The 576,716-nt window shown below is 38.5% G+C and overlaps 12 protein-coding genes, 2 long non-coding RNA genes and 9 other non-coding genes across 34 annotated transcripts in view; 8 read left to right on the forward strand and 15 right to left on the reverse strand.

Moving 5' to 3' along the window:
• The window catches only part of LOC129721055 (protein distal antenna), a 44,328-nt gene extending 28,259 nt beyond the window's left edge, over window positions 1-16,069 (forward strand). For 3 of the 5 annotated variants that reach the window (XM_055673182.1, XM_055673190.1, XM_055673172.1), the window contains exon 3: window positions 12,749-16,069. In XM_055673182.1, coding sequence (XP_055529157.1) covers window positions 12,775-14,901 — 2,127 coding nt within the window. In that variant the 5' untranslated portion in view covers window positions 12,749-12,774 and the 3' untranslated portion in view covers window positions 14,902-16,069. The remainder of the gene's footprint in view (window positions 1-12,748) is intronic. The other 2 variants (XM_055673206.1, XM_055673197.1) reach the window with 2 other exon arrangements.
• A 38,059-nt stretch (window positions 16,070-54,128) lies between these two features.
• On the forward strand, window positions 54,129-95,553 carry LOC129718159 (protein O-mannosyl-transferase 2). 2 transcript variants are annotated; one of them, XM_055668614.1, is made up of 8 exons: window positions 54,132-54,416; window positions 54,733-55,006; window positions 55,064-55,948; window positions 56,013-56,253; window positions 56,311-56,459; window positions 67,412-67,574; window positions 67,643-67,783; window positions 93,870-95,553. In XM_055668614.1, the coding sequence occupies exons 1-8, from the start codon at window positions 54,310-54,312 to the stop codon at window positions 94,061-94,063; spliced, it is 2,154 nt and encodes a 717-aa protein (XP_055524589.1). In that variant the 5' UTR covers window positions 54,132-54,309; the 3' UTR covers window positions 94,064-95,553. The 2 variants fall into 2 exon arrangements, with proteins under 2 accessions (XP_055524590.1, XP_055524589.1); XM_055668615.1 differs by lacking the exons at window positions 67,412-67,574; window positions 67,643-67,783; window positions 93,870-95,553 and adding an exon at window positions 57,444-57,568 and having other exon boundaries at window positions 54,129-54,416.
• LOC129717398 (uncharacterized) lies at window positions 94,424-98,112 on the forward strand. The gene is made up of 3 exons (XM_055667283.1): window positions 94,424-94,428; window positions 96,748-97,987; window positions 98,050-98,112. The coding sequence occupies exons 1-3, from the start codon at window positions 94,424-94,426 to the stop codon at window positions 98,110-98,112; spliced, it is 1,308 nt and encodes a 435-aa protein (XP_055523258.1).
• Window positions 98,113-115,148: 17,036 nt separating this feature from the next.
• Window positions 115,149-336,081, forward strand: LOC129718259 (uncharacterized). Of its 2 annotated transcripts, XM_055668853.1 has the most exons (6): window positions 115,149-116,637; window positions 182,839-182,890; window positions 264,310-265,251; window positions 277,336-277,447; window positions 314,676-314,815; window positions 333,703-336,081. In XM_055668853.1, exons 3-6 carry the CDS (start codon window positions 264,645-264,647, stop codon window positions 335,898-335,900), a joined length of 3,057 nt encoding a protein of 1,018 aa, XP_055524828.1. In that variant the 5' UTR covers window positions 115,149-116,637; window positions 182,839-182,890; window positions 264,310-264,644; the 3' UTR covers window positions 335,901-336,081. The 2 variants fall into 2 exon arrangements, with proteins under 2 accessions (XP_055524828.1, XP_055524829.1); XM_055668854.1 differs by lacking the exons at window positions 115,149-116,637; window positions 182,839-182,890 and adding an exon at window positions 246,313-246,625.
• Window positions 138,825-143,896, reverse strand: LOC129718262 (uncharacterized). Its single transcript, XR_008726834.1, has 2 exons — window positions 143,698-143,896; window positions 138,825-139,116 (listed from the first exon to the last, which is right to left on the reverse strand). It is a non-coding gene; the product is annotated as an uncharacterized LOC129718262 (long non-coding RNA).
• Window positions 336,082-353,584: 17,503 nt separating the features above from the next.
• Window positions 353,585-371,460, reverse strand: LOC129718261 (uncharacterized). Of its 2 annotated transcripts, none has more exons than XM_055668856.1 (6): window positions 371,276-371,460; window positions 370,741-371,155; window positions 356,827-357,206; window positions 356,138-356,594; window positions 355,234-355,459; window positions 353,585-355,168 (listed from the first exon to the last, which is right to left on the reverse strand). In XM_055668856.1, the coding sequence occupies exons 2-6, from the start codon at window positions 371,132-371,134 to the stop codon at window positions 354,787-354,789; spliced, it is 1,839 nt and encodes a 612-aa protein (XP_055524831.1). In that variant the 5' UTR covers window positions 371,135-371,155; window positions 371,276-371,460; the 3' UTR covers window positions 353,585-354,786. The 2 variants fall into 2 exon arrangements, with proteins under 2 accessions (XP_055524831.1, XP_055524830.1); XM_055668855.1 differs by having other exon boundaries at window positions 371,271-371,460.
• Window positions 371,461-395,767: 24,307 nt separating this feature from the next.
• On the forward strand, window positions 395,768-397,024 carry LOC129726746 (zinc finger protein 32-like). Its single transcript, XM_055683796.1, has 2 exons — window positions 395,768-395,901; window positions 395,974-397,024. The coding sequence occupies exons 1-2, from the start codon at window positions 395,879-395,881 to the stop codon at window positions 396,935-396,937; spliced, it is 987 nt and encodes a 328-aa protein (XP_055539771.1). The 5' UTR covers window positions 395,768-395,878; the 3' UTR covers window positions 396,938-397,024.
• A 26-nt stretch (window positions 397,025-397,050) lies between these two features.
• On the reverse strand, window positions 397,051-398,338 carry LOC129726751 (uncharacterized). Its single transcript, XM_055683809.1, has 2 exons — window positions 398,193-398,338; window positions 397,051-398,134 (listed from the first exon to the last, which is right to left on the reverse strand). The coding sequence occupies exons 1-2, from the start codon at window positions 398,198-398,200 to the stop codon at window positions 397,249-397,251; spliced, it is 894 nt and encodes a 297-aa protein (XP_055539784.1). The 5' UTR covers window positions 398,201-398,338; the 3' UTR covers window positions 397,051-397,248.
• Window positions 398,339-398,493: 155 nt separating this feature from the next.
• Window positions 398,494-398,565, reverse strand: Trnah-gug (transfer RNA histidin (anticodon GUG)). The gene has a single exon. It is a non-coding gene; the product is annotated as a tRNA-His (tRNA).
• A 114-nt stretch (window positions 398,566-398,679) lies between these two features.
• LOC129721482 (glutamyl-tRNA(Gln) amidotransferase subunit B, mitochondrial) lies at window positions 398,680-410,320 on the reverse strand. Its single transcript, XM_055674156.1, has 5 exons — window positions 409,420-410,320; window positions 408,928-409,365; window positions 408,720-408,868; window positions 399,283-399,707; window positions 398,680-399,215 (listed from the first exon to the last, which is right to left on the reverse strand). Exons 1-5 carry the CDS (start codon window positions 409,512-409,514, stop codon window positions 398,730-398,732), a joined length of 1,593 nt encoding a protein of 530 aa, XP_055530131.1. The 5' UTR covers window positions 409,515-410,320; the 3' UTR covers window positions 398,680-398,729.
• On the reverse strand, window positions 400,166-400,237 carry Trnah-gug (transfer RNA histidin (anticodon GUG)). The gene has a single exon. It is a non-coding gene; the product is annotated as a tRNA-His (tRNA).
• On the reverse strand, window positions 400,545-400,616 carry Trnag-ucc (transfer RNA glycine (anticodon UCC)). Its single transcript has one exon. It is a non-coding gene; the product is annotated as a tRNA-Gly (tRNA).
• Window positions 408,552-408,623, reverse strand: Trnag-ucc (transfer RNA glycine (anticodon UCC)). Its single transcript has one exon. It is a non-coding gene; the product is annotated as a tRNA-Gly (tRNA).
• LOC129721233 (rootletin) lies at window positions 409,668-536,357 on the forward strand. 3 transcript variants are annotated; one of them, XM_055673772.1, is made up of 12 exons: window positions 409,668-409,808; window positions 484,872-485,506; window positions 485,580-485,745; window positions 516,351-516,560; window positions 516,624-517,328; window positions 517,391-517,542; window positions 530,209-530,890; window positions 531,189-532,059; window positions 532,117-532,302; window positions 532,365-534,166; window positions 534,225-534,856; window positions 534,911-536,357. In XM_055673772.1, the coding sequence occupies exons 2-12, from the start codon at window positions 485,043-485,045 to the stop codon at window positions 534,990-534,992; spliced, it is 5,952 nt and encodes a 1,983-aa protein (XP_055529747.1). In that variant the 5' UTR covers window positions 409,668-409,808; window positions 484,872-485,042; the 3' UTR covers window positions 534,993-536,357. The 3 variants fall into 3 exon arrangements, with proteins under 3 accessions (XP_055529747.1, XP_055529571.1, XP_055529661.1); XM_055673596.1 differs by lacking the exon at window positions 409,668-409,808 and adding an exon at window positions 444,291-445,215; XM_055673686.1 differs by lacking the exon at window positions 409,668-409,808 and adding an exon at window positions 484,164-484,797.
• Window positions 410,489-412,719, reverse strand: LOC129721538 (zinc finger protein 501-like). Its single transcript, XM_055674276.1, has 2 exons — window positions 412,467-412,719; window positions 410,489-412,373 (listed from the first exon to the last, which is right to left on the reverse strand). The coding sequence occupies exons 1-2, from the start codon at window positions 412,490-412,492 to the stop codon at window positions 411,341-411,343; spliced, it is 1,059 nt and encodes a 352-aa protein (XP_055530251.1). The 5' UTR covers window positions 412,493-412,719; the 3' UTR covers window positions 410,489-411,340.
• Trnaq-cug (transfer RNA glutamine (anticodon CUG)) lies at window positions 412,905-412,976 on the reverse strand. The gene has a single exon. It is a non-coding gene; the product is annotated as a tRNA-Gln (tRNA).
• On the reverse strand, window positions 432,301-434,750 carry LOC129721427 (uncharacterized). Its single transcript, XM_055674018.1, has one exon. It carries the CDS (start codon window positions 434,530-434,532, stop codon window positions 432,754-432,756), a length of 1,779 nt encoding a protein of 592 aa, XP_055529993.1. The 5' UTR covers window positions 434,533-434,750; the 3' UTR covers window positions 432,301-432,753.
• On the forward strand, window positions 484,146-484,252 carry LOC129719240 (U6 spliceosomal RNA). Its single transcript, XR_008727163.1, has one exon. It is a non-coding gene; the product is annotated as a U6 spliceosomal RNA (small nuclear RNA).
• On the reverse strand, window positions 491,627-497,759 carry LOC129721606 (uncharacterized). Its single transcript, XR_008727440.1, has 2 exons — window positions 497,565-497,759; window positions 491,627-491,914 (listed from the first exon to the last, which is right to left on the reverse strand). It is a non-coding gene; the product is annotated as an uncharacterized LOC129721606 (long non-coding RNA).
• Window positions 518,299-518,371, reverse strand: Trnar-ucg (transfer RNA arginine (anticodon UCG)). The gene has a single exon. It is a non-coding gene; the product is annotated as a tRNA-Arg (tRNA).
• On the reverse strand, window positions 530,075-530,146 carry Trnah-gug (transfer RNA histidin (anticodon GUG)). Its single transcript has one exon. It is a non-coding gene; the product is annotated as a tRNA-His (tRNA).
• Window positions 530,964-531,035, reverse strand: Trnag-ucc (transfer RNA glycine (anticodon UCC)). Its single transcript has one exon. It is a non-coding gene; the product is annotated as a tRNA-Gly (tRNA).
• A 434-nt stretch (window positions 536,358-536,791) lies between the features above and the next one.
• LOC129717287 (DNA polymerase alpha subunit B) overlaps window positions 536,792-576,716 on the forward strand; it is a 45,850-nt gene continuing 5,925 nt past the window's right edge. The window contains exons 1-3 of one of the 3 annotated variants that reach the window (XM_055667150.1): window positions 536,792-536,881; window positions 536,951-537,051; window positions 537,117-537,478. In XM_055667150.1, coding sequence (XP_055523125.1) covers window positions 536,976-537,051; window positions 537,117-537,478 — 438 coding nt within the window. In that variant the 5' untranslated portion in view covers window positions 536,792-536,881; window positions 536,951-536,975. Of the gene's footprint in view, window positions 537,052-537,116; window positions 537,479-576,716 lie in introns of all 3 variants that reach the window. The other 2 variants (XM_055667151.1, XM_055667149.1) reach the window with 2 other exon arrangements.

Genomic DNA, 576,716 nt, shown 5'->3' on the forward strand with positions numbered 1-576,716 from the left:
TAGAGCACTGTATTCAGGTCCGTCACAGGACTCAGGAATTTTTACATTTAACGGTTATCCGTTAAGGTGACCAATGTTAAGAATGTGCTTTTTTCTCTCGATTGTCGATTTTCTTCGCACTGGAACGAGTGTCAATGAAATTGGGTTGTTTAGCTATACAGGTCGGACTCGATTATCCGGAACATCAAATTTTTTTTCATTCCGAATAATCGAGTTTTCCGGATAATCGAATCACACAAAAAATACTAAAATTTTGCGATTGACGAACGTAAAATAAATATTTCTTTTTTTTATTTGCTTGTATGATGCAGTGGCGTAACCAGAAATTATTTCTGAGGCGAAAAGGGGTAAAATCTTGAGAAGCAAAAAAAAAATAAATTGGACATTGAATATTTTCACTTAACTCGAACATGGCCCAAACATGTCGATTGTGACTTAAATGGTAACAAATATGCCAGAAGGGATGACGAAGACAAAATTTCGGAATAAAAATTGAAAACGGACACTAAAAAATAAAATTCCTGTTAATCGAGTCTAAAATTCCGGATAACCGAGTCTCCGGATAATCGAGTCCGACCTGTATCAGTTTTTTATATCATCTGAAAGATATGCATTTTCTAAGTAAAACGTGATTTAAAAAAAATTTCATCGTTGTCCTTCGCTTTTTAAATAACGTTTTAAAACTGCTCGAAGTCTGCTCGAAATCGTTACAATGACAGTTCGCCCATATACCAACTGTCATTGTAGCGATTTAGAGCAAATTTTTATTCTTTATTTAAAAATCGCAGGATTAATGATATTAAGATTTAAAAAACCACGTTTTGCTCAGAAAATTACACTATTTCAGATGATATATAAAAACCGGAAATCCGTGAATAGCTAAAAACCCAAATACTTCATTTTGTAAACGTGTCGGCATCAACAGTATTTTTGGGTAATTAAACCTGAGAGAAAAAAAATGGAATAGCACATCTTCCTAAGAAAACGCAAAAAGGCTTAAAAAGTGTTTCAGAACTGCCAAGGAAGGAAGATTGGCCGCTTATGCAGACTGATCTTAGTCCATTGGACTATTTCCTGTGCGGCGCCGTTGAATAGGATACCAGTAGAAAGACTCAAACGACAATCGGTTCCCTTAGGTCCTAAGCCTCAGAGGTTATGACTTCATTACACCGAGATATGTTGAAACGATGTTGTAGCAGTTTTCGGATTTTTTCGAAAAAAAGCAGAATATTTGAAAGATAACGATTCAACACAGGCCCTTGAAGAATTGCTTTTTGAAAATTATTTTAGTATCATGATAATTTGGTACAGAGATACCGTACGTACGTGGTTTTTGCTAAGAACAAATAAAAACGCAATACTTGTAGTTTTAATCAAACATAACGAATGAAAAATCTCTATGCAATATAGATGATCTCTTTGTTAACTCTCCCATTATTATCCCAATCAATCCTGGATAGCTGATTGGCTTCATAAACCATATTTTACCTGACTGCGAGCGTGTCGGTGCAGGTATCTCATCACTCAACAATAGTGGTCATTTTATTTTGCAATGGGACACGTGTAGCAATTTTCTGGGATATACAGGGAGTTAGGGAGCTCACTTCAAATTCTTCAAGTGTTGAAAGAGGACCCTATTAGATGAAAAAAATCCTTTTACGTATATGGCCAAAATCTAACAATTGCAGAATTATTGACTATTTTCAGTTTTCGGTTATGTTTGCCTTTAACGAGGTCTAGCACAAGAAGTGTGATAGGTAGCTCAATGCTGTTGGTTTCGTTGGAATTTCGTAATCAATAGTGTCTTAAAAATGTCGAATTAGAGAAAATAAGAGGCCCTCAGAAAGGAACAAATGTGAAATCAGATGATCAGATGCTATTTTACTTTAAAAGCAATGAGCTGCGCCTTCATTCAGTATTGTAAGTTCCACAATTTTCTGCTTGGTAAGACCAACATTCTATGAAGATTGTTGTTGTCGTTGTTGATTGCTTGTTGTTTCCGAGTTTAGCGGTACAAGAGTTAGCCATTTTCCAGAAAAATAATAGGCGTGATTTTTCTGTGTCATTCCTAGTGCCAAGGTTCAAGAACTCTCCAGAAAATAAATACCTTATATACTAAAACTTGATCATATTTCTAGATTGAACCCTAAACTTTCGCTTGAAAATAATTAAAATATATAGACACGAACTGATCCACCACAAAAACTATTCACTAATCCTGATGCGGTTATTAATTAACATTCCTGTTTTTGAAGTGCGAACCATTTGTGGTAGAGGCTACCAATGCAGCACAAAGCACGATTGTTTTATGGGAACATTTTGCATATTCGAACTGGAAACAACTCCGTCTCCAAAAACGGAATGATTTTTACGAGCAATATCATGGGTTGATTTGAATAACAAGAGAACTGCCAGTTTCACTAGAATCAGCACAATAAAACAATCCTTATGCTCTCCCCGTGCTGTGAGGAACGTTTTTCTCATAGCAGGAAATTTAACGAACCAAAGTTTTGTTTTTTTTTTTTTATGTTAGTGTTGGTAAAATTTGTCAAATGTGCAACATCAACTGTTCCGACGTGTGTTCAGCCTCAAGTTAACCATTGACGAAACGAGATTCCCCTACATTCTTCTATTTTATTGATCGTTCGAGAATGGGGTTGCAATGAATTCAGTAAAAAAGTCTAGAAAACACTCCATAATTTCCCTCAACTAACTTTATAAACTATGTAAAAACTGTAAATATGTGGAAAAATCAGTGTTTCATTGTTGAAGAAGTGTAAATAAAGAAGGTGTTTTCGAATATCCTCATATAATCATAACTCTTCTACGAGTTCTGTGACGAAAAAATGAAAATCTGCTAGAATAATAACTTTATAACATAGTTCTAAAGTACAGTACTCAACATTCTGCATGATTTGTATTAATTTATTAATATCTGCACGTCTGTCTCAAGCTACTAGATTGCTATATGATGCTAAACACTACATCATTGACAGATGCGATTCCTGGAATAAGTGGATTTCATATGATGGTTTAACCACTTGAAAGATTTCGACTGAACAAGTGTCACTTACAACACTGGCATTGCACCACACCAGTATTTTTTTATTTTATTTTGCTTTTTTTTCAAAAAGCATGTTCTTTTGAATTGTACATGTTTTGCTTAATAGGTATATACTTGAACGCCTAAATGTTCTATGGTAGCGACATGACACAAAATTCACATTAAATTTGGACTAGAGTGAATAGCAAAGCAACCAACACCAAATATCAATATCAAATAATCATCGCATTTTCCTCAGCCCACACCCATCAACAACCACTATCACCTACCTGTGCACTAATCCAATTCATCTATTTCTCGCAAATTTCCTCGCACTAATCTAATAACCGGTGTTGCCCCGGCCCGACGGGTTCCGGAGCATCCCGACAGTTTATTCTCCGCACTAAACGATATATAAACAGCTAATAAAATTTGCTCTAGGTCAGTGCTCCACTTCTTCCGTTTTCCGCCAGTGCTCCGTCTACCCCCCCCCCCACCGCCCCAAACACACATTCGGCAATAAATATGACAAACTGGCACATAAAAGAGGGAGTCGGCAACACCAAACATCTCCATTTATGCCGGGCAAGTCTGTGCCGAGAGTTAAGTTTGAGTCCAAGGAGCAAAACACTAGACGAAAGGAGGAATCATAACAGAAAAAAAGTATACCCGAAGAGAAGATGATCATAGCACATTAAATATTAACTAGTCTGCATCTGATTTTGTCCTTTGCCTCCCATTAGCCCACCCTAGTCTCTGACTGCTTACAGCTTTTGTTCGGGCCAAAATCTCCAGGAAAACTTCGATGGAAGAAAAATCAATGGAATTGGGGTTTCGGCAAAGCTTTTGCCTTGCCTGTGGTTGGGTGAGGCATGAGAGACGGTCTGTTTATTTCTTTTTTAATGCCTGCCAGATTCTAGTGAGAGTGGCAGGCAAAAAATAAGGAGTACTATGTATATGTCTGTATGTGTACCCTGCTGGTGTTGGCAATCAATGACGTAGTTTTATTTTGTAGCTACCGCTTATAATAGTGATAGAACCATACAGTAACAACCTTCTTGAGTAGCCGGCTTCGGAAGTAGGGAAAAATTTTCCTTTCTATGTTGTTTTTCCTTCAATGCCGGGGAGGTAGGATACTTGGCAAAGCGGGTGGGAAAACTAGCCGAACGGACTGAGAGTGAAACCGAAGAGAATAACGTGATATAAAAGTTATGTGTATATTTTTACGATTTGATTTATTTCTATTTTTTCGTGTGCTTCCTTGCCTTCCAAGTGAGGAAGGTTCTATTGGTGATTCCTTCCGCATTCAACAGGTCGCTAGTTAATTATATTTTTTGCCAGTACCACTCTGAGCTAACCTTGTCGGGCGGGTAGACGAGACTCTTTCGGCAGGCAGCAAACGATTACTATTGTCTACTGATGACGGGGTGACCATTGAGTGTGAAGTTTGTTGTACAGAACCTTAGACCGAATCACGGACCGTGCGATGCGTTTCACCATGGTCGGGTCCAGGTTGTGCTACTCGAACGGAACATAATTTGCATAGGTATTTCATGCAGCATTAGAATTTACATGCTTTTTTTTCGCTACGCGAATCAACTGGAAACGAAAACACGCAACGGTTGGCGCGATTAACTTTTTTTTCGGTTAAGACCGGAGGAAATGATGGGTGCTCTGTAGGAGCGCTAATTGGTTTGGGGTGTTTCTTCGCCCATCTATTCGGGATAATACGTCGGATCGGCTTCAATTTCTGTTCGGATCTGAACGGTATCGACGCTAATCAACGTTGTTTGGCTTTTAAATGTGTGTCCCGAGGATATGTCTGGATTTATGTTTTTGGGGTTTCTCAAAGTTTTTTGCACGGTTGTATATAAGCTATTCTAACTCTGAGTTTAAATTAGGAGTTAATCTAGAACAATTTAGTTGGGATTTCAAGGCATTTCTTCATTCGAGCATCGCTACAAAATTAGTAAATATTTGAGTGAGTTTTAAGAAAAACAACATAAAATAAAACAAAGCCTAAGTTCTGACATTTGTGTATAGGAATTGGACATTTTCGTTGATTGGACAAATATTTTGGAGCCAACTATTAGTATAGAGGACAATTGGACTCCACTGAGACTTTTCGTTTGTACTCTTTTTCTATGATACCAATACCAATACCAATGAACAATATTTGCAAAAAATACATTTTCTACAAATGAAAATAATGTAAAATCACCGAAAACTATAGCGATACATCAAGTTTTGATTCTATTGAACTCACTTAACCTTAACTGATGAAAATCATTTTCACTTGCGAAATTCGTCGAAAATTACAACTAATCAGTGGCGTTAGTCTTTAAAGTTTTGTCTTCTCGAAAAAAGTCTTCATGCAAAATTCCAACTCAATCGTGCAGATGCCTCTTTCCCAGAGGTGCAGTCACAAAATTCAATTCCCACAGACAGACATTTGATGCAACCTTCTGTTGCATAGTCTAAAATAGTCTATTTTACCGATATTCCTTCGCCAGAAAAGTGATGATACTAGACACCTTGTTTTCCACGGAAGAAACAACGATGACCGCATAGCAGCGCAATGAATAGGCAACAAAAAAGAATAGAAATCTATTTTCCGAAGCATTAAAAAGACAATCAGAAAATTTTGAAAAAAAAATTTCCTCCGGGGATAGAGTAGAGTTTGAATTTAATAAAATCAATCTAGGAACAGACTGGAATCTGGGTGGTCTTCATTTTCTCCGCACGCAGGAAGAATTCTGTATCACAAGTTCGTGACAAAGGTTTAAAAGATTAACTTTGCAATCGGACTTCGTGCCTAAAAGCGGTTGAAGCTTTACTTTTTTGGCTGGTAAAAAAGCATAAAATTTTTGATTTCGATGGCCGACAGAAAACCGAATAGACCACATCTGCATCAGCTGAAAATGAAGAAGAAGCGTTCTTGATGTCCGAAACAAACGCAATGCGGACATCGCATCTAACCATTATCTTGTCTTCGCCGTGAAGAGAAAGTCGGGTGTCGCTATGACATACGCCGGATCATGGAGAATCCCGAGGTGAAAAGGGCTTTCGTTGAACAACTACAAGCCCGAGTCTCCTGTACTCTGGTGAAAAAGTGGATAAACATCAAGAATGCCTTTATCATGACAGGGGTTGAAACCATTGGCAAGTTGCGCAGTGGACGAAGGGAATGGATATCGGACGAGCGGAGCGAGGCAAAAGCCAAGACACATTGAAAATGACAGAAGCGCTAGTCACCTTTTCGACCGCTAGGAGCGCCACTTCTGATTTTGTTCTACAGGACATTCGAAAATCAATCACTTTTGGCAATAAAATTACCCAAATGAGTACACTGAAAAAAATGTACATATTATTGTGAATTTTATAATGAGAATAAGGTTCGCTTATGTATGAGGCAGTACATGGGTGACGTTTCGCGGTTGGTACGTTTGTTTGTGTTATTGTTTTTGCAACCTCAAACCCAAAACAGAACCGAACACAAAATCAAAATGTCTGCAAAAAAATCAAGAGTGGTATTTTATTGTTATGTTAAAGATGGCTATTCTCGCGATACTAGAGCAACCGATTAAAAATTTGTTTTTCGAGCTTCCCCGATCAGGGTTCTATCCAAGTAGCGACCTGAACTGTAATCAGCTGATCACAACTGTCTCGTGGATTTTCTTATTATCGTGGAGATAAACCAATTGGCGCTTCTAATGACAGAACAGGTGACTAGTACATCTAATCTGTTCTACATGTCAAGTGAATAAAATTAATATTTAAGAAAAGTGTAACTCGAATGAGTAGATTTCAAGTGAAAGCTTAAAACAATAGTATACACTGGGGTTGCTTTTCACGCGAATGGTTGTACCGCATTTAAAAGATTAGATTCGATATATTTATACTGAACTTATTTGATACCGCGTACAAATAATCTTCCGAATCGAGTAAAAATAATCCGCGTTAAAATCCCTTAAGGAGCTGTGAAAGTATATGCAGCAATCTTCAAACACGCAGGAAAAAGCATGCAGGTATATTGTTCGCATAGAGTACTCAAAGTTCATTATTGAGGTTAATAAAGTTCTAGTAATTTATTTCAAAACATTAGTTTTAGAAGACTTCTTCGTTACGGGTGTTTTGAGTATTTGACATTTAATGTTTGGCCAAGCACCAACTAGCCATGTATTTTCTACTAATTGGTACAGAGCGGAAGATTGCGGGCTCGAATCTCTAGAGTCTAGAAGATTCAACTAAAGACATTGCTGATGTAACCCTACACTAGCGCATCGTCACAGGTTTCTCCTTTTATCTTTTTTATACAACCTTCGGCACAGTTGTAGATTTTGAGCAACAAAAAAAACTCATTTGTAGCTATTAAATTGACCGAAATAGAGCAATTTTACGTGACTGGCTTAGAGTGGGTTCCGAAAAAACAGTTTTTTGGTTCTACTTTTCCAGTTCAAATTTAATAACAGAGTATTCTTCGGATGACCTCAAGAGCTTAAACATGTTTTTATTGAACATTTATTGAAAAAATAAAAACTCTTTACCTATACAGCATATCGACATTGTTTTTCCGTCAAAAGTTGCGTATTTTTGTGTTCTTAAGGTTAACCGAAGAAAACTTTGTTATTACATTTGAACTGAAAAAATAAAGCAAAAAATCTGTTTTTTTAACCCTAGGTCAGTTACGTCAAATTGCTCTAAATCGGTAAATTTAATAGCTACAAAAAAATTAACGAAGTTGCTTAACAAAATCACATCGAAAAGCTCATGTCCGCCTAAATTGCGTTACTGTACCACTGTGCAATGAGTTTAGTTACCTTTTTTAACCACAAGAGGGGGTGTTCCTTATGCGTCTTCTCGAAATTATATGGGAAATTCGGGAGTGAACTATATTGGTATTATAAGATATTTGGTACGAACAAGAGCTGCGAAGACAGCCATCCGTCAAAGATATAATAAAAGGCTGTGAAACGATCTTGCAAACAAGAGAGCCTGAACCAATGCCCTGGTCGAAGAAGGAGAAACGGGCCGCCGTCAATGGAGATATTCGCCTATCGTACGATATCTCTCACCGCCTTAAAGGTGCTAGGACGAATGCCAAGATGCCGTTGAAAGACGGAGCTGGTTAGTTACTTACTGATCCTGGTATTACGTTGCTCTGTATCGCCCTCTAAGAACTCTGCGGGGGGATCCTCAACCGGAACCAGGAAATAATGGTCGCTACTCTCCGCCGGCACCAAGCCGGGTTCCGTGGTGGCCGTTCTTGTGTGGACCATATCGCTACGCCCCGTATCATCTTGAAGCAGGTAAACGAATTCCAGCGCTCCTTTCTGCTGATGTTCGTTGACTTAGAAAAAGCGTTTGACCGTCTCAATCACGAAAACATCTGGAGCGCCCAAAGGCGTAGAGGAGTTCCAGATAGGCTAGTCCATCTCATCGACGCACAATACGAAGCGTTCTTGAGTAAGGATTTTTTTCTGACCGTATGTTTTTTTCTGACCGTATCAGGGTTACAGCTGGCGTGAGACAAGAGTGCATACTATCACCGCTACTATCTTTCATCGTCATGGATGAAATTTTGGCTAAAGCTATTAATAGTAGACCAAACCGAGGCTTGCCCTGGAATCGGCGCTTGCCAACGTCGAAACGATATGCAGAGCCAGCTCGATGACCTCTGTGAAAGCTCCATGGCAGCAGATCTTACAATAAATGTCGTAAAGGCCAAGTCAATTGGAATAAATATTGTCAATCCCTCTAGTTTTACGGTAGCGGGGAAAGAGGTTGAAGAGGTAGAAACCTTTCATTATCTTGGTAGCCAGACTACACCAGATGGTGGAATCAAGACCGATATAGCTACACGGATAAGGAAAGCTCAAGGTGCCTCAGCAGGTTTGCGGAACATTTGGCGCTCTAATCAGCTCACTCTAAATACGAAAATCCGAATCATAAACTCGAACTTGAAATCCGTACCTCTGTACGCCTGCAAAACGTGGTGCGTGCAGACGGAGACGTCACAAAAGCTGCAGGTACGCAGTTATGCCATCAACAACGACCGATAGCAACAGAGATTCAGGAACGTAGGTAGGGTCTGATCGGACACACATTGAGAAAAGGAGCGAACGAAACTTGCAGAGAGGCGCTCGATTGAAACCCGCAAGGACAACGCAAAAGAGGTAGACCCAGAGGCTCATGGCGGCGCAGCCTAGCCAGTGACATCCAGACTGTTGAGAATCTCTTCTGGTGCCAAGTAGAAGCCATGGCAGGTGACCGTCGGCAGTGGAGAATCTTCACTTCATCCTTTTGTTCTGCCAGACCGGCAGACGCGGAACAATAAGGAAGTAGGTAAGAGGTGGTGGGGTGTAGTTGTACTGTACCACCCGCTAGAATAAAAACAAGATTCAATTATGATATAGACAATCTGCAGTTAGTGTGTGTGACCGAGTTTGCAGAAAGCTCCAACGTTTCCGGTAAAAAAAATGGACAAAAATTGCCGATTTTTCATGGGTTTACCTTCACACGCACCGATTTAACTACCCATGCAGCAACAATCATAGTAACCCATGAGTCAGCAGAAAAAAATTGACTATCAGTAGAACTCTAATCGGGATGGCGAAAACAGTGAAGCTACTCCGTTCAGAAGTGTGCACGTTCAAAGAACGGTACCCTGTCGCGTCGGAAACGGGCATCGTGCGGCAGTCCGTGAACACCAGATACACCCGTTCCAGCATCAACAACATCTTGGCACTATTGGACAACAATCAGAGCATCGAAAAAAGCCCGGTTCCGGACGGCCGATGACCCTGAGCAACAAGAAGCTCCAAAGAACGCTAAGGAGGGAAACCGAGAAAAAAGTGTCTTTATCGCTGCGTGCACTCGGCCGGGAGGTCGATGCAGCCGGCCAAACAAGCCATACATGTCAGAAAGCGGCAGTCCCGTCCACTGGTCTCGGAGCTGCAGGCAATGACGCCGCGACAGTGCCTGAATGCGATGGCCAGTTCGATTTTCCCGGCAAGTCGCGACGTGGTGGTGATGATGGACGACGAGACCTGTCTCACCCTGGATGGTAACGACTGGCAGGGCACTTCGTATTTTACTTCCGGCACGAAGGAAGTGAGTACTGAGGTGAAGTTCATTTCACATTTCATTTCGATATGGTACTCAAGTTGGCGAACGTCTCCAAGTTGCGTGCTATCGTGGATTTCCGGGCAAACCAGGAGCGTAAGGTCTAAATACAAATAGCATTATTCTCAAGACGGTTAAAACGGAGCTTAAAAATCACAGCAGGTGTTGTATTACTAGGGTTGTGATTACAGTGTCGTAATTATAAAAACACTTAACGAAGACTCACCACAACTAAAGCTAGGTGGCAGCATTGTCCACTATAGTTTTCATCATTATTACGTTGTACTTTGAAATCGAATTAAGCAGGGTATTCCCGGGCAAAAAAAAAAAAAAAAACAAAATATTCACCTCAAAAATTTAATCTGTTCCTCATTATTCTACCGTTTAATATATAATCTATAAATATTGAAAAGCGGAAAAACTGGAGTTGTTCAGTGATGCCATATGGCATTACTCGTAGGAAATGGGTTAAGCATTTCCTTATAAGCTTCAAGCTTCCATAAAATGTACATCGCTCACAACACTCAGTTCAATGCCGGTCTACTGAAAATCCTGGTAATTTGCGTTAGAAAAACACTAGTAGCTGCCGTACAAAACTGGGGCAATAATTTACAACGAAACGAAAGTAAAAGTTCTATAAATTAATGCGACTAGTAGCATAGAGAAAAGTAAACGATCGACAAAAAAACATCCCATTTCCTGCATCCCTTCTTGTATCGTACCAACCAGCTAGTCTTTTTTTCTTCTCCCCGTTACATACTATCGGTCCAGCCAATCCTTACGTCATCTTCGTTGTCCTTTCGCGCTTACTCGCTCGCTCGCTCCCCCGTGCTGTCCAGCAACCATCAGGAACTACAACAGCCGTGTAGCCAAGCCAGCAGCAGTCCCCGTCGGGACGTGCACAAAATCCAGAAACGATTAGGACAGAAACATGGTAGTGCAGATGAAAGGAAATAATAAAAAATCACGTCTCATGCAGAGCCCCGAGACTAGGCGCACGAGGAAATCCCATTCCACTTCCTCCAGCAACAGAGAAGAAAGAAAGAAAAAGAATAAAAAACATTCCCCCTCCGCAGTGCTGCTGCTGGTCAGAAAGTTCAGAAGGGACCAGAAAAAATTGCACTCTCCCTCGCGCGCGTACACATACACACACACACACACACACACAAACACAAACACATTCACTATAGTTGCAAGAGTTGGCAGTTGCAATAAAATAAAGTATCAGCTGAAAAATGAAAACAGACCTGAAACGAATCGAAATAAAAACTCCTGGACAGAATCGTCATCATCGGGCGAAGGGTGACCCCTAGTAAATTTTCAACGGTGATTCTTCGTCCACCCAGCAGTTCGTCGTAGCAAAGCGTGTGCAACCGATGCTGCAGCAGGACAGTCGATCAATCCGCGGGTGGGCAGATGGGAAAGGTCGAAGTTATGCGGAGGAGCCGAAACAGCAGGTCATCTCCTGTATTATGTCTGTTTCCCGATAGCAAAATAATCTAACAGCGCAAGGAGAAAATAAATTTTCCGCTGCACCAATACTGATTCACTACATAGCGCTAGCGGAGAATGTCCTTTTGCGAATTACTTTTATGTGTTTCGGGTTCGCGAACGGACGGACATACCCGCTTGTGTACAGCGTTGCACACCAACACAGCACCAATTTTATGTGGAAATTGTAAACAACTGGCCGATGGTTTAAAAAATCTTCTTGGTCCATAGGTGGTCTACCAACACATGCCTAACGACGAGAGCGTAGGTATCCTTGGACGCTGTGTTGTTTGCACGCAGTGGGAATCATGTAGAAGATTTTTATGAATGAACGTAGCCCGAAGGAAAGCCGAACGCAGCACGAACATTTCTGCTGGGAGAGTAGGAGATGTTCGTTTGTTTTGCTCTCTCCCATTTCAGCCTCGCTCTGACAGCGAGAGAATCGTGTCGGAGGTGTTAGTGGACGCATGTTTGCCAAAAAGCACATGTTTGGGTGCAAAACACACTAATCTTTCCCGTGCGCAGATGCTTCTCGTGATAGAAAAAAAGGGTTAACGAATGAGCAGGATGGTGACGATGACAACGTGAAGTAGGTGGAAGCGAGACGACCCCATATCGCCAGTGGGAAAAAGCTCTTTTTCTTGATGGGCGGTAACGTTTGCTCTTTCTCACTCTAGCTATAGTTGTTTTTTTTTTTTTTTACTTTCGGCTGCATCTAGGAGTAATAAAAAGATTATGTGATGCCAAGGTGGAACCGCGTCCGTGGATGCATCATGCTGCAGTTTTCTGATAGAGATCTCTTTCACTCGCTCTCGATATCGTAGGGGGGTTTTCTCGCCGAATGCATTTCCTTTTCGCAGGAAGTTTCGCATCCTTAGCCGGTAGCGAACAGAGAAGGAGTGACTGCCGGCCGATACGATATGCAGATGATTTACGCCGGGGCAACGATAGGTGCATGTTTCGCAAAGAAGGCTTTTCGGACCGACGCATAGGACGCACTTTTTTCTTTGTACATACTGCCACCTCCACGGTCACCCGTAACACGCTCGACGCTAATTGGTTGCTTTTCTTTTCTGATTTCGTTTGCAGATTCACGCACGACGACGCACTTCAAGATGATGATGGCAACGAAGGGCAAACGCCCACTGCGGCATCTCACGGCTACGGACAAAATAGATGCCATCCAGCGGATTCACGATGGTGAATCGAAGGCTTCCGTGGCCAGAGACATCGGCGTCCCGGAGTCAACCCTGCGAGGATGGTGCAAGAACGAGGAAAAACTTCGTTACATGTCTCGCCAGTCAGCAGAAAACGCGGAAAAGTTGACCAACGAAGCTACAGCTGCCGCTTTAACTGCGGTAGCTGCTGCAGAGTTATTCAACGGACCCCCGGAGAAACGTTTGAAGCTTGAGCAGGGTTTGTTCGGGAACGGTAAAATGAAATACGATGATAGCTTCTACAAGGGTCCGAGAGGGCCAATGAATGGGTTGGACCTCAGCGGCGCTGATAAGGGTTTGGGGGTTTCAGGAGGGGACATCATCATGAACGGATTGCATGGTGCGGACTTTAGTTCGTTTGCCAAGACAGCTGCAGAAATCTCCGCTCTAAGCAAATCCAAAGAGCTCAATCTGAAAGGTTACGGAGCAGACCTTAACAAACATGGCGATCCGACCAAGGCGGATCTTTCGATGGCCGCCATTAGTCCACTGACCAGTCTGAGCCATCTGTCCGGAATGTCCAGTCTGGCTCAGAGTCCGCTAGCGTTGAGCTTCAACGAAATTGCAAACAACCTGAACTTGATTGCGCAGCTTAACAACAATCACAACTTGGCAACCATGTCCAATCTTGGTGGGCTAACCGCAGCTCAATCACTGCGAAATGCACGTCCGAAAGGCAATACTAGTCAGAGCCCTCGCACATCCAGTCTGTCGGAGTCCAACGGGGGAGACAAAACTCCATCGCTGACGGTACGCAACTTGGCCAAATTGCAGCAAAAAACATCTTCCAGCGATCTGGGTAACGGTATGCTCCATGGTATTAATCTAAACGACAAATATAAACAACAACAACCATCTGCTGCCCCTCTAGGTCGTGATCCAAATGCACCGGTTGACGAAGCGCTCTGGTATTGGCTTAAATCGCAGCAGGCAATGCTCGGACTGAATAATCTGTATTCGTCAATGCCTCGCCCCGCAAGTCCCCAGCAGAGTTCCTCGCCACCACAGCAGCATCAACAAGTCCAACATCACCCGTCAACGCAAACCCCCACACCACCCATCGTATCGACTCCACAGCCAACACCTCCATCATCGGCACCTTCCCTAACACCGGAAGACACCAAAAATTCTTCCTGGTTCTGGCAGTGGTACAAAACTTTCGGAGCTTCACTGATGCCCGGCGATAAGTCCAACAACAACACCATCAACGCCAACGCAAACTCGAAACCGACTTCAACCTCATACGAGAACATACTTTATTCCCAGCTAACTAAGGGACAGAACTCCACCGATTCACTCAACAACAACGCTCAACCCATCAATCTCAACATCAACAGCTCAAACGAACCGGAAAACCTGAAGGCGGAACCTGAGGATCTTTCCAATCACAACAACTCCACAGCCAACCAACTGGTCGCATCCACAGACGATCATCATCGTTTCAATCCCAGCCCTTCGACCAGTCCAAAGTCCGATCGCAAAGCGGAAGAGGAAGACGAACAGCCGGATACTCAGGGTGAAGAGGAACTAACCACGGAGGCCAAGTGCAACGGAAAAGCCAAGCAACTTTTAGATAACTTCATGTTTCACAACCAAACCAGCAACGACAGGGCCAGTCCGGCTTCGGCTCGCCGATCCGTAAGTCCAGTAGTTAGTAGCAACCTAAACGGCAACAGTGACCCTGAGGAAAACAGAGATACCACCCATTCGAATGGGCTCCCCCCGGGTTCAGAGACTCCCGCCGCTATTACCGATGAGATGAAAAGCGACATCTCGGACGACTCCGACCAACCCCTGGATGCTATCGTTGATATCAAAAGTTCTGCCGAAGCCGTAGAACATGGTGAAAAGTTCCTGAAATGGCTAGAGTCCTGCAGTGATCCAAACGTTACTGCCATGCAGGTCGTGCAGTTCAAGTATTTGCTTAACAGCATCAAACTAAGCGCGGAGCGGCAACATCAACAGGCCACATCTAGCGGGGGTGGTACCGGAGAGGAGCGCACTAGGGTGCGACGGCGGAAGTAAACACACCGTGACTCCCGTGAACTGTACATATTGCTCGTCTCTCCCGAAGTCCAGTCAAAATCAAAACTAAACTGAAACAAACCCGATATCATTAGCAACTGCTGAGAGAAAGCGAGAAAGGTAGCGTTAGTAAAAGCAAGCTCTAATGTAATAAGTAGTTGAATTTTTTCCCATTTTTACGGATTTTTGTTCTATTATTCTCTATTGATCTTTTTGGAGAAACAAAAACCTATTAGACAGCGTTTTCCAGCTGTCGCGTAGTAAAGAGAGAACAGCTCCTATTCGAGTTGCTTCGAAATTTGTCATTTTCTTCTTCTGGCTGTAAATATAATACTCATTGTTTAGAAGGATACAAAGCGAAACGTGAATTTCGTTTGACTACGAAGTAACAAAAAAACATGCCAAATGTACAAGTTATCGAGATATTATTATTATACCGTAACAAGCTAATAGAAAACGTTAAGTGTAAGTACATCTACCCCGCGGGTAGAACCAATTATCCAAAAAAAAAGAAAATCGAATTACTAAACATTATAAACTATGAATAACATGTGCTCAGACCTTGTTCACGTTTCTTTCCGTTCTGTCGTTCCCTCATGTGATGGATCGTCTTTTCGGAACGGCAGTCCACCAAAGATTGAACGCGCTTTCGCAATATGTTTTCACTCAGATTAAAAATAAAATCAATACAGGAGAAGAAACAGTTTTCAACACCATAACTTTAATGATATGAAAGCAGCAAGCAAAACGCATTTAAAACAAAGCTCAAAGTAAAAAAAATGTATCCTTTTTTTGTGAAGACGTGGGCGACAAAAGCCAATGTTTAACGGCAAGATTTAAATACGCCAAAAAAAACACAAACTCAGTGTGATTTAACGTGAATTCCCCCTGGAAAACAAAACACAAAATTTTGAGAAAACACAAAAAAGCAACCGAGATTGTATACAGTTGGAGTAACAAAATTAGCACGTATGAGCGCGCGTTAAGTAATGTATTATTAAATGAATTTAAGGAAGATATTAAAGAATAAACTGTTAATTATAAAGAAGAACAAAATACTAAATATGGCGACACTGACACCTATGCAAAAAAAAACTATTAAACCAGAGATGACAACTTAGCGATAAAATGGAAGAAATAAATTATCAAATGATTTCTCAATATCAAACCAACGAACGCAAGATGGATTTGTTCGAGCTTAAAAGAATGTTTCCTCCCGTTGTTTGTTCTGTTGGTTCAAACTTAATTCCCACGGTGAGTATGCGGTGCAGCGCTGGTTTAGTTTTGGGATGGATATTCTATAACTTTATTTCCTGTTTCTCAACGATTCCTTTTTGGCCTTCGTCTCTTTTTTGGTGCTTAAAAGTTCACGCTTTATCGTAGTCAAAAAGGTTTCGATCGGCACAAAAGCCGTGTAATTCGTGTAAATTTTGCAGGCACGCGTTTTGACAGCACTGGGCCAGTGGCTCTCAACCCGATTTAGGAAACTCTGTACCTTTTACGTTTTAAATCTGAACGTCAAAATGTTCGGATTCCAGTCGAAATGAAAGCTGACTCTCGTTTTTTTTTCGTCACGCTTTAACCCGATTTTCGTCCAGCTTCGTGCTTGAAGTCCGCTGTCAATCGATTCTTTGGTTTTTGGAAGACCCCTGAAAAATTTTTCATGATAGTGAACAGAATCTTTTCGCGGTTTACTAATTTTCTTCCATCTCGACTACACAGAAAAATAAAAATACCCAAATATGCGTATTTTTTTAAGTAAATCAGCCCTTCTGTGCGGGAAGGTACTTTTAGGTAAAAGTGAATTACCTACTTTTGAGTACCTGCACGGAAGTCATCATTTAGGTAAAATCGGATACCTTGAATCAACAATATCAATATCAAAAACTCAATACAAATTTTTACCCAAAATTAGGTATTCGCATTTTATAAAGCTGTTGCGTTGTTTTCCCTAATTTTTGTGCGTATCATTTACCTAAACCACTGAAAACATTCAGGTTTACGTAAATTTCGTTTTTTTTACGTGTTCACTTGGTAATATTTTCTTTGTGCGTAGAATCGCACACACCAAAATTTGAAAAGAATTTTCAGCGAAAAATAATACTGAAAAAAATCAGTAATAATATTCTTGCTGATTGTCAGCATTCAGAATTCTGTTTGCCGGGAATCAGCGAATTGCTGGTAATTGCTGAATTTCTGGCAACTCCATCCGTCAGACTGTTAGAACAATCACCATTTTGTGCGTGAAAAGATTACGAAACTATAGGAAAATAAAAACGAGCTTATAAGCGTATGTATTACGGATGTGGAATATAAAAAAAGCATTGCATGCGCTTAAATAGAATAATTTTTTGATAAGGAGAAAATGTTTAATAAGTCAATTTTCTGTCTTTTCTAGGAATTGGGAATTATGAGCAATATACTGTTATGTTGTTTCTGCTACCAATTAGTGGAAGGTTATGCCGATGGGCTACGAAGACATTTGAAAGTTCATACAGATAATACAGATTTAAAGTCAGATTACTTTTAAATAAATATTTGCAATGTAAAACATTTGTTTTAATAAAATAACAAAACGAAAAAACATTCTGGTATGTTTCCTAACTTTTGCTGAGATACATCAGCAATTTGATGTCAAGTGCTGAACAGGCAGCAATTCTATTCAAACAACTGATTTTCAGCAAAATGGTGTCAAAAATTTGACGTTTCGAATTGCTGATCGTTTCAGCGAGAAAGTTTGCTGATTTCATAGCTGATTTTCCAGTATGTAGAATATCAGTAAAATTTTGCTGGTTCCCAGCAATAAAAATTTGGTGTGTACGGATTTGTTCACTTCTACGGATTAACATTTGTATGGGAAATCCGTAGTAAAGTGGGCGAACATATTTTGGCCATGCGAAGTTTTGACAGCTCTTTGTTTTCCATTCGGCCGTAGCGCGCTGAACGCAGAAGTAGCTTGTAGCAGTTTACAAGTAATTATTTCTTAATTTATTTATAATTCAACGATTTGAAACTGACTGCAAACGCCTGAAAAACTGCTAGAAGCCCGAAATTTTCAATTTAAGATGCCTAAAATTGCGAAACATAAAAGAAAATTTTCTCAACTTTCAAATGAAGAAGTTTCAAAGTGGAATAACTCCGGGTAGATTAACGTTAGGGCAGATGCTTAGAATAATTTTCCTCATCAAATATCAAGCCCAATAATATTCCCAACAAGGAACCAATCACTTTGTATATTGAAACGCAAATTTTGTTCAACTAATATAAATAGAAACTTGATTGACAGCGACATTGTATCTCGGTATGTCACTTTCGTGGGGAGCCTCGTAGCCGCAAGGTTACAGAGTCCGCTTTGATAAGCGGGTGGTCGTGGATTCGAATCTTAGTACAATCAGACCATTTGGTTGTTAAAGGACTTTAACATGGGTTTATTTTCAGGCTCTCCACTACATACACTTCCCTCAAGCTGAATTTTATAGTTACCTCTATTGTCTTTCATCTCCACGAAAATTAGTTTCTCTTATAATAAAACTTATCTGAGTAACGTATAATAGTTCTCTTCAGGGAATCGTAATTATGGCGCGGCCTTGGCTGGAGGAACGAGGTTTCGATGAGACTCCTTCCTCTTAACAAAAAGTTCTTTTTATAATAAAACTGACCAGAGGTAAAGCACTAAGTGCCTCTTCAGGGAATTGGAAATGTGACGCGGTGTTGGTAGGAGGAACGAGGTTTCGATAAGACTCCTTCTTCTTGACAAAATAAGTCTTTCTTATGATAAAACTGATCATATTTTAATATTTATTTTCTCCAGGGAATTGTAATTGGCGTTATTGGCACGGGGAACGAGGTTTTGATAAGACTCCCTCCTCTTGATATAATAGGTCCCTCTTAGAATAAACCTGGCCAGAGGACCGTTAGGTGTAGTCTCACTCCAGGGAATTATATTTGGCGATATTGGTAGGATAGAAAGAGGCTCGGTATTGTAGAGCAGTAAGCTTGAAACGTAAGGGTAAAATCTCACACACAAGCACGGATATAAATGAAAAAAGCGTATCATTTACTTCAATAGTGATACTGGCCAATAAGATGAAGTGCGAAATACAGAAAACACCTGGGCAATATCACAATAGATCAAATGTCTCTGGTCGCAGTGATGAGTCCACAGGGAAAAAAAATCTTGAAACGAAAGGGTAAACTCTCACACACAAGCACGGATATAAATAAAAAGCGTATCATTCACTTCAATAGTGATACTGCCAATGATATGAAGTGCGTGGTACAGAAAACACCTGGGCAATATCACAATAGATCAAATGTCTCTAGCCGCGGTGATGAATCCACACAGAGAAAAAAAATGTCACTGTTGTTGTTTTGGAACTCCTACAAAACGTTAAGAAACAATTCGGTCACATCACTGTTCGTTAGCATGATAGCTATATAGAAGTGCTAAGTATTAGGCTCTCAGATCAGACTTCAATCAATAACTAAATTTACTGAAATAGATTTGCAAAAAAGACACACCAGGTCACAAAAACCGCACAAAGAACGACATAAATGTTAACTCAGACCATTGGGGGTTCACTTATATTTACGACTAGTCTGTATTTCCCATTACCGAAAGCACACAAATATAAAACTACTCTCTACCCGCTGACGGGTTGTTGCTACTAAATACATAAAAAGCTGCACCGAAAACGCATTAGATATCAAATGATAGACGTATGAATTTTTAATGCCCCTAAATGGAGCGTCGATGAGGCGAAGACGTTCGTTTCGATGTACATATATACACTTTTGTATCGGTCTGCTTTCGCCAAGCAAATATGTTCTAATGAATGTGTGAAAGGCCGAAAGCAAGGACGACTTAAATTGAAGTACAGATATGCGGCACGGCAACTGCTCGGTTTTAGGATAATAGCCGTCGCGATTGAAGGGAATCTCTACTGTTGCCAACAGGTTTAAGTGAAAGTCGGATATTTCCTGGAAGATTTTTCTTAATGCAAAGTGAAATCCAGAATGTCATGTCTTCTATTTTTTAATTTTATCTATTAATTGTTTGAGCTACCGACCAGTTAGCCTCGAGATACGATGCTGGCCTCACAAGCTTGTCGTCATAGGTTCGAGTCTCGGCTCGGAAGAGACTGTTAGTTTCACTAGAATCGCAGCGCTAGCAGCGCAATAGTCCTATACATTAACCAGTTGGCTGAAAAGACAGTGTTTTATAAACGGAAGGTCAAGTTTCCAATCGGAATGTAGCACACTTGCTTTGCTATTGATTGTTTGAGCTAAATCCAAACTATATTCATAGTTTACTCTGTCCATATACAGGTCGGACTAGATTCCGGAACATCCAAAAAAAATCATTCCGGATCGAGTTTTCCGGATAATCGAATCACAGAAAAAATATTAAAATTTGCGATTAATAAATAGATATTTTCTTTTTTCATTTTACTTATATGATGCAGTGGTTACGCACTGGAAATTATTTCTGAGGCGAAAAGGGGTGAAATCTTGAGGAGCAAAATAAATAAATTGAACATTGATTATTTTCGCTCAATTCGAACGTGTCCCAAACATGCCGGAAGTGACATAAATGGTAAAAAATATACCAGAAGGGATGGTAAACGCAAAATTTCGGAATAAGAGTTAAAAACAAACACCAAAAGAAAAAAATCCTAATAATCGAATTCCGGATAATCGAGTCCGACCTGTACTATGAATAGATATGTAGGGTAAGGTGGGGCAAGATGGGTCACCTAAGCCAAATTTTCAATATCTCGTAACTGAAGTTAGTTTTGGTCTACTTTTCAGATGATTATATTGATGTTATGTATATTTTGTAAATTACGCTAAAAAATAACAAAAATCAAGTGTTGGTGCGCTTTTACAGAATTTTTAGAAAAGGTTGTTTTTTATTGCACTGCCAAAAAATCGGGGCAAAATGGGTCATTTGGTGGGGTAGGATGGGTCACCTTCTCAAACAGAACAAAATTATGATTATATCTCTATGAACTTTTTACGGATAGCAAGACAAATGCCTTCTCATACATAACAAAAATATGGGGTCATGAGGTCATCTACTCAATGTTATACCGCCGAAGGGGTTAAATTTTCCTCGACCATTGCTTTCTGTATCATTTTGAAAAACTTCGCTACTGTCGGCTTATTGAAGCAATGAAAGTTTTTTCCGGAGTGACAACACCATTTGCGTCGAATCTAGCCTTAAAACTGAAACGTTGACAATTAAAAATCAACTGTCCATGCAAACTATACTGCATCGACTCCATACTGCCCCAATCAATAATTTAGGTCACGATTGTGATATAAATGTTTATTTTACATTTATTTATGCTCAAAAGCATATTATTTAGTACATTAGGAGCAGAACTGCTTCTTTAATAAAGGTTTACTTTAAATTATACAGCATACGACAAGAGAACACATTTTTTCAAAAATGTGAATCGCCTAAGAAACTTAGCGAAAAAATATTTTATTTATTAAAAACAAGCAATATGCAAATATGAACAATGAACACGCGATACGTAGTCAAGCTGGAGTTTTTTAATTACGATTTCCTGACAATGAAATGTGCAATCACTTACATTGTGAATTTAATTGAAAATGAACCGAAAGCATGCGTACACACAAACAACATCAGTAATCCATTCAGCAATGAAAAATTACTGAATGTTTCAGCAATATGAAACGTCATTCTGTTTGACGGGACTTTACTGAATTTTCAGTAATATGAAATGTCATACATGTTTGACAGACTTTTACTGAATTTCCAGTAATTTTCAAAGCGTTGCCGAACATTCAGCAATGTCGGCCGCCGCATATTTTGACAGTACTTTGCTGATAGACTTCACCAAAGGTCCGTCAGATTACTGAAATATCAGTTGAGTGCGAATTCTTTATATGGGTTTGAAAACACGTTTGAAAATGATATTTTCTTAAGATTTATTTCATCTTACCCTTATTGTACAAATATGAGCATTTTTATTGTAAAATGTGCCGCCGAAGTCCATCCAATGGCCGAGGAACATTTGCCAATGCCCTCTACCGTACAGTGAACTGTAAAAAAAGAAGATTAATTGACTATTTTACTCACCAAATAGTTTCTCCAAGTCGCAACGTTCGACTTTCATGTTCTACAGCTCTCCCTCGAGCTCCGGATCCACTTTCAAAATAATTTTCTTCCCGGCAAATCTTTACGCGCAATAACCAAATTGATAACAAACTATTTTTTTCATTTTGACAGCCGCAATGCATGTCAGTCGATGACAGATACCGAATATTCAGCAATGGAAGCAAATGCTAAATTTTCAGTACACTGTTAGATAGCTGAAATTTCAGTAGACGGTTTTTATTGTTGAAATTCAGTAAAGATTACTGAATTTGGTGTTCGGGAATTTGGTGTTCATAAAGAAATTTTGTTGTTCGAGTCGGAATGTCATTCAACAACAAAATACGCCCCAAAAAGAAGCTATTTATACAGTAGAAGAAAAAGCAAGAAATGAGTGAGAGGTATTTATAGCAAAAGTTTTGACCATATACATGACCATGAGAAAATATTCTTCAGTATTAAATTAAATTATGTTAGGTGCGCAACTAAGTTCTCGTTGTTTGCAAATAGGTGGCGCCAGTAGTAATTGCTAGTCGATTTTGACATATTTTAAATTAATGAACTAGGCTGAGACATTTTGTAAAAAACTGTTCTAACCGTTTTTGATTTTACTGTGACGTCATATTCTTTTGTTTGTGTAAAAATGTCTGATTTTGTGCCGCAATCGTCATTTGTGAAAGTGTTACTTTTCTCATTTCATTCGAAGAAAATGGCGTCTAAAGCACATCGAGAGTAAAAAACCTAAATTAATCCACCTAGCGGTCAGACTCAGCCTTTCTTATTCAAACTTATTATTTGTAAAAATAGATTTACATGAATGCTTAAATCCAATAAAGGTATATTCACTCTTTAGATTCTAAAATATTGAAGTTGTTATTAAAGTATAAAATATGAAATTTGACGTAATGTTAGTGCTTAAGAAATAGCGAAATAAAAGAAATGACTCTAAATTTCAAACAATTTAATCACGAGCGATGCGGGAACGTTTAGATAGTACGATACCGCATTTAAATCATGTTGAGGCCATAGATATTGATCAAAGCAAAGTTTGTTATTTGTGAGTTTGAGAGATAACTCGTTTGTATGACACTAGTTATGTTCAAATAAGTCGTGTAATACTTGAGATAATAGACTTTCATTGTTTTACCAATTGAAACATAACGGTTGCTTAAGTTTGATTACAATCAAATGTAAAGGTAACGTATAGGGCAGCCAAACTTTGAAACCACGTGTTCAAACATAATTTATCAGCTAACCCTTAACTAGCACGTTCATCTGATATCAATATTGTTCAAATCGGTTGTGCAGTTTCTAAGATAATGAAGTTCCGTGATTTTCACATTTCGATACATTACAGACGAAGTTACAGTCCGACTACAGCAAAATTCAATAGAGTGTTATGAGGCAGCTAGACCTTTCATTTGATACTAATTCTGTGGAAATCGGTTCAACCATCTCTGAGAAAAGTGAGTGAGTCTAAGTAGTCTTCGTAATATGTTTCTTTTCATAGCTGGACTTCACATTATCAAACATAACAGGCAAAGTAATGATTCGTTTGCAAAAAAAATCAATAGGGTCTTATGGGGCAGCAAGACCTTCCATATGACACTAATTTTATGGAAATCGGTCCAGCCATCTCTGAGAAACATGAGTGAGATTAAATAGTCTCCAGAACACGTTTCTTTCCATAACTTCTGATCCACATGTTCAATCTTCATAAAATTCAAAAGTTAAGGGTTTTTTAGGTAGCCCGTTTATTTGAAACCAATTTTGGTAAAATCGGTTGTGTAGTTTTTGAGATATTAATGTTTCGTGATTTTAACATTTTGATACATAACCTCTAAACTAGATATCAGATTACAATAAAATTCAATAGGGTCTTATAGGGCAACTAGACCTTTCATTTGCAATCAATTTCATTGCAGCAACCTAAGCGGCAAATAGACCCTTCAGTTGACACCAAGATAGAAAGAATCGGTCAGATCATCTCTCAGATAAGTGAGTGCGAAAAAAAGGTGCACACATTTTTATGAACAACGGACAAAGTTACAACCCGATTGCAGTGAAATTCAATAGCCACCTATGGGGCAACAAGACCTTTCATTTGACACTAATTTTGTGAAAATCGGTTCAGCCATCTCTGAGAAAAATGAGTGAGTTTAAACAACTTCAGGATAACTTTTCTTCATATAACTTTTGAGCCATATGTTCAATCATAACGAAATTTAAAAGTTAAGGGTTCTGGAAACAGCCCGATCAGTTGAAACCAGTTTTATTGAAATCGGTTATGTGGTTTCTGAGATATTGATGTTTCGTGATTTTTACATTTTGATACATAACCTCTAAATTAAAAATCCGATTACAATGAAATTCTATAGCAACCTATGGCGCAATTAGACCTTTCATTTGCAATTAATTTTATGAAAATCGGTCCAGCCATCACCGAGAAAAGTGAGTGAGAAAAAAAAGTTGCACATACACACACACACATACACACATACATACATGCATACAGAAAATGCTCAGTTCGTCGAAAGAAGTCGAGTGGTATATGACATTCGGCCATTGGGACCACTTTTATACCTTCGGTTTTTCCAGTGATTGCTATACCTTTCTAGGAGAAAGGCAAAAAGGGTACGGAAATTCTGCTCTAAGTAACACAATGTTCCGTCGTCGTAAAGACGGTAATTTCGATGTTGACGGCTATTGGCGTGAAGAAAGACTAGCAACCTTCGAAAGCGTTGAACTTTCTTATGGCTTGACGCCAAGGGACGTTGAGCTTCGTTTTTTCGCCTGTGAACAACTACTCTACCGTTTTTACCGGTTTTTTTTTCAATACATCGTGACGAGTGACGAAAAATGGATTCATTACAGCAACCCAAAGGTCATGTTTCTACGTTGTCGGCTCGGCCAAATTTATACATTGCGAAGGTTATGCTGTGTATCTGGTGAAAACAGGACGGTGGTATTTATTAAAACCTGTTGAAACAAAACAATCACTGGGAACCGTATTGATTTCAATTGATGAGCTCTGTGCGTATAGCGGCCACAATACGAGCAGAAAAGGTGATTCTACTAAATGGAAACTCTCGGTCTCATACTGCCAGTCTTCAAAACTTACATAGAAACGCTTAAATGGAAGTCATTCCTCGCCCGCCTCTTTCCTTAGATATTACGCCGTCCGATTATTACTTATTCCGTTCGATGGAACATGGTCTGACTGATCAGCAGCACTGTTCATTTGGAGACAGCAAAGAATGACTTGTGGATACCCTCGAAAGACGAACAGTTTCATCGTAATGGTATTCAAGCTCTGCCAGGAAGATGGGAAAAAGTTTTAGCTAGTGCTGGGCGATCTGACCAGAGCTGATAAAAATCATTTTCACCATCATAATTCTGTAAGAATTAAAGGCGATCTTTTTCAATTTTTATTTCCAATGAACGCAGCGCCTTTTCACACACACACACACACACACACACACTTACACACACACACACACTAGAAATTGATCTTTAAAACGAGCCGTCATACTTCGATGAAATAATTCACGCGCATCGTCCACGGTCACGTAATAAAATCTTCTGAAAATCCAACCAAATGATATTCACCGTTCCTTTGGTACTGCGAAAATGACGTTATCAACGTGACGCTTGCTGCCGTTATCATAGTCAAACGCTAAAATTTCTTCCGTGGCAGTATTTTTCTTATCCATCACTATTCGCGTAATCACTAGTACACAAACCGAGTTTACAACATTACAGTTCACACAATTAAACTCAGAGTAATTACATTTTCAGAAAATTTGTTTTCACTGCGCCTGACGGCATTCTTTTTTTACGAATAACGAAAAAACGGAGTAAGAAAGAATGAACATTGCATGAAAGCGAAATATTACCTTGTGATGACAGAAAAAAAGCACCTACGTTTATGGTGGCTATTTTTCACTTTCATGCAAAAGCGCTGAAATTTTTCAGCTCTGAATCTGATCATCTGTTTATTCTGCCAGTTTAAATAGTTTATTCGTCTACTCTATATGCCTTTCTGTCTTGGTCTATCTAGGAGGTCTGTTTATTTTGTTTAATCTGTTCGCTTAGTATGTCTGTCGACCCTATTGCTTTATCTAATCTATGTGTCAAACTCTTGTCAATTAGTCTGTCTTCTCTATCTAATCTATCCTTCTAGCTTTTTTTCTCCGTTGATGTATCTCCGAAAACGTTTTTTTTTTTTGTTCATCTATAATATATTTGACACGGGACAAATACAATTTAATGTTTAACGGCGCCAATTATATCTGGTAGCTTACTTTCTAAAGTATCTTAATAACTAAAAGCAAATTTTTTATCCTCGCTGCCGACTACGAGCTGAAACTAAATGTAACTTAAAGCTATAATATTTTGCATTAAAAGCACTGGTTTACTGTATGATGGTTTCATTGCCATAGGTAAGCACATGTTCCGCTGCTGGGCCAAGATATTACGGACTGGCATATTGGGTTGTCTCCCTCGGGCCTTGAGAGTATCGTGCGGGTCTGATTGCTGTTTCCGGATCCGGGGTCTTAACGTGTTCTTGTCGTTAGGCTGGATGCAGGCGGAAGGGGGTGGGACTAAACTGGGGCGTGGATGGATTTCAGGAAAACGTATATAAGGGACGTGTAGGATAGGTCACGGCTCGCCAAGACATCACGAACAGAAACAGCCGACTGCCTACCTTCGGCCTGCAGGGAAGCTATTAATTTAGACCTGGCGTCACGGTGTACAGGGCATGACCAAACAATGTGCTCTATGTCGTGATAACCTTCACCACAGGCACAGATACCACTCTCCCCGAGCCCAACACGACGGAGATGCGCGTCAAATCTATAGTGATTGGACATAAGCCGGGACATCACGCAAATGAAATCCCGACCTACATCCAACCCCTTGAACCACGGGTTCGTCGATACCTTGGGGATTATGGAATGTAACCACCTTCCCAGTTCCCCCTTGGTCCAAGAATTTTGCCAACTGATGATCGTATTCTGACGTACAAATGCGAAAAATTCATTAAAGGCAATTGGTCTTTCATAAATATCACCGTTTGTTGCGCTCACCTTAGCCAAAGAGTCCGCTTTCTCATTACCCGGTATCGAGCAGTGAGAAGGGACCCACGCTAAGGTAATCTGATACGATTTTTCGGATAAAGCACTCAGATGTTCCCGTACTTTCCCCAGGAAATACGGAGAGTGCTTAACATCTTTCATCGATCGGAGAGCCTCAATGGAACTGAGACTGTCCGTAAAGATTAAATAATGGTCCGTGGGCATTTTTTCGATAATCCCTAGGGTGTACTGAATTGCAGCCAATTCTGCGACGTAAACAGAAGCAGGATTATCAAGCTTATGGGAGACGGTTAAATTGTTATTGAAAATACCGAAGCCAGTGGACCCAACAAGAAGTGATCCGTCAGTGTAGAACATATTGTCGCAGTTGATGTTTCGATATTTATTGGAAAAAAAATTGGGGATCTGCTGCACGCGTAAATGATCCGGGATTCCACGAGTTTCTTCTATCATGAATGTATCGAAAAACACAGTAGAATCAGAAGTATTTGATAAGTCGACACGATTTGGAATATTCGAAAAAGAGTTAATATTTTGGGACATGTGATTGAAATACAATGTCATAAAACGGGTTTGAGAATTAAGATCGCTTAACCTTTCAAAATTTTCAATCACAGGACGGTTCAAGACCTCACATTTGATAAGAATGCGAGAAGACAGGCTCCAGAAGCGGTTTTTCAATGGTGGTACTCCAGCTAAGACCTCCAAACTCATCGTATGGGTCGACTGCATGCAACCCAAGGCGATACGCAAACAACGAGTTTGAACCAGTTTGAGCAAATGTGTGTTTGCTGCGGAGCGGAAGCAGAAACACCCGTACTCAATGACAGACAATATCGTTGTTTGGTAAAGCCTTATAAGGTCTCCTGGGTGGGCTCCCCACCATTGTCCGGTTATTGTACGAAGAAAATTCACTCTTTGTTGACATTTTTTCATCAGATACCTCACGTGACAACCCCAGGTGCCTTTAGAGTCGAACCAGACACCAAGATATTTGTGTACCAAAACCTGAGAAATCGTTTTACCCATTAATTGTGCTTGAAGCTGAGCAGGTTCATGCTTCCTAGAAAAAACTACTATCTCAGTCTTCTCCGGAGAGAATTCGATACCTAGCCCTAGCAGACAAATTGTCCAAGGTATCTTGCAATGGTCCTTGCAAATCGTCAGCTTGGGTCCTGTAACAGAGATTACACTGTCGTCTGCAAGTTGTCTTAACGTGCATGAATTTGCCAGACATTCGTCGATGTCATTTACATAAAAGTTGTAAAGAAGGGGGCTTAAACATGAGCCCTGGGGAAGACCCATGTAGCTAATGCGAAAAGTTGCCAAATCGCCGTTCGTAAAATGCATGTGCTTTTCGGACAGCAAATTGTGCAAAAAAATGTTCAGAATTGGAGAAAATCCTTGTCGGTGAAGTTTACCCGAAAGAATGTCAATAGAAACGAAATCAAAAGCCGAGCATACGCCAGCTGAATATCTGTTGAAAGCAACGCAAGACAATCATTCGTCCCTTTGGCACGGCGGAAGCCAAATTGAGTATCTGATAGTAGACCATTTGATTCGACCCAGTGGTCTAAACGACGGAGTATCATTTTTACCATCAATTTCCGGATACAGGATAGCATTGCAATCGGCCTATAAGAGTTGTGATCAGAAGCTGGTTTCCCTGGTTTTTGGATGGTGATCACCTTCACTTGCTGCGGTACAATGTTTTGCTCCAGGAACTTATTGAACAAGTTCAACAAGCGCCTCTTGGCATTGCCGGGTAGATTCTTCAACAAGTTGAATTTGATTCTATCTAACCCAGGTGCGTTATTGTTACAGGACAGGAGGGCAACTGAAAATTCTGCCATCGTAAAAGGTGATTCTATCGCGTCGTGACCCGGAGACGTATCGCGAACAATGTTTTGCTCAGGAACAGAGTCCGGGCATACTTTCCTGGCAAAATCAAATATCCACCGACTTGAAGACTCCTCGCTTTCGTTGACCGTTACGCGATTCCGCATTCTTCGGGCTGTGTTCTAAAGAGTGCTCATCGATGTCTCCCTCGACGTCTCGTTCACGAACCGACGCCAATATCCGCGTTTCTTCGCTTTAGCCAGGCTTTTAAGTTGGTATTAAGCTCCGAATACCGTATATAGTCGTCGGGTATACCTCCCTTCTGGAAGGCCAAAAACGCGTCGGATCTTCGCGTGTAGACATCGGAGCACTTTTTGTCCCACTTTGGAGTTGGAGGCCGCTCTTTGATCGTTACGCCGGGATATTTCTTCGTTTGGGCTTGCAACGCGGCGTCGAGGATTAAGCCCGCGAGGAGGTTGTATTCTTCAAGTGGTGGGTGATGTTGAATCGACTCGACCGCTTTTGAAATCATTTCCTCGTATAACTTCCAATCGACATTCCGTGTGAGGTCATACGGAATGTCAATTGGTCGCATGCGAGTTGAACCGTTAGTAATTGAAATAAGAATAGGCAGATGGTCGCTACCGTGAGGACCGAGGATTACCTTCCATGTGCAATCCAACCGTAGCGACGTCGAACATAAGGATAGATCCAAAGCGCTTGGGCGCGCTGGAGGTTTCGGGATACGTGTCATTTCACCGTTGTTCAAAATAGTCATGTCGAAGTCATCGCAAAGGTTATAGATTAAAGAGGAGCGGTTATCATTGTATGGGGAACCCCAAGCCACACCATGAGAGTTGAAGTCTCCCAAAATCAAACGTGGCGAGGGAAGAAGTTCTATTAAATCAAAGAGCAACCGTTGCCCAACCTGTGCTCTGGGAGGAATATATATTGAGGCAATACAAAGCTCTTTACCATGTATTGTCATTTGACATGCGACAACTTCGATGCCTAGAATCGAGGGGAGGTTAATACGATAGAAAGAATAGCACTTTTTAATCCCTAAAAGTACTCCTCCATATGGGGTGTCTCGATCAAGGCGAATGATATTAAAATCATGGAAGTTGAGATCAATATTTGAAGTAAGCCAAGTTTCACAAAGGGAAAATGCATCGCATTTGTTTCTATTTATTAAAACTTTAAATGAATCAATTTTTGGTAAAATACTTCTACAATTCCACTGTAAGACAGAGATAGAATCCTTCGTATACGCAGATGAATTAGGCATCGAAGGATACAATCGCTGCAAGGAGGGGCCATTGGGCAGTCAACTGCTTCAAAAATGATCTAACTGTTGGGAGGAATGCTGTAAGAAAAATTTTAATTGGATCGGGTACATTGAAAGTTTCAAAAATCCAGTCCACAATGTCAGAAAATTTCACTTATTCAGAGTTTGTTTCATCAACTGGGAGCAAAAGGAACAACTGGGGTTTTAGGTGTTCCTGGCAGTGCTGGGAACTCCTTCTGGGACTTTAAATTTGCAAGCCCAGTTTGGGGGGAGTTTGCTTCGGTTTTTCCGCAGCACTGTTTGGTTCGTTTGTAACTCCCAGGTCGCTGACCACGACACGGAGCTTGTTGGGTCTGACCTTGGAGATTTCGGTTACGGCCTTGTACCCCTCCGTCAGGTCTTTCGAAATCTGCAGGATGTTCAACGGTTTCGATTTCGGTCCTGCTTTTGGCCGAAAGAAAACAGTAAAGCTGCCCTGAGATCCGTCCGGGTAAAGCCTGGGGCGAGGGGGGACTGGAGAATTAACAGAGGAAGGGTTGGCAGAAGGGACAGGGTCGGAGGGGTTCGGGGATGGTGGCACGGGAAGCGAGGGATCTACATCCATCGCGCTAAATCTAGCGCACTAGCGCCGACAGAACACGTACCTCTTTACTTCTCCTTTCAGCAGAGTTGGTTGTCCGAACGGTCGAAGCTGCAGCCGTTACAGCCAGCAGCACCAATACAGCAGCTCCAAACAGCCACCAGCAGCGAGCCGGGTGTGTGATCACTCAGCACAGCGACACAACTCGCTGTCAACTGTTCGCTTCTTCTTTTTCCTCCTTTGTGTTGAGATTCTCGTCCACTGCTGTAGCACAAATCACTTAGCAGCCAAATCGGCTTACGCACCAGTAAACAGCCACGATGCGAAACAGTTGCACAAAGGCGGGCGACCTTGAACCTTCACTCGACCAGGCAAACAATGCCAACACTTGCTCACGCGTCTTTTGTTTTATATTCTATCGGAGCGATCACCAAACACGTCCGATACTGATGCGTGTTCGGTACAGAATGATCTCCGAAAACGTTGATCTATTGTGATATTTCCCGGGTGTCTACTGAATTCTGCCGTTCCAAGCATAGTTGTCCCAGCGTGCATAAGGTTTGTGTTGAACATGGGACTACTATGATTGGAACGGCAGTATTCCGCTTTTCAATTATGTATTAGCAATACTTCTATTGAGAGTAAATGATAAACTTATTATTTTTCCGTGCTTGTGTGTAGGCTTCTATATTTCTTTCTACGTTCACTTTTCCACTGTATCGGCCCTAGTCTCTCCTGCCAAGTATCGTTAGTTGTAATATAACATTTCTAGTCTGCCTGTGTTATGTCTGCCTAATCTGTACCAAAGATGATTAGAACAAGATACCTGACTCTTGCAGAATTTATCGGACATGATTGTCGCTACGCGTGAACAAAAGTCGAACTAATTTATACACTGTTATTATGATGTATACTTAACGTCAAAATCAACTGATGACAAGGCCTAGACATAACTGCTGGAAGGTGAAACATTTTTTCATTATCTATGTGGACGACTTTACGGTGCTGCCATCCAATAAATGATAATGATGTGTACGAATGTCTAGTTCTCAAACATGAAACTTTCCGGAAGAATCAAGAATTATTGGCGCATCATTTTAAATTAAACGTACCATCAGAACGTCCTGATAACCGCTATGGGCACGCTCTACAGCAAGTTTTCCACTTTTACCGAAGTTAATAAAGCAAAAATCGGGTGCCCCGGTGAACCTGACTATATGCACAACGATTCTGAAAACTAGTTTGCGACATATCAAACTTTATGTTTTGGTAGAATGAGTCCTGAAAATAAATATAACCCCTCAATACAAACTACCACTCTGACAATCAATTTCAAACTTTTCTTTCGTACTTTGAAATGCAAAAAATATGGCAATAGCATGAAGTGCAAAAAATTACAATATCGTTAATCTGCATGTTATCTTAAGCGTCGAGCTGACCAAACTGCTACACCTTTTTCATATACAATCTTGAAAAGCTCAACGATCGATGACGGACTATGCACGATAAATCGGTTTTGCTCATAGTGACAATTTTATGAGAATTCAAGTCATCAGATGGCAGCACTAACCGTCGGAAATCGGTCGTGTTCAAAATGTATGAAAAATATGGAAGTTAGATATCTTGTTCTAGTTATCTTTGTCTGTACGTGCGGTTTGTCTGTCTAATATGTTTCTATATTCTGTCTCTTAATAGGCCGACTGCCTAATAATGATGAAAACATTTTTAAAAAACGGTTTGTTTGAATAATTGAAAAAAGTATTTGGTTTATTGACATTTTTTTTAATTTTTGATTTCTTGTTTCTCCAAATTCTGTAAACCATCAATGTTCATGATTTCAATGTGGTTTTCGCTAAAAAACATTTTTTTTAAAAAGAAAAACAAATTTATGAAAAAGATTTAAAACAATATAATTTATAATTATGTTTTTGCTGGTTTTTTTCTCAAATTATTTTTGATCGAAGGACAAAATTACTATCTACAACTTCGCCGAACACATTGTACCAATCAACCAAATGTTCTGCCTGTCAATTTTTTTGCAAAATTTCAACTTTATTGTTTTTCTTTTCTCCATGATCAAACAACTATCAATGTTTAGCTAATATTTTGTAGTTCTTAGCAATTTAATCGAATTTTTAATATATGCCCTTTTAGAGATACCTAATTAATTTGTTTTAACATACATTTTTTTGAGGAAATTTTTTTTATTTTTTTTTTTTTTGAAAAGTTAAAATTTTTATCTATAACTTTGCCAAAGATGTCACACCGATCAAACAAACTGTTATACCTTTGAAAATATTTCTATTCATCAAACTCTTTTTACATAAACCATTTTCACAAATTAGTTGTTCGTAAAAAAAATACGAAGAGCACAATCAATGAAAAGCTCAGCCAAATCAGCAAACAATTAAACAAAATTGGGATATTCATCATGCAATTGCTCAAAAGTAACAGATCTTAAAAATATTCTTGCAAAACTGTACATTCCAGAAAACTGTTGCTCTCCGTACAGCTTTAAAATACAAAAGCAGCCTGTTGTTTCCCATTCAACTTTCATCACGAATAAAAACATTGCTTCGGGGCACCGCTCTAACGCAACTAAAAAGAATCGGTGCAAAATTGGCAAGGAAATGATTACCTTCATTAAGGAAAGTAATAAATACATTGTTCATACAGTGCAAACTTTTGCCCCTAGAACTGTGTATTTTTGCCTCACATGCGGGGTAAAAGTTCGCATTTAAGTGTGTTTCCCACAAAATGAAATTTTCATGCTACAAACAGAATTCGAACATATACGTTTCGACGATAAAAGGTTCAGGCCGCTTGGAAACAGAATCGAATTTCATGATAATTTTTTGCAATAGTTCTGTTGCAAAAAGGATTAGGTGCATACTTTTACCCCTCTTTACTCTATAATAGAACAGAAGCCAATTTTTGCCATCCAGTTTTTATTGTTTATCGAACGCAACATCGCCGTTTAATCATGCCTTCACAGGTCGTTTACTGGTTTCCATTTGCAACACATGCGCTCAGGGGATGCATATCCACTATAACCCATGCCTCTACCACTCATCAATCAGTAGAACACGATACAAAGCCATAATTCAAAGTACCACTCACCATATTAATCTGATCCTCCATTGGCTCGTAAACGATGAAATCTGCCACAAAAGATGCCACTTCCTGCCAGGATCCTATCAAATCCGGAAACAGAAAGATCGACGGTCGCAACGTGGTGCACACAAACTTCTGTACATTGCATTCATTCGGCACGGCCAGTACCAGCGGTTTCCGGTGGGGAAATTTTTCCTTGTACTGACGGCGGAAATTTTCCGCAAACAACAGCAAGAGTTTCTCCTTTGAAGTTAACCGTTTGTACGCATCGGGAAAATCGGTAAACGTTTCAAACACGGGGGTTTCGTTTTCCGAAAAGCACGTATCTATCAACCCGAGTTTGGCCTTCACGCCAGCTATACTCTCACTCGCGATGGACACTACATCGGCCTTAGCGTCGACCGACGCAGGCTGCTTCTGCGGGGTTGGCGGCGGAAGCCAACGCTCACGGGCTTGGGCACGCTGCGAGCCTAATCTGCGCCGGAGAACATCCGTAACGTTTCCCGGTAGAGGTTTCAGCGACGATGCCATCCTTAGTTAGGTAAACTTTCCGAATGAAGAGTTTTTTCGGATAAACAAATGCAGTCACTGCCATGGAGACGCGCAGCCAAGGCAACCGACCGTAGAGTTGTTATTCCGCTACACGTGGATAAACGCCGAATGCACTGTGAATCACGCCCACGGACAGTGTCAGCTAGTTTTCTCGCTCTTTCGCACGTTTCATACGGAAAGCTTTCTTGCCACTCATGAAAGATTTCGACGCGCGATGCTTTTCAGCGAGGAACCCACTAACTACCTAATAATGTATAGTAACGTTTTCTCGCCACATAGCTGAATGAGACTTTCGAATTAAATTATTTGACCATTTATCGTAAATCATTATAATTATTGTCAAATGTTAATAGAAATTTGACGCTTTGAAAAGTTTGAACGAGTATCATGGGACTTCTTTTCTATTTTGCCAATCAAGACACTGGTCGTAAGAAAAAACAATCACAAAAAATTGGAGAAATGATTCAATACCGTTGTTTTGTCGTCTTTTTCTTTGTTCTAATGCGTTCTTCCAATCATCAATGAGTTTCACTACAAAAGATTTATAGGACTCGGATAAAATGTAAAATATTCCTTACATAACAAAGGACACAATTGAAAATCTCTCCTGGCATTCAAGATGGCGGGAGGCCGTTGAATCTATAAAATCGGTAAACTTTATCAGAAAAGTTATTCTATTGTTATGACAGATCGAAAATAAACGATTATATTCAGTTTAGATGCAGTTTTGTACAATAGTATCGAAAATAGTCACGATATTTACTGACCTACAAAAGTGCGTGTTTCAGCAAAATCTGCCCGTACAGCTGTTGTAATAAAATCAAAATTAGGGAAACACACTTTTAATCAACCAACAGAAAAATCATTTTTATTTTATTTTGTAGTAAAACACTTCCTTATGCATAGGCATATTTCAAATTATGAAATAATTCATTCCACTGTAACTAAATCAACAAAAACAAAAAATATTCCCGAAAACGACGTCAAAAAATACTTAGTATGGCCTCCTTTTGCAGCAATTACACTCTGAAGACGTTTTTTCATAGACATAGCTAACGTTTGTGTCGTTGCGGGAGAGATCTTCTGCCATTCTTCCATCAAAACGTCTTTAAGCTGGTTCTTCTTCTGAATTGGGTGCGCCCGGATCTTCCGCTCCAAATGGTCCCACAAGTTTTCAATTGGGTTAAGATCTGGTGACTGGGGAGGATGCGGAAGTGTCGACTTGACGTTGTAGAGAAGCCATTCTTTGATGAGATGCGAGGAATGCTTAGGATCGTTATCTTGGACAAACTTAAAGTCGGATCCATGACCCAATTTCATCGCGCTTGCTTTCAAATGCGTTTTCAAAATGTCCAAATACACGAATCGATCCATAGTACACTCAATAAATGTCAGATTTCCTGGGCCACTTGCACTGAAAACACCCCACACCATAACACGACCACCCCCATGCTTGACTGTTGGTCGCAAATTCTTTGGATCAAGTTCGGTATTGGGCTTACGCCACACTCTAATTTGCCCATCAGACCCAAAAATGTTAAATTTGCTCTCGTCCGTGAAAATCACGTTCTGCCAGAACTCTTCTGGTTTAACCACGTATTTTTGGGCATATTCTAGACGCTTCTTCTTATTTTTGGCTGATATGAACGGCTTCTTCCTAGCGACGCAACCTCGATATCCTTTGTCATGGACCACTTCGGTATTGTTTGAGGGCTAACGTTGATGTTGGCGTTTTGTAACAAACTATCTGCCAACTTAATAGCACTGACTTTGGGATTTTGTTTGATTTCCTGCAGAATTATACGATGATGACGGTCTGTGAGCTTTGTCTTACGCCCTCTTCCAGGAGCTGTTTCCAAAGAATTAGTTTTTTTGAAGTTTTGAAGCACGTACTGAACAGATGATCGTGGTCGTTTCACAATTCCTGCGATTTCGGACAAGCTTTTACCTTCTTTTTTCATGTCCACAATTAGATTGCGGACTGAAACTGGGTTTTTGCTATGAGCAACGGACATTTTCTGCAAACGAAAGTTGAAAACATAATACGTAACACAAAAAGCATACTTCTTTAAAAATTTTACCGTTCCTGCAGCTATTAACACTGTAACACACTTTTATGCGAAGCACAGATACGGATTATGCCGACTGACAGATGGTTGATCATTTACATGACTAACTTTTGAAAAGGTCGTAACTGTACGGACAATTTTTTGGCCTGAATTTTGGGATTTTTTTGATAATATTTCGATTCTATCAAATACAATATTTTTTTAAGTTGTTTCTATCGGTAAGCTAAGCAGAGGACATAATTATTTAACGAATGATACAAATTTGTTGTTTCTTTAGTTTTATTTTATGCCTGTTTTTTGTTGTACAACATTTGGACCACTGCTGTACGGGCAATTTTTTGACACAGTGCAGCTTCATTTGGTTTAAGATTGGGTTCAAGATTAAGATCACAGGTATTCAGTGGATTTTAAAAGTGAGTAGAGCGGGGCTAGTTGGTCATTTTTGGTCAAAGTGCTCTGTAACTTTTTGTAGGAAACATTATGGCAGAAACTCATTACATGGAAATGTTGTGTTGAGTCTATAGCATCTTGAAAAAATATAAACTGTACAGAATAGTTTATGATTTTGCGGATATTCTATGTTTTTTGAGTGGAGGTCAAATTGGCCAACTAGCCCCTCAGCTGGGGTAAGTTGGTCAGGGTGTGGGGTAAATTGACCGTTCATATTTCGGAAGGACAAACCGCATCCTTTTTTGTTGTTTATACGTTCGCTTTCCGAAATCCCAAACCATGAGAGAAGTAACTCAAAATTGCATGAAAAAAATCGTGTTACTCTTTCATACCTGACAAGAAGTATATGTTGAAATTTCCCTAATAGTTTGGTTGGGAACTAAATCAAAAACAATAAGGATTAAATTGAGAACAGGGGCCAAATTCTAGATTCGCATCTGCAATCACAAGCACAACACTATAGCTACATTAGTTTTTTTTTTCGTTGAAAGCTTGCTTACGCCGAAATTTTCATCAGATAGAAAGCATTTGTCGATGCATTAGTGTACGTTATGGTTATTTAGATCAATGACTAAGCATTTATTTTTTTTTTAGGTTTAAAATTAGTTTATTTGACACGGCACGATACATTTTCTGTTTTACTGAGCCAAGTACATTTCGTATTAATTCTACGTTAGCAGGGAAAAGAGGGAGGCCTTTTATTTATTCTCGCGGCCGACTACGAGCTAGTGGGGATTAAGGGTGAGAGGAGGAAAATACAATTCTTGCTTAAAACTAATTAAGATATACGATCTATTTGTGTTTCGACTGGTGTTCTTTTTTGTTTTTTAAACATAGATTTAGGCTCTTCGTGTTCGTGTCTCCAGCGTCGTATACGGGTATTCTGACGAATAGACAAAAGAATATTAAATTTTAATGTCAGTCTTTTTCAAATAACAGTACAATTGTGTCATGTACTGGAGATCACCGCTTCCCAGAATGTCTCTAACGGGGACGTTCGGTTGTTTTCCTCGGGCCCGAAGGGAATCTATAAGCTCAGACCTAACACCACAGTATTCGGTACACGACCAAACAACATGCTCGATGTCATGGTAGCCATCGCCACAAACGCAGTGATTACTGTCTACAAGCCCTATACGAAAGAGATGCGTGTTTAACGTATAGTGATTGGACATAAGTCTGGACATCACGCGAATGAAGTCCCGACCTACATCCAACCCCTTGAACCATGCTTTCGTCGATACCTTAGGAAAAATGGAATGTAGCCACCGTCCCAGTTCATCTGAATTCCATGATGATTGCCAACTGTTGAGTGTTCTCTGACGCAAAATGCTATAAAATTCATCATAAGCAATTGGTCTTTCATAAATATCGCCATCAATAGCACCCACCTTAGCTAAAGAGTCAGCCTTTTCATTACCCGGAATCGAGCAATGAGAAGGGACCCACGCTAAGGTAACCCGGTAATTTTTATCTGTTAAAGCACTTAAAAACCGCCGTATTTTCCCCAGGAAATACGGGGTGTGCTTCACAGGCTTCATCGATCGCAGAGCCTCAATGGCACTGAGACTATCTGTGAAGATGAAGTAGTGGTCTATGGGTAGGGTTTCGATGATTCCAAGAGAGTACTGAATAGCAGCAAGTTCTGCGACGTACACGGAAGCAGGAGCATCGAGTTTGTAGGAGGCGGTAAAATTTTCGTGGAAAACACCGAAGCCAGTGGGCTCATCTAGATTAGATCCGTCAGTGTAAAACCTTTTATCATAACTAACATGTTTAAACTTATTGGAAAAAATCTTAGGGATCTCTTGGGGTCGCAATTGATCCGGGATACCAGAAATGTCTTGTTTCATGGTGGTGTCGAAGAATATAGCATTATTAGAAGTATCTAAAAGTGCGACATTGGAGGAATCGTATGAAGAAGGATTAATATCTTGAGCCATATAGTCAAAATATAAAGTCATAAATCTGGATTGAGATTGAAGGACGACCAACCTCTCGAAATTTTCAATTACTAATGGGTTCATAACTGTGCATCGAATTAGCAACCGGTAAGAGAGATTCCAAAAACGATGTTTCAACGGAAGAATACCCGCTAACACTTTAAGACTCATCGTATGGGTCGACTGCATGCAACCCAAGGCAATACGCAAACAACGATATTGTATTCTTTCTAGTTTCAAAATATGCGTGTTCGCAGCGGAGCGAAAGCAGAAACAACCGTACTCAAGAACTGACAGTATTGTTGTTTGGTATAACCTCTGAAGGTCTCCTGGGTGGGCTCCCCACCAGGTTCCGGTAATCGTACGAAGAAAATTAATCCTCTGTTGGCATTTTCGTGTCAGATACCTAATATGACAAGCCCAGGTGCATTTAGAGTCGAACCAGACCCCGAGATATTTAGCACCTAAAACCTGAGAGATCGTTTTACCCGTTAGTAGGAGCTGCAGCTGTGCTGGGTAATGCTTCCTAAAAAAAAAACGACCAACTCAGTTTTCTCCGGAGAGAATTCGATACCCAGCTTAAGAGCCCAATCAGACAAATTGTCTAAGGTATCTTGCAATGGTCCTTGCAGATCGCTAGCCTCGCTACCAGTAATGGATACAACGCTATCGTCTGCAAGTTGCCTTAGCGTGCATGAATTTGCAAGACATTCATCGATGTCATTGACGTAAAAATTATACAAGAGAGGACTTAAACATGAGCCCTGGGGAAGGCCCATGTAACTAATTCGGGAAGTTGTCGAATCGCCATGTGAGAAATACATATGCTTTTCTGACAACAAGTTGAGCAAAAAGTTATTCAAATTTGGTGAAAGTCCCTGCGAATGAAGTTTCGCGCTTAAAACTTCTACAGAGACAGAGTGAAAAGCCCCCTTAATATCCAAGAACGCAGAAGCCATTTGCTCTTTCCGAGCAAATGCGACTTGAATTTCAGTAGAAAGCAACGCTAGGCAATCGTTCGTCCCTTTGCCCCGGCGAAAGCCAAATTGAGTATCTAAAAGTAAACCGTTTGTTTCGAACCATTTGTCTAACCGTAAGAGGATCATTTTCTCCATTAATTTTCGGAGGCAAGAGAGCATCGCAATCGGCCTATATGAATTGTGATCAGAGGCAGGTTTCCCGGGTTTCCCAATAGCAATGACTTTTACCTCCCTCCAGTCATGCGGAACAATATTTAGCTCAAGAAACTTGTTGAACAAATCCAACAAGCGTCTTTTTGCAGAGTCGGGTAGATTCTTCAACAGGTTGAATTTTATTCTATCTAACCCTGGAGCCTTATTGTTGCACGACAGGAGAGCCATTGAAAATTCCAACATCGAAAATGGAGGCTCTTCCGTAGTTACTATAAACGCGTCGCGAAAGGTTTTCTGTTCCGGTACAGAGCCCGGACAGACCTTTTTGGCAAAATCGAGTATCCAGCGATCTGAATACTCCTCACTCTCATTCGAAACGTCACGGTTCCGCATGCGCCTGGCGGTATCCCAAAGAGTGCTCATCGCTGTTTCCCTCGACAACGCGTTTACGAACCGCCGCCAGTACCCGCATTTTTTCGCCTCTACTAAGCTCTTCATCTGCCTGCCCAGTGCCTCGTACTTTCGAAGCAGGTTGACAGTGCCGTACTCCCGGTAGTCCTTATACGCCGCGGACCTTCGCACGTACAGCTCAGAGCACTCTTTGTCCCACCATTTGTTGGGAGGGCGCTGTCTAATCGTTACCCCGGGTATCGGTTTCGTCTTAGCTTGAGTCGCGGCGTCGATTATCAAGCCAGCTAAGAACGCGTATTCTTCCTCCGGAGGAAGTTCCTCGTGAGTCTCGATAGATTCCGCTATAATAGACTCATAACGCTTCCAATCAATATTACGTGTAAGGTCGTAGGAAATATTGATTGGGTTCGGGGGAGATGAACCATTAGCAATTGATATAACGATTGGAAGATGATCACTACCGTGGGGATCGTTGATTACTTTCCACTGGCAATCTAACGCTAGTGATGTCGAGCAGAGGGATAGGTCAAGCACGCTTTCACGTGGTTCGATCGGTTGTCGTCGTACAGCGACCCCCATAGCGAACAGTGAGAGTTAAAATCTCCCAAAATCATAAAAGGTGCGGGAAGCAATTCTGCTATATCAAGGAGTTGCTTCTGTTCAATCCGCGCGGATGGGGGAATATATAACGAAACAAGGCAAAGGTCTTTTCCATTCAAATTCGTTTGAATGGCAACAACTTCAATATTCGAGATCGAGGGGAGGTCGATTCTGAAAAAAGAATAGCACTTTTTGATCCCTAAAAGTACCCCTCCACCGTATGAGTCTCGATCTCGACGAACAATGTTAAAATCGTGGAAATTGAGTTGATCGTTCGAATTGAGAAAGGTTTCACAGAGCGCGAATGCGTCACAATTGTATGTATTCATCAAATGAGAAAATAAGTCGAATTTGGGGATGATACTTCTGCAATTCCACTGTAATACAGTGAAAAAATTCCTAACCTCTTTCGCCGTATTAGTCATCGAAAGATATAATAGCTGAAATGAGGGGCCAAGTTGCTGCTAGTTGCTTCAAAAAGGTTTTCACTGTAGGAAGAAGGGCAAGAAGAATATTTTGTAGGGGATCTGGTATGTTGAATGTTTTAAATATCCAGTCCACAATATCAGAAAATTTTATGAACCCTGTTTCTTTTTTATCTTCTGATCGAGAAATGGGTGCACGAGGGGTTTTTGGTGCCCCAGGAAGCGGTGGGTACTCCTGGTTTGATTTGAAATTAAACCGGGGGGTACTTGCTTCGGTTTTTCTTCACCGCTTCCTTTTTTTGTTGTCTTATTGGTCATTCCGCTAGGGGTTATCTTACGACCTTTGCGAGAAAGATTAGGAGAGTTGAGCATTCTCCTCTTCCTAGATCCCTCTGGCAAGGCATAGGAACACCCTTCGACGGGATCGTCAGATGTACCCTCATCAGTTGGCAAGAAGGAAAAGATGTTTCCTGTCAAGGGTGGCTCAGCCCTCTTAAGCATTTCTGCAAAAGAGCGCTTTGATCGTTCCTTAAGGGAACGCTTAATTTTTTCCTCGCGCTGTTTGTACGCGGGACATGCCGGAAGGTCATGCCGAGTTCCCTCGCAATAAAGACACTTTTCAGTATCCCCACTGCAAGCGTTCTCAGCATGATTGCCTCCGCACTTGCTACAGCGTGCCTTGTTGCAGCAGTAGGTGGCTGTGTGACCTAACTGCTTACAGTTTTGGCAATGCATGACCCGCGGTACGAACAGGCGTACAGGTAGACGAACCCTGTCCAAGCGGACTTAGTTCGGCAGCGCGGATCCGGCGAATGTTACTCGGAAGGAATCCGAAGGGAGGAATTTCTTCTTCCCTTCTTCGATGGATACTGAATGCAATTGCTTGCAATCCAGTATCTTTACACTTTGCATCAAGGGGTTTTTAAAACAGCCAACTCCATGACGCAAAATGTCATCGACAGTGAGATTCCCCTCGGTAACCACACCGTCGATTTCTACATCCTTGGCAGGGATGTACACGCGATACTCTCTCGTGAAGAGCTCGTAACCAGCAATTTCGTTTGCTTGCTTCAAGCTACTCACGACAACTCGCAGTTTGTACGGCCTCACCTTCGTAATCTCGGTTACGGCCGAAAAATGTTTTGCCAGGTCTTTGCCAATTTGAATAATATTCAATGGCTTCTTTATGGGCCGGAAAAAAACAACGTAGGGACCGCCAGCGGCATCTGGGTAAGCTTTTACCCGTACTTCCGGTACTCTTGGTACAGGACTTGGCAAAGGGGAGGGCACAGGGGAAGGTAGGGGTGAGCTGATGGGAGAAATTTCAATTTCTTCCCCGTTTGTTTCCACATCCAGGAAAAGTTGCACCTGCATGTCGTCCATTTTGCGGGAGCGTTACGCTCTACCGCACACAAACGATAAATATTCGAATATGGGGGGGTTGTAGTAGTTGTAGTAGTTGATATTAAATTTTAAAAACAATTTTTCAATATACAATGAATCAAATAAAAAAAAAGACAGTAATACTAATACTAATAACAATAGTAATAATAATAATAATAATAATAATAATAATAATAATTGTAGTAATAATAATAATAATAACAATAATAATAATATCAATAATAATATTAATAATAATATTATAACATAGTAATAATATTGATAATTATAGTAAAAATTCTAAATGTAATACTTCACCGAACGTCTAAGTCACGACCTCACGGCTGATAGTTGGATTAATCGAGTGTCTCCGCAGAACAAACAATGACGATCCAGCTTCGTGTTGTGACACAGTGGCCGTATCTTACACGCGACCTTGTAGATGCCACTTGTAGTTGACTTCCACTCGCTCGATCGTATGTTGGTCCGTGCTGCTAGCGGGGTAACAGCGGTGCGGGAGAATTATACTTGCTGATATATCAGCTGCGTATCGAATCACTGGCGGGGTAGCCTGCCCCTACCAGTGTGCAGATGTTTCTGCCGATATACAACAGGCTATTGTTATCGCGCAACACAAGAACTAATCGACGAAAAAACACCCGTACGATAACTCGTGTATTGTTATTTTGCGAACTCAAACGGAGATAAACAATTTGCGTCTAATCGAGACGAAAGCAAAACAACGAATGACTAAGCATTTATATTGCACAAAAAAATATTCATCAAAATGACGATGAAACGGAGATAACTTTTACCAAATAGTTTATCGCTTCAAATAATTGGTTTTGCTAAACAAAGCAAACGCTGTTTTCGCTTGGATTAAGTTTGCGTCACGAAATGCACTGTTCCTGAAATTGCATTCACTTGGTTACTTGCATTCATTTGTGATGTGCATATGACCAACCAGCCCCGCTAGTATGTGACCAACTAGCCCCTCATGTATTAAATATGTAAATTACTCGAAATATATGAAAATAAAATTTTGGCGAAAGTTCGCTTTGAACAAGTTAAAACTAACGAAAATGACTTTCATAATACGTTGAGCCATGTTCATTTCAATTTGAATAGCTTTGTTTAGACAAAAAATTTCAACATGAAAACCGAGTAGAATTGATGGCCAATTTGGCAGCATCCTGTATTTATTATACGTTCTAATTAAAACTGTACTTCATTTTGTCATTTAGTTTCTCTGGTTATCTACTACGTATCACCCTTATAATACGATTTTTTAGATACGTAGATTCGAAGATATTCTCATTGACCAACTTGCCCCGTAGCCAACTAGCCCCGCTCTACCCTACTACACGATAAAGTGTTAATTAGTTTCATTTTGCTTATGCTAATTTACCTTCGGCGCAAAAAATTTGCTAAGAATTGTTTCAATGAACTACTAAAAGTGTCTATGAACTCTTCAAATGAACAGTTACTTCGAACTTTTTGATAGTGATTCTTAACCTGTATCGAATTTCGAATAGATTTTTTTTTAATATAGCTCAGCAATTTATTGCCAAACTCATTAATTGGTAAATTAACACTGATGCTCACATAATTTGTTAGATGCATCTATAGTATTTTTTTCTCAGCTTTCCAATGCTTGTCTCAGATTGAAAATCGGTAGTTGCGAACAGGGCCAAAATCGCATTTTTCTGATGTAATCCAAGATGGCGGCCAAATTCAAGATGGCGGCCAAAATTCTGATCACTTCAAATGAAAGCCCTATCATTCCTCTTTACAGAAAATTGCTACTTCATTTCATAACGAATTCCAGAGATAGAGCTCGAATAAAACATCAAGAATTGCTGAAATCGATCGAACAAAAATGGCATTATCAGATTTTCTCTATTTTTAACAACAACGTGCATCCAAAGCAAATTCCAAAGACCTTGTGCATCTAGTGGCCTGGTTTCAACGAGAATTGCTAAGTTTTTCATCACTTTGATTCAAAAGTGATTTTAAAAAAATTAAAACAACTCAATAACATTTTAGTGCTTCAAACGTTTTTGGAAAACTTATTTGTAAAGCACGCAAGATAGTAAAGCTCCGCAAGGCGACAAAACGTAATGATGTTACCTCATGCATCCGTCTCAAATGTGTTTCCATTGTTGATATTATTCCTTACGTAAGAAAAACGTGTTTCGCACCATCTCGCTTTCATTATAGCATCGGCCTTACTTTCGTGAATCATAATCTCCTGTCATCCTGCTCGGATTCGTACCGAAGGATGTCGGGGCTATAAGCTGTCATCAGCGACAGCCTGGAAGAACCAACACACAGAAGAAGATAACAGCCCGTTTGGCATTGCATGTGTGAAAGTCGTCAGTGGCTGTCGGGTTATGTACCGAATGTACGGGGAGCAGGAAGAGCTGTGCAATACAATGAGAGTCGAATTAGTTGAAAACATGCTGTCATGGATATACAGTCATTGTCATAAGCCTGATTTTAATGAATAAATAAAAAATTACAAAATGCACTGTTTCACTGAAGTCTAAGAGATCCTCCACAAGTATGAAAGTCCGGATCATCGAGTGACCGGTACCGAAGGGGACGTTGAGCCACACGGAAATCTAGCATGTAAAGTAGTAGAGGAGAGTCAACTTCACTCAGAAACTAAGTTATCGATTGGGCTTGACAATTATCGAGCTGTAATGGTTGTTGAATGATATTATTGGATCCAGGACAACTCCAAAGTTATACAATTTCTCAAACCTTTGGAGTGAAGTCCCGTTAATGCAATGATCAAATAAAATCGTTTTGCCTTTCTGCAATCACTGGTAAAACCAAAGGTATAATAGTGGTCCCAAAGGCCGAATGTCATATACCACTCGACTCAGCTCGACGACCCGATTTCATTTTCTGTATGTATGAATGTATGTGTGTGTTTATGTACAACTTTTTTTCCCATGCACTTTTCTCAGAGATGGCTGAACCGATTTTCATGAAATTAATTGCAATTGAAAGGTCTAGTTGCACCATAGATTGCTATTGAATTTCATTGTAATCGGATTCATAGTTTAGTTTAGAGGTTATGTATCAAAATGTAAAAATCACAAAACGTCAATATCTCAGAAGCCACAAGGCCGATTTCAATAAAATTGGTTTCAAATGAACGGGCTATCTCCAAAACCCTTAACTTAAAAAGTTCGTGATAATTGAACTTATGGTTCAAAAGTTATGTGAAGAAAAGTTATCCAGAGGCTGTGTAAACTCACTCATTTTTCTCAGAGATGGCTGAACCGATTTTCACAAAATTAGTGTCAAATGAAAGGTCTAGTAGCCCCATAGGTTGCTATTGAATTTCATTGTAATTGGACTATAACTTTGTTTGTTTTTTAAAAACATGTGAAATCACGTTATAAAAAGGCACATATTCCAAATACTGCTTAAACTCACTCACTTATTGAATTTCATTGTAATCGGACTGTAACTTTCTCCGTTATGTAAGAAAATGTGAGAATCACAAAACTTCATTACCACAGAAACTACACAACCGATCTGGACAAAGTTGAAGTCAAATGAACGGGTTACCTCCAAAATCCCTAAACAATGAATTTCATAATGATTAAGTAATGAAAGTAATGATCTCCGAAGAATTTTTAATTTCACTTACTTTTTTCGGAGATGGCTGGATCGATTTCGACGTTCTAGGAAATTGTTCGAAATTAGGAATCATTTCTACCTTTTTACTACCTCTTTAGCACAACTCATTTCAAAAATATTACGTCAAATTTCATGAATTATACTTTTATCATTATCAAATTCATTTACTTGAAATACAACATCACTATTCGTGGAACGCACAGAGTGGAAATACACCAAACTATGAATCCAGTAGAAATTATCAAGATGTAATATTTTTCGAAAATTTGAAGTTTTTTGGCAAATTTATTTAAACAAATAATAAAGTGCGAATGAGAAAGGCTAGGTCTCACGATTAGGTGGATTAATTCGTGTGTTTTTAGCGATAGAACGTTATGACGGAGCATTTTGGCACGCTCGCGATTAGTTCGTTGCGAGAGCACCAGTTCGTCCGTCAGTCCAGACAGATTCAGCTGATTTTGCAAACAGTGGCAGTCTGCAATCACCAAATATATGTTTAAGTCATCGGCGTAAATGAGACGCAATTTCGAAGCAACGTCGTTGAAAAATAGCGTAAACAACAGTGGACCTAAATTGCCGTCTTGGGGTACTCCGGTTGGATTGCAGAAGCTAGAAGATACTCAGGTGACAGAAGTCAACTTCAACACGAAGTTCACGACCAGACCGGTAAGATCTTATCCAGCATACCAGCCTCGAAGAAGATCCAAGACGAGATAGTTTAGCCAATAGTATATTGTGATCGATTTTGTCGAAAGCCGCCTTCAAGTCTGTATAGATGACATCAACTTGAGTTTTGTTCAGCGACACAGCGACACAACATAACCGACGTTATACCGTCAGGTCCCGGAGGATATGAACTTTCCAGCATTTTCGCTGCAGAGATAACCATTGCAGGAGTAACCACAAACGACGTCAGATTCATGCAGTCCACAGGAACGTCTAATGCAGCAGACTCAGCTTCGAATTCGGAGGCAGGGGTTTCGTCGAACACCTCACGATATCATACAAGTTCCGGCTGCATCTCGAGTCGATTGCAGGTCTTTAGGTATCATGCTGATTCCAGCAGTAGGTGATATTTGGTTATTTTCGGTAGTTTTCCTAACGATTTCATAAAAAATTGACTTTTCCGGATGGTGAAAAAAAACTACGACAGATAATTGAGTTTGATAAATTTCCCATGAAAGCTTTACTTCAAAAAAAAATCTACGCCCTTGCAAGCGACCTTCCGGCAGTTAAACGGAATATTTATCATGGCGAACGGAAACATGCGTGTAAAGGGCCATCCACATACCTCGTGGACAGCTTGGGGGGAGGGGGGGGGGGGTTGAGGTTGGCTAATGTCCACGGTCCATACAATTTTTTTAGAATTTATATGGACAGTTGTCCACGGAGGGGGAGGGGGGGTCCCAATCGTTAAAAATCTGTCCACGTGGTATGTGGATGGCCCCTAAGCATGTTTTTGAGTTTTTTCTTCGTTCTACTTGTCAATACCGCCTCATTTTCCGCGACAAAATTGTTGGAGTAGATCTTACGTTTCAGAGATTCTCGATGAGACACAGCTGAGGGACGTTGGGCTGGTTCACCGACTTGGGTACCACAATGATATTCAGCCGATCTATCTCCTCCAACGATCGCTTCTAGTAGTAAGCCGACGCCAGATTTGACCAGAACACCGCGTCTTCGCCCTTATGGTATTTCTTGATGAGCGACCCAACTTCCGACCGGCACTTCGTACTATCAATTTGACTTCCTCTTCTCGCTGATTGTCAGCCACAGCAGCACCTTCCTGGGGAACTTGCGGTGTGGCATGAATTTTTTCCCTGAGCTAACTTCCTTCGTTGCCATCCAGGATAAGATAGATCTCACCTCCGAACACTGTACCAAAGCTGCAAAAACGTGATCGAAATTATTTCGACCCGAAAAAATTTATTTCTGAGCCGCAGTGTCTTCAATAGAGTTGTTCCAATAATCATTCTTCATGTTATAAAAGTTTCAGTTTTGTGATTATATAACAGTGAGCAACGAATTTTACTTTTCTCATTTTGGAATATAAAAATCCACTGTGTTCAGCAAAGTTGTAGCACATCATACTTCTATCTACCTATTGAAATGGACTTCTCTGGAGTTTAATAAAGATTACCCCTAAAAATCAGTTGTTTTTTTTTCAATTTCACTCTTTATAGTGATTTTCTACAATTTTTAATGTTCTATATTACTGTTTGCTATAACGAAACTTACAAGTTTTTCAAAGAAAGTTTATTTTTATCTCACCTATTTGCTGGGTTATTGACGATTTTTGATTACATATTGCACCAATTTACACTACAAATTTTACTCAAAAAACTGTTACAGGTGAACTTCGATATAAGGTACATTTCGATTTTTAATTTGTACTTTATATCGAATTGTATCTCGAATCATGAAACATTCTTAACAATAGGGCTTCAAATACTTTATTTTGTTGTCATTTGTCTACGTATAGTTTATTTTGGAAATAGAATCAAACTATAAGTGTGAACCAACTCGTTTTAAGTGTAATTTGAATCCCACTGTTTCTTGGCTTTTTAGGAGATCTTCTAGCCGCGTGTAAAAGTTTGTTTCCAAAAAGTATGTCAGCTAGAAAAAAAGAAAAAATTCAAGCCGTTACGTTATTGTTACTACTTTTTTTAACATTTATTTACATTCATACCAATTTGTATTGAAACTACTTCTTTTTTTTTTCTCGTTGTTATTTATTTTTTAGTCCAATGTATGAAAACCATGAATATCTGCTTACGGGTTGAGGACCTTCTCAATAATTTCCTCGTTTTTCAGGATTTCGAAATCTGCATTTTCTTTTCTTCACACATAAGGGTGGCTCAAAATTGCACTTTGCACACGGGCTTAAAAAGTGAAAAACGTGATCGTCAACCTTTTGAGTATGAAAATGCCATTCAATTGCTATAGTGTATCCGTGAAAGTTTTTGTATAATTTAAGGTCAAAATTTTGAAACAATTTTTGATTAATCTGCCTAAAAGTGAGATGAAAATTAAAGTTTTTTATTACTTGTCAAATCAAAGTGAAATCTTTAGCAAAGTTGGTTCTATCTCTTAAAAATCGACCACATTCAGCTAGTTTTATATACACATTCTTGAAATGTTTGAAAATCAAAGAATACCAATCAACTTTTCTGGGTGTGATTCCAGAGAAATACAGAAATTTCTGAGAAATACATTATTCTGCCGAACATACATACCTTAAGCATATTTTTATATAGGTTATATAAAGTTATTGATAATGCACTTTTTCAAATCATTTTTTTTGCTTCTGCTTAGAGTGTACAAGTGCGAGTTTAGAGAAAAAAAAACTGGTTATGAAACATTTTTTTAAACATGTTTAGCAATTCGAGTTTTAATTTTTTTTATCAGCTCCTCCGTTTCCATCTATGTTAAACCAGGCTATATCAGGTTTTTTCAGCAACAATAATTTTTTTGACGGGTTTTCAAACTGTGACGTATTTTTTGAACACTTTTCAAATGATCAATATTAACCAGAGACGTTTACGTTGTTTATAGAAGTTTCCATACCAATTTCGGAGATATCTGTAACATAATGAAAATAAGTTCCTTATATCGAGTTAAAATGTACCTTACATCGAGTGACGCTATATCGAAGGTACTTTATAACGAGGGTTCCTTGTATCGAAGTTTGCCTGTATTGGAGCCACAGTGTCTACAGCAAAGTTGTTTTGTTTATTTATTTATTCAGTCATTTATTTGTTTTTCTATTTCCTATAATTTATCTGACCCGAGTCTTAATAAATATAACAATGTTTGGGTGTCAAGTTTTTAAAATGTTCGTTCTTGTTCTACTTTCTGCACGAATTTATCCAAGGGTTCGTTGAAGTCGAATAGTTGTTCAACACGAGAAAAAGTTCGAATACAGGCGGTTATGTGCTAATTATAGCCAAACGATGTACGATGGTATGGGGTCTGCAGAAATCCAGTTGAACGCAAAGCGCGTTGTGAAGCTCGAAAGTTGACGAGAGACAAAAGCTTCGGTGAGTCGATTTCTCCACAGAGCAGTTTGGCTACAAACACTGCTTGATGCAATCTCCGGCGGTGCTCGAGAGTATCCATACCAATCAAGCGGTAGCGGTCTGGATACGGTGGTAAGTTAGCGGGATCACGCCAAGGAAGCTCCCGTAATGCAATGCGGACGAATTATTTCTGGATGCGCTCAATCCGCAGGTTCCAAGTTAGCTGATAGGGAAATCAAACCATCTTACAATTCTCATTCGGTGTACGTACTAATGAACAGTACAGGGCCTTTGAGCAGTGTGGATCTTTAAAATCGCGGGTGACTTTATAAATGAAGCCGAGCTGGCGTGTAGCTTTTGAAATCATTGTAGCGTGATGCAGGTGGAATGTAAATCTACTGTCAAGTAGAACACCAAGGTCCTTTACATGATCGACCTTCTTCAATTCCAAACCGTCGATGAGATAGTCGAAGAGAATCGGTTTTAGGATACGATGGAAAGTTATAACTTCGCATTTAGAAATACTAACCACGAGCCAGTTCTTTCGACACCAGTAGGAAAACACATTCAAAAATTCTTGTAAACGGCGGCAGTCTTCAATAGTCCGAACTTCCAAAACAATTTCAAATCATCTGCATACACCAGCTTGCAGCCGTCACCTAGCAGCAGTGTCACGTCATTGAAAAACAGTGCAAATAGCAAGGGCCCCATGTTGCTTCCTTGGGAAACTCCTGACTTGTTGGTGAATTGCGATGATATACTTGAACCGAGTTTTACCAGTAGAACCCTTCCACGAAGATATGAGCTTAGCCATTCAACGAACTGATGCGAAGCACCTAAGCGCGAGATTTTACACAGGAGTATCGTATGGTCCAAACGATCGAAAGCTGCTTTGATATCGGTGTAAATCGCATCTACCTGAGCTTTCTGCTCCATCTGCGAAATACACGATGAAGTGAACTCTGATAAATTGGTGCAAACAGAGCGGCCCGGTATAAATCCATGCTGAGTGGTGGAGATATAGTGCTTAGTGCGGGAAAGCATGTAACCGCTTACTATGATCTCCAACATTTCAGACCCAGCAGAGAGGCTAGTAATGCCACGATTTTATTATTTATTCTCTATTTTATAGATGTTAGAATTTTGTGATTAATGACCCTAAATGTGACAAGCGTATTTTTTATGTAAAAATCCACTTTACTGAGTAATGTTGCAGCAAATTTTATAAAATAAAACTTCGTCAAAGACACTATACTATTATCAGTAAATTAAAATGAACTATTGTGATGTTTTCTTTGAAATACCTTTAAAATATTTTTTTTTCAATATTTTTGTGATTTTCTAAAAATTTTCAGTGTTCTACAATGTTGTTTACGATAGAGCAATTTCACAAAAAACGGGCAACCAATTTAATCGACTATTTATGATTTGGCTAAAACTTTGCATTGACGTTTCTATTCGCAAAAAATGTCATGTTGTGCTATTGGTTTAATTTTTTGAAACACGACTCATTTTTGAGAAGTTATTGAAAAATGGTATTTTGGGAAGGTATTGATGATTACAAATATTGTTGGGCCAAAACGGTTTGTTTGATCGGTGTGACGTCTTCCACAAAGGTGTACAAAATATTTTTGTCTTTCCGAAAAAAATATACACTTTATAATTTTTTTTTTAATCAGTTAAAAGAAATATTAAAAATTAATTATCTAAAAAGCTTATTTTTTTTTAAATTGATTTTTTTTAAACTACAAAAAAGAACCTAAACAAAGCAACCAGTCCGATCATGGAGAATCAAGGAAAAAAAGGTTCAAAAAATTAAACCAATAGCATAGCACAACATGGCCTCTTTTACTAACGTTTATGCAAAGTTTCAGCCAAATCAAAAATGACGATTTAAAAAAAATATTAAAACTGGGAACTACTCTAAAATAAAACGCACAAGTTCAACAATAAAAGTTCATTTCTATATCTTACATAATTGTAGTTATGATGGTGATGATGGTTCACGTATACTTTGATATGGAAATGGTTTTTACTGCAGATATGTGTTAATAAATTAGTGCATTCTTTTAATAAAAGCTGTAAATAACCAAAGAAATATGAATGATGAAAATAAACTTTCTTTGATGAATTTTTTTGTTTTGTTACAGCAAGCAACATTGTAGAACATTGAAAAATGGTATAAAATCACTATTAAAAGTTATACATTGAAAAAAATATGTTTGGGGGCAATCTACTCTACAAAAATCCCTTTAAATAGGCAGATAGAAGTATAGTGTATTTGACATAATTGTTTCTTATAGAAGTTGAAAAAAAAGGAAAATTCGTTTCTCAAGTTTAGGTGGATTAGTCACAAAGTTGCAACTTCTTTAAAATAGAGAATAATTATTGGATCAACTTTGTTCAACTTTGCTGAAGAAACTACGGCTCAAAAATCTTTTTTTTTTTTGGGTCAAAATAATTTCGATCACATTTTTGCAGCTTTGGAAAAATGTGCACCGCCGGAAAAATCGACCTCGACCATTTTATTCAGCCGCTGCCGCTGCGTCATTGCCCACAGATTCTAGACCAGTGGACAATGTCCGTTTTTGACGCGACGTGGTACCATTCTTCAAACGCGCACACTTCTGAACGGAGTAGCTTCCGCCATCACGATTAGAGTTCGACTGATGGAGCTGCCATTTTTTTCTGCTGACTCATGGGTTACTATGATTAATGCTGCATGGGTAGTTTTATCAGTGCGTGTGGAGCTAAATTCATAAAATTTTCGTAATTTTCGTCCAGTTTTTTCAATGCAAACGTTAGAAGTCACCATCTTGTACTTCAAACCTATACCGGACCGGATCGCCGCTAATTTTGACACATTATTGATTTCAATCATTTTCGATTTACAATACCTACCGCTGCTTCACAGATGTGTTCATGTTAGCTTATTGCAAACAAGTAGCAGAACCTTCAAGTATTTATTTCGTAAATGCACTATTTTGACGAGTGGAATTCTGGAAATATAGTTTTCACATTTTCGGTCAAATTAGTTTTTTTTAATGACTTTAAAAAACTGCAACTATATGTTATGCTCAAATCAACAACCAATTGAGGGTGATTATTATTCCTTCTACTGAAACCACGAAACATTATTTAACAGACCTTTATATTTTGCAAATTTCTACTTTTCCTCTCAGATGAAATAGTCAAAAATTTGTTGGCGACCGATACTGGTAGAAAAGCACTCCGTTCTCATAATAGAGTAGCGTACGGTATAGTGCGCCCAAACATCGAAAACTATTAGTAGGTTATTTGTGTAGCAATGGAATGGATGAATATATGAATAAATAATAGATAACAAGGCAAATTTGTAGATTTGTTAGGAGTTTGTTATCGCTGTAATTGAATAAAAGCACTTTTATAGCTGCAACATGAAAACTTTAACGAGAGCAATCATGATTCATGAAATGAGCTCGGCGAAGCAGGCAGCTTATTTTAGCCGAAGCAGTGTTGTTTCTCTCCCATTTCCACGCGCAGACTGAGCGCACCCTCATACGATTCACGCTAGCTGAAGAGAACACACTGCTTTCTCGCGCATTGAAGTTTCTCCCGACGTCGCTCGGCTGAAACGTCAAACGGCATTGTTTACTTTATGCTTTTGGGCCAGCTCAGTCAGTAATAGTTCTGGCGTGTGAAAGTGTTGAAGTCAAAAATCTTCTGTAAAATTTTAAAAGCATGGTTAGTGAAAACGAAAGTGCTAATTCGAAAGCGGAGGATGTAGTTAAAGTTCGCAAACCAAACAAAAAACAGCCACACTTGGATGCAGACTCGGAAGTTGATCAGTAAGTGTTCTAACATTCCGGAAACGTTGTTCCACTTTCGTATACAACAATTAAAGCGAGTTTTCGACATCATATCATTGTGCCATCACTGCTCTACACGATTAAAATATAGTTCACTAATCGCGGACCAATGTCTCCAGCATTGCACAATCACTTCGAAGATGTTACGCGTGTGAAAAAACTTGCCACAGACCCGCACGGCGCATCAAGGGCAAACGCGAATTAGTTGAATACCGGTTTTCACCTGAATGAGATGACATTTACATACACCGAATTGGAAGACGTAACTAACGCTGCTTCACTATGATATTTTTAGCAACTGGTGGATCATTTTCGTGGTTATACTGGCACTGACATTCGCCACGAGATTCTACAATGTGACTATTCCGGATCACGTATGCTGGGACGAGACTCATTTCGGCAAGATGGGCAGTTGGTACATTAATCGAACGTTTTTCTTCGACGTTCACCCGCCGCTCGGAAAGATGCTTATCGGACTGTCCGGATACCTAACCGGGTACGACGGAAAGTATCCGTTTGATAAGCCTGGTGATAAATATAATGGGACGCACTACGAGGGTATGAGAATTGTGAGTATTTACAGAGACGAAATTCGTAAGGGTGTTGAAATTACGTTTTTTTTTTAGTTCTGTACCGCCCTAGGCGCAGCTATAGTGCCAATGTCGTTTCACACGGTTTGGGATATGACGGGATCACTGACCGCTTCGACTTTTGCTGCGGCATACATTTTGTTCGACATTGGCATGCTGATTCTGAATCGTTACATTCTACTAGATCCGCCGTTAATCTTTTTCATGACGGCTTCCGTGATGGGAATGGCTCGTGTAACGAAATTAACGCGAACCGAATGTAGCTTCACTCGTGGTTGGTGGGCTTGGTTGAGCTTTACCGGTGCCATGCTAGCCTGCACGATTAGCGTAAAGTTTGTCGGTTTGTTTGTCGTTCTGCTGGTAGGTTTGCACACGGCCAACGATCTCTGGGATGTGTTGGGCGATCTAGCTAAACCTATAACGTACACCGTCAAGCAACTGCTAGCCCGAGCGTTAACGTTAATTATTCTGCCGATCTTTTTATACGCAACATTTTTCTACATTCACCTACACGTCCTGAATCACAGCGGTAGTGGAGATGGATTTTACAGTTCCGGCTTCCAGTCGAATCTTATTGGAAATTCGCTGTACAATGTCTCCATGCCTCGTCAAGTTGCTTACGGAGCAGTCGTCACAATCAAAAATCATAAAACGGGTGGTGGTTATCTGCACTCCCATAACCACTTGTACCCTAAAGGATTCGGCGCCCAACAGCAGCAGGTTACGACATACAGTCACAAGGACGATAACAACAAGTGGTTGCTGAAACCGCACAGCAAACAAAGCTTTGACAATGTTACATTGGTAAAGCACGGTGATCTAGTACGATTCGAGCACATTACTACAAAGCGAAATTTACACTCACACCGCGAACAGGCGCCAGTTACGAAAAAGCACCTGCAAGTTACGTGTTACGGTGAGGTTAGTGAAGACACAAACCAGTTTGGATGGTGAAACTTTTCTGATATGAGCTTTCGTATTTCAGGAGGGACAGGGTGACACAAACGATGTCTGGCAAGTGCAAATGATTGGAGGTAAGGATGGTGATGTTATCGAAACCGTAACCAGCCGACTGGTTTTCTATCACTACATTGAACGATGCGTCCTAACGACGACCTCCAAGCAGCTGCCGAAGTGGGGCTTCGAACAGCAGGAGGTAACCTGTAATCCGAACATTCGTGACCAGAGCGCCGTATGGAATGTCGAGGATAATCATTTCGAGAAGCGTAAGTGAATTTAGAAACTAGTTTGTTGGTTGATCAAACGATTGTTTTCCTTCGTAGTTCCGAGTGTAAACTTCCAAGTGTACGCACCCGGTTTCTTGAGTCGTTTCTTCGAATCACATGCCGTTATGCTGCAAGGTAATTCAGGACTCAAACCGAAGGATGGCGAGGTCACGAGCAGACCGTGGCAGTGGCCGATCAACTATAGGGTAAGGAAACGTCGAAACATTGCATGAAAGTTGAAGGTAAAGGATTTTAAAAATATTGAGACCTAATTAGGTTGTAATTTTGTCATATTATGAACTTTGTAATGACATGTTATGAGACTAATTAGGTTATAATTTTGACATATTATAAAACATATCAAAATCTTTTAATTCATTAACGAATCGATTTTCTTTTTTTCCCCAGTTCATTTTTCTATTTCCTTTTTGAAAAGTTAAGTATTAGATTACAAACCAAAGTTTAAAAAATCAAATTAATGTTGACATTCCAATTTCTAAATTTTGAATTCTAAATTCCAAACTCTAATTTCGTAAACGTTTAATTCAAAAATCTAAACTCCTAACTTCAAACATTAAATTCTATGTTTTAAATTATAAATTCTATATTATAAATCCTTGATTCTTAATTCTTAATCCTTAATTTATATTTCTTACTTTCTAATTCTTGTTTCTTCTTTCTTTTTTTTTTCCTCAGTTATTTCTTATATCTTATTTCTCATTTTTTTTCTTTTTTCTTCTTAATTCTTTCTTTTTCTTCTTTCTTATTTAATATTTCTTCTTTTTGTCTTTCTATATTCTTACGTTTTTCTTCTTTCTTTTTTCTTTCTTGTTTCTCATCACTTTTTCTTCTCTCACCTTACTACTTCCTTCTTATATCTTTTTTCTTATGTCTTCTCTTTTCTTTCTTCTTTATCTTTTCTTTCTTTTTTCTTAGTTCTTTCTTCCTTCTCTTTTCTTGCCCATTTTTTTTTATTATTTCTTATTTGTTATTTCTTCATTTTTCATGCTAGTTCATTCTTCTTTCATCTTTCTTTCTTTTTTATCTTTATTCTTTCTTCTCTCTTCTTTCTTCTTTCTTCCATTTTCTTTCTTTTTTCTTTCCTCTTTCTTCTTGCTTATTTTTTATTTCTTATTTCTTATTTTTTGTTTATTTCTCATTTTTTATTTTTTATTTCTTATTTATTATAGGTTGGACTTGATTATCCGGAGACTCGATTATCCGGAATTTTAGACTCGATTATCTGGAATTTTTATTGTTTTGGTGCCCGTTTTTAATTTTTATTCCGTAATTTGCCTTTGACACTCCCAGTTGGTCTCGAGGTACGATGCTGGTCTAACAAGCCAGTCGTCGTAGGTTCGTGTCTCGGCTCGGGAGAGACTGTTAGTGTCAATAGGATCGTAGCGCTAGCCCCGCAATTGTCCTGTACACTAAACAGTTGGCTGCGAAGTCTGTGTATAAATAAACAGAAGGTCGTGTTCCGAATCGGAATGTAGCACCAAGGCTTTGTTTTGCTTTGCTTTAATTTGCCTTTACTATCCCTTTTGGTATATTTGTTACCAATTCAGTCACTTCAGGCATGTTTGAGACATGTTCGAATTAAGTGAAAATAATCAGTGTTCAATTTTTTTTTTTGCTTCTCAAGATTTTACCCCTTTTCGCCTCAGAAATAACTTCTGGTTACGCCACTGCATCATACAAGTAAAATAAAGAAAAGAAATATTTATTTAATGTTCGTTAATCGCAAAATTTCAGTAGTTTTTGTGTGATTTGATTATTCGGAAAACTCGATTATCCGGAATGAAAAATTTTTTGACGTTCCGGATATCGAGTCCGAGCTGTATTTCTTATTTCTTATTTCTCATGTCTTATTTCTTATTTATTATTTCCTATTTCTCATTTCTCATTTCTTATTTATTATTTATTATTTCTTATTTGTTATTTGTTATTTCTTATTTCTTATTTCTAATATCTAATTTCTTATTTCTTATTTCTTATTTCTAATTTCTTATTTTTTATTTCTTATTTCTTATTTTTTATTTCCTATTTCTTATTTCTTATTTCTTATTTCTTATTTTTTATTTCCTATTTCTTATTTCTTATTTCTTATTTCTTATTTCTTATTTCTTATTTCTTATTTCTTATTTCCTATTTCTTATTTCTTATTTCTTATTTCTTATTTCTTATTTCTTATTTCTTATTTCTTATTTTTTATTTCTTATTTCTTATTTCTTAGTTCTTAGTTCTTAGTTCTTAGTTCTTAGTTCTTAATTCTTAGTTCTTAGTTCTTAATTCTTAGTTCTTAGTTCTTAGTTCTTAGTTCTTAGACAGATTGAAGCAAGCTGTGATCAAGAACGGACGTGAAAATGTTTCTCGTCGGAATTTTTCATCGTTTTTTCAAGTTTTTATAAGTTATATATTTTCTATCTGGAAAAGGAATGTGTCTACGTTTATTGAATGAAGGCCGCTGTTGTTTCGGTGTGAATTCCGAGTGTTTGATTTGTTGTTGTTGTTGGGTTTTAAGATTATTATGGCTAGAGTGTTTGATTTGAATCGCGATGATGTGTTCCGAGGGTTGTCGAGTACGGTTGGGGCTAGTGCAATAATGTCGACGTATTTTATTTAGCCTTCCCGTCGCGTAATCGTTATATTTTAAGTGCAAAGGGTGGAGTAAAAGGTAATACGAAATGTGGCGGTTTCGTATTATCGGTGAGAGTGACGTCAATGTTGAAATCCGTGAAAGATTCGTGTAATTTTGTGGCTAATTTGTGAGAGCTGCATTTCTTTTCCGGTGGCGGAGCACGTTTCCCGCTAGCCCTTGCCTTGTCATAAGTGTGTGTGAGTAAGTGCAAGGTGAACAAGGAAAAGCGAGAGAAGTGCGAGTGCAGGATGACCGTTGCTCTTGCGTGCGGCACTTTCTTGCACTAGCATGATGGTTCAGAGAGGACGCGGGAATTAAAGAATAAGTATTAGTGTTAGTGACGTTTTGCCTGTGTATTTTGTTTGATTTGCAGGGCAAAAGGGAAGCAATGTTTTTTTTGTTTTTTTTCTCTCTGCTTTCATTTTGAGCAGTTTTATGATTTTTCTAGCTTTTGAGTAAATACTGAAACACATAGACAATTTTTAATTTAATTAAGTATAAATCTTGTCGGTCAGCATGGCAAATAAATTTTGATTGCGATTGTTTTGGCATTTTGTTGAATCTAATTAGTGCTCGGTCTTGTTAAATATGCATATTTGCATTTTTTAAATTTTCTAGCTATGAATGCATGAAACTTTGCCAGTTTTTCATACTCAGTAGGTATCTTCGCTTCATTATTCAAGAAGTAAGTGGTAATCAACGCGAAATACCGTGTCTCCGCGTATGCGTCGGTAAGAGGGAATAGAGCGGTCGCGCATAACTTTCCGGGGTAAACGTGTTTTCGGCCCAGGTGAGCTTTGCTCAACTATGGATTTTCGGTGTGTTGTGACTGCCGAGGTGTACCAAACCATTTATTCGCAGACTGTCCACCCGTAGGTTCTATTTCAGCACGCAGTGATTCGGAGTAGGTTCCGTTCGTTCGATAAATATCGTAAATAATTAATCGCGACAAAACATCGTAATTAATCGCCACCAAATATAGCCATCCTTTGCAATTAATATCAGGATTATACGCGACTCGTCTGTCAACGCACACATCCTTCTTTTTCTTTCTTTTTTTCGTTCGTTTCAAACGGCGATGGCCAAGCAAATAGGCCGTTTTTGAAGTTCTCTTGCTGACCGCTTGCAGTATGTGTTGAGGGCCTATATATTTACTTTTTTCTTGTTTTCGGTTAATACATATCTGGTTGCTTCGTAACATTGTGTAGTCAGCTGAGATAAATCAATGAGAGACACGTTCCGGTAGTTGCATAATGACTTCATAAACAGATTTTCGAATCTTTGAGTCTGTCTTGATTAGGTTATAGGTCCGGTATCCTTGCGTGCGCATTTTTGCATTTTGCGGTGTTACATCATCAACCGGAATAAGTTCGGATCGCGTTATGATTTCCGTAAAAGATATAATGAACTCGTACGCGTGATATTTGGTATTATGAACCCGGTATTAGAACTCAGCGCATCGTTTACCAAAACGAAATCTGCTGCAAACCTTACCCTTTTCTCCAACATCCCAGTGATAGCTCGTGGAAGTGTAGAGGTGTTCTCGGCTTCCAATAAAGCGAGTATCACGTCAACGTATTCCTATACACACTCCTTCTTTGACCTGCATTCGGATGCGGCCGGCGCTGGTATTGCCTAATATAAAGATTAAGGTCACCAGTTTTTACACATTGAGGATGAATGTTAATCCCAAGCATCATCTATTGGTTCTCTGTGTAATTACAGCTGATCTGGCAATAACGGAGTAGCAACCGCGGGCGGTCAATCATGCCCATGCTCATGCTCATGCTTAGTTCTTAGTTCTTAGATCTTAGATCTTATTTCTTATTGCTTATTTCTTTTTCCCTCTGTCGTCTTTCGTCTCTTTTCTTTATTCTTCTTTCTTTTTTCTCATTTCTTTTTTTTTCTTCTTTTCTCTTTCTTCTCCCTTCTCCCTCCTTCTTTTCGTTTTTTTCCTTCTCTCTTTCTTCTTTCTTCTTCCTTATTTCTTCTCTCTTCTTTCTTCTTTCTAAATTTTTATTATTTTTCTCCCATTTTTTTTTCTTCTTCTTCATTGTCTCCTCTTTCGTCTTTCGTTTCTTTCATTCATTCTCTCTTTTCTCTTCTTTCTTCTTCCCTCTTTCTTCTTTCTTCCTTTTTTTCTCTCTTTCTTCTTCTTTTTTTTCTTCCTTATTCCTTCTCTCTTCTTTCTTCTCTCTTATTTATTATTTTTTATTTCTCATTTCTTCATTTTTTCTTCTTCTTTCTTTCTAATTTATTGTTTATTATTTCTTCTTTCTTCTTTCATCTTCTTTCTTACTTATTTCTTCTTTTTCTCTGCTTCCTTATGTCATTTTACTTCTTTCTGCTTTTCTATTTTTTAGTTCTTCCTTATTCCTTATTTTTCTTTCCTCTTTCTTTTTTTCCCTTATTCGTTCTTCTTTTTTTCTCAATTTTTCTTTATTTATCTATTTTTATTTTTCATTTCATGTTTTTGCTCCTTTCTTTCTTATTTATTATTTCTTATTTCTTGTTTTTTCAAAATTCTCTATTCTTTCTACTTCATTTTTTTCTTCTTTCTCTCTTCCATTTTCCTTCTCTCTCCTGTTTTCTTTTCTCTTCTTTCGTCTTTCGTCTTTCTTCTTTCTTTTTTTTTTCTTCTACTTTATTTTACCTTTTTTCTATTTTTTCATCTATTCTTCTTATTTCTTTTTTCTTCTTTTCTCCTTCTCATTTCTTCTTTTTATTCTCCTTTCTCCTTTTTTTTCTCTTTTCTTCATTCTTTATTTTTTCTATTTCTTATTATTTAATTTTTTTCTATATTTTTTCGATCTTCTTTTTTCTTTCTCCTTTCTTCTTTCTCCTTTCTTCTTTCTCGTTCATAACTTCTTTCTTCTTTTTTCTTTCTTCTTTCTTCTTTCCTCATCCTTCTTTCTTCTTGCTTTTTTTTTCTTTCTTCTTTCTCCTTTCTTTGTTCTTGTTTCTTCCCTGTTCTTTTTCCTTTTTGTCGTCTCTCCCCTCCCTTTTTTCTTCTTTCTTCTTACTTCTTTCTTATGTCTTCTTTTTTCTTTCTCTTTCTTTCTTCTTTCTCCTCTTTTTGTTCCCCCTTTTCATTTCTTCTTTCTCTTTTCTTCTTCATTCGTTCTTCTTTCTTTAAAATCTTTTATTTTAAATTCCTATTTTTGTCTTCTTTCGTCTTTCTTTTTTCTCTTTTCCTCCTTATTTATTCTGTAGGAAACCTTTTCTTCTCAATTCTTTCTTTTTTCTTATCTCTCATTACTTCAGTTTTCTTTCTTCTTCCTTCTTTATTCTTTTTTATTTATTCTTTTTTCTTTATTCTTTATTCTTTATTCTTTATTCTTTATTCTTTATTCTTTATTCTTTATTCTTTATTCTTTATTCTTTATTCTTTATTCTTTATTCTTTATTCTTTATTCTTTATTCTTTATTCTTTATTCTTTATTCTTTATTCTTTATTCTTTATTCTTTATTCTTTATTCTTTACTCTTTACTCTTTACTCTTTACTCTTTATTCTTCTTTCTTAATTCTTAATTCTTAATTCTTTATTCTTTATTCTTTATTCCTTATTCTTTATTCTTTATTCCTTATTCTTTATTCTTTATTTTTTATTCTTTATTCTTTATTCTTTATTCTTTATTCTTTATTCTTTATTCTTTATTCTTTATTCTTTATTCTTTATTCTTTATTCTTTATTCTTTATTCTTTATTCTTTATTCTTTATTCTTTATTCTTTATTCTTTATTCTTTATTCTTTATTCTTTATTCTTTATTCTTTATTCTTTATTCTTTATTCTTTATTCTTTATTCTTTATTCTTTATTCTTTATTCTTTATTCTTTATTCTTTATTCTTTATTCTTTATTCTTTATTCTTTATTCTTTATTCTTTATTCTTTATTCTTTATTCTTTATTCTTTATTCTTTATTCTTTATTCTTTATTCTTTATTCTTTATTCTTTATTCTTTATTCTTTATTCTTTATTCTTTATTCTTTATTCTTTATTCTTTATTCTTTATTCTTTATTCTTTATTCTTTATTCTTTATTCTTTATTCTTTATTCTTTATTCTTTATTCTTTATTCTTTATTCTTTATTCTTTATTCTTTATTCTTTATTCTTGATTCTTTATTCTTTATTCTTTATTCTTTATTCTTTATTCTTTATTCTTGATTCTTTATTCTTTATTCTTTATTCTTTATTCTTTATTCTTTATTCTTTATTCTTTATTTTTTATTCTTTATTCTTTATTCTTTATTCTTTATTCTTTATGCTTTATTCTTTATTCTTTATTCTTTATTCTTTATTCTTTATTCTTTATTCTTTATTCTTTATTCTTTATTCTTTATTCTTTATTCTTTATTCTTTATTCTTTATTCTTTATTCTTTATTCTTTATTCTTTATTCTTTATTCTTTATTCTTTATTCTTTATTCTTTATTCTTTATTCTTTATTCTTTATTCTTTATTCTTTATTCTTTATTCTTTATTCTTTATTCTTTATTCTTTATTCTTTATTCTTTATTCTTTATTCTTTATTCTTTATTCTTTATTCTTTATTCTTTATTCTTTATTCTTTATTCTTTATTCTTTATTCTTTATTCTTTATTCTTTATTCTTTATTCTTTATTCTTTATTCTTTATTCTTTATTCTTTATTCTTTATTCTTTGTTCTTTGTTCTTTATTCTTTATTCTTTATTCTTTATTCTTTATTCTTTATTCTTTATTCTTTATTCTTTATTCTTTATTCTTTACTCTTTATTCTTTACTCTTTATTCTTCATTCTTAATTCTTTATTCTTTATTCTTTATTCTTTATTCTTTATTCTTTATTCTTTATTCCTTATTCTTTATTCTTTATTCTTGATTCTTTATTCTTTATTCTTTATTCTTTATTCTTCATTCTTTATTCTTTATTCTTTATTCTTTATTCTTTATTCTTTATTCTTTATTCTTTATTCTTTATTCTTTATTCTTTATTCTTGATTCTTTATTCTTTTTTTTTATTCTTTATTCTTTATTCTTTATTCTTCATTCCTAATTCTTTATTCTTTATTATTTATTCTTTATTCTTTATTCTTTATTCTTTATTCTTTATTCTTTATTCTTTATTCTTTATTCTTTATTCTTTATTCTTTATTCTTTATTCTTTATTCTTTATTCTTTATTCTTTATTCTTTATTCTTTATTCTTTATTCTTTATTCTTTATTCTTTATTCTTTATTCTTTATTCTTTATTCTTTATTCTTTATTCTTTATTCTTTATTCTTTATTCTTTATTCTTTATTCTTTATTCTTTATTCTTTATTCTTTATTCTTTATTCTTTATTCTTTATTCTTTATTCCTTATTCCTTATTCCTCATTCCTTATTCCTTATTCCTTATTCCTTATTCCTTATTCGTTATTCCTTATTCCTTATTCCTTATTCCTTATTCCTTATTCTTTATTCCTTATTCCTTATTCCTTATTCCTTATTCCATATTCCTTATTCCTTATTCCTTATTCCTGATTCCTTATTCCTTAATCCTTATTCCTTATTCCTTATTCCTTATTCCTTATTCTTTATTCCTTATTTCTTATTCCTTATTCCTTATTCCTTATTCCTTATTCCTTATTCCTTATTCTTTATTCCTTATTCCTTATTCCTTATTCCTTATTCCTTATTCCTTATTCCTTATTCCTTATTCCTTATTCCTTATTCCTTATTCCTTATTCCTTATTCGTTATTCCTTATTCCTTATTCCTTATTCCTTATTCCTTATTCCTTATTCATTATTCCTTATTCCTTATTCCTTATTCCTTATTCGTTATTCGTTATTCCTTATTCCTTATTCCTAATTCCTTATTCTTTATTCTTTATTCTTTGTTCTTAATTCTTTATTCTTTTTTCTCGTTTTTCTTTACTCTTTATTTTTTAATTGTTAATTTTTCATTTTTGATATTTTTTTCTTTACTTTTTTTTTACTCTTTGGTTTTAATTTGTTATTTTTCATATTTCGTTTTTGCTTTTTGATATTTTATTCTTTATTCATTTTTCTCTATTCTTTATTCTCTGTTTTTTATTCTTTATTCTCTATTATTTACTCTATGGTCCTAATTTTTAATTCTCATTTTTTAATCATGAATTCTAAATCCTAAAATCTAGAATCTAAATTCGTCATTCAAAATATGAAATTCAAAATTTGAAATTCAAAATCCAAAATTCTAAATTCCTAATTTTGAATTCTGAATTCTAAATTCTTAAGTCTAGGTTGTTAACTCAAAATTTAAAACTCAAAATTTAAAATAAAATTCTTGCCAAATTCAGTTTCTGGACCATCACGATGATGGCGATTTTAAACCATGCGTTCACATTTATTCGTATTCGATGGAGAAGTATTGTGTTTAACTACCGTGCAGCTCTAACCAATTCTTAATTATCATTAATTTCAAAACAAGAAAACATTTACTAACAAGGAAGCGTTGAGAAAGCAATTTACTGAACGGCAGAGCATGGAAGCATTGATTCGAGTCCTCTCCAGTGGATCGCATATACTTACACTGTACTGCAACATTCTATCACTCATGATTCCAAAGTGAGCTCCCACAAGTGGTCACATTTCTCGAAGGATAGTCAAGCTTGGCGTTACACGCTGACGGACTCGAACGGAATGTTTCACTTCATCGCAAGTAAACATTATGTGCTTAATCATCGTTAATTGGCTGCTTCTGCTACCTGTACGAGTGCCTAGTAGTAGTGAACGCTTACGACGCTATGGTGACGAGGTGGATGATGGGGATGGTGATTATAACATAATATAATATGCACGCAGTATTATCGGCTAAACTGACTTCTGAAGCATGAAGGGCTGCAGCTGATTGCAATCACGGAATCCTGCGCCGGGTATGGTAAATTCATGCATTCCCTTACGATTTCGTGTGTGTATGTGCGTAAGCGGTTGTTATTCAATCCTCGGTCCAGTCGGATGCCCGATAAATTGTGGGTTTGACCGGATGGAGTGTGCTCTATTAACGTTCGAAGCCCGTTGCACAAGACATTGAGGAGGTGTTTCTCAGTTTCGAACTACCGCGATCAAACGATTCTGAAGCTTAATTAAACTGTAGTGCATCTTCAAGGAAGCTGCTGTATTCAATTTATGGCCGATTTACCGCTGTCTCTTACTTTCAAACAAGATTTTGAAATTCGCTCAGAGCTGACCCAATTTGCAATCATTATTTTGGGGATAAAGAAAGCAGTACAATTAATATGAAATGCGAACAAATTTTATTAATTTAAGGCAAAATTAACACAAACTCCCTCAACATGGTGTTTATTCTCGCCTTTAAAATAAAAATAATCTTTTTAAAAAGTTCACCAAACATGGTAGAAACCTGCAGATTTATCTCTTATGTACTGCGACTTGCATACAAACCAAACGAACGATGCTTTTTCTATTCACTCGCTCTGAAATGTTTTCTTTGCTTTTCCTGAAACACTTTTCCCTGACCTTGGCGTAATCGGCCGGTGTGCAAACATTGTAGAGAACAAACTCACAACTGTGCATACCTTGTGTTGCGTGAAGTAATGAACCGGTGTTTTTTTTGCGTTCACTTCATTCTTCACTCTCCTCTTGTGCCATTCTTTGCAAAGTACTCACCGGGAGAACGTTGAAAATCCATTCCTATTCAGCCGAGCTGCCGAGTGCAAGACTGAACAGTGCACTGAAGGACCGCTTAATTATTTCTGCTCTCGTTAGCACCACCATAATGGCCGTCATAAGCAGAATTGCGAATACACTGCGAATAGTGGCTTCGGCTACCGGTGGAGTCCATGCGGCAACAAGCGATTCTTAACGCAGCGCGGCTTATCTGTAATTGAAGTAATCTGCCCGCTGCGGCACCTGGCCGCTGTTTGGCTGAATTGAATCGGAGAGGAAACGGAAAACAAAGCTCATCTATGCAGGCGAGATGTGTTATAGCTCACTTTTGCTATTAAGCTATGCTAGGTTACCTGGTTCTCAAGGCTGATAGTGAAAGGTGTGCTACTATCAAAATTTGGCCAAAGAAAGGATGCGTGTAAATCAATTAGTAAACAATACAAAAAAAATTTGCTAATGTCAAAAGTATTAATTTTTCGTGACCAAAATGTTTTTAAAAAATTAAATTCGAGGCAACCTGGAACAAGCTTCAGCAAAAAAACAACCAGAATGTATTTGCGTCAAATTAAATTAAATATTCAAGTTACTTCATTACTCGAACAGATAGTGCAAATTTTATTCGTAACTACCTTTATTAATGATATAATCTACATGCAATCCCTTCAATGCTTAATGATCTTGTTACAAAGAAAGCAGAACGCTGTTTATATTTTTGATTCAATAACTGTGGGATAAACTAAAAAAAATATATTGTAAGTTAAAAAATTAATAAACTATCGATATTTTCTATGCTTATTATTAACCAAGCTAAAAGTCTAAGGAATATCAATAACGCATAATTCGCAAAAAATTAACTAATTCAAATAAAAATCACTTTTTTTCAGGGTCAATTCTTCTCCGGTTCCGAGCACCGCGTCTATTTGCTGGGAAATCCCATCATTTGGTGGAGCAATTTAGTTTTTCTGGCACTATTCATCATAGTGTTCCTGGTGGAGGTAATAAAAAATCAGCGTAATGCGAACACAACTCGAGACGGTGCCGACGACGGTGAGTAGTTAGTTTCTGAGGGGAATGTGTTGATTTGTTCAGTGAATAAAAAATTCTTTACCACCCAGATTTCAAATGGAGATCGCTACGGGCATCGGTTTGGCTATTCGGAGGATGGCTTATGCACTATCTGCCTTTCTATGCAATGGGCAGGGTCCTGTATTTCCATCATTACTTTCCAGCGCTGGTGTTCAACTCAATGCTTGCAGGTTAGTTATGTGTTCTATTTTATTACTTGATCTTGACAGTTACGTTTGAAATTTCATACACCCATCACTGAATTCCATATTACTTGTTTGTTTGTTTTTGCCCCTTTTCGCCGTTCCTTTGAAAGTTGGTACTTTGAACCAGCTCGGAAGTGCGTAAACTCTTCAAAGACTCAAATGAAGTTTGCTCATAAGCAAACGTAGAAGCTACAAACCCGGTGAGCAATAAGTCTGCGGCCTTTTGACGCACTTCCATTCACAAAAATGGTTAAAAAGCTATAATCCTTCATATTTTACCAGTTTGTGCTGTAGGGCAAAACCAGTGTTGACCAGTATTGTTCATATTATTCCATCATTATCAACTATATCAAAGGCTCTAATACTCTATTATAGTGTATGATAACATTTATACTTAATCACATTTATACTTAATCACTTATCAAATTCTATTGCATCTCATCATGCTCATCGTAGTTCATGAACATAGTGTCTGATACCTGAAGAAACATAATAAACCTGGGATTTTGAGAGGATATTAGTGTATCCAGAATAACTTGAAGAAGTTAAGGTAAAAGTTCTCTACAGAGATCCAGTTTAGATCCTCTTGCAATCATACAATGAACAATTCTAGTTCGGCTTTCTTGCTTAAAGGGTTTGCTCTTCAGTTGTGAAAATTGTGTCGAAACAAGAAAAGCAACGCGTCCAAATTTTGCTCGCGCATCGCGAGAATCCGAACTACTCGCACGACAAGTTGACAAAATTTTTGAATGTGATCAAATCAACCGTCATCAACGCATCAAAGTATTTGGAGAACGCTTGTTGACTGTCTAGAAGACAGGATCGGGGGAAAAATCCGTAGGCCGCAAAAACAACGAAAAGAGTGGCCAGTAGTTTCAAGCGGATTCCCAACCTCGCCGTTTCAAAGTGTCTTCTGCAACTGTGAATCGAGCTAAAAACGAACTGGACTATCGATTTACAAAAAGGTGGTGACTCCACATCGTAAAGGATGATAAAACTTACGACAAGGCAGACTTTCAACAGTTTCATGGACAGGAATATTATACGGTGGCAGCGATTTTGAAACACATTAGCTTTCGAAGTTTACAAAGAGATATCTCATGTGGCAGGCCATCTATTTCTGTGGTTTGAAGAGCAACAATTTCATCGCGAAAGGTTCCATCAACCAGGGAATTTATGTGCAGGAGTGCCTGAAAATCGTCTGTTGTCTTTCCTCAAGTAACACAGTTATTTCGTTCTGATTTGGCCGGATGTGACATCTTGCCATTACGGAAAAAGGTATGCCACGAACAACATCCAGGTGGTGCCAAAAGACGTGAACTCTTCCAAAACACCAGAGCTCCGTCCTATGAACAATACTGAGCTTACGTCAAAAGCTTCAGTCAATAATGTTGCTTTATTTTGTACAAATTGAACTTGACAAAGAAACATGATTTGATTTTTCAGTAAAAAATGAACGATTTACACACATTTTTGCTCGCCCAATTTTGGACCACACACCCTTTAAGTGGCTGTAGTGTACCCGGAAGTTCAACTCTGAATCTGGTATAACCCCAAGATCTTGCACTACGTTAGTTCTGGTAATGGTTCCATCGCCTAATTCCATTAATCACATACTCCCTCGCAAAAGTTATCAATGAATATTTCGATACACTGATAACCATTATGTTGTATTGACACCAGTCGTAAAACCTGTCAGTCTTTTGCCAGTGCTAGACAGATGTCGTTGAAAAAAATTGTGAATAGTAGTGGTCCCAACTTGCTGCCTTGCGGAACACCTGACCTGGTTAATGAATTCTCCTGACTCTACGGAACCTGGTTAGTCGGCGATGCACAAGTCGGTATAAATTGTAGCAATTTTATATCCTTGGGGTATGGAGGTGAGGCACAGTGATATGAAATACAGTACAGTCAAACGTGTTTTTGTGCGACGTTTTTTTGTGTGAATTTTATTTTGTGCGGTATATGAAATAGAACCATATCCGATGAAATTTTCAGCAATTTTATTTACTGATTTTTGAAATGTGTTTTCATGCATTGCATAATCAACCCACGAAAAGCAGAATTACGAAAGGCAGAATATTTCATAAGGCAGAATAACGAATGGCAAAATCAAAAAATCACGAATGGCAGAATCAAAAAAATGGTCTTTTTTCTTTCTAACAATACACACTCACGGCCTTTGGCTGACTCTATTATCCAAGTGTATGCTGTCCTTACTCGCTACCGCTCGTTCGGACTTAACTAAGAGAAAGAAAACCTGTTTAAATAATCCTAGAAAACCAGTAGATCAGTTGTTGGTATGCGAGAGGCCGCCGCTTCCGACGAAGGTCGGCGGCCGTCTCGGACCTCGAAAACCACGGCGGCTTTGTGCCGCCTCGGTTCCTTGCCCTCGATTATGCGTCTTCGCCGCATGTATTGTTTTATGTTAATTATAATCAACTATCCGTTGAGACTAGTGTAAGTTATACCTACCATCGAAAAATTACTCTCCACAATGCCGTGAGACTCTTTAGGACCTGAGCCAAACCAGTTTGCGCGTTTCTGATCTATTAATTTGGCTTGATTTGCCCTTCCCATCAAAGCTGGTCATTGCTTGTGACCAGTTATTATGTCTGGTTACCAAACAATATTAAATAATAAAGGTACAGTAGCAGCTTTGATTCCGTGACCAGGATTCGCACCAATTTGTCATCACGCACTTTGCTATCGTGAGTTAGGTTTTGCTACCAGTGATTCTGCCTTTTGTGCCCTTCGAAATTCTGCCTTTTGAAATATTCTGCCTTATGTGTACAGTCATAGAGTTCTGCCATTCATGATTCTGCCTTTCGTGATTCTGCCTTCTGTGGCGAACCCGTTTACGCAGGAAAAGTATTGCTAACCTACAAAGAATAGCAGTTGAAAAGATTAGTATGTTTAATAAAGTTCAGCGCTTATCAATCAGATGTTCCAATTCTCATAGGTATTTTTTAAATCAGAATCATCAAGGTTTGATTTATTTTCAAATGGAAAATTCTTTTATACGGTCCCTATTTACCGCATAGAAAAAGATTTTTCCAATAATGCTGTGGAAACTTCGCTCTGGGAAATGACGAAGCTTTTTTTAGGTTTTTTTGAAACCCACACCATATCCCCCTTCGTAGCATTTCGTCACAAAGTCAGATCCCCTTCTAGATAATTACGTAGCTTTATAACATCCCCATGGCAATTTTTGTTTTGCTAATTATTATTTCAAAAACATGAAAAAACAAGAAAGTAATAAAAATGACCCTAACAGAATTTAAAAAGTTAACATACCTTTATTGGATTTAAGCATTCATGTAAATCTATTATTACAAATAATAAGTTTGAATGAGAAAGGCTGAGTCTGATCGCTAGGTGGATTAATATAGGTATTTTAAAACTAAAATATGTACGTTTTTTTCCAGCATTCCGAGAATAGTGCTTGTGACAAAGATCGAAGAAATTTCCAATTACTAACTCCAATTTTCTGACAGCTGCTAGGATATCTGTAACATTGAAATCACAGCTGAACTAAAGAAACCTTACCAAAAAAGACATTGACAAGCCCGTTCTCAATCTGTTAATTGCTGCATACTGCGTCGTTAAATATACTAGCAAAGCGTTTTGCAAACAGATCACATATTCCTTGAGTACGGAATTCTGTGCAGTAGACGCACTCCCTTCAAGTACCACAGTGTTGGCAAAGTAGTGGAAAGGGGCGTCTGTTTTATAGTGCAGGGAAATCAAAAAACAAGAGTCATCCGGTTGGGACCCGTAGATGACCGTATATGCGTGTTGAGGATTAAGGGCAAATTCTTTAACTACAGTTCAATCAACACCTACGCACCGACAAACGACAAACCCGATGAAGTCAAAGATGAGTTCTATGACAAGCTTGAGCGAATCTATGACGAGTGCCCAAAACACGACGTAAAAGTCGTCATCGGAGACTCAAACGCACAGGTTGGAAGGGAGAAATTGTTTCGTCCGGTCATTGGAAGGCAGAGTCTCCACTCATCAACCAATGAAAACGGCCTGAGGCTGATACACTTTGCTGCGGCCAGAGGAATGGCCATATGCAGCTCCTATTTTCCACGTTTGAATATTCGGAAACACACCTGGAGGCATCCAAAAGAAGAAGCCAGCTCCCAGATCGATCACGTACTGATTGACGGTCGGCACTTTTTGGCTGTTTCTGATGTTAGGTCTTTTCAGGGACCAAACATTGACTCTAACCATTATCTCGTCGTTTGTAAGATCCGCTGAAATCTCGCACAGAGGACGACGCGTTTCAACATTCAGCAGTTGAAAGCTGATGGTGTGGCGTCAGAACAGAATACGCCAGAGGGCTGGATCAACAGATCACAGAGCTTACTGAAAAACTGACGGTTGCATCCAGGTGAAAGGAGCATTTTCAGGCGCTTTTGAACGGCGAGGAGCCGGATGAACAGAGCAGGAACAGGATGACGGTGAAAAAGGCGATTAGTGAGCTAAAAACGGCAAGGCCGCTGGGAAGGACGGTATCCCGGCTGAACTTCTAAAAGCGGGAAGCGAGCGGCTGTACTACGCGATCCACCAGATAATACTGAGGATCTGGGCAAATGAACAAATGCCAAACGACTGGGTGGAGGGCCTCATATGCTCTATCTGTGAGAAGGGTCATCGATTGCATTTTTGCAACTATCGAGGCATTACGTTGCTCAAGTCCGCAAATAAAGTGCTCTCCCGTATCCTGTTCTTCAGATTGAGACCGTTAACGAAATCTTTTGTTGACGAATACCAGGCTGGTTTTCGACAGGGATGTTCCACGATGGATCCAATTTTCACCCTGCGACAGATCCTCGATAAGTTCCGGGAGTATAACCTGCAGACGCACCATCTGTTTGTGAATTTCAAGGCGGTATACAACTCAGTGAAAAGAAACGAGCTGTGGCAGATCATGCTGGATAACTAATAGTTTCAAATGTGTAAATTGTGGGGGAAATCACAAATCTAATTTCTTTAATTGTCCTGTAAGGTCAAAAAATATTGCTTCCAGACAACGTAGGAACTCTAAACAGCCTGTTGTCAATGTGGGTAATCAAAAGACTTTCAATACTTTCATTAGCAGGTGTATCTAGAGGTAATAATTTAAATTCAGATAACAAATTTCAGAAAAATAATCCTGTTCAGGCAACACCAGGCTGTTCATATGCCAGTGTCCTTTCAGGTAATATTTCAAATTCAAACAGTAACAAACCATTCGTGTTTGGTGCTGAAAGTCAGCCAGTATTGATTTAGGTAGTCCAACTCCCGAAAAGATTGAATACCCACAACAATCCATGCTGCAGCTAATGTCCGTTTTGTTGAACTGTAACTCGATGTACGAGGCTGTTCAACAAGGTAAAAAATTTACAACTTATATTGTTATGAAATTGAAATTCAGCAATGATTTCAAATAATGCTGTAAATTTTCTAAATTGGAATGCTCGCTCTTTAAAAGCGAAAGAGGATAAACTTTTCAATATTTTATCAATCCACGATGTGCATATTGCAGTTGTGACAGAAACGCTTTCAAAGCCAAATATTAAACTAAATAAAAAAGAACCCAAATTATATAGTTCATAGGTTTGATAGAATTGATGTTGCCAGTGGTGGAGTTGCAATAGTTATCCACCGTCGGATGAAACATCGTGTTTTACCCCATCTTGAAACCAAGGTCATCGAGAGTTTGGGTATTGAAATTGAAACAAGTATTGGCATTTTATTTATAGCCGCAGTGTATTTGCCTTTTCAATGCACTGCATACACTGGTGAGCGAAAAAATTATTTCAAGGGAGATTTGCAAAAACTCACAAGAAATAAATCTAAATTTATAATCATCGGTGATTTTAATGCGAAACACCGATCTTGGAATAATGCTCAAAGCAATTCCAATGGAAAAATATTGTTTAATGATTGCTCGGCTGGCTTTTATTCAGTTTTATTTCCAAATGGTCCTACATGTTATTCTTCTATTAGGAATCCATCCACAATTGATTTAGTACCAACAAATCAAAGTCATTCATGCAGTGATTTATTAACTCATGCTGACTTTGATTCTGATCATCTCCCCATAACATTTTCTATTTCCCATGAAACTATTTTAAATCCCACTAGATCTGTGTTAAATTATCACAAGACTAATTGGGATAGATATCGTTCTACGATCAAAGAAAATTTGAATGATGATATTATTTTACAAAAAAGTGCTGACATTGACAGAGCATTAGATAATTTTAGCAGCTTAATTCTCAATGACCGGAATTTATCAGTTCCTAAGACTCGAGCGAAATTTAATGCACCAATTATTGACAGTGAACTTCAACTTCTTATACGTTTGAAGAACATACGGAGACGTCAAAACCAAAGATCTCGTGATCCTGCTTTGAAAATTATTTTTCAAGAATTACAAAAGGAAATTAAACATAGATTCACTCTCTTGCGAAATAAGAATTTCATGAGAGAAGTTGAACAACTAAAAACTTATTCAAAACCTTTCTGGAAGCTTCCGAAGGTTCTTGAGAAACCTTCGAAGCCCATTCCAGTCCTTAAAGATGGTGATTGCATTTTTCTAACGAATGAACAAAAATCTCAAAAACTTGCTCAGCAGTTTGAGAGTGTTCATAACTCCAATTTGAACGTAGTAAGTCCTATTGAAAATGAAGTAAACCAAAAGTATGATCAGATCACCACCCAAGAATTTCTTTCTGAAGAGGTATTGGAAAATTTGTATTGGGATTGGAAATTCTCAAAAAATTCAAAAACATGAAAGCATCAGGAGATGATGGGATTTTCTATATCCTTATCAAAAGTCTTCCCGAAAACTCTTTAAATTTCTTGGTAAAAATTTTTAACAGATGCTTTGCACTAGCACATTTTCCTACGAAATGGAAAAATGCCAAAGTCACCTTAATTTTAAAACCCGAAAAGAATCCAGCTGAGGCATCAAGTTATCGACCAATTAGTTTACTTTCCTCTACTAGCAAACTTTTTGAAAGAATAATTCTCAATAGAATGATAACACATATTAATGAGAACTCAATTTTTGCAAATGAGTAGTTTGGTTTTCGCCATGGGCATTCCACTACTCATCAGTTATCTAGAGTAACAAATATGGTCAACTATCTAAATGGTAAATCTAATAGATTGCCTCTTAGCGCTGGAGTGCCTCAGGGGAGTATCTTGGGCCCAATCTTGTATAACATTTTTACTACTGATCTTCCTGATTTACCACCAGGTTGTGAGAAATCTCTGTTTTGTGACGATACAAGCATTTCCGCAAAAGGAAAAAGCCTACGTGTTATATGCAGTCGGCTACAAAAAAGTTTAAATATATTTTCTTCATACTTGCAGAAATGGAAAATTTCCCCTAATGCTTCTAAAACACAGTTAATTATTTTTCCTCATAGGCCAAGAGTTTATTTTCTCAAACCCACCCATAACCACGTTATCAAGATGAACGGTGTGGTCCTTAATTGGTCTGATCAAGTTAAATACTTCGGGCTAAATTATGATAAGAATCTTACTTTCAAGGAGCACATTGAGAATATCCAAGCAAAGTGCAATAAATATATAAAATGTTTGTATCCCAGGGCTAGTAGCGAGTCACTTTTTAGTGACTTTGTCACTATTTTGAGCCTAGTCACTAAAAATTCACTATTTACGTTAAAAAGTCACTAAAGTCACTATTTTACGACAAAATGGTCACTAAAGTCACTTTTTTAGCTTTAAATGTATAAATTAACAATTGTTGTATTGCAACATACTTTAGAAAGCTTGCTTCTCATTTACAGAATATTTGGACAGTTCGGTTTGTAAGGCATTTTTGTTAACTTTTCCATCATAGAAGTTTCATGCCAGGCAATGACGGGTCGAAAGTGACCCATTCTGACAGAAAAGTTTGCAAATATTATTATAGTAGTGGAAAATAGCTGAAAGTGTTTTTTTCGATGCCTTAACGTTCAAGCAACAAAATATAGTCGTTTTCTTTTTGAAAATTTTGATTGGTATGAAATCCATCGTGAATTTGGCAAAAATACATAGTCGATGTTAAAAAAAGTATCCACAAAAATCTCTGTTTCAACGCAATATGATCAAATATTTAATTTGCCCTAAATTTTAAGCAAAATCCCGAAAATTGATCTCCAATAAAACTTAGTAATCTAAAGAAAACTAAAGTCTTTGCAAAAAAAAAAATATTCACGAAGCAAACTGGCTCCGTGCAAATCATTGTTAAAGACTTCCGCCTAAACGCTACAGACTGCCGTAAATGCGTTGGTGGAGGAAAACTGAATTGTCCTTTCGAAATAAAAATGGTCACTTTACCCCACTTCCTGATCAACTTCTTCCCTACCTGAGGGGCTGCCCAATCTATCAACCGCTAAAAATAGATAAAATACACTAAAGCCTTTTCACGCGTATTTCGGAATTTACGCTGATTTCAGAACTTAGGCGGTTTTTACGCAAATTTCAGAATTTACACGTTTTGCCTTTCTCCTAGAAAGCTATAGCAATCACTGGAAAAACCAAAGGTATAAAAATGGCCGAATGTCATATACCACTAGACCACTTTCGACGAACTGAGCATTTTCTGTATATATGTATGTATGTGTGTATGTGTGTATGTGTGTGTGTGTGTATGTGCAACTTTTTTTTCTCACTCACTTTTCTCAGAAATGGCTGAACCGATTTTCATAAAATAAATTGCAAATGAAAGGACTAGTTGTGCCATAGGTTGCTATTGAATTTCGTTGTCATCGGATTTTTAGTTTAGAGGTTATGTATCAAAATGTAAAAATCACGAAACATCAATATCTCAGAAACTACATAACCGATTTCAATAAAAAATCCATCTGGTTTTAAATGATCGGGCTGTCTCCAAAACCCTTAACTTTTAAATTTCGTTATGATTGAACATATGGTTCAAAAGTTATGTAAAGAAAAGTTATCCTGAAGTTGTTTAAACTCACTCATTTTGCTCAGAGATGGCCGAGCCGATTTTCACAAAATTAGTGTCAAATGAAAGATCTAGTTGCCCCATAGGTTGCTATTGAATTTCATTGTAATCGGATTGTAACTTTGTCCGTTGTTCATAAAAATGTGAAATCACATGATGAAAGTAAGCATATTGACTTTCTCCTAACGATCACTGGCAACTTTTTTCTCTCACTCACTTTTCTCAGCGATGGCTGAACTGATTCCAATGAAATTAATTGCAAATGAAAGGTCTAGTTGCCTTATAAGACCCTATTGAATTTTATTGTTATCAGATTTCTAGTTAAGAGGTTATGTATCAAAATTTAAAAATCACGAAACATCAATATCTCAGAAACTGCCCAACTGATTTGAATTTTATGAAGATCAACATGTGGTTCAGAAGGTATGGAAAGAAACGTGTTCTGGATACTATTTAATCTCACTCATGTTTCTCAGAGATGGCTGAACTGATTCCAATGAAATTAATTGCAAATGAAAGGTCTAGTTGCCTTATAAGACCCTATTGAATTTTATTGTTATCAGATTTCTAGTTAAGAGGTTATGTATCAAAATTTAAAAATCACGAAACATCAATATCTCAGAAACTGCCCAACTGATTTGAATTTTATGAAGATCAACATGTGGTTCAGAAGGTATGGAAAGAAACGTGTTCTGGATACTATTTAATCTCACTCATGTTTCTCAGAGATGGTTGAACAGATTTGCATAATATCAGTGTCATATGGAAGGTCTTGTTGCCCCATATGACCCTAATGATTTTTTTTGCAAACGGACTTTGCCTGTTATGTTTAAAAATGTGAAATCCAGCTATTGGAAGAAACATATTCCGAAGACTACTTGGACTCACTTACTTTTCTCAGAGATGGTTGACCCGATTCCCACGGAATTGGTTTAAAATGAAAGGTCTAGCTGCCTCATAACACGCTATTGAATTTTGCTGTAATCGGATTGTAACTTTGTCTGTAATGTATCGAAATGTGAAAATCACGAAACTTCATTATCTTAGAAACTACACAACCGATTTGAACAATATTGATATCAGATGAACGGGCTAGTTAAGGGCTAACTGATGAATTATGATTGAGCACGTGGTTTCAAAGTTGAGCTGCCCTATACGTTACATTTTCATTTGATTGTAATCAAACTTAAGCAACCGTTATGTATTAAATTGTTAATTAAACAACGAAAGTCTATTATCTCAAGTATTACACGACTTATTTGAACATAACTAGTGTCATACAAACGAGTCATCTCTCAAACTTACAAATAACAAACTTCATAACAATTTGATATGTGGTTCAGAAGTTATGGAAAGTAAAAAAAATAAAGGGACTATTCAAAACTATACCTGCTTTGATCAATATATGTGGCCTCAACATAATTTAAATATGTTATCGTTCAATTTAAACGTTTCTGGTATTGCTGGTGATTGCATTTTTCGAAATTAAGTCAAATTTCAAATTTTACACTTCAGTTACAACATCAATATTTTAGTACCCAAAGACTGAATATTCCTTTATTGGATTGCAGCGTTCATGTAAATCTATTTTTACAAATAATAAGTTTAAATGAGAAAGGCTGGGTCTGACCGCTAGGTGGATAAATTTAGGTTTTTTCTCTGGGCGATCGCTTGACTATATCCAGCAGTCAAGTTGACTGCGAAAGGCGTTCGCATTCGTGTTTCAACAGTCAACTTCCGATCCTTTGAAAAGCACTGGGCGGAAATATACGCGATTATAAAATGCACGAATACATGTCCAGGGCTAGTAGCGAGTCACTTTTTAGTGACTTTGTCACTATTTTGAGCCTAGTCACTAAAAAGTCACTATTTACGTTAAAAAGTCACTAAAGTCACTATTTTACGACAAAATGGTCACTAAAGTCACTTTTTTAGCTTTAAATGTATAAATTAACAATTGTTGCATTGCAACATACATTAGAAAGCTTGCTTCTGTAAATATATTTGGACAGTTCGGTTTGTAAGGCATTTTTGTTAACTTTTCCATCATAGAAGTTTCATGCCAGGCAATGTTTTCAAATTTCTAATCGAAGTGAACAGTGCAGAATAGCTACGAACGAATTGTCTAAGAGCTGCAAAGGAATGTAAAGGTTTATTCTACAAGCTACTCGCGTCTTAAACCAGTGTTGTGCGTGAAATTCCGTTTGTAGTTTGATTTGCTTGTCTCAAATCAACTGTTCCTCCTGGTTGAAGTGGATTCAAAAATTTCAAGCTTATATTGTGCGTAGTCGTGTTAAGGTCCCAATTCGTAGGATTTTGCTTTCAATCATCCGGTGTTTACCATCAATCCTACCGGTGTTTACCAGATACCATTTCGAAATTCCATAATGATAACCCGTTCTACGCATATTTGTCCCATGCTCCAGTTCAAACAAACGAGTGTTTAGTGGGACGAATTTGATTAGAAAATGTCAAGTGGGTTAAATATGCGTGGAAAATCATTGATGGGACAAACAGGCTTAGTATTGTTTTTGCAGATTTTCAGAACGAACAATGCTATTTTTAATATATTTTGAAAAACCCCTGCCTTAGTTAGCTTAACCAACTTCAAACGCTTTTCGAAGCTGTCACAGGCGGCACGGACTCCCAGATTTTCTGGATAACCGCTTTACAAGTTGGAGATTTTGTAAAAAAAAGTTTATTGAGTTGAGATCAGATGAACTTAACGGCAATTTATTTCTATTCAAAAAGTCCCTCGAATTGTCCTTGAGTCAAGTTCGCAGTATGCGCTGATGCACCGTCTTGCTAGAACATATAGTAATTAGCTCTTAAGAGTTTTCCAAGACACGGGGTAACGTTTTTTTTTCCAAAACTACCGTTTTAAAATAAACAGCATTGAATTCGGCGTCTTTGTGTATGAAAATCAGAGGAAGTTTACTCGCTTGCAAATTGCTCCCGAGACCATCACTAAAGCTGTACTCTGCAATCGAGGAACACTCTTCTAGAACTCTGGAATGTTGTCTCTTGCTGCTGCCCACATTCGATTGTTTTGTGTAACCAGTCACACTCCAGGCCAAATAGTTTCTCATCAGAAAAAATGAACTCGCGAACAGTGAGTTTAGAAGTATCATTTTCACTCTATCGAGCCTCTTTTTCTAAAAGAATCGGCCAAAATATTGTGGATCGATTCAATAGATATACTCAGATGGGTGGGAATTACAAACTAAACGTTATCATTTCGCCGGACACGCTTCTTCATAACAGTCACAATTTTACGACCTGCGGCATCCTTGCTGATCGTGGCCGACAGAATTTTCAACGATAGCCAAAGAGAATGTTTCCTTGTATTTTTCGATGGTTTAATAAACGAAATCTCGCCTAGCTTAACATGATTTGAGATGTTTGAATATTGTGCAAGGGCAGTCACTGACCAAAAATCGTTTTACTACGACTTTCCGGATTTGTTACATCGCACATCAAGAACTAAATACAACTGACAGACCACCAACACACCAATGCGTATTCGAGAGTGCATACATTCGTTCACGTACTTTCATTAACACTTATAACTCGAAAACTTGTATTCGAATATATTGAACAAGGTGTTATTACAACCATTTCAATGTGAAATTATGATACAGATTTTAGTTGGACTTTTTTTCTATGCGAACAAATCATTGCACATCCTATGTTCTAAGGACATAAATTTCAGATAAAATTCAATTCATTTATGGTTCAACAATAAATTTCAAAACTCTCTTGTATATTTTTGGTCACAATTTGGTCACTATTTAGTCTCTATTTGGTCACTATTTAAATGAAAAAAGTCACTAAAGTCACTATTATTTTGCTCCAAGTTCGCTCCTAGCCCTGGTATCCTCTTATCAACAGAAATTCTAGACTTTGTCTCAAGAATAAACTGTTAATTTACAAACAAATTTTTAGGCCACCAATGTTATATGCAGTTCCCATCTGGACAAGTTGTTGTGCAACCAGGACAGACACTTCAAAGGATTCAGAATAAACTTTTGAAAATGATTTTGAAGCGTCCTCCCTGGTTTAGCACGAACGAGCTACATAGGCTCACTAATGTAGAAACATTAGAAAATATGTCAAATTATCAACAAATTCCGACAAAAATCGTTGCAATTCTCAATTGAAACGATTAGCTCACTTTATGGTCAGTAAGATTTACATTAAATTAACTGCGAAAGCTAATAACATTCAATAATATGAAAATGCGTACAAATATATATATATATATATATATATATATATATATATATATATATATATATATATATATATATATATATATATATATATATATATATATATATATATATATATATATATATATATATATATATCTATATATATAAATATATATATATATATATATATATATATATATATATATATCTATATATATAAATATATATATATATATATATATATATATATATATATATATATATATATATATATATATATATATATATATATATATATATATATATATATATATATATATATATATATATATATATATATATATATATATATATATATATATATATATATATATATATATATATATATATATATATATATATATATATATATATATATATATATATATATATATATATATATATATATAATAGTGTTGAAATGTCACCATTTGTGGCAAAATACACAATATTAATTCTGAATAGATATTAGTACATAAGAGCAATTCTCGCTGAAACCGTCCCACTTGTGACATGAGGTCTTTCAAAAAGGATATATTTATGTCTAAATCATTGAAAGTAGCGAAAAAATGAGAAAACCACTTTGGTTCGTTCATATTGATGGACCCCTCGGGCACAAATCGGTTAAACGGTTTTGACAAAAATTGATTTTTGAGCAATTCTTGACCTTTTTATTGATTTATTTCTCTTAAATTTCTCATTGAACCCCCTACAACCAACACATCGTTTTAAAGAGGAATGATAGAGCTTTCATTTGAAGTAGAAAAAAATTGGCCGCCATCTTGAATCTCGCCGCCATCTTGGATTTCATCAGAAAAACGTGTTTTTGAGTATGTTCGCAATCACCGGTTTCGAATTTGACATCACCATTGGAAAGCTGAGCTGAGTCACTTTTCAAAATCGAGCTTCAAACAGTTCAACGCATGACGCGCGTCCAATATCAAATCAACGCAATATACTAAGCCTGTGGTATGCGTATGATGTGGACAGTCAGTATTCCTAGTGCACAGGTAGTAAGTGCACCCACGCACCGTAATTTTTGAATAACCTTTAATCAATTGGCTGAATTTCAGGCGGGGGCCTAGCGCGGTTGGTAACGTCTCCGCCAACCACGCTCGACGCCTGGGTTCGAATCCCAACGCCGACATAGGTGACGATGGTTGTGGGGTGGCGTGATGATGATGGTCCCACCTCATACCCCTACATCGGTTTGAGCTGGTCGATTTATCTAAGTAAGATATTATATAGAGTCATACAATGTAACCAGTTGGCGAACAAATAACGGACTGGTTATTAATACAGACATAGTAACCCTTCAAAAGAATACCAATAATTTAACAATGAGTATGAAAAAACGATTTTCCAATACCATCATGGATCCAAGGCTCATCCAAACCGTTTCCAACCCGAAAATTATCTGGACTTGGTTAGGAATTGAACCTAACATTTAGGAGTGTTAACTAACCAGAATTGATTCTGGATAACGATCCAAAACTACGAGAGAGATCCTGTGATACTATAGTTCTCGATAACGAGCTTTACAGTCCACAGGCGAACCCAAGCCTTTTCAGTTTTTTCTCCCAACCCTAGTTTAAAATCGTAAAAACAGATAAATATCAAAAATCAGAATAACAGCATATATGCTATTTCATACCAAAAAGCAACTTTCCAACCCGATATGCTTTTCGTTTCAATTTCAGGGGTTTAATCCTGATGTACTCAATATCCGGATTGTCTATGTCAGTCTACGCGCGCGTGGCTCAAACATGTGTAGTCGACTCTTTTTTAAACTCTACTATTAAATATTATACAACTAATTCAAACAAAAAAATCCATTATCATAATAGCTTAGTTTACCCAATAAATTAAAAAAAAAATACATAAATTTTACAATTTTACAAAAATTCTATATAATCTGTCTACAAAACAGACTTTATGTGTAAAATACAAAGCCTTTTAAACTCCCCCATTGTTGCTGCACGTTTTACCTGTCTTGGCATCGAATTGAAAAAATTTATTCCTTTGTACAACAGAGAGTTCTGTGATCTTCCAAAAAGAAAATTTGGTGTTCTAGCATCATCCGCGTTTCTAGTGTTGTACCTATGAAAATCACTTCCCCTATCAATTCGATTACACAAATATCGAGGCAGCATATTATTAAAAATTTTATATAGAAACACCATTGTCAGAAAATATACTCTTTGCTTCACAGAAAGCCATTGCAATGCGTCCAGCATAAAACTCGAGGAAGTGTATCTATTACATCTTAATATTAATCGCATAACTTTATTTTGTAAGCGCTGCAGTCTCAATATTTGTGTATTGTTTGCAAGAAATGATATGGATGGGCAAAAATCTATATGTGGTGAAATGATTGACTTATAAAGACTAATTTTACTACTAACAGTCAATTCATTTTTCAAACGGCACAGAAATCCGTATTTTTTGCCATTTTCTTGATGACATTGTCAATGTGAGACTTAAAAGTTAATTTGTCATCAATAATCACTCCAAGATACTTTATTTCGTTTACGCGATCAATCGTCTCACCATCAATTGCAATATTTACGTCTGGTCTGGAGTTGGCAGAAGAAATGATTAAGTACTTTGTTTTGCTAATATTTAATTTAAGCTGTTAAAATTTCAACCAATTCGCCAGATAATGTAAATCTTGATTTAAAAGTGCCACAACGTCATTAGGATTCTTAGCCGCAATGAACAGAACAGTATCATCAGCAAATAAGTTGATATCGCAAAACCGTAAAACTCGCTTAATGTCATTAATATAAATAATGAACAAAATGGGCCCTAAAACACTTCCTTGCGGTACACCAAGTGTATTAGCAATGGAATCCGATTCAGAATCATTAAAACGAGTCTTCTGAGTTCTAGCACACAAATAGCTCTCAAACCATTTGTATGCTGTCCCTACGATACCAAAGCGCTCCAATGTTTGTAACAATAAGGGCCTAGAAATTGTTTCAAAAGCGCGTTTTAGATCCAAAAACACCGCAAAAATAGTTTCTTTAGCCTCGATTTTTTCTTTCCATTTTGCTAACACCAGATTTAAAGCAGACTCACAAGAGTGACCCTCTCGATAACCTGATTGCTCTGGGATTAGCAAATCATTACTATTTAAATAATCCATCAGCTGGCCTTTCACAACTAGTTTTAAAATTTTCTCTAATGTGTGCAACATATTAATGGGGCGGAACTCTTCGGCTTTATCCGTCCCATTAATCTTGGGGATGGGAACCACAAGTGATTCCTTCCAAACCTGAGGCACGTGCCCTGTTTGCAGTGATTCGCTGATAAGGTCCAGCAGATCGTGTCCAATGACATGGAAGCAATCTTGTATTACTTTTGCGTTGAGGTAGGATTAAAACCAGAAAAATTACAGTTATTATGGACCGGCTGTATTATTTCGAGAGGTTCGTTGACCAAATCAATACTCTGATTGATCGATTGAACACTATTAACGAAATAACTGTTGAATTTACTTGCAATCACTCGCGCCAAATGTTCTTCTAAGCCATTAAAAGTTATGGTTTGCGGGCAACTATCTTTACTTTTTATTAATGATTTTAAAATTTTCCATTTCTCGTTGCTATTATTTTGATGTTGATCAATCTTCCGTTGTATATATTCACATCGTGCCTTTTTCAAGGTGCGTGAGTATATATTCCGCGCAGCGGTGTACCTATTCCAATCATTGCTATCATTGCTTCTGCAAAATTTTTTGTACTTTTTATCTCTTTTACGTTTTAAACGCAAAAGCTCTAAAGAGTACCAGCTGTTCGAATTATGCAATTCAACACACTTTTCGGAAACTAGGCTATTGGTACACTCTTTCAGCGTGTTAGTTAGAACAGCTGCTTTATTGTCGAAATTCCCTGTTATTGGCTGAAAATTCAGGCTTCTCGAAACAAGCTGAGACATTGCTTGCTTCGAGTATCTATTCCAACACTTAATTTTTACTATATTATCACGGTTTTGATCATTCTCAAGTACAACACAAATTGTCTCATGATCTGTGATTTTATAATCGGCCTCAGTAAAAGAATGAACATTATCAAAATTCGAAAACACGTGATCAATTAATGTACGAGAGTGTCTGGAAATTCTTGTAACTTGAAAAACCGTTTGTTGTAAATTGAAAAAATCTGCTTATTGCCTCAATTGGTTCGAATTTGGTATATTAAGCCAATCGATATTAAAATCGCCAGCAATAACATATAATTTACTCAAGTCAATAAAATTATCCCACCACTTTTCTAAAGTTTCTAAAAAACGCTGGTTACTTGTACTGGGGGAGTGGTACACAATTCCAAAATTTCCTACCGTCATGCCTCTTTCAACTGATATTGCTAGGAACCAATTATTTTCAAAAGATTCGTTTAATCGAATATTGAATTTGATTGATTCCTTGGCGTAAATAGCAACCCCACCAGTATGTCTGGAATGTGAAAGGCAAAAAGCAACTTTGTAACCCGGAATGCTATACTGATCAAATGCATCAGCTTCCACTATATGAGTTTCCGCTAGCAATACTAACATTGGACGTGTTGTTTCCACAAGATGCCGTAAAGCAACAGAATTTGTAGATAAACCAGCAATATTCAAATTAATCATTTCTAATTTCCTTTCACATTGCGTTTTCTTCAGCTGCTATTTACTTAACAACATGTTGCTCTTTCTTTTCTCAAACAGTCTCCGAAATACTGGACACTGTGTACTATATGCTGGATGTTTAGCGTCCAAATTTAAATTGAAGTCTTTATTAGATTTTAAACAATTTACGCAGTTAAAATCAATTGATGAGCATTCCGATGTCTTGTGCTGTGCACTACACTTAGAGCATGTTCCAGAATTAACACACTCTTTGCTTTTATGACCAAATTCTCCACACTTGAAGCAACGTAGAACATTAATTAACATCTTGAACAGAACACCTATCCCACCCAATGCTTACTTTACCAGCAGACATCAGGCGGTCGAATGTGTCCCTATCAACTTCAACAATTGTATTATATTTATTGTATTTGAAGCGTGAATTTTCAAATTGCGCATTAACTTTGACTTCATTGATTCCGATGCCATCATTTTGACTTTTCAATAAGTCAATGAAGACTTCGGGGGAATATTGATCACTCATTCCCACAATTTTCAATTTTGGCTTAGCGTTTGTAGGAATAACAGCATTGTACCTTTCACCTAAATTGCTTTCAATGTTTTTTTTTTTTCACGTCTTCAATATTATCCCCTATAGCACACTCAGCAATTATCGAGCCAGCTTTCCCGTTCCTAAAGTTTCTAATTTTGTGTACTTTCGGATCCAAATTTTCTTTCAAAAAAATTCTAGTGTCTTCACTAGATTGAGAAGACTCGACTGGTTTAATCACAATGACCGGCCGAGTCTTACGGTTTTCAGCGCGCTTTAATTTATTTACCGTATTCCCAATCGATCCCGCTAAAACATTCGCATATGTCGGAGATTTTTGAGAAAAAACCTCGTTATCTTGCATAATCGCGTCTTCAATCGGTTCATCATATTTATTCGAAATATTTTTTTTCTTATTGGGAATAGAGTCCAGTTCAGAGTGAACCGTTCTCTCAGTTCTAGATCTCTTTCTATTCATTGGCACACTTTTCTCTCGATTAACATTTTCGATTACTTCTATTTTGAAATCTTCAAGCTTTTTGGCAACATTGGCTTCAATGCATGCCATGCTTTCGCGAAGAGAATTGCTGATCGATTTCAAAATAGTATCGATACCGTTAGCAACCGCGATGTTTATCTTAGTTTCGATTCCGCTTTGAGTATTTGTAAGCGACTCAGAGATAGATAACAAAGTACCCATCATCTTTATCATCTCACCACTCAAAACATCATCTATCCCGCCATCATCTTGGGCCGATAAACATGCAGCACATTTAAAAACAATATTCTCATTATCGTTAACGACTTTCGCCGCTATTTTAGTAAGCGGTGTGCAAACTCGATGAAATCGAGACTTGCACTTGCCCACGCAAACAACGGGATCATCGCTAACACGAACTTTATTACCACATTTTGCACAGTCCATATCAAACGCACAAACAATCGCCGGCTGGACTCGTCCAGCAGCAACGGCGAAGGCAAAAGGCAGCGAACAATGGAAAAATATAACAATAAATATTTCACCCAGCAGCCGTAGCGTCTATGTGATATAGACGCGATGGTCGGCGCTGACACAAATTAAATCAATAAAAGAACGAATAAATCGAAAGCATGCAAAGACACTTCTACTTATCCGTTTAGGTATCCAATTTGGCCGTCGGATCACTAGTACTAGATCACCTGAAGCACTTGATTTCACACAAAAAAAACTTTTTAATTGAGACACTAGCGGTACACAAGCTACCATGTTCACCGTATCACCACCATTGGATCGTGATCAATTCACAACCAACCCAACTGGGGTAGATTCAATCCAAGCCGACACCGGGAGAATTTCTTAGGCGAATAATCTCTGGGATCACGCCTTCCATCGCATGAGGTAGTAACGCCGTTGGCGCCAGTCCTTCAATTACCCGGTCGTGAGTTAGGGTCCTGAGTGGAGTCGGCCTCCCTGGGCGTCGGTGATTGGCACAACAACAGTGGCGGAACTAAACCGACGGAAAACAAGCGAGAATAAACATAAAAATGGCTGAATTTCGTTAGGTAGCAAGCGTACCCTTTTCGTCGATAAGAATTTGCTAGGGATCAAATAAGTGATGATTCTACTCTTACTTTATTTACGCTGGCATACACAAATCTTCTCCAGATTACTCGGGATATACTTGATTTATACTATACCTTGGTATACCATACCTAAGTTTGTTGATAGTAGTTTAATGCATGAAAACAACAGTATATAACAGTAGCAAAAACAACATCTAACATTTATTTGTTTAATTACTAAACACGCAAAAACTGTCCTCCGTACAAGGAACCAAACTTTGTTCTAGCAAAAAAATCGTAGAGAAGCTTAATCACAAATTACGTTACACTCAAGGAGGAGCGAGGGAGTGAAGAAATAAACAATGTAAATGCAGTGAAAAGGGATCAATGATACGATTTTTGAAGTAGAATACTTCTCTCAGGAAGTTCGGCTACATAGGGATGTGAAATGAAAATCTAAAACCGAAAAAAGTGAAAAATATGTCCAATTTCAAACGCTAATAAATCGGTTAGTATTCGATGGATTTCCTTCGTTCATGCAGCAATAGATTGGAAAATCTTCTAAGATTCTTCCTAAAACAAGATAAATGTAATTCTATTATTCACACTATTGTTCTATTGAAAATAGTCAAGCCTTGTCAAAACGAAAAATTTGACCTCTGATTGGTCGTTATATGCTTGCTTCCCAAGCACGGTCGACAGGATCATATACCTTGCAATTGAAAACATGCTACTTGGCCTATATAAGAGCCTGCTTCAGCCGGAGCCGCTCATAATAGTTCTAGACAGCGACAACAGCAGTCGTCTTTCCTTAGCAGCAGCACTAGCCCTGTGGTTGGTCACCACGTCTCAGGAGCAGCGCGGTTTTTTCTCAGCGTGTGTCTCCAGACACCCATTAATCCCCCCGTGTTGGGGCAGCATGATTGCCATCAGGAAATCCAATTTTGGAAATCGAAATGCCTTTTTCAAGGCAAATAAACAAGTCATTGAAAGTTAATAATTTTTGCCAACGCAAGCAAGCATTCCGTGTTGGATCCTAGCAATTTAAATCTGTCGCACCCGTCGAATTTACTGAATGTGAAATAGCTTCCACAGTGCATGTTGTCCGCGTATCTCAATTCCCCCAATGTTAGGGCAGCTCAAAAGTTGTAATCAGTAACCGATGCAATCAAATTCTGTTGTAGTTGTCTAATTTTTACTTTTACTTTATTTAGTAAACCTCCCACTGTAGGGGCAGCGCAAAGGCTGCGATCAGCATGACCAACTTTAAATAACAAACGGTTTACGTTTATTCACTAAAAATTCATCCAATTCAAAACAGGTTTTTGTCTGAATACAATAATTTGCACAAAAAGACATTAAAAATTTTACCGCATCACTAGACGCGTTTCTCCAGTCATGCCTCATGAACGTGAAGGTTCCCTATCGCAGACATAGATTTCGTGCTCCAGCACGTAACAACACGTGGAAATTGTCTTTTGAAGAAGAATACTTCTCTCAGGAAGTTCGGCTACATAGGGATGTGAAATGAAAATCTAAAGCCGAAAAAAGTGCATATAATGTCCAATTTCAAATGCTAATAAATCGGTTAGTATTCGATGGATTCCCTTCGTTCTTGAGGCAAAAAGACTGGAACATCTTCTAAGATTCTTCCCAAATGAAGATAATTGGAATTTTATTGTTCAAACTATTGTTCTATTGAAAATAGTCAAGCCTTGTCAGAACAAAAAATTCGACCTCTGATTGGTCGTTATATGATTGCTTCCCAAACACGGTCGACAGAATCATATACCTTGAAATTTAAAATATGTTATTTAGCCTATATAAGAGCCTGTTTCAGCCGAAGCCGCTCATAATAGTTTTAGACAGCGACAACAGCAGTCCTCCCTTAGCAGCAGCAGTAGCAGTGCAGTGGATACCAGCGATAGCGGATAGCGGTCACAACTGTGGCATGACTACGGATAGCGTAGCAGTTCCAGCGGGTATCAGCATCGATAGCAGCTGATGCAGTGAGGCACTTTGGTGAAATGCAGTCTTTGTGCAATTGCCGGTACTAGTATGCATTCAATGAAAAGTTGACTCATTTTGACATTACATGAGCCATCTAGTTTTGATAAATGACTGACACGCAAGCAGCCAAGTTATCTTCCTTGTAAAAGTATTCTACTTCAACCTTGCGGTCGTGGCTTTGCATACAACCCTCCTGTGATTTTTGCTTTACGTAATTTGTGAACAGACCCAAAGTCACACAGGCATTGGGTCATCCACATTCCACGTGGACAACTTTGGGGAGGGGGGTCTGTGTGATTTCCACGGTCCATACAAAATTTTGAGAATTTATATGAGAAGTTGTAGGGGAGGGGAAAGGGGGGGAGGGGTAACAAAATCCTTAAAAATCTGTCCGCGTGGAACATGGATGGCCCCTAATATACTTTACACACAGACACACACCACAGGCTCAGCATGATTTGATATTGGACGCGCGTCATGCGTTGAACTGTTTGAAGGTCGATTTTGAAAAGTGACCAGAATGACAAGATAACCTCAATGCTCACCTAATATTTTGAATGTATCTTAAAGCATTTTTTCTCAGCTTTCCAATGGTGATTTCAAATTCAAAATCGGTGGTTGCGAACTTGCTCAAAAACACGTTTTTCTGATGAAATCCTAGATGGCGGCGAGATCCAAGATGGCGGCCAATTTTTTTTCTACTCCAAATGAAAGCTCTTTCTTTCCTCTTCAAAACGATGTGTTGGTTGTAGGGGGTTCAATGAGAAATTTAAGAGAAATAAATCAATAAAAAGGTCAAGAATTGCTCAAAAATCAATTTTTGTCAAAACCGTTTAACCGATTTGTGCCCGAGGAGTCCATCAATATGATCTAACCAAAGTGGTTTTCTCATTTTTACGCTATTTTCAATCATTTAGACATAAATATATCTTTTTTGAAAGACCTCATGTCACTAGTGGGACGGTTTCAGCGAGAATTACTCATAAATAAATCATTACAAACATCCCCCCCCCCCCCCTATTAAAAAAAAAGGCGTAAAAATATAGTTCCACCGATCGAACCGAAAAGTTACACAGTTGTTTTATGTTTTTTTTTATATCATCTAACAGTTTTTCAAGTATTGTATTTCAAAAATACTGAATTTTTTTTTTATTATTTATTACTGAAGAATACTATTATGTAAGTTCTCGAAAAGTTTGTTTCAAGTATGTATACCCGTGAAATTGGTCGTGCGTAATGCATGCCAGCTGATTTTGCTTCGAGCTGCTGCACATTAAGTTATAAACTGCTAATTGACCAATCAAAAAAGATTTAGTTATGATAAACTTTTATTCTGATCATCCCTTGTGAGTAGAGAACTAGAACTAAAACATATAAGGTTAAAGTCATTTCATGATAAGCTCTTGTACAAATTTTCCCAACCAGGCTCAGTCCAATCAAATTGTAAATTTTCTACTTAATCTTATTCATCGAAACCAGCTCATAAAATTGGATCACAGAGTGCGCAAAGTTATACTAATTGCTACCGGAACATACCATCAAAACCGTACGGTCCGACACGACACGCTGACGTCGTCGAGGTGCCACTTGAAAAGGTTGCCGCGATGGAAGCACCGGCAAATATTTTCGTCCCGCGCTGCACGTAACTCCTTAACTTCTAGTAAGCCCCATTCAACGAACCCAGTACTTGTTCGGGTAACGAAACGAACATTGCGAGCGCAACGAAAAGACGGGAAAACTTTTCGGTACCCCACCCAGGTCTGCCACTGCTGCCACTCCTCTAGCATCGAAATCTGATCTTAATCTTACGTATCTAAAATTTTCGCACCTTCTTCACCATATCGGACACGAGATATGAAGAGCCTCTTCGTACAGACATTAAACAGTAAATGAGAGCAGGTGAAGGTTAAGTGAACGATACATGGAAGACAGGCTGGAGGCTGTTTGTGGCAAGTTGCAGAATCACCTTATCGAACTCATAAAAGATAAAGAACTCACCGACAGTCACCGGTTATATGCACAGGGTTGATCCTCTCGAGTTGAGTTCAGTAGTAGATTCGCCTAAAACGCACCATGGATAAAACTGTGAATTTTCCATTGTTCTTATGTATAGACAATAACTTTGTTCGCATGCTGTGAAAGGTTTACCCTTCCAACCACGGATCCGAAGAAACCATGCAAGAATGCATGAATGTGTGAAGAATCTTCGGAATTTCGAGCCATTTCTAGCACTTTGAATTCGTTCGGTGATGGCAGTGTCGATGACACCGCGGTATGGCGGTAAATGAAGGCGTTGGTGCTGCCAGATTAAGCCATTGGGATTAAACGTGGAAATGAATCGGGAAGGAAAAGCAGGACAGAGTTTTATACTGAGGGCATGGCTGAACGTTGACCGCTCGAAGCATGAAGAAGAAAAGGACGAAACATTACTTGTCGATTCTCTAATGCTTTGCAGAATGTAGCCAGGCACGCCGGAAATTCCATTCGAGTGAGAGGGTGGGGGAACGGAGACGATGATAAAGTTAGCAATATCGAGTTATTATAAGGCTCAATTGGGTGATAAAATTGATGTGAATAGAGGCAATAACCTGACAAAAGACGTTGGTTCTGGCTCTTTTGTGGAATTGTAATGACGCGCTGGCCCGAAACATATGGCGTTGTTACACGTGTAGTGATGGGTCGTGATATTCAATCTTCAACATCGATTAGTTTTGAGCTACTAGGCTGATTTTACCTGTATTCTTCTGCTTTTCAGATTATCGTTATATATTATTTGCTATTTTCCAAAGTTAACAAACAAGAAAAAACGGTAATTAAACAATTTCAACGTACACCGTCTGGTGTCCATCGTTCCAACATTTTCCGCTCTCAGATTTTGTGACTGACGTTCCGAGTCGTACTTGAACAATTGGATTTGAATGCTTACTGGTTTTCAAAATGGCAATCAATTCATCGGTATCTCCATATTTTCCTTAAGGAAAAAAAAACAGAACACTTCGATAGCAATCGTAAATCACTTAACTTGATTGCGGCCACATCTAATGATTGAAGCTGCGGAGAAGTGTGCCGTAAAATAAAATAATAACGCTTCGCCCGTTGATTGTGCACCGAATCGGAGCGAATTGCTATTATCACAACCTACGCGACTATTCCGCACACCTGATTATGATGGAAATTAAATTATCCCTCCAGTAAGTGATAATAATCCCACCACAGAGCCGCCATCGAGCAAGCGCTCATTAATGGGTGCTGTTCAACATACGTGTGGGCAGATCGCGCTGCCCTGTAGGAAAAAGTAATTTCACGCAGCTTTAAGCCCCGCTGCAGAAGGGTTATAATTCGGGAAACGGAGTGCAATTTAATAAGTTCGCCATTTTATAGCGATTAAAACTATAGTGCAATTTTTACTGTCAAAGTGCTTTAATTATGCTGGATTAGTTTTGTATTTTCAAATATGGAGCTATTCACGTGGATCCATCAAAATTTATAATTTATACTTTATAATCGTAAATACATTCTATAGTCATAATATTTATGGCCAAGTTGTAGATAAAAATTTTGTCCTTCTAAAAATATATTACATATGAAAAAAATTCTTTTTAGACAACCGATTTTTTATTTTTTTTAACTTAAAAAAAAACATCTCTTTAGAGTGTATATTTTTCCGGAAAGACAAAATTAGTATCCACAACTTTGCCGAAGACCTCACACCGAACAAATAAACCGTTTTGGCTTTAAAAATAGTTGTAATCATCAATACCTTCCCAACATGGTCTTTTTTCAATAGTTCTCAAAAATGAGTCGGGTTTTAAAAAATTAAACCAATAGCACAGAATGGCATCATTTGCCCATAGAAACATCTAAGCAAAGTTTCAGTAAAATCAAAATGGTCGATTAAATTGGTTATCCGTTTTTTGTGGAATTGCCAACATTTTAGTAAAAAATCAAAATTTTCTAAATGTCACCTACTGGAACATATACGTCGTTTTCAAAAATAAATTTCTACTTCAATAGATCAAATAGGTTTATTCAGAAGTATCCGGCAACCATAAAACATGAGAAATTTTAATATTCTTGTAATAGTAAATTTTTCAAAACCAAAACTATTCGTTCCTTCTTTTACAGGAGTGATGCTCGACTATCTGACAGGAAAGCTACCGAACTGGCTTCGGCACACGGTATTGGGTGCCGCGCTGGCCGCACTAATCTACAGTTTCGCACTCTTCTCGCCGCTAGCGTACGGCATGACTGGGCCGTTTTCGCATGAACCCAACTCGACACTGGCCGGACTCAAGTGGATGGATACGTGGGAATTTTAAAGATCCACAATTACACAATTTGTTTTCCTCTGTCGCTCCTATTCAGCTAAAGCTTTCCTACTTTTCTTATTTACGGCATTTGTCAACCACAATGCATAGTTCAAGGGCCGCATAGCGGTTGAGAGGTTTGTTATTGGAAGTTGTTTCTAAACCACGTAGTCATTAAAAGGATGATGGCAAGGGGAGGGGATTTTGCCAAGTGACCAGAAAAGATCGTTATTATCAAGAGGTATTAGCCAACATTAAAGAACGCTTCAAGGATTGGCGATTTGTTTTCAGTTAGCGAACAAATCTTTGAAGAGATGTTAAGTTCTGAGTATCGAGAAAATTTATCAGAACGATTTTAAAAAAAGCCTAATCATGAAGTAGGTCGTATATCAATGTTAATAGTTGAAAAAATAGAAAATTCAAAGGATGTTTATGATTTTAAAAATGGAACCACTCTTTTATGTACTGTAAAAAACCTGCCACTTTTTCGGTAAGAATAAAATATATTCTTTCTATTAGCATAAACATCAGTTAACAGTTTATCTTTCATATATACAGTGATCACCCGATTATATCACCCCCTGATGATATTTAAGGTGATAAAATAGGAAAAGTGATAAAATCGGGAAATTTTTAAAGTTTTATTTTTTTTATTGGAACAATAACTAAATACGTAAAATCAGTGATGTTAATTTTTTTGGAAAATTTATCTGTAGAAATATATGGTCAGCGTGCGACCAGACTGAGCCAAAAAATTGAGTTTTTACAATAGTGGCTGTTGAAATTGATAATCTATCTTTCATAACAAAAAGAATGATTTGAACAGTTTATAATGGTATTATAACAAAATTTCTCTACAGCAGCTTGCAGGAAACATACGGGGTGGTTAAACTTTATTTAACTAAATTTCTATTTTTAATAACGGTTTTAACCCGTTAACACGCAAGTTCATTAAGCAGACAGTATGTGAAGTAGGGAGAGCGAAAAATAAGCGAACTGGAAATATGATACAGATTTGGAAAAATATACCGCATCCCGATTTTTTTTTTATCATGGTGGAAACCTGCCGAAGCAAACCACTGCTGAAGCCGTTCTCTACCCTATGTGTTGTCACTAATTGTGAGCAAAATTTGTTCAAACTTTGTTGTCAAAAAAAAACATATTTTCCTATTGAGAATATGGCAATGACCCAGTTAATGATAAAACTAAAGTGGTAACTTTTTATAATTAAATTTAAAAGCTCGGTTTAAATCTTCTACCTCCTTTATTCGATTTAAAATGGTAAAAAGGATTAGAGTACTACAAAAAATCGATAGAAATGAAATTCGAGGTATTTGTCAAAAGAGTTTAACAGTTTTTGAAATGTAAGTTCGATTTGGTGGTACTTTAACCAATTACCACATGATTTTTGTAGCTTATTCCAAACGTACATTATTCGAATTAAAGCCAAATGTAAGGCAAAATATTATAGTCTTCTTGAATAAATGAAAGATTCTTACAAATCAGTTAGTTTGAATTTTTAGTAAACTTTTTCCATTCAGAGCATTTGATTATATTTGATTACATTACCAAATTCCAAATTATTGTTTTTCAGCGTAAATTTTCGTTGCATCAATCAATTTTTGAAGGACTTGCCTCTTTTGAAAAGTTACTTTTGAGGTAGAAAATCTTGAAATATAAACTTGCATTATGAAAATATCAGTAATCAGTTTTTTTTAAGTATTTTTAACATTTTTTTGTTAATCTCTCTTGCTCTTCTTTTCTCGCTCGCTTTTCCATCTATCCATAATTCGCTTTTTTGCACTTCTTTCTTTCGTTCTCTCTTTACCTTTACCACTCTCGCTCACACACACACGATTGCTGTTTCAGTTTTTCCTTCTGTTACTATCTTTTTATACCTGTCTCTCTTTTTCTTATTGTCTCTCACTCTATGTCTTTTCCCTTCTCTCTCTCGCTTTCTCCCTTCCTCTCGTTTTGTCTCTATCTCTTTTCTCTTTTTATCTTTTCCTTTTCTGTTTTTCTCTCCCTTTCATTCTCTCTTGCTTTTTTCCTCTGCTATTTCTATTTCTATTTCTATTTCTATTTCTATTTCTATTTCTATTTCTATTTCTATTTCTATTTCTATTTCTATTTCTATTTCTATTTCTATTTCTATTTCTATTTCTATTTCTATTTCTATTTCTATTTCTATTTCTATTTCTATTTCTATTTCTATTTCTATTTCTATTGCTATTTCTATTTCTATTTCTATTTCTATTTCTATTTCTATTTCTATTTCTATTTCTATTTCTATTTTTATTTCTATTTTTATTTCTATTTCTATTTCTATTTCTATTTCTATTTCTATTTCTATTTCTATTTCTATTTCCATTTCTATTTCTATTTCTATTCCTATTCCTATTCCTATTCCTATTCCTATTCCTATTCCTATTCCTATTCCTATTCCTATTCCTATTTCCATTCCTATTCCTATTCCTATTCCTATTCCTATTCCTATTCCTATTCCTATTCCTATTCCTATTCCTATTCCTATTCCTATTCCTATTCCTATTCCTATTTCCATTCCTATTCCTATTCCCATTCCTATTCCTATTCCTATTCCTATTCCTATTCCTATTCCAATTCCTATTCCTATTCCTATTCCTATTCCTATTCCTATTCCTATTCCTATTCCTATTCCTATTCCTATTCCTCAGACTACGGCAGCATAATTTAATACGAAACAACTTAGATCGTGTTTTTGATCTCGTATTCTCCAGCGACTCAGTTATAAAGGATGGCGCCGTCTCTTTAGCTGTTGAGGAAGTTGTACCAATTGATCCTTATCACCCACCTCTTTGCTTCACTGTTCTTTGTGAGCCTACTGTTTCTTTCCACCAAGATATCGATCTAACTGAACGTGACTTTCGTCGTGGCGACTACGACACTCTAAACGAATTGCTGTCCGAGGTTGATTGGTCTGAGGTGATTCAAAATTCTGACGTTGACTGTGCAGTTAGCTGTTTCAATCGTACTATTCAGAATTGCATCGTTCAAGCTGTACCGCTAAAAAGGCCGCCGAAAAACCCTGTATGGTCCAACAAGCACCTTCGCATCCTGCGTCGACGGCGCTCCAACTTGCTGAAACAGTATTGCCAGCATAGAAGCTTGTATGCGAAGCGACAATTTGACGAGGCGAGTCGAACCTACCGTGGTTATAACCGTTTCCTATACAAAAGGTACGTGAGGCGAAGAGAGGAGGATCTCCGGCGAAACCCTAAACGTTTTTGGAGCTTTGTAAACTCGAAGCGTAAAGAGAATGGTCTTCCTATTCTGATGCACCTAGGGAATGTTAATGCCGCTTCTACGGAAACCAAATGTGCTCTTTTTTCTCAACAATTTGCTAGCTTGTTTGAAAACCGGGTGCCCACTGCGGAGGAAATAGACATCGCTGTCAGTCTAGTACCAAGAGACGTGATAGATTTCGACGTATTTAATATTAACGCTACGATGGTTGGAGCTGCATTACAGAAACTGAAGCAGTCCTATAAGCCAGGCCCCGATGGTATTCCCTCTTGCATCTTCAAAAAGTGCAGCGCTTCTCTGACTGCTCCCCTCCAGGCGATTTTCAATAGATCACTTCAACATCAAGTATTCCCATCGGAATTGAAGATTTCCCATATGCTGCCGGTGCACAAGAAAGGCGAAAAGTCCGACATCGCTAATTATCGTGGCATAACCTCTTTATCAGCTGGATCAAAATGCTTCGAGATCATCATGAAAGATATGCTATTCAGCTCTTGTAGGAGTTATATCAGCATTGCTCAACATGGATTCTACCCTAAACGCTCCGTGGACACTAATCTGTGCGAGTTCACATCATTTTGTATCGGTGCAATGGATGGTGGAGCTCAGGTTGATGCAGTATACACCGACATCAAAGCCGCATTTGACACCGTTAATCACGATATCCTCCTTGCTAAGCTGCATCGTCTTGGAATGTCCGACAATATTTGCAGCTGGCTTCGCTCATACCTGAGCAACAGACAGCTCTTCGTGAAAATTGGATCAACAGTATCTGAAAGCTTGACCCCCTCCTCTGGCGTGCCTCAAGGAAGCAATCTGGGTCCACTGCTGTTTGTGATATTTTTTAACGACGTGACGATACTTCTTGCGAATGGTGGAGTACTAATCTACGCTGACGATTTGAAAATCTACCTGATCATACGAAATGAAGCTGATTGCAGAGAACTCCAGAAGCTACTGGATAAATTCGTTCATTGGTGCAAGTCAAACTTCCTGGTAGTGAGTGTGGCAAAGTGTTACGTGATTTCATATCGACGACTTAAAGGACCTATCCTATACAACTATGTCATCGGTGATCAGATACTCGAACGGGTTGACGAAGTCAGGGATCTTGGAGTATTGCTTGACTACCAACTCACATTCAAGCTGCATTTTTCCGCGATAATCCAAAAAGCCAATCGTCAACTAGGTTTTGTTCTGAAAATGGCAAGCGACTTTATTGACCCCATCTGCTTACGTGCCCTCTATTTTTCCCTAGTTCGTTCGATACTCGAGTTCGCATCGGTCGTCTGGTCACCTTATGAAGCTGTGTGGATTTGTCCGTCGTGCGCTAAGAAGACTTCCATGGCGCAATCCCAACGACCTGCCCCCTTATGAACATCGATGTGCCCTATTGGGTATAGAGCCACTGGAGTCCCGTCGAAATATAAACCAAGCTGTGTTTGGCGCTTAAATACTGCGCGGAGAAATCGATAGTGCCTGCTTGCTGGAGCGCATGAGAATTTATGCTCCCGCACGTGTACTGCGTCCACGGCAACTTATTTTGCCAGAACCGAGGAACACCGTATACGGTGATAACGATCCAGTCAACACAATACGGAGACGTTTTCAAGAAGGCTATCACGTTTTCGACTTTAATGTTTCTTGTGTCAGTTTTAGACAACGCTTGCGAACTGTATTTTCAACTTTAGACTAGTTTTAAAACCATTCATTAAGACCACGATGTCAGATGAAATTTGAATCAATAAATAATAAAATAAATAAATATTTCTATTCCTATTCCTATTCCAATTCCTATTCCAATTCCTATTCCTATTCCTATTCCTATTTCTATTCCTATTCCTATTCCTATTCCTATTCCTATTCCTATTCCAATTCCTATTCCTATTCCTATTCCTATTCCTATTCCTATTCCTATTCCTATTCCTATTCCTATTCCTATTCCAATTCCTATTCCTATTCCTATTCCTATTCCTATTCCTATTCCTATTCCTATTCCTATTCCTATTCCTATCCCTATTCCTATTCCTATTCCTATTCCTATTCCTATTCCTATTCCTATTCCTATTCCTATTCCTATTCCTATTCCAATTCCTATTCCTATTCCTATTCCTATTACTATTCCTATTCCTGTTCCTATTCCTATTCCTTTTCCTATTCCTTTTCCTATTCCTATTTCTATTTCTATTTCCATTTCTATTTCTATTTCTCTTTCTATTTATTTATTTCTTTTTCTTTTTCTATTTCTATTTCTGTTTGTATTTATATTTCCATTTCCATTTCTGTTTTTACAGCTCAGACTCGATTATCCGGAATATCAAAAAAAATCATTCCGAATAGTCGAGTTTTCCGGGGACTCGAATCACAGGATAAACATTACCTTATTTTGGTTTACTTGTATGATGAAGTGGCGTAACCAGAAATTTTTTCTGAGGCGGAATGAGGTAAAATCTTGAGAAGCGAAAAAAATTGTTGTGAAAAAATAAAATAATATTGGACATTGATTATTTACACTTAATTCGACCATGTCCCGAACATGCCAAATGTGATATAAATGATGACAAATATGCCAGAGAGGATGGTAAATATAAAATTTCGGAAAAAAAATTGGAAACGAGCGCCAAAAAAATTGAATTCCGAATAAACGAGTCTCCCGATAATCGAGTCTGACCTGTATTTCTATTTATTTTTCTTTTTCTATTTTTATTTCTATTACTTCTATTTCTATTTATATTTCTATTTCTCCTTTTCTTTTTCTTTCTCTTTCCTTTTCTCTTTCTATTTATCTTTCTTTTTCTCCTTTTCCTTTCGCTTTTGCTGTCCCTTTTCTTTTCTTTTTATCTTTCCCTTTCATTTTCCCTCTCCCTCTCTCTTTCTATTTCTTTTTCTCTTTCCCCTTCTCTTTCTTATCTGTCTCTTTCTCTTTCTCTTGATCTCAATCTTTCTCTTTCTATTTCTTTCTCTCTTTCTCTTTCTTTTTCTCTTTCTCTTTCTCGTTTCTTTTTCTCTTCCATTTTCTCTTTCTTTTTTTTTCTTTCTCTTTCTCTTTTTATTTATCTTTCTCTTTCTGTTTGTCTTTTTCTTTTCTCTTTTATTTGTCTTTCTCTTTGTCTTCTTGTCCTACTCTTCCTTTCTCTATCTATTTTTTTTCTCTATAAATCTCTTTCTCTCTTTTCTTTCCCTTTCTTTCTATCTTCTTATCTTGTTTTCTTTATCTATGTTTTTCTTTCTGTTTCTTTCTCTCTGTGACTCTTCTCTATTCTCCTTATTCATTTTTGCTCTTTTTCTTTCTTCTGCTCTCTCTCTTTATTTTTCTTTGTACCTCTCTATTTCTATTTCTCCTTCTCCTTATTCCATTCTCTTTCTCTCTCTCTCTATCTATCTCTTTCTATCTAAATCTTTCTTTTTCTCTCCCTATCGTTTTTCTCTCTATTTGCATCTTTTTCTCTTCATCTTTCTATCTCTATTTTACTTTCTTTTTCTCCATACATTTATCTTTTTTCTCTCTCCTTCTCTTCCTCTCTCTTTCTATTTATTTAGATTTAGAGATAAAGAGAATGGAATAATGAGGAAAATAAATAGAAATACAGAGGTACAAAGAGAAATAGAGAGAGAGCAGAAGAAAGAGAAAGAGAAAAAGTTAATAAGAAGAATAGAAAAGAGTCACAGAGACAAAGAAAGAGAAAAAAAACTTTATCTTTCTCTCTATTTGCATCTTTTTCTCTTTATCTTTCTATCTTTATTTTACTTTCTTTTTCTCCATATATTTTTCTTTTTCTCTCTCCCTCTCTTCTTTTCTCTTTCTGTTTATTTTTCTCTTCCTCTCGCTCATTTTTTTGTCTTTTTTTGTCTATTTCTTTCTCTTATTATCTTTTTTCTCTTTTCCTCTATCTTTTTTCTTTTTAATTTATTTTCGCTCTTCATTTCTCTCTCTTTATCTTTTCCTATTTTTTATTCTCTTTATTTCTCTATTTTTCTCGTTGGTAAGCCTACGGGAGTCACTTCACGGTAAAATCAGAGTGTAGTGAATACAGTTCTATTACGGTACTCACGTAAGTGAGAAAAACCTCGCAAAGTGACATCTGCCGTGACATCTGGCTTATTCTGAGTGTCATATTACTGAAGTGAACACGTAAAAAGCGACGTTGGGCGTGGAATTATTTCACGACCATTTTGAGCGGTGAAATGATTTCACGATGATGTGTAAGGTTTCAAAATCAACATTATTTTTTTGACTTTTTGTGACTTTCAAATGTTTGAGCTACGGGCAATGGGATGTAAGTAGAAAAATGGCCTTCGAATTTCGTTCAACGGTGGGCCTCAAAAGTTTCGTCTTCTCGAGAAATGTCCTCATACAAAATTTCAGCTCAATCGGACTTACCATAGGCAAGTAGTAAATTTTTGAGCTAGGAAACTTCCTCATTTTACATGTCTCATTCTCATTCTCACTTTACTGAGCTTTTTTTGTCACCTCACTTTGGGTGAAATCGAAAATAGCTCTCAAAAAGTGAAGTAAGCGTGAAAGTGAAATATATTTCACCGTGAAGTGACCCCCGTAGTAAGTACCTTTCTCTCTTTCTTCTGCTTTCTCTCTTTTTCTCATAGGCTCTCTCTGTTTCTCTCAATTTATCACTTTCTCTCTCTTTCTCTTTGTTTTTCTTTCTATTTGTATGTCTTTTTCTTACTCTCCATTTCTTTCTCGTTCTCTCTCTATCTCCTTCTCTCTTTATTTTCCTTTTTCTCTATCTCTTTTTTTCTTTCTCTTACTTTCTTCATTTTTACTCTTCATTTTTATCTCTCTACCTCTTTTCTTTTTTCCACTTTTTTTCGCTATTCTCTCTCTTTCTCTATTCTGCTCTCTCTCTCTCTCCCTCCCTCTCTTTATTTATCTTTCTATTTCTCTGTCGGTTTCTCTTCATATTACTTTCTCTTCCTCGTTTTATCTCTTACTCTATCTTAATATATCTGCTCTTGTTCTCTCTCTTCTCTCCCTATTTTTTTTTCTTTCTCTCTCTTTTTTCTGTCTCTTTCTTTTGCTTTTTTTTTCTTTATCTCTTTCTCTTTTCTTTCTCTCTAGTTTATTTTTCGATTTGTGCACATAAGATAAGAGCGCTATGAAAGTATAGGAACAGCAAACGACATCATATTTTTTTTCGCTCTTTCGACATTTCTCTTCAGTAAGGTTTGCCATTTCATAATAAAAGATACATGATACATGAAAGCGGAGTCAGTGATTTCAATTTTAATGGCCGTCATAATCGTTCTTCCAGATCAACAATTGAGCGTCCGGTGGAAAAATTTGAATCCACATACCTACTTAAATAAATGCCTATTCTTTGGGGATTGAAGTGTCCGAAAAAAAATCGATGTTGAAAAAGTGAAGGCGTTTATAGTATTTCTGTAGAACATTTCGCCTTTCGGTTGTTCTCATTTGGCCGGTTTTTTTTAAATTTGTTTTGGAGGATGTTATCTGAAAATAACCCCTTTGTTGGCGATTACCAATGTGCAGTGGTGGGCACCGCTAACCAAAGTTTTAGCGACGCTAATCGCTAAGTCGCTAACTGGAAAATTTAGCTCGATAATCGCTAAACGCTAAACCCACATTAGCGGAACTTTCGCTAATCGCTAACTTTTTAGTATGTAAATAGTCATATCGCTATATTTAATGCTCGTGTTTTGTAAGATTTGGAACACGTTGATCTGTTTTGGTTAAGGAAACGAAAACAATTACTTTTTAAAGCTATTTACAGTAAGAGGTTCACGAAACGGTATTCATATTTGATTTTGTAAAAACAAGAATAACAAAAGTCATTTAGCTTGCATTGAAAATAGATACTCTTAGTTGTCATAATTTCAAGCGCATTGCAATTTACCAAAGTTCTTGGCCGAAAATTCAATCTAGACCTTGTGCTTGCTCTTCAAAATGCTCCTGTGGCTTGTACGATAACTGGTACTCCATTCTAGGGTATAAAAACTTACAAAAGTCACTTTCGCAGTAAAGTATGTTCATTTCAAATTTAGCGAATTAGCGATTAGCGTTTCGAAGGCCAAAATTTTAGCGACGCTAACAGTTTCGCTAACCAGCTCAAAAATTAGCGAAATCGCTAAATCGCTAACTGAATTTAAGCGTCGCTAATTAGCGAATTAGCGGAATGGTGCCCACCACTGCCAATGTGGTTTTCGAGGAGGACGCTCCACTAAGGACCGAGAATAAATTTCGAGAATTCAACCTTCAGACGCGCCATCTGTTCATTAACTTTAGGACAGCGTACGATACAGTTAAGAGAAATGAGTCATGGCGAATTATGTTCTAACATGGTTCCCCATGAAGTGCACCAGGTGTTCAAATCGGCGGATATAGTTAAGCGGATAAAACACGGCAGGTTGCAGTGGGCTGGGCATGTAGCTAGAATGCCTCAAGAACGACCAGTGAAGACTATATTTAGCAGAAATCCCGATAGAGGCCGTCGACTTCGAGGTAGGCTGTAAGCTCGTTGGGTGTGTGCTATCGACGAGGATGCCCGCGAAATAGGAGTTAGGGAAGATTGGAGGATAGCAGCCCAAGACCGAGTGACATGGCAACGTATTCTGGATTCGGCATTGGATCGACAATCGGTCTGTCGCCGTAAAAGTAAAGTAAAAGTAAGTACCTGTCTAAAAATTATGGACAAAATTTATTTAATTGCGGTATTCAATGGACTCTGTGAGTCTTATAACTGAATGCGATGCTGAACTAAAGAATGCAAAATATCCACAAACAACCCTAAAAGAATGAAAAAATATACGGAAAATGTGTAAATCGAACAGAATTGCAAAAAATCAAAAATGATAAAAAAAATCATAAATCACGTTTGGGCAACCTGTAAACAATTTTTTAGAATGTCGAAATGTTCTACAAAAATACTATAGATAATATTATCTTTCAACTTTGGGTTTAGCTTTCTAATTTTTGCAACATCGATTTTTTGGAAACACCCTATTGGGGATAAGTGATCAGTAATCAGAATAATGAGCATTTCAACGTTTCTACGAATTTAAAAGAACTATGAGACAACAAGAAATTTTAGTTGCAAAATTAATGATTATCATATCTATTGAGAACAGTTTTATAAATTAAAAACTACAATTACGAGAACAAATTTTAGCGTTTCTTGATTTTGAGAAATACACACTGCATTAGGAAGTTCAAGTTATTTATGAAACTTGAATCCATTTCATTTTTCAAATTTATCAAACATATTTAGACTATAGCAACTCATAAGTTCTTGGTGGAAGATGAATGTATTGGAGCTGTTTTGGAATGTTATAACAAATGAGAACATATTCACTTTATTCATGCCGAGAAAGTAGCTGTGGTTTTGCGTACTGTTTAGATGACAAAAATAATACTCGAGATTAATGTTAATCCACCTCGTTAATTCTTGATTTATCGATTTTTAGCCTTATGCATCATCCATCACCTTTTTAGCCTTACGCATCATCCAGCCCTCTTCATCAAATGAAGACTTCCACGATCTGTACTTTTATTACCTACTTGAATTTTCTTGAAAGCTGCAACTATTCGGAAGATTGAACAATTTAAAATAATATTTAATTCTAGTGGTTGTTCCTGATGTTAAAATCTATATAAATTGTTCGATTTAAAATAATAAGATTCAACAGAAAGGAAAGCACAAAGGAGAAGCAAACGATACCTCATATTTTTAAACACTGTGTTCAATGCGCTTATTACTACTATGCAATTCAATGAGCCACGCTAAGAGAAAGGGAATAATATAACATTGTCGTATGACTATGTGCCTTAGAAACGGTCTTTTCCCTTTTTTATGAAAAATACTCAGAGAAAAAGTTACAGTAATCTAATTAAAAAATGCTTACTAAGCTCTTTTTATCAAAATATTTATAAATCGTTCCTTTGTATATTACCACCATTTATCTGCCAGAATTCAGGAGAATGACTTGTTAAAAATCAAAGAAATTATAGAGATTTCGCAGATTAACTCATTCGGATTATCACTTGCATATAGAGAGCAGCATTACTAATCACTGTCAACTGTGCTCGTCTGCTAAACTAAACAGCTTCCACTGAACGGATTCTGCATACAATGTCTTCCTCTCGCTGTACTTCACAGTTGACTAACGGTGAAGATAAATAGCAGAGTAAATAAAGAGACAGATGCAGAACCTGTTTCCAACTGCACGAAGTTCAAGGGTGTAAAATGAGGGTATGAATAGTAAGTAGGTAAAAATCTGCCATCTCCCCGCTTTTTTCCTCTTCCGCGCTTCCACCCATGAACAGAGAAGGCTGACTAGTGCTTCTGTACAGTTACACTTGTAATACAAGATATAAACCAGGAATTGTTCTTTTCCCGGAATAGACCTATAGTTTACATCTATGATGTTGATATGATACTCTCTAGAGCCAGCCCAGCTTGCGAAACTGGTTAGGGATATAATGTTTCCAGTGAGCGTTTTCACAAAGCTTACACTTCCCGCATCCCGTTCCGGTTTCGGGTCGGTGCGAAATGGTCGCTGAAAGACTACATCCTGAACAGGCTCGTCTACGCTATCAGCAAAAGCCAGAATGTTCTGCAAAGTGTGCCCGACAAGTTTGTTGTTATATGCACACAGTGAATGCATTCTGGTGTGCCTACTGTGGAAGGAGGTGATAAACTTATTGCGTCCGTAACCAGTACGGAGTGTCTAACACAATATTGTAAGGTCATTTCGTGGATATGGGAGTAGGATGTTACAGTTCTGCCTCTCTCTAAACTTATCTCTAAACAAACTAAAACATGCATGTAATGAGAAACGTGTTCATTGGGCAGCAAGTTTCAGAAGAGATCATGGTTGTAAACATCTTTCAGAAATCGGATTCGACTATTTTCATCAGTCTCAGCAGTTATTGAGTTGTAAATTGGTACCCTTTGTCAGTTATTAATCGATCACAAAATCACGACTTCTAGATTGTGACCAAACCCACAACAATCAACCCAAGCCACAACAAAACTGGCTGAAAATGAATACGATTTTCACAGTGAAAACAGTTTGATCGTCCAAATTAGCCGCTGATAACGACAGACCATTATCACCCATAATGCCATGGTGGTACATACAAGGAACCCTTCACCGCAACGTCATAGCAGTACCAACCGGAATGCCGCTATATGTCACCCGTACACAGCTGTCATAGCGAAAGTTTGATATTACATTACTGTGCGTCGGTCGGATATCAGCTCCGATGACAGGCAACAGCTGCAGCCAAAGTTATTTCACCTCACCAAACGAATGCTCCCCACACACAAGTGGACGACTCGACTCGACCCCACGTACAAAGCCCCTCCGCTTGAAAGGAAATGGTTAAGCGAAACTCAATTGCTCCATCGGACAAATGCCGGGCGTGCCGTCGTTCGCATTGTATGCCGTCATATGTATTAGAAAACGGACTCTTTGTTGAAATCTGAATTGAAACGGAATCGGGTCAGAAATTCTCATGGTTCTGGCCTGAGGGCGCCTCGGCACTCGTGCACTTTAAACCCATAGCTGGACCAGTAACGAGGCAAGTAAGGGCAGCATCTTCCTTTTACTAACTGATTCGTCTTATCTCATAAACAGGATGTGCTACATTTCCGCAAATTAATTGCTGTCTTCAGCAAGATGTTGTTGGCCAGCAGCGTCTGCAGCTCGGTTCGTTATTCCGCTGATGTCCATAATTCGATTGGAAGTAGTGTTTCCGGGACCTATCGATAAATCACGAGAACGAGCTCTCAAGTTAATGATAAACTGTTGAAACGGCTTTTGAATTCATGAATAATTGGTAGAAAGCAATTAAAAATTGCCATTTGTGTTTTATCAATGTCACTGTATTTGTTACCACCATTGCAGCTAAGGACTGAAAGCACATGGACAGACAGATGTTAAAGAGCGTTCTGGTATGGTTTATCATTAGCAAACTTTGCTCCTTTGATCAGGAAAATTTGTGTATGCTTTGCTAGGAATAATAATTCAACAACAAACCGCATGCTTGTGATGTTATGCCGTTTTGCTATCTAATTAAATAAGTGACTACAACGTTCTCGAATTGATTTCTATAATGCCATACCCTGCCAGCTTTTCCATTCAAGTCTAAATGACCAAGGCCGGTTTTCGTAGCCACATCAAATTAAGAAAACATAAACTGTTTTTAATTCAAGAACCAATTTCAGTCTAGAGCGGTCAATTTCAAATCAAAAACCAAAAAATAATTAGTAAAAAGCAAAGAACAAATGATCCCAAATTTTTTTTTTATTCTCGCTTATTTTCCGTCGGTCTAGCTCCGCCACTGTTGTGGCCAATCACCGACGCCCAGGGAGGCGACTCCACACCCAGGACCCTAACTCACGACCCGTTTATTAACGGACCGGCGCCAACGGCTTTACTTCCTCATGCGATGTAAGGCGTGATCCCAGAGATTTTTCGCCTCAGAAAATCTCCCGGTGTCGGCTAGGATTGAATCTAGACCAGTTGGGTTGGTTGTGAGTGGATCACGCCACCTCACAACCATCGACACCTATGTCGGCGGTGGGATTCGAACCCAGGCGTCGAGCGTGGTTGGCGGAGACGTTACCAACCACACTAGGCCCCCGCTAAATGATCCCAAATTGAACAGGCCAAAACAGCAAATGATTCCATATTATGCTCAGAATCGCCGAAAAGTGCTCCTAAAGGCCAGAAAGGCCAAAATAGAAAATGATCCAGAACTGAGCTCAGAATCGCCCAAAACCCTTTCCAAAGGACAGAAAAGGCCGGAATAGAAAATGATCCCAAGTTGAGCTCAGAATCGCTGAAAAGTGCTTTTAAAGGCCAGAAAAGGCCAAAAAAGAAAATGATCCCAAATTGAGCTCAGAATCGCCGAAAAGTGCTTCTAAAGGCCAGAAAAGGCCAAATAGGAAATGATCCCAAATTGAGCTCAGAATCGCTAAACAGTGCTCCTAAAGGTCAGAAAAGGCCGAATTAGAATATAATCCCAAGTTGAGCTCAGAATCGCTGAAAAGTGCTTCTAAAGGCCAAAAAAGTCAGATTATAAAATGATCCCGGATAGAGCTCAGAATCGCTGGAAAGTGCTTCAAAATGCCAGTAAAGGCCAAAATAGGAAATGATCCCAAATTGAGCTAAGAATCGCTGAAAAGTGCTTCTAAAGGCCAGAAAAGGCCAAAATAGAAAATGATCCCAAATTGAGCTCAGAATCGCTGAAAAGTTCTTTTTAAAGCCAGAAAAGGCCGAAATAGAAAATGATCCCAAATTGAGCTCCGAATCGCTGAAAGGTGCTTTTGAAGGCCACAAAACGCCAAAATAAAAAATGATCCCAAATTGAGCTCAGAATCGCTGAAAAGTTCTTCTTAAGGCCAGAAAAAGCTAGAATAGAAAATGATCCCGAATAGGGCTAAGAATCGCTGAAAAGTGCTTCTAAAGGCCAGAAAAGGCCGAAATCAGAAATTGATCCCAAATTGAGCTCAGAATCGCTGAAAAGTGCTTTTAAAGGCAACAAAACGCCAAAATGAAAAATGATTCCAAATTGAGCTCAGAATCGCCTAAAAGTGCTTCGAAAGGCCAGTAAATGCCAAATAGCAGATGATCCCAAATTGAGCTCAGAATCGCTGAAAAGTTCTTTCTAAGACCAGAAAAGACCAAAATAGAAAATGATCCCAAATTGAGCTCAGAATCGCTAAACAGTGCTCCTAAAGGCCTGAAAAGGCCGAAATAGAAAATGATCCCGAATAGAGCTCAGAATCGCTGAAAAGTGCTTTTAAAGGCCACAAAACGCCAAAATGAAAAATGATCCCAAATTGAGCTCAGAACCGCCGAAAAGTGCTTCTAAAGGCCATAAAACCCCAAAATAGAAAATGATCCCAAATTGAGCTCAGAATCGCTGGAAAGTTCTTTTTAAGGCCAGAAAAGGCAAAATTAGAAAATGATCCCAAATTGGGCTTAAAATCGCTGAAAAGTGCTTCTAAAGGCCAAAAAAGGCCAGATTAAAAAATGATCCCTAATAGAGCTCAGAATCGCTGAAAAGTGCTTTTAAAGGCCACAAAACGCCAAAATGAAAAATGATCCCAAATTGAGCTCAGAAACGCCGAAAAGTGCTTCAAAAGGCCAGAAATGGCCGAAATAGAAAATGATCCCAAGTTGAGCTCAAAATCGCTGAAAAGTGCTTCTAAAGGCCATAAAACCCCAAAATAGAAAATGATCCCAAATTGAGCTCAGAATCGCTGAAAAGTGCTTTTAAAGGCTACAAAACGCCAAAATAAAAAATGATCCCAAATTGAGCTCAGAATCGCCGAAAAGTGCTTCAAAAGGCCAGTAAAGGCCAAATAGCAAATGATCCAAAATTGAGCTCAGAATCGCTGAAAAGTTCTTTTTAAGGCCAGAAAAGGCCGAAATAGAAAATGATCCCAAATTGAGCTCAGAATCGTCGAAAAGTGCTTCAAAACGCCAGTAAAGGCCAAATAGGAAATGATCCCAAATTGAGCTCAGAATCAATGAAAAGTGCTTCTAAAGGCCAGAAAAGGCCAAAATAGAAAATGATCCCAAATTAAGCTCAGAATCGCTAAAAAGGGCTTCTAAAGGCCAGAAAAGGCCAAAATAGAAAATGATCCCGAATTGAGCTCAGAATCGCTGAAAAGTTCTTTTTAGGGCCAGAAAAGGCAAAATTAGAAAATGATCCCAAATTGGGCTAAAAATCGCTGAAAAGTGCTTCTAAAGGCCAAAAAAGGCCAGATTAAAAAATGATCCCTAATAGAGCTCAGAATCGCTGAAAAGTGCTTTTAAAGGCCACAAAACGCCAAAATGAAAAATGATCCCAAATTGAGCTCAGAAACGCCGAAAAGTGCTTCAAAAGGCCAGAAATGGCCGAAATAGAAAATGATCCCTAATAGAGCTCAGAATCGCTGAAAAGTGCTTCTAAAGGCCATAAAACCCCAAAATAGAAAATGATCCCAAATTGAGCTCAGAATCGCTGAAAAGTGCTTTTAAAGGCTACAAAACGCCAAAATAAAAAATGATCCCAAATTGAGCTCAGAATCGCCGAAAAGTGCTTCAAAAGGCCAGTAAAGGCCAAATAGCAAATGATCCAAAATTGAGCTCAGAATCGCTGAAAAGTTCTTTTTAAGGCCAGAAAAGGCCGAAATAGAAAATGATCCCAAATTGAGCTCAGAATCGTCGAAAAGTGCTTCAAAACGCCAGTAAAGGCCAAATAGGAAATGATCCCAAATTGAGCTCAGAATCACTGAAAAGTGCTTCTAAAGGCCAGAAAAGGCCAAAATAGAAAATGATCCCAAATTAAGCTCAGAATCGCTGAAAAGGGCTTCTAAAGGCCAGGAAAGGCCAAAATAGAAAATGATCCCAAATTGAGCTCAGAATCGCTGAAAAGTTCTTTTTAGGGCCAGAAAAGGCAAAATTAGAAAATGATCCCAAATTGGGCTAAAAATCGCTGAAAAGTGCTTCTAAAGGCCAAAAGAGGCCAGATTAAAAAATGATCCCTAATAGAGCTCAGAATCGCTGAAAAGTGCTTTTAAAGGCCACAAAACCCAAAAATAAAAAATGATCCCAAATTGAGCTCAGAATCGCCGAAAAGTGCTTCAAAAGGCCAGTAAAGGCCAAATAGCAAATGATCCAAAATTGAGCTCAGAATCGCTGAAAAGTTCTTTTTAAGGCCAGAAAAGGCCGAAATAGAAAATGATCCCGAATAGAGCTCAGAATCGCTGAAAAGTGGTTTTAAAGGCCACAAAACGCAAAAATGAAAAATGATCCCAAATTGAGCTCAGAATCGCCGAAAAGTGCTTCAAAAGGCCAGAAATGGCCGAAATAGAAAATGATCCCAAATTGAGCTCAGAATCGCTGAAAAGTGCTTTTAAAGGCCACAAAACGCCAAAATGAAAAATGATCCCAAATTGAGCTCAGAATCGCCGAAAAGTGCTTCAAAAGGCCAGAAATGGCCGAAATAGAAAATGATCCCAAATTATCCCAAATTGAGCTCAGAATCGCTGAAAAGTTCTTCTAAAGCCAGAAAAAGCTAGAATAGAAATAGATCGCGAATAGGGCTACGAATCGCTGAAAAGTGCTTCTAAAGGCCAGAAAAGGCCGAAATAGAAAATGATCCCAAATTGAGCTCAGAATCGTCGAAAAGTGCTTCAAAACGCCAGTAAAGGCCAAATAGGAAATGATCCCAAATTTAACTCAGAATCACTGAAAAGTGCTTCTAAAGGCCAGAAAAGGCCAAAATAGAAAATGATCCCAAATTAAGCTCAGAATCGCTGAAAAGGGCTTCTAAAGGCCAGAAAAGGCCAAAATGGAAAATGATCCCAAATTGAGCTCAGAATCGCTGAAAAGTGCTTCTATAGGCCAGAAAAGGCCAACAAAGAAAATGATGCCAAATTGAGCTCAGAATCGCTGAATAGAGCTTCTAAAGGCCAGAAAAAGCTAGAATAGAAAATGATCCCGAATAGGGCTAAAAATCGCTGAAAAGTGCTTCTAAAGGCCAGAAAAGGCCAACAAAGAAAATGATCCCAAATTGAGCTCAGAATCGCTGAAAAGTTCTTTTTAGGGCCAGAAAAGGCAAAATTAGAAAATGATTCCAAATTGGGCTAAAAACCGCTGAAAAGTGCTTCTAAAGGCCAAAAAAGGCCAGATTAAAAAATGATCCCTAATAGAGCTCAGAATCGCTGAAAAGTGCTTTTAAAGGCCACAAAACGCCAAAATGAAAAATGATCTCAAATTGAGCTTAGAATCGCCGAAAAGTGCTAAAAAAGGCCAGAAATGGCCGAAATAGAAAATGATCCCAAATTGAGCTCAGAATCGCTGAAAAGTGCTTCTAAAGGCCAGAAAAGGCCAAAATAGAAAATGATCCCAAATTGAGCTCAGAATCGTTGAAAAGTGCTTCAAAAGGCCAGTTAAGGCCAAATAGCAAATGATCCAAAATTGAGCTCAGAATCGCTGAAAAGTTCTTCTAAAGGCCAGAAAAAGCTAGAATAGAAAATGATCCCGAATAGGGCTAAGAATCGCTGAAAAGTGCTTCTAAAGGCCAGAAATGGCCGAAATCAGAAAATGATCCCAAATTGAGCTCAGAATCGCTGAAAAGTGCTTCAAAAGGCCAGTTAAGGCCAAATAGCAAATGATTCAAAATTGAGCTCAGAATCGCTGAAAAGTTCTTTTTAAGGCCAGAAAAGGCCGAAATTGAAAATGATCCCGAATAGAGCTCAGAATCGCTGAAAAGTGCTTTTAAAGGCCACAAAACGCCAAAATGAAAAATGATCCCAAATTGAGCTCAGAATCGTCGAAAAGTGCTTCAAAACGCCAGTAAAGGCCAAATAGGAAATGATCCCAAATTGAGCTCAGAATCGCTGAAAAGTGCTTCTAAAGGCCAGAAAAGGCCAAAATAGAAAATGATCCCAAATTGAGCTCAGAATCGCTGAAAAGTGCTTCTAAAGGCCAGAAAAGGCCAAATTGGAAGATGATCCCAAATTGAGCTCAGAGTCGCTGAAAAGTGCTTCTATAGGCCAGAAAAGGCCAACAAAGAAAATGATCCCAAATTGAGCTCAGAATCGCTGAAAAGTTCTTTTTAGGGCCAGAAAAGGCAAAATTAGAAAATGATCCCAAATTGGGCTAAAAATCGCTGAAAAGTGCTTCTAAAGGCCAAAAAAGACCAGATTAAAAAATGATCCCTAATAGAGCTCAGAATCGCTGAAAAGTGCTTTTAAAGGCCACAAAACGCCAAAATGAAAAATGATCCCAAATTGAGCTCAGAATCGCCGAAAAGTGCTTAAAAAGGCCAAAAATGGCCGAAATAGAAAATGATCCCAAATTGAGCTCAGAATCGCTGAAAAGTTCTTCTAAAGGCCAGAAAAAGCTAGAATAGAAAATGATCCCGAATAGGGCTAAGAATCGCTGAAAAGTGCTTCTAAAGGCCAGAAATGGCCGAAATCAGAAAATGATCCCCAATTGAGCTCAGAATCGCTGAAAAGTGCTTTTAAAGGCTACAAAACGCCAAAATAAAAAATGATCCCAAATTGAGCTCAGAATCGCCGAAAAGTGCTTTTTAAGGCCAGAAAAGGCCGAAATTGAAAATGATCCCTAATAGAGCTCAGAATCGCTGAAAAGTGCTTTTAAAGGCCACAAAAAGCCAAAATGAAAAATGATCCCAAATTGAGCTCAGAATCGCCGAAAAGTGCTTCAAAAGGCCAGGAATGGCCGAAATCAGAAAATGATCCCAAATTGAGCTCAGCATCGCTGAAAAGTTCTTCTAAAGGCCAGAAAAAGCTAAAATAAAAAATGATCCCAAATTGAGCTCAGAATCGCCGAAAAGTGCTTAAAAAGGCCAAAAATGGCCGAAATAGAAAATGATCCCAAATTGAGCTCAGAATCGCTGAAAAGTTCTTCTAAAGGCCAGAAAAAGCTAGAATAGAAAATGATCCCGAATAGGGCTAAGAATCGCTGAAAAGTGCTTCTAAAGGCCAGAAATGGCCGAAATCAGAAAATGATCCCCAATTGAGCTCAGAATCGCTGAAAAGTGCTTTTAAAGGCTACAAAACGCCAAAATAAAAAATGATCCCAAATTGAGCTCAGAATCGCCGAAAAGTGCTTTTTAAGGCCAGAAAAGGCCGAAATTGAAAATGATCCCTAATAGAGCTCAGAATCGCTGAAAAGTGCTTTTAAAGGCCACAAAAAGCCAAAATGAAAAATGATCCCAAATTGAGCTCAGAATCGCCGAAAAGTGCTTCAAAAGGCCAGGAATGGCCGAAATCAGAAAATGATCCCAAATTGAGCTCAGCATCGCTGAAAAGTTCTTCTAAAGGCCAGAAAAAGCTAAAATAAAAAATGATCCCAAATTGAGCTCAGAATCGCTGAAAAGTTCTTCTAAAGGCCAGAAAAAGCTAGAATAGAAAATGATCCCGAATAGGGCTAAGAATCGCTGAAAAGTGCTTCTAAAGGCCAGAAATGGCCGAAATCAGAAAATGATCCCCAATTGAGCTCAGAATCGCTGAAAAGTGCTTTTAAAGGCTACAAAACGCCAAAATAAAAAATGATCCCAAATTGAGCTCAGAATCGCCGAAAAGTGCTTTTTAAGGCCAGAAAAGGCCGAAATTGAAAATGATCCCTAATAGAGCTCAGAATCGCTGAAAAGTGCTTTTAAAGGCTACAAAACGCCAAAATAAAAAATGATCCCAAATTGAGCTCAGAATCGCTGAAAAGTGCTTCTTAAGGCTAGAAAAGGCCAAAAAAGAAGATGATCCCAAATTGAGCTCAGAATCGCTGAAAAGTGCTCTTAAAGGCCACAAAACGCCAAAATAAAAAATGATCCCAAATTGAGCTCAGAATCGTCGAAAATTGCTTCAAAACGCCAGTAAAGGCCAAATAGGAAATGATCCCAAATTGAGCTCAGAATCGCTGAAAAGTGCTTCTAAAGGCCAGAAAAGGCCAAACAAGAAAATGATCCCAAATTGAGCTCAAAATCGCTGAAAAGTGCTTGTAAAAGCTGGAAAAGGCCAAAATTGAAAATAATCTCAAATTGAGCTCAGAATCACTGAAAAGTGCTTCTAAAGGCCAGAAAAGGCCAAAATAGAAAATGATCCCAATTTGAGCTTAGAATCACCGAGCTGTGCTGATTTAAAAAATAAACAAATATTCACACGCGTCAGAGAAATCTCTCAGCTTTGTCTCGCTTGTCTCGTGTATTCTATGCTCCAAAGCAACCCGTTTCTATGTGAGCAACTCTCTCGGCGAGTTTGTATTAGTTTTGTTCACAGGAATGCGAGACTTTTCGTCAAACGGTGCGAACAATGTACTCCGTCAGGACATAGAACCTGTACGTGCAGTGAAAAACCTATATTTTTCCGGCCCGTTGCAGTGAAAATTTTAAAAAGAGTACTAGTTGGTGTTTCCGGTTGATGTGCGTATATTCAACATTTCTAGATATCAGGACACACGATAATTCAGTTTCCACAACACTCCAATCGGGTGAAAAATCAATTGGAAAATTACCCCATCCCCTAAGGTGAAAGGTACGAAGCGAAGGAAAACTGTAACGAAAACACAAGGTGAATATAGCATACTGGAATGCTTTCTAGCAGAACGAAGTCAGAGCATAACCACAAACACAGTCGAAAACCAGTATTTCCGTATTGCGCATGCCTCGCGTACCGAAATTCACCACTCTCGAGTAAAACACATGTGTTGAACCCTTAAAACAGAGCGCTCGCCAGAAAAAGGCTCTCAGTTTTCCGTGAACTACCGAACTGGCTCGAGAGCATCGACAAGACTTCGATGGGAAACTCTTTGCTGCTGGCGGAAAAAAGTGAAAACTGTTATTTTTTCCTGTTATTGCAGCAGTTCAGTGCAGAAACGACCGAGAGATTAACTAGGATCAAAGTCGTTTCCATATTTATGCAAATTGATACTCGCACAGGGAAGTGAATCCGTCCTGGGGTGTAAGCGAAAACCGACTTTCGGCATTTTTCAACTCATCCGCAAGTACCGATTGGGGTCGACAGAACCGCAGTGGCGTGAAACTTTACAGCGAAAGAAACTATTTCAAGGATTAAATCGCTTTTCCGTGTGGTACTCCCGACGCGTCACAGGCGCCAGACCCCCCACCGCAGTGTAGTGTAATTCTCAGCCTTATCGATGCTTTGGTGCTTCTCTTTATCCACAACACGAAAGTGGTGAGCAAAGGTTTCGTGTGTATACGCAGTGAAATATTAGTATCACCCAAAAAAATAAGAACCAACACCGAAGTGAGAGAGGGATTGAGCAAGGACGAACAAGCAGTAAATTATACACGACGTCAATAGGCATAGTGGAAAGCAAGGCACGAATTCAGAGCCTCTGAACCGGAATCCTGGTGAATATGTCGAACAAGGTTTCAACAAGTTATTGCTGTGCAACTCGCTGCAGTTTCCCCCGGTGTTAGTGATTCCGTTCGAGAGGGTGATGGGAATTTCGCCACGGGACGCGGGAAAAGTGCATTGTTATACTAACCAGAATCAGCTGGAAAATAGGGCTGATGAATAATTGAAAAGCGGCTCAGCCAACCGCCGACTGGAGAAGTGCTGCACGTGTGATTTCGCCTGAATTCCGACGCACAAGTTTGGTGTTGGTGTGCCCATGAATCGAACACCAGGTTCAATGGTTTAAGCTTGTTAATATGTAATCAAGTTAGGTTTTTTTTTTGAATTTGACGAAAGTTCTCCTCTCGGTACGGTTAACACAAAACAAGCTACCGACTGGCCGGCAATTTCCATCGGGGTTGTTACGTATATTGCGTGAAGGTAAGCACTTTTAGGAGATCGAAATTCGGGCTAGCGCCTGACTCGGGTTATAATTTCCATGAATAAATTACCTGTTCCGAGATCGAATCCGAAAGGCATTCGGACCATTTTCCACTTACGATTCTTGCCAACGACAGTTTTCCTACATAAATAATGGCTTTACAGGAGGTAGTTTCTTACCAGTAAGCGCATTCATCGAAATACCATCCCCCACGTTCAGCCCACCGCTTTTGACGCATGATAACGATCATTCACCAATCGTCTAACATAGAGTTTTACAAGCTGCCCTATTTTTAGTATCTATTGGATATGGAAGGGTCTCTACTCACACAAATTTGAAATTATCATCACACAGGACGGTAAATGTGATAACATTCGATTATAGGACTTAACACTGATTATCATGATTGAATAAAATATTGTTTTTTTCGTTATTCGTTTCGCAAAAAATCACAATCAAACCTCAATTATAACGCAGATTGATTAAAACAATGTTAACATTTCCATTGGATTCAGTGATGAACTAATTTTGGTTCTCAAACAAACCTTTTGAGTTTATCCTAAAAAAATTGCTCTGCGGGTTAATAAATCTACTACAATTTTCGTGAGGTTATTGTATATGAGTATCGGCTCTATTATCGTCAGGTTTTACCTATTATCATCATTATGATGTCCTAGACCGCTAGTTTCTTGCATGATGGTTCTTCATAATGCAGAGTATCTTCCTGCAAAAGATTAGTTCTCTACGACTTAATTAACCCCCCGGACGATAATAGGTGAAACCTGACGATAAAAGAGCCGATTCTCTATTTGTTTGGAATTACTGAAAATGTTTCACTGCCGGTTTACATATTCCCCTCAACGATGTACAATTGTTGAATTTGAGACTCTTCATATTACTTTTACGGTCTAACATTGTCATATGTAACCCTCAGTTTGTTAAGTTCATTTCCCTGGTGTTAGATATATTCCGCAATTCTATTATTGCAAATACTACTATTGAGAATGAGTGACATGCTTATCATTTATTCGTGCTTGTGTGTCTACTTTTATGTTTCCATTCATGCGTACTGCTCGTCTATATCCAGCCTCTAAATGAAGAATTCCGCATGAAAATAGGGTGAGTGAAAAGCCTGAGAATAAAGTTAAATTTTTTGTCAACGGCTGGATTCTACTAAGATTCGAGCCCATTACCATCAGCTTGTCAAAGTGAATACTGCTGTGATATGACAAAATGACATTTCAATTCACAACAATTTGTTAATTATTTTAAGCCCTATCTTTTGGTATCTTTCTTTTCGTTTTTACTTATTAGTACGCTTCAAAAAAAAAAAAAAAAACAAAGTGACGTAGGCACCTTTTTAATACAAAAGGGACAAGAAATTCATTCGTTTTTGGGCCGTACTGAAAAAGTGATCACTTGGATCTGAGTCACAATGTCATCTCACGGCAGAATATACGTCAACTGGCGTATTAGTTCAGTATCGTACCTCGAGATAGATATATAAAAATACTATAGAATAATACTTCAAGCTTTACCTCTCAGCTCTCAGAAGTACAATGGAGGTTTAACAAACCAGTCGTCGCATGTCCGAATCCTAGCTTATCCCATTGAGGAGTATAGCATTTTACTTACTCTACTTTTACCTACTTTTATAGTGACAGATCATAGAGATCCTATGCCGAATCCAGAATATGCCTTCATGAAACTCGGTGTCCCTTACACCCACTGCTTGAACATCGTCGTCGACACTGTAGAGATGGTCGGGTATGGGAAATTTGTTACCCGTACCCGACTCAACGAAAATTTTCAAACCCGTACCCGACCCGAACCCGAAGTCTGGTTTGTTTAAAATACCCGTACCCGACCCGAACCCGAAAAATATCTATTCGAACTACCCGTACCCGACCTGCACATGCGGCATCCTTGGTCACAGTACAAACCAAGACTATGCTATCGCTGTCAAATCTCATATATTTGTTTCGTACTAAACATCTCAATGCACAATGGGAAAGCGCTGGTTATCAAAACAAATGTTTGAACGTCAGCTGTTTCATAATATTTTTCCATTATTGATATAACATTCAAGTGCTTAAGTCCAAAATTTGGGTGCAATATCATAAAATTTGATTTTTTATAACTTTTCCAAGCTCGGCATACTGACGATTTTTGACATATCTAAAAAATATATATCATTACTTTGAAATTTGGTTGATTTGAGGAGTTGTGCAAAAACTACGTAATCTGTTTTTGTAAAGAGGACGCCCTGTGGCGTTGCTTGTGGTTGAGGATCATATAATTCTGTTTAATAAAAAAGTGAGGGGAAAAGTGCTAAAAAATCATAAGAAATTAAGTCACGTGCTTTGTGAACGTCCCCAAATAAAGTGGAATGGAGATTCGTGTTCAGCACCCCAAAATTAAGTAAATACCATATTTTTGTCGTATTTATCGACACTTTCTTTACTTGACAAACATTTGTATTAAGTCGCCCCACTGTGCAATGCTCCGCGGTTTTCCTGACAGTTATAAAAAAAACCGACAAAAATTCCATTTAAATAAAAACCGTTGCAGGCAGAACTATTCAATCTAACATTAGAAAGCGATAGCATGATGTCATTCCCTTGGTGCATAGACTGCCGACAACTGTCAGAATAGGTATTGGGCGATATCTCGTTGAGTGAGGATGTGCAATTTTTTCTCCGATCTCACCGATTATCGACATTAAGAAAACACCTAGGCTTGAAATGATAAAAATTAAATTCTCATAATGCACGAAAATTGAATTACCCGTACTCGACCAATTGAGAATTTTTCAAACCCGTACCCGACCCGAACCCGAAGCCCTGGTTTTTTAATTACCCGTACCCGACCCGAACCCGTAAAATATTTTTTGGCCGACGGGTTCGGGTCGGGTTTCGGGTTTCGGGTAAAAATACCCGTACCCGACCATCTCTAGTCGACAGCACACATTCAACGCCTACGGGATCTCATCGCCTCTATCGGGTCCATACTTGCTATGTGACCAGTCCCTTGACCCCAAGCGCTCGCCGATCGGCCTGCTTTCACGTCCACGATTCATGTCCGTAGAGCGCCACGGAGAGGTTCAGCGTCTTGTAGAGCACAAATTTCGTGCGGCTACGCAATCCGTAATAACGTCCACAAAACTGACTTGATAACTTCCCACAAATCTTCGTACTACGGGCGAAGGACGGTGAAAGATGATCTAGGAGAGCACTTTGTAGGCTGCGTTGAGAATCTTGAGCGCTCGGTAGTTCTCACATTCTAACTTGTCGCCCTTTGTTGTATATTGGGCATACCGTAAAACGGGGTGAATAGAAACAGCGGGGCGAATAGAAACAAAACGTCTAATTATTTTTGAAGAAAAAAAAATCGTCCTATCTTGAAAAATGTTATTACAAGTCTTTGATAACATTCAGAAATCATGTAAAAAAATTTCTCGGATAGTTCAATAGTAAACAGGTAACTCATTTATGGGCTAATAGTACTACTGTCAGTTTGTTAAAAAAAATACAAAATGGAGTCTCGAGTTTAGAGCGTTTCCACGTGCCAAAAAACGTTGCCTATGGAAGCCATTTCGTTCCACTTCGAGATTGTTCATGTGCTGTTTTGGGTCGGTAGTAAAGCGATTCAAGTTTCCATAGTGAATATGAGGATTGTTCTTGGATATTCATCAACCTTCTACTTATGTTCTATGGAAAACTTCCGGTTCACAAATTTACGAGGCGAATAGAAACAACGTCATAGCGAATATTTTTACACAAAACCAAGAAATTTGAGAAATGTAGTATGTTTTGTACATTCTCTGACCATTTTGGTCACGACTTACGAAAAGAAAGGTCCAAAAAAGGGACAAAAACCGGATCCACTCCGTCTGATGCAAGTTCTGAATTCCTTCTCCTGGCCAACCTGAGCGTTTCACGCAAAAGTTATACCGTGCGTAACCAGATCATTTATGAGCTTTTTTAGAGCATTCACTGATCTAGTTTCAATCCAGTACAACGCATGTGCATTGGGCATAACGCATTTGATGCTCTAGCATATTTTGAATATATTTGACAGCTCCGAACCACTTCGCTTAGAACGATTTCATCGATGTTGGTAACGTCATAATAATTTGTAGTGGTGTTGGTAACGTTTTTAAGGAGACTGCTCTCGTTGATGCAGTATAACCAGCATTGATTGCTGATAAAGTACCTCACTTTTAAATTTATTGAAATTTTACCTGATCGATCCATTCTCAAGAACCAGATCATTCAAAAACAACATTGAATCAATAAAAATAATAATAAGAGTAGACATTGTATATGTTTTCAAAAATTTTGCATATGTTGCGATTTTGCAACTATGATGTTACTGTTTACTGTTTAAATTCATGTTCCCGTTACAGACCATTTGTGAGAAATTTCTACATTCTTCGGCTTATGTAGAAAGCATGTTTCAATATATAGTTGAAACAAGTCTAAAGCCAGGAATTGCATAACCACTAAGCTGAGTATCTCAATTTTAAAAGCAAAAAGCTACGTTGCAGACCAAAGAGGAGATACTAATATTAAATTAACGAAAACTTTAAAAGATAAATTAAACAAAAATATGCATAAACATCACGTAGAGTAAAATGAATAATAATCAGTTAATACATTGAATTATCGCCTTATTTATTGAAAGTTTAAAACCCAAAACAAGCTAAAGCAAGAACAAAACTAATATGTTTACATATGCTCTTCAAGTTAGAATTTTCCATCCGACATTCTAGTTTGCTCGATACAGATTTTTCGGCCCGAGATACAGAGAAACAGATATTGTCGAAAAAAAATATAGGTATAAATGTGGCAACCCTGCTTACACCACAGCTGAGCGGGAGAAGAGTAGTGAATCACTCTAGAGAGAATACATAGCAGAACGTCGCGCGGAGTACACTGCTTAGATCAATTCGATGAGCAGACAAGCGTAACGTACTGCTGGTTTTTTTTTTTCAGTTTAGAAATGCATAGTAAACACCGTTTTTTACTTTCCTACCTTTATGTTTCTCTCACAGTAAAAGCCCGTTCTGCAGTGATCTCTGTTGTGTTTGAGCGATTGTCCTTTCGTGTGAAAAAGATCACACCAGTTTGGAGAAATATTTCAGATTCCACAGCGGTGTTTTTTTGCGAACTCCACATATGCTCTCTCCAAGCAAGAGTATCGCTTTGCTCAGCAGTGTGAGACTTGCTTATAGTGGACGTGAATAACGGCGCAAGACGATTTGCCTTGCCGTGTAGTAATGATACACTGTAGGCCTCTGAAATCTCATCAGAAAAATTTATTTGGCATTTTTCGATTTTTGGAAACTTTAAGAATGTCTGTGTATAAAACTAACTGTATGTGATCGATTTTCAAGAGATAGAACGAAAATGTCTTCGGCAAAGTTTTTTTACATAAGATTGTCTATAACTTTGCTGAAGACATCGTCTTGATTTGATTAGTAAGGCTGATACAAATTTCGAATTCTTTTTATGTCCAAGGTTATCAAAGTTAGCAGAGGGGGTGGCAAAAAATAAATAACACCGAGACGAAAAAAAAGAAACATCTTTGATCAAAGTTTGTTATGACGTTTGTAACTTGCACTCAAATAAATGTTGAAAAATAACACTTTATTATTATTATTATTTATTTCGCTTGCTTTTCGACGACACTCTCGCTGTCACCTGACTCGTTTGTTGCTAAATTAAGCATTTATGCTGTCGGAAACCAATGAAATGAACAAAACGGTTTAAGCTTTTTTTTCTTCCCCTTCCAATATTCAAAATTTTTAAAGGGGGGGGGGGGGGGTTGACATAAAATGAAAATAAAATTTGTAACGGCCTAAATAAAAAAATCAAATTTTTATCTCACTTTTAGGTGAAATAGTCAAAAATTTGATTGCATCAAAAGATGTCCCTCAAAATCTATAAAAACTTTGTCGAATACACTTTAGCATTTTAATGGCATTTTTATACTCAAAAGACCGACGATCACGTTTTTCGCGTTTTAAACCACTGTGAGTGGCGTCATTTTGAATTTTCGAGAAATCGGAAATTTTCAATGTTATTTCGATGCCATTTTGTTTTGAAGCCAAATGTCAAAATTCTAAGAGTTTGTCCACATATTAGCAGTTTCTTACCAATCTTTAAAAAACAGATTTTGAATCAGACAAAAACTGAGCTCAAAACGGTGATTCTTCAAAAACGGTTTTGGCATGGTTTAGCTTCGCCAATCAGGAGAATAATAACCTTGAGCAAAGCGTCTTTCTGTGAAGTATTTATTCCCTGTGGACGATCTACTCGTTTTAAATGATCATTCAAATTGAAATTGTCAGAATTCAGAAGAGACCGTTTTTAGATGTTTAGCTGTTAAAAGCTTTCAGACTTCAACTTTTAATTTCGCTTTTGTCGAGGTAAGTAATGGATGGATGTCTCCGCCTTCTCCCTTACATTGCAGCAAAGAAGCTGTCTGCGAACATAAATATGTGCCAATAAATACTTGAGGAAAATATTACTTTTTCTAGGCAGAGTTATTGTGAGTGAGACAAGTATGGGATCAATTTGCTTCTCGATGGCCTAAATAAATGTATATAAGCCTCTACTTTATTTTTCATTGTAATTTTCACGCAAAATGCAACTTTTTTTTTATAAAAAAAACAAAGCCTTGGTGCTACATTCCGATTCGGAACTTGAGCTTCAGTTTTTTACACACAGACTTTGCAGCCGACTGGTTAGTGTACAGCAGCGGTTCTCAACCTGGGGTACGCGTACCCCTGGGGGTACTCGAAGGCCTTCAGGGGGTACGCGAAAGAAAAATCAGTAATGGCGGACAAAGCAATTTTTCTTTCTAATACTTCATTTATTGTTCAATCTTGCTCTTAAAACATGACTGTAGCAATCAAACAAACTTTAGTTCAATTTGAAACCTGAACTAGACTACCATTAAATGATCTACCACTATTTTCTCCCACTCTGCGAGAACATTCCAAACCACGGGGTACAATCGATATGGAAAATATCGCCAAGGGGTACGCGGACAAAAAAAGGTTGAGAACCGCTGGTGTACAGGACAATTGCGGGGCTAACGCTACGATACTACTGACACTAACAGTCTCTCCCAAGGCGAGACTCGAACATACGACGACTGGCTTGTTAGGCAAGCATCGTACCTCGTGACCATCTGGGGAGCCATTTTTTATAAAGAATTATGTCGAAAACATAGAAGCAAACCGTCCCAAATGGGTGAAATCCATAAAACTGGAAAAGTACCTTCAAGCGCTGTTTTCTCAAATCGATGATTTTTCAGATTAGACTGATATGCGATTAAAAATTAAAGTATAAAAATTAGGTATAAAAATTTAATTCTGCCATACCCATACTATACCACACACACAGCATACGCCATACCATACTTTACACTATACCATAGAAATACATAAACCATACACCAGGGCTCTACATTTTCGAAACAATACAATGAAACTGAATATTTCTCGCTGTCATTTCGATTCGAACAGTTTCCTTTTCACTTGATTCCTTCCGGCTACTGTCATCGAATCACTTCTCTCTTTCCCTTCTGTTGTTCATCGAATCGTTTCAAATGAAATTGATGACTATTTCAATTGACGGAGAGAGTGACGGAGAGAAAGACTGTTTCCTTTCCTTCAGCGTCTCAATTGAAACTAGCTCCGCATCGCGTCGTTTGATAATGGTTTTCTAAAACCGCAAGCCGCAGTTAAAACGGTAATGGCATCCACTAAATACGTCACGCAGGTCCCGATCAATATTTCGGAATTTTTTTTTTCTTTGTTGATCACTCGCGCTGCGTAACCACTTCGGGTTGTGAACCTGGTGTTGGTGTCCTCCGTTACATATCGTAACGATTTTTTTCTCCCTCTCCCATATATTTGCGCGAAGTACTGTATGGAAGCCCCCTGTCTACGTTAGCGCTCATTGTCATTTTCAATTGAGAATCGTCATGTGAGAGTGACAGTGATAATCTCCGTTTTCAACTGAAACGCATTTGTATTATTTTTTAGCCCTTTAGTTGTCAAAATCGAAGCAAAAGCTTTCGAGTAGTTCTCATGTGACTCACGAAGTGCTTGAGAATGATACAAACGCTTTTCAGTTGAAAGCGACGGGTAAAAGCGTCACTATAACCTGATAATTGTCAATTGAAAATGACTTTGTCAGGCTCTGCCATACACACCTATGGGGCCGTTCCTAAACCACGTGGTCATAAATAGGGGGACGGGGGGATTTGTCCAAAGACCACGGAAAACCACGCACGAGGGTGGGGGGGTTGACGAAATGACCACGTGGTCTTTTTTCCTGACTTATAATTTATTGTTGCCACTAAGTCAAGAATGTAGCTTTTGCATTTTAGAAATATAGAATGTACTGAAAGTTTAATAATAAAGATGTAAAAAATTTAAGCGAATTTTTGGCACTTAGCAAATGAAAAGACCACGTGGTTAAGTCGCAAGGGGGGGGAGGCCATAAGACCACGATAGATCACGGGGGGTACGGGAGGTATAAATATAGAATGTACTGAAAGTTTAATAAATTCAAGATAAAAATTTAAGTAAGTGATCAAAACATGACCACGTGGTTTAGGAACGGCCCCCATACGAATAACTTATAAATACCATACACATCACGCACGCTTTACGCACACGCTTTATACACACAAATGCTATACACACACGCTGAATATACACACACGCTATATACATACACAAACCCACTATATAATCACAAACGCTACACACACGTAATACACAGAAACGCTACACAAACACGCCATATACACACACGCGCACTATACACACTCTCAAACACACACACACACACACACACACACACACACACGCTGCACACTGTTTCTAAAGTTGCAAAAACGTGATTGAAATTATTTTGACCCAAAAACATTGATTTTAGAACAGTAACGTCTTCAGCAATGTTGTTTCATTAATTATTTTCCATGCTATAGAAGTTACAATTTCATGATCAATCCACTCAACAGTGAGAAACGAGTTTTCCTTTCTCATTTTGGAATATAAAAATCCACTTTGTTCAGCAAAGTTTTAGCAATTTTTAAAAGAAACAACTTTGTTAAAGACATCAAACTTCTACCTATTTATTTAAATGGACTTTTGTGGATTTTCTTGCTATTAAAAATCTTTTTCGTTATTTAACTTTTTATAGTGATTTTCTACAATTCGAATGTTCTACAAAGTTATTTGCTACAACAAAACAAACAATATCTCCGAAGAAAGTTTATTTTTATCTCACATATATTTTTGATTTTTGACGATTTTTACTAGAATAATGCGCTAATTTACACTAATTACTCTTAACTCAAAAAATAATGATTTTGGAGTAATAGTGTCTTCAGTTAAGTTGTTCTACCAATCATTCTCCATTTTGTAGAAGTTAGAATTTTGTGATTAATCTACCTAAAAGTGAGAAATGAGTTTTAGTTTTCTTATTTTTGCATATAAAAATCCACTTTGCTGAGTAAAGTTCTAGCACATTTTATAAGAAACAACTTTGTCGAAGACACTATACTTGTATCTGGTCATTTAAATCATTTAATTTCATTAAAATCATTTTTTAATATAACTTTTTATAGTGATTTTCTAAAAATGTTCAATGTTTTACAATGTTGTTAACTACAGTAAAACACACAAGTTCACCGAAAAAAGTTTATTTTTATCTCTCAAGTTTATTCAGTTAATAAATATTTTTATTAAATTAATGCACTTATTTATTTACAAATATTTGCACAGGAGACAGCGAGAGACAAATGCCTATATCTGGACTAAATGACGTTTTTCTTATACCTAAATATAGAAAAGGTTTAATCTGCAGATATTTGCAGATTTTAAAGATATCTGTTAGTAATTTAGCGCATTGTTTCAATAAAAATCGTCAATAACCGATAAAATATGAGAGATAAAAATAAACTTTCTTGGATGAAATTGTGTTTTTAGTGATAGTAAACAACAATGTAGAACGTTGCGAAATTGTAGAAAATCACCACTAAATGTTATATTAAAAATGATTTTTTGGACCATCTGTAGAAACCTCCACAAAAGTCCATTTAAAAAAGCAGACATAAGTAAGGTACCTTTGAAAAAGTTGTTTCTTATAAAATGTGCAATAACTTTGCCTAACAAAATTAATTTTTATATGCAAAAATGAATAAAGTTAAATTGGCTTCTCACTGTTAAGAGAATTAATCACAAAATTGCAACTTCTATAAAATGGAGAATAATTAATGGATCAACTTTCCTGAAGGCACTATGGGTCTAAAATCTAGTTTTTTGGGTCAAAATAATTTCGATTAAATCAAAAAATTTCGATAAAAATCTAGTGAAAATTGGAACATTAGCAGTATAAAGTTCTCTATTTGTTTCTGTATTGGTGTGGTGCATTAGTGTTAGTGAGATAGTTTTCTTTGTTAGCTGTAAGAATTTTGTGTTTGCTGTAAGAATCTCGAACAAAAAAAAATAAACAGAGATGAATTTACGCACACTATCTTAGATTACAATGGTGATAATGTTCGTGAGATCTTGTTTGGAGAACTCTATATTAGAATACGAAAAAAACCAGCGTAGAATAAAAAAACGCTTTTCGCTATAGGTCAGAGGCGATTTTTTTAATCACAATACAGAACTACTATCGTTAGAAATACAAACAAGATAGGGTAAGGAGCCCATAATTCGCCCACCCACTAACCAACTAATTGTTTACGGGGTTTATTATTGAATTATGCCAAATAAAAATTTATTCTCAATCTCAGTTATTTCTTTTTTATGTTAAAACACGGTTCTAAGAGTTGACACTATATTGCGAACAATGAAAAATCACAGGAGGGTTGTGTGCAAAGCCACGACCGCAAGGTTGAAGTAGAATACTTTTACACAGCTCTACTTACGACTGTACATTAACCTACGGCCGGGCGAATCGGTTCGCGCCGCTTTTCGCGTTTAGCCTGGCAGAGGCCTAATGCGCACGGCCAACACAATAGAAAGGTGTTTTCACATTGAAAATTAGACACGGTTTTACTAGAGTAAGTGTTGGCAAATGCATCAACAGCTAATACCGCCGCTATCGTCGCTTAGGAGAAGGTCGGTGTCTGAAGACAATGGCTTGACTTTTTCCTTCATTTACCTTAATTTTCCAGCTTTTGAGATAACCAACGTATGCAGTAACTCCTTTCTGCAGCCGATATCTGTAATTATTAGGAGTTCGACCATTGGCCATGATCGCACTGTCGTCTGCATATAACGCCAAACTGCAGCCGGATGGAAGTTGCGGTATATCAGAAGCAGGGTTGATATTTGTTGACACGGTTTTACTAGAGTAAGTGTTGGCAAATGCATCAACCGCTAATACCGCCGCTATCGTACGAAAGTCGGCCTGGCAGAGGCCTGAGACGTGGTGACCAACCACAGGGCAAGTGATTTGTTTAATTTGAAGGCAGCCACAGGCGCAACCCGCTGCTACCCTCTGTTACTGCTGAATGCTGATATCTGCTGTCAACGTTGTGGACGGTCCATCCAGTTCACCTTCCTACTAATGAATGTAGCTAGTTTTTCCAGAAACACTCTTTTATAGCCGAAGGGTGCTACGTGATAGGCCACGCCTTTCAGTTCAGGTTTACGATTTCCTTATGTTCTTTAGACGAATTATTCCACAATTCGCATTTGATTTTTGTATCCAGTAAATAAACACCGATGGTGCTCTCGCACACGCAACGGTTTTAACCCGTTTTTTTTTTTTAGCTCTTCATAGTCGAACTAACTGTCTTTGTGAATGCGGTCTAACAGGGCAGTTTGTTATTCAAAGTTGGTTATGCTGATCGCAGCCTTTGCGCTGCCCCGACAGTGGGGGGTTTACTAAATAAAGTAAAAGTAAAAATTAGACAACTACAACAGAATTTGATTGCATCCCGCACAGAATGTCTGCTTGTGTTGATGCCAGAAAATTATTAACCTTCAATTATTTGTTTATTTTCCTTGAAAAAAGCATTTTGCGGTACAAAATCGGTTACTGATTACAACTTTTGTGCTGCCCTAACATTGGGGGAATTAAGATACACGGACAACATGCACTGTGGAAGCTATTTTACATTCAGTAAATTCGACGGGTGCGACAGATTTAAATTGCTAGGATGCAACACAGAATGCTTGCTTGCGTTGACAAAAATTATTAACTTTCAATGACTTGTTTTTCTTGCCTTGAAAAAAGGCATTTTGATGTTCAAAATTGGATTTCCTGATGGCAATCTTCATGCTGCCCCAACACGGGGAGAATAATGGCAGTCTGGCGATACACGCTGAGTAAAACCGCGCTGCTCCTGAGACGTGGTGACCAACCACAGGGCTAGTGCTGCTGCTAAGGAAGGACGACTGCTGTTGTCGCTGTCTAGAACTATTATGAGCGGCTCTTTTTTTTTTAAGTTAAACAATATCTTTATTCAATTGATTTGCGTTTTTTTACATTTTGAAGTAGAATACTTCTCTCAGGAAGTTCGACTACATAGGGATGTGAAATGAAAAACTAAAACCGAAAAAAGTGAAAAATATGTTCAATTTCAAATGCTAATAACTCGGTTAGTATTCGATGGATTTCCTTTGTTCTTGTAACAATAGATTGGAAAATCTTTCAAGATTCTTCCCAAAAGAAGATAATTGTAATTTCATTATTCACACTATTGTACTATTGAAAATAGTCAAGCCTTGTTAAAACGAAAAATTCGACCTCTGATTGGTCGTTATATGCTTGCTTCCCAAGCACGGTCGACAGAATCATATACCTTGCAATTGAAAACATGCTATTTGGCTTATAAAAGAGCCTGTTTCAGCCGAAGCCACTCATAATAGTTCTAGACAGCGACAACAGCAGTCGTCCTTCCTTAACAGCAGCACTAGCCCTGTGGTGGGTCACCACGTCTCAGGAGCAGCGCGGTTCTTCTCAGCTTGTGTCGCCAGACTGCCATTATTCCCCCCGTGTTGGGGCAGTATGAAGATTGCCATTAGGAAATCAAATTTTGAACATCAAATTGCCTTTTTCAAGGCAAATAAATAAGTTCTTGAAAGTTAATAATTTTTGACAACGCAAGCAAGCGTTCTGTGTTGGATCCTAGCAATTTAAATCTGTCGCGCCCGTCTAATTTACTGAATGTGAAATAGCTTCCATAGTGCATGTATTTTTATTTATTTATTTCGTCAAGCAAATGTAGACTACAGTTATAATAATACAATGTTTTCTTATATTCTATACATTATTTCCAGTAGTTAGTCGTTTTTTTTTATTTGATTTCTGCCCATGGTGATGTCGATATTTTCGCAGTGCTGATTATAGTGACGCATCATGCGATTTATTGGGCCATTTTTTGAGTAGTTTGTTCTGTGACAATTTTCCGAAAATATTTTACGATTTCTTAATTGACGACTGGGTGCATAAAAATTTAGTTGTGATAATAATTGAGTAGATTGCACGCGTTGAGAAATAATGTCATTGATAAAATAAAGCATTGAAAGATCGCGGCGTTCTTTAAGTGCTTGTATGTCTATAAGCATGCAGCGTGCTTCATATGATGGTAAGGGAAATGATGTCCAATTTAGCTTACGAAGCGCGTACAAAAGAAATTGTTTTTGGACAGATTCAATGCGTTCTTCATGTGTGGCAATATAGGGATTCCATACAATGCTACAATATTCCAGAATTGGTCGGACGTATGTAATATATAATAGTTTGATTGTATATGGGTCTTGAAAATTGTGGCCGAAGCGTTTTATAAAGCCCAGCATACTATTTGCTTTGTTGATAATTGTATTATAATGTTCTATGAATGTAAGTTTGGAGTCTAAGATTACGCCTAGGTCCCTTACGATTTTGCATTTTTCTACTGGTTGGTTTCCTACGAAAATGTTTGTAGGTGGTGTTACTGTTTTTCTGCTAAAGGCTATTGAATTACATTTTTTAATGTTGAGTTGTAATAGACTTTTGTTGCACCAAGTGTAGAATACATTAATTTCATTCTGGAATATTTCGAAGTCTTCTGCATTGGTTATTTCTATAAAAAGCTTCATGTCATTATTTCTATAAAAAGCTTCATGTGCATATACAAGCACGTGTATTGACTTAAGAAGAAAGGAAATGTCATTTACGTATAATATAAAAAGAAGAGGGCCCAGGTGGGAACCTTGAGGAACCCCAGAAGTTACTTCTATTGGGTTTGAAAAGGAATTTTGAAAGCGGACTATTTGTGTTCGTTTTGTTAAGTATGACTGCAGCCATTCCAAAAATTTTGTTTCAGTTCCGTATTTTTCGAGCTTGAAGAGTAATAATGGTATGTCGATTCTGTCAAATGCCTTGCTAAAGTCCGTATAAAGAGCTTCTACGTGGTTACCGTTGTCCATTACAGTCAGAGTGAAAGTTATGAATTCCAAAAGATTTGTGGTAGTTGATCGGCCTTTGTAAAAGCCGTGCTGTTGAGTTGTAATTTGGTGTTTTACTTGTTGATAGATTTTTTCATTAATTATTGATTCAAATAATTTTGGAATGCATGAAATAATGGCAACTCCACGATAATTACGAATGTCAGATTTAGCGCCAGATTTGAAAATTGGCACTAAATATGAAGTTTTCCAGAGTTCTGGGAAAATTCCATTCTTCAGAGACATGTTAAAAAGGTGTTGTAAGGGTGTAGATAGTTCTTCTGCCAAATTTTTGAGAAAAATTGGAGCTATTCTGTCAGGTCCAGGACCTTTCGTAGCGTCCAAATTTTTAAGTGCGTTTGGAATTTCGAATTCAGATATTTGATTGACAGATAAAGAATTCGGAAATTCAGGAAAATACGAGAAGTATTCGCGGTCGCGATCTGTTTCTTCAAATGTGGTGTAAATTTCTTGAAAAAAAGTGGCAAAAAGACTACATATTTCATTACTAGTTTGTCCTACATTACTGTCAAGATGCATTCGTGATGGAAAGTTGTTACTTTTCAGTTTGGTTTTTACGTTATTAAAGAAGTTCTTAGGGCAAGACTTGATTTGATGCTCGATTTTACGATTGTGTTCTTCATGTGCAATTTTAATGGCTGCGTCAAGTTGACAGCAAATTTCTTGGTAATTTTGAAGATTTTCGCTATTGTTGTCTTTTTTGTATATTTTATGTGCTTTTTGTTTTCTATTTTTAAGGTTCTTCAATTGTGGATTAAACCACACTGGATATTTGTTGGTGTTCGTTCGTCTTCTTTTTTTTAGAGGTACATTTTCTGATATAATTTGATTAATTATTTCATAAAATTTTGGTACTTCTTCGTTGACATTTCCTTCTTTACAAATTATACTACGCCAATTTATTATGCGAAGTCTACGTTTGACTTGTTCGAAGTCAGTTTTGTGGTATTCCGGTACATCCTCGTACTCGCAGTCGCTGGGGTACGAAGTGTTATTCATTACTATTGAATATTCAATTGCTGTGTGGAATGCTTCATTTTTCCAGATGGAAGTCAATGATGCATCTACACAGAAGTCTTCAGTGCAGTTTGTGAATAATAGATCTAAATAAGCATTTTGTTTGTTTTTGACATGATTGATTTGATATAGACCGAGTTCTGAGGATTTGCCAAAAAGATACTGCAGTGTTTCGTTTTCGCCTACGACATGTTGTCCGTGTATCTTAATTCCCCCACTGTTAGAGCAGCTCAAAGGTTGCAATCAGAACCGAGCTGCAGCAGATATCAGCACTTAGCAGTAACAGAGGATAGCAGTGGGTTGCGCCTGTGGCTGCCTTCAAATCAAACAAATCACTTGCCCTGTGGTTGGTCACCACGTCTCAGGCCTCTGCCAGGCTAAACACCAACGCGAGCGATCGGGCGAAATTTTTGTCGTACATCAGCCGGCACTTCCTCTAATGGAAAAGTTGGATCATTTTGTTCAGAAGAATTTTACTGTCGGTAATATTACAGAGATGCGATTGCATTATATCCGATATGGAATTGAACAATTGTTCTTTTGAGGACAAATAAAACACTTAATTTGAAGAGTTAATAACTTTGGGTACCAGTAGCAGTATGGTAACAGCCTCAGCGGTAGGTGCAGCCGGTACTTCCATTAGGCCGACGTTATAAGGAAGTAAATGGAAGCGGCACGGCGAAACAGTTCGGGTGTGCTTAGACGCGCGTCATTTTTCGTTGTTGATATTATTCCCCACATGAAACGACGCGCTTTCGTACGATAGCGGCAGTATTAGCGGTGGATGCATTTGCCAACACTTACTCCAGTAAAGCCATGTCTAATTTTCAATGTAAAAACACCTTTCTATTGTGTTGGCCGTGCGCACTAGGCCTTTGCCAGGCTAAACGCGAAAAGCGGCGCGAACAGATTCGCCCGGCCGTACGTTAATGTACAGCCGTAAGTAGAGCTGTACATTAACCTACGGCCGGGTGAATAGAATAGAATTCCCAACTATGATGCCGTTCCTGAATGCGAAACCACTATTTTCCTGCTATCGGAGCATCCTTGCCGGTTGAGGGTTTCGGCCTTCCTCCGGTGAAGCTCTGCCTTATTTCGGCAACTACACAAGCATTCTGGATTTTGGCAATCAAAACTTCTGTTGGCTGTCTGATTTTCAGTGTGAAAACAGCCTTTAACTTTGTTATCAGAGTGCCTGATTACGATTTGGTAATATTGTTTGAATTAAATGTTTACAAAATATTACAATATTCCCCTTTCTCCCATTCAATAAAACAGTTAATACGATGCCTTCGTCATACGCAAGTTCACCACTCCCGCTATCGGCGTAACACAAAGATGCAATCAGCGTCATACCCGATTTTTTTTTTCAACAACAAACTGTCCTTTTCAGGACAACCAAACAAATGAATTAAAGATTTAAAATTTTTTAGTTCTGAGCTTTAACCAAAAGTTAATTATTTTAATTTGAATTCACATGTACATATACTCTGACTGTTGAAACTTGTTTGCGCCGCAAAGGGTTTGTACTTTGCCTGTTCAGTGAGGTCGTATTTATATGTGCAAACTGAAATTGAGTGGTACTTCAACTTCATTTGCACAGAATTTTCAATACTGCCAATGAGCGGTCAACATTTATTTACTAGAAAAAATGACTGACACGCAAGCAGCCGGGTTAACTCTCTTGTAAAAGTATTCTACTTCAACCTTGCGGTCGTGGCTTTGCACACAACCCTCCTGTGATTTTTAAAATTTTTAAGTGATTTAACTCTAGTTTTTCAGGCTTTGTTCTTTAAGGTTTAATTTTGTAGTATTCGTTGCTGTTTTTGCTGTATTGCAAATTGTATTAATTTACCGATTCTTTCGGATTGGGTCAAATTGTAAAAGAGACTACTTTTTTTTTTTTTATTCTAGTTTATTTTCCGTCGGTCTAGTTCCGCCACTGTTGTGGCCAATCACCGACGCCCAGGGAGGCGACTCCACACCCAGGACCCTAACTCACGACCCGTTTATTAACGGACCGGCGCCAACGGCTTTACTTCCTCATGCGATGGAAGGCGTGATCCCAGAGATTTTTCGCCTCAGAAAATCTCCCGGTGTCGGCTAGGATTGAATCTAGACCAGTTGGGTTGGTTGTGAGTGGATCACGCCACCTCACAACCATCGACACCTATGTCGGCGGTGGGATTCGAACCCAGGCGTCGAGCGTGGTTGACGGAGACGTTACCAACCACTCTAGGCCCCCGCTCAAAAGAGACTACTTAAACTAAATTAAAAATTAAATAAAACCTAATTAATCAGAGCTCGTATGAGCTGGTGTTCTGATGAGTTGGCACTAGTGATCAGCCATACGTAGGCATCATTGATGCGCTCCTGGATGGTCTTGCAACCTGCGAGTCGGTGTAGCTCCGTTATTCTAGTGTCCCATGGTGCATCTAGAATCATCCGTAGGAAGCGATTTTGAACCACTTGCAGCTTCTTCTTGTGTGTCTCTGCACATGAACCCCACATCGGCATGGCATAATTCACTACAGGTACGATGATTGTTTTGAAGACCGCCAACTTGTTTTTCCTTGACAACTTTGATCGTCGGTTGATCAATGGATACAGCGATTTAAGGAGTCCAAGGCACCTTTGCTTTACTTTTTCTGTGTGTATGTTGTAGAGTAGTTTTTCATCAATGGTGACTCCAAGGTATCCAACAACTTTAGACCACTCAATGGGGCATCCGTTTATGTAGATGCAGCAGCCAGGTGGTGGCGACAGCTTAGGAGAAGGTCTGTGTCTTAAGACAATGGCTTGACTTTTTCCTTCATTTACCTTAATTTTCCAGCTTTTGAGATAATCAACGTATGCAGTAACTCCTTTCTGCAGCCGATATCTGTAATTATTAGGAGTTCGACCATTGATCGCACTGTCGTCTGCATATAACGCCAAACTGCAGCCGGATGGAAGTTGCGGTAAATCAGAAGCAGGGTTGATATTTGTTGACACTCTTGAGTGAAAGTGAAAATAAGCATCCATAAACGTTATTTTTTTACAATCCTTTCAGAGTTCTCCTTTCCCGCTTTTTGCATGGAAGTGAACTGTCAAAACACCTCATCATATTTCATGCAATGGAAGCAAGACAGCAAAATCAGTTTATCAGTTAACGAAGATTGTCAAGGCATCGGTCAGTGTCAGTGAAAAAGTGTTTCGGTGAGGTTTATTTTGGTTGAGTGGACTGTTTGTTTTTCTTTTTAGCTTTGAAGTGAAGATCATTTGGTTGGACTTGTCGTCAAATTTTATTCCGTAACCGTGAACGATGAGCGCGATCTATTTCATCTGAGTATAACAGCACGTTACTAGAACGAAACGAGGTGGCGCCTGCGAGATGAACTCGAAATTTTCTGTTGTTGAGGTAGTTTCTTACCATTTTTACTAGATAATTAAGGATAATTCCCTCGAATACCTTGCTTACCGCCGGTAGTAGCGTGATCGGTCTGTAGCTTACCGGTAGTGTAGGTGCCAGGTTTCGGAATGGGGATTACTTTTCCTGTTTTCCATCGAGTCGGGAAGTGACAAAGTTGACAGCATCTTGTGAAAATCGTGGCTAAGAAGCGGTAGGCCTTGCTTGACAATTTTTTGAGGACTAGGTTGAAAATAGCATCGTTTCCTAGAGCCTTCATATTTTTTCCACATTTTATCGCCTTGCACACATCGTCCTCAGACCCTTGATCGATGCGTTGCTCCTCTACACTCAACACATTTAACTCGACGATTGATTGCTGAACAACTGGTTCGTATGGACTTGGCATATCGGTTCCCAAGTTGTGCGCTTCCAAAAGCTTGCAGGCGATTGCGTTGGTCTTCTCTAATGGCGATACCAGAATACCACCAACGTTGTCTCTCAGAGGGGGAACTGCTTTCGGCTTCTGTTTCATTATTTTGGCCACTTTCCAGAACGGCTTTGTGAAGTCTCCCATTTGCTTAATTTCGTCAGTGAATTTCTGGTTTCTTATAATACTCATCCGGTCGTTTATAAGCGAATTTAATTGTGTCATTTGTTGTTTCTTTCGAAGACATCCGTAGTTGCGTAGTCGAATAATTCGTTGTGTGTGTGAGTCGATCTTGATAAAACTTTGTCTCACTGGTACCCATCGGATGCAGCGATCTTCTGCGGCATGCACGGCATTTTCAAACATAGCTAGATGGTTGTCGATCGCTTGTTCGGACGGTAGTTCTAGATTTTCGAGCAGCTGGGAGTCCACCAGTCTGTTGAAAGCATTCCAATCTACTCAATGGTAATCACGCCTCTGTATTTTGGGTGCTAGTGAAGGAATGCAGTCTAATTCACATACAACAGGATAGTGGTCTGAACTTAGTTCGCGATGAGTAACTGGTTTCGATAACGGTAAATCCGACAGGTAGATGTCCAGAGTAGATGTAACTCTTGAGGGTGACAGAAACATTGGGTTATCAGGAAAGGGGATGGTGCACGTTCCCGAATACAAGTGGTCAGCAAGGAGGTTGCCACTCTTGTTGCACCTCTCGTTTCTCCAAATAGTATGCCGTGCGTTGAGATCACCAGCTAATACGAAGCGAATTCTGTTGTCTGTGAGTTTTTGCAGATCTTTAACAAATAAGTCGAATGTGCCGTTGCTGTCTACACACTGCTGCGAACGTAGACTGAAAAAACTGTTATGCCTCCTTGGTGGGTATGTATTTTCACACCGATCGCCTCGATTATGTTAGTCTTCGGATGCGGTATAACGTCGAATCTTAAATTTCTACGGATGATGATAGCTACACCGCCTCCGCTTGAGTTGGGACGGTCTAGTCTAATCACAGAATGAGAGGGAAGTGAGAAGTTAATGGATGGATTGAGCCGGGTTTCCGTAATCACTCCCACGTCGATGTTGGTTTGAGCCAAGAAATTACACAACTCGATCTTTTTCGCTCGGATTGAGCGAGCATTCCAATTGGCAAATCTGATGCTGCGGAGCTCAGTTGACCCCATAATAACAAACCATGTAGCCTAGGACCTGGATTTGGTCCGCAGGTGTTTTGCACTGCTTCAGTCGACCGCATAACTCGGTAAAGATGGACCATAGCTCTGCGGAGCTAAAAAACGTTGACTCGTTCACTACATTTGCGTAACTTGAGGAGGGCTCTTGCATGCCAGCTCTTATCCGAGGGTCTATGCGACGCGAGTTAAACACTTGGGTGTTGTTCGGAGTTTTTAAAAAAGCTACTGACACATTTCACTGCTCAATTAAGACTAACTTTATTAATTCTAACGATTACATTTGTGCCCGCCGTTCGATTCACGTTGGTCAGAATATGAACCGCTGACTCCGCATCGCTCGGTGGTGGCTCCGATCGTTCGATTGTCGTCAACCTGCTCGTCGATGGCATTGTCTGAATTGTCAGCAAATTCCTTTGGTAGCTCGGTTGTTAACTCCTCCCGGCTGAGTGATGAGACTCCAGGGAAATCATATCCGCAATGGTCAATCTTCTAATTGGTTTTGCATCTGAGATCGTTGGAATGTCCTTTAATGGATCGTCATGTTGAATTTTGATTTTTGTGGATCTGCTTGATATGAAATTACAAAGGAGAACAATGCTGATGATTATGGTTAGAGGGAAAGTAATTCCTCCGAAAATGGTTAACTTTGGCCAGTGAAAGCTGTTTGTTTGCAATTTGATATTTTCCAGTTCTTTTCTAGTCTCGAGATGTAGTTCATGGAGATGTTCGAGGCTCAAGTTAACAATGAGATGTCCTTGCTCCACAGAGATACCTTCTAGTGGTATCTGTAAGGGCGATTCCTCGAGATTATGAATATTGCTGCTAAAAGTGTTGTTGTCAATCGAAACATTACAGTTTTCGAACGAGATGAAGAATGGACCGAATAGGTTCCTTTAAAAAATTCCACAGTTGCTTGTAAGTGAAAAATTTCTATCATAGTTGATGATCAGATTTTTGTCGTTAACGGTGATGATTTCTTCTTGTATGAGGTTGAGGGTAAAATTACAACTGGCTGGTTTTCCATTTAAGAGTTCCGAAATACATGTTGAGTTTTCGGGTATTAGGTCTTCTATGTTGAATATCGTTGGATTCAAAGAAGGTAGAGCATAGATCTCTTTGTTGTGTTTCAAATAATTTTGTCTCTCAAGATAAATTTGTCTTTGTTTATGACGAATCGGATAAATGTGAATTTTCCTGAATATTCTTTTGTCTAGTTTAGGAATTTTGATAAGCAGAGCTACCTCCTTGCTGTTGGTTGCCACTGATGATTCTGCATATGATAGTGCTCCGCTGATAGAGTTGGTTGTCACGTTCTCGTCGTGTAGTCTTCTTACTAATACTTGTATTTCTCCTGTACTTAGAATTTTGCTGTTTAAGATTCCTATCTTTGCTAAACTTATACTGTCTACAATTTGCTCTAATTTTTCATGTAAATACTTTAAGTTCAAAAATATATTAATGGAATGATTTTCTATGGATTTTGTATTGAACAATGATATGGCTTGAGTAGTTTTACGTACGAATTCCTTCATCTGTAGGTTTAATTCCCCGTTAATTTTTACCTGAGCATTCTGAATTAGATTATTGATAGAGGAGTTAATTATTTTTAAATCGTTAGCATCTGGACTACCTGCTATAAATTTCCATGCTGAACCTAGGCTATCCCAGCGTTTTGATCTTTTAATTGAAATAAGGTTGTTCAGTATTTGATCGATTTGTTTAAATTCTTCTATAATTAATATGGAAAACTGATTGGTCGCTATTTCGTCAAACATGTCTCTAAGGTTTCGTACATGGTATTGATATGAACTTATGTTAAAATGATGGATATAAAAATATGAGTCAATTCTTACTCTGCTAGTTCCATGGTCGAATGCTAGGATTGGCTGGTTAGTTAGGTTCCGGAGTGATATAGTTTGTTCTGATGACCATCCTGAATGTAGGATTAAAAGTCCTAGTCTATAATTGAAGTGCATTGAGTTAGATCTCTCGAATTTTAATGTCGTTTTTATGAATTTTTCTTCCATCATCGGTGGTAATGTTATTAACTTTTGCTATTTTAACTTTTTTATATCTTGCTTTGTGTTTCAGCCTTTGTCGGGTTTTTTCAAATGCTTCGCTATTTTCTTTAGGATTTCTTATTTTCTTTGATTTATTATGATGGTCAAGATCTTGTTTTTGCTTCCTTTTTAAATTTTCAAATACTTTTTCGATGATTTCGGGTGTTTGGGGAGATGGAAGGATAATTTCGTAAGGAGTAAATTTTGTTGCGATATGTATGGATGAATTGTTTTTATGAAGAACCATGTGCATGAGTTCAATAAGAGGTTTAATGGGATTCTCAGTTTTAGTTATTCGGTATAATTCTAAGAGAGTTGAATGGAGCCGTTCAACCGTTCTGTTCATCTCACTTCTTCCTGTTGCCGTAATGTAGGGGGTGATTCCAGTACCATTGTAATAATTAACCAGGTCTCCGGTCATAAATGATTTTTCACCATCCATGACTAAAATATCTGGTGGTTTGTATTTGGACAGGAGTTCCTTGAGGGCTGGGACAATATCAATTGCTGCTCGGGATTGGACATGCATCACTTGAGCGAATTTAGAAAATTTATCTATGTAGGTGAGAAAATGATTGCTCTCGAGAAATAATATGTCTACATGAGCGATTTGGAAAGGAGCATTCGGTATCGGGGTTTTCTGAAGAGGATATTTAATGGGATTCCTGTCGTATTTGTTTTCGTTACAGATACGACAGTTCACAATGAAATCTCTGAGTTTTTGATGCAGCTTTGGAAAGTAGAATTTCCGCATGATTTGAAGCTTATTTTCTTGAACACATCTATGGGCTCTCATGTGTTCGTTCCTAACGACGTTCCATTGCTCGTTTTCGTCTTGAACGCCTTCGAGTTGCTTCTGAGTAAATCGGATTTTTAACAGTCTTTGTTGGCCAAAATATTTTTTATATGTTTCTTGAATTTTCCCCTGGGGTCTTCGTCTGTTAATAATCCATTTACCATACCTATGTTAAAGTGAGTTTTTAGGATCTGCAAAATAGAATTTTCATTAATATCGGCAATCGTTATAGTAATTCTTGTATATGATTCAAAAGGGTGTTCAACTATTACTGAGTTCGGACGCTCTTTAATGATAACTTGATGACGGAAAGCGTTATTTGGTACCTCTGTTGATATGATGTAGAAATCGTCGCTAGTATCGGCAGAATGTTGGGTTCCTGTCATGGAACATACCATTCTACTTAGAGCATCCGCAACAACGTTTGTTTTCCTGGTTTATACATTATCTCATAATCGTGCTCTTCTAAGTACGATTTCCATCTTTTCAATTTGGCATTCGTATTCTTTGGCGAGAGTGCGAATGTGAGGGGTTGATGATCTGTGAGAATTTTAAACTTGGTTCCATATAAATAATTCCGAAATGTTTGTAAAGCCCAATAAATCGCTAACATTTCCTTCTCAGGAACAGAAAATTTTTCTTCTGTCACAGACAAGGTCCTTGAAGCGAAATGTATTGGTTTATCTCGACCCATTTCTCCTTGAGACAGTACCGCTCCGATAGCAAAGTCTGAAGCGTCTGTAGTTAATAAAAATGGTTTTTCATAGTCAGGGTATATCAACACATCAGAGGAAGAAAGTATGTTTTTCATTTTATTAAAACATTGTTTTTCAGTATCACAAAGGTAAATTTTTTTGCTCGACATCGGGTTTCTCTCCCCTCGTAGAAGATTTGTCAAAGGTTTTGCGATTTTTGCAAAGTCCTTTACAAATCGACGGTGATAGCTCATCATTCCGAGGAATGATTTCAAGTCTTTCATTGTTTTGGGTTCTGGGAATTTTTGAATCACTTCAATTTTTTTTGTGATTCGGTTTGATACCTTCTGAGCTTATGATGTATCCTAAGAATTCTACATCAGAATGTAAAAACTCGGATTTGTCCAATTGAATCTTGAAATTCGCTCTATTCAACGTGTTCAAAATAATATTCAAATTCACCAAATGTTCTTCGAGAGTCTTTCCAAAGACTATGACGTCGTCAATGTACACATAACATATTTTTCCAATATGTTCTCTTAAAACGTCGTCTATTGCTCTTTGGAAAGTTGCAGGGGCGTTTTTTAAGCCAAATGGCATTCGAGTAAACTCGTACTTACCATTGTTTATAGAAAATGCTGTTTTTTGTATATCATCGTCTTTCATCTTGATCTGATTGAAGCCGGAAGCTAGATCGAGAGTGGAGAAGTATTTCTGGCCTTTGAGTTGACAATTACATAGCTGATTTCTGGCATGGGATATCGATCTGAAGTTGTTTTTTCATTGATTTTTCTATAATCAATGACCATTCTGAATTTTTTTTCGCCAGAGGCATCTGTTTTTTTCGGGACCACCCAAACTGGGGCTGTCCAGGCTGAACGAGAAGGTCGAATAATACCATCTTCTAAAAGCTTTTTAATTTGTTTGTTGACTTCTTCTGTATAGGCTTCAGGGTATGGATAAACTCTCTGGTGTACTGGAATATCATCAGTTGTGTTGATGGTGCACTCAATTTTTGTCGCATATGTAAGTTTCGAATTTGGCTCATGGAATGCCGTTTTGTTGGCATTCAAAACTTCTTCCAATTTTTTCTTTTCTGAGGAGGTTAGATGACAAGTTCTAAACTGCTCTACATTATTAGCTATTTGTTTCTGAGGTATATATTCTTGTAAAGGGATTACTAGTTCTTCAGAATTTCTACATAAGGTAAGAGTCATCTTTTTCATATCGATTGTGGCATTAAGTGCTTTTAAAATACCCGTACCGATAATTCCACGGAAAAACGGATGAAATTTGTGAAGTAGGAATTGCGTTTTGAAGTTTATTTTTGAGTAGAAGAAATTTATGTCGATTGCTGATGTGGCATCGAAATTTACATTAGAACTTGATATTTGGTTTGCTGAGAAATTATATGGTCTTGAAATGTTATAACTCCAGGCTAGTTTAGGATCAATCAAATTGATATTCGCTCCGGTATCGATGAGGAAGGGAAAGTTTCCAATTGTTGTTTTTAGGTTGATGAATGGTAGAACCGGTTTCACCAACTCGGGTTCCATCCTAAAAAATTGGTTTCTTGAGTTGCATCAGTTTGATCTATGTTTTCGGGGGGGTGACTATTGCTATCGTATGCATAAAAATCATGATAATCTTTGTACTCTTCAAACTGGTGTTCGGGATATTGTTTAGCATCTGTTTCGTCACTGGCTTCTACTACGTTAAATGTTGATGTTCCTTCTATGGGGTGAGCTAGTCTTTTAAAATTTTGTATTTTAGATGATGGGGGATGTTGGCGTTTGATAGGAAAGGTAGGTTGGTTTCCATAATCTAAAAACCGAGATCGGACACTTTGATCTACCTCCATTGGTTCGGGTCTCGGGAGAGGCTTCGGTGGATAATTGAAGGAGTTTGGATTGTGTTGGAATCTATCTTGAGGTTGCAAAAATGGATTGAAGTTTGGTTGGAAACGGGGTTGAGGTTGTACAAATGGATTCGTGTTATTTCTCTGATTTGATATGAAGGGGTTTCGGTACTATTGGGGTAAACAAGAATTTTGAAAGTTTCTAGGTGGTGGAGGAGGAAAGTTTTGGGTACGTGGTGGAATTTTTGGCGGATGTCGAGGCAAGTCTAGCTCTCTGGGTTTGGGGATTGAATAATTGGAATGTTCATTTCTGAATGGTGCGCTTCTCGCATCCATGTTGTAAAAATCTATACAAAATTGGTATGCTTTTGCCAAGCTTGTTGGTGTAGCCGTTTTCAATAACACATTGAGGGGTTTTTCTAATCCTCTAATGAATGAATCTAATGCTTTTTCTCGAAAATATGTGGTGTGTGAATCGGCATTTTGACTAATTCTCTCGTCTGTTTGAATTTGGACGATAATAGAAGCGAGCAGTTCATTTACTCGGCTGTAATAGCTGCTGAGGCTTTCAGACGGGTGTTTCTTCACAGTCGTCAGTTCAAAGTCCAATGTTTTGATATCTCTTTTATCTCGATAACAAAGTAAGAGAGTTTTTTTTATTTCGAGCCAATCGTAAGTAATATTATTTGCGTTCAAAATATCTGCGGCTTCACCACGAATTTTACGTCTGACTGTTTTTTCTATAGTTGCAACCTGATCTGTGGTTGCGTGTTTTTCCCGATAATGTCGAAAAATATCTTCTACGTCTGTGAGCCATGCAAGTAATTCTTGTGCTCTACCGTCAAACGGTTGAAGATCTCTTAGAAGATCCGGTATTTTACCTAGTTCGTAGAACTGTTGGTTTGATAATGAGTTCACCGACGTGGGTATAGGTGGATTCATTATTCTTGCAAAATAAAAAATTAATCTACTTTTCTTCAGATTTTTTTGAATTTAACACTTATTATTATTTATTTTTTTCTTTCTATGAGGCTCAATTAAACACACTTTTTTATTTCACTATGCCAGCTAGTCTGGACTTTTGTCAGTTGCACTAAAACACTATCACTATTTATTAAAACTATCACTTACATGAATGCCAGCATATCTGGACTTTCTTTTCCTGGGTTGACGGGAATCCCTTTATCGTCGGGGGATCGGCAGGCAGATGCTACGAGTTGCTCCTTTTTCCTAGCGGTACTCGGGACTCTCACATCGATCGGGTGATTACCTCAGTGTCCTGCAGATCGCTTGGTTTCTGGTGTGTGGCTCTTTCCACCGTTGTGATCCGGCTGCTTTAACCGAATATAAAGATTTTCACACTTTAAAACACTTATACTTTTCCCGACTTCTGGGTCCCTATTCGGGCGCCAGTTAAACACTTGGGTGTTGTTCGGAGTTTTTAAAAAAGCTACTGACACATTTCACTGCTCAATTAAGACTAACTTTATCAATTCTAACGATTACATTTGTGCCCGCCGTTCGATTCACGTTGGTCAGAATATGAACCGCTGACTCCGCATCGCTCGGTGGTGGCTCCGATCGTTCGATTGTCGTCAACCTGCTCGTCGATGGCATTGTCTGAATTGTCAGCAAATTTCTTTGGTAGCTCGGTTGTTAACTCGCGTAGTATTCCCGGCTACATTCGTGGGCTGGGAGCCCACAGGGTTGAGCAATCCTATCGGTTCCATCACTTTGGGCAACGGTGGAAATTCAGTAGCATCTAGAGCTGGTGCTGCTGGCCTTTTATTGGAGGACTTCCGCCCCGGTTGATTTGATTTTGTCGCTTGCTGTCTAATCCGTATGTATTCTGCACGCTTGGGGCAGCTGCGGTCTGTAGCTGAATGGGCACCGTCACAGTCGGCACAGTGTTTGGTTGACTCTGATTTCTTCGGACACTGATCTGAAGTGTGTGCGTCGCCGCAGTGATTATATCTGCTTTTCAAATGGCAGTTCCGTGTGCCGTGGCCGTGATGCAAGCAGTTCAAGCATTGGGTTACGTCTGCACGATTGTTGCGATAAGCTTGCCATTGAACAATTATGCTTCCAATGTGTTTTATTTCACGCGATTTCTTCAATGTGGTAGACCCCTTCAGAAAGTGCACTAGGTAAAAGGGTTCGGATTCCTCTTTTCTCCTAATAACATGGACAGCTTGAGCCTCGAGCCCATATTCACTTTCAAGCTGTGACTGCAAAGTTCCTGGTTCTGCTAATGGTAGACCGCGAATGATGACCCGGTAGGGTCTTTCTCCTGGTTTGTCATGTGTATAATACTCTAAACTGCACATTTTTAGGTGATCTTGCACCTGGTTGAATTCTTCCGATGAATTACAAAGCACTTTTATTCCAAACCGCGTGAGTTTATATACTGGATTTACTCCACACTTGGCGATTCCAGTAGATAGAGTTGAGAAATTCACATTTTTCACTACTAGTGGCGGCTGTTTTTTCCTACCGGAACCATCCGATAGGTTGACTGTTGAACAATTCGATTGATCCTGTGGGTTTGTTACCAGTCAGTGAAGCGAACGGGTTTTGCTTGAGCAGCCCCCTCGGAGTTTTCAGCGGATTGCTGACGGCGTCTTTTCCCCCCGTTCGAGTCATCGGGTGGTCCAGGGCGAGCTTTTCCCATTGCTCGTGTGAGATCCAGCAAACTGACAAGTGCTGGGGATGGTTGATCCTGGTGAAGCAATATGTCAAATATACTGTACTTTAAATAACACTTAAACACGTCTTGTCGAGTCAAACGACTAAACCAAACTGATGAGCGGCTCCGGCTGAAACAGGCTCTTATATAGGCCAAATAGCATGTTTTCAATTGCAAGGTATATGATCCTGTCGACCGTGCTTGGGAAGCAAGCATATAACGACCAATCAAAGGTCGAATTTTTCGTTTTGACAAGGCTTGACTATTTTCAATAGTACAATAGTGTGAATAATGAAATTACAATTATCTTATTTTGGGAAGAATCTTAGAAGATTTTCCAATCTATTGCTGCAAGAACGAAGGAAATCCATCGAATACTAACCGATTTATTAGCATTTGAAATTGGACATATTTTTCACTTTTTTCGGTTTTAGATTTTCATTTCACATCCCTATGTAGCCGAACTTCCTGAGAGAAGTATTCCACTTCAAAAATAGGTGGGCGAATTTTGGGTACTCGGATAAAGTGGGCGTATTTTGGGGTCGTTACCCTTATAATATCTCTAGTAGGTTTTCCGTATACAAGTGTTTTTTTTTTTTCAATTTATTTTTGTCGTAAAATACTTCTTTCTTCATGATATTTAAAACTCTCACAGGAAAAAAAAACCCAAAGTCATTCTAACAGTTCTGAACGTAGCACCGAGGGCAAAAAGTCGCGTTACACAAGTGAAGAAACGTAAATGGAGTCGACCATAATTTTGTTCCTTAAAGTTAATAACGAGATTATAGTCAAGTTTATGCCGGGCACCAATTGAGCTAATGTTGAAATGATATAATTATATTTGCGCTGGTAGAAGGGTAGGCTTATCATGATAGTGATTTTGCATGGATGCTGTCTTGAGGTATAATATTATGAATCCAGCATCTAACGGATAATATCCTTTGAGTATCAAACATACATCGAAGACAGCGCTTAAGAGCCAGTTCGCAAGAGCCGCAACCGCCTTTCTGAGGGACGTTGTTTTGATGTTCTCCGATTGGGCTGAAATTTTCAGCGTTTGTTTGTCTTTTCAAGGTAGAAAGTTTTGCAAAATTTCAATTTTTTTCTTTGAGGTTAAGTGGGGTAAAACGGCCCATGAAAATGTTATGTCCAAAAACGTCCAAATACTAAAAAGTGCAATAACTCCAGCTAGACTTGATGGATTTTTCTAAAAATTTGTGGTATTATTCTACACTAAAAGTACTTCAAAACGCAAGGTAACAATATAGGGTAAAGAGGTAACATGATGAAAAAACGCATTTTTCTTTTAAAAATTGTCAATTTTTAGGGTCATCCTACACTTTTCAACATCGCTAGAAAAAATATCTGAATATGGCGTTTTGCAGAGCAACTCAAGAGCTTTAATGACATGTATAAGCCAAGTGTGCCAAATGGGGTAAAACGGCCCTAGAAAGCTCCTGCTAGCTCCTGCTAAACATATTAGATTTAACTAAAAATTGGGTTTATCACTGTACCTTACCAGAACTACCTACTTTATCAGAAGATACGCAATTTGGGGTAAAACGTCCCTTGAAGATTTTTTTTTTTCGAAAATGCCGTCAAAATCACCAAAACTGCAAGAACTCGGGTTAAATTTGATAGATTTACTGAAAATTTAGATAATTACTCTAAGTTAATACGAACTTAAAGGCAAGATGACAAAAATGACAAATAGATTTACATGACGAAAATAAATATTTTTCTTGAGAAATACTTAGCGATTTTCGGGGTGCTATTTTCTCTACAGAAAAGGTCCAGAACCAGAAGTTAGCATTTTATAAACAACTACAAAGCTTTCATTTGGCATAATATTCAGATGCATCTTTTGGGAAGTGACTAAAAAGGACTAAAGTTTTCCTTGACTGCACGAAAAGCTTCAAACAAGGTAAAAGATATTATCGACATGATTGTCGCGAAAATAAATAATTCCAACCGAGTTCCTACTTATCCGTGGAGCAAATAAAATCGTTATTTGCACGATTCTTTGCAATAGTTATGTATGCAAAACTTAGCGTAAAGGAAGATGGTGCTTTGATGAACGTTGAAGAACATCATGAGGTAAAATTGTTAAGCATTAATGTTTGTTGTTTCGTGATTTTTCAAAATGATCGTTCATTTTTGTTGATACAACAGCAACCAGAGTAACATGATTTTTTTGGACAACACTCAGGAAAAAGCGAAGAAAGAGACCGATGACAATTAAGTTAAAAATAATCAAATTAAAGCGATTCAAATTAAATTTAAAAACAATAATATTAAAAAGATGAACAACATGAAACTCAAACCATAACTTACTTCATTTGTTTTAACAAAACTCGAAATATTGTCTTTCAGCAACCGTCTCATCGATATTGCTTTTCTATATATGCTTTTCTCGAAACCTAGTGAAAAAGTCAAAAAAAAGTTCGGTCCTTTTTAGTCAGTTTCCAAATGATGCATCTAGAATTGATATCAAATAAAAGCTCTTTAGTTGTTTTATAAAATGCTAACTTCTGGTTTTGGACTGTTTTTTGTTGAGGAAATAGCACCCTGAAATTCGCCAAGTATTTCCAAGAAAAATATTTTTTTTTCGTCATGTAAATCTATTTGTCACTTTTGTCATCTTACCCTTAAGTTCGTATCTAACTAGAGTTAAAATCTAAAATTTCAGTAAATTTATCAAGTCTAACCCGAGTTCTTGCAGTTTTGGTGATTTTGACGGCATTTTTCGAAAAAAAAAAATCTTCAAGGGACGTTTTACCCCAAATTGCGTATTTTATGGTAAAGTAGGTAGTTCTGGTAAGGTACAGTGATAATCCAAATTTTAAGTAAAATCTTTTAAGTCTAGCAGGAACTAAAGTGATCCTAGTGATTTTGACAGTTTTTTGAAAAAAAACCTTCTAGGGCCGTTTTACCCCATTTGGCACACTTGGCTTATACATGACATCAAAGCTCTTGAGCTGCTCTACAAAACGCCATATTCAGATATTGAAAAGTGTAGGATGACCCTAAAAATTGACAATTTTAAAAAAAAATGCGTTTTTTTCGTCAATTTACCTCTTTACCCTATATTGTTACCATGCGTTTTGAAGTACTCTTAGTGTAGAATAATACCACAAATTTTTAGAAAAATCCATCAAGTCTAGCAGGAGTTATTGCACTTTTTAGTATTTGGACGTTTTTGGACATACCATTTTCAATGGCCGTTTTACCGCACTTAACCTCAATGAAAAAAAATTGAAATTTCGCAAAACTTCCTACCTTGAATAGACAAAAAAATGCTGAAAATTTCAGCCCAATCGGAGAACATCAAAACAACATGCGGTTGCGCCTCTCGCGAACTGGCTCTTAACTTTTTACACATGACTATTTTAAGGAATGTCTGTTAATGGCAGGAAAACATCATCTGTCAACCAATGGAAATCCTGTTGCCCATTACACAAAATCGATAGTTTGTTTCACCGATGCAATTTGAGCTGCATTATCACGGCGCCGGTGACCAATGATCTGCAACTGTTTGCACTGAACATGACAGCCCCGCAAGGGTAACGTTCACGGCATGACCTACAACACATCTTGCCAACCTGTCAAACACGACAACATGTAGCGTGACGTGAGATATCAAGCGACTTCACTTTCTGTAAGGTTCCAATTGCAGCCCGGCAACGGCTAGGGCAACTACTATTTCGTGCATACCGCATTCCGTGCCCTATTATGTAACGAAATCAATCGTTTGAATCGCTCAGGGCCCATCGTCGGAACCGCTGACGGTTGTTACCGCGCATAGAGAATGCGATGGCCGATTCCAACCTATCGATACAATTCCGTGCATGAGAATTCAACCCGACCCACAGCTCTGGATATGCATTGCAAATAAACACACACATTCACACCAGCACACATGCATACATTCATGAGCTCAAAACCAAGCCTTGGTCTGGGTCATGAATAAATTAAGTTTATTACCACTGCACATTGTAACGACGGTGGCGATTTGTACATGGATCCGTACAGGCGCTAGAGATTTTGTTTGCCTGATCGGTTTCCACCACAGGATAATTGGCCCGGTTGCCAAATATCACCAGATGGTGCGTTGGCCTCGATTGAAAATTGTTTTTTTTTTTCCTACTGACACTTATAGTCTATCCTGAACCGAGACTCGAACCCTCGACGACAGGCTTGTTAGGCCAGCATCGTACCTTGAGACCACCTGAAAGAATCATTGTTTTTAGAATCAACAAAAAACTGCACATTTATTCTCCATTTCATATACTAAAGAAAATTTTATTTCACTGACTATTAACTGGATTTATATTTTTGCTATCTACAACTTCAGAAAAGATCTTGTTAATAAACGCAAAAAACGAAGCCGATGAAACTTTACCTAAAAGAGCTCATATAATCCATTTCCAAACATTCCCGCGCAGCTGGGAGCACTACTCGGCCCTCCTGCTACTTCCTTTCGCAGTGTAGTGGATTGCGAGAAGTCGTTTTCAGGGCTGAAATTCAGCCATTCGATGCGATCCTAGCCCAGCTCGGACCATTAAGTATGCAGGCGCAGCGGATTGGATTATGGGAATGGATATTGAAGCTGGATGAATTAGCGAGCAGGATGTTGTAAATGGCAGACATTTTAGTGCGTCGCAGCCATTGATCGGTGCATACAATGTAGCTTTGTGCTTGGCTATGGCATGCAATGCGGCTGTACTATGTGGACTGTAATTACTGGCTGAACCGTGCCAGTGAGAAAATGGTAAATCAAACCGACTGCAGATGATGTTTGATTGACTAAAGGCCCCGATTTACCAGGTGAATAGTTACTCGAACTAAGTTGGGTCAATATATCAACCGAACCGGCTGGAAAGTAACTAGTGGATTCATTTATTTCCCAACAGCTGTGGAAAACACATTTGAATTGGTAAATTTATACAAAATTTCAACTAAGGAAAAACTTTTCGTGAGTTGAGTAGAGCTCGTAACTGGTAAGCTGCAAACTTTTGCATAATAAATAGCATTAACACAACGAATCTGCAAATAGACCGAGCGTGGCCCTGTTTTCTGTTACCATATCGTGACCCTCACCCGAATTTAGGCCAACGGTATAGTAAAACAATCTGAAAGTGAATGCATTGGCTAACAGGTACAGATGCAAGCATCTTTGACCTTCGACTTTTTTCAGGCATTTTGATGTGGTTAGTAACTTAGGGAGCTTAACTATGAAATAAGCCATTCTTGACCAAATTTCATCTCTCCAATTCAATATTCGGAACTTTTTTGATAGGTTAATTTTCCGGTAGCCCGCGGAATCAGTTTCTTTTGTGAAGCGAGTGGGTGTTCGAAACAAAGTTTTCACAAAAATCGTTACATGTGTCGCGCACAAACTCGTCAGTCACAATCCAAAAAGAATTGTTTTCTTCCAACTAGTGACATTTTTCTTCTGCAGTATCCCCTAGCAGCGGTATATCCAGCCGGAATACGAATTAACAGGGGAAAAACCTGCGTACAACATACTTTCTCTCCAACTGCTACCACCCACAACTCTTTCGTAAGTATTTGGTGGACCTTTGCCGAACTTGGCATGGGAACCATGCAGCACAGCCAACTGCGATAAGAAAGCAGTTACCGGAACATATTTTCTTAATACTCGTTAGCTAAACCGCTACCACCGGCCTGCTCTCCAGACCTCCACGCCAGAATCCCAAATACTACGCAAAACTTCAACATGGTGGACCAACTTTCCCACTGATGCTGCTGGAATAAGTAGGTATGTGAGCAGCAGGAGGGACAACACGGAACCTTGTCAGCGTTGTCAAAATTTTTCAGATAATTCTTTATCGTTCGGAGGTTATCTCCCTACTACCAGCTTTCGAATCGTACTATAAAACTTATCTTTATCGCTTACGGCTAACCCGATAAAAACCTGCCCCGCTCCATTGGCTGCAGCAAGTTGGAACGGAGGCAGACGCATAACGCCCCGGGTTGGTAGTAAGTGGATGTTTCGCCTAACAAGTGCTGTGAACTGTCTGTGTGTTAATTCAATTGAGTAAAAAGTGGTATTCACTTTAGAAGTTTAATCCCATCGAACCTTTAGGTATTTTACTTGCTGATTCTGATGGTTACCCAACTTCAACTGCAACGTCATGAAGATGAAAGTTTGCAAAAGCGAAACACTCCGATGGTAAAACATTTCAAATTTTCAAAGAAATTATTTTTATTTTATTTTTGAAAGGACATTACTATTTACAACTTTGCTGAAAACACTATACCGATTAAACAAAACGGTTTGACTCTGGAAATATTTTTATCAGTAATACGCTGAACGCTAAAGCTGTAGATAATAATTTTGTTCTTCCAGATTAATAAAAAAAAGTTGAAGAGGTTGTTTATAAGACACGACCGCAAGGTTAACGTAGAATTACGACAGCCTGTCTTATGTCAAATAATTTTTTGCAATAGGTTTGGAAATACACTAGATTGGGGTTAACCAATTTAATGGTGTGAAGCGGTATATTTTTTCCTATATTATTTTTGCTTTAAAAATGAACGAAATCCGTTGGAAACTGACTGAGTTTGAAACATTTAAAAGAGGGCAATTTTCGTGATGCTCTTGATATATTCGGTTTTACCAGTTGTAGCCCTATATAAGTTGCCGTAAGGCGTAAATTTATGTCAAAAGCGCACTAATAGATGTGTTGAGGTTGACTCTGTTGAAAGAAAAATGAAAAGAAATTGAATTTACCGCTCCGCTCTGACATAATAAAATTATTCTGGTTTAGAGCTATCTTCTGAATAGCCCCGCCTTAATTTCAAGCTCCCACAGTTTGTCCCAGTTTCGTAATACGGATGTACAAAAAATGAGCCGGACCGATAGAGCTCTCTCAAAGGCAACAAAATAACATGTATCGTATCGTGTTGCGGCTTGAAAGGAGACAATGTTCCCGTTCCCGTGTCGAATGCGAGCAGGTTATTGCGTGTTTGATATTGCCGTTGGTAGACATGAGTATGAAGGTCAAAATTCTTCTATGATGTCAAACTATAACCTTTTTGTTTTGAGACGCAACAACGTAAGTGCTGCATTTCTGCTATCTGCTGCCATCCAGCACGAGAACAAGTATATATTACAACCGACCCTTCTCAAGGCCACCAACACGTTATATATATATGATGAAAATCTTAACTACTTCAATCACATAAAACAAAAACAAAAAAGCCAAACTTTAATCGCTTTGCGCCACCCCATTTTAAGTCCGATTGAGCTGAAATTTTGCACAGGGTGTTTTTTCGAGCAGGTGAACATTTTGTATAGGGTTTTTTTTTTTAAATACGAGATGACCATTTTGGCTGGCACCCTACTGTGAACTGTCTGTGTGTTAATTCAATTGAGTATGGTTCGAACATGGGCAATTGAACTCGGGTATTATTGCTCTCGTTGCGAGACCCAACCGATGCAGTTTCGCAGCTGCTAGGCCACATCTGTTTTCTATTATCAAGACTTTGACATTATGCACCACATCTCCCCTTTTAATTAAAAATGATGAGCGTAGTGAACTCATTTTTAAAAATAGAATGTTACCCAATTCCTTTTTTTCTTTTTTGTTTAAGTTATATCATAATGACTTGACATCACTTTTTTTTATTTTTCTGTATAGTTTAATTATGCGATTCTTGTGTACTGTTTTTTGTTCGTGGGTGTTACAATCTTTTATTGTTATGTTTGGGTGATCAATTGATGTTACTTCATGTGGACCATTGTATACCATATCTAATTTTCTGTTATTTTCAGATTTCAGTAATATCCTATCTCTCATTCTGTGCCGAACACGCATCAGTACTGGACGTGTTTGGTGATCGGTCCGATAGAGTATAAAACAAAAGACGTGTGAACAAGTGTTGGCATTGTTTGCCTGGTCGAGTGAAATAAATCCGGGTTCAAGGTCGTTCCTTTGTGCAACTGTTTCGCATCGTGACTGCCAGCTGGTGCGTAAGCCGATTTGGCTGCTGGCTGGATTGTGCTACAGCAGTGGACGAGACACAAACGAGGAAAAAGAAGAAGCCATCAGTGTCAGCGAGTCGTATCGCTGTGTGGAGTGATCTCACACCTGGCTCGCTGCTGGTGGCTGTTTGGTGCTGCTGTATTGGTGCTGCTGGCTGTAACGGCTGCTACTTCGAACGATCGGACAACCAACCTTACTGGAAGGGAGAAATAAAAAGGTACGTGTTCTTGTCAGCGCTAGTGCGCTAAACATAGCGCGATGGATGTAGATCCCTCGCCTCCCGCGCCACCATCCCCGAACCCCTCTGACCCTGACCCTTCTGTTACCCCCTCCCCTGTTCATTCTTCAGTCCCCCCTCGCCCCAGGCTTTACCCAGACGGAGCCCAGGGCAGCTATACTGTCTATTTTCGGCCAAAGGCGGGACCGAAATCGAAACAGTTGAACCTCTTGCAGATTTCTAAAGACCTGACGAAGGAGTACAAGGGCGTGACCGAAATTTCCAAGGTCCGGCCTAACAAGCTCCGTGTCGTGGTCGGTAACCTGAAAGAGGCCAACGATATAGCTTGCTCTGAGCTCTTCACACGCGAGTATCGCGTTTACATACCCGCACGAGACGTGGAGATCGACGGTGTCATAACCGATTCGAGTCTGTCCGTCGAGTGTATACTGCAAAGTGCCAAAGGGTGCTTTAAGAACAAAACGTGTCCCGAAGTAAAGGTGCTCGACTGCAAGCAATTGCGGTCAGCATCGATCATCGGTGGCAAAACAGTATACACTCCGTCAGACTCGTTTCGAGTTACGTTCGCCGGGTCTGCACTACCAAGCCACGTCTCGATCCACCGGGTTCGTCTCCCTGTGAGGCTCTACGTGCCCCGCGTCATGAACTGCCTGAATTGCAAGCAGTTAGGCCATACAGCCGCCTACTGCTGCAATAAGGCACGTTGTGGCAAGTGTGGGGAGTCTCATGCGGAAGATTCTTGCAGTGTTAACGCTGAAAAGTGTATTCACTGCGGAGAAAATCTGCATGAGCTCTCGACATGTGCGGTGTACATGCAGCGCAGGGATAAAATAAAACGGTCTCTCAAAGAGCGTTCAAAGCGTTCCTACGCTGACATGCTGAAGAAGACCGTTACCACTTCTCCCGTTACTTCGAACCCCTTCGATCTGTTGCCCTCTGAGGAAACCGATTCTGACGATTCACCAGCGGGAGCATCTTACGCCAATCCTGGGGAGTCTAGAAAGAGGAAAAATATTTCCTCTCCTAAACTTCCCAGAAAAGGTCCTAAGATTTCTCAAAGTGAAATGAAAGATACAAACAAACCAAACAGTGCTGCGGAAAAACCGAAGCAAACTCCTCCTGGGCTGGCAAATTTAAAGTCCCAGAAGGAGTTCCCAGCACTGCCAGGAACATCTAAAACCCCAGTTGCTCCTTTTACACTCCCAGTTGATGAAACAAACTCTGGATTAGTGAAATTTTCTGACATTGTGGACTGGATTTTTGAAACTTTCAATGTACCCGATCCAATTAAAATTTTTCTTACAGCATTCCTCCCAACAGTTAGATCATTTTTGAAGCAGTTGACTGCCCAATGGCCTCTCCTTGCAGCGATTGTATCCTTCGATGCCTAATTCAACTGCGTATATGAAGGATTCTATCTCTGTCTTACAGTGGAATTGTAGAAGTATTTTACCAAAAATTGATTCGTTTAAAGTTTTGATAAATAAAAACAAATGCGATGCATTTTCCCTTTGTGAAACTTGGCTTACTTCAAATATTGATCTCAACTTCCATGATTTTAATATTATTTGCCTTGATCGAGACACCCCATATGGAGGAGTACTTTTAGGGATTAAAAAGTGCTATTCTTTCTATCGTATTAACCTCCCCTCGACTCCAGGCATCGAAGTTGTCGCATGTCAAATGACAATACAAGGTGAAGAGCTTTGTATTGCCTCAATATATATTCCTCCCAGAGCACAGGTTGGGCAACGGCTGCTCTTTGATTTAATAGAACTTCTTCCCTCGCCACGTTTGATTTTGGGAGACTTCAACTCTCATGGCGTGGCTTGGGGTTCCCCATACAATGATAACCGCTCCTCTTTAATCTATAACCTTTGCGATGACTTCGACATGACTATTTTAAACAACGGTGAAATGACACGTATCCCGAAACCTCCAGCGCGCCCAAGCGCTTTGGATCTATCCTTATGTTCGACGTCGCTACGGTTGGATTGCACATGGAAGGTAATCCTCGATCCTCACGGTAGCGACCATCTGCCTATTCTTATTTCAATTACTAACGGGTCAACTCGCATGCGACCAATTGACATTCCGTATGACCTCACACGAAATGTCGATTGGAAGTTATACGAGGAAATGATTTCAAAAGCGGTCGAGTCGATTCAACATCATTCACCACTTGAAGAATACAACCTCCTCGCGGGCTTGATTCTCGACGCCGCGTTGCAAGCCCAAACGAAGAAATATCCCGGCGTAACGATCAAAGAACGGCCTCCCACTCCGTGGTGGGACCAAGAGTGCTCCGATGTCTACACGCAAAGATCCGACGCGTTTAAGGCCTACCAGACGGGAGGTATACCTGGCGACTATTTACGGTATTCGGAGCTTGATACCAAGCTTAAAAGCTTGGCTAAAGCAAAGAAACGTGGATATTGGCGTCGGTTCGTGAACGAGACGTCGAGGGAGACATCGATGAGCACTCTTTGGAACACAGCCCGAAGAATGCGGAATCGCGTAACGGTCAACGAAAGCGAGGAGTCTTCAAGTAGGTGGATATTTGATTTTGCCAGGAAAGTATGTCCGGACTCTGTTCCTGAGCAAAATATTGTTCGCGATGCGTCTCCGGGCCACGACGCGATAGAATCACCTTTTACGATGGCAGAACTTTCAGTTGCCCTCCTGTCCTGTAACAATAACGCGCCTGGATTAGATAGAATCAAATTCAACTTGTTGAAGAATCTACCCGGCAATGCCAAGAGGCGCTTGTTGAACTTGTTCAATAAGTTCCTGGAGCAAAACATTGTACCGCAGGATTGGAGGCAAGTGAAGGTGATCGCCATCCAAAAACCAGGGAAACCAGCTTCTAATCACAACTCTTATAGGCCGATTGCAATGCTATCCTGTATCCGGAAATTGATGGAAAAAATGATACTCCGTCGTTTAGACCACTGGGTCGAATCAAATGGTCTACTATCAGAAACTCAATTTGGCTTCCGCCGTGCCAAAGGGACGAATGATTGTCTTGCGTTGCTTTCAACAGATATTCAGCTGGCGTATGCTCGTAAAGAACAAATGGCGTCTGCGTTCTTGGACATTAAGGGGGCTTTTGATTCCGTTTCTATTGACATTCTTTCGGGTAAACTTCACCGACAAGGATTTTCTCCAATTTTGAACAATTTTTTGCACAATTTGTTGTCCGAAAAGCACATGCATTTTACGCATGGCGATTTGGCAACTTTTCGCATTAGCTACATGGGTCTTCCCCAGGGCTCATGTTTAAGCCCCCTTCTTTACAACTTTTATGTAAATGACATCGACGAATGTCTGGCAAATTCATGCACGATAAGACAACTTGCAGACGACAGTGTAATCTCTGTTACAGGAGCCAAAGCTGCCGATTTGCAAGGACCATTGCAAGATACCTTGGACAATTTGTCTGCTTGGGCTTTACAGCTAGGTATCGAATTCTCTCCGGAGAAGACTGAGATAGTAGTTTTTTCTAGGAAGCATGAACCTGCTCAGCTTCAAACACAATTAATGGGTAAAACGATTTCTCAGGTTTTGGTACACAAATATCTTGGTGTCTGGTTCGACTCTAAAGGCACCTGGGGTTGTCACGTGAGGTATCTGATGAAAAAATGTCAACAAAGAGTGAATTTTCTTCGTACAATAACCGGACAATGGTGGGGAGCCCATCCAGGAGACCTTATAAGGCTTTACCAAACAACGATATTGTCTGTTATTGAATACGGGTGTTTCTGCTTCCGCTCCGCAGCAAACACACATTTGATCAAACTGGAGCGAATACAATATCGTTGTTTGCGTATCGCCTTAGGTTGCATGCAGTCGACCCATACGATGAGTTTGGAGGTTTTAGCTGGAGTACTACCATTGAAAAACCGCTTCTGGAGCCTGTCTTCTCGTATTCTAATCAAATGTGAGGTCTTGAACCGTCCCGTGATTGAAAATTTTGAAAGGTTAATCGAACTTAATTCTCAAACCCGTTTTATGACATTGTATTTCAATCACATGTCCCAAAATATTAACCCTTCTTCGAATATTCCAAATCGTGTCGACTTATCAAATACTTCTGATTCTACTGTGTTTTTCGATACATCCATGATAGAAGAAACTCGTGGAATCCCGGATCATTTACGCGTGCAGCAGATCCCTAAAATTTTTTCCAATAAATATCGAAACATCAACTGCGACAATATGTACTACACTGACGGATCACTTCTTGATGGGTCCACTGGCTTCGGTATCTTCAATAACAATTTAACCGTCCCCCATAAGCTCGATAATCCTGCTTCTGTTTACGTCGCAGAATTAGCTGCAATTCAGTACACCCTAGGGATTATCGAAAAAATGCCCACGGACCATTATTTCATCTTTACGGACAGTCTCAGTTCCATTGAGGCTCTCCGATCGATGAAAGATGTTAAGCACTCTCCGTATTTCCTGGGGAAAATACGGGAACATCTGAGTGCTTTATCCGAAAAATCTACTCAGATTACCTTAGCGTGGGTCCCTTCTCACTGCTCGATACCGGGTAATGAGAAAGCGGACTCTTTGGCTAAGGTGGGCGCAACAAACGGTGATATTTATGAAAGACCAATTGCCTTTAATGAATTTTTCGCACTTGTACGTCAGAATACGATCATCAGTTGGCAAAATGCTTGGACCAGAGGGGAATTGGGAAGGTGGTTACATTCCATAATCCCCAAAGTATCGACGAACCCGTGGTTCAAGGGGTTGGATGTAGGTCGGGATTTCATTTGCGTGATGTCCCGGCTTATGTCCAATCACTATAGATTTGACGCGCTCCTCCGTCGTGTTGGGCTCGGGGAAAGTGGTATCTGTGCCTGTGGTGAAGGTTATCACGACATAGAGCATGTGGTTTGGTCATGCCCTGTACACCGTGACGCCAGGTCTAAATTAATAGCTTCCCTGCAGGCCGAGGGTAGACAGCCGGCTGTTCCTGTTCGTGATGTCTTGGCGAGCCGTGACCTATCCTACATGTCCCTTATATACGTTTTCCTGAAATCCATCCACGCCCCAGTCTAGTCCCGTTCCCCTCCGTCTACACCCAACAAAACGACAAGAACACGTTTGAACCTTAAGCACAAAACCAGCAACCAGACCCCGCACAACAGAACCAGGACCCACGGACTACGAGCCTCTGTCCCAACTCACGACATCGTGGCTCAGCAGAACGAATCCATACATGCCATTCGACGATTATCAGACGACCATTGAACAACAAAACACTGATTGGAAATCCCATGCTAGTTTTAAGTTAGACTTAATTTCAGCTCGTAGTCGGCAGCGAGGATAAAAAATTTGCTTTAGTTTTTAAGTCATCAGATATAATTGGCGCCGTTAAACATTAAATTGTATTTGTGCCGTGTCAAATAAATGTTATGTGAAGAAAAAAAAAATATCCTATCTCCTAGTGAGATGTCTATTGGATTTGCTATCGCTGATTATTTTGCTAGTCCAATTTGTTTTGATTCAATCAGTAGTTCTCGGGCTTTGATTGCTGTGTATTGTAGCTTGAATTTAAGTTCTGAGTAGCAACTTTCATAATTATAAATAGGGTCTTTTTTTTCAGAGTTTGTCAGACTTTTGGGATAATTTACCATGTTGCCAAAACCTGATTTATATGGAGAGTAAGAATATTCGGTATTTGGTGTTGTATTATAGCAAAATGCATAGTATTGAAGCCAAAAATCCCAATCATCTTGTTGCTCATTAATGAATTGTCGTAAGTATTCGTTAAGGCATCAATGATTGCGTTCAAGACCTCCAATGGTTTGCGGGTGGTATGCTATAGAGAATTTATGTTTAATTGACAGTAGTGCACATTTTTTTTCCAACAATTAGTTCATATATTCAGTTCCTAAATTGCTTTTGATTGACATTGGGCATCCATAAATGAGAATAAAATGCTCTATGAATGCTTTTGCTAATGTCTGCGCTTGTTTATCCTGTAAGGGTATGACGATAACGTACTTTGTGAGGTTACATTGTATCGTTAGTGCATATCTATTTCCTTTTTGTGTTTTGGTCATCGGTCCTATTGTATCGATTGATATTAGGTTAAACGTTTTATTGGGTGTAGTTGTTTCTATGAAGTTTTCCTTTGTGTTTATAGTATGTTTACTTAGTTAACAATTTCTGCAATTCTTGACGAAATCGCTTATTGTCTTTCGCATATTTTTGCAGTAGTAAATACTTCTGAGTTTTTTCACAAGTCGTGTAGTGCCAACGTGTCCTCCAATTTGGAATGCGTGGTTTTCATATATTATTTCATTTATGACATTTTTGTCCTTTATAATTTTCGCTGGTTTGTAGATAACTAGTTCTACTTCGTTTATTGAACGATTGTATATCGCTTCAAAGTTTTCAATGTTGATTTTCGAAAAAATAACACTGTTTCTTGCAATTGCTAGTTTGTTTTTATTTTCACTTTTTTGGCCATTTCGTTTATTGTATCGATAGCTTCTTTGATATTTTTTATTTTCGTGTACGTATTTTCGGAAAATTGCGCTTGAGCAAATTTTTTTTTTTTTCATTTTTTTTTGTCATAAATACTCGTTACTAATGTTGGTGTAGTGTTGTTCATATCCAAAACGACTTTTGGAAGATTAAATGCGTCGATGTTATTCATTGAATCGTACACTCTAGGGTGATCAGTCTAGAGGTGCTGCACTCAGTAACATCGTTATTCATGTTTTTGGTCATTGACCTTGTTTGGATTGGCAAAATACCTATAGTTTTTAGTTCATCTGAGTCAAGAATAACTCGTGAAAGTGCATCGGCGTCGTCATTTAGCTTTCCTTCAACGTGTTCTATGTCGAACTCAAATTCTTCTAAATCCACTCGTATTCTAGTCATTCTAGACGAAGGATATTTCATTGAAAAGAGGTACACGAGAGCGCGATGATCAGTTTTGACTGTCTTCCCGCTATTGCCTTGCTTTCCGAGCACGGATTACAATAACATGGACGGAATAAATTCCACTGCCTACATAATTTGACTCAACAAAGTGTTTAATTTCGTTTCTCTTTCTCGAGACTGCGTGGCCACGTCTTCATGGAAAAAACCTACGCTCTACTCGATACAAAAGACTGCGTGTAGAAAATTCAGCTTTATTCTAGTTTGTCACACGAATAGCGAATGTTAGAGGTACGCGACATTAGAAAACGAGAGCTGCATACGAGTGCATACGAGTGCATACGGGAGAGCAAATTTTATTATGCGCGGCCAAGCAAAATACTCAATGCAATCGGTGGTGCGATCATTAGCATTTTGTAGCACACATTTCTAGCTAAAGAATATGGAATCGGTTCGTTTCAGAACTATAAATGCTTCAAGATAAGAGTTATGAGAATTTTCACAATTACTACTAGTGTGAAATGTGCATGTATTTCTCAATAATCATTTTCACAATAACGACCAGGGCATCAAAGATAAATGGTAGTCTTGCCTATGAACAGTTCATCGCAGCAAGATATAACCCTCATTTCAAGAAATTTCACTGCTAAATTGAGTGATTTTCCGGTTCAATTGTTCCTTTGTGCCCACTCGAACACCGTTATCAGTCAAATATTAATAACGCAAATTAGTTAATCTAAGAACCAGAGTAATTTTCGAATCGGGAAAGCACAAACTTTCTTATGGTGCTTGTGAAAATCACTTAGTGGTATCAAAGGTGTTTTGTTTCGTTTCTCTTTCTCGAAACTGCGTGGCCATGCCTTCGATGCAAAAATCTACGGCTCAATTCGATACAAAAGACTGCGTGTAGAAAAATCAACTTCATTCTTTCTATTAACACGATAGCAAGTGGAGCTCTTATCCCTGTGTGAGATACACGGTGTGTAACAGGCGTAGTGAAATATTTTATGTGAGAGTTAAAATCAATATTTATATTTGTCCTATGTCACCATTTCATACAACCCCTAGGGCTATTTACCTTGTAGCATTTTGATAAAAGTATTAATATCCCAAAATGACATCTATAGCCTATAACAGCGGCTCACAGGCTTTTTTTTGCACACCCCACGGCGATATTTTGCAAATCAATTGTACCACTGTATTGTATTGTATTGTTGATTCACTTGATTCTTCATATAGCAATTGTTGAAAATAACTAAAGTGATTAGTGCTTTCCAATAAAACAACAGAAAACCTGTTTTTGAACATTTCTAGCTATTTCAAACATTGTGTAACAATATAACAAACCAAAAAGTAACAGTTTTTTGGTACTTGATTCATAGAAATCGAGCTTAAAAGAGTTGAGATAAATTCACAAATCATGGTTAGCATTGAGTTGGTTGAGTTTGTGGTCCCCGTGGCTCTGTGGTTAGCGGTGTCGATCGGCTAGCTCTCTCACACGGTTGTGATATCGGGTTCGATTCCCGATCAGGTCGAGGATCTTTTTTGGCTGTAAATTTTCTCGACTCAGCACTGGGGCATGTATCGTTGCACTTATCCTACACATGCAAAATGTGCTAAAAAACAATATCGATAACGAATTCTCTCAACTAATTAATCTAGTTGATCGAGACCGCTATAAGCCCACATTGTATTAGGGTAGCAGCGAAAAGGGTCATGCCAGATTTCAAAAACCGACTATGTACATCGTTTTTTGGCCTAATGTATGCAAAGAAAATTACTTATTCATATTTACGGGTATCCACTGATAGCTTTCGCGTACTCTGTTGAACTTCCGTTATATTGTCCATTAAATTTTCTACTTTTTCTACTAAGGTATAATGCAGGAAAATATGATAAAAAATAATAGATAGAATTCGACCGCTTTCTGAAGAACGAACCCGATCAGAAAGCCAAAACAAAAGTGTAACAGAAGCTGTTAAATTATAACAAGAATGATTCTACTAGTATCAAACCCATATAAAATTTGTTACCTACGTATCAGTTTTCTAACAAAATTTGATAGCATATAGAACACCATAATAACATTTGTTTGTTAGAAACAGCAAGTATTGATAGAGACGAAAAATCCGCTAGACTTGTTTCAGAACACCTTCATTCAGGATTTGTTGTTTTAACTCATTCAGATTCTATTCAGTTATCAAAAGCATACTGGAAAATACAAAATCGTATCAAAATATGTTACTTCTATCTTCTGTTGATAGAATTTTGTAATTTTTCAGTTATGCTCTTCTGATCGGGTTAGTTAAACTTTGACGACAATCGAATCATGAAAAAAATGAGAATTTGAAATGATCGTTTTATTGTGGCGATGGAGCTGAATTCCAGTGTTACGTCTGTTAGCCTGAGGATATTTTAATACTTTTTGTAGAAAATTTAGTTAACTAAATTTTTGATAACATGAAAATATGCGCTTCTTTATATGTAACAACTTTGAAGAAAAGAGTTTTTCTATAGAATATTGACCATAAAAAACGACTGTGTTCGATGTATTTAATTTTTTTAAAAATTCATAACTTTTGAACCAGTGGATCGATTTTCAATCTTTCGTCTTGTTTTTAAATTGAATTTACTCAAATTCAAAAAATAACATATTTTATAAATTCCTCCATTTATAGAGTCAAGTATGCCCTTCAAAATGAGACCAAGAGATATTTCTCATGTTTGCCCCAAAAAGAATGACATACAAATGAAAAAAGCATATTTTTTGATGAAAAATATTTATAACTTTGAGTAAAATTAAGATATTCACGATGTCAGCGTTGCAAATTGTTTCTCTTAAAAATCTCTAAAAGTCGTTCAAAGACAATTTTGAGATAAAACTTAAAATAAAAAAGTTATAACGCAAAATGTGTTTTTTCAATACAAATCGGTTTTTTTACAAAGAAAGAGAAAAACTTTTTTTTTACAAAGTTACTTAACGTTAAAGGAGCTATAACATTGTAGAACAAGTTTTTCCACTATCTAAAAAAATAAAAAAGTTAGATACTTGATTGCATCGAAAATGTTGGTGGTTTTTGATAATTTTTCAATGAGCGCTTTATCATAGACCCAAATTTCCCCCTTAATTTGATTGCTGGACCATTGTTCAATGGAACCAGAATAAGCAAATAGAGGTTTTTGGAAGCAAAAAATATTTCTATTGTGATTTGATACCCTTCCTTCATCTGGAAGCGAGGGGTCCCATAAAAATGAAACAGAAATTTCTGTATAACTCTACAACTAATCAAGCACATGGAACCAAATTTGGAATGTGGGGATTTAAGAGTACAACAAATATTTCTATGCTGATTCGACAACCCTCTTTACTCTTGTATGGGGGGAAGGGGGTTTCCAACAGAAATGAAACACATGTTCCAACCATTTTTTTCGGGAACAGCTTAAAGTCTTCGAGATGATACCCAGAGTCAGAAAGTAACTCCACATTTTGTAATCCAAGATGGCGACTTCTGCTCTCTGGAAAATAGCTCAAAATTGCTGAATACCCCCCAATATGGGTATTTTCTTACTCGAGAAGATGCGCGGGACCTAAAAATTTACCCCAGGTGCCAGTTTGAAACTCTCCAAAGCCACCATATTAGATAGAAGTTATTAACATAAACATAGTGATACAAATAGTCTATCCCAATATTAAGATCTATAATAAAGGTCAACACAGGTTTGCCCTAGAAGCTCAAACCGGAAAAAAATAAAAGAATAAAGTGAGTTTTGGTGTCCCTAGCCATTTCAGTTACACTTCAAAAGCTCTCACCCACGCCAACACGATCGTTAATCGTGCGCCTCCTTCCACTGTTGAATCGATGGAGACGCCAAGTACATCGTTCTAGAGAATGAGTAAATTTGGATCTAGATCTCGACGGTAATATAATAGAGGAAAACTTTCTTCTACAAATTCTTTTCTTATGATGAGGCGGTTATTTTTATGTTTCCACAAATTGGAGTGACCAAAATTTCCTATCTAATCAGATATCTAACTTTCGTATCGTTGTAGATAGAATTAAAGATTGTTCTACAATTTTAGGATATTTTAGGATTGTAGTTTTATCTACCTAAAAAAAAATCACGTTGCAGTTAAAATGTCCATTTTTGACTGAATATTATATACTATATAGTAATATCTATTAAATAAAAATAAGTTGGTGTCTGTATAACGGCGTTTCACTCGAAGTAGAATCAACGGATTTAAATGATTCTTTTTGTGTTTGTTTTGTCTTCATCTTCGACGAGTTAATAGGCCATAAAAATAACAATAATCAACTGATAAAGTTAGAAAAAAATTTAAATATATTTTCGGTTTTTCCCGCCTTTTACTCCAAGAACAACGTCATTAGATTACTATGATTGTAGGCTATGACCGGTAGACAAGTTGTTGTAGCGTCGTTATTGAGGCGTCGTAGTTGAGTAAACAAGCACCTGTTATTGATTCACGTATTAGGTGATATTCGTTTTCGCTGCCTACTACACCTTTTCTATGCCAAAGAGCTATAGCGTGGTAGCAGCACACTCGACATGCATGTGATACTCTCAACGTGGCTTTGATTTTATTCAAGGGCATATACTTGATAATGTAAATTAAATTTCTGGCTTATTCGAGTAGAGCAAAAATTATCGTTTTATTTATCTGTTAAATGAAAAGATAGAACAAGAATAACACTACATGTGCGATCATTTAATTTTCCATTGCTCGGATCTAATCAATCTGTTCAATTTTCTCTAAAATGCACACTGACTTAGATCATTGACATTTGCTCATGCCTCAATGATTCTGTTAGCTGGTAAAAGAAACGTGTAGCTTCTCAAAAAACATTGATTTCTGTTCATGTTTCGTTAAATAGACACTATTGCATTCCTACAAATCTCTGGATATACAATTAATTGTTGAATGTTGAATTGAAAACTATAATGTTGCGAAGTGTCAATTGCACTGTGCTTAGGAAGCAGATCTGCCTCAAAAAGCAGATGAAATATCAATGTCATTGAAGCGAAAATTTCGAAGCTCCGTGTACCTACCAATTTACCGTTTAATTTCAAACGTCTGTATGTACCTTTGCGCTCCGCAGTTGGGTGATATTCGATAATGCCCAAAGCCCTGATAACTAGTGACATTAAACCTAAAACATGCATATTCTCACATAAACAGCTTTATGTCACATGGCCACGTGAAAAACAATTGGTATCATGTATGTTTGAAAAAAAAAAAGATACCCGGAAAATGGTTGGCCATTATGTTTTGCGAGAATTTTTGTTCAGGACAAAACCATATTGTCACTATGCCATGGCAATAACGAAAATCAACTGGAAAAGTTATAAAACGTTAAAAACCAACCCTTGATATTTCCCGCTTTCTGAGATTCTGAGAGGTTTTCTGTGAGTTTTAGTGAGTAACGATTTTTTGTTGCCTTTGATCGGAAAAATTCGAAACAAGTTTTCATCACCTACAGTACTTAAACTATAGCCTTCATTTTCTTAAATATTTTATGGAATAGTTCTATGCGATTTTCGTATTGGTTTCTGTTGATGCCACTTAAATTCAACGTCGGTTTCTGTTAATTTGTGCTGTGACTGTTTTTCAAGAAAGAAGAAGACACTGTCGGTACGTAATAAATATAATAGGTTAAAAATAATAATGTGTTTTTGCAAGAATTCTGAGGAGTATTCATACTGGTTTCAGTTAGTTTCGAATAATTTTCTTCCACATGTGGTGGAAATGCTTCCTAACGAGGATGCCGCTAAGGGTGTTTTATAAAAGGAATGTTCCCTAATCTACATGATCAAACTTATTCTTGTATATCTTCCAGTTGACTTTGACAATTTTCTGCTGTGGTCGAAGTGTTTTTTCTTCAGTTAAAGTTGTTGTAAGTGGAATGTTCAAATACTTAACATGCCGTTGAATTAAAATTAAATTCGTTGTTTTTGTTCCAGTTTTGCGAGTTAAGACACGAGTAGTAGCAGGTCAATAAAAGTGTCAGGCTCCGCAACACTGAAGATAGAATATTAAAAAGTCAGGAAATATACGAGTTCCGAAGGGAAGTTGATCGGTGAAGAACAAGACGAGCTCGAAATGCACGACGTTCGACACCCCATATACCTCAAAATCGTCAGTTACACACTTAGTTTCCATAGTTTTCAAACGAGTCTTGAACAAAAGAAAAATAAAGTATAATAGCTTAAACACTCAATTGAGAGAAAAATGCTAATCAAATATTTTCAAATACTACTACTTTATAGATTCAAGGTCAAATTTACCACCGAACAGATGCATTGCTGCCACTACCCGATGAAAAATGTCCTTGAAGCGACAATTCTGACAGGAAGCTACAAAGGAGAAGTCGTAATAATCCCGCGTATCTCAATTACTCCTACCGATTTGCCGTTGAATTTTAAACGTCTGCAACTTCCCGTGCGTCGCGCATTCGCGATGACTATTGATAAAACCCAAAGACAGACACTGAAAATTTGTGGCATAAACTCCGAGTATTCATGCTTCTCACATGGACAGCTCCATGTTGCATATTCACGTGACCCTGACCCCGACATTGTGGAATATATAGAATTTAGTGGCTAGGTCCGCCTTGACCACTTCCACATGTTTCGTATATTTCGAATTTTAAGCTTGAATTATTTAGAATTCTGAAGTTTTTTATAAAATCTATTCCAGTGAGATTGGCCAGGCAGAAGGGTATTACCATATTTGCCGAAACATATCGTAGGTATGTTTTTTAGCAGCAGTTAGATGTTTCAGTTTTTGCAATACAACAGTCAATAAAACTCAGGGCGGCGGTACGAAGTTTGCCGGGTCAGCTAGTTTTCAATAAATCTCGTTTGGACAATTTTTGAACAATTTTTAGAAAGTCGAAATGTTCTACAAAAAAACTATAAAAACATTATCCTTCAATTAAGGGTTAAACACGTTGACTTTTTCAACATCAATTTTTTTGGGACCACCTACGATGTGTGCAGCCCCAAATGCTATGCTATACATAATTTTTGAACATCCATACAGGCAGTTTCAGCTAGTATATATATTTCTGTATATTTATTTCCCGAAAATCTAAAATTGGAAGGACGCTCCTGAGCTTTTATTAGAGTAACTCCATAATGAAAACAACCACAGTACAATACCAGCAGCATTACCAGAGCAACAGTTAATAGCAGTAATAATGTTCTGTTTAACGGAAACAAGTAACCCCCGTCCATTAGCACAAATTTGAAACAAGGCATCTAATTACATGTTGCTGAACAAAGGTCAAACGTCTCTAGCAAATTATCACCATTTTGGTTACGTCCTTACAACTGTTGGAAACGGAAAAATGAACATTCACTTAATAGAACTACGGAGGGCTGTACGTGCCCTCGTAAATTTTACCCGAGAAAAAAGGAAGATTCTTGTATACATTTGGTTAATGTTGCGGGTCGAAAATCGATTGTAACACTAATTTATTTGATCAAAATTGCCTAGATCTGAAGCAGCCAGAATTTGTAAATTATTTCTGACTTGCTGACTAATTATTTTTAACAGTTTTATAGCTTGTGATTATGTGTTATAATGGATCATACGTAGGTCTGACCAAATATTGTAAGAATATAGCTAGCCAAGCATGTGCCGAACGAATGGGTTATTATTCAAAAAAACGCTTATTAGTTTCACAAATCATCTCATTAATCTCCAGGCATTCTCCTACATCCCGCTACATTAAACATACCCGAAACGCCCACAACGATACAGTTTCACCCAAGATCCGCTCCATGCTCCAGTTTCGAACAGCCTAACATCCCACATGAAACACTAGCACAAACATTGATGAAGTAAATAATTCAAGCCGTTCTACCATAGATAAGAGTGAAACTAATGTTTTTATAATAGTAACTCAAGCTCGAGAAAAACTGTGCTAATAAAATTAAAACCCCGGCTGTCCGCAAAAAACGTAGTGATTTGAAAAATCGTACCAAATACTCCGCTTGGAAACACATAAAAAACTGTTACTGTATCCAACTTCGAAATTTCGCTCGACCTCATCAATTTCCTGAGCAGTATCTCTCTTATCAAATCTGCCGATGGCCCAACCAAATCAAGTCCGGGTGGCGTTAGCACAGCTCAGGGTTGATCCGGAACAAATTGAGTTCGCCAAATCAACTGCCCAATTCATAAACAACGAACGAAAAATCCGAATAGAATCGTAAACGCAAAGCCCCGCTACGTTTCTAGGGGTTCATCTCGAAACAGTCCATCTAAGGCCATGGCCGAGACCGAGCGCGTGTCCGGATAGTGAACCGAACCTACTCTCCGCTTGAGCTTCCCCACCAGTTCAATTCGATTAAAAAGTTAAAACGCTCACCAAACAACCCGGCACGACTCAATATCATCCAACCGAACGAACCATCCGAGCGATGTGCAGTCGACGCTTGGCCAGGTTTCCTAATAATCTTCAGCCTAACGGATGCCGACTTTCCCACCCGCGAACCCCCAGTCAGTCCCTACAGAAAAGGGCTGCCCGAGGTCCTAACGAGAAAAACTTTTCCCATCCTGCTACGTGCAACGCCGCACGCGAGGAGGCACAGTCAGTCCAGGCTCTCGGCTTAAATTAAATGATCATTTTTATTTGATTCTGAATGAAAGCCGAAGCCGGAGCGGATGTAGACAAAGGGAAGCGTACGGAATACGGTAGCTGTCATCGAGTGAGATTCGACAAAGCCATTGCCGGTGTGAGGGGCGTACATAAAGTGGCAAAAGTTTCCCATATTTTAATACGAAAACGGTGGGAAAGGTTACTATAACCAGCTGGCTGGAACTGAGCTGAGAAGTAGTGAGCAAAGTAAGCTTGATGATGGTGATGACTTTATTATTCCTGTACAGTTTTCATTAGAGCGACTGGAATCGCCGTCGCATCTTGGTTGCGACATACGGCGGCGGTTGTCGATGATGGTGAACTTTGCGCCGAACCATTATCAAGCGCAGTACGATATTGTTTCGATGGCAGAGCAGGCAGAAATTTTAGCGGGAAAGTGTTATGATTATGGCTAGAGTTAGATTAGGTTATGATAATGAGCTTGGCTCAATACCGCAGGAGGGCGCACAGCAGTAATGAATAAGTAATCAGTCGTAAGTTACAACTGCTGCAAAATTGCACGTTACGGAAACAAAGCGCAATGAAATTATTTTGTTTTGAATTGATGAATTGAGCTGCTGTTTCTACTCTGTTGAAATATCTCAATTATTTCTACTTTGTTTGTAATGAATCTACGAAATTATGACTTTAATCATTTTTACTTGAGTTATTGATAGAATGTATATAATGCTTCACGCTTTTTCTTCTCTTCCCAATTTTATAATTTTTGGAAAATAAGTGTATCATCACAAAGGAAATAGAACTGAAAAATATACTTATAAACTTAACTTTAAACATAATTCTGACATTTTTCAGCCCTGACATTTTTATTTTAAATTTATTTTTTTATTCAAATCACTTTTTAAGATAATACCAAATTGGGGCATGACTTCTCAAAGTCCGAGAAAATTTTACGAGGAGTCAAAATCTTTGAATTTAAAAAAGCGATTTCCATTGGCACCCTAATCATTATGTTATACTCTTTTTACGCAGTCCAAATCAGTTGTCCTAGACTCACTAATGATTGCAACAACCATGTATTCCGAATTTCAAGGCTAAACAGAAAGATAAAGCACCAACTGAATACGGCTGTCTTCAACTTTACACAACTCAGCCCGTTGCCATCGCTTTTTCTCTAATCATCCGGCAGCTCAAGTTAACAAGTCCTGCTATAAATTAATTTAAGCCTGCTACTACCACCAACCGAACGGAGCCCCTATCGCTGCCCTTTGTGCGACTAGTCCGAGCGAAAAACTCCCGCTAAACAAATGGCGAGGATCTATTTCGACACACCCCCCAAAGGCTGCGCTTCCTAGTGATTAACCATTTCACGTCTTTTGATCATCAAGCTACTCAAAACACTCTCTGCTGGCTGCCTCCATACGAACGAACAAGACACAATGATGCTATTCAATCACGCAGCAACCGAAACCGTGCGGGTCCTTAAAATGGAACATCGCATTGTGCGTCCCTGCTGGGTTGCCTACCCGACTTTCTAGTGTGACGTACGATGCCAAGCGGAACTGAGACGAAAGACTAGATTAGACATCAAAAAGCTTTAACCAGTGACTGTAGGCTGCAGCAAAACAATTGAATTGTCAGTAATTTGTTTAATTGTAGAATAAATTATAGAAAGTCCAGAAAGTACTCTTACAAATAACTTTCAAATATTACAAAAAGAAACCAATCGATGCATTGTTATCTTATGCGAACACTTGAAGCACTCTAACGTGCATACCTGGAAGGTGCAAATAGGGATAGAATTTTCCTACAACTATCCATCTTCTGGTTGGCTTTCTTTCGGAGTGAAGCTTGAACGTGTATGTGTCTGCAGGAGTAGAGCGTAAGAGTGATTAAAGTGTAGCTCAAAACGTGTCAGTTCGGAGAAAATACTTGGAACTAACGGCTTTGGTATTGGCAGTACAATGTACGAACCATTGAAGAACCCAGCGAGCAAGTAGACATCCTACACATCCGTTAGGCTCTAGTCAGTGCTACAGAAAAATGACGATAATGAAGGATAAAATCTTGTTACAGAATAATAAAGGATGAATAACATGTAGCCTTCGAGGTAAGCTTTTTCTTATACATACTAGCAACTGTAACTTCTAACCGGAGAATGGCAAGCGAACGCTATGAGGCGTTTCAGTAATATGTAGATGTTGCTAATTGCACCATTCTCCAGAGAAAGATGTCGATGGCGTTCTTAAAAAAAACAACAACATATGAAATCACTTGAGGCTGCTTCGTTAGAAAACAACGTTGATGTTACTACATCTAGTTTACTTCATTCAGCTAAGGTTTTGGTTTTAAGAACCTATCCAAACAAAGTGGAATTCTTTTAAGCAAACTAAAGCCAGAATCGACTTTTTGCTAGTCTCCCCGAGTAAAGTTGAACAACAAAACGATAACATGATGTGATGCCTTGTTATCAAATAAGCCAAATCCTATCACATGATATTCTATATTTAGATAACAGAGAAAAACAAAATGAATCCAAAATACCATGATTTGTTATCCAGATACCCTGAGAGCTGTTATCTTAGATTATTCGGGTCATCCTCAACGAATGTCGTTTCTTAGATACTAACTATGATGGCGAGCTTCGTAACCACTCACCAATTGGTTAGGAACACTTTTCAACTCCAGTAAGAATCTGTGGGTGTAAGGCTTTATTTATACAACAAACTTTACAAACCTACGTTGTTTTCCCAAAATAAATCTGAACTGACTTTTTCGAATGGGTCAAACTTTGCATACGAAAGATTTGATGCCAAATGACCAATCGATCAGTTCGGTGTGACTGCGAACCAAATGAAACTTCGTACGCGTGTTTGAGGAACAGAAACTAAGTATTTTTCACGTGACATACTTTTGGCTCGAGAGTAATAGTTTAAAGGGGCGTATGTAGTTTGACACACACTTTTTTGAACTATTGATCCTCGGAAACCATTGCACATAGGACCAGCAGAACAAAAAGTAAGTTCAGCAGGAAAAAATTATTGGCGGTCTCAGAGTTCACCAACCGGTGTCCGGTGTTCTACCATTCAACTTAAAAACTTAACATAGTTCGCGACTTGACAACAAAGATGACTCTGTAATCCCAACTACTTTGCAGTTTGTTTGTAACTTTGTAGAAGATTTTTTTTTTTTCAATTTTCAGAGATATACGGTTTTTTGCCATAAACTTATAATCCGGTCAAAAAAAATCACAAGGGTTGTGTGCAAAGCCACGACCGCAAGGTTGACATAGAACTACCTAACGTTGTTTGTTACATTACTGGTATTGAATGTGTTTGAAGTTTTGTCCAAAAGAGGAGTTGCAGTGCTACCGAATTTCAACTTGCACATATAAATACGACACCACTAAACAAAACGGAACAAACACCATGTGACACAAACAAGTTTTAACTGTCAAAAAGTGTGCGCAGATAGGGATAATGAACTTTTTATTAGAGCGCGAAACGAGAAAATATTGAATCTTCAACAATTTATTTCTAGTCTTGAAACTAGAAATTTATTTCTATTCTTCTGAAACACAGTGGAAAACTGTTTTCACACTAAAAATTTGACGGCTCATATATTTTGTATGTCAGAATTCCAGAACGTTGATGTGTTGTCAGAATGGATCAATTTTTAATTGGAGGAACTGCCGCTCAGAGGCAGCTTTTTACTCGAGGAAGTGCATCTGCTCCAACTAGTTCGTCACTATCGTCGCTGATACCCGCTGCTTCCCAAGCAACAACTGAAACATAATTTAAAAATAAATTGTGATCATTTATTGCACTAATGAAATTCCGAGGTTTTAAGAAACAAGCAACAACTAAAGTTGCATCGCTGCTTCAAAAAACTTTACACCAACAACGTCATTCGCGTGGTTGGATTTGTTGTTGAAACGTGTAAACGGCATTTGAAAACCCAACCTTCACTGAATAGATCTAGTGGGTGGAGCATATAGGTTGCCAACGTGATGCTTGCGAGATACACAAAACAAACACACAAAAATACTTCTAAAAGTTGCTGTCATGTTCTGGAGCCATGTAACAGCAACTTTTACTCGATCATTCGCCTTATATTTGTTTTTGAAATAAGATCATTTACTGCGTTGTAACTTTTGCGTATTGGACTAGAAGTCGTCCAAAAAGTGTGGGTCTCTAAAACGAAATGAGATAAATTGCTTTGAATTTCATTACCACGCTGGGGTGCTGATAAATTGAAGAAGCGCATTAAAAAACTGATATAATGGCCGTTGGCATGATAAGGGAAGCAAAACTAAGCCATAAACTTGCAAATGTTTCTACAGTAAATGACGTAAAAAGTAAAAACGAGAAAATTTAATAGAAATTGATAACTGGAGTTGAATTCTCATAAAATTTCTGGAAATAATCAGAGATGAATCGCTATACAGACAATCTTTTTCCAATCTAACCATTTGCCATTTAGTTTCTATTGCGCCCTTTTTTTGTTAGGGAATAAGGATTACGTTGTCCATTATTGCGCCCTAGTTCGATGCATCTTCGTAGCTGAAATTTTATCATGCAGCATTTACCATGTTGTTAACTCAAATTCCATGCATAACTTCATACACATTGCGGTTTCATTCTTGAAACTTGTGTTGAAACAACGAAAATGTTGCAATTGACTCCACCTCCTGCGCTTTTTTGGTCATTGTATAAGAAACTGAGATGTAGCTGCAACTTAGTTTAGCATAAGAATTTGTTGCTATGATGCACAAAGTCTTCAGTTGAACCTCTAAAAAGCTTCAATAAGAACTTTAAAAATGTTCATAAAGCTTCATAGTGATTTTTTCGAAGTCCGTCCATAAATTCATTTGGGCACTAGAAAGTTAAAATTGGACATATTTTTCACTTTTTCCGTTTTTAAATTTTTATTCTACATCCCTCTGTACCCAAACTTCCTGAGAGACGTTGTTCTACGTCAAAAAAATTTTTTTTAATTATTATCGAAAAAAATTTAATACATTACCTGTCGAGTATGGGAGATTCAAGTAGCACTTGGATAAACTTATGGCACAAAATTTCAAACAAATACACAACACCGATGTCAGTGATCTGACACTCTATCCAATCGATTTTCAGTCTTCAGAAAAGTTTTTGCCTTTCTACTAGAAAGGTATAGCAATCACTGGCAAAACCGACCGATCTTTATGAAATTAGTGTCAAATAAATAGTCTAGTTGCCCCATAGCTTCTCATTGAAATCTAACGGACTGTAACTTTATCTGTTATGTATCAAAATGTGAAAACCACGATACTTTATTATCCTAAAAACTACGCAACTTATTTGAACATCATTGATCTATTGATCTATACATATACTACCAAATATGTTCATAATAGTTCGTCACCCCACTTTTTTATGGAAGGGAGGGTTTCCATACAAATGAAACACAAATTTCTGCACATCTCGAGAAATAATCAAGTAAATGGAACCAAATTTGATATGTTGATGTTTTTGAGAGCAAGAAAAATTTTCATGGTGGTTCGACACCTCTCCCACTTCTGAAGGAGCGGGTTAATACAAATGAAAATCGAAGTTCTTTACAACTCAAGAACTCATCAAGTATATAGGGTAATCGCTCCTATATTCATCTAAGTACCTAAATTAATCTCATCACGCCTTTTTGGTCTATTTATCGTCAAATTTTACCATATTTTCAACGTGAAACTTTCAATCACTTGACAAAATCGAGAAGCAAATAGAACTATTTTCACAACTTTGTAGAAATTTTACAGTAAATTAGACAAATGAGAGAAATAAGATGAATATAGGTGCACCTAGCTGTCCACATGAATAATGGAGCGATTACTCTATGTGAATAAAATAACTAATCAAGTAAATAAGTACATTTGGCATGTTGAGGTTTTTTGGAACAAAAAATATTTCCATGGTGGTTCGACACCCCTTTCCTTTCTAGATGGGCGGGCTCCTATACAAATCAAACACAAATTTCTATAGTGGTTTGACCTCCGTACTCTGGAATGTAAGGGAGGTCTTCGATACAAATGAACAGTAGGCTGTCCCAAAAAAAAACGATGTTGAAAAAGTCAAGGTGCTCAGCCCTAAATTGAAAGATAATGTTATTTATAGCATTTTTGTAGAACATTCCGACTTTCTAGAAAATCGTTTTCAGGTTGCCCAAACATGATTTATGTAAAAATGACTTTTTCAAGCTACAAAACCACTCTTCTGCACTTTTTCAAATCTGTTCGATTCCTAAGTTTTTCCATATATTTTTTTATTTTTGTGGGATTGTTTGTGAATATTTTGCATGGTTTGGTTCATTTTAAAATGGCGTCTAGTTTTGGTTCTGACCTTTGGGCATGATCCGTTTACGAAAAAAAATTGTATTTGACCATTCTACAGACGAGTGCATCCCAGAAACGAAAGTAATAATATTAATTCATGCATACGATCATTTAAATGAATTTATAAGGAACAAAATTTTGTCATAAATTATTTGAAGCTACTGACTAAGGCTGACAGAAAAAACTTAAACACCAACTACCAATTCTGAAAATATGTCACATAGCGACAAACTAAAAAAACCTTACGATCCAAAGTTATTAACCCTCTAGTGCCCAGTGCCGCCTTTAGATGGTCTTCAGTCACACCTTTAAAAAGCTTCAATCAATGCCTAGAAAATGTTTATGAAGATGCATAGGGATTTATTCGAAGTCCGTCTAAAAATTAACTTGGGCATCAGGGGGTTAAGACGAGCTACCGTAAGTCGATAAAAACTGAACAGAAAAAGGGATCATATTTCCCAATAAAAAAAACGCATAATTAATACAAAAAATAGTGAAATGCGAACCAATAGAGCAGTTTTCAGTGACAATATGTGCAATTTTGCCGTAGAATACTTCTTACTTTAATAGGGTTCCATTCCAAAATATCGAAATTAATACAGAGTGAAACGGTTGAAAGAAAGATTCCAAATGCTTACCATTTTGCTACGACTGAACGGATTTTAGTCATTGATATCTCGTTGGATAGAGAACAAATTTCTCTAGCTTATGAAATTAATTTTTGAAACATTTTTTCGTAGCAAAGAGGTTAAAATTCATAGACAAGTGATGATAGTTCAACCTATCATGTGCTTGCAATGTACGTTCGCCAGCATAGCCGACACTAAAGTATACAAACGTTTCGACTCTGTAAACGATTTTTGTTGTTGTTGCTTTGTTCGCTCGAGTGCACAGCGACACGCCTACCGGAAGTATAACTGTCATTAGTCACATAGGATACACAGGTATAAAGCATTTATTCGGGAGTAGGCAAAAAATAAGATATGAGACTATCAGGAATCCCTAGCAATTCAAACAAACCTTCTAGTCAAGTATGACAGTTCTTACTAGCAGCAGAAAATAAACTTCGATTTGAACTGCTTAAGACCTAATTCCTTGCAGCATTTCGCAAGTTTTTTTTCTACTAGTTATTTGAGGATTTGCCTTTCTCCTAGAAAGGTATAGCAATCACTGGAAAAACCAAAGGTATAAAAGTGCTCCAAAGGGTCGAATCTCGTATATCAATCGACTTAGTTTGACGAGCTGAGCATTTTCTGTATGTGTGTGTATGCGTATGTGTGGGTATGTGTGTGTGTGCAACGCTCTCCCAATCTCACTCGTTTTTCTCAGAGATGGCTGGACCGATCTTCATGAAATAAATTTCAAATGAGAGGTCTAGTTACCCCATAAAACCCTATTGAATTTCATTGCAATCGTATTTTTAGTTTAGAGGTTATGTTTGAAAATACCTTAACTTTAGATTTTCATGAAGATTGAACGTGTGGTTCAGAAATTATTTAAAGAAACGTGTTCTGGAGAGTGTTTAATCTCACTCATGTTTCTCAGAGATGGCTGAACCGATTTTCACAAAATCAGTGTCATTTGGAAGTTCTAATCACCCCATAAGACCCTATTGATTTTTTTTGCAATCGGACTATTACTTTGCCTGTTATGTTTAAAAATGTGAAATCCAGCTTTGAAAAGATACATATTCCGAAGACTACTTAAACTCACTCACTTTTCTGAAGAGATGGCTAAACCGATTTCCACAAAATTAGTGTCAAATGAAAGGTCGAGCTGCCTCATAACACTCTATTGAATTTCAATGTAATCGGTCTGTTACTTTTTCTGTAATGTACCAAAATATGAAAATCACGAAACTTCATTATCTCAGAAAGTACACAACCGATTTGAACAATATTGGCATCAAATGAACGGGCTATCCTAAAAACCCTTAACTTTTGAATTTGATATAGATTGAAGATGTGGTGCAAAACTTATGAAAAGAAACGTCTTCTGAAGACTGTTTAATTTCACTCATGTTTCTCAGAGATGACTGGACCGATTTCCACAAAATCAGTGTCATATGAAAGGTCTAGTTACCCCATACAACCCTATTGATTTTTTTTTTGCAATCGGACTATTACTTTTCCTGTTATGTTCAAAAATGTGAAATCTAGCTATGAAAAGAAACATATTCCGAAGAATAAACTCATTCACTTTTCTCAGAGATGGCTGACCCGATTTTCACGAAATCAGTGTCAAATGAAAGGTCTAGCTAACTCATAACACCCTATTGAATTTTACTGTAATCGAACTGTAACTTCGTCTGTAATGTACCGAATTGTGAAAATCACGAAACATCATTATCTCAGAAAGTACACAACCGATTAGATCAATAGTATTATCGGATGAACGGGCTTGTTGAGGGTTAACTGATTAATTATGATTTAACACGTGGTTTCAAAGTTTGGCTGCCCTATACGTTCCCATTTCATTTGATTATAATCGAGCTAAGCAACCGTTATGTATTGAATTGTTAATAAAACAACGGAATTCTATTATCTCAAAGATTACACGACTTATTTGAACATAACTAGTGTCATACGAACGAGTCATCTCTCAAACTTACAAATAACAAACTTCATAACAATTTGATATGTGGTTCAAAAGTTATGAGAAGAAAAGAAATTCAAAGGCTATTTAAAACTATACCTGCTTTGATCAATACATGTGGCCACAACATAATTTAAATGTGGTATCGTACCAGTTGAATGTTCCCGGTATCGCTCGTGATTAAATTGTTCGAAATTTAGAGTCATTTCTTTTATTTTGCTATTTCTTGAGCATTTACATTACGTCAAATTTCATATTTTATACTTCTATTACAACATCATTATTTTAGAACCCAAAAAGTGAATACACATTTATTGGATTGAAGCGTTCATGTAAATCTATTTTTACAAATAAAAGTTTGAATGAGAAAGGCTGGGTCTGACCGCTAGGTGGATTAATTTAGGTTTTTTTCTACTAGTTACTCCTATATCCCAAGTGCACCTGTAATCAGCTGTATGAAATGAAGAGAGAGAGTAAGAATTGGTTAATTTGATTAAATATTTATTGTTTTCTTTTATTGTTTTCTTTTCCACCTCTAGTCAGGCTGATGTGTTCCATTCCTTTAGCGTTTACTTCTGAGACTTCGAGCGCTGTTTCACTTCGCGTAATTAGCTGTAGAAGGGGCATATTAGCCTTTTGCATTGGGACATATTATAATGCATCTGGGGCGTTTTGCCATCTTGAGACAATTCGAAAGCTTGCGATTTAATCATTACTGTTATAAAGTATTAACAGCGTTTTTGTGTAACAATTATTAAATGATGAAGAAAACTTTGAAATCTCGCTTTTCTCCTTAGTGTCCATTTTTTTTGACCGCAGGCGGCAAAAGCAACGCAAAATGTTTCAATTTCTTCACCATTTCCCCGTCTCTATCTCTATACTGTGTTCAAAACTGTGTCTTTATATTGTGACACACCATTGTGATTTATCAAACGATTTTTTCGAGTCGTGTAATTGCATTAATCTATCTTAAAATATGGACGCATCTAGTGGAAAACAATTTTAGTGTCTTTTCTATCACTGCCATCTTAATCATAGGTTTGTTGATGGGTAAACAGCTAACGGAAAACTAATGAACTTCGCACGCAACGTTCGTCTTTATCCCTTTCCGACCGAGCTCACACAATTGTGTAGGTAGAAAATGACGGATAACAAAACCTACATCGAAGCAATTCCTACATAAATACACTTCCTTGCTCCAGATTTTTATTTTTCGTAGCAGCATTGATGTTGACACTAGCTTTGTGAGAAATAAAACAATGAATAGGACGCTTGAAAAGCGAGAAAGTGAGAAGGTTTTGTTTGAGTCACCTTCTACCTACGCAAATCTATGGGCCCGGTCGGAAAAGGATATACTTGAAATAACAACGCGCAGCGCAATCCAACCTTTTCTTACTGTCTTTCATAATATCGTGTGCGTAGCCACGCCCACTTGTCGCCTTAGTCCTGCAGATGTTTTCGAGTGTATATTTTTAAATCGATTCCACTTCACATTTTTTTCTCGTGTTTCTCGTGATTACGTTCCCTTCACGTTCCCAACTCGATAAGAAGTATCGTAAATACCTACCTATAAGGCACAATAATAATTATGCAGCCTGTGATCATTTTTTTGAGTGACTCATTAATGAAACACTCTCAACAAAGCATTAATTAACTTTATGCCAGTTCCAATTTTATGCTCGATTTAACTCGCCATTTGGCCGCGAAGATGGCGCCGCGATAAGAACTTTTCCTACTTTGCATGTTGGAGTTTGTAGTTTTCGACAGTTCTATAAAACATGAAATTTGCAGAAGGCAATAATTTCCTATCTTAAATACACAAAAATATTGATAAAAATTAAATTCCAACTTTTTTTAAGAAAAATCGTACTCCCAACATGTGAAATAATTTTAGTGGTCACTTCAAGTCAAGTTCAAGTCAAGCATCCAATTTCGAGATGTTTCGATTTCAAATTTAAAAAATTATTTTATTTTATTTATTTTCAATAATTTCAAATCATAGATTTATGAAAATGTGTAATATCTGAGTAACTTACCGCATCAACATCGACAATATTTTAACACTTCTTTTTGAAGTATTTTTCCCTAACGGAGATTTGCTGACAATATCGATGACATGTTGGTTCCAGTGACGCCTTTGAAAACTAACTCAATGTTATGCGCTCAATCATTTTCGAGTTTATTGCTCTCTTGGAAATGTGATTATGCGATTGTGGCAGCAAATGATGTCTTCTTCCGTTTGGGGGAATGTTTGTATCCGTACTCTGATGTAGATGGTTGAGGCTCCATGATAGAACTGTATGGATGTTTATCAATGTCAATATCAATTGCCGGCTTTCACTTTGTTGCAATGTAATTGACACGACTTTGACAGTTTAATGATAGTATTTTTTTTAAATGATGTAATTTTTTAATCTACAAAATCTTGGTGAGTAGCGTTTTTCAGTAAAAGCTAGTTGAGTTCCACTAAAAATTTTACTATCAACTTTTGAAAAGTGCAAACCAAGATACATAACACATCGTTAGGGCACGAATTGCGTACAATGACTGTTGTTCGTCATTTTATTTAATTCGATTTACCTGCGAATCAGGCAGGCGATGTATAGACGTAACTTTTGAATTATTTGTAAAATTTTCGTAGTGTCATTTAATTGTGTAATCTTGAACACGCATCCAAAATTAAAAATATTTGTAATTTTCCAATAGCTTTTTTTATAAGCCCTTCTCAAAATGAGTCGTGATTGAAAAAATAACAATAATTGACATCTCCACCTTCTAGAAACACCTTCACAATGGTGTTGGTAGCAATGGTAGCCTGTTTTTATGGAAATGCACATATAAACAAATAGTCGTATTGGAAGGAATTGCTAATTTTTCGTCGATTGCAGAAAATTTTAAAAGCTTTACAGTCATCCCAACATAGATAACTTTCGAACGTGTTTATCAATTCTGAAGAAATTTTTACTTCTTAAAATCATTCCATTTTTTCGGATCCTAATGCTTTTATTAGTTTCTCTTTACGACTACTAGAGGCGCTACAGTACTCGAGAAGCGCGGTTAATTCAATTTTAATTGAAATTTTCAAATTAACAGCTGTAATCATGGATGCAGCTGCTTGTGCATGTATGGGTTTAATTTTCGGGATGCACACCTTAATATATGCGTTTCATTTTACCCTACTTGCGGTCCACCAGACTGGAAAATGTTATTTTCTGAATTTAATCAACGCTGTTACGCTCCGGCGTCTTCGTCGATTGCTTTTTTCCGAGATTCACTTATCATACATAATGATGTTCCTTCTCGGCATTTTCCAACCACATCGGGGTGAAAAACACTCGAAAGTGAATAACTTAGGGCATTTTACGAACCCGAAGGGTAGCCGTTGATTGAATTGTTAAAGTACTTTTATCAATCGTCGATTCCGGATTGTGTTTGCCTCTTTGTGAACGTTTAGAGTAATTTTGAGCCCAATTTAAATGAATGCGATATTGATTGAAGGCTTCGGTGATGGTTTTTGCTATCGATTCATAAATTACCCGATAGTCAAATGCTAATTGACAAAATATGAAAACATCCAACCGGCCGGTACGCTAGTGGCGGGTCACATCGAGCCGGGTGTTCCGCAACAATTTGAAGCTGATCATTGCGGCCCTGCACGCTCCAGGCACAGTGTGATGGCAATCTGTCAGGACTACTAAATGAGGCGCCTAATGAAGATAATTAATTTAAATAAATGATATTAAAATTAAAATTAAAATTATGATGAGAAACTCAGAAACCGACATCGACGTACTTGGCTTGCTGAAAGTGCTCGGTTTTGGTGGGTGGAGGTCATTAAACTTGTCATTTACTATGTCTCAGTACCCGCGGTGTGACGGGAAGTTCTTTTTTCTGGTGAAACATTTTGAAGGATGGATATTGACTGCGAATAAGTTTTCAATAAGTACTGTTGGACACAAAAGATCGAAATGAAAATTATTGAATTTTCTATCTGAACGAGGACAAGAGTTTCGACCAACTTCCAATGAACTTTAAAACTGTTTATCCAGCTTTGATGTACTTAATCACACCACTCAGCCTCTAGATAAGGGACGATCAGAAGCTACATCAGTTTAGCTTCCAAGTTAATCTTGTGCACTTTCAATCCGGAAAGCAGCTTTCTCGGAACAATCAATATTGGACAAACCGGACCAACCAATGCTCATTCTCAACATGTGATTAATTTCACTAAGAGTATTCGCTTACAGCCGTTTCTCGTACAGTACAGCATATACACCCGGATAAAGAATTGTACAACAACTGACAATGACTAGCTCCCATAAAATCCTCTACAAACAGCATAGGCAGCAGCAATTCTCACTCGTCGTATGTCACTGATCAGAAGCATCTGCACCAAGACGACGAGCCCTGGGATGGTATCCACCTCTGCTAAGCCAACAGGCAATCAGTAGAAAGTGATGGTGATGATAACAGCGATAAGTATCGTTGGTGCCGTCACATAGCTCGGATGTCCCAGATGGCTCTTTCGAGCTGGAAGGCGTTGTACAATAAGGTCAACGACGATGCTCTTCTTCATCGCAATGCCCATGATTCTGGAAAATCATTTCAAACTCTAAAACACATTCGAAGCTCATTGCTGAGTGTGCAGAAGGAAACGGGTATTATCCTTTGAGCAGCTTGTTTTCTGTGGAGTCGAGCTTGATTGAGAATTTTCATGCTTAAGATGTTAATTTCCCCAAAGCAATATTAATACGATTATGACTATGCAGTGTCTCATTTGTACGAACCGTTTTATAATATTTATAATATTAATGGAAATACTTTCTATTTGCTTTTCTTTTCAGCTCTACACATCAAACAATGTAACTCACCAAAACTCGATTCACACCAAGGAAGGTAAGCAACGGTATCAATTCTGTTTCTTTTTGTTCGCCTTCCGGTTCCACCCCAACAGCCGAACACACTAGGCAATTTATCGACTCAAATCTCGTTACCCCAAATTACCTTTCTTCCCCGGCAGAAATCCTATTAAGCCTCCCGAAGGCTCTTACGGTCGTAAGCCGTCTCGATTGCTGCCCACAAGTCGGTATTCATCTATAATACGAGGAAAAGAATCTTATGCAATCTCTATCAGATTCACCATTCAACTTTCGCGAATTTCTTTGATCACAGCAGAGCGCGGTACGTTCGGTTGGTTTCGATTCGATTTGAATAGTACCGGAAGATGAATTGAGGTAGAGTTTTTTTTCTATGTTTTCGTCGAAACTATACTTGATTGAAAGTGATATTGGGTAGTATTGATTATACTACCGCAATCATTGTCAAAGTTTTTACGATTTTTTTCGCGACGCTTCATTGCCAACTTTTGCTCTTATTCAACGTGTGACGAACGGGAAACTTGTTTTTAATCCACCTGATGGTGCAATCGAGACCGTTTCATGCAATATTTTTAACAAACAATTTAACACTTCACAATTTGAGCGTTGTTTCACTTTTGTCATCAATTATCATTACATAATGTCAAATATTTCTTTTCATTCCTGATTTATCGTCTAAAAGTTACATAATTCAGGATCAGCTTAAAAATATGGCGATTCATTTTCGACCAGCTCACGTGATGCCAAGTGTTATAAATCGGTCAAATTTATCAAAACGATTATGTAAAAACTTAATAATATAAGTAAACGGTCTGTCGGTTTTATTTAAGACATTTCGATTCTTATCAGGAATCCATATTTTCGAGGCAGAAAAATGGAACTTTCGATTCGCGAAGTTCCATTTCCATTTGATTTCTTTCGGGTACTGTCATCGAATCACTATGTACATTTTCGCTATCAAGAGCAGAAAGCTTGTTAAAGGAAGGCTAAAATCATAAGACACACAAACACGGATATCAATATAAGCATGCCACTATTCAATAGCGGTCTTGCTAATGATAGAAGTGCAATAGCTCAACACATCTGGTCGCACTGTGGAAGTATATACAGAAAAAATGACTCTTTATTTTCTTTAATGTGTGAATTGAAAATAGCACCACATTACGTCATTAGATATAAGTTTTCGAATTGAAAATCGTCAGGCGATAGTGATGCTGCTAACTTTCACTTCCAATTAAAATCATTTCTTTCTTTTTCGAGCCTTCACTGTTAAAATAATCAATGCAGAAACGTTTGAGAAGTTTTCACAAAATGCTCGAAACAGCGTCACTATCGCCTGAAGATTTTCAATTGAAAATTAATTTGTGAAGCCTGATTCATTTGATTGCACAAATGAATTGTGGACCAGGTGAAGCGTGAAATGGAAATGAAATCGTTTTATTCATTTGAGGTTTTTTTTTCTGGCCTTTAGAAGCACTTTCAAGCGATTCTGAGCTCAACTTGGGATCATGTTCTATTTTGACCTTCAAAAGCCCTTCTCGGCGAATCAGAGCTTTATTTAAGATCACTTTTTGTTTTGGCCTTTTTTGGCCTTTAAAGGCACTTTTCGGCGATTCTGAGCTCAATTTGGAATCATTTTCTATTCAGAGGCACTTTTCGGCGACTCTGAGCTCAATTTGGGATCAATTTTTATTTTAGCCTTTTCTGGCCTTAGAAACACTTTTCGGCGATTCTGAGCTCAATTTGGGACATTTTCTATTCTGGCCTTTTCTGGCCTTTATAAGCACTTTTTAGCGTTTCTGAGCTCAATTTGGAATCATTTTTTATTTTCGTCTTTCCTGACCTTAAGAAGCACTTTTCTGCGATTCTGAGCTCAATTTGAGACATTTTCTATTCTGGCCTTTAGAAACACTTTTTGGCGATTCTGAGCATATTTTGGGTTCTTTTTTTTGCCTTTCCTGGCTCATAGAAGGGTTTTTCGGCGATTCTGAGCTCAGTTCGGAATCATTTTTTATTTTGGCCTTTTTTCATCTTTAGAAAGACTTTTCGGCGATTCTGAGCTCAATTTGGGATCATTTTCTATTTAGGCAATTCTGAGCTCAATTTTGCATCATTTTTTGTTTCAGTCTTTCCTGGCCTTTAGAAGCACTTTATGGCGACTCTGAGCTCAATTTGGGATAATTTTCCATATTAGCTTTTTCTGGCCTTTAGAAGCACTTTTTAGCGTTTCTGAGCTCAATTTCTGATCATTTTTTGTTTTTGTCTTTTCTGGCCTTTAGAAGCACTTTCCGGCGATTCTGAGCTTAATTTGGGATCTTTTTTTTGCCTTTTCTGGCTCATAGAAGGGTTTTTTTCGGCGATTATGAGGTCAGTTCGGAATCATTTATTTATTTTGGCCTTTTTTCGTCTTTAGAAAGACTTTTCGGCGATTCTTAGCTCGATTTGGGATCATTTTATTTTTTGGCCTTTAGGAGCACTTTTTTAGCGTTTCTGAGCTCAATTTGTGAGAATTTTTTGTTTTTGTCTCTTCTGGCCTTTAGAAGCACTTTTCGGCGATTCTGAGCTCAATTTGGGTTCATTTTCTATTTATGTCTTTTCTGGCCTTTAGAAGCACTTTTTAGCGTTTCTGAGCTCAATTTGGCATCATTTTTTGTTTTAGTCTTTTCTGGCCTTTAGAAGCACTTTTTGTCGACTCTGAGCTCAATTTGGGATCATTTTCTATTTTGGCCTTTAGAAGCACTTTTTAGCGTTTCTGAGCTCAATTTGGGATAATTTTTTGGTTTTGTCTTTTCTGGCCTTTAATAGCACTTTTCGGCGATTCTGAGCTCAATTTGGGATCATTTTCTATTTTGGCTTTTTCTGGCCTTTAGAAGCACTTTTTAGCGATTCTGAGCTCAATTTGGGATCATATTTTGTTTTTTTCTTTTCTGGCCTTTAGAAGCACTTTTTGGCTATTCTGAGCCAGTGATGGAAACGAAACGAATATGATGCAATCGTCGTTTATTCATCACTTGTGCACTTCACGAAGTGTACAGGCCGGGACTAAACTTGAATCCTCTCAACCCATAATGAAATGATGATATGGTGCATAGGTTTCTGGGAGAAAACAAACACATGACTAGACTACATCAGCTCTGAGAAGCGATTCGATCGTTGCGTTTGTCTCTCCATAGGCCGGTAGTTAGGGGAAGAAAGGATAGCAACAGGAGAATATCATGTCACCTGAACAGCAGCAGTGGTCGGGTGCGGTGAGAGGGAATGTGTGGGGGAAGGGACCACTTCGGCAGCGGTTGAGTTTAAGCGAGAGTAGGAGGGCATACACTGTCATATTCATCATATTCATGAGTCAAATGAATAAGTATATAACAAGTTCTGATCCCTCTGTGCAACAGAGACGAATAACTCCATATACCGAGTTGTGCACATTGAGAACCACGTAGTGTAGTGTACACTAATGAATAGAAATACATCGTGAAGAGGAAAGCAAAGAGAGTGCACCAGCACCGATACTTTGTTTTTCGCATACTGACGACGATTTCAACGCATCTTAGGCTTGTTTTATGTCTATTCATTAATCGCTAGAGGTGATTTTTTTCCTTCGCTGTTCTGAGCTCAATTTGGGATCATTTTATATTTTGGCCTTTTCTGGCCTTTAGAAGCACTTTTTAGCGTTTCTGAGCTCAATTTGGGATCATTTTTTGTTTTTGTCTTTTCTGGCCTTTAAAAGCACTTTTCGGCGATTCTGAACTCAATTTGGGATCATTTTCTATTTTGGCCTTTAGAAGCACTTTTTAGCGTTTCTGAGCTCAATTTGGGATCATTTTTTGTTTTCGTCTTTTCTGGCCTTTAGAAGCATTTTTTTGGCAATTCTGAGCTCAATTTGGAATCATTTTCTATTTCGGCCTTTTCTGGCCTGTAGAAGCACTTATTAGCGTTTCTGAGCTCAATTTGGGATCATTTTTTGGATTGACATCTTTGGATCTGGCAGCACAGTACTGAACGGCTGCAACGCGTTAAAAATCGTTACGAATATTAGTGATTTTTCCACGATTTTTGGGTCAAAAAATCAATAATTTCAAGCAGGCTTATTAAGTCCGGTACGCCGCGTGTGACACCCGTGAAATTCGTCAGGACAAGCAAACTTGCAAGTGGAAATTTGAATTAAAGATGCTGCTTCTGTCGACATGCCAAAATATGTCTGCTGTTTCTCGTTTCCTTGGTGATAGTTCATGTAAAGTGTTCGAGAGAGAGCGGGAGCGAGAGCATGTAACCTACAAGTCAAGCATTTCGGTAGTGAAATCGGAAATCAGATAATGTATTCCGACTATTAAGAATCTTTTTCTCCTTTGAACATTCGGAAACCAGAAGCTAAGTATCCCTTTTATAACTGAATGTTTTAATAGCTCATTTAGACTGAAAATTACTACATCCATCTTCAATATGACAACATTTCAATTGGAAAAAAAATCAATTGGAAAATTACGTGCTATTGTTGCGTCTTAAGAGCTCTTTTTTCTTATATGTGTAAGATCTGATGGTGTTGCCGATCTGGCTTTAAAATGGAATACCTTCTCGTGTTTGTCTGATGAAAAATGTAATTCCGCCGAGCGAAGAAACTGTTGACAGTTGTTGACGCCTTTGAAGTGTGTTGTGGTTGTTTTGGTGAGTGTTATGCCGTTGACATACTGGCGCGTTCTGCGTTGCGGAGACGGTTCGCCTTGCCGTGGGTTAATGTACAGCGCTAAGTAGAGCTGTACATTAACCCACGGCGAGGTGAATCGTCTCCGCAACGCGGAACGCGTCAGTATGTAAACGGCCTTAGGTTGACATATGTGATGAATGTCGAAACAGGCATGCCAAATACCTGAGTTTGTGTTTATTATTTTTTATGTATTGGGATGCAAAATTTTTGCTGCTGGTGCCAGCAAGTGCCGCCTACTGTTCAGAGCATATCTTTCAGAGTCCACGGACAGATTTCTGATGATCTGATAAGTTTTTGTTTTATAACTTCTCTAGCTTTTGAAATATAGATAAAAATTAAATATTGACCATAATAATGTTTAGGCATTTTGTCAATTGATTTGAAATAATACATTGTTACCCGAGCCAATACGCATTTATATACTTTTGAGCTTGAAATGCATGCATTTTGCCAATTTTAAAATTCAAGATGTATATTTTCTTGTGTTGCGTTGACTAAAAAAATGTCAGGTCGAGAGTCGGTTTTTCTTCTGTTTGCGTCTGACCTAGATATAAATTCTGCCGGAAAACAATAAATGTGATTCCATTTAGCTAGTTTCACTGTTTCGATTGAATGAGCAACTATTAGAGTTAGATTAGATTCGAGATAGATGAATGAAAAACTGTGCAAACGTTTGCCAAAACATAATAATCCTCATCGGTTACGCTTTGTATGCATGAGAGTTTTCAAGTTTATAAATTCAGTAGGTATCAAATCACAATTATTATTGTAAGTATTGAGGGTATGATGAGGTAGCTCGCGAGATAAACGAAACTTTAGGAAACGATTCACATTCGGATGTTAGGATATTTCGCATATACAGTATTCACAGAAATACTTTTCATGAAATGGACATGAGATATCTTTTAATTTAAGGGAATGCCGTAAAATATAGATAGAAACCTGAATACTTCGCGCACCACCTATTACTTGCAAGTTATTTTGGCCCAATAGTTGTTTTGTTCGCGCAATAGGTTTTGTGTTCAAATTTAAGTTTCTCGTAAAAAAAATATATAGCATCATTCAATTCCCGTCGTACTCCTAAAATCCTTAATCAATGAAACAAAACGTCTTAGATACATAGAAGATAGGTTCGCGAAAAGTATCTTAGTGGACGAGTGCCCATAAATACCGCCAAGAGTTTTATCGTATGTAGAGAAGAAACGCGACAAACAACTAACACAAAATTCCTATACCCGTGGTGCTTGTGGAGTGTGCAGGAGTATATCTGGCCTCTAGTAACAACAAGTATCGAACTAACACCCCTTTCCTTCCTTCCTTTGATCTACGTTCTGGAATGGCAGGCGTCGGTACTGATCAGCATGCAGGAGTTATTGGAGATGCACATCGAAAAGCTAAATACCAACCAGGAATCACTAAATTCGATTTTCAACTCCAATTGATCCTGGTCAGTAACGAAGTGGCAACCGGTGGAGATCAATCAAGCTCAAGCTCAAGCACAATTCGGAGTCATTTTTTGTTTTTGTCTTTTCTGGCCTTTAGAAACACTTTTTTGCGATTCTGAACTCAATTTGGGATCATTTTCTATTTTGGCCTTTTCTGGCCTTTAGAAGCACTTTTTAGCGTTTCTGAGCTCAATTTGGGATCATTTTTTGTTCTCTTTTCTGGCATTTAGAAGCACTTTTCGGCGATTCTGAGCTCAATTTGGGATCATTTTCTATATTGGCCTTTTCTGGCCTTTAGAAGCACTTTTTAGCGTTTCTGAGCTCAATTCGGGATCATTTTTTGTTTTTGTCTTTTCTGGGCTTTAGAAACACTTTTTGGCGATTCTGAGCTCAATTTGGGATCATTTTCTATTTTGGCCTCTTCTGGCCTTTAGAAGCACTTTTTGGCGTTTCTGAGCTTAACTTGGGATCATTTTTTGTTTTTGGCCTTTTTTTTCGGCAATTCTGAGCTCAGTTCGGGATCATTTTTAATTTTTGCGTTTTTTCGTCTTTAGAAGGACTTTTCGACAATTCTGAGCTCAGTTTGGGACCTTTCTATTCTGGCCTTTAGAAGCACTTTTCGGCGATTCTGAGCTCAATTCGGGATCATTTTTTGTTTTTGTCTTTTCTGGTCTTTAGAAACACTTTTTGGCGATTCTGAACTCAATTTGGGATCATTTTCTATTTTGGCCTTTTCTGGCCTTTAGATGCACTTTTTAGCGTTTCTGAGCTCAACTTGGGATCATTTTTTGTTTTTGTCTTTTTTGGCCTTTAGAAGCACTTTTTGGCGATTCTGAGCTCAATATGAGATCATTTTCTATTTTGGCCTTTTCTGTCCTTTAGAAGCACTTTTTAGCGTGTCTGAGCTCAATTTGGGATCATTTTTTGTATTTGTCTTTTTTGGCCTTTAGAAGCACTTTTCGGCGATTCTGAGCTTAATTTGGAATCATTTTCTTTTTTGACCTTTTCTGGCTCATAGAAGGGTTTTTTTCGGCGATTTTGAGCTCAGTTCGGAATCATTTTTTATTTTGGTCTTTTTTTCGAAACACTTTTCGGCGTTTCTGGGCTCAATTTGGGATCATTTTCTATTTTGGCCTTTTGAAGCACTTTTTGGCAATTCTGAGCGCAATTGTGGATTATTTTCTATTTTGGCCTTTTCTGGCCTTTAATAACACTTTTTAGCGTTTCTGAGCTCAATTTGGGATCATTTTTTGTTCTTGTCTTTTCTGTCCTCAGTTCGAGATCATTTTTTATTTTGTCCTTTTTTCGTCTTTAGAAGCACTTTTCGGCGATTCTGAGCTCAATTTGGGATCATTTTCTCTTTCAGCCTTTTCTGGCCTTTAGAAGCACTTTTTAGCGTCTCTGAGCTCAATTTGGGATCATTTTCTATTTTGGCCTTTTTTTTTCGGCGATTCTGAGCTCAGTTCGGGATCATTTTTTATTTTTGCGTTTTTTCGTCTTTAGAAGGACTTTTCGACGATTCTGAGCTCATTTTGGGACATTTTCTATTCTGGCCTTTAGAAGCACTTATCGGCGATTCTGAGCTCAATTCGGGATCATTTTTTGTTTTTGTCTTTTCTGGTCTTTAGAAACACTTTTTGGCGATTCTGAACTCAATTTGGGATCATTTTCTATTTTGGCCTTTTCTGGCCTTTAGATGCACTTTTTAGCGTTTCTGAGCTCAATTTGGGATCATTTTTTGTTTTTGTCTTTTTTGGCCTTTAGAAGCACTGTTTGGCGATTCTGAGCTCAATTTGGGATCATTTTCTATTTTGGCCTTTTCTGTCCTTTAGAAGCACTTTTTAGCGTTTCTGAGCTCAATTTGGGATCATTTTTTGTTTTTGTCTTTTTTGGCCTTTAGAAGCACTTTTCGGCGATTCTGAGCTTAATTTGGAATCATTAGATGAGTTTTTTCGGCGATTTTGAGCTCAGTGCGGAATCATTTTTTATTTTGGCCTTTTTTCGTCTTTAGAAACACTTTGGTCAATTTGGGATCATTTTCTATTTTGGCCTTTTGAAGCACTTTTTGGCAATTCTGAGCTCAATTTGGGATTATTTTCTATTTTGGCCTTTTCTGGCCTTTAGTAACACTTTTTAGCGTTTCTGAGCTCAATTTGGGATCATTTTTTGTTTTTGTCTATTTTAGCCTTTAGAAGCACTTTTCGGCGATTCTGAGCCCAATTTGAGATCTTTTCTATTTTGGCACTTCCAGGCTATTTTCGGCGATTCTGAGCTTTATTTGAGATCATTTTGTATTTAGGCCTTAAGAAGCACTTTTTGGCGACTCTGAGCTCAATTTGGGATCATTTTTTGTTCTTGTCTTTTCTGGCCTCAGTTCGGGATCATTTTTTATTTTGACTTTTCGGCGATTCTGAACTCAATTTGGGATCATTTTCTCTTTCAGCCTTTTCTGGCCTTTAGAAGCACTTTTTAGCGTTTCTGAGCTCAATTTGGGATCATTTTCTATTTTGGCCTTTTCTGGCCTTCAGAAGCACTTTTCGGCGATTCTGAGCTCAATTTGCGATCATTTTCTATTTTGGCCTTTAGAACTTTTTAGCGTTTCTGAGCTCAATTTGGGATCATTTTTTGTTTGTGTCTTTTTTGGCCTTTAGAAGCACTTTTCGGCGATTCTGAGCTCAATTTGGGATCATTTTCTATTTCAGCCTTCTCTGGCCTTTAGAAGCACTTTTTAGCGTTTCTGAGCTCAATTTGGGATCCTTTTCTATTTTGGCCTTTTCTGGCGTTTAGAAGCACTTTTCGGCGATTCTGAGCTCAATTTGCGATCATTTTCTATTTTGGCCTTTTCTGGCCTTTAGAAGCACTTTTTGTTCTTGTCTTTTTTGGCCTTTAGAAGCAGTTTTCGGCGATTCTGAGCTCAATTTGGGATCATTTTCTATTTCAGCCTTTTCTGGCCTTTAGAAGCACTTTTTAGCATTTCTGAGCTCAATTTGGGATCATTTTCTATTTTGGCCTTTTCTAGCCTTTAGAAGCACTTTTCGGCGATTCTGAGCTCAATTTGCGATCATTTTCTATTTTGGCCTTTAGAACTTTTTAGCGTTTCTGAGCTCAATTTGGGATCATTTTTTGTTTGTGTCTTTTTTGGCCTTTAGAAGCACTTTTCGGCGATTCTGAGCTCAATTTGGGATCATTTTCTATTTCAGCCTTTTCTGGCCTTTAGAAGCACTTTTTAGCGTTTCTGAGCTCAATTTGGGATCCTTTTCTATTTTGGCCTTTTCTGGCCTTTAGAAGCACTTTTCGGCGATTCTGAGCTCAATTTGCGATCATTTTCTATTTTGGCCTTTTCTGGCCTTTAGAAGCACTTTTTGTTCTTGTCTTTTTTGGCCTTTAGAAGCAGTTTTCGGCGATTCTGAGCTCAATTTGGGATCATTTTCTATTTCAGCCTTTTCTGGCCTTTAGAAGCACTTTTTAGCGTTTCTGAGCTCAATTTGGGATCATTTTCTATTTTGGCCTTTTCTAGCCTTTAGAAGCACTTTTCGGCGATTCTGAGCTCAATTTGCGATCATTTTCTATTTTGGCCTTTAGAAGCACTTTTTAGCGTTTCTGAGCTCAATTTGGGATCATTTTTTGTTTTTGTCTTTTTTGGCCTTTAGAAGCACTTTTCGGCGATTCTGAGCTCAATTTGGGATCATTTTCTATTTTGGCCTTTTTTTCGGCGATTCTAAGCTCAGTTCGGGATCATTTTTCATTTTGGCCTTTTTACGTTTTTAGAAGGACTTTTCGACGAATCTGAGCTCAATTTGGGACATTTTCTATTCTGGCCTTAAAAAGCACTTTTTGGCGATTCTGAGCTCAATTTGGGATCATTTTCTATTTTTGCCTTTTCTGGCTTTTATCATTTTTTGTTTTTGTCTTTTTTGGCTTCTAGAAGCACTTTTTGGCGATTCTGAGCTCAATTTGGGATCATTTTCATTTTTGGCCTTTTTTTCGGCGATTCTGAGCTCAGTTCGGGATTATTATTTATTTTGGCCTTTTTTCGTCTTTAGAAGGATTTTTCGACGATTCTGAGCTCAATTTGGGATCATTTTCTGTTTTGGCATTAAAAAGCACTTTTTGACGATTCTGAGCTCAATTTGGGATCATTTTCTATTCTGACCTTCCGCGGCTCTTTCCGCCGATTTTGAATTCAATTTGGGATCAATTTTATTTTAACTTTTTCTGGCCTTCAGAAGCACTTCGCGGCGATTCTGAGCTAAATTTGGGACCATTTTCTAATTTGGATTTTTCTGTCTTTTAAAAGCCCTTTTCAGCGATTCTGAGCTCAACCAATTTGGGATCATTTGCTACTTCGACCTTTTCTGGCCTTTAGAAGCACTTTTCGGCGATTCTGATCTCTTAGTGACGCTCAAAATCAATGCAGGAGCGTTTGAGTAGTTTTCATATGATTCACAAAATACTCGAAACCGCGTCACTATCGTCTGACGATTTTCAATTGAAAATAACACCACAAATAACAACAATTCCGCAGGCTGTTTCAATCTTGATTATGTTTTTAGAGCGCATAACTCTAAATAGGATCTGCGCAAAGCATAACTGTATATACTAAAGTTACTTGTAACACGGGGATATACAGCGCGTAAAACAAAACGCATGGATTTTGAATCCGCGTTACAAAAAAAAAAAAAACAAACAAATAAAACACAAAAAAATTATGAGAATTTTGAAATCTGCGCAGAAAGTTACTTTACTTGTGAAAAGGTTAAACTTAACTTGTAAAAAGGCCAAATCAGCTAGTTAGAGAAACTCAACTGACACTCTGAATAGCATAGCATAAACAGCTGCACAACTTCGTAGGTGGTGTCAGCAACAATACTCTGTTTACGAGAACAAATTACCCTCGTTTGTGAGCAGCAACATGAAATTTGGGATCTAATCAAATGTTGCTAAACAAAGGTCAGATGTCTCCAGAGAATTGTTACCGCCCTGGCCACGTCCTTGCAACTGTTGGGGAACGGAAAAGGAATGTTAGTCTAACATTTACTTAAGAGAACCACAGAGAACTCTACGTGCCCTCATAAATATGACGTGAGATGGGAAATTTTAGTAGGAAAGGGAGACCCTGGGATACATCTGTTAGATGTTGCGGGTCGATAATTGATTATATTATAGGTATGAATTTTGAGAGCTACGAAGAGCTGAAGCCATAATGATTTAACGACTTTTTAGTTTAATTTGTATATTATCAGTTCATTTTTTGAATTTATATAGCAATTTCACTGTTTTATGTTTCGTGGTTGTGGGTGAATAAATACGTAGAGTTTAGACTCTTAATAATTTAGTTATAAGCTTATTTTTATCTTCCGGTTTGACGTAACTTTCATTAGTAGCAAATCAATCTTTAGTCAGCCAGCCTATAGGGGATTCACCTCTTAGTTGAACATTGTCAAATAAGACCTACGCGAACAAAGTCCAATGTTCTCTGAAACATAAACCCGAAACTCTAAAATTATGTCCTAAGTGATGTATTCGTATGAACAAGACATCCTCTGTTTATTTACAAACATTTTAGTAAATAATTAGTTTATTTTCCTCTACCCTCAACCAAAAATAAATACGAAACAGATCTGTATCAATCTACCTCTACACGTCGATGATCAAAGCAAATAAATACAACGCCGCCTACATGTCAGAAAGCAATTGCAGTTGAGCATATAGTATGCCAACGCAAACAACACGAACAGAAAAAATCTTAATAAATAATATCACTTATCTCGCACAAAATCCTCCTTAGGCTGCATATTCCGATAGTTATATTATTTAAAACACCAGCACTAGTAATTTTAGTTAATTTTACCATTTAAAGAAAACCGCAAAACACACTTGTAATGAAGAAATTACGTGGAGATAGAAACGCGCACAAACAATCGGCCTTGTTGCCAGTTTCCTCACTCAACAGACAATCTGAATAAATGATAAAAGCCCATAAAAAATATACGACGAATAAACGATTTTTTCTGGGAAATCCGCGTAAATAACTGCGGGAACTCCGCAATCTACGTGTTTTTGACAACTTTAGTACAAAGTACAAGTACAAGTAAAACAAAATTTCGCTCAAAATTTGCTTTGTTGAACCACCAGAAGTTTTTTAAGTCTTCTACAACTTTGCAAAGTCAACCATTCAGCCAACGCGAGAAAGCTCATTTGTTTCATTTTTAATGTAATAAACTGTTCATACAAACAATTGTTTTGTAAGATGAAGGTAAAAGCTATGGAATAAAGCTCCACTTTTTGCCTTTTCCATTGACTCGCAACAGTTGAGTGTTGTTCATGGGCTGGGAATAAAGATTGTATTTTCAGACATTTTATTCAACTTTTATAAAAAAGACTCTTAAGCATTAAACCTTTTGGATTCCGGTTCAGGTTTGAAGATTAGTTTCAAATCCAGTTTAGGAATTGAGCTCGCTCGATTTTTGGCTTAGTTCTGAGTTGAGTTGAGCTAACGATAATATTAAACTTGTATAGTTAAAGTTGCAACTTGATTTTGAGACAGCTGCATCATAAGATTCAATTATCTATCTGTGAAAATCTAAGCAACTTTTTCTTGGCCCAACTCTTTCTTGTATATTTACTACACTCGCCGTTTTTTCCAGATCACGTACTCTACGGACAAGGAAACAATACCAGCCGTGAAGTATGCTAACACAAACGTGACTGATTGAGATTGATGATAACATTTGGTCCTCCCGTGACAAAATATAGCTACTGTCGGATGGAGTCCCTTTGTGAACATACGTCGCTTTTTTGTCGAAACTGGAAAAGTGACATTCTTTTGTTACTTTTTAAATTTCCAAATAAACACACTTTCTGCTGATGCTTAGATACGTCAAATACGGCCAATCCGAATCAACTTTCGAAGCCGAAATTCACTGCCATCGACGTGTAAATCGGGTAGCATACAAAAAAAAAATCTCGCTTTCTGCCTATGTCACTTCTTGCTTTTCGGTTATCAATCTTCGATATGCGAATGACACAGTGGCATTTGCAGTTCGACTAATGCTGTTGAGATGGAAATTGGTTTTGATTAATAACTTTGTAACTTGATGAATGTATTTTTTGAACATGGAGTAAGAGGCTGATGAAATGAAAGTTCTGATTTCAATTTTATTATGGATTTGTTTCTCTCTATCTCATCAGTTTGCTGTTGGTTCATAGTGCCATCGCTGAAAAACTCATTTCTATTAAGTGACTAGCGGCAAAATTATGTTATCAATAGTAACAAAATTAGTTACGCAAGCCTGTGACAGGAAGACGCCAAACCGCCGTCACAGCTGGTACTATCGTAATACACCAATCAAACCGATAGTTCTAATCCAGTATAAAGTCACATACCGAGCGCTCTGGCTCACATCGTCATCGTCATCGCGTTCGATTTGTGTTCGGGTACGATACAAGCCTGCGATATCACTATCGGAAAATGGAAAAGCGTGTAATTAATTTCACACTCACCCATCCCGACAACTGCTGTGCCCTAGGGAGCATCCAAACTGGTTGCTTGGTTGCCCAACTCTCCGCCCGATGTACACACTCAGGAAGTGGCATCTCGCTTCAATCAAACCTAATTAAAGAATTTGATTGAGCTCTATAAATTAGCCATGGGACGTGTCTCGCTTTATTTGTCTCGGTTTATACCGTACACGGTACCCTTTCATAAGCTTAGATCAGGACAATGGCACTGCAAAATTGGAGCTTCTTTGAAGTTTGCATGATGCCTGCTATGTGTCACTTCCGGTACAATTATCTATGATGATAATGACGATAATAATAACGGACACTTCAGAGGAACATCATATCCAACAGCCAGACGTAGAATGCAGCTGATTGAGTATACACCGGGCGTATAGCTTTTGTGCTCACCATTCAAAATGTTCTAATGTTGTCATGAATATTCCCGCTGCTAGACTTTGTTAGCAAGAGCAGTCCGTGTGTGGTATTATTGTACTTATTGCTTTCTGCGAATTCTATAAAACCCATCAGACCGCCAACCGAAACCATTGAAACCTTCATTCATCGAATTTCCTGTGAAAGGCGTAAGATAAATTCACAGTGCGATCCAGAAAGATATTTCTTAGCACGGTAAACGCTGCACATGTAGAACTGAACTGACGATTTTTTTATGAATTCATGGCTTGTGAATGGGCGTTTAGAATATTATAAAAAAAAATCTGAAGAGTTATGTCGGAAATTCAAGACATCATGAATGTAAACGATAAAAAATCATAATTTAAAGGAAGATAACAGCTTGAAAAAATACTTTAAAATTTTAAAAACGTGCCTCAATTATGATATTTTTGCTTCCATATGGTATAAAACATGGTTGAATGTGTACCATTATGCCATTGTGCGGTTATCATTATTATGCCGTGTCACTTTTATTATTATCCAATTAATGCATGTATTGAACGAATTCAGTTTGCGACATTTAACCACTCTCAGCACGTAGAACTCCAGATAACAATATATTCAGCACGAATAAATTCGTTACCAGAAACTATGGTCTCTGCTAGTAACACCTGATTCATTTTAAAACACTTGATCAACAAACCATTCGACCGATTTGTATATCTTCTCTTTCCCTCGGTCTCTCTCTCTCACACTCTCTTTCTCTCTCTGACATTAACAGCCACAACATTTCAGTTTCAATCAACGCTCAACAACCAAAAACCAACGGTGAATTCAATATTTTCAACTCATTGGGTTGGACATTTCCTGTCGGAAGGCTTCTCGTGTCCCCAAACGTATTTTTGGTTCGTAGATCAATGGCTCCTTCTATAGAGAGCAATGCGGGGCAAAAGTTCGCACCTAACTGCTTCCATAACATAATTAGGTTACCAAGTGGCACGTGAACCGTCGCTCCCTGTTTTATATCATGAGTTTGAATAGAATTTCTAGCATATGTTTTGTATGTGCTGAAACTTTCTTGGCAACATATGGGTACAATACGCACTACAATAAGTGGAATTGAATAAACGTCAGTTGAGGACCATACAAAACAAAATGGATTTGAAAACTCTCCAGCCAAAGTGAATTTAAGCCTTCAGGGTGTTTGCTGAGAATTTACCTTTAAAAAACTGTAGTCTTCTAGTCGAAAAAATGGAAAGTTTCTGTTAAATTTTATTCAACTTCATAAAATTTATAAGCAAAATTAAATTTACTCGTCCGTAGATATTATTTACTTTTGAAGTTGACAGTTTTAGAAGAAATTTTCGAATGTGTCGTTTTACCCATAATTTCCACGTATATCATACTCTAACAACTTACGACCGGTTGACTAACGGACCGGCGCAATGGCTTGGCAACCACGCTAGGCCCCCGCCTTAATTTTTCTTATCCAAGGACATGTTTTTCGAGACAAAATACAACTTTCAATCAATTCAGTCCACGAAAAAGGAGACAAACTTAATGTGGCTAATTACCGCGGAATTACATCGCTTTGATTTGATGATGCTGATGATAATTTTTTCAATTTGTAATTAGTTGGTTTTATTTATGTTGTTTTAGTTTATTAAAAAAATATATATATTTAGGCAAAATTTATTTAGTACGAGGGATCGTCAATAAATAACGTATTTTTTTAATGAGGAGGACGCCCGGTGGCACTACTTGTGGTAAAAGACCATATAATTCTATTAAAAAGGAAACAAGTGCCAAAAAACATTAAATTTGGATTTCGTGCTTTATGGACGGCTCCAAACGGAAAATGGATGCCAAATTCGTGTTCAGCGCCCCAAAATTATGTAAACAGCAAGTTTTTGTCGCAATTATCGATTTTTTTTTTGCTTGGCCAGCCTTTGTATGGAGTCGCCCCACTGTGCGCCGGATCAACACGGATTCTTTCCAGAGCGTTCTATTGACACGAATCTTGTTTAGTTTACGTCATATTGCCTAAAGAACATTGAAAATGGTCATCAAATAGACACAGTATATACTGATTTAAAGACCGCTTTCGACCGTGTTGACCATCAAATACTGATTGCAAAACTGAACCGGGAGCCCCGGTCATTTCTCACACGTTGGCTAGAATCATACCTGGTTAACCGTCGCCTTTGCGTAAAGCTTGCTGCAGCGAAATCCGATTATTTCACAAACAGCTCTGGCGTTCCCCAAGGTAGCAACCTTGGTCCATTATTATTCTCGTTATTTTTCAACGACATACCCCGCTTGCTTCCGCATGGAGCTAGTTTAGTGTATGCTGACGACTTGAAAATATATTTAATAATACGGAACATTGAAGATTGTAAGGAACTTCAGCGGATGATCGATCTCTTTCAAGATTGGTGCCTGAGAAACCGCATGACTATCAACGCCCAAAAATGTTGTATTATATCGTTTACCCGTAAAACTGCACCAATCATATGGAATTACCAAATCTGTGGCACTCAACTTGAGCGTGTAGATTCAGTAAAGGATCTGGGGGTCATCCTGAACACAAGTCTCACTTTTCGCGATCATTATGCAAACGTAATTGCAAAAGCAAATCGCAATCTGGGATTTATCATGCGGACTACGAAAGATTTTACCGACCCATACAGTTTGCGATCACTGTATTATTCACTTGTACGATCATCTCTCGAGACAGCATGTGTAGTATGGAGTCCTTATATGGATCTGTGGATCGCCCGGTTCGAAGCTGTCTAGAAGGAATTCACCAGATTTGGCCTCAGACTGCTTCTGTGGAACAATGCAGCCAACATACCGCATTACGACATCCGGTGCAGGCTTCTTGGAATGGAAAAACTTTGCAGCAGGCGTGACTCCATCAGAGCAATATTCGCGGCAAAACTGTTACTAGGTGTTGTTGACGCTTAAATTTGTATGTGCCATCAATTCCCCTACGCCGGAGATACCCGCTGAGGTTGGAATTCCGGAGAACCGAATACGGACGAGATGAACCGATAATTTCGATATGTCGACAATTCAACGAAGCTATTCGATTACACTGTATCAGTACAGGTGTTCAAAAACAAACTGAAACGTCGCTAGTTGGAGTCTATTGTCAGAAATAGGTGAGTTTTTGTCTACTGCTTTATCTCGTGAAAGCATTTGCTTCCTGTTCTCTTTTTTCCGGTACACACTGCAACATAACCGAGAAAACCGCCTAACTACGTGGGTTCCAGACAGCAACCCAAGGGTTAGGAGCACAATTTTATTTACACGACAAAACTGTTTATGTATTTAATTGTAATTGGCTATCGGGCCTTCTTTATCTCAGAATGGTTTAAATGTTACTCCTAAATATTGTACCCCATACAATCCGAGTGGAAGCGTTAGTCATCAGTCTGCAATCCACGAAATATACCGTGCTTACGCTACGCTTGATTGTAATTGTGTTATGTAATTCTGTAACAGTAATTTTATGTAAAACTGTGTAAAAGACATGGGATTTTTACGCGTTTGTTGTAAATCTGGAAACTCCAGGTTTATACACAAAAGCTTTTCCCCATCACTCCTCATTAAGACTGTGAAGTTAGATGAGGCTGAAGAAATAAAATAAACAATAGAGCAAAATCATTTCAAATCGCCTGGAAATACGCGAAAATTGATTCGACCATTTTTCATTTGAATGAAACTTTGCACACGTATTTGGCTTAGCAAACTGAGCATTTTTCACAGGTGGAGAGATTTTTTACACCCATGAGTTACATTCAAAAAGGGCGTATGCTTTTTGGCACAGGTTTTATTCGAAGCATTGTAGCCCAGAAACCGTTGGTTGTATAGAAAAACTGTCTGAGAATGAGTTGTAGCGCATCAAAAATTCATCATAAAAAATATACACTGTACAAAAAAAATTTTTTTTGACCAAAAAAAAAATAAAAATAAACATTAAATTTCAATTTAAAAAAAAGAGTTGAATTTTTTAATTTTTTTTTTTTTAGGAAACTTGACGTTAATACGCAACTTTAAAAAAAAGTCCAGGATGGAGAAATGAAAAATAATTTTTTTATGGTAGATTAATTTTTTATGAAAATTCTTATTCAAACATTTTTAAAAATATTTGTAATCTGATGATTTTAAAAGATGCAGAGAGTCATTTTGAATCAAAAAGTTCTTGGTAATAAACATTCTAAGGGCATTGGTTTTCGAGTTATTTCTAACTTCAGCTCGAAAAATTATAATTATTTAGGAAAATACACGTTTTTCTTAATTTGTCCATGGTTCTCCAGCGAAAACCATACGTTCATTGGAATGTTGATCGAAAATATACAATTCATTCTTTGACAACAAAACGATTGGGCGAACGGTTCTCAAGAAAAGAGTTAAATGTTCCAAGTGATATAAATATATATAAGAATCAAATATTTATTTTCGAGTTTTATTATCTTGGGAACATATTTTTTTATGACATAGATACTTTACAGAACTAGTTTCACCTTATATTTTATAAACATCATAAGTAAATTATTCGTCATCTTTTGAAAACAGCTTCGTTTGTATCTTATCTTATGAAATCGGAACAAAAGAGTAATACTTTTGTGTGGCAGCTATTATTATAGATTTTTTGAAAATAATGCTCCATTCTGTTACTACCTGTTCATATTCTTCATATGATACCCAGCTAAATCACATTTTTGATGAATTTTTATTACTTTGCTGATTAGACCAATCATACTATTCTTTTGCGCTTGTAATGGGATGTTCATGTTCTTTAGCTAAACTTGCATTTCCTGCCATTCGTTTTAATATGCCACCAATTGTATCGCATGGGCCTTCAACATGAGAAGTCGCAGTGTGTTTTGAACTTGCAAAGTTTTTTCTATTTTTATATTGTGAGGCAGCTCATATCATGATGGAGTACTTCCGATATTATGATGAAGCTGATATTCTTAAGTGTTCCAGATTCTGAATAGTAAACAACGAAGGGATGAATGATGGCTTGACTATCATTCCAATAACTACACGAATCACAAATTGATAAAAACGTATTAAAATGAGCTTGACTGTTCAATATTTTTAATTTTGCAATAACGTTTTCATTTAATTTGCGTAAGCTTGATGAGCACCGATGCTCAGGAAAGGGTTTACAACATTTGGGCTTGGTGTATTCCATTTTCACATTATTCATCTTCACAAAATGCGAACTGTTACTAACACATCAGGAGTAGTGCAATCGTATTTATAAACGAAAACAGATATTATAGGTAACCCAGTAGTTATTGGTTGCGTACTTTACAAACAGTTATTATTAGTAAACAAGTAGATAGTGTTGCACGACAAACATATTTTTTTATAAAACACTCGGCAAGGGGGAACGTGTAGGTAGGCTAAGGTTTAGCACTTGAGTTATTTATCCAATCGTTTTGTTGTCAAAGAATGAATTGTATATTTTCAATCAAGCATTCCAATGAACGTATGGTTTTTGCTGGAGAACCATGGACAAATTAAGAAAAACGTGTATTTTCCTAAATAATTATAATTTTTCGAGCTTAAATTAGAAATAACTCGAAAACTAATCCCGTTAGAATGTTTACTACCGAAAGCTTTTTGATTCAAAATGACTCTCTGCATCTTTCAAAATCATTAGAATACAAATATTTTGAAAAATGTTTGAATTAGAAATTTTATAAAAAAAATTAACTACCTTAAAAAAAATTATTTTTCATTCCTCCATCCTGGACTTTTTTTAAAAAGTTGCGTATTAACGTCAAGTTTCTTTAAAAAAAAATAAAAAAAAATTCAACTCTTTCTTTTTTAAATTGAAATTTAATGTTTATTTTTAGTTTTTTTTGGTAAAAAATTTTTTTTACTGTACAGTGTGTATTTTTTTATGGTGCATTTTTAATTCCCTACAACTCATTCTCAGACAGTTTTTCTATACAACCAACGGTTTCTGGGCTACAATGCTTCAAATTAAACCTATGCCAAAAAGCATACGCCCATTTTGAATATAACTCATGGGTGTAAAAAATCTCTCCATCTGTGAAAAATGCTCAGTTTGCTAAGCCAAATACTTGTGCAAAGTTTCATTCAAATAAAAAATGGTCGATATTCGACCATAGGTCATTTGGCGCGATCTTGTTCAATAAACAAATTGAAGACAAAGTCAAAAAAATATCAAAAAATGGCAAAATTGAAAATTAAAAAAAAAACAATGATAAAAAAAATTAAACAATAAAAATTGTCCAAGAAAAAGTAAAACAAAACTTTTAAAAAAATAAAACAAACTAAAAAGTAGAATAAAATTTAAAAAAAAATTACAAAAATTTCAAAAGAAATAAAAGAAATTAAAAATAAATAAAAGAAATTTAAAATCTATAACAATAAAAATGCAGTCCTGTCTGTCTGTCTGTCTGTCTGATCCATATAGGCTCGGAAACTACCGAACCGATCAACGTGAAAAATTGTATGTAGGGATTCTAAAGGCCGAGAAAGGTTCCTATGATGGTTTGAGACCCCTCCCTCTTCGGGAAGGGAGGGGTCCCATACAAACGAAATACAAATTTCTGCACATCTCAAAAACTAACCAAGCAAATGGAACCAAATTTGGCATGTGGATGTTGTTAAGAGTAACAAATATATCCATATTGGTTCGACACCCTTCCCTCTTCTGGAAGGGAGGGGTTCCATACAAATGAAACACAAATTTCTCCACATCTCGAGAACTAACCAAGCAAATAGAACCAAACTAGGTAAGTGGATGTTTTTAGGGGTAACAAATATATCGATAATGGTTTGACACCCCTCCCTCTTCTACAAGGGAGGGGTCCCATACAAATGAAACACGAATTTCACACAGCTCGAGAACCAATCAACCAAATACAACCAAATTTGGTATGTAAATGTTTTTAGAGGTAACAAATATGTCCAAAATGGTTTGACTCCCTTCCCTCTTCTGGAAGGGAGGGGTTCCATATAAATGAAACACAAATTTCTGCTTATCTCGAGAACTAACCAACTAAATGAAACCAAATTTGGCAGGTGAATGTTCTTAGGGATAACAAATATATTCATAATAGTTTGACACCCCTCCCTCTTTTATAAGGGAGGGGTCCCATACAAATGAAACTCAAATTTCGCACAGCTCGAGAACAAATCAAGCAAATATAACCAAGTTTGGCAAGTTAATGTTTTTAGGTGTAACAAACATGTCCATAATGTTCCTTCTTCTGGAATATCTCCAAATACCATTTCGAAATCTAAGATGGCGACTTCCGGTTCCTGAAAAACAGCGGCAAATGATCAAATACCACCCAATATGGGTATTTCCGGAATTGCTAGATGCACTGAAGCCACAAATCGATCTCAGATGACATTTCAAATTGTAAGATGGCGACTTCCGGTGCCTGGAAAACAACAAAAAATGACAAAATACCACCCAATATGAGTGTTTCTTCAACCAGAATAACGCTCAGGGGTCAGAAATTGTCTCCAAATCCATTTTAAAATCCAAGATGGCGACTAACGGTTTCTGAAAAATAGCCTGAAGTGACCAAATACCACCCAATATGTGTATCACCGGATCCAGAATGATGCAAGGAGCTACAAAAAGACCGCAGACACCATTTTGAATCGTTAAATGGAAACTTCTGGGAAACAGCCGAAAATAACCGAATACTACTACATATGGATATGTCCGTAATCGAAATGATGTGAAGGAACCAAGCATTGAACCTGGACACCATTTTGAATTCGAAGATGACCACTTTCTGTTTCTGGAAAACAACGAAAATAACTGAAATGCAGTCAATACATTTCCGGAATAGAGGTGATGTACAAAAGCCAAAAGTCGAGGATGTTGTCATTCCGATAAAACTAATCATTTCAAATGATATAAACAAATCACAAGGAATCAATGAATTTGAAATGTTAAAAATTATTCAATTGAACACTAAAATAGGCGAGACGAAGTTTGCCGGGTCAGCTAGTAATCATATAAAAATATAAAAAAAATTTAAAAAAGTTTTTAAAAAATACGCATTCAACCCCATGCATACAAATTAATATACAGTAAAGTCTTTTTTTGCACGTTTTTTACGCGATTTGCCTTTCTTAATTACTCGAAAACGGTACAAGATATCGACCTGATTTCAATCACGTTTCCCGTTTCAGGCCATTTGGTACCATAAATCAGTTTTCAAAAACATTAACAATTTCGGTGTAAATACTGAAAATTTAAAATATTGAATTTTGGTCTCTAGATTGACCACTATCATATTCAAACGAGTTTCAAACATTTTAAAACGGTTTTCTTCGTTATATTCGCAACTCAAAAAAGTCTTTTTTTACGCGATCCCATACAAATTTGGAACGCATCCCTCGTGTAAAAAAGACCTTACTGTAAACTGATCAAAATTTCTATTTGCGTTTGCCTGCGTTATCATCAAAAATAACTACAAGATATATTGCTTTTTTTCGGAAAAATTTGTTCTCTGACTCTTAGTGGGTTAGGTAACATCCATAGAATGAGTAACGCAAAAAATCCAATGTTTCAACCCCACCCCCCTATGTAACGAAACGTAACACCACTGCCTACCCCCTTCTCAAAATTTCGTAACGCAGTAAATGAAATTGCTTAGTAACAATACTTTATGTTATGTTATGTTATGTTATGTTATGTTATGTTATGCTATGTTATGTTATGTTATGTTATGTTATGTTATGTTATGTTATGTTATGTTATGTTATGTTATGTTATGTTATGTTATGTTATGTTATGTTATGTTATGTTATGTTATGTTATGTTATGTTATGTTATGTTATGTTATGTTCTGTTATGTTATGTTATGTTATGTTATGTTATGTTATGTTATGTTATGTTATGTTATGTTATGTTATGTTATGTTATGTTATGTTATGTTATGTTATGTTATGTTATGTTATGTTATGTTATGTTATGTTATGTTATGTTATGTTATGTTATGTTATGTTATGTTATGTTATGTTATGTTATGTTATGTTATGTTATGTTATGTTATGTTATGTTATGTTATGTTATGTTATGTTATGTTATGTTATGTTATGTTATGTTATGTTATGTTATGTTATGTTATGTTATGTTATGTTATGTTATGTTATGTTATGTTATGTTATGTTATGTTATGTTATGTTATGTTATGTTATGTTATGTTATGTTATGTTATGTTATGTTATGTTATGTTATGTCATGTTATGTTATGTTATGTTATGTTATGTTATGTTATGTTATGTTATGTTATGTTATGTTATGTTATGTTATGTTATGTTATCTTTTGTAGTTCCTGACAGTCACCAAGGCAGGCTATAGCCGTAGAAATTTTCACACCGTCCGCAGAGACGTGTACTTCGCGGTAATACAGCAGCAACGTCGTTAATAAAGAATGAGAACAACAGGGGGCCCAGATTGCTTCCTTGCGGCACTCCAGAAGAATGTGACAACCCAATACTAACATATACAACTAGCAATGCTAACCTTTAAAAAAACTGGAAGAATCCCAAATTAAAAATTGGAGAAAACTGAATACAGATCGGATTATCCGGAACATCAAAAAAAAAATTTCATTCCTGATAATCGAGTTTTCCGGATAATAAAATCTCAGGAAAAATCATCAAATTCGCTATTAACGAACATAAAATGAATATTTTCTCTTTTTAATTCACTTATATGATGCAATGGCGTAACCAGAAATTATTTCTGGGGCGAAAAGGGGTGAAAGAAATTGGACATTGATTAATTTCACCTAATTCGAACATGTTCCAAACATGCCGGAAGTGACATAAATGGTCACAAATATAACAGAAGGAATAGTAAAGGTAAAATTTCGGAATAAAAATTAAAAACGAACACTAAAAAAATAAAATTCCGGATAATCGAGTCTAAAATTCCGGATAATCGAGTCTCCGGATAATCGAGTCCGACCTGTACATAAATTTGAGGCTTCTACAGTAAATTGTTCGATTTTCGGTTCAAAAATGTTGCGTTAAAAATAAATATATACATATATTGCATCATATTACCGCATGTTAACAAGAAGGGTGAAAGAGACAATGCATAGTTATTTTGAACTATTTACTGAATGAAATTATGGTTACTAGACATAAAGTTTGGCGTGCTCGAAAATTTGAAGGTGCGTTTGAAGTTCGATTTAAACCAGAAAATCGAAGGGCATGAATGCACGAATTACTGAAAAGACCATACATTTGAGAAGAATGAGTTCAACAAATGTGGTGACGAATCAAAAGCTGAATAAAACTGGAACAGTTTTTAGAAAATTGGAGATATTCGACCTTTAGTTGTTTCGCTGGTGTGCCCAAAAAAACTGGAGATATCAAGGAAAATCTGAATGGTAGGCAACGCTGCCTACAACCCTGTCAATCATGTAGTTTATCAAGTTTTCCCAGCTTTCGGAGAAGGATGACTTGATTTACACGATCGAACGCTGCCTTGAAGTACAGTACTGGACAAAATAAAGCATACGCTCGGACTGATATCAAACTTTCCTCAAAATAAAAAGCATTTCGTAAGCTAAAGAAAGTTGCAATATTTGAAGATTGTTGCATTTTTAGTCCGTATTAGAACTTCAAAGAGAAATCGTTTCGCTTACAAACACGAAAACTGTGATTAGTTTTTTAAAAAACAGGTTGTTGATCCTAAAAGCCATCAAAGCACAAGAGTTTGTTGGGGTCGGTTAGGTTATCTCCAAGGTTCTATGTTTTTTATTTTTGTATATTGCGAACTTTTGCCCCACACTACCCCACATATGTAATATAATGACGATGGTATGTTAAAATGCCTACCTGTTATTCAAATTGTTATGAACGTCGAAATCACGGATACCACTGTGAATCGAACTTTACAGATGTATTCATTTTTGTGATTTTACATTTAATGTAAGCCAATTATGTTTATCACACCACACTGCACTCGATATCGACGTAAATTAAAACCATATATTGACATTTGCTGGCTGGTGGAATTTAAGTCAATCATTCACTGGCCAAGATCGACAGATGGTTCGATTTTTAAATCGTTTTTCCTTTCCATGAGCTTATTCAATCAAATTAACAACCTGATTGTTCACTTGATTGTTAATATAACCAAAAGTATAAATAAACCGAAGCCAAACATAGACGAAAGAGACATATAGAACACATTTCTTTCAGTGTCACCCCGTATGTAATAGTATGAGGGAAAAAAGCTATCTCCTGTTGTTAATGGAACATTTCCGGGAAAACCTTTTCGGTTGAGGAAATTATTTCCATCGTTGACCGTTGGCCATAGCGCACTGCCTTTCGGTATCGTCTCGCTGAACGCGTACCCGGAATAAGAATCAAATTTTCCACTTTCCTGTGTTACGCTGGGCTGGTTTGCCACGCACAATTTAATCGACTTGAAAAGCTAGGTCTGTTTTTAGTATCGGGACAGGCTTTTGTTGATCCAAATGTTCTGGTTTTTACTACCTCCTTGGTCACCTCATTTTTTATGTCTAATGTCTACTCAATGGTTGTTATGTACAGTTCCTGCTGCATCCGATTTAAATCGACTGCTGTCAAATGTTTGCTCCATTAAATAGTATATAATCGAAAACACGGCTAACAATTTGTCACTCGATTAACTTGAATGGCTTCGTTTGCTCACGGCTAGCCCCCCCAACGTCCAATAGCCATGCTGGCCAGGAATCTACCCGAAGAAGCGATTTTCTCGCCCAACTCTACATTTTCGCAGCATTTGTTTTCTCAAGGTTGTTCGCCAGCATTCCCATCAGCCTTCCCAGACCCCTCAGCTGTGCAGAAGCCACTTGCTATTCTCTGGAGCTTTCCACAGTGGAATTTTCACCCAATTGTTCCCAAGACAAACTGCGCACCATATTTCCCAAAGGACACCTCTCCTCGACCGGTGTGCAGCTGGTGCTTGTGCAAGTGTCCCCGGCCCGGTTGCTGCTTGGCCATGTGACCGATAAAGTAGCAACAATTTACTACATACTCTCAATTCGACACTCCTACCGGAACACCATAGTTCCGGCAACCCGCAAGTGAGAAAGACAAAATCCAATAAAAATGTACACCATATTTCTTTCCTGCTTGAGCCTCGACACTAAGCGGAAAAGAGCCTATCCGCTTATCAACCTGGCTCAGCCGTGTTTTTGTTATCAGAAACCGAGCGGTTTTTGGTCAGTGAGGTAGGAAAAAAAAAATTCAAAAAATTCAAAAAAAAAGAAAATCTCATTTGATGTGATTAAACTGTTCAGATAGAAGCTCAAGCGGCACGTTCTTTATGTTGGATGAGAGATAAGAGATATGTACCACTTACACAAAACGTGAATATCGCTGTAACTGTTCTAAAACATAGCTCTCGTGCACCGCTAACGCTATCTAGTGTATTTTTTCCACAGTTCTCTGATTGCACTTCAACAAAGAATAGGTTATGCAAGTTACAATACACTTTCAACGAGCCGGTTGAAAGCACCGAAATGCACAGCAACGTTTGAAAAGTTGTAATCTTAGTTTTTTTCAGTTGCGCTAATAAATGCTAGTGCCCAGTGCCGCCTTTAGGCGGTCTTCAGTCAAACCTCTAAAAAGCTTCAATAAGGACTTAAAAAATGTTTAATAAGGCTTTATAATGATTTTTTCGAAGTCCGTCTAAAAATTAATTTGGGCACTAGAGGGCTCAAGTCAATGTTAAATTCACCAAAGATTTCGCGGTCACATTATGATGCTTGGCGATTTCTTTCAAACAAGCTCACTCATTGTTGGCTGTTTCCAGTAGCGTAGGCAGGATTAAATTTCAAAGGAATATCCCTTTACTTGGGAAAGTTTTCAACCTCCAAAAGTGGGTCATTACTTCTTAATACAGCACTATTTTTGCACAGTTCCACTGTCTTCCGCTGACGATCTCTACTAGAAAGGAATCTTTTTCCCAGTCGATGCGAGCTTTTGTTCGGTTGACCCCAATAACTGGTGAATGTATAAAGAATCAAAGAGAGTTCTCAACGTCTATCGCTGCATTACGATTACCTCACTGTCTCACCATTCAGGTACTGAAAAATTGAGTTTACTCCTAGTAATGGAAAAGGGCAAAAGCAAACCATCACACGAGTAGTTTCTCTCCGAGTCAAACGGACATCATAAATATTCAGGACCGATTGGTTTGCCGACAGGTTTCTTATCTTAGCATTATTGCATCATACTGTTGAAAGAAAACAGAACTTGCTTTCGAAAGATTGCATCTAATTTTCAACTTTTCGAATGAAAAGAGAAAAATGATCGAATGCGAGTTAAAAAAATAGTTCCCATTTGAGTAGAAATCATAGCATACAGTAAGTTGAAAAAACAGCAGCACAGAATAATTTACATCTATTTCTAATCATCACATCAGCTTGTATATGTAACACCTGAGCTTCTGCTGACGAACAGCTTTTTCACGAATGTTAGTACGCAGCGAAAAATTCCTATCCAAATTAAACATCAGTTTTAAACATACATGTTTGCCGCATTCTCAACATAATGTATGTCATATTTCCCCATCACGCGTGAAAAATTAAACAATCCCGTGCCCGGAAATCGCAACAATACTCCCCGGTATTAATTCGTCCCTTTCCCGCCTAGATAAAAAGCAGCAATGTCGCGCGGAAAACAATCACACTTCGAACGTGTCCGAGCATACCGATGATGTTACACCTTCACCCCGCCGCCGCCTTTGCTAAACCGTGCTTTCCGCTCCATATCGATCGGAAATCGGATTGACCGAATCAGTCCGATTCGTTCGGTCCACTGATCGCACAATTGTTCACCAAAAGCTAAAACCTCGGCAGTGTGACACAATTGGCAAAATCTGTACGCGATAAAGAGCGCCCTCGAATTACAGAAATAAAAATGTGATAAATTGACGTTTATCCCTGGCTGGCTGCCGTTTTTTCATGTGTCTGTGATTTTTTGCCGTTCCTGGTCGTAGGAACCAGCCAGCTCGACTGCACTGTGAATTGGTGGCGGAGCTTGAAAACGACTGAAACGGGAGGGAGAAAACAACTCAACCTTAAACACAATAAAAATGGCAAGCCAATACCTGATAGAAACAGAAGGAAAGTGAGAAATTTTCTAGCACGATGTCATGGCGGGAACCGAAATGTGTTTGAGCTTTAGCGAGTTAAAATATGTAATGAAATAATAAAAGCATTTATTAAATATTTATTCAGTTTACAGTTTGAAAAGCTTTTCAAACGATAATGTTTGCTTCGGAAAACTTTGTTATTTCTATATCTGAATTATCACTGCACGAAAAAAAAAATACTACAAGGTATACAGCCCTAGGGTTGTATGAAATGGTGACGTGGGACTAAACACTGTAATTAGGGAATTTTTTGTTACAAAATATACAGAGTCTGCAGACAGAATCAATGTGTTTATTTTCAGCCTCCCCTGGAAATCAATTTTTGGAATATATTCAACAACACTCGAAGAAATATCATTTATATTTGGCGATAGTATGCCTTTAGTATTTTTTTTTGTGCAAAAAAATATGTATTTAACAAGGCACAAGCATATCGTGCTTGTTGAAGAAGCACCAAGAATTTCTCATAATGCGTCAAAGTCAGAATTATCTCTATATCCTCAAAAACCAAATCCAATAATGCTTACGTTATCATAATGAATGGTTTTGTCTTATTTACCTCTAACTAAATCAAATCTATAGTATGGATATTACTTTCAAAATAATATGGAAGCCCTTACAAAGGTTCATCAATTGGAAAACATAAGAAAATAAAAAATCGTAGAAATCCACAATTACATTTTTATTTTTTGCTTGACAATTTTTTCATTTGCCTGCAACTACATTCGCTGTATTACGAAGACAGGAAATATACGTTTATTATGGTAAAGCTTAGAATAATAATATATCATCTAACAATTTTGAAATATAAAAAGAGATTCTGTACGAATCTCACTAAATAAACAAAACAAAAAATCACAAGCATTCGCAGGCTCTTACTCTTCTATAAATGTATATATTTAGGAATTTACTCTTTCGATACTATCCGGTCACGATTATTTAGTGAATATCGAAGATAAAATTAAAAAAATATCCGTTGCAAAAATTTACAATTCTTGTTGAGTAATTCATGGCAATCATATTTATGAAATAAACTTTCAATCACCATCAACAGCAGCATTGTAGTTTTTCCTCAATTGCATACGAATAGAAATGTACGAGGATCGAAGCAAACTGCGACCGCGAGTGCATGTGAATATTTTTCGCTTACCTGTTCTTGCAAAAATTGAGATGATATAGAAACATTTTCTAGTTTATCGTACTGAAGTGCTAAAAACCGAACGGGTTGAGAGTCAGATGAAGTGGTTGCGTGTTTTCTAAATAATTTCGTGAAAAATTAAGGATTGAAGCTGGGAGAAGTGATAGTGACCTTGCGTTGGTAGGATTGGAGCAAACTTGCCGTATGCTGCTCTGGCGGTTCTGGGAGGAGGAGAGTGGATAGGATTTGCGGGATGTGCTCCGGTTAATGCGTGGCGCAAACTCCGCTTCCAAGGTTCAATTTCTTGGTAGGACCAACAGTAAGATCGTGAAGCAGGATCATCGCTCTGGATGTGCTGCTTCCCGGTGACATTCACCTGGGCGACGTGAGTCTGGGGGCTATCTACAGATGAGTATACAGTTTTTTATTTCTCTATTATTGTGCCAGCGATTTTTTTTTTTTTTCACTATGGAGAACGCGTTGGTGGTGGACGAGATTAGGGACACCTGACGCAATCTAACAATAAGCCGTTCCTCAATAAATATTCTTAGTCCTTATGAAAATATCTAAAAAGTACAGCAAGGTTTAATGAAAGTATCCATCCCGCTCAATTAGTTGATATTTTAGGTGTGTTAATCAATTAATAAGTCAATTAATCATATGCAAATTGTCATTTGTTGTGTTGTGAATATCTATTGTATTTGATTATTTCAACTGATTTTTTTTTGAGGCATATGTTTTATGATTTATCTAGCTTTAAAATGAATATTGTTATGTTCGCAGCTTTGCCTATAAAAGATGGATTTTTTGCCTGTAAAAGATGGATTTTTTGCCTATAAATGATGGATTTTTTTAAATGTCATTTATATTTTGGATTTTGAATGCAAGAAAGTTAGACAGATTTGACATTCAACAGGTAACCTAATATAATAAACCGTTACCTTTAAGATAACCTTTCTTTGTTACCAGTGTGTACGGCGCGCATAGTAATTACGAGATTGATAGCTTCCATAACGGTACGTCGTGTAGAAATCGTATATAACTTGCTAGAGGCTAGCTCTCCGGCAAACTTTGTCCCGTTCATTCATCCTTTCTTCATTTATTTAACTCTGCCCATTAACGACAGTTTAATCTGTGTTTTTTACCAAATATTCGTGACTTCAGGTGTGTTTTTCGCGGTATCGTAGGTTTTTTTTTATTTTAGGACAGATAAAGTCTATACGAGAGATGTCGCTACTCGATCTGTAAGGTAGAAAACTGAATGTCTGGTTGACCAAACCCCTAAAGACTCCGCGCCGATACATTCCATGAGGTTTTATTATCTACAGATCAATCAACAACGCGCAATAGTTTTCGGTATGAAGAGGATCACCTTACGAGGAGATGTCCGATTAAGTCCAGTATCTTTGCGTTTGCTTATTACTGTGGTGTTACTTCATCAAACTGAAAAAGTTCGGAACACATTATGAATTTCGTGGCGGATGTAATGAACTTGTAGGCGCGACATTTGGTCTAAAGAACCCGACACTCGAAATCAGTGAATCGTTTACCAAAACGAACCCTGCTGTATACCCTGCCATTTCTCCAACATCCCAGTGATTTCTCGCGGAAGTGCAGAGGTGTTCTCGGCTTCCAATAAAGCGAGTATCACGTCAACATATTCCCATACAAACTCCTTCTTTGACCTGCATTCGGATGCGGCCGGCGCTGGTATTGCCTTACATAAAGATTAAGATCTCCAGTTTTTACACATTGAGGGTGCATGTTGGTCCTGAGCATCATCTGTTGGTTCTCTGTGTAATTACAGGTTATCTGGCAATAACGGAGTAGCAACCGCGGGCGGTCAATCATGCTCATGCTCATGCTCATGCTCAATTGCATACGAATAGAAATGTACGAACAAAAGTGTACCACTGCCAAACGAATAGTACTGCTGCAGTACGAATAGAAGAGTACCAATGCAATCATAGACGACGAGAGACCTGCGGTTCTATACTCCACTGGTACTGTTGCTTTTACTGGCATGTTTTCTTTCAAGACATCAGTTTTTATTAGGTTCTACAGTACCTAACACGCAGGTTTAGAGATTGTTCAAGGATGGGTATTGTTTCAAACTTTTAGGAAAACTTTTACCTTCGAGACATCATATTAGTCTAAGCTCATGGAAGCAAAAATAAATTGACCTATTGGGACGGGGAGACTCTGTCAATTTTTATTTCGAAATTGATACAGGGAATATCACAGGGAACGGATGGTGTCCATTCACGTCGTCTGTGCTAGGAATGCTCGCATGTAATTGGTTCATTATTCGCGTAAATTTGTTATTGAAATTATTATCAATTTTACCGCTTAGCAATGAAATTAGAGTGATAATTAACACATTACAAAATTGTTATTCATTTTATCTATCTATCAACATATTGGTTATTGTTATCCATCATGTGGTTATGCTGTTATTAGCGTTTGAAATCTGACGCAACATTTGCCCGTTTCATTTCCAATTTTACAGAATGCATCCCAGTATAGTAAACAAAGACGTGTCCCACGTCAAAATACCCTCACTACAACCTTTAAAAGTCAAATTGACAGATAGACAATTCTGCGTGTGATTGCACCACACACTCAAATAAATCCACCCATTATGTTGAAAATGGTTCAATCTCGATCGCTACCACTCGCGCAACCACCTTCCATGACATACGCTAGCATCAAATCACAGAGTCGTTGATGTTTCCTGCTTCGCTCCGGTCCGCTTGAGTGTTCCACTTCTACTAATTACTCTAACTATATAACTCAAACCGGTGGCAGCACTTCACCCAACGTTGCCCCCATTGGTGATGGTGATAGCCGGATGTGAACATTATTATGCATACGAACAAGCCCGGATACTGCCTGCATCCCCGAGAATGTCACGCTTCAGACTCGTCGATGCTAACCACTGACGGACGCTTTTCTGCTGTAATCATTATTAATTATAATGTTTGGAACCTATCGAAATAGCTATTTGTGTGCAAAGGCTATCAATATGTGTTACTCATTAAATACTATCGGTTTTGAGCTTCATTTTTCTTGGCTACGGTATGTTAGTTTGCTGTTGCTATAACTTCGCTCTAGCTATATCAAAATGTGACACGTAAATAAGTATAAAGTATAAAGTCTCACATTGAGTCAATTCACGATAAACTGCTATGTTTATATCCGCTTGTTTAGAGGAATGCAATCAACTCACTCGTCCGATTATTCTGATTAAGATGAACATCAAAATGCTCGTTTTTAAAAACTAAATTGTCGAAAGTTTCAATGACACATAAATAACTGAGTTGCTTGTTAAATGAAATTTCAATATCTCTTACCTGCTATTTATGCGCATTCGTCGAAAAGCTTGTTTCACTCAACTGAGTCGTACGCCGCCTTGGAACCTAGGCACAGATGATGAGCCTGTAAGTTAAATGTTCAGAACTGTGGCGGAGCAACTCTCACAAAAATCAGCTTGGTATTCGCCGACAAAGGGATCAATTACGGCAATTTGAAGAGCATTTTGTAAGTAGAATTTCGTAATGCAATGTAGTAACTACAAGCTCCTTTGCCGACCTTACCATAGTTACCAATCAGATGAGAGCCGTGGTGGCTCGTACTGTATCAAGAAGTTGTCACCATGTTGCTCGGTTTTGGGCTGTGTTTCGCCAGTTTCCCAGGCGTATAATCATAGGAGTCATTCCATACGAAGTGACCACGAAAAAGCACAAACTTGGACACGACCATCACAGATTTTACTCAAAGTTGGGAGAATTATTCATCTACTGTCACTATGGAAAAATCCCAAATTTGGTGTCGATTGGAATACCCCTCGCTCTGTAGGATCCCCCTGTTTATTGCAAAGTCACGTATTCTTTGTTAAAAATCTCGTTTTTCTTTTTCTTACAATTCATAGACGTAAGATATCGGAAAAATACTGATAGACGATTTTTGAAGAGAATAAACCAAGGAATCCAGAAAAAATATAACTTTTGACCAAAAGTGCTGCCAGATAAATTGACTTCGTATTTGAAAACTAAATTTACATTTTTCGGCAAATGCAGCTATTTTTATTTTAAATTTGATAATTTCATCGTGTTCCTTGAAATATTTTCCAAGGAACACGATGAAATTATCAAATTTAAAATAAAAATGGCTGCATTTTCCGCAAAAAGGTAAATTTTGTTTTCAAATACAATAATAATTTATCTGGCAGCACTTCTGGTCAAAAGTTATATTTTTTCTGGATTCCTTGGTTCATTTTCTTCATAAATCGTCTATCAGTATTTTTCCGACATCTTACGTCTATGAACTGTAAGAGAAAAAAAGAGATTTTTAACAAAAAAAGAGATTTTCAACAAAAATTGCCTTTTTTGCAATAAACAGGGGGGTCCTACAGAGCGGGGGTATTCCAATCGACACCAAAATTGGGATTTTTCCAAACAGACAGTAGATGAATAGTTCCCCCAACTTTGAGCAAAATCTGTGATGGTCGTGTCCAAGTGGCATGTACACTTGGTATGGAATGACCCATATGCAAGCCTCCTGGTCGAGACATCGTGCACGCTGCGCCGTCGCCATTCTCCGTCGTCCGTCTGTATTCCACCGTAGATAGTCCGCAGCACCTTCCGTTCGAAAACTCCAAGAGCATTAAGGTCCTCCACGAGAAGCGTTGTTGCCTCAATTCCGTAGAGGACTACCGGTCTCATCGGGGTTTCGTACAGTGTCAACTTTGTGCGTCGTCGAGCTCGATTCGATCGGAGTGTCTTCCGAAGTGAAAAGTAGGCACGATTTCCAGCCTGGATGCGTCTCTGGATCTCTTTGCTAGTTTTATTGTCAGCGGTCATGCTTGTCTTTTCTCCTCAGAAAACCTCTTGAGTGCAGGAGAACATCTTGCACTGCGAAAACAACTGCTCTCACACTAAAGAGCATGCGAGACAGTGAACTATGGTGTACTTTCTCACACGCATGGACATCACGCACAATAATTGCACAGCAGAGCGTTTCACAGTTTGTTCCTTGAACATAGCAGAAGAGGAAAAGCGATTGGGAGAAAAAAAAATAGACTGCGTTGCTCGTGCCGGTCGAGTTTACTCGGGTCGAATTTGTTTTCGCGGAGTAGCTACACGAGGACTACACTTTTGCCCGGAAGGTTTTTTTTTTTTTTTCATTTTCGGGACTACTCGCCAGTGGACACTGTGCTGTACTTCTGCGTTTTCTCTGTAGAGTGATTCACCCCTCTTGTTTCTATCAGATGTGGGGTGAGCTGGAAGTGTGTTTGTCTCTCTGGAAGTTGGTTGAGACACTTTGGAGTGGAGAAAGAAGCAGTGTGTTGAAAGCATTTGCTACACGCAGGCATATTCTAGAAGGGAAATGCGCGGTGATTTTTTTCGCCGCTCTTTTCACATACTGAGGAGAATGACAAGCATGATCAAGAACTAGTCAACCACCTCAAGCTCATCGCCGTCCACAGAGACTTGAGTTGGGAGGCCGATGTTGTTTTCCTTGGAGCCTTTCGCTTGCATTTCGTCTTCGACGCATTTATTCGCAGTCCGATTCGGCCTTCAGTCGATGTTATGATGTCAAAGTTATCCGTGAAGTCCAGAACCTGAACAGATCTTGAGAAAATCGTGCCCCTCGTGGCGATGCCCGCCCTCCGAATCATACTCTCAAGGGCGATGTTGAACAGCAAACAAAGCAAAATCCATTACCTTGTCTTGACCCTCTGCGCGATTCTAAGGGGCTTGAGAGTGTCCCCGAAACACGCACGTAGCCCATCACTTGCGCCATGGAAGCCTTGATCAATCGAATCAGTTTATCCGTAAATCCGTTGTCGTGCATGATCTGTCATAGCTGTTCTCGATTGACTGTATCATAGACCGCCGTGAAGTCGATGGAGATGTGATGTGTGGGCACGTTGTACTCGCGACATTTCTGTAAGATATGTCAGATTGAGAAGATCTGGTCCGTGATGGCACGGGCTTCCAAGAAGCCCGCTTGGTACTGGCCTACGGACCCCCTGGTTAAAGGTGATAGACGATGGAACAGGATCAGTGAGAGTGTTTTGTAGGCGGCATGGATAAGCGAGATACCGCGGGTGTTGCGGCACTCCATGAGGCATACGACTCCCTCCATCAACTCGTCAGGCAATTTTTGCTCCTCCTAAATCCTGGAACCGACCCGCTCTAGCCAGTGCCTCTTTCCTATGTGTAAAGAGCCCGCTCGGAAGTCTGTCTTTGACTGCGGTTTTGTTGTTCTTCAGCTTTCCGATCTCACAATGAACTTCATGAACACCGAGGGCTGGTACTCGATCATCTGCTGCTGATGCTCCTAGGTCAGTTCCTGCTCCGCTTCTGTTTACTGTATCGCTATTCAGGTGTCTATCGAAGTATTCCTTCCACTGTTGACCACCTCGCTGGCATCCGGACCTTCATCCGCGTCGTTGCACATGTCGGCTTGCGGCACGTAGCCTCTGCGAGACTGGATTACCTTCTCATAGAACTTCCATGTATCACTGGCACTGTATAGCTGCTCCAGCTCCTTTCGTCTGAGAGTCGTGGTTATGTCGTTCCATGCATGGCTTTGTTGTCTCTCGTTGATCTGCCCAGGTATATTGCCCAGGTTCGGTTATTCTCATTCACCGCTGCCTCACACTATACGTCATACCAGTCGTTTCAGCCACTCGGTGCTTCCACTCCTGATGTCGCCGTTTCGGTCTCCTCGAATGCGGATGCTGCACCAGCCGTCCTCAAGAGGCGATGGGCCAAGCCGCTTCGAGCTGTTGCGCGTCTTCCTTCTCAGTCTGGGAGTTCCGGAGCTGCTTGATGTTGAGCCGCGAAGTTCGGCGATGTCACGCGTGGTATACGGTCGAATTTTTGAGCGCAAAGATACCGCAACTAGATGTCCTTTCAGGGAAAGAAGGTACTTCGAACTACCAGACCTCGGAAACCTACGAAGTTGACGAATCGCTGACCGTTGTTGTTCGTCACGGTGTGTAGGCTGTTCGGGCCGATCACCTGCTTGAATATGTCTTCTCTACCGATCTGAGCGTTCATGTTCCCGATGACGATCTTGATGGCTCTACGCGATGGCACTTCTTGCTCTTCATCGGGTCTTCTTTCGTGAGGCCAGTGCACGTTGAGAATAGTGTAGTTATAAAGCCTGCCTTTTTATTCTCAATAAACACAACCTGTCACTGATCGCTTGCCACTTGATCACAAGACTCTGTATCCTGCCAAGCTCTATAGAGCCGGAACCCAGCTCATTGGTTGTGCCACAGCTCTTGTAATACTGTGCCCTGCGGCCACAAATGCTCCGTACTTTCTCTACTTTCCGACAAAGCTAGCTGATCCTGCAGAATCCGTTCGCCACCTGGAGGGTTCAGCGATCTACAGTTCCATGTACCATTTTTCGACATGCTGCGGAAGCCTAGCCTTGCAACGGGACTGCCGTCTTGGGTGTAGCTGGCGAAACACCGCATTTCATAATTCAGCCACAGACGCTGTTTGAGTCGCTCCTAACATGGAGAACAGACGCTCAGGCAAGCTGCCATCCTAGGAGAACAGTTACCCCTTCCCTATCAGCGTACGACCAAGTTCCCACCAGTTCACCGATCGTTCCTTGGTACCACGTTAAGGTAAGGATTGGAGTTGCTGAGCATTGTGCTTTGGACCACACTGGGGTCTATTTTATGCCAACTAGTACGGGTGTACGCACTGCCCAGCCGTTCACCAACCAAGTCAATCGGCCAACGCCGACCATCGACTAGAATATGATCGATCTTAGAGTGTTCGTCATTAACGAGTTTACCATTTGTGCTTTTGGATATCTCTCCCTAAAAAAGATGTTCTATAGAATGCCATATCTCTGGCTGCGGTTAAGCTTGCTTTTGTCGACCAGTATAATATATTATTAGATTTTTTTTTGTGTGGCCAATAGCAAATGGTAATTTTTCAGCGCTACTAGAGATATGGAAAAGATGTCTTTGCTCTTGCAATTAGGGCTGATAAAAAGTAGAGATTTAAACGGACTAGCAAAAACAAAGGAATCAAGACAAAGTTTCTAATGTTTCGATTCCAGCATATGTAATTCAAATAATTATTCCGAGTCCTTTGAAACCTTTTCTTCTATATTAAATATCACCGTGGCAGTACAATGTAAAATATTGCTGATCTAAAATGTTGTATGTAAATAAAATTTATTCTTTTAACTAACTGTGGATTTTTTGTTAATGAGAGAATATTTTATGTTTCAACTGCACTTTATACTTTCAATGTATAAAAAAAAAAAAAAAAAAAAAAAAAAACAAATAACTTTGACCCACCTTCGAATAACCCCGTTCATTTTGATTATGTGTTTTGAGATGATAATGTTATCAGACTGTAATTGAAGAGTCTGCTTTGATTTTTACCACGCATCATTGCAGAAGGCTGCTAATTTTACTCAGCAGACTCTAAAGTACAGGGTTGCGAGTAACTCTAACAGATTCTCTTGCTGGAACACTTAAGGAGAACAAAACAAACGAAATTAAACTAACTAGGACTTATCCGCGTTTATTCCGGTCTTTTCCTCCTCACTCTCGGTGGCGTTGGCTTCGAAAAATAGAACAATCTTCTCTTCCACAAGACACAAACTGTTAAAAAACGCACTCATGAACAAAACAGACGCCTATTTTAAGAATCAACTGAACGTGGTCGAGGCTACTCAATATCCCGCTATGGTTATCTCCGCTGCCGATCAAAACAAACCCACCGAGAGCTCTAATTTAGTGCCGTTTTTTGTCAGCTTAGCTTGAGGAAAATCACGGTTTATGTAACCCTAAACACTAATCCACAAACATTACATAAAGTTTAACAAATTAATGTTAGGCGTCGTACACAAACTACGCAACGCTAAAAATCAAAATTCAGACCCTCTCCTCTATCAACTCCCCCCTCCCCTAAGTAACAAAAAGTAACGTTCGATATGTCCACACCCCCCTAAAGTTACGTAACGCTGAACAACCTGACCCCTTTCCAAATTTACAATTTTATGCAAACATCACGGTTACGTAACTGACTCAACTACTCCCCATCCCCCCTATGTAACAATAAGTAACGCAGACTTAACCCCCCTTCCCCTCCATTCATGCGTTACGTAATTTGTACACGCCGCTGCACTAGCACCCAAAATCGAGGTAAATCTCCACTCAACACTGAAATTGCAGCTGCGCAGATTTTAGGATTCTGTGCGTGCTAGCTCAAAAATAGTTCTGACATTCCAAGAAGGGGTTTCCAATTATATTGTCGCTTTTTGTTCGCCTAAATCTGTACCAATTGTTCCGATTCAAATTTGTTTCTGGATTGCTCGTAGTGGGTTTTTTTTTCGGTATACTGCCTTACTTGGGTCGTTCGTTCTCGATCAGAACCGCGAAGGAACCCTTTTTAGTTTGCATACGTCCGAAGCTCCCACCTGGATTGGAATCCGAGCTTCACTAAGGTTACCCGTATTCCAGTTGGCACCGTGAGTACATTGTGATAGAAGAGGTTTCGGTAGAGGTGACAGATCGCAACGGGGGGCCATGAGCAATTTCACTAATACACTTGCATAAACATTCCTGTAGGCTTAAGATGTTGTTTTGTGCTATTAGAAGAATCATGTGAAAAAAATTAGAATTGAAAAGGATGTCTGAAGTTGATTCAAGGGTTTGGTGTATCAACCTGATTATAAAAATACCCATATGGGATGGCGTTCGGTCATTTTAGTTTGTTTTCCAAAACCCGGAAGTAGTGGTCTTAGAATTCAAAATTGTGACTGGGGTCGGTTTTTTTGCTGCTGTACTTCATGTTGATAATTTTTAGTTGTTTTACGGAATAATTTGTCGATATGTGTTTTATATGTATAGTACTCCAAATCATCACAAATCAAAGAAAAAAATCAAATCATCAGAATCATTCTATGTACCCTAAAATCCTCACATTCCAAATTTGGCTCCATTCGCTTGATTGAGTTATGTAGAAATTAGTGTTCCATTTGTATGGGAACCCTCCCTTCCAGAAGAAGGAAGGGTGAGAACCACAACGAAAAGATTTCATACTCCGAAAAATCTTCACATTCTAAATTTGGTTTCATTTGTTTGATCAGTTCTTGAGTTGTACAGAAATTTGTGTTTCATTTGTATGGGAGTCCGACCTTGCAGAAGAGGGAGGGGTGCCAAACCCTCACGATAATATTTCTTGCCCCCAAAAAACCTCAACATGCTAAATTTGATTCGATTTGCTTGATTAGTTGAGTTGTGCAGAAATTTATTTTTTTATTCGTATGCGACCCCTTCCTTCCAGGAAAGGGATGACGAACCACCATGAAAATATTCATAACCTCTAAAAGCATCCATTTCCCATATTCAGTTCTTTATGTTCGATTATTACTTGAATTTTGCAGAAATTTAGTGTTATTTGTATGGTGCCCCTTCCATACAGAAGAGAGGGGGGGATGTAACTACCATGGAAACATTTTTTTGCCCCCAAATACCTTCATACCTTCACAAAATTGGTTCTAGTTACTTGATTAGTCCTCGAGTTGTGCAGACATTTGTGTTTCATTTGAAACAAACTTTTCCTTATTACTTCAAAAGCAACAACGCAGAATTGCCCTTTAGGTAACAAATCTGTTACTTAAAAGGCAATGAAGTTCTGCCCCAGTCAAGTAACAACACATACTGTCATATATTTTACACATGCAAAATTTTCTCTGTCAAAAAATGCTCCCTTTCCATCTCCAGTCAAGAAAAATCACACACCGCCGCATATGTTGCACATGTTAGACCTAAAACATGCTGAATGCCAACGCGAGCGATCGTCATATAGTATGCAAACGTTGATGATTTCAAAGGCTTCAAATGCGTCTTAAAATCACACCACGAGCTGTAAACTGCGTTAGAGAAAAACACAAACATTCACTTTCTTGCAAACTATCTAAAACACACACTAATTGGTTCACGGAAACTCATTTGGACCTGTTTGAAGATACAAAATTCGTGCCCGTCTAGAACAACATTCGCAAATCCGGCATCTCTGATCACATGGTATTATATATTTTCATTTCAAGTAAACACTGGGGAACGAAACGAAATTTAGATAGGGTGTGGGACTTGTTCGTCAGGGGTTTTCTTCGTCTTAATTTTTGCTTCATTCTAATGAGAAATATATGACGAAGAAAACCCCTGCCGAAGTAGTCCCACACCCTATTTGAGATTGACGGTTGAGATTCTGATTATGTGTGGATGAAGGGAACAGAAATGAACCTGATCGTTGCATCAATACAAATGAAGCGAGTGAATATACATGCATTGCGGTTCTTGGTTGTATGTCCGCCGGCAGAAACACATACATGCGTGTACTGCCGTGAGATGACGTTGTGACGTAGATCCAAGTGATCAGTTTTTCAGTACGGCCCAAAAACGAAAGAATTCTTCGTCACTTTTGTATGGAAATGTGTGCCAACGTCACTTTGTTTTTTTGATTTTATGTAACGTACGAATAAGTAACAACGAGAAGGAAGATACTAAAAGATAGGTCTTCGAATAATGAACAAATTGGCATGAAAAACTCATATTCGAGAAAGTGGCACTTACGTAACTTTGTCATCTCACGGCAGTGTAGCCGTTATATATTTTGTTACTTTGTGTCTAATGCGCGGTCATAAAACACAAAAAGTAATAAAATGTTGCAATAAAGTAACAAAATCTTCCTCGTTTCTGTTGGGTAATGGGAACCCTACCTTTCCGAAAAGGATGGGACAGTTTTTACGCCAATCGGTTCAGTAGTTTCCAAGTCCAAATGGATTAGACAGACATACAGACAGACTGCATTTTTATGTGTGTAGATATAAGATAAAAAGAGAATTGAATGGGTGAAAATAGGCACACGGCTAAAAAATACTCCCTAATTTAGATCTACAGGGTGACAAAAAAGTCCGCTCACACAGGAAGATCTTAATATTTCAAAAAATAAGAAGAAAATCTGAATCTGGCTTTCATAGCTTTATTCAGTAACTCATAAAGATACTTCACAGACGATATCTCGGAATTACACCACCTTTCTCTGATCGAACCAGCTTCAGACGTCTCGGAAAGTCGTCGCAAGCGGCGCGCCCGTGCTCCATCGGCATCTCGTCCCAGATTTTCGTGATAACTCGCTTGAATTGCTCCAAATTTATTATTTGATAGTCGTTCAGCTTCGACATCATGTATCCCCACACGAAACAATCCAGTGGATTCAGATCCGGAGACGACGGAGGCCACTCATTCTTCGAAATGAAATCGGTCAAGTTTTCCTTACACCACGCCTGAACAACCTTTGCGGTGTGGGATGGGGCGCCATCTTGCTGGAAGCAGTAGTAATCGTCTTCAAACAATAGTTCAGCTCGAGGCAGAACATTTTTATTCAAAACCGTGTCCAGGTAGTACGCTGCGTTGATTTCGACCCCTTTATCGATAAAAATAAGATGCAGTTTACCTCTCTTGCAAATGGCTCCCCAAACCATCACTGACGTCTTATTTTGGAACCGGAAAAAAGTTCAGCTTGTCCGCAGGAGCTTGCTGGAGGCTCACACTCCAAACTCGAACATTTTGGCGATTGACTGTTTGCTCCAAAACGAACAACTTCTCGTCCGAAAAAGTAATCTCTTCAGTTGCTCGGTTGGCGGAGCAACTCCCGCGACCGTTGGTACCTCTTGTTTTTTGTAGCTTTGGTAACCCCATGAACCACCTGTTTTTTGTACGGTGTAAGTTTTCAATCCTTACGCAGAAGCAGGCGGATTGATTCTCGGTTCATTTTAAGGTTCCTGGCCAGCTTCTGTGCAGATTGGGCGGGATTCCGGCGAATTCGGTCACGTATAATCTTTTTCAGCCTTGGAGTTCTCACAGACATTGGTCGTCCAGATCGTGCCTTGTCCTCGGTGCCTCCGGTCTCTAGGTAACGATTTATGGTCCGGTACATGAATTTCCGGTTGATTTCGAGCGGTTTTAGGTGTTTGAATATGTGTCCGGGTTTGTACTCTTTCACATATTCAGCGATAACAGCTGCTCTTAACTCTGCCATGGCTCACAACTCAATGTAAACAAACTGCACAGAAACGAAACTCTGCCACTTTGGGCAGCAAAGTTAACCCTTTCATTTGACATATAGATGGCACCAGAGAGATGCAACGTGTAGGCTACAGGCGTGACAGTGACAGTGTGACCGGACTTTTTTGTTACCGTGTAGCGCGAAAAACTTTGTGCTGACATATTAATTAAGTTTATTAAGCCGAGTACCATAGCATTAATATACTTCTAGTAAAAAAACGGTTTGTTTGATTGGCAAAGAGTCTTCTACATAGTTATTGATAATGTTTTTGTCCTTTAAAAAAAGTATACACTGTAAAAGAATATTCAAAAAAAATTGTTGTTTTTTTTTAATATTTATAACTCTTTTATTTTTTAACAACTAAATATTCAGATCTCTGAAAATGACCAAATAATTATCCATGTTTAGTTAACCTTTGAGTTTTTCAGTAAACAAAATTTTTATTATTATTGTCGAAGAAGTCAAATCGATTAATAAAACCTTTCTGGCTCAAAAAAATTTGCAATCATCAATACCATTCTTACATCAGCCCTTTTCAAATATAAGTCGTAATTCAAAAAAATACTTATAGCACAAAATAGCATATTTGATCCATATGTCCACGGCACTTACACCTTTCCTGGTTCTCTAAATCTGAAGTTACTTGACATAAAGACGTACTATTTAAATTGACTACCTTGTGAGTTTGTCTTATTCTTACAACCTTCTTATAACAGGGTTCGCCGATGAGCTACGCATCTTCAATTTAACCAGGGCCAGTATAAGAATGATTGATTATGGAATAAAAACAGCATGGTGGATTGGTATTATGCTCTTAGGGATAATTTATTTTTTCATTGTGATGTGTAGCTAGAAAGAAAAACACTCAAAAAAAGTTCAGATTGAAAATATCAAAATACTCAAATGTTCCTAACTTTTTTGTTTTTCATTTTACCATCACCAAACTTTGACAAATAGTAGCACATATTGTCATCTTAAATGTGTGAAAAAATGAAGATTTTTAAAACAGGTACTTTTTGAGATATTTAAGATTGAAATATTGAGGTTTTTAACAGTTTTTGGAACAACCGCAATTTTATTACAACTACAACTTCAATTAAACAAGCTGAAGACACCATTTCAATCAAACAAGCCGTTTTTCTGATATCGAAAATTTTATCCATCAGTTCCTGGTTAGGTCCTTTTAAAACAGCAGTCGTGATTCTACACGAAGAACCGGTGTCATAAAATGATCAGAAATAGTATTGATTCCCATCATTTTGCTAAAGGGTAAATCAAGTCTTAGCTGTGTAATATGGTGTGTAATGCATCGTGATAAAGTGGTGTAAATATTGTTAACCAAAAAAATACTTATGTAAGATCATTCTGCTACACACAGTTGCTACTTTCCATCACGTGAACCCTGTTATAAATGAGATGGGTTTACTGGAAATGAAAAAAAAAGGTTAATGTCGTACACGCGGTGCCAAACCAACTCCAAAACTAACCACCATCTCCTCCAGATTCTCCGGCCAGCAGCGAGGAACGACCAGTTCCGTAACCTGTCTGCCGTGGCAGCACACGGGGCCTGTCTGGGTTGTTCCGGTTTTCGGCTTGCCGGTGATAAATGGCGGGACAGAGCTTAAATTTGGCTAGTATCCTATAAATTACCGGGCTGCATACCGGTAAAACCCGTCGGAACGAAATGATGAGATAGTCTGGGGAGAGTGGATGCAGGCGGCAAGAGGCTACCGCCAGCAGTATGCAGTAAATCAGTGTAGCCTACCTTGGTGGAATATTTTGCAGCACGTCACGTCCCGATGGGCGATAGCCCCCGGTCGGATTTGTTGAATTTTTCAAACAACGACACTTTAGTGGCTCATGAATGAAATGTGGAGCAAGCGAGCCTCTGTGACTGGCTGGAGCATCCTGGCGGAGAAGCATGAAACCATGATTTGATACAGGACATGAAGAATTTCTGCATGATTTCATTGATAATTTACAGTTGACAACCCTTAAGTTCATAATTTGAAGGCAGTCTTTAAATTTTTGATCACCTAATATTGTAACATCGTTTTTTTTTAAAGCCACCGGTTAAAATAATGTCTGATTCTAAACCCGGCTGCTATGTCAGTCATTTTCAGTACTAACTTTTAGAAAAATTTTCACTCATGTTACGTTGTTGGAAAACTTATCAGTGACTGGTTCAGCCTGAAGCTGTTTAAAACTTCATGACAGCTGACTGATCGAATTTCATAAACAAAAATCGAATATTCACACTAAGCCTAAAACAGACATGTACTGTCCCACATATTCAACACGGTCCAATTTTCTTCCCCCTTTTCTTACCCTATGAAACTTGCAAATCCGTCGTCATTCCACACTGCAGCTGTAGAAGTGCAGAAGAAATTGTAAAAATCTCTGTTGTCCTGCATCCGTTGTATCGTTTCAGCTGTTTTCGATCTCAGATTGGCTCCACTCGGATAGCCAGTAGGATATGGCCAATAATAACCTTTTTCACGGTTCAGCGGTTATGAGAGCAGAGCTGGGTGGAAAATTAGACCCTAACCGACAAAAAGTACACAGTTTCCGGATTCTCGGAGCCGCAGTGCAGTAAATATAGACGAGCTCCGTAATCGAATGACATTTCTTCAATTAAAATCAGACTTTTGATTTATGCTGATTGCTGGTTGTTACTAGGCAACCTTAGCTAATGAAGTTGTGGAGATGCAATCATTGAATAGTATTCATCTGTCTAGTAAAACAACAGGCAAGAGATAAATTGATGACAATGATTGCTTTAGGCTCCGAACGGGTGTCAAGATACAATGCAGGTCTAACAAGCCAGCTGTTGTGTGTTGGAATCCCCGAATCCTTAATATGGAGCAAATTTCTTTATAATTTTAATCTGACAATTAAAAATGGGTTTTGTAAATTAGCGATTTCGTGTTATATTGGAATTGGGCCTAGTAGTTATATAAACACTATGAAACACCAATTCTATTAAACGCAATTATTCAAAATATTTTTCATTGCCTACTCTGTCTCCTAACTAAAAATGGATGTACAACCTTCATCATCACCTATCAAATTTATGCAACAGACATGCAGTAATCGAGTTTGCAAACAAATTATAGGTTCGGAAATAATGTTTTCCGCCATGAGGAGCAAATAATTTGCTCGTTTGAAGCAAGCCTGTGTAGTTAATGTTTAGGAAGGCCATGGCATTAGTAACGGATTTTTTTTTTCTGGGAAAAATTACGCTGCTGCACCAGCATACCTCTACGAACAAATAGTGTGGAAAAAATCATTCCATTTCGTTCGATTACACCCGCAATTTCGCCTTCGGAATTCACAGTTGGTGCTACTTAAATTACTGCTACGGAAATTCGATCAAATCCGCGCAAAAAGCAGTTTTCTCGCTTCCGGTAATGCAGCAAGAAATGGAATCGCTTTCGATCCATCTATCGGTGTCAACTCAAAACTCAAAACAGCATCTAAAAACTTTTGAATCATCAAAGAACGCGGATATCTGTTTGAATACGTCTTGCTGAAAACACCATCATGTCGCTATGATTGTTTTGGCAAAGTGTCAATAACAATCAAAGAAGGATAATGTCAATTGACAAGTACTTGCTAGAGTTTCTGAATGATTGCGTAACCATTCAATAGAAGAAATCCAAAACCGAGATTTCGAACTTTCTTCTTGTGATTCTAACCCACACCCCCGCACCGTAAGTTAGCGAAGTCCTGCTGATTTCTTCCGGATAGGGTGAAAACGAGAGAAAAAAGTAGCCAACCGTCTTGCTATAAGCACACGGAAGATTGCCGAGTTATTGGAATCAATTATTGCAAATCACGATCATTTTCCGCCCGATTATACACGGCTAACTTCCGTCGGAGGAATTAATGCTCGTTGCTGAGGTAGAGCTAGAATAAGTGCCATCTCTGCAATTGCATTTCCTCATTTTGCTCATATAAGTAGAACAGCATTTAAACGGTGGTGTCCTGGAAGACGAGAAGAACGTAGTGGTACAATTTCAAACGTTTAGTATACAGAACGAAATTTCACTAATCAAACAACAATTAATTTCGGGTCCAAACAAGCGTAGAGTTGACAAATACATGTCATTTTTGCTGACGGAATAATAGCGTCAAACATTTCTCTGCGCCAAATGTTTTAGCGTGTTGTATTGTTTGCTTGTACATCTGCGCCATCTCTATTTGAACTCAAAGTGTTTTGCTTAAACTTACTGCACTATTCGGCGTTGAATTTAAGCAACTTTCATTACCGTAGCGTTGAATCGAAAATAAATATTGACAGCCCATTATAGTTGAAAGCCACTTTCACAGTACTAAATCTGCTGCTGCCGAATTTATAGTACAATCGAGCCATCCGACCAAAAAACTGATTCCCAAACATCAGGGGAGAAAACAGATCTTCAACACTACAAAAACGCTCATAAAAGGCCCATACCGTGCCGACGATTCCGTTGTTTGCATGAGCCATGGTGATGCCGGTGCCTGACTGACGTTGTTAAACTGCATGATGCCAGCTGTCGTTTGCACGAAACCGCCCTTCTTCCTGCTTCCGATGCTGGGTAGGTATGGTTTCACTGTCGAGTGCGCCTGTATGTATCTCCGCCATACCATCGCAGGCAAATATGATATATGCCATTTTTCTCAACCTGTCACGGTTGGATGGATGAGTGACATGGATGCCGTAAGCCGTAACTCTCCCTCTAGCGGCGGAGATGCCCTTAAGTTCGCAAAAGCATTTAGGAAGTAATGCATTTTTAAGCTTTTTGTCTGAGGCGCGTCCAACCGCGAAACTAACCGCATAAGGTAATTAGTAAAATCTTTCCTTTGGGGATCTGTTCTTGAACCACTCATCGTCGAATTCTAGCTGTGAGTGAATCTACGCCCACTAACCGATCGGCCAATTATTTGGGTTGGGAAACTAAGCATTTTCCATGAGTGCTGAAATTTTTGAGACTGCAGCAGTGCAACACAAGTTTAGGTACTTTATTTCTGTCTTGGCTTCTATACATGGTTTTTTGGTGTATTTTAATGAAAAAACAAATTTACCCGAGATTCGACCTATTTTACCTTTAGGGGCAGGTTCGGCGGTTGAAGACATTGATTAAAATAAGTTATTATAACGACATCGCAGCGCATCCATTCACCATAAAAAGTCATTCAAACAATATAGATATAATTATATACTTAAAATGTCAGATTAATAAAAATAAGTTGTAACATACAACAAGATTTATTATGGCATGTAAAGAAGATCTTGCTTGACTGCTTTCCATAGCTGACATTTTAACAAAAAATCTCTGGAGAGACTCTTAAAAAACGAGCATTTTTATTAAGCAAATTCTTCTACAGTGTTACGTAATTTTTATGGGGGGTTGGTGTTGGCATTACCTTTCGTTACATATGGGGGGTGGAGGTCCAAAAATTGGGTTTTTTTTGCGTTACGTAATTTATGGATGTCGGCTTATTACAACAACATCGCAGCACTTACACAGATGTGTCGCTCTTTTCTACAACCATCCACCGCATAAAGTCATCCAAACAGATCATCCACCCGTTCCCGTAAAAGGTGAAAAAATCGAATTTGGATCTAGAAAAAATCAGATTTGAATCTAGAGATCGATATCAATATTTTAAAGAAAAAGCGCTTATTGAAAAATTATAAAAAATAGGGTGACCCGAATTTTCTTTGAAATCAAGCATCTAACTTTTTATCTTTGTAGATAGAAGAAAAAGCTGTTCTACAATGATATAGCTTCATAAATTTGAAGCAACTTTGTAGAGAAAAGTTTTCCTATATCTTCGAAAATAACCGATTTTGATTAAAAAAAACACATTTTTCGCTCTAACCTTTTTATTTGGATCTTCACATTAAAATTGTCTCTAACGAGACATAGGGCATTTAAAAAAATAATTTGCAATGCTAACTTCGTGAATATCTCAATCCTACCCAAAGCAATTAATGTTTTTCATCAAAACATATGCCTTCTTCTTTTTTTTAGTCGTTCTTTTTGGGGCAATCATAAAAAATATCTCAATTTGAAGGGCAAATTTGACATGGAGAAATTTTTTTAAATTCATTATTTTTTATATCTAAGTAAATTAAATTGCAATTTAGACGTTGAAGCGTTATAAATAATCATATATACTAAAAGAATGAATCTTTTATATTATAATTTATATTTATATTATATTAGTCACTTCAGAAAAATCTTTGTTCGTAGCTGCACTACCAAGACAATCATTCAATTTGGCAAATTGGGTAAAAAAATTTGTTATCTTAGCAAAAAGCAAACTAAACGAAAGAATATGGAATTGGAGACCAGAACGATTCAAGCATAAATTCTAAGATTAGAAATTGTTTAATATTAAACCGATAAAACTCATGCTAGATTAGCTCCAGCCCAGTATATAACTTCATGTATTAAAGGAAGTTACGTTTATTTAGATAATTTAGAAAAGCAAGAGCTCAATTACACGCCTTCTGCGTAGTTGTTATAAAGGTTTAGGCGAGTGACTGGAAAATACATTAACTTCTTTAATTATGATTTAGACCATTTCTACGATAGAAAAAAAAGGTTTTTTCTCTGTTTGCGAGAAATAAAAGCAAAATCGCGCACCGAGAAACAAAAACGAATATTAAATGTATGCTTATTGAGAAAACGTTACCAATAATTTATGGTACTCTGTTTTACGGGTTATTTATGGTACTCAACCCAAGTAACAAAAGTGGTTTTATCAAGGTTTTATAGCGCTGTTTTGGCTGTATTAAGCGCTATAAAACTTTGATAAAACCAATATTGTTACTAGGGAAAAGAACCTGTTTTGATCTAAAGCTAGAAATTAGCAAATAAGCTGGCTGGAGAAGCTTAAACCGGATCTGTAAAGTCGAACTTCCAATCGTGTTCGTTTAAGTGACCAATATTAGCCACCACCCGCTTTCTGCTGCTCCAGAATGAACCGCCCGGTTTGCCGGTCAAGGAAAGAATGGGGAATTCAATTCGATGTCGTGCGTATGATACCAGCACAGTTCCGGAATGAAAATGATGGGGTGAAAAGTTCGAATGGTAGCTTTTATATTAAAGTTTAGTCAGTTATTTGGAAAGAGAGCGGAGCGTAGAAGAATAGGGAATGGCAAGGAAAGTAAAAAAGCATCAGGAACAAAAAGCGACCTCGAATAAAACAACAACAAATCGTTTACAAAGTACGATCGGTTACATCCGTTAGTGTCGGCAGACAATTGATGTTAGTGCTTTAGACAATTGATGTTATTTACCAATTTTTCAATAGTGTATCTCAAAAAATAGGTTGTTTTTGTTGCATAAATTTAACCGCAAAAGAATTTCTGATCGGTTGATGCTAAAACCTCGATATTCTGAAAAGAAATGATTGATATAAGAGCGCTCAAAACCTGACCACTTTTCCCTGGTTGGATCACTAGATTTTCAAATTTAGGCACCTTACTTCGACCTAGACGTTACTCCAACGTCAAAAATGATAAACTTTTTTGGGACTAATTAATTAATCCAATAGCCGGCATTTATCGAACGAATTCAGTTTGCGATATTTAACCACTCTCAGCACGTAGAACCCTAGATAACAATAGCCATTTCAGCACGAATAAATTCGTTACCAGAAACTACGGTCTCTGCTAGTAACACTGGATTCATTTTAAAACACTAGATCAACAAACCATTCGACCGATTTGTATATCTTCTCGGACCTCGGTCTCTCTCTCTCTTTCTCTCTCTGACATCAACAGCCACAACATTTCAGTTTCAATCAACGCTCAACAACCAAAAAACAGGGTTGAATTCAATATTTTCAACTCATTGGGTTGGACATTTCCTGTCGGAAGGCTTCTCGTGTCCCCAAACGTATTTTTGGTTCGTAGATCAATGGCTCCTTCTATAAAGAGCAATGCGGGGCAAAAGTTTGCACCTAACTGCTTTCGTAACATGATTTTGTTAGCAAGCAGTAGGTTAGTGAACCGTCGCTCTCTTTTTATATTACGAGTTTGAATTGAATTTTCAGCATGTGTTGTGTATGTGCTGAAACTTTCTTGGCAACATATGGGTACAATACGTACTACAATACTCTCCAAGCTGGTCTCGAGGTACGATGCTGGCCTTGCAAGCCAGTCGTCGTAGGTTCGAGTCTTGACTCGGGAGAGACTGTTGGTGTCAGTAGGATCGTAGCGCTAGCCCCGCAATTGTCCTGTACACTTAATGGTTGGCTGCGAAGTCTGCGTATAGTAAACAGAAGGTCAAGTTCCGAATCGGAATGAAGCACCAAGGCTTTGCTTTTAATGACACATCAATATTCGATGTTGTGCTCCTTTCTGCTGCTGAAAATATTAATTGAAATAAGTTATTACAACAACATTGCAACACTTGCACAGACGTGTCGCTCTTTTCTACAACCATTCACCGCACAAAATCAACCACACGTTCACGCAAAAAGTGAGAAAGTCGGAGCACCGAGATGCGACGATTCACAGGTTGAGGGAAACAGAAACGATTTTACATGGCTATGACTAGACCATTTTACGAGACGTTTCAAAACTCAATTCATGAATAAAATTTTGACAGAAAACATGGAACAGCAAATATCGTGTATCCTACACTACCAGTTCGTAAAACGGTTTGCCAGTGCACAATGTGCAACCCGATCAAACGGGTAACACAAATATAACTGAACTTGATAGAAATAACAAAGCCTGTAATATCATTGTTATGCCAGAATGATAAAAAGTACAGGATTATATCAAATTTTGTTATCATACACTTGAATGTTCAAAAGTGTGTTTTTCAAAGCATATTTATAACAGAATTTCTTATTCAATTGACAAAATGACATTCTAACTAATTCTGATTTTTTTCTGCCAAAAACCTAACAAAACTTGCTATAATTTGTAATAATCAGTAAGTAATTTTGATAGGAATTTTGATATTTGAACTATTAACGAGACCATGTTTAGAACACCAGTTGATACAAAAAGTTCGTTACAAAATATCAAGATTTGTTATAAACCTGACATTTTTGACTGATCGGGAATGGTCCAGAAACCACATTTAGGCGGAAATTTGGGTCTAGAGCTCTAGAGAAATATTTCAGAAAAAAAAACTTTTTTCTACAAAGTTGTTACATGTGATAAAGCGCTTATTGAAAAATTATCAAAAATTAAGGTGACTTAAATTGTTTCAAGGGTAAAGAACGGCTTAAGCAGTAGCGCCTATTATAATCAGTCGGAGAAAGCAGGCCTCAAACTCCTGCATTTTGATTAATATCGACAATTTCAATGATGGAAACGAAAACTTAGATTGTCTAGCTGTCTTACGAATATAAGAAATACCGTTATTCACAATGAAATTACACAGAAATCACCATTCGAAACAGATCGACCTGTATTGCAGCCATTCAGGAGCCACGAGTGCTGAAAAAAACGCCTGCAAAACAGATGGAAACTGCTTAAAATAGGTTCGGTGTGATTGGAATAGTGTCCCTCGATTGGTAACTTTGATTGCCAACTTAGTTTTACAATCTGAAAACAAGTTCTGACAGAGAAAACGATAGAGAACAGATTGATATACTGCCGGTACCCGCATAACTGTCCCATACTGATTTTGATCACTTTTGAGTTATCGTCGGGAATCGACTTAATTGTTATCATATTTTCTGGAAAAAAATTAAAACACTTTTGTATGGAAAAACATGGAAAAAATACCAAGTTGTTTTTGTCCCATATTGAAAGTACCCGCATTACAGTCCCACTGCATAGTGGTACAAACTGAAAACATATAATATTGCTCCAGATTAGTGTATATCGGATTATTTCAGACATGGAAGTATGTCATTTAATTAACTAGACTAATGTTGTTTTTTGTAGTACAATCTACGCTGCCAATGATACTGCCGGTTGCTGGTTGAATTTATATGTGATGGGACAAAATATGCGAGTATTTTTGAAATGTACCCGCATATTTTGTCCCATTTCGTCTTTTTTTTTTTCAAGTTATATAACGTAAAACCAATTCCATCCATGGTATTTTGTTCTCAACGATAAACTTGTGGTGCCATGAAACTGTTATGGTCATTGGTTCTGGATGTAATTGCTGGAAATCCGAAAAGTCACGGATAATATTAAATCGCCGTTTTCTCAACATGTTGTTTTTCATTATGGGACAGTTATCCGGGTACCGGCAGTATACTACTGTTTGAGTTTCACCCAACACATTTCGAGTATTTCGTCTGAATACACAGGCGGTTCCTAAAGCTGCTTAGAATATGTTCCCTACCCTATCTAACTTTTTATCTTAGTAGATAGAACAAAAAGCTGTTCTACAATGTCATAGCTCGTAAATTTAAAGCAACTTTGTCGATCTTCAGATCCGAATTTCCCCCTAAATTTGGTTACTGGGCCATTGTGAAGTGTAGGTGCGGGAAATGCCACTTATTTTCATGAGCAAACGCATAATGTATGATTAAGATCGGAAAAACAACAACAGGAAAAACCCGATATTGCAATCACAGCGAAATTTTTCTGCACTTTCAGTACGGCGTAAGATAGGACGTCGAATATTTTTTACTGGGTATCAAATATCAACACATAACAAAATCGAAAAAATGATTTGAACTTATCTTACTGAATCCATTGAAACTGTTGCATATTCGAGCGCCTCTACAGTCTGCAGCAACCACCCACACCAAACACACTGGTTTCAGCAAAAAACTAATGAAAAAACACTTGAAATGTAAACTTTTACTTAGCAGACAATTCACCGATAGCCGTGCTGCCCTCGAACACTTCTCAAACATAACTTGTTAACAATTCGATGTATAATTCAAAAAATCCGGAGCACTAAACAGTGTGGCTAGTGAAATTTCTACTTCACCAGTAAAATAATTGTTTTGAACCACACCTATTTGCTTTCAAGATTATGTAATTGTGAGTCGTTGATTAAACATCCTGTCAAAGCTCAAAAAGATGGTGGCTTGTGGCCTGGTCATTGATTGCCTTTAACTGCAGGGTTTGCGGTTTGTAAAAGAGCATCGTTTGTGTCTGACGTTATATTTACCTCTCAAATTGACCATAGAGGCGTATATTGTTCACTGGCCTAGTCAATGAAGGATTACAACCGTCTCATTTAATACAGTAGATGTTCGCTAACTGGTTTTCTTTTCAACTGGGTGCTCACTAACTGGGACGATTCCCAGTTGAAATAGACGTCAGAAATCAAAACAAACGGAGAGCATGTGTTTGGGCTTCTAGCAGACAGACAGACGTATCACGAAATCGATTCTCGTGGATCAAAATAACGGCCAATTCAAATGTGTTTCAGTTTTGCGGAATATTTCCGTTGCAGTGGTGGTGGAGCTGATGTGTTTTTTTCCTTTGAAATCAGTTGGCAATCGTCGCGCGCCGTTCTGCCAAAAAGGCAGAAAGTCCAGTAGGTGTTGCACAAGTTAGTAGGAAATGATTTTCTTAGAATTTTGTACGGAGTGGTACGTCTGTTTGTCTGTGCTTCTAGTTTAGGGTCTAGTAACAACAGAAACAGTAACAACACGAATTTCTGTTAGGAGGTCAACTTGGGAATCGAAATCTTTCACGAAACTGTCGCGAAGCAGCGTTAGCCTAATATTCATCAAGATCCCTCTCGACGTTTGATCACGTTTGAGATGAAATCCCAGTTCGCGAGCCGATTCCAATGTCTTCGACAACTTTGCTGAAGACACTACAGCACTATAAACTTAGACGTAGTACTACGTCAAAATTGTTTTTAGGTCTTCAACATTTCTGGAGTACTTTGTGATAAGTTCGTATGTTTGAACGTAAACAAAACTAGTGAGAATAATATCCCTAGTACTTCACAAGTACAAATGACTATCACTTCGTGATAACGAAGTACTCTAGATTTCTTCACCCAATCCCATCGTTTAAAATTTTGCCTAAGTCATTTTGGCTGGAAACACTCCTTCGTCGCATGTTTCGTGTGAAATCCAACGGCCACTGCTTTTCGGTGTAGTGAATTACTATAGCAGTCCAACAGTACGTGGTGCTTTTCGTGCAAGTTACATAAACGGTAGTCCGGAGCGATGGGAAATTGTTCACTTCACCATCGTCTTCCATTTTGTCGCGCGTTTCGCGACTATGGTGAAACTTTTATTTTACAACTTCCATTGACAATTTCACCGCTCTCACATACGATAGAAAGCTAGAGTGTTCCGCCTGGTACACCGATGTGAAGCACACAATTTCTTCACTGCTCGCGCGTTTAGCGTTATGATGCCCGAAACCAGTCGTGTGAAATATGACAGCATCCAGGTCCAACCGAATGCAACGGCGAAATCCGCAACTGGCGGATGACGACAGCTAACCGTCCCGTCGCTAGTGAGCGCAAGAACCATGATTGATCACACACGGGCGGCAATCAATATCTCCCATGGCCGACCAACTTTCTCATCTTCAATGCGGTTTTTTCTGATAGCTAGTGCAATGGAAACTGTTAAGCTGTTAGGGCGGAAAACAGCCAGTGTAATACGGAAAAATAATCGAATCAGATCGCCTTGTGGCGTACCGTATTTTGGCGGTTTTTGGAATGGAAAATAATATACTTTGATTCAGCACATTATATAATTTTGTGATCAAAGTAGCAATCATTCCTGTGATTAGATGATTATGTTTATTGCAATCCGGATAATAGGTTCGTAATAGTAAGGAATGTGGTAACTATAAGCTGGTTGATTCGTTTTCTGTTTTTGTGCCGATGTGAGGCAAATCCGATCCTCAACCAGGAAAGTGCGACTGACAGCGTTATTTTCGAAAACATAAGATTTGTTGGTCTTGTACAAACCAATTAATATAACGAGGTCATATTTTGTTTTACTCTTTGTTCATTTATCAACTGTTTTGGTTCCAGCTCTTTTTCCAGCCCTCTTCAAAACCAGTGAAATGTTATGCATAACTTATACCCACAGACTAACCGACGTAACACTGTAACCTAGTTCCATAACCACAATAAACAATCATGTCAAATTCCCAATCGAATAACAATCCCCGCTAGACAACACTGTCTGACGCACTGTAATGCAATCCCATACATATTTTGGTTCCCAATTGACACATACACAAACACTAGCACTGATGTCAAAATACAAGACGCAGCCCGAACAGCGCAGCAGATGATGCTAGTGTTACTGACGTAAAGTTCTGGTATCATCTGAACGATGGTTTTCTTGAAAATTTGTTGAAAGTTTAATGTCTCTTATGCAAATGCAATACAAATCAAATTTTAAATTCTTCCCAAATCCAATTCAAATCCACTCTAAATCCAATCCTAATCGAGTCTAATTCCAATCAAAATCCAATTCAAATCCACTCTAAATCCAATCCTAATCGAATCTAATTCCAATCAAAATCCAATTCAAATCATATCTAAGTCCAATGCAAATTCAATCGTAATTTAATCTAAGTTGAATTCAAATCCAATGCAAATTAAATACAAATCAAATCTGAATGCAATCAAAATCTAATCCTTATCCGTCCAAATCCCATACAAAGCCAATCCAAAACCAATCCAAATCCAATCCAATCCTAATCCAATCCAAATCCAATTCAAATTCAATCCAAATACAATCCAAATCCAATCCAAATCCAATCCAAATTCAAATCCAATCCAAATCAAATCCAAATCCAATCCAAATCCAATCCTAATCCAATCTGAATTCGACCCAAATCCAATCCAAATCCAATCCAAATCAAATTCGAATCAAGTTCAATTCCAATCCAAATCCAGTTTCAATTCAACCAAAATCCAATCCTAATCAAGTTCAAATCCAATCCAAATCCAATCTGAATTAAATCAAATTCTATTCAAATCCAATCCAAGTCCAATTCAAATTCAATCCAAATCCAATCCAAATCCAAATCCAAATCCAATCCAAATCCAATTCAAATCCAATCCTTATCCAATTTAAATTCGACCCAAATCCAATCCAAATCAAATTCGTATCAAGTTCAATTCCAATCCAAATCCAGTTTCAATCCAATCAAAATCCAATCCTAATCAAATTCAAAACCAATTCAAATCCAATCTAAATTAAATCAAATTCCAATCAATATCCAATTCATATACAGTCAAAATTCAAATTGAATCCAATCTAAATTCAATCAAATCCAATCCAAGTCCAATTCAAATCCAATACAAATCCAATTCCAAATCAATCCAAATTCAACCCAAATCGACACCTATTCCAATCAAAATCGAAATAAATTTCATTTTCCTAACGCAAAAACAATATTTCTGGCAACACTGTCGCTCAGAATTTATATTTTTTTGGAATCCTCAACAAGTTTTCTTTAAAACCCATGTATCAATTTATTTATATAAAATCTAGAATTGAAAGAAAACAATCAATCCAAATCAAGTTAAAATCCAAATTCAATCCAAATCCAATCCAAATCCAATCCAAATCCAATCCAAATCCAATCCAAATCCAATCCAAATCCAATCCAAATCCAATCCAAATCCAATCCAAATCCAATCCAAATCCAATCCAAATCCAATCCAAACCCAATCCAAATCCAATCCAAATCCAATCCAAATCCAATCCAAATCCAATCCAAATCCAATCCAAATCCAATCCAAATCCAATCCAAATCCAATCCAAATCCAATCCAAATCCAATCCAAATCCAATCCAAATCCAATCCAAATCCAATCCAAATTCAATCCAAATCCAATCCAAATCCAATCCAAATCCAATCCAAATCCAATCCAAATCCAATCCAAATCCAATCCAAATCCAATCCAAATTCGATCCAAATCCAATCCAAATCCAATCCAAATACAATCCAAATCCAGTTTGTGCTGCTACCATATGTATAATGAAATTCATGGATTTTTCATTTGCCATATTTGAGTGTGTAACAATTTTTTTAAAGCGGAAAGCCAGCCAAATGTCAATCTAGATGATTCAGTATAGAGCAAGATCGCGCCAAATCATCGATGGTCGAATATCGACCATTTTTGATTTGAATGAAACTTTGCACACGTATTTGGCTCAGCAAACTGAGCATTTTCCACAGATGGAGCGATTTTTTACACCCATGAGTTACATTCTAAAAGGGCGTATGCCTTTTGGCATAGGTTTTATTCTAAGCATTGTAGCCCAGAAACCGTTGGTTGTGTAGAAAAACTGTCTGAGAATGAGTTGTAGGGAATTAAAAATACACCATAAAAAAAATATACACTGTACAAAAGAAATTTTTTTTGACCAAAAAAAATTTAAATAAACATTAAATTTCAATTTAAAAAAAAAAAACAGTTGAATTTTTTTTTATTTTTTGTTAAAGAAACTTGCCTTAACACGCAACTTTTGAAAAAAAGTCCAGGATGGAGAAATGAAAAATAATTTTTTTATGGTAGATTAATTTTTTTATAAAAATTCTAATTTAAACATTTTTCAAAATATTTGTTTTTTGATGATTTTAAAAGATGCAGAGAGTCATTTTGAATCAAAAAGCTTTTGGTAGTAAACATTCTAAAGGCATCGGTTTCGAGTTATTTTAAATTTAAGCTCGAAAAATTATTAATATTTCGGAAAATACACGTTTTTCTTAATTTGTCCATGGTTCTCCAGCAAAAACCATACGTTCATTGGAATGCTTGATCAAAAATATACAATTCATTCTTTGACAACAAAACGATTGGATAAATAACTCAAGCGCTAAACCTTAGCCTACCTACAGGTTCCCCCTTGCCGAATGTTTTATAAAAAACCTAAATTAATCCACTCAGCGGTCAGACCCAGCCTTTCTCATTCAAACTTTTATTTGAAAAAAATATATTTACATTAACGCTTCAATCCAATAAATGTATATTCACTCTTTAGGTTCTAAAATATTGATGTTGTCTGTCTGTCTGTCTGATCCTTATAGGTTCGAAAACTACCGAACCGATCGACGTGAAAATTTGTATGTAGGGGTTTTTTGGTGGCGATAAAGTTTCCTATGATAGTTTGAGACCCCTTCCTCTTCTGGAAGGAAGGGGTCCCATACAAATGAAACATAAATTTCTGCACAACTTAAGAACTAACCGAGTAAATGGAACAAAATTTAGCATGTAAATGTTTTTAGAGGAAACAAATATGTGCATAATGGTTTGACACCCCACCCTCTTCCATAAGGGAGGGGTGCCATACAAATGAAACACAGATTTCTGCACATCTCGAGAACTAACCGAGTAAAGGGACCTAAATTTAGCATGTGAATGTTTTTAGGGGTAACAAATCTTTTCATAATGGTTCGACACCCCTCCCTCTTCTGGAAGGAAGGGGTTCCATACAAATGATACACAAATTTCTGCACATCTCGAGAGCTAACCAACTAAATGGAACCACATTTGGCAGGTGAATGTTTTTAGTGGTAACAAATTTGTTCCATAATCGACCTCAGGCAACATTTTGGATTGTAAGATGGCAACTTCCGGTTTCTGGAAAACAGCCAAAATGGCCGATTTCCACCCAATATAATAATATCCGGATCTAGAATGATACACAGGAGCTAAAATTGATCGAAATTGTCTTCAAATGCCATGATGAAATCCAAAATAGCGACTTTCGGTTTCGGAAAACAGCGACAAACGACCAAATACCACCCAATATGAGTATCTCTGGAGCCAGAATGAAATGACCGAATAATACTCAATATGGATATTTCCGTAATCGAGATGATGCATAGAAACCAAACACTGACCCTGGACACCCTTTTGAATTTAAAGACAATCACTTTTAGTTCCTGGAAAACAATCAAAATAACTAAATACCTCCCAATATGGGTATTTCCGGTGTTAGATTGATGGCAGAAAATCTGCTGAAAATGACCGAATACCACCCAATATGAATATATTCAGAATTAAGGTTTGTACAGGAGCCAAAAGTCGGTGATGTTGTCATTTCGATAAAACCTATCATTTTTAACGATTTGTTATTTGACCTTGATCATATCCTATGGCCGATTCGTTGTGCATTTGCAGATTTTAAACACATCGCAAGGAATCAATGAATTTGGAACGTTCAAATGGCCGATACGTTATGTAAAGACAAGAAATTCAAAGACTATTGAAAGGTATAACTAGGAAAATGATGATAGATTGATCGTTTTAGCCAAGGCTGATATACACAGGAGACTGTTTTTCGTGCGATATTTGCGTAAAATGGATGTTCTTGGCGTCAAAAAGAACTTTCAGCAGCAACTAGTAGACTGCTTACTATCAAGAAAATACATATGAAATTGCAAATGTGTGAGATCCGGTTTAGTTTCTAATTTGAGATTATGTTTTTATAGGAGTTGGTAGGTACATAGCGTGTTGGAATTGCATTTTCTTAGTTTAAATCTATCGTTTAGTGAAAAAAATCTAAATTTTTAAAGTTTCCCGCCACGTGAACTCGTGATAACTTACTGCAAATAGAATCTTGATGGGTTAAAATGCTGCCTATAAATCATCATCATCATCATTTTTACTGCTACGCCAGCTGTCAGTCGAACAGTCATTTTAATCGCCCATAACTTTATAATTATTCCTGTGAATGTTGGTGCCCATAGCAAAAATAACTTCAACAAAGACTTAAATGAGTTCTTCAGCGAGCAAACGTAAAAGCGGCGAACCCGGTATTAACTGGAGGCACCAAAATTCATAGGACTGGTTGAAAAGCAATAATTTTTTTTTTCAGTTTGAGCTTCCGGGCTACTTTTTTCGCTTTTATTCACCAGTGTTATGTTGTTTTATGTTTTACCACCCGAAATAATGTTTCATTGAACGTGTTCTGCAAATCGTCTAATACTACTCCCAGGCTTCCGCGTTTCAGGCTTTGTATTTACTCGTTTAGTGATTGACTATCTGACCCACCATTACCATACTCTAGGGGTTTAACTGCCCTTTAACAAAATGAAGCAAAACCATGTTTCAGCGGTAATTGACCATGCCAAACTTGAAGAGTTGAATAACAGCTGTTTAATTGAGAGCATGTCGCTACAATTGTACTCTACAGTACCAGTCTATTTCCATGGTTTACCACGTCGTTACCTAATCGTATTAGAGGTTGGTCAACATGTGATGAACCTCCGAAATAATTTAAATAGCGCCGATTTAGTCGGCAATCCTTTCATACAATACCAGCTACGATGTTGGCACGGAAGAACGGCGCTAAACAGGGCACAAACAAATCGGCCATCGCATCGGTGTGTGCCGACCAGGGGGCTCTTGTGGCTGTCAAACTCCATACATTTTCCATCTACCACTCATTGATTCTGGTACCAGCGTTTCTGGTACCCACTTTTTGGTTGGTTTGCCCTAAAACAAGCGTTATAGAGTAAACGTCCGATTTTGTCGGTAGACTTATTCTCGAGTAAATGTCGTTTTAGATGGAAAAAAACAAGAGCTCAACATTTGTTTTCAGTACAATGTGCACTTTCATCGAATAAGATAAGTTTTGTAAGCATTTGAAATGAAATATTACCGCCGTGATGAATTTATGATTGGTAGGTAAAAGGTTGACGTTTATAGGCCCCTGGTGCCGACCCGGTACAATATGAACGTAAATTGGAAAGCGGTTAACCCATCCGTAATTTCAAAATGTCTGCAACTCGGGAGGCCGGAGGAGAATGTTTGTACAATTAGTACGCTTAATTGGTTACGTAATTGCATGCGATTAAGATCATCATGATTGCTGTTGTTCTCGCGTTCTACCGGCTCTCAGAAACGGAGTACGAAAAAGTATGTTCACGTTGCTTTACCCTCCGAAATGCATTGCAGTGAAGTGTAGGTGAGCAGGTCATTTCTGTTTCACAAACAATTGTAACCTTTTCGCCAGCGAAGCGAACGTGTATGCGTATGTGTGTGTGCGTATATGTGTGTGTGACTAGTGGTCGGAATTGGTTGGTTGAGTAAACCAACTGGTTTTGCAATGTGCACTACCTTCAGGACGACACAAGTGATATTTGTGCAACGCGAGTAGTGCAAATATTGGACTATAAAATTCATTCTGAACCGAACCAGGAAACTGATTGCCATGAGTCACGGCTGATATGAATGTTATGTTATTTGCACTGTGGCAAGCTACATAAAATATCCATCTAAACAAGTTGCCCGAAGAAATTGAGTTATTTTCATTGTAATTTCAACCCTTTACGGACCAATGATAACTGTATTGCTATCCATAATTATTCGCACGCGAATCTGCAAATCGATCCGGAACGACCTTTAATGTTCATTCCATGTAAAGTTTTCGCCGCAAAATCTCACTCATACAGGTTTACTAGCGCAACAATATAAAATTGATTTGTTAATTGTTTCCCTAATCCCAGTTGCCTCTATTCATAACTCAATACATATTCTAACTGTTACATATCATCGCAAAATCGTCACAAAACTTGGCTTATGACTTGAAGACGAAATCTCAACCAATACCACCGTTGACCACCTTTAAAATACATCAATACATATTTCTATGCTCGTGTAACCCTCTAGTGCCCAATGCCGTCTTTTAGCGGGCTTCAGCCAAACCTCTAAAAAGTGTTTATACTGAATCATAGTGATTTTACCGAAGCCCGTCTAGAAATTAATTTAGACACTAGAGGGTTAATTCCTATAAAAAATCAGTGTCCGAAGGTCTGAAAAGACCTGAATCCAGTTCTGCTTCAAAACTATTCTCAAAGCTAGGTAATAGACAACAAAAAGTTTCAAATTAATTGCAAAATCAATTGCTCCACCTGTACTTCGAACGGCGATGTAATGGAGTACAATTACTTCCAGTTCATAGCATCATGGCATATTGCACATCATTCATTTTTTCCAATAACGAAGAAAGCAAATATCGACGAGAACGGAAATCCGGTGGATGAAAAGGGTACTGTTTGAAAGTAAATCTTTCCAATTAAATTTGAAAGAATATGGGCGATTAATATGACTGTTCGACTGACAGCTGGCGCTGCAGTAAAAATGATGATGATGATTTGTAGGCAGCATTTTAACCTATCAAGATTCCATTTGCAGTGATTTATCACAAGTTTAGGTAGCGGGAAACTTTAAAAATTTAGATTTTATTCACTAAAAGGTAGATTTAAACTGAGAAAATGCAATTCCAACACGCTATGTACCTACCAAATCATGTAAAAACATAACCTCGAATTAGAAACTAAACCGGATCTCATATATTTGCAATTTCATATGTATTTTCTTGACAGTAAGCAGTCTACTAGAAAAGTTCTTTTTGACGCCGAGAACATCCATTTTACACAAATATCGCACGAAAAACAGTCTCCTGTGTATATCAGCCTTGGCTTAAAATCAAATCTATCATCATTTTTCTAGTTCTGAACTTCAAATCCAGAAGTCGCACAGTCGTTTTTAGTTTCGCGTTAAATCGCCAATTATAATTTTTCTTAGTCAAATTATTAGGATTGAGAGTGAGTTCATGAATTGACCCTTTTAAAAAACCCAACGCGATGCTTTATAAATGAATAAACTAATAAATGCGAATTATTATTCGAAATAGGAAATCCACTAAACAATGTTTTATAATAAATCATACCTACTCTTATGGTATTACGTATCGCCGGAAACTGATACACAAACGCAGTCATTATTCAGTAATAACAATCCTCCGCATCCCGTTATAGGTATGCTTATCTAAATGCAACAATTCTAATTCACTGCATTCGAAATGTAAAATTCACTCGGAAAGCTCACGAGTAGTGAACACATTCTCGCTCGGTACCCCACATAAGCCGACCAACGATTCGAATTTCATTTTATCGTCGAATTCGCCCATTAATCGACCCGTTATCACCAGCCTTATCTACTCACCGCATTTGTTATCACCCCGCTATCATCAGTACGACAGAACAATCCAATATGCAGTATTGCTTGAGCTCCCGGCTGAATAAGGCTTCGTAAGAATATCTGCAAACTCTTACACCATTTTCTGCACCAGTAGTGTAATGTTCGCGTAGTGTAATGTAGTGTGATCATAATCGGTGCAACAGTTGGTTGAGTTTTTTTTACGGAAATAACTACGCTGGGGATTAACCAGCGGCTATGCGCTTAATCAGTTTAAATTGTGTGATCGACCGTTTGTGACGTACTTTCTGCTCGCTCGCTGCTGATTCACGTTTTACGATACTTGTCCCATATTGTTCCAGAACGTTGCAAGTGCTAAACTCAGTGAGAAATTGTGTTAGCTGGAACAGTGATTGGTAAGCGTCAATCCAAATTGAATTCAATCAAACTAATCGATTCTGCCGTTGTGTAGTGGCACTATACTGTTTCAGTGCTGAAAACAGAAACAAATACTAAAAAGTTTTCGATAGCCTTGCCTCCCAAAAGAATATCTCCCGCAGGAGTATTGCACAATTTGGTGGAACGTACAAGTCGGAAGTGTTGCGTGGAAAGAATCTAAACTTTCAGGCTGATGTGCCCTCTCATATATACAGCTCTCATATAGCTGCCAGCCAAAAAGTTTTCCAATTTACGCCTGAGAATTCCGGCACAGTCGACGGCAACCGTGAAAGTGGCTAGCAGATATGAAAAAAATCTCCTTTGCACTATCTTTTCTAGCGTGGTCACAACTTTGAGAACTGCATCTTCGGTAAAAAGTGTTCCACGGTAGGGGAAGCGCGGGCGAAATGATCGCCTTATTACATAGGCTGAAAAGTCCCTACTACTGGCCTACTAATGAAAATCACGATAATGTTCATGAAAAAAATCACAAGGGTTGTTTGCAAAGCCACAACCGCAAGGTTAACGTAGAACTGCATAAGGATGTTTGTTAATTTGAATGTGTTAAAAATTTTATGTAAAATACGGGTTGAAATGCTACCGATCACTGAAAAGCAAATGTAAACAAGTTTCAACACTCAGAGTGCATGCAGATTAAAATAACATTTTACTTTTAGTTCTATTGCAAAATGAAAAAATATTCAATCTTCAATAATTTGTTTGTTGTCCTTATAAGGACAGTTGTTGTTCAATTTTATATGTTGATCGCATCTGTGTGCAAGGCTTTTCTCTGATAACACAGTTGAAAGCTGTTTTCAAACTGAAAATTTTACGACCCATTTGAATACCAGCATCCCAAAACGTTTGTGTCTTGTCAAAATACGGCAACTTTTCATTAGACCGAGTGCCGGCTAATGTACGTACTTCTGATGCTGCCCGTTACCGCACATAGAAAGCAATTCACTAAAGAATGTGCTGCTGCATCAGCTGTCCTTGCAATATCGCTGCTGATACCACTGCTGCTGCTATCCGCTACCATGACTATTCGCTGCTTCTATGCTGCTGCTGTTGCTAATTGAAGACTGTTGTAGTCGCTGTCCAAATCAGTTTCGGCTGAGAAAGGCTCTTTTAAAGGCCAAATAGTACATTCCGAATTACTAGGTCTAAAATTTCATCGACCGTGCTTGGGAGAGCAATCATTTAACGACCAACCAGAGGTCAAATTTTGCGTTTTGACAAGACTTGACAATTTCCAATAGTACAATAGTTCGAATAATAAAACTACAATTTTCTGCATTTGGGAGGATTCTTAGGTTTTACATTTTCATTTTACACTAGCTTCGGCAAACTTCGTCCCGCCCATTTTTTTCTTTTTAAAATTTTTTTTTGAAAATTCCAAATAGATTGTATCCTCGCAATTTGTTTATAGTCTGCAAATGCATGCCGAATCGAATGTTGGATACGATCAAAGTCAAAAGACAAATCGTTTAAAATTATTGGTTTTATCGGAATGGAAACATTCTCGCCTTTTGGCTTCTGTACATCACCTCGATTGTGGAAATATCCATATTAAGTAGTATTCGGTCATTTTCGGCTGTTTTTCAGACACCGGATTAGTCCTCTGTCTGCCTTTCCCTAAAAAGGTCGACAGAATAGTATAACTAGTTACCCGCATCGTAGCGAATTGCGAAAGTAGCAGCAGCGGATTGCGCCAGTAAACAAGTCACAACACGTATCTAAGCAGCAGCGAGGTAGCACCAAACGTCTCGATATGCCAGATAAGGGCTTCGGCATTCTTCCCGCAATAAAGTTTTGCTGTATCTTAGCAACAACACATTCTGTACTGAATCTAAGAAAACACCGGCCGTCTTATTTACTGAATGCGAAAACAGCTTTTACAGATTTTGAACAGCAAAATGCCTTTCTCAAGGCAAACAAACAAGTAATTGAAGGTTAATAATTTTTTGACAATAAGACAAGCATTCCGTGCTAGATCCTAGCAATCAAATTCTGTCGCGATAAAAAATGTTACTTTATTTGTTTACCTAATCCCCCCCACTGTTGGGGCAGCACAAAGGCTGCGATGAGCATAACTGATTTTGAACAACAAACTGCCCTGTTCTGTTAGAACGCCTTAACAAAAGTGATTAATTCGACTTTACATAAATAAACTGAAGACGATTCAATCAATCAACATGAACAGAATTTCGTCGTCTACCAGCTGCTCAGTTGCAATATGATGCAACACGCAACAGCGAGCAAACGAAATCGCTTGATGTTACAAACCGCAACACGATACGGGTGAAAATCGTTGCGTGTGTGAGAGCACCATCGGTGTTTATTCGCTGTATACAAAAATCGAATACGAATTGTAGAATAATTCGTCTAACGAACATTAGAGAATGTTAAAACGGAACAGAAAGGCGTGGCCTATTTCGTAGTAACCTTCAGCTATAAAAGAAGAAGGTAAGCTGGCTGGACCGTCCACAACGTTGACAGCAGTAGTAGCAGATATCAGCACTCAGCAGTAACAGCGGATTGCAGCGGGTTGCGCCTGTGGCTGCCTTTGAATCAAACAAATCACTTGCCCTGTGGTTGGTCACCATGTCTCAGGAGCAGCGCGGTTCATCTCACTTCTCAACGTGTGTCGTCAGACTGCCGTTATTGCCCCACTATTGAGGCAGCATAAAGGTTGCTATCAGGAAATCCAATTTTGAGCAGCAAAGTGCCTTTCTCAAGGCAAATAAACAAGTATTTGAAGGTTAATAATTTTTTGACAACTCAAGCGAACAATCTCTGCTGGATACTAGCAATTTAAATCTGTAGCGGCCGTCTGATTTACTGAAAATGCAATAGCTTTCACAGTGCATGTTGTCCGTGTATCTTGATTCCCCCACTGTTGAGGCAGCACAAAGCAAGCATTAGTAGACTTTATGACTCATTAATGAAACATTTACTACAATGCATTTGTTAATAGTGTGCGTAGCTCTACGTCAGTAATGCGGTTGTGTCTTGGATACAACCTCCTACTTTTTGACCTCTGGGCGTCATTCTGGTTCCCGAAACACCCATATTGGTCGGTATTCGTTCATGTTGAGGTGTGCCAGGAGCCGGAAGTTTCCATCTTGAATTAAAAAATGACGTCTGGAGTAGATTTTCCTGATCATTTCAGGCAGAAAACGGCTGAAATATCAGTTAAAATTGTCTAGGGGACCTCCCCGCATCCATCCGGAATAGAAATTTATGTTCGATTTGTATAACAGCCCTTTCTTTGAAAAAAAGGAGGATTGTTTTACCTGAAAATTTTTCTTGTTCTCAAAAACCTCAACATGCCAAATTTGGTTGTATTCGCTTGATTGGTTTTTGAGTTGTGCAAAAATTTCATTTGTATGGAATCTTCTCCCTTCCAGAAGAGGGAAGGATACCAAACCACCATGGAAATATTTTTTGGTTTCAAAAACTTTCACATTCCAAATGTGGTTCCATTTAATTGATTGGCATATTAGATATGTGCATAATTTTGTGTTTCTTTTGCATGGAATCCCTCCCTTATGGAATAAGGAGGGGTGTCGAACCACCATGAACATTTTCCTTGCTCTCTGGTTCCCGAGTTGTGCGAAATTTGTGTTCCATTTATATAACCCCTCCTTTCCAGAAAAGGGAGGGTATTGAACCGCTGTGGAATTATTTTTTGGCCCAAAAAACTTTTACATGCCAAATCTGGTTCCATTTATTAGATTAGTTCTCAGGATGTGCAGCTTTTTTGTTTCATTTATATGTAACCTCTCTCCTTCAGAATAAGGAGGGGTCTCGAACTATCTTAGTAACCTTTCCCATCCCCTAAAACCCCCATATGAGCAATTCCCGCTGAGACTGGCCCACTGTTTACATGATGGTATTGAGAGTGATTCAAGTTATGTTTTTTTTGGAAACCCATGTTGAAAAAGTAAAGAAAGAACGTTTGGTTAATCAAAAAGATGAGCCTCATTAACTGACATAAATACTTTGTTTCTGGACCCTTCATTTCTCGTCAATACTTGGTTCACCAAGATTGCTCTAGCTAAGCGGTTCTCAACCTTTTTTTGTCCGCATACCCCTTGGCGATATTTTTCAAATCAATTGTACCCCCTGTTTTGGAATGTTCTTGCAGAGTAGGAGAGAGCAGTGGTAGATCATATTGTGGTAGTCTAGTTTAAGTTTCAAATTGAATTATGATTTGTTTGATTGCTACAGTCATGTTTTAAAAGCAAGTTTGAAAAACAAACGCAGCATTATAAAAAAATGCTTTGTCCGCCATTACTGATTTTTCTTTCGCGTACCCCTTGAAGGCTTTCACGTGCCCTAGGTTGTGAACCGCTGCTCTAGCTCTTGAATTTCACTATAGAACTACTCAAACTAACACATCATTGGAAAGGGAAAAGATAGGGCCTTCTTTTGCAAATATCGAAGTGGGTAGTCACCATATTGAACTTAGCCGCCATATATTTTTTTCATATAAAATGATTTTTGAATATCACCCACCTACCTTAAATTTTTATATTCCATTCGAAAGATCATGCTTTTTCACATAAAACATGTCAAAATCAGAGATGTACGCTGTCTAAAACAACATCTCCCACCGACCCATCGTTATGAAGGTGATTAAAAGTTCATTCAATTAAAAATCGTCTGGCGATAGTGACGCTGTTAACTCTCACTTTCAATTGAAAATTGTTTGTTTCAGTTTTCACAACTATTCTTTTGAATGAACCGACGGCAAAAAAAACTTATATATTGAAACCTGTTTGACAGCTGTATATTCATCGTGATTCGATGACAATAACCTAACGACATGATATGCAAAGGCAACTATTCGAATCAAAAAGGCTCTATTCCATTTCTGTTTACACTCATTATTATGCCAGACACGATACGTTCGTAGAGTTACAACCAGGCTTGCCAGATTTCCAATTTTCTGTAAATCTACGGGTTTTTTTTTCACTTCTAGAGATGAACATGTATACGGAGAATTTCGTACAAATCAGGGAAAACCAGTGAAAATCCATAGAATCTACGGAATAACACAAACTAGTTCTGGCATCTCTGGTCACAACCCTTTTTTGACGCCGCTGTCAGGATTATCGACGGTCAATATGACATGGCCTGTCAGCGAATGGAAGTGGGTGAGCGTGCGTGTCATCTCAACGAGTTAGAAATCAATCGATGATAAAATGGACAGAAAATTTTCATAGAGAGGTTTGAATTGTGTCTCGTGAAATAATCGAAATCGAAAGTTTTTTGAAACCAAATGTCCAAGAAACGCATGAAAATTTAAGATCGGATGTTGCCCCAAATATGTATTTTTTTGAAAAAAATTGACTTTCTTGGCAGAGTTTTACAGTTTGAAAAGATTCCCAGGGAAGGTTTTCTTTAAAACTTTTTTTTAGAGACAACAGCAGATCTCAAAAATTCGTCAATTTTAAAGACATGGTTTTAGTTCGCCAGGTATTGAGTCTGCGTAGGTACCGTTGATCGTCTTCCACCTGATCGATCCACCTTGTCCGCTCTGCACGTCTTCGTCTCGTTGTTCAAGGATTGGTTTCAAGAACCATCCTTACCGGGCTGTTGTCCGACATACTTACGACATGCCCAGCATACCGCAACCTGTAAATCTTAACGTGGTGAACCATAGTTGGCTCCCCTACCAGCTCATGCAGTTCGTGGTTTTTTCTTCGCTCCGTTCTCCACCTGCAGCGCGTTGATCCTCCACAAGCATATGTTTTATGGCCGTAGAGGACTACCGGTCTGATCAGTGTCTTGTAGATGATCTACTTGGTGGGGCGGCGAATTCTACTCAATCGCGTCCTCCGGAGACCAAAGTCCTGCCATTCTAATGTCAAAAAATCAATTTTTATGAAAAAAAAATCAATGTGCCGGCTATATTCAGTATTGCGACCAGGGTTGATATTTGTTGACACTCTTGAGTGAAAGTGAAAAAAAGTATCCATAAACGTTATTTTTTACAATCCTTTCAGAGTTCTCCCTTCCCGCTTTTTGCATGGAAGTGAACTGTCAAAACACCTCATTATATTTCATGCGATGGAAGCAAGACAACAAAATCAGTTTATCAGTTAACGAAGATTGTCAAGGCATCGGTCAGTGTCAGTGAAAAAGTGCTTCGGTGAGGTTCATTTCGGTTGAGTGGACTGTTTGTTTTTCTTTTTCGCTTTGAAGTGAAGATCATTTGGTTGGATTTGTCGTCAAATTTTATTCCGTAACCGTGAACGATGCGCGCGATCTATTTCATCTGAGTATAACAGCACGTTACTAGGACGAAAATCTAGTGTATCTGAAAGAGTGCTGCGATCATTGGAAGTAAAAATTGAAAATGATTGGCTGTAATTTTCGAAGAATTTTGCTGGAGTAGCACTGATGAATCAGCACTGATTGCGACTACCCACTTCGATATTTGCAAACGAAGGCCCTATCTTTTCCCTTTCCAATGGTATGTTAGTTTGAGTAGTTCTATAGACAAATTCAACAGCTAGAGGAATTTTGGTGAGCCAGTTATTAACGAAAAATGAAGGGTCAAAAAAGTATCGTTCTCCAGTTAACGAGGGGATCAACAATTTTATAAACCGAATGTAGTTTCTTCACATGCAATATGGGCTTCCATGAATCGTTAGTTCAATTAACCCATTATGGACCGGACCTAGATCCCGATTTTTCACCAAGGTGATTTTCATGATGCGGGCTTGTATTGTTCTAATCATAAATTATAAAAAAAATTTCGACTTTCCACAACCGAGTTTTTAACTGGTTGTTTTAGACTACAGTGGGCCCGAGCATGAAAAAAAATACTTGCAGAACATTGATAAATGGTACAGAAACAATGTTATCTGTTGGCTACTAGAATATATTGTTACGAATAGTTTGTATTGTTTTTTTTCAGTTTCAAAACAATTATTGAAAATTGTGTTTTTGAACACATTTGCGCGAAACGCTCCCCTCTCTACAAAATGGAGGGTGAGAGGTTTTTAGAATTTTTTCGTACGCAACGCTCCCAGCTATCATGTGCAGAAAACGGAATATGTTAATCTCATCTTCCTTATACATAAAAAATTCTTAAGTACTGTTCGATAAATCGAACCCTCGTCCATAATGGGTTAAAGTTTACATTTCAAGTGTTTTTTCACCACGCATAAATACTGAAAGTAGTGTGTTTCGTGCACACTGAAGACGCTTTAATATGGCACAGATTCGGTGGAATCAGCGAGATAAGTACAAATTATTATAAAACTCATAACCAATAGAAAAAAATCGACTTTCTTCGTTACTTACGCACCGACACTGTAGGAATGTACATCTCAATGTGACTTACAACAGAATTTTCTGTCTTATATTCTTATTATGCGTTTACTGATTTTTCAAATGAGGTATGCTAGGACGTATTAAAAAGCGCTGCTTTCATAGACGCGATTCCGTTAACTATGAAATTTCTTGGAGCGCTACGAGCCTTACCATAAATGTTCGCAGCAGGTGTTTTCCTGCATCTCAAACATGAACAAATTTTTGTGGCCAGATGCCATCGGGTTTTATGCGTGCTGTTCTCGTCAGACGCCAAAAAGAATAGCTTTAGATAGACAAAGACATTAAAGGTGTGCCGGATGTGTGCTTCATAGTAACAGAGGAGTATTTGAATTTTAAATTGCTACTTATAATCATATTAAAATTTTAGTTGATTTGTCATACTAGTGGGTGTTGCTTTAAAGATAGACTTTAAATGACCTTTGTTTGCAACATGTTATTAGATCCCAAGTTTCATATCGCTTCTCACAAGCTGGGGTAATTTGCTATCGCAAAAAAAGCATTTTTACAGGTACCAACTACGAATATGTATAACTGTTCACGCTAAGTCATCAGAAAGATACTGACAAGTGACTGACATGAGTAATTTGTATCAAATCTCAACCTCAATAGATTCTCGTAAAAACAACCAACGGTTCATTTAGCCCACCTTGTCCAGCGTTCTCCTACAGTAGTGCACCCGGTGCCATAATTAAGATAATAAGGCTAGAGTTTACCCATTCCAAGTTCCACTTGATCTACATCTTGGTTTCTTTCAGGCGCCATTTTTTGTCAAACTTTGCCGGTCGTTCCATTAGCGACTCTGTTTGCGACCGCTGCTGGCTGGGGTAAAACTTTCGAAAAGTATGCTAGCCTCTCAGAGTATGACGACTTCCATTTATTGAACATTGAACTTTTATCCTTTTTGTAGCGAATCGTACCGGTTTCGCACTCAATCAAAGCAAAGTGTTTAAATTCATACTTCCATTCCAACGGATAAAGCAATTTTCGCCTGAATTAAATGCCACTCAAATAGACACAGGCTCAATCTGGGAACGATCTCTCCACCGTGTGTATAGCCATTGTTTCCGATCCAGGGCAGTTCAAGCTGCTGAAATGAAAAACAAAATTCCAACGGTTGAAGTATAAATAATTCATATCCAAATAGAATTGCTTTCTTTTAGCCCCCAACCACCCATCATCGAATCAACGGCAGTAGCTGAACAGCAACAGTGGCACAACAACCGTAGGCGTTGGTGGGTATAGCAAGTTTCGAAATACACCCAATTCGCCACTAGCTATGCAACTTACCCGAACCCGGCACAAGCTAACGAATCGGTGGTCCGTTTGCTTTCCCCGCGCTACCGTTAAGGATACGAAAGGAAAAGAGGTAAAATGTTCAGCACACTACAAGCGGACAACACAAGGCGTGGCAACAATGAGTCACAACCAATTCATATTTTATCACGCACTCTAAACAAAGTGCTCAACATTTGCTATGCCAGACCAGCTAAATTATAGTGCACATTTTATTTAGGTTCAAAAATGACAAATGAAAGTGATAGAGCTACAAAGTATAGTAGACTGAAAATACAATATGAAGGAAATGTAATTTAATGACGCTAACAATTGTACACGCAAAAGTTCAAGTCTTGTACAATCATTGTGTCTTCCCGATTCGCACAAATGTTGCACAGAAATCGCACAATAAGTTTGTGAAAAGGATAACGCAGCAGTTGTACTGCGAATACATTGACATAGATTGAAATCAGAATATGTATCATATACCGACACTTTATTTCTCACATCGAGTGTATTAGTGGCTGCTCCTTCTCTCTTGCTCGTAGATTTTCCATGTACGTGCGACGAGACTAGATACGTCACATTTAATTTGCAGGCTGCTCTTTCGATTCTTTTTCGGTTGGCGTTGCGACGCGCAAGACGATGTCTCGTCGTTTTACGAAATGAGCGAGACACCCGTGCTGTACATACTTGATGCCAATTTTGTTAAGCAGGTATTAGACGAAGCAAATATTTGCTATTTTTCAATACAGATTTAATTTTGTGCAAATAAAAATCGTACCAAAAATAGCAAATATTTGCTTCGTCTAATACCTGCTTCAGTCTCACTCATACTGTCGGTTCGTGCTTGCTGCTACTCAGGGGAAAGCGTGTGTGCAAAAGACTTGAGAAGCGTAGCATATGTTTCGTTCTCAAGCAGAAAGGAGGAGAAAGGTTTTGCTTCTCGCTCGCTTTGCAATGCTGCTTGATACCAGCTGAAACTGTTTAGGTGTAGTAGTTTGGAGCTGACAAATACATTGAACAAACGCTAGAGCATTAATTGCGTTATGCCCAACACGCAATCATTGTACTGGTTCCAAACCACATCAACAATTGCGCTAAAAACGCACAATTTTGTACTGGTTTCGCACCATCCAACTTTTGCGTGTACCACAGAAAAGTGTAAAACTTTGTTTCGGGTTACTGGAAAACAGTCTGAAGTGGCCAAATACCATTCATTATGGGTATTTCCAAAACTAGTATAATGCCCATTTTGAAATCCAAGATGGCGCCTTTTGGGTTTAGGCTGAGAGCTGCATGCCACCATGGGGAAGCAATGTGAATGTGACCACTGACAGTACCCGAACATTCCCCTGCAGGGCCCTAGTGGAACCACATAGGCTCCATCATGAAGAAGGCTTGTGGCTGAGAGAGACCATTCAACCAAACATGAGCAATCATAAAAAATGCACGACGAGTGTAGATGGGTTGCCAAAAAAAGGGCTAGCACACCTATCCCCACACCGGATATAATGGTTGAAAAGTGTGGAGGCTGCGCTGTCCAACCAAGTCGATGCCATAATCGAATTCCTGACGAACAGATAGAAAAGGGGCTCTACATTTGCGAAACATAACAAAGAAACCGAAGGTTTCACGCAGTCATTTCGATTCGAATAGTTTCATTTTCAGTTGATTCCTTTCGGTTACTGTCATCGTATTACGATGAACAGTTTCGCTGTCAAAAAGATATGATCACGGGTTTATTTCCCGTCTCTTGTTGATCGAATCATTTCACATGAAACTGATGACTGGTTCAAGTGAGGGAGAGGCTCTTTCCTTTTCCTGAGCGTGTTAATTGAAATCAGCACCGCATCGTGTCGTTTGATAATAGTTTTCAAACGCAAGCCGCAGTTAGAACGGCAATGACATCCAATTATCACGTCACGTAAGTTCCGACCAATATTTCGAAGATTCTTTTCAATGTTGATCACTGGCACACCGTAGCTGTAACGTGTTAACTTGAGTAGTTTCACCTTAGTGTGTGCCTTTGGGTTCAGTGCCACACCTTGTTATATACTCTTACCTTGGTAATTGACCGCTCTTGTCAGTTTCAGGGATACCAGATGTGCAGATTTTTCTGCAAAACGCAGATTTTAAGGGTCCATGTGCAGAGTTTTATTGATTCGCAGATTTTTTTTCAGATCCCGACCAACCACTCTTTACGTTTCTTCATGAAACGAGAACGATCGCTATCGATTAGTTTTGAACCTATATCGATTGATTTCAGTTGTTGTCGTTTCATAAAGGTGCATAAAGAGTGGTTGATCGGGATTTTCCATTGTTTTCTATAAGCGATTAAAATGACTATCCGACTAACAGCTGGCGCTGCAGTAAAAATGATTATGATGATTTGTAGGCAGCATTTTAACCTAGCAAGAATCTATTTGCGGTGAGTTATCACGAGTTTACGTAGCGGGTAACTTTTAAAAATTAATTTTTTTCACTTAACGGTAGATTTAAGCTAAGAAAATGTAATTCCAACACGCTATGTGCCCACCAACTCCTGTAAAAACATATCCTTAAATTAGAAACTAAACCGGACCTCATATATTTGCAATTCCGTATTTTCTTGACAGTAAGCAGTCTACTTGATACTGCTGAAAGTTTGAGACCAAAAACATTCATTTTACGCAAATATTGCATGAATAACAGTCTCTTGTGTATACCAGCCTTCGCTAAAATTAAATCTAGCATCATTTTTCTAGTTCTAAAGTTCAAATCTAGAACCCGCACGATCGTTTTTAGTTAGTTAAGTCGTTTAGTTAGTTTGGACTGTTTTCCGTGCGATATTTGCGTAAAATGGATGTTTTTAGCGTCAAAACGCATACAGCTGGTTAGAAACTTTCAGCAACATCTAGTAAACTAATTACTGTCAAGAAAATACATATGAAATTGCAAATATAAGAGATCAGGTTTAGCTTCTTATTTGAGGTTATGTTTTTAATGAAGTTGGTAGGTACATACGGTGTTGGAATTGCATATTCTTAGTTTAAATCTACCGTTCAATGAAAAAAATCTAAATGTTCAAAGTTTCTCGCTACGTAAACTCGTGATTACTCACTGCAAACAGAATCTTGATAGGTTAAAATGGTGCCTACAAATCATCATCATCAGTTTTACTGCAGCGCCAGCTGTCAGTCGAACAGTAATTTCAATCGCCCATGGGTTAAAATGCTGCCCACAAATCATCATCATCATTTTTACTGCAGCGCCAGCTGTCAGTCGAACAGTCACTTTAATCGCCCATTGTCCCCTTATATGTGCACAGATTTCCTCAAAATGTGTGCAGATTCTGCAGGCGCGAGAGAATTTTGGTCGGACCTCGGATAGATTTTTCCTAGATTTCAAGCAGACTTTTCCGGTTTTACGAGCAGTTGCAAACATTCTGCAAAAACATCTGGCATCTCTGGTCAGTTTTGGTGTCAGAAACGAATTTCGAGAAACGGTAAAGTTTTTGCTACATTCGACCGTGAAAAATGTTGAGAATTGTCAAAAATAAGTATTAAACAGTGAATTTCCATTCACGGACGTGTAAATTGCGACGGTGGTTGGAGAAGTTTTGTTTTACATATAGAAACGAGTAGATTGACATCACAAGATAAATGGCGGAAGCTGGGGCTCAGGCTGCTGCTTCAAAAGCAGGTCTGAGGTCACCATAAGCGTTAGCGTTGAATGACAACATGGTGGAATAGTGGCAGAGTTGGTCCCGTTAGTTCAAGTGGTATTCGTTGCTCCAGTTTCACGTTTGACGCTTCAGTATCTCAGACACAGACTAGGGATGGTCGCCCAACTTACCGAACGTCTTATCCGTGAACGACGACAGCCGTGTCGAGGTTGAGGAGATGGAATTCTGAACCTAACCATCAAGACGGCCCCAGGGCTATTCCGGGTAGTCGGGCAGTAACCAACTCGGATTACGGAAAGCTAGGTCCACGCTGGATGCTATTCTCTCCGTCACCAAGACGATGGAGGTGGCAGTCCGGCGCTCGCGCTTAGTAGCATTCATGTTCCGGTGTCGTTGTACAAGATTTTGGAAAATTACTTCTGGAATCAAGTGCTAGTTTAAAACACGGACAAGCGTGAGAACTGCTTCCCAATCATCGCAGGAATACCGCAAGGTTGCCTTCTTCCGCCCGGTGTTGTGGAACACGATGTTTTAGTGAAGCTGAAGTGCCTTGTAGGGGTTGTGATCGTTGGCTTTGCGGAAGACATAACGCTGGAGGTCTACGGTGAGTCGGAGGTCGAGCTGACGGCCACGCACTGCATACGCAAGGTCGAGGACCGGATGCACTCCAGAAAACTGTCACGGTTGTGAATAACCGTCAGAATTGGAAACTGCACCGTTACCTCAAAGCGATTTTTGAAACTGTTCAGGGTTATGGTTGACGACAAGCTTACGTTCAAGCGCCACTTCAACTCTGTAAGAGGACTTCGACAGCTGTTATAGCACTACCTCGAATGATGTCGAATAGCTCAGCTGTGTACGACAGTAAGCGAAAACTCCTTGCCAGCGTGGTTTCGTCCATGCTCTAAAGCGCTACCCGATCAGAAGGGCATAACTAAAATATTACAAAATTCTATCAACGGGAGATACAAATAACATATTTTGATACGATTTTGTATTTTCCCATTCGCTTTTGATAACAAAATTGAATCTAAATTAGTTATAATAACAAATCATGAAATGGAGTTGTTCTGAAACAAATCTAACAATTTTTTCGTCTCTATCAAAATCTGTTGTTTATAACAATGGTTGTTATTATAATGTTCTAGGTGTTATCTAATTTTGTTAGAAAGCTGATACGTTAGTAACAATGTTTGATATGGGTTTGATATAAGTAGAATATTTTTTATTATGATTTCTGTTATTTTAACACCTAACGGGATCAAAATTAAAACACATCCTGATCGAGTGCGTCTTGAACTGTCCTACAGATCAGACGTTTTTTCGGTTGCTTGTGGACTGGTCTTTGACTGCCTATAGCTTCAAAGTTTGTGTTTTGTCAGTGTGTCTTTTAAAGATTACCTGAAAGTTATTTCCCATCAGTCTTTCTCAAGACTACCTACTTTTGAATTTAACATTTGTTTTAACTTTTTTCGTATCACCTGAAATGGCTGGACGGAAAAAGAAACCTCGCATCGCTGCGGGGAGGAAAAGAGAGGCATCTCTTTCTGACACATCGAGTGTCTGTAGTGACAATCCTTTTGATATTTTGCCTGAGCAAGAAGCTAGTGAAATGGAAGTTACCAATAATGAAACTATACAAAATATAAAATCTTTAAAAAAGGAGAAAGTTCCACCTATTGTGGTAACTATTTCTTCTGAATTTAATATATTCAAAAAGGAACTTTCAACGTTTGTTTCTGACGTTAAAGTTACCTATCAAATTGGCCGCAGAGGTGAATGCCGCTTATTAGCCGACTCAGTAAAGGGTCGTGATCGTCTTGTTCAGTATTTAACTGACAAGATGTACAAATTTTTTACATATGACACCAAGAACGCCAAGCCGTTCAAGGTTGTCTTGAAAGGTCTCACCAACGATCAAACCGTTGATGAGATCAAACTTACTTTAACGGAATTACACATGTTCGGGCCGGCGGAATACCTATGGGTCCTGAGTGCGTGAATGTGGAGGAAACCACTGAGCATGTCTTCTTCTCTGCGGTTCGTGCAGCCGCTTCTCCCGACTTATTATGTAACCATCGTTCCGGAAGATAAGGGCTGGAGAGTGGAGAGGTTTAAGTGGGTTCGGTTCAAATTAATCCCACTTTCTGAGCTATCTTCTCAGGTGTCTGTAAGCAGATTTCCCCGCCATTTTGAAAATACTACAAGGTATACAGCCCTAGGGTTGTATGAAATGGTGACGTGGGACTAAACACTGTAATTACTGTTATTACAGACATAATAAATTCGTTTGTTCAGTGATTTACGCATTTTCAGAAATATATTTAATGACACTCGAAAAATTTCGTTTACACTTGGTGATGTTGTGCATGTAGTGTTTTATGTGCAAACAACATTTAACAATTACAACGAAGTTAAAGTTTAGAAAAATTCATTTTTGTTTTTTGCTTTAAAGTTTGATTCATTACCAACAATTACTTTCACTGTATTACGAAGATATCGAATATAAGGATATTGTTTTATTTGTAAAGTTAAACATACAAAAATATCTAACAATGTAGAAATGTAAAAAAAGATTTTGAATAGATCTTAGTAAATAAACAAAAAATTCAGAAGCACTCGCCAACTAGCGGCGCTCTGTTTCACATATACTCTACGGTACTGTTGCTTTTACCAGCGTGTTTTCCTTCAAGACATCAGTTTCTATTACGCTCTAACAGCAGGATTAGAAATTGTTCAAGAAAAGGGGTTGTTTCAAACTTTTCGAAAAACCTTTACCTTCGAGACATCAAATTAGTCTAGGTTCATGGAAGCAAACATAAATTGGCCTATTGGAACGGGGAGACTCTGTCAATTTTTCTTGGATATTGACACAGAGAATCAACAGGGAAGAGTTGGTGTCTATTTATGCCGTCTATGCTAGGAATGCTCGCATGTGATTGGTTCATTGTTCGCGTAAATTTGTCCTTGATACTTTTTATCGATTTTTACCGCTTTGCAATGAAAAAATAATGATAACTAGCGTATAACAAAGCTGTTCAACATTTTATCCATCCATCAACATATTGGTTATTGTTTTCCATCATGTGGTTATGCTGTCATTATCGTTTGAAATTTGACGCAACATTTATTTCCAATTTTACAGAATGCATACCAGTATAGAAAACAAAGACGTAGTCCCACGTCAAAAAAAGGTGGCACCTTTCGGTTTCTTTATAACAGCTCAAAGGTCAAATGAAATTTGATCCTTTCAATATTTGGTTGCACAAAATGGGACATATCTTCGTCAAAAAACACGCAGATAAAATCTTGAGATATCAATTCGCAGCAAATTTATTGACCTTCAAAGGAAAAATACAGAAAAACCGCACATCATCTTCTGCACAACGGAACTATCAATTCGAACCGCCAAACCAAACAATTTACTGCAAAATGATATCTCAAGATCTTTTCTACGTGTTTTTTGACGAAAATATGTTCCCAGCACCGGAAATCGACACCAAACACTATTTTGAAATCCAAAAAGGGTGTATGAGCAGTGAAATAAAATCAATGGTTCTAAATGTTGAACTGTACTTGTAAGCTGTGGTTGTAACCATAACGATAATTTGTACCATGGATGTGGAATGTAATTTTCCGATATCCAAATTGTGTTCCCGCATTTGTTACCGCTGAATGCTTTAGTCAATTGTTTTCATTAATACAAACATTCAAGTTATATTGCATTTTACACTCATAAACTTCAATTTATTCGAAATCGTAAATCTCTCCATTCACTGGCCTACAAAGCCCCGTTATTCAGGTATGTTTCAGGTCAGAGCGATTCTTCGGACGAGCGAGTTCGAATAATATTAATAGCAATAACAATTACTGCATCTAACCATTCGAAAAGAAGGATACGGAAATTGCGAAATTATATCCTCTTACCCAGTGCCCCTTAGCACGCTCGACCGACTCCGCTGAAGCTGCTTTTTGTCCAACGGACAATAAAGCTGCACATAGTCGGAGGCAATTCTAGCGCAGCAACAAGTCGATCCGTTGTGGGTGAATTCTGTTTATCTGATTGTCAGAAATAAAACAGCGATCCTGGCCTTGCATCCGTGCATTGCAATTCGTATACAACTGCAATGTCAAACACATCAAGTCTCTCATCTCCTCACTGGTCACGTTGAATTCCCCCGAACCGCAAGACAGCACTTTTTCTACACTTGTTCCGGTGTTGGAGTGAAAAATGCTAACCACATTTTCATCCCCATTTCCCGGTGCAGTATAATAGCGAAAAACGCACTACGAAACAATCGGAGTTTTACACCTGAACTTTTTCCCCTTTTTGCTGTGTGATGCAATTGTTGTACAGTATTGTCTTTTCTCGGGCGACCCTCGCGGGAGTAGGGAACCTCACCACGCTTTCAGAACTCTAAACACAATATCATCTTTGTCTTGCTTTCATTATTACCTTGCCGGTATGTATGGCACCGTTGCCGCTCCGGTGTGCAGCGACACAATAGGAAACTTTATGCAAGAGTTTCCAGTACATTTTTGCAACTTCTGCAACATCGTCTTACCATCTCCTTCTTCCTTTCCGAGTTAACCACCTCCTTTTTCTCTGCAGCTTTCAACATTTCAACTTTTCTACCCCTGTGAGCGCAGGGTAAAAAGTGTATCACTTCTTTCGCAACCAAGAGGCGGAAATCTCGCATACTGCGCTATTATTTTTGTTCATAATTAAGACATTTTCGTTGCCAGCTGATTTCTGGGGCGTGTAACCGGCTGCTCCACTGAAAAACGACGTTGATGATGTGTTTTATATCATTCAAGTGAAAATATAGACCACAGGAACACTCGCATTAGTTTTACAAAGCAGGCTCACAAAAAAACTATTCACGTGACTTTGTCGTTGGAAGCTTGCTTTTCTGCATCTGGAACCAATCATAACCCGCAGCATAGGAAAAGAGGAAAAGTTACCTTTCCGTAAAGCAAAGTTTAGCTCACGGGTGGCGGTTCAAATTGAATCAAATTAAAATATATTAAAACAATTAAGAATTCAAAAAGTATCAATACTTTTTGTAGAATGAAAATTAAACCAGATAATTGTATTTTTTTTTTAATGATAATTGCAATTTAGAGTAATACTGAGAACATTGAACAATGATGCCCTGAAAAAAACCTAAATGAAATTACACCAAAATAACCAATAGGATATGCTTCTGCAATAAATAACTCATTTTGATTGCCTACCCAAAATGAAAAAAAAATCCCAACTAAGCGGGTCCAGAACACGACAGCATATTGAATTATTGACGATTGCTAGTTGCCTTCCCACTCTAATATACCTAATCCAATCAATTCTACTTTTTACATTTTTTTCAGAACATTGCCGCAACCGAGCTCTCCGCCATTCCTCTGCACTGGAGCGAACAGAAAAAAGCATACTACAGCTGCAGTTATGCCCGATTCAACTTAACAGATCAGCAGCCGTTATTAAATGCATAAATTTTATCCTGACCATCGCCCTTGCCTTGTGGTCAGCAACGCTCTCTCGGTCGTTCCCGTGCCCACGTTTGTCCATCGGAGTGCAACGCGAGGCTGTGCCGTTACTTTGGAAGAAACCAGGCTGTAGTTTGAAAGTGGAATGCAGTGAATACCCATCGGATGCTTCTGGTTCGGTGAAACGGAGCCGACTGCGGAAAACGTTGAGTGTGTGTATGTGTGTGTGTCGAAGTGTGTATCTGCATCAGTGTGTATCTACGTTTGCAATTCAAATCAAATCAATATTGGCGATGTGCTCCAAACCCAGCCAGAACAGCAGCAGTAACGTTCTGATAGTCGGTGCTCTCTTTTTAATAATTGTAGAAATAAATCAAACTGATTGCAATTCCATACTGCCGAATGTGGTTACGAGAGGGCGTAGTGGTAGCACTACAACAGCGACTGTAGCGGCAACGACTGGATTGGCCACTATCAGCACCCAGTCTTTAGGTGGCGATGAGATCGGTACTAACAACAGCAGCAAGAATGGTCACCGGTATGAAGAAACGACGACCGGCTACTTGGCAGCTTCCGAAAGACCGACCACTGTCGACAGCACCCATTCCACCTACAAGGCATCCAGCAGCCTAGCGGCTTCGTCCAACACCAGCAGCCTGGGCAACGGTTTCGAGGGTCAGATACCGTTGGAACGATTACCATCCAATACACTGCTCAAGTATACCGCTTATAAGGACGTTTCGATTCTACATTTCCGTATACCGACAGACACCCGTACAGCCTTCTTTAGTTTTAAGGCATACGAGGAATCTAAAAGTGCCTTTCGTAAGTATTCCAAAATTGTTCATCTGCAAAATGTGTTGTACGAGCGTTTACGCGTTGAAAATGAAATTTCTTTAGTGCCGTGTAAAATATTCGTGATGATAGATGTAGAGATAGTGTATCTTGCTGGACGAGCGTAGCTTTCGTTATTTGCTGAGAAGCCAATGAGAGATTTCACGCTAACTCGAGGAAAAAGTGGTACATACAGGGTGATTGTTTCATTGTTGGGAGTATTTGAGGGGTTAATCACATCCGATGATAAAAATTCTTCAACGCATATGCCCCAACTTTAATCTACTCAGAGTCATTCAACTTCAAAGTTTCTTTGATACTCTTCTCTAAAATGGCTCTAACTTTAAATATACATCACTTAGGGCTATTCTATTGATTTCATTTGAAAGTTGAGAAAATTTCCCACGAAATGCAGTCTTTTAATGTCTGAATCAATGTAAAAAATAAAATTTTGGAAGCAAAACTGTTAAAAGTAGTACAGTTTTAAACGTATTTTGATGTTTTCTCACAAAAACACGTGGTTAACATTGTTTTTTTTTAGCTCAAATTTAACGTCTTGAACCGCTCTACAGTTCATACTTTGACACCAAATTTCTATCTGCTTTAGTTTTCCAGAAATTACAATTTGAATTTCATTAAGCAGACAATATGTGCAGTAGGGAAAGCGAAAAATAAGCGAACTGCACTATGATACAGATTTGGAAATATAAACCGCGTCCCGTCGGGATGCGGTATATTTTTTTCAAATCTATATCATATTTCCAGTTCGTTTGTTTTTCGCTTTCCCTACTGCACATATTGTCTGCTTAATGAACTTGAATGTTAACGGGTAAAAGCCGTTCTTAAAAATAGAAATTTAGTTCGTACAATTTGAATGCAGCAAAACTTTTGATTTGTTTGCCAGTTTTATTTTGATGCAGGTTCTCCACCAAGCATACTGCATTAAAACTGAAGCAGATAGAGATTAGGTGTCAGAGAAAAAAGCGTTCTAAAACGTTTAATTTAAGCTAAAAAAAAACAACAATGTTGAACACGTTTATCTGTGAGAAAACATCAAAATTCATTCAGAACAAAGCCATTTTTTAATGTTTTTGCTTCCAAAATTTTTTTGTGTCTAGTAGGAAATTTTCTAATAACTCTAAGTAGTGTACATTTAAAGTTAGAGCTACTTTGAAGAAAAGTATTCAAGGAACTTAAAAGTTGAATAACTCTGCGTAGATTAACGCTAGGACATGTGCGTAGAAAAATTTTCTTCATCAAATGTGGCCCTCTATTACCCCTGAAATACTCCAAACAGGGAACCTGTGTATTATAAAGTCGGTCATCCTGTACTGAAAAAAAAAATCCGAAGAAAAAGTGGTACTTACTTATTTAAAAAATCGATCATCTCAGATTTCTTCCAAACTAAGTTTTAAGAAGGACAATTTTGTTACCTAAAACGCTTCATAACAAACCTAAATGACCACTTTTAGGGGAAAAAAATTCTAACAAAGACTATTTCAAGCGGCCTAATACTTGGTCGTTTGGACCGCGAAAAAGACTCATTTGGACCTGCTTGATAGTACAAAACTCGTGCCAATCTTGAAAATCCATATTCGTCTTTTTTAATGATTATGCAATCATTCCTGGCAGCTCCGGTCGCAATGTAGGATAAATTAACCTATAATGGACCCCTTCCCTATAATGGACCATCCGCCAGATTTTTAAGAGAAATTTAGTTAATCTGACTAGTGGCCCACTATAGGTTAATAAAGTAAAAAGGTCCACTATAGGTTTCATTTCATTTTCCATCGGTAAACAGTGGATTGAGCTAGAGAACAAAACAGTGAAGTAAAAAAAAAAAATTTAAAAAAATAAAAAAAATTAAAAAAAAATTAAAAAAAAACTAAAAAAAACTAAATTTTAAAATTAAAACTAAATAAAAAAAATTAAAAGAAATAAAAAAAAAAATAAAAAAAAATTAAAAAAAATAAAAAAATAAAAAGAAATAGTGGAGTTCCAACTGAGGGTTTGAGTCTGGGACGCTACGCGAGAGATTCCGCATAGGACGTCCTTTTCGCAATCTCCAAGATATTTGGCATCAAAAAACAAGGTTTCGATTTCGACAATTTCGTCAACTACCTCCTGTGCTTTTTCTATCGGTCAAAAAAATTAAACTCCGATCGCTTGAGTCTCCACTTCCAGAAATCCGTTACAGTCAAAGGTTATAATTTTCCCATACATTCCATTAGCACTTTAAGAAGTATATCCATAGACAAAGTGCGAAAAAGATGATTCATGCTGTTCAGGGCCAAGTTTGCAAATGGTTATGCAATCTTGCTCAACATTGGCCAGAATTGTACACAATTTCGAAAGGGTCTAAAATTTAGGGTTTGCAATATTCCCGGAAACCGATTTCCCGGGAAACGGGAATGAAAAATCGCCGGAACCGGGAACTGACAAATTCTTTAGCAAAATGATATTTTAAATGAAATTCATTTGTAAAAGGTAACAAAAAATTGATTAAAATTTCATTCTCAATCCGAATGAAAAACAAAAAAAAAAAAACAAATGAAATACAAAACATTTTCAAGTTAACATAAGAAATTCGTGATTGATTTTTGTAGCATATATTTGCAGAAGATGAGAATTAAGGGTATTAATGTCGTCAAACAATCGCTTCAGATCCGCTGACAATTTTCCGTTAAGCTCAAAAATTTTATTTCCTTCTGCAAAACTTTGCTCAAGTCTGCTGAATCAACGCTGATGTTTGAATTCTAGGATACATTGTGATTTATTTTAAATAAACTGCGTCTCAAATCTAGTTTTCATTGACGGAACAACATTTTAAACCCTTTTGGAGTTTATATCGGAAGGAAACGATAGAACGATAGTTCAATACGACTCAAAATAAGTCAGTCTTAGAGCATTTGAAGGCTTGATAATTAACATTCAAAGATGATTTTTACGTTGAAATACTATACACTAAGGTCGCGGTTTTTTACGCGGATTCCGGAATTTACGCGGTTTTTTTACGCGGATTCCGGAATTTACGCGTTTTTTACGCGTATTCCGGAATTTACGCGGTATTTTTTTGCCCGGATTTCGGTTTCCCTTCATTCGGAATGCAAAATTAACGCTGGTTTTTTTTACGCGGATTCCGGAATTTACGCGGTTCTTTTTACGCGGCACGTATCCCCCGACTTTAGTGTATACTATTTTAGACTATGCAATAGAAGGTTAAATCAAATGTCTGTATGTGGGAGTGGAATTCTGTGATGTACCTCTGGGAAAGATTGAGTCGCAATCTTGCATGGGGAACTTTTTTCGAGGAGACAAAAGTTTTTAGGATCAACTGCTAAACGAAATGCTAAAAGTTGTTCTGAATGTTGTTTCCGAATTAATCGTTGACTGAACTACGCAACGGTTGTGTAACAGCACGTGCGTTGTACGGTAAGCGGTATCGCAAATGATAGCAGAAAAACATTTCATTTCCTAAGTTGTTCTCTCTCAACATTCTCTTCATAATTCTATCGCACACATTTCTCTACTGGAACGCACCCCTTTGAAAGTGAGTGTTGTGAGTGCGCCAAACCACTGTTTCTCTAATGCCGTTTTTAAACACGATAGGTTACTCCTGTCTCTTAAGCTGCTTCTACTTTTTAAATCCCTCAAAACTCAATTTTTTTTTCATTAAAACCCCCCGGACGGAATTTATAGCTCCGCCACTGTGCAGCTGTTATCGTTTGAAAACTGACGGAACATTGGCCAGACGTAATCCTACGACAATATATTTTTTCATTGTACAACTTTTTTTTTGTAATACACTTTTAGTTTCCTACAATTCGTTCTTAAACAGTTTTCCTGTACATGAAATGTTTTCTAAGCTACAAAGCTTTGCACTAGACGAATATTTTGGCATACCCCCTTTTAAGAAGTTAGTTTTGAGTCTGGAGAATTCATCCACCCGCGAAAATACTTAGTTTGCGAAGTCAAATACGTGTGCAAAGTTTCATTCAAATCAAAAATGGTCCATAATATACGACCATAGGTTATCTGGTAACGAAATGCTCATAATAAAAAAAAAAACAAATATTCCAAGTTTTTTGCCAGAAAAACTCCGGTTCTAGAATTTTGAAAGGTTTTATTCTATGTTAAATCCTGGTTTGGTTCTGACTGGTTTGTATTAATGCAACGATTAGGTTGATTTCGGTCCTCTTCATTTAAACATACGCAGATTTAGATTGTCATACCCGGGGTTTCCGATTCCCGGGAATTTTCAGTTGAAATTCCGGGATCCCGGAAATTATTTCCTGTAATAAAGATTATTGGCAAATCAAGATAAAATTTTAGTAGGGTTTGCAATCCAGGGAACGATTTCCCGGGAAATAGCTTTTCCCGGGATTCCCGGATCCCGGGAACAGGAATTGGATTCCCGAGTTACGCGAAAAATTTTGTATGATTCACTATAGTTTCTCATGCAATATTGAAATAAAATTAAATACGTCAAACTGGTGCGACCTGAAATAAATCATTTAATAAAACTCAAAGTCAGTACACTAAAGTCGCTTTTTACGCGAGGGATACGTGCCGCGTAAAAAAACCGCGTAAATTCCGGAATCCGCGTAAATTCCGGAATCCGCGTGAAAACAACCGCGTAAATTCCGGAATCCGCGTAAAAAAAACGCGTAAATTCCGGAATCCGCGTAAATTCCGGAATCCGCGTGAAAACAACCGCGTAAATTCCGGAATCCACGTAAAAAAACCGCGTAAATTCCGGAATCCGCGTAAAAAACCCGCGTAAAAAAACGCGTAAAAAGCGACCTTAGTGTAATTTCCCGACACTCCTTTGCCAGAATAAAGCGCTGATACTAGACGTCTTGTTGAACAATTTAAAAATTTATTTTGAGAATATAACGCACTAAGGAGAAGTACAGCGATCATGGAATTCTGAGGCTATTTTAAAAAATAAATCCGAGTTGTCGGTTCAGCTTTGCTTTAATCTCGTTGTAGTGCGCCCTGAATGATAGTACTGCATCTAAAGTATGTTAACACCGGAATTTCTAACCTGGTTCACTTTCGTCAATGTTTGGCCAAGTATGGTGCAGTTTAACATTACACGATCATTTTTGCCTTTCTCCTAGAAAGGTATAGCAATCACTGGCAAAACCGAAGGTATAAAAGTGCTCCAAAGGGCCGAATGGAATATATCACTCGACTCAGTTCGATGAGCTGAGCATTTTCTGTATGTGTGTGTATGTGCAACTTTTCAATCTCACTCGACTTTCTCAGAGATGGCTGAACCAATTTTCATAAAATTATTCTCAAATTTTTTTAAATTTTATTGTAATCGGATTTTTAGTTTGTGTGTTATCAAAATGTGGAAACTACGAAAGTTCAATATTTCAGAAACTACTGATCCGATTTGAAAAAAAAAGATTTAACATGAATGAGCTACCTAACCCTTAACTTTTGAATTTTTTTAAGATTGCACATACGGTTCAAAAGGTATGGAAAGAAACGTGTTGTGGAGACTATTTTATCTCACTCATGTTTCTAAGAGATGGCTGGAGCGATCTTCATAAAATTTGTGTCATATGGAAGGTCTAGTTGCCCCATAAGACTCTATTGATTTTTTTTTTTTTGCAATCGTACTATTACTTTGCTGGTTATGTTTAAAAATGTGAAATCGAGCTATGAAAAGAAACATTATCCGAAGCTACTTAAACTCACTCACTTTTCTCAGAGATGGCTGAACCGATTTCCACAAAACTAGTGCCAAATGAAACTTCTGGCTGCCTCATATTGAATTTTACTGTAATCGGACTGTAACTTCATCTGTAATGTAAAGGGTGATTTTTTTGCTATTTGGTTTTTCGTGTATTCAGATTTGACAGTTCACGTGGGAATTCTGACAGCTGTCAAAGTCTAATGTACTCAGTTTGGTTTGCCATTTTACCATGAACAGACTCACGCCTGAACAACGCTTACAAATAATTCAAAAATAATGCCTAAACAACGCTTGCCGAAAATCCACTTTTATACCGAAAAATTGTGTTCAGTGACGAAGCTCATTTCTGGGTTTGTTAATAAGCAAAATTGCCGCATTCGAATCGAAGAGCAACCAGAGGCAACACAAGAATCGCCAATGCACCCAGAAAAATGCACGGTTCGGTGCGGTTTACACGCTGGAAACATCATTGGTACGTACTTTTTCAAAGATGATCAAAATCGCACCGTTACGGTCAATGGCGCTCGCTATCGCGCGATGATTTCTGATTTTTTTTGCCGGAAATGGAAGAGCTTGGTCTTGTTGACATGTGGTTTCAGCAAGACGGAGCAACGCGCTACACATCGCACGAATCAATGGACATATTGCGGAATGAGTTCGGTGAGCAATTCATCTCACGAAATGGACCGGTGAATTGGCCGCCAAAGTCATGCGATTTTTTGTGGAGTTACGTTAAGTCTCTTGTCTATGCGGATAAGCCAACAACAATTCCAGCCTTGGGAGACAACATTACACGCGTTATTCGCGAGATACCAGCCGAAATGCTCGAAAAAGTGACCCAAAATTGGACTTTTTGTATGGACCATTTAAAACGTAGCCGTGGCCAACATTTGAATGAAATTATCTTTAAAAAGTAAATGTCATAAACCACAGAGTTGTGTAATTTTTATGCGTTTATTTTTAAAGAAAAACCAAATTCTCAAAAAATCACTCCTTATCAAAATGTGATAATCACGAAACTTCTTTATCTCTGAAACTACACAACCGATTTGAATAATGCTGATATCAGATGAACAGTAGTTAAGGATTAACTGATGAATTTTGTAATAATTGAGCACGTGGTTCAAAAGTTGTGAAAAGAAAGTCATATTTGAAATGGAAAAAAAAAATCCTACTATAAATAATCGAATCTAGAACGATATTTTATCGAACTTGGGTCTGACCGCTAGGTGGATTAACTTGGGTTTTTTAATACAAAAAAGAGTTGAATTTTCCTTGAACTTCATTATTCTTTGATACCGTGGAATGGGGTGAAATTGATCACCTGAAAATTCGTGATAAAAAATACTAATCAAAAGGTATTGCTCTTACAACACTAGGCAATGGTAACGTGTCTTTAAACGCAACTTTAGCATGATTCACATACCTGTCAAAGTTAACCCTTGCATGCCCGGTGCAATTTTTCATATTTTCGAAAAATTCTTCTGACTCAGTCAAAACTCAATCATTTTTGATCAAACAAGTTTCCAAATAATAAAAAAAAAGTATTGAATTTACTTAAAGTAATCTTAGTTGAGGTTTAATTACGTTAAATTTGGAGAAGTGAGTGAAGTGTGATAAAAGCTCAAAAAATGTAATTTTCAATAATGAACATTCCGTATCATTAAAGAAATACTGATGAATTCGCAGGAAACCACAAAGATTTTGATTTCAGAGCTAGTTTTAGAGCTTTTGTAACAAACCGAATTGAAATCGGTCTAAAGACGATCAAATAAGAGCAAATTTAGCAGCAAGCAGCTCGTGAACCAAAATAAACAAATTTTAACCTGAAATATCGTTTTTTTTTTTTTTTTTTTAAGGGGGGATTCGTTAGTAGTTTAAGTATTTATGATAAATATTAGTAAATAATGAGTATGTGTGTCCAATCACAAATGGTGACTTCTCAACACTGTTAGAAATTTGTAATTTTAATTGTTAGGATTTGTTCGCTTTCGCAATTAGGACTTATCATTCGTTGGGATTTAAACCTACTTGTCAAGAAAGGAAAGGAAAAGTAAAGAGAGCTTATCGTAGCAATTGAGGATTGCAACGATTTTTGTCGAAAATTGTTAATAATTTTATTTGACATAGCTTCTAATGGTTCAACACCAGTAAGTCTATGTAATTCGCGTGTACCAAACCAAGGAGGACGCTTCAAAATCATTTTTAGAATTTTATTCTGAATCCTTTGGAGCGTTTTCTTCCTTGTTGAACAGCAACTTGACCAGATCGGTACAGCATAAAGCATTGCTGGTCTAAAAGTTTGTTTGTAAATCAAAAGTTTGTTCTTTAAACAAAGTTTAGAATTCCTGTTAATGAGAGGATATAAACAACTCGTATATTTGATGCACTTGGCTTGTATACTCTCAATGTGCTCTTTGAAAATAAGTTTTTTATCATAAATTAGTCCCAAGTACTTAACCTTGTCAGACCAACGTAAAATAACCCCATTCATCTTGACAACGTGATTATTGTTTGGCTTGAGGAAAGAAGCCCTAGGCTTATGCGGAAAAATTATCATTTGAGTTTTAGAAGCATTGGGAGAGATTTTCCACTTTTGCAAGTAGGAAGAAAAAATATCTAAACTTTTCTGCAATCGACTGCATATGACACGAAGACTTTTTCCTTTTACGGAAATGCTTGTGTCATCGCAGAACAATGACTTTGTGCATCCTGGAGGCAAATCAGGAAGATCTGAACCTGAAATATCGTTATTTTCGTTTCCAAACTAGCTGTAAATGATATTTTTCAGTACAGAAATCATCATTTATCTTCAGCATATCGGAAAAAAGCACATTGCCAAAAGAATGTATGGATTTCAATGGTGATCAATTTCACCCCAATTTACTTCCTAGTACCTTATAGAATTATCGAATTTATTTCATGAAGTAGACTATAGAAATTCCACCAATAGCCATAGAGGTTTACTGGGGCACATACCAGCACTTGTTTTAAAATTATACTATTTCGGGAAAAATGTACATAAAGCTAGTTAATTGGAAATTGTTATAAAAATTGATCAATTTCACCCCGTTCCATGGTACTTAACATTATTTAAAAAGGTTTGGTGAAAAATCAGTACGGAGGTAAATAAGGCGAATTTTTATTAAAAGTTAAGAGTCAAAAAATTTTCCGATTTCAACTTTTAAAAGAATAATCAAACTTACTCCATAGGCGAGTGACCTATTCTTGCAAAAATTAGGCATGGTAACAAAACGACGTTAAAATTATTTAAAGGGATACCTACCTCTTCAATAATCGTATTAAATTCAAGTAGCCTTTTTGCGCAATTAATCGAATTCAATTTTGCATAGCTCAAAATAAACCCTTAGGACAGTTTGTTTGCCACTAGGATTTGCAACATTCCCGGGAATAAAAAAATCTCATTCCCCGGGATCCGAGGATGGAAAAAAATACTTAACAAAATTGGGATTTAAAAGAAAGTTTACTAATGAAGGTAATATAAAAACGTTTTCAGATGGCTGATAACTTAGTAGAAGGTTTAAAAATTCGGAAAAATTTGCGAAAAAAGATAGAACGGAAATACGTACGGTTGTGTACGGTTCCCGTAGCAATGAAAAATTGCTACCAAAAAATAAGAAAAAGTTTGAATTCTGAGGCCCCTGCGAACTACTGAGGCTCTGGCAGCACGGCTATCGCAACACGTGTGAATTGTCTGCTTAGTAAAAGTTTACATTTCAACGGTTTTTTCATCAGTTTTTTTTTTAATGAAACTAGTATGTTTGGTATGAGTGGTTGCTGCAATCTGTAAAGGCGCTCTAATAATTTCATTTTATTATGTGTTGATATTCGAGTAAAAAATATTCAACACTCTACCTTACGCCACAGTGAAAGTGGAGGGGAGTGTCGCGTGTGTGGATTGTAATATCGGTTTTTTATCATATTTTCTTCATGCGTTTGCTTATTAGGATAAGTGAATTATCTTGTACATACACTGGCAAACGTGTATAGACCATTTAACGTACTCGTAGGATACACGATATTTGTTGATGTTAATGTTGCTTTGTTGCTGTTCGATGTTTTCTGGTGAAATTTTATTCACGAATTGAGTACTGAAACGTCTCGTAAAATGGTCTATAACCGTGTAGAGTCGTTTTTGTTTCACTCGACCTGTGAATCGTCGCACCTTGGTGCTCCGATTTTTCCACTTTTTGCCGATAAAGTTGAACGTGTGGATGATCTGTTTGGATGACTTTATGCGGTGAATGGTTGCAGGAAGGAGCGACACGTCTGTGCAAGCGCTGCAATGTTGTTGTATTAACTTATCTCAATTCATGTTTTTGGCTGCAGAAAGCAGATACTTTCCATATGTGCTTCGAATCTGTCTACGTTGGAAAATTTCAGCTATGGAAGGCCGCTACGCTAACCGAGTTCTTCTTCACTCTAATACTTTTAATTGTACTTTATAATTCATTTTTATCATTTTGTACATGATTTGATCTATATTGTTACATTAATTCAATTAAATCATGGTCATATCACTTTCCAAAGTGAATACTGATCAGAAAAATCTTTTCCGTAGTCTTTGCAGCAAAGCAAAGACTACATCCTAACATTCTTTCCTTATTGTAGGTTTGGTGCGGCACTGGCACAACTCAAAATTACAAGAGTAACGGAATTGAAAAATTAGCGTTTAAAATCACCATCTTTGGAGGATGTTTTTGATTTTGATTCCAAAGACACATCAGCTCATAACTCAAAATTTTTTGTGAATTTTGGCATCAAAATTCCAAAAATGGAAAAAAATGGAGTTGTGCTGGTGTTGCACGAAAGCGTCGATATCCCCACCTGATTGTAAGGACATGACTGACACCGTTATTGGTCTATAAAAAATCGGTTCATTGAATGATGAACAGCGAGGAAGAATTTCCACTCTAAGTCGTTCTTTCAGTTGATTCATTGTGCATCTCGAATAGCTCGGACCCATCACGGAGTAGCAACCATTGATAAGCTAAGTTTTTGAGTTCAGATTCAGTTTTCGTTTCTTTATTTTTTCTTTACACCCTGAATGAATGTATCCACACCAGGAAATTTTGCAATAAGCTGAGCAAAAGCATCTTTTTAAACATATGACTACCTTATCAATCACTAGAAACTGCTATTCAAAAAATTTTCTCATTTCGTTATTCCTAGTTTTCTAGCTTTTCTGCCGTAGGGCATCTCAACTTTCATAGAACCAATATTATTACCAAAATTTCTTACCATTTACTGATTTTAGAAGATTAATCAAAGTTTCATCGATAGCTATGAGTTTTTAGACTCGAAAGTAGTCAAATATATGAGTTTGTCTCCCAATGGACGCTAAAACAAAGACATCGTGCACGTGGCTCTCAAGAAACCTTGCTCGGAAACTATGCGCGAAGGAGGAAAACAAACCGAATAAATTATTAATAATGTTCGTGATCAGTACGAATGCAGCGATAGTTTGCTGACGATAGCGAAAGTAAAATTCCACAGTGATCGCCGTTACATCTTGTTGCTACCGTGGCCGGAATAGTAATGAAGAAAAATTTCCCACACGCAGTCGTTTGTAGTAGAAACACCGTGAAGATAAACTACGCTAAAGGAAGGACTACCGAGAGTGACGAAAAGTGAAAGAGAAAATCGATTTATTTCGGCTGCCTTATAGCAGATATCGAGCGTTAGGAAAGCAAGGCCTGGAACGTTTCATTTATTTCGACTGTCAAACAGTGTAGTGTGGTGTTTACCATCATATGAAAGAATTGTTCTGTATTATATCTATCTAAAGACATTCAGGAATCATGCTAGAATCGTGATAATGACATTTTCTCTTTCACAAATTTACCCCAGAAAAAAAAAGAATAAATAAGTTTATAAAAATGTACTTTTACATATCCTTTCAGTTTTACAATGGTGTAGAATACAATTCGAAATTCATTCCACGAACCATTTGTTATGATAAAATATGGAGTGGCGCAATTGCGTGCACAACCATTCATTCATATTCTTAATCTGTTTCAGTTCCACCGTACTAGCTAACATATATTTCCAGACACCTCCTATAATAACTAACAGCGTGCAATTCACGAGCCGAGTTTCGGGCCGAGATTTGTTCTCTCAGTATAAATGAAGGTAGGAAAGGGCTACCTTCTTTGGCAGCATCACTAAGTTCCAATCAAGATAAAATTTAGATTTTCACTCCGGTAGTCGTGATTCTTTCAGAGACTTCTGCTGCAGTCCGCTCGTACAAGCAAATCCCATTTGACCAACCAGAACCCTATTTACCCCACTGCATCATAACGTTATTTTCAAATCTCACTTTGGTTTTCTCTTCCCCCCCGCAGAACGTGTGTGTCAACCGAACGACATTACGTTACACCTGAAAGCTGGCAGCTATCCAGTGATTAGTCCGGAGAATATAACGTTCCCGAAGCATTTCCTGCGGACCGACGAAAGGTAAGATTATGCAGTGACCATTATCCTTCATTATCACTAGTCGATTGCACGTTGACGCAAAACAATAATCCTGCGGTCGGGCGAACCCAATTAAATCACGAAAACGTATTCTAAAAAAGCAAATACCACGCGCCTCCATCCAATAATTGAGATGGAGTGACGCAGCTTTTCAGTATGTTAAATTTATTGATTCCCGAAAGGTCATAACCTTTCATCAGCAAACATTCCCTTTTTGCGCCTAGGCGCTAACATTTGTCGAACGAGTTAAACCCGCAATAAATCGTCGGGTTTTTCTTTCAACCGTTGATTCCGTTTCGCTGATTATGATCTCGTTCGCGGATAATGTGTCGCGTCGCGACCTTCGCATCCGACGGCACGCTGTTCAGCACGGAGTGAAAACTTACCATTTTATGTCCATACTGAGTGTTTCATCCAATGATTGAGACTGTTTTTTGTTTTGTTTCTGAACAGTGCGACACAGAAAAAAATCATGCACTAACGGCTACTGAGCGAATGTGCGTCAACGATGAAGGCAAAAGTGTCGCAAATGCTCATGTTCCCCGTTGGCAGTAAAATGATGCTCTATTGAACACATATCTCATTGGCGTAAATCCTATGACACATATTAGCGGGCACATTGTAAGCTTACTCGAAATTTACGCGGTTTCCGTACAGAACTAATGCGCCTTCACGCCTCTGCCTCTTTGTGTGTGTAATGCTTCGAGCGACGGTGCTTTTCCACACAGTACCTACTCCACTCGAAGGGCAGACAAAGCGTACTTAAAAGCATTCGCTCGTATCCAGGTAACCGCTAAATTATTCAATTTACATAATCCACGTACGCCATTTCACCGAAGCGCGGATTACCTATTTCCCCTTTGCTGTCGAGGCCATTGCCAATGCTCTCTGCAGTTTCTCTAGCACCAATGTAAAAAGATGCCGCTGTCGCCAGTGTCTACGTACACCGCCGCCCCCAAGCGGCGGCGCTGCGGGTGCACCAGATATCTTGATCTAGATGAATGGGGGCGCCAAGTTGTTTATCGACGAATTTATGTTCAACCATATGTGAGATGAGATGTATTTTGATTCGCCGTTTTTGTGGCTCTCTTTCGAAACATTTTGCTTCCGGATTGAAGCCGGCCAGCCAGACAGCAGCGTATTTCGCCGACACAGAAACTCAGTGTATGCAGGGCATGAGTAAGCGTGTTTTTCATTCATTTATTAAACTTTATCTGGAGAGTGTACGACAGTGTGGGAACGACAATGACGTCGACGATGTCGACGATAACGCAACGAGTTTGCAGAAGGATGGCACACGACGTACGTCCGGGTCTGAAATGTGGCACGGGATGAACATTTTTATCGCTCTGCTCATTCATTAGAATCGTTATGGTCTCGAAACCAGTTTGACTCTTATCGGTCAGTGCAGTGCACGACTCGGAGGAAACGAACCGTAGGATGTTGACGTGGAATGACTTGCATTTCTGGAAGAAAGGGATTTGATGACGATTATTGGAGCAAAATTGGCGTAAAAAACTCTAGCATTAAATGATCGTCAATGTTCGATGATGGCAAACAATGTTTAAATTATTGATGGAAGTTTTGGGTGTTGTGACAAATAATCTTCGTATCTGAAACACTTTCCCCGGTTATAAAAATATACCAAATCAATGAAAAATAAAATATCATACGCAAATATTTCTGCCGCAATACCGCTTACTTTTCCGATAGATGTCATGCATGAGATTTCAATCCTCATCATCGTTTGATCGTCGAACTAAAAAACGTTATCTTTGAATAAATTCCAATTTCCTGCTCGAAATGCATCTCATATGTAGGTACGCGCGAGCATATCGAATTAACAATACCAACTTTGATTGTGTCACCATTCTGGCATTATCAATGCAAAACGGAAAACAGTATTCCGCTTTCTTTGTTGCTTACTCCCCTGTCAGAAACAATATCATCGACAATTCAATTCCAATCGCATCAGTACGACGATAATGCGGACTTGAACCTTTAGCCTGGGAAGCTTCATTGTGTAGTCATGCTTTAAGCCACGCTGGAGAATAGCAATACAAGCGCATATCGTGGTGAGGCCCAGGCCCCGGTCGAACCCGGTGCAGGAGATGGCGTTGGACGGAAAGTGTTCCGCTTTGTTAGTCAGCATCGTGAAAGGAAAAATAGATTGACACCCGCTCGTACACATGCAAACGGCGTGAGAAGAAGAAAAAACGACAAGACAGTGTGGGACTGTTCCCCAGCGTAAATCGAATCATAAACGTGCACCAGTGAAATTCCATGAATACCGGAAAAGGCCAACCAGGCACGGATTCGGATAGATTTTTTTTTGTGATGACATCGCCATTGACTATTCACTTAGCAGCGTCGATCACTGTATTAAACCGTCTCGATTATGCTACCACTGCTAGGGAGACCACAGTAGCACATTTTTGGGAATTCATTGCTTTTAAAAACGAGACGAAATGATTTAAATAATTTATCGAAGATTATTTCCAACTGAACCGATAATCGATCCTATAGAGAAGACAGTGCGCTTACAGAAACCGTGCGAACCACACTAGCGACAGCGGTGGATGATGCGCATGCACGCGCATGCAATCAGAACCAGGTGGCACTCGAGAGAACTGTATGGTTTTTCCGACAATCCTGATGCATTATTTTACCTTTCGCATCGAGGAAAAGCTATAATTTTACCCTAAAAATGAACTTTTTTATTCCAGACGTGAAACAAAGAAGTGAAGCTATGCAAATAACATTGCGGGAATGCTTCATAAATATCCTAAATTATTCGACTTACCTGCAATTATTCATTACCAAACTACTACTTCAACATCAGAGTAGTTAATATTATTCAAAACCCTGTTACTGTTATTTTCGAACCACTTTTTATTTCATCCAGGTGGTGTTAACAATTTTACGCCTGTGACCGGTGGAAAATTGATTACAGATTCATGAGTAACGCAACCAAATAAGCATCGCGATCGTAACTAATTTCCACGAAAAATCAGTCGAGAAGGACTGAAACTTGTCTCAAAAGTGTAGCACATCGCGAGATACAAATTTCGTTTCTTTTTCTAATTCCGGTTCATCTGCGCGTGTCAAATTGTACGCCAATGTTGTCAGCACTGTCAGCAGCAGAGTACGCGAGCAATCAAAGCAGATGGTTTCAAATTGGATTATGTGAAGTAGATGTGTTTTTAGGTTATAAAGTGATATGCATTTAGTGGTTTTATCAGAATAATTATTCCGCATTTTCGCAGGGAATGTTCCCTGAAAAAACAATCTTTACATATTCAAGTTCGGTAATCGCTCTATTATTCATCTCGACAGCTTGGTGCACCTATATTCATCTTCATCCGTCAAATTTCTATAAATTTTTGAAAGTAAATCTATTTGCTTCTCGATTTTCTCAAATGGCTGAAAGTTTTACGTCGAAAATATGGTAAAATTTGACGATAAATTTATCAAAAAGGCGTGATGAGATGAATATAGGTACTGAGATGAATATAGGAGAGGTTACCCTATATGTAAAAAATAACATTTTAGAAAATGAGTTCAAAGCTAGTATTCTTTTTCTTGTATTTTGATGTTCTTCGCACAATAAAACATTTCTAACATTGTTGGTTTTTTCAATTGTCACAATATATCTAACTAATGGTAGCAGTGATCATTAGCTCCTACAAAGTATGGTTTCTTAATCAAATCAAAAGATTTGATCAAAATAAACCTTCAAAACCGCTCTGCAGTTCGTTTTCTGATATCAACTCTCTATCTGCTGTAGTTTTTGAAAATTTTGCAATTTTATTGAAGCATGTTCAATAGAGTGTTTGGAATGAAGGGTTGAGAAATTTAAAACCGTTTACGGAACAATGTTATATTGCAGAGAAATATGATAAAAACTATATTGAAAATAGAATTGCCGAAAGAATGCAAATTTACTTTAAAAATTAAAAATGATCTATTTGGCAACACTTCCGGTCAAAATTTATATTTTTCCTGGTTTCCTTTTCTTATTTTATCCGAAAATCACCTATCAGTATTTTCGGATGTTTTACTTACTTACTTCAGCAGCCTAGATCAAGGATTTTCTCTATTCTACTCGATCCTGGGCTACTTGTCGTCAATTTCCTAGACGTCTCGATACTCGCAGATCCTCTTCAACCTGGTCAATCCATCTAGCACGTTGGGGCCCTCTATTCCTGGTGTCGGTGGGGTCCTTGAAGAGAATCGATTTTGCCGCACGGTCAACCGGCATCCTCGCGACATGCCCGGCCCATCGTCAGGTGCACAATGGGAATCCCTCCAAGTAGTGCCTGCAGCGTACGTCACTCTCCGCTTTCGGTTTGTATCCCACCAAACACTGTCCGCAACACTTTCCGTTCAAATACGACCAGTGCGTATAAGTCCTCCGTGAGCAGCGTTACGGTTTCGAGTCCATAGAGAACTACGGATCTAACTAGGATTTTGTACATCGTCAGTTTCGTGCGGCGGCGTATGCTCCTGGATCAAAGCGTCCTGTGAAGGGCAAAATAGGCTCGATTTCCAGCTTGAATACGTCGTTGGTCTTCCTTACTTGTGTTATTGTCGGCGGTAACCAGATATCCCAAGTAGGTATACGAACTCCTCTACCACTTCGAGTTCGTCGCCGCCATGATCACCATCCTCGGGAGACGAATGTTGGTTTCTTTCGAGCCTTTTCCTTTCATAAACTTGGTTTTCGACGCATTTATTTCTAATCCAACTCTTCTAACTTCCACTTTTAGTCTGACGTAGGGAGCCTCCGCCGTCACTGAGTTTCTCGTAATAATGTCCAGATGCTTAACCTTTGCTGAAAATCGTGCCTCTTGTTTCAATGCTTGCTCGTCGGATTACACCCTCAAGAGCAATTTTGAACAACGTGCAGGATAATCCATCTCCTCGTCTCAACCCTACTACGTGCTTCGCAGGGATTCGAGAGTGTTCCCGACACGCACACGTAACACATCACTCGGTCTAGAAGTAGCTTCGATAAGTCGTGTCAGTTTATCCGGAAAACCGTATTCGTGCAATATTTGCCATAGCTGGTCTCGGTCGACTGTACCATACGCTGCCTTAAAGTCCATGAAAACAGGATGTGTGGGCACGTTGTACTCCCGGCATTTCTGAAGGAGCATGTGTGAATCCCGCTTGGTACTGTCCTACGAATTCTTTCGCAATCTGGAAGAGAACTTTGTAGGCAGCGGTAGTTGCTGCATTGTAGCCCTTTTTATAGATGGGGCATACAACTCCATTCCTCCGGTAGTCTCTCTTCCTCCCAAGTCCTAGAGATTACCCAGTGGAGTGCCGTTGCTAGCTTGTCTTTTCCATGTTTATGAAGCTCTGCCGGTAGCCTGTCCTTGCCGGCGGCTCCGTTGTTCTTGAGTGACCCCGTTTGATCTCCCGGATATCGGGAACTGGGACGTTTTATGTCTGCGAATTGTAAGAGAAAGAAGAAAAAAACGTTTTGAACAGAAAAAGGAACTATTTTGCAACAAAGAGATAGTCCTACAAAGCGGGAAGTATTTCTCACTCGACACTGAAATCGGTATTTTCTCAAAATAACCCTAGATGAATATTTCTCACAACTTTGAATAAAATCGGTGACGGCCGATGTCAAGTTTGTGCTCTTCTTGGTCACATCATATAGAATGACCAGGAATAAAATTATAATATATCCACAGACAAATAGACGTGCCACTTCTTCGCCCAGAAAGTACCGATTATTTTGAAATTGTGTTTAGTAGGCAGTAATGCCGCTGGTGTCATTATAAGCTATCGTGCCGTGCACACTTACTAGTAAAGACAAGAACCGACATTGGGGTCGCTAGCAACAAACACAAAAACCGTTCTTACGGAAATTAGTTAGTAGGCAGTAAGCTCACATGGTGGCGTACAAGTGTAACTTTTCGAACAAGAGTGAAGATTTTTCCGGATTTTTCTCCGAAGAGGAGACGTTTGTTTGTCTGCGATATATCATTAATCCGCAAACATGCGCAACTTTTTTCTCTAGACGTGTTTCAGGAAACTCATGTCGACTTGAGAATGAAATTCTTTGTGATCAGAAAATATTAAAAAACTCTCGCCCCGTATGAACCACGAGACAGTAATCAGAAGAGGAACACGGCGCACACAGTGCACAATCAATGGTCCGAAAACCAAATTTAGGGGGAAATTTGGGTCTAGTGCTCTATAGCCATACTTTAGAGAAAACTTTCTTCTACAAAGTTGTTACATATGATAAAGCGCTTATAGAAAAAATATCAAGAATTAGGGTGACCCACATTTCCAAAGAAATTAAGTATCTAACTTTTTATCTTTGATGATAGAAGAAAAAATTGTTCTACAATGTTATAGCTTCGTTAATATGAGGTAACTTTATAAAAAAAAAGTTTTTCTCTATCTTTGAAAACAACCGATTTATTTTGAAAAAAAAAACACATTTTGCGCTCTAACATTTTAATTTCAATTTTCACCTTCAAACTGTCTTCGAACGACTTTCAGGGCTTCTTGAGAGAAACAGTTTGCAATGCTTACATCGTCAATATCTCAATTCTACCCAAAGTTATTAATGTTTTCAATCAAAAAATATGCGTTTTCATTTGTTTGTCATTCCTTTTGAGGCAAACATAAAAAATATCACTTGGTCTCAACTTAAAGGGTCCATTTCATTTTTGTCATTGCAATAGTTTTATATATTATGCATATAAAAGTACACAGATTTATATTTTTCTTTAGTATTTTTTCTTAAAACTAGAAATAATTACCTTTAATTTGATCCAAAAAGATCGAAAATCGATCAACTGGTTCAAAAGTTATGAATTTTTAAAAACAAAATACATCGAATAAAGTAGTTTTTTATGGTCACCCTATTTCGGAATTGGTCACACAAAGTGCTTCAATTCTGTGCTCAAAATTGCAGGGATGGATCTATGTTGAAAATAATCAAACCCGTATTTTTTCGTTGGGTCGTTAGGGGGTCTATCTCCGAAATAGGGTCACCATAAAAACGGCTTTTTTTATGTATTTTATTTTTGGAAATTCATTACTTTTGAACCAGTTGATCGATTTTCGATCTTTTTGGATCAAATTAAAGGTAATTACTTCTAGTTTTAGGAAAAAATATCAAAAAAATAAATCTGTGTGCTTTTCTATGCATAATATATAAAATTATTGAAATTTTTGTCATGTTTTTAAATAGAATTTACTCAAATTTAAAAAATAACATATTTCTGAAAACTTCTCCATTTATAGAGTTTTTATCTTTAAATTGAGACCAAGAAATATTTTTTATGTTTATCCTAAAAAATGACAAACAAATGAAAAAGGATATTTTTTTATGAAAAACATTAATAACTTTGAGTAGAATTGAGATATTCACATGCACTGCAAACTGTTTCTCTCAAAAAGCCCTAAAAATCGTTCAAAGACAGTTTGAAGGTGAAAATTGAAATTAAAAAGTTGGGGGCAAAATGTGTTTTTTCAATATAAATCGGTTTTTTTTTTTCTTCACATAACATTTATTTGACACGGCACAAATACAATTTAATGTTTAACGGCGCCAATTATATCTGATGACTTAAAAACTAAAGCAAATTTTTTATCCTCGCTGCCGACTACGAGCTGAAATTAAGTCTAACTTAAAACTAGCATGGGATTTCCAATCAGTGTTTTGTTGTTCAATGGTCGTCTGATAATCGTCGAATGGCATGTATGGATTCGTTCTGCTGAGCCACGATGTCGTGAGTTGGGACAGAGGCTCGTAGTCCTTGGGTCCTGGTTCTATTGTGCGGGGTCTGGTTGCTGGTTTTGTGCTTAAGGTTCAAACGTGTTCTTGTCGTTTTGTTGGGTGTAGACGGAGGGGAACGGGACTAGACTGGGGCGTGGATGTATTTCAGGAAAACGTATATAAGGGACATGTAGGATAGGTCACGGCTCGCCAAGACATCACGAACAGGAACAGCCGGCTGTCTACCCTCGGCCTGCAGGGAAGCTATTAATTTAGACCTGGCGTCACGGTGTACAGGGCATGACCAAACCACATGCTCTATGTCGTGATAACCTTCACCACAGGCACAGATACCACTTTCCCCGAGCCCAACACGACGGAGGAGCGCGTCAAATCTATAGTGATTGGACATAAGCCGGGACATCACGCAAATGAAATCCCGACCTACATCCAACCCCTTGAACCACGGGTTCGTCGATACTTTGGGGATTATGGAATGTAACCACCTTCCCAATTCCCCTCTGGTCCAAGCATTTTGCCAACTGATGATCGTATTCTGACGTACAAATGCGAAAAATTCATTAAAGGCAATTGGTCTTTCATAAATATCACCGTTTGTTGCGCCCACCTTAGCCAAAGAGTCCGCTTTCTCATTACCCGGTATCGAGCAGTGAGAAGGGACCCACGCTAAGGTAATCTGAGTAGATTTTTCGGATAAAGCACTCAGATGTTCCCGTATTTTCCCCAGGAAATACGGAGAGTGCTTAACATCTTTCATCGATCGGAGAGCCTCAATGGAACTGAGACTGTCCGTAAAGATGAAATAATGGTCCGTGGGCATTTTTTCGATAATCCCTAGGGTGTACTGAATTGCAGCTAATTCTGCGACGTAAACAGAAGCAGGATTATCGAGCTTATGGGAGACGGTTAAATTGTTATTGAAGATACCGAAGCCAGTGGACCCATCAAGAAGTGATCCGTCAGTGTAGTACATATTGTCGCAGTTGATGTTTCGATATTTATTGGAAAAAATTTTAGGGATCTGCTGCACGCGTAAATGATCCGGGATTCCACGAGTTTCTTCTATCATGGATGTATCGAAAAACACAGTAGAATCAGAAGTATTTGATAAGTCGACACGATTTGGAATATTCGAAGAAGGGTTAATATTTTGGGACATGTGATTGAAATACAATGTCATAAAACGGGTTTGAGAATGAAGTTCGATTAACCTTTCAAAATTTTCAATCACGGGACGGTTCAAGACCTCACATTTGATTAGAATACGAGAAGACAGGCTCCAGAAGCGGTTTTTCAATGGTAGTACTCCAGCTAAAACCTCCAAACTCATCGTATGGGTCGACTGCATGCAACCTAAGGCGATACGCAAACAACGATATTGTATTCGCTCCAGTTTGATCAAATGTGTGTTTGCTGCGGAGCGGAAGCAGAAACACCCGTATTCAATAACAGACAATATCGTTGTTTGGTAAAGCCTTATAAGGTCTCCTGGATGGGCTCCCCACCATTGTCCGGTTATTGTACGAAGAAAATTCACTCTTTGTTGACATTTTTTCATCAGATACCTCACGTGACAACCCCAGGTGCCTTTAGAGTCGAACCAGACACCAAGATATTTGTGTACCAAAACCTGAGAAATCGTTTTACCCATTAATTGTGTTTGAAGCTGAGCAGGTTCATGCTTCCTAGAAAAAACTACTATCTCAGTCTTCTCCGGAGAGAATTCGATACCTAGCTGTAAAGCCCAAGCAGACAAATTGTCCAAGGTATCTTGCAATGGTCCTTGCAAATCGGCAGCTTTGGCTCCTGTAACAGAGATTACACTGTCGTCTGCAAGTTGTCTTATCGTGCATGAATTTGCCAGACATTCGTCGATGTCATTTACATAAAAGTTGTAAAGAAGGGGGCTTAAACATGAGCCCTGGGGAAGACCCATGTAGCTAATGCGAAAAGTTGCCAAATCGCCATGCGTAAAATGCATGTGCTTTTCGGACAACAAATTGTGCAAAAAATTGTTCAAAATTGGAGAAAATCCTTGTCGGTGAAGTTTACCCGAAAGAATGTCAATAGAAACGGAATCAAAAGCCCCCTTAATGTCCAAGAACGCAGACGCCATTTGTTCTTTACGAGCATACGCCAGCTGAATATCTGTTGAAAGCAACGCAAGACAATCATTCGTCCCTTTGGCACGGCGGAAGCCAAATTGAGTTTCTGATAGTAGACCATTTGATTCGACCCAGTGGTCTAAACGACGGAGTATCATTTTTTCCATCAATTTCCGGATACAGGATAGAATTGCAATCGGCCTATAAGAGTTGTGATTAGAAGCTGGTTTCCCTGGTTTTTGGATGGCGATCACCTTCACTTGCCTCCAATCCTGCGGTACAATGTTTTGCTCCAGGAACTTATTGAACAAGTTCAACAAGCGCCTCTTGGCATTGCCGGGTAGATTCTTCAACAAGTTGAATTTGATTCTATCTAATCCAGGCGCGTTATTGTTACAGGACAGGAGGGCAACTGAAAATTCTGCCATCGTAAAAGGTGATTCTATCGCGTCGTGGCCCGGAGACGCATCGCGAACAATATTTTGCTCAGGAACAGAGTCCGGACATACTTTCCTGGCAAAATCAAATATCCACCTACTTGAAGACTCCTCGCTTTCGTTGACCGTTACGCGATTCCGCATTCTTCGGGCTGTGTTCCAAAGAGTGCTCATCGATGTCTCCCTCGACGTCTCGTTCACGAACCGACGCCAATATCCACGTTTCTTTGCTTTAGCCAAGCTTTTAAGCTTGGTATCAAGCTCCGAATACCGTAAATAGTCGCCAGGTATACCTCCCGTCTGGTAGGCCTTAAACGCGTCGGATCTTTGCGTGTAGACATCGGAGCACTCTTGGTCCCACCACGGAGTGGGAGGCCGTTCTTTGATCGTTACGCCGGGATATTTCTTCGTTTGGGCTTGCAACGCGGCGTCGAGAATCAAGCCCGCGAGGAGGTTGTATTCTTCAAGTGGTGAATGATGTTGAATCGACTCGACCGCTTTTGAAATCATTTCCTCGTATAACTTCCAATCGACATTTCGTGTGAGGTCATACGGAATGTCAATTGGTCGCATGCGAGTTGACCCGTTAGTAATTGAAATAAGAATAGGCAGATGGTCGCTACCGTGAGGATCGAGGATTACCTTCCATGTGCAATCCAACCGTAGCGACGTCGAACATAAGGATAGATCCAAAGCGCTTGGGCGCGCTGGAGGTTTCGGGATACGTGTCATTTCACCGTTGTTTAAAATAGTCATGTCGAAGTCATCGCAAAGGTTATAGATTAAAGAGGAGCGGTTATCATTGTATGGGGAACCCCAAGCCACGCCATGAGAGTTGAAGTCTCCCAAAATCAAACGTGGCGAGGGAAGAAGTTCTATTAAATCAAAGAGCAGCCGTTGCCCTACCTGTGCTCTGGGGGGAATATATATTGAGGCAATACAAAGCTCTTTACCTTGTATTGTCATTTGACATGCGACAACTTCGATGCCTGGAATCGAGGGGAGGTTAATACGATAGAAAGAATAGCACTTTTTAATCCCTAAAAGTACTCCTCCATATGGGGTGTCTCGATCAAGGCGAATAATATTAAAATCATGGAAGTTGAGATCAATATTTGAAGTAAGCCAAGTTTCACAAAGGGAAAATGCATCGCATTTGTTTTTATTTATCAAAACTTTAAACGAATTAATTTTTGGTAAAATACTTCTACAATTCCACTGTAAGACAGAGATAGAATCCTTCATATACGCAGTTGAATTAGGCATCGAAGGATACAATCGCTGCAAGGAGGGGCCATTGGGCAGTCAACTGCTTCAAAAATGATCTAACTGTTGGGAGAAATGCTGTAAGAAAAATTTTAATTGGATCGGGTACATTGAAAGTTTCAAAAATCCAGTCCACAATATCAGAAAATTTCACTAATCCAGAGTTTGTTTCATCAACTGGATGTGCAAAAGGAACAACTGGGGTTTTAGATGTTCCTGGCAGTGCTGGGAACTCCTTCTGGGACTTTAAATTTGCAAGCCCAGGAGGAGTTTGCTTCGGTTTTTTCGCAGCACTGTTTGGTTTGTTCGTACTTTTCATTACACTTTGGGAAATCTTAGGACCTTTTCTGGGAAGTTTAGGAGAGGAAATATTTTTCCTCTTTCTAGACTCCCCAGGATTGGCGTAAGATGCTCCCGCTGGTGAATCGTCAGAATCGGTTTCCTCAGAGGGCAACAGATCGAAGGGGTTCGAAGTAATGGGAGAAGTGGTAACGGTCTTCTTCAGCATCTCAGCGTAAGAACGCTTTGAACGCTCTTTGAGAGACCGTTTTATTTTATCCCTGCGCTGCATGTACACCGCACATGTCGAGAGCTCATGCAGATTTTCTCCGCAGTGAATACACTTTTCAGCGTTAACACTGCAAGAATCTTCCGCATGAGACTCCCCACACTTGCCACAACGTGCCTTATTGCAGCAGTAGGCGGCTGTATGGCCTAACTGCTTGCAATTCAGGCAGTTCATGACGCGGGGCACGTAGAGCCTCACAGGGAGACGAACCCGGTGGATCGAGACGTGGCTTGGTAGTGCAGACCCGGCGAACGTAACTCGAAACGAGTCTGACGGAGTGTATACTGTTTTGCCACCGATGATCGATGCTGACCGCAATTGCTTGCAGTCGAGCACCTTTACTTCGGGACACGTTTTGTTCTTAAAGCACCCTTTGGCACTTTGCAGTATACACTCGACGGACAGACTCGAATCGATTATGACACCGTCGATCTCCACGTCTCGTGCGGGTATGTAAACGCGATACTCGCGTGTGAAGAGCTCAGAGCAAGCTATATCGTTGGCCTCTTTCAGGTTACCGACCACGACACGGAGCTTGTTAGGCCGGACCTTGGAAATTTCGGTCACGGCCTTGTACTCCTTCGTCAGGTCTTTAGAAATCTGCAAGAGGTTCAACTTTTTCGATTTCGGTCCTGCCTTTGGCCGAAAATAAACAGTATAGCTGCCCTGGGCTCCGTCTGGGTAAAGCCTGGGGCGAGGGGGGACTGAAGAATGAACAGGGGAGGGGGTAACAGAAGGGTCAGGGTCAGAGGGGTTCGGGGATGGTGGCGCGGGAGGCGAGGGATCTACATCCATTGCGCTAAGTGTAGCGCACTAGCGCTGACAAGAACACGTACCTTTTTATTTCTCCCTTTCAGTAAGGTTGGTTGTCCGATCGTTCGAAGTAGCAGCCGTTACAGCCAGCAGCACCAATACAGCAGCACCAAACAGCCACCAGCAGCGAGCCAGGTGTGAGATCACTCCACACAGCGATACAACTCGCTGACACTGATGGCTTCTTCTTTTTCCTCGTTTGTGTCTCGTCCACTGCTGTAGCACAATCCAGCCAGCAGCCAAATCGGCTTACGCACCAGCTGGCAGTCACGATGCGAAACAGTTGCACAAAGGCACGACCTTGAACCCGGATTTATTTCACTTGACCAGGCAAACAATGCCAACACTTGTTCACACGTCTTTTGTTTTATACTCTATCGGACCGATCACCAAACACGTCCAGTACTGATGCGTGTTCGGCACAGAATGATATAAATCGGTTGTTTTCAAAGATAGAGAAAAACTTTTTTTTATAAAGTTACTTAAAATTAATGAAGCCATACCATTGTAGAATATTTTTTTCTTCTATCTTCAAAGATGAAAAGGTTTGATACTTGATTTCTTCGAAAATTTGGAACACCCTAATTTTTGATAATTTTTCTATAAGCGCTTAAACATATGTAACAACTTTGTAGAAGAAAGTTTTTTTTCTAAAATATGGGTATAGAGCTCTAGACCCAAATTTCCTCCTAAATTTTGTTTCTGGACCATTCTGCAGTGGGGTCGTTTTGAAAAAAGACGGTCAAAAGTCTTTTCTCACTTTTCCTTACATTTTAGGGGTTTGGTGTTTTCTGAAGAGTTATTCAGAATACTGATTAGAATTATCTGACATTTTGATTTAATTGCTTAATGAGCTAGTATTTTTTTCATAAAAGGCTAACTTAAAACTATTTTTTTTTTCACGTAAATTATATCTTTACTACTTCTGATCAACTTCAGATAAGCTAGAAAGTTTTAGATAATAACAAAATATATTTTTTCTAATAAAAAGAAGTTAATTCTGTTGAACCAACGCCGAGATAGAGCGATTTTATGGTAAATTTGTGTCAATTTTTTATATCAATATATTTTTAATTGTGAAAGTTTGTGAGGTATTACTCAACGTCGTTTGTTTTGGCATGTTTTCAGGTACAAGTACACATATTTTTCAGAATCGGGACCTTTCGGAAACTTTGAATTTTCATAGTTTCTAAATGTCGCTTTTTAGCTAATTTGTTCTCTCAAATACTGTCCAAAAACTAGTTTTTCCTCTTAAATAGTATCTTAACCACTTCTGATCAACTTAATATGTTTTAGACAGTTTAGATAAAAATTCAATGGGTCTGTTGATGACCTCGAAATTAAGGATAGGTAGTGTGAGGAATCAAAGACCAAAAAAAGTATAGTTGCTTTCTCCAACCGCAGTAAAGTTGTTAAAAACTGATAAAAGTAAAGCCTTGGTGCTACATTCCGATTCGGAACTCGACCTTCTGTTTTATTTTATACACAGACTTCGCAGCCGACTGGTTAGTGTACAGGACATTTGCGGGGCTAGCACTACGATCTTACTGACACTAACAGTCTCTCCCGAGCCGAGAATCGAACCTACGACAACTGGCTTTTTAGGCCAGCATCATACCTCGAAACCATCAGGGAGATTACTTGAAAACTGATACATTATCCAATTCAGATAGCGAATCTGAATGCAAGACTGTGAAACAGATCTGTGATTGAATATGTTTTGAAGTAACATTAAGAATAAATATTAAATATAGAACAGAAATACTTATTATTTATCAGTAAAACTAACTGAATATTTGAAAAAATTATATTAAAAACTATAAAAATACGAAGTTTCCGAAGAGTCCCGATTCTGAAAAATATGTATACTTGTACCTCAAAACATGCCAAAACAAACGACGTTGAGTAATACCTCACAAACATTCACAATTTTCAATAGTTTAATTTAAAAATTTCACCTTAAAGCGCTCTATCTCGGAGTTGGTTCAACAGAATTAACTTCTTTTTTTTGGAAAAAAAATATATTTTGTTATTATATTAAACTTTCTAGATTATCCCAAGTTGATCAGACGTAGTAAAGATATAATTTAAGTTAAAAACTAATTTTAAGGTAGTCTTTTATAAAAATTAGTTATATCTCTTCAGATATAAGACCTAAGAGTTTCGCGTCTTCAGCAAAGTTTAATGAAATCGATAGATCTACTTCTTTGCCGAAGACAGTAATTTAATATCTCGTGAAATAAAAAAGTTAATTTTTCTAAGTGTAATACTAGCTCATTAAGCAATTAAATTAAAATGCCAGATAATTCTAATCAGTATTCTGAACAACTCTTGAGGAGACACTAAACCCCTAAAATGTAAGGAAAAGTGAGAAAAGACTTTTGACCGTCTTTTTGAAAACGGTCCCACTGTGCGGCTCTGTACTCTTGCAATAGAAACCGATTATTCAATGAGCTAGAATCTTAGTAGAATCAAGACCATTCGGTCTTAGGGGCTTTTACGCATGGGTTTAAAGGATTCTACAGTCTAAGATTGGTCAAACCAAAATGTCTGTAAATCGGTCATTTTTCGTTTTTTTATTAAAAAATTTAAAAAAAATGTTTCTTCGTCAAGTTCAATTCGTACAGAATAAAGGAAAAATATTGACCCAAACTTCTTTTTACCGAATGCGAATTGTCGGTCCTTTCTCTTGACTCCCTCCATCAAGCTTTTTACAGCCTTGTTGGTCACTTTGTTCACCACAGAATGCCAGTTAGTGTTGAACTGCATCTCGTTGTCTTTCGCATCGTCTTGAGGTTCCGCTTGACGATTGACCAGTATTTTCTATAGAGCGGAGTTCTGATATGTTAGGAGAGTTCATGTCCTTTGTCACCACCTGGACGTTATTCGCGGATACCACTCCATGGCCTTTCTTCCGTAATAGAAAGATGCCCAATCCGGCCAAAACAGGACGGAACAACTATGTTACTTGAGGAAAGGCAACAGACATTTAAATGTTGCTCTTCAATCCACAGGAACAGATGGCATGCGAAACGAGATACTTCTTCGCAAACTTCGACAGCTTTTTTTTTAAGGGGGGGATTTGTTAGTAGCTTAAGTATTTATGATAAATATTAGTAAATAATGAGTATGTGTGTCCAATCCCAAATGGTGACTTCTCAACACTGTTAGAAATTTGTAATTTTAATTGTTAGGATTTGTTTGCCTTCCTAATTAGGACTTATCATTCGTAGGGATTTAAACCTACTTGTCAGAAAAGGGGAAGTAAACTTACAACTAACTTAATTGCTAACTTATTGGCTATAAAGAGAGCTTATCGTAGCAATTGAGGATTGCAACGATTTTTGTCGAAAATTGTTAATAATTTTATTTGACATAGCTTCTAATGGTTCAACACCAATAAGTCTATGTAATTCGAGTGTACCAAACCGGGAAGGACGCTTCAAAATAATTTTATTCTGAATCCTTTGGAGCGTTTTCTTCCTTGTTGAACAGCAACTTGACCAGATCGGTACAGCATATAGCATTGCTGGTCTAAAAATTTGTTTGTAAATCAAAAGTTTGTTCTTTAAACAAAGTTTAGAATTCCTGTTAATGAGAGGATATAAACATCTCGTATATTTGATGCATTTGGCTTGTATACTCTCAATGTGCTCTTTGAAAATAAGTTTTTTATCATAAATTAGTCCCAAGTACTTAACCTTGTCAGACCAACGTAAAATAACCCCATTCATCTTGACGACGTGATTATTGTTTGGCTTGAGGAAGGAAGCCCTAGGCTTATGCGGAAAAATTATCATTTGAGTTTTAGAAGCATTGGGAGAGATTTTCCACTTTTGCAAGTAGGAAGAAAAAATACCTAAACTTTTCTGCAATACACTGCATATGACACGAAGACTTTTTCCTTTTACGGAAATGCTTGTGTCATCGCAGAACAATGACTTTGTGCATCCTGGAGGCAAATCAGGAAGATATGAAGTGAATATGTTGTACAGGACTGGACCCAAGACTGAACCTTGAGGTACACCTGCTCTGACAGGAAATCTATCAGATTTTGAATTCTGATAGACAACCTGCAGAGTTCGATCAGTAAGATAATTTTTTAAAATTTTGAGCTTGAGCTTGAGCTTGATTGATCACCACCGGTTGCCACTTCGTTACTGACCAGGATCGATTGGAGTTGAAAATCGAATTTAGTGATTCCTGCTTGGTATTTAGCTTTTCGATGTGCATCTCCAATAACTCCTGCATGCTGATCAGTACCGACGCCTGCCATTCCAGAACGTAGATCAAAGGAAGGAAGGAAAGGGGTGTTAGTTCGATACTAGTTGTTACTAGAGGCCGGATATACTCCTGCACACTCCACAAGCACCACGGGTATAGGAATTTTGTGTTAGTTGTTTGTCGCGTTTCTTCTCTACATACGATAAAACTCTTGGCGGTATTTATGGGCACTCGTCCACTAAGATACTTTTCGCGAACCTATCTTCTATGTATCTAAGACGTTTTGTTTCATTGATTGAGGAATTTAGGAGTACGACGGGAATTGAATGATGCTATATATTTTTTTTACGAGAAACTTAAATTTGAACACAAAACCTATTGCGCGAACAAAACAACAATTGGGTCAAAATAACTTGCAAGTAATAGGTGGTGCGCGAAGTATTCAGGTTTCTATCTATATTTTACGGCATTCCCTTGAATTAAAAGATATCTCATGTCCATTTCATGAAAAGTATTTCTGTGAATACTGTATATGCGAAATATCCTAACATCCGAATGTGAATCGTTTCCTAAAGTTTCGTTTATCTCGCGAGCTACCTCATCATACCCTCAATACTTACAATAATAATTGTGATTTGATACCTACTGAATTTATAAACTTGAAAACTCTCATGCATACAAAGCGTAACCGATGAGGATTATTATGTTTTGGCAAACGTTTGCACAGTTTTTCATTCATCTATCTCGAATCTAATCTAACTCGAATAGTTGCTCATTCAATCGAAACAGTGAAACTAGCTAAATGGAATCACATTTATTGTTTTCCGGCAAAATTTATATCTAGGTCAGACGCAAACAAAAGAAAAACCGACTCTCGACCTGACATTTTTTTAGTCAACGCAACACAAGAAAATATACATCTAGAATTTTAAAATTGGCAAAATGCATGCATTTCAAGCTCAAAAGTATATAAATGCGTATTGGCTCGGGTAACAATGTATTATTTCAAATCAATTGACAAAATGCCTAAACATTATTATGGTCAATATTTAATTTTTATCTATTTTTCAAAAGCTAGAGAAGTTATAAAACAAAAACTTATCAGGTCATCAGAAATCTGTCCGTGGACTCTGAAAGATATGCTCTGCACAGTAGGCGGCACTTGCTGGCACCAGCAGCAATAATTTTGCATCCCAATACATAAGAAATAATAAACACAAACTCAGGTATTTGGCATGTCTGTTTCGACATTCATCACGTATGTCAACCTAACACTCACCAAAACAACCACAACACACACACTTCAAAGGCGTCAACAACTGTCAACAGTTTCTTCGCTCGGCGGAATTACATTTTTCATCAGACAAACACGAGTAGGTATTCCATTTTAAAGCCAGATCGGCAACACCATCAGATCTTACACACATAAGAAAAAAGAGCTCTTAAGACGCAACAATAGCACGTAATTTTCCAATTGATTTTTTTTTTCAATTGGAATGTTGTCATATTGAAGATGGATGTAGTAATTTTCAGTCTAAATGAGCTATTAAAACATTCAGTTATAAAAGGGATACTTAGCTTCTGGTTTCCGAATGTTCAAAGGAGAAAAAGATTCTCAATAGTCGGAATACATTATCTGATTTCCGATTTCACTACCGAAATGCTTGACTTGTAGGTTACATGCTCTCGCTCCCGCTCTCTCTCGAACACTTTACATGAACTATCACCAAGGAAACGAGAAACAGCAGACATATTTTGGCATGTCGACAGAAGCAGCATCTTTATTTCAAGTTTCCACTTGCAAGTTTGCTTGTCCTGACGAATTTCACGGGTTTCACACGCGGCGTACCGGACTTAATAAGCCTGCTTGAAATTATTGATTTTTTGACCCAAAAATCATGGAAAAATCACTAATATTCGTAACGATTTTTAACGCGTTGCAGCCGTTCAGTACTGTGCTGCCAGATCAGATAATTTTTTAAAATTTTGATTAGGAAAATTGGAAAATTAAAAGTTTGCAATTTCGCAATCAAACCTTTATGCCAAACACTGTCGAATGCTTTTTCTATGTCTTAAAGAGCAGCTCCAGTGGAATAACCTTCAGATTTGTTAGCTCGTATCATATTAGTAACTTTGAGCAATTGATAAGTTGTGGAAAGCCCATGGCGAAATCCAAACTGTTCATTTGCAAAAATTGAATTTTCGTTGATGTGTGACATCATTCTGTTAAGAATAATTCTCTCAAACAGTTTACTTATTGAAGAAAGCAAACTGATTGGTCGATAACTTGAAACTTCAGCTGGATTCTTATCCGGTTTTAATATTGGAGTAATTTTTGCATTTTTTCATAATTTAGGAAAATCTGCAATTTTGAAGCAGCAATTGAAAATTTTCACTAAAAATTCCATTGTGCTCTCAGGGAGATGGTGCTTTCATATTTTTGAAATTTTTAATAATTGATTTAATCTCATTCAAGTTAGTTTCAATTATTTCTGCAGGTAAAAAATTCTGGGAAGAAATTAAATCAAATTGACGTGTGACTTCATTTTCAATTGGACTCACAAAATTCAAATTTGAGTTATGAACACTCTCAAACTGCTGAGCAAGTCTTTGAGCCTTTTGTTCATTGGATACAAGAAAACGTTCACCATCTTTTAAAACTGGAATAGACTTTGAAGGTTTCTTAAGAATCTTCGACAGCCTCCAAAAAGGTTTTGAATATGATTTCAATTTTTCAACTTTAGTCTCAAAATTTTGATTTCTCAGAAGAGTGAATCTATGTTTAATCTCTTTCTGTAAATCTTTATAAATAGTTTTAAAAACAGGGTCACGAGAACGTTGATATTGACGTCTGCGGACATTTTTAAAACTAATTAGAAGTTGAAGATTTTCGTCAATTATTGGTGAATCAAATTTCACTTGAGCCTTTGGAACAGAATAATTCCTGGCATCAACAATTGCACATTATAATGCTTCCAAAGCGGAATCAATATTCACTTCGTTTTGCAAATCAAGCTCATTATCGAAATTTCTCTCAATATGAGTTTTGTATCTTTCCCAATTAGCCTTGTTATAATTAAAAACAGAGCTCATAGGGTTTAAAACTGATTCATGTGATAAAGAAAAAGTTATTGGAAGATGGTTAGAATCAAAGTCAGCATGTGTGATCAAATCACTACATACATGACTTTGATCTGTTAGCACCAAATCAGTTGTTGAAGGGTTTCTTACAGAAGAAAAGCATGTAGGACAATTCGGAGACAAAATAGAATAGTATCCTGAAGAACAATTATTGAATAAAATTTTGCCATTGGAATTACTTTGAGAATTATTCCATGAACGATGTTTAGCGTTAAAATCGCCGATTATAAAAAAATTCGAACGATTTCTGGTGAGTTTTTGTAAATCACCTTTAAAATAATTTTTGTGCTCGCGTGTGCATTGAAATGGTAAATATGCTGCGGCAATAAATAAAATCCCAAGTTCAGTTTGAACTTCAATTCCCAAAGTTTCAATAACTTTCGTCTCAAGATGGGGAAGAGCACGATGTTTGATTTGGCGATGAATAACAATTGCAACTCCACCGCCGGAACCCTGAATCCTATCATATCTATGATCCACGTAATTGGGATCATATTTTAATTTTATGTTAGGTTTCAAAAATGTTTCAGTAATAATTGCAATATGCACATTATTTACTGTTAAAAAATTAAAAAGCTCATTCTCATTGGCCTTCAATGAGCGAGCATTCCAATTTAATATTTTAATTGTTTTATTTAAAATCATTGCTAAATTTTAAATTAGAAACAATTTTAATAGTAAAATTTGTGCCTATTTGAATGGCTTCAAACATTGATTTTGCCTGCAACATGGCGTTCATATGATCGAACTTTGCCTGTTGCAAAAAAGAAAGTTTACCTGCCGTAATAGGCCCCAGGCAGTTGAGACTAGAAAAAATATTTTCGGCAGCAATATTAGCTGGAGTAATAGGTATACAATTATTTTCTAGCGTGTTTTGCTTACCCATATTAACATTCATTTTCGAACTAACACTAGGCGGTATAATGTTCGAACTGCCTGTAACCTGTGCATAAGTTAAACGGGTATGCAAAGGAGTAGGTGAACTATGCGTCACTGGTACGCTTGGAGAATTTTGTTTTGAAGTGGGTTTTAATTGAGAAATTGAATTTTGTTTACCTTGCCTTGCCTTAACAATTGCTAAACGGACTGGGCATTGATAAAAATGTGACAAAAGGTTGCCGTTACAATTCGCACAGCGAAAATTTTTATTTTCTTTCACAGGACATGTGTCCTTTTTGTGAGAAGAGTCTCCACAATTAAGACATTTTTGGTCCATGTTACAGAATTTGGAACCATGGCCATAACGTTGGCAAGTACGGCATTGGGTGCATGCTTTTCACCTCGGCCATACTTCCTATAAATTTCCCACTTTACACGCACATTATGCAAAGCATGTGCTTTTTCAAAAAATTTTAAGTTGTTAACCTCATTGCGGTTAAAATGAATTGAATAATTAACAAGGGAAATTCCAGTTCGCTGACTGTTATCGCCTCGTGATTTTTGTTTCATTAGAATTACTTGGGTAGGGGCTATGCCAAGTAATTCTGTTAAAGTAAGATGATCTCATCAACGGTTTGATCGTTGGTGAGACCTTTCAATACAACCTTGAACGGCTTGGCGCTCTTCGTGTCATATGTAAAAAATTTATACATCTTTTCAGTTAAATACTGAATAAGACGATTACAACCCTTTATAGAGTCGGCTAATAAGCGGCGTTCGCCTCTACGACCAATTTGATAGGTAACTTTAACGTCAGAAACAAACGTTGAAAGTTCCTTTTTGAAAATATTGAATTCAGAAGAAATAGTTACCACAATAGGTGGAACTTTTTCCTTTTTTAAAGAATTGACATTTTGTATAGTTTCATTACTCATAACTTCCATTTCACCAGCTTCTTGCTCAGGCAAAATATCAAAAGGATTGTCACTACAGACACTCGAAGTGTCAGAAAGAGATGCCTCTCTTTTCCTCTCCGCAGCGATGCGAGGTTTCTTTTTCCGTCCAGCCATTTCAGGTGATACGAAAAAAGTTAAAACAAATGTTAAATTCAAAAGTAGGTAGTCTTGAGAAAGACTGATGGGAAATAACTTTCAGGTAGTCTTTAAAAGACACACTGACAAAACACAAACTTTGAAGCTATAGGCAGTCAAAGACCAGTCCACAAGCAACCGAAAAAACGTCTGATCTGTAGGACAGTTCAAGACGCACTGTACTTCGACAGCTTAATGTGTTTGAAATTCTCTGCCACTATTCCTCTTCCAGTTGCCTTATAATATTCCTGTCCAGGGGGCTGTTGAAAGTCTGCATTGAAGTAAGTATCATCGTCCTGTACCACGCAATCAAAATTCGTCAGCATCCTCACGTGATCGTTGTTTGGCCGACTTATTTTGTTTATCGTCAAGATTCGAAGTCTCCACCTTTTTGTTAGTCGACAACCCGGCTTCACTTTTAAGCTTGATCCACAGTTTAAGACGACACTCCCAGCTTGCTCGCGACATCTCGGTCGGAAAAGTGGGATTCCGCTTGAAACTGTTGGCCACTTTTTTCGTCGTTTTTGCTGCCTTCGGATTTCGATATCTCGCCGATCCCGTCTTCCTGTCAGTTGAGACGAACATTCTCCAAACAATTTTATTACGTTGGTGACGGTTGATTTGGTCACATTCAATAATTTTGTCAATTTGACGTGCGAGTTTTTCGGATTTTCGCGATGCGCGAGCAATATTTTGATACGTTCCTTCTCTTGCTTTGACACTATTTTCACAAAAGAAGAGTAAATGTCAAAATCAAATATAAGGCATGATACTGAAACCACACATCTTTAAATGAGAGGTGTTCAGTTTTTTTTATACACGATAAAAAATTATACAGCAAATTGAAATTGGCCGATTTTTTAATGTAACACCCTTTATTCTCAGGCTCCCTTCCATCCCCCTACTTGACCCTTCCCTCAAGCTAAATTCCTGTAAAAAGTCACACACAGCTGAATGAATACCTCTCCAAGGAATTGCCGACACTTGGCGAGGCTCGGTAAAAAAGAGCAGTAAAGTTTATATACAAGTGTGTAGAGGGAAGGGTTAAAGTATAAAAATCTGTTACTTACTACGATGACAAAGTAACCTTCTTTTCCGTTATAGTCGTTAGAGATGCAGAGGTAAGCTCGGTCTCTGACAGCAATGATTGTAAAACTTTCACTTTTACTTCCCTAGCCGCGACCCTAAGGACGTATCCGACACCGTTATCGATATATACAAAGCAGAAGCTACTGAATGGTTGTACATTAAAGATGGTAAATGAATTCCAAATAAACCATCCTAACGTGGTTCTTTGTGCAACCTAATTAGTCCAGATCCATCACGGAGAAACAACGCGGTAGTTCAAGTTCAAGCTCAAATGCATTCCAATTTCAACTTCAGATAGTTTGAGCTGCGGAAGAAAACATTAGCAAAAAGCACTTTTCCTCTCTTTGATATTGAAGCAAAATCTGTAATAATATTACAGCATATTTATATAACAAAATTTGTAAGAAACATTCTAAACAATTCTGATATTTTGCTGCCGAAAACCTATTAAAACTTGCTATAATTTGTAATAATCAGTCAATACACTTGGTAGGATTTTAGATATTTTAACAATCAACGAGACCAAATCAAACATTCCGCGTCGAACACTCGACAGAAACGGACGTGCAAAGTGGTCGTTCTATTACAATCTGGTCCGTGTGTACGAATAGCCAAACAAAAGAGTGTATTATTCGCGCTAAAGGCCAACTAGATTGTGAGTTGTGTCGCTACGTTCTGTACCCGGCTCGCAACTTTGGCTGTATTGGTGCAAAATACCAGCTGCAGTTTTGATCTGTGCACAGTGAATAGATCTTTCTAATTCAAGGCCATCATTTGACAGTCGAGTCGTGTCGCTGTGCTGAGTGATCTCACACCCGGCTCACTGCTGGTGGCTGTATTGGTGCTGCTGTACTGGTGCTGCTGGCTGCTCTGGGTACAGCTTCGAACGATCGGACAACCACTGCTGGAAGGAAGAAGTAAATAGGTACGTGTTCTTGTCGGCGCTAGTGCGCTAGTGCACTACATTTAGCGCGATGGATATAGATCCCTCGCCTCCCGTGCCACCATCCCCGAGCCCCCCTGACCCTGACCCTTCTGTTACCCCCTCCCCTGTTCATTCTCCAGTCCCCCCTCACCCCAGGCTTTACCCGGACGGATCTCAACAGGGCAGCTATACTGTTTATTTTCGTCCAAAGGCAGGAGTGAATTCAAAGCGATTAAACATACTGCAAATTTCTAAAGACCTGACGAAGGGGTACAAGGCCGTGACCGAAATTTCCAAGGTCCGACCTAACAAGCTCCGTGTCGTGGTCAGTGATCTGGCACAGGCCAATGCTATCGCTTGCTCTGAGCTCTTCACACGCGAGTATCGCGTTTACATACCCGCACGAGACGTGGAGATCGACGGTGTCATAACCGATTCGAGTCTGTCCGTCGAGTGTATTTTGCAAAGTGCTAAAGGGTGCTTCAAGAATAGCACATGTCCCGATGTGAAGGTGCTCGACTGCAAGCAATTGCGGTCTGTATCTCTCGTCGGCGGCACAAAAGTGTACACTCCGTCAGACTCGTTTCGCGTTACGTTTGCCGGATCTGCACTCCCTAGCCACGTCTCGATCGACCGGGTTCGTCTGCCTGTGCGATTGTATGTACCCCGTGTTGTGAATTGCACCAATTGCAAGCAGTTAGGCCACACAGCCGCCTACTGCTGCAATAAGGCACGATGTAGCAAGTGTGGGGAGACTCATGCGGAAGATTCTTGCAGTGTTAATGCTGAAAAATGTATTCACTGTGGGGAAAACCAGCATGAGCTCTCCACATGCCCGGTGTACATGCAGCGCAGAGATAAAATCAAGCGGTCACTTAAGGAGCGTTCAAAGCGTTCTTACGCTGAGATGCTGAAGAAGACCGTGACCACTTCTACCATAACATCGAACCCCTTTGATCTGTTGTCCTCTGATGAAACCGATTCTGACGATTCACCAGCGGGAACATCTTATGCCAATCCTGGGGAGTCTAGGAAGAGGAAAAATGTTTCTTCTCCTAAACTTCCCCGTAAAGGTCCTAAGATTTCCCAAAGTGTAATGAAAAGTACGAACATCCAAACAGTGCTGCGGAAAAACCGAAGCAAACTCCTCCTGGGCTTGCAAATTTAAAGTCCCAGAAGGAGTTCCCAGCACTGCCAGGAACATCTAAAACCCCAGTTGTTCCTTTTGCACATCCAGTTGATGAAACAAACTCTGGATTAGTGAAATTTTCTGACATTGTGGACTGGATTTTTGAAAATTTCAATGTACCCGATCCAATTAAAATTTTTCTTACAGCATTCCTCCCAACAGTTAGATCATTTTTGAAGCAGTTGACTGCCCAATGGCCACTCCTTGCAGCGATTGTATCCTTCGATGCCTAATTCAACTGCGTATAAGAAGGATTCTATCTCTGTCTTACAGTGGAATTGTAGAAGTATTTTTTACCAAAAATTGATTCGTTAAAAGTTTTGATAAATAAAAACAAATGCGATGCATTTTCCCTTTGTGAAACTTGGCTTACTTCAAATATTGATCTCAACTTCCATGATTTTAATATTATTCGCCTTGATCGAGACACCCCATATGGAGGAGTACTTTTAGGGATTAAAAAGTGCTATTCTTTCTATCGTATTAACCTCCCCTCGATTCCAGGCATCGAAGTTGTCGCATGTCAAATGACAATACAAGGTAATGAGCTTTGTATTGCCTCAATATATATTCCTCCCAGAGCACAGGTTGGGCAACGGCTGCTCTTTGATTTAATAGAACTTCTTCCCTCGCCATGTTTGATTTTGGGAGACTTCAACTCTCATGGTGTGGCTTGGGGTTCCCCTTACAATGATAACCGCTCCTCTTTAATCTATAACCTTTGCGATGACTTCGACATGACTATTTTGAACAACGGTGAAATGACACGTATCCCGAAACCTCCAGCGCGCCCAAGCGCCTTGGATCTATCCTTATGTTCGACGTCGCTACGGTTGGATTGCACATGGAAGGTAATCCTCGATCCTCACGGTAGCGACCATCTGCCTATTTTTATTTCAATTACAAACGGGTCAACTCGCATGCGACCAATTGACATTCCGTATGACCTCACACGGAATGTTGATTGGAAGTTATACGAGGAAATGATTTCAAAAGCGGTCGAGTCGATTCAACATCATCCACCACTTGAAGAATACAACCTCCTCGCGGGCTTGATTCTCGACGCCGCGTTGCAAGCCCAAACGAAGAAATATCCCGGCGTAACGATCAAAGAACGGCCTTCAACTCCGTGGTGGGACCAAGAGTGCTCCGATATCTACACGCAAAGATCCGACGCGTTTTTGGCCTACCAGAAGGGAGATATACCTGGCGACTATTTACGGTATTCGGAGCTTGATACCAAGCTTAAAAGCTTGGCTAAAGCAAAGAAACGCGGATATTGGCGTCGGTTCGTGAACGAGACGTCGAGGGAGACATCGATGAGCACTCTTTGGAACACAGCCCGAAGAATGCGGAATCGCGTAACGGTCAACGAAAGCGAGGAGTCTTCAAGTCGGTGGATATTTGATTTTGCCAGGAAAGTATGTCCGGACTCTGTTCCTGCGCAAAACTTTGTTCGCGATACGTCTCCGGGTCACGACGCGATAGAATCACCTTTTACGATGGCAGAATTCTCAGTTGCCCTCCTGTCCTGTAACAATAACGCACCTGGGTTAGATAGAATCAAATTCAACTTGTTGAAGAATCTACCCGGCAATGCCAAGAGGCGCTTGTTGAACTTGTTCAATAAGTTCCTGGAGCAAAACATTGTACCGCAGGATTGGAGGCAAGTGAAGGTGATCGCCATCCAAAAACCAGGGAAACCAGCTTCTGATCACAACTCTTATAGGCCGATTGCAATGCTATCCTGTATCCGGAAATTGATGGAAAAAATGATACTCCGTCGTTTAGACCATTGGGTCGAATCAAATGGACTGCTATCAGATACTCAATTTGGCTTCCGCCGTGCCAAAGGGACGAATGATTGTCTTGCGTTGCTTTCAACAGATATTCAGCTGGCGTATGCTCGCAAAGAACAAATGGCGTCTGCGTTCTTGGACATTAAGGGGGCTTTTGATTCCGTTTCTATTGACATTCTTTCGGGTAAACTTCACCGACAAGGATTTTCTCCAGTTTTGAACAATTTTTTGCACAATTTGTTGTCCGAAAAGCATATGCATTTTACGCACGGCGATTTGGCAACTTTTCGCATTAGCTACATGGGTCTTCCCCAGGGCTCATGTTTAAGCCCCCTTCTTTACAACTTTTATGTAAATGACATCGACGAATGTCTGGCAAATTCATGCACGATAAGACAACTTGCAGACGACAGTGTAATCTCTGTTACAGGAGCCAAAGCTGCCGATTTGCAATATACAATTTATACATCTTTTCAGTTAAATACTGAATAAGACGATTACAACCCTTTATAGAGTCGGCTAATAAGCGGCGTTCGCCTCTACGACCAATTTGATAGGTAACTTTAACGTCAGAAACAAACGTTGAAAGTTCCTTTTTGAAAATATTGAATTCAGAAGAAATAGTTACCACAATAGGTGGAACTTTTTCCTTTTTTAAAGAATTGACATTTTGTATAGTTTCATTACTCATAACTTCCATTTCACCAGCTTCTTGCTCAGGCAAAATATCAAAAGGATTGTCACTACAGACACTCGAAGTGTCAGAAAGAGATGCCTCTCTTTTCCTCTCCGCAGCGATGCGAGGTTTCTTTTTCCGTCCAGCCATTTCAGGTGATACGAAAAAAGTTAAAACAAATGTTAAATTCAAAAGTAGGTAGTCTTGAGAAAGACTGATGGGAAATAACTTTCAGGTAGTCTTTAAAAGACACACTGACAAAACACAAACTTTGAAGCTATAGGCAGTCAAAGACCAGTCCACAAGCAACCGAAAAAACGTCTGATCTGTAGGACAGTTCAAGACGCACTGTACTTCGACAGCTTAATGTGTTTGAAATTCTCTGCCACTATTCCTCTTCCAGTTGCCTTATAATATTCCTGTCCAGGGGGCTGTTGAAAGTCTGCATTGAAGTAAGTATCATCGTCCTGTACCACGCAATCAAAATTCGTCAGCATCCTCACGTGATCGTTGTTTGGCCGACTTATTTTGTTTATCGTCAAGATTCGAAGTCTCCACCTTTTTGTTAGTCGACAACCCGGCTTCACTTTTAAGCTTGATCCACAGTTTAAGACGACACTCCCAGCTTGCTCGCGACATCTCGGTCGGAAAAGTGGGATTCCGCTTGAAACTGTTGGCCACTTTTTTCGTCGTTTTTGCTGCCTTCGGATTTCGATATCTCGCCGATCCCGTCTTCCTGTCAGTTGAGACGAACATTCTCCAAACAATTTTATTACGTTGGTGACGGTTGATTTGGTCACATTCAATAATTTTGTCAATTTGACGTGCGAGTTTTTCGGATTTTCGCGATGCGCGAGCAATATTTTGATACGTTCCTTCTCTTGCTTTGACACTATTTTCACAAAAGAAGAGTAAATGTCAAAATCAAATATAAGGCATGATACTGAAACCACACATCTTTAAATGAGAGGTGTTCAGTTTTTTTTATACACGATAAAAAATTATACAGCAAATTGAAATTGGCCGATTTTTTAATGTAACACCCTTTATTCTCAGGCTCCCTTCCATCCCCCTACTTGACCCTTCCCTCAAGCTAAATTCCTGTAAAAAGTCACACACAGCTGAATGAATACCTCTCCAAGGAATTGCCGACACTTGGCGAGGCTCGGTAAAAAAGAGCAGTAAAGTTTATATACAAGTGTGTAGAGGGAAGGGTTAAAGTATAAAAATCTGTTACTTACTACGATGACAAAGTAACCTTCTTTTCCGTTATAGTCGTTAGAGATGCAGAGGTAAGCTCGGTCTCTGACAGCAATGATTGTAAAACTTTCACTTTTACTTCCCTAGCCGCGACCCTAAGGACGTATCCGACACCGTTATCGATATATACAAAGCAGAAGCTACTGAATGGTTGTACATTAAAGATGGTAAATGAATTCCAAATAAACCATCCTAACGTGGTTCTTTGTGCAACCTAATTAGTCCAGATCCATCACGGAGAAACAACGCGGTAGTTCAAGTTCAAGCTCAAATGCATTCCAATTTCAACTTCAGATAGTTTGAGCTGCGGAAGAAAACATTAGCAAAAAGCACTTTTCCTCTCTTTGATATTGAAGCAAAATCTGTAATAATATTACAGCATATTTATATAACAAAATTTGTAAGAAACATTCTAAACAATTCTGATATTTTGCTGCCGAAAACCTATTAAAACTTGCTATAATTTGTAATAATCAGTCAATACACTTGGTAGGATTTTAGATATTTTAACAATCAACGAGACCAAATCAAACATTCCGCGTCGAACACTCGACAGAAACGGACGTGCAAAGTGGTCGTTCTATTACAATCTGGTCCGTGTGTACGAATAGCCAAACAAAAGAGTGTATTATTCGCGCTAAAGGCCAACTAGATTGTGAGTTGTGTCGCTACGTTCTGTACCCGGCTCGCAACTTTGGCTGTATTGGTGCAAAATACCAGCTGCAGTTTTGATCTGTGCACAGTGAATAGATCTTTCTAATTCAAGGCCATCATTTGACAGTCGAGTCGTGTCGCTGTGCTGAGTGATCTCACACCCGGCTCACTGCTGGTGGCTGTATTGGTGCTGCTGTACTGGTGCTGCTGGCTGCTCTGGGTACAGCTTCGAACGATCGGACAACCACTGCTGGAAGGAAGAAGTAAATAGGTACGTGTTCTTGTCGGCGCTAGTGCGCTAGTGCACTACATTTAGCGCGATGGATATAGATCCCTCGCCTCCCGTGCCACCATCCCCGAGCCCCCCTGACCCTGACCCTTCTGTTACCCCCTCCCCTGTTCATTCTCCAGTCCCCCCTCACCCCAGGCTTTACCCGGACGGATCTCAACAGGGCAGCTATACTGTTTATTTTCGTCCAAAGGCAGGAGTGAATTCAAAGCGATTAAACATACTGCAAATTTCTAAAGACCTGACGAAGGGGTACAAGGCCGTGACCGAAATTTCCAAGGTCCGACCTAACAAGCTCCGTGTCGTGGTCAGTGATCTGGCACAGGCCAATGCTATCGCTTGCTCTGAGCTCTTCACACGCGAGTATCGCGTTTACATACCCGCACGAGACGTGGAGATCGACGGTGTCATAACCGATTCGAGTCTGTCCGTCGAGTGTATTTTGCAAAGTGCTAAAGGGTGCTTCAAGAATAGCACATGTCCCGATGTGAAGGTGCTCGACTGCAAGCAATTGCGGTCTGTATCTCTCGTCGGCGGCACAAAAGTGTACACTCCGTCAGACTCGTTTCGCGTTACGTTTGCCGGATCTGCACTCCCTAGCCACGTCTCGATCGACCGGGTTCGTCTGCCTGTGCGATTGTATGTACCCCGTGTTGTGAATTGCACCAATTGCAAGCAGTTAGGCCACACAGCCGCCTACTGCTGCAATAAGGCACGATGTAGCAAGTGTGGGGAGACTCATGCGGAAGATTCTTGCAGTGTTAATGCTGAAAAATGTATTCACTGTGGGGAAAACCAGCATGAGCTCTCCACATGCCCGGTGTACATGCAGCGCAGAGATAAAATCAAGCGGTCACTTAAGGAGCGTTCAAAGCGTTCTTACGCTGAGATGCTGAAGAAGACCGTGACCACTTCTACCATAACATCGAACCCCTTTGATCTGTTGTCCTCTGATGAAACCGATTCTGACGATTCACCAGCGGGAACATCTTATGCCAATCCTGGGGAGTCTAGGAAGAGGAAAAATGTTTCTTCTCCTAAACTTCCCCGTAAAGGTCCTAAGATTTCCCAAAGTGTAATGAAAAGTACGAACATCCAAACAGTGCTGCGGAAAAACCGAAGCAAACTCCTCCTGGGCTTGCAAATTTAAAGTCCCAGAAGGAGTTCCCAGCACTGCCAGGAACATCTAAAACCCCAGTTGTTCCTTTTGCACATCCAGTTGATGAAACAAACTCTGGATTAGTGAAATTTTCTGACATTGTGGACTGGATTTTTGAAAATTTCAATGTACCCGATCCAATTAAAATTTTTCTTACAGCATTCCTCCCAACAGTTAGATCATTTTTGAAGCAGTTGACTGCCCAATGGCCACTCCTTGCAGCGATTGTATCCTTCGATGCCTAATTCAACTGCGTATAAGAAGGATTCTATCTCTGTCTTACAGTGGAATTGTAGAAGTATTTTTTACCAAAAATTGATTCGTTAAAAGTTTTGATAAATAAAAACAAATGCGATGCATTTTCCCTTTGTGAAACTTGGCTTACTTCAAATATTGATCTCAACTTCCATGATTTTAATATTATTCGCCTTGATCGAGACACCCCATATGGAGGAGTACTTTTAGGGATTAAAAAGTGCTATTCTTTCTATCGTATTAACCTCCCCTCGATTCCAGGCATCGAAGTTGTCGCATGTCAAATGACAATACAAGGTAATGAGCTTTGTATTGCCTCAATATATATTCCTCCCAGAGCACAGGTTGGGCAACGGCTGCTCTTTGATTTAATAGAACTTCTTCCCTCGCCACGTTTGATTTTGGGAGACTTCAACTCTCATGGTGTGGCTTGGGGTTCCCCTTACAATGATAACCGCTCCTCTTTAATCTATAACCTTTGCGATGACTTCGACATGACTATTTTGAACAACGGTGAAATGACACGTATCCCGAAACCTCCAGCGCGCCCAAGCGCCTTGGATCTATCCTTATGTTCGACGTCGCTACGGTTGGATTGCACATGGAAGGTAATCCTCGATCCTCACGGTAGCGACCATCTGCCTATTTTTATTTCAATTACAAACGGGTCAACTCGCATGCGACCAATTGACATTCCGTATGACCTCACACGGAATGTTGATTGGAAGTTATACGAGGAAATGATTTCAAAAGCGGTCGAGTCGATTCAACATCATCCACCACTTGAAGAATACAACCTCCTCGCGGGCTTGATTCTCGACGCCGCGTTGCAAGCCCAAACGAAGAAATATCCCGGCGTAACGATCAAAGAACGGCCTTCAACTCCGTGGTGGGACCAAGAGTGCTCCGATATCTACACGCAAAGATCCGACGCGTTTTTGGCCTACCAGAAGGGAGATATACCTGGCGACTATTTACGGTATTCGGAGCTTGATACCAAGCTTAAAAGCTTGGCTAAAGCAAAGAAACGCGGATATTGGCGTCGGTTCGTGAACGAGACGTCGAGGGAGACATCGATGAGCACTCTTTGGAACACAGCCCGAAGAATGCGGAATCGCGTAACGGTCAACGAAAGCGAGGAGTCTTCAAGTCGGTGGATATTTGATTTTGCCAGGAAAGTATGTCCGGACTCTGTTCCTGCGCAAAACTTTGTTCGCGATACGTCTCCGGGTCACGACGCGATAGAATCACCTTTTACGATGGCAGAATTCTCAGTTGCCCTCCTGTCCTGTAACAATAACGCACCTGGGTTAGATAGAATCAAATTCAACTTGTTGAAGAATCTACCCGGCAATGCCAAGAGGCGCTTGTTGAACTTGTTCAATAAGTTCCTGGAGCAAAACATTGTACCGCAGGATTGGAGGCAAGTGAAGGTGATCGCCATCCAAAAACCAGGGAAACCAGCTTCTGATCACAACTCTTATAGGCCGATTGCAATGCTATCCTGTATCCGGAAATTGATGGAAAAAATGATACTCCGTCGTTTAGACCATTGGGTCGAATCAAATGGACTGCTATCAGATACTCAATTTGGCTTCCGCCGTGCCAAAGGGACGAATGATTGTCTTGCGTTGCTTTCAACAGATATTCAGCTGGCGTATGCTCGCAAAGAACAAATGGCGTCTGCGTTCTTGGACATTAAGGGGGCTTTTGATTCCGTTTCTATTGACATTCTTTCGGGTAAACTTCACCGACAAGGATTTTCTCCAGTTTTGAACAATTTTTTGCACAATTTGTTGTCCGAAAAGCATATGCATTTTACGCACGGCGATTTGGCAACTTTTCGCATTAGCTACATGGGTCTTCCCCAGGGCTCATGTTTAAGCCCCCTTCTTTACAACTTTTATGTAAATGACATCGACGAATGTCTGGCAAATTCATGCACGATAAGACAACTTGCAGACGACAGTGTAATCTCTGTTACAGGAGCCAAAGCTGCCGATTTGCAAGGACCATTGCAAGATACCTTGGACAATTTGTCTGCTTGGGCTTTACAGCTAGGTATCGAATTCTCTCCGGAGAAGACTAAGATAGTAGTTTTTTCTAGGAAGCATGAACCTGCTCAGCTCCAAACACAATTAATGGGTAAAACGATTTCTCAGGTTTTGGTACACAAATAGACACCAAGATATTTCGACTCTAAAGGCACCTGGGGTTGTCACGTTAGGTTTCTGATGAAAAAATGTCAACAAAGAGTGAATTTTCTCCGTACAATAACCGGACAATGGTGGGGAGCCCACCCAGGAGACCTTATAAGGCTTTACCAAACAACGATACTGTCTGTTATTGAGTACGGGTGTTTCTGCTTCCGCTCCGCAGCAAACACACATTTGATCAAACTGGAGCGAATACAATATCGTTGTTTGCGTATCGCCTTGGGTTGCATGCAATCGACCCATACGATGAGTTTGGAGATCTTAGCTGGAGTACTACCATTGAAAAACCGCTTCTGGAGCCTGTCTTCTCGTATTCTAATCAAATGTGAGGTCTTGAACCGTCCCGTGATTGAAAATTTTGAAAGGTTAATCGAACTTAATTCTCAAACCCGTTTTATGACATTGTATTTCAATCACATGTCCCAAAATATTAACCCTTCTTCGAATATTCCAAATCGTGTCGACTTATCAAATACTTCTGATTCTACTGTGTTTTTCGATACATCCATGATAGAAGAAACTCGTGGAATCCCGGATCATTTACGCGTGCAGCAGATCCCTAAAATTTTTTCCAATAAATATCGAAACATCAACTGCGACAATATGTACTACACTGACGGATCACTTCTTGATGGGTCCACTGGCTTCGGTATCTTCAATAACAATTTAACCGTCTCCCATAAGCTCGATAATCCTGCTTCTGTTTACGTCGCAGAATTAACTGCAATTCAGTACACCCTAGGGATTATCGAAAAAACGCCCACGGACTATTATTTTATCTTTACGGACAGTCTCAGTTCCATTGAGGCTCTCCGATCGATGAAAGATGTTAAGCACTCTCCGTATTTCCTGGAGAAAATACGGAACATCTGAGTGCTTTATCCGAAAAATCTACTCAGATTACCTTAGCGTGGGTTCCTTCTCACTGCTCGATACCGGGTAATGAGAAAGCGGACTCTTTGGCTAAGGTGGGCGCAACAAACGGTGATATTTATGAAAGAACAATTGCCTTTAATGAATTTTTCGCATTTGTACGTCAGAATACGATCATCAGTTGGCACAATTCTTGGACCAAGGGGGAACTGGGAAGGTGGTTACATTCCATAATTCCCAAGGTATCGACGAACCCGTGGTTCAAGGGGTTGGATGTAGGTCGGGATTTCATTTGCGTGATGTCCCGGCTTATGTCCAATCACTATAGATTTGACGCGCATCTCCGTCGTGTTGGGCTCGGGGAGAGTGGTATCTGTGCCTGTGGTGAAGGTTATCACGACATAGAGCACGTTGTTTGGTCATGCCCTGTACACCGTGACGCCAGGTCTAGATTAATAGCTTCCCTGCAGGCCGAAGGTAGGCAGCCGGCTGTTCCTGTTCGTGATGTCTTGGCGAGCCGTGACCTATCCTACATGTCCCTTATATACGTTTTCCTGAAATCCATCCACGCCCCAGTTTAGTCCTATCCCCTTCCGCCTACATCCAACCAAACGACAAGAACACGTTAAGACCCCGGATCCGGAAACAGCAATCAGACCCGCACGATACTCTCAAGGCCCGATGGAAACAACCCAATATGCCAGTCCGTAATATCTTGGCCCAGCAGCGGAACAAATTTAATATGCTGCTTACCTATGGCAATGAAAACCATCAAACAGCAAACCTGTGCTTTTAATGCAAAATATTCTAGCTTTAAGTTAGATTTAGTTTCAGCTCGTAGTCGGCAGCGAGGATAAAAAATTTGCTTTTAGTTATTAAGATACTTTAGAAAGTAAGCTACCAGATATAATTGGCGCCGTTAAACATTGAATTGTATTTGTGCCGTGTCAAATAAACTATAGATGAAGAAAAAAAAACGAGACCAAATTTAGGATACAAGCTGATACAAAAACAGTTTGTAAAATAATATCAAGATATGTTATAATCCTGAAATATTCGGCTGAGGTGAACACATTTTCTTAATTGTTGAAAAACTGTCAGTTACCATATTACTATTTTAAATATTTTTTTTTAATAACCTTCTTTTTATATTAAACCATATTGGGTTTTTTAGGATAGGTTAGGTTGAGATAGGTTGGTAAAATTTGAAAGGGCACAAAAGAACTTATTGCAATTGTTTCATAGCAATGCAGGTTACGTGAGACGATCAGTATGTAGGTGGATGGAATCTCTTCTTCGTTGTTTGAAGGAATTGCGTTATCTTATTTTCGTTCTTCGATGAGAAAATATACTACCAGAATCGTCCAAACAGAAACTACTCCAACTTATGCCAGTTGAGCGAACTTCATTAGTTTCGTATTTGCAGCGAACTCCGTTGCGCTCGTAGTTGCCTAAGAAAACAAAACATTGAAAGAGTTGCGCTCGATGGATGATAACATTTTGCCCCAGTTGTGCATGCTAAATCGCCGTATCGCTGATGGTAACGTTATTTTGTACCAGTTTATTACATTTTCCCTGTGCATCCTCTACATTACTTGCTATATATGTATACGCATATGCATGTGAACGCAAGCAGATGAAACGTTGACTAGCGTCGATATGAAAAGATAGAGGACTTTGCAGAAGTCGGCGGCAAAAGAAGAAACAGAAAATAACACTGTTTGCATAAAGAAATAATACCATCATGAGCACATGCGAATTGAAGTTGGCTGGTACACTGTCAGACACCAGGAAAACCCTTCATCCGAGTGGAGATTGACGTGGAAGTGGTTACATAGCGTTGGCGTTACTACTCCATGCGGAATGCAGGAAAGTGCCAAGAGACGGTTCATCTTCCATTGAGATGTTGTGACTGTTTGTCTATGCACGCTGCTGCTGGAAGACGGAAATATCTGGGTTAACTGTAGAAACAATTGAGTGAAGCCGATTATACTTTTGGGTTAGCTCTCTTGTTTTTTAAGTTTACTTTTTGACCGGCATCAGATCGTATAAAGTGCGTATAAAATAGTAATAAAATAATATAATTGTTTTCGAGCAGAGTCCATGTTACTTTCATACTAAGTTACAATAATTCAGAATTGGTCTAGAACATCTACGCTGGTTTTGGTTTTTGAAAAAAAATTTTGATCCCTAGAGGGTTGAGCTGGAGCAACTAGATTTAAAAAAAATCGTTCTGAATCGCATAACTTTCGTATATTATGTTGAGGAAGTTGTCTTACTGAAATCCCACGTAAAATTCGGTGAGCCGAATCTCCTTTAAGTATACATTAATGCACCTGTTTCAAAACTTTAGCACATCAATTTCGACTAGAATCATCAATTGAATATTTGATGAGTATGCTCTGCCCGACCGACCTCTACTCCCTGCCACAGTTAAACTATCTTTAGCATCGTAAACAAAAATCCCATATCATAACATTCAACTAATTCTCTAACCCATTTCTGTGTTGTACGTTTCTCTTCCGCAACAGATTCGAGATACATAATTTACAATTTAAATCCGACAGCATAACGCGCCGGCTGAGCATAGATGGACCACATCCGGGCAATTGGTTTGCCGTGGCGTTTATCAGCTGGACGGATCCAAACAACGAGCGGATCGAGCAGCAAGGTAAGCAAACAGACGGTCCACCCTTGCGCCGGGTTTTGGTTGTTTTTGGGGGGTTTCGAGTGCCAGCTGATATTCGCTGGACAAGCGTTAACGTTAGCACCAGCAGCAATGCGAACCCAGGCAAATGCTTTATTTTAATTCCGGAAATGATAGTGCCCGTACGGCCGTCAGATTTAATTTAAAAACTCAATTAATTCTACCTGGGGGTGAAACCGTAGTGCCTTTGTTATACCATCACATCACTCGGTTAGTACCAAAAACTTGCGTTGTTATGTTCCAGAAAACACTATCCACGAATCAAGTCAGTTTTCGCTATATGTAAGTTTTAACGACAGTATATGTAAGTATGTAAGTTTTAACGACAGTATGAAATCGAACCTTGGCATATGCTGCCGTGAAATGCATATCAGTCCCAACTACGTTTTCGTCAATTTTGAATTATAACGTCCGAATAATACTGATAGGTTATTTTTGAAGAAAACAAAGCAAGAAATCCAGAAAAAATATTATTTGTTACCGGAAGTGTTGACAGATAGATCATTTTCGTACTTAAAAATTAAATTTGCATTTTTAGGCAAATGTAGCCATTTTTGTTGTACATTCGATAATTTTACGTATTTCTCGGGAAATTTCACGTAAAAATTACTTATCATCCCGAGGCGATATGAGCCAATCTCGAGATATAACATTTTACAGAAATAGTTTTTCGATTTTTACAACCTTCTGATTTTTTCGTAATTTCATCTTATTTTTACAACCCTTTAACGACAGGGTTCGCCGGTGAGCATGCTTGTCATTCTCCTCAGTATGTGAAAGGAGAGGAGAAAAAATTCACCCTGCACTTCCCTTCCAGTATGTGCCTGCGTGTAGCAAATGCTTTCACCACACTGCCTCTTTCTCCACTCCAAAGTGTCTCAACCAGCTTACAGAGAGACAAACACACTTCCAGCTCACCCCACATCTGATAGAAACAAGAGGGGTGAATCACTCTACAGAGAAAACACAGAAGTACACCACAGTGTCCACTGGCGAGTAGTCTGGAAGGTGAAAAAAAACCTACCGGGCAAAAGTGTGGTCCTCGTGTAGCTACACTGCAGAAACGAAGTCCACCAGAGTAAATTCGACCGGCACGAGCAACACAGTCTTTTTTTTTCTCCCAATCTCTTTTCCTCTTCTTCCATGCTTAAGAAACCAACTGTGAAACGCACCGCAGATAGCTCTGCAGTGTAATTATTGTGCGTGATTTCCACACGTGTGAGAAAGCACACCATAGTTCATTGTCTCGTAAGAGAGAGATTTCAGATTTCACCGCAGTGCTTTCAGGAAGCTCAGCAGGTAAAAATCGCTCTCTTCTAGCATGAGCGTTGATTTGCTCTTTAGTGTGAGAGCAGTTGTTTTCGCAGTGCAAGATGTTCTCCTGCACTCTAGAGGTTTTCTGAGGAGAAAAGACAAGCATGCCGGTGAGTTACGCATATTTAATTCCAAAAGTGCCAGGCCAGTGTAAAATGGGTTTTGGTGCAAAAACAGCGCGTTGGATTGGTATCATGCTCTTTGTCATAAATTTTTGACATTGTATTGTGTAACTAGAAAAAAAACCCTCAAAAAAAGTTCTGAGTGAAAATGTCAAACGTTCATAGCTTTTCTGTTTTTCATTTGACCATCACCAAATTTTGACAGTTATTAGTACATAATGTCATCTTCAATGTATAAAAAAAAACAGATTTACTTTTTGAGATTTTTAATATTTGATGATAATTTGGAAAATTTGACACAGAAAAAAAATTTTACAGTGTATATATTATTTCTAGAACCGCAATTTTATTACCTATAACTTCGCTGGAGACACCCTTTCAATCAAACAACTATCTATCAGTCACATTTTTGGGTAGACCCTTTTGAAACAGCAGTCGTGAGTCAGCGTGAACAGCGGATATCATCAAATGACCTTATTGGGGCGGGGGCCTAGTGTGGTTGGTAACGTCTCCGCCAACCACGCTCGACGCCTGGGTTCGAATCCCACCGCCGACATAGGTGTTGATGGTTGTGAGGTGGCGTGATCCACTCACAACCAACCCAACTGGTCTAGATTCAATCCTAGCCGACACCGGGAGATTTTCTGAGGCGAAAAATCTCTGGGATCACGCCTTCCATCGCATGAGGAAGTAAAGCCGTTGGCGCCGGTCCGTTAATAAACGGGTCGTGAGTTAGGGTCCTGGGTGTGGAGTCGCCTCCCCGGGCGTCGGTGATTGGCCACAACAGTGGCGGAACTAGACCGACGGAAAATAAGCGAGAATAAAAAAAAAAAAATTACCTTATTATCAAAAAGCAACAACTGAGAAAAGTTTGATGCGAAATATAAGATGGTCTATCAGGACCGATTTGCGAAATAGCATGAAATGACTCAACTGCGAGGAAAACAACACAATACACTCAAGAATCTACTCTAAAATGACCCCTAGCAAAATAAAATTTGGAGGCCGAAAAGAAAACAGCCAAAACGTAGCTCGAAATTGCTGAAACCATGTAAACCGCACGAAAAAAAAATGAGAGATCGTAACAAAAATGATTCAACAGTTTGTTCAATATGACTGAAAGCTGAAAACATAAAAAAAAATCTACAAGTTAGAAAAGAGTAAAAAGACAAATACACCAAGCCTCACTCAAAATTTATGAAAACGCTCCAAGAAGCAAACTGCCTGAAACGGGTTTAAACCGGTTTATAAAAATTATAAATTTTCCTCGAACTAAAAAGAGTTCTAAATTTAGTCTAAAAAATGAAATTGCTTTTCGAAGACTAAAACCAAAAACTAGAATGAAATTAAGCTCAAATAATAAGATATCGTGTTCTAACGGGAGGAAAAGACCAAAAAGAAAATGATTCAAATTAAGCCTAATGCCACACTGTTTCCAAAGCTGCGAAAACGTGATCGAAATTTTTTTGACCTAAAGATTGATTTCAGAGCCGCAGTGTCGTCAGTAAAGTTGTTCCATCAAGTATTCCCCATGTTGAAGAGATTTTAATTTTATGGCACATTCTATAAGCAACAACTTTGTCGAAGACGCCATACTTCTATGCCAGATTAAATGAACAATTATGGAGTTTTCTTCAGAATGTCCCTCAAAATCATTTTTTCAACATTATTTCTTATTGTAATTTTCGAAAAAATTTTAATATTCTGCAATGTTTTTAGCTCGTATAAAACACACAAGTTCATCGAGGGAAGTTTGTTTTTATTTGTAATATTTATTTAGTTATTGAATATTGAAGGGTTTTATTAAAATAATGCTTTAACTTACTTACAGATGTTTACACAGAGAGAATGCAAGAGACAGTGGGAGACAAATGCCTATATCTGGAATAAATTATGTTTTACCTACACTTTAATATAGAAATGATTTTGTCAGCAGATATTTGCAAATTTTGTAGATATCTGTTAGTAAATGATTGCATTGTTTTAATACAAATCGTCAATAACCAAAAATATATTAGAGGTGAAAATATTTGATGAAATTGAAATTTGTTCAGTTATATCGAACAACATTGTAGATCATAGAAAAATTGTAGAAAATTACTAGAAATTTTTTTTTATTCTCGCTTATTTTCCGTCGGTCTAGTTCCGCCACTGTTGTGGCCAATCACCGACGCCCAGGGAGGCGACTCCACACCCAGGACCCTAACTCACGACCCGTTTATTAACGGACCGGCGCCAACGGCTTTACTTCCTCATACGATGGAAGGCGTGATCCCAGAGATTTTTCACCTCAGAAAATCTCCCGGTGTCGGCTAGGATTGAATCTAGACCAGTTGGGTTGGTTGTGAGTGGATCACGCCACCTCACAACCATCGACACCTATGTCGGTGGTGGGATTCGAACCCAGGCGTCGAGCGTGGTTGGCGGAGACGTTACCAACCACACTAGGCCCCCGCCATTACTAGAAATGTTATATAAAAAAAATGATTTTTGATGACAATCCTGAGAAAACTTCACAGAAAAACATTTAAATAGGCAGATAAAAGTATGGTGTCTTGACAAAGTTGATTCTCATAGAATTTAAATTTGCCAAACAAAATGTTTTTATGCAGGATGTTAGGTAGCTCACTTAAAATTCTTTGTTTAATTTAGTTAACAACAAAATCCATGTTTATAACACATTTCATAGAGAAAATTGCAGCTTAGTTCTAAAAAAACATTTGATTTCACATTTTTTCCTTTCTAAGTGCTTCTTATGTTCTCTAGTTGGACGTTTTCAAGACACTATTGATTACGAAATTTTCTCAGCTTTCCAACGAAATCAACAGAAACGAGCTAGCTATCACACTACTTGTGCTAGATCTCGTTAAAGGCAAATATAACCGAAAACTGAAAAAGTGAAATTCTCTGCAGTAGTTGAATTTCGACCAGCGTAGAAAGATTTTTTTTTTTTTCATCAAATAGGGTCCTCTATCACCCCTAAAAGGATTTTAAGTGATCTACCTGTATATGCAAAAATGATAAATAAAATTGCAACTTCTATTAAATGGAGAATAATTAATGAATCAACTTTAATGAAGACAATGTGGCTCAAAAACAATATTTTTGGTCTAAATAATTTGGATCACATTTTTGCAGCTTTGGAAACAGTGTGTAATGGTTGGAGGACGCTGATAAATGAAAGGAAAGGCCAAAGCAGAAATTAATTCCAAATTTAGCTAAAAGTGGTTCAATAGATGGATGAGACTCATGACAAAACTGAGTCCAAATTTAACTCACAGCTTAGTTAAAAGGTTTCTATGAGTTGAAACAAAGTTTACGAAAACTGATTGCAAATTTACCTAAAACATCTAAAAGCACCTCTGATAATGAGAGAAAACGAAAAAAAAAGAAGTAGATCTTATTGCGAACTAAATTTCTATTTTTAACAACGGCTCTTACCCGTTAACACACAAGTTCATTAAGCAGACAGTATGTGCAGTAGGGAGAGCGAAAAATAAGCGAACTGGAAATATGATACAGATTTGGAAACATATACCGCATCCCGACGGGTTTTGAACCCGCCGGAGACAGGGAGATTGCGGGTTCAAGTCCCGTCGGTATGCGATATATTTTTCTAAATCTGTATCATATTTCTAGTTCACTTATTTTCCGCTTTCCCTACTGCACATGCTGTCTGCTTAATGAACTAGATCTTATATCACCTGAACTTCTTGAAAGATTTTCAACATGTGCTCAACACGTCTGAAGAATCTTTTCGAAAAAAAAAAAACGAGGAAGCCACAAATAATATCATTCCAAGTTTATCTCATATAGAGTAAGGTCACTTTTTCCGGAGAGGAGAGTGAACGCGCGTCAGGTGTCGGTGTTTTGCATTTTCGTCCGAAGTTGTCGCGTTTTTTCGAAGTGTATATAACGGAAAAAAATGTGAAATCTATGTTATAATCGTGGCGGAGGATATTTCGCTTTCTGTCTAGTGTTTTTGAAGTGAATGTACGATTCCCAAACCAAACAGTTTATAATGGCTTCCCGCTTTGAAAATGGCTGCCCTAAAGTTCTGCGTGGTGTTGTGATTTTTCTCAGAGACGGTCGCGAACATACACTGAAACAAGTCGACATATATTCTCTATTAAATTTGTCCAATGAATTTAATGTACCAAAAGATCTCTTAATTTTATATGATTCCATTGGAAATCCATTTGTAAATTAAATGTGATACAATAATTTTAACGAATCGCACAATGGAATAATAATTATCGGATTTTCACATCCATTTTATTTAAAAATCATTTACGTCTAACAGGTGCCGTAAAAATTTAAATATAAAGGCAACATTGCGGAATACATTTCATAAAGTAAATAAATCTTATTGATAAATCCATTAAAAAACACATGTCGCCGTGACTTTTTGTCAGTTTAACTTGTGAAGTTTTGTTTTGACGTTTGGATTTGGTATCGAATAATCCAGATTGTTATTCAAAGTGGCCACACCACAAGAAGACGGCGTCTTATTGAGCGATTGGAAGGATATTTTCTTATCTCCAATGGATAAGTTATTTTTCTTTATTTCATTTGAGATCAAACTTACATAGATATTCACAACTATAGATCACACCGAAGAAATTGGCACTTATATAATCGTAGGGCAAACAACGAACAGACCATTGGAGCTCGGATCAAGTGGCCAACGTTGAACCGGTAATTTCTTTTTTATTAATCATTTGTCAGGAACAAGGATGGAAAAACACGTATCGCATAACAATCATTCGGGTATCATTTCTGAACGTGCTATTTATAAGCTTTCAATCCTAGCAAACCATCGCTATTAAAAGTTACACATTCTCAAGCTTGCAAGAGACAACTTAGAGCAAAGAAATATATGGTAGTTTTCTTTGATGATTTTGTTTCAGTATTGCCTGCTTTAGGCGGAGCGAGCAACATATAGCGAGTGTTTCACGAAAGAATCGTAAACGATTGCACTCAAGCGATCGCAATGGTTCTTTCAAATGTTGGTTGCTTGTAGGCGTAATTCGGCTACTCTACGTCGTGCTTTCACCGTGATATACCACGATGATTCTTGGTGATTTCAAGTATCAGATGCTAATGCACCATGCTACAATTTCCGTAAGCATTGATGATACCTATTTGCTCCGGCAAGCAAACAATTGAACGCAATCTAACGTTCATTTGGATTCATAATTTTGTATCACTGGCGATAATATCCCAAAGCTTCTCGCGATAATGTTGAATGCAAGTGAACTTGGATACAATAAATACTATCGTGTTTGAATCATTCAGTCTCCTTCTATGGTATTCGGAACTCTTAGAAGCGAAAAACAATCAGCAGCGTTTCTATGGAAAACTTGTACGCGAGTGGAAATAGTTGAACGATAACGGATAAATCAAAGAACACATTTGCATGAAATATTGCTAGTGAGTGAACTTTTCCATGCTTGGTCAGGAAGTCGGTAGTGAAATCTCTCGAAAGTTGTGACTGCCACTGACCGACGTAATTCATCTTTGCTTTAATTTATAGGATTGCCGTTTAACAGTCAACATTCAAGTACCAATTTCTTAAAATAAATATTATATTTATAATAAATTCTTGTATCCTTTATAAAAAGCACTTAAATTTGTTTTCATGTACATATCATATGAAAGAAACAGTCCCTTTAGTGAAGTTATTTCTATAGGATAATAACACGAAATGTATGAGATTTTCCTATGAAATTGTTATTATATGCCAAGATATAAATTATGGCATTTCCAATGAGTCTAATGAATTATATGTTCTTTAGTTTTTAAAGGATTTTCTTATCTATTTTAAAAGCTTGGTAGTAATGAGAGTCTATCAGACGATCCTATGAAGAATGCATGACACATTTCCGATCACATCGTTTTGATTGGAAGTTCTAATAGTGCAAATTTATAACACTCCCATATAATATGAATAGGTGAGATTATTTCAGTGTACGGAGAGTGCAATGTGTCGGAGTTCATCGCAAGGAGAGAACTTTTTCTTTCTCTCTACACGCTCGTAAATAATAACTCTAAAATGAGTAACATTTGACGCATTTTCGTAAAAAGTAGAACAACTCTTAAATTGAGTAACTCCACAAATACTCAAAACTGAGTAACACTAGGCGTCTTTAAAATGAGTCATTATTACTCAAAATTTGAGTACGACATTACTCATTTTTTGGGTACAGTTCAGTTTCATTACTGGCTAGAAATCCGCCACGGCCAATAAACGACACCACATGTTCATCAATAATAACCTTGTAATAAAAGTAAACAGTTATAGTGCCATCTGAGGCGCACACAATTAAAAAACATTTGTCACAAACTGAAGCACATCGTAATCATCTTTCAAAATGGACGTCGTTACATGCGACGTTACTCAGAAAAAAGTTATATGAAGGGAACCCAAAAAAGGAGTCAAAGTTACTCAAAATCAAAAAGGACTTCTACTCATTTTTGAAGTCTACGAACATCGTTCTAAACTGAGTCAGAGTTGCTCAGTTCATGAGTTATTATTTACGAGCGTGTACTCCAATAACTGCCACCAACAGACAGCACCATCTGCTGGCAGACAGCGAGAGAGCACCACAGAAACGTTTTGCTCATGTTTATATTTGAGGGCAGCGGAAAAAGGCTGCGGATATGATGGTACATAATGAAACAGTCCGTTGCGGCTGTAATGGTGACCTGCACAAACAAAAAAACGTCGGATTTCTTCAAGATAAGTGCATATACCTACATAAAATGTTTATCTCTAAATTTACCGCATGTTTTAGATTCGAATCAAGTTGTTCTGCTCATTCGTGTTCGTGAGTGTGTGTTATGCAGGTTATGCCACACGATTCCTTTGACGGTGGGTTCGTGCGTCATTTAATGTCGAATTTTTTAAAACGGTAAAACACTTTTACTAAAATTGTTCGCTTGTGATTCGAGCTGCACCAGAATTTAACTTACATCGCTTGAGAAAGTGTAGTACGCAAGTGAAATAATATAATTTAAAATGCAACATAGTTTACACATTGTTACGTTGATTTTTCAAATTATTTGTATTGTTATATATTGCATTTTTTATGTCTAGCTTTTGATTAAATGTTGCTGCTTTCAAGCAAGTTTTCTATAATTGTGATGAATTTTCAAGAGACCGTTCTGACATCAGTCGAAGCTATGCAATCAGTAGTTGGTCGGCGTGATGAAAATCCATGATAACTGTACTTTAATGGTGATTATTTTGGCATTTTATGAATAAACATAGAACTATGTTTTGTTTCATATTCCGTTTTACATTTTTCTGAATTTATGGGCTATGAACGCATGGAACTTTGCCAGCTAATTTTGAAAATCTCGTTGGTCGGCATAACAATAGACCATGCGATTGAATGTTGATAGCGATTGTTTGGGCATTTTGTAAATGAACTTCGAACTTTGTTTTGTTTGATAAGCATATTGACATTTTTCTAAGTTTTTTTTGGCTTTGAAGGCATGCAACTTTGTCAGTTTTTATACTCAGTAGGTACTATAGTTTATATAAAATTTTTCGCGAATTAAAAAGTCCGCGCTTTTTAGGCAAATATCCTTAGCCGGTAACCCTGGTCGGTTTTCTTCCCCGAACCGGATTATTACTCAAGACAAGAAAGGTGCATAAGTAACCGCGTTTAACATAAGGCTTTGCTCGCGGTATTTTGACTGCGCTCGGTGTGACTATCCTCATACATCGGTTTCGAAGTTCAATAACTAAACATCAATGACCTTACATCGTATAATGCTCGGGTGTGCCTCGTATTGGCTCTCTGGTCAGAGACTTTTTTTCCCTTACTCGCTTTATCGGTTATTTGAGCGCTTATTCATCATGTCACGAAACAACGCGGTATGACAGTTACCACTGGTACCAGTAGTTTGCTTAGTCTGCGTTTGGTGTGCGGTTGTTGCGTTTACGAAATCCATTTGTTTCTAAGTAAATTTAAAAAGTTCACGGGATGAAACGCGAAGTTTGGTGTGATACAGACTGTTAACGATTGGTAGGTTGCCGAAGATAACTAGAAACTTCAATCTTCCTGTATGCCGATGCAGCGATCGTGGCGTGGTTCTATTTATATCGTCTCCTGGTGACCGGTTGCTCAGAAACCGAGAAGTAACCATATCGTGCGCGAATTGGTGTAGAAAAGATCCAAATATATTAAATACCAATATAGTTCACTTACGTGAAATTATGAAGACAAATTGAAAATGACAGAAGCGTTAGTCACCTTTTCGACCGCTAGGTGCGCCACTTCTGATTTTGTTATACACGACATGCGAAATAGAGCAACTTTTGACAATAATATTACCCTAATGGGTACACTGAAAAAAATTCACATTTTATTGTGAAGTGGACTCGGCCGAATATTTTATAATAATAAATTTCGCCTATGCATAAGGCAATCCATGGGTGGTGTTCCACGGTTTGTACGTTTGTCGACCTCCGACAATATTTTGAGTTGTAAAATGGCGACTTCCGGTGACTGGGAAACTGCCGAAAATGACCAAATACCACCTAATATGGTTTTTTTTTAACTAGAATGACGCTCAGAGGCCAGAAATTGTCTCGAAATGCCAGTTTGAAATCCAAGATGGCGACTTCCGGTTTTTGAAAAATCAGACAAAATTTCGAATTGTAAGATGGCGACTTCCAGTGATTGGAAAAAAGAGGAAAATAACGCTCAGAGGCCAGAAATTGTCTCTGAATACCATTTTGAAATCTAAGATGGCGACTTCCGGTTTCTGAGAAACAGCGAGATATGACCAAATACCATCCAATATGGGTATTTCCGAAATCGTGATGATGCACTGAAACCACAAATCGACCTCAGACAACATTTTGAGTAGTAAAATGGCGACTTTTGGTGACTGGAAAACTGCCGAAAATGACCCAAAAACAACCAAATATGGGTGTTTCTTTAACCAGAATGATGCTCAGAGGCCAGAAATTGTCTCCAAATGCCATTTTGAAATCCAATATGGCGACTTCCGGTTCCTAAACAACAGTGGCAAAAGACCAAATAACACTCATTATGGGTATTTCCGGGATTGTTATGATGCACTGAAGCTACAAATCGACCTCAGATAACATTATGAATTGTAAAATGACGACTTCCGGTAAATGGGAAACTGCTGAAAATAACCAAATATCACCCAATATGGGTATTTCTTCAACCGGCCGATTTCCATCCAATATGAGATGTTTCGGTACCAGAATGATACACAGGAGCTAGAATCGACCACAGACAACATTTTGAATTCTAAGATGGTGACTTCCGGTTTCTGTAGAACAGCCGAAAATGACTAAATAACACCTATTATTGGTGTTTCTTAAACCAGAATGACGCTCAGGGGCCAGAAATTGTCTCCAAAAAAATAGCCTAAAGGGACCAAATACCACCCAATATGAGTGTTTCTTTAACCAGAATGATGCATGGAGCTAAAAATTGACCTCAGACACCATTTTGAATTGTAAGATGGCAACTTCTGGGAAACAGCCGAATACTAATGCATATGAATATTTCCGTAATCGAAATAATGTATAGAAGCCAAGCATTGACCCTGGACACCATAATGAATTCGAAGATGACCACTTTCAGTTTCTGGAAAACAACGAAAATAACTGAATACCACCTAACATGAGTGTTTTCGGAATAGAGGTGATGTACTAAAGGCAAAAGTCGAGGATGTTGTCATTCCGATAAAACCAATAATTTCAAACGATATAAACAAATCGCAAGAAATCAATGAATTTGGAATGTTGAAAATTATTGAATTAAACACACGAATAGGCGGGACGAAGTTTGCCGGGTCAGCTAATAAATACATAAATATGCTGGTTAAAGCAAAGCTGCAAGTGATGAATACGAAGATTAGGACTCGAGAGCAAAAAATTCGGAGGGATAAAAAAAAACAAAAAATACTTTCAAAACGAAGAAAACTAAACATTAAATAAAAGTTTTTGCATAACAGTTGTTATCACTAATTATGTTTGTTTTGTTGAATATCTTTTATATATAATATAAAAAAGCTTTTAAACCAATTACAACATGATATGTATCCATACTTAAATTGTTAAATTGATAGAACATTCAAGTGTTATCTAAGCTAAAAGTTGCACAACAATCATATACGACTATTGACAACCATTGTGCGGTTTCTCCTTTTATCTTTTTCACGAGGTAATTGAAATATTCATTTAATTGTATACTTCGGGGCCTGATTATTGAGCTTGAGCTTGACGGCCGCACATTTCGTAGTTGCTTCCCGTGATGGATCTGAGCTAGTGAAGTTACACAGGGAACCACGTCTATAGCAACTTGGGATTAGTTTACCATTTACACGTCGTGGCCTGATTATTTTCTTTTTTCATGCCTCGATAATCTACATCTATTATATTATCAATATTTAACTCCCGGAATGGCGTTAGTTTTACATACAAACAATATACGCACGAAATCTGCAACATATTTTTTTCTGTGAAAGTATGAAATTGAGTCAACTAAATCTAAAATTGAGTAAATTCAGTTTCGTGTGTGAGAATGTCACACGCTCACAGAAATTCAACAACAATTCACAGTGATACAGTAAGGCAATGTAGGCGGACACGAGTTTTTCGATGCGATTTTGTGGTTTAAGAGTAAATTTTTTTTCTAAGAACTTGTTTCTTATATTTAGTCTATTTTTTATGTGCAAATGAAACTTAGGGTGGTCCTGAAATCGACTAAATGAAAAAACTAACTTTTTATTTGCATAAATAAATGTATACATTCATCGGCACAGTTGTAGATCAACTAATTTTAAGCAACTTTTGGTATTTCTTTACAATATTTATACAATATTTGTTCTATCGAATGATACCAAAAAGTATTATTTATGTTTGCCCTAAACGGAGACATCAATATATCAAAAGGGCCTATTTTTAAAATAGAAATAGTGAAAACTCTTCATCTGTATAATATATCGACAATGTTTTTTCGTCAAAATTGGCGTATTTTTTATTAAAGTTACCGAAGAAAACTTTGTTTTTAAATTTGAATTGAAAAAATAGAGCGAAAAGACTGTTTTTGGAAACCAAATTTCATGTCTACAAAAAAGTTTTTTTACAAAGTTACTTAGAATTAGTTGGTCTACAAGTTTGCCAAAGAATGTTTTACTTCGTTGATTTTAGGACCACCCTAATTTTCATTCGCACATGAATAGAGGACTATGTATAAGAAACAACATTTTACAAAAACTATGGCTTCAAACCGCAAACCAAAATCGCAACGAAAAGCCTATGTCCGCCTAAATTGCCTTACTGTACCACTGTGCAATGAGTTTAGTTACCTTTTTCACCACAAGAGGGGGTGTTCCCTGTCTGTCTTCACGGGAATATATGGGAAATTCGAGAGTGAACTATATTGTTATTTTAAGATATTTGAAAGATCGCACCATCAACCTCGATGGATCCAGATCAATTCCTTTCCACTAACACTAATTCTTTCCTTTGATACTTGTGGATGATGCAGAGGATTCCTCGGTCTCTAGTAGCAACAAGTATTAAACTAACACTCCCGATATCCCTTCCACTATTGATCTGCATTGGGCGTAGCAATGGGCAAGATCGATCCGATTTTTGCAAAATCGATCTTTTCTAGTCGATTTATCGATTTTTTTGATCGATTTCTCCGCGTGCGATCTTCTGCTGAATCGATCCTTTGGATGGCAAGATCGTTTTTTTCCGCCTGAAAAATAAATGTGTGCAAAACGGTTTGAAAACAATAGTGATTGCATTTATTGTTGTTAACGTAATCTGCGGCCGAATTCCGAGAACACTTTTCTTTGAAGAGAAGAAAATTTCTTTATTGATAGTATACGAAATTTTTTTCTTCTCTCCGAAGAAGTGTGTGCTCGGAATTCGGACACTGATCTGAAAAATGTGTCAATTTTTTACCGGGATGTCCATAGTTGAAGAATGGGCTAAAATTCAATAGACACGAAACCGAGAAAAACGCATTTCAAATGTTTTTGTTGGTTCAAACAATGGGGTCCTAAGGTTTTAAACGGTTTTCTGATTTTTATATATCAGCTGAAAGAGTGCAAATTTCTTAGCAAAACGTGATTTTTAAATAATGTTTATCATTTTCCTTTGATTTACAAATGAAGGATAAAAATCTGCTCGAAATGCCTTAAATGACAGTTCTCTCATATACCGTACATGGGCGAAAAGTCATTTGAGACCTTTCAGGCAGTTTTTTTTATTCTTCATTTAAAAATCAAAGGAAAACGATAAACGTTTTTTAAAAATCACGTTTTGCTCAGAAAACGCTGCTTTTTCAAGTGATATATAAAAACCGGAATAGCTTTAGGACCCAATTGTCTACGTCCATGACAACTTTTTTCCTGAGTATGTCACCACCCCCATATCCAGCATATCCAGCTTTTCACGAACGGTAATGGCGTATAGTGCACGCAGCCCATTTTGACGTTTTCTGTAGGTCAGGGAAGCTGGATAACCTTGTCGTCGAGTTGAAAAAGAACAATCCGCAGACAAATTAAGTCCCTCCAGTATTTTTAACGCAGTAACCATTTTTTGCATTTGTAAACGCGACATCAATAGACAAACCCGTATGAAATTTGGCTAATAGAGCTTTTTACGTACGAATGTGTTAGTGCCACTAGTTGTGGAAAATATTTATAAATAGCAGTTTTGTTTGCAATGCTATGTTTTTAGCAGCTGGACAAAAATTCAGTTGAACACTCATTATATGTTAAACTTGTTTCTGAATAAATTTTCTCATTCGTGATCAGAATTCGGAAGAAGGCGCTAAATATAATTGACCAAAAATGGTGAAAAAGTGATAAAAGTCGAAGCAACGAGATGCGATGATTTACAGGTTGAAAGAAACCAAAGCAACTTTACACGGGTTTACACGTTTACTAGTGTGCGTAGGTGAAAAGTCACTTATCTCTATACGCATGCGTTGTGAAATATATCAAGGATTAGGGGTGGGTGAAACGGCTCTTTTGCAAGAGCGGCTCTAAACCGACTCATGGTTCACAATGATTCACGAGCGTTGACAGTTCGTGTTGTCTCAGTAAACTTCGGGTTCGCGCGAACCAAACAGTTCTGGTGCGCCCAAAGAACCGTGGTTCTTTTTCGTGAGCCGTTCGTTCTTTCGCTCTTTCCTAAGAACCGGTTTATATGAACGGCTCGTAAGCCGCACCTCAAACTGAATATAAATTACCAGACCACAAGACCGTCTCGAAAGTTTGACATATATTGTATACAATCATTACTATCTGATTGGTGTACATTGGGATGGCAATGGAAATTGACTTTAACAGTTTTATTTAGAAGTAGTGTTCAAAATTTCGCCTTCACGAACAGTTAGCAAAATTTCGATTTTTTAGATAACACCCGACCTCGACGTTTTATACATTTCTAATAACCAGTTCACATGATGTAATATCGCCCATCTTGATTTCAAATCCCATACTCCAAATTTTCCGTGAAAACTAGATGTATGTATATTTCAAGATACGCGATATCACGTGATATCTGCTATAGTGTGAACAAGGCATAAGACATTTGGCACAAAAAAAACTATTACAAACTGTGCTTCTCTTCATAAGTCGAGAAAGTGAAATTTAGACCAAATACTCATAGCTGAAATTTTGCATTGCATTGGATATTGAATTTACCATTTTGGATATTAGCCAACATTATTTCATATTTGCTACCTCTGCAAGTGCACTTTTTGAAAATTGGCTTCCGTAGGGACGTTGTTTACTATCGTTGTGGATGTTTACTATCAAGCACCAATTTTTTGATTTAGGTAGAAAAGGCATATGCGCTTATTTTTCAACTATGAGTAGCGGGGTACTCGTTAACTCAAATATTGCAAAAGTTGAATTGAATGGTCGTGTATATGCCGTGCTGTATTCTGTTCTGCATGGTGTCGCGCTCGCCATTTTTGTTTATTTGAGTTTGTTCTGCGGATATTCCGATTTTTTTATGAATTGGATTGTTCAGCTATATAAGTTTTTCATATCAACTGAATGATCTGAATTTTCCAAGTAAAACGTGATTTAAAAAAAATTCTATCATTGTCCTTCGCTTTTTAAATCACGATTTAAAACTTCTTGAAATCTGCTCGAGACCGCTACAATGACGGTTCGCCCATCTACCAACTGTCATTGTAACGATTTAGTGCGAATTTTTATTTTTCATTTAAAAACCGAAGAAAAATGACATAAAGTTTTAAAAAATCACGGAAATCCGTGAATAACTAAACAACCCAATTAGAGTCAGGTTTTTTAAGGGGTTTTTATACGCGGATTTTATTACGAGTTTTTTTACGCGGATTTTTGAGTTAACGCGGTTTTTTTACGCGGATTTTTGAATTACCAGCGACACCGCGCTAATTCAAAACAATTTTCGTGAATTTCCGAATTAACGTGGGTTTGGAACCAGAAACGTTTAAGTGTTTATCTAGTAAAAGACTTAGTCCAAAAAATACCCTCCGCCCACCGAAAGATCCGGAATGGCTGTCAAAGAGGACAATTTGAAATACTGGTTCTAGAGCGTCTCGGGTTTTTTCTAAAGCCCTTCTTGCTGGACTAATTTACGCGGATTTTAAAAAAACGTGTTTTTATACGCGGATTTTTAAATTAGCGAGGTTTTTTTTTACGCGGATTTTTGAATGAGCGCATTTTTTACGCGGATTTTCGAATTACCGCGGTTTTTATGCGTTTTTTACGAGGTACGTATCCCCCGCGTAAAAAAACCTGACTGTATACAGGTTTGGATTGCTCTTAGTGCATCCGAAACAATAGACCATTTCACGAACTGACAGGTGTCACGGATCCTGCTGATGTTCTTGATGCTTTCACGTGCATTATGTCAGCGGTTCCAAACTTTCTGTCAAAATTTCGTTCATGAATCAAGTACTCAAACGTCTCGTGAAATGGTCTATGGGATGAGCGACAACGAAAACTTTTAGTAGAAAAAACAACGCTGAGAGTACACGCGGTTAAAGAAGATGGCAATAAACTAAAAAAGCCGTATCGTTAGTAGATGTTGTGTACGAAAACTCGATGAACATGATTAATAAACCAGAAAACGCAAACAAAACAAAATCTCCATAAATATAGCCAAAAAAAGTCGTAAAAAGCTTATACCGAACAAAAATCGATTTTTTGTTAAATCGATTTTTCAGGCTCGATTTTCATATGAATCGATTTTATTGATTTTGATTAATCGATGCAGGAGAATCGACTTTTGTTCAAAGATCGCCCATTGCTAATTGGGCGTGGCCAGCTACGTTATTGACCAGTGGAAAGAAAGATCACCAGGAATTGTACACTGAAAATGGTTTGCTACTCCTAGGCACCATTTTGACGGTTCTTTGTGCAATTTCAGCTGATTCTGGTCAATCGAGGGCAACACAAGGGGGGTCAAATATGCTATGCTATGCTATGCTATGCTATACAGTAAGGTCACTTTTTACGCGTTTTTTTACGCGGGTTGCTTTCCTCCATTACTCAAAAACGGTACAAGATATCGACCTCATTTCAATCACGTTTTCCGTTTCAGGCCACGAGTGATCATATATCAATTTTCAAAAAAAATCCCAATTTTTGGTGTAAATACTAAGTCGTTTTTTACGCGGGCCCATACAAATTTGGAACGCATCCCCCACGTAAAAAACGACCTTAGTGTACAGCTGACAACTTCAAAAACCAGAATATCTGTAGAACTTTTGTTAAAAACCAATGTATTTTTTTACTGACAGATTTCGGGAAAAAATATCGTGTGCACGTGGACATTATTATTACCTCCTCGAGTAAACCAGATTTTCCTTCATTATTAGGAGTTTTATGCATTGCTAGTTGAACGTATATTTGCTTGGGATTAAAGGTTTAAAGTTTTAGAATCATTTCTTATATTCAACTGCTCATTTAGTCATCTTTGATTCCAAAATGAACGCACTCGGACTTGATTTTAGATCTCTAGGCATCATTCTGGTTATTAAAATACAGTAAGGTCGCTTTTACGCGATGATCATTCGCATATTTTTACGCGGATTCCGGAATTTACGCGAATTCCAAAACTGGACGTCACCATTTTGGATTTCGAAATGGCGCCTGAAGTTGATTTCAGATATCTTGGCATCAGCTCAATTAAATACTCATTCTAGGTGGCATTCGGCCATTTTGGGCTATTTTCTAATCACCATTTTTTAATTTAAAACGGTGTTAGAGGATGGTGTCCGGCCTCCGCATATCATCCCGATTCCAGAAATACACATATTACATTATTTTAGACCTTGTTTTTTCAGCCCTGATTGGCCGAAAGCTGGCTCGATATCTTTCAAAAATCAGTTTTTTGTCTATAACTTTTTCTATGATTGTCAAAACAATACAAAATGTTTCAATATTTGATTCATTCAAATAATATTCTCTCAAGACATTATAAAATTTATTATTTTGACAATCATAGAAAAACTTATAGACAAAAAACTGATTTTAAAGAGGGGTGTTCTACAAAAAACTCTATTTTGTCGTGTCCAACGTACAGATAGGACATCGCAGTATTCAGGAATTGTTTATCTTTTAAATTTTACACAACTTTGCTGAAGGAAGCAATCTGGTATATTGAAAATTAGAAAAAATATTTATTTTATCTAACTGTTAGGTGGGTTGATCAAAAAACTAAAAATGCCAAAAGTAAGGCCTTGTTCTATGAAACAATTTTGCCGAAGACATTGAGTACATAAAATCTATTTTTCACAGTCAAATCTAGAACGATCACGATTTTTCGAGTTTAGACCACTGTGCACTGTGGGATTTTCAAATAAATCTTTTTACCAATTGTTAATGTCTTAAAATATAACCCTTGGAACGTGTAGAAACTGTTTTGGAAGTTATTTCATAAAACAGTGGTTGATATACGTGCTTCAAAATAAATATTTCGTCGTTTTTATATCACTTTTTTGTACTTTACGACCTTCAAAAGGGCATTACTCAAAAATGTACCGTACGATGATTTTGAAATTTTGACCAGAGATTCTGGACGTCATAGCGAATCGAATGGTGTACGCAGATTCTTTGGTACATTTTATTTTATAATAACGGTCTGTGGGAGCACCGTGACAATACCATCGTGAAGCTACAGTTTTCCGTATTTTGGTGGATGCGTAACTAATTTTTCAATCGATTGTTACTAGAATGCAAAAAACCAATTAAGAACTATCCGAGTTATAAGCATTTGAATTTGGATTTATATTTTATGTACACCCCAATAGCGCAAATTACTCACAGACGTAGCTCTGCGTCAAAAAAACTGATGTAAATTTGTCAGCTAATTTGAAAACCTTCTTGCTCCATTTTCAGGTCTCGCTCCATCCTGCGAAACGCTCCTAATGTCCGAGATGTCCGTGGCGCAGGCGGTACCGACGATTCTGAATGCACGGCAATCACACACGGACACGATCAGCAGCAATCACACCGAACCAAGAAGCTACAAATTTTTCATTCCCAGCGGTATCGCAGTGGTTTCGTGGCAGCTTCAAATCACCAAACCGTGTAACGACTGCAGCGACGTGAGCTTCTTCGTCCAGGCCCAATCACTTCCGACGCGCAAGGATTACCTGGAGAGTGCAGTGTTCTGTCCGAACCAAACGGATCCGTTTAGAGTTGAGTTCTACCCCCAGGAGAACAGCTGGCACTATGCTGATATAGGCTTTGTGATCGATGATGACGGGCACTCGAATAGGACGGTGAACGATACTAACGGGGGTGCTGAAACGAAATTTTTAGAACTAGAGTATACCATCGTGGTTGAGTTCAACACGATCGAAGAAGGTCAATCGAAACCAGTAGGTGACGAGACGGTGAGATCATCGAACGAAAAAGTGCTAACCCGAAGATCGTTCGATTACTATCCACTACTTCGTCAGACGTATCGCGAGTTCTTTATGTTTGATTATGATCTTTTACCCGATATCAACGGAACCGTACCGTTGACCTTGAACCTTAGCGCCAACACTCCTGCTCTGATGAAGTTCGACGTGAATGATGTCTACGACATTGGTGGAACACTGAGTTTTGCTGTGGCTATGCGACAGGATATGAAAAGTACTTTAATCGATGCACATCAAGCGAACAGCAACGATCATGTAGGAGTTGTTGCCGAAAAGTTGATAGATGTTCAAGACTTCATCGAGGAGACCACTACGACTACAACTACAAGCACGACAGCGGCTCCAGCGACGGGTGGGGTGAAGGAGTCGAACAAAACTAACCAGACGGTAATCGTTTGTATGCGACTTGGTGAACCAGGAGTGCCAACCTGGCCGGATAAATGCACCTACGCAAGACATACCTTCCCGGCTGCCATCATCATTAACAATACGGACTCAGATACCAGTACAGGGTTGGTGCATATTCCGTTTCCGGAGCCTGGCAGATGGTTCGTAACATTAGGGATATTCTGCCAGGGATCGGAAATGGCAGCCAAGATTACGATCATAGATAGTGTGAAGGAGTTTATCAAGAAAAATCGAGCGATACTGCAGAATATTAAGCGACCGTGCTCTTGTGCTGAATCAGCCTCCATTTACTATCAATGTCTTGGCGAAGAAGCGTGCTTGGTGAGTCTAAACGAAACGGAAACGCTCAAAATTAAAGAGTGCATAATGGATTCCAAGTGCACCGAACACTCAGATAAGATGGCGCGGAAGTTTGAAGCTCACCACAAGTATGCTACGGAACAAAGTGTTTCGGCTGATGGCACTTGTAACGGCAGCGTAGTGTTCACAATATCATCCAGCCCGTGTGTTGCGGGAAGATGCGGTAGATTTGGTCGCTGCTACCATTATATGTCCGGTGGTTTTGTATTTTCAACGTGTCTGTGTTTACGTAATTACCGCGGGTGGGATTGTACCGAAGACTCGCAGGTTCCGTCCAGTGCATCAATCTTGCTCGCCTCGCTGATGTTGACGTTGTCTAATCTATTGTTCCTACCGAGTATTTTCTTCGCTATCAAACGAGGTTACTACACGGAATCAATTATATACTTCTTTGCGATGTTCTTTTCTACATTCTACCACGCCTGTGACTCTGGCGAGGAGGAGTTTAGCTTCTGTCTCGTCAAAATAGGGGTCTTACAATTCTGTGATTTCTACTGTGGCCTACTAGCAATCTGGGTTACCTTAATAGCAATGTCCAATGTAAGACATCAATTTGTCTCACTGCTGCACATGCTGGGCGCCATTCTACTGGCGTTCGGAACTGAACTGAACAAACAGTCCCTATGGGTATTCCTAGCTCCAGCGCTGACTGGAATCTGTCTGATCTCCGTCAGCTGGGGCCTACGATGTCGCAAGACGCGGAAGTGTTTCCCATCTCGAAACTATTTGGCCATTTGTCTACCAGTGGGTAGCGTTCTCGTTATGGTTGGTCTCGTTTGCTACGCTTTCTTACAAACCAAACAAAACTACCATATCGTTCACTCGATCTGGCATATGGTAATGGCGCTGAGCATTCTCTGCCTCTTACCGGGCCGGAAAACGTTCCAACCAAAATGCTAGCATACGGTGTTGATCTACCTTTTCAATTCCGCCTCGCATTCGTCCAACACGATGTCAACGGCAACCACTTCTGGAACGACTCCAGCGCCTACTACTACAACAACTGAGGAAGTATCCACCAGCGTTGAATCTCGTGGAAATATATTTACCATACCGGCAGCGTCCGTTGCCATCCGTAGTCTCATAGCTACCACCCAGACTACGCACCGACGGAACGCTTCAGGCACGACCGTCACTGCCGAGATAACTCCGTCGGCTTCGCTTGTAAATAATCTTACCGATACGACACAGATCAGCGCCAGCAATAGCATGACCCTGTCGTCTACGTATTCGTCTTTGGCGTCCGCTGCAGCAGGTACCGCAGAAACGTAAGCAAACGTAATTCGCTAATATTTTCTATGGTAATTTTTAATAAAGCACACAACATGATGTTAACTGTCACCACAGGTAGAGCGCACTGTATCGATGTAGCTAGGCTAGGGTAGGGTAGGAACGAAATAACCTCGCGTCTATGTCAACTGAAAGCACAGACACGTGAATTGTAGTTGTGGGTGTACGCTCAACCCCTTTGTTAACGACCCCATCCGTAAGAATGTCGTGATTATTCAACTCCAAATAGCTGAACGATGATTAGTTTTTTCAACAACTGTTTTAGGCGTACAGCGTAATAGGAACATTCGTTGTTCAGCTGGATCAAATTATTACTTTGTAATTTGTTTTGTGAGCCTATTCAACTAACTAATGGCCGAAACGATTAAACTTTTGTGTTTTCTTTAAAATTTAGTACCAACCAACAACATGGTGTATGCAAACGTAAGCGCTTAAACCTTTCTATCGATGCACGCTAGAAATGGCTACTGATGCTGTCACTTGCGTCTTTTCACTGTTTATTTGTTCGGAAATCAGGATGAAAGAACGGCGAACTTCCATTTGCGGTCGATACATTTCTTTTCATGCAATTGCCTAAGGACGGTCTTAACCTAGCCTTCAAAAGTCTAAATTATCTAGCGAGATTCCGAGTAAAAATGTTCTGCAGGCGCTCGAAATGTCAATACTTTCCTAACCATTTTGCAACCGACACACAGCCGGACAAAATCCAAAAGATAACATTAGCTGTTGCGAAATAACTAATGAGTTTTTTGTTGATGGCTCCGCGAAATTTCCACAGTTTTTTAAGTAATACCCTTTAAAAGGTTAAAAGGAGGTAGATAGGAAGGTTGAGCTTTCAAGTTATTTGAAGGGCTTTTGTCGGAGGAAAACAATCTATCTCTTAAGGAAAAAATGTTATTGAGCTGCAAAGCAAAGCCCTCTTAATATAAATTTCTGTATTGTCCTTATGCTTCAGTTTTTTTTTCCTATACACGTTTGTGAGAGCAGATTCTCAACCCTTCTACAAATTGAGACCAAGACATAAAACAAATTAGACGTGCAGGACGCTATGAGACTGACAAACACAGCCACGTACTACAAAACTTGTAGTATCTGAAATTCTTTGAGGGGCCGCGGAGCTCTTTGTGCTTAGCAATAAGAATTGCGAAGCCAAAAAGGTTGAAAAGCACTGTTTTGAAGGGTTCAAAACGATATGAAAACACATCATTTGCAGTGGAAAGTGTTGTTTTAATCATCTATATTTCACGTAATAAATCAAACAAATTCAATGCTCAATCTGAGAGTTAGAAAATATATATAAATATATTTAGTTCTAACATAGCACATCGGCCTTCTCGCATTGTATGGTATCAAAAGGGTAGGGCACAATCTCTACATATCTACAGATATGATACCATTGCACAGTGGTCCAATAAGGCAAAAAGTGGAACTTAATTCCATAGCGCCTTTCACCTTCATCCTAGCTTAAAAGTGTCTTCGGAACAATCTTTTTTGACCCGCATAATCGCAAATTGTCAAAAAAACACGAAAAGTTCACTACTAAAAATAAAAAATTAACTTTTTTGTGTTAAGAGATACAACAATAGTTTATTCAGCAAAGTTGTAGAAAATTCAAAAATATGAAACTTTGTTGAACAAATGAAAATCCTATCATTTTTCGGTACAAAGTTATAAAGTGAATTAATGAGACTTACATAAAATTTAGTATTTTGTACTTAACTTTTGTTAGTTGCATTACACGAAAGTGTTGTTCAGAGGAATTGTTAGGGCACATAAAACACACTTTTCTGTCAAAGACCCTATATATCCAAGACTTTTCCTTACAATGTTATATCATATTTTAGCTTATTTCTTCCATAACTTCAAGAACGTATAGAGGTCATTCCATACGAAGTGACCACGAAAAAGCACAAACTCGGACACGACCATCACAGATTTTGCTTAAAGTTGGGAGAATTATTGATCTACTGTCACTTTGGAAAAATCCCAAATTTGGTGTCGATTGGAATACCCCCCGCTCTGTGGGACCCCCCTGTTTATTGCAAAGTCACGCATTTTTTGCTCAAAATCTCTTTTTTCTTTTTCTCACAATTCATAGACGTAAGTTGTCCGAAAAATACTGATAGATGATTTCTAAAGAAAATAAACCAAGGAATCCAGACAAAATATAAGTTTTGACCGGAAGTGTTGCCAGATAAATTATTTTTGTATTTGAAAACTAAATTTTACATTTTTCGGCAAACGCAGCCATTTTGATTTTAAATTTGATAATATCATCGTGTTCCTTGGAAAATTCCACATAAGAAACAACTATCATTCCGAGGTAATATGAGCCAATCTCAAGATATAACAATTTTACGAAAAAAGTTGGAAACTTCGTAATTGATTTTTTTTACAATTTATAGATGTAAGACACCCGAAAAATAGTGATAGATGAATCTTGAAAAAAAATAAACCGAGGAATCCAGAAAAAAACATTATTTTTGAACGAAAGTGTTGACAGATGGATTATTATTGTATTTTAAAACTAAATTTACATTTTTCGGCAAATGCAGTCATTTTTATTTTAAATTCGATAATTTTATAGTGTTCCTTGGAAAATCTTACATAAGAAACAACTATCATCCAGAGGTAATACGAGCCAATCTCGAGATATAGCATTTTTACGAAAATAGTTCTGAATTTCGTAATTAATTTTTCGTAAAAATGTTATATCTCAAGATTGGCTCATATTACCACGGGGTGGTAAGTGCTTCTTACGTGAAATTTTCCGAGAAATACGATGAAACCATCAAATTTAGAATAAAATTAGCTGCATCGGCCGAAAAATGCAAATTTAATATTAAAATACAAAAATGATCTATATGGCAACACTTCTGGTCAAAAACAATATTTTTCTGGATTCCTTGGTTTATTTTCTTTAAAATTCACCTATCACTATTTTTCGCTTGTCTTACGTCTATAAATTATAAAATAAAATAATTACGAAGTTTACAACTTTTTTCGTAAAAATATTATATCTCGAGATTGGCTCATATTACCTCGGAATGATAGTTGTTTCTTATGTGAAATTTTCCAAGAAACACGATGAAATTATCAAATTTGAAATCAAAATGGCTGAATTTGCTGAAAAATGTAAACTTAGTTTTAAAATACAATAATAATCCATCTGTCAACACTTCCGTTCAAAAATATTATTTTTTTCTGGATTCCTTGGTTTATTTTCTTCAAGATTCATCTATCACTATTTTTCGGACAACTTACGTCTATGAATTGTAAGAAAAAGAAAAAAGAGATTTTGAACAAAAAATACGTGACTTTGCAATAAACAGGGGGGTCCTACAGAGCGGGGGGTATTCCAATCGACATCAAATTTGGGATTTTTCCAAAGTGACAGTAGATGAATAATTCCCCCAACTTTGAGCAAAATCTGTGATGGTCGTGTCCAAGTGGCATGTACACTTCATATGGAATGACCCATAGGTTAAAAAGAGGCAAGTGGAATCATGATGCCAATACTTTTCCTTGAAGTTAAGCTGAAGCAGCGCTGCAAACCTTCACTGTCATGAAAGGATTTTCAATTGAAATTGAAATTTTCGAATTTCAACTTTTAACGATCGAGCTGAGAATGAAAGAGACTTTCAACTCCAATCAGTTGACAGTGATAGCAGCATTCCTGTGATTTCGCACACGCTGTGTTGCTTTAGCGATGTTTAAGCGGTTGAAAATGTAGATAGTTCATCGACTTCATGCAATGAATTGGCTCAAATCAAAAAATTCAAACTGACCGGATGTCACTGAAATTGACACCGCTGACGCTGAAGGCCGTTTCAACTTGAGACTGTGAAAATGCGGTTTTTGTCACTTTCGTTTGCAGTGTCAAAAATTTGCAGCACTGAGCTGAAGTACTATAAACTCTTTCAGGTTCCATTTCTCCCAATTCACCCATAGTAGAGTACGGCGAGCATATGTTACATGCTATAACTTTATAAGGAAAAGTCCTGGAGATGTGTGGCCTTTGACAAAAACATGTGTTTTGTATGCCCAAATGCTTCTCTAGAATAACGTTTTCTTACAAAAAGTAACTAACAAAAGTTAAGTGCAAAAAATTAACTTTCAAATAACTTTTACAGAAAATACTCTGTAACTCTGTACCGAAAAAAGAAAGTATTTTCATTTGTTCAACAAAGTTTCATATTTTTGAATTTCCCCACAACTTTGCTGAGTAAACTTTTCTTTTATCTTTTAACACAAAAAAGTTAATTTTTTTATTTTTAGAATAGTAAATTTTTCATACTTTTTGCGATTATGCGAGTCATTCATATAAACAATTGTTTCGAAGACATTTTTAAGCTAGGATGAAGGTGAAAGGCGCTGTGGAATTAAGTTCCACTTTTTGCCTTATTGGACCACTGTGCATTGGTACTAATTTGGCTTGGAAATGCGTGACTGATAAGTTTAGGATTCCACACAGACTTTGACCGATACGTTACCAGAGCCAGATTTATTGATCGTTGCACACAAAAAATAATCTCACTTCTTGACACTTCTCACGGGTTTATTTAACAGATGCTAAATTTTTTTCCTTCGCCGTTTAGTGACTTTGTTCTGTTACGTTCTGTTCTGTTCCGTTGATGGCCGCTTTCTCCCATTCACCGCGTTCAAGTTTTAGAGCACTTGGGAGACTCCACAGAAAGGTTCTGGGCCAACAAAGTTAGTGGATGACCCTTGTCTGGCTAGTAAGTCAGCCTTCTCATTTCGTTCGATTCCACAGTGACCAGGAACCCAGTATAAGTTCACCAGGTTTTTCATGATTGTCGGAGCGTTAGGATGCATTCCCACACTAGTTGAGAGTGGCAGAAAGGAGAATTCAGGGCTTTAAGTGCTGCCCGACTATCACAGAAATAATGCAAATATTTACGGTAATTCGGTAATTTCTTTACAGACACGTATTCGCGCACTCTATTATCGCGTATATTTACGCCTGGAATACTGTTGGCCAATATCCCATGGGAAAAAAAAATATTAATTCCTGGCCCTGTGAATCCCGCACCTGTGGAACCATGCATTTTAGAACCGTCTGTATAGAAGCAAAGTGAACCATCCCGAATTGCGGGTCCACCTTGTTGCCAACTTTCTCCTTCTATCTCTAATGCCTTGTTCAGACTATTGGCGTTGACGGTGTTGCTGATATTTGTTTGGTTTCTGCGTGCGAAAAAGAAAGAAGGAAATATTTTTGCTTTTGTCATCACGCACATTTTGACAATTACATACGAGAGTTCCCGTAGGTGCGAACAGCCTTCGATATCTCTTTCAACGCGAATAAACCGAATGCCTCATATCACCTGATCTCGCCAGATGATATCGGATATAACCTCGGGTGTTCACACAACAGCAAGCTGATATGATTTGACATTTGCTTGGGCAATTGAAAAGAGAAGAAAACAAAAACAGGTCGAAGCAAAAACAAGACAACAACAGCAATGCAATTAGAGTAGAGATGTCAGCTAGTTGGCTCGCACCAACTCAAACTCTCATATGCAATTGTCAAAATGTGCGGGATGACAAGAGCAAACAAATTTCCTTTCTTGTTTTTCGCACGCAACGCGGATTTCGAAATTTGTAGGGTTGCGTCAAATGTCCTTGGGCAGTGTTGTCAACTGCTACAAATCTGGTTTTTATTGGTTTCCGAACATGATATCCGCGATAGCATGTAGCCGAGGTGATATCCGATAACAGCTCGATTGTATGGGATATCAGGTAATATGGATGGTGATATGGCCTCGATAGCACGAATCGCCTGGCATTAGATTTTATGCGGTGTAGTGTGAACGGGGTATAATATTCTGTAGGGAATTTCGAAGTTTGGTTTCATTTCCACCCAATCCTCATCACTTTTTATTGAATTATTTATTTCAGTATTCTCAAGATGTCCTGTTAGATCTCCTTCTTTTAGATTAGACTGTTGGTTTAGCCTTGGTTTAGCACTTTTTTCTGCTTCTAGCTGAATCTTCTGATTTATTCTTGGAAACGCATTTTTTAACAACCTGCTGCATTTTAACTCAAGCAGAAAATTTTACGAGTTTATGTAAACAAACGCGCGACATCTGCCAAATCTCTTTCTTTTTCTTTTTTCGTGACGTCAGCGTGTAAAGATCTATACCCCCCATATTTTGGGGGCCTCCACAAATTATTTAAAAAAATATCAATTCTAGTTTTCATTCAAAAATAATAATTGCTTTTTCTTATACTAATCGATAACCGACCTTTCAGTAGGCATTACGTAATTTGTCTAAGTTCTCTACGAGTTTTCTTTGATTTCAAAATTGAAAAATTATAAATTATATGCTGGCTTGTGGAAAATATAACCCTGGTTTACGTGTCATGACAGGGATGCCAGATGTGAAGACATGTCTCAATATGAAAAACATTCGAGCGCGTGTGAATAAGTGGATACAGTGGTCGGTTGATTAACCGCACTCGATTTAATGTGTCACTGGAAGTTTTGTAAACTTTCAACGGGGACCGTGTTTAGAGATTTCCTATGTATAAAGACATTGTTTTGTGGAGTATGAAGATATTTGAAAAATGACCTGGCCTCCCTGTGTCATGATTTCTTGACGGTAGGGTATGTCTTGAAACCACTTAGAGTTGTTAAAATTCGAAATCGATTTTTTCAATAGTTTTGCTGTTTAAATTAAGAAAAGTCAGAAAAATATGTATTTCTTTTGATATTTCTTATTAAAAGAAAAAATAATATACATACCCCTAAAACACCCTACTTTAAGGATTGGCCTACTCTAATAGAAATGTGTTCATTATTACAAGTTTCTTATGCGATTTGTAATGGGATAGGCCACAACCTTTGTGAGAACAAAAAGAAATTCGATTAGAAGTTCAACCTTGAAACAAACTTTCTGGAACTGTCGAAAAAATGAGGTTAGGCCGCAATGATTTTTTTTGCACTGTTGCAATACTAATGTATTTTTTTAGTCTACTGATAATCGCAGCTGAAGAGAGAGAGAGGCTGGCATCACGGCTAACTAATAATACGTGCCCCGAAAGCTATCTGTTTAAGTTATTAATTTATAAGTGAATTAAGTGGCCAAACTTGTTGAAAAGTGTCAAGTTGTGATCTGTGATGCTTTGTCTAAGTGAGAAAAGTGAAGGTTTTGTGAAAAACACAGTGTTCTTTGCGTGAAAATAGTATTTTTTCCTCGAATTGCAATTGAAAATTGTAAGGCCAGCTAAGTTGCGTGAGTGTGAGTGCCTACTTTGTGCGTCGCGCTAACTAGCGGTTCGTTATTAACATGCGAAAATGGAATGCATGGCGGTGTGAGCGAAGAGAACAATAATATCTGGCGAGAGAGCGAAGAGATTAGTGTTGCGCTGTGTTTGTCGGCGTTTGTTTCGCTGGCACAGGCATAACCAAAATAAAACAGATGAGTATAAGTTTTTGTATCAAACATTTTAAGAATGCATAGGCTCTGTGTGTAGTGGTTTTTAGCGGGTTTAGGACTTTGCCAGAAGTGTAAATATGTCATCTGTTGGGTGCACAAAGTGTGGTAGCTTTTCGGTTGCGGGTGGAGTTTTTTTTTATATTTACAAACCAGATTGTACGGTGCACTCTCACAGGTCAAAATTGGCAGTTTTACAATATAGTTTCAAAATTTATCATTCGAGCATGACAATGCGGCATGCGATTGATGCATCGTCTACAATTGTGAGTCCTGGGTGACATTTTATTCAGTTCTATGTTCTTGTTTTATGATTTTCCTAGCTTTTGGACAAATGTTGATATACATAAGTAACTTTTATTTAATTATGTTGAAATCGTTTTGGGCGTGAAAATAGTTCACGACAACTGAACTTTGATTGCAATTATTTTGGCATTTTAATAATAAACTTGGAACTCTGTTTTGTTTAATATGCTTATTTGCATTTTTTTAAGTTTTTGGGCTATGAATGCATGTAACTTTGTCAGTTTTTATATTCAGTAGGTGTCTTTTGTGCGAAACGTCGTGTCGCGTATGCGTCGGTAGGAGAAAATGAAGCGGTCGTCCATAATGCCCCGGTGAAACGCATCATCGGCCCGGGTGAGTTTTGTTTATCTAGGGGTTTCCGGAGTGCAGTGGGCACGCTATTGTTCACTTCGGGGAAGTCAGCTCAGTTTCGCGCACGTTATTTTGACAGCGCTCAGTGTAACTATCTTAATACAGCGATTTCGGAGCTCAATGACCATTACATCGTTTAATGCTCTGGTGTGCCTTGTGGGTTTTTTTACTCGCTCTAACGGTTCTTTGAGCTGGTACCAGTAGTTTGCGTTCGGCGTGCGGTACGTTTTACGAAATTCATTCGTTTCGAGGTAAATTTTAATAGTTCACGGGATGAAACGCGAAGTTTGGTGTGATACAGACTGTTAACGATTGGTTGCCGATGATACCTAGAAACTTCGATTCTCCTATATGCCGATACAGCGATCGTGATGCGGTTCTATTTATATCGTCTTCTGATGGCCGGTTGCGCAGAGACCGAGAAATATCCATATCGGGCGCGAATTTGTGTAGAAAAGATCGCACCATCAACCTCGATGGATCCAGATCAATTCCTTTCCACTAACACTAATTCCTTCCTTTGATACTTGTGGATGATGCAGAGGATTCCTCGGTCTCTAGTAGCAACAAGTATTAAACTAACACTCCCGATATCCCTTCCTCTATTGATCTGCATTGGGCGTGGCCAGCTACGTTATTGACCAGTGAAAAGAAAAATCACCAGGAATTGTACACTGAAAATGGCTTGCTACTCCTAGGCACCATTTTGACGGTTCTTTGTGCAATTTCAGCTGATTCTGGTCAATCGCGGGCAACACACGGGCGATCAAATATGCTATGCTATGCTATGCTATGCTACTGATAATCGCAGCTGAAGAGAGGTCATTGTCGAAGATGAATCTGATTTGGTATAGGTTACATTGATTATATAATTGATAAGTTTATCAGTAAAAAAAAACCTTGTAGATAGATCTTTTTAATTTCTGATAAATATTTGTTATTGTAGAGTTGAAGGGTTCACTTTAGTTCTTCAATCGAGAAGTCACAGTTATCACAAGATAATTGATATTCAACAGCGCTTTATTCGCGTCTCTTGTTCCCTGCAATCCTCCTCTTCTTCTACTCTCTTCTCTTTTTCACCGTTCCCGTTTTACATTCCAGTGCGCCCAGACTCTACAACCCTATCTTAAGCTTCACGAAACTAATGAGGAACATTGGTGCTTATAACGGGAGTCACTTCGCGGTGAAATCAGAGTGAAGTGAACAAAATCCTATTACAGGACTCACGTAAGTGAGAAAAACGTCGCAAAGTGACATCTGCCGCGAAATCTGGGTTATTATGAGTGTCATATCAGTCAAGGTTGTTAATACGATAGATTATCGTCGATAATCGTCATCGCCGTTACCGATAACGTATGGTATCGTTATTGACGATGACGATAGCGTCTTCAAACATTAACGATATCGGCGATGACGATAGTCACTAGACGTAATCAGCTCACTAACGCCTTATGCCAGTTTTGTCTGCTATGTGAAACGATTTGATCAAAAAGAAGGCACGGGGTGAGGAAACGTTTTTTTACTTCGGAGGGTTGGAGACGAAACATCACTAGACAACAGGAAGAAACTGTTCCTTGTTTGTTTATGTTTCGCTTCTCATTAGGAAAATAAATGTCTAAGTTTTGATTGTTTTAACCAATAAGGCGCTTTATGGAGCACAAATTCCAATAGTAAAGTATGTAGCATTGTCATATTTGCATTTAAAATGCGTCTAAATGATATATCTAATGAAGCAAAAGATGGCATGGCAGTGGTTGTAATAAACAAACGTTATTGATTCGATACCGTCCAGTAGCTATCGTCTTAACAGACGGTATCGTTAACGGCGTTTACGATAAATTATCGGTTAACAACCTTGATATCAGTGAAGTGAGAACGGAAAAAGCGACGATTCGCGTGGAATTATTTCACGACCATTTTGAACGGTGAAATGATTCCACGAAGATGCCATAAGTCTTGAAGTTGATTGATTTGTGATCTAATGGTAAATATTAAATTTATTCTTCAGTAACGAAACGAATCAGAATTTGATCCGTGCCTTAAAGCAGTCAAATTTTAATTTTTTTGCCCGATAAAAAAACGCGAACTAGTTCAGGAAATTTTCGATACCGAAAAAAACATTTTTTTTTTTGATGCCGAATGTTTTAGAAATGCAGAACACTTCAAGATCTGGTGTTATCTGAAAAAACGAAGAAAACGACTTCCTGGGACTTAGAGATTTTTGAGCTGGGAAACAATCTCATATATCACTTGTCCTATTCTCAATTTCACTTCACTGTCAATCTCACTCCACGGAGGTGATTTTTGTCACCTAACTTGCGGTGGAATCAGGAATAGGTCTTAAAAAGTATAGTGAGCGTGAGGACGAAATATATTTCACCGTGAAGTGACTCCCGAATAAGCACCTATATATGAAAAAGGTGTAGCAGTTTGGTCAGCTCGACGCTTAAGATAACATTCAGATTAATGATTTGTCATTTTTGCACTCAATGCTATTGCCATATTTTTTGCACTTCAAAGTACGAAAGAAAAGTAGGGATTATGTTTATTTTCAGGTCCCATTCTACCAAAACTTAAAGTTTGATATGTCGCAAGCCAGGTTTCAGAACCATTGTGCATATGGTCAGGTTCACCGGGGCACCAGATTTTTGCATTATTAACCTCGGCAAGAGTGGAAAACTTGGCTGTGGAGCGTGCTCATAGCGGTTATCAGGAAGTTCTGATGGTACACTTTATTTTAAATGATGCGCCGACAATTCTTGATTCTTCCGGAAAGTTTGATGTTTGAAAACTAAACATTCGTACACATTATTATCATTCTTCGGATGGCAGCACCGTACAGTCGTCCACATAGATACTGAAAAAATTGCTTCACCCTTCAGCAGTCATGTCTTGGTGTTGTCAATTGATTTTGACGTTAAGTATACATCATATTAACAGTGTATAAATTAGTTCGACTTTTGCTCACGCGCAGCGACAATCATGTCCGATGAATTCTACAAGAGTCAGGTATCTTGTTCTAGTCATCTTTGATCAGAGTAAGGTGAATTAAGTCCTATTACGGGACTCACGTAAGTGAGAAAAACATCGCAAAGTGACATCTGCCGTGAAATCTGGGTTATTATGTGTCATATGAGTGAAGTGAAAACGGAAAAAGGGACGTTTCGCGTGGAATTATTTCACGACCATTTTGAACGGAGAAATGATTTCACGAAGATAGAGAAGTTTAAAAATCGATTGATTTGTGATCTAGTGATGATAGGTATATATGAGATTTATTTTCCAGTAACAAGACGAATCTTGTTTTTTCTTGAAAAAAATCGACTTTCTGGGACCTACAAATTTTTGAGCTGCGGCCAATGGAACGTAGTGGAAAAATTGACCTTCGAATTTCGTTTAGCGATAGGGCTCAAAAGTTTCCTCTTGTCGGAAAATGTCCTCATGCAAAAATTCAGCTCAATCGACTTTTCTGGACTTAGAAATTTTTGAGCTGGGAAACTTCCTCATTTCACTTGTCCTATTCTCATTTTCACTTCATTGTCAATCTCACTTCGCGTAGCTTATTTTTTTTCACCTCACTTTAGGTAGAATCGGGAATAGGTCTCAAAAAGTGAAGTGAGTGTGAGAGTGAAATATATTTCACCGCGAAGTAACTCCCGTAATAAGTACCCAACACTCATGTCTACCGCTAGTTAACAACAGCACGAACAGAATTTTCCCCCAGTCGCACATTGACAATATGCAACACCCAGCAAACCAAAGCAAATCCTATAAAATGCAATACAGGTCGGACTCGATTATCCGGAACATCAAAAAAAATTTCATTCCGGATAATCGAGTTTTCCGGATAATCGAATCACACAAAAAATACTGAAATTTTGCGATTAACGAACATAAAATAAATATTTCTTTTCTTTTTTTACTTGTATGATGCAGTGGCGTAACCAGAAGTTATTTCTGAGGTGAAAAGGGGTAAAATTTTGAGAAGCAAAAAAAAATTGGCCATTGATTATTTTCACTCAATTCGAACATGTCCCAAACACGCCGGAAGCGACTTAAATGGTAATAAATATACCAGAAGGAATGGTAAAGACAAAATTCCGGATAATCGAGTCTAAAATTCCGGATAATCGAATTCCGGATAATCGAGTTTCCGGATAATCGAGTCCGACCTGTATAAGGTTATATATGAAGCAATTTAACGTGTCATGAAATTGTAAAATGCGTCATTCCTCTAACTCGTACAGAATGCAATCTGAGTTTTCAAATGAAACCGTTTAAGATAGTCCGCGAAGTTATACAAAATCGTAACCAATTTTTTTTTACAACGTTACTATATGGCCTCCAGATTTATACACATAGGTGCATTTTATGCATCTTATATGGTAATTTTTTATCAGATAATGGTTCGCTTAACAGAGTTGTGCGCGAGTTATCTGAACCAATTTGTTTGCTGGCCAGTTGCACACTTGGTATCTGATCCCATTCGACACGAGAACAATTTGTTTGTTTGTTTCCAAGTCACAATTCGACACGATGCGTGTTATATTGTTGCGTTTGTGAGAACTCCACCGGTCCGGCTCCGCTGAATGTCAACACGAAATGAGATTCATTTTTCGTATTGCGCAAACTGTGAGAATTCGAAGTGAAGGCGGCGCTAGTTAGAAGACAGCTCTAGAATAAACACCAGAAAGCGAACTCGTGATTGGATAGCCGCAGCTTCTCCAATTAATTTTTAGCTAATTTTTGAAGTAGAATACTTCTCTCAGGAAGTTCGGCTACATAGGGATGTGAAATGAAAATCTAACACCGAAAAAAGTGAAAAATATGTCCAATTTCAAATGCTAATAAATCGGTTAGTATTCGATGGATTTCCTTCGTTCTTGTAACAATAGATTGGAAAATCTTCTAAGATTTTTCCCAAAAGAAGATAATTGTAATTTTATTATTCACAAAAATAGTCAAGCCTTGTCAAAACGAAAAATTCGACCTCTGATTGGTCGTTATATGATTGCTTCCCAAGCACGGTCGACAGAATCATATACCTTGCAATTGAAAACATGCTATTTGGCCTATATAAGAGCCTGTTTTAGCCGAAGCCGCTCACAATAGTTCTAAACAGCGGCAACAGCAGTCGTCCTTCCTTAGCAGCAGCACTAGCCCTGTGGTTGGTCACCACGTCTCAGGAGCAGCGCGGTTCTTCTCAGCGTGTGTCGCAATGGCAGCATGAAGATTGCCATCAGGAAATCCAATTTTGAAAATCCATATGCCTTTTTCAAGACAAATAAGCAAGTCATTGGAAGTTATTTTTGACAACGCGAGCAAGCATTCTGTGTTGGATCCTAGCAGTTTAAATCTGTCGCACCCGTCTAATTTACTGAATGTGAAATAGCTTCCACAGAGCATGTTGTCCATGTATCTCAATTCCACCACTGTTAGGGCAGCTCAAAGGTTGCGATTAGCAACCGATTTTGAACCGCAAAATGCCTTTTTCAAGGCAAATAAACAAATAATTGAAGGTTAATAATTTTCTGGCATCAACACAAGCAGACATTCTGTGCGGGATGCAATCAAATTCTGTTGTAGTTTTCTAATTTTTACTTTATTGAGTTAACCCCCCACTGTCGGGGCAGCGCGAAGGCTATGATCAGCATAACCGACTTTGAATAACAAACTGCCCTGTTAAAACGCATTCACAAAAGCAGTTAGTTCGACTGTGCAGAGCTAATATGAAGTCGATTCAATCAATCAGCATGAACATAATTCCGTCGTCTCCCAGCTGCCAAGTTGCAACATGATGCAACACGCAACAGCGAGCAAACGAAATCGCTTGATGTTACAAGCCGCAATACGGTTAGGGGTTAAATTGTTGCGTGTGTGAGAGCACCATCGGTGTTTATTCGCTGGATACAAAAATCAAATGCGAATTGTGAAATAACTCGTCTAAAGAACATTAGAGAATGGAAAAACTGAACAGAAAGGCGTGGCCTATTTCGTAGCACCCTTCGGCTATAAAAGAGTGTTTCTGGGAAAACTAGCTACATTCATCAGTCGGATGGTGAGCTGGATGGACCGTACACAACGTTGACAGCAGTAGCAGCAGATATCAGCACTCAGCAGTAACAGAGGATAGCAGCGGGTTGCGCCTGTGGCTGCCTTCAAATTAAACAAATCACTTGCCCTGTAGTTGGTCACCACGTCTCAGGCCTCTGCCTGAGAACGAACGCCAACGCGAGCGATCGGGCGAGATTTTTGCCGTACATCAGCCGGCACTTCCTCTCATGGGAGAGTTGGATCATTTTGTTCAGAAGAATGTTACTGTCGGTAATATTACAGAGCTGTGATTGCATTATATCCGATATGGAATTGAACAATTATCCTTTTGAGGATAAATGAAACACTTAAATTGAAAAGTTAATAGTTTTGGGTACCAGTAGCAGTATGGTAACAGCCTCAGCGGTAGGTGCAGCCGGTACTTCCCTGAGGCTGATGTTATGAGGAAGTGAATGGAAGCGGCACGGCGAAACAGTTCGGGTGTGCTTAGACGCGCGTCATTTTTCGTTGTTGATTTATTCCCCACATGAAACGACGCACTTTCGTACAATAGCGGCGGTATTAGCGGTAGATGCATTTGCCAACACTTACTCCAGTAAAGCCGTGTCTAATTTTCAATGTGAAAACAACTTTCTATTGTGTTGGCCGTGCGCATTAGGCCTCTGCCAGGCTAAACGCGAAAAGCGGTGCGAACCGATTCGCCCGGCCGTAGGTTAATGTACTGTGTAGGTTAATGAGCTGTGTAAAAGTATTCTACTTCAACCTTGCGGTCGTGGCTTTGCACACAACCCTCCTGTGATTTTTTCACAGATTTGCTATTAGAAAGATATGCCAGTTATTATACAAACAGTTTAGATCTGTTTATTAAGTGTACAAGTGATTTGAAACGCATTTTTCTTTGAAAACGTGCACGGAATTTTTACCAAATTATTTTTGCTTGAACGTCTGTCTGTGCTCCACCTTTCGATCAAGACATTGGTGTTTAAAACCCGGTTAGGGGCCATGTTAGTGATAAGCATTTTAAGAGGGCACACTTTCGTTACACTTTAAACAGAATGCCACCCTACTAAAGTAAGACGGGTCCCACGTCAAAAAGTGTTTTTTTCTTATTTTGGGCCCCCACAGAAGACTTTGGCCCCGGGCAAATTCGGCTCTGAGTGTAACAGACGCCCATATTCTTGCTTGCGACTGTAATCGACTTTCGTGCGAGAAGAATGTTTCGAACAAAAGTAAAAATGCGATTTCCATTTTAGAATGAGCTAAATAAAGGGGCGTTCTATCGTTCGATTTTTGGAGGGAAAAAACCCGGGGAGTACTACAACAGATGTGATATGTGATCGCAACGCTCAACCCAAAAAACGATGAAAAGTATTTCATCGTTAAAAGAGTATTTTGCTTGTAACCCTTTTTCTAACCTTTTCCTAATTACCTTTTCCTAACAATTTTTTGTTTATTTCATTTCGTTTTCTATTCAAAAATGAAAAGTTAAATTTTCAATCAAATTTTCAACGCTCTTCAAACTAAGAACATTCTGCGGAAACACCAGAAAGAAAAATCCAATAGTTTCTTTGTAAAAGCTGATGTCTTGTAATTTGGTTTTTATCTTGTAGTGATCAAATTTTCAGGATGGACTATGTTTTTGTTCGTGAAGCGCTGTTCAGAAAACTGACCACAGGTTACGCATTTTTGTATTCACGATTCGGAACAAATTTAATCAGGGAATCGTTTGCCTTTCTTTAAAGCATACATATATACTCTCTTTATTTGAGTATTGTTTAAATAATTCATAAAAATCCAGCAAGTTATTTCTCGAATTGTGATCCAAACTCATTCTAATGTTGTTTACATTAAATAGTCAAAGCATTCTTTCGAATAAACTACGCTTAAAACTTATCGACCACCCTCCCAGTTTCGCCAACTCTCTCGTCCCACGGTGTAGAAATATCCAGCTGAACTAATTAGGTCAACAATCTGCTAAAACAAACCCTCCAGCTATAGTCGTTATGTTTGCAGTTCACATTCAACAAATCGCATCGTTTAAATCGCGACCTTTAACAAAAAAAATATTGTCGTCACACAAGAGCGAGATTTGACGCGGCTCGCTCTGCATACGTGTGGGTACGCGCCAATGAAGCAGTTCAGTGCAAAGCACGTATAGACTAAACAAATAACCCCTCCTGCGAGCGTGGAGCGAGCAAAGGCCAGCATCAAACGATGCCATCAGATTATGCTCCAATTATGTGTCATAGTAGTTAATTCATTCATATACAAAAGCAACTCCATAACACACACACACTAACTGTGAGCACATAGCATAAGCCCCCAACTAAACTATAGCGCACACACACACCCGCACTTCCTCCTTCCTTCTGTTCGATGGAAACGCCTGGTCGTTTGTGCATGGAACCAATCATTCCGCGGTCGCGTCAAGTGATTGAAACGGCAACAACTAAATTGTGATCTATTCTGTAAGCATAAAAATACACTCAATGTTAGATAACTGGCACCAAACACTAAAACACAGCAGATACCCTTAACACTTAAAATTAATGAATCCAAAAGCTCAAGAGATGTTCAACACACAATGATCCGTTCTATAGGTATTATCTTTTTGCGCAACTGTGATCGTCGTCACGATTTGTATTATAGGTTAAGGATAACAAAACATAGAACTAAATAAACGGTATGATTTTCCACTTTTCGCCTGAACGTTCAAATGTTTATACTATAAAACAAACAACCGATGGCAGCCGGGAAGCTGACTAACTAGACACAGAGCAACTAATTTTTACGATGTAATTGAACCAGTTTGACAGCGCAAACGCAAACAGAGAAAGATATTAGTGCACTAACGAGCAAGTAGTACGTACTAGATATAATAGGTAATAATTTTAGCGTATGCGTAGCAGTGATGGAACAGAGCTGCCCTCGCACCGCAATGTCTGTCTATTGTTGAATAGAGGAATTGTACTGAATAGTAAATGGAAGCATGAAAACTGCAGTCAAATGCGGAACGATATAGATGAAATAAAGAATGGCATTTTATAGAACTAGTGTATTGTTTTCAAATCTGTATCACAAACCTCATATTTCGGAAGAAGTTTCGGAAAGTGGAGCAACAATGGATGTGTTCCTTTGACGACTGTATTTCTTTATCGTTAACAAACTAGGTCCTAGGACGATATGAACTAAATGTCACAGCATTTCAGAGTATGTGTCTTCAAAGCAATTTAAGGCTGATTTAGACGGTTCTAACCGATAGTGCTGTCTCTCTCTCCCTCTCTCTCTTTTTCTCTCTCTCTCTCTCTCTTTCTCTCTTTCGTTGACACTCAGCACAGTATACCGATTGGGAAGAGATTGAATAGGATGCAAACTCTCAGGATATTAGACATTCCCGGTAATGATAAGCGTTGTAAAGGACGTTTTTTTAAACTAAAACAGTGAAAACTGCATTTGAGACCACGAAATCTAACGGTTGCTGTTTTTCGTGTTGTGCAATATTTTCCATTAGTGTGCTTATAACCAACCGAACTATTTTCTGCGTACTGACCAGCTTGAAGGTCAACGCATTGTGCCTGGTAAGATAGATAATCTCCGAGCTGTGCTCGGGTACTACGTTGGGAACTTCCGTCATGGCCTCTTAGAAGATGACTACAAAATACTAACAGGAAAAACCGATGGGATTTAATGCGCAACAAAGCAGTTGTAATCTCCTACGATTTGACTAATGATCAGTGGAGTCGGCTTTTACTACCTTTTTCTCGCTTCATTTAGTATAACTAATTGAAGATTCTAGGTGTTATTATTGATTATTCTAATGTTTCTTGTAAATCTATCTAAAATATTTTTTTTTTCAAATCACAGCTGAATCAAATGATTTAATATCTTACGTTTTGCGTCTTTTCAAGATATTTATGCATTGTGTTACTAACAATAATGCAACATTTTTCGCTAAAGTTTTTGTTTCACTCACACCTCGCATCGCATCAATTGATAAATACTAGTGAAAATAGATAAGTTGTAACATTTTAAAATGTTTTTTTTTTGTTTTTCAACAACACTATGTTTGCTTGGCTATTCAAATTTTCTACACACTTCAGAGGCCAGTGTAGTGTAAACTTGCAATCTAACTAACGATATTTGGAATCAAAACGCCTTAGGAAACACGGAACTATTTTTTTAAAAACGAAATCACGATTTCTAGAAATAAAAAGGAATAGTGGCAATATGTTACTAAGCAAAAAAAAACTAGAGGATTCGAATGACTTCAACGGGATGGAGATACTTTATCCGCGTGGGCTGCTGTTGCCACGGCGGGGCACTCTATGTCATTGACACTTTTTGCGCTGCTGCAGCTTCATCCTGGCCATGCTGAAATTTGGTTCCGGTCCCTTGCACACAACGGTAGCGTTGGTAACGAAGTCATAGGCACTACGTATATCGCCCGGTTGCAGCTGGTGCTGTGAGATCATGCCCCGCAGGGCGCAGAGATCCTTGGTATATGAGTAGAAAAACAGTGGATGATGGTAGCGGTGCAGCTTCACCCGATCGGCAACGATACCAGTCAGATAAACGTCCTCCAAATGAAAAATCGGTGTCGTCAACGACGTCCGGTACAGCAGTTTGGCTGCTTCCAGATTCATCAAGTATGATGCACCGGACAGGTAATGTGGGTAAAACTCTTTGCTGTACATGTAGTTTGGTGAATACCTTGCGGGGAGAAATATTTTGGTTATGTTTGTTTGTGATACGTTATGTTGATTATCGCTACTTACCACTTGCTACTAGTATCAGCGATAGGTTTCACCTCGCAGAAGAGGAAACCTGTCAGCAATCGTTTTACCTCAACCAAACGATTTTTCTTTGCCGTTACAGCTATAGTATTTCGATCGTAGAATGGAATCGAAGCCTTGTACAGAGGAACTGTTCCTCCCAGTAACACTTGCAGTAAGTTCGGAACGTTAACGAACGTATCGTCGTCACATTTTACGATATATTTTACTGAAAAAAATACAAGCAGCCAGTAAGAGTTAGAGTGGTTATTGAACTTGCAAAGTATCAATCAAATATAAATAAAGCGTAATCATGTATGTATGAAATCAACTCTTACAGCTCACAGTCTTCCATCGCCACTGGAAAGAAAAAAATATATATTCTTACAAATTTTCCTCCGTTTGGATCGTCCGCCACAACCCGCTCGGAAAACGCATTGAACGTCTCCACCAGCACATACTTATTACCACGCGGATTTTCAAACCATTCCAGTACCATATCGGTAACATTGAACTGAACGAATCGGCCAACACCGCTCGGTACTGGACCCGCAAATCGGCCCACAACCGGAGTGATGCTAGGCTTGACCGCTTTACTGATAGTGAAGTTGACCACGTTTCCCGGCGAGTACGGATAGTTAATTCGTAGCCACTCTTCTCCGTAGACAAACACATGCATTCGTGCGATGAAATCGTTGCTGTAGTCACGCTCATCCAACCGAAACTGCAAATACTCCTTCTTTTCCTTCTGGAATCGTCTGGGCAGCGTTTCTGACAAACAAGTTTACCTTAGTATTTACTACAAACCGGCAGCAGAAACCAAACCTTAGCGTCTCGACCGTGTAAATAACCTGTGCCTTACTTAAAAAGAAAACTAGTATAAAGATCCGTCACGTATCTATCTTACCTCTTCCGTCACAATTGTTGACTACCCACTTCAGCATCATGATTGTCTTCAACGTCAAATTGTTATAACTATCGATAAAGCTCTCCTGTATGATATCACCATACATCTCACTTTCATTTACCACTCTCATCTGTACCTCATCCAACTCTGCTGCATTTATAGCCGGATCTGCGTCATCCGCAACGGCACCTACAAGTGTCTGACGTTCCACCGCATCATCCTGGTTCGAGGGTAACGTCGCTACAACGGTACCATGCTTGCTCAGCCTGCTTAGGGTCTGCTGGTACAAATATTCCGCCTCCGACTGTCCCAACAAGAACACCACCTTCACATTGAAAGAAGGCAGCCGCTCATTGGCTGCACCTGTAGGCAAAGGTGCTCCCGTTTCGTTGGTAGAATCATGACTAGATTTGTTACTTTGAGATTGGTCGCCGGGTCTCTTACTGTCGGAGTTGGTCTGAAAAATTGGAGTGAAACGAATGAATATAGACACTTTGAATCGGTGAATCGGAAGCCTCTGCAAGAGCTTCGCAACGTTTTTTATGAGAACCATTTTTTGTCTGTTAAAACAAGAAGCTTTAAGAATTAACGTTTTTTGAGAAGAAAAATTAAAATATTCTCGGAGTCTATTTACAGATTTAGGAGCTTGACGTTGATTGTTTTAAGGTTTAAAAACGGTTGTTACTTACATGTTCCTTTTCTCTGCTGGTTCGCTCGTTCTGTGCAATGAAACCGTCGTCAGTCTCCCTTCTCATGTAATCTTGCATCTTTGCAAAAGAACGCGCCTCCAGATACTCGCCCTTGAACCGGGCGTGCATTCGCGCAAACTGGCCATAGTTGAACTCACTCACATTACCCCACGTTTCCCGAATCGTCTGCCGAGCTTCGAAGTTACTGGCCGAGGAGCAAACCACAATGAGCAGGAACACTTTTTCGTTCTCGCCGTCGTCGCCGGATCTTTCCTCCGTGGAACAGACATTCAGCGGCTCCAGGAGAGTCGTATTCTCCGCAGGTAGAACGTAGTTCACCGTTTGCCTGGACGTATTCACACTCCAACCAACGATGGTCCCTGAAACGATTCGAGAAAGCACTGTTGTAGTACCAAACTGCATAAGTTTCCGAAAGAAAAAATGCGGTCCAAATTCGACCGCTGCTAGACTCATACTAAATCAAACCAATAAAGGCCAATAACTGCGCGATCGCCAATTGGAGCTTTTCTCCCCGTGTCACAATGCAAATTGACTCACGCTCGTCATCCCAATCTCTCAACCAAGTGCATCTCTCTGCTTTTACGAAAACAAACCATATTAATCATACGCAGTTGAGGTGCAATCTGTTACTTGTATCTGTCACGATAATTGGCGCTAGTGACTATGCACATATGTATGTAGTATCTTTGTGCTTCCCAATCAATGAATGACAGCAAAATAGAGCTGTGTAGATATGCAAAATTTTGAAGAAAAGTATTTAACATTAATTCCCCTATGTCTCCTTTGGATGCATAACCTCGATATGGCAGGTAGTAAGTAACCCTGAACCGGTATAGCGATAGCGATGACGCCGACAACGGCAGCAAATAATGGCACGAAAGACGCTTATGACAGAAATCAGAGTGTGCGAATGCGATCAATAAAATCGAAGTAAAAAACTTACTAAATTGATATCAATCAGAGTGAAAATTAACCTTTTGCACATGTGATACCGCAATGGCGACGGAAGTCTGTCCTATATGGACGATGGGCATAAGTTCATATGAGACAGTCTTACGGTCGCAGACCGTGCAAACTTGCAAAATCGATTGCGATGCATTCACACTGAAATAGTGCAGTTTTTCTTAAACGAGAATTGTTTTTCCAAGAAAAAAATCCACTACAAACTGTACTATCATAGAAAATTCGCATCGATCCTCAACACGATCTCGTCCCAGAAACTATGCGTAAACGCACACACCATATGTCTTTTTTGATTGACAGTTCATTGAATCATGTTTTTCATTCACAAATGTCCGCGAATTTCTCAATCGATTCGACAATTGGTAGGCAAGCGAAACGACGACGCTCTGGGTTGATGAGTTCTATTCATGACCACACTAGCAACCAGCTCCTCTAGTAAAGCAGGAAACTGCGATTGTATATTTCTATCAATTGATTTGCACACGGTATCGCCCTCGGCATCCGTACATTGTTGTTATTGGTCAATCCCAGCCGATGGCCGATCGTCTTTTCTATTTCTGGGTTTCCCTCGCTTCTATTACAATCAATTAAGCTGGCAGCAATGTAATGACTGCGATTCACAGTGGAGCAGAGCTTGATGGCAGGAAGAAAATATCAATAAAAAATAATTTTAAGTATTTATTAGTAGTTTAACAACAAAACAATGATCTAGAAATAAGCAAAACTTTACTCTTTTTGAAAAGCACATTGTAACTCAAAAATTTTTGCGCATGAGCATAATTGCCTGCAGTTGACTGTAGAGCAACTCCACAAAAAACGGGTAACCATTTTAATCAACTATTTTTAATTTGATTGAAACTTGGTATAGATGGTTCTACGGGCAAAAGATGCCATTTTGTGCAATTGGTTATTTTTTAAAGTAGAATACGCCATTCCGAAATATTGAAAATAATCGGTTACAACTGCTTACAACTTTGTTACCGCTGAACAGATCGACCAGTCTATTTTCTTTGAAGGTGGTGGAAAATCTGCTGACAGACACATGAGAAGATAACTCAGTCTGTGGGGATGGGTTTGCTAGGCCCGACCCACTAAAACCCTCAGTCTCCAGCCCTGATATTATATTCTCCCTAGAACTACCGTTTAGCCAAGTCTATGCCCCTCTGCCACCTGACCATCGAGGATGATCGTTCGGTGTTCCGTATACCCCTTATGTCACGCCCATCGAAGCAGTTTGCAGCTTCCCTGACTATGATGCTTATAAGCACCATGCTAGCCAGGACACATACTTCCTCGTATGACACATGAGCCTGTAAGTGCTTTCCATTTTGCCCTTGTAACAGGCAGTACCTAACAGTGCTCCATACCTGAGTATGGATGTAGTCACGCTCAGCCGGTACCCGCATAACTGTCCCATACTGATTTTGGTCACTTTTGAGTGATCATCGGGAATCGACTTAATTGTTATTATATTTTCTGAAAAAAAAATATAATTGATACTTTTGTATGGAAAAACATGGAAAAAATACCAAGTTGTTTTTGTCCCATATTGAAAGTATCCGCATTACAATACTCCCACTGCATAGTGGTACAAACTGCAAACATATAATTTTGCTCCAGATTAGTGTATATCGGATTATTTTAGACATGTAGAAGTATGTCATTTAATTAACTAGAGTAATGTTGTTTTTCTGTAGTACAATCTGCGTTGCCAATGATACTGCCGGTTGCTGGTTGAATTTATATGTGATGGGACAAAATATGCGAGTACTTTTCAAATGTACCCGCATATTTTGCCCCATTTTGTCTTTTTTTTTTTCAAGTTATAAAACGTAAAATCAATTCCATCCATGTTTTTTTGTTCTCAACGATAAACTTGTGCTGCCATGTAACTGTTATAGTCATTGGTTCTGAATGTAATTGCTGGAAATCCGAAATTTCACGAATAATATTAAATCGCCGTTTTCTCAACATGTTGTTTTCCATTATGGGACAGTTATCCGGGTACCGGCAGCGCTGGCAAGCAATTTGCTGCCTTATACCACTGAGCTATTATTCATCATACGCGATAATGCCGCGATGGCCGTAGAAGCACTTTTGCAGGCGTATTTTGACCACACTGGGCCTCCATACCTAATATGGACGAAACCACGCTGACAAGAAGTTTACGCTTGCTACCATTCACCACTAAGCTAGCATAGTTGATGTGACTCTTATGTGTGAGCTTATCGTCAACCATAACCCCAAGAGCTTCAAAGATCGCTTTGAAGTGATGGTGCAGTCTGCGACTCTCACCACTGCCTGTTGCTCCGATCTGCGATTATTCACAACCGTGACCTCCGTCTTATGGTGCGCTAACTCGTTTCCTAGAGTGCATCCAGTCTTCGACCTTGCGTATACAGTGCGCGGCCGTCAACTGCAAAGCCAACGATCACAGCTCCTACAGGAAACTTGAGCTTCAACACCCCGTCATACATGACATTCCACAACACCGGTCCGAGGATAGAACCTTGCGGAACTACTGCGGTAATTGGGACGCACTTCTGACCCTTCTCCGTGTTGTAAACAAGTACTCGATTCTGGAAGGAGTTTTCCAGAATTTTGTACAGTGACACCGGTACATGGATGCTCCTGAGCGCAAGCGCTATTGAACGCATTCTTCACGTCAAGCATGACGATTACGCAATAGCGTATGCCCCTTCTCTTGCGCTGGAGTGCTACCTCCACCGTTTTGGTGACGAAAAGGATAGCATCCAGCGTGGACCTGCCCTTCCGGAAACCAAACTGGTCACTTGCCAAACCTTTTACACCCTCCGTGTACCTCACCAGTCTGTTGATGATAATCCTTTCAAGCACCTTTTCCAGCACCTCGTGTCCAGCAGGCAGATAGGCCTGTATGCTGATGGGTCGCCTGGCGGTTTCCCGGCTTTCGGCAGTAAGACCAAACTCTGCCGCGTCCACCTGTCCGGGAAGAGGCAGGCACCTCTGCATGACTGCCCAAAACAGCCCGAGGGCTTTAAACGCCAGCCTAATTGCCAGGTTAGGGATTCCATCCGGTCCCGGTACCTTGCTCACCTTTAGGAAGTTCACGAAGAATTCCTCATTCGTCACCCTATCCTCTCGCTCAATCGGCTTCCCATTCCTAGGTTGGCGGGTCTTAGGCATGATGGCGTCGCACGCCCGCGATAGTACGGTAACTAGTTGGTCAGCAGTCGGGCGGAGCCAACTGCCTCTATTGCACTCTCTTCTCGTTGCTTCTTCGAATACCTCGGCGTCGAAATGCAATGTCTTCCAACCGCAGACGGTGTGAGTGTTGGTTCTACCCGTCACTTGCCGCCTCGCGTTGTTTTCTACACTATAGCAAACCGACTCGTGATCGCCATCGTCTACCCTCCAGTTCGTATCAGTCCTGGGCTGGAGAACGTCACATCGATGATCGACTCCGCACCATTTCTACAAAATGTACATTAGGTCCCAACGTTGGCCAGATCTAAGTTGAGCTTTGCCAAAGCCTCCAACAGAATCTGACCCCTCTAGTTCGTAGAGCGACTTCCCCACTCAACAGCCCAAGCGTCGAAATCACCCGCAACCACCAACGGCATAAGGCCCGTTAGCTCCATGGATAACCTATATTTCCTTCTAATTACATCAAAGGTCACACCCTCTAAACCCACGAAAACTCAAACAATCTAAATATAGATGTTGGTGCAATAGCTGTTGCCACTGGTTCTGGGGATATGACTTTAGGCTACTACAAGTATGGTAGATGTAAAAGATTCAGGAGAGGAGGGGGGATTATTAGCAAAACGAAGAATTATTTCACGTTGATAACTAGACCAATCGATCAACTCATTTTTCCACCTGGGCCGAACAGGGACGGTTGAGAGTGACTATGATAGGTACATGATCACTGCCACAAGAATCATCGTGAACATTCCATGATAATCATTAGAAGGGTGAAAGCTTGTAGGGCTCCCGATCAAACGATTATAACAAACGGATAACACATATATCTGAACTTGACAGAAATAACAAAGCCTGTAATATTCTTGATATGCCAGAATGATAAAAAGTACAGAATTATATAAAATTTTTTTTTTTCATACACTTGAATGTTCAAAAGTGTTTTTTAAAGCACATTTATAACAAAATTTGCTATTCAATTGACAAAATTGTACATTCTAACTAATTCTGATCTTTTTTTGCCAAAAACATTACAAAACTTGCTATAATTTGTAAATAATCAGTAAGTAATTTTGATAGGAATTTTGATATTTTAACTATTAACGAGACCAAGTTTAGGATACAACTTGATACAAAAAGTTCGTAGCAAAATATCAAGATTTGTTATAATCCTGATTTTTCTGACTGATTGGGAAGCGCTAGGAACTAACAGTTATCGTGGTAAACTGAAAAGTACCTACAGGCTCATGTGCCTGAAGGTTGCGAATACGTTCCGTACAGTGTCAAACGACGCAACCTGCGTTCTGTCCGGCATGATGCCTATCAGCATAGCCATTAGGGAGGACGTAGAATGCTTCAACCAACGTGACACAAGGGGCATACGAGGTACCAGAAGATCACTATCGATGATCAGATGGCAGCAGGAATGGTCCAATTCCACGAAAGGTAGATGGACGTGTCAACTTATTCCGGTGGTATCGGGAGATGCCATGGAGAAGATAGCTTCCACCTGACACAGATCCTGTCAGGTCATGCTTGCTTCAGGCAGTACCTGTACAGGTTCGGGCATGCGGGGTCCCCCATGTGCCACGAGTGTGTGGATCCGGAAGAGACTGCTGAGCATGTCTTCTTCGTATGTCCTCGTTTTGCGCGTGCGCGGAGCGAAATGATGGTAATGAGCGGGCCAGACACTACTTCGGACAACTTAGTTCAGAGGATATGTGAAGACTCGAACATCTGGAGGGCGGTTTGTGCAGCCGCCTCTCAAATAGTCTTAGAGTTGCAAAGCAGGCGACAGGTTGACCACCAACACGCCAGTGTTAGCTAACTGCCAGTCTCCAGGATAGTTATCTAATTAGCTAAGAGACTTATAGAGACAGGAGGTTGCTCAAAGCATGAAAGCCGCTCCCCGAAGCAATTCTTAGCGGTCTTCCCGGTGAATATTATGGGCTGGAGACTGGAGGGGTTTTAGTAGGTCCGGTCACTGATTCAAACCAACCCCACACTCTTTGAGGTTGGGCACCTCAGGGGTTTGGTTGCGAATTTCCCCTCCACCTGAAATTAAAAAAGGGGGAAATATAGATTCAGGGGATAACCTTATTCTTGTAAGGCAATGATAAGAGGGTTTAATTGAGAAAATAATAGTTGTAGTTCAGGGAGTCTCCTTTCTAAACCAAACAAGTTCCATTGTTCCATTGTGCACAAGTTATTAAAGTGGCAGGTGAGTTGGTTGAGTATCGATTAGCTGTTTGGTTTGAACGGCAAGCCATGGGGTTTGAAAGATGAGTCTTTTTTAGTCTGCTCGAGTTCCTTAATTCTACTGGTTAGGTTGGCCAAGGTATCCATCAGTTTCTGTATCATGTCGTCCTTCTGTTTGATCAGGTCTGCTACTGCATTGTTATCGTTGATCTCCAATCGCTGTTGAACCTTGCTCACTTCGGCGTAAGTTCCTGCCACTCTGATTATAGTAAATTCTTTTTCGGTTAAGTATACTGGGCATTTTGGTTGGCAAATGATTGGACACGTGTAACTTGAGACCCTTATGTGGTCATTCACCTCTGTCCAGTAACTCCTATCCCAACCTCCACGAGGTGCCGACCTGGATACGAGTAACCTAATCGGAGATCGGGTAACCAACCCCCGATGAAAACTATGGCCGTATGCTGACTGGGAAGGGAGTCGTACGCGGCTGTGTCTCCGTATCAGGGGTAGCGTACAACAGCGTCTGACCCGGAGCGGGCGGCCAAATCAGGGAATGCTGTATCCCGCCAACTACACCAAAGATGGCAGCCCCATCAACAGGATGTAGGTATCGCGACCCTGGTTAGGTAGCATACCGAAACCTTTCTTCAACCACGAACAACGAAATCAATCGACAAAAACCTAGGTTACGAACACGGAAAAAGATTAGCGTAAACGATTGGAAATTGGTTACTTAAAACGTCCGATCTCTCAATGAACCGGCGCGGGCTGGCTTACTTGCTCGAGAACTACAGCGGCAGGGAGTTGAAATCGCAGCGATTCAGGAGGTTCGGTGGCCCAATTCCGGAGAAACGGGAATTCCGTGCAGTAGACCCTATTGCACACACTTCTTTCAAGTACCACATTTACTAGAGTGGCGGTAAAGCAGCGGAACGTAGTGCTGGGAAATTAGAAAAGAAGAGTCATCTGGTGAAGGCCCGCAGATGGCCGTATATGCGTGTTGAGGATTAAGAGCAAATTCTTCAACTACAATGTAATCAACACTTACGCACCCGCAAACGACAAATCCGATGAGGTCAAAGATGAGTTCTATGACAAGCTTGAGCGAATCTATGACGAGTGCCCAAAACACGACGTAAAAGTCGTCATCGGAGACGCAAACGCACAGGTTGGGAGGGAGGAATTCTTCCGTCCGGTCATTGCGTCCACTCGTCAACCGATGAAAACGGCCTGAGACTGATAAACTTTGCCACGACCAGAGGAATGGCCATATGTAGCTGCTATTTTCCACGTTTGACTATTCGGAAACACGCCTGGAGACATCCAAATGGAGAAGCCTGCTCCCAGATCGATCACGTACTGATTGACGGTCGGCACTTTTCGGATGTTACTGATGTTAGGTCTTTTCGAGGACCAAACATTGACTCTGACCATTATCTCGTCGTTTGTAAGATCCGCGCACGGTTGTCGAACGTGCTGAAATCTCACACAGAGAGGACAACGCGTTTCAACATTCAACGTTTGAAAGCTGATGGCGTGGCGGCAGAATACGCCAGAGAGCTGGATCAGCGGATCACAGAACAGCAGGAGGAAAGAGTGGAAGACATAATTGGGCTGTGAAGCTGTATCCACGGTGCCATCGAAACGACTGCGAGAGAGGTGTAGGCACGACGCGTGGAAAACAGCGTAACGGCTGGTGCCAGAGAGCGACAGATGAGAAGAACCGTGCCAAGAGCCGCCTGCACTGGGAACCGTGCCAAGAGCCGACCTGCCGAAAATAGAACCCACCGTCGGAAGGAGCGCGAGTACGAGGAGCAAGTGCTCGCCAGCGCAAAGGACAGCTATGCTCAAAACGACGTGCGGAGCTTCTATAGAACAGTCAACAGAGTCAGAAGCAGGAATTTCCCTGTGCCGGTCATGTGTAATGACAAGGACGGTGACCTGCTTACTTAAGGAGCATTTCCAGGCTCTATTGAACGGTGAAGAGCCGGATGAGCAGAGCAGGAACAGGATGACGAACAAGCTGTGGAGCCACCAACACAGGATGAGGTGAAAAAGGCGATTAGTGAGCTGAAAAACGGCAAGGCCGCTGGAAAGGACGGTATCCCGGCCGAACTTCTAAGAGCGGAAAGCGAGCGGCTGTACTATGCGATCCACCAGATAGTACTCAGGATCTGGGCGGATGAACAAATGCCGAACGACAGGTTGAAAGGCCTCATATGCCCTATCTATGAGAAGGGACATCGATTAGATTGTTGCAACTATCGAGGCATTACGTTGCTCAACTCCGCATGTAAAGTGCTCTCCCGTATCCTGTTTTTCAGATTGAGGACAGGGGCGTTCCACGACGGATCAAATCTTCACCCTGCGACAGTTTGTGGATTTCAAGGCGGCATACGACTCAGTGAAAAGAAATGAGCTGTGGCAGATTCCCCGACGAAACTAATTAAGCCGAGTCGTAGCTGGCGAGATATCAGCCGCTTTCGTAACGTTGAATGGACTGGAGCAGGGGGATGCCTCTAACTTACTGTTCAACATCGCTCTTGAAGGTGCCGTACGGAGAGCAAACGTGGAAAGAAACGGTACGATCATCACGAAATCTCTCATGCTTCTTGGAGTAAGGCTTATTTTTGCATTCCTTGCAGTAAGGCTTATTTTTGCATTCCTCATTAAGTTCATGCACTTCTGAACAGTTTCGGCATCGGGCAGCAGCCTTGCAACAATTCTTGGTATGTCCATATTTGCAACACGTGGAACAAATCGTCGGCTCAGGAATGACTTCCGGAATGATGGTGCCCTCGACAGTTGGGACCACCGTAGGGAGGTTTTGCTTCTTTTCATCTACGAGCCCACTGAATCCTTGGCCTTCTAAATTTTTCCACTTGACCAGTTTCGCTAATCTTTACGATTTCACAGCGTCGCTTGTTGAGTATTGGGTGTAAAACACTGAGAAGGCCACGCTTGGTTAGACCATATCTTTTTTCAGCTTCAGTACTTGTTCCGGGTTTCGTACTCGGAGTACAATTTTTTTTCCATCATTCTCCTTAGTCCTTCAATGTCACCAACGCAGGCTTCCAGATATTTTCCGACCGAGAAGGGGTTTAGTTCCGTTCTGTCGTCAGCTTCCAGAGCAACTCGCTGGCGAACCCAGTATCACAAAGGTGTTCAAAGCCTGGGCAGGACATATTGCATGAACGCCGAACAAACATCCTGAAAAACTGGCGTTCGCTCGAAATCCGGTTGGATCACGACGAAGAGAAGCGCAGCGAGAAGGTGGTTAAGGTGGTAGTGTGTAGTGTGGTCACCACGTGGTCGACTATGAATTTTCAGCGTAACTAGACTCGGGAATAGTTAATGCGTTATCTATGAGAACACTATTATACGTTTTTATCACCATAACAAACATGATGATATGTTTTCACAAGTGATGCATTAACTATTACCGAGTGGTAAGCATTTGAAAATTCGAAGTTGACCACGTGGTGGCTTGAAGTCGGTCATTTATGGCTTCGACGTACTTCCACCTTCTAACAAGTGGAACAAAACCTTGTGGCGAAGGAATCGACCAGGATTCGAGTTTATTGGGAGGGATTTTGTTCATCAAGCTATATATGATTGATGTTACGCCCAATAAAGTGAAGTAAGGGGTCATTCAGAAATTATGTAAGGGTTAAGGGGGAGAGGTGGTATCAAAATTTCTAACGAATGCTTACAAGAGAGAAATTCGAAAGGGAAATACGAGAAAATCTCACGTAAGATTGAAAAATTTAAAATATAAACAAAAACTTACCAAACCAAAAAAAAAATTAGTTGAATTATTTTTCGCTGAGAACTTAACAGTTGAACTTTGGGAAAGCGTGAATTCACTCTAGCTGAATAATTATGTACTTTACTTTGTATCTATAATTTTCAGTTAAACTTGAACATGATATTAACTAAATTGGTTAACTTGTTTTGTTTTTTTTTTTTTTTTCAACAAATACGCTATATGTAATAAAAAATTGCCTTCTTCAAAAAAAATTTCCTGAAAAATAAAATTAGATTTATGTGGGGAGGGGGATTATGCAAAATTTTACTAAGCCTTATTATGGGGGGAGTGGGGTCAGAAATTCCGAAAAATGTCCTTACGTAATTTGTGGATGACGTTAGTTTATTTATGATTGGGAGCTCGTCATTACCTTTGGTAAATCAGAAATTAGGTTAGATCCAAAGCTTTTTAAAAAAAAATTGTGAAAACCAATCCCAAATTCCCCCGTGGTTCAAGGGGTTGGATGTAGGTCGAGATTTCATTTGCGTGATGTCTCGGCTTATGTCCAATCACTATAGATTTGACGCGCATCTCCGTCGTATTGGGCTCGAGGGAAGCGGTATCAGTGCCTGTGGTGAAGGTTATCACGACATAGAGCACGTTGTTTGGTCATGCCCTGTTCACCGTGACGCCAGGTCTAAACTTGTAGCTTCCCTTCAGGCCGGATCTAGACGGCCAGCTGTTCCTGTTCGTGATGTCTTGGCGAGCCGTGACCTACCCTACATGACCCTTATATACGTTTTCCTTAAATCCATCCATGCCCCAGTGTAGTCCCGTTCTCCTCCGTCTACACCCAACAAAACGACAAGAACACGTTTGAACCTTAAGCACAAAACCAGCAACCAGACCCCGCACAATAGAACCAGGACCCAAGCACTACGAGCCTCTGTCCCAACTCACGACATCGTGGCTCAGCAGTACGAATCCATACATGCCATTCGACGATTATAAGACGACCATTGAACAACAAAACACAGATTGTAAATTCCATGCTAGTTTTAAGTTAGACTTAATTTCAGCTCGTAGTCGGCAGCGAGGATAAAAAATTTGCTTTAGTTTTTAAGTCATCAGATATAATTGGCGCCGTTAAACATTAAATTGTATTTGTGCCGTGTCAAAAAATGCTATGTGAAAAAAAAAATCCCAAATTCCAAAAAAAATTTTTTTTGGAGAATAATTTCCAACGTTAATGTAAAGAATGTTACTAAATTAATGTAAAGATATGTTACTAAATGGTAATTTTAATTGCGCAACTTTTCACGCTTCATTGTTTTGTGTAAAAAATAAAACTTGAGCCTGGAGTCATTCATTTAGCTGCTTCAATTTTCTATTGAAAAAAAAAAACATTCTTACGTTAACGAACTTATCGAAATAGCTTCAATATGTAGGCATTATTATTTCTTCCATGCTAAAAAGTTACTTTTCGAGCATTTATTCCTGTTTCTAACGCCATTAAAATGCGAAATGGCGTGCTAAACCACAAAGCTGCAGATCTTATGAGAGACGTCACAGCATTTGGTTATGCTGGTTATAGAACTATTTAAAAAAAACGAAAAAGTACGCTAAAAAACGAAAAAGTACGCTTTTGGGCTCACTGTGTTCCAGCGACATGAAGTTCATTTTCCCAGAAATTATTAAATTCTGACTGACTGTTTGCTGCACGATCCGAGCTGATCTTGACTCGAAGTGCAAAAAAGAAACCTTCCCTCGATCAATTGGATCAATTAACAATGATTGCATGCAACTCGCGCGCTCCCCGTTCGAGTGAAGTGAGTGCCCCACAAGTCTGCCCGGGCCCGGTCGATTTTTTATCATTGGTTCACGTCAGCCAGCAGCCGCGTTCACCAAATTGAAATTAAAATAAATTTGGAAAACTAAGTGTCTAGACCAAACACGGCAACGGCGGTGGATCATGGACAAGGTCAATACCCTACACTCGGTGCACTCGAAGAGCTAAATGCAACGCAGATTGCTGCCGGAATCGGACTGGAAGCAAAGCGCTGCTAATTAAGGAGAGACGACAGCGATGATGCATTACCAAGTAAACGTTAGAATACGTAAAAGACCTAGTAAATTCAATTTATAAATTAAATGCAATGATAAACTGGTTAGATTAATTTGCTTTTGCCCAAAATCAACAACACTAGTAAACACAAGTTTTGTCCTAGAGCACAAACTAGAAAAAAATGAAGGAATTTAGATTTTTACATCCTGTGAATTTTGGTGTCCCTAGTAGAGGTAAATTTTTTATAGACTTAAATGAGTTTTCCCGTAAGCCAGCATAGAAGTGACGAACCCTGCGAGCAATTACTTTACGGTGTTTTGACGCTCACTAGGGTGTGTGTGTGTTTACAATTCATCTCCCACTGGCCGGCAGTGCTTTTATGGAAAAAACTATCTGCATTCATTCCTATTTATATTTTAATTTTTAATATATTTCGTAATATACGGATGCAAATATTTTTACCCTGGAAATGAAAGGTGCCAGCTCTAGTGTTCATCCAACAACCGACATGCCTGGTAATACACGTACATTCCGAGATCGCCTTCATAAACACTAAGCCTCGCATGAATACGTTGTTATATCTATTGGACATATAATTGTATTCACACTTCCAAACTAATTTGCATTAGTGGCCCGTATTTAATGTTACTAGATCATATAAGCTTCGATGTCTCCTGTTATGCATCCAAATACCTGAGTATGGAATAAAGTAATTCTTCGCTATTAGTGTACAGATCTGCCCAACTTTTCCATGGCAGCTAATTCGTTTATACGACATCGAGCAAAACGAAAACACGCCAATTGCCTTGATCATCCTCCAGTCCGTGTTCCTCAACGCGCGTTCTAAGTGAGCGAGTGAGAAAATCCCTAAATTGGTCTCGAAGATGTTCCGAAGACGATGCTAAACGCTTCGCTTCAAGTATAGCAGAGCCCTGGTTTGAAAGTCCTAAACCTAATACACATCAACTATAACGAAATTTCAATGACGTCCAGTAGCAATCACTAAATTTCAACTTTTCTTAATTATTTTGTAAATTCTCTTCTGCACAAATAACCACATTTTAACCAAGAAAATGCATTAAATTGACTCAATTACATTTAATTCCGATTATGTACACTCCTCAAAATCGTATAAACGTATTTTGTTCCGAAATATCACGCTATAATCTTTTCAGGGCATTTTTTTTGTTTCTTTCGACCAGTGTAATGGCATCGGAGAGAAGTTAACAAACATTTACCAGAATTAACGACAGATTATAGAACATAGTTGTCTTCAATTTCAATAAAAATATTTTTGAGTAGTTTGATAGGATATAATGTCATGAAAAAAAAAAATAATTTTATTTCTTCAAACAAAGCGAAGTTTGTGAGAAAGTGTGGAGTTAAAAAACTTGATTCCTTTACATTGAAAATATGTTTGCCTGTTTCGTAGGTGTCAAATTGGTTTCCACTAGGTCGATAATCAATTCAATATGTAAAAAGCAGCATATATGACGCAACCAGTAAAACTGCTTCTGGACAAAAGAAGCATTGAATACTAACAACGTTGATTTTTTTGTACACTTCTCGGTGTCAACACCGAAGCCTCCACATAAAAATAAACACCAGTGTAACTTGTACATTGAGTACGAAGATAACGCCATCGATGTTATCGACTGACAAATAACAATCTCGGCGATAGAATAAGTAAATAATCTCAATAATAGGCGATAAATTTCGTTATCACACTTACCCACACGTCCCTTCTCGCTGCCCAACGGAACGACTTCCATCAACAGTACAGTGGCACAGCCGAACAATACCATCGTGATAAGGAAAGCTCTATTCCTAGAGCAGCGGAAACTCGCAGCCGATATTGACGATGCACCCCGCTTCAGTCCAGGCAATGTTGGGCCCCTTCTAGTGACTGGTGAGAACTCGTAACGTTTGGCCGATCGCTTTTTGCATGAATCATCGATCAGAAGGTGGTACTCATCAGCATCCGTTTCGTTGCTGGTCGAACTAATACTGCTCTGCTCATCTCCAACTTCCAAATCACCCGGCGACGGCCTACCACCCGTTTTACTAACTCCTCCATTAAGTGCACTTCCATTCAAGGTGGACAATGTTGCTGCTCTACCCAACATTCGGTCCTTGAAATCGTGTTCCTGTAAAAGGATTGTTTAAAAAACTGCTTCCCAAACACTCAATTTTTGCCATATAGTAACGAAACCGGCCAAGGTCTTGAATGTCAAATCACGAGATAAAAACACTTAAAATTACCTTACTTGTTAGAAGAAGTTTTAATGTCTATGGTGCCAGTAGCGGATTTTTTTTTTAATGAAAAACAATGCTGAATCAAAAAATCCTTGGTTGCAGCATTATTCCACCAATATTCCCGAACGAAATATGTTAGAGCTGTAATATCAATGAGTGTTGTATCGGTTTGTTGTGAGTTGTGACAAATTCAAACTAGTGATGGGAAACTTATCGATACTTATCGATAATATCGATAAATGATGGTCATCGATATTATCGTTAATTTTTTGACGTTAGCGATAATTATCGATATTATAAGGGTGAGCACAAGTCAGTGCGGCTGGTTACTGGAGGAGACCCAAAAGAAGGAGACCTCACCTACCCTACCCCAGGAGTTGCTTCTGCCGCTAGATATTCGTTGGGTGCTGCTATTCGACAAGATTTAGCATTGTTGGGGGTGGTGCGGGCGAACCTTTAGCCCCGGGTGTCACTGAGTTTCTGGGAAATAATGGTAACTAATAAGGTATTTATAGATTTTAGTTTCCTAAGAACAGATGAATTCGACAACTAAGTACTGGAGAACTTTAAAAAAATATCCAAACTTTTTGCATGATCTCATAAAAGCAATGATACGAAATTGTAATAAAATGTATTTTCTTTGGCTTGCCAACTCTTATAATATGATGGACATGCATAGCGGCAGTCTATTGGTAATTCTCTGGTAATTGTTTAGTTTAACTTGGAACTGTTTAAATTTAAAGTATCTGTTACCCAACAAACAATTTTTAGTCCACTAAAAATCCAAATCAACGAAATTGTTGCGCCAAAAAATATCCTGGGGTAGACAAAATAATTGAGATAAATAAAATTCTCTCGAATTTTAAACGACCACAACTTTACGAAAAATTAATCAATTTTGATAACCGGTTTCATTTCACTAGAAAACAGTATTATATTAGTATTACTTGGGAACTTGGTGTGACCAACCTACACCGAAAATTTTTCGGATTTCAAGAGTTTGTGTCAAAGTGTACATTTTTGCAACACATAGAACGTTTTAGGCAACTAAATTGTCTATCTAAAATATTTCATTTAAAAAAATCTGAGATCACCGATATTTTCTAAAATTATTTTTTGTTTTTAAAATTATATTTTTTTCAGAGTAGGATCTTCAACTCAATTTTTTATATATTTGAAGGAAAAAAAAATATATTGATTCATTAAAAAGGTTCAAATACAGTTGGGTTTTCTTACGCATGGGGATTAGGGTGTCCCAAAATTGCACAAGTCTGGGGCTCACCCTCCAGATGATAGAAAATGGTGTTACGAACAAACTTTTGCTCGGCGGCAGCTCTAGAAAATGATGTTTTCAACTGGTCCTGATGACTTTTTTGAAAAAATCTTTTTTTCTAATGTTAGATCCAAAAAACATGTTCCTTAGGGTCTAGACTTTTTACAGGTTCCTTAGGGTCTAGACTGTAAGGAAAAAATTCGTTTCGGATTGATCATCGTCAATTTATTTTCCTAAAAAAAATCTATCGTTTGGAAAAGAGATTTTTAAAGTATACTTAGACATTCAATCAATAAAAGTGGGTATTAAATCTAATGCTCTCACCAACTGAATGCCATTAAAAGTTGGAAAATTTTATGGGGAAGAACATTGCCAAAGACTACATGGCTCTGAAATAACTTGATTTTGAGTTATTCGTGATTTACTGTGGAATAAAAAGTTACATTTTGATGTTTTCTAATACTAAAATGTTCATTTGCCGTATCATATAGTATTATAATTTCAACTAAATCTCCTGCTACTCAAAAGGCCCGTTCTGCAGGGTCATTGATAACTGTTAAGCTTCAACACTTCGATTTGGCATCAAGATAATAATTTCTTTCTATCCAGGCCTTGGGATCTTCCTGAATAAAAAAACTTGATACCAAACCGCAGTCTATCGAAAAAACTTTAGTGACTTCTCTGTGAGTCCACAAGGTTTTTACAGACGAAAATTTCTTCACTCTTGAATTGTCGTTTCCACTGCTTACTTTTTTCAAGTTTCGTACCACCTCCTCTCCCAGCTGGTCTCGAGGTACGATGCTGGCCTAACAAGCCAGTCGTCGTTGGTTCGAGTCTCGGCTCGGGAGAGACTGTTAGTGTCAGTAGGATCGTAGCGCTAGCGAAGTCTGTGTACAATAAACAGAATGTCGAGTTCCGATACGGAATGTAGCACCAAGGCTTTGCTTTGCTTTTTACCACCTTCTCTTCGAGTCATCATTAACATTTCTATCGAAAAATACCAGGCTAACATTGACATCTGGATGATACCACAAGTGCAGTCTGCCGACCCGGCACCGTACCGAAGTCACCGGAGATTGCGGGTTCGAGTTTCATCTGAATAAGTTTTTTTTTCTAATTTTAAGTCGCACTTTCTGTCCTTGTTCATTTTTCGCATCCTCGTTAAATTACATACATTTCCTCCGCTTTAGTAAACTTGATAATATTTATTCAATTTTTTCACTCGACCTTGATTATTGTAGGCAAACATTAAAACTCAACTTTTTATTTCACAGTAAATCACAAATCTAGAGAAACATTTCAAAAGGTCCTATCTGCTTTGAACGATTTTTTGATCGATCACCTTCATTCAATCACCACAACTTACTAAACACCTTATGACACGTTATTTGCACAAGTTGATAGCGGTGGGATCACTCTAGTCTTCTGAACGAAAACATCGCTTGGGAGAGTTACTGAAGCTTAACCATTACCAAAATAAAAAGACGCTGCGGAAAAACGATAAGAGCAGATAGGACCTTTTGAAATGTTTATCTAGAAATAACTCAAAATCAAGTAATTTCAGAGCCATGTAGTCTTTGGCAAAATTCTTCCCCAAAAAATTTCCCAACTTTTAATGGCATTCAGTTGGTGAGAGCATAAGGTTTAATACCCACTTTTATTGATTGAATGTCTAAGTATACTTTAAAAATCTCTTTTCCAAACGATAGATTTTTTTAGGAAAATAAATTGACGATGATCAATCCGAAACGAATTTTTTCCTTACAGTCTAGACCCTAAGGAACCTTTAAAAAATATAAAAGGATTAGGTTTCATGGAAAATTGAATAACTGGAAATGTTTTTTGGATCTAACATAAGAAAAACAGATTTTTTCAATAAAGTCATCGGGGCCAGTTGAAAACAGCATTTTCTAGAGCTGCCGCGGAACAAAAGTTTGTACGTTTTACTATTTTCTATCATCTGGAGGGTGAGCCCCAGACTTGTGCAATTCTGTGACACCCTAATGGGGATACATGCCTCGTAAAAAAACCATGTTAATTCAGAAATCCGCTTGATAAACTGCTTTATTTCAAAATCTGCATAAATAACCTTTTAGAGAAAATCCGCGTGAAAATAATCTGACCTTTTTAAATGTTAATCCAGATAAACTTTCAAACGCAAGTTTGCAAAGTTGCTTGGTTTAACAAGACCTACACACCCACAATGTTCGATTGAATTCTGCTAGAGTGCTGCAAGTTCAAAGAAAATTAATACCCAACAGGGAAAAAACCGCCAAAATCAACACCCATACTTGATAAATACCTCGGTGATTCCTTGGAAAATTTTCAATGTCAGAAAAAGTTCTACGCGTTGCAAAAATGTACACTCAGTGTTGTTAGTCTCGCTCGTAAGCGGCATGCAACACCTCATGTGAGGTTCTCGGAAATGCCGCTTTCACACAGTAGAGAATTCTTTATTCAAGCTATTTCTCGTTCTTTCTTGCTCGCATTTACTCCCGAGATCATATGCACACACTCCCGTCTACTCTCATCGTGTGTACTCGTGTGTACCTATTCCCCAACTCGCGAGAACTACTAGCCGAAGACAATTGTTTCAAGATGCTTTGCGATGGTTGCATAGGGGAAAAAAATGATAGGGTATCGGACTACTTCGGCAGCGGTTTGCTTCGGTTGGTTTTGCATTAGACTGCTTTAAAAAACTTACCGAAGCAGTCCGATACCCTACACGTTACCCCACTGTCGGTGCATGAGGCTAAACCGGGAAGAAAGCATTTTCGTTTTCGAGCACAGTTTTTCAAGCACTCCTAGTCGAGCAATTTTAGTCGAGTACTCCTACTCACTAGCAGGAACTCGCGTACTCTTTTACGGTAGCTGAGTAGCAATACGAAAGAGTTTGTTCGTGTCGGTGCGTGCTTGCTGCTACTCAAGGGAATGCATGAAGAAGAAAGAGTATCTCCAAAGCGTGTGTGCAAAAGACTCGAGAAGCGTAACATATGTTTCGTTTTCAAGCAGAAAGGAGAAGAAGGGTTTTGCTTCTCGCTCGATTTGCAACGCTGTGTACACTTTGGCGCACACTCCGGAAATCCGAAACATTTCCAGTGACCCTTTGTCACGTCCAGTTCTCAAGTAATACTAGGAAACTAGGACGGCTTTCCAGTAAAATGAAACCTGTTTTATCAGAATTGATTCATTTTTCGTGAAGTTTTGGCCATTTACAGCCATTTACAGAATTTTGCCTGCTTCAATTATTTCCCTAATTATACAACCTTCAAAATGAACTTCGGCTTGAAACTACTCCGTAGAAAGCATTCCCGGCGTAAAACCCGAAGACTTTCCAAAACAAACCGTTTAACTCGTCCGGTTGTTTGAATTTTCATTCGCAGTATCGTAAAATTTGTCTTTCAAGGCCTTAACACAATGGATACATTGCGGCTGCGTTTGCGGAAATTTGACAGTTAGCCCATACATTTACTGTCAAATTGACGTCAACGCACATTTGAGTAACTCTAGTGTCTCTGAACCTTTTTTTTTTCCAACGCAGTATACATCTTGGCTTATCACTCACATGATGCTTTAGTAAAAGGTGAATTCAAAATGCATCGGATTTGGAAAACAGAATCCAAATAAATGCGTGACTACTGTAAAACTAAATAAATTTCTCAATAAATTAATCATTTGAAATCATAAGACGCGTGGTGGTGGTGTCCTAATAACTGTTTCTAAACGCCTGAATAGCTGTGTAGACCCTGCTACTATAAGTAACACAATTGAACAGCTTGGGAGTACTCTATCTTCCTCCCGATCGCAGTTCCGATGTTACCGCTGTTGAAAACCATATCAGCTCGATCAACTCTGTCTTCTCTCGCTTGAACCACAACGATCTCTCGTTGTTGTTTGGAGACTATAATCAGCCGGGATTAATTTGGAAACGGGATAGCGCGACGGTACAGCTTCAGTTGATTTGCTTTATTCACGTATATCTATCGCCTGCTCCACTCTACTAGATGGGTTTAGTTTGCACAACCGGACCCAAGTGAATCACGCTACTGACGATCACGACCGTCTACTTGATCTGATACTCATGGGCGCAACTAAGGATAATTTCTAGGGGGGGCTAGTTTTCATTAGAGATCCTCAGAGGGAGAGATAAGTGATGAAAAGAACCGCTGATTTGGCAACCAGGTTTCACATATCAGAGGTGCCAGATCTCTACTCAAAGCGCAATGTCCACTAACTTTTTTTTCGGTTCGTATAACTGATGGTGACGGTGGAAGTCCTGAGGAATAAATAAGTGCATCACAAAAACCGTGAAGGTGTTAAATTTTATGTTTATGTTTAATTTTATATACTCTTATCATTATTCTGTAGACCATACAAAGGGTTTGTGCACCAGTTAAAAATCACCAGTTAAAAATCACTGTGATGAAGCAACTTTAGAGCATTCTCAATTCATGTTTTAGCAATAAAACATGAATAACGTGTAAAAATAAAAATATTCTTTGTTGAACCTTATTGCAATACCTTTCAATGTGTTACCTTTCTTGTTCGTTTGGCTCAAATTTTGACATGTTCGTTTGGCTCACAACACTCTCTTCGCATATCTCTCCTTCTGAGTATTGCTAGTTTTCATACATTTCATATAAAAAAAAGAGTTAAAATGCGCAAATTTATTAACGAATAAAATAGTGTCGTAACAGTAGAAAAAATCACTTCAATCGGGATAGACCATTTTACGAGACGTTTCTGCACTCAATTAATGAATGAAATTTTGACAGAAAGCTCGGAACCGCTGACATAATGCACGTAAAAGCAGCATCAATATCAGCAGGATCCGTGACACCTGTCAGTTCGTAAAATGGTCTATTGATTCTCCAAAAATGTATTGAATATCTTGACAACAGCGTCAACGCTCAACGCTCTTTCAACCACATTGAATCGATAATGAGGAGAGCTAGTTTTGGTAAATGGCTGGGCAGTGCGTACCAGCAATACACCCGTGCCAACTAACATAAAATAGACCCTAGTGTGGTCCAAGGCTTAATACCCTATCCCTGGAGATTCCACCAGCTTACCTCGATATTTCACCAGCTTACCTCGCTTTGACCTGGAAGCAACCGAACTGCTTTCGTACTCTTCTTTGTTCGCTTGATATTGACCCAGTATTGACCTGGCGTGCTGCGTGCTGAAGCCCCCCTAGCCCCCTCCGTAGTTGCGCCCACGATTTCAATTAAGAACAATTACATATCATAGCTTTGAATTAAGATTTAAAGACAAATTGAGCCAAAATATTCATGATATTGCATCTTTTACTTAGTTTTGTGAATAATTATATTTTCGTTTATCAGATTACCAATTTTTTGTATCTCGAATTTCGTGTGGTTTTGTGGAAAATATTTAAATTTCAAATAATCAGATACCTATTATTTTCCCCTCAAATATCTTTCCTAAACACAACGAACATTTTATTATAGTAAAAATCACAGATCACTGCTTCGAGTTTTGATTTAGAGGCAAATTCAGCATAAAAGTCATGATTTTGCATGTTTCACGTAGTTTTGTGAATAATATCTCGAGTTTTAGTAATCAGATACCTGTTATTTTTTCCTCAAGTGTCTTTCTTAAACATCAACGAACATTTTAATGAAAAACAGAATCACATGTCATCGCTTTGAATTTTGATTTGGAGACGAATTAAGTATAAAAAGTCATAATTTTGCATATTTTACGTAGTTTTGTGGATAATATCTCAAGTTTTTGAAATTAGATACTTTTTTTTTCAAATGTCTTTCCTGAACATCGGCGAACATTTTCCGGTTAAAAAACTTTTATGTCACCGCTTATTATTTTGGATTTAGAACGATTCAAAATGATGATGATTACTGTACACCTCAGAGACTGAGGGAATAATATCAATAAGATCAAGCGTTACGGAATTCCATTTTTATATAATGGCAGATTAGAGCTATCGGCACGCGGCCAATTGAATTGAATTGACACCCTGAAATCGAATATGCGACCACGGACAGACGTCCAAGCAAGAACAACATTGATCGAAAATTCCGTGTATACTTTCGAAGAGAGTTGGGTTGTTTAGCTACTCACGGATTTCCGATTTTTATATATCATCTGAAAGAGTGTAATTTTCTGAGCAAAACCTGGTTTTTTAAAACTTTATATCATTATCCTTCGATTTTCAAATGAAGAATAAAAATTCGCTCTAAATCGCTACAATGACAGTTGGTATATGGGCGAACTGTCATTGTAGCGATTTCGAGCAGTTTTAAATCGTGATTTAAAAAGCGAAGGTCAACGATAGGAACTTTTTTTAAATCGCGTTTTTCTTAGAAAATGCAGATCTTTCAGATGATATAAAAAACTGATATAGCTAAACAACCCAATTGGGCTATAACTCACTTGTACACTAGCGCCATCTGGTGACCTCATTGCTACAATACATCTATTTTGCTGGTGTACAAGGCTGGCGTCATTGGTAGCGCTGTCTGGTTACGAATTGCTAGTACACTAAGGTCGCTTTTTACACGGGTTTTTTACGCGGCTTTTTTACGCGGATTCCGGAATTTACGCGTTTTTTTACGCGGCATGTATCCCCCGCCTAACAAGCGACTTTAGTGTACTAAAAACTTCACACAAGTTTGGAACTCAGCTTGGACGTCTGTCTGCGATGCAGCCTTGCATACCTTTCATAATACCCCGTTCACACTACACCGATTGTTTGGCAGGCATTTTGGCAGCACTGCCGCACACGAATGAAAGCAAACTGTCAAAAAGTATGGTGTGCAGTACTGATAAAAGTCATTTTCCCCAGCGAAATTCTTCGAAAATTACAGCCATTCATTTTCAATTTTCACTTCCAATGATCGCAGCACTCTTTCAGATACACTAGATTTTCGTCATAGTAACGTGCTGTTATACTCAGATGAAATAGATCGCGCGCATCGTTCACGGTTACGGAATAAAATTTGACGACAAATCCAACCCAATGATTTTCACTTCAAAGCGGAAAAGAAATACTACAATGTATACAGCCCAAGGGTTGTATGAAATGGTGACGTGCGGACTAAACACTGTAATTAGGGGATTTTTTGTTACAAAATATACAGAATCTGCAGACAGAATCAATGTGTTTGCTCAGCGACTGTACGTATTTTTATTTCCAGCCTTCCCTGGAAATCAATTTTTGAAATATATTCAACAACACTCGAAAGAATATCGTTTATATTTGGCGATATTACGCCTGTAGTATTTTTTTTTTTTTTTGTGCAAACAACATGTATTTCATAAGGCACAAGCAAGAAGCACCAAGAATTTCACGTAATGCGTCAAAGTCAGAATTAACTCTATATCCTCAAAAACCAAATCCAATAATACTTACGTTATCATAATGAATGGTTTTGTCTTAATTAACTATGATAAAATCAAATTTATAACATGGATCTTAGTTTCAAAATAATATGGAAGCATTTACAAAGGTTCATTAATTGGCAAACATAAGAAGAAATGTTAAACAAAATTATTAACAAGTTCCAGCAAAAAATCGTAGCAATCAACAATTCCACTTTTGTTTTTTGCTTGACAATTTTCATTTGCCTACAACTACTGTTCGCAATTACTCAACAATTCTTGTTGAGTAATTTATGGTAATCATATTAATGAGATAGATAAACTTTCAATCACCATCAGCAGCAGCATTGCAGTTAGAAATGTAGGGGAACAAGGGGCAAGACGGTCACCCTAAGGAAATCATTCATTATTCTGCTCAAAACACAACTTTGCAACCAACGATATTCATAATATTCGACATTGACTTGTGCTTTTCATAAAATAATGCAAACCTTCCCTTTTTAGAGTGATTTATATTAGTTTCCACTAAACTAAAAACAGTCTCGAAAAACCACTATTTCACAACGTGCATATGAAACGGACCGGCTGTGCTGGAAAGACGGCCCTATGAAAGACTATAGCAAATTTCTTTTCTATACGGGACGACGCGCTGCGCAAAAAGCACGTGATTAAAGCTTATCGTCCGCTGCGCAGATGGAATCATTCACATTATTTACATGTAGCATATTTACAGGTTTCAACAAAGTTTAATTTAGAAATTAGAAAATGATGATTTTTATTTCAAATGAGAGCTAATGACTAAGTCTCATCTCACGTGCTAAGAATGCTGAAAGAAACAATATTGAATGGTGCTATCGTCGTTTTCTTAGACTGCCCATTTTGCGAACACTACGACTGACCGTCTTGCCCAAGAGGCAAACAATTTTTTGGATCGATGTGATTTCCAAAAAAAATATATTTTCACTAAACTATCTTCATCCACATGTTTCAAATATGCTTAATTATTCCAATGTCATTGAAAACTATATTTTTGTGAAGTTTTACCGCAGCAGAAGCTTAAATTCGGCACAGCAAAAGTAGCTTTGCTGTTGAGAGTGAGCTTATTTTTATTATTTCTCAAATAACTGAGTATTGTTTCAATCTACATAATATCTCGAAACTCCCAGAATGCTGTTGGTATGTAACTGGCATTAATGTTTGTGTTAATTTCAATGGTTTATATAGAAACTAGTTGAACGTTCCCGGCGATGCTCGGGATCAAAGGTTTTAAATTTAAGAATCATTTTTTATAATTCATTACTGCTTTAGCACAACTTACTTAAAAAATATTTCACATCTTATACGTTCATCATCAGTTTAAATACTTCAATATTTTGAGAACAGAACACACATAAACTGGAAGTCGCCATATCGGATTTCCAAACGACGTATGGAGTTCCACTTTCGGAATTATTGAAATAGTTGGCCAAATACCACTTTAGGTTATTTTTCTGAAGCCGGAAGCCGCCGTTTTGGAAAATGTTGTGTGGAGTCATCCCAGTTTCGAATATACCTATACTGGGTGATATTCGGGCTATTTGACAATCGTTTACAGTAAAAGCTCTGTTTAGGAAATTCGAGTAAGTAAGAAGAATTGAGTATGACCATTCATGCTTATTTCTCCTCTATAATGAAATCTAAAGAGATGCTTGTGATTTTTTTCAAAACGAAAATGTTTGTTGGTGTCCAAGGAACACGTCTGAGAAGAAGTGAAAGTTTTCTGATAACTAACAATTGTGCTTTAATCCACAAAACTATGTAGAAAATAAAAAATGACTTTCAATGCTTAAGTCGCCTCTTAATCTATGTTCAAACCAATGAAATGGGACCTTTCCTCCAGCTAAATGTTCCAAGATCTAGTTTGGGTAAAGGAAAAAAAGTAAATCGAATCCCGTAATGTGTTACTATTCACAAATCTACGAATATATCAGAAATGTAAATTTTCTATGCTCGACTCGCACTGATTCAAAACATGGATTTTCTACAAAAAAATATTTGGAAATATTAAAGAAACAACGAACATTTTATTGAAAGAAAAATCACATGTCATCGTTTGAATTTTGATTTAGATGCGACTTGAGCTTATGCTTAAAAAGTCAAAGTTTTGAATGTATTATATGTTTTTCAAAAACAAAAATCACAGAGAGTATTTTAAGGTGTTTCTTTGTATGCAGAAAATCATCTTCAAAAATGCTTCGAACATACGTAGTTTTTTGAGTAATATGTCAGCTTTTAGCAATAAGAGACGTGTTATTTTTTCTCAAATGTCTTTCCTGAACATTAACTAACATTTTATTGGAAAACAATCACATATCATAGCTTTGAATTTTGATTTGCAGACAAATTAAGCCTAAATATTCATGATTTTGCACGTTTTACTTAGTTTTGTGAATGATATCTACATTTTCAGTAATCAGATACCTAACATTTCTTCTCAAATTTCATTCCTGAACATTAACAATCATTTCATTGAAAAAAAAAACACATGTCATCGCTTTGAATTATGATTTAGAGACAAATTAAGCCTAAAAATCTTGGTTTTGCATTTTTCACGTAGATTTATTAAAATTATTTAAATTTCAAATGATCAGGTACTTATTATTTTCCCTTAATTTAATTTTAAAAAAATCACAGATCATAGATTCGAATTTTGATTTAGAAGCAAATTCAGTATGAAAAGGCATGATTTCGCATGTTTCACGTAGTTTTGTGATTATTATCTCGAATTGTAGTAATCAAATACCTGTTATTTTTAGTCGAATGTTTTTCTTGAACATCAAAGAACTTTTTAATGAAAAAAAAATATGTCTTGGAGTTTTGGAGACGGATTGAGTATAAAAAGTCATAATTTTGCATGTCTTACGTAGTTTTGTGAATAATATTCCAAGTTTTAGTAATTAGCTATTAATTATTTTTCCTCGAATGTCGTTTCCTGAACATTAACAAACATTTTAATGAAAAAAGGATCTCATGTCATCGCTTTGAATTTTGGTTTAGAGGTAAATTTAGCACAAAAAGTCACAATTTTGCATGTTTTACGTAATTTGGTGAATAATATCTCAAGTTTCAGTAGTCAGATACTAATTTTTTTTCTCGAATGTTTTTCCTTAACATTACAAACATTTCAATGAATAAAGAATCACATGTCATCGCTTCGAATTTTGATTTAGAGGTTAATTCAGTATAAAAAGTCACAATTTTGCATGTTTCACGTAGTTTTGTGAATAATATCTCAAGTTTTAGTAATCAGATAACAATTATTTTTTCTCAAATGTCTTTCCTGAACGTAACAAACATTTTAATGAAAAAAGAATCACATGTCATCGCTTTGAATTTTGATTTAGAGGCAAATTTAGCTTGAAAAGTCATAATTTTGCATGTTTTACGTAGTTTTGTGAATAATATCTCAAATTGTAGTAATCAGATACTAATTATTTTTCCTCAAATGTCATTCCTGAACATTAACAAACATTTTAATGAAAAAAGAATCACATGTCATCGCTTTGAATTTTGATTTAGAGGCAAATTCAGCTTGAAAAGTCATAATTTTGCATGTTTTACGTTGTTTTGTGAATAATATCTCAAGGTTTAGTAATCAGATACTAATTATTTTTCCTCGAATGTCTTTCCTGAACATCAGCGAACATTTTCCGGTTAAAAAACCTTTATGTCACCGCTTATTTTTCTGATTTAGAACGATTTCAAATGATGATGATTACTGTACACCACAGAGACGGAGGGAATAATATCAATAAGATCAAGCGTTACGGAATTCCATTTTTATATAGTAGATGAGCAACGGACCATCTTGCCCGCCCTGTCCGTGTTGCCCGGTGTTCCCCTACGAACAAAAGTGTACCACTGCAATACGAATAGTACCGCTGCAGTACGAATAGAAGTGTACCGCTCAAATGTACGGATAGAAGAGTACCGCTGCAATCATAGACGACAAGCGACCTGCGGTTCTTTACTCCACTGGTACTGTTGCTTTTACCGGTATGTTTTCTTTCAAGACATCAGTTTTCATTAGGTTCTTCAGAACCTAACACGCAGGTTAAGAAATTGTTCAAGAATGGGGATTGTTTCAAACATTTCGGAAAACTTTTACCTTCGAGACATCATATAAGCAAGGATGGTTAAAATCGTATCAATGAATCCTCATGAGAGAATCCTATTGGATTCAAATCCCGCTTCCGACGCAATGTTTTTTGTCGTCTCTCGAGTAGAAAACTGATGAGACAAATGAATCGCTGGTAAAATACACTGTGAACATTGTCGCCTGTCAACCTTTTGCGACTTTGTTGCAGCTTGTTCATGCACTGTTATGATTCATTCGTCGGCTTCAGTCGGTGATTCATTATCGTTTGCCGATCCGAATGAGCGTTAGAGCGTAAATCCTTCGATTCAAGCATTTGGTGAGTGCCGTGATAAACAGAATAATGTATCGCAAGGCGAAAACTCAAAAGGAAATCATTCTTCAGGCTGTAGAACAAGTGAAAGACGGGGGAAGGATTATTTTTCGGTTGATATTGATGCTGATCGGAAGTGCGATTATGTGCAGCGTACATTTGTTGCTGGTAATTTTAAAAGGCACTCCCAGAATGTACATCCAGGTGTCTCAAATCAATTAGCATTGGATAAAAGAGATGATGGAGAGTCTACGCAGGAGAAGGAAACCGAGCCTATTCCGAAAAATCACAAGAAGGTTGTATGCAAAGCCACGACCGCAAGGTTGAAGTAGAATACTTTTACAAGAAAGATAACCCGGCTGCTTGCGTGTCAGTTGGCAGTATTGTAATTTCTTTTTGTCTGATATTTTGAATGAAGTTCATTGAATATTCTTAAATTTTGTGCAAATGAGACGTTGAAGTGCTGCCGAATTGTAATACGCTCATTTAATACGACATCATTAAACGGGAACGGAACAAAGGCTACGGTTATGCAGAACGCGAATGCCGGCGCGATACGATTCGGCTTACCGTGGTGAAATGTACAGCTCTTTTTAAGGCGTAGTAGAGCTATACATTTCAACAGATTTCGTCTTGCCAAATCGCATCGCGCCGTTATTTGCGTTTTGCATGACCGTAGCCAAACACTAAGCGACGCAAACACGTGATAATAATCAGAGATGAAGATAATTAACTTTGGATTATAGCGCAAAACGAGAAAATATTAACTCTTCAAATAATCATTTGTGTTCGTCAAATTTCAGTTGCTCAATTTAATATCCGATGAAATGTTTGTTTATTATCTGATGAAGCTCTTATATAGGCCAAATGATGCATTCCCAATTTACTAGGTCCATAACTCTGCCGACCGTGCTTGGGAAAGCGCGGTATAACGACCAATCAGAGGTCGAATTTTGTGTTTTGACAAGGCTTAAGAGTTTTCAATAGTACAATAGTTCGAATGATAAAATTGCAATTTCATGCATTTGGTAGGAATCTTAGAAGATTTTCTAATCGATTGCTGCAAAAACGAAGGAAATCCATCGAAAACTAACCGATTTATTAGCATTTGAAATTTTTCTCACTTTTTTTAGTTTTAGATTTTCATTTCACATCCCTATGTAGCCGAACTTCCTGAGAGAAGTGTTCTAATTCAAAATTCAATCTTCATTAATTCATTTGTTGTCCTTATAAGGACAATTGTTCAATTTATCATAGGATGTAGTGTTTATCTTACATCTCTGTGTTACCTTGATAGTGAGGACTAAGGCGCACGGTCAACACAGTGAGAAAGGTGTTTTCACATTGAAAACTAGACACGGCTTGTTGGCAAATGCATCTACCGCTAATACCACCGCTATCATACGAAAGCGCGTCGTTTCATGTGGGGAATATCAACAACGATAAATGACGCGCGTCTAAGCATAACCCGAACTGTTTCGCCGTGCTGCTCCCATTTACCTTTACATCGGCCTCAGGGAAGTACCGGCTGCATCTGCATCTACCGCTGAGGCTGTCACTATACTGCTATTGGTACCAAAAGCTATTAAATAAGTAGCTATTAAATGGTAACAAAAGCTAATAAATAAGTGTTTTATTTGTTCTCAAAAGAACAATTGTTCAATTCAACATCGGATTTACGCAATCGCATCTCTGTAATATTACCGACAATAATATTCTTCTGAACAAAATGATACAACTTTCCCATTAGGCCTCTGCCATAATAGACGCGAAAAGCGACGCGAACCGATTCGCTCGGCTGTAGGTTAATGTTCAGCCATCAGTAGAGCTCTACATTAACCTACGGCCGAGCGTATCGGTTCGCGCCGCTTTTCGCGTCTACTATGGCAGAGGCCTTAGAGAAAGTTGCTGGCTGATGTATTCACTTCATACAAGCCTGCTGCTGATGCTTCCCGCTACCACGCTGAAACAGCATTTTAGTGAAGGGAGTGTCGTTGCATCAGCTGACCCTGCTACTATCGATGCTGATATACCCGCTGCAACAGCTACGCTATGCATAGCCATGCCACAGTTGTGGCCGCTATACGCTGGCCCAACTGCTGAGCAACTGCAACGCTATCCGTAGCCATGCCACAGTTGTGGCCGCCATTGGTATCCGCTGTACCTGCATCTGCTGGCCCTGCTGCTATCGATGGTGAGATCCGCTGAAACTGCTACGCTTATTCACAGCCATGCCACAGTTGTGGCCGCTATCCGCTATCGATGGTACCCACTGCTCGCTCCCGCTGCTGCTAAGGGAGGACTGCTGTCGTCGCTGTTCAGAACTACTATGAGCGGCTTCGACTAAAACAGGCTCTCATATAGGGATGAAAATAGGAATGAATTATTTTACGTACGTGGTGGAATGATATAACTTGAAAAATATGTGTGACTTCATTCCGGCTCAAAGCGATCATTTGATAAGCTCCACCTCTTTTTTCAGTTTCTAAAGTTTTTCCTCTTTTTTCAGTTTCTAAAGTTTTTCCTCAGTTTCGTAGCACGGATGCACAAAAATGATTTCTTGTCGAGCCGGACCGATATCACTCTCATTGAAGCAACAAAATAACATGTTTTGTGTCGTGTTGTGCAGCTTGGTTGAAGAAAATGTTCCCGTCCCCGTGTCGCATTCGCATGTAAGCAGATTATTGCGTTCAGTAGACAGTAGATAGTGTATCCAGCGAATAAACACCGATGGTGCTCTCACACACGCAACGGTTTTAACCCGTATCTTGTTGCGGTTTGTAACATCAAGCGATTTCGTTTGCTCGCTGTTGCGTGTTGCATCATGTTGCAACTTGGCAGCTGGGAGACGACGAAATTCTGTTTATGCTGATTGATTGAATCGACTACATATTAGCTCTGCATAGTCGAACTAACTGCTTTTGTGAATGCGTACTAACAGGGCAGTTAATTATTCAATGTGAGTTATGCTGATCGCAGCCTTTGCGCTGCCCCTACAGTGGGGGGTTTACTAAATGAAGTGAAAGTAAAAATTAGACAACTACAACAAAATTTGATTGCATCCCGCACAGAATGTCTGCTTGTGTTGATGCCAGAAAATTATTAACCTTCAATTATTTTTTTATTTGCCTTGAAAAAAGCATGTTGCGGTTCAAAATCGGTTGCTAATTACAACCTTTGAGCTGCCCTAACATTGGGGGAACTAAGATACACGGACAACATGCACTGTGGAAGCTATTTCACATTCATTAAATTAGACGGATGCGACAAATTTGAAATGCTAGGATGCAACACAGAATGCTTGCTTGCGTTGACAAAAATTATTAACTTTCAATGACTTGTTTATTTGCCTTAAAAAAGGCATTTTGATTTCCGAAATTGGATTTCCTGATGGCAATCATCATGCTGCCCCAACACGGGGGGAGTAATGGCTGTCTGGCGACACACGCTGAGAAAAACCGCGCTGCTCCTGAGACGTGGTGACCAACCACAGGGCTAGTGCTGCTGCTAAGGAAGGACGACTGCTGTTGTCGCTGTCTAGAACTATTATGAGCGGCTCCGGCTGAAGCAGGCTCTTATATAGGCCAAATAGCATGTTTTCAATTGCAAGGTACATGATCCTGTCGACCGTGCTTGGGAAGCAAGCATATAACGACCAATCAGAGGTCGAATTTTTCGTTTTGACAAGGCTTGACTATTTTCAATAGTACAATAAAGTGAATAATAAAATTACAATTATCTTATTTTGGGAAGAATCTTAGAAGATTTCCCAATCTATTGCTGTAAGAACGAAGGAAATCCATCGAATACTAACCGATTTATTAGCATTTGAAATTGGACATATTTTTCACTTTTTTCGGTTTTAGATTTTCATTTCACATCCCTATGTAGCCGAACTTCCTGAGAGAAGTATTCTACTTCAAAAGCAGAAAGAATGCTCTACTTGGCCTGCTTCAGTTGTTAACCATTAATAATTTGCCGTTTAATTTTATTGAATGGACCGGCTCTAAAACGTTAATCCACCCCATATTGAAGGCATGCGGAATACAGATGTCACGTCATCGTATTGCAGAATTAGTTCGAATTGCTGCAGCTACAATACGAGAAATAATGCGTGCACATTTCAATAAAATTCAGTCAGGTAAAATATGTCCTAACTGATTCTCGTATGCAGCTCAGCGATGTATCTATTAAGGACATAATGATTCTCAAAATGAATGCAGATTTGTTGGGGGAAGTATTGAATACAATGCTAGAACGAAATATTATCTGATCATGTGAAGTGACTCTTTGAACGTTATTTGAAACTTTTATTTTACAATGAACAATACTTAGCATAACAAATAAACCTGCTGCGAACATGGAATAGCATTTTGTACTGCACTATGCATTGAAAACATATAATAAACAGAACTATTTCGTAACATCACAATCTTCACTGTATATTTATTTCTTGTTGTAAAAGAATTCGTACTGCATATAGCTACAAAGGTATTCACCATTTACAGTTCACTAGAACCAAATTTTGTTCTCATGTCTATCTATAAAACTCATTCTGAAATAAAAAATAGACGACCGATTTATTCAATATCACTTTTTGGTTTTGAAAAAAACAAACTTCTATGTAGAGCCTTAAATCTACTTTGTTTTCAAATAGATGATCTAGACAATTTCTTGAAAACCATCTCTTGACAACTTTTTTTATTACCGAACGTTCTTGTGACAGATGGGCGTTCAGAAGCAAATACGTGAAAAATGCTGGACTAGAAAATTGTTTTGTTACAGAATTTTTTTTCCCTAAAAGTTCCCTTTTCGGTTTTTAAAAGACTTTCAAACAACTCATACAAAGTTCGATTCACGAAATTAACGATTTTAAATTTACATACATTTAAAATTTACTATTGTTATTTTGGTCAATAAGAGGAATATTTGTTGAAGAAAGAGTTAATGATTGTTTTGTTCAAGATTTAACTTTTACTATACTGGCCTCTTACATATAATGCGATGCTTCCAGTTTAGAATTAGAAATTGCTTCAACTCGTAAACATTCAATTAAACCTCAATGTATTATGATATTGCATATTATTATAAAAAACTGCCACACAGCAATTTTTAAATGCAACTACATTGACCATCTTAAAACAATAAACAAACTTTCGATGAATGTAAAACCGGAGAACAAAAGTGCATCTTGTTAATCTATGACATCAGCGAATAAAATTCTGCAAAACAGAAAAAAATATCGGGTTTACTGTCAACACTTTCGACCTTGGAAGAATGAGTGATAAATTATCCAAGCGATCGCAATCGACTGTAGCTACCGATAATTATCGTCTGGCGATTGTTCTCTTTCGTATTTACATTCTGCTTCAATCAGCGGAGAGTGATTCATCGATTTGTACAGCTATCGTGAATTCAATTCATGAGAGAGAATGAACTAACAAAAGAAACGTCTGAATCTGCTCTCTCACGAAGTGAAATCGTATGATGATTGTTTAAACCGTCTGACAGACGAAGTTGATTCAAACACTGAAATAAATCGAATGTGTATCGCCGATTTTATCACCGATCACCATCATTGCATATAAGTCTAAGCTCCTGGAAGAAAGAATAAATTGACCTATTGGGACGGGGAGACTCTGTCAATTTTTGTTTCGATATTGATACAGAGAATATCACAGGGATCGGTTGGTGTCCATTCACGTCGTCTGTGCTAGAAATGCTCGCATGTAATTGGTTCATTGTTCGTGTAAATTTGTCATTGAAACTTTTGAAGTAGAATACTTCCCCCAGGAAGTTCGGCTACATAGGGATGTGAAATGAAAATCTAAAACCGAAAAAAGTGAAAAATATGTCCAATTTCAAATGCTAATAAATCGGTTAGTATTCGATGGATTTCCTTCGTTTTTGTAGCAATAGATTGGAAAATCTTCTAAGATTCTTCCCAAAAGATGATATTTGTAATTTTATTATTCACACTATTGTACTATTGAAAATAGTCAAGCCTTGTCAAAACGAAAAATTCGACCTCTGATTGGTCGTTATATGATTGCTTCCCAAGCACGGTCGTACCTATATACCTTGCAATTGAAAACATGCTTTTTGGCCTATATAAGAGCCTGTTTTAGCCGAAGCCGAAGCCGGTCATAATAGTTCTATACAGCGACAACAGCTGTCGTCCTTCCTTAGCAGCAGCACTAGCCCTGTGGTTGGTCACCACTGCCATTATTCCCCCCGTGTTGGAGCAGCATGAAGATTGCCATCAGGAAATCCAATTTTGTAAATCAAAATGCCTTTTCCAAGGCAAATAAACAAGTCATTGAAAGTCAATAATTTTTGACAACGCAAGCAAGCATTCTGTGTTGGATCCTAACAATTTTAGTCTGTCGCGCCCGTCCAATTCACTGAATGTGAAATAGCTTCCACAGTGCATGTTGTCCGTGTATCTCAATTCCCCCACTGTTAGGGCAGCTCAAAGGTTGCAATCAGCAACCGATTTTGAACCGCGAAATGCCTTTTTCAAGCCAAATAAACAAATAATTGAAGGTTAATAATTTTCTTGCATCAACACAAACAGACATTCTTTGCGGGATGCAATCAAATTCTGTTGTAGTTGTCTGCTTTTTACTTTATTGAGTTAACCCCCCACTGTTGGGGCAGCGCAAAAGCTGTGATCATCATAACCGATTTTGAATAACAAACTGCCCTGTTAGAACGCATTCACAAAAGCAGTTAGTTCGACTATGCAGAGCTAATATGAAGTCGATTCAAGCAATCAGCATTACCAGAATTTCGTCGTCTCCCAGCTGCCAAGTTGCAACATGATGCAACACGCAACAGCGAGCAAACGTAATCACTTGATGTTACAAGCCGCAATACGGTTAGAGATAAATCGTTGCGTGTGTGAGAGCACCATCGGTGTTTATTCGCTGGATACAAAAATCAAATGCGAATTGTGGAATAACTCGTCTGGCGAACATTAGAGAATGGAAAAACTGAACTGAAAGGCGTGGCCTATTTCGTAGCACCCTTCGACTATAAAAGAGTGTTTCTGGGAAATCTAGCTACATTCATTAGTCGGAAGGTGAGCTGGATGGACCATCCACAACGTTGACAGCAGTAGCAGCAGATATCAGCACTCAGCAGTAACAGAGGATAGCAGCGGGTTGCGCCTGTGGCTGCCTTCAAATTAAACAAATCACTTGCCCTGCGGTTGGTCACCAGGTTTCAGGCCTTTGCCAGGCTGAACGCCAACGCGAGCGATCGGGAGAGATTTTTGCCGTACATCAGCCGGCACTCCCTCTTATTAAAAATTTGGATCATTCTGTTCAGAAGAATTTCACTGTCGGTCATATTACAGAGATGCGATTGCATTATATCCGATATGTAATTCAACAATTGTTCTTTTGAGGACAAACAAAACACTTATTTTGAAGAGTTAATAGCTTTGGGTAAAGAGCAATATGGTAACAGCCTCAGCGGTAGGTGCAGCCGGTACTTCCCTGAGGCCGATGTTATAAGGAGTAAATGGAAGCGGTACGGCGAAACAGTTCGGGTGTGCTTAGACGCGCGTCATTTTTCGTTGTTGATATTATTCCCCACATGAAACGACGCGCTTTCGTACGATAGCGGCGGTATTAGCGGTGGATGCATTTGCCAACACTTACTCCAGTAAAGCCGTGTCTGATTTTCAATGTGAAAACACCTTTCTATTGTGTTGGCCGTGCGCATTAGGCCTCTGCCAGGCTAAACGCGAAAAGCGGCGCGAACCGATTCGCCCGGCCGTAGGTTAATGTACAGCCGTAAGTAGAGCTGTGTAAAAGTATTCTACTTCAACCTTGCGGTCGTGGCTTTGCACACAACCCTCCTGTGATTTTTATCAATTTTACCGCTAGTAATGAAATTAGAGTGATAACTAGCATGTTACAAAATTGTTATACATTTTATCTATCCAACAACATATTGGTTATTGTTATCCATCATGTGGTTATGCTGTTATTAACGTTTGAAATTTGACGCCACATTTGCCAGTTTCATTTCCAATTTCACAGAATGCATCCCAGTATAGTAAACAAAGACGTAGTCCCACGTCAAAACAAACAGTCCACTCAACCAAAATAAACCTTACCGAAACACTTTTTCACTGATACTGACCGATGCCTTGACAATCTTCGTTTACTGATAAACTGATTTTGTTGTCTTGCTTTCATCGCATGAAATATAATGAGGTGTTTTGACAGTTCACTTCCATGCAAAAAGCGGGAAGGGAGAACTCTGAAGGGATTGTAAAATAATAACGTTTATGGATGCTTTTTTTCACTTTCACTCAAGAGTGTCGACAAATATCAACCCTGATGGTGGGTGATGGTAAATTCGTTTTTGCGGTGTAGCTACACTCGTGTTACACTTTTTACCTTGTAACTCCGGGAACGGTGTAGTACTATCGCGAAAACGAATTCATAAGTGTCAATGAGCACTTTGATGCACACTTCTTTGTTGTTGCACTTTCATACTGTGCAGTCCATTTTGGTGAGAAGTGCGCAATATATTCGAGAATTTATAGTTTCGCCCTTTACTATGCGCCTTTTATTTTGATTTGCTCGACCAGGGAAACCAGATGTGCAGATTTGTCTGCAAAACGCAGATTTCTAGAGTTTGTGTGCAGATTTTTATTGATTCGCAGATATTTTCAGACTTTCAATAGTTTCCGCAGATTTTTGTCAGGATTTCCTCATATTTACGCAGATTTTTTCAAAATATGTGCAGATTTTTGCAAACTTTTGCCTGCATAAGCTTAATTTTTTCGAATCACGGATAGATTTTTTTCAGATTTCAAGCAGATTTTTCCGGTTTTCAAGCAGTTACAGACATTTTCCAAAAACATCTGGCATCTCTGTGCTCGACAGTATCGCCCTTTACTTTACGCCGTGTTTACGTTATTGTATAGACCTAGGAGAAGAGTGGCCAAGTGGCTTCTTTCTCTTATTCTTTGCTATGAAACATATCCCCGGTTGAACATTATTTTCGTCTGCCTTACGCAAAATCCAGTGCAACCAGAAAATTTATTTATTTGATATTTTTATTTAACAAAAAACACAACAATGAAAATTTGATTACAAACAACATATAAACAAAACAACAAAACTTCGTCCATATTTATATCATCATACTACCACTGCCAAACTTTTTTTTTTGTTTTTCTGATTTCTCCGGACTTTTTATAGAGAGCAGAATGAAAAATATTTGGCGAAACACTTAATTCCTGTTGCAAAATCAAGGGAAAAATTGCTTGTTTTCAAGAAAAGCTTGATTTCACGTTACCACGACCAACTAAATAAACAACATAATAATAAAAAAAATACCTTCACTGCATTTTCGACTATTGCGTGAGATTTTAAAATTTGGAATATCTCTTTCAGATTTTTCGCATATTTTTAGCCACTGTCGATAAGGTTCTGCATTCTTGGGAAATCGATAAAATTTTACGACCAAACTCTTGGCACTTCATTCAAATTCATTTTTTGCTTTTTTTTTGTCGCAACGAAAACAAAATTGTGTCCACAATATTTCACTTTTACTTACTCAATGATTGGGTCGAACACCAGCTGTTTAGCAACACGGCAAGCTGAACCCCTTTTGAATATTGTCACACACGCGTGCTGTCAAAATCAACCAATCACGTTTGGAGCAAAAAATCTGGAGCAAACCGAGGTATCATCTTGGCCACTCTTCTCTTAGGTATAGACCATTTTACGAGACGTTTCTGCATTCAATTCATTAATGAAATTTTGACAGAAAGCTCGGAACCGCTGACATAACGCACGTAAAAGCAGCATCAATATCAGCAGGATCCGTGACACTTGTCAGTTCGTAAAATGGTCTATTGGAATACCCCCTTTGGTTCTAATGTTAATTTTGTTGACAACTTTGATTACGCTCGTTCATCAAGACGAAGTCAAGTTTTGCCGTTTACTAACGTCAACAACAAAAAGGGCGTATTCCTCATTCTACTTAGTTTTGAAATAAGGTAGATTTCGCCCTTAACAAAAATCGTATTTGTTAATAGTATGATGAGATTGATTTTTGAATAAAGAATAAAAAACAGCTAGAAATGTTTTAAATGCAGAGATGCCAGATATTTTTGAAAAATGTCTGCAACTGCTCGAACAACCGGAAAAATCTGCTTGAAATCTTAAAAAAATCTATTCGTGATTCGAAAAAATTTTGCTCACGCAGGCAAAAGTCTGCAAAAATCTGCACACATTTCGAGAGAATCTGCGTAAATATGAGGAGACTCTGACAAAAATCTGCAGAAACTATTGAAAGTCTGCAAATATCTACGAATCAAATAAAATCTGCACACGGACTCTAAAAATCTGCGTTTTGCAGACACATCTGCACATCTGGTATCCCTGTTTAAATGACACGGTATACATTTGACGCATTTGCGTAGAAAGTGGAACAACTGAGAAACAACTCCAAAAATTAATAACTTCGTAAATACTTAAAATTGAGTAACAGTAGGCGTCTTCACAAATGAATAATAATATTATTTTAATGTTGAAATAATATTTAATTATAATATATGTTTGATTCATTTTTTTTATAACTCTAATATTTATTTAGGCCCAACCGCGAAGCATAATGGGGCCGAATGTCTTTTTGGAGTAGGGAAAAGCCAGCTTGAGTAGAGTCTGTATCCCGACTGCTCCTCCTCAAACATGCATTAAAAACCCTCTCATCTTTTCTCTTTAAAATACAATTTAAAAATACAAAAGTTTGATTCAATTGATATATATTTGTTTGATCCATTTGCGCGTACAAACTTTCAGTTTGTTTCCATAGGTATTCAAATTTGAATTCAGATGGTGCTGCATATACAGTTTGTTGTTGCTACAGGGGCCAACTGGTTTTTTGCTCTTGAAATACTTTGAACTGACTAACACATCGTCCTTCTGACTGCAAGCGGCCTGGAATTAAACCATTAAATCATGTTGGTCAATTTGTATTTCAACAACCCAGGAAAAATAACTGAAGATTTGATTACTAGAATTAAAGAATGCTAGTTCGAAAAGTATCGTTTAAACCTCACTTATTTAGAAATTGAAATGTCGTTTAAAGTCATTCAACTGCTTCACAGTTTATAGCGCCCTTCTAGAAAAAACTGCACTATTTGTTTTTGTCAACACGTGATGATGTCAGAACCATGGTTGACAAAAAAGTCGGTAGAAAGTTCGGAAGTCCGACTTCTGAACTTTAATTTAGTGCTGGCGCCACAGTTACTTAAAATTGGCTTCCTGTCAAGGGGATGACATCATGCAATCTCTTTCTAATGTGAGTGTGAACAGAGTCAACAGAACCTAAAATTGAGTAGGATCCGTTTACCGTGGGATAGACATTTCGATCAGTCACTTGGCAATGTTGCCGATGTGTTGATGGGAAAAAATTGTTCCGGTCCTGGCTCTTGGACTGTTAGCAGGTAAACAAAATTGACGTTTAACTCAACAGTGTAGAAAAGTGTTACCCCTGAAATGGACGCTGTAAAACATGAAACGTAAATATATATGTTAGCTTTTACCGCAACTATTTGAAATAATTTTCCATTTTCTTCTCTTCTGAATTCTAGTTCCTACACAGAAACGCCCACCTTTTGCCGGTTGTGCCTCAAAACCAACTCCATCGAAATTCTCGTCCAAACACCGGGAGAAGCAAATGAGCCGTTGTTGAGCATCATTAGCGAATGTTTGGGAATATGGCTCACAGTTACGGAAGATTTCCCCCTTGGAATTTGCCACGAGTGTTGCATGTCACTGGAGGCAATTCGCCAATTTCGTTACAATTGCCAACAGTGTGATCTGTACTTAAAAAATCAACGTTCTGCCTCTGATACACGGCCTGTTGCATCGGAATTGGAAGCGTCTATAGAGCAGAAAGTGGTACTACAAGTTCATCGCTATTCGGAAGTTCCATCCAATGCGATAATGATGGATGGACAGAACATTAAAATGGAACAACCCGTGGTGGACTCTAGCGAATACAACGATCAGGAAATCAGTCAAATGCCCACTCAGTATTATCAACAAGTTCCGCCCGTGCAGGAAGTTAACAATGCACCGCCTTCACTGGAAGTTGTTCAGGCACCGTCCAGTATTCCTCTCAAGAAATTCGATTGCCCCGAATGTGGCAAGCAGTTGCATAGCTCCAGAATGCTATCACAGCACGTAGTACGAGAGCATCGACTCGCTCATGGTTGCCAGGCTTGCGGCATGTCTTACAATAGTCCCTCAAAATTGGAAGCACACTTAACAACCTGCACTGGCCGTCCGTCGCGGTTCATGTGTAACCAATGCCCGAGCGGAAAGGTTTTCTCAACAGCCATCAGCCTGTCAGTACACTTGTACTACGCTCACGACAGCTTGCAGTCTGTAGTGTATCGATGCGAATCCTGCAAAAAAAATTTCAAGAATCGAATCGGCCTTAAGTACCACTACAAAACGGGACACGGTTGTACGATGGTCGAGTGCGAAATCTGTCGAAGGCCATTTCCCACCGAAGAAAGTCTCTACTATCATAAGATGGTAGATCATTAGGTCGCAATCCGTTTCTCTTTGTATGTTTCAATTATATTTCTTATTTTGACTGATTTGGAATCAATAAAGACACTATTTTTTTTATAATAGCTCATGTTGGGATTGAATAACTTCGAGTCTCTCAAGGATTCACGGCATATATTTCAGTTTGATCAAACATTCATTTAATGTTAACAAAATATCAAATACGCTAGTCGACTTCCAAACAGAAATTGAGAAAATGTTTGTCAATGAATCCCTAAAAATCACTTGAACAAAAATATGCATTTAGGTACTGAGAAACAAAACTATAAAAGAATTTTGAACTAGCTTTAGCTCGAACTGTCTTCAATAGTAGCGATTTTTTCCGTTTTGTTATGATTCTTATAGTGGACGTTCATTCGGTGCTTGATGTAGGCTCCTGAACTTGAAAACGACGCATTACACATGTTACAGTAGTAGGGATTAAGAGGATTCGTCATTGTTGACATCGGTGGCCCACTATAAAGATTCAGCTGCTTGCGGAGCTCCTTAGGGGAGATAACTACCACGTTCGAAGGTCGAATACGCGCTGGTGGCTCTTTGTCTACCCTGAGTTTAGACACAGAACTTGCTTCAGTTTTTATGCATTCGCGTTTATGTCTCACCAGCATCCCTTTCAGGGTGAATGTTTTACTGCACTTGCCGCACTTGTGGATGATATCCGGTTCGACTATTCGCTTTGGATTTTTAAGTCTTTTATCGCCTGCTGAAACAACCCGTATTTTTGGATGCTGCATTGGCTGTACTTCAACGGAGGAACAAGCAGCAGACGGTTCCAACGTAATACTAATGTTGCTATCATCAACTAGTGTCGGCGGGGATGTTGATCCTAGTATCAGGTCATTGTCGTCTGGTAGCTGTTCTTCATCGTTGATAAAATGAGGGCTCTCCTGCTTGATAGTTTTCAGTATAATACTCTCCTCATCCAATAAACCTAATCGACTTTTACGCAAAGCCAAATCGCAATCATTGCTGCGCTCACGGAATGCTTGGAAGATTTCCAGCGAAGCAACACAAACTCGACAGATGGAACAGGGGAAATCATCCTCCGAAAGCCATAGTCCCAAACACTCCGTTATCTGATTTACCAATGGGTGCTGGTAAACGGTAAGTTCCAGCTTAATATGCTGCTGGGAGAAACAAAATCGACAGTATTTGGTTGGATCCTCGCTAGGGCTGTAATAAACATAATTATTTGGAATATCCAAAAAGATTTAACGACCATTAAACTTACACCTTCATTCTGCGATTTTGTGGTTTCTGCTTTAACTTAAATACTGTAAAATATGTTTTTTTTCATTAGCAGCAAATTGATCCTTTCGAAATGATGCTCAAACACAAATATTGACAAATTCTATTTGACAGCTGACAGCAGATACACACTAAACCGAACTTCATTATAACTTGCTTTTGACATTCGAGCAGTTTATTCAATGTCGGTAAGGTAACATCTGTGGCTAGAATACTAAAAATAAACCACTTTATTAAAAACCAAAAAACATTATCCCTCTCCGTGACAGTGCACATTCGAGCACTGCCGTGACCAGGATTCGAACCTGGGTTACTACGGCCACAACGTAGGGTCCTAACCACTAGACGATCACGGCTACCGAGGATATGAGTTCTCACCAACTCGAAAGCTCCATATGAGAAGTGAATGAGAAATATTAATGATGTATCGTGACGTGAATTATCAATCTACTTAAAAATGCTATCAGTCATTTTAAAGCAACACAATACAATCTTACTAAATGTTATTTTATAAAAAACATTATTTTTTTAACATTTCTTTTAACACAGCAACTGCTTTCGCCATATCTACCTTCTGTTCCATTGCTCTAGCAACTTCTCCAGCTAGGGCGTATATCATTTTTTCTTTACCTTTGCGATATTTAGACACTATTTTAGGATTCTCGTCAATAACCTTTCGACAAAGTGACTCAATTCTGTCACTATCGCTGTTCATTACCCAATCTTTGCGCTGTGCGATTTGTGCTGGACTTTCTTTATGGCCAGTATCCAATGACTCCTGTAGAATCTGACTCGCCAATTGTAAATTGATAACGTTCGCGTCCAGCATATCAACCAGTTCGGCTATGTGTTCCGAAGGAATACAAGAATCCTGCAGATCCACTTTATTCTTATTCAAGGTGGCTAACACCTCGTTAACAAGAAATTTCGCCACCGATTTCGGAGATCGCCGCTTACCAGATTCCTCCGTAATAGCATGGAAATGTCTATATAACGTTATGTCGTTCTAAAAAGTAAAATATTTAGCATCATTCAATACACAATCTAATCTAATTTAAAACAACAAATCTCACCACTAGTATAATAGCCATCTCTGTCGCAAGCTTATGCACCTCTACAAGCCGCTTGCGTGTTGCATCCGGAAGCTCCGGAAGTTCAGCCAACAGGCTTGTGGCATCAACATCATTAATCCCGGTGTCTTTTGCACCTTCAACACTCACGTACAGCGGAGGTAAATTCGGTTCCGGCATGAAGCGATAATCCTGTACAACCTCTTTGTCACGCATGGAGATTGTCTTCTTTGCTACTGCGTCCCAGGCTCGGGTTTCGTTGAAAATCTTTTCACCATTTTCCAGGACTTTAATTTGCCGCTCGATTTCGAACTCCACTGCCTGGGCCACTGCACGAACGGATCCGATGTTTTTCACTTCTGTGCGGGTACCTAGTGGAGTATTCTCCCGGTGGACAGATATATTGGCATCGACGCGAAGGGCGCCCTCTGGATTGGAAATGGAAAATGGGTAAAATTGAATTTTTAGTTTTATATTAATTTTTCAAGCTTTGTTTGTTACAAATAGGGTATCAGCTCTATTATCGTATTTTTTTGTAGGATGCTCTGCAATATTAAGCACCATCATGCAAGAAATTATTGCTCTAGGACATCATTTACCTCTTGACGATAATAGAGCCGAAACCCTATCTTCTAATACATGCTACACGATAGAACGAGAAGGATAACAATGTTCATTATGAACGTGAAACATGTTAGAACTTTCATTTAGGTAGTTTGTTATTGAATTATGATAGGAACAGCCTTTAACCAGTCGTTTAGGTCCCTGCTTCTTCAGTGTAATCGACCGTTTTGCGGTTAGGCAGAAAAATAATGGAGAATAAAAATAAATTATCATCTGCCGCCATTAAAAAAAACGAGTCTCACCGTGACAGTGATTTTATCACTGCCGTGACCAGGATTCGAACCTGGGTTACTACGGCCACAACGTAGGGTCCTAACCACTAGACGATCACGGCTGTTGAGACTTGATCAATATCGGATTCCAAATAGCAATAAAAGATATAGGATTGTGCATTTTCCCAATCAAAGTCCAAAACTAATCAAGGCCTGCATATTGTTGCTTATCCTCAAAAAGGCATCAAAACCCTCTCATCTTTTGTTGTAATATAGAACACAATTAAAAAAAACACACGAACGAAGGATATAACTTAAGGCCTATTCATAAGATGACTACTATTATATTAAAAGGATTTCGATGATTTGAAACAATCAATATATCAATACTAAAAGAGTAAAACGAATACTAACTGGACGAAAAAATCCTGCGTCGGCCGGGAATCGAACCCGGATCAACTGCTTGGAAGGCAACTATGCTGACCATTACACCACCGACGCCTTTGAAGCAATTTTGCCAAAAGCAAATTTGTTTTCGCGATTGTAACAAGATGTTTGATAGGCTGAATTTTTCATTCTCTATTTTTTTTGTTTTAAGGTTTTAACCGATGGTCATTCGCCTCAGATACATATAATCTATAGATCTATAACATTGACATGTTCTTTTTATTTGGTGTTCTTAATTTATTCTAATAGATAGCTTAAATTGAATATTCTCGTATATTTGGTTTCCCTAGAGGAAGCTAACATCAGCTGCTTTCACAGAGGCGTCATTACTCATTTCCTGATGTTACATGGAAACTTGTGTTTGTTCCTTTGATGTTCATTGATGATGGGCATGACATGAGGATATGTTCTACGGGTAACCGAATTCCACAGATTTCGCAGGTCGGTGTGGGTATGCGACTGTCTATTAATAAGCAACTTTCACAGCTACCATCAGAACCCAATCCAGAAGACAACCAAGCTATTAGTTGAGTGATGTTTGACATAAATTGACAAAGACATCAACCAACCCGAATGAAACGGACCATGATTCCAGTTTTACCAGCACAAAGTGTTACTGGACGCCGTGTCTAGACAAAGTACAAGAAGACCTTGAATCGGTAGAAATGCTTCACCCAGCCCCGAATCTTTCCGTTCCTAATGAGGACTCTTTTAGGACATTCAATAAAATGATATACATGAAGTAATAAACCGAACATTTCCGCTATGTAAAGAGTTTTTAACTTTTTAACGAGAGAGCACTTTCTGTTTTCGCCAGTCACTTTGGTCAGTCCACTTTTCGATTGTGTCTATCCAAATGAAATTATCCGTGGCACCTGTCCATTGCTCATTCCAGCTATTTTGAACTTTGTCGGTTATATATCTTTTCATGTCTAGCCCAGGAACGTTGCTTCTCCAAACTTTTCCACTTCTGCCGAGATTTGCCACCCGATCGGTCTCTACATTGACCCAACAAAAGGTTACGTTATCGTTGCGAAGGACTTCGAGACGCTGTATCCGCGGGAGGTTGGGCGTACCACTTTGTAAGGCTGCAAGTAGTAATGTTTGGGATTTCACCAGTTTTACAAAGTTTTGTTTTATCCCCCAGTCGATGTTTGGTTCGGGGTCATCCCATCGTCGGTGGAGATTCCGACAGAGCAGACATGATGTGGGAAGGTTTCCGCCTTTCTCATCATAAAAGATTTGTTGGCTAGTGCGAATGTGGTATCTGAGTCGTCAGCTATTCTTTCAATGAAGTTAACAACCTTTTTAATCGCTGTTTTTGCAATTATGCTCTTGAAAGGTAGTGTTCCAACTTCAACGTAGGTTGGCAGGGTTGGTGAGCATGATAACAATCCAGCTGTGGGTGATATCATTGTATACTGGGCTTAGATGTTGTATCAATGTTGGTATGGCTCGGCAAGCTAATTCGATTCCATATGTGAGTTTGCTGGTAAGTATCCTTTTTCCGATTCTGAGAAAACGTTTGCAGGTTTCATGGCGCCGACTTATAGTTCGCACGAGATGTTGTTGACTTTGTATATCTGTTTTAAGTTTGCGAATATGTGGGATGATGGTCATTTTACAGTCCATCATAATTCCCAAGATTCATGTTTCCCTTCTGTATTGTATTTGTGTGCCGTTTATACCGATTGGGCGCTTTCATGGATCATTCCGACCATCGCATCACTTATGTAAGATACAAAGCATTTTTCCACTGTCCACTGAGTCTGTCCATCGCTTTGCATGTTATTTCTACGCGTCCTGGTACCTTTCCCATAGTGAGTAGTACAATGTCGTTCGCATAGACGTATATGTGAATGCCGTTTGGAAGAGATGAAAATCCAGTGTTCATCGCTATCAAAAAGGACGTGACGGCCAGTACGGACTTTTGGGGCACTCCGCTTTTTTCTCGGAATATGTCGATAAGTTGTTGTCGAGGAGTTTATGTTCTTCTCAAACTGTCATGAGTCAACGGTTGATGGGAATCACTATGCTGGTGTACTAATCAAGGTTGCATATTTAATTTTAAGGCATCAATTCCATTCAATTGGCCGCGTGCCGATAATTCACTCCACAAGAATTATTTTAAAACATGATGTACGACAAACTTACAGTCCTTAAGTAATGCTACAAGTTTATCGAAGAAAGCAGTGCTTTAATTCTTATGTCTAAGGTGTGAGAGGCCATATTGAGCCAATATTTGCGGTGAATATTATAATATTCACCGCGAATATTGGCTGAATATGGGCTCTCACACTTCAGGTATAAGAGATAGAGCATTGCACCATTCGACAAACTTGTAGTACTACTTACGGACTACAAGTTTGTCATACGTTGTTTCTCAAAGTTGTACTTGTGGGGCCAGCTTAGGCACGCGGCGAAAAAGCACTCAAAAATTGAATATGCAACCTTGGTGCTAATCACGTGTAAAGACAATGCAAGTCCATATGTGACTGTATAAATTCAGAAGCACAGTTTTAATTCGCAGCGAGAGATGTTTCAACACTGGGTAGCCTATGTTTTCGGGTCCAGACAAGGTTCCTCGAGCGTCGTCTAATTCGTGTAGTAGTTCTTCCATAGTGAATGGTCTGTTGTAGTCCTTGATGTTATCGGATGGGTCATTTGGGAATCTGGTTGGTTCGGCTTCAGTTCGTGCTTTTTTGACTTAGAATGCATCGCTGATAAACCCTCGAAATATTCTCCTAACTCGTTGGTTACTGTTACGGTGTCGTCAGTCATAATGTTCCCTGATTTCAACGTGTAACCGGTAGTTCGACGTTTTCCAGAGAGAACGTTGACTTTTCGCCACATTTCATGTGCCGTCGATGAACTTCTCCCAGTTTCTTGTTTTGGCTTCTCTAATAGTTTTACGACACTTGTTGCGTGCATCTTTGAAAGCAGTTTTTAGTGCATCCTCACTGGGTGTTTTTTATCTCCCTTAGCGCCTTTAGACGCGCTTTTACAGCCTTTTTGACCTCTGGAAACCACTGTGGAAATTCGCTGTATCAACTCTTCGGTGTTATATTCAATATCCCGTTCGATTTTTTCCACGTAAAGTCAGGTTTTTTTTTTACGCGGGGGATACGTACATCGTAAAAAACCGCGTTTATTCGAAAATCCGCGTAAAAAAAACCGCGCTAATTCGAAAATCCGCGTGAAAAAACCGCGTTAGTTCAAAAATCCGCGTAAAAAAAACACGTTTTTTTAAATCCGCGTAAAGTAGTCAAGCAAGAAGGGCTTAGAAAAAAACCGGGACGCTCTAGAACCAGTATTTAAAATTGTCCTCTTTGACGGTTATTCCGGATCTTTCGGTGGCCGAAGAGTATTTTTTGGACTAAGTCTTTTACTATATATACACTTAAACGTTTCTGGTTCCAAACCCACGTTAATTCGGAAATTCGCGAATTTTTTTTTTTTGAATTAGCACGGTATCGCGTAAAAAAACCGCGTTAATTAATCCGCGTAAAAAACCGCGTTAATTCAAAAATCCGCGTAAAAAAACCTCGTAAAAAAATCCGCGTATAAAATACCGCGTAAAAAAACTGACTGTATAAGTCTTCAAAGGATTCCCAGTTCGCATCTTGGTATAACCATTATCGCTGAAATGTTTGGTCAGCACTACCAATCCTTTCTTTTCAATGATACTGAGAATCATCAGTTGGTTGATGAGGTCGCATAAATTGTTCTTAAGTTCGTCAACTCCGTGGCAGGGTATGTAGACCAAGTTTAGGAGAATGACTGGAGAGCGACATTATACTGACGACTTTTCTCTCTTCACTCTAACAGCCTCATGCATGAGCTGTTCATGAGAGCTCACATACAGCTATAGCTTAACAAAGCAATGAAACTGTCTTGTGTTGCGTACGACAGTTCATTCTTGCGCATGTATTTTGTTCTTTCGGACATGACAGCCTAGTTTGCTAAGTGTGACAGTCTGCTGATCGGCTGCGGCTGTCATCGACTCGCATTTTTTCGTTTCTCCTTTTTCACAGGCCGGTGGCATATTGAATACAAAGCAAACCGTTTCCATTGTTGATATTATTCCCCACGTAAGAAAAAACGTGCTTCGCACCATCTCTCTTTCATTCTTTCATCGGCCTTACTGTCGTGTATCATAATCACCTGACATCCCGCTCGGATTTGTGCTGAAGGATGTCGGAAGATTATAGTAGAGATAGTCGGGTTCGGGTCGGGTTCGGGTTTGAAAATTTTTGAAAGTGTCGGGTACGGGTCGGGTTCGGGTTTTTTGCAAAAAAATATTTTCGGGTTCGGGTTTGAAAATGTCGGGTTCATGTCGGGTTTGGGTATGAAAACCCGAAACCCGACTATAAAACCCATGAAATCTCGGGTTCGGGTCGGGTTCGGGTTTCACAATTTCGGGTTCGGGTCGAGTTCGGGTTTCAAAGAAATAAAATTTTCGGGTTCGGGTCGGGTTCGGGTTTGAACGAAAAAAAAGTTTCGGGTTCGGGTCGGGTTCGGGTTTCGACCGAAAAAATAATTCGGGTTCGGGTTCGGGTCGGGTACGGGTTTGAAAAACATCAAACCCGACCATCTCTAGATTATAGGCTGTCATTTACGACAGCTTGGAATAACCAACAGACATAAGGAGATGAAAACTAACAGCCCGTATGGAGTTGCATGTGTGCTGTCGTCAGTTGCTGTCGGACTGTTTACCGAACGTATGGGAAACAGAGAGAGCTGTGCAATACTCCGAGAGCCGGATCAGTTAAAAATTTGCTGTCATTGTATTGCAGTCATTTTCATAACACTGATGTAGACAGACATGAATGTTACCTGGAAGCATCCTTCTCCAAGAAGGGGCGTGTTGAGATCGATGTTTGTGTAAGAGATACCCGTTCGATCACCGAGGCCGACGAAATTAGTATATGTTGCGGCCTGATTTTAACTTCCACTCATATCTTCCAGAAGCCAGTAGTTTGGGCTGTGTCTGGTTCGCAGATGCGTTTTTTGGATTGCTTAGGTTATAGGGGCATTTCTCCCTATTAGCAGTGTGAGATCATTGAAGTTTTTAGTAATCCATTCATGTTCCATTGTACCGGTATGCTCCTTAAATTGTTGCGAGGTTTGCTATTGTCGTTATAGTTTGCGCTTGTTGGGTCGAAAAGTGATGGATGGCTGGTCAAATTTGTTTAAAGAGTTGATACTTGCCTCGGTTGGTTCCGGTACCTCACCGGGCGTGGCTAGAACACGACCATGCTTGTTTGAAAGTGTTGTATTGTTGCTGTTGTGTTTGTTGCATGCATGCTGGCCTTGCTGTTGTCTGATGTTGTTGTTGCTATTTGTTGTCGGCCACATTCGGATTATTCCCAAGATGGTCGTTCCAGGTCTTCAATTTTGTGTGGAGATTGGTTGGGTTTTTTTTTTGTTTATAAATTCATGTTCATTGTTCCTTGAGCTTTTCCAGTATCATTTCTTCGTCTACATCTAACAGCTCGTAGCAGGATAAAGCACAATTGGATATGTTAAGTGTTGGGTGTTTAATGATAGTATTTTCGGTTCCATCAATTAGGTTTAACATTGTCAGTAATTTCCTAACTTGTTCGGGATTCCGAGTTCTAAGTACATAACTTTACATATTTGTTTCACTGGTCTACTTTCGATGTTTCCATCGATTATTTTATTTGATTGAGTCTCCAATAATGAAAGCGTTGGGTGATCATTCCTACGGCAATTATAGTTCGGATGGTTGCATTCACTGGAGAGAATGTTTCTTCGTAATCTAAAACTGGCTTTTGTTGAACTTCGTCTTCAAAAGCCTGGCTTCTTTTGGACATTTTTCGAAACGCCATGGATTGCAATGCATCTTCTACTGCTTTTAGCGATTTATTCTCATCACCTCGATTTCGAATTTCATGATACGTCTCTGGTGCATCTGCGAAAAATGAATCGGCAGAAGTTGCTATGAATTCGGTAGAGTAATCTAAAAACCTACCAGGAAGTGTGCGCTTCCGTTCGCTGTGCCTCGACGACGTTTTTTTTGTCTTTTTGATTGCGAAGGAAGCGCATCATTTGGTTTCGATTCACAATCAACATAATCATTTACCAGGAAAATTTCTTCGTCGACAACTTCATCAAACGGCTCTGCATCTTTCCCTTCCTGCTCGAACGGGAAATGCACTTATAACGGTAATCAGTTTTATCTTCCATTGTAGCACCAAAGGGAAAGGAAGATTCGTTGAACTTTACATCACGAGCGATAACTGCTCTTCGAGCATCTCGATCCCAGAGCCCGAAGTCATTTAGAGCATAACAAATCAAAATCATTGCACGGTTTTTGGGTTCAACTTTTTACCTTGAAGTCCAGGAATCCAAACATTAGCGTTGCAGCAAAAGACACGAAATTTAACTAGATTACGCGTTACTCCTAGCCACTGCTCAGATGGAGTGACATTCAACAGTGATGCTGACGCCGGGCTTCGATTTAGAAGGTAAACACAGCCTAATGTTGCTTCAAACCACAAACTTTTTGGCGCCTTAGATTCATTAAAATCAGAACAAACCTTTTCTATCAACGTTCTATTAAACCTTTCCGTCACACCGTTTTGTTGACTAGTATATGCTACCGTGGTTTCTAGTTGAATACATAACTAACCACATTTTTCGTTACGCAGTTAGCCTCACCAAAACGACAGTCCTTCTTCATATGTCCACGTTTCTTTGTGGTACTTTCCTGCAAATCTAAGCTTTTTCGTCTGCACGTTACCAGAGAAAGCAGCCGATTTGTCTTCCACAATTTCTTCTTGTCGATCCGAACGTTTCAACTCTCCAGCCAACGAACGCTGTTTTAACAAAATCGAGCACTCCTGTTCCGTTACGTTTTCCAGCGCCCTCACGAGAGGGTCAAAAGAATCCGGTAACGTTAAAAACAGTTGAGATACCAGATCTCCTTAGGTTAGTACAGTACCAGCTGTTTCAGTTTCCGAATCAACCCGTCAAACTACAGAAGGTTACAGCACAATGAGCACCCACGGGGTATAATGAGCACCTTAATAAAACATTTTTGAAGGTGTGTATAAGTACAACAAACAGGCCAACGTTTGCCGCGGGATGCCGTGGTACTTGGCGATTTGTTTCGTGAATGTTCCGTCACGCCTTATGATGGTCAATTCTGCCTACAGGGCCCGTTTGACCAACTCGGTCTTCAAGATTTTCTAATATATGCTCGCACCATCACTGTAAGTAAACACTGACTATGGCATCAGACAAAACGGCAAGTCTGCTGAGATGAATTTCAGGTGCTCTTTCCACCCTACCTAAAGGCGGCCATTTTGCCCCGATCGAAGTAGTTAAAGCTAAAATGGGATTTTTATGTGAATTATAGCCTAAAATCAGAGCTTCAATGGTGGGGCCAGTTGAGGTACGTCCCATAGTAATATTCAGTGTCTACATACTCGATTAAACCATTTAAAAAATCCAGGATCTGGGCCATTTAAGGTGAATCGGGATTGTGGCCTTTTCCTATACAATTTTGAGGTTAGAGTTCTTTTTACTTCTGTATTTTGATCGTAAAAAATTCGGCTTCCACTGAATAAACAGCACTCAAATTGCTACTTCAGGCATGCAACAGTTGTGAAAACAATTGATCAAAGTTTCATGTACGTAGTCTTCATAAATCAAGAAAAAATTAGATTGCAAAATTCGAGTTGATCGCGACCACGTCCCGATTCATCTTAAATCATCTGATTGGCCATTTAAATCAAGCTAATTTTTCAACATGTTTTGTATTTCAAAAAATCAAATCTCTTTTGTTTTACAAACAGTACTAACTACGTAAGTGTTCCACATATTGTATTATAAAATGCGTAGTTTCGCAGAAAAGAGAAATGTTCATTTCCCCCGTGAGCCCATTATACCCTATATGCCACTATTTCATCAAATCGCGAATCAATTACCCCATTAACGAATATTAATTGCACAAAAAAATCCTGCGTCGGCCGGGAATCGAACCCGGATCAACTGCTTGGAAGGCAACTATGCTGACCATTACACCACCGACGCCTGTATACATCTATAGCCAGAAGCACAATTGTTTCTGTTACAGCTTTTCAGTACAAAAAAAAAACAATGTGACAAAATTTACCTGCATTTACATACCTTCCATCCTGCAATTACAGCTTCCCAATCGAGTCAAAATCAGTATTAACTCTTTGACCAGGGCAGCTGCTTCCTCACCGGTTTCAAGATCCGGCTGAAAAACCAGCTCCATCAATGGGACTCCGGCTCGATTGAGATCGACCAGACTTCTGGAATGCAAATTAGTATTAACGAAAGGCATTCACCCAAAATACAACATTAAGATAACTTTTTCTCGTAAGGATCATGCAGAGATTTTCCACTGTCTTGCTCCAGCTGCAACTGAAACAGTCTAGATGATTTGTAGTACGGCTTTCCCTTGCAACCAGGTATCACAATTGGAAACGTAAGAACGCCGGCTTTTGCCAGGGGCGCTCGCTGTTGCGTAATCTGGTAACCGGCTGGCAAATCGGCGTAGAAGTAGTGCTTTCGGTCGAACATTGACACCGGGCTTACGGTGCACCCTAACGCCAAGGCAGTCCGTACGCCTTGCTCAACGCAGGCCCGGTTTAGAACGGGTAACGTTCCCGGTATTGCAGCATCGAATAACGACACGCACGAGTTACTGGCAGCTCCGAAGGTAACTTCCGCTCCAGAAAACAGTTTCGATTTGGACTGAATTTGAGCATGAATCTCCAGTCCAATTACACTTTTCCAATCTTTGGATCTACAAGAATATACCTGATTTTCTTGGTTTATAACCAAGCACAGGAGTACTTACCTTCCAACGTGTTTTATCGACGATTGTGTCGCATATCTTCTCCCAATTGCTTTGAAAAGTGTCGAACATTTATTATTTAGTGCACTTTTTAACATCTTTTCCGAGATTTGCAACAGTTTTAGCTTTGCACGAGCATGGTTTTGTTTGTTTTGTGAAGTACGGAGACACAGCCAAAACAACGCAAACAATCGAGCGGTAGGTAGGTTTGTTGTGCTCGAATTATTCTAATCAGTTTGGTTTGCCTTGTGGTTGTGTATGATCGTGCTCAGTGATGTTTGTCTCGGTCGTTGAAAATTTTAGTGATTTTTTTAGTTGAAGTTTACACCGATAACGTTCGTGATTGAAAATGTTTTATTTTGTGTAATTGATATTGAAAACAACAAAATACGGTAGGAAAAATATTATATTTTGGTATCTAACTGTTTCTATTCTGTTGCAATTTGTTTTAAATTTTGAACTTAAAGATTCACAGACACAAGTGTAGCAGTAATACAAATTACTTGTTTTTTTTTTCACTTGAATTATTCATTGGACGGCTTAGTCCATTGTTGGTTCATCTCGCAAAAATAATTGCTTAGGAAAATTTTATAAAAACTGAAAACTCCCCGCGACAAGAGTGTTTTTGTTTTGAAAATCGTTGCCAACACCACAGCACGAAAGTTGTACTAGCTTACAGCTAAAAGACAACCCTATTGGCACTCAGCGAGTTAAGGTGTTAACAAACAAAAAAAAAACAACAACAGTTGACAGTTACTTTGTGCTCACTGAATTTATAGACTAGCGAAAATAAAATTCAACAAACTTTCCTTCGCACAAAATGTTTGGAAGTTCCTACTGTTTCAATATTTTGCTTGGTTTCCATCCGACTGTTTAGAGCCACTACAGTAATATAAATAATGAAAACCGAATGGTAAAGTCGAACTTGCATGAAACAGCCATCAGAAAAATATTTATGGACCGATAAGTCTAAGCTATAAACAAGGAGAAAATTAATTAACGATTAAAATTTTATATGTATAAATTACAGTCATTTCAAAAACTATACAAGCATACATCTGATCTGACAAGAACCAGGAAACCAACAAACACGGGGTACATTTATGAGGTTTATGAGAGAGCAATAAGGAAAACGCCGCTTTGACATATAAAAACTAAATAAGCTAAACCACCCAATTGTTATGCATTTGCTCATTGGCATGGCATTTAAAGTTTACAAGGTTCATAAAAGAACCTTGTATCTGTAGCCCTTCCGTGGCAGTCGTGGAGATGCAGAGGTAAAGTCGCTGTAACGATCGTATGGACGTAACCGGCGTCGTCATCGATCTATACAAAGTGGCTACTAAATTCTGGTACATTGAAGACGGTAAACTAATCCCAAGTTGCCGGGATTTTCTGTGCGACTCCACGCACTTCAGAAGTAACTACGAAATGTGCGGTCGTCAAGCTTAAGCCCAAGCGCAAGAATCTTGGATATATAGTCAGAGATTGAAGCAAGACCGCCATGTAAATGGTTAAGAGTATTTAATGTTCACGTGAGACTATCAGTTTTATTCTTCTTTTGTGGCCGTATTCGACTGTCGTATGAAAAGATCGACATTTGACGAAATTGTAAAATGCTATTATGAGAACGCAAAGGAAAAGTGTTCGAATCATGAGTTCCCCAATGCGTATAAAAAACATTTGCTGTCTAGTACACCGAATACGCGCTAAAGTAATGCTTTATTCCATTAAAATTATAATCATCAGCTCTATTCACGTGGGGTTAGCTCTACGATATATAAATCTATGCAATTTTTATATATTGTAATTTAATGTGTATGTGTGTTTAAATTGTGTGTATCGTGGTCGTCTATCGCGATCACCGGTACACTTGCTACTGAATTCTATATGTGTGCGGTAACGTAACCGACTTCGGTCAAACCTAGAGCCGTTCCACCATAGCCCGGCCAACGATTTTCTCGCAGTAGCTAGTCTGGTGCCTTTTAAGGTCCAGTATTCGGTCGAATTCTTTCCCGCAGTAACTGCACTTTCGGTCCTTTTTGCGCATCTCTCGGTGCACACGATACATATGATTTCGATGAACGCTGCCTGACGAGAAGCTGACATTGCATAATGTGCACAAAAAGGGACGTTCGCCGGTGTGGTAACGCATGTGGTCCTCTAGTGTGCGCTTGCTCTTAAATTGCCGAATAGGATCAGTGCAGATTTTGCACTGATAGCTTCGGATGTTCTGGTGAACTGTTTTGATGTGATTTTGCTGTACGTACTTGGTTTTAAACTGTGCCAGACATATATGACACTGGAAAGGTCGCTCGACCGCGTGGATCGGAAGATGATTGATCCATGCTTCCCGCGAGGAAAACTTCTCACCGCACACCATGCATCGGTTATCCTCCATGCTACTGGCTAATGCTGTTTTCGAGCCACTTGAGCTCGAGGTAGTGCGTACTTTGAAAATGGCACTAAGGCTAGGATGCTGAAATTCCTCCTCGCGCGTTTCCTCCGCAGTCAACGTGCTGCTGCTGCTTCCGATCTCTTGCTCTTCCTCATCAGCCTCGTCCGGTTCCGGTTCTTCCTCTTCTTGTTGCTGTTGTTGAAGTTGCTGGTCGGCCAAATACTGTCTCCGGACACTTTCTAATGTGTCATCCTCTAATGGTTCCTGCTTAACGATCAAGACTTCCGGTTCCATACGAGGTAACGCCTTCTCCCGGATTATTCGGTCATACTCTTTCGTGCGACGCCGGAAATGATAGAATTCTTGCAACACTTGAAGGCAGTTCTGACAAGCTGAGGAAGGGAAATCATTTTCCGCTGTTAGCTCAATGTCTGTACATTCGCTAATTATCTCCAGCAGCTGCCGGTTTACTGGCTCCAGAGTTGCGGGATGAAAAATCGGAACTAATTCCGTTTCTCGAAAACAAAACCGACAGTACGACCCGAGCGTTTCGTTTGGTCTGGTTTCGATGAAGGAAGTGGAGAAGCGAAAAAATATTAGTTAGCTGTGATTTACTCGATTTACTTGTTTGTTTGACAACGAAAGCACTTACACATCACTGTATATTGTCAGGTCCATTAGGACGCACTGTTTTTCGGCTAAAAGTGTACACCTAAAGCCACTGTATCGGCAGAATTCCGAATTTTACGAACAATTTAAAACTATTTCTGGTTACCGTTTGTTTACATTGGACTGACAACCAAAATGGGGTCGGGGAAGCTCACTATACTGTGCTCGCAAAGATCGTCTTCGTGTGTGACTTTTTTTTGTCTTCACGAAACACCGAAACAAGCTCCACACAGTCGGGCAGACAGAACTGTCAAAATTGTTTGTTTCATAAAAAAACATAAAATGCATCGATTAGACGGTGCATTGGTGGTGGTGAAATCTTGTTTTTCGCCCTGAAAGCTTAGTACGATCTACTTTATCGCTGTATTGAAGCTTATCATACCCATAGAGCCGTTAAAATACAAAAAAAATAATAGACAGTAGGTTCCACCGAGATTTGAACTCGGATCGTTGGATTCAGAGTCCAAAGTGCTAACCATTACACCATGGAACCAGTTGAAGGTTAAGAGGAAAACACTTAATGCGTTACTTTCTCATTGAATTAGAATGAGATAAATGTACATAGAATGCATTTTCAATTGGGTTCTAAAAAAAACAATAAGTTATATTTTTTTAAATCATTGGTATGCAACAAGAAAAGCGTTTTGATGCATTTTTCATAACTTTGTTACACACAGTACATAAACATACTGTATAACTGAAAACATGTACATTACTCTTCCCATGTAAGCCTTATGAAAAAAAGTAAGGTAAATTCTTCCATTTATACGACCTAATGTTACCCTGATTGGCCGCATGGTAACTGATTTTACTTTTTACGGTCCGGTGTAAATTACTTTTGATAATGAGAAAAAAAAGGATTACTTCTATAAACAACAAAAAGTACCGCTCACAATCAATCGCTTTGAGCGATACCGCTCAAGTTTGCATAGAATCAGTACTACCGGATTATTGCCCAACTTAATTCGATCAATTGCTCTCGCTCTCGAAATTTTCACCGTTTCGCCAGCGCATTGGATTGATATTGTGCACTTTGTCGATAACCTCCGGTCAGTCGTTGTTCATCGCTCCGGCTGCCCAACTGCACAGGCTGTGATTAATGGTGATATCAAGACTCTGTTCCTGAGTCGTGCTCCAAGCATTAATTTAATAATCGTTCAAGTTGTGAACTAAAACATGTTTTAGCTGTTTCCTCACGGAGTTGAAACAAAAAAAAATAGAATCATTTCATCACAAGTGAACCGTGACTCATAAGGTGTAACGAATATTACAAAAGTTCACATCAATGGACAACGTAATTCTAATTCCCTAACAGAAAAAAAAGGTGTAACGAAACAGATTACTTTTACAGCGGTTAAGGTGAAGCGGTGTTGAATCCACGAATTACTTATTACCGAGTCTTGTGTTTTTGGAAATTTGAAATGGTGGCTCGAAATCGGCCATTTGCGGCTTCAAAGTCGGTCTTAACCATTTTTAGTTTTTTGGACAGAAAAATAAATCCTAAAGTTTCACACGATTTTCTGATTTATTTATTAACTGAAAGAATAATTTTCTGAGCAAAATGTGATTGCTAAAAAGTGTTCATCGTCCTTCGGTTTTTAAATGAAGAACTGTCATTTAACACATTTCGAGCAGTTTTTTATTTTTCATTTGAAAATCTAAGTACAACAATGAACATTTTTTTTAAAAATTACGTTCTGCTCAGAAGATGCATCCTTTTCAAATAATATATAAAAACTGGTGTAGCTTTAGGACCCAATTTAGATGCTTGAAACTTTTTCTGAACAAACCAAAACTCTAAAAACACTCTAAAAAAACTTTTTCTAACAAAAGCTTTTTCAAATGGCTCTTAACGAGCATGCGTTGAAGCGGTTCAATACTCGGTGTGAATTATAAATTTGAATTACCAAAATGTATTAGTAGATCAGTTGTTGGTGTAAGAAGCCGCTGCTCCCGACGCTGGGTTGGCGAACGATTCGACTTGCCTTCGATTATGCGCCTTCCGTAGATAGATTTCTTACTGTTAAATAATGATAACTTTGCATATAGTCTATTTTAATTGACATAGTAAGATGTTTTAACTTGAACTAAACATTTTTGCATATTATAAATCACCAGATGTGTGAGCGAAATTCACGACCAGTACGGAACGATAATTAGCGGCTTTGACATCTCCTTCTCGCTGATTGTCAGCCACAGCAGCACCTTCTTGGGGAACTTGGGGTGAGATGGGCTTTACCTCAGAGATCACTTTCTTCGTGAGGAAGGTAGAATACAAAGTGCCCTGCCAGTCATTGCCATCCAGGACGAGATAGATCTCAACGTCCTTCACCACCGTCACGTCGCGATTCGGTGGAAAATCGACTTGACCATCTTATTCTGCCGCTGTCGCTGCATCATTACCTGCAGCTCCGAGACCAGTGGACGGGACTGCCGCTTCCATGTTCGCCAGTTAGCCAGGATGTAGCCAAAAAGTAAAGAATTCGAGCACATTTGTATAAAATCGCCCATAGCAAGTGAAACATACGTATTCGCCGCTGTGTACTTTCCTCCACACAACGCCAATAAAAATACGTATCAAAAGTTTTTAAATTGCCTAGAAGAAATTTTATCTGAACTACCTCTAGAGATGAAAGTTCACTTCTATGGGGACTTCAACCAAAACAACGCATCCTACTCCCAGTCATTGGAGAAAATATCACTTTGTATTTCATATTTGACAAAATTGCTAAACTAGGTTTGAACCAGGTTGACCAGGTAATAAACCGTTAAAATCGTTGTTTGGACCTATTCTTAACGAATATCCATGAAGGTTTCTGTGTGACCGCATCATTTTTTGATAGCAAATCTTTTATAAATGCCTGATACGTCAAGATCTGATGTTATCTCATAAAAAAAATTTTTGAAAAAAAAATTAACCTTCAGGGACATGGAAACTTTTGCGCTCGAAGACTCGAGCCATACCAGACCACACAACAACCACACCAGACTGAACATTTTTTTTAACGATCAAAAAACTGAAACTTTGACCGCTTTGAGGCTCTACTTTCCGAAATCCGGTTGAGTTCAAATTTGGCATGGGAATTTTTTACGAGAAGACAAAACTTTATCTAAATCGTAAATGAAATTCGAAAATTCAATTTCCATTGGAACTTTAATCAACAATCAAAAAATAAATGAAAATTATTCTGGTCGATGCAAAATACATTAAATCTAAGACTAAAAAATTGCTAACAAGCGATAACTATATTATTTTTTTTTAAAGAAATCAACATTCAAAAATAATTGATCGTTTAGAACATAGTTAAAGAGGTTGTTTATAAGACACGACCGCAAGGTTAACGTAGAATTACGGCAGCCTGTCTTATGTCAATATTTTTTTTTGCAATAGGTTTGGAAATACACTCGATTGGGGTTATTCAATTTAATGGTGTGAAGCGGTATATTTTTTCGTATATGTTGCCGTAAGATGTAGTTCTACGTCAAAAGCGCACTAATTGATGTGTTTAAGTTGACTCTGTTGAAAGAAAAATGAAAAGAAATTGAATTAATTTATTCATAAACGCTTCATGATCGCGTGCGATATCCGCTCTGACAGAATGAATCTCATTTTATTCTGGTTTAGAGTTATCTTCTGAATAGCCCCGCCTTAATTTCAAGTTCCCACAGTTTGTCTCAGTTTCGTAATACGGATTTGCAAAAGATGATTTCTTGTGGAAATTCTGTCGAGCCGGACCGATAGAGGTCTCCTGAAGGCAACAAAATAACATTGTAGCGTGTCGTGTTGCGGCTTGAAAGGAAACAATGTTCCCGTTCCCGTGTCGAATGGAAGCAGGTTTTTGCGTGTTTGATATTGCCGATGGTAGACATGAGTATGAAGGTCGGAATTCTGCTGTGATGTCAAACTATAACCGTTTCGTTTAGTTTAGAGACGTTTAGAGAACCAACACGTTCTTGAGGCAATTTTGAATTTTTTTGCCTTGCAAATGCTGAAATTTCCAGTTTTACGTTTGTTACATATGATGAAAAATCTTAACTACTTCAATCACATAATTGTAGAGCACCAAAAGGTGCTATTTTATTTCACAACACTGGCAAGTTTGTTCAATTATCATCATTTCGGATAACCATTCACCGATAATTTTAGCTCTCCCGTTTTTTCTCGTAGAATTGCCTGTCACTTCCAATAATTCTGCAGCTACCGAAAACTTCATAACAGCCGCCAGATAGACAGGTGCCTAAGTATCAACGCGCCCAGCGCGATTAGCCAGAAATTGAAACCCGGCTTTCCTTTCTTCGCCACGATTAGCATTTATCATCCGTGTGGTATCGGTACAGTCATGGAATGAATTATACATAAAACACAATGTGCGCATTCCTAGTAAACTAGGTATATTCTGTTGACCTCGTTAGGGAAAGAAGCATTAAGCGACCAATCAGAGGTCAACATTTGCGTTTCTACGAGGTTTGACAATTTTCAATAGACCAGATTACAATTTTCTGCATTTGGACGGATGCTTAGATGATTTTACAATCAATTGCTGCAAAAATGACGGAAATCGGCGGAAAACTGACTGAGTTCGAAACGTTTGAAAGTGGACAGTTTTCGTGACGCACTCGATGTTTTCGATTTGAAATTGGACCCCTGTATATGTTGCCGTAAGACGTAATTCTACGTCAAAAATCGTATAAAAGAAGAAGTATTTGAGATTAAGAAGGAAGTCTTCTATAAAAGTATTTAGCGGATATGATTAGAAATTATCACCATTGAATATGTTGGGGACGGGACACGAGGCATATAGACGCTAGGTATACGGATGTCAGGCATAGTTTGCTAGGCATACAGACGCGAGGCATACTACCACAAGGCATAACGGACGCGAGGCCGAATACGATGTTGTATGATTGCATGAGATCCAATTATCGTGACTATGTGTTCCGGATTTACAACGTCCATATGGCATCAGAATGTCTATTGAAAAATATGTTGCTTGTTTGATGATTGACAAAAAGCGTCATTCAATGAATTGTATATTAAAACTCAGATATATTTTCGCCTTTCTCCTAGAAAGGTATAGCAATCACTGGAAAAACCGAAGGTATAAAAGTGGTCCCAATGGCCGAATGTCATATACCGCTCGACTTCTTTCGACGCACTGAGCATTTTCTGTATGTATGTATGTATGTGTGTATGTGTGTGTGTGTATGTGCAACTTTTTTTTCTCACTCACTTTTCTCAGAGATGGCTGGACCGATTTTCACAAAATTAATTGCAAATGAAAGGTCTAGTTGCGCCATAGGTTGCTATTGAAATTCATTGTAATCGGATTTTTAGTTTAGAGGTTATGTATCAAAATGTAAAAACACGAAACATCAATATCTCAGAAACCACACAACCGATTCCAATAAAACTGGTTTCAAATGATTGGGCTGTCCCCAGAACCCTTAACTTTTGAATTTCGTTATGATTGAACATATGGTTCAAAAGTTATGTAAAGAAAAGTTATCCTAAGGTTGTTTAAACTCACTCATTTTTCTCAGTGATGGCTGAACCGATTTTCACAAAATTAGTGTCAAATGAAAGGTCTAGTTGCCCCATAGGTTGCTTTTGAATTTCATTGCAATCGGATTGTCCGTTGTTCATAAAAATGTGAAATCACCAGGCTTCTTCCGTTCTCTTGATTTTTGCTCAAATTTCCTTCTCTACCTGCCAAACCCCTTGGAGAACTAGACTTTCTCTCACACAGAGTGAGAAATTATCCACATCTAGGCGTAGAGTATTTCAGTCGCAGAGTTCCTTTTCACTCTTAATCATCGCGTGTTAGGGTTTAAATTTTGTTTGCTCTCTCAGTTTAATAGGGAGTAGTTTTCGTTAGCTTCTCCTTGAGTAGAAGAGAAGTTGGCCAAATATCAAAACATTTAAGTTCACATTGAAACCACATCTCAACGGTTTTCGAATTTAATACTATAGGAAGATTCACAACTCACCATGGGGGCGTATTCTGCAGAAAGTTCGATTTTATACTGTTTTTGAAGCACCCCAGAGCGATGAGAACGGTAACGCAATGCTCAGCTGATCGCCAAGCAATCTATTTCACTTTTCTTGCGTGCGCGGATGAGCAATTTAAAAGAGTTCCACTGGGATTTTTTCTCTGTAAAATTAGGAGCGTTTTTTCCAACCCGGTGGCATCGGCCTTGTTTCCTGAAGCTGCCGTGAAAGACAGTGGCGCTAGTCTCATCTATGTTTTTGAAGGTTTGTTCACACAGCAGTGTAAGCATGACGAACGAAGTATAATATATGTTGTACAGAATTATGCGCTCGAATCAATTTATTCATTTAAATAAAAGCTTAGCTTAACTTTGTTAATGTTTAAAGGTAGCGTTGATATACTATCTCATTTACACATACGTTGACATGTTGATCCCTTAATCATCGCGCGATGTCAGCCGCCTCCAAGAAACACCGCTGTTCGAAATCGGCAAGAATAAACGTTGTGTACATTCTAAAATAATGCAACGCATTCATTTTTTATTTCATCATGCAAAGCACTCGACGTTATGTGCAATAAATACATCACCCGAAAACAACACATAAACACACTGCAGCTGAACACCGACACTGTATGCACGTATGAACACTGCCTTTTCCCGTGTTTCGATGAATCAGCTGTCAAATTGCATGTGAAAGTGATCCAGTGATCCAGCTAATGCTGGCTTCACTTATGTTGTACGTAAACGTCAGTGATGCCACCGGGTTGGTTTTTTCGTCAGAGAAACCATTACTCTGCGCTCTCTCCACAGCAGAATGGTGTGATGCACATTGAATGTAAGCTCACAGTTATTAAGAGGGAAGAAAACTATTTCTCTTAAAGATGAAGATGAGCAAAACAAAGCCTGGAAATCACATAATGAGAGTAAACATATTGACTTTCTCCTAACGATCACTGGCTAATTAAAAGGTAGAAAAATGATTAAAATGGCCGAATGTCATATACTACTCAACTCAGTTCGACGAATCGAGCATTTTCTGCATATATGCATGTATAGGTGTATATGTTTGTATATGGGTGTGTACGTGTGTATGTGCACCTTTCTTTCACACTCACTTTTCTCAGAGATGGTCTGACCGATTCTTTCTATCTTGGTGTCAAATGAAGGGTCTATTTGCCGCTTAGGTTGCTATTGAGCTTCATTGTAATCAAACTTTTAGTTTTGGCGCTGCTTCAGAATGTGAAAAACGCTCTTATATCTCAGAAGCTATGAACATAGTTGAATTCAAATAAATGGGCTGTCAAACCCTTAAACAATAAATTTCATACTGTTTAAACATGTGGTTTGAAAGTTATAGAAAGAAACGAAACCCGCAGACTGTTTAAAACTATAGCTACGATCAAAATATGTGGCCTCAACATCATTTAAATTTAATATTGTACTATTTCAATGTTTGCGGCCTTGCTCGGGATTGAAGTTGAAATTAAAAGTCATTTCTATCATTTCACTTTTTGCCTTTCTCCTAGAAAGGTATAGCAATCACTGCAAAAACTAAAGATATAAAAGTGCTCAAAAGTGCCGAATGTCGTATACCACTCGACTCAGTTCGACGAGCTGAGCATTTTCTGCATGTGTGTGTGTAACGCTCTCCCAATCTCACTCGATTTTCTCAGAGATGGCTGAATCGATTCAATGAAATCAATTGCAAATGAAAGGTCTAGTTGCCCTATAAGATCCTGTTGAATTTTATTGTAATCTGATTTCTAGTTTAGAGGTTATGTATCAAAATGTAAAAATCACGAAACATCAATATCTCAGAAACTACACAACCGATTTGAACAAAATTGGTTTCAAATGAACGGGCTACCTAAAACCCCTCAACTTTTGAATTTTATGAAGATTAAACATATGGTTCAGCAGTTACACAAAGAAACGTGTTCTGGAGACTGTTTAATCTCACTCATGTTTCTCAGAGATGGCTGGACCGATTTTCCTGAAATCAGTGTCATATGGAAAGTTGTTGCGGCAGAACGTAATTTGTTGCAGTTCCCCAGTCAGCGATCTAATCCTATTATTCTATATTGAAATGATCAGATAAAACAGACAATAAAATTATTCTAGTCAGTTCAGTCGCAGCCACCGCCGCTGGCGGCTGGTCGTGCTAACCGCAGCAGCTATTGTTTTATTTCATATCACTGTTCCGTCTTTGTGGTCGTTTGCTGCTGTGGATTTCAACAACGGGTCCTATCGTGCGCGATCAAAAGTCTTGAGCTTTTCCCATTGCTCGTGTTTTTTTTTTTTAAGGTGGCGGGGAAATCTGCAAACAGACACCTGAGAAGAGAACTCAGGGTGTGGGGATGAAACTAGGGGAGAGATGCTGGGGTAGTTACACTCGCCCAGGCACCTACTGATCCCTGTCCCGACCCACTAAAACCCCTCCAGTCTCCAGCCCTGGTCTTCCCGGAACGACGGTTAAGTATTACGTCGGGGAGTGGCTTTTGTGCGTGATGCACCCTCTTTACTCTTATAACCTCCTAGCTAACTACCTGGAGACTGGTTATTAGCTACCACTGGCGTGTTGGTGGTTGACCCGCCACACACGTTGCAGCTCCAGAACAATCTGAGAGGCGGCCGCACAGACCGCGTTCCAGATGTCCGGGTCGTCGCACATCCTCCGGACTAGATTGTCCGGAGTAGTGCCAGGCCCGCTCACCGCCATCATGTTGCTCCTCGCTCTTGCGAAACGGGGGCATACGAAGAAGACATGCTCAGCAGTCTCCTCCTCCTCCACGCACTCGGGACACATGGGGGACACCGCGTGTCCGAACCTGTGCAGATATTGCCTGAAACAACCATGGCCTGACAGGATTTGTGTCAGGTGGAAGTTCACTTCACCATGTCGTCTCCCGACCCAGCCGGATATCTCCGGTATGAGTCGGTGCGTCCATCTGCCCTTTGTGGAGTTGGACCATTCCCGCTGCCAGCGGAGCATCGAGAATAACCTTCTGGTACCTCGTATGCCCCTTGTGTCACGTTGGTCGAAACACTCTCTGTCCTCCTTGATGGCGATGCTGATAGGCATCATGCCGGACAAGACACAGATTGCATCGTATGACACCGTACGATACGCACTCGCAACTCTCAGGCACATGAGCCTGTAGGTACTTTCCAGTTTACCACGGTAACTGTTAGTACCTAGCGCTCTGGACCACACTGGCCCACCATACCTAAGTATGGACGAAACCACGCTGGCAAGAAGTCTTCGTTTGCTGCCATAAACCGCTGAGCTATTGGACATCATACGAGATAGTGCTGCAATAGCCGATGAGGCCATCTTACAGGCATAGTCGACGTGACTCCCGAACGTGAGCTTGTCGTCCACCATAACCCCCAAGAGCTTCAGGGATCGCTTCGAGGTGATGGTGCAGTCTCCGACTCTGACCACCGCCTGTTGCTCCGATTTACGGTTGTTCACAACCGTGACCTCCGTCTTATGATGCGCGAGCTCCAGTTTCCTGGAGCGCATCCAGTCCTCGACCCTGCGTATACAGTGCGCAGCCGTCAACTCGACCTCCTCGATAGACTCGCCGTTAACCTCCAGCGTTATGTCGTCTGCAAAGCCGACGATCACAACCCCTACAGGGAACTTGAGTTTCAACGATCCGTCATACATGACATTCCACAACACCGGGCCCAGGATAGAACCTTGCGAAACTCCTGCGGTAATTGGAACGCACTTCTGACCCTCCTCCGTGTCGTAAACAAGTACTCGATTCTGGAAATAATTTTCCAGAATCTTGTACAGCGACACCGGTACATGGATGCTCCTGAGCGCGAGCGCTATGGAGTCCCAACTGGCACTATTGAACGCATTCTTCACGTCGAGCGTGACGATTGCGCAGTAGGGTATTCCCCTTCTCTTGCGCTGGATTGCTACCTCCGCCGTCTTGATGACGGAAGAGATTGCGTCCAGCGTGGATCTGCCCTTCCGGAAGCCGAACTGGTTACTTGCCAGACCGTGTACACCCTCCGTGTACCTCACCAGTCTGTTGAGGATGATCCTCTCAAGCACCTTGCCCGCGGTGTCCAGCAGGCAGATAGGCCTATATGCCGATAGGTCCCCTGGCGGTTTCCCAGCCTTCGGCAATAAGACCAGTCTCTGCCGCTTCCACCTGTCCGGAAAGAGACAGTCATCCAGGCACCTCTGCATGACTGCCCTGAACAGCCCGGGGGCCGTTTTTATCGCCAGCCTGATCGCCAGGTTAGGGATACCATCCGGTCCCGGTGCCTTGCTCACCTTTAGGGATTTGGCGATCACGATGAGTTCCTCATTCGTAACCCTTGCCTCCTCTCCTGCCTCGACACGGCTGTCGTCGCTCACGCATTGGATGCTCGGCAGGTTGGCCGACCATCTCTGGTCTATGTCTGAGATACTGGAACGTCGGACGTGAGACTCGACTGCCGGAGGCCAAGGACTTGGCTCGTGGCGTGGGAAGAGTCCCTCGATGATACGCTCCAGCATCGCTGGTGATCGCTCTGCAGGCGCCAGCGCGCCTTTAGTCTTGGCCATTACGATCCTGTAGGCGTCACCCCACGGATTTGTATTGGCACTCGCACATAGCCTATCGAAGCAGGCCCTCTTGCTGGTCTTTATCGCACTCTTTAGCATCGATCTTGCCGAACTGAATGCTGCGCGGCGCTCTGTCCTCTCTTCTTCGTTTCGCGCACGCTGCATCCTCCGTCTTGCACGGAGGCACGCACTGCGAAGGTCGCGAGTGTATTGTTTTCCAAATGACACTCTGAAGTAAAATACATGTTATTGAAAGAGGGCTGTGATGATCATGACGATAACTGTACTATCCGCCACACTTCCCCTCGGCCTTGTGTCCATTCGGCCTCGCGTCCATATGCCTCGTGTCCGTATGCTTAACGGGGTGTCATCGAATATGTTCACGTGGAATTCAGAATAGAATTATCCGATTTAAGTCAAATATGCGCCATTTTGTTTGCAAACTTGTTGCCATTTAGAAGGCAACTTCATTATTCCCCCCTTGACCCCCCCCCTCCACATTTGCAAAAAAACTCAGACAGCTAGTTTTCGCAAGCTTCTTTTGAGGCCAACTTAGTATCACACCAAGAGCGTTTCGCATGGACCGGAAGAGATGGTAAGCACTCGGTGCCAGGTCCGGACTACACGGTGGGTGCGATAGGACATCCCAACCGAGCTCCCGTAGCTTCTGGCGGGTCATCAAAGGTGTATGAGGCCGAGCGTTATCCTGGTGGAAAACAACACCATTCCTATTGACCAATTTTGACCGCTCATGGTTCATCGACTGCTTCAAACGGTCGAGCTGCTTACAATAGAGAACCGAATTGAGGGTCTGGCCAGCTCATAGTGGATGATACCCTACCAATTCCACCAAACACACAGCAAAACCTTCCTGGCCGTCAATCCGGGCTTGGCGATGGTTTGGGCCGGTTCACCGCACTTCGACCATGATATTTTTCGCTTGAGGTTGTCGTACGTGAGCCACTTTTCATCACCAGTTACCATCCGCTTCAAAAATGGGTCGCGTTCGTCCCGTTTCAGCAGTGCATCGTAGGCGTTGATTCGGTCTAAGAGGTTTTTTTTGCGTCAACTCGTGTGGCACCCAAACATTCAGCTTTTTTTTGGAATTCAATCTTTTGCAAACCCTTACCAGCACGCAGAGAATCCTGAGTAAGAATCCCCAGGATACCGATTAACACGGTGACGGAATCGTGAAAGGAATCGCAAACACGATCCGGAGGATTCCCACTCACGATTCTTATTCAAGAATCCTAGAGCCATATACAGGACATTCCTGAGGATTCTTTTTTCAGGAATTCATTTCAAGAACGCTCACGAATCCAATGTGAGGAATCCTAGAGAATCTATGCGAATCGTATGTGTTCGTCTGGGAATGGTTCCAAACAGTTTTACGGTCTATACCCAGTTCCTGGCCAATCGAGCGAATGCTCACATGCCGGTCTACTTGGATGATTTCCACGATTTTATCGGTTTCTATGACGATTGGCATACCAGTACGGGGCGTATCTTCGACAGCCACTACACCAGAACGAAATCGATCAAACTAACGCTGTACTGTGCGAAGCGTTACAGTATCGGGCCCATAAACTTCACAATTTTTTTTTTGCCGCCTTTTATTTCTCAGGTAGTAAAAACGTAAAACATGACGAATTTCTTGCTTTGTGGACTCCATCTTTGGCGCGCTACAACTTGAGACTGAAACGTACGATCACAACACTGTCAAAACGTCACTTGTAGCACAGATTGTCGTCTCTAAATAGCCGTATAGTATGACCCGACACGATAAGTATAACACAAGATATGTTTAAGTGTTGCTATCTATTAGGGGTGTGCGAAACTGGCTTTTCTGGTGTCGAAACGAAACGAAACGAAATTAACCCTTAATTTCGGTTTCGCCAAATTTGTCGAAACGAAATAAAGGTGGATTTCGAGTTCTCGAGACGAAACGAAATTGGTCTCTAAATTTCGCGAAACGAAACGAAACGAAATTAACCCTTAATTTCGGTTTTGCCAAATTTGTCGAAACGAAATCAAGGTGGATTTCGAGTTCTCGAGACGAAACGAAATTGGTCTCTAAATTTCGCGAAATTTCGAAAAATAAAATAAATGTTCCTGAAACCTAGCATTACAATGATTTGAGAAGTTGGAGCGTACGTTAACGAAGTACCCTTCAGCAGCTGATAGCAAAGTGCTTACCTGGTCGACGAAGAGTAACGTAGGTATTCAGATATCGATAAACCGACAAGGACGAGAAAATCAAAAATGTTAAAAACTAAAATCTTGATGCATTCATTTACACAGATTATATTGCAGGTAATAGTAGCACGATAGATACAAATGATATAAAGGTCAAACTCGAAATGCCTTTGTAAATAATAATTTAATAAACTTCTGAACTGATTCTTTTGGTTAAAATGCAATTATGTTTAAAATAGTAATCCTTCTTTCATAGCACTTTCATCATTCAAAATCCAAGTTTTGTCCTAGAGCTCGAACTGGAAAACATGAGAGATGGTAGGTAGGTTTTCAACCATTCCTGTGAGTTTTGGTGTCCCTAGCAAAGATAACTTTTCCAAAGAGTTTTTCCCTATGCAAACGTAAAAGCGACGAATCCGATAAGCAATTCCTCGGCGGCATTCTGATGCATTTCTGCATTCTCTAAAAGCAGCAAAATTCACAGAAATGGCTAAAAAGCTGTAAAACCTTTGGAGGGCAACCATTTTGAGCTTTAGGGCAACTTTTTTTCGCTTTTGTCGATCAGTGTTATTGAATTTTTTTTAACACCGTTTAGTCAGACTAGACTAAGTGACATCTTTATCAATTCGAAGAAAACAAAATTTATGGTAACTATTCTGTAAACTTTGAAGTTTTCAATATATTTGCACATTTTTTAATATAACTTAAAATTACTTTTTAACTGAGCAGTTCCACAAAAAATGTCCCAGTTTCAATATTTCTTGTCATTTTAGATTTGGCTTAAGCTTTGCATAAACGTTTCTATATGCTGAGAAGCTATTTAAAATGCTATTTTGGGAGGATTATTGTGATTATAAATATTTTCAGAGCCAAAAGTTTTTTGATCAGTGTGACGTCTCTAGAAAAGTTTTAGATAGTAAATTTATCGTTCCGATAAAAAAAATCAAAAAATTCATTTTTTTAATGTAAAAGAAACATTAAAATTAATATAAAATTATATTAATATTAATATAAAAAAATTACCAAAGCGATGAAGAAATAAAAAAATAAGTTATATTTTTTCAAAAAAAAAAAAAAAAATACAACATGTTTATTTTTGGAATGACAATATTTTTTTTCTACAACTTTGCCAAAGACACTATGCCAATCAAACCAACTGTTTCGATTATAAAAATATTTTAATTACCCACAGAGTACCCAATTGGAGATTAAATTATTTTTTCAGCTAAATCGGTTTGTTTGACTGGCATAACTAGTGTCTCTGGTAAGGTTGTAGAAAATAATTTTGTCCTAAAAAAATATGCCCTGGGACCATTCCTAAACTTGTGGTCATATTTTGATCCCTTTTATACCCTCCTACTCCCCCGTGGTCTTTTGTGGTCTTTTGTTTTGTGATCTTATTTTGCATATATGTACAATAAAGTATGAAAAATTTATAAAAAAAATGAAGGTTTAAGAAAACTGATTATTAGTTATTGCGCAAATTGTAAATAGAATTTTCAGTAATATCATTTTCTCAAAACCAAAATAACAAATAGATAATGGTTGTTTAATTTTTAATAATATTTCATTGTCTTTAACAAATATAACAATTTCCTTACCTGAAAGTAATTTAAAATACGCTATATAGTATATTCAAAATGATTTTTGATTTGTTGTTGAGTATCAAAATAAATAAAATTTGTTTAAGCAATTTGATCATCTACGATAAATGTTTCGCTTATAGTTATGGTAAATTGTATACTCGTCTAGAAATCATCTAGAAAAATCACAGGAGGGTTGAGTGCAAAGTCACGACCGCAGGTTGAAGTAGATTACTTTTACAAGAAAGGTAACCCAGCTGCTTGCGTGTCAGTCATTTTTAATAACCATTCATTATGCTTTCAAATACATTTAGTAGCCTTGAAAAAAGCCGATTGCTGCAATTGCAATTTTCATTCAATTAATGCATAAATGCTTCATGGTCAGAGCGTGCGATATCCGCTCTGACATAATAAATTTTTCGAACGTTGTGGAATGATATAACTAAAAAATAGGTGTGACCTAATTATTTCCAGTTATACTATTCTACAACGTGCGAAAAATTTTATTTCCTATGTCGTAATACTAATGTACCGTGCTGGATCGAAATCCGTACACCTAAGCACATGATATTCTTCAACTGTCAATATAAAATCAAGAAATTACATATTGCTTTAAACTGACATGATTACTTATAGGTCTACTTATATTTTATCACTATTTTCAAGCAACATGATTCAAATCACTCCGAAACTCGAAAAAATCTTGTTTAAATAGGACATGCTTTGAATCGAAATCCGTACACAGTTTTTTGTCTGAATCAAAACCCGTACACTTTTGAATCGAAATCCGCACACACGCGATATAGACTGGATCAAAGTCCATACAACAATAAATCGAAATCCGTATAGATATAGAAGTACAAAAATGAACATCTTCTATTTATAATTAATCTTTAAATTTACGAATAAATATATTCTGAGGATCAATTGGTTTCTAAAGTTTCACACGGTTTTCTAATTTTTTATATCAGCTGAAATAGTGTAATTTTCGTAGCGTTTCGTAGTAACCGGAACGCCGGAACCTCTAGAAGCTTTCCGGTACGACTTTCCCTTGCGACTTATATTTATACTTGTTTTCTTCCATTATATGCTGAAAACAAGAAGAAAGTTCAACAATATATGCATGATACACACGCTGTACGGATTTTGATTTAAGCAATTAACAAGAATCAAAATCCGTACGGCACAGTTTTCGTTTAATAAATACAACTTACACTATTTACCAGACTATATACAGCTCGAAAATGGCAAAGACTTACCTTTTCCATCAATTTCAAAAAGATTCACAGAGTAAAACACTTATATCCAACTTGAAAATCGTTTTTATCTGAAGAACGTTTCCTTAGTAAATTCTCTAACGATACAACGAAATGACAACTGAAACCGATACACGATTGATTTTTTATTTTCAATATTTTTATTTCATGGCCTACTGGCGCATTGTTTAATCTAACAGAAGGCCAACAACTCAACGGATATTTACATGTAATTATCATATGAATTTTCATTTTTATAATGCGTAAAACAGAAGAAAAACTTCAAGGTGTACGGATTTCGATACTGTACGGGTTTCGATCCAGCACGGTACGAAAAATACATCTCATTCATTCTGGCTCAGAGCGATCGTTTGATAAAACCCGCCTTAATTTTCAGTTCCTACAGTTTTTCTTCAGTTTCGTAACACGGATGTACAAAAACGATTTCTGTCGTGTTGTGCGACTTGGAAGAAGAAAACGTTCTCGTCCCCGTGTCACATGTAAGCAGATTGGTGCGTGTTTGATATTGCCGATGGTAGACATGAGTATGAAGGTCTAAATTCTGCTATGATGTCGAACTTTAACCGTCTTCTTTAAGACGTTACATCCTTGTTAATGAAGTGTTGTGAATTTTCTAAAACAGACTAAGCATCGTGAGCAGAACGTACCGAACTTTTCTGTTTGAAATCGGATTCGTTTCGTATATACCGCTTGGTAAGCACAGTATCAACAAATCGTAATAAAAATCACACTCCTGTGCATTTGCAGCAGCATCAAACCTCAGTCGCAGTTTATTAATAACCATTTATTATGCTATTCCAAAAACATTTAGTAGCCTTGAAAATGGCCGATTGCTGCAATTGCAATTTTCATTCAATTATTGCATTAATGCTCCATGGATATACCCGCTGCAACTGCTGCGCTATCCGTAGCCATGCCACAGTTGTGGCCGCTATACGCTGCCATTGGTATACGCTGTCCCTGCATCCGCTGGCCCAGCTGCTATTGATGCTGAGATCCGCTGCAACTAGTGCGTTATCCATTGCTATGCCACAGCTGTGGCCGCTATCCGCTATCACTGGTATCCACTGCACTGCTACTGCTGCTGCTAGGGAGGACTACTGTTGTCGCTGTCTAAAACTATTATGAGCGGCTTCGACTGAAACAGGCTCTTATATAGGCCAAATAGCATTTCAATTGCAAGGTATATGATTCTGTCGACCGTGCTTGGGAAGCAATCATATAACGACCAACCAGAGGTCGAATTTTTCGTTTTGGCAAGGCTTGACTATTTTCAACATTACAATAGTTTGAATAATAAAATTACAATTATCTTCATTTGGGAAGAATCTTAGAAGATTTTCCAACCTAATGCTGCAAGAACGAAGGAAATCCATCGAATACTAACCAATTTATTAGCATTTGAAATTGGACATATTTTTCACTTTTTTCGGTTTTAGATTTTCATTTTACATCCCTATGTAGCTGAACTTCCTGAGAGAAGTATTCTACTTCAAAATATTTAGTTAATAATAAGGTATTCAGGTTTCGGATTTGTAACTTAGTTTTTTTTTTTAATAAATTACAAAGTTTTTGAATATCGAACAAAATATAAACATCTTTCTTTCTTCCTTCAGTTCATGAACATCCAGGTCTTATATATTGTTTTGAAGACCAAAACGTTGATTTTTTACCGGTCGTTGAGTATTGAAATATACTTCCAGGTAAAATGTCATAAATCCTGACGCATTGCAAAATAGAACTGTTATTCTAAAGAAGTAAATGCCATATTAGGCAAAGCCTGTTTAAAACAAAAAAAAAATCTTCGTTCGGATAAATTTGAAATATGTTTCAAAAATTTGATTGCAGTTAATTGGTGACAACTCTCAAAATTTCCGTGATACTTATTAATTATCAAGTCGTGTCAAATAAATTTATTAATTAAAAAATTGCGAAAGCTTTGTCTTGACTGAGTGGCAATAATAAATTATAAGTCGGAAAAGAGACTACGTGGTCTATTCGTTAACCCCCACACCCCCCGCGTGATTTTTCGTGGTCTTTTGATAACCCCCCCCCTCTCCACCCCGTCTCCATATATATGACTACGTGGTTTGGGAACGGCCCCTTTGAAACAAACCAAAAAAAGTAATCATTCTCGTTCTCTTATTTCACGTTCTTTCTAACCTTTCTTTTCTTCTACCTTGTATATTCGTCAAGTGCAAAGTCAGAATCACTTTTATGCTATAATCTGAACTTGTTTTTGACATTGTAAAATTTTGTGTCCCCTAAAACAAGAGTAACATTTCTTAGTTATGTGTTCAACGAGAGCGAACCATGTGCTTTTTATTCATTCATTGATAAAGTATACTTTTTTGGTAACACGTTTAAAATATTTTTGATAAGGTACCTGGCAATTTTGAAACCTATGCTGACTTTGAAGTCAGAGTGTTTTGAAACAATACTAAAAATTCAGGCAATTACAACTTTTTCTGCTTGACACATCGATCACTCTGTCTGCACACTATGAGGCATGATATCTGGTCAGCCTAGTGATAGCAATGAACTATCTGAAAAAACACATTTAAATACACTACGGTGTGCGAAAAGGAATCCTCTAACACAGAGAATCCGAAAAACGCTTGAAAATTTTTACAAGTCGAGTAGCATAGAACATTTGGCCTGTAAGGTAGAGCTTCAGAGCTTTAGTTTTGATAGAAATTGCTATGCCCTCCTAAACGAAAGACAAAAAGTGACCTCTCTAACCTAGTGCGCTGCAAAGATAACCACATTTTGATGTACGTAAAAGATGCGTAAAATTTATTCCTACAAACAAATTACTAGATACCTTGTAGCGCATTTGGACGGCTTCATATTCCTCGAATATGACTTCAGTGATGACATGAATTTTATGTTCTGCGTGAATAAAAAATACCTCCCGCATGATGTTACGGTTTTGTCTTCAAAAACAAAAATTACCGGCTGAGAGTTTATTCTTCTATGTCTGACTTAGTATACCAGATATCTGTTGAGATATATTCAATTTAATTTATAGTCGCAATGAGCACAAACCAAAATAATATAATAATGTGCATCGGAAATTTGGTCCGAAATTTCGCGAAATTTCGTAATAGTCGAAATTGGAAGTTTAATTTCGCGAAATTTTAGGCGGGATTTAGCGAAATTCAACGAAATTTTTCGGCAATTTCGCGAAATTTCGGGAAATTTCGAGTTTTGCAAAATTATACGAAATCATTCGAAATCTCGCACAGCCTTACTATCTATTGACAAAATACGACATTTCTTTCTCCCCAACCAATACTAATCTTTCCAACCGCTATCCTTCATAGGCTAGTAATATGTGACTTTTCCTTCGTAAAACTGGTTCAAATAGTAATTTTTTGGCGCAACACTTATGTAATGCGTTGAAATTCATTCCAAGGATCGGAAAAACTAAATGGTTGAAAATCTTGTCGGATGTGGTCCTTTTTCATATACCGCACAAAAAAAAAATCGCATAAAAAGTTCGCACAAACAGGTTCGACTGTATTTTTTTAATATTAATATTATTATTTTTAATTAATTTCTATTTTGCGTCTGTAGCTTTGAAAAACTGGATATGAATATAGAACCGCCGCGTAATTGAGCCGATTCTGAAAAATTGTAGTTTTTAGAAAGTTTTTGATTCGGTACGAATTAGAAAAAACACTCCTTTCGTTACAAGAAGCCTGGTATTGAATAATCAGAGGAAAAAAAACAAATTCAGGAACAATTAAAAATAACCTTTTTCCCTGAGAAACTTTACAACTGTACATGAATCTGTAGCTTTATAACCTCTCGCGCAACAATATCAATCAAAAAATCTGTCGCATACATATGTGCGTGGCAATTTTATTTCCCGTTCGATAATTCCGTGTGGGTAAGTACCCACAGGGATATTTTCCGAGTGGGTACTATTAGCCATACTACCCACATGAACCGCCCTGTTGGAACACTTGTTTATTGCTTAGAATCATGGACACAATAAAGTAAGCTTTTTCTGTGATATCTAATAAAGCGTATAGTTTAACTGTGGTTACTGGATCCTCACAGTCCCCAATCTCCTAAAGTGCAACTCATTGCGAACAAACTCGTTAAAAACAACTTGATCGATTTGGACTGTTTTTTCAAACCAGTAGAGTGTTTATCGAGGCAATGTCTGTGAAAATTCAATAGCACAAAAAGTTATTAAAAAGACTTTTATTTAACATATTTGTACATAATTGGAAAAGACACTTTGTACTTTTCGTAGCTGCTTAGATGTGACATATATACCTAACATTCAGACACTCATGCATTCCGTTGCCCAGCAACAACAACGTGTATATAAAGTTTCCCTACTCTAAGTAGTACTAATTGATAATGGCTAAACTGTCTGTACAAATGCTATCAAAATATTATCAATCAATTAGAATCCGGATCCCAAGGCATACCCTGCAATACTCTCACGCGCTCATCCGAACTCGGTCACTCTCTGCACCCATGTCAGTTTTCGCGAGTCTGATTCTTCTCTCTCCATGTCTATACTTAAAAAAAGGATCTTAAAACAACTCAACAAAATCGACCTTCCATCGATTATCAGCGGCTGGTGGTGCACTTTGACCGACTCTGGCAATCACTGCACCATACCGTGATAGGCTACTGCACTGGTGCGGCGGCACGTGGTAATGTTCGCGCCCTCTGTCTCTTGTGCAGAAAGCTCTTCACCGAGTTGAACGGCAGTTGGAAGTGATAGTAGGCGCAGTACGGCAGGGGATCCCAGTAGACGAACAGCGCTTCCCGTTTGTCGATCACGGTGCCGATCAATTGCTGTACAGCATCAGCGCTGGGACGACGAATCGCGTTCATCACCGTTTCATGGATCCAATAGCGGCCACCATCCTGAACGAGAGGGCCAGAGTTTTGTCGGTTGAAATGCGGACATGGTTTACAGATTACTCGCGAATGAACTCCAGTGTAGCAGATGTACGGCAGCGATACACCAACTCGGATCCCCAGCGGAAGAACCTCACCGGTTGATGCACATTTGGCCAATCGGAAGCTGATGTGACCATTCAGGGGTCGCTGTAATCGGATTTTTCGGAAGAACTCTTTCAACCAATTTTCGACATCGTCGTTACTCTCAGGGACGAGACTTCTGGTGTCATTTTGTATAGCGCAGGTTACGTTCGCAACCACCTGCGAATCTTTGACCGTTGTACAGGTTACGTAATGTGCACCGATCACATCCCGAACTACAACCCATTTCTGCATGTCGCTGATCTCGTAATTCAGCTTCAAGTCTCGTCTGTTCATCGGAAGGACATATTTGGCACGTTCCAAAACTCCCAAAAATCCGGAGGCAATCATTACATTTCGATAACCGGACAGCCAACCGTTGTCGTATAAGCGGTGTAGATCTTCTTTTGAGGCAACTATTTGATGAGGTGGCATCGTAATTTGATTAAATTCGCACTTTTGCATTACTTGTAGTATGTCGTCCAGTACGGATGTTTCCTGTGCTCCCGGAATGAAACTTGAACAGCCACGTAACTCTAGATGGGGTTTCGCTAGCGCATCGTAATGAGCGGCGCTGGTTGCACAGACGGGAATGTAATGCGTCGGTTGTTCTTTTTCAACGATTTCGCAGAGTGCTGCTATATATTCATTTGCTGTGTCCGGTGTTGGTTTTTGAATCGTGTAAAATTTACTCACAGCCGTTGAGAACCTAGCCAGCCCGAATAGCCCTTCGAATTCGAATACCACAATTCTTGCCCCGGACTTGTAGAAATTTCTAGCCAAATGCAACGTTTGTATGGTACTTCCGCAGCTGATTAAGATTGTGCGTTTCTTGCGATTCCGCTCATGAGCTGGTGTGTGCAAAGCAACCAAGGCCCACTTGAGACAGGCCAGTGGAAGGGCCACAATTTTCCAAAACATCCATAGACATGCTGAAAGCCAGAAGGCAGGAGCAGCGAACAGGAATGGTCGCCATGAAAGCTGCATCAGAAATCCCAAAATTCTTTGGGCAATGGCAATCAATAACAAAGGCCACCAGAGAATTAGGCGTAAAACAATGCGTCCATTTGAAGCGCGATATTTATTGCTGAGATTCTCGCGACGGTCACGTCCGTTGTTGATTAGTGGCATGGGATCAATCGAAACAGGATCTACTGCGCGATCCTCCGGAATCAGCATAAATGTACTGGAATAATTTCTCCGCAGCGTTGATGGTGGCGAGGATGACAACGGCGAACTCGGCATAGGCGGTGAATTGTGCCGGGAACCTACCGGAGTCCAGCGTGGACTGGTTGGAGCAGTTCTCGCGTAAGCTTTCACCAAATTATCCGCGTTATTGTTGTTCGACAGGAACATACTGCCACTGCTGTCACTACGGCTCCAAGGCCCGAGAAGTTTGTCGTTATTAGCGGAAGGCATTCTTCGGTTTCGAATTATTTTGATTCTCTAGCACTTTCACTTCCAGCAAAATGTCTTTCAACACATCACAAAATGAAGTCCTTTTGCACAGTTGAGGAAACAAAGATTTTTCTTCCCGGAATATGGACTATTCCGAAATGACGGATGGAATCGTTTGTATTCCCGCCACAGTTTGTAGTCCGGTGATCGATTCAAGGAGACTAAATGAGCTGCGGATCGTTACTGCCTATTTAAAATCTCGGAACCAAATTATGTCTGCGGTGATAAGGGCGCACTGGCGAGAAGATCTCGCTGGAAGGGATGGGCAGTGATGCTGTGGATCACTGCTCCGCACAGTTGATACCGTTTCTGCCTAGTGCTAGAGGAAGAGGCAAACAGTGAATGTATTGAACAATAAAACAATAAGTGCGGTATACGGTTATCGGTGAGGCGAAGGAGTAAGAAGTAGCGAACAGGCAGGGCACTGTTATCATGTACTTTGGACCTTTCCTTATCGGCTCCGAGTGAAAGATGAAGCAGCTTGACGCTTAAGGAGTGATGAGCCTTGCATTATTATGCAGACCAGGTACCAGCTTGAATGGCAAACTATGCCAGAGGATAGCCGATGCCTTCGTTCTAATTATGCTCAGCATGAGTCAAGATTTTCGTTCCTTTTTCCATCGCTTAGTGATGTGACGTTTTATGAAACCACTGCCGATCACGATCGTTTACCGTGATTTTTCGGATGGCCATGAACTTGAAAACTGTACCCGACGTTGAAGTGTAGGGAGCGTGCGGGATTGATTTGTTATCAATAATAACAGCATTTTCCACGTTTCTGACTGGTTCCACCTAGGCGAGGCGGTGGAGATTACGGAGAAAATCTTTTGTATATTTTGAACCTGAGCTGTTTACTCAAGTATTGAAGTAAACAGAAAATTAATAACTGATTGCGTAACGAAGCATAGTTCACCATATTTTTAGACAGTTCCACAAGGATCACTGCTTATCGACAAATGGCGAATCTTCTAGGTTTATGCACAAAAAAAGGAATTCGTTAAGAACAAACGAGAACAAATCTATAACAAAAAATTTCATTGATTACCACGCGCACAAACAAGTCACCGTGAATGGATCATTACACTGGTAATGATGCTGTGTAATGACTATCAATTCGAATATTTATTGCATATTTTGACGTGTTATTATTGATTGCCAAATAGTAACTCGATTGCATCCTAATGGGGTCATTCAGGTATTTTTTTCACCAAGTGTTCAAATGGGCTGGTCACATTAATAACAGGCATATCAGACAGAGCTATGCAGAATGTTCATAGAAATCTGAGAATGCAACGATCAATTCTATTCATGTTACCGTAAAATTGTTTAGGGTGAACCCGTGCGAAATGATCTTTCTGCGATGGTGATTAGGGAGTGAGAGCGTCCAGCATAACATGCTCTATATTGACATCGGGTCATTAACCGCCACTTCTTGGTATCAGTTCAACTGTACCGAAGCCGCAGCCGGCACACGCAGAGCCGGATTTAAGGGGGGGGGGGGGGGGGCAGGGCCCCCACATTTTTGGGGCCCCCACAAAACGAGAAAAAGTTCTTTTCTCTATCAAAAATGAGATTCAATCAAAAGTTCAATTTACAGCATGAAAATTTTAAAAGACCATTTCAATTTGAAACTTTTCTTCAGTGTTATTTTTTCGCGAGCGCCAATATCACAACTACATCCAAGATCCTTCGATTCTCTTGGAATGACACACATTAACACACCAGATGCAGATTTTATTGACCTGCAGATGTGTGTAGTTTTTTCCTAGTTTCTGTAGATTATTGCCAGCGTAGCCTTATATTTGCGCAGTCTTACTCGAATTGTGTGCAAATTTTTGCCTGCGGATCGCATTTTTTTCAAATTGCGGCAGGTTTTTTTCAGATATCAAGAAAAAATTTCCGGATTTCGAGCAGTTGCAGACATCTTTCGAAAACATCTGGCATCTCTGGTCCAAATCAGTTAGATCTGGCTATAAACAGTGAGCAAGAACCGAATTTACCCACTGAAAACTGGGCCCCAGGCCCCCACAATCGTAAATCCGGCTCTGGGCACACGTCATCGGATGTATACACTGTTATTTCACCAATAGCATAATATGCGAAGTGTAAACATTGCTTCTACTAATCCATATCAATTCTCAATCCTTTGACGAGAAGTGCGCGCGAAAGCACAATTTACTGCGTAATCGAACAATGATTAGTTTGGGACTGTAGCATTGGAGTTGGCAAACGCTGAGGTTTGTTCAATTGAAAAGATTAACAACTTTAAAAATAACACACCATGTTTGGATCCTTTTTGAACCAATTTGTTTTCATAAAAACTGAAAAATATTTTCAAAAATCGATAAGTTCAAAACCAGTTCTCTGAAGTTTGTAATACATTTCAAGTGAAAAGTTTTTCGCTACTTATTTGTTGTTGTAAAATCATGTTTTTGAAACGTCGGGCTAGCGTACCATGCATTTGGTGGTCTAAGGTTCGAATCCCAAAAGTGTTAATTGTTGTGGGGTAGCGTGACGATTCTTTAACCGTGGTCAGGTTCAACCATAGTTGATGCTGAGAGGTTTTTTGAGGTGAAAACCTGTGGGATGACCACACCTTCCATCACACGAAAAAGTAAATGATTATGATTCAATTTTCTAGAATCTCTGGATGGTTGATGGCTTATTCCCGGGTGTCTGTGATATTGGGTTCCAATGAGCGGAGAAATTAGACCGACTTTTGTCATGTTACTGTTGATTTTCAACATTAGCAAACTTGCATATAAATCTGACAAGGTCTCTTTATGTTTCGTTTGAAATTCGATAATCTAAAGCACGTCGCATGGATGTGATTTCTTTTTGTCCAAACAAAGTTTATTCGACACAGCACAATACAAATTATTGTTTTCCAGAGTCAATTATATTTCAAAAACTAAGAGCAAATTTTCAATCCTCGCTTTCCACTACTAGCTAGAATTAGGGTCGGGAACGGCTTAAGCAGTAGCGCCTATTTTAATCAGTCGAAGAAAACAGGCCTCAAACTCCTGCATTGTAATCAATATCGACAATTTCAATGATGGAAACGAAAACTTTGATTGTCTAGCTGTCTTACGAATATAAGAAATACCGTTAATCACAAAGAAATTTGTGAACAAACTCGTTCGAAACAAATCGACCTTTATTGCAGCCATTCAGGAGCCACTTCGGGTGCTGAAAAAAAACGCCTGCAAAACAGATGGAAACTGCTTAAAATAAGTTCGGGGTGATTGGAATAGTGTCCCTCGATTGGTAACTTTGATGGATGATTTTTAAAGTTTGCTAACTTAGTATTACAATCTGAAAACAAGTTCTGACGGAGAAAACGATAGAGAACAGATTGATATACTATATACAGGCGGTTCCTAAAGCTGCTTAGAATATGTTCCCTACCCTAATTCTAATTTAAATCTATAACAGGAACAGACGGCTATAGTAAAATCTATAACAGGAACAGAGCCTGGTGTCACGGTGAGCAGCTCATGGCCACAACATGCTTTATGTCGTGATAGCCTTCACCTCAGGCACAGATTCACACATTCTCCGAGCCCAATACGACGGAGATGCGCGTCAAATCTATAGTGATTGGACATAAGCCGAGACATCACACCCAAGGGTTCTTCGATACCCTCGTGATAATGGAATGTAACCACCTTCTCAGTTCTCCTTTGGTCCAAGAATTTTACCAACTGTTGATCTTATAATCTGAAATGATTCCTCGGGCAAAGCACTCAGATGTTCTCGTATCTCCCCAGGAAATACTGAGAGTACTCAACATCTTTTTTGACGCCCCTAGGGTATGCTGATTTCGCGATGTAAATAGAAGCAGTAGTTTATGTTTCGATATTTATTCGAAAAAAATTTGGGGACCTGCTGCACGCGCAAATGATCCGGGATTCCACGTTTTTCTTGTATCATGAATGCGCATGGATATTGGGGTGCCAGGCTAAATGGTCATCTCGAATTTCAAAAAATAGAACCCTATACAAAATGTTCACCTGCTCGAAAAAACACCCTGTGCTAAATTTCAGCTCAATCGGACTTAAAATGGGGTGGCGCAAAGCGATTGAAGTTTGGCTTTTTTGAAAACCGAAAAATCACCCAAGGGTGGGGGGGGGGGTACGTGAAATTGCGGTTTTCGAAAAAAAATTTTTGATGCCAAATGACTTAAAAACGCATGAAACGTCGAGAAATGGTGTCATCTGAAAAATTTTTTTTTGCAAAAATTTACTCTCTGGGACTCATTTTTACACAATATCATGAACCACCCTATGCCGAATAAACGAACCACCTCAATGAAATATAATGTATTCGATGCTAGTTATAGTGTATATCATTATACAAGCTATTTCGAGAGACTAGTGATCAATTTCAAAAGATAAATTCTAAACATTTTGAACTCCGCCTTCCACAATTGAAAAAACGACTAAGTCCCAGAGAGTAAATTTTTGAAAAAAATTTTTTTTTTTCAGATGACACCAATTCTTGACGTTTCATGCGTTTTTAAGTCATTTGGCATAAAAAAAAATTTTTTGAAAACCGAAATTTCACGTATCCCCACCTTGGGTGATTTTTCGGTTTTCAAAAAAGCCAAACTTCAATCGCTTTGCGCCACCCCATTTTATGTCCGATTGAGCTGAAATTTTACACAGGGTGTTTTTTCGAGCAGGTGAACATTTTGTATAGGGGTTTTTTTTTTTTTTGAAATTTTCTGGTCACTTTTTTTCCATACGATGATTGGCGCCCTAATGGATATGATAACTACTGAACCAATCGTAACGAAAACTATATATTAATTTCTGTGACATGTGAAACTACTCACATTACGCGAGACCAGACAAACAACACTTATTGTTCTTACAACATATATGTTGTAAGAACAATAAGTGTTGTTTGTCTGGTCTCGCGGCGCGTAATGTGATCGTCGGTTCTTACGTTGCACAAAACATCGAAAATACAATGTAAAACTACTTTTTACAATCCTATTCCAAAACTGTATACAACGAAAATCATCCACTTTTCAATATTTCAAATGGTCCTTAAGTTTTTTTTATTTGAGAAAATCGACGCACACGAACGCACATACAGAAACTTGTATTGCAGTGTAAATTTTCGGGCTCCTGAATAGTCTAATATACTCTATTACATTCCATTTCACCACATCATATCATATTCCATAACAATTCTTCGTTTTCTATTTTTTCAATCAATCAATTTCCGGTATAGCGGTTTTCGGCAATTCTGAGCCTAATTTGGGATCATTTTTTATTTCGGCCTTTTCTGACCTTTAGACAAGGTTTTCGGCGATTCTAAGCCTAATTTGGGATCGTGTTTTATTTCGGCCTTTTCTGACCTTAAGAAGAGTTTTTGGCGATTCTAAGCATAATTTAGTATCATTTTCTATTTCGGCCTTTCTGGTCTTAAGAAAAGTTTTTCTTCGATTCTAAGCTCAATTTGGGATCATTTTCTATCTCGGCCTTTTCTGGTCTTTAGAAGGGGTTTTCGGCGATTCTGAGCTTAATTTGGGATCATTTTCTATTGAAGCTTATTTTGGTCATTGAAAGGGGATTCAAACCATTCTGAGTTTAATTTCTATTTCGGCCTTTTCTGGCCTTTAGTAGTTGTTTTCGGTCATTTTGAGCTCGATTTGGGATCATTTTCTGGCCTCTAGAAGAGTTATTCAGCCATTCTGAGCTCAATTTGGGACCTCTTTCTATTTTTGCCTTTTCTGGTCTTTAGAAGGGGTTCTCGGTTATTTTGAGCTCAATTTGGGATCATATCCTATTTAGGCCCTTTCTGGCCTTTAGAAAGGGTTTTCCGCGATTCTGAGCTCAATTTGGAATAATTTTTTATTTCGGCCGTTTCTGACCTTTTTTTAAAAGGCTTTTTCGGCGATTCTTAGCTTGATTTGGGATCATTTTCTAATCCGGCCTTTTCTTGTCTGTAGGAAAACTTTTCGGTGATTGTGAGCTTATTTATTCATAATATTCTAAATTCTGAGCTTAATTTGTGATCAGGGGAGCTAGCAGCGGCAAGGTTACAGAGTCCGTTTTGATGAGCCGATGGTCGTGAGTTTGAATCTTATTAAAAGTAGGCCATTTTTCCCAGTTCGTTCCCAGGCTTCTTATCACCACCGCCAACACCATCACCACCATCACCACCTCCTCACTTGGCTCACGCAAAAGCTCGAACTCTAGTTAATTATTACATACTTCTAATTCTTCTAAGGCGCAGGTTAATCGTCTAACTAGCTTGAAGCAAATTTCTGCATTAAGGCTTAGAACAGAAAAAAAACAGAATTCTTGATCAATTTATTTTGTTTTTGGATATTCTTGTAAATGGTCACAGTAGAACAATAATTCACTGCGTTAATTGCCTTCTTTTGCTTCTGATGCTGGAAAGGCTCGCTGTCTGATTGATTGTTTCAATATATATTGTACATTCTAACTAATTCTGATCTTTTTCTGCCAAAAACCTTAAAAAACATGCTTTAATTTGTGTGAAGATTTTGGAGATTTGGAAATTTTTTTCTTCGGCAGTGATTTTCTTAGGCTGGTTCTCTGCTGTAGTTTCATGCAAAAACCTGCCGAAAAGACCCCTGCCATTCGATACCATATATCTTTATTCTTGCAATAATATTTCTTATCACAAATGTAATTGAGTAGACAGAAATAAAACGAAATAACATCGACAAATGAATGAGCGAATCTCATTTTATCATCTCTTCTGTGTGCGAAAGCCGACGGTCGTTCTTTATTCACGAGCGAAAGCCTACTGCAATGCTCTTAAAATGAAAACAGTGATGCCAGAGCTGTTTCGAGTATTTCCATAAATTCTACGGATTACTACGTATTTCTACGCTATTTCTTATCTACTGTACATCCGTAGAAGTTAAAAAAAATCCATAGATTTAAGGAAAAATCCATACACACACTAAAATAGCATGAATACCAGTAAAGCTATATTCAAAAAACAGTTCAAATGTATTGAAAAGATACAGTTGTACATATGCACACAATTGCAACTCGTAACAAACGACTAGCGCAGGGGTTGAAGGGACTTTTGCTATTCACCGCTATGTGAGGAGAACCTATGACCGACAACTCATCTGAACCAAATAGCAAAGGATCTAGAGATACATGCAAAACATACCGGGCTCAGTGATAGATGAAGGATACAATACAAATTATTTTAATGACTTATATTTGAACAAAATTTCACGGACAAAGTAGTACGTTGCGGCCGTCAGGAACTGACGGTTTTGAGGGTGACTCAAAACGACATACCTGTAGCGGATTTACAGCGATGAAAGGACTATTGTGCAATGGCTGTCGCCTCGCTGATGGGTGTAACTTTCGCCCTATCCACCGTGCTCGGTTTGAGCCTCGAAGAGCGGGGACCAGGTTCAACCGGAACTCTGCGGGCCTTCTCCTACAATATTATAGATTTTCAGTATTTACACCAAAAATTATGATTTTTTTTAAATTTTTATATGGTTATTTTTGTTCTAAATCGGAAAACGTGATTGGAATGAGGTTGATATCTTATACCGTTTTTACACTCAAAATATTTTTCACATTATTGTTACGTGAAATTTCCTGTACTTATTCATTTTCTGTCATTTTGCATGATTTATGTGACAAACATAACATCTACGTGAAAATCACATGCATACTATGTTTCATCACGTAGTATCCACGTGAACTTGACAACGTCAAAGAGAATGTCATGGAAGAAGTATCGCGTGAACTCTCTATGTGAAAATACACAGAAATCAAAATGGCGAAGCTGTTGTCTAACTCAGTCTCTGACAATAAAATAGAATCTCTCGACGGATTGCCAATAAGTGAGCTTTCGAAAAACCGTACGAATTTGACATCGAGCCTTGAGCTTACAGATTTCACACAGATTTAGTTCAAAGGTCGAGGAGTTTCCCATACATAAACAGTTGCAGCTTACAATAGTTATCGCCGGCAAATGTCGTAATATTTGTCCGTTTTAATGACGTTGATTCATTTACGAATCAGCGATTTTGCATGGCCGTGCGATTTATCAAGCAACATATTTCTATAATTTCTAAAAACTATTTGCCGTCTTTTAAGAATTGGGTAAACAAAATTTGGAAATTTTACGTTGTATCAAACGTAGTAGCTAGCAGATAATCGAATGCTTTCCATTTTACCGGTAGTTGAAATTGACATAAAATTCACATAAAATGCATATGTCTGCTGTAGAGGATTCATAGGATAAATCATCTCACCAGATCATGATGAACTCAAATGACAATCACGTAGAATCTACGTGAAAATGACAATGGAAAATATTCACATAACTTTTCCCGTAATTATGACGTGAAAATTATTTTGAGTGTAGGTTAAAAAAAGCAACTCGCGTAAAAAACCTGACTGTACTGCACTGTGAAAAAATTAGATGCAAGGCCCCATACCACTAACCGATTTAAACTACCAATCCTTCTCTACCAGTACCAGTAACTTAGTATCTTGTTCCCATAGTACGCGTGTACTCTATACACTCGTATTTTCATGACATTCTACGAGCAGTTAGCGTGGTGCTGAGTGAAACAATAAAATAGCTAAATAGTTCTAAGATAATAAATAACGACCAAAAGCAATACTACTCTATAGCTTCCTACTTCAAATTCTAGACCAAAATAGACTATGGGGCATATATAGGCCTTCCGTTTTCTACTAGGATTGAACAAACAGGATATACGTATCGGGTCAGCCTCATCATAATATTGCGGTTTTGATTTTCCTCATTATTATTATCATAGCCTCCCCGGAAGGAATATAAATGACAGGCACTACCGAGATTTATTCGCTGTTGCAGCCTACTTCGAACGAACGTTCGATCGTTTTATGTAGCGACACCAAACAGCATGGATTTCATGTAACAACATGCAATGTTGCTGTATAACTGTAAATATATGTAAATCGCAACCGATTGTCAAGGACACTGCGGGCAGGCTTGCCAGATCTACGGATTTATCCGTAGATCTACGGATTTGTTCACTTCTACGGATTTACAAATATGGGAAATCCGTAGAAAAGAAGAAAAAGACACGGGAAGGCCGTAGAAATTCATAGAAATCCGTAGAATCTACGGATTTTCACGAAATAGTTCTGGCATCTCTGACTGTGGGTACTATGAAGCTCATAGAACAATCTTTTTCTAAGGGGTGATCTAATAGCTCGATTTTTTTCACGTAAAATGTTTCACAAAATTAGTACTACTTTTTCGAATGAGATCGTTTCATAACCTTTAAATGCTTCCTCATTGAACGGGAATATTTTCGAAACAAAATTGTTCACTGCAGTTCCCCTTGGTACAGCCGTATTATTTCTAATCTTAATTCAATTTATCATTAACACCCACGTGCATCATATAAACTGACGCAAGTGTTCCAGCTTGTTCCATCTTGATTGTATGTTCTCATATGTTTTTTTTTTTTAAAGATCGTTTTTTTTCTTCGCAGATCATTCTGCGGTCATTTTCCATGCTAATTTTTCTGTCACTAATAATCATTCAGATTACCCAACTTCACTGCATAGAACAGAAGCGACGGTGGATAATTTCTCGTTCAGTTTTATAATTTTGAAAAGATGAATGCGCAAACATTGCATTTTAGTGCGCCCTTCAGCACGGTTCATTGCACAATCTCATCGCACAAAACAGTTCGAAGTTCTACTAAAAGTGTGTAAAAGTCATAATATTCAAACTAGTGAAAAATCGGTGAATCGCTGAGACTGACTATAACTTCGGTTTCGAAAAAAAAGAACTCTTCAACGAGCTTCACCGGGATTCACAGTTCTGGACAGCAGCATGCAGGCCTCAACTGCTATCGAAACAAACAGCGACGACGGTGTCATCCTTGATAGCGGCAACATTGATGATGTCGACCACAATTTCCAACAAAAACTAGTAGTAAATATTAATACCGGTGTTAGATCGCGTAAAGGTGTTCATTTGGACAGTGCTGCCAGCGCCGGCTTGATCCCCTTCATGGTGCAAAACGGTGCCCAGCGATCGTTGGAACTACTGAGGCACATTGTCGCCCAGGAACAGCGCATGTCGACTGCTGGTGACGTGAAAGTGGTGTTCATCGAAATTAGCGAATTGTGCTGCGCTACCAAGGTGAACGATAAACAAATTATCTTCTGCAACAACTTCCAACGGGACGAGCCTCCTGTGGGTCGGCCAGTTCCTCGTCGTTCGTCAACTGGTTCGTACGATTGTTTGCGGATAGTGACAGCGGTTGCGGTCGATAGTAGCCATTTGTTGGATTACCTGCGGGTGGACGAGAAAGGATCTGGTTCCGGTAGAACAGAAGTGCAGGCCTGCAGCGAGATTTGTCGTTTGAAAACGACGGAACATCCCGCTAGCGGTTCGGCCGCCTGGAGTGGTGATTGTGGTGACGTATCCGGAAGTGTCAAACTTTCCATTGGTGGCAAGAGTCGAAAGGAATCTTCCCTCACGAAGCTAACGAGAGGAGTTTATAGGCGTGCCCCATTCGGTAGTGACTGTTTCGAGCAGTTCTGTGTCAAGTGCCGGATTTATCTGTTGGAAAACTTTCAAAAGTTTAAAAACAACTTTTCCATTATGTCACGTGTAAGTATGGCCAGTGCTGGGGTGGAATAGTTTTAATAACTGTATTTTATTGTTCGTCGTACTGAAAAGTGCAGAGGTTCAGGGGAAAATTTTCGTGTGATTAGAGGTGAAGAATCGCCGTGAATAATTTATGAATAACGCTGAAATTGTAACTTGAAGCTTGCGATTTTTTTCGATTCTGTTTCTTGGACATTTTCTGACAAGGTTTTATTTTCGAAAGAGGTAAGATGTTTTGAAAAGTGAATCTGTAATTCAAAAGATAGTCAAAAAATTTAACAGAACCCGTAGAGTTTCAAAAATGACAATTGAGGTAAGTTTGCGTGGTTTCGGCTTAGAACAAAAGAGTCCACTTTAAACAAAATACCCCTGAGGTTCTATAAAAGCATTTTTTTTTCTAGTTTTTTAGACTATCCTTCACTGTTTTTGTACAATAGCAGATATTATTATTGTATGACAATCCATTCATAGTGAATAAAATATAACACTCATTAGTGTAAGTTTTTAAGGATTAGCTGCGCATAGTAACAAGGTTAGCGTCACTTCTCCACAAAAGATGTGCTGAGTTTTGATGCCGCTTTTCTATCCCTTTATAAGGCCGTCGTCATATGTTTGCCGCGATATTATAAGCTCGCTTTATTGTAATTCTGGACAAATGAAACAGTGTAGCAATTTAAAGGTACAAAAGTACAGTAAAATATAATTTATTTTCCACGGAATAATTCGAAGCAAAGAGTTACAGAAAGTTGTACCTTGCACTTGAAACATTGAATTTTCGATCTTTTATTGTTGATTTTTGTACTGCTCATCGGTGACAACGACAGAAAGGATATATTATCCACTTAAAAATGCGCTAAGATTTTTCGGCTTAGTCTTACTTTTATACTTTTTAAATAATAGTGGTAGATTTGATCTATTACTATTTACAGTAGCTGTTACATAAATTCCGTGTTGAAATTAATATTGCATGATACCGAACGTTGTGAAAAAACTGTCAAAAGTCGCTGAAACTCTATCAATAAACTTTTGGTTTAGATTGGCTTCCAAGCCTTATGTTGGCAATTTTTTTTTTTAAACTCTAATATTTATTTAGGCCCAACCGCGAAGCATAACGGGGCCGAATATCTTTTGGAGTAGGGAAAAGCCAGCTTGAGTAGAGCCTGTATCCCGACTGCTCCTCCTCAAACAGGCATAAAAACCCTCTCATCTTTTCTCTTTCAAAAATACAATTTAAAAATACATGTCATTTAAGCCTACGACTAACATTAACATCAAAGTTTTTCTCTTTATAACTAAATACTAATCCTTACTACTATTCTTTGAGGGTGATGGTTCCTTATCTCTTTGAAATCAAAACTTATATCTAAGTTCGGTGGATCATGTCTCTCAAAAAGAAGCGATGATTCATGTTTCTATAAAAAAGATGAACGAAAGAAAGAAGAAGAAAAAACAGAATTAGTGTGAAACTTTTTAAGATTGTTGTGTTGGGAGAAATTAGGGGAGAAAGCATAGAGATAATCAAATTCGATACTTGATATCTCTTAAAAAGTCGTAAATGGGTATTACAAGCGCGGGGTTGCGGCTAGCAAGCACATCCCGTACTTGCATTGTAAACGTCACTTTCTGTTTCCGGAGAGAATCTATAAGCTTGGCCCTTGCTCTGTGGTACTTAGGGCATACGAAGACTATGTGGTCAATATCTTCGTACCCTCCACATTCACACAGATTACTATCGACTAAGTTTATTCGATAGAGGTGTGCGTTTGCAACATAGTGATTGGACATTAGGCGCGAAATAACTCGAATGAAATCACGAGTTAAATCTAACCCTTTGAACCAAGCTTTTGTAGACACTTTGGGCGAGATCGAGTGCATCCATCGCCCAAAGTCGTCTTTATCCCACTTTTCCTGCCAGTTTTCCAGAGCCAGTTGTCGGGGCAGATGAAAATACTCGGTATAGGTGATCGGTCTATCAAATATCTCTCCTTCTATGGCACCCCTTTTTGCTAATAAATCAGCTTCTTCATTGCCTGGGATTGAGCAATGAGAGGGGACCCACACAAAGCAGATAATGAAAGACCGATCAACCAGCACTTCTAATATCCGTCTAATTTCCGGAAGGAAATAGGACGGGTGCTTGACCGGTTTAATCGATCGGAAAGCTTCGATAGAACTGAGGCTGTCCGAGAAGATGAAGTAATTGTCTGGTGTCTTGAGCTCGATAATTCGCAGCGAATTGTGTATGGCAGCTAATTCAGCTACGTATATGGAGCAGGGCTGTGCCAGTTTGCGAGATATGCGATGATCTGTGTTGAAAACGCCATATCCGGATTGTCCATCCATCACAGATCCGTCCGTGAAAAAGGAATTCTGTTTTGGGAGGTGGCCAAATTTTGCCGAAAATATTGATGGCACAACTGTTGGTTTGAGGTGATCGGGAATTCCATGGATTTCTTGTTTCATCGTCAAATATGTTGGTAATTTGTCATCACGTTTGCCAGTATAAATATCGAATTCGAATACGTATCCCGTTTCACTATCGGCTCTTAACCGAAGTAGACTTTCTTGAATGGTTTAAATGGCATATATTGTTTTAGTGACGAACGCCCCTTTGAAAAGAATTTTGGTGATGTGGACTTCGCTCCTTTTCAACACGCAGAATTTAACATATCAAAACAGTACCAAAAAATGAAATTTACATCTAATACTATGAAAGCACATAACGATTTCTAGCACATAAGGTGAAAAACATATACAATTCCACACCGTAAATAATGTACAATACAGAATCGTTTTAAGACATGTAAATTTGTACGTTAATTGATATGAACTTAAAGCTTCGAATATAAATATGCATGCAAATTCACAATATATTCATTTACTTTGCATGTGAATATAATGCCACACGGAATATAACGTGGTTTCCAAAGCTCCATTTATGTGCATTTAAAGTAATGTAAATTTTCTTTACTGTGAAGACGTGGTCGAACCTTGAACAGCTTGTTCAACAGCATGGTTCTTGGAATTCCTCGGAGGCATCATACGGCTATCGTTCAGATGCAGGTTTTCTAAAAAGAATTCGAGTCCCATCAGAATCATAATCCCTAGATAGGCATTAACAAATATATATTCAATATTTCGTTACCAATCAGTCTATATCATTCAACTGAATGCTAGAAAACCATATTCAAAATATGATTCTGAATCCTCGGTAAGGTGTTTTTCCGTAATGCCAACACAGATTAAACGAGGCGAATGAATTAAAAAGAATCTGGCACCTCTGATAGATGAAATCCAGCTGCCAAATTCACTGTTTATTTCACCGCTCTACATAAGAAAATGGTGTTACAAACAAAAATTTTTTTTCGGTAGCACCTCTAGAAAATGATGTTTTCAACTGCCCACGAATTTTTTCTATGTAAATCGGGTTTTCTTATGTTAAATCCAAGAAAAACATGAAACCCAATCCTGTTATATTTTTTGCAGGTTTTTTAAGTTCCAAAATATGAGAAAAAACAATTGTTTTGGTTGATTCATAGTCAATTTATTTTGCTGCAATTTTTTTCGTTCGTCGGAAAGGGAATTTTTCAAGCACATTTTGACGTTTAATCGTCGAAGATGGGTATCGAACCAAATGCTATCACCAACTCAAAATATGGGAAACTTCATGGAGAAAAACTTTGCCGAATAGAACATGGATCTAAAAAACGTGATTTCAAGTTATTAGTGATTTACTGTTAAAGAAAGGATTCATTTTTACGTTTTCTTAAACTTAAATGTTTTTTGTCTTAAAAAAAATAAAAAAAGAAAACAAATAAAAACAACAATTAAAATCAGATATAAAAGTAAAATTCAAATAATATCAGGATGCCGAATAACTAAAAACTGAAACCTGTGAAGAATTATTTGGAGGTTTGCGGTTTTCTGTTACAACCATTAGGAGCTGATGTTTTTTTGGTCAGTTTCCGGACCAAATTCATAATAATCTCCTGCTACTCCAAGGGTTCGTTCGACCGATCCTCATTGATAACTTTCAAGCTATCATATTTTGATTTGGCATCAAGATAATCTTTTCTTAAATACTCTCCAGGCGTTGGGATCTTCCTCGTTGAAATGTCGTTTACTCTGCTTTTTTTTTCAAGCTTTGTACAATCTTCCTTTTCGAATCAACATCAACGTTATCATCGAAAAACGCCAGATACCATTGTAACATATGTGTAACCTTCATCTACAACCTTTGATTTGTTATTACTTTGTACTACCTTAGCATACAGATACTTTGGAAATAGATCATTAGATTCACTCACGAATAGCTTACATGGTGTCAGAAGAACCACGTCTCTAATATTCAATAGAAATCTACCGAATAAACCGATCGTGACCAGTCGAAACTTAATTAAAGTGAAAGAATGATGGCCTTTTGGCCGGTGCAAGGAGAATTTTCGGTGCAAATACTACTGATTCCGTAAAATATGAATCGATTTTACAAGTAATCCGATAAAATGGCGTCGTCAGCAGGATTGAAGCCGCCAAAGCCGATTGTGTTGGGAGACACATGGCAGCGCAATGGAAAAGCTGGATTCGGCAATATTCGTGGTTTGCAACGGCAACGCAGCTGTCGGATAAACCGGCAGAAGTGCAGGCAGCTACTTTCATGAGCGCCATAGGAGAAGATTGTGTGCGAATTTACGATACGTTCGGGTTGCGCCCCGAAGAGGAGACAAATATTGAAATTATCAGGAGAAAATTCGAAGAGTATTTCACTCCAAGGTCGTGTATTACGTTTGAACGGTATAACTTCATCCAAATTGTTCAGCAGGAAGATGACCAGTTCGACAGTTTTGGTACTCGGGTAAAAGAGCAAGCAAAAAAATGCTCATTCAGTGTTCTCCACGATTCTCTCGTAAAAGACCGAATCATTATTGGAATCAAATATTAAAATTTAGTACCGCAGTTATTGAGTGATGAGCTAACATTGCAGAAAACTATCGAGTTGTGTCGCAGTTTTGAGTTTACGACAATGCAAACCAAAGCATTATCTGGTGAAATAAAAGTAGACATCGTGAAAACGGTAAAGAAAAAACAGGCATTGACCGATCCGAAGAAAAAAATGATATTTTTCAATGCAATAAATGCGGGAGAAGGCATACTAAGCGATCGTGTCCGGCTTTTGGCACAGTATGCCATGAGTGTCATTTGACCAATCATTTTGCTTCAGTATGTAGGTCAAAGAGTGTACATACGTGGGTGCAACAATAAAAAGTGAATCTGACCAAGATGACGCGGAAGAACTGTTCATCGGTTCAGTGGCGAGTTCAAACAAAGAAAAGGACTGGTTTGAAATCATCAAAGTAAACAACAAAAAGTTTTCTGTCAAATTAGACTCAGGCGCGCACTGTAACGTAGTTCCTTTGTGGCTAGTTAACCAGCTAGCGATTAACCTACGACCTTCCAAAACTAAATGGCTGATTTCAAACCATTAACTGAAAGTGCTCGGTGAAATTAACCCAGTGTGCAAAATCAAGCACAAATCAAGCAGTGTAACGTTCAAAGTGGTTGAAAAATCAGTAGTGCCACTGCTTGGAAGAGAAACTTGTATTGCTCAACGGCTGATAGCGCGAGTGGATACTGTTCAAATATCGGACAATATATTATATGATGAACTTGGCTATGTGTACGACATAGACTTGATCCCGAACCCTCAGTGGGAAACAAGACCAGCGCGCCACGTTCCACACAGCATCAGAACAGCAGTAAAAAAGGAGTTGGATTCTATGGAGCGGCTTGGAGTTATAGAGAAGATTCACGTACCGACACCGGTAGTTAGCGCAATGGTGTTGGTCAAACGAAAGGAAAAGTTGCGCATCTGCATCGATCCATCACAGGTAAATCAAAATTTGTTAAGACGACATCATCCGCTCACAACAATTGAAGAAATAGCAGCCCGTTTAAAAAACTCAACGTTTTTCACGATTCTCGATTGCAAGAAGGGGTTTTGGCAAATAAGGGTCACAGAAAGAATGTCAAAATTTTTAACTTTTGGCACTCCTTGGGGAAGATACGCTTGCAAGCGGTTTCCTTTCGGACTTGCCTCAGCCCCAGAGGTATTTCAGAAAGTTATGTGTGATACACTAGAAGGCATTGAAAGCGTGGAATTTTCAATGGATGATATTCTAATTCATGCTGAAAGCTTAGAAAAATTGTCCAAAATTACGGAACTCGTGGTCAAGCGATTGCATACAGCAGGGTTGAAACTAAACAAGGAGAAATGTTTGTTCAACCAGACTAGTGTGAAATCTCTGGGCCATCTAGTAACGGCCGGTGGTCTAAAAGCAGATCCTGAAAAACTTACAGCTATTATTAAACTCAAAACACCTACGAATAAGGCTCAACTGCAAAAGGGCATTGGGCATGATAACATATCTAAGTAAATTCGTTCCAAATTTATCAACAGTCACCGTTCCGTTAAGAAGGCTTCTCGCCAAGGATGCAGAATGGGAATGGGGTTATGAGCAAGAAGAGTCATTTCAGAAGATCAAATCCCTTATGCAATCACCTCCAGTACTTAAGTACTACGATGTGAATGACCCAGTAATACTTTCAGTGGATGCAAGTTCGCATGCTCTGGGTGCCGTTTTACTACAAGATGGTCATCCGATAGCATATGCATCCAAGGCGTTAACACCTTCCGAGAAGAATTATCCGCAAATTGAGAAGGAGGCAACCGCCATACGGTTTGCTTGCCAAAAATTCCACCAATATATCTACGGTAAAAAATTGACGGTCGAAACGGACCATAAGCCGTTGGAATCAATATTTCGAAAACCGCTTGATCGAGCTCCCCCCAGGTTGCGTAGAATCAGATTAGAAGTGTCTCAGTATAACCCCAAAGTTATTTACGTTAAGGGAACAAACATTCCGATACCTGACATATTGAGCCGTGATGTCGATAACATTCCAAACGATAATAAAGAAGAGCACTTAGAAGTACACGTTGTATTGCAGACGACCAAAACCGCTAGCAAGGAGCTAAGACAACACTCCGAAGCAGATTTAGAGATACGATCCTTGAAGGCAACTGTGATGCAGGGCTGGCCGGAAACAAGAGATGAATTGCTACCGGAATTGAAGAAGTATTGGTGCTTTCGCGACGAGATGGCGGTCTACGATGGGCTGGTATTCAAATCGAATCAAGTGCTCATCCCACAATCTTTGAGAAAGGACATGCTAGCAAAAGTGCACAGTGGACACTCAGGGATCCAGAGCTGTATTCGTAGAGCGAAACAAATTTTATTTTGGATAGGTATGGCAAAAGACATCCAAGAAATGGTAGAAGCTTGTGCAATTTGTCAACGGCATCAGCGAAACAATACTAAGCATACTATCCTTCTAAAGGACATCCCTGGGCTACCATTTGAGAGAGTCGCGTCAGACCTTTTTCATTTTAGAGGAAAGGAGTACTTACTACTGGTTGACAGCCATTCGGGTTATTTCGACATAAAACAGCTACCCGAAACCACATCAAGGTACGTTATCGAGCAGCTGAAAGAGTGGTTCTCGGTACATAGTGTTCTCAAGTTTTAGAGACTGATAATGGCCCTCAGTACGCTTGCAAGGAATTTCGTGAATTTTGTCGTAAATGGGAATTCGATCACCAAACATCGATTCCTCATTTTCCTAGAGCAAATGGATTAGCAGAGCGATACGTCCAAGTGGCCAAAGCAATGTTGAAAAAATGTAACGAGGATCAATCTGACGTACGTTTGGCTCTACTCCATATGCGCAACACACCTCGTAGTAGCTGCATACCATCTCCCAACGAAAGATTAATGGGACGGTTGGTACGATCGAATATGCCCATGACGTTGGAAGCTTTGAAACCTAGGGTAGCGATTCAACAGCTCCTAGAGCGAGAACGTGAAACTCAAAAGAACTACGCTGATAGAGGAGCAAAGAAGCCGCCTCAGTTTGTCGAACAGGAGCAAATACTCATACAAGATCGTGATTCTCAAAAATGGACGCCAGGAACCGTTACGAAGCAGCTGTGCAAAGACCGTTCATACCTAGTGTCGGACGGTCATAGAATAGGACGAAGAAATGCTCATCATTTGCGCAAGCTACATGGAAAACAACAAGAAGAAACTACACTAGTGGCTGAAGTACCAGATGGCAACCGGAACGAAGCGGCACCAACTGAGGAAACTAGCATCAACCCACTGGAAACAGCGGCAACGATAACCGACAACGTCGGTGGTACGGTAACCCGTTTTGGACGCACAGTAATGGCAAAGAAATTCAGTGATTTTGAATATTATTAAAAAACGGAAGATGTAACATATGTGTAACCTTCATCTACAACCTTTGATTTGTTATTACTTTGTACTACCTTAACATACAGATACTTTGGAAATAGATCATTAGATTCACTCACGAATAGCTTACAACCATAAGTGCTTTTCGAATTTCTTTCCCAACAATTTTTGTCTTTTCTTGTGCGCTGATTGTACCGTTAAGAGACGAAGAAGAATAGTTGTATTCTTTTTATATAAATCACTCAATTGTTTTCCTACCTCTAGGAAAACCAGCGTGATCTGTCACATACATTTCGAAAAGATTTGAACTGAGGGCCGTCTGAAGACGTCGTTGCTTGCTTGAAACACATCTTGTATGCCACCATTAGGACCAATTCATAGATGTGATGTCTACACGGGAAATCCAGCAACTTTTTTACGAGCAATCTCTCCAGGTTAACAGCAGCTTTAATATAGTTGTAACAAAGCATTTGCCACCGATTTCGTCAAGAAGATTCCATCTTTCCAAGCTTTGAAAAACAGTATCTGCTACCGTCTTACCTGTTCCAGAGCCGATAAACGTTGTACTGATAATTTGCTTAAAAGAATCCTATGCAGTAACCACAACGGCTAGCTTCGGTCTGCTTTCGGAGTCAAAGTGGACCACCAGAAATTTGTTTCTCGAAAAGTTCTCCTGGATGTTACTGACAATTTCATGACGCATCTAGAGCATTGAATATCAATGTAAAGCATCATGTTATGAATCATAGATCAGATTACATACCGCTTTGCGCTTCCTGGGAATCGTTGATTTACTTAAATCCAACTTTTTTGGTCAAGACCACAAACAATCGCTGTAGCCGCCGATATTCATACTGCTTCTTGATTCGACACCCGAGCTCGATCCAAATTGGCGACAACAGCCTTCGTCAGCGGTTGTTGCCTTGTACTTCGACAAAGTGTCCTATTCGTATCGTCTACGATAGCTTCTTTTACGTTTCTTTCCAGTCGTCTGATTGGTTTTTTTCTCAACTTTATTGATTGTCTTCTCGTAACACTGCTTGCGAAGCTATTGGGAAACTAAAAGGATTTTTATAGCCACCTGTTGGCTTCAAAACTCGTACCGGACACAATCGTTAAGAAGATTCTTCGCGATGTGATTCACGCTAATGTAGAAAAACTGATTAACATGCTTCTTTCTTATTTTCACTGCCGGCAATGCTGCTGATTTTTCCTTCAAAAATGCCTTTCTGAGACGTTGCCAACACTGGACATGTTCGGAAATCCGGTGAAAAACGTTCCATTTGAGCTGGTGCGGGAGACTGTCTTGATTCCAAACCGCCACAGCTTCGGTTGCCACATTTTAACGTGGAACGGGACGGAATCTAAGCATGGAAGAGTCGATGGCTTCCTCCTGCATTCTACCACATTTCAGGAATGCCTCATACAAAATCATTATTTTCTAAGCAACCTGCAATTAGTTATTGTTAAACTGCTAAACTAGCATCAGAGCACCTTATTCAATTAATTTGCACGATTGGTTTCACCGTAAAACCTTTAAAACGTTTCGATCTCGCTATTTGTTACTTCACTAATTTTTCTCTCTCGGTTTTTTTTTTTTTGTATCTTCGCGCTGGTAGGGACTAGAAAGTTTTCCACAAATACCGGCACGTAAGAGTCGTATAACCACTCAAACTAAGTATACTTTTCTCTTTACACTAATGAACAGCGCGATCATAACTAATTTCCACGAAAAATCGGCCGAAATGGGTTGCTTGCTTCTAAATTGTAGCGCCTCGCAAAATTTCGGTTTTTCCTTTTTTCTATATTCAAGTCAACTGCGTGTGTTAAATTTCTCGCCCGTGTTGTCAGCTAGCATATAGAAGCATATAGCAAATGGTATATATATAGATATATAGCAAATGGCTAGCATATAGAAATGTTCAAATTGTCATGATTCAGTTGAATTTTATGGCATCAAAAATATTATAAATTTGGTAACCATGTACTATTAACAATGAAAAAATAATGCTTGGATTTTGTCCCGTTTCACCTAAAACATTTTGACGAATTGAATGATTTTGATTCTCATGCTGGTACCGGAAGTAGCTGATGATTTTCAATTCTGACGACAGATGGTTTCTGGGCAGGCTCTTCCTCGCTATCCAAGTTATGATATCCGATTTAAGATTCAATTTTTGGCGACATGATACTTCCTTTTTGCCTTTCTTCCAGAAAGGTATAGCAATCACTGTAAAAACCAGAGGTATAAAAGTGGTCCCAATGGCCGAATGTCATATACCACTCGACCCTTTTCGACGAGCTGAGCATTTTCTGTATGTATGTATGTATGTGTGTATGTGTGTGTGTATGTGCAACTTTTTTTTCTCACTCACTTTTCTCAGAGATGGCTGGACCGATTTTCATAAAATTAATTGCAAATGAAAGGTCTAGTTGTGCCATAGGTTGCTATTGAATTTTATTGTAATCGGATTTTTAGTTTAGAGGTTATGTATCAAAATGTAAAAATCACGAAACATCAATATCTCAGAAACCACATAACCGATTTCAATAAAACTGGTTTCAAATGATCGGGCTGTCTCCAAAACCTTTAACTTTTAAATTTCGTTATGATTGAACATATGGTTCAAAAGTTATGTAAGGAAAAGTAATCCTGAGGTTGTTTAAACTCACTCATTTTTCTCAGAGATGGCTTAACCGATTTTCACAAAATTAGTGTCAAATGAAAGGTCTAGCTGCCCCATAGGTTGCTATTGAATTTCATTGTATTCGGATTGTAACTTTGTCCGTTGTTCATAAAAATGTGAAATCACATAATAAAAGTAAACATATTGACTTTCTCCTAACGATCACTGGCTAATTAAAAGGTAGAAAAGTGATCCAAATGGTCGAATGCCATATACTACTCGACTCAGTTCGACGAATCGAGCATTTTCTGCATATAAGCATGTATAGGTGTATATGTTTGTGTGTGGGTGTGTACGTGTCTATGTGCACCTTTTTTCGCACTCACTATTCTCAGAGATGGTCTGACCGAACAGATTTCAATGAAATTAATTGCAAATGAAAGGTCTAGTTGCCCTATAAGACCCTATTGAATTTTTTGTTATCTGATTTCTAGTTTAGAGGTTATGTATCAAAGTGTAAAAATCACGAAATATCAATATCTCAGAAACCACACATCTGATTTGATTAAAATTAGTTTGAACGGGCTACCTTAAAAACCCTTAACTTTTGAATTTTATGAAGATTGAACATGTGGTTCAGAAGTTATGGAAAGAAACGTGTTCTGGAGACTATTTAATCTCACTCATGTTTCTCAGAGATGGCTGGCCCGATTTTTATAAAATTAGTGTCATATGAATGGTCTTGTTGCCCCATAAGACCCTAATGATTTTTTTTTACAAACAGATTATTACTTTTCCTGTTATGTTTAAAAATGTGAAATCCAGTTATGAAAAGAAACATATTCTGATGACTACTTGGGCTCACTCACTTTTCTCGGAGATGGTTGACCCGATTTCCACAGAATTAGCATCAAATGAAAGGTCTAGCTGCCTCATAACACCCTATTGAATTTTGCTGTAATCGGAATGTAACTTCGTCTGTAATGTATCGAAATGTGAAAATCACGAAACTTCATTATCTTAGAAACTACACAACAGATTTGAACAATATTGATATCAGATAAACGGGCTAGTTAAGGGTTAACTGATGAATTATGATTGAACACGTGGTTTCAAAGTTTGGCTGCCCCATACGTTACCTTTTTATTTGATTGTAATCAAACTTAAGCAAGCGTTATGTTTTAGTTTGTAAAACAACGAAAGTCTATTATCTCAAGTATTACACGACTTATTTGAACATAACTAGTCTCATACAAATGAGTCATCTCTCAAACTTACAAATAACAAACTTCATAACAATTTGATATGCTGTTTAAAAGTTTTAGAAAGAAAAGAAATTCAAAGACTATTCAACACTTTACCTGCTTCGATCAATATATATGGCCTCAACATGATTTAAATGTGGTATCGTACTATTTGAACGTTCCCGGCATCGCTCGTGATTAAATTGTTCGAAATTAAAAGTCATTGCATTTATTTCGCTATTTCTTAAGTACTAACATTACGTCAAATTTCATATTTTATACTTTAATTACAACATCAATATTTTAGAACCCAAAGAGTGGATAAACATTTATTGGATTTAAGCATCCATGTAAATCTATTTTTACAAATAATAAGTTTGAATGAGAAAGGCTGAGTCTGACCGCTAGGTGGATTAATTTAGGTTTTTATTCTCCTTTCAACGACACACGACGGAAAACTGATAACAAATTCAGTGGTTTTTCACTTCATAACCTTGAAATAAATTTCCAGAAGCTTCGATTCACTTGAAACTAAGGATGTTACTAAGCAGTAATTCAATAAAACATTATTTTACATCTACCTAGATCATTTGAACTCGACCAATTTGTTGACAGGCATCTTAGTTTTGTTTTTATTTATTAGTAATTAAAATAGAAATTATTCATTTCACAGTAAATCACGAAAAGCTTAGAAACACGTTTTTTGAGAGCCATACTGTCTTCGACAAAGTTTTTCCCCATTGAGTTTCCCATTTCTAACAATATTAAGTTGATTTTTGGGTTTGATACCCACATTTGACGAATGAACGTCAAAATGTTCTTGAAAAATGCCCTTTCCGAAGGAGAAAGAAAATGCAGTAGAATAAATTGATTATGAACCAACCCCTGGAACCTGCAAAAAATATGATAGGATTAGGTTTCATAGAAAGTTAAACATCTAGAAATTTTTTTTTTGGATTTAACAAAAGAAAACCCGATCTTTTCCAAAAAAGTCGTCGGGGCCAGTTGAAAACAATTTATTATTTGGAGAATGAATTCCCAAAAGACTATGTTTGAATGAAAAGAGTCGCTGATTCAAAGGTGTCCGGATTATTGCGGATACAAACCTAAATAGAAATTTTTCGCAGCTTTCAAATAAAATCTCTAAGTGGAATATGTTTATAGTTAGACCCACTTAAAGCAAAAGTTTTCAAGAAACTTAAATATTGAAGAGCTCTGAGTAGATCAACATTAGAGCATATTCGTTTAACAGTTTTTCAAAGGTAGTTCTCTACCGGCCTCTGAATTGTTTCATACATAAGTCTTTCATCCTGTGTATCAGCCATTGAATCATTGTTGAATTTCCGCTAGCTCTCTCTCTCTCTGTATGATCCGCTTTAATTCAAATAGCTCATGAATAGATCTTGGAGTTGAAAGTAAACATACCTCCATAATTACGGATGTACAAATTCGAATCCGGCTGCATGAATTTTCACAAAAAAAAAACTTTTCTGCTTTGAAGAGGTTTTCTGGACCACCTGCATTGATTCAAAAAGGGTTATGAAAACTTTATTAAAAACAAAAGTTCTTCACGCTTGAACAGGAAGAAAAAGTAGATTTAAAGAGCTAGTTTTGCGCAAGTGGAGCGCAAGGTGGTGCAGATGGACGTATACAGTTCTATAAAAGTTCCAGGAAACAAGCAGTGAACAGAGCCGCGGTGCCTATTTGACACACATTAAATTGAATTATTTTTTGAGTATTGTAGGGTACTACAATCGCAATTTTAAAAAATCTACAAGAATATTTTTTCAAAAAAATAATGAATCTTACTTTTCAGACAACATTTCTCTAAAGTGTAAAACTAAAAAGTTAGATTTTGCGGTGAAGTACCGAACTAAAACTTGTTATTCGTTGGGGCTTTTATATACTCAATATCTTCTGAAAATAATATGTCAATAGAACAAGTATTCGAGGAGTAAACGAAAAAAAGTTCACGATTTAGAGCTCTCGTACCACTGTGCGAAGGTAAAACGCGTAACGTTAACGAGAGTAAAAGGCGCCCAAAATAAGACGAAGGCATTGTGTTCGTATGTGATGATCCTGCCTGTGCGTTCGGATTACATTCGCACCGCCAAAACACACTAGCCAGCGTCAATGCTACCTTTATTCAAAAGACTGCGCTGCCAAAACTGTCGCTCGATTTCTGACAGAGTTCCCAGTCTTCTTAATATAGTGTTTTTGGTACAAGACTACGTGAGCTTGAACATAAATGGTTAAGAAAACTATCCTGTAATCTGCTCAGATGAAATGAATCAACATTACCACTAACACTACACAGAAGATTTCTTTTTTTTTAATGTGTTTCACTGTTCTTTAAAAATTTATGTAGAACTGCAAACCAGAAAAAAATCAGAGAAAGAGACAAGTTTGTACTATAGCCAGATTTCGCTATCAACTGAACGCTGTTGCTGTGCTGCCTATCATTCTCTCGAAGCCCATCCTATGTGGAGGCCCCGTTCAGAGTTCAAACGTCACTTCGCTGGACTCTACACTGTGTAATAAAATCCAGACGAGCGTCCTCCAGCTCGTGATTGTCACATGCCTCGGCAGTACCTACTAACGGCATCGTTAATGCATAATGCATTTGTTTTTTTTCACTACCCAGAAAATGCTACTTTGATTTTTATTTTGTTTCTGTATTTGTGAAGGTGTTGATCACTCAATATCAATCAGACTACTCGGAAAAGACGAGCAGTTTGTTTCAGTTCAATGTAGGAAAAAGCCTTTCTGTTGTTCTTTTTTTCACTTTGAAGTGGAATGTAATTTCACCAACCGGATCCGGGCTGTATAATAACTTAACACCTGGTGTTGTCGACATCGAAAGGAAGTATTTTGTGAAGTGTCGTAAAATTTTCTACCAATAGTGACCATTCTCAAGGGACAATGAAGAAGTGATTGAAATCAAAGTAGACTTGCGTTTCCTGATGTTAGGATGTATGATTATATGATTTTTTTTTTACTAAAAAATTAAACCATCATGCACTTTTGATAAAAAAAATGGAAAAATGGTATGGAGTTTGTTCTTTTTAACGTATAAACTGGAACGGCAAAACGCTATCTCACATTTGTCAATAATTTTGGGATGTCAGTCAGATGTGATCATTACCATGAGGTACACCCCTTATGTTTGAATCTACGCCAAATCTGTTCACGTGCAGTATAAATGCAACGCCAAACCTTGTTTTAACCTACCCATTATTTATTTTCGGAGTTTAAATACGGACTAAAAGTGTTTTGACATGAAAGATCATCAGTAGGACCTATTTATTTTTGTTACAGGTCAACGGATTAGTATATATTCCTAGCTAAAGAGTGTGCTACTATTGAAATAATGACTGATAGTCTCTAGCACATGCATTTACTATTTGTAAGATTAAAATAAACCTCAACTTCAAACACTTTAGTAGATTGGTGGTAATTTTCTTCCTTCCACAAAATATTTTCCTAATACAACAGCATAGCACCAGGCCAATAGAAGAATTGAGGAAATATTCCAAGTTTTGTTACGTCTCGATGATTTTCAACAAACCATGAGCCGTTATAAAACCGTTATCAAAACATGCGGTGGAGGAGTGATTGAGAAACTGCTCTACTAACTAGTGGCCATCCGAACATTACGTCTTTGAGGGCATAGTACATTTGAAATATTTCTCTACTGACAATTCATGCTAATGATTAGACTCAAACCAATTGGTTTCGACCTGCATTATTCGGATACCTTTCCTGATTGATGTTCATCACTCATGTCGGTTGTCAGTTTGGGAGCTTGGATAAGGGGGACGTAACTCAATAAATCACTACCTTGGTTACCGAGTGGCGTTGCTAAAAAATAATAAAACTTACTATACTCTTCGTGTCTCCTTCAGCATGCCGCTGACATTCGGGAAAATGAATACAACTGTATATTTCAGCGAAACGATGATAGGCCTAAAAACAACACCTCGTGTACGTACTTACCTTCCGTGTCCTGGAAGCTTGCGGTTAACGATGAGCCCCCTGGAACCGTAGCATGGAATTCTTGTTCGATAATCGATTATTAACACGGAACATGCTATCCTGCTGCTGTTGGCTCGCAAAACCTATGTGTTTCGGCGACACATTTCGGCAGCATTCGTGAAGCCTTTAATGGCTGGATGGAAACTCATCAGTCCGTCATGACCTGCAGTAACCGTAATGTCGTCGTAGGTATTAGCCTCAACTTCGGCCCCTCCCGGATAAGTTTCTATAATTTGCGTAACAAATCAAACAAAGTTCTAAAACCTGGGGAGGGAGGGAATCCTATTTGTTTCTTTTTTTGGGGGAAATATCACGCACTGCCCATTCCGAAACGGTTTACCGGATATTGTATTCCATATTTTTATTAACTTCTGTTGGGTTGAGAAGCTTGTCACAATTATTCCTCTGCCTGACGTGGAATTCGGCAGAGTTGCCAACATCTTTTATCTGAACTCTGTAAAACAAACAGAAACAGGGTATCCTTATTGTCATTGCATTCGAAAACTTTTTTTGACGTGGGACTACGTCTTTGTTTTCTATACTGGTATGCATTCTGTAAAATTGGAGTTGAAACTGGCAAATGTTGCGTCAGATTTCAAACGATAGTAACAGCGTAACCTCATGATGGATAACAATAACCAATATGTTGTTGGATAGATAAAATGTATAACAATTTTATAATATGCTAGTTATCATTATTTTTTCATTGCGAAGCGCCTTAAATCCATAGAATGTGCCAAGGACAAATTTACGCGAACAATGAACCAATTACATGCGAGTATTCCTAGCACAGACGACATGAATAGACACCAACCATTCCCTGCGATTTACTCTGTATCAATATCCAAAAAGAAATTGGCAGAGCCTCCCCGTCCCAATAGGTCAATTTATGTTTGCTTTCATGAATCTAGACTAATTTGATGTCTCGAAGGTAAAGGTCTTTCGAAAAGTTTGAAACAACACCTTGCTTTGAACAATCTCTAAACCTGCTAATAGAACTAATAGAAGCGTAATAGAAACTAATGTCTTGAAAGAAAACATGCTGGTAAAAGCAACAGTACCGTAGAGTATACGTGGAGCAGAGCTCCGCTAGTTTCTCGTCGTCTATCATTGCAGCGGGCACGACTTCTATTCGCGTGCAATTAAAACTGTAATGCTGCTACTGATGGTGACTGAAAGTTTATCTCATTAATATGATAACCATAAAAACCATGAATTACTCAACAAGCAACAAGAATTGACTTTTTGCAACGGTTATAAGTTATTTTTATCTATTTTTTATATTCGACATTCACTGAATAATCGTGACCGACATAATCTCGAACGAGCAAATATAAAATTATAGAAGCAAATATTAAAATTATAAAATTATAGAAGATTAAGAGCCGGCGAGAGCCTAAAAGAAAGAATTAATCTATTAAAAATCTTTTTTTTTTGCATTTAAACATTGACGTAACATTGATTATATATTTTTGCCTTTCTCCTAGAAAGGTATAGCAATCACTGGAAGAACCGAAGGTATAAAAGTGGTCCCAATGGCCGAATGTCATATACCACTCGACCCCTATCAACGAACTGAGCATTTTCTGTATGTATGTATGTATGTGTGTATGTGTGTGTGTGTGTGTGTATGTATGTGCAACTTTTTTTTCTCACTCACTTTTCTCAGAGATGGCTGGACCGATTTTCATAAAATTAATTTCTAATGAAAGGTCTCATTGCGCCATAGGTTGCTATTGAATTTCATTGTAATCGGATTTTTAGTTCAGAGGTTATGTATCAAAATGTAAAAATCACGAAACATCAATATCTCAGAAACCACACAACCGATTTCAATAAAATTGGTTTCAAATGATTGGGCTGTCCTCAAAACCCTTAACTTTTGAATTTCGTTATAATTGAACATATGGTTCAAAAGTTATGTAAAGAAAAGTTATCCTGAGGTTGTTTAAACTCACTCATTTTCTCAGTGATGGCTGAACCGATTTCCACAAAATTAGTGTCAAATGAAAGGTATAGTTGCCCCATAGGTTGCTATTGAATTCCATTGCAATCGGATTGTAACTGTGCCCGTTGTTCATAAAAATGTGAAATCACATAATGAAAGTAAACATATTGACTTTCTCCTAACGATCACTGGCTAATTAAAAACTAGAAAAATGATTGAAATGGCCGAATGTCATATACTACTCAACTCAGTTCGACGAATCGAGCATTTTCTGCATATATGCATGTATAAGTGTATATGTTTGTGTGTGGGTGTGTACGTGTATGTGCACCTTTCTTTCGCACTCTTTTCTCAGAGATGGTCTGACCGATTCTTTCTATCTTGGTGTCAAATGAAGGGTCTGTTTGCCGCTTAGATTGCTATTGAATTTCATTGTAATCAAACTTTTAGTTTTGGCGCTGCGTCAGAATGTGAAAAACGCTCTTATATCTCAGAAGCTATGAACATAGTTGAATTCAAATAAATGGGCTTTAAAACCCTTAAACAATGAATTTCATAATGTTTAAACGTGTGGTTTGAAAGTTATAGAAAGAAACTAAACCCGCAGACTGTTTAAAACTATAGCTACGATCAAAATATGTGGCCTCACCGATTAGAACAAAATTGGTTTCAAATGAACGGTCTACCAAAAAACCCTCAACTTTTGAATTTTATGAAGATTGAACATATGGTTCAGAAGTTACAGAAAGAAACGTGTTCTGGAGACTGTTTAATCTCACTCATGTTTCTCAGAGATGGCTGGACCGATTTTCATAAAATCAGTGTCATATGTAAAGTCTTGTTGCCCCATAAGACTCTAATGATTTTTTTTTGCGAACGGATTATTACTTTTCCTGTTATGTTTAAAAATGTGAAATCCAGCTATGAAAAGAAACATATTCTGATGACTACTTGGGCTCACTAACTTTTCTCAGAGATGGTTGACACGATTTCCACAGAATCAGTATCAAATGAAAGGTCTAGCTGCCTCATAACACTCTATTGAATTTTGCTGTAATCGGAATGTAACTTCGTCTGTAATGTATCGAAATGTGAAAATCACTAAACTTCATTCTCTTAGAAACTACACAACAGATTTGAACAATATTGATATCGAATGAACGGGATAGTTAAGGGTTAGTTAAGGGTTTGGCTCCCCCATACGTTCCCTTTTCATTTGATTGTAATCAAACTTAAGCAACCGTTATGTTTTAATTTGTAAAACAACCAAAGTCTTTTATCTCAAGTATTACACGACTTATTTGAACATAACTAGTGTCATACAAACGAGTCATTTCTCAAACTTCAAATAACAAACTTCATAAAAATTTGATATACTGTTCAAAAGTTTTGTAAAGAAAAGAAATTCAAACACTATTCAACATAATAGCTGCTTTGATCAATATATATGGCCTCAACATGATTTAAATGTGGTATCGTACTATTTGAACATTCCCGGTATCGCTCGTGATTAAATTGTTCGAAATTAAGAGTCATTTCTTATATTTCGCTATTTCTGAAACACTAACATTACGTCAAATTTCATATTTTATACTTCAATTACAACATCAATATTTTAGAACCCAAAGAGTGAATATACCTTTTTGGATTTAAGCATTCATGTAAATCTATTTTTACAAATAATAAGTTTGAATGAGAAAGGCTGAGTCTGACCGCTAGGTGGATTAATTTAGGTTTTTATTTCCAACTTAACAAAAAAAATAATATACTTATATTAACTGTCTTCGTAATACAGTGAATGTATTTGTTGGCAAATAAAGCAAACTTGAGAAGCAAAAAACAAAAATGAATCTTTTCAAGCTATAACTTGGTTGTAATTGTTGAATGTTGTTTGTACAAAAGAAAAAAAAACATTACAGGCACAACATCACTAAGTGTAAATAAAATTCTTTCGAGTGTAATTAATATATTTCTGAAAAAAATTAAGGAAAGGCTGAGAATTTAAATACGTTTATCACTGAACAAACGAATTTATTGTGTCTGTAATTACAGTTATTACAGCGTTTAGTCCCACGTCACCATTTCATACAACCCTAGGGCTGTATACCTTGTAGTATTTCGAATAAAAGAGTAACAAATTTTGCAAATTCCATTAAATTTCAAAAAAGTAGCTAATTTCTGACGTCTCCTTTGGGTAGAATCCGGTTTTGCCTTCCTCATCATCGTCATCCAGTGGCTCCCTACACCTTCCTGCGAAGTAACTTTGGGGCTGATAAGAACCGGCCCGAAGCGTAGCCGCTGCAACCTTGATCAATATTTACTCGTATACATGCAGCAAACAGGCATACCCCGCACACCGCCAGCTTGGATTACGTGACTAATCAGTAGTAGGTGCCTCCTAGTCCCAGCGACTTAGATTTCATCAGCTTTTCGTTTGACTAGCGGCGCTATATATCAATGAGTACTATAATTTCCACCTAGAGGTATGTACTCAATGTACTGATGGTTGAAAACTTGTTGCTGTACACAGACAGAAGTTGAAATGCCGAAGCAAAACACATCTGACAGCTGAAGCATAATCTAATTTGCGCTAACTGACAGAATATTTAAAATTTTCTTCGCCATGTGCTAACGATACAACCGCAAGCACGCGAATCCTTTCATAGCCGTTCGCACAAAGAAAATTGCAAGCCACTAATCGTGAACTAATGGAAGTCAATTCCATTTTCACGAAAAGGAAGGGTTCAGGCAGGGGCGGGATGCGCCGTCGTGTTGATTGACCAATGTTTACACTTTTGCGGCAAAGTGAGGCAATTTTTAGCATGCAATCCGCCAGTCGAGCGCTCGATCGATTGGATGTCTTCGTTTCTTGTTTACCGGCCCGTTTCGGGGTTGGTGCATTTCCCACCCGTATGGAAACCGTTTCGTATTTTGCTTTCCGTCAAATTCATTACGATTGAAACCAGACAAAAATTATGTCATACATGTTGAATTTGAAAAGAATTACACTTCCTAGTTTAGCGTCACAAAACCTGTTAAAAGAATTCTCTATCATCGTGCGATTAACAGATACAAAGAGAATCACCACCCTAATCACGAAGTCATTAGAGCAGAAACTTTTCAGACAAACACCGGCACCGGGGTTCCTTCCGGTTGCGATTGAAATCTTCCGCAATTCCCGCTTTTGCCACTCCTGGTCCTAGGAGTTGCCCACTAGAAAAATTCTCCTAACCTGCGTGCGAATGGTCACGTACGTTAGGGTGCCAGGCAAAATGGTCATCTCGAATTTCAAAAAAAAAAACCCTATACAAAATGTTCAGCTGCTCGAAAAAACACCCTGTGCAAAATTTCAGCTCAATCGGACTTAAAATGGGGTGGCGCAAAGCGATTGAAGTTTGGCTTTTTCGAGTTTTTTTTTTGATGCCAAATGACTTAAAAACGCATGAAACGTCGAGAATTGGTGTCATCTGAAAAATTTTTTTTTGCAAAAATTTGCTCTCTGGGACTTAGTCGTTTTTTCAATTGTGGAAGGCGGAGTTCAAAATGTTTAGAATTTATCTTTTGAAATTGATCACTAGTCTCTCGAAATAGCTTGTATAATGATATACACTATAACTAGCATCGAATACATTATGTTTCATTAGGGTGGTTCATTTATTCGACATAGGGTGGTTCATGATATTGTGAAAAATGAGTATAAAATTAAAAAAAGCACTTCGGTTCGTTTGATTGGTGTGACGTTTTCGACAAAGTTGTAGATAATAATTCTGTCTTTCCAAAAAAATTACACTCAAAAATTATTCATTCAGAAGTTAAAAGAAAGATAAAAAAATAATTATTCAAAAGGGCTCATTTTTTAAAAACTTGATTATTTTAATAAAACCTACGAAAGATTACCAAAACAATGAAACCAGTCCGATCATATAGAAATTAAGAAACATTAGTTATCATTTTTTGAAAAAAAAAAAATTTCAATTAGTTTTTTTTTAAAGGTATATTTTTTTTTGGAAGGACAAAATATTATCTACAACTTTGCCGAAGACACTATGCCGTTTCGCCTGTAGACATATTTTTAATTTCCAATAGAGCACTCTATGAGGAATCAAGAATATTTCTACAGTCAAAACGGTTTATTTGATTGGCATAGTGTATCTGGCAAAGTTGTAAATAATAACTTCGTTCCTCCAAAAAAAATGTACCCTGTGAAAAAAAAAATAAATTTAAAATTATTTCGATAATTTATTTATAACTTTCTTTTATTTTTTTTTAAATTAGTTATTTGTTTTTAGAGTGTATATTTTTTTTTTAAAACTAAACTACTATCTACAGCTTTGCCGAAGATGTCACACTGCTCAAACGAACCGTGTTGGCTCTAAAAATTTTTGTAATCATCAATACCTATCCGAAATAGCATTTTCCAATAGCTTTTCAAAAATGAGTTGGTTTCAATAAATTAAACCAATAGCACAAAATGGCATCTTTTGCCTATAAAAACGTCTATGCAAAGTTTCAGCCAATGGGCACGTTCACGTTCTGATGATGTAAACTTGACAGAAAATGTATGGTCGAACTGTCAAAACGACGCAAACCCAGAAACAACGAGTCTATTGTGTTTCGTATCTGATTGAGATCCCTAAACTCTCATTATCACTGAATAACATCGATACAGTCTTTTGTCCGATTATATAAGCCAGAGCCAGAGTAGGCAGTGTGACTTTGCCCTCGTATCCAAGTGAGTTTTAAAACTTGCTTGCACATTTATTTACGGTTTGCACGTAAACCCTACTAACAGTGCATTGCACTTGAGTTGGATTTGAGTTTTAATCCTGCATAACAACAGTTGCATAAAAATCGAAATGCGATGAAATTCGCGCCGCGTCTGCTGCAACAGTTTGTTGCATTGTCCTTTGAAAGCATAATTTCGACCTAAAAACAAAACTCATCGCGTTACATCATCGCCTGCATCGCTGTACACATCGTGCACTGCATGCATTGCACGCATTTCAACTCAATCGATCAGAGTGTGCGGTGCAAAAAAACTCAAACTATCGAGAGGAAGCAGATACAAGTTGGATTCAAATCTGGAAAAGTTTTACTCAGTTCAACTTTGCACGAGTTCATGCCATCACTGGCCAGAGCACTGTGTGTTCATTCAAGTGTTGGCAAAGGACATTATTGTGGTAAATAAAACGAATAAATTGTCTGGTACAACATTCGAAAGACGAGTGCAATTGTCTTAGAGAGTAGATTTTTCAAACAAAGTAATATAACATATTCCATCAGTTTCCACCGTTTCATTTAAAAGTTTAAGACACTTCCATGTACCTCCTGTGTGTGATTTTGCAAATGACATGAAAGCATTCAACATTTTCCACGAGACACAATCTTAATTTTGGTTGCGATTTTTTCTTTTTTTTTTTGCACAGAGTAGTTTGATACATTTTGTAAATTTTTCCTGTAATTTTTTGCCATTTTACTTATAATTTTTCCAATTCAACATTGCCACCCTAACGACAATGATATAACAAATATTATATTTTCAGGAATATTTCTATTGGTATTCAGTGAAAAGTGATTTTTTTCATTTTATACTTTTTTACACAATATTATGAACCACCCTATGTCGAATAAATGAACCACCCTAATGAAACATAATGTATTCGATGCTAGTTATAGTGTATATCATTATACAAGCTATTTCGAGAGACTAGTGATCAATTTCAAATGATAAATTCTAAACATTTTGAACTCCGCCTTCCAAAGTCCCAGAGAGCAATTTTTTGCAAAAAAAATTTTTTTCAGATGACACCAATTCTCGACGTTTCATGCGTTTTTAAGTCATTTGGCATCAAAAAAAATTGCGAAAACCGAAATTTCACGTAAATTGGGTGATATTTCGGTTTTCCAAAAAGCCAAACTTCAATTGCTTTGCGCCACCCCATTTTAAGTCCGATTGAGCTGAAATTTTGCACAGGGTGTTTTTTCGAGCAGGTGAACATTTTGTACAGGGTTTTTTTTTTTTTTTTTATTTTCTGGTCACTTTTTTCCATACGATGATTGGCGCCCTAACGTACGTCTGACGGGTCGAGTTTAAGACCGATACGGTAATATTTATACGTTATGTACACATTGACTTCCAACGAATATGAGCGGCGGCCACATGCATGCGTGTGTACTGAGTGGGAAAACCTGCAGTCGGTGACTACGTGATCATCCTCAGTAACAGGCCTGGTTCGCATGTTTTCGTTTTTCAAGGAGCGAAGTGCAAAGCTCGAGAGGTTCTGACCGAGTTTATTATCGTTGCCGGTAATTGCAAATGTAATCCGTTCACGGCAACAGAGAAGTATGCAATTAAAATAAACTCACCGGAGCTATCAGTTGTTTTCTACAGGTTCGTCTAGTCGGTGTCAGATCCGTTGCCTATAAAACACGCATCCTTATTAATGAGAAATTTGGATCGCAAACAATGGCAGAGAAAATTCCTAATTTATTAGTTTGAAATATTGCAAATGAAATTCAAGACATTTTCCTAAAAGTCATCCCTTGACAACCTATCAATATTTATTTAACGATTTATTAAAAAAGGGTTTGAAAACTTCAACCCTTATCAAATGTTATTCTAGATAAATTTAAAAAAAAAATTAAGTATGGAAAGTTGTTTAGTTTAAGAAAGCCTACACGAGATTTTATTTAATTCGGAGAGGGTGCCCCTCACTCGAGTTGGCGAGTAATTTGTCCAATGACAACTAAAATTTTTAGTTTTTGTATACTGCTCTCAAAAAAACTGATTCACATTTCATGAAGTTACATTCATCATCAACGAAAAAAAATGAACATTTTCCAAAAGTCTGTAAGAGAACATTCATAAATGACGTAGCATTTGAGGGGGGAGTAAGGGGTTTGCAGTTTTGTGACGAAATGTGACGAGGGGGAGGGTGGGGGTTCAAGCCAAGCTATGTAGCAAACATGAAACTAAGAAAAAAATTTGGTTTTTTTTCTAATTGTTCTTGTTTTATCACTGTTTTGTCTGCTTAGGGTCATTTTTATTCCTTCCTTGTCTTTTCTTGTTAATTTATGACTCAAGGTATGTTTTGGATAATAAAATTTGCAAAAAAATATTATGTGGCGGGGGGGGAGCGTGAATAAAGCTACGTAATTATCTAGAGGGGGGTCCTGAATTTGTGACAAAATGCTACGATGAGGGAGGAGGGGGTCAAAAAAACCTTAAAAAAGCTACGTCATTTATGGATGTTCCCTAATGGGTTTTCCGACGAAGCTTTTTCATGAGCCTTTACGTCGACTTTCCAAATGAATCTCTTGACTCTACCAATCAACTGTTAGCAATTCATTGCTCTCCAGTCATTGTTGTACATCGAGGAACGTAAAATCCCAAAAAAATAGGAGGGTGATATCCAAGACACGACCGCATGACGTTGGACTAAGGTAATTTTATATTCCATTAAAATAAATAGTAGACGGAAGAGATGAAGAAAAAAAAATAGTAGACGGAATTGTGACTCTAGTATTTTCTGCAATTTTATCTAACAGTGAATCTGAATGCTGAGACGTTAAAGCATTACGAATAATAATATATACTTAAAGAATGGATCTTTTATATTAGAGCTCTCACTTCAGAAAAACCTTAGCTCCAGCCCAGCATATAACTTCATTATTGGCGAGTGACAGAAACACATATCTCTTTTTTAATTGTGATTTAGAGCATTTCTTAATGTTTTGTTATTTTTCACGATAGAGACAAGTCGGTTTTTTTCTCTATGTGCGAGAAACAAAAACAAAAACACGCACCAATAAACCAAAACTCAATTTTCGTTTTTGTTGCTCACGCTCAATGAGAAAACTTTACCGATAATTTATGACACTTAAAAGAACCTGTTCTGATCTAAATGAAATTTCTAGCAAATAAGTGTCGATCATTCATCGGCAGTAATTTTTCCTTGTTGAATAAAGACTGGCTGAAGAAGTTTAAATCGCTGCTTAAAAGTCAAATTTACAGCCGTGTTCGTTAGGGCGTTTTGATATTTTTAATTAATGTTGATGAACAAACGAAAAATACTAAATCTACAATAAACACCCGCTTTAGCTACCCACACACATGCTATAGCAATCCATACGTACGAATGAACTTTATTTCAATGGCGTGCGATTTTATAAGTGACTAATAATTGCCACCACCCGCTTTCTGCTGCTCCAGAAACAACCGTCCGCTTTGCCGCTCAACGCACGAATGAGAAATTCAATTCGATGTCGTGCGTATGATACCGGTAGAGTTTTGGAATGGGATGAAATGTTCTAATGGTACCTTATATACCAAGGTTTCGTCAGTTATTTGGAAGAAGGGAGGAATTTAAAAGAATAGGGAATGGAGAAGAAATTAAAAAAGCATCGAAAACAGAAAGTGACCTCGAGTAAAACAACAACAACTAAACTCTTTAAAAAAAGGAAATCTTTCAATCGCTCTCAAAAGAACTGGTTAGTTCATCAGAAGCTCGCGAGCAGATTGCCCCATCTATATAGATCAAGAAGACCAGTGGAGTAGTTCTTTCCCTCTTTCGTATGCTTTTTTCACATTCGTTTTCACATAGCTCTCACTTGCGGTGTCTTATGGAATATACTATTTAACGAAAAGAGCGAGTGAGCGGTTAAAAAGAACTAGTTTTTCCCCACCCCTACTGGCTATCAGCCGAAAAGTTTTTTATGTCAGCTATTTCATGATATTTTTCCTTTCTTGCTGTTTTTCTCAAGTGCTTGATTCCAAAATTTGTGCCTAATGTTAATAAAATATTTTTGAATAAAAGTACATTACTTTAAAACGCTCTGCAGCTTTAATGATAGCGTGTTTTTTTTTAAGTTATATACATGTTTAAAAATGAAGAAAACACTGAAAAAATATCACCGAAATCGAAATTTTGTCAAACGAATTTATAAATAGTTTGTATTAGAAGCCATCCATTAATGATGGCACGCAAAATTTGGAAAAAGATAATTGCCTCTCTCCCTTGTCACAAACTGTTACAACTTTCTTGACCCTCCCCTCCAATTACGTCACGTTTTTATACTCCCCTCCCCATCTGACTAAAAATTGAGAAATGTGTGAAAAAAGGCATTTTTTCTAAATTAAAACGATTTTACTTAAAAAAATAAAAGATAACCAAGGTGTATGATTCTTAGTTCAAAGATTCTGTCGATGCAGTCGTATGATGCTTACTTACTTTTGCATTACTTTACTTTGTTGGCTAACGGACCGTTCATCGGTCTAGGGCCGAACGAATTAAAGATGTCCAGCTTTTTCTGTCTTGGGCAGCCGTTCTCCAGTCTCCTCGTACACCAGCAGATCGTGCATCTTCTCCAACGCGCACATCTACCGCGTGCGAGGCCTACCACGGAGTCGATGGCCACTTCCTGGTTCTCTACTGAAGATAGTTTTGGCGGCTATCTCGTCAGGCATTCTGGCTATATGTCCAGCCCACTAGAGCCTGTCCCGCTGTATTACCTTCACTATCAGCATGTTTGTATACTTGATAAAACTCCATCTTCCAATTTACCGCCAAGTATCCACCACAGAACTTTACGCTCAAAAACTCCGAGCACTCATCGATCAGCATCCTTCAGCGTTCATGCTTCATGTCCGTAAAGGGCCCCCGGGATTATCAGCGTCCTATACAGCGCTAGTTTTGTGCGAGTTTGCAAACTACGGGACCTTAACTGGTTACGGAGTCCGTAGAAAGCCCTGTTTGCAGCTGCAACTCGTCGTTTTACTTCACGGCTCATATCCCCACTTCAAATCGTTCCCCATCTATCTCCACCTCAGCACCAACACAACGGGAACTCCCACGCTCCCTACCATCGCGGCTTCCCTCTTGAAAGGCACGAACACCTCCTCCACGGCCCTACGGTCGATGCCGATGATATCAATGTCGTCTGCAAAACCAGGCAGCATGTGAGATTTCGTGATGATCATGCCGTTTCTTATTCGTCTGCTCTTCGTACTGCACCGTCAAGGACGATGTTGAACAGTATGTTAGAGAGCGCATCCCCATGCTTCAGTCCATCTAACGTTACGAACGCGGCTGATGTCTCACCAGCTGTCCGCACGCATGATTTCGATCTCTCCTGCGTCATACGAATCAGCCTAGTTAGTTTCGTCGGGAAACAATGCTCCAGCATCATCTGCCACAGCTCGTTTCTTTTCACTAAATCGTATGCCGCCTTAAAATCAACAAACAGATGGTGGGTCTGCAAGTTACACTTTCGGAACTTTTAAAAGTTTGGCCGGGCGGGATACCGTTTTTCTCAGCGGCCTTGCCGTTTTTTATCTCACTAATCGCCTTTTGTGTTAGTGACTCGACAGCTGGTTCGTCACTCATAATCGTCAACCTCTTCCTGCTCTACACATCCGGCTCATCACCGTTCAAAAGCACCTGGAAATGCTTTTTCCACCTGGCTGCAACCGTCGGTTTATCAGTAATCAGGTTGCCGTCCTTGTCATGACACATGACCGGCACTGGGAAATTCCTGCTTCTGACTCTGTTGACTGTTCTCTAGAATCTCCGCACGTCGTTTCTAGCATAGCTGTCCTCTGTGCTGGCGAGCTCCTGCTCCTCGTACTCGTGCTTCTTCCGACGGTGGACTCTATTTTCGGCAGCTCTTGCCTCCCTGTTTCTTTCTCTTCTCTGACGCGTAGCCGCAATGAGCATGCGGTTCCTGGCACGATTCTTCTCATCTGTCGCTCTCTGGCACTCGGCATCAAACCAGCCGTTACGCTGTCTTCCATGCGTCGTACCTACCACCTCTCTCACAGTCGTTTCGATGACACCGTGAATACTGCTCCACAGCCCATTTATGTCTTCCACTCCTTTCACCTGCTATTCTGCGATCCGTTGATCCAGCTCTCTGGCGTATTCTGCTGCCACGCCATCAGCTTTCAACCGCTGAATGTTGAAACGCATCGTCCTCTCTGTGCGAGATTTCAGCACGTTCGACAACCGTGCGCGGATCTTACAAACGACGAGATAATGGTCAGAGTCCATGTTTGGTCCCCGAAAAGACCTAACATCAGTAACATCCGAAAAGTGCGACCGTCGTGCGACGTGATCGATCTGAGATCTGGTTTCTCCATTTGGGTGCCTCCAGGTGTGTTTCCGAATATTCAAACGTGGAAAATAGGGGCTACATATGGCCATTCCTCTGGCCGCGGCAAAGTTTATCAGCCTCATGCCGTTTTCATTGGTTGACGAGTGGAGGCTATGTCTTCCAATGACCGGACGGAAGAATTCCTTCCTCCCAACGACCCAACGACGACTTTTACGTCGTGTTTTGGGCACACGTCATAGATTCGCTCAAGCTTGTCATAGAACTCACTTCATTGACTTCATCGACGTTTGTCGGTTCGTAGGTGTTGATTAAACTGTAGTTGAAAAATTTGCCCCGAATCCTCAACACGCATATACGATCATCTACGGGCCTCCGCCGTATGACTCTTGTTTTTTGATTTCCCAGTACTACGAAACCGATGCCCCATTTGGCTGTTTTGCCGCCACTGTAGTAGATATGGTACTTGAAAGAAGTGTGTGCAATAAGGTCTACTGCACGGAATTCCCTTTCCGTGGAATTTGTCCACCGACCCTTCTGATGCGCTGCGATTTAGACTCCCTGCCGCTGTAGTTCTCGAGCAAGCAAGCCAGCCCCGGTTCTTTGCGAGATCGGACGTTCCAAATACCCAAATCTCAATCGTTTACGTTAATCTTTTTATGTGTTCGTAGCCTAGGACTTTGCCGATTGATCCGTTACGTATTTCTAATTTCGTTGTTCGTGGTTGAAAGAAAGGTTTCGGTATGCTACCTTACCAGGGTCGCTACACCTACTGTCAATTAATGCTTTAGCCGAAGAACCACTTTACAGGAAAATGGTCCTCTCGGTAATGATATTATGTGCATAATTTATGTATTTGTTTCTAATTTTTTTTTTTTTTGGTCTCAATTTACTTGTAGAGCCTTGATAAAAAATATATATTTTTCGAAACGTCGGTGTAAGAGAAAAATATCGTTTTCTTTTCACATTTTAAAGACTGCGAAGCCGAAAGAAACTCCTCGGAGTAAACTAACTGTCGATAAAAAGTATACTGTCTAATACATCTTATGTCGTTTTCGTTTTTGCGGTGTAGCTAACCCGCGGACTACACTTTGTCCTATCACTGTTTTTTTTTACATTTTCCGGACTATCCCGGACTACCCTTTTTCTGTCCCGGACAGTCCGTGCAAGAAACAGAGTGCAGTTTTGAAGACACCAACACATTCACACGTATGTGTCAAAATAAAAAAAAATGTGTCAAAATCGGTTAGCTTTGATTATCGTTCTTCGCGTGTCAAACATCAGGTTGAATTATATCTATTTTATTTTGTTATTTTGTCATTTTCCAGTAAATTGGCAAATTTTTCGTACAGTAGCACAAATGCGATAAAAGACAATGGCGATAATGACCAAAACAAAAGTGACAGTTACCTCTGGTATTACGCACACCATTGCAACTGCTCGGAAAGTGTTTTTTTTTTTTTGTTCAACTGCAAAGCGTAGTCCGGGATAGTCCTGGCTTAAAAACGAATTCGACATTAGTTTGTTGCATTGTCATTTGAAAGCATAAATTCGATCGATGAACAAAACTCATCGCGTCACATCATCATGCATTGCATTGCACGCATTTAAACTCAATCGATCAGAGTGTGCGGTGCAAAAAAAAACTCAAACTATCGAGAGGAAGCAGATTCAAGTTGAATTCAAATCTGGAAAAGTGTTACTTAGTTCAACTTTGCATGAGTTCATGCCATCACTGCTCTGGAATCACTCTGGAATGTAATAATGGATTTCGCGCAGCTCCCAGGACAAAAATTCTATATGTCCAAGCGCCAAAGTGAAGTCACCAAGCGGTTTAAATTCGTATTTGCTGACAAGTTCGCTCGAAAGCTGATGATGTGGCAGGGGATCTGCAGCTGTGGCAAAAAACACGGTTTTCATCACCGGATCAACCTTAAATGCCCTCCAGAAGCGGATTTTGGCGTTCATCCAATTCACACGACGGTCCGGTGAAGTTCTGGCCTGACTTGACCAGCTGCCACTACAGCCGGGAAGTCATCGATTGGTACAAGGAAAATGGAATTGATAACATCGAAAAAGCTATCAACACACCAGATTGCCCAGATTTTCGCCCAATTGAAAAATATTGGGTGATAATCAAGAGCAAGTTGAAGAAAAGTGGCAGAATAATAAAAACCCAGCTGATTTACATAGATCGTGGAAGAAAATGGCGGAGCGAGTTGACAGTTCCACTGTGCAGAAGATGATGGGCGGTATGAAACCAAAAATACGTAAATTCATCCGAATTTTTTCCTATATTTTTCCTTCAAAGATCAATAAATTTATTGCAAACTGATATCTTAAGATTTTTTCTACGTGTTCAACTTTCGAAACGGCATATCCTAGGAATAACCATGACGGGATCCGTCATTTAAGAAAAGGATTTTTTCTGGAAGGTGTCCGATATCGCTGAAAGCTTTTCATTTTTTCACAACTATATACAGCAAAACAAACTGAAACAAAAAACTATGAAACCAAAAACTCGAGTCATCATGTATTGACATATTTTTTGCAATGTTGCTGGTTCTTTAAAATTCTGGAAGATCGACGGAAATTCAGTCATCCAAATTTTGACGTTGCCAGTATGCCAGATAAATCTGGATTTTGCCAGATTTTTGTTTGCGCGCCAGGCAAACAAATAAACCTCAGAATCTGACAGATATTTGAAAATAAGCCAGATTTTTGCCAGATTTCATTCGCGTCGTCTCGCAAAAAGGTCATCATTACGAGACGGGCCGTGGTCAGCCTTTACGTACCTACAGCCGGCAAGAGCAGAAAATTAATAAGCGGTTACTGTAATCCGCAAATCGTTTAACGATAAAAATCAAAAGTATCTTTTATAACGTGTGAAAACTATTTTGACAATCAAATATTAAAGGAAGTTTTACACCATATGAGATAAAATAAGTAACTTCTAAAATGCATAAAAATGTTCTCGAATAAAGAGAAAACTTCTCGAATGAAGAGGAAACTTTCTTTTGTTTTTGCTTTGACCTGCTTTTGTTTTTTTTCTCTTTTCAATTACCAAAACAAATGTCAAACCATATCATCTGACTGTAGTGTGAACACCCGAGGTGATATCCGATATCAGATGATATGCGGCGTAGTCTGAACTAGGCACAAAGAATTCAGTATTGCTTTATTGTTGCATCGAATTACGTGAAAGTATAGTGTTTTAGATGCTTAACGACGTTGCCAAAGACACTAGCGTGCTATGATGTCTCTCAAAATGCCATAGCTGTTCCAATAAATTCACAAGCAACCTTTCTCTGGAAGTCGCAAAGAGTATGAATCGTCTTTATTAACGATGACCGAATAATGTTTATAATTAGTTCATTACTCTGCGGTGGAAAACTGCAAATTCACGACTATTTTTTCTTAGCTAAACTACATGAGCTAAGTTGTTTGTTCCATAGTTTCGTTTAGTGAGTAGCAGCCATAATAATTGATTGAACATAGTTAATCATCATTCATACAAACGAAGCTAAGAAGCTTTATCTTGAAATTGTCATTCCAATCATCGTCACAGGATTTTCAAACAGGTAAACGAAATCAAAATCAAAGAAAAATTGTAGGTCGTAAAAATAATTAGCATACATTTTATTTGAGCCTACTCTGCAGTGGCACTTCTGTTTCTATTAAGTTTTTATTTAGGGTTTTTTTTAAACTCTATAATATATATTTGTGCTCAAACTCAAACAGGCATAAAAACCCTCTCATCTTTTCTCTTTTAAAAATATAATTTTTAAATACATGTCATTTAAACCTACGGCTATAACATTAAAGTTCTTCTCTGTATGACTAAATATTCATTCTTAATACTATTCATTGAGGTGTGATGGTTCCTTATCTCTTGGTAATCAAAACTTATATCTAAGTTCAGTAGATCACGTCTCTCAGGAAGAAGCGATGATTCATGTTCCTATAAAGAGATGAATAAAAGAAAGAAGGATAAACTAGAGCTATTATAAACCGGTTGCAGCTAACACAAATAACGGAACTGCTGCCGACTCCACGCCTTATCCTGGGAGATTTCAATTCTCACGGTATGGCGTGGGGAGCACCTGGAGATGATAACCGGGCTATTCTTATTGAAAGCTTACTAGACGAGTTCGATATGACCCTATTGAACATACCTGGGTTAGCTACAAGAATAGCAAGGCCTCCAGTACGAGAGAGCACTTTAGATTTATCTATGTGTTCCTCCTCAATAGCTTTGGATTGTAAATGGGAGATTATTCAAGATCCCCATGGTAGTGATCATTTGCCAATAAGTATTTCGATTATGAGCAGGCTCCAGTCTGTTACTACAGTCGAAGTAGAGTATGATCTCACCCGGAATATTGATTGGGAAAAATTCTCGAACATGATATCCCAGGAGCTCGGAACAACCGACGAGCTTTCTCTATCAGACGAATACAACTTCCTTGCGACATTAGTTTCAGATAGCGCGTTGCAATCTCAGACGAGGCCCGCCCCTGAGAACAAGTTGAAAATTCGCCCTAACAAACAATGGTGGGACAAAGAATGCACCGAGATGAAAAAAACTCTGAAAAGAGCATACCTAGCATTCAGGAAAGATCATTCCATTCAACTTTTTGATCAGTTTAGAGAGCTGGAACTGGAACAGGCTAAACTGCACAAACTGAAAAAAAGATCATACTGGCAAGTTTCATAAGCACGTTATCCAGAGATGCTTCTATGAGCTATCTCTGGAATACGGCTCGAAAAATGCGCAATAGGTCCGACAGTAATGAGGCTAATGAATACTCTGAACGTTGGATCTATGATTTCGCGAAAAAGGTATGCCCAGACGCTGTCCCATCACAGCAAAAATTCAGCGATACAACGGCTATTGAAGAACCAGAATTTACCATGTTGGAGTTTTCAATTGCCCTCGCGTCTTGCAAGAATAACGCTCCAGGACCGGACAGGATCAAATTTAATTTGATGAAAAACCTGCCGGACTCGGCCAAGCTACGATTTCTTAAACTGTTTAATAAGCTAATCAGGAACAATATGATTCCGGAAGCTTGGAGACAGGTTAAGATTATCGCAATCAAAAAGCCAGACAAACCTGCCGCAGATCACCGCTCGTACAGGCCGATTGCGATGCTGTCATGCATACGCAAATTGCTTGAAAAAATGATCCTGCGTAGACTTGACAACTGGGCAGAAACAACTAACCAACTATCAGAGACCCAGTTCGGCTTTCGTAGGGGCAAGGGCCCTAACGATTGCCTGGCATTGCTAGCCACAGAAGCGGAAATGGCTCTTGGCAGCAAACAACAAATGACCTCGGTTTTCCTGGATATCACAGGCGCATTTGATTCAGTTTCAATCGAAATTCTTTCCGAGAAACTGCATCAAAGAGGATTCTCCCCTGTATTGACAAACTTTTTGACCAACCTGCTGTCTGAAAAGCATTTACTTTTCAACCACGGTTCTTCAACAATAACACGAACAAGCTACATGGGTCTCCCCCAAGGCTCTTGTCTGAGTCCACTGTTGTACAACTTCTACATCAGTGACATCGACACATGCTTGACGGACGGCTGTACAATGCGCCAGTTAGCTGACGACTGCGTTGTATCAGTCACGGCGACTCTAGCTGTAGACATGAAAAACAGCCTGCAAAATACGCTAGATAATCTGACCGGTTGGGCCAGTTGTCTTGGAATCGAGTTCTCGCTTGAAAAAACGGAGATGGTAGTTTTTTCGAAAAAGCGACCACCACCTCGCTTCGAGCTAGTTCTGTCCGGAATACCCATCACTCAGTCACCTAGCTTCAAGTATCTAGGAGTATGGTATGACTCTAAGTGCACATGGGAAAAACATGTCAATTACCTGAAGCAAAGATGCCAACCGAGAATTAATTTTCTTCGGATGGTAACAGGAACATCATGGGGAGCGCATCCAGAGGATTTGATACGACTCTATCAAACCACGATTCTGCCCGTAATAGAATACGGCAGCATATGCTCCAGAGGTGTCGCAGCTTCACACATACTGAAACTCGAGAGGATACAATACCGTTGTTTGCGTATCGCTCTAGGCTGCATGCAATCGACACATACCATGTCTCTAGAGGTCATTGCGGGAGTACTACCACTCAAAGAGAGGCTATTCGAGTTGGCTCTTCGTTTCCTCATCAGATCGGAGATAGCAAACCCAATGATAATCGAGAACAATGAGAGGTGTTTGGAAGTTGTTCAAAAACCCTGTATGTCAGTATACCAGCAGTTTTTGACTATGGAGATAAACCCTACGGATGTTGCTCCATACCGTGAGATTTCACCATCGCTCAACAATTCTTCTGTTGTATTTGATTTGACGATGAAACAAGAAATCCATGGAATTCCCGAACACATCAAACCAACAGTTGTGCCATCAATATTTTCGGCAAAATTCGGCCATCTCCCAGAACAGAACCCCTTTTTCACGGACGGATCTGTGATGGATGGACAATCCGGATATGGCATTTTTAACACAGATCATCACATATCCCGCAAACTGGCACAGCCTTGCTCCATACACGTAGCTGAATTAGCTGCCATACACAATTCGCTGCGAATTATCGAGCTCAAGACACCAGGTAATTATTTCATCTTCTCGGACAGCCTCAGTTCTATCGAAGCTCTCCGATCGATTAAACCGGTCATGCACCCGTCCTATTTCCTTCCGGAAATTAGACGGATATTAGAAGTGCTGGTTGATCGGTCTTTCATTATCTGCTTTGTGTGGGTCCCCTCTCATTGCTCAATCCCAGGCAATGAAGAAGCTGATTTATTAGCGAAAAGGGGTGCCATAGAAGGAGATATATTTGATAGACCGATCATCTATACCGAGTATTTTCACCTGCCTCGACAACTGGCCCTGGAAAATTGGCAGGAAAAATGGGATAAAGACGATCTTGGGCGATGGATGCACTCGATTTCGCCCAAAGTGTCTACAAAAGCTTGGTTCAAAGGGTTAGATTTAACTCGAGATTTCATTCGAGTTATTTCGCGCCTAATGTCCAATCACTATGTTGCAAACGCACACCTTTATCGAATAAACTTAGTCGATAGTAATCTGTGCGAATGTGGAGGGTACGAAGAAATTGACCACATAGTCTTCGTATGCCCTAAGTACCACAGAGCAAGGACCAAGCTTATTGATTCTCTCCGGAAACAGAAAGTGACATTTACAATGCAAGTACGGGATGCGCTTGCTAGCCGCAACCCAGCGCTTGTAATACCTATTTATGACTTTTTAAGAGATATCAAGTATCGAATTTGATTATCTCCTTGCTTCTTCTTCTTATTTTTCCAACACAACCTCCATCAAAAAGTTTCACACTAATTCTGTTCCTTTTTTTTTCTTTTATTGATCTTTTTAGAGACACATGAATCATCGCTTCTTTCTGAGAGACATGATCCACCAAACACACCATCACACCTTAACGAATAGTATTAAGAATTGATATTTACTCATACAGAGAAATACTTTATTTATTATTGTTATTAGGTTTAAATGATATGTATTTTGAAATTGTATTTATAAAAGAGAAAAGATGAGAGGGTTTTTATGCCTGTTTGAGGAGGAGCAGTCGGGATACAGGCTCTACTCAAGCTGGCTTTTCTCTACTCCAAAAGATATTCGACCCGTTATGCTTTGCGGTTGGGCCTAAATAAATATTAGAGTTTAAAAAAAAAAAACGGGGCCGAATATCTTTTGGAGTAGGGAAAAGCCAGCTTGAGTAGAGCCTGTATCCCGACTGCTCCTCCTCAAACAGGCATAAAAACCCTCTCATCTTTTCTTTTTTAAAAATACAATTTTTAAATACATGTCATTTAAACCTACGGCTAACAATAACATTGTTTTTCTCTGTATGGGTAAATAACAATTCTTAATACTATTCGTTGAGGTGTGATGGTTCCTTATCTCTTAGAAATCAAAACTTATATCTATGTTCGATGGATCATGTCTCTCAGAAAGAAGCGATGATTCATGTGTCTCTAAAAAGATCAAAGAAAGAAAGAAGAAAAAGAACAGAATTAGTGTGAAACTTTTTGATGGAGGTTGTGTTATAAAAATAAGAAGAAATAGCGAGGATATAATCAAATTCGATACTTGATATTTCTTAAAAGTCATAAATAGGTATTACAAGCGCGAGGTTGCGGCTAGCAAGCGCATCCCGTACTTGCATTGTGAACGTCACTTTCTGTTTCCGGAGAGAATCAACAAGCTTGGTCCTTGCTCTGTGGTACTTAGGGCATACGAAGACTATATAATCCATATCTTCGTACCCGCCACATTCGCACAGATTACTATCGACTAAATTTATTCGATAAAGGTGTGCGTTTGCAACATAGTGATTGGACATTAGGCGCGAAATAACTCGAATGAAATCTCGAGTTAAATCTAACCCTTTGAACCAAGCTTTTGTAGACACTTTGGGCGAAATCGAGTGCATCCATCGCCCAAGATCGTCTTTATCCCATTTTTCCTGCCAGTTTTCCAGGGCCAGTTGTCGAGGCAGGTGAAAATACTCGGTATAGATGATCGGTCTATCAAATATATCTCCTTCTATGGCACCCCTTTTCGCTAATAAATCAGCTTCTTCATTGCCTGGGATTGAGCAATGAGAGGGGACCCACACAAAGCAGATAATGAAAGACCGATCAACCAGCACTTCTAATATCCGTCTAATTTCCGGAAGGAAATAGGACGGGTGCATGACCGGTTTAATCGATCGGAGAGCTTCGATAGAACTGAGGCTGTCCGAAAAGATGAAATAATTACCTGGTGTCTTGAGCTCGATAATTCGCAGCGAATTGTGTATGGCAGCTAATTCAGCTACGTATATGGAGCAAGGCTGTGCCAGTTTGCGGGATATGTGATGATCTGTGTTAAAAACGCCATATCCGGATTGTCCATCCATCACAGATCCGTCCGTGAAAAAGGAGTTCTGTACTGGGAGGTGGCCGAATTTTGCCGAAAATATTAATGGCACAACTGTTGGTTTAAGGTGCTCGGGGATTCCCTGGATTTCTTGTTTCATCGTCAAATCAAATATAACAGAAGAATTGTTGAGCGATGGTGAAATCTCAATTCTAAATTTTGTCAATACCTTTGGGTTCAAGTGTAAATTCACCAATCATTTTTTTTGTTTGACAATCCTATAACGATGATTGGAACGGAAGTTTCACGAAAAAGCTTCATAGCTTCGTTTGTATAAATGATAACTAACTATGTTCAATCAATTATTATGGCTGCCACTCACTAAACGAAATCACTTCTACAGGGAACAAACAACTCAACTCATGCAGTTCAACTAAGAAAAAATAGCCATGAATTTGCAGTTTTCCGCAGCAGAGTAATAAATTAATTATAAACGATATTCGGTTATCGTTAATTGACTCGATTTATACTGTTTGCGACCTTTAGAGAAAGGTAACTTTTCAATTCACTTACCTACATAGAGAGAAGACATTGTCGCCTCTCTTGCATACAGGCTGCCTACATTTACCTGCTCTCATTTTTTGTGAGCAGTTTTCTGCTTCTTCTCTTATGCATCGCTAGAACTAAAATTGAATGTCGTTTGTATATAAGCAACGTTTTTCGCTCGCTGCTTGTCCTAGCTTCGGCTGGACATATACTAAAATTGGAACGATACAGAGAAGATTAGCATGGCCCCTGCGCAAGGATGACACGCAAAATCGTGAAGCGTTCCACATTTTTTGTCATGTTTGTGTGTGGTGCCCATTAATAATAACTTCTCCTTCACTTAAGGGTCCTGTCTGTCCATTCAAAGATCCAGATTTATAGGGCATATCTGTGGTTAACGTTTTCCCCTTCGTTTTTACTTGTTTATTTTTGCTTACTGTTTTATCATGATTAGATGAAAGGGGGCCCGGCAATATACATGATTGCAGGTTAATTATGGTGATGACGTCACAGCTAGCATATTTCAAAAGCACGTGTAGCGAGAAGGATACCGGCTGGCCTGGTGGCCGGTCAGTAGTAACGTGGTAATTAGTGTGGTTTTTACCGCGTCGTCCGTCAGAAAGAACGGGAGAGAGTAGAAAATATTGATTTTTGGGATTCATTCAACTCCTCGGGCAAGGTGTACCAGCCGGATACGATTTGTTGTGGTTTCCTATGGCTTGCTGAGTTACTGGGCTGACCGCTGGTCAGTTCCGTAGATGGAATGGAATAACGAGGATGTGTTTTGGTTTATCCTGTGGTTAATGTTGATTGCAATGAAAAAAGTAGTGTCGTTCAAGGTTCGACTAGATTTTCCACAAACTAAAAGACGGTTGATAGATAATGAGTTATCAATATTTTTGTTTCTTTCTAGTTGGGTGGCAAAGATTGCGCACCTAGCATAGTGTCTCGCCATCTTGGTGAAGGAGGTGGCGGATCCGGCAGTGGAACTGGACACGGAGATCGTAGAAAACCTTTCTCTCGACCGTTCAACAAGTCTCGCCTGGAATCATCGGCTACAGGGGCCGCACCATCATCATCCAGGATGTTGAGTCCACCATCACCGGACACTAGCTCTTTGATAAGGCAAAACAATGAACTGCGTCATCGCCTGCAAGAGGAGGCAAGTAATTACCGACGCCGCCTCGAGACGTACAAACAGGCTCAAAACAATCAGGCAGCACTTGTCAGTCGCTTGCAGACAAAAGTACTACAGTACAAGCAACGTTGTACCGAACTGGAGCAAACACCAGCTCAAAGTTCTTGCCCGGTGTACAATGCACGGGAAGCATCTCCGAGCCGGCATCGTCATGTACCATCTTCGGCGGTGTGTACTACCGCTGCAACGGCAGGTCCTTGCCCTGGGAACGCTCCGCTAAGTCTACCACCCTGCCCGGTGGTAGCGAGAGAACGATCACGCTCGAGATCCCGGTCGCAATCACCGTGTCGCAAATATGCTGACGGTGGCCACGATGAGATCCGACATCAGCTCGATGAGGAACGACGACGGTATGTTTATAGAAAAAAAAATGTTATCAGCACGCGATCACTTTGGTAATGTTTGCATTGATATTTTTTGCAGCTGCGAAAAGTTACTGGTCGAGAACTCCTGCCTGCGCCAGCAGCTGGAGGAGTCCCAACGATCCAACGAAGCGTTGACCAATGATCTCCAGAAGCTTACCACGGACTGGGAAAGCTTACGGGATGAACTACTGGCCAAGGAGGACGAATGGAAGGAGGAAGAACAGGTGCGCTTTTTCAGTTCTTAAAATATGGATATTTATTTTTATTATTAGTTACCATTGCGATTTAGCCAGATTGTTCAAAGTAAGTGATTGAGAAGAAAGATGAATTTGAATAAGGTAAACGTATACTAGTTTGATCCACTGAGTAATATTTTCGCTAGCACATGGAAAATTGTGGAAACGCTTTACCTGTGAACGTAAAACGCTTTTTCGCTAATAAAAAACACGACGTCTCAGAAAACGATCAGAATGATCCAAATCTTATAACAACAAAAGGTTAACAAAGCCAAGTTAACCTTAAATTGTGATGCTTATAGAGAGTCCTTTACGCAATACAATAAAAAATTCAGAGGAGAGGATGGAGATTAATGTGTGAACAAATTGAAAGCACCCCTGCAGCTGCAATAGTACACAAAGCCTTCTCCAAAGATCACACGAATACACGAATAAATAACTAGAGAAAAACGAGGATGATCTTCATATCAAAGGCTGCCAAGCGCGACAAAACACTTCCAAAAGCCTTTAGACCAATTAGTCTAACCTCCATTATGTTAAAAATAATGGAAAAACTAATTAAATACCGCGTCAAATCAACGCACATAAAAACCTTTCCGCTTAGTAGGTATCAGTTTACATAACGTAGCTGCATGTTAACAGTGGATGCAATACATCTGCCGACGACAAAAAATAGTGAAATCTATAAATACAGAAGAAATCGCACTAGCTGCGTGCTTGGACATAGAGGAAGCTTTTGAACATATACCTCAAAATGCATTTAAACAATACTGAATAGTCGTGAGATAATTGCAGTACCGCAAGGTGGAATTCTATCGCCTTTGCTGTGGTCATTGGTTGCAGATCAGCCACTCAGAACCTAACTAAATTAGGTTTCGAAGTGGTCAGATTCGCCGAAGATATTGTTATTCTTGCGAGGGGAAAATTCGACAGTACATTATCGGAAAGAATGCAGTTAGCTTTAAAAGGGTGTAGACAAGAGGGGATGACCATTAAATACCCTAAAACAACCAAAACACACAATCGGGCGAATAGAAACACTCAACAACCGACTGCGTTTTTCTTTTTTTGATGAAGGACTTTTTATTGTGGAGAAATAGAAGCAATTGCATCATCTTTATCGGAATGAGATGAAAACAACGTTAAAAAGTTTTCTAATAGCGAAAATGTTCGGTTCATTACTTTATGTACGTCGTCCTAATGTACGGATATCTCCTAACAGAGTTAGGAACGGAAGTATTTGAAGTTCAGGGTTAGGCATTTCTATCAATTCAGGATCTTCTTGTACTTCGTTTAGACACGGCGTCCAGAAACACTTTGTACTGGTTAGGTTTCTGATGGTACCTGAGGCAGTTGATTCCATATTTCGTGACCGCTTGACGGAGGGATAGTTTTTTATATGTAACATTCTTGCAGCTTGCGTCAAGCGAAGTGAATTCGGTTCTTTTGTACCTTTTTGTTTGTGAGTCCTGGCCAAGATCAAGAATCTGAGAATGTACAAATCATGTATTTAGGCATAATTCTACAAAAAATGTGATTACATTTCTCAAAACTGCTTGTTTTTGTGTAAAGGTATTCGCATAAGCGTAAGCGTGAGCGTTGTTTCTATTCATCCCTCAAATTTGCGTACCGGGAGTTTTCCATGAAACATAAGTGAAAGCTTGATAAGTTTCTCACGGCAATCCTCAAATTCACTATGAAAACTTAAAATGCTTCACTACTGACCCAGTAACAACAAGCTCGAACAAGCTCAAAGTAGAACAAAATGGCTTCCATAGGTAAAGTTTTTTGGCACTCGTAAACGCTCTGAACATGAGCCTCCATTTTGTATTTTTTAACAAACTGATAGTAGTGCTTCTAACCCAAAAATGGGTTCGGAGGACTTGTCTACTAGTGAACTATCCGAGAAAATTCCTTTACATGATTCTTTTATGTTATCAAAGACTTGTAATAACATTTTTCAAGCTCAGAAGTTTTGTTTCTATTCGCCCCGCTGTTTCTATTCACCTCGTTTTACGGTACTGCAGTTTTGAGGTAGAATACTTCTCTCAGGAAGTTCGGCTACATAAAGATGTGAAATGAAAATCTAAAACCGAAAAAAGTGAAAAATATGTCCAATTTCAAATGCTAATAAATCGGTTAGTATTCGATGGATTTCCTTCGTTCTTGCAGTAATAGATTGGAAAATCTTCTAAGATTCTTCCCAAAAGAAGATGATTGTAATTTTATTATTCACACTATTGTACTATTGAAAATAGTCAAGCCTTGTCAAAACGAAAAATTCGACCTCTGATTGGTCGTTATATGATTGCTTTTCAAGCACGGTCGACAGAATCATATACCTTGCAATTGAAAACAGGCTATTTGGCCTATATTTCAGCCTGTTTCAGCCGAAGCCGCTCATAATAGTTCTAGACAGCGACAACAACAGTCGCTATTCCTTGGCAGCAGCACTAGCCCTGTGGTTGGTCACCACGTCTCAGGAGCAACGCGATTCTTCTCAGCCTGTGTCGCCAGACTGTCATTATTCCCCCCGTGTTGGGGCAGCATGAAGATTGCCATCAGAAATCCAATTTTGAAAATCAAAATGCCTTTTTCAAGGCAAATAAACAAGTCATTGAAAGTAAATAATTTTTGACAACGCAAGCAAGCATTCTGTTTCGGATCCTAGCAATTTAAATCTGTCGCGCCTGTCTAATTTACTGAATATGAAATAGCTTCCACAGTGCATGTTGTCCGTGTATCTTAATTCCCCCACTGTTAGAGCAGCTCAAAGGTTGCGATCAGCAACCGATTTTGAACCGCAAAATGCCTTTTTCAAGGCAAATAAACAAATAATTGAAGGTTAATGATTTTCTAGTATCAACACAAGCAAACATTCTGTGCGGGATGCAATCAAATTCTGTTGTAGTTGTCTAATTTTTACTTTATTTAGTAAACCCCCCACTGTAGAGGCAGCGCAAAGGCTCCGATCAGCATAACCGACTTTGAATAACAAACTGCTCTGTTAGAACGCATTCACAAAGACAGTTAGTTCGACTATGCAGAGCTAATATGAAGTCGATTCAATCAATCAGCATGAACAGAATTTTGTCGTCTCCCAGCTGCCAAGTTGCAACATGATGCAACACGCAACTGCGAGCAAACGAAATCGCTTGATGTTATAAACCGTAATAATATACGGGTTAAAGCCGTTGCGTGTGTGAGAGCACCATCGGTGTTTATTCGCTAGATACAAAAATCATATGCGAATTGTGAAATAATTCGTCTGGAGAACATTTGAGAATGGAAAAACTGAACTGAAAGGCGTGGTCAACATTTATTTACTAGGAAAAATGACTGACACGCAAGCAGCCGGGTTAACTTTCTTGTAAAAGTATTCTACTTCAACCTTGCGGTCGTGGCTTTGCACACAACCCTACTGCGATTTTTTCACTTAAACTTAACATCTCGGAGTAGTTTTAGATCAGAAACTCAGCTGGAATGCACATATTGAATGTCATCGGTAAAGTTACGAGTGCCCTCTGGGCGTGTTTATTTGTTTGTCAACGCTCCGTCGAAAGCCTTAGATACAATTCTGCATCTATTAGCACTCCATCAGGTAGTACATCTAGAGCCGGAAAAAGTGCGTTGAAACTAACACGGCATAACGAAGCACCTGATGGAGATCAGAGAGGCCAGCTGACAATCCTCAAAGATTTTCAGCTGAGCAAACATACACCAGGTATCGAAGACTTGATGAATACAAAGGCCAACTTCGAAATACCTTTAAAAATCATAGAGACCGAACGGGAAGTCTGGGAACCAGATGGCCCGAATATCCAACAAGGCTCTGTCGTCTTTTACACAGATGGCTCAAAAATTAATGATTCAACCGGAGCAGGTATAAATGGTCCAGGGATAAGTGTGTCGATATCAATACGCCGTTGGCCTACAGTGTTCCAGGCCGAAATATTTGCAATTTATGAATGTGCACAAGTCTGTTTGACTAGAAAATACAGGCGTGTTAACACATGCATTTTTTCTGATAGTGAAGCAGCATTTAACGCACTAAAAGCCTTCAATTGTACCTCTAAGCTAGAATGGGAGTGCATCCTTTCAACGGAATCAACTGGCAGAAAGGAACCAAGTATGGTTATACTGGGTTCTTGGTCATTGCGGAGTGGAATGCAATTAAAAAACCGATACATTTGATAGACAGGGGTCATGTACCGATTTCATCGTCCAAGAACCGTTCTGTGGGGTGTCATCAAGCGCCTTGAAAGCATAATTGAAAACCTGGGAACATCGGATAATACAAGAGAACTGCACTTTGGAAAAATCTCAATTTTGGTGTCGATTGGAATATCTTCCGCTTTGCGCGACCCCCCTCTTAGTTGCAAGATAACCCATTTTTTGCCAAAACCACTCTTTCCTACATTTTATAGATGTAGGACGTCCGAGAAATAATGATAGGCGATTCTTGAAGAAAACAAAGCAAAGCAGGGGTGACATTGCGCATTTCGCTTCGAGTAACTCGTTTCGAGGTGGAGTTTTTTTTTTTAATACTCTAATATTTATTTAGGCCCAACCGCAAAGCATAACGGGGCCGAATATCTTTTGGAGTAGGGAAAAGCCAGCTTGAGTAGAGCCTGTATCCCGACTGCTCCTCCTCAAACAGGCATAAAAACCCTCTCATCTTTTCTCTTTTATAAATACAATTTAAAAATACATGTCATTTAAACCTACGGCTAACAATAACATTATTTTTCTCTGTATGGGTAAATATCAATTCTTAATACTATTCGTTGAGGTGTGATGGTTCCTTATCTCTTAGAAATCAAAACTTATACCTAAGTTTGGTGGATCATGTCTCTCAGAAAGAAGCGATGATTCATGTGTCTCTAAAAAAACCAATGAAAGAAAGAAGAAAAAGAACAGAATTAGTGTGAAACTTTTTGATGGAGGTTGTGTTATAAAAATAAGAAGAAATAGCAAAGAGATAATCAAATTCGATACTTGATATCTCTTAAAAAGTCATAAATAGGTATTACAAGTGCGGGGTTGCGGCTAGCAAGCGCATCCCGTACTTGCATTGTAAATGTCACTTTCTGTTTCTGGAGAGAATCTATAAGCTTGGCCCTTGCTTTGTGGTTCTTAGGGCATACGAAGACTATGTTGTCCTTTTTGTTGTTGTTTTTCTGCATGTGAGATGCATTTTCTATTTTTATGCCATACATGTGTTGTAACAGTAAGCGTTGCTTGCGTATCGCTCTAGGCTGCACAGAATCAACATATAAAGTAAATAAGTAGTGTAAAGTAGTATAAAAGTAGTAGAAAGTAAAATATCTAATATAAATTCCCATAAAAATTTGAAATGCAATGCATCAAGCGGAGACAAACGCATCCGAATTTCAGTAAGTTTAGGATTGTTTCTGAAAAAATGATTACGTTGACCCACCCCAACGGAGTTTATGAACTATTTCCATAGATTTCTTATAGTATGCAACTAGCATTGGCATTAGCACCCCATCTATGACCTAGTATGTGTGTGTTGGTTTTATGCATCCTACTGTATCTTCTTTAGCTTCACCATGTGCATAAAAATGGAAAATGCATCACATGCAGAAAAACGACAAAAAGCACATACAGATCCGAACTTCCGACAACCGGCTTATGAAGCCAGCACCGTACCTCAGATCTGGTCAATGTGTATTTAACACGCTCATAAACACCTAATAAGAGGAAGAGAGGTAGGTAGAAAAATACCATAGTGGAATAAACTAAAAATATAGGCTATGATTTATGTTACTTCACATATAGAGTAAGTTTTTTTTTATAACTCTAATATTTATTTAGGCCCAACCGCGAAGCATAACGGGGCCGAATGTCTTTTGGAGTAGGGAAAAGCCAGCTTGAGTAGAGCCTGTATCCCGACTGCTCCTCCTCAAACAGGCATAAAAACCCTCTCATCTTTTCTCTTTTATAAATACAATTTAAAAATACATGTCATTTAAACCTACGGCTAACAATAACATTATTTTTCTCTGTATGGGTAAATATCAATTCTTAATACTATTCGTTGAGGTGTGATGGTTCCTTATCTCTTAGAAATCAAAACTTATACCTAAGTTTGGTGGATCACGTCTCTCAGAAAGAAGCGATGATTCATGTGTCTCTAAAAAGATCAATAAAAGAAAAAAAAAAGGAACAGAATTAGTGTGAAACTTTTTTATGGAGGTTGTGTTGGAAAAATAAAAAGAAGAAGCAAGGAGATAATCAAATTCGATACTTGATATCTCTTAAAAAGTCATAAATAGGTATTACAAGCGCTGGGTTGCGGCTAGCAAGCGCATCCCGTACTTGCATTGTAAATGTCACTTTCTGTTTTCGGAGAGAATCAATAAGCTTGGTCCTTGCTCTGTGGTACTAAGGGCATACGAAGACTATATGATCTATATCTTCGTACCCTCCACATTCGCACAGATTACTATCGACTAAGTTTATTCGATAAAGGTGTGCGTTTGCAACATAGTGATTGAACATTAGGCGCGAAATAACTCGAATGAAATCTCGAGTTAGATCTAACCCTTTGAACCAAGCTTTTGTAGACACTTTGGGCGAAATCGAATGCATCCATCGCCCAAGATCGTCTTTATCCCATTTTTCCTGCCAGTTTGCTAGGGCCAGTTGTCGAGGCAGGTGAAAATACTCGGTATAGGTGATCGGTCTATCAAATATATCTCCTTCTATGGCACCCCTTTTCGCTAATAAATCAGCTTCTTCATTGCCTGGGATTGAGCAATGAGAGGGGACCCACACAAAGCAGATAATGAAAGACCGATCAACCAGCACTTCTAATATCCGTCTAATTTCCGGAAGGAAATAGGACGGGTGCATGACCGGTTTAATCAATCGGAGAGCTTCGATAGAACTGAGGCTGTCCGAGAAGATGAAATAATTACCTGGTGTCTTGAGCTCGATAATTCGCAGCGAATTGTGTATGGCAGCTAATTCAGCTACGTATATGGAGCAAGGCTGTGCCAGTTTGCGGGATATGTGATGATCTGTGTTAAAAATGCCATATCCGGATTGTCCATCCATCACAGATCCGTCCGTGAAAAAGGGGTTCTGTTCTGGGAGATGGCCGAATTTTGCCGAAAATATTGATGGCACAACTGTTGGTTTGATGTGCTCGGGGATTCCCTGGATTTCTTGTTTCATCGTCAAATCAAAAATCAAATATAACAGAAGAATTGTTGAGCGATGGTGAAATCTCACGGTATGGAGCAACATCCGTAGGGTTTATCTCCATAGTCAAAAACTGCTGGTATACTGACATACAGGGTTTTTGAACAACTTCCAAACACCTCTCATAGTTCTCGATTATCATTGGGTTTGCTATCTCCGATCTGATGAGGAAACGAAGAGCCAACTCGAATAGCCTCTCTTTGAGTGGTAGTACTCCCGCAATGACCTCTAGAGACATGGTATGTGTCGATTGCATGCAGCCTAGAGCGATACGCAAACAACGGTATTGTATCCTCTCTAGCTTCAGCATGTGTGAGGCTGCGACACCTCTGAAGCATATGCTGCCGTATTCTATTACGGGCAGAATCGTGGTTTGCTAGAGTCGTATCAAATCCTCTGGATGCGCTCCCCATGATGTTCCTGTTACCATCCGAAGAAAATTAATTCTCGGTTGGCATCTTTGCTTCAGGTAATTGACATGTTTTTCCCATGTGCACTTAGAGTCATACCATACTCCTAGATACTTGAAGCTAGGTGACTGAGTGATGGGTATTCCGGACAGAACTAGCTCGAAGCGAGGTGGTGGTCGCTTTTTCGAAAAAACTACCATCTCCGTTTTTTCAAGCGAGAACTCGATTCCAAGACAACTGGCCCAACCGGTCAGATTATCTAGCGTATTTTGCAGGCTGTTTTTCATGTCTACAGCTAGAGTCGCCGTGACTGATACAACGCAGTCGTCAGCTAACTGGCGCATTGTACAGCCGTCCGTCAAGCATGTGTCGATGTCACTGATGTAGAAGTTGTACAACAGTGGACTCAGACAAGAGCCTTGGGGGAGACCCATGTAGCTTGTTCGTGTTATTGTTGAAGAACCGTGGTTGAAAAGTAAATGCTTTTCAGACAGCAGGTTGGTCAAAAAGTTTGTCAATACAGGGGAGAATCCTCTTTGATGCAGTTTCTCGGAAAGAATTTCGATTGAAACTGAATCAAATGCGCCTGTGATATCCAGGAAAACCGAGGTCATTTGTTGTTTGCTGCCAAGAGCCATTTCCGCTTCTGTGGCTAGCAATGCCAGGCAATCGTTAGGGCCCTTGCCCCTACGAAAGCCGAACTGGGTCTCTGATAGTTGGTTAGTTGTTTCTGCCCAGTTGTCAAGTCTACGCAGGATCATTTTTTCAAGCAATTTGCGTATGCATGACAGCATCGCAATCGGCCTGTACGAGCGGTGATCTGCGGCAGGTTTGTCTGGCTTTTTGATTGCGATAATCTTAACCTGTCTCCAAGCTTCCGGAATCATATTGTTCCTGATTAGCTTATTAAACAGTTTAAGAAATCGTAGCTTGGCCGAGTCCGGCAGGTTTTTCATCAAATTAAATTTGATCCTGTCCGGTCCTGGAGCGTTATTCTTGCAAGACGCGAGGGCAATTGAAAACTCCAACATGGTAAATTCTGGTTCTTCAATAGCCGTTGTATCGCTGAATTTTTGCTGTGATGGGACAGCGTCTGGGCATACCTTTTTCGCGAAATCATAGATCCAACGTTCAGAGTATTCATTAGCCTCATTACTGTCGGACCTATTGCGCATTTTTCGAGCCGTATTGCAGAGATAGCTCATAGAAGCATCTCGGGGTGTCGAGCTTATGAAATTTTGCCAGTATGATCTTTTTTTCAGTTTGTGTAGCTTAGACTGTTTTATTTCCAGCTCCCTAAACTGATCATAAAGCTCAATTGAACCACCATCCCTGAATGCTATGTATGATGCTTTTGGAGTTTTTTTCATCTCGGTGCATTCTTTGTCCCACCATTGCTTGTTGGGACGAATTTTCAACTTGTTCTCAGGGGCAGGCCTCTTCTGAGATTGTAACGCGTTATCTAGCACTAATGTTGCAAGGAAGTTGTATTCGTCGGATGGAGAAAGCTCATCCGTTGTTTCGAGACCCTGGGATATTGTGTTCGAGAATTTTTCCCAATCAATATTCCGGGTGAGATCATACTCTACTTCGACTGTGGTAGCAGAATGGAGCCTGCTCTTAATCGAAATACTGATTGGCAAATGGTCGCTACCGTGGGGATCTTGAATAATCTCCCATTTGCAGTCCAAAGCCATTGAGGAGAAACACATCGACAAGTCTAATGTGCTCTCTCGTATTGGAGGCCTTGCAATTCTCGTAGCTAACCCAGGTATGTTCAATAGGGTCATATCGAAGTCATCGAGAAAGCTTTCAATAAGAAGAGCGCGGCTATCATCCCTGGGTGCGCCCCACGCCGTACCGTGAGAGTTGAAATCTCCCAGGATGAGGCTTGGAGACGGAAGCAGTTCCGTTATTTGTGACAGCTGCAACCGGTTAATAACCGCTCTAGGCGGAATGTAGACTGATGCGACAGTGAGGCCCTCCCCAGCAATTGTTATATGGCAAGCAACAATTTCTATTGCATCAATTGCTGGGAGAGGAATTCGGAAGAATGGGTAGCATTTTTTGATACCAAGGAGCACTCCGCCATAAGAGTTTCCTCGGTCTAAACGGATGACATTGAAGTCTTGAACGGTTAGTGTCGTATCAGTTGACAACCATGTTTCAGATAGCGCGAAAATATCGCATTTGCTATCGTGAAGCAGGAGTTTAAATTTATCTAATTTGGGGATCAAGCTTCTACAGTTCCATTGTATGATCCTTGTTGTCGATTCGATCAGTGGTCGGTATTTCAGATTCCGATGACTGTTTTTTGGCGGAAGCAGATTTCTTTCCCGGTAGTTTAGGGAACTCTTTATCAAAAGTGTTGCCCTCAGGATTAAGTTTGAATCCTGGAGGTGACGTCTTAGCAATATTTTGCTTAGAAGGTTGACCTCTTGGGGTGTCTGTATTCGTTTTCTTCTGCTCCTTTCTAGGAAGCTTGGGGGAAGATACGCTTGGTCGTTTACGCACGGCTCCACTTGACGGAAGAGGTTGATATACCTCTTCATCATCATTGGGATCGTCATGTTCCAAGCTGGAATATGGGTTTTCCTGTTGCTGTAAGGCAGTCTTTAGCATCTGTGCAAATGACTGCTTACAGCGTTGTTTTGTCGATTTCTTTAACGCTTCTGAGCGTATTTTATATTTCGGACACGTTCGACTTCATGTGGATCACCACCACAAAGACAGCATTTTGTCTCTTGATCGCCGCAAGCGTGGTTAATTTCGGAGATTTCACCACACTTGGAGCATTTGGATTTTTTGTTGCAGTAGGTCTTCGTGTACCCTAGCTGCAAACAGTTCGTACACGTCATGACTTTCGGAAAGAAAAGTCTCACGGGTAGTCGGAGCTTGTGAAGCTCGACAAAATCCGGGAGTACTTTTCCCTCAAAAGTCACTCTGAATGAGTCATTTGGGGAATACTTGCCCGTATTATCCTTGGAATACATTCTCCTGCACTCAAGGATCTTGATTTCAGGAAGGGATGGATTTTTAAAGCATCCAACACCTTTCATGATATCCTCTTCGGTGAGGTCAGCCTCGGTGATAACACCCTCTGTTTCAACTACGCGTGCCGGTATATAAACGCGGTACTCGATATTGAAATTTGGATCCTGGACGACAGCATTTGCCTGACGGGGATCCGAGAATGTTGCCTTGAGTCTATCTGCTTTGACCCTGTGAACCTCGGTCAAGCTTGAGTACTTTTCTTTTAGAGTTTTGCATATCTGTAAAACTCTAAGAGGCTTATTTTTGGGTCGGAAATACACGACCCAACGTAGACCAGGTTGATTCAGCTGGTACATTTTAACCCGAGTTGCCCCGTCATTAGTGGGTGGGGCAATTGGGGAAGTTTTACGGGGTCTTTTACGCTTTTTAACTACGTCAAAAAAAGCGTTGTTTTCGTTATTTGGGATGTCAGAGAAATCCATCCCGGACTCGTCACCTTCTGAGCAAGATGAGAGGTCCGGTGGAATAGGCAATCCACCCACCGCCATAGCGGTTGTGAACTATATGCCGCTAATAGCTAATATATGAAATATATAGAGAAATACTTATATATTTAATGCTAAAAAGAATGACTATATATAAGAAAGGAATGAAAATGTGAAATCAAAATATATATATATATATATATATATATATATATATATATATATATATATATATATATATATATATATATATATATATATATATATATATATATATATATATATATATATATATATATATATATATATATATATATATATATATATATATATATATATATATATATATATATATATATATATATATATATATATATATATATATATATATATATATATATATATATATATATATATATATATATATATATTTGTATATATGGAAATAAAAAATGTAAAAAAGTAAGGGTTGTGTCACTTATCTTATGAATCAGCAGCACTGCTTGCGCTATCTCTTCAACTGCAGAGCGGCGATGCCGTACGCTTTCCCCCCGTCGGGGTTCCACAGCATACACGCCAACTAACCACTACCACAGCTCCGTATTCCTCTGCTGCGGGAATCGACCTTCGCTGATGCTGGACCAGCACGACACCTTTCAGCACTCGGGCCAAAACAAGCACGACTCACCACCTTCACACGCGAACGCCGCAATCGCGCCGATTAGCACCACTACCACTGGCGCTGTTCGGCTGTCGGGGCTCCCCCACCAAAAACGACGCGTATTCGCACACCAAACAACACCACTGCGCACGCGAACGCTAAAAAAAAAGAGCGGTAAATTATTTTTCGGTAATCCACAGAGCACTCTAGAAAAACAACTTTCCTGCTCGGCTGCCGAAAAGACTATGATCGAGGTGGAGTTGGTATTGGGTATTATTTTCGACACCCCAATTTTATTGCAGTTTATTTCGAGCAAACATTGACTCGAAAGTTAATGTCAGATTTGTCTAGGGGCTGGACAACTTTATTTTCATGAAAAATATTTGGTAATATTATACGATATCGGTTGTTAATTTTGATATTTATCGTTTATCCGACACAATGACATCATACCGACACCTAATAATGCAACGATAAATTCTTTGTAATATCTAATATTTAAAATACTCCGTCAATAGTGTCTTGCCCCTAGAGATTGGTATTTTTTATGTTTTCAATAAAATTTGTCCTTAAAACAAAATATTAATCTTTGAATGTTTTTCTACGATTCTTTCAGTTATAAAAATGGTTTTAGGAATATTCAAAGACGTAAACAATGAGATATGAGTATTGGGCTTACATTAAATGAAACAAAGTTAGTTATTTTCTGATACAAAAGAATTTTTTTTTCGTGGTTTCGTTAACATTTCAAGATAAAGCGGGAAGCACTCAAACCTATTTGAAATACAATATTTCCCTCCAAACTGCACTAATACAATTTCAGCTCCGTTAAAGTTAGCCCCTACTTTGAATATATTCGTTAGTGGATCCTACCAAATTAATTTTTTTCCGCTTCACAGATTTTAGTGAAATTATTTATGTCAACAAACTTAGGTACAAACGAACGTCTTCAACTTATCGACCATTTTTTATCACTTTCGAGCTAAAACATGCTCGATCAAACCATTACGTAATGCCTGTTTTGCTCGAAGATCATCTGCATTAATACGCCATCTTCTCGTTTCGAGCTCGAATCGAAATCGGCAATGTCAAATGTGGTCAAAACGAACAAAAATCACTCGAAACGAAATGCGCAATGCCACCCCAGATTCCAAAAAAGTGAAAGTGTTGTCAGATAGATTATTTTTGTATTTAAAAACTAAATTTGCATTTTTCGGCAAATGTAACCAATTTTATCTTAAATTTGATAGTTTCATCATATTGCTCGGAAAATTTCTTACCGTACTTACCTTACCAAATAAGCCGAAGCCGTTGTGTGGCCTTGCTATACGTAAGAGTAGTCTCCATTCAACTCGGTCCATGACTGCAGCTCTCCAGCTCTGCAGTCTGCGTAGGGTTTGCAGGTCGTCTTCCACCTGATCGATCCACCTTGCCCGCTGAGCACCTCTCCGTCTTCTCCCTGACGGATTGGATTCAAGAACCATCTTTACCGGGCTGTCGTACATCCTTACAATATGCCCAGCCCACCGCAATCTGCCAATCTTAGCAGTGCACAGTGGGTGGGACGAAATCAAAAATAGTACAGGTATGTTCCGTTTTTGGCAACACGCTCCACGATTTTCAGTTGCCAAAAATGGAACAGTATCAAAAACGAAACATTTTTTTTCTGAGAATTTTTTGCTTTTTTATCATTTTCGAATTTGGTAAACCAACATTTAAATATTAGTTTGACATTACATTCACCCTAAAGTGTCTTTAATTTTGTCTGACGAGTGAAAATGCAACTGATCACTTAAGGCGCAACGAAGGATTAGTCCCATATATTCTTCTTCTTCTTGTCCTATTGCTGATGAGTCATTAGGTATAATTGAGTGAAGTGCTCAATTACGTTTGAGAGAGGTAGCTTTGTGTAAAAAGTTTTGTTATTATTTAATCTCTTCAAGTAATTTATAACCAAATGAATTAAACAGAATGTTCCACGGAACAGTGTTCAAAATATGTAAAAAGACAACAACGTGGAAAAACAGTGCTGTTGTTCTGTTAAAATTTATTAAAATTCGCTCAAAAAGCCATCATTGATAATTTGTTATAAAATTATGAGTAAAGCTAGTCGATTATCTTTATCTTAAGAAATATTATTCACCAAATAAAATGTGAAGAATTATTTTTTTGTTTTTTCGTGACGATACGCTCCATTTCGCAGCAATGTTGTTTTTTTGAAATTGTGGAAATTTAGTTGTAACAAACATTTTATAGCTTACCTTTTCAATGAAAAATATTTCGAAAAACAGTACTTTCTTTGTCTTGGTCTACATTTTGTTGAGTAAACTATGTTTCTAAAGTTGGAGACAAAACTTTCTTTACTCATATAAACAAGAAGAAAACATGGGAATTTTCTTTTTTTTTTTAAAAAATTCGTGCGTTTGCTTCATAGTGGTTTTTTCGAAGTCCGTCTAAACATTAATTTGGGCACTAGAGGGTTAAGAGTGTGAATTGTCTATCTGAAAAACTAGTGTCTAAAAAAATCTGAGATGACTTTTTTTCAAATCGTTGTTTGGTTTTTCATTATTAAGATACAGTGACGAACAAAACAATAAGACCACTTTAAATACTAAATTCAAATACCTCCCTTTAACCAAATATCTTAAATACCAATATAGTTCACTTACGTGAAATTATGAAGACAAATTGAAAATGACAGAAGCGTTAGTCACCTTTTCGACCGCTAGGTGCGCCACTTCTGATTTTGTTCTACACGACATGCGAAAAAGAGTAACTTTTGACAATAATATTACCCTAATGGGTACACTGAAAAATATGCACATTTTATTGTGAAGTGGACTCGGCAGAATATTTTATAATAATAAAGTTCGCCTATGTATGAGGCAATCCATGGGTGGTGTTCCACGGTTTGTACGTTTGTCGACCTCCGACAATATTTTGAGTTGTAAAATGGCGACTTCCGGTGACTGGAAAACTGCTGAAAATGACCAAATACCACCTAATATGGGTGTTTTTTTTTTCAACCAGAATGACGCTCAGAGGCCAGAAATTGTCTCCAAATGCCAGTATGAAATCCAAGATGGCGACTTCCGGTTTCTGAAAAACAGCGGCGAATGACCAAATATGGGTATTTCCGCGATTTTTATGATGCACTGAAGCCACAAATCGACCTCGGACAACATTTTGAGTTGTAAAATGGCGACTTTTGGTGACTGGAAAACTGCCGAAAATGACCCAAAAACAACCAAATATGGGTGTTTCTTTAACCAGAATGATGCTCAGAGGCCAGAAATTGTCTCCAAATGCCGTTTTGAAATCCAATATGGCGACTTCCGGCTCCTAAACAACAGTGGCAAAAGACCAAATAACACTCATTATGTGTATTTCCGGGATAACAATGCACTGAAGCTACAAATCGACTTCAGACAACATTATGAATTGTAAAACGACGACTTCCGGTGTCTTGAAAATAGCCTAAAGGGACCAAACACCACCCAATATGAGAGTTTCTTTAACCAGAATGATGCATGGAGCTAAAAATTGACCTCAGACACCATTTTGAATTGTAAGATGGCAACTTCTGGGAAACAGCCGAATACTACTGCATATGAATATTTCCGTAATCGAAATAATGTATAGAAGCCAAGCATTGACCCTGGACACCATCTTGAATTCGAAGATGACCACTTTCAGTTTCTGGAAAACAACGAAAATAACTGAATACCTCCCAATATGAGTGTTTCTGGAATAGAGGTGATGTACTGAAAGCGAAAGTCGAGGTTGTTGTCATTCCGATAAAACCGCAAGAAATCAATGAATTTGAAATGTTGAAAATTATTAAATTAAACACAAAAATAGGCGGGACGAAGTTTGCCGGGTCAGCTAGTAAATACATAAATATGCTGGTTAAAGCAAAGCTGCAAGTGATGAATACGAAGATTAGAACTCGAGAGCAAAAAATTTCAGCAAAAAATCCTGAAATCGACTTTATAAAAAAAACTAACTTTTTTATTCGCAGAAATAAATGTATACATTCATCGGCACAGTTGTAGATCAACTAATTTTAAGCAACTTTCGGTATTTCTTCACAATATTTATACAATATTTGTTCTTTCAAATGATACCAAAAAATATTATTTATGTTTGCCCTAAACGGAGACATCAATATTTTAAAAGGGCCTATTTTTAAAATAGAAATAGTGGAAACTCTTCATCTGTACAATATATCGACAATGTTTTTTCATCAAAATTGGCGTATTTTTGATTAAAGTTACCGAAGAAAACTTTGTTTTTAAATTTGAATTGAAAAAATAGAGCAAAAAGACTGTTTTTGGAAACCAAATTTAATGTCTACAAAAAGGTTTTTTACAAAGTTACTTAGAATTAGTTGATCTACAAGTTTGCCAATGAATGTTTACAATTATTTATGCAAATAAAAACAAGTTAGTTTGTTTTTATTTCGTTGATTTTAGGACCACCCTAATTTTCATTTGCACATAAATAGAGGACTATGTATAAGAAACAACTTTTTACAAAAACTATGTCTTTAAACCGCAAACCAAAATCACAACGAAAAGCTCATGTCCGTCTAAATTGCCTTACTGTACCACTGTGCAATGAGTTTAGTTACCTTTTTCACCACAAGAGGGGGTGTTCCCTGTCTGTCTTCACGGAAATACATGGGAAATTCGAGAGTGAACTATATTGTTATTTTAAGATATTTGCTTTAACTGCCATTTCAAAAGCAGCAAAGCGCCACTACATGTCAAACACTGGTACTAGTTTGACGTTTTCATATACCGCTTCATCGACATAAGAGATTGTGTTATAGACTCCAGTAATAAACAATAGTCTAGCATGTTAAAAACCCGTTGGACATAAAAATAGGACCACAATTTCAAATTCCAGTTTATGAAATAAATTTTTAGAGTTTAGTTGCATAATTCTATTTATTCTCATAGGTAAGTAGCTAAGATATATAAAAGAGGGTTTAGTTATCTTTTTTTTTTATTTTTACCTAAAGTCCGATAGAAAATAACCGAGAAATATGGGTCGAGCAGACATTGTACGGAAGCTGAAAGAAACGTAATCGTAAGACTAAACAAACAAGGCTATTCGCAGCGAGACATTGCTAATGCCATTGGAAAATCGAAAACTATGGTTTTCAATGCTTTAAAAACGCCAAAGCAGCGATTGCCGACCGGAAGACGACGAAAAACAACTAGCAGTGAGGATATCCAAATCAAACGGCTTTCGAATGTCGATCCTTTCAAATCAGCAGCAAGCATAAAACAGGAGTTGGGTTTGTCAGTCAGCTCGAGAACCGTTCGCCGAAAACTTGTTTAGCAAGATCTTGTCGGACGAAGCCCCCGAGAAGTACCATTGCTTAACAAAAGACATCTCCAAAACCGGCTGAAGTTTGCCAGGGACCATTTGGATTGGGTCGGACCCGAAAATGGCAAAAAGTGGAGAAACACACTCTGGTCCGACGAATCCAAGATAAATTTGGTCGGATCTGATGGAAAGAGATGGGTCAGACGTCCAACCGATGCTGCATACAAGCCTCAGTACACCACTAAAACATTCAAGCATGGAGGTGGAAACATAATGGTTTGGGGATGCTTCTCGTGGTATGGGGTTGGTCCTATATTTTGGATTAAGCAAAAAATGGACCAATATCTGTACGCAGAGATATTAGAGATAGGGTGGTTTACCGGTTAAACAAAAACCGGTAAAACCGATATCTTTTCAATACCGAAATACCGGTATTGGAGAGGCGAAAAAACCGGTATTTTCGGTATTTTTCTTAAAATTGAAAAAAAAAAGCTTGTCACAATTTTCATAAATCATTGTAGGGCTAATGAATGCTACCAACTTAGGTAGGCGTTAAAAATCATATAACGGTGTATATAATAAATACATTCACACAAAAGCAACATTGAACATAAATTTATTTTCTAAGTAAAACAGCTAATCTCTATACATACTCATACTTACAGGGGCAACTAGTAAGTTTCGAATCTGCTAGTCAACTACAAATTCTGGGAATCATAGTTTGAGGCAGCAATCACAATCATGGTCGCGAAAAAACGCAAGTCATTATTCGTTTTGTGCTATTTCAAGGTAAAACTAAGAAAATAAGATAAAAATATAAATTTGGATTAGGAGTTTATTTTTTGTTTGGCATCTCCGTGTGCATTGCACAGGTTGAACCTAGTTATGGACAAGTTGCTCCTGATACAAAGTGTTTACAGGATGAAATAATCAATCAATGAAGAATTTCATCCTAAAAAATACTGTCCCTTAAAAAATAACAATTAAATAGCTATAGCATGGTCAAAGCTTCGTCGCCCATACCGCAGTGGATTTTATTAGCCATATTTCTAGCTGAGAAAAATGTTTTCTCAGGTTCAACTGAATTTGGACGAACTGTTCAAACAGACAGATCCGAATAGAGAAGTATTTACCTTCGGTTCCTTTAGATTCTTGTCTGATCATCATTTTATTATTTTCTTCATTCATTTACTCTTCTCAACAGTTTCAGTTTCTCTAAGAATTTTGAAGTTATTCACTAGCTTAAAACTATGTTTGGCGATGTGAAAGAAAATTGAAATAAAAATCTGCATGTTTTTTTTTTGTTCCTATGAGTTTCGAAATTAGGTTCTTCGTAATCATATCACACGATTCATTCATTGAAATTTTCCAAACACTGTTAAATGTATCTGGATCGTATACCATAAGAGATCAAAACAATGGTCGCAGTGCACATAGGAGTATTTCAGTCAAAAAGCTGGCCAAAATACAAAAAAAAAATAATTTAAGTGTTCCACGTGCTATTGATCCTTTTTGCATTCTCTGATACTTACTACATTGTATGCAGCCCATCTTGAAATTTTCTGAATTGTTTACAAACGACAGTAACTATCATAACCTTGGTATTAGTTAGAGCCCTTGAATAAGCCACAAAATGTTTTACGAAAAATATAAACTTCTACTAATGTTATTATAAATTTAAAGTGATTCTTGAGCGTCAACGGAGGCGCTTTAGTTCAAATAAAATCGACAGTTTCGAAATATGACAAAATTGGTATAGCTTAATCATGAAATTGTAATGTTGATCGGAAGCTTCACATTCATGTCGGCCAAGGAAAGGATTGATTGCAGTGATCGAAGCAAGAGACGCAAAACGCAAATGTTAAGAGAAAATGTACCATTGGATGAGTTGAGTTACGCAGTTAACATGACTCAATGATCTACTGGAAGCACTGTGGTTTCCAAAATATTCACATTCTTTTGAAGCGAGTGATTTGAAAAACGCTTTAAAAGTAGCAGAATCAATTATTGGCAAAAAAGTATTCACCAGAACAAGCTCTTACTATATTTGTACTTTTTTCGAATTTCAGAGTGATGGTGATCTAACTTGACGAAAACTTGTTAATAATAAGTTTTTATGTCTAAATATAAAGTTTAATAGAGATAAAACCACTTTAAAACACATTAGAAATGTAGATGATAAACAATGTAAATGATAAACATTTTAAAAGATCCTATCTGCTTTCATCGTTTTTCCGAAACGTCTTTTCATTTTGCAATTGTTTAGCTTAAGTAACTCTCCCAAGCGTGTTTTTTTGTTCAGATGCTAGAGTAATCCCTCCGCTATCAACTTGTGCAAATAACGTGTCAAAAAAGATGTTTAATAAGTTGCGGTGATTGAATGAAAGTGACCGATCGAAAAATCGATCAAAGCAGATAGACCTTTTGAAATGTTTCTCTAGATTTGCTATCTGAAAACTCATTAAAAAAATTTTGGCCAAGTTTTTGTTCTACGTACTCCTATGTGCAATGGTCTAAATCTTACAAAAAAAATAAGGATCGTAATAAAGCATAGGTACTCATAAATGCAAAACCATAGTTATGCAGTGACACGTCCATAGATGCAACCTGAGACGCTGAGCAAAAAATAAATTCAAAATCAAAATTAATGTAAATTTTTTAGTTTTATTTTAAATAGTACAGTGAGAATAACTTGCGATTTTTGCGGACATGATTGTCATCACTTCCCCAAACTATGGTTTGCAGACTTTTGTAGTTGATCAAGTAGGTTAAAAGAACACGAGTCGCCCTGGTTTGCATAAATCCGAAAAAAATGAAAATACCGGTTTTTTACCGGTTTTACCGGTTTTTATTTTTATGAATACCGAAATACCGGTTTTTCGAAAAGTCGGTAATACCGACCACCCTAATTAGAGACTATCAAGCTCCCCTATGCAGAGTGGGACATGCCACTTAAATGGACTTTTATGCAAGACAACGATCCGAAACACACTGCAAAAGAAGTGGTTTTGTGATATTTCTATGGTAGTTTGACACTTACACTAGAAGGGAGGGCTTCCATACGAACGAAACACAAATATCTGTATAACTCAGGATTTAATCAAGCAAATGAAACCAAACTTTGGCGTGTGGTGGTTTACGGAAGCAAGAAATATTTCTGTAGTAGTTTGATACTGTTCCCTCCTGTAGAAAAGAGGGTTCCCATACATATGAAACATAAAATTTGGCATATCTCGAGTACTTATCAAGTAAAGGGAACAAAATTTGGCATGTGGATGTTTTTGGGAACGAGTTATATGTATTTCTATGATAATATGACACCTTTCCCTACTCTGGAAGATGGGTTTCTACAAATTTCTGCATAAATTAAGAACTAATCAAGCAAATGGAACCCAATTTAGCATGTGGAGGTTTTTAGAGGCAAGAAATGTGTAATGGTGCTTCGACACTCCTCTTTATTTTGTAAGAAGAGGGGGGTGCTATGCTAATTTCTGCACAACTCGAGAAATAAGCATGCAAATGGAACCAAAATAGGATAGTAAGCATTTAAGAGTACAAAAAACGTTTCAATGATGGCTTGATACCCGTTTCGACTTAAGAGGGGAGGTGGTCCCACATAAATGAAACACATATTTCAACCTGCTTTGTCGCAAAAACTGCTTTTTCGCAAATTTTGATATCCAAGATAACGGCTTCCGGTTTCCTGGAAATGACCAAATACCAGTCAGTATTTGTATTTCCGGAATTAGAAAGATGCCTAGAGGCCAATTGGCCCCACATCCCATTTTGAATTCTAAGATGGCGCCATTCGCTCTTTCGAAAGCAGCCCAAAACATTCGACAACAGGTCGGACTCGATTATCTGGAACACCAAAAAAAAAATCATTCCGGATAATCGAGTTTTCCGGAAAACCGAATCACAGAAAAATCACTCGAAATTGCAATTACCGAACATAAAATAAATATTTCCTTTTGTTATTTTACTTGTATGATGCAGTGGCGTAACCTGAAATCATTTCTGAGACGCAAAGGAGTAAAATTCTGAGAAGCAAAAAAAAAATTGAACATTGATTAGGGTGTTGTATCATAATAGGACCAGTCAGAAAATGTACCATGATCGGACCATTTTTTTATATGCGAGATTTCTTAACTCTAGAACAAAAAAATGTGTCAGATATGTAGCTGCATCATCGAATAACTTCTTCTGATGATGTTCAGAAGGTTTCATCCAGATTGCTTAAGTATTACTACTTTTAAAAATGTTTTGAAAAATGAACTATTTTCGAGCACAAATTGCCCTTACAATTGTTATCAAGGCTTGTTTTCAAGCAGTGATTTAAGAATCAAATATTTAAATATTGCAGCATATTTTCCAGAAATATGTTTCTGCAACATCTCAATCCAATGTAGGAACACTTTTTATATGAAATATTTGCTTTAAAGTTGGAATTATTGGTGAAACGCGAAGGCCTGTTTTGTATCATGATCGGACCAGCCTACTTCTGAGACATCACCGTTTCACTTTGCTTATGCTTGATATACCCAATGAAGGATTTCACGTTTATTGGAACAGAATGTGAATGATGAAGCTTATTTTCTATAGAATGAAACCTCACAAAAACGACGTAAGGTTTACACTACACTACACTACACTAAACTACACTTCAATGCAAACAGCTCTTGAAGTATAATAGGGGAAAATATAACTCAGTGTCAACTTAATTTAAGAAGCACTTTTTTCCGCAAAGTTTCGACCAGTTTACGAGAGAATCATATATTAAAATATATGAAAGTTTATATTTGTGAATAATTGGTTGTCATAGCTTTCATCGAGGCATCTGTCTCAGCTTTATAAAAACGTTCGGAAATACCAAATACAATGACGAATATGACTAAGGATTCTACGAAAAGATTTATGACATAGCACCGATAACTTTCTTTAATTAACCTTAAACTGTAATTGAACTTTTAAGCAGTATGAAATACTAGCTTTTATTCTTTTAACAACTTTATCAAATAGATACGATAGCGACTAACAAATTAGTTTGAAAAAATAACAGATATTGCATTCGGGAGAGATAGCCAATCTCACTTAATTGAAATCACATAGTTAGTAGCGCTTTCGCGAGATATTTTAACAAGCAGTTGAAATGTTAGGAAAATATAACGTTTTTAAGTGAACGGTTGGTTTAAAATTAGAGGAAAAATGGAACAAAGTAAAGCTTCTGAGCTTTAACGGAATGGACACCAATTATTTTTCATTAAATACATACATGTCAGCAACATACACTATTCTAACAATTTAGTGAGAAAGTTTGACTCGAGTTAGTAAAATGTTAATAAAAGTTTTCGCGATCATTGGTGCTTATAACGGGAGAGTTTACGGTGAAATCAGAGTGAAATGAACACAATCCTATTACGGGACTCACGTAGGTTAACAAAATGTCGCAAAGTGACAACTGCTGTAAAATCTGGGTTATTATGAGTTTCATATCACTGAAATGAAAATGGGAATAGTGGCGTTTTGCGTTGATCTTTTTCACGGCCATTTTGAATATTCGAAGTGATTTCAAGAAGATGAGAAAGGTTTAAAAACCGATTGATTTCTGATCTAATGATAATATATAGCAAATTTATTTTTCAGTAACGAAACTCTCTTTTAAACTAACAAAATTTTGCGGCTAATGGGACGTAAGAGAAAAAATTGATCTTTGAATTAAGTTGAGCGGTAGGGCTTAAAAGCTTCGTCTTCTCGAAACATGTCTTCATACAAAATTTCAGCTCAATCGAACTTCGGGAAGTGGTGCCTCAAAACGGCCAAAGTGTCACTTTTTTGACTGATGAAGTTCATGAACTGTTCGATAACGGATTTTTTCGTATGCCAAATGTCTTTGAAATGTATAAAACGTCGAGATCTGGTGTTATCTCGAATAAAAAAATCGGAAAAACTCCACTTTCTGAGACATAGAAATTTTTGTGCTGGGAAACTCATTTCACTTGTCTTATTCTCATTTTCACTTCACTGTCAATCGCACTTCACGGAGTTAGTTTTTGTCACCTCACTTTAGATGGAATCGGGAATAGGTCTCAAAAAATGAAGTGAGCGTGGTAGTGAAATATATATTTCACCGAGAAATAATTCCCGTAATAAGTAACATTGGCTAAATAGCGCACTGAATATGGGCTCTCACACTTCAGGCATAAAACTTAGAGCATTGCAATATTCGGCAAATTTGTAGTGCTACTTGGGGACTACAAGTTTGCCATACTTCGATTCTCAAAATTGTAATGGTGGAGTAAGCTATCGGTAACACGAAACGGCAACCGAAAAAACACCCAGAAATTGAATAGGCAAACTTGCCGTATTTGAAACTCAAATATAATTCATAACGTTTTCGAAATAATATGAAAAATTCTCGAAAATATTTTAAGAATCACGAACAAAATTGATAAAATCTAATTTATCAAGCCCAAACCAAACGCCATGCAAGTAAAGCGCAGCACGCGGAGCGGAAAATCGCTTAAAGTCTCAGAAGCACACTGGTCCGATTATGATACATTTTTTGGTCCGATCATGATTCACCCTGGTCCGATCATGGTACAAAATCTATGATCAGGAAAAACGATATAATTGAATGAATTTACGTCGGATTTGCTATAAATTATTATTTTTGTAAACTAGACAGATAGACTTTTCCGATAAATGTATTTTATTCAGGATTCCATGTAATATTGATGGTGAAAATGTGACATGAAAAGCGATGTACCATGAAAATAGTATAAATTGGTCGGATCATGATACATTACCCTATTTCCACTTAATTCGAACGTGTCCCAAACATGCCGGTAGTGACATAAATGGTAACAAATATACCAGAAGAGATGGTATAGGTAGAATTTCGGAATAAAAATTGAAAATAAACATAAAAAATCACAGGAGGGTTGTGTGCAAAGCCACGACCGCAAGGATGAAGTAGAATACTTTTACAAGAAAGAAAACCCGGCTGCTTGCGTGTCAGTCATTTTTTAATTTGTTGTTCAATTCAATATCGGATAAGATACCGATCACATCTTGGCGTTATCACTGACAGTGCGAATAAAGTATTTCTTGTGATTAAATAAACAGTGAAAAGCTGATTTAACACTCAAAACTAGACGGCTCATGTGTTGTCGAAATAAGTCAACTTTTCATTGAATGCATTTGCTAGTGCCCGCTATCGCACAGAGACTTCATTTCACTAAAGTGCCTCACTGGATCAGCTGCTATCGCTATCCATAGCCATGCCAATGTTTTGGCCGCTATACGCTGCTATTGGTATCCGCTGTCCCAGCTGCTATCGATGCTGAAATAGGCTGCAACTAGTGCACTATCCATTGCAATGCCACAGCTGTGGCCGCTATCTGCCTGGTATCCACTGCACTGGTACTGCTGCTGCTAAGGGAAGACTGCCGTTGTCGCTGTCTAGAACTATTATGAGTGGCTTCGACTGAAACAGGCTCTTAAATAGGGATGAAAAACCTATCGATAGTAGTAGGAAATTATCGATAACTATCGATAACCATTTTAGTCGATAATTCCCATTTCTACTCTTATGCAGACAAATAGCAAATTTTAAATGGCAAGGTCTATGATTCTGTCGACCGTGCTTGGGAAGCAATCATATTAACGACTAATCAGATCAGTCGAATTTTGCGCTCAAACAAGGATTGACCATTCTCAATAATATAATTGCTTGTCATCATTTGAACTTGATAATTTTTGAATTTAAATTATGCGAAAAATTATTTTTTATGCTGATAATGAGAGCTCTTCGGATGTTGTGCTGTGTAAATTGATTCAAGAGAAAATATTAACTCTTCAATTAGGTTTTTATTTCATCCTGAAAAGGACAATTTGTTGTTTAATTCAATGTTTGATAAGATGCCGATCACATCTTTGCGTTATCACTGACAGTGCGAATAAAGTATTCCTTGGGGGAAAATAAACACTGAAAAGTTTTCCAGAACGTTCATTTCATTGGATGCATTTGCTGGTGTGCCTGCTATCGCTCAGAGACAACATTTCACTAAAATGCCACACTGCATCAGCTGGCCCTGCTTATATTGATGATGAGACCAACGTCAACCGCTGCGCTATCCCCGTTGTCACAGTAGTGGACGCTTCCGTTGCCATAGGTATCCGCTGCCCTGCATCACCTGGTCCTGTTATCGATGCTGGCTGAGACGCGCTCCGCCGCTATCCGTTGCCATACCACAGCTGTGGCCGTTATCCGCTGCATTGCTACTGCTGCTGCTAAGGGAGGACTGCTCCTGTTGCAGTCTAGAATTATAAAGAGCGGCTTCGAGTGAAACGGGCTCTTATATAGGCCAAATTGCACATTTTAAATGGCAAGGTATATGATTCTGTCGAGCGTGCTTGGGAAGCAATCATATAACGACCAATCAGAGGCCGAATTTTTCGTTTTGACAAGGCTTGACTATTTTCAAGAGTACAATAGTTTGAATAATAACATTACAATTATCTGCATTTGGGAAGAATCTTAGAAGATTTTCCAATCTATTGCTGCCAGAACGAAGGAAATCCATCGAATACTAACCGATTTATTAGCATTTGAAATTGGACATATTTTTCACTTTTTTCGGTTTTAGATTTTCATTTTACATCCCTATGTAGCCAAACTTCCTGAGAAAAGTATTCTACTTCAAAAAAATAAAATAAAGGACAATCGAGTCTCCGGATAATCGAATTCGACCTGTACCACCAAATACGGGTATTTCGGTAATCGGGATGATGCACAACTTCTACCTTTTTCGCCACATCACGTATAGACTCCGAGCTTTTACGACCAAATATTTCGACCAATTTTCGGTAAATCCTGGAAAGAGTTCTCCTCACCAGTACAAACGGATCGCAGTACAAACAGCTTCGACGCTTACTCCTTCATCTTTTGCCAACTTTCTCAGCGACTTCTCCTGGACTCCTGGCACAGTAGAGCGGCGTTCTGGCGAAAGTCCTCGCATATTGAAACTAGACCGAAAAAAACACTATGTTCGCACAGAGATGACTAAGTTAGGGTAAACAAACGTACGCAAACAAGTCGAAGCACAGAGATCAACTCACGTTTGAAAAGCGCCATTTTTTCAGTGTGCCCAGATTCTGTGGTGCGGTCTATATTCGTTTTTTTTTTGACGTAGGACTACGTCTAACCGCACTATATCGAGATACATTCTGAGGAAACTAAAATCCAAGATGTAACGTCGGGATGAAAGATTTCAAACGGTAATACTGATGTAACTACATGATGGATCACAATAATCAATATGTCGTTGGATTGATAGAACGATGGACAATTTTGTGATTCTTCATATATCATTGTTACTTAATTGTTAAACAGTGAAAATTAATGAAAAGTTTCAAAGTCGTATTTTCACGAACAATGTACCAATCACATGCGAGCACTCCTGGCACAGACTTCATGAGTGGACACCAACTGCCTGCTATGACAACCTCTATTCAGTGGCAAAACAAAATTTGACAGAATCTCCCCGTCCCAATAGGTCAACTAATATTTGCTTCCATGAACCTAAACTATTTTGATGTCTTGAAAGTGAAGTTTTTTCGGAAAGTTCGTAACAACCTCCTTTATCAGACAATTGAACGATCTGCTGTGAGAATGTTATTAAAACTGATGTCTTGAAGAAAAACATGCTGACACAGGCAACAGTACTGCACCGAGCCATGTATGAGAAGAAGGTCGCTCGTCGTCAGTGCAGTAGCACTCGATTGCCATTTGTGTGCAGTCAAGCCAAGTGGAAACAATGTAGCTGCTGTCGACGTACAGTGGTGCGTGTTCGCACACTACGGTGTGCGGTCGGGGATAAAATAATTCTGTACGCAACAGCATATCACGATGCTGGATGTTGCATCCAATATGTGATTACAACTGAACGGATTTTGACCAGCAATGCTTCGATCGAACAACGACGGTTGCCAAAGCATGTGATACAATAATTAACATATCATTGTACATTGAACAGTAAAATAGTAAAAAGTTCAATTGAAATCCACTTTTTCTAGTTCAGTTTCGCAGCTTTTAACCAACACGAGCTCGATTTATATAGCTGCAACAGATGTTTTCTCATCGTTCTAAAGTGCTTATTGCCTAACTACCCCTGAACAGATTTCAAAAAGCGATGTCTTGATCGACAGGTAGAATATTGCGAAAGATTGTTATATAATAATAAAATATCTCTTGAACAAAAGTTGAGTTAAAAATCGTGGACATTCTACTAATCAGAAGCTTGCTACCCCGTTGCTCGTTTCGTTTTGGTTGTCGTGATGAGTAGATGGCATTTGAACTGCAACCGTAGTGATTTTCATATCCATGTTTCATGATAAAAACTTCTTTCAAACTCCTAAAATTAGAAGTTGCATTGGGTTGCTGTCTTTTTGAATTCCACACTTTGTTTTTTCTCATATTTATTTAAATGACCAACTATAGGCTATTTAAAAGACAATAGAAAACCAATATGCTTCATAAATTTTTTTAAACAGATAGTTCAGATAGCTCGTTTAAGCTGTACTGATGGTTATATGTTTCCAGTTAAATAAATTTAATTCAATATGACAATCCTAGTTGCATTACGCGGTTGTGGTATAGAGAAAACCCAAATTATATGCATCTTGCCGTTAGGTTTTAAACATTCATATTCGTATTTTTCAATTACAAAAATATTACATCAGCATCTGCAAGCAACTATTACTAAACATATAAACACAACCTATCGCACAACACAACATATAAACACAACCATGTAAAGATACTAAACATATGAACACAACCTACCATTGCCGGACTTGTAATTGAACAACATTATGCAAACATTTAGACAGTTGGAGAGGTTAATGTTGTTTATCAAACCGAGCTTGGTTTATTTTTGAAAGAAACAGACGGATGACTTTCAAATATGGCATTTTGTTGTTTGTTTTTTTATTGGTATCTTAAAACTGATTAATTTTTTTCTGGTTCTGCTATCAATTTCAAAATTTTTGTAAATATAGATTTTCCACGAAAAACTGCAACTCTTTATCGTCACTTTTCCAACGAACTTGTAAATACAGGATTTTTTTATGTGACATCTTTGCTAAACAGTTGTGAGAAACTGACAATGATGCTGCTTTGGAATCGGTGAGTGAGCTATCTTTCACAAGCGCAATTGAAGATGAAAGGAAGTTTACTTTCTACTAAATCGTTCTTAATTAAGACCTATATAAAAATTGCCTTTTCGCGTGTTGAAGAAATTTGACTGCATTAGGATGAAAGGTATTCATCAATGTTAAAAACAGTATTTTTTCTTCTCAAATAGATGTCCTTAAATAAATAATCAGAATTTTTTCAGTTGTCAAAATCGGACCATGTTCAAAGTAAACGCTTTTCTTTTTATGACTTTCTGGTGGCATATGACCTCAACAATATGTGGCCACCAATGAACTAGTTTTAGGATTGTAAATTGTTAGAGGTCTCGCTTGATGGATTAAGGCTCAATAATCTGAAAGTATCCGGAACGCAACGGGGACAGGTCCGCAGGAAGCCTTCAACGACCTAGACACTTGATATGACCCTTCCGAGTAATTAGAGGTATAGCACGGTATTAAGTACTGCTTTGATCATGTCTATTTTGGTTTCGGTTGCGGCAACTTAATAACCAAAATGGCTTTCTTTTGGTGGTTGATGAGTTTGAATTGGTTAAAAGCAAAACAAGAAAACTATAAATTATGATTAGACATAATCGCTCGTTTTTGGCTTATGTGTGCCAAAGTCGAACCGTGTCGAAAGTGAAACGTGGTCAAATCGAACAAAGTCTGAATTCTCTAAATGAAATATAAAACTATCGTAGTCCTACGTCAAACATGCGGTCGTGTCTTGGATACCACCCTCGTACTATTTCTTCTCGGTGTTATTTGTTATTCGGCATTCCCCACCCCCAGTCCCTGGCTAATTTCGATAAACGAACTGAACCGATAAAATACCGAACGCACCTGTAAAATATACCGGTGGTAGAAAATGTAGGTTATAAATGAGCCTGCCAGTACCGTCCAAATCTAAGCCAAATTAGCTAGATTACTTACGAAAAATGTTAACACCAGTAGGAGTAAAATGGCAAATTAAATTAAATTCAAATTAAGCAAGCACTTTGGTAAAAATTGACAAAGTTAGGGTAAAACTAACAGATCTTACAGAACAGGTGTTAGTTTGATGCTTTTTTGCAGGAATACCGGTATTATTGAACTTGACCGATGAATTATTGTAAAAAAAAACGAACGACTTTTTTTTGATTAGGTGTGTAAGTAACGAGTACGATATTTTGAAGAAAATACATGTTGAATACCCATATAATTAAAATGTTATTAACGAAGAAAAATCGTAAGCTGTTCTTAAAATTTCTTACAAATTTTTGTTATTTTTTTAAAGACAAGTAAAATTTACCTGCTTTATTTTGGAGTACCACGCAAAACTGGGTTCCAGGCACCCACAATGTTTATGAACATAATATTTGAAATTAAATGCGTTTTCTGGATAGTATTAGATCACGTGTCCATCTAGAAGAAAAGAGCATTAGAAATATTTTTTTGTGGAGAATTGCTTGCACTAAAGTTTATCCTTGAAAAAAATTAAACACTTGCTTTTTATACTAAACAGCTAGATAATGTTAATCGAATGAAAATATCATGTAAATACATTGAAAATTTTAGTTTAAAATTATGTTTTTCCTAGCTATACTGGGGTACATTATGTATGTTATTTTGGATTATTTTCAGTTTATGTCGTAATACCTATTCCTATTCTCGATTTTTGTCGATGTTTTTCTCAGAAAGGCTATTCAGAAGTATTAAAATAGACAATAGCCTCAAGAAAATATTGTGCACCTGAAATGGTTTCTCCTATATGTATTCGCATAAACTAGGATTTATCTATATTGGAAAAAATGTAGCTTTTTCTTGTTTGATTTTCAACTTATTACAATTAGTCTTAGAATAATTATTAAATGCCGCAGTGTAAATGTTGGTTTTAAAAAACACAATTAGCCAACGCGATACTATTGTAAAAACTCGCATGGTAAGCTAAGGGTTACAGCAACCATCTATAAATAAACTGACTGAAGTGTTCTACATTACCATAGAAAAGCTCGCAGGAAATCTTACCGCTTACTATCGCTTTAAAAACATAACGTTTGTCAGACAAATCGACCAACTGGATATTAGCTTACTTTAGGTTCAAAATCAGGGCGTGATGAGCGGGTTATTCAGCAGCCTCGATTGCTGAATTCGGTTACCTCCATTTATACCTTGTTACGAAACTAACAGCCGGCATAATTGGTCTGATCCTGATCCTAAAACCTCAACTGTATTGTAAACATAAGAAAAGGAAAATAAAATAAGTTATGTGTTTTCTTACTTTTTGGTTAAAATGTCTAGGCTTTCAACGATTATTACAACAACGAGCATACCAGGCTGCTTAAAATGTGGCGCGAAGTCGTAAATATGAAGCGCATGTTTAAGGAGATGACTTCGACCACAAAGATGGAGTTAGGCCGAATGCAGCTGGAGCTAACCGGAACTACCCGTGAAGTATCTGGTGCCTGCAGTGGAGTTTCTGTGAATCTGAAGCAATCATCTAGAATAGAGGTTTGAAGCAATGCAATCCACCCGCGTGTTCATTTATTTTACTAAAAAATTGTTGTTCCGTAGGAAGCACAGCAAATGCACATTGAACGGGAAAATATCGAACTGAAGTCGCAGCTGGGTGAGCTTAAATTGCAGCACGAAAACGCCAAGCATGAAATTGCTCAGCGAGATCAACGACTTCAGCAGATGTTGCAGAACCTTAAACTGATGGAAGAACGCAACGCCCAAGCAGAGGGTCAAGTTGGACAGACGCAGCGTTTGAACGATGAATTAGAACGTCTGCAGGGTGCGTTACGTGACATAGCGCACGCAGTGGTGCAAGATGCCGAGACATCAGCAGCAAACGTTGAAACGGACAACAACATTTCGGCGCACCATCTTCACCTATCACAGTCGGGTAGTGGACTTACGGCTCAACCCAGGTCACCAAAGCGCGGCACCCTCCGGACATCGCAAGCTTTCGCCGAGGGAACCATTTCCGCCGTACAGGCGGCATTGCACAAGTATCAATTATCCATTCATGACTTGCAGGTAAAGCTGCAATCCAACAGCGACGCCCTGACAGCCAGCAAGAAACAACTGGAAAACTGCGAGCATACCCGTGAAGTCCTGACCGGAAAGGTATCCGAATTGACCGAGAAGCTGGACTCGGCCAACCATCAACTGTCGGAGTTGTACAAAGAGCGGGATAGTTTACAGAAGACGCTAGACGGACTACGCACTGATAAGCACTCCGTTGAAAGGGGAAAAGCAGAACTGAATTCGATCGTAAGATGTTTTGCGTTTAAGTCAGAGTAAGGAGAGGATCTAAATTACCGTGTTTTTTCCAGGTTGATAGTCTTAATACGGATTACGAAAAACTACAACACGTCAATAGTAAACTACAGAAAATGTACGATTCGTTAGAGGACGAGAAAAAGATGGTGGAAAGCGAACTGCAGCGTGTACAAAAGGATAAGGACCTTCAGGAAATGAATCTCAGGTTGGTAACACTTCAATACATAGGTAAACATTATTATAATACAGCATGTTGGAAATAGCAACTCTGATCAAATTACTGCTCATCGAAATTTGTTTAAAATTGTGTTTTCGACGTAGAATTACGTTTTACGACAACATATATAGGGATACAAATTCAAAAACCGGAAACGTCGAGAGCGTCACGAAAATTGACCACTTTCAAATGCTCAAAACTCAGTCAGTTTGCAAAAGATTTCCTTAATTCTCATAGCAATCGATTGGAAAACTAACACACAGATTTTGATCCATCATTTACAGGAAAGTCTATCGTTATCTAAGAATTAATACTGAAATTTACGGTTTCAGACTATCGAATTGATTTATTCCAATCGAGTGTATTCCTTAACCTCTTGCAAAAAGTATTTCAACATAAGACTGTGTAATTCTCATACGAAGCCTCTTCAACTTTTTTAACTCTAATATTATATTTATTTAAGCCTAACTGGGCCGAATGTCATTTTGGAGCAGGCTCCTCCTCAAACGGACATAAAAACCCTCTGAACTTTTCTTCTTCAAAATATAACTTAAAAACCTCGAAATCGATGTAACTTAAAACTAAAACGTACATTAGAGATCTATCTATATATCTAACTAATGAAATTGAAGGGTGATGAGTCTTTGGAAATCATCAAAACCAGAGAGAATAAGGATCAATTTTAATTGAGGTTGAGTTGTGGCAGCAATATAAGTAAACCCAAAAAAAAAAAGAGAATTCTTACGACCGTGACAGGACTCGAACCTGCAATCTTCGGATCCGAAGTCCGACGCCTTCTCCATTAGGCCACACGGTCAGATAATCTTAAGTTGTTTAAAGCTATTTTTGTGCTACAGCATGAAATTGATAGATGAGACGAAGGACAGTGGAAAAGCAGTGAGGTAAAACGTTACGTTTATTCATCGCTGTATGAACCACATTTGTAGTGCTTTATAGAGTGGCAATATGAAAGATGGGCGAATGTAACTTATTTTTCTGTTATGATTCCCAAGAGAGAAGGACGCGTCATCCCTCATATAGATAGATCGTTTCTCATATAGATAGGTATAGTTAGGTATAGGGTGTCCCAAAAAAAATCAATGTTGAAAAAGTCAAGGTGCTCAGCCCAAAATTGAAAGATAATATTATTCATAGCATTTTTGTAAAATATTTCGACTTGCTAAAAAATTGTTTTCCGGTTGCCCAAACGTGATTTATGAAAAAACTTATTTTTTAAAGCTACAAACCAACTATTTTGCACTTTTTTCAATTCTGTTAGATTCCTACATTTATCCATATATTTTTTTTTTAATTTTGTGAGGTTGTTTTTGAATATTTTGCATTGTTCTGTTCAGCATTGAATGTCTGACGGACGGCTCACCATTGAAATTTTCCAGCAACACTGCTACAGCATGCTGCTTAAATATGAGAAATAATTTCGCGTGGAATTAATTTTCAAAGTGTGATTTTTGCTCATAGAATCTTCGGGGAAGCCTACAAGATAAATTAAAGCGATATTATATATTTCTCATCACATGGTTGAATTTGCAACAGCAGCATGCTGCAGCAGTATTGCTAGTAAAATTCAATGGTGAACCGTTCGTCAGATATTCAATCAGTCTGGGGTGAATTTTTTTTCACAAGCAAGGTAGCGCCTTGCGGTCTTCAGAGAGTTTTTCCCAGGAAAATTTCCTATAAATATCATGTATTGATATATTTTTAGGAGCCAACTGGACATCTCTATAGAAAAAATTTTGAAAAAGTGGTTTTACTCATATAAAATCGTATGGAAGCTTTAAAAATCGGGCGCAAATCGGGCGTTTCACCGATCGATCTGAAAAATTACACAGTTGTTTTAGGACCCATAAGGAGCACGAAAAGTGCATGGGAGCGAAAAAATAACGCCATTGCTTTTTTCCCATATAACCGTGTCTCAGTCTAGTGGACACATTTTCAGACTTAAAAGTAGTTTACGTAAGCACTTTGGCATAGGTTTTATTCAAAGCACTGTAGCTCAGAAATCTTCGGTTGTATAGAAAAACTATCCGAGAATCAATCGTAGGAAAGCAGCTGTATTGCTTTAGAAAAAAAAATGGACACCTTGAACTATTTTTCAACAAGATGTACTTTAAATTAACACTAAATTTAAATCTACGAAGAAAATAGAATTTGTATGGAACTTTTTTTCAATGAACCCTGAAGTTATAACGAATCTTTCGGCAAAAAGTCCAGGATGGAGAAATGAATGACATATCTTTCATGGAAGGTTAGGTTTTACAATATTTTTAATTTCAACATTTTTAAAATATTTGTATAACAACGGTGTTGGAAGAATGAAGACATTTCAAATCAAAAACTGTTAGTTGATCGTTCAGTATAGAGAAATTGAGGACTTTCACGAGAATAATTAATCGAAATTCCAATGATGCAATATGATTTTAACAGTAATTCAATATCATAAAGCTCTTGGCCACTAACTTTCTAAATGTCTCCGTTTATGAAATATTTTGAAATGATGCTTGTGAACTGAGAGCTTTTTGTAAAAAAACACATTTTTCGTAGGTTATTAGTGGTCTCCGGACACAAGCATAAATTATATGAAATGTATGATCAATCTAGCACAATTCATTCTTTGATAGCAAAAAGATAAGATAATTAATTCAAAAGTTATCTCCGTCCTTGAAATTATTCAAACCATGGAAATAAATCTCCGTGAATACGAATATAACCGTAACTTCGGAAGAATTCATCCAATATTTTTGCTGTCAAAGAATGACTTGTGTAACATTGATCATTAGGGTGTCGAAAAAAAATCGATGTTGAAAAAGTCAAGGTGCTCAGCCCTGAATTGAAAGATAATGTTATTTATAGCATTTTTGTAGAACATTTCGACTTTCTAAAAAATTGATCTCCGGTTGCCCAAACGTGATTTATGAAAAAATGACTTTTTTAAGCTACAAACCCACTCGTTTTCACCTTTTTCAATTCTGTTCGATTCCTAAATTTTCCATTTTTTTTTATTTTTGTGGGGTTGTTTTTGAATATTTTGCATGGTTCAGTGCAGCATTGCATTCAGTTATTTGACTCATAGAGCCCATTAAACATCACAGAAAAATTAATTTTTTAAATATTTTTATATAAAACCGCTCAAAACACATATGATTTTTTTTTCATAAACTAAAAATTCTCATTGCAAAGGGGGATTTACGAAAAAAATTACATGAACAAATATACTTGATATCTTATCGGGAAGCTGAGATATTGGCATTTTTATATGCGATGAAAAACTAACTATTTTTTTCAATTTTTTTTATCTCACTCATTGGTAGATTGATCACCCATCTTTCTACTTCAAAAGATGCATTTTTGAATATCCTGCAACTTAACCGAACATACCTTATGGCTATAATCAACGTTCGAATAACTATTTAGGAAATTATACGCACAAACGGCAAAACAACATTATGCAATGGGGATATTGAGCTTCAGTGGCATTTTTGACAAAATGCATAGTTTTTCATCACATGTAAAAACGCCAATATCGCAGCCCCCCTGATATCAAGGATCTTTTTTCATAAAAATTTTCGACTTGAATCCCGCTTGGCAGTAAAAGTTTCAGTTCTTGATCAAAAAATTCACTTTTTTGTGATGTTCAATGGGCTCTGTGAGTCAAATAACTGAATGCGATGCTGAACCAAACCATGCAAAATATTCAAAAACAACCCCACAAATTGAAAAAAATTATGGAAAAATTGCGGAATCGAACAGATTTGAAAAAAGTGCAAAGGAGTGGGTTTGTAGCTGAGAAAAGTCATTTTTTCGTAAATCACGTTTGGGCAACCTGAAAACAATTTTTTAGAAAGTCGAAATGTTCCACAAAAATGCTATAAATAACATTATCTTTCAATTTAGGGCTGAGCACCTTGACTTTTTCAACATCGATTTGTTTTGGGACAGCCTATTCTCCAGACACAAGTATAAATTATATGAAATGTGCGATCAATTTAACACAATTCATTTTTTGATAGCAAAAAGATAAGATAAATAATTCAAAAAGTATCTCCTTACTTAAAATTCTTCAAACCATGGAATGTATCTCCGTGAATACGAATATAACCGTAGCTTCTGAAGAATTCATCCAATATTTTTGCTGTCAAAGAATGACTTGTGTTACATTGATCATACATATCAATGAATCCTAAATTATTCCGGATAATCAAGTCTAAAATTCCGGATAATCAAGAAAAAAAAATTAAAAAGAGAGACCCACGAATAATTTACAAAAAAAGTATGTTTTCATAAAAAAATCGAATTTCCCTAACATAATTTCGAGATACCTCTGTAACGGATGCATTTACAAAGTGGCCAAGAGTTTTATGATTTAATTATTCTTTTTGAAGTCGAAATTGAAAAAAAAAAATCCTTAAACTCAACTTTCAAGTAAAAATTTGTCTTTGGCGCCATCCATAAATTACGTAACGCAAAAAAACCCGATGTTTGGACCCCCACCCCCCATATGTAACGAAACGTAACGCCAACACCTACCCCCCATAAAAATTACGTAACGCTGCAGAAGGATTTCCTTGATAAAAATGCTTGATTTTGGAGAATCTCTCCAGAGATTTTTCGTTACGTAACGTTTAACTCACCTCTTCCCCCTCCCCTGTGTAACAAATCGTAACGCTCAAGGATACCCCCCTCCCCTCTATGAGCGTTGAACTTTTTTCCAGAAGTTTTGGAATAATGTCATGTTTACCGGATCGTCAATTTGAGCAAAAAATAATTTTTTTTCGTATCAACGTAAATTACTGTATTTAACTTCTAATTTTCTGAATTTTAATTCGAAGTAACTTGAAAATGAATGCATTGAGGAAAATAATCATTATGGACTTTTTGATTTGAAATGTATATCTGAATCATTTGAAATTATTAGAATATCAATACAAGTCGGACTTGTTTATCCGGAGTGTCGAATTTTCCAGATAATCGAGATACCATTTTTTTATAAATTTGCGTTTAACGAACGTAAAATAATCATTTTCTTTCGTTATGTTACTTGAATAATGCAGTGGCGTAACCAGAAATCATTTGTGGAGAAAAAAGAAGTAAATTCTCGAGAAGCAAAAAAATTGACACTGACTGGTTTCACTTAAATCGGATATGTCGTAAACATGCCAGAAAGGACAGAAATTGTAACTAATGGGCTGAAAGAGAAAGTTAAGATAAAATTTCAAAATAAAAGTTAAAAAACAATAATATTTGTGTAAAAATTGATCATTACTGACATAGGACTACGTCTTTGTTTTCTACAAAGTAAAATGAAACCAGCCAAATGTTGGGTTAGATTTAAAGCGGTAATTACAATCAATATATCGTTAGGATTTTAACAATCAATATATCGTTAGACAGATAAAATAATGGACAATTCTCAAATATACAGGGAGAAGACAAAATGATTGAGACAAGTGAAATTTTATCAATTTTTAAATTGCCACTTCACGAGAATCAATTTTGATGAAACAGGTTTCATTTCACTGGGAAACTATCCTAATTTCCTAGTATTACTTAAGAACTTGATGTGATCAAACTACACCGGAAATGTTATGGATTTTAGGAGTATGAGTCAAAATATACTTTCTTGCAACGCGTAGAACTTTTTTGGCATCTTGTTTCTTTTAGGTTCATATGTTGCCAATGAACTAGAAATCATTCCGAGTTCATTGGTACCCATAGATCGAAGAAGAGTGTTAGGTAACTAAATTGTCTATCTAAAAAATTTCATTTAAAAAACATCTGAGATAACCGATATTTTAAAAATTACTTTTTGTTCCTAAAATTATAGTTTTTCAGTGTAGGTTCTTAAATTCATTTTTTTAATATTCCTAAATTAAAGTTCAGAGAATTTTATATAAGATATTCATTGACTACTATTCTTTGTCTCTCATCATTATTTAGATATATTGATTTATAAGAAAAGGTTTGAATACTTCAAACCTTTTCAAATGATAGTCCAGATAAATAAAAAAAAAAGAGTAACAGAAGAAATACACGGTGACAAAAAAGTCCAGTCACACTTTTTTGGGGTCGCCTGTAGCCTACACGTTGCATCTCTCTGGTGCCATCTATATGTCAAATGAAAGGGTTAACTTTGCTGCCCAAAGTGGCAGAGTTTCGTTTCTGTGCAGTTTGTTTACATTGAGTTGTGAGCCATGGCAGAGTTAAGAGCAGCTGTTATCGCTGAATATGTGAAAGAGTACAAACCCGGACACATATTCAAACACCTAAAACCGCTCGGAATCAACCGGAAATTCGTGTACCGGACCATAAATCGGTACCTAGAGACCGGAGGCACCGAGGACAAGGCACGATCTGGACGACCAAAGTCTGTGAGAACTCAAAGGCTGAAAATGATTATACGAGACCGGATTCGCCGGAATCCCGCCCAATCTGCACGGAAGCTGGCCAGGAACCTTAAAATGAACCGAGAATCAATCTGCCTGCTTCTGCGCAAGGATTTAAAACTTACACCGTACATAAAACAGGTGGTTCATGGGGTTACCAAAGCTACAAAGGACAAGAGGTACCAACGGTCGCGGGAGTTGCTCGGTTGGCGCCTAGTAACGAGATTATTTTTTCGGACGAGAAGCTGTTCGTTTTGGAACAAACGGTCAATCGCCAAAATAATCGAGTTTGGAGTGTGAGCCTCAAGCAAGCTCCTGCGGGCAAGCTGAACGTTTCCCGGTTCCAAAATTAGACGTCAGTGATGGTTTGGGGAGCCATTTGCAAGAGAGGTAAACTGCCTCTTATTTTTATCGATTAAGGGGTCATACTCAACGCAGCGTGCTACCTGGACACGGTTTTGAATAAAAATGTTCTGCCTCAAGCTGAACTATTGTTTGAAGACGATTACTACTGCTTCCAGCAAGATGGCGCCCCATCCCACACCGCAAATGTTGTTCAGGCGTGGTATGAGGAAAACTTGACCGATTTCATTTCGAAGAATGAACGGCCTCCGTCGTCTCCGGATCTGAATCCACTGGATTATTTCGTATGGGGATACATGATGTCGAAGCTGAAAGACTATAAAATAACAAATTTGGAGCAATTCAAGCGAGTTATCACGAAAATCTGGGACGAGATGCCGATGGAGCACGTGCGCGCCGCTTGCGAAGACTTTCCGAGACGTCTGAGGCTGGTTCGATCAGAGAAAGGTGGTGTAATTTCGAGATATCATCTGTGAAGTATCTTTATGAGTGACTGAATAAAGCTACGAAAGCCAGATTCAGATTTTCTTCTTTTTCTTTGAAATATTGAGATTTTCCTGTGTAACCGGACTTTTTTGTCACCCTGTACATATACAAAAACATTACCCCAAGGTTGACGTAGAACTACATAAAGCTTTTTGGTTCTTTCCTTGTTGTATTCGAAAGTGATTAATCACAATAAATTTACCGAACACTAATAAAATACCTCTCTGGAAAAAATATATGGCCTAATACCAGCTTGCATGCAAGTGTTGCACCGAACGGCTACTGCTGATATTCGCTGCTGCTTAGTTAGGACCGTCCAGATGGCCATCCACAAGTAAACTGATTGGTGTGAGCAGAAGCGGGCTCTAAGAGTGCATTCCCGGGTTTACCAGCTATATAATTCTGTCGACCGTGCTAGGGAAAGCAAGCATCAAGCGACCAGTTAAGATCGAAGTCTGCGTTTCAACAAGGCTTGACAATTTTCACTAGTACAATAGTTTGAGTTATCAAATTACAATTTTCTGCATTTGGACGGATGCAAAGATGATACCCCTCGTAGCATTTGGTCACAAAATCTCACCCCCTCCTCCGCTCGAAGAAAAACGTTTAAAAAAAACAAACTGTAACATTTATAAAATAAATATTTGAAGAAAATAGAATTTATTTATCACTCATACAGTTGTGACGGCATTTCATATGATGTTGACTGCGTTCATATTGCTTTCTTATTTTTAATGACTATAATGCAAGTCAAGCTATTTTTATTTCTATTTCAAGCAGTAAATGTGGAGCTGACGATTGAAAAATGTACTAACTGGGGAAATAATCAATTAGAAATTTACGAAAAATATAGTCCAGCAGCTGGGACTCGAACCCACAACTTCTATATAACTGTCTTCTGCTTTGCAAAAATTGCCTTTTCGTAGGAGAACAACAGGTGTTTATACAACTCCATACGGTCCATATCTCTAGAAAACACATAAAAAATATTCACGAATTCGCCCAAACAAAATCGCTGCTCACCAGCTTTGAAAACAAACGAGTATCTAGTTGTGAATGTAAGCGATTGTTTATGTGCTAGAAGAGCTTTCAGAAGATTGCTGAAAATTCCACCGATAAAAAGATTTGAGCTCCCACTGCATGGCTTTGTGTGATGTTCACTCGAAAAAAAAGCAAAACATTAAAAAAAAACATTTAAAAAACCTTAAAAGTTGCTGTAATTGTACATAGTTATACATAATTTAATTATGTTTCTCATTGTAAATATATCAATTTTACATTAAATATCATTGTCCAGAACAAAAAAAAAACATCGTTTTTGCCATTTTTACCATGAAAAAGGGGGGTCGTTATGTATCTTAACAGCATTTTCAGACATTTTTCCCATTCATTTAGAAGTCACTGAAAATGTTTTTCATGGTAAAATTATTGTCGGTGGTAGATTCAACAGCAAAAATCGTTGTTAAAACATGGTAATGACAACAATCGTTTGCAAGCTTGCAGTAAAAATACCGTGTTTTTTATGGTTACAATAAAAAACACTGTCCGTTTACTGTTCTCACCGCAAAATACATCGTAATTTTTTTTCGGGCAAGTGTATTTTAGTATACATCTATTCTGCAAAAAATGGTCTTAAAAAAATGCTATGTCGATTTCAATCCAACTCCTCCCCACCTTGTCAAAGCTTGTCACAAAACGATCATACCCCCCCTCCCCTTTCCCTATTGCTAATGCTACGTCATTAAATTATGCTCCCTTAGCATTTGAAATGGACATTTTTTTTCCATTTTCCGTTTTTAGATTTTCATTTTACACCCCTATGAAGTAAAACTTCCTGAGAGACATAGTTCTACGTTAAAAAAAGTTTCGTGATTTCTGCTAGGGTGCTCCAAGAGGAAAAAAAAACTACCAAAAACAATACCCATAATCAATTATTTCATATTTCGATGGTTTCTTGACGGGTTTTCAACCTTTGGGTACCAATAAACTCAGAATGATTTCTTGTTTATTGCTAACATATGAACCTAAAAGAAACAAGATATGAGAATGTTAGAATGTTATGAAAACTGATATTTTGAAAGAAAACATGCTGGTACAGTCAACAGCCAGCTGTACCAAGTGAAACACGCACAGCATTAGGAGATGTGCGTGCTTTACGAAGCCTTGTCGGAGCAATCGGTGTTAGATGCTCGTCTTCGGCTCGGCACGCAACAAATGAAGAACAGCACATCGAATATCTCTGCCATGGTGCATTTTCTTGGTTTGGTTTTGGTTTTTCGCCAGAAGGCGGAGAGTGTTTGTAGTTATTTATGTAGAGATTTCTATTTCTAACAGATTTCTATAAATAACATATCTGTACAATTCCGCAAAAAAACGTGCAACCAGTTTAATCGACTATTTTTGATTTGGCTGAAATTTTGCATAGACGTTGGACAAAAGATGCAATTTTGTGCTATTGGTTAAATTTTTTGGAACACGACTAATTTTTTGAGAAGCCGTTTAAAAATGGTATTTTGGCAAGGAATTGATGATACAAATATTTTTAGAGACAAAACAGCTTGTTTGATCGGTGTACCGTCTTTGGCAAAATTGTAGATAATAATTTCGTCTTTGAGCAATGCTCGCTGAGACTAGGCCACTAGGTGCACAAGGTCTTTCAAATTAAATATAAATGCGCATAGTTATTAGAAATAGAGAGAAAATGATACTGCCATTTTTGTTCGATCGAATTTGTTGACCCCTTAGTCACCAAGGGGTGAGACAGTTTTCAGAAAAGTTGTAATTTAAGCAATTCTTGATGTATTATTTGAGCTATATCTCTGAAATTCGTTATTTAAAGTACCACAAGTAGCACTTTTCTGTAAAGAGGAGTGGTAGGGCTTTCATTTGGAGTGATCAGAATTTTGGCCGCCATCTTGGATTATATCAGAAAAATGCGATTTGGACCCTGTTCGCAACTACCGATTTTCAATTCAAGAGAAGCATCAGAAAGCTGGGAAAAAATGCTATGAGATGCAAGATGAGATGCGAAATATTAGGTGAGCATCAGTGTTAACCTACCAATTAAACGAATTTTTCGAACGAAGTTTTAAAATATTCTATGCATTCCACGCACTCAACCTAGTAGCCATATACTGAGACCAAGTGGATGCGCATGTTATAACCCTTCTATGTCAATATATATCGCAATCAGTTGATTATGGGTGTATTTTCCTAAATAATTATAATTTTTCGAGCTTAAATTAGAAATAACTCGAAAACCAATGCCTTTAGTTTAAATTAGAATTTTCATAAAAATAATTAATCTACCATAAAAAAATATTTTCCATTTCTCCATCCTGGACTTTTTATAAAATTTGCGTATTAACGTCAAGTTTCTTTAAAAAAAAATTTAAAAAAAAATCAACTTTTTTTTTAAATTGAAATTTAATGTTTATTTTCAATTTTTTTTTGGTCAAAAAATTTTTTTTTGTACAGTGTATATTTTTTTTATGATGCATTTTCGATTCGCTACAACTCATTCTCAGACAGTTTTTTTATACAACCAACGGTTTCTGGGCTACAATGCTTCGAATAAAACCGATTCCAAAAGGCATACGCCCTTTTAGAATGTAACTCATGGGCTTACACCCATTTTCTGTATCTCTCCACCTGTGAAAAATGCACAGTTTGCTAAGCCAAATACGTGTGTAAAGTTTCATTCAAATCGAAAATGGTCGATTAAATGGCCCAGGCGATTTGAAGTGATTTTGCTCTATAGTGTTAATAATTTTCATTTTACTTATGCTTATTTACCTTAGGGACAGAGGATGAGCTAAGCAACTTTTCAAATGAACAGTTCCTTCGAACTAGTTGATACTGATTCTTAACCTGCTCTCAATTGCAAATCGAATTTCTTTTAGTTTTATTCAGCAATTTATTACTAAACTCATAAATATCCGGAAATTTATAGCATTTCAAAAAATAATACTGGAGGGAAGAGTTTCTACATATGGCTACTACGTTGATTGCGCGGATTGCATCAATTATCTTAAAACTTCGTTTGGAAAATTCGTTCAATTGATGGGTTAACAATGATGCTCAACTATTTTTTTTTTCTTGCATCTTCTAGCTTTTTTTCAGCTTTCTGATGCTTCTCTCAGATTGAAAATCGGTAGGTGCGAACAGGGTCGAAATCGCATTTTTCTGGTATAATTCAAGATGGCGGCCAAAATTCTGATCATTTCAAATGAAAGCCCTATCATTCCTCTTTACAGAAAAGTGCTACTTGTAGCAGGTTCCATAACAAATTTTAGAGATATAGCTCAAATAAAACATCAAGAATTGCTGAAATTTCCACTTTTCTAGAAACTATTTCACCCCTTGGTGACCGAGGGGTCAACAAATTCGATCAAACAAAAATGGCATTTTTTCTCTATTTCTAACAATTATGTGCATTTATGTCAAATTCAAAAGACCTTGTGCACCTAGTGGCCTGGTTTCAGCGAGAATGGCTCCTTTTCAAAAAAAATTTTTTCCTTTAAACTTAAAAAAAATATTTTTTTTTTAAGTGTAGATTTTTTTTTAAAAGACGAAATTATCATCTACAACTTTGCCAAATACGTCACACCGATCAAATCACAGAGCTCTGAAAATATTCGTACTTATCAATATCTTCCCAAAACAGCATTTTTAAATAGATTATCAAAAATCAATCGAGTTCCAAAAAAAACAAACAAACCAATAGCACGCTTCTGCCCATAGCTCAAACTTCTATGCGAAGTTTCAGCCAAATCAAAAACGACAATTGAAAACATATTAAAACTAAGACATTTTTTGTGGAACTGTTAATTTCCTGTGGTTTGGAAACCCCTTCCATTAACCGAGCATAGGGCCAGTAGAGTAAAGTTTGCATCTCGTTTTCCTTTCATCTTTTCTAACAGAGAATAAAATTCCAAAATTCATAGTTAAAATAATCCATTATGCTTTGCGGTTGGGCCTTCATAAATATAAGACAATTAAAAAATCTAATATATCAAAACAATGAACCATGAAACTACATAACATAAGGTAAAGTTAGTTATAGTTAGTCCCACGAGTCTGAAAATCATCTGAATAACATGAAAAGACGAGAAAATAAATCATTTATTCATCATAATGATGTATTCATGCACTAAACAGTTTTATCTATATGCATCAGCAGCAGTGTATTTTATGTCATTGCATTAGAAAAAAAATGTAAAAAATACAAAAAAAACCAGTCTCATCCGTGACAGTGTTAATTTGCACACTGCCGTGACCAGGATTCGAACCTGGGTTACTACGGCCACAACGTAGGGTCCTAACCACTAGACGATCACGGCTATTGAGACATGCTTATTGCTTGCCAGTAATGACTTTCATAATGTAACCATTTTCTTTACAGAGCTGAAGAGGAACGTTCGAGCCGTCTTCGGGAGGAAACCATCACACTAAGGGAGGAGCTGAACAAACTATACCTAGCGCGTGATTTGCTAGAACAGCAGCGAATCGAATCGGAAGGATTGCTTAATATAATCGAGAAGCAAAAGTTGGAGCTAGAATATGAGCTGGATCGGACCGTTACCGAGCGAGATGGGCTGCTAATTAACCTGGATAAAAAAGGTTCCTCCAACGAGCATTTGGAGATGGAAATTAAGCAGCTTAGAGAAACTATCCTTCAGCTTGAAGATGAACGAGGCAAACTAAAGACACAGGTTTCCGACCATGCAGTAGATTTAGCTACGTTGAAAAAAGAATTGATATCAGCGGAACAAGCTCGATTGGATCTAGATTCGGAAAAGTTGACAATCAGTGAACGATTAAAATGCTTAGAAATGGAAAAGGATAAAATTGAACAGGAGCTGAGCTGCATCGGTAGGGAAAGAAATGATATAAGTAATCAACTGGCCACCATTTCACGTAAGAAGGAAACTATTGGTGAGGAAGTGATGCGGCTCAGACAACGATTGGAACAGGCTAATGAGATGAATGCTAGACTAAATCGGAGCCTGGAAGAATTAGTTAAAGAGAGCGAAGAAAAATCAGTTGCGATCGAAAGTCACGAAAAAGAACTTCAGCGATTACAGGTAGGTAAAAGTTTTCTAAAATTCTTGAGTGTCAAAAACAACGATTGTGGGAGTTTCGATCAAAAACAAATCCTGCGTCGGCCGGGAATCGAACCCGGATCAACTGCTTGGAAGGCAACTATGCTGACCATTACACCACCGACGCTGTGATCAAGACAGTTCTAAAAGCAGTTCAATTTCTAATGGTTGAAATTTCTGTGTTCTGTTTGAGTGTGATTATATTGACTATACACTGAACCAATTCCTAATACCTATTCTGTAACATTGAATATGCATTTTTTTTGTTTCATTATCAAAGGAGCAACTGGCCTCATTACGCAGCGAAAAAGAATCACTGGAGGCTGTGCTGTTCGACACCAACACATCACTAGAGGAAGCCGAAGCCCGCAAGGACGCGCTGGAGCGAGAAAACCAGGATTTGTTAATCAAACAGGAATCACACAAGGCCCTGATCGCTCGCTTGAACAAGGATCTAGAAAACGCGGAACGTCGTGCGCAGGACATTAAAATCCAGCTGACAAACGCAGCTGCCAATCAGGAAGCCGAATTCCTGCAGAAGTTGTCCAATTTGCGTACTTTTGGCGAAGAAAATATCAAGAAGCTGAATGAGGAAAAGGAAGCCATTCGAAGTTCGTTAGAAAAACGAATGAGCCAAGCTTTGCAGGCAATGCAAGGATCAAAGGACGCGGAAATTCAAGCACTCAAAGAGCAGTTTGAAACACTCCAGATGCACCTCGAAGCTCTAAATCAGCAGCATGAAGAAACGATTCTTCGGGCGGAGAACGAAAAACAGCAAGCGCTACTAATTGCACATCGAGACAAGCAAGCCGTTATGGAGAAGTTGGACGGCGTAACTCGAGAGCTCAAGCTAGAGCTCGACAACAGTGACCGGTTAAAGAGAGAGATGATGGCTCGTCAGGAAAAGGACCGAACCACCATTGGCTGCTTACGCGACGAAATTTCCAAGATGCGTGCCAAAATGGAGGAAGCTCGCATCAGAGCCGACGAGGAATTGAACCGCCTAGAAGTAATGCAGGGCGCGTTGAGAGAAGAGAAAGATGCTGCTACGAAAGAAATTGAAGAACTGAAGATCCAAGTGAGGTTGGCAGAGGACCGCTGCGATGCTGTTCACCTACAATTACAGGATACTCACCGAAAGCTGAAGGAAGGTTAGTATGATTTAACAAAATAAATAACACTGAATGAGTGCTAAAATTCAATTACAGCGGAAAATTGTATTGATTCCACGAGGAAAGAATTAACAGACACACGAAGAACGTTGGCTGATAGTAATATCGAACGTGACAAGTATGCGAACAGTAACAAAGAGTTAAGGGATCATGTGAAGCGAGTCGAAGGACAACGTCGCGAGCAGGTCCGTTCAATGGATGATGCTCTACAGAAAATTGCCGGTATAATCTTGCGATTCAACAATGAAAAAAGTTTTTTTTTTTTGATAATGCATTTATTACAGGTCTTGAAGAATCTCGCAATCTACTGGAACAGGAGAAGGTTCGACTGCAGACTATTCTGAAGGAAACAGAGCATAACATGTCTAAAATGGGACAGGAATTGTCGACAGCACAATGTAACATTCAGAAATATCAATCACAGACAAACCAGAACGATGCTGCCGAGAAAGAGCTTCAAGCGCGGCTAGCAAATGAAACAGAAGAAAAGGAACGTACTTTACAGGAACTACACCAGATCAAGAAACAGCTGGCTGACTTGGAGGGATCACTGTGTGCCACCCGTCAGGAGCTGGGCCGTGTTCGTTGCAAAGCCAACCAGGACGAACATCGCTTCCATCAGCGTGAACAAGAACTATGCGCTAGGATGGAAGATGGCAGAGGGCGAGAAAAACGGTTAGAAGATCAAAAGCATAATCTAGAGGTTTGTCTAGCGGATGCTACACAACAGATTCAGGAGTTAAAAGCAAGGCTAGGAGGATCAGAGGGGAGGGTTCGAGCATTAGATGAACAGATGGTTCAGCTGGAAGCTATCAAGAAGGAAACGGAAAACAAATTGAGCTCAATCGGGCATACTTTGCGTCGCATCGCCGGTATTCAGATGGACGGTTCGGTAAGTTTACCGTACCGGTTGCTTAGTCCATCCAGGAGATACAGTCCGGCTCGTGGACGAAGCGAACGGGACGAATTTCATCATCATCATCACCATCATCACGAAACTCGCAGTTTATCGGGAGATAATGCGATCATCGATGTCGATCCGGAGATGGTTCGCAAAGGAGTGCGTACGTTAATGCAACAGGTGGCCCAAATCGAACGCGAACGGGATGACTTTAAAGTGCAGCTGTGCTCATCCAAGAAACAACTTCAGGAAAGTTGCGACAACCAGATGCGTTTAGAGGGAAAAATCTGTAAACTTCAACAGCATAATCGAGCGGTTAACGAAGACAAGACCAATCTAGAGGCGAAGTTGGCACAGAAAATCAGCTCACTTCATTCTACAGAGGAGACACTACGTCAGAAAAATGACGAACTGAATGTCACTCGCGAGAAGGGTATTCATTTAGAACAATCGCTGGCGAGTTTGACCGAAGAGAAGGGACAGCTGGAAGAGCGACTGGAGAAATGTAGACAGCATGCATGTCGTTTAGAATCCGACAAACGGCACTTGCAGGAGGAGCTCACGCGAACCGATGGTCGCGCATCAAAGTTGGACCTGCAACGGGTAGCTTTGGAAGGAGATATTCAACGATTACAAATGGCACTTCAAGAGAAGGATTGTACCATAAGAAATCAACAGGAGCGACTAGAGAACCATCAACGAACTTTAACACAACTTGAGGATCGTTGCGCAGCACTCAAGAGCACCGTTGATCAGCTGAAGGAACGTTTACAGGCTGCAGCCATAACGGAAACGGAACTGCGAGGTGAAATCACTGGCTTACATCGCCACACAGCCGACCAAGGGCATACATTCGCACTCGGACAGGATAAGCTGAAGCAGCTGCAAAAGTCGCTCACGAACAGCGAAAATGAGCGCCGAGTTCTCTCGGAACGGTTGGACGCTTCTCAGCATACGATCAACGAGCTGAGACGCAACCAGCAGGCCGTTCAGGATCAGACGCAGCGTCTGCAGGAGCAAATGGCTGAGTGCGAGGTCCAGAAGTCGGCTCTCGAGTCGCAGCTTAGATTGGCCAAATGGAACCAGGAGAATTCGGAGCAGTTTGGAGCGACCGCTGGTAGCGATCAGGACCTTGCTCGTCAGTTGGTCAACTCTCAGCGGGATCGCACGGAATTGAGGAATAAGGTAAGATTTTAATTTGCTTTCATGTTAATTGACATCACTAATATGTTGCACTTTTCAGGTCGAAGCACTGCACGAGAAAGTTAGACATTTGGAGAATGAGAAGCGCGGTTTAGAAAAGAGTAGTAAATTCTCTGGCCACGTGCAGTATGATCGTTCCGAAAAGAGCCTAACGGCAGATCGTGGTGAGTTTGATTCGAATAGGCTCGAATCGGGCAGCTTCGCTGGTTCAACGACGGCGTTAAAGTACAGCTGTGGTCTTGATCACGGCCAGATCGAGCAGGAAAGTCGAGAGCTGCGCATCAAAGTGCGTCGATTGGAAACGTTACTAGCGGAAAAAGAGGCCGAACTGGCAAGGGCTAAAGCGAAGATGGTTGAGTCACCCGTAAAAACTAGCGGATGTGGAGGAATGAGCGGTGACGTTGAACGCTATCGGACTGCGCAAATTCAAGCAGAGCGGTTGCTGGATGCAAGAGAGCAGTCCCATCGTCAGCAGGTGCTACGGTTGGAAAATCAAATCTCAATGTTGCGAGAACAGCTCGCACAGGAAGCCAAGCGAAGACAGATGTATATTCTGAGAAGCTCACGTGCTGGTAGAGAAATGCAGCAATTACGCCAAACGTTGGGCGATTCGTTAAGAAACGTAGCGCAGGATCCGATCGATTCCAGCGTGTTGGAGAGTGAGGCGAGAAGGTGAGCATTGTTACGTTATCAATTTCGTTTTGTGAATGTTATATTTTCTCGTAGATTGGACAGCGCCGTATCGTTAAGCTTACCGCCGACCACTTCACGTGACTACGATTGTGCATTAAGTCCTACTTATCGCTGAACTATCGAGCTGCGAAAAGGAAAAGCATGTAGCGTACCATTATAGTATTTGGAATCGGACCACTGCCTTATACTTATACCAAAGATAAAAATGCATTTCAATCAGTTAATTGTTACGCGTACAGTTTTGCAAAAACAATCGTTTGATGTCGAATGTATTACTAATTTTAACAAATTCAAGTCTTGTGTATGCCAGACTTATATTAATCAGTTATATGAATCAACTCACTAGTCCTCTTTTCTTGTTTTGAAAAGAAGATATGTAGCGTTAAAGAAGTATTGGATAAATTTACATAATTTAATCACCATTGCATATTAATAGTCCGCAATCATGTCTATTCTTTTTAAGTCAAATACCAAGCTGATTCTAGAGTCATCCTATTCTTCATTAAGAATAAAACTAAGGTATGAACGAAGCAATATTTAAAGTCACTTTTAACTATAATCATACACGTGTGGGTGTCAGGCTCTACGCACAAGTTTCAATCAAATGAACGGCATGACAATTTACAATGCGAGTTCCGAGATTTAAAACAGCACCAAAACAAACGCAGCAGTAATTGGGCCCCAAAGCTATACCAGTTTTTATATATCATTAGAATGAGTGGCGTTTTCTGAGCAAAACGTGATTTTTAAAAAATGTTTATCATTATCCTTAGAATTTTAAAAGAAAAAAAAAACTGCTCGAAATGTCCAAAATGACAGTTCGCCCATGTACGGTATATGAGCGAACCTGGAAGCGAACTATCATTTTGGACATTTCGAGCAGTTTTGTTCTTTTAAAAATCGATAAATATTTTTTTAAAATCACGTTTTGCTCAGAAAATTACACTCTTTTACCTAAAACATAAAAATCAGAAAACTGTGTAAAACTTTGGGACCTTATTCGCATTTATAGACCGTTAGAATGTATACGTGCAGTGTATTGTTGCATTTAGGGAAAAGAGAGCGGAACTTAATTTAATAATGTTTCTATATTTATTTATTATCATGAACGTCAATGCTTGAATTACCATTTATTTTGTTTTTGTTTCTTCCGTGTGGTTTTATGTGCGAATTGAAAGAGACGATTTAAATTCATCATATAAAAAAATCGTAACAATTTTTTATTTTAAAATAGGCTGTTCTCATGATTCGGTTATACAACACATCTTTTAATTGAATTTTCTTAAACCTAAGCGACTCATTGAACAGTATGTATGTATCCTCAGCTTTGCAACACAATGTTCACCAAACCTAGATGCTGCGTACCGTTTCGTAACGTACCATTCATGTTTGACAAATCACATCAGAAATATGATTGAAAGTGATTAAAATCATACACATAAAAAATATACGAATAATGAAGTAACTTATAGAAAGTAAAGATTGCTTCCGGTTTTTAAATGTGATATCACAGAAAGCCTGACATAAAGTAACTGCCACCAAGTTAGTCCGTTGTTATATATACGATATATTTTTTTAATTACTGCTTAGAAAACGCATCTTTTTCCAATGATACATGAAAACTGGTATAGCTTTAGGACCCAATTGTCATTCCGAGCTATTTTTATTCTTCAATTAGAAATCAAAAGTAAACAACGTATTGCTCAAAAAATAACACTCTCTTAGGTGATAACGAGAAAAATCAAAAATCCTTATTAGCTGAATAACCCACTTTTGAGCTGGTTCAAAGTTTGCACCTTTACATGCACATCACGAGTACTTCAGGGCGGGGTTGATTTCTGCAATCGTTTTGCCTTCAGTGTATGCTTTCAGAAACGCGAACGTTTGTTTATGTTCACCGGTTTGGCGCCATTTCCAAGTTTTGTCTTGCTGTTGTAGCTGCTATGTTTCCGTTTTTGCGAAGGAACATGAGTCTACTTACGTGACGGTAATCAGTTTCACTCAGTAAATATAAATATAATATTGTTTATAAAAATAAAACAAATTCATGTGAGTTTTTGCATTTTCTTGAAGTGGAGAAGAGAAGTGCGCACACAAAATGGTAACGCTAAAAAGCATAAAAGAACAATTCGACGAACTTGGCATTGAACCTTCGGAAGAGGTTGCGAACAAATGTAGGTACGCTTTCCCTTTAAGTTAAAACCCAGTCCCAATTACAATTAGTGGCTTTCGTTTGAAGGTATCGAAATCTGCCTTCGGCACGATATTGAAGATCCGATCGAGTTCGTGGAACAATGGATGGCCTACAGTGTGTCGAAGCACAACGGGGCAGAACCCACTGTGGAACTATTGCGAGATATGGAGTCGCACGAGTATTCCAACAGGGTGCGAAAAGCAGTAGCACCATCGGCGGTAAGTCGGCTTCGCCATGGTGAGGGCATACTAACTTCCCCACGAGCTACGACCGATTCCGGACAAAATAGAGATATTGTTGGTCCAGCCAGAAGTCCGATTGCCGGGGGTTTGGTGATCTACAATAATGCTGAGCTGGATTCCGTCGAGAGCGACGTGCTGGGATCGTACGGATGCATTACTCCGAAGGTAAGTGTCAAAGGTAGTGTCGGTTTTATTTCTGCAGTGTACTCTACTTGATGATAGTATAATTTCTTATAAAAGTAATCTTGAGACGTGGTGACGTTAGAATGAAGTTTTTTAGATTACGATTACATTAATGAGTCAAGATTATTTACACGCTTGGCTCACAAGTTGTGAATTTTCGGGAAAATTTGTGACTTCGTTTGAAAAAAAAAAGTGTAAACTGGTATATAACGCCTTGGTTCATAATTTCAGATGTATGCAAATAATAAAATATAGGGTTATTGGGAATCGCTAGCATTTCATAGGACCAACCTATTATACAAGTTTAGTAGTTGTCACTAGCAGTAAAAAAGGGTTTGATCTGCTTGAGATCTAACACTTCCGCTAGGGTTTCTAACCTGTGTTCTGCACAGCCTGTGCCCGATCTGCAATCAAAACATTGACATCTGGTGAAGAATGGGTATTTCATTCTGATGGCGGTGTAAAATGGGTATGAGGAAAACATTTTTAGTTTACTTTTGGCTGTTAGGAAGAAGTAGAATCCTGTTTAAGGCCCCGTTTGTGTCTGAAATAAATGTACCATTTTTTCAGACAGATCAATACGACAATATAGTGAATAAACATTCCCACAGTAAAGGCTTGTTGCAGTGCCCTGCGTGGTATATTGCGTTGTACTCCTCTTCAATCGGACTCACTATAAGCATGTCGTCGACGTATGTCAGAATGAAGGTAAACTTATTGCCCTTCTTTTGGGTATAGAGACATGAATCTGCTGACGTAGGCTTGAATCTCATTTTCTGAAAAACTGCATCAATGCTTTGATTCCACACAAGTGCAGATTGTTCAACTGCCGCTATTCGCATAATAGGTAAAAGTTGCGAGTCTTGTGTAAATTTTGCGAAAATGGGTCCATTTTGGCATGTTTTTTAAGAATAGCCATTGAAAAAGTGAGGTTTAATTCCCACAACCTCGATTTTAATGGCTGCTCTTGTAGAGCATGCCAAATCTCCTACGGTGTAACCTTCTGGTTGTTAGATGGTTTCTCCCAGCTTCCCATAAAGATACACCGTCTTGACATCCATGTGCTTTATCAACATCTTACTTGCAATGGTAAGGAGCGTTCGGGGAGACACTCGCTTGGAAACAGGAGTGAACACCTCATCACAGTCCACTCCGAATTTCGCTAATCGCGCCTTATGTCACACTATGTTCGACCAATGGCCTTGCGGTTCGAGGACATTTCAACAATGCCACATGCACCGTTCTTGATCAGAGACAAATACTCACCGTCCATCGCGTCCTTCCAGAGTTTTGCTTTTGGTCCATTCAGGGCTTCGGATGCGTTACGTGGATCTTCATTCACCGATGGTTGACGTCTGGGTGCTAGACCCAGCTGTTGTGCGCTTGTTTTAGGTTTATGACTGTCTCCAGTGCCTTCGTTGGTACCAGGCTCGGACTAGCTGTCAAAAAAACGATCGGAGGGGAGTCCTTTTCTCGGGTGGATTTGAAAATGTTTAAGGGGGGGGGGGGCGAACGCTTCTTTTTGGTGTGATGGTTCTCTAACTTTGGAGACCCCCTCGAACGGAAATAAATCACCAAGATTTAAACGGACTATCTTACTATCATGTGCCATTAACTGGGCTTTCAAAGTTGACGACAATTCCTCTCCCCTCTCGCTGATGAACGTGATGGTTCGGCTTTTGCAATTTTCTTGAATTGCATGTCCCACAAACGGTAAGCCTTTGTTTCTTCCTCGAATCCAGTGATTCTCGTCAAATAGTATCTGCTTGTGCTAAGCGATTCTTCCTCCATAGGACCACAAATATCCGACTGGACGACTTCCAACAAATCTGACGCTCATGTTCCTGACCTGCTAAAAGGCAAACGTGTTTGCTTACCACATAGCACATATCTTGCATTTTTCACTTTTTCTGGGCGACACGATGCACCCAAAAAAACAATATCGCACGCTAGCCTGGGGGCTAATGCGGTCTCGGTCAACTAGATTAGTTGAGAGAATTCGTTATCGATATTGTTTTCGGCACATTTTGCATGTTGTAGGATAAGTACAACGATACACCGTGCCCCAGTGCTGAGTCGAGAAAATTTCTAGCCCGAAAAGTTCCTCGACCTGATCGGGAATCGAACCGTATGGAAGAGCTAGCCGACCGACATCGCTAGCCACAGAACTACGGGGACCACACGATGCACCCACAGACCTTTATTATAAAAAAATGCATCAAAGGAACTGAGTTCACCACTCGATTCGTTATGACGTCCTGAAGCTCTGGTAAAAATTTCAAAATCGTCGTACGGTACATTTTTGAGTAATGCCCTTTTGAAGGTCATAAAGTACAAAAAAGTGATATAAAAACAATGAAATACTTAATATAAAGCATGTTTTTCAACCACCATTTAATGAAATATCTTCCAAAATAGGTTCTACATATGCCAAGTATTTTATTTCATGACATTTACAATTGGTGGAAAGATTTATTTTAAAATCCTACAGTGCACAACTGTGGTTTTGAAATCGAAAAATCGTGATCGTTTTAGATTTGACTGTAAAAAGTTGATTTTATGTGCTCAATGTCTTCAGGAAAAATGTTTCATAGAACAAGGCCTTACTTTTGACGTTTTCGGTTTTTCGATCAATCCACCTAACAGTTAGGTAAAAATAATATTTTTTTTTTAATTTTCAATATACCAGATTGCTTCCTTCAACAAAGTTGTGGAAAAATTAAAAAAAAAAAACAATTGCTAAATACTGCGATGTTCTATCTATATGTTGGACACGACGAAATAGAGTTTTATGTGGAACATCTCTCCTTAAAATCAGTTTTTGTCTATAACTTTTTCTAAGATTGTCAAAACAATAAAATTTACAAAGTTGTGTGGGAGCTAGTTGAATGAATAAAATGTTAAAACATTTTGAATTGTTTTGACCATTACAGACACTGGTAGTTAGAGACGTTGTTATCAGTTTTCTCAACCGGGCCGACTTTCCGGCTTACCCAGAGTCCTCGAACGCTGCTTCTAACCTTCGCAGAAGTAGCTTCCCTCGCATGTGCGTAATTCACCGGATCCAATAATAGAATTATTTTCGCTTTGGCTTTCCGATTTTTCAACGCATCCACGACCGCCAGTGTTTCGTCTTCATTCGGCTTTGGTTTGACTGCTTCCCCGTAGGCTAGTTTTCGCGGCTTAGCAGAGATGGTATGACGGCAGACTTGACGAACTGGACATCCGGATCGGTGCAGCATCTCCTCCGCCTAGCATGGAACTTTAAGCTTGAAACTTGGTTTCGTTGGGTCTGGGCCCATAACCTCTTGTTAATTGGTTAGAGCCGTAGAACAAACTATGTACTTCGGTTGGCAGTTGGAACAATAATGAAAATTTTATTTGACTAACAGTTGCTTAAGGCTACGACATTTGCTTCACATCGACACCTACTGTGATTGCATTGCCGCAACATATCAACAGAAGCATCCCAGAATCGTTCCACTTTTCTTTTATCGGCTGGAATATCACGAAGACATGCTCCATATACACAATCGTTGTACCTCCTACATAAACAATTTTTAATCTAAAGAAAATACATATGTTGCGAGCAGCGTGCGTCTTCAATAGTAACTAATCCGTGAATCTTTTGTTTTTTAAAAACTTCGTGGCCAAGGTCATTTTTGATTATTTACGGATTTCCTTGAGTAATACAGGTATACCTCGATTTTACGCACATTATCGTTTTTGAAATGTGCGTAAAATCGAATTGTGCATAAAATCGAATCAAAATTTTTTATAGCCCAACATTAACTTCCGTGATCGGAAATGTACAAGAAAACATGCAGGGGTCATCCAATTAGTATGTAACGTTCGAAAAAAGGGTTGAAAAGCTTGACAACTCATCGAAACAATATTAAGGGTCCAAAAAAGAGAGTGACATAGGAGCGGGGTCGAAGAAGGTAATTGTTTGCGTTACGTAATTAATAGACGTTCTCTAATGTGCCGTGGGAAACTCACTCAGAACATACGCAAAATGCTTGAAAGGAATCACTTAAAACAATGAAATGGGCGTGTGTGTATATGAGTATATATGTGTATGTGTGTTTGCGTGTGTAGGTGTGTATGTGTGTGCATGTGCGTATATGTGTGTGGAAGTGCGTATATGTGTGTGGATGTGTGTATGTATGTGCGCATATGTGTACGCGTATATTTGTGCGTATATGTGTGTGTATATGTGTGCGTATATGTGTATGTGTGTGCGCGTGTGTGTGTGAGAGAGAGAGAGAAAGTATATGTGTGGCTCACACATCTATTTTTACCCACATACTAATGCTAAGGAGGCATTGAAAACAGCTCCTCTATCTTGCAACAGTACACGTTTTATATAAAAGTTTTAGTAAATTACTCTAAAAGAGATTGTGTGCGTACGTCAAATATTATACGCGTTAGACACGTATACAACCTTGAAAAAGTTCGCTGTTTCGCAAAAGAGGTCTTGTTATTACTGTCTCCCGGTTTTCGGCAGATTTCCCAGTCTATATGGACGGCCCCTTATTAGTATACCACGTCTAATATATATAACCCTTCATTACGCACAATTTAATGAAGAAAACATACGAATTTAAGATGTTTTTGAAAAAAGTGTGCGTAAAATCGAGGTAAAATGTGCGTTAAATTGAAGTACGTAAAATCGAGGGTGCGTATAATCGAGGGTGTGTATAATCGAGGTATAACTGTAGTGATAGATGATCTGTTTTGATCTCTGAGTCAAGGTGTGGTGTTAGTATAAAATCACAACGAATATGTAAATGTTTTATTTTATAAAAATCAGCAGTGATGGGCAAGAAATTCAGCGACGCTAATCGCTAATCCGCTACTGGAAAATTTAGCTCGATAATCGCTAAACGCTAAACTTATATTAGCGTAACTTTCGCTAATCGCTAACTTATTAATACGAAGGTTGTGATATTGTTATATTTATCACTCATCAAAACAAACGAAAATAGCTACTGCTATTTACAATAAGAGGTTCAAAATTTACAAACTGGTCATACTTGAGGATTTTGTGAAAATAAGGATCAACAAAAGTTATTTTGCTTGTAAAATAAATGCTTTTTGAAATGTTTTCAAAACCTCAAATATTATCTGAATCGAAAAAGTAAAACCGAAGTTGCCGTAATTTCTAGCGCATTGCCATATGCAGAATTTTTTGACGTTCCCTAAATTTAATCTGATCACCTTGAACTTAAACTCCAGAATGCTCCTGTGGCGTATACGATAACTGGAATCCCATTTTACAGTAAAAAGACTAACTTGCACTTGTGTCGCGACGTTTGCGATAAAAAAAAACTATTTTCGGATGGTGGTAAGAAATAGCTAAGACAGATAATTGAGTTTGAAATATATCTCTTATGAAAGGTAATTACGTTGGCTTACCTGCAAAAAAAATTACACCCTTGCGAGCGGCCTTAACTTGAACATTCGCCGTGGCGAACGGAATATGTTTTTGAGTTCTTTCTTCGTTTTGTTTATTAATTCCTCCTCAGTTTTCGCGACAAAATTGTGGAAGTAGATATTATGTTTCAGGTTTGCCCATAAATCCTCGATGGATCGCAACTTGGTGTAATGGGCCGACGCCAGATCCGGCCAAAACACCGCGTCTTCGGCCTTATGTTATTTCTTGATTAACAACGCAACTAAATTTCCCCGCTCACAGCCAGTCCGGAACGGAAGAAGAGTGGCTTTGGGGAACTTGGTGTGTGAAATAAACTTCACCTCGGAGCTCGACTCCTTCGTGCTGGAAGTAAAATACGAAGTTCCCTGCCAGTCGTTGCCATCCAAGTTGAGATAGGTCTCGTCGTCCATTATCACCGCCACGTTGGGAAACCCCCCCCCCCCCCCAAAAAAAAAATGATTCGTGCAAAATTTCGGCTCAATCGGATATGAATTAGGAGTGCTTCAAAGCGCTCAAAGTTGTGATTTTGCGACTCTCGAAAATCTATCAAGGAATACATGAAATATGAAAAATCGAAAGCCAAATAACTTAAAAATGCATAAGACGTCAAGATCTAGTGTTAAAATTGATCGAAAATCGACCTTCTCAGGGACGTTTTCTGGGCAACTAAAGGCTTGATATGAGAAATTTTAGAAATGCCTTCTGGTCATTTTCACAACTCGTTCCAAACTAAATGTAAATTATTTCAAGGTTCACGCAGATTCACGCAGCGATGTAGCCTGTTTTATATTGGTCTTCTCCTTCAGCATCCTTCGGAGCTTCTCGTCGGTCAGGGTCGTCGGCCGTCCGGAATCGGGCTTTCTTTCGATGGTCTGATTGTTGTCCAATAGTCTGATTGTTGTAGATATCGGAACGGGTGTATCCGGTGTCCACGAACTGCCGCACGATGTTCGTTTTCGACGCGGCGGGATACCGTCCTTCGAACGCACACACTTCTGAACGGAGTAGCTTCACTGTTTTCGTCATCACGGTTAAGCCTGTAGTACACTCTTCGCCTAATGGTCAAATATTTGACCTTCTGGCATAATGGTCAAATTTATTTGACATCATGGTTGTTGTTTGCCCGTGTTTGCCCCATGTTAAAATTGGAGAGTGACAAATAATTATCTTTGACCAAATTTTTATCTGTCAAAAAGTGACAAATAATTGACGCTCGGTCAAAGAGAGTACTGAAGACTTTAGAGTTTGACTGATAGAGCTGTCAATTTTTTTCTGCTGACTCATGGGTTACTATGATTGATAAGGAGTTTCGTCAGTGCGTGTGAAAGTGAAACCATGAAAAATCCGCAGTTTTTATTTTTTCATCGCAAACGTTGAAGAGAGGAATTCTAAACAATTAAGACAATTGAACGTTATTCGAATGAAATATATGTTCCATTCGCAGTAAGGTATAGGTAAATACGAAGCAATTTATGTACGCCGTAGTTTTTTTTGTCGCTTCTCTACAAAATGAGTGAATTAGCGATTAGTGTTTCGAAGAAAAAAAATTTTTAGAGACGCTAGCAGTCCGCTAACCAGCTCAAAAATTAACGAAATCGCTAAACCGCTAAGGGGCCATCCCCATATCACGTGGACAGCTTGGGGGGAGGGGGGTCCACGGTCCATACAATTTTTTTAGAATTTATATGGGCAGTTGTCCACGGAGGGCAAGGGGGGGGTCAAAATTGTTAAAAATCTGTCCACGTGGTATGTGGATGGCCCCTAACTGAATATTAGCGATTAGCAGAACGGGCCCACCACTGGAAATCAGCATTCAATTTTAACGAACTGGAAAATGCATGTTAAGACAATTGTCTAGTGAAGGTTTAAAGCGAGTCTGAAAGCAATTGAAGTCTTAGATAGAATATGTAGATGTATTGAGCCGTGTCAAATAAATGTTGTGTGAACAAAAAAAAAATAGTTAGAATAGATTCAAAACGCGAATTTCTACTGTTTTGTGTTGTATTTTTTTTTTCTTCAAAAAGAGAGTAATGACTACACTGGTCGACAAAAGCGAAAAAAATGTTGCCCTAAATCTCAAAATAGTTGCCCTAAGAAGATCATAGCTTTTTAACCATTGCTGTGAATTTTAGTGCGGCAGAGTTATTGTTCGCCGGGTTCGTCGCTTCTATGTTAGTTTATGGGAAGTCTGAAAAATGGTTAAAAAGCTAATGGTCGGTTTATGGAAAGTTTCTGAAAAAATTATCTTCACCGGGCACCAAAATTCTCAGGAATGGTTAAAAAAAGCTCTTAAAAAATCGAATATGAAATCAGTTTAAAAAAAACTATGCCTAATCGTTAGTAATTGAAAGTATGGCATGATATCACAAGAGCACTAGGCTAATATGTAGTGAGGAAATGAAACTGCAGTCGAAAAGCTGAAAAATTGATTCTGTAAACAACGGAATATTTCAACAGCAATTCTGTACAGCAACACATTCGCTGGAGATATTTTGCAATGTGAGGTATGGATTACTGCGCAAAACCGCGTCTTTTTGCTGCACGACATGACCTCATTTCTGGTGCTGCTGTTGCTGCTACTATACCTTTCTCCCTTGGCTAGTCTGCGTTACGAAACGATACAAACGAACAAAGTAAGTACCAAGAATATGCCTTCAATTTTCTTATTTCATCCTTGGCTTCGGCACATGGTGGCCGGGACAGCACGACGGGCCATTTCAGGGTTCGGTTGGCCCCGAGTAACCGGAGTTGACCTCGCGTGCTGCGCTGGTTGATGAGCGAGTATTTTTTTTTGCTCACCGTTGTTGTGAACGTTTTTTCTGCAGAAAAACTAACTAACTTTTCTTACGTTTATATGTTGAGCTTACTGTCCGTGCTAGGCAGTTGCTGTGCGATGTAATTTTCATGTTATTTTCTAATTCCGGAATGAAGCCAATAACCGGGAGAGAGATAGAAAAGGGCTGTCGTCACGAATTAAGAAGATATATTAGTGTGACGACCCATCAGTGTCGTAGTTTTTGTTTTTTTTTTCTGCACACCTTGGCAATGATTGCTTCGTTTCATTATGATTACCGTCAACCGTCATCGAGCGCCTTTCAGTAACGTGGGGTTCGTTACCTGTTTCCTGGTGGGATTGAAATCTCGCTCTTCATTTCTGCACTCAGATCTGTACGGCTTATATATTAGTTACGTATATAGGAGCATTCTCCGCGCGGTTCGAAAACCTCCGTCAGCAATCGCGGTTAAGCTTCGTTTGGTCAAAAAGCGGCTGGATAAAGGGGTAAGTGGTCAACAGGGTACGCGGCAGAGAATTACAGGTTATTTTTTATGACGCAGCTCTTTTGACTTCTTCTTCTGAGAAATGCGAACAGAACTTAATGTCTGTTTGAGCTGAAATTTTACAGCGCTGTATCTACGGAGGTCTGCTCTTGCACACGAGGGAACTGTGAAGAAGTATATAGGTACCTTGTTTTTTTCTACCTTTTATAATCGTCTTTCGAGAGCTTTACGTTGCTTCTGCGTTGGTTCCGTCGCTATTTCATTGTTTTCGATTCGACGGTTGGAGTTTGCGCGCGAAGTTACCAACCAACTGGCAACAGTGTGCCCAGTAAAGGTTCGGCGAAAGGAAAAATGAAATTGGGCCACTTTTTGGGGTCCTTCTGAATGGTGTGTATTTGATTTACATTAGAGCGATACGGCTAAAGAGATGTTGATAAATATCTGATATCCATTTTGTGATTTATCTGCTTTTCCGGATGAAAGCCTAATGTTGAACCTTTAACCTTGGCGGTTTAATACTGTTATCTGCAACTAAAATTGTTCGAGCGAAAGAAGTGAGTTGACATGACATTTCAATGTAAATACAAAATATGTCCAGTTTCAGCTGAAATCCATGACGACTTGATTTCGTTAAGAATTGGAGCAATAATATTTCATTCAAACAAACCACAGTTGTTGACGCGCTGTGCACTTAAATGAAGCAAGCCCGCGATGGTACAAATTTAAGCAGTTCCATAATTCTATGTACACTTTCGTAACGCCTATGTACGCCACGCATCCAGGATGAAACAGTGGTAAAAGTTCCCCAGACGTTTATTTGAGTCCCGCCGGTATAACCCCTTCACCGGTTCTGCTCGACTATCCTAGGTTAGGTACAGTGTAAAAGGCTAAATGATGCGATCATGTTTTGTGGATCGACCCATACAAAAGCCATGGCGTCCGAACGCTTGGTTAACCAATACCAAATAACATTTTTCGCTACGCCAGCTCTCGACAAGTGTTTGTTTCATCAGAGAGCGGGAGAGGGACAGTCACGATCATCGAAATGATCGATCCACCTCACGGCAAATGACGATGATGATTACAGGTAATTTTACCTGTGCCTCCGCTTCTCTTACATCGATTTCGCCACTTAACCATCCTATAGAATGATTCGCAGAGCTGAGCGTCTTTTGGTTGGGAAGAGAAACATTGCTGTTGCCATCTCTGTTCAACTGCATATTGACTTACATTGGCTGAAGATCTTCTTGTAACACCTGAAACGCTCTCCAGTTTCTCCCATTTACTTGTGGCTATCGAGGCTTGATCATCATGTTCTTCGGTACAAGTTGCTGAACATAGCAGGCGGTGTATGTGGCAGAGGAGAGTGATGAGTGCGATCGTTGTACAATTTTCTGTACCTTAGGCAAGGCATTTCTGTACCTTAGAACCTGGTTCGTGTTGTTTTTTTTTTACATTGGCTTTCGCAATTGTAGCTATATACCTTTTCCTCCGGTTATTTTTCAATAATTTCATCTTCAACCGCCGGGGGGTTGATGTTCTTTTCAGTGGCTACAGTGGTACTAGGGAGGCGAAACACTTGAAAGTATGCTTTAAATAATCTTAGGGTTTAGAGCAATTCTGATCGTTTGTAAATATTTTAATACAAAGTTTTTGGAGACAAATTCGTGTCAATTTCAGATGCTATGTCTTCCCATTTGCGCCCCACACTTGTATTATATGTCCTACTTCTTTGGTCCCAGTTTCGAATCAAAAGGGTACATTTTGCGAAAACACAACCACAACGACGAATGTTACATCCGATCTCAGAAGGCCATAATGAATTACGATTTCCTGAAAGGTCGGTGTGTAACCAGACTGAGGCTGTTAGGCTGTTACAAGTTTTATTTTCATTTCATGTAGCCTCCCCCCCCGCTTCAAAATTTTAAAAAATTGGAAGGGAAAGAAAAAAAATCAAGCCATTTTGTTAATACGAATAACAACAAGAAATGGTGAAATATTCCAAAAGAAAATTTCAAACTTATTGAATATGACGTATCAACGTAACTATTAAACAAACTATTTTTAACTAACCAAGTCTTGTTGTTTTGTCTAAAATGCAATAAATATTCAAGTAGCTGAAAGTTGTAGATTGATTAGCAACGAAAGTTCGTCGTCGATAAATTATTTGGAAGCGTATAAATTTGCTTTAACTGTTTGTTCGCAGTAAACGAAGTTGCAATAGTGATCTGAGCGGGCTAGGGAGTTGATCTCCTTCCCCTTGAGTAGAAATACAGTCAGGTTTTTTTACGCGGGTTGCTTTTTTCAATAACTCAAAAACGGTACAAGATATCGACCTCATTTCAATCACGTTTCAGTTAACGAAAAAAAATCACAATTTTTGGTGTAAATACAGAAAAAATATTCTACATATATTCAATTTATATTTATCCGGAGTATCGAAAAATCTTACACTCCGGATAATCGAATCACAAAAAAATGACTCGAATTTGCAATCAACGAAGCTAAAACAATTGTTTTCGTTTGTTATTTTACTTGCATGATGCAGTGGCGAAGCCAGAGATTTTTTTCATAAAAAAGGTTAAGTCTTGAGAAGCAAAAAAAAAAAAAAATAGAGTTCAGAGCCATTCCATGCCAATATCGTCCAATATCGATAATTTTTGACGTAGATCTACGTCTCTGAAGACGTTAGACTACATAGGGGTGTAAAATGATAATCAAAATACAGGAAAAGGGGAATAATGTATTCAATTTCAAATGTTTATATGTTGATAAGTTTTCAATGGTTTTGCTTCGTTCTTGCAGCAATCGATTTGGAAATCATTTATGCATTCGCCCAAATGCAGAACATTGTACACTAAGGTTAAGGTCGCTTTTTACGCGGATCCAGGAATTCACGCGGGTTTTTTTACGCGGATTCCGGAGTTTACGTGGTACTTGTTTGCACGGATTGCGGTTTCTCTTTATTCATATTGCAGAATAAACGCGGATTCCGGAATTTACACGTTTTTTTACGCGGATTCCGGAATTTACGCGGTTTTTTTACGCGGCATGTATCCCTCGCGTAAGAGCGACTTTAGTGTAATTTGATTAATCGAACTATTATACTATGTAATTGTCAAACCGTTTTTGAAACGCAGATTTCGACCTCTGATTAGTCGCTTGATGCTTGCTTTCCGTAACACGATCGACAGAATATTATACCTAGTTAACCGGGAATGCACTCTTCGGGCTATAAAAAATAGCCTGCTTTTGCTCGAACCAACCAGTTTACTAGTGGGTGGTGCAAAGGTCAGTCATATTTCAGGAGCAGAGCAGTTCAACAAAAAATGTTCCAGTTTCAATAATTTTTTAAACTATCATTTTTGATTTGGCTGAAACTTTGCATAGGTGTCTATGGGCAAAAGATGCCATTTTGTGCTATTGGTTTATTTCTTTTGGAACACAACTCATTTTTGAGAAGATTTTGAAAAATGCTGTTTCGAGAAAGTATTGATGATTACAAATACTTTTAGAGCCAGAACGGTTTGTTTGATCGGTATGACGTCTTCCACAAATTTGAAGATAATAATACAGGTCGGACTCGATTATCCGGAAACTCGATTATCCGGAATTTTATTTTTTTCGGTGTCCGTTTTCAATTTTTATTCTGAAATTTTACCTGCACCATCCCTTCTGGCATATTTGTTACCATTTAAGTCACTTCCGGCATGTTTGGGACATGTCCGAATTAAGTGAAAATAATCAATGTCCGATTTATTTTTTTTGCTTCTCAAAATGTTACCCCTTTTCGCCTCAGAAATAACTTCTGGTTACACCACTGCATCATAAAATGAAGAAAAGAAATATATTTTTTATGTTCGTTAATCGCAAAATTTCAGTAGTTTTTGTGTGATTCGATTATCCGGAAACTCGATTATCCGGAATGAAATTTTTTTCGATGTTCCGGATAATCGAGTCCAACCTGTATTGTATTTCAGAAAAAAAATTACACACCGGAAAAAAAAATTTTAGGTTAAAAGATTAATTTAACATCAATTATCAAAAAAGCTAATTTTTTGAAAATCTTTTTCTTATAAAACTACAAAAGATTACCTAAACAATGCAACCGGTCCGATCATGGATAAATCAGAAAAAAAATATGATTTTTTTAAATAAATTTTAATGAATTTATTCACAGAGTACATATTTTTATGAAAGAACAACATTATTATCCACAACTTTGCCAAAGAGACTATGCCAATCAAACACACCATTTTGACTGTAAAAAGATTTTTAGTTCCCCATTTTTTTTTCTGTGTGGACTCATCACTGCGATCAGAGACATTTGATCTATTGTGATATTGCCCAGGTGTTTTCTGTATTCCGCACTTCATATTATTGGCAGTATCACTATTGAAGTGAATGATACGCTTTTTCATTTATATCCGTGCTTGTGTGTGAAAATTTACCCTTTTATTTTTTTTTTCAAGCTCTACTATACCGAGCCTCTTTCTATCCTACCAATATCGCCAAATTACAATATTCAAACTGAGGCTACACCTAACGTTCCTCTCAGGCCTGGTTAATTCTAAGAGGGACTTATTATGTCAAGAGGAAGGAGTCTTTTCGAAACCTCGTTCCCCGTGCCAATATCGTCAATAAAAATTCCCTGGAGAGGATAAATATTCCTATGATCAGTTTTATTATAAGGACTTATTTTGTCAAGAGGAAGGAGTCTTATCAAAACCTCGTCCCTCCTACCAACACCGCGTCACAATCACAATTCCCTGAAAAGGCGCTCAATGCTTCACCTCTGGTCAGTTTTTTTTATAAGTAGGACTTATATTTTGTTAAGAGGAAGGAGTCTTATCGAAACCTCGTTCCTCCAGCCAAGACCGCGCCATAATTACAATTTCCTGAAGAGAACTTGTATACAGGGAAGCGACTACCGGGAAAAACCGTGAGAATCAGGGAATATCAGGGATTTAATTTTTCGATCAGGGAATTTAAGAAGTCATCAGGGAAAATTTTAGAGGCTTGGGATTTTTTTACGGAGTTAGTTCTGAATTGGATTTATTAACAAGTCATTCAGTAGTGCCCGCATTTTATGGTAATTACTACGCTTTTTTTATAAAAACCAGTGGTTTTTTCTTCGGTTTCTTTCAATTGCTTCCAAACTATTGACGCACCGTCTAATATCGCCTGAGCAAGCTTTACTATCGCTATTGTCATATTCCAGTAATCAAAAATGGTGATTACTATTTTGCAACCAATTAACAGAAGACTCAAAGATTTGCTCAATAGTTTGAGTGTGTTCATAACTCGAAATATAGTGAGTCCAATTAAAGACGAAGTCACACGTTAATTTTATCAAATTTTTACCAGCAGAATTAATTGAAACTAACTTAAATGAGATTGAATCTATCATTAAAATTTTCAAAAGTATAAAAGCAGTTAAAGTTCTTGACAAATTCTCAGAAACTGTTTTAAAATGATCATTTTGCCAAATTATGGAAAAATTCCAAAAGTACTCAAATTTTAAAATCGGATAACAAGCCGAGGTTTCAAGTTGTCGACCAATCAATTTATGATGATACGAGTTAATGAATCTGAAGGTTATTCAAGTGGAGCTGCTCTTCTTTACATAGAAAAGCATTCGACAGTGTTTAGCATAAAGGTTTGATTGCGAAATTGTTAATTTCTAATATTCTACTTTTTACAGTCAAGATTTTAAAACAATTATTCAACTGATCCAACCAGAATTCCAGAAATCCAGACCAGAAATCTGATTGATTTTCTTGTCAAAGCAGGTGTGTCTCGAAATAGTTAATTGATAACACTGTTCCTGTGAATTTTGGTGCCCCTAGACGTTTCGGAAATGCCTCAAGTCTTTAGAAACTTCAATAAAATTTTCCCGTAAGTGAACGGAAAAACGATGAACACGGTGAGCACTTTCAAAGCACTCCTGCATTTGCCACGGTCACCAAAATGAACAGGTTTAAAAGCCATAATATTTCTAGGGTACTTATTTGAGCTCAACATTTTTTTTTTTCACTTTTGTCATCCAGTGTAATTTTTATTTTCAATTTTATTAAACTGGACGTGTTTCTGAACAAAAAATATTTTTGTTCAAGATTGAAGTTAGCAAAAGCGAAGCTGAAAACTGTTTCAATTACTGGTGGGAATTTTAGCAGGAATCAGTTCAAGTCTGATCCTTATTAGTAGATTTAGGTGGAAAAACCTATGATAGTCGTAACTTAAATCAGTTCAAAATAAATTTGAATAATCAGATAAAACATTAAGGAACATCAGGGAATATCAGGGAATTTATTTTTGGAAATTGAGTCGCCACCCTGATTATACGTTACTCAGAACAGTTTTATTATAAGAGGGTCTTTTTTGTTAGAATGAAAGTTAGCAGGGGTACTATAGAACTCAGCTCGAAGGAAGGGTATGTTGTGGAGAGCCTGAGAATTAACCCATGTTAAAAAGTCCTTTGAAAACCAAATGGCCTGATTCTACTGAGATTCGAACCCATGACCACTCGCTTATCAAGGCGGACTTTGTAACCTTGTAGCTACGAAGCTCTCTTTTAGTTCCCCAAAGAGTGCTCTATTGGATATTAAAAATATTTTCACAGTCAAAACGGTTTAAATGATTGGCATAGTGTCTTCGGCAAAGTTGCAGATAAAAATTTTGTCCTTCCAAAAAAATTGTGCCCCTCGAAAATAAAAAAAATTTTTTTCATGAAATCATTATTATTTCCCTGATTTCTCTATGATCGGACCGGGTGCATCGTTTAGGCAAGGGATCATTCAAATAATACATAACGCGCTCAGGGGTGGGGGGTATTCAGCGAAGCGTTATATTGCGTGTGGCAAACATGTAAAATTGCGTTACGTGGGGGTGGGTGTGTGAAAATTGCCTAATTCCGCGTTATGTAATATTTGAATGCAGGGGCGACTCGTCCATAGGTGCAACCTGTGCATTGCACATGGGAACGTCAGGCGAAAAATAAATAATGTAGTGTAATGGCTGATTGGAAGCTGTTTTTTTTTAATTTTTTTAAATTGTAATAGAGAGAAAAGCTTTCATTTTTTCGCGGACATGATTGTGATTACTTTTCCAAACGGTGATTTCCAGCATTTATAGTTGAACATGTCGGTTGAAGAGCCACGAGTCGCCCCTGTTTGAATGGTTCCTAATCTTTTGAGGTTTAAAAAAAAAGATTTAAAAAAAATGAGCTGTTTTAGAATATTAACCTTTAGTTTTTCTTTCTACTTCTTTAAAAAAAAACAAATTTTTTTAGAGTATATTTTTTCGGAAAGACAAAGTTATTATCTACAACTTTGTCGAGGACGTCACACCGGTCAAACAAACCGTTTTGGTCCTGAAAATATTTGTAATCAATAATACCTTCCCAAAGAAGCATATTTCAATAGCTTATCAAAAATGAGTCGTGTTCCAAAAAATTAAACCAATAGCACAAAATGGCATATTTTGCCTATAGAAACGTCTTCGCAAAGTTTCAGCCAACTCAAAACTGGTCGATTAAATTGGTTACCCGTTTGTTGCGAAATCGCTCAGCAGCGAGTAGCAATAGAAGAGGTAGGCTGTAGTAGCACTGGTGGTGGCAGCGGCGTTTCCTCCGGGGAAACTATCCATTTTTATCTGCTGGCAGTGTCTTGTTTTCACTGATTTCTACTGTATTTCAGACTCCATAGAAAAACTTTTCCTAGGAACGAATTGAAGGGGACAAATTTCGTAAATAAATAATTAAATAAATCCTTTCGATTTGTTTAATAAAAACCTAAAGTGATAAAAGAAAAACTATTGACAAAAATGGTCCATGAATCTTTTGGTGATAAACTTTTTAGATGCTTTCGTTCTCAAGATATTTGAGAATCAAATTTGGAAAATGGGAACTTCTTATGAAATTTTTTTTTAAGTTTTTTTTTTTGCGATTCTCCAGCAACAACCGCTTATTAATGGAAATTTATGATTTGTGAAAAGTTTGGTTGAATATTTTCAGAACCTGTTTTTGATACGAATTATCCTTTATTTCTGATTTTGTTGAAACTTTACGCACGCGGTATATGTTTTTAATGGAATTTTATGGTTCACTAAGTTATTGCTCCTAAACCGGTCTTCCCGAGCATCCCACAACTCGACGTTTAATCCATTTGGATCTCAAAATAGTATTGGGAGGACGATTTTTGTCCTTTGTACATAAACCCGGTTACGGAAGTATTTGGTCAATTTTAGCTGTTTTCCAGAAACCGGAAGTTACCATCTTGATTTTCAAAGGGGTGTTTGAAGTTGACTTCCGGTTTCTAAACAACATGCTGATTTCGGAAATATTCATATTGAGTGGTGTTCAACCATGTAGGTCGGCAGCTCTGATTTGTCGAAAACAGACTCTACATCAGAAAAGTTAGCACCACAAAATCACAATTTTCCGCATTTTAGTAGACGCTTAGCTGATTTCTAATCGACTGACTGAGTTGTTAGCAATAGAAATTGGATAATTTTCACGACTCTCGCGATGTTTTTAGTGCAGGTCGGACTCGATTATCCGGAATATCAAAAAAAAATTTATTCCGGATAATCGAGTTTTCCGGATAATCGAATCACACAAAAAATACAGAAATTTTGCGATTAACGAACATAAAATAAATATTTCTTTTCTTTATTTTACTTGTATGATGCAGTGGCGTAACCAGAAGTTACTTCTGAGGCGAAAGGTGGTAAAATCTTAAGAAGCAAAAAAATAAATTGGACATTGATTATTTTCACTTAATTCGAACATGTTCCAAACATGCCGGAAGTGACTTAAATGGTAACAAATATGCCAGAAGGGATGGTAAAGGCAAAATTCCGGAATAAAAATTGAAAACGGACAGCAAAAAAATAAGATTCCGGATAATCGAGTCCGACCGTATTTTAATTTGCACCATCCCAGAAGTGTTGCCGTAAGACCTAATTCTACGTCAAAACAATAAAAAAATGTTGAAGGGGCGTTCATACGACTCAACCACAAATTTAACGTATTACAACAACCTATTTAATGTTAATGTATTTTTTGCATGGACATGTTTAGCATGCAGTGCTGCGGTCCGCCAGTTGATCTACTGTGGAACACGGCGATCGAATAAGTCGCCTGCTCAGCCTTGCTGCGCTTAAAGCAGCTGCTGCTCTTCCGACCGCGTCCAGTAAACGTCAGTCTAAATTTCTGCACGCCGGCTGTTATACGTTAGTTGTTAAACGTTGAGTGAAACTTCCGGCAGGCGTGTCTTTGTGGACTAGAGCAAGTAAAACAACAAAAATAACAAATTTGTTGTAAAGTGAAATCGTTTGCATATTTTTTCAGCTTCGGCTGTGCTGAGAAAGAAGCCCTTGTTTCAGCCTTGCTTGGTCGAAACTTGCAGTTAATAAGGCTCCACCTTTTTTCAATAATACAATAGTTAGCATAAAAAAAACATAAACTGACTGAGTTTTAAGTATTTGAAAGTGGACAATTTTCGTGAAGTTCTCGATATTTTCGGTTTTTCAATTTTTGCCCCCATATATGTTGTCGTGAGACGTATTTCTACGTAAAAAAAAAAAAAAAAACAAAACAAAAAATAGAGCGATGCAATTTCCAATTTTTCTAAGCTGTTTTCTATGTCTCATCTAAAAATTTTGCGAATTAACGTTTCGAAGACCAAATTATTGGTGAGTCAATGTTGAACACATCTACAGAGAGGACAAATAACACAATTATAGTAGTTTGAACTGCTGAACTGCTCGGGTCGTTCTGAAGCTAATTCGAACGTTCTTTGATTTGGTTATGTGCATCGAATCTGTCAGCCTTCAATTTAAAGTCGTTCCACTCAAACGGGTATGTTGTGTGAAGCTTCTTTTTTTTTTGTTCAAAGGCACAATTCGAAACGGTGCTCAGAGTAGTCAAATGTGGTCCTGCTTGAAGTTATACCAAATGACCGGTAGAAGCAATATTTCTTTTTCATAGTGTGTATCTTCAATACATTCAAAACGTAAGGAGTTCAAGTGCGAAGCTACATAAATGTAAAAACTGATTGACTCTCGCCAGAATTACGAACCTAAAAATCTCGAAGTCATGGACAAAAATAGAAAATTGTTGCCTACTCATATCCGTAGGGTTCTTTATCTGGCAGCAGAAGCAAGTTCGGGCCGGGAACGTCTGCTCCTGATAAATGAATGGCTTTTAAACATATCAGTTTAGTTCTACTAGACGCTACAAAGCAATTGAAGTTAACAATCGGTAGCCCCGAGTAAGTCAAACCTGAATAAAAAGATCATTATTTTTACCAGCGTTCAAATTGAGAGTTATACACTTCTCGGGGTACCTCGCTACTCAAGGCTTGCTATAATTACTACGTTAGTATTGGTCTTTCTTATTATTTTCTAAATCTTTGCACACGCTCTCTCTCTCTCTCTCTCTCTCTCTCTCTCTCTCTCTCTCTCTCTCTCTCTCTCTCTCTCTCTCTCTCTCTTTTTCTCTTCTCCCTCTGGATCATTTGAATCATCTTCAGGTATTTATCCCGGACTATTTACGATCCTTTATCTTTTTCCATTTTCAGTAGTTTATTTATACCTGGCTTACACATATCCTTTGTAATTCTCTCCGCATCTTTTCTATACGCTTCGGCTCTGTGTTGGTGAATAACATGTTTTTTTGCGGCGGTATCTAAAAAAAAGAGGCCTCTTTCTACTACCCTGCCCAGGTCCGGTTCCCGGAACTTTGAATGAATCACGAACAATAAAGGAATGACAGATAAATACTTGTGTGAATTTGCAACTTTTGCCTGCTCTTTGCTCTGCACTATGTGCTGGTTTTTGAAGTTTTTTTTTTGCGCCAGCAAGTATCAAGTTTTCAAAGCCATTAAAGAGGGCACCAAACATCCATGCAACCAACCGAGTCGAACCCGAGCGCACATACACTCCAACTCAACCTGGAGGTATGATCGAAAGAGCAACGGCCAATGCCGTACACAGAATGGCTCTGATCTGAGTCTTGTCTTGAGTCAGTCTCTTGGAGCACCGAACTCGACGAGCCAGCAACATCTGCGGCAGCAGCAGCAGCCATCGGCTCCAGCTTCGGAAAAGACAAAGAAGGGGAGTCTGTAGAAATACTCTTATAATAAGACATCCGCTCTGGTGACTTGGGGGCCGGTTGGAGCCCACTGTAATAATGGGGCTTTGTTAAGAGCCATCCAGTTTGGTTCGCATCGCCAAGCAACGGTGAAATTGAGGCAAACAGGGCAACCGCACGAACCACAATGCGACCGTCGTCGTCGTTCCGTACAGCAGGGAAACTGGTTTGCAGAATCTTTTTTTTTTGCTTTACTTTCCTCCTGGAGCCGTTCCATTTTGCTTGCTGTTCACGAATTTGAGCGCGCCTTTTTCTCGTACCAAGATTACCCTTTGGCTTTCCAAATGGGTCGCGTTTTCCGCAAGTTGTTCGATTTGGGCTCGTGAAGTACCAATACCGAGGAATCCGAACGCGTATGTACATGGTTATTTGGTGGTGATGGAAGTTTGCTTGCGCAAAGTTTTTGTTAGTTTCATTTCCATCGATTGTTATTTTTTTATTGTTTAAAATCAATTGTTATGTTGAATGTTACTTTAATTTGCTTTTTTTTTACATCGAACTGTCAAGTGATAAAAATTTTATTGCAGAAGTAAGACATTGATGGGAAAACTTGAGATTAATAGTGGGTAACCTCAAGCAACTTGCAGGTAAGATGTCATATTCACTCCCCGTTAATCTTGAAAGTAAGTCCACTCTTTCGAATCTGAGCCATTTTCAAAGAACTTAAATGTTGGGTTAAGATTCTTTTGTCTCGTAATGCCACCCTTCTCATTCCCAGTTTCTTCGGATTCTTCCACTATCATAATCAAAAAGTAAAGTTTTATTTTTTTGAAGTTGCACAACAATATAAGTAACTGAATAAATTACTAGTCTTGGAAAATCCAAAATGCAAGTTGAGCTACATAAAAATTACCTAACGTTGTCACATGGCGTATCAATTTTACTTTGCTCTTTTGCCAGGAATAGAAAAGACTTTCCATATTGACTAACTTTTCAAAAGCATCAAATCTAAACGGGTTACTTGGTTTTCTTTTGAAAATTAAAAAAAAAAATCTATATTTTGAAGTACAACTGGTTTAGAACACTTTCCTTAATTTTCATACAAATTTGAGCGATAAGGAGAAAGTTACATCGGTTTAGAATAGCGCCTCATTACAGCCGCATAAACTAAACAAGAAACTTACACGGCGCAAACAGGTTCCAACAGTAAGAGTGCATGCAGGCTAAAATAACATTTCACTTTAAATTTTAGCGCAGAACAAGAAAATATTGAATCTTCAGTTCATTTGTTTGTTTGTCCTGAAAAAGACAGGTTGTTAATTTGAAATCGGATATGATGCTGATTGCACTTCTGTGCTACCTCGACAGCGAGAATTTTGGTGAGTTTGCGTATGACGAAGGCATCGTATCATCTGTGTAAAGGGATGGGAGAAAGCAAAATATTTTAGAATCTTTTTAACATTTGATTTAAATAATATTACCAAATCAAATCGCACTTTGATAACAAAGTGGAAGGCTTTTTTACGCACTTCAAACTAGATACAGCCAGCAGATCATGATTGCTAGCGCCCCAAAACCGCTTGAGTGAGGCCAAAATACGGCAGAACAATTACTGGAGAAGGTGTTGGCCAATGCATCAACCACTGATGCTGCCGCTACCGCACAGCCAGCTTTTTACTAAAGGAAGCGTCGCTACACCTACCGCTGACATTGCTACCACCTCTCAAATGACCAATCAGATCAATCGAAATCCGCATCTCAACAAGGCTTGACTATTTTCAACAGTACAGTGTTTGCCTTTCCACAGGTTTCGATTGCCAGTATCGCAAAACGTTTGTGTGTTGTCAAAATACGGCAGTTTTTTATTGGAGTGCCGGCCGATGTACCCGTACCGCACAAAGGCAGCTTTTCACTAGAGGAAGTATCGCTGCTACCTAGGGGTGGGCGAAACGGCTCTTTTGCAAGAGCAGCTCTGAACCGCTCACTCACAATTCCGAACCGACTCACATGAACGTTTCCTAACGACAGTTCGTGTTTCCTCGGTAAACTTCAGGTTCGCGCGAACTCATCAGTACTGATGCGCTCAAAGAACCGTGGCTCTTTTTCGTGAACCGTTCGTTCTTTCGCTCTTTTCTAAGAACCGGTTCATTTGAACGGCTCGTGAGCCGTTCGCCCATCCCTACTGCTACCACTACCGCTGCAGTTGGTGCTGCCACTTCAACTACCGCGAGGTGAAGAGACAGGTTGCGGCAGCGAATAGGGCTTATCATTACGATTGCGTAGCCAGCTAATGTCCCGTGGCCTACAAATCCGTACGAAATTTGCGCTCTACGAGACTCTAATCCTCCTGGTGGCGCTCTACGTACATGAATCGTGAACGTAAAAGGAGGCTAATCGACGAGCGCTTGGGATCTTTGAGCGTAGAATCCTGCGATCAGTACTAGGAGACAAACTAGAAAATGGGGTGTGGCGCAGGCGCATGAATCACTAGCTGCACGAAGGATACAAACACGATGATATTGTCAAGCTGATGAAACACGGCAGGTTGCAGTGGGAATGCCGCATAGCACGGATAGCGGATGAGCGCCCGACGACTTTGAGGCAGACTTCGCGCGCGCTGGATGTGTACTACCGACGAGGATGCCAGAGCAGCGGGTGTAAGGGGAGACTGGAGAGAAGCAGCCTAAGACCGAGTTTTGTGGAAGCGTATTTTGGATTCGGCATAGGATCTCAACGATCTGTCGCCATAAAAGTAAAGTAAGGCCGCTACTCCTGCTATTCCCTGCTACTTAGTTAGGGCCGTTTTAGTAGCCATCTATACCATACCAAACAGTCCCAAGCCGTGGTGTGGCCTTTGCTGTACGTAAGAGTCGTCTCCATTCCACTCGGTCCATGGCTGCAGTTCGCCAGCTCTGCAGTCTGCGTAGGGTCCGCAGGTCGTCTTCCACCTGATCGATCCACCTTGCCCGCTGTGCACCTCTCCGTCTCGACCCTGACGGATTGGTTTCAAGAACCATCTTTACCGGGTTGCCGTCTGACATCCTTACAACACGCCCAGCCCACCGCAACCTGCCTATCTTAGCGGTGTGAACGATAGATGGCTCCCCAAGCAGCTCCTGCAGTTCGTGGTTCATTCGCCTTCTCCACACTCCGTTTTCCATCTGCAGTCCACCGAAGATGGTACGCAACACCTTCCGCTCGAAGACCGCAAGGGCGCGTTGGTCCTTCACAAGCATAGTCCATGTCTCATGCCCGTAGAGGACTACCGGTCTGATCAGCGTCTTGTAGATGGTTAACTTGGTGCGGCGACGAATTCTACTCGATCGGAGCGTCCCAGTAGCCATCTGCTAGTAAAATAATTGGTTTGAGCAGAAACGGGCCAGGGTGTATTCCTGGTTTACTAGATATATAATTCTGTCGACCGTGCTAGAGAAAGCAAGCATTAAGCGACCAATCAGAGGTCGAAATCCGAGTTTCAACAAGGCTTGACAATTATAAAAAGTACATTAGTTCGAATTATCAAATTACAATAGATAGATCACGTCAATTTGATTCAATTTCTTCCCAGAATCGTTTACTTGCAGAAATAATAATTATTAAATCAATTATTAAAAATTCAAAAATATGTAAGCACCTGATAACGATGGAATCTTTGACATATTAATCAAACATCTCCCTGAGAGCACAATGGAATTTTTAGTAAAAATTGTCAATTGCTGCTACAAAATTGCATATATTCCCAAATTATGGATTAATGCAAAAGTTACTCCAATTTTAAAGCCGGACAAAAATTCAGCTGAGGTTTCAATTTATCGACCAATCAGTTTGCTTTCTTCAATAAGTAAACTGTTTGAGAGAATTATTCTTAACAGGATGATGTCACACATCAACGGAAATTCAATTTTTGCAGATGAACAGTTTGGATTTCGCCATGTGAATTTCATTACTTATCAATTGCTAAGAGTTACTAATATGATACGAGCTAACAAATGGTCGGCGTGCGACCAGACCGAACCAAGCGCCATTTGTTTGAAAATTGAGTTTTTAACACTAGTGGATGTTAAAACTGATAATCTATCTTTTATGAAAAAAAAACGAGATCATTTGAACAGTTTATAGTGGTATTATAATAAATTTCTCTTCAGCAACTTGCAGGAAGCATACGGGATGGGTGAACTTTGATCGCCGATTACTCGAAATAATGTTTTTGGCGCTTGGTTCGGTCTGGTCGCACACCGACCAAATCTGAAAGTTATTCCATTGAAACTGCTCTTTCACACATTGAAAAAGAGTTCGACAGTGTTTGACATAAAGGTTTGAATGCGAGATTGCAAACTTTCAATTTTCCAATTTTACTAATCAAAATGTGCCTCAAGGTTCAGTCTTGGGTCCATTCCTGTACAACATATTTACTTCAGATCTTTCTGATTTACCTCCAGTATGCGCAAAGTTATTGTTCTGTGATGACACAAGCATTTCTGTAAAAAGAAAAAGTCTTCGTGTCAAATGCAGTCGATTGCAGAAAACTTTAGATATTTTTTCTTCCTACTTGAAAAAGTGGATAATCTCGCCCAATGCTACTAAAACTCAATTGATATTTTTTTCCCCATAAGACTAGAGCTTTTTTCCTCAAGCCAAACAATAATCACGTTGTCAAGACGAATGGGGTTATTTTAAGTTGGTCTGACAAGGTTAAGTACTTGGGACTAATTTACGATGAAAAACTTATTTTCAAAGAGCGTATTGAGAGTATACAAGCCAAGTGCATCAAATATACGAGATGTTTATATCCTCTCATTAATCGAAATTCCAAACTGTTTAGAGAATAAACTTTTGATTTACAAACAAATTTTTAGACCAGCAATGCTTTATGCTGTACCGATCTGGTCAAGTTGCTGTTCAACAAGGAAGAAAACGCTTCAAAGGATTCAGAATAAAATTCTGAAAATGATTTTGAAGCGTCCTCCTTGGTTTGGTACACTCGAATTACATAGACTTGCTGGTGTTGAACGATTAGAAGCTATGTCAAATAAAATTATTAATAATTTTCGAAAAAAATCGTTGCAATTCTCAATTGTTACGATAAGCTCTCTTTATAGCCAATAAGTTAGCAATTAAGTTAGTTGTAAGTTTACTTCCCTTTTTTGACAAGTAGGTTTAAATCCCTACGAATGATAAGTCCTAATTGTGAAAACAAACAAATCCTAACAATTTAATTACAATTTTTCTAACAGTGTTGAGAAGTCATGATTTGTGGTTGCCGATTGGACACACATACTCATTATTTACTAATATTGATCATAAATACTTAAGCTACTAACAACCTCTCTTATTAAAAAAAAAAAACAATAGATAGATGATTTTCCAAACGGTTTCTGCAAGAACGTAGGAAATCTATTGGAAACTAACATAGCATTTGAAATTGGACATATTTTTCCTGTTTTTCTGTTTTTAGATTTTCCTTTCAAACCCCTATGTATTCGAGCTTCCTGAGAGAAGTTGTTCTACATAAAAAAAAGTTGAAACGTAAAAAATTATCTTGCATTTCTCCATCCAAAACTTGTTCACCAAAAGTTTTGGAATAATGAAAATTAACACTGTGCTAAAGCGATTTTGAACTTATGAAGTGACCTAGCGTAGATTGCAGAGTTTTGCAATAAATGAGCTTCAATTGCTGTAGAATTTGGAAAGTACGTGAAACGGGTTTATGAAAAGCTCTTATTATTTGGTTTTGATTTAATGAAATCGTAGATTCCCACCGTAATCGTAGATTTCATAATATCATTTCTCAGGCAAATTATAACAAGTTTACATAACCAACGCGTATTGTTTTTGACACAGAATGTACTTTCCAGATTCAACAACAAGTCAAGCTCATTTGTTTCGAAAATGTGTGATGAATTGCGAATAAAACTGAAAAAAAAAGAACCATCCTAATAACTTAAATGAATAGTTTTTAAGTTATATATTTCCCAAAACGGCCAAAATACCGAGTTAAACATAAAAATGTGAGCTAAGGTTAAAAAACTGGGTTTTGACCATAACTTAAAATTTCAGTGGTATTTGAAAAGCTTCAAATATGCACGCAAGTGACACTTGACTAGAGGTACAACTTACACTAGGTCGACTAGGTCCATTCCATTTTTCCATTTGTAGCAGCATGTAATAACTGTACGATAGAAGCCAAAAATTCTGCTTTTTCTTAAAAAAAATTATAACTCAGCCAAATATCAACCGATTTCTAGATAAACATTTCAAAAATTCATATCTGCTTTCATCGTTTTTCCGGAGCGTCTTTTCATTTTGGTAATGGTTCAGCTTTTGTAACTCTCCAAACCGTGGTTTTCATTTAAAAGGCTAGAGTGATCCCTCCGCTATCAAGCTGTGCAAATAACGTATCATAAAAGGTGTTTAATAAGTTGTGGTGATTGAATGAAAGCGATCGATCAAAAAAACGATCAAAGCAGACCTTTTGAAATGTTTCTCTAAATTTCCACAAAATCACTCATATTTGATTTGTCAAAGTTTTAGTTTTTATTTCAAAGTTGTAGTTTATTTATAGTATTTAGGTTACAAAAACCCAAATTAATCGACCTAGCAGTGAAACCCAGCCTTTCTCGTTCAAACTTATTAGATGTTTAAATAGATTTACACAAACACTTCAATTTTCAGAAAAAAATACAACTTAATAGTATTTGCTGGATTTATTTATCACTCTAAATAACAAATTTTTGGTAGACAACACCTAAACTATACGGAACATTTGAAACATAACATTCAAACACATACGAACACATGCAAATATGTAAAATTGAATAATTATGTTTCAAATATATGACGCGAATTATTTTTTCGATCGTGGTTTAATCGAAACGTCACTGTACTCATATTGAGGTTAGACTTGATTATATTGTATATGGGCACAATAAAATTATATATAGTTTTGATTATATATCATTCGATAAAATATCATTTTAGATTCGATTATTTATGGTAGGATTTCTTTTTCTATTTCAAATAAAACTTTCTTTTCACAACTTTTGAACCACGTGTTCAATCATAATAATTTATCATTCACTTAACTAGCCCGTTTATCTGATATCAGTATTGTTCATCGGTTGTGTAGTTCCTGAAATAATGAAGTTTCGGGAATTTCACATTTTGATACATTATAGAGGAAGTTACAGTCCGATTACAGTAAAATTCAAAAGCGTGTTATGAGACAGTTAGACCTTTCATTTGACACTAATTTTGTGAAATTCGGTTCAGCCGTCTCTGAGAAAAGTAAGTCAGTTTAAGTAGTCCTGTGAATATTTTACTTTTCATAGCTGGATTTCACATTTTTAAACATAACAGGCAAAGTAATAGTCCGATTGCAAAAAAAAATCAATAGGGTCTTATGGGGTAACTAGACCTTCTATTTGGCACCGATTTAATGAAAATTGGTCCAGCCATCTCTGAGAAGTATGAGAGATTAAATCCGATTATAATAGAATTCAATAGGGTCTTATGGGGCAAATAGACCTTTCATTTGCAATTAATTTCATTGAAATCGGTCCAGTCATCTCTGAGAAAATCGAGTGAGATTGGAAGAGCTTACACACACATACACACACACACACACACACACACATACAGAAAATGCTCAGCTCGTCGAACTGAGTCGAGTGATATACGACATTCGGCCCTTTTGAGCACTTTTATACCTTTAGTTTTTGCAGTGATTGCTATGCCTTTCTAGGAGAAAGGAAGAAATAGTCAATATTGGACGATAGGTCATTTGGCATGGTTTTGCTCTACATACCCACTTCAGCTATCACTGAATGTAACACAGTACCTAGTCCTACGTCAAAAATACTCAGCTACTTCTCTAAGCATTGTTATGTTTGGTACAAATTCTTATTTAAATGATAGAGAGACAATAAATCCTTTTCGCTCTATTAGGAGGCCTTACTTATTGAGCGTCTCCGTATGTGCAACTACAGCCACTGTAATCAAGAGTCATCAGTAAAAGAGCCTCATAATCAAGCCCTAGTGTGTATGGATCTCGGACACAATTCTCTAATAATTCAACAAAATCCAACCTGAACTAAATAACAGCAAGTTTCGTAAATTCTAATTATACTAATTGTGAAAAGAAGAGCAGTTTAATAAACCACCGCAATGCACTTATCAAAAGTCCAAAATACCCAAAACCAATTTAAACTGTCAATAAGGCTAACGAACTCGGTACTGATGCCGAACCGGACGCTAGATCGAATACCGTAATCAATCCAGCCCGCGCACTGGAACAGAGAGAGAGAGAGAGTGCCGGTGACCCCACCAACAAGTCAGCCTGTGTGCTTAAAATTATCATAGTTCAAAATCCGTTCCAACAACGCGTAACCGGCGACCGAGCGAATTCTGCCAGATATGCAAGCAACGGCGGCGGCATTGGCTCGGTCGAGCAAAAATATTTACATTTTAAAATCTTTTTCCGCTGACTGATGGCTTGTGTTCGCAATTTCCCCCATCGGTTGCTGTTGTATACACGGTGTCGGTTGAAAGGAACAAAACGCGCGCTTCTTACAGGCAACTCAAGGACAAGCCGCAGCCAGTTATTCCAAGGAATTCTCCTCGGGCTCACATACACAGTCACGCGGGGCCATTTTGAATCGATTTCATCCGATCCGTTCTGCCGTCGTTTCGGCACAAAAGCGACAGAGGAGAATTATCTTCCAGGGTTTTGGCCTGTCTGCTGATGTTGCTGTTGTTTCTTCTCTCGAATAAGCAAAAAAAACCGGAGGAATAAAAATGTTTCTTCCCGTCCCGCAGATGCACGGGCCCTTCATTCGACAGCAGGCGGTAGGTTTTCTCTCGGATCTCCGGGTTCGCTCTCGCCTGCAAGCGCCACAAAAAGGTGTAGCACTGTGTGTGTACTACCGCTGAACAAGCTGACGGCGCACTTGTAGACATCGCACTTTTGCAGCGAGAGAAGAGGAAAAGTTCCGAATCGCTTTCAGTTTAGCGTCGTCTCCGGTTCAGTTCGTAAGCGTTTGGTCAGTGTGTCCCGTCGTCCGCGACAGAGCCAATGATAGCAATCGGCTGATGTGCCTGTGTAGAGAGTAGTAATATATACATTCGGTGCTAGCGAAACGGCACGGCGGGGTCATTGGGTGACCCCTAATCAATCACGCGCCGTACGAGTGTGCTTCCGGGCCCGTCCGCCTAGCAGCGGCTCTTTCGCTAGGATCGCAAGCTGGAGAACTAAACGTTTGTCAATAGTGCACTGCAAGTTTCTCCAGTGTGGGACAATACAGCGAACACATTGTTCGAGGAAGATGAAAGGAAGTGAGCGGAAAACTGGTCATGATAAGCGAGCAATGTCAAAACGTTTTATTTCACCAGCTAGAAGTGGTTGTTCTAAAGGCATTTATCGCCGTTGTGTGCCAGCAAAACATTATCCAGAACCAGGGTAGCATCGTGGAACGATCCGGCTAATTTTCGCCGCTGTGCTTTTACTTTAATTAGACGCGTCGGCTACCCTCTGATGTGTGTGGAACAACGTCGATGACCTCGGGACGATCTCAAGGAGCAGTCGTGCTGGAATTACAGCGACATCGGGTTCTAATTACTCTGCGTCTCTTGTCGTGCGGTTGCAGTGAAGGAAAAAAGTTGGTGTAATGAAAGGAACTTGTGTGTTGGTTTGCCGGGCGCCTGCGCACGCGTTTAGATAGTGTTGAACATTAAACCAATAAAGCCGCTAAAGTAACCATGCGCACGCGCATCACAAAAGCCGACTCTGATTGACAACGCACACTACCGCGTTTGGAAAACGTTTGCGATGGACAAGCTGGAACGACTGCACATTATCATACAGTTGTTGGTGAATCCGAGTGCCACGAGACGAGAGACAAAAGGAGGCTATGGGTTGTGAACAGGAATACTGCGTGACGTGCTTCGTTGTGCTCTATGTTTATATTTGATTTGACACTTGTTGATACGGTTCTAATTCGGTTTCGCTCTAGAAAAATGAAAATGGAATAGAACAACCGCCAAGTTGCTGAACTTTTAATCTACCAGAGGGGGTGGTTGCACCAAGACGCAAGAGATCTTCTATAGTGTAGCGTTCTATAGAAGACTACATACGGGCCAGGCTCTGAGCAACGAACTTTTCAAAAGACACGCGCAGTCAAGAATACTGAACATCAAGAATATTGTGTTGGGAAGAAAACGAAGACAGAGCTGGAAGCGACGACGGCGGTGCGGTGCGGTGGGGTCAGCTTTAATAACACAGACAAAAAGGAAGAAAAAGAGCAATTGTCGTCATCATCATCGTCATCAGTCACAGGCAGTCAGCGGCAATCAGTCAACGTTTTACTGCCTCGCTCAGACGTCATTAATTCTCCATCTCTCCCTGCGTCGGTGTGCCCGCTGCGCTGAGACGACGATGGAGGGTAGACAAAGCGCAAACGGTGTGGAATCACCTGGAGAGTAAGATACCTGATTTCGACGGGTATTACCCAAGCTACACTCACACAGTGCTGAAAGCCCATGAGCCACAACGCAAAGACGGTGAAGCGGAGAATAAAAAGGTACATATTTCTACTGCATGATTGTTTTAAATTCTACTATTCTACGCTGTTTTCAAAACAGTATACAAATGTGACGTAACAGATTACCTGCGTGAGACTTGGACCGTAGCTTAAACTATGTACTATAAAAAACAAATAGCGCTAGTGGCATCTTCTAAGAACTGTGACGGCTACTTTCAAAGTTCGTATTTCTATTTTCGATATGCTCTGATTAAAATTAAAAACAAAATTTTGGACTTTTAAGAAATTTTCTGTACAATAGTGTGAATTTATTAAACCCAAATGGGTTGATCAATAAATCAAATATCTAACATCCAATATTCAGTGCAATTTGTTTGGAAAGTTGTCGTATCGTCTATCTGCTGAAAGAGCAACGTTTCTCTTTCACAGTCGTGGAAAGTTCAGCAAAGCGTGAGAATTTTTTAGCCATTTTATAATCGCTCATCGTCGTTGCTTCATGTTCGAAGAACTCACAGTAACGGTTAACGCGAATGAAAAGTAAAAAAAAACGCTAAATCACGAAGTAATTTAAATCTTTCTCACTGCACTCGGTCGGCAGGCAGCTACTTCCTATGCAAATCGTAAAACATCTACATTTACAAACCATGGAACGATCTTCTACCGTGGTTTTGCTGACAGGGGAATAGACGCGCACAATTGTTGGCGCTTGTCAGCGATTTTGTTTTTTAGTCTTATGTCGAGTAGAAAAAGGCTCCACTTCCTATTCTAAACATTTTCTGTGTAATCCTAAGGAGGTTTAATTTCACCATCAAAGCTCCAGTTTAAATAATAGGAAACCGAAGCGCGATTATACATAGGGCCCACATTGAACTTGTTTGTACGAGAATACGAGATCGGTGGAAGTAGGAAACAGCAAGAGAAATCAGATCCCGCATCCCAGCCATCATCGCAATATAATCGTAGTGAAATAAAGAAGAAAATAGGAACCAAACAACAAGAACGAAGAGTAAACCGATAAAACATCACCACCAGCGTGCGCGAACGCGAACCCCGCAACCATCCGGGGCTGTTGTTGGAGATAGTGGTATTGGCGATTGCGCCGAGGAAAACTGATGAACGCGAAAAGGTTGACGACCTCCGGCGCCGACTAGATTCCGTCCAGTTAACCGCCGTCTATCGGGCAGAAGACGCGCTTCACGTTCCGCTGGATGAGAAGCTATCATTTACTAGCAGCAGCCCCGAACCATCATCCGTCATTGCAATGGTGGTAAACTTACTTCAATCTTAATCTCGGTTGCGTGCTTCGTTCGAACTTGGGTTCAAACTTGTTAGATTTGGTTCGAAATCTTACACTCATTTAATTAAATATTTTTATTAAAAAGCAATTTGAAAAGACCCTTTAGGGTTAGTTGGCCCAGAGTTGACGGAGTTGAGTGTAAATAAAACTCTGTAACGATCGTTGAACAACCTCATGAAGTGTGCGAAACTTCCAGCTGTTGTCGATGGGTGTGAGTCTAGTGTTTCACATGACGTTTGCTAGCCTGTGACTAGATCCACACTCATTAACAAAAGTTTTTGGAATCCGCAAGCATCGTGCAGCATCCAGTCATCACCGAGCAGTCGTTCCTTATTTATTATTCATTTTCATTGCAGTGTGAACTCTTGGTTCATTCCATAACAATTCGCTGTTCAACAAGACGTTCATTTGCATTCCCGAGTAGCTACTTACACCTCGGCAAGCTTTCGCTGTGCCTTGTACGGAAGTATAGACGCTCTAACCAAGGGGTTATCAACTGTTATTAACAATTTAGATATTCCACTTGTGCGGTGGCAGACTCTTCGCTTCGCATTTCAATTTTAAAGGTGTTATTTTTGTTCCTCATTCCAGACAGCTGGTCTGCGTGTGTTTATAATAATACATGCTTAAACAGTCTATTGTTGGGTACTTAGGGCAGTTCAACCAAGGCTTCTTGCCATTTCACGGGAGGAATGTTTTCATATCGAAAATTCCTTATTCAACTGTGGGGCGCTCTACGGTGATCTATTTAGGGACCACCAAGAGCTAGAGCCTACTCTAGCTTTAATAGAAGTGTAAAGTGAAGGGTAAAAGTATGAAAATCCGTCACCACGGTGACAAAGTAACCTTCCTTTCCGTTATAGTCGTTGGAGATGCAGAGGTAAACTCGGTCTCTGGCAACAACGATTGTAACACTTCCTTCTCTACTTCCTATGGTAAAATAATCTCAAATTACCCATTTTATACGGTGGTTCTTTGTGCAACTACCTAACATATCACTAGCTCAGATCCATCACGAACTTATGTCCAATAGCAATGCATGGGAGCCTTTTCAGAATTTAAAGAATATTTTTGGAAACCTTTTTCACTTGAGCACCACCACGTCGTCGGCAAACAAAATCTACCTTTAAGTCATTACCTCATAAAGCTCATACCTATTCCTTCACTGTATAGTGTAAGACCTAAGGCAGTAAGACCAGACAACCTGCAAGCGAATTTCGTCAACGCATCGCAGCAAGCTTCTACATTCTAAAAACTCAATTAGTTACCAAATTTTTACCTATTATTTCCGCTACCCTTCGAGTGCTGGAAGAGCTGTACAACATGCAGAAAGAAAAATATGTTCCGCAATCCGCTGCTCGGAAACGTTTTTTTTCTTCTATTTCATCATTGCAGCACCACAGCAGCAATCGCACGCGCTCCGATCGCGACTTGTGAAAAACCAGTCGAGTTGCAGTAACCGCGCAGAGGAAGTGTAAACGAAGCGAAAATCCTAACCTATTCGCGTACTCCTTTCCTTCCACCGTGTGCATCGCTAAACCTTTGCAAACAAACAAACAAAAAAAAAAAAAAAACAATCATTAAACCGAAGAAACCTCGGAAGGGGGTGAAGATGTGAAAACCGTTAGAGCCGTCGTTACTGTGTTTTTTTTTTAATGCAGAAGAAATGCAGCAAAGCAATGAATGTGCGCGGTGGCGGCGGTAGCTGTAGAACAAAGAACCATTGATGGGCCTTCGGAAAAATCAACAACATTCACGTGATAATAAATAATTGAGCTCAATTTTCGTTGGCGTGCATGTATCTGGTGCACGGTTTTTTTTCTGTCTCGTGACTAGATTACATGCTCGTCTATGAAGTTGGGCAGACGCAACAGTGCCAGGATTTGTCAGGACAGTCAAAGTGCTAAATGCACGATCGATGGTCGGAGAAGAGCTGCGCGCGACCTGGAACGGTGTAAATAGAGGCCCTTGTACTGTTTTTTTTTTAACGACTGACGGAAGGAAAACGATCGGTAATTGAACTAGGTATAAATGATGGCTGCTGATACTGAGACTGAATGTAGTTGAGTTCATGCAGCACAGAGGCAACGCAATAATTGCACAGTTTCGAAATGATTGGTTTGACCATAGGAGGAAATCGATGCCGCCCATCAAGCTGAACTGTGTCATGCAATGACATGCCACGGAAAACGTGAAACTTGTCGAAGGGTGCAATCACTGGATAATACGTATTGCAACGCGAAAAAATGAGGATCATTTGGAATCTGTGTACGGAGGAGTGACAGAAACTCGTGTTAATTGCTGGAAAAAAGTCTATAAAATGATGAATAAAATCATGTTCAGCCTTAAAGAATCCACGCTACGCGTATTGAGGTTACTCCCGAGAAGCTTAAAAAACTGTTTTTCAGGACACCACATTTGCCAAGTGAATTTTAATTAAAAAACACGACTTCATTGGCCTCCGTTAAGTTTTATCACTCCATATAATCGCTTCCACCTAAAATGGTCTGAAAATACGTAAACTTTTAGAACCTAGTAATGGTTTCTTAAAAAACTGATGAAAAATTAAATTTTGAATAACAAATAAAAATTTTGATTTTTCACTGAAAGTGGAAGTTAAAACCAACATCTTGGGAAACGTTAATTTGAAGAGCATCTATTGAATTTCAACTTGTAAAGCCCCTAAGCAAAGAGTTTGTATGGCACAATCTCACCCCGGGCGGTTACACCCTTTTTTACTAATGGTTTTAAAAAGTAAGGATTTGTACTCGATAGTACATATCATCGTATTAGTGTACTGGTTGAGTCAGAGAATATCATTTTTTATCACAGAAAATTTTCTATAATGCGAATACAAATGACTTGACTACACTTTTCGTAGTTACTCCTCGGTGATGTATTTGAAGTATGAAAAGTTGCACAAAGAATCTCTTATGTAGATTAGCTATCGGGATTAATTTTTACCATCTTCAATGCTCAACAAATCAATAATTTCCGCTTTGTGATCGATAATGGCGCCGGTTACGTTCCTACTTTCGGAGGAGAGGAAAAGTTGTTTGTTGGTGTTGTGTCTTTAACTTTCAGAACTACAAGCATAACAAAAAACGTGTTTCCTCATTGAAAGTCGAACGTAGAATGAATCGAAAGTAACCATACCTTTTATTAAAAGCGTCAATCTTCTTCGTTTTGTTTCTTAGTGAGATCTCACCGTCGCACATTGTTTCCAAAGCTGCAAAAACGTGATCGAAATTATTTTGACCAAAAAAAAAAAAAAAGATTTTAGAGTCATAATGCCTTCAGGAAAGTTTATTCATTATTTATTCTCTATTTTATAGTAGTTGCAATTTTGTGATTTATCTACTCAACAGTGAGAAACGAGTTTTTTTTATTGTTGCGTATAAAAATTCACTCTGTTCAGAAAAGCTGTTGCACATTCTATAAGAAACAACTTTGTCAAAGATAGCATACTTCTATCTGCCTATTTAAATGGACTTTTGGTAAGGTTTTTTGCAGATTGCGACTTAAAATATATTTTTGCAATACAGTCATACCTCGATATAAGGCAACCTCGATATAACGTAACTTTTACCTCGATATAACGTAACTTTTTAAAATGTATTGAAATTGAAAATAAATGATACAGCAACTGTTTTTGGGGTGTAAATTGCTTCAAGATTATGTTCGTAGTAAGTTTTAAAATTAATGAAACTAATACGAAAATTGTCCTAAATGGGCATAAGAAAGGTTTAAAAATACTAATAGGTGATGTGAAATAGGTTTTCACGCATCATTCAGTAACAATTCACAGTCTTGCATCAATTAAAAAAAAAATTTTTTTTGCTTGTTAAAATTTTCTCTAAATTGGTATAAGAAAGGTTAAAAAATACTGATAGGTGATAAGAAATAGGTTATCGCGCATCTTTGAGTAACCGTCAACAGTCTTGCATCAATTAAAAAATTTTTTTTTGCTTGTTGAAAATTGTCCTAAATGGGCATAAGAATGGTTTAAAATTACTGATAAGTGATAAGAAATAGGTTTTCACGCATCTACGAGTAACCTGTGTATCAGTTGAAAAAAAAAATGTCTTTTTTTATTCTGAAAATATTTCCAAATGGGCATAAGAAAGGTTTAAAAATACTGATAGGTGATGGAAAATGGGTTTTCGCGCATATTTGAGTAGCCATTAACATTCTTGCATGAATCAAAAAAAAATTTTTTTGCTTCGATTTAACGTAACTCGATATAACGTAACGAAAATAAAAATAAAGTTGCCTTTTATCGAGGTATGACTGTATAACATTTAGTAGTGATTTTCTACAATTTTTTAATGTTCTACTTTGTTTTTTGCTATCACAAAACAAACAATTTCGTCGAAGAAAGTTTATTTTTATCTCTCATATTTCTTTGCTTGTTGACGATTTTATTGGAACAATGCACTAATTTACTTACAGATATCTTTAAAATCTGCAAATACACTAAAGTCGTTTTTTACGCGGGGGATACGTGCCGGGGGATAAAACCGCGTTAATTCCGGAATTCGCGTAAAAAAACGTAAAAAGCGACCTTAGTTTATCTGACTAAACCATTTCTATATTTAAGTATAAAAAAAAACATCTTTTAATCCAGATACTCTGGGGTCGCTTTTTACGCGGGTTGTTTCTATTCGGTTTTTTTTTTTTTAAACGGGATATTTTTACAATAACGCGGATTATTTTTACTCGATTCGGAAGATTATTTGTACACGGTATCAAATTAGTTTAGTATAAGTATATCTTATCTAATCTTTTAAATGCGGTCCATCCAACCGCGTAAAAAGCGACCCAAGTGTATAGGCGTTTGGCTCTCGCTGTCTTCTGTGTATATTTTTGTAAATAAAAAAGTGCATTATTTTAATAAAAATCCTCCATAACTAAATAAACTTAAGAGATAAAAATTTCTCACTTTCTTCGGTGAACTTGTGTGTTTAATTTTAGTTAACAACCTCGTAAAACATTGAAAAAATTTAGAAAATCACTATAAAAAGTTATATCAAAAAATGATTTATGGGGCATTCTAGAGAAAACTTCACAATAGTTCATTTAAACTAGCAGATACGAGTATAGTGTCTTCGACAAAGTTTTTTTTTTTATAAAATGTGCTAAAACTTTAATCAGTAAAGTGGATTTTCATATACAAAAATGAGAAAAATAAAACTCATTTCTCACTTTTAGGTAGACTAATCCCAAAATTTTAACTTCTACAAAATGGAGAATAATTAATAGAACAACTTTACTGAATACACTATGACTCCAAAGTCATTATTTTTTGAGTAAAGTATAATTAGTGTAAATTAGCGCATTATTCTAGTAAAAACCGTTAAAGGTTAAAAATAAATTTGAGATAAAAATAAACTTTCTTCGAAGATGTTGTTTGTTTCATTGTAGCAAACAAATTTGTAAAACAATTCAAAATTGTAGAAAATCACTATAGAAAGTTAAATAGCAAAAAATTTTTAGTAGTAATCTAGGGAAAACTCCACAAAAGTCTATTTAAAAAGATAGATAGAAGTATGATGTCTTCAACAAAGTTGTTTCTTATAAGATTTGCTACAACTAAATTGGTAAACAAAGTGGATTATTATATTCCAAAATGAGAGAAGTAAAATTCGTTTCTCACTATTGAGTTGATAAATCATGGAATTGCAACCTCTAAATCATGGAGAATAATTAATGGAACAACTTTACTGAAGACGTTACGGCTCTAAAATCAATGATTTTCGATCACGTTTTTGCTGCTTTGGAAACAGTGGGCGTCGCACGGTTTGAGTAAAGATGGAACCGTACGGACTGGTTTATCTCACATTATTTCGGCTGGAGATTGATTACCCAAATCATCGGTTGGCGTAGAATGATACATTTATAAGAAGGTGTTCAGTCCTTTTCCTCTCGAACGAATTTTCCGTAGACTTCTCTTCAACGTATCCACAAATCTCTCCGCTAAGCCGTTAGGTTGTGGATGGTAAGAATATGGCGAATACTGAGAATATGGCGAAAACTGAGTGCCGTTATCTGACACGATTGTTTCGTTGCAAATGAATAATTGAGCAGTTTGATTGTGGCTCTTCTCTTGTTGTCGTTGATTGGGTCACGTGCACCTCAGGCCATTTAGAGTAGAGGTCGCCTGCTACTAAAAACTAGACTCCATCCACCGGTCCTCTATAGTCAATATGAATCCTTTTTTTCACTGTGTGGACTCATCACTGTGACCAGAGATTGGATCTATTATGATAATGCCTAGATGTTTTCTGTGCTCCGCACTTCATTTGGCAGTATCACTATTGAAGTAAGTGATACGCTTATTATTCATATCCGTGCTTGTGTGTAAGTTTTTGCTTTTCCGTTTCAAGCTTACTGTTCTACTATACCGAGTCTCTGTCAATCCTAACAATATCGCCTAATTACAATTCCCTGCAGAGAACTTTCATACGTTACTCGAATCAGTTTTATTATATTAGGGACTTATTTTTGCTAGAAGGAGGGTCAACATGGGTACTGTAGAATTAAGATTGAAGGAAAGGTACCCGCTTACCAAAGTGGATTCTGTAACTTTGCGGTTACGGAGCTCTCTCCCACTATGCGAAAACATTCCAAGCCAGGGGGTACAATCGATATGAAAAATTTCGCCAAGGGGTACGCGAACAAAAAAAAGGTTGAAAAACCGCTGAGCTATATAAATATTAAACGGGATACAAACACTTATGGTTCTTACAATGTAAAAATTACCTTTTTTACCGACCGGTTTCGGGTAAGCTGTTACCCATCTACGGGGCGATGTTCAACTAATTAGTAGGAGAGAGTTACAATTTCAGTTTGGTGAGGTGGAAGATAGGCGATAGTATGGGAGCATCATCTTCGTTCATAAGCGGCTGTTCCGATGTCATGATATGCATCGACTCCCATGCATTAAGTTGCGACGATTTTCTAATATTTTTAAAAATTTTCGCGTTGTCCCAACCGACATTGTGTTAGAGGGAAATAGCATGACTTGCCACACTTGATTCGTTGGCTCGTTTGTTGGCTACAGCTTTCTTATGCTCTTTTAAACGAACTTTGAACTTGCGCCGTGTTTGGCCAATGTACACAGCTGAACAATCCTGGCATACAATTTTGTAGATTCCAGACTTCTCATTAGGCGGAATTTTATCTTTCGCGTTACACAAAAGATCACGTAGTCTGTTTTCACTTTTGTGAGTTACGTGGTAGCTGTGCCTTTTAAGGGCGTTTTTGATCCGGTTTGTAACTTTTGCGTTGAATGGCATGCTGATCCTCTCTAAATTTGCTCTTTCTGGTTGCAGAGTGGTGACTTCGCGTTTGTGTTGTTTCCGTTCGTGTGTGCGGATAATTTTTTCCACAAAATCTCCGTCATATCCGTTTAACTTGGCCGCTTTTTTAATTTTTTCTTTCTCGTGTACTCTTCTTTCTCCATCGGTAAACTAACAAGGCGATGTGCCATGGAGTGAAAAGCCGCTTGTTTTTGGGCTCTACAATGGTTCGAGTCCGAAGTAATGTACCGGTCCGTGGATGTTGGTTTCCGGTAG

This window comes from Wyeomyia smithii, chromosome 1 (assembly GCF_029784165.1).
Source record: "Wyeomyia smithii strain HCP4-BCI-WySm-NY-G18 chromosome 1, ASM2978416v1, whole genome shotgun sequence".
NCBI classification, from domain to species: Eukaryota; Metazoa; Arthropoda; class Insecta; order Diptera; family Culicidae; genus Wyeomyia; species Wyeomyia smithii.

Excerpts from the sequence above, each read along its gene's own strand:
- LOC129718159 (XM_055668614.1), top strand. The coding sequence starts at position 54,310 with ATGGTTAGTGAAAACGAAAGTGCTAATTCGAAAGCGGAGGATGTAGTT. Across the intron at positions 55,007-55,063 it reads ACTACGAGGGTATGAGAATT|TTCTGTACCGCCCTAGGCGC; the intron begins GTGAGTATTTAC and ends TTTTTTTTTTAG. Across the intron at positions 67,575-67,642 it reads TCGAGACGGTGCCGACGACG|ATTTCAAATGGAGATCGCTA; the intron begins GTGAGTAGTTAG and ends TTTACCACCCAG.
- LOC129717398 (XM_055667283.1), top strand. Across the intron at positions 97,988-98,049 it reads TCAAAGCCGCATTTGACACC|CTGGCTTCGCTCATACCTGA; the intron begins GTTAATCACGAT and ends CAATATTTGCAG.
- LOC129718259 (XM_055668853.1), top strand. The coding sequence starts at position 264,645 with ATGTGTGTGTGTCGAAGTGTGTATCTGCATCAGTGTGTATCTACGTTT. Across the intron at positions 265,252-277,335 it reads GGAATCTAAAAGTGCCTTTC|AACGTGTGTGTCAACCGAAC; the intron begins GTAAGTATTCCA and ends TCCCCCCCGCAG. Across the intron at positions 277,448-314,675 it reads TTCCTGCGGACCGACGAAAG|ATTCGAGATACATAATTTAC; the intron begins GTAAGATTATGC and ends CTTCCGCAACAG.
- LOC129718261 (XM_055668856.1), bottom strand. The coding sequence starts at position 371,134 with ATGTTGGGTAGAGCAGCAACATTGTCCACCTTGAATGGAAGTGCACTT. Across the intron at positions 357,207-370,740 it reads CAGCGAGAAGGGACGTGTGG|GGACCATCGTTGGTTGGAGT; the intron begins GTAAGTGTGATA and ends GAATCGTTTCAG. Across the intron at positions 355,169-355,233 it reads GCTGATACTAGTAGCAAGTG|GTATTCACCAAACTACATGT; the intron begins GTAAGTAGCGAT and ends TCTCCCCGCAAG.
- LOC129726746 (XM_055683796.1), top strand. The coding sequence starts at position 395,879 with ATGGACGCTGTAAAACATGAAAC. Across the intron at positions 395,902-395,973 it reads GACGCTGTAAAACATGAAAC|TTCCTACACAGAAACGCCCA; the intron begins GTAAATATATAT and ends TCTGAATTCTAG.
- LOC129721482 (XM_055674156.1), bottom strand. The coding sequence starts at position 409,514 with ATGTTAAAAAGTGCACTAAATAATAAATGTTCGACACTTTTCAAAGCA. Across the intron at positions 409,366-409,419 it reads TCGATAAAACACGTTGGAAG|ATCCAAAGATTGGAAAAGTG; the intron begins GTAAGTACTCCT and ends ATATTCTTGTAG. Across the intron at positions 399,708-408,719 it reads CTGTAATTGCAGGATGGAAG|AGGGCGCCCTTCGCGTCGAT; the intron begins GTATGTAAATGC and ends TTTCCAATCCAG.
- LOC129721538 (XM_055674276.1), bottom strand. The coding sequence starts at position 412,492 with ATGGACCTGACAATATACAGTGATGT. Across the intron at positions 412,374-412,466 it reads CTGACAATATACAGTGATGT|ACCAAACGAAACGCTCGGGT; the intron begins GTAAGTGCTTTC and ends CATCGAAACCAG.
- LOC129721427 (XM_055674018.1), bottom strand. The coding sequence starts at position 434,532 with ATGCCTTCCGCTAATAACGACAAACTTCTCGGGCCTTGGAGCCGTAGT.
- LOC129721233 (XM_055673596.1), top strand. The coding sequence starts at position 444,430 with ATGCAGGCCTCAACTGCTATCGAAACAAACAGCGACGACGGTGTCATC. Across the intron at positions 485,507-485,579 it reads CTCGATGAGGAACGACGACG|CTGCGAAAAGTTACTGGTCG; the intron begins GTATGTTTATAG and ends TATTTTTTGCAG. Across the intron at positions 517,543-530,208 it reads CTTCAGGAAATGAATCTCAG|AGCTGAAGAGGAACGTTCGA; the intron begins GTTGGTAACACT and ends TTTTCTTTACAG.